We start from the raw sequence: 552,391 nt of genomic DNA, 5'->3' as shown, positions 1-552,391 counted from the left end.
AATTGGACTCCGGGTGCAGTAAGGTGAGGGCTAATAGGGATTAAGCAGGAGTGTCAGTTTCGATGCTTGTAATCTGGAGTTTTCTTTTTGGACTTTCTGAGCAGGTATAAAACGCAGATTAAGCAGCGTTTCTGGTAAGTGACAGTGGGAGCTTGGAGGTCTGTTTTCACGCGGGGTCCAACGCTGACCTATTTGACACAAAGCGCCAGGGAAACAGCGTGTTTAAAATCTCATCTGATGGGAACAGGTTCAGCATTTTGAGCAGGCAAAAATAAAAAAAAAGGGACCGCTGGTGAAGTAAAACAACAACACAGGCGGTGAGCAGGAGTTGCAGGAGGGCTGAGAATCAGACGGATCGGTCAATAGCTTGATGTGGCATAAAGGGGCCTTCTGGTTGACTGCCTCTGTTTAGGCCAACCTAAGATGTCTGGACCTTGCTGACCTCGTATACACTATTGCATTGTAGGCCGTGGCTTTAACCTCAACAGCTTGCATCGCCACAGTAGCCCATTATAGTGCCAGTAATGATGTGGAGGATTCCCCCAGCAGACTATTAATACAGGGATTGTCATCCTGCAAGAAGACAAACATATACACCGTTAATGATATTGGATTAGGACCCAATGCGTATTAGATGCTTTTGTTTCGGATGAGATGTCAGGAAATCAAAGTAATCCGCAAGAAATGCAGAGATTTGCTGTCCTGCACTTCTTCTTTCGGGGGAACTGTGGCGACACGGACTATTTTATTAGAGCTGATGTTAAATCAACAATTTAATCTTGTTTAATGAGTAAAAAATAGCCAATTAGTAATAGAAAAAAGTACTTAAGTGCAGTTTGAGGTAGGCTACTTTAAACATACACATATACTTAAGTTACTCTGCATACAAAAGGATTTAACATATACAATAGAATTATCTTATTGAATTTTATTAAATACACAATAAACTATTGAGGTTATAAACCCTTCATTGCATCATACCTTGTGAAGCTGCAGTGCCACCATGGAGTCTTAAACACGCGTCTCTGTGCAATGCTTCACGATGAGGCCGGACATGAAAGGAAGTGTTTGGTAATCGTGGCGTGAGATTGTTTCTAGCTATAGCTTCAAAGTGACACAAAAAACATGGGTTTTTGTGAATTATTGTTGGAGAAAGATCGGTTGGGGGAAAAAAAAAACAGCAGAAAGTTCTGCAAAAATCATTCTGCATCTTAAATACCCGGACACCTCAACTGCATGCAAGCATCTGTAATATGGAGCCCTTTTACAGTTCTTTATAGCCCGCAAAATAGTTCCAGATTAATAGGATGTGGGGTCATTTGAAGCAATTGTGGCCTTTGATAAAGTTCCTGTCTCTGCCATGTCTCTATATGACTTCATGAACCGCTGACCAATAAGCATGTAATGACACAAAGCTAGAAGACCACAGTCAAATTACTCTGCACTTAAAGACAAAGCAAAAAACACTTCAGCACAAGAGAGAAAAAATGCAAAAATAGCAAAAGATAAGAAGATAAGGAAGAAGAAAAGTTGTATTTCGGCTACGTGTTCACAGCAGTCCATTTTTTTTGCTCAGGCTTTTTGTTCTTTTCTTTTTACATATTGCGTAGTTGTACGTCTTGAAGCCTCTAGAAATGATTAAAATGGGAAACATTCTGATCGGCTGATCACAGACATGTACAACCTGTGACGAGGGCTGGCAAATGGACACTGCTACTTTTAAAAGTTCTCCATCAGCTTCTCAATACCAGTGACGATTCCTTTAACGGGTTTGGTTGTTGTATTTAGTCTCTGTGCTTTTTATCACTGCTTTGACATGGGCGGGGCTACTTTTTTTTGGGGGGGGGGGGGGGGGGGGGGGAATGATTTGAAACATTTCCACAGTATAAATACTCTCCTCATAACCCTCCTTATTCATTACAAACAGCTCTACATACCACCACACACTGCATTTATACTTCAGGCTACATAGTTACAGAGTGAAAAATAAACAAAGCATGTTGTGTAATGAGTTTAACCACTTTTACTCGTCTGAAACTCTCTTGTAAATTGGGAATTTGTGTAAAAAATATCTGTGAGGTGTTACAGAATCCGGAGTATTAGGTTGATAGGCTATTACTGCAGCACAGGCTGAAATAAAGTCAAGTTAGTGGCACAATGGAGAACGATTGTGCCACTAACTCCTCTGAGAAAACAAATGGTTTGTTGTTCTCTGCCTCTCTTCACCGATGGCTGGTCAGCTGTGCAGGGAGTTACCACGCGGACGACCACGCCGTTCAGTTTCCTCTTTTTATGATTCTTTAACTCACGTTTCTTGCAGTGTTGTGTGTGATGTTTCCTTTGTAAAAAAAAAAAGTAGAAAACACTTTGATTCAATAAAGGGTCGATCAACATGCAATCTGAAAACCTGCAGCCTGGAATGTTCTGAGCATTTGTTCAAGGCTACTTACAGATGAAAGTAAGCTTTTCATAGTGTTTAAATCCTATTACAACTCCAAAGGCAGTGGTGTTTTACTCCACCGTTCACAGCTTCCAAGCTGACTAAACATTCTCCACCTTCAGCATTAATTAACTCATGTTAAGCTGGAACACACTGTCACTCCATCTACGGACATTTAAGGTGGCAGAGGCTCTTTCCAAGAAAAGGAAAAAAAAAGATGTATCCTCCATGGATAAGATACACTTGAGTGTTCATATTAGGCTTTATTAAGATTTCTTCACCATGGCGAAACACCGTCCCAGCCTGTCAATCAGCGTGAAGGTGAGACTATAGTTTGAGGCCTGCGGTGGGGCGACACTACACTGGCAGAGAAGAATATCTTGTCCCCACTGGTGATGCCTGCGGGTATGTTGTGGTTAATTTGGAAATACATGTTTGCAAACAAACAACTCGCACAGAAACATAAAATATATTTGTATGTTTTTTTGGGTTTTTTTTTAACAGGAGTTAAAGCCCACTGGAAAATGTGTTGAGCTTCTTGTTTGACATTTTACCTTCACTGGGCAGAGTTTGCAAGCAAAGGTTGTGACATCACAAGTTAATCATGGTCCAGTATGAAACTTAAAGATACAACTATGATGTGGAAATTGAAGCCTCCCGTGCACAAACACAGAGAATGGACTTCCGAGTGAAATGGGAGACATTTTGTGTCCAGTAATTCATATTTGCATATTGATCGATTCTGCAATGAGAGAAAAAGGATATAGGCCTAGATAACTTTTTGTGGAAATTAGTATTTACATGTCTCAAAGCATGTTGTAAGGAGATCTTTAAATAATGGAATTAATATTTAAAAGGAGGCAGCAAGATGCAGAAATTATGATGATGATCACCTACAGCAGATTTATAGACCTTTAAGTAACTAACTTCAAAATAAAACAACTTTGGCTTATAACCGATTTTGAATAAGAACCATTTTGCATCAGCTGTGACAAGAAAAGATTAAAAAATAATAATAAAAATTAATAAAAATATAATAATAATAATTAATTAATTACGAGTGAAAAACAACCTTTCTTAGTAATGAAAAGTCAAAATAGCTTCCATGACCAAAAAACCCTTTCATGTTTGTGAATAAAGCTTATAATAATGATTAATCAAGTAAGTGCCTTTTTATGAAAACAATGAGTGCATTTAAATGATGCTGTAGCTTGAATGGCGCTAATAAGAACACAAATTGAGAGAATATGAGATTTACAGAGTGCATCGCAAATCCAAAGTGTGCATGGTGCTATGTAACCAATAGGCGGTACTGTGCCATTCTCCATGAAGCTTTCTCCATCTCCAGCCCCGAGGACAACACTGTATCCTTGCTTTGCTCCCTAATTGACCTAAATACTGGATCCTCACGATCCCTGAAGGCAGACTACCACACCGTTTATACGAGGAGTCTCCGAAAAACGAGACAGTCTCGTGTGTTTTCTTTTCGCTGGAGTAATTCCTCGCCTCTTCTAGACGACATTTCTGTCTGGATCTCACACAGCAGAGCTCTCGCATGCTTTGTGGACTGCTCCGGGATGGTTTCACGCGGAGCAGAGGACACTCCTGGCTGGAAACAAGACACATTCCTGGTGATGATTTCGTAAAAATCCAAATCTGGGATATATATTTCTTTTTTTAAAAGGTGAAAGCTACTTGGGAAACGACAGACGAAGTGAACATGCTCGACGACAAAGCGCCGAGACCGAAGGATCCTCCGTCGAGAGGTTCGTCTTTCTACATTGAGAATCTGCTGCGGACTGCACACAGAGGGGCTTCGTCCGAGGAGCGCGTGGAGAGCGCGAGCTCCAAAGTTACCGTCCACAGACCGGTGATCTGCCCGGGACAGGAGTCAAAACGTCTGGACGGCAGCGAAGTGCTAAACTGGAGCGGGACATCACCAAACACAGTGCGCGGCACCTCGAGAAGTGAGTGCGCCTGTCAGTCAGCATGCGATCTGTCCTAATCTGTAAATACAGAGTACGGGAATACAAATGTTGTGAAAAGTGTTGCTCTCATTCCGTGTGTTTATTCACATATTGCTGCTGTAGCTATGAGTCGCGAACTTGATTTCGTTGTATGTTTTTACGATGACAATAAACATCCTTATCCTTATCCGGGATAATCCGCTTTTACAGGGTTGAGTCGGGATTAAAAACTATGGTTTCAACAATTATCTTCACCATATACCCCCCAAAACCAGTAAACGCGTTGCGTAGCAATACTAGTCTGGACCAGAATGAGGCTACAGAGCCCAGCAGTTATTCATCTCACAAAAATAAAAACATCTCTGGTTCTTCAGCAGGCCACGAGAGGACATGACACTATGGGCTGAGCACGTTCCACTTTCCCTTCCTCCGCGTAAAACACCCAAACTCTCCAGCTATCAGCCTGTGTTTGGAATACACAACAATGTCGTGCTGAGGCTCCAAAAGCACCAGCAGTGGAGATTTGACGCTCGTTTATACTCTTGGAGAGGACAGGCAGCATGAGTGCGCGCACGTGTGGTGGAAAACGGGAAAGATGTCCGATAATGTTTTGCTATTGGACATGAGCGAAATGAAGCCTGATTTTTTTGTATTTCCCCCACCTTCCTCGTAGGTCCACCGTACAAATATGAACAAACTGTGACAACGAGCGACCGGGATTCCCCAACTCTAACGGGACGGGGGGAGTCCGATGAGCCGGAGGAGAAGGGGGACGATAGTCTGACGGACGACAGAGAGGAGGACGACGCGCGATCCTCCTACAGCTGTGATACAGGTGAGGCCAAAGTACACAGGCTACATTCCTACGCCTTAGAAAAATAGTCCGCCCCGTGCTCCGCTTTCTGCACAAGAGGGCACCACGCATGCGCTGTCCACCTGAAACGCTTCCTCTGGCACAATAGTTGTTTGTCACATCCACAATGTTATGTTTAGTTGTTGGCGTTTCACAAAGTTTTTAGTTTGATTATTTTTCTTGACAGAGGGTATCAGCAGCAAATGTTCCTGGTTCAGTGAGTCATCATGGGCGATATTAGTTCGTAAATACCTTGAATTTGCATCTATCCGATTCCCTGGATTGGCCAAAAACAGATAATGTATCAATAAACTATATCACTTAATTGTCTTTCCATAAACTAACCTTTATCACAATAAAGGCCTAGTTGTAGCAGTTCCATTTACTTTAATCTCTCCTCCCCTCAGCTGACATGAAAGTGGCGCGCAAGAAGAAGACCCGCACCGTGTTCAGCCGGAGTCAGGTGTTCCAGCTGGAGTCCACTTTCGACCTGAAGCGCTACCTGAGCAGCTCGGAGCGAGCCGGGCTGGCCGCCTCGCTGCAGCTCACCGAGACCCAGGTGAAGATCTGGTTTCAGAACCGCAGGAACAAGTGGAAGCGGCAGATCGCTGCCGACATGGAGGCCAGCAGCGCCGGCGTCCCTTACCCAGCCCAGAGTGTCGTCAGAGTTCCTGTGTTGTATCGCGAGAACGCCACAGCGCCAATGACGCTGACAGGCCTGTCTCAAGTGACGCCACCGATGGTGGGCTTCTCCAACGCCATCAACTATCCATTGACTTCCCACTTCACCCACCCGGTGTCGTTCCTAACGCCACGGATGACTGGGCTGGTGTGACTTTAAGGGTGGAGGTGACTTTAAAGAGACCAAGCTATACGTGTTACTCTTTTGACACAAGTGAATCAAATAAAGATGCTGCAAAAATATTCATTCTAGTTGATGATAGTCAGATGATAATAAAATCATGTGTTTAAGTTTTCTATGAGAAATCATAAATCGTGCTCTTTGAATGGTTGCTTTAACCCTTAAAACAAGACTATCTCTCTCCCAAATGTTGTTATCTAATTTATTTTAAACTTAAGTGATTTGGAAATTGTTGTGCAAGATGTAGAAACTACGATGGATGTTTGCGGACTTTTAAGCTTTCCACAATCCCATCCTCAGTCCTATCCGGGGGACATTTCACACCAGGTCACACCGGTTTCACGTATAGCTCTATTGTGTGATTGTTTTTCACAGAAACTGTATGGATGACCCACACATTTGGGGTCCAATAAAGGTCAATACGACTTGTGAAATGAACCTGGCATACTGTATATCAGTCCTTGTAAACAACTTAATTTTGGGGGGAAAGAATTGTGAATGTAAAAATCTGAATAAGTGCACAAATGATATCAACACTCAACAAGAAAACAGATGTTTGTGAACATCTAGATTCAAAACAGGAAACCAAAGTTACAGACTCTCTGTTACAAGTACACATTTTGGCTTAAACAGCCAAAATCAGGCCTCAAATTTCCATATTCAATTTCTTCTGTCTGCTTTTAATCATGCATTCCAAGTCTCATGCAGATTTTTGTCACATGTTGTGACAAAAGGAGATATACCGTACAAGCACAGCGCCGAATCGCTTTGACTCTCATTTGAGGCCATACACACAACTTGGGAATATTATGCACTGTGTCCTCAGAGTGATAGGAAATAGTAGAAACTCGATCATTAATGAAAAAGGTGTTTGTGACAGTTGATAGCTGTCAGCATGGGCGCATTAGTAGCAATATTCTTTGACACTGTTTTTTTTAATTTAAGAGGATTTTAATACAGACTTTTGTACACCGATATGTTCACATGTGAATAAAATGTATGCACAAATTGGTTGGTGTTCTTTTTTTAGCATTTAACATTAGATGGTAGCAAATATATGAGCAAAACTATGCATCAGAGAAGTTCACTTGAGGAAGTGAAACAATGTAGCTATATTTTAGGTCTCATGACCCCAAAGAGTTGTCACGCTAAAGTGTGAAAAAAAAAAAAAAGTTTGGTATCAAGCAACCACGATAGTGATACCGACTCTAACTCTTAATCAAAAGGAGCTCTGCAAACGTCTCGAGTCTGCTCAGTCTGGTGCGTGAAGCCAGCAGGCAGCAGTCTCGATGACAGAAAAGTGTTTAAAGCTACAATATGGCAGCCAGACGTTTAAATCTGCATCCCGCCCTCATCTGGCCCACAACCTGCCCAATCAAAAGCCGCTAAACCGCAGTCTTCCGGGTCGCTGAAGAGCGTCGCACCTCGCTCCTCTGCGCGCGGCTAGTCGCAGCCAAGGAGCAATGGTGCTCGGAGCGTCCGGAGACGTCGGTGTTTCGGGAATCTGTGAGGAGGAGCAGATGAAATGCCGGGGAATATGAGCAAAGAGGACGCCCCGAGTCGGAGCGCTTCTTTGACGTTCACCATCGACAACATCCTCAACCTGAAGCAGCGGGGCCGCGGGGACTCGGACGGGTCGAAGGAGCAGAGGGACAGTGGATGTAAGGGTGGCGTTCAAGCGCGGTACGATGAGGCGTGGGACGTCCGGAGCAGGCATGGCAGCGGATCAGACGAGACAGGTAACTGGGAATTTATAGGGCATACGCGTAAACCAGCAGAGAGACTAAAAAGGTCTCTCGGTGTTTAGGATCAATACATTTTAGGCATTTTCAGGCAGAATGGTGCGTAAAAATGGATGGAAGTACAGCAGACTGATGGTATTTCTTGAAAATATTTTCAGAAATTGTGAAGATCGCGGGCCAGAAGTCGTTGTTTATTTTTGTTGATCTATTATTAAATCAGACTATTGCAATTATTATGCAGCTCCTTTGCGTGTGTTTGCACGCAATTAAAACAAGTATGTGCGTTTGCCTTTACCACCGCATTAAAGCACGTTTTGTCGCTTCATTCACAGCGCAAAGGAAGCCCAGAGTCCACCGGGCGGACCGCGGGGAAAACACATCGCCGCCGACCGCTGGCTCTTGTCCCGGGGCGCAAAGTGCGCACACAGCCGAGGACGCATCCGAGCAGGAGCCCTGCGCGGACTCTAAGGCCACGGTCAAGAAGAAAACCCGCACCATCTTCTCAAAGAGACAGATATTTCAGCTGGAGGCGACTTTTGACATGAAGAGGTATCTGAGCAGCTCGGAGAGAGCGTGTCTCGCCGTCTCTCTGCAGCTCACCGAGACGCAGGTCAAGATCTGGTTTCAGAACCGCCGCAACAAGCTGAAGAGACAGATATCCACGGACATGGAGGGGCCGCTGGCCGCCGAGCACCTCTCAGAAGCGGGGAAAAATGTGCAATTACAGACTTTTTACAAAGACAGCAGCCTGCTGGGCGGATGTTTGCTACCCATGCCTTTCCCTGTCGTGTACCCGACTGCAACCGCTGCGCCTTACATCTACTTCTCCAACACTGGCAAATATTTTGGCCTGTTTGATGCAGACTGATGATTCTCTCTGTTTGGGATCAGATGACAGCGTGTGGACAGTCGGACATACGCTTTCCCCTGTTTTGGCTGTAGGCCTGTCACTTTTATTTTATTTTTTTTACTTATAATATAAATCTTCCCAAATCAAATGTCAACATATCAACTAACCCAAGACATGCATGTGCCACTTTTTATTATTATTATCGTTATTATTATCAGACTATTATTATTATTATGATGCTTAAAGGCATTTTAATAGAAAGCTTAATATCAGAAAAATATGCGTGTGTAATGTCATCTGAACGAATGTACGTTAACTCTACATCAACTTTATAACTCCACGTCACTCACGTTGTCTCCGTCGTCCCGTGTTGAACTTAAAAATAAGTTTCTCTGGAGCGACACTCCGTTTCTATTTATATGGCCTTATTATTATTACTACTATTATTATTATAATTGTTATTAAATAACGAACTTGTTTGTTTTCACGTGACCTTTCATATGACAGCCTGTTAAACTGTGAATACAGTTAGTATATCATGATGAATTTTGCAATAAAAGTGTAATATTTGCAATTTTACCAGTGTGTTGACTGAAGCTGAAAAATATTCGGACAAAAGACGTTCTAGCTAAATCAACTTCCACATTTGATTATTCATTGTGTTTCATTACATTTTTTTTTATTATTGTGCATTTGGTCCCGCGTAAAAAAGTTAGTTTGAGTCATTTTATAAAGTGTGAAAATAGGCAACAAGACAAAGTTCAGAGTTTTCCACCGCAGTGCCAAAGTCGGGGTTAATTCACGGTTTCTTAAAACCGAACTCTGTTGTATTTGCACGTGCAGTAAACTGGACAGAGGTCGAGCAAAAAAAATAAATAAAAAATTACAATTATTTGCTTTATAACGAACAAAGTTTTGAAATAATGCCAAAGTTAATTTCTTATCAGACAATCATTCACAGTAATAGTTAACCATCTTGCATATTTATTAGTGGTGGAAAAATTCCGATTTTTTTTTTTCTTGAATTAGCAATGCTACATTGTAAAAATACTCATGTACACATGTAAAAGTCAAGCATTCAAAATTGTACTTAAGTAAAAGTAGCCCACAAAACAATAAGCATCAAACATATACTTAAAGGCACCAGCAGTAAAAGTACTATTTATTTAAAATGGCCCATTTCAGAATAGATACTTTTGGATTATAACCATTGATACATTCATGTGTTCATCACTAATGTTGCAGCTGGTGCTAATTTCGATTACTTTGTACTGCTGTGTAGTTTCACCTATATCACAATTTATTAGTTGTTTTTATTTTGTATTCATCATCTAAATCTGCAAAGTAACTAGTAACTCAATCTATCAAATAAATGAGGTAAAAAGTATAATATTTGCCTTTGATGTGGTAAAAAGTGGTATAAAATGGAAATACCCGAGTAAGGTATACCTCAAAATTGTACATTTTTCACTTTTTAACAAATAGTCATTAATGATCCCCTTTTGCTGATCCATCTATTAAAATACATAATCTTAATACTCTGTTGAAACCATTTAGCTTCATACGTAACTTTACTTGGACTGATTCATTGGGATGAAGAGAGCATTTTCTATTCTGACACACATTTCATTATGTGACTGGTTATCAGAATCTGTCGTTAACTTAAATCAAAAATGTATACACTCGGGTACACTAATATGACTTTCAAATGTAATTCTTTAATAATGTGCATAATCACATGGACCAAATACAGTTTGGTTTATTATTAGAATTAAAGCGGCAACGTGAGGAGAAAATGCATGTGGCAGCACTTAATACAAAAGAGCAAATGGTTTTGACATCCATATGTAATAATTTGTTTCAGATCAACATCTATAAAGACAGCAGAGGGAAGTTTATGCCGAGCTTCAGTTTAAATATACTTTTTTTTTTTTTTTAAAGTGTGTAAAAAAAAGTCAAGAACAATTCATGACTAACAGAATAATGTGGTTGGTAATGTTTGAAGTGTTGAATACATTTTGGCCAATGTAGTAAAGGACAAAACACACCCAACATCTGCTTCTCTAAACTCAAATTTGACAATGAAAAATAAATAAATTACACACACACAGTATATATACAGACTTGCATTCACACTGTTTAACTGACAACTTCTATCTTTGACCAACAAGAAGATCTTATGTTTGTAATTTGAAAAGAAAAGCAGTTCTCCTCACCAGAGTGCTGCAAATCTGCTCAAATCAGAGAGTCATGACAAGTTGTTGTTGGTTGTAGGTGATGAACATAGACTGAGGTTCCCCCACTATCTGTTTTTGTTTGCCGTGAGAGCGCATGAGCGTGCACGAGTATAGCTGAGTAATGCATCTCTACAGAGAGAGCGAGAGCAATAAGAGAAATGTGTGTTTAGTTGGACTTGCATCAGTGCTTCTGGAGAGATTTTCTTCCTAAAGGGCCCAGCAAGCTGCACTTACACACCGTTTCCGGGTCACTTCCCCCTTCAGTGCTGGAGCCTCTCACTGCTTTCTCCCTGTCACAGCCATTCAAGGCCCCGTCGCCGTTAACCTGTGCACTCAACCACTTGGTCTGCCTGCAGATCTCTTGTTTTCGCCACTAAATTCCGGTCCACCTTTGCAGTGCAACGTTGAGGTGTACTGTATCTCATTATTCTCACAAAGGAAATGAGTTGATGTTGAACATGTTGCGCCTAAAATGCAAAAACTATAGAGAGGAAAGAAAGGAGTAACTCTTTCACGTGACTTTGAATGCTCCACACTTTGATGTGCTATTACACTGAAGTGTTCCCGTACTTTTAACTGAGAGCATCCTTGTAAATTTAGGACAAAAATAAAAAATTCTAACTATTAACAGCAATGTTCTAGTTTAAATATTTAGTAGCATGATACTAACCTTAAACTACTGCAGGTCCCAGCCTTTAAATATTTTTCTCATGATGCACTTACATTTCAGATGATGTACTGTGAACATATATATATGGGGTATATTCATTATGTTGTAAGGACAAAAAGCTGTTTGCACCGTCACATCTGGGAAGTCAAGTCAGAGTTTTGTACCTGTGATCTTAGTTTTGTGAGCTTGCACAGTTAAGTCCTTGTAAACTTTGTGTTGCAAGCTGTCGGATATGTGCTTTCTGGTCTAATTTGTTCAAGTTCAAAAACCTAAATGTTCCTTTAAAAATTGAGCCAGCAAGCCCAGACCTGAACATGGTTATTTTTAAGTGTGTGTGTGTGTGTGTGTGTGTGTGTGTGCCTACATTTTAAGTTTAAGTATATTAACTTAAATAATTATATCATTAAGTAAGTGATAAATTCCCATTTTGTGAAACTCTAATCTGATCATTATTTAAAATAAAGGCTCATTTTACTCCAGTGTTTACAGACATTGATGAAAACACTAATTGTATATAAAACAAAAATAATTCAGATTAGTAATTTTCTTGTGTTAATTCTGTGTTTTGTTGGTGGTGGGGTGGCACCGTTGTTTACATTTGGATCCCAGATTGAGCCTCTAAAGTCTAAATTATGACTGGATTTAAGTTAGGTTAAAGGTCAGGTTTTACATCGAGCCGTTATGGTTGAAATTAGACAGCAGAGGATGAATGGAAGTCGATACAAATGTCCTCCCAAGTGTAGTAGAAGAGGTTTGTGTGCAGAAGTGCCCGCTTGGCGTGTCATGGAGTGTGTCTGAGATGGGTGGGTGGGGGGGGAGATGGGGTCGGGTGGGGGGGGGGGGGGGGGGGGGGGGGGGGCGTCGGGTGGGGTTTACAGTCGCCAGACTTCCTGACTCTCCCGCTGTCGGACACTTGTGAGCGCAGCGCTGGCTCTTTGTGTCTCAGCACTCTGCTCTGCAACCACAAGGTTTAAGTGACCCCACCGGCTGCCTGCAGTCTGCCCCGGGTCGGGCTGCACCCCCCCCCCCCCCCCCCCCCCACACACACACACACACACCCAGCCTCGTCTGTCAGAGGCGAAGAAAAATCCATTAAAATCTCAACCTGATCAAAAAGAAGCCTAAAGCCAAAGACACCATATGCACTCAGTTAGGGCTATCGATGACTGGCGAGCATTGTGGGGTAGCTTAATACATGCGATTGACTTACTGCCAACAGTGGCAACAAAGACTGTTTTCCTACAAAGAAAGAGCTGCGAGTTTGGCAGAGTTATTCCGGGCCGATGTGCACCTCAAGGCCATCCAGAGCTGTCAGCACGTTCCTCCAGTTTGACCATCAGTAAAACCACAGCGCACATGGTTTCCATTCGGCGTTAAATGCATGAATGCCGAGCGCTATTGTTTGAAATCATTGATCCCCAAATTGCAAGTGATGATGGTCCCGCTGAATGACTGTGGTGGGAGTTTCTCTCATGCCATTAGCATGCAAATATGGAGACGCGACCCAACTGCTGTGGGCTTCGTTTTACTGTCAGAACTTTGTTTATACGTCCCGTCGAAGTCATTTAAGATCACGTGCAAAATACGGAGGGAGTGAAGGGAGACCAATGTTTGTACTGCAGTCACATAGTACTACTCAGTATTATTTGTACTACACTTGTGTCAGCTAAAGGATCATCTCGTCTCCGTCTCAAAAGGTTGACATGTTGTCACGTCTCATTTCATCTCCTTAACACAGAGTGACAACTTTGATTGACATTTCCGTATCATTCATTCACCACTGGCGCTGTTCTGAATAGTTGTTAAAGGAGCCTTTTAAGTCTACGTTCACACTTCTTGGCACCCGACGCTGAAAAAACAGGCCTGTTTTGCTGTGAGCTATCTTTGTGCATTCTCAGATGGGATTTATAATTACTACCAATTACGGTTAGAGCTGACTCGAGGTATGCTGGTTCTGGAGCAGCCACATAGCTGTGAAGCCTGAGCTTAATTTTCTTAACATGATGTATCAGAAGTGAGCTGTAACTGATGGAGAATACAACCGTTAAGGCTAATTTTGGGAGAGATAGTAAACAGTGGAGAGTTGGCTAGACATGTGAGCCAGTGAAGCAGTATTTCAAAAGCTTCAAGAGATAGAGCTAGAGCTAGAGATAGATATATATATATATATATATATATAGAAAAAACACCAATATGATAGTCAAATCTAAAATCAAAAGTCATGGTATTTCCCTGCAGTGGTGTACCAAACTCCGGCTAAGAGGGTGGTGTGTTCAAAGGACTCAATGACGCTGCACTTTACAACATAAACAACACCCCATTCATTATGACTCGTAACGTGATAGCGACCAGGGGGATCTGGACCCTCCCGCCAGGCTTTCAGAGGGCTTATTGATCCATTAAATTTCATCGACTTTAGTGGTCTGCAGTGACAGAGTGCCTCTGTAAATTGAATGGGGGCTGAGGGATTACAATGACCGTATCTGATGAAAAGGTCCTGCATGAGTGGTGAAGACATAAATAAAGCCAAAGGTCATCCATCTTCCCCGATCAGGAACCGGTCCACTGTGTCAAAGGGGTACCTCAACTCATCCCTGAAGGCCCCCTAGTGGCAAATATGCCACAGCAGTGAAGAGCAGCCAAACGTCAGCATTATGCTGTTCACAGATGCTCAGTGGGGAGGAAACAGTGCGAGGACCAAGGCACCTGGAGAATGCTATTACCGAATTTATGTTTGCATCTTTTTCATAAGTTAAGGGTTCACATTTTTTGATGTTTTAATACTAATTGAACCTGGCTATTCTCCCCAATAAATGTCATTCTCTTTTATATCAAACAGAACCAGAGCTACCAACGAGGACACGTCTGAGCTTTTTGCAACTTCTTACTATATACATAGATTTTAATTTTGGTGGAAATTGGGCAAGCAGATAGTCAAGACAGCAAGGATGATGATCAATGTTTATTTATTTTTTAAATAATCCCACACAAAGTTAATTTAGGAGCCGTTCTGGAGCTTTCGATTGTGTCACATGATCATCAGCAGAGCTCTTTAAAAGGACTCCTCGTCAATGTCGGCTAGAAATTGACACTGAAAGTTCATACTCTCCATATATATATATATATAGCACAATGAACAAATCATGTATATCACGTACGGTCTTGTAATATATACATCTTTTAAATATAAATTCCTTTTCAAGATTGTATCAAATTCATTTCCCTAATTTGTCTTATCTAGTATAAATGGGACCCCTCGGTCTTGAGGCAGGAAGGTGAAGTCTGATGTGACTAATATCACACCAGCGTGACACTTTTCAGTAACAGATGTAGGCAAGGGTCAGAAAACCACATCTCCAGGGATATAGGGCCATATTGTGGCCTGTGTTTGCTGTGACATCCCTCTGTGTCTGCCAACAACAGGTCATTTCATTGCGGCCTCCGAGATGAAAAGCCCTGACCTTCGAGGGCACCGGTCTAGCCAACTTTAAACTACACGTCATCTGATCCAGGATTGGATGTCTTCCGTTTACACAACACACACACATGTAGTGAGGCAATTATGAACAGTAACAAGACTAGCGGAGCCATTCAGAGTGACAGAAGTTATGAAAATCCTTTCACAAGTAGAATATGGAGGAACCACGACGCCCCAGATGACAGAATCCACCCGTCTGATCAAGCCGTCCTCGTCTTTAAGATCCGCGTACACGCTCTGTTACAAAAGACACACTACAAGATCAATACTACAAGTTGGAGGAAACAGATACTTGAGACTAATGGACACTGGGAATTGCGGCTGATGGGCGCAAAGGGCTGAAATTCATATTGATACGGACATCACGGGCCAGTGGGCTCCAAGGGGGCGAGAGGAGGTCACAGGTTGCTTTGACAGCCTACCCCCTCTTAATGGAGGCCTATCGACTGAATTGGGAAGAAGCTACTGCGACTAACTGGGAGGCAGAGTCTGCGTATTCCTGCACGAGAATAAATGTATGGGCGCTTGTACATGTGCACCTTTAGTGAGTGTGTGTGAATGCAGACGTATCAGTTTCTTAACAGTCCTGAGGGACATTCACTCTGATCAATAGTAGGTTATTAGTCGCTCAATACCTTTTTCTGCTCAGGACCAGGACGGTGTACATGTAGAAAAAGGACAAACTTGCTGTTTGCACCAATATAACATCATTTAAAGCTGCTGCTTGTATCTCACCGTGTGTTTAATGCTTTCAAATATTAACATTACAAACCTAATTTACGTCTTGAAGATTGATTTTTGAACTTGGAAACAGTCAGATATTCTTACTACTTGCTTGCGACCGCGCAAGTTGAATGACATCTGTGGCGCGTGGTGCATCTTTAGTATCAAAATATGCAACTCAAACAGATGTGCTATTAAAAATCGATTATATCAAAACAGATGCAAATATTCTAAATAACATTTCCTTGCTCATCGCTCACAAAAGTTAATGGAGAAACAATCAAAGTTGATTTCTTTATCTCTAGCACAATTTACTCATCGTCCACTTATCAGATATGTGAATTAGCAAAGGGCTAAAAAAGGAAACAGTGTGCTTCAGCTTGCAGAAAATGACTCAACTTTTGTATACAAAGTGCTGCCTCAATAGACTGGAGAGATATTGTAGTGAGAAAGTGACAGTTCATTGACAGCTGGTGTATTTCCTGCTAATTTAACCTCCTCTTCCAGGCAATTGGCGACGGACAGGACAGTAACCCGACAATCATCTCTCACCACAAAAACGTCATAATCTTGCGCTGTAACCATTTTGCTTCCTTCTGAATTGGCGGCATGTGCTCCCAGCTCAGCTCCCCCCCCCCCCCCCCCCCCCCCGAGGGCAGAGCAGCTGCGCATCTCTCAGCTCATCCAGTGCGACAGCCCGAAATCACAAGTGCAAAAGCCCAGTCATGGGAATTCATCATCAGTAAACACACATATCACTGAGCAATCAGCGGCTGAGTGGAATACAAGTCAAGCTGCGGCTGATGCAGCGAAAAGGACAACTGCTCCCCAAATAGTGATCATCGGATTGTGGGCTAATAGCCCGAGTGGCATCCTTCCAGGTAGATGCACCTGCGGCTCTTAAACAGGCCGTCTCATCACCACAGTTAAACCATTACAGACGGCTTTAGAGTACCAAGAGAACCATTAACTCACAGCCGCAGTGGGAAACAATCCTTACACTCAATAGCACAACAGCTTCATTTATTCCTATAGTGTTCCACATCAACAAATAAAGTCAAAGGATAAACTAACTGTACAAACACTTTGATGTCACTGAGATTTTAACAGCATGGTTTGGATTTACCAGTCGCTGCCATCTTGGCAGTTACTGAGGCCATAAAAAATAACACACTAAGACTCTCCAAATATACATCCTGAATGTAACTTTTTTTTGAAACACAGCAACTCTTCATAAGAATGATGCTCTCTTGCTCCATGTTAAAAAAAAAAAGGACATATTAGAAGCCGTCATTTAAACGCTGACTCGTTTTGCGCATAATGTATTAAAATGTTGTTAAAAAAAAGCACAATGAAAAATAAAAATACAGATCTTGGTGCCCCAGCGTGCTGCAGCACCCACTTTGAGAACAGTTGCACTAGTAAGTCCTCAAACTCATTTTCATACGAAGAGATTAGCAGCAATCAAGCAGCAAAATGTTTAAATCACGCAGCCTATCAGTTTCTAAATGTAAAGAGGGAAACAAGAACCAACAGGATGCGCAGACAGAAATGAATGTGTGTTGTTGTACAAACTCAAAAAAGGTAAAAATAGTCGTGGGAAAACCACTTAACACAAAGTGTTACAGTGGTCTTTACAGCCTTGTTACATCTCGACTGTCAACAACTGGAGTTTCAAAGCTTTTATCTCAACTGCGTGTGACACGAAAAGTCAGTGATGTTTGATTCTATCAACCGATATTTAATTCCTACCAGTTCCCACACTGAAAGCCCCTCTGGATAGAAGCATCACCCTCAATCAAACATGAATGTGTCGCACTGTTTGACAATAATGTGGCGCCACAATGTGATTGTTTTCGGATTGAGGAATTAATCAGCAACCTCCCCGCTCCACTTGCCCTCTAAGGCGGGTCTCTGAAGCAGCGCTGGTCACATCAGAGCTGAACAGTGATGCCGCCGCGGTGCCAGAGCACTGACCCGTTCACCAGCTCTTTGGCCCTCGCCGGAATCCCCAGTGTAACACAATTTGTGATGGACACCCAGCTACCAGGCTTTGTGCAGAAAACAAACCATCTACACGGTGGAAACGCCAATAAAAGGACTATATTTGCTGGTGATGAAGGCCTGAAGATCCTCTCTGCAGTACATCTCAGCTGACAAATTGATCCAGCGTGACAGCAGCCTGAGGTCGAGCCCTCGTCCTGATCCGACGCTCAAAAGACGCTCACACAACCTGTCATCTGCTATCTAAGCCACTATTAACACGGTTGTCTCATCAGCTGAGATGAATAATGTGAAGAAAAGGCCACAGTTCACAGCCACTTCAGACTGTCTACAAACGTCCATGTCAATTCAGCTGTATGTCATATATAGCACTGAACTTCATGTATGTTATTTAGAACATAAGCATTATTGCCACTGGAACATATTGTACATGTGCACAAAGTCAGAATCATCAGAGTAGCTATTTCATAGTGCACTGATTGCACAGTTTGATTTTATCCATACTGGTCTACAGAGCTTTTATTAAAGTTGTGTCCCGAGGCTTTTATAGTAAACAATGTTTTCTACTCTAACAGTGGGTCATTCAAAGTCTTTCCATCAGTTGGAAACTACAAAGCTCAAAGGGGATTTCCTGGGTTATTTTGTCTAGAGTGGTCACTTGATAGCATTAGTTTGTTCTGAAATCAAACAACACTTCATAAATATCTGTGCTCACTTGCCTTCAGATCCCCCACTGTCCAGAAGTGGCAACTCAGAGAGACGGATGCTTTCAGCCATGTATTATTCACCACTTTAATTCCACAACCCTACAAAAGAGAAAACAGAAGAGTTTGTGTTTATTTTATCCATCTCTTAAATCTACAAATAGATAGCTGCAAAATGTTCCTCGTTAAGGATTTATGAGCAGGCATCGAATGGTGAACCTTTGCCCTGAAATGGTCTTGACCAATACATCTGTGCATGTTTCCATCAGAAGTCCCAACACGCGACCAGCTGGAGAAAAGAAAATACTTTTTCAGGGTATTCTTACTGCTACTAGTGAACTCTGTTCGATCAAATGTTTCTCCGACTGGTGGGAACAACCGTCAGTGAGCAAAACAACAAACCTATTTGATTGTTGAACAAATCTGAGATGTGGACGGGGATTTAGAGGTCTGGAAACAGGCCTGAGTGACTTCCGGGAGTCAGGCTAGCCATTTCCCTCTACTTCCAGTCTATATGCTAAGCTAGGCTAATCACCTCATGGCTCTCTCTCTATAGTAGCGCACAGACATGAGGCTTGTACCAATCTTGTCCTCTCCCTCTTGGGGGAGAAAAAAAAATCCCCAAATTTCTTCAATCAGTTACAGAGTTACTAATATTAAATAGAAGGCACATGTGTTTTTTTCTCTCTGGACATTTACCACTCCGACGTGAGGAACAAGTCAAAAAATAAATATATAAAAGCCGTCAGATGAGCGCTGGTCAAAGCCATCTTTCAAACTCAATTGTGTTTAAACTCATTCAAAATGAGAGATGTTCAAACCCATCCTCTCCCGTAGACCGAAGCACTCTCCAAAACTTGCTTTGAGATTTAGAGGGAAGTGGCTGAACAGATTGTTATGTCACCATTAGGGAGCTGTAATAAAGTCATATTTCTTTTGCATTTTGCATGACTGGAGGGCCTTCCACTCTCGCCTGTCCGCTCCTCTCACATCAGCCTCCCTTAAGTGGAGCAGTTCTGGGCTGCAGGTTTTGCCTCGCTGCTGCCAGAGAGTGTCTGTGCCAGATAGCGTTGCATGATTACACTCAGCAGCGCACAATTTTGTAGACAGCGTTATAGCAGGAGAATAAAATATCTTATAGGCCTCATTAAACGCCCACACATTTGGAAATTAAAAACCAGTTATTCATCATTTGAAGGGGGAATAGGGATATCAAAATTAAGTGGTACATAACGAGCTACAAGGAGATGGACTGCTTAATGAAAATACTGTGTGATACGACCAAACCTTTGCCATAAATAACAGTGAATGGGCAAAGTAAACTTTAAAGGTATAAACAGATTTTTTTTTTAAAGTCGAGTGCGCTTGTGGGATGATTTTAAACAACTGCAAGCTGAACAAAATGCACACAACATGCCCGATGGTCTTCTTTTTATTGCGCCGTGGTGTCAAATTCCCAAGCATCGCTTGCATGTGTCATAGTTTTGGGAGCAAACACTGGAAATGATTGTGATACTGATAAACAGTGACAATCAAGTGCATAAAATTCATTGTGTTTCCTCTGAGCTGTAAAACACTAGAGCTGTTCTGACAGATATTTCTTTGCCAGGAGCCGATGGAAACAGAACAATAATGTTTTTCTGCTGCATATGTGAACGTGCTGTAAAAGAGCATGCTGTCATGTTAATGATGTTCATAGTTTCAAGTGGTTTCCTGAATATGTGGGCCAAAAAATTGCATGACTGCTCATGAATATTTTACCAGTTGCTAAATTAATTAAAAAAATAAATCCTCATTGTCAACTAGCAAATTATAAGGCGGCAACCATCGTTGTATAGAAAATGTCCTCTCTGTCTGCTGCTTGAGGGGGAAAATCTTTACCTCCCAATAATGGAGAATAAATCTAAGAGACAATTAATCATGTTAAATACTTAAGAAAGCGACCTCACTGGAAGAACGAAGACATACCATGTTATCTTGCTTTTAGCTGCACATTTCTGATTCATAAACCTGTATGAATACTAAGTGGATTAGCAAAGTAAAAGAAGTAGGAGAGACTGAACAAAGACTAAACAAGCCACACATAAAGATTTAGTCTTTGACAGTCAGGAAGGAGCATGAACGACTTATTAAACACACTAGGCAGCAGTTGACAGAAACATCTTGAGTTCTGACCGTAGACGACCCTGCAAATCCTGCAAGAACGCCAATTGTCGTACCGAAACAAACATGGACGCCAACCAGTGGCTTGCACTGTTTCTAAGCAGTTCAACAAGGGCAAAAAAAAAAAGAAGCAACAAAGGGAGTTCTGGGGAGAACGTGCAGGGTGGAGAGGCATGGGACTGTGTATGTCTCCGTTTATGTTCAAATCTTTACAAAAAAAAAAACCGCTGGCAGCGACTGGATCTGAAGACTTAAATCTTTACATATCACACACTGTATGATTTTATCTGCCGACTGTCAACACCAGCTGACCTAGACTGGAACAGACCCGGTCAAACTTTTTCCCATTGGATAGCATAAATCATATTCATAATCGGCTGAACAGTCCCCCCCCCCCCCCCCTTTATTAAGAAGCATTGAAATTGTTCAGACATGAATAAGAGTTAATGAAAACAAAAAGGAAGAACTTGCAACTTTAAGCCCCTCGGTGGGCTTCAAAGAGCCAAGGCCCTATTTCAGCAACAAATAAGTTACATAAGTACAATAAGTACAAATCGACCACGAAGACTCTGCCGTTTGTAATCCCGGACCTCAAAAATCTCCATCTCTTCGACAGACTTCTTAGCGACTATAGTTAGTGATGAAAAATGAAAAGCGTTTGGAGTGTCAGGCCTGTATTCCCCACTCTGTGATCCCAAACAAACTTGTTGAAGGATTTGATTACCGGCCTTTCTCAAGTGGGCGTAGCTGCAGCTTTGGCTCTTCCTTGTGCCTCTCTGGGTTTGATTTGAGGCCAAAAGAGCCACAGGACACAACTTTCGAGGCATTAGCATTCTCAGCAGTCACCCAAAAAAAAAAAAAAAAAAAAAAAAGAGTTCAGATCACGCTAGTTTGAAGTGACAGCGTGCTTAAAATACAGTACATGAAGGTGAGAAACAACCGCTGCATGCTAACTACAAACACATTATGTAAGGAACAGTGATAGGCTCATGCCCTTTCATCTGCACAGTCTGTTTCTTACAGTATTTCCCAACGCTATAGTGTTACATCTCCTGGGTATGGACATGCTAATGCCTTAAGCACTGTGGACTTTATGATGTGGTTCTACGCAATTGGGATACGGTGATGAAATGGTTGAGAACAATTGTTCTTTAACTCATTGTCCAAGTGTTTAGTCCAAGTCAGGCAAAACAAAGACGAGTAAACTTCCAGTGTTTAACTCAACCTGGCTGTGTATCTTGTGTCGTCTGTACAATCCGCCGGCTTCAATTGAAATCCGTCCGACGGAAAATTCATTCATTGTAATTCACCAAATGAATGCAGGATATGCCAGCTCTATGTGTAGCAAATCTATTTGGAAAGTGTTCATATTTGCCCAAACTGAAGCGTATTTAAAGATAATGATTTTTCACAGCAGTATTTATAGTGTTAATTAGGGCTTTCATACTTACATTTAGTTCCATTGAATCACCATTTCATTTTTATTACACTAGCTTTACTGTGAAAACGATGGGGATTTTTTTCAATTAGTTTTAGTTGTTGTGGACAACTGAAACTAATTTGAAGCTGCCTTCTATTATTGTATTAAACTTTTTCCATGGATCTGTTGTTTGGAATATGCCTTCTTGTAGGAAGCCATGTCCACTGCTGCATGTCTTTTAGTCCAACTTGAATGATCGCGTGTTTTTTTAACCACCGTGTCCACAAAGTTTCAATTGCAATCCATTCATAACGTTCTGAAACATCCTGTTTACGGGCAGACATGGGTTGAAAACAGAGCCCCTGACTGACTCTCCAAATGAGAGTAATTTGGTGTAATTGCACCACGGGTGAAACCTTTGAAGACCCAGTTTGCTTTGTGACTGAAACAATGATGATTAGAGCTTGTTCACTTGTCAACTGCAAACAGGAGAGCGACCACATTTAAAAAGCAGATCTTTCTATCATGCAAAACTTAGTATCCCATTTAAGTATAAGCTTTAAAAATGCACACCTCCATACAGTCTTTTGTTTAACTAATAATACAATGTCAAAAGGTTTACTTGCACATTTCAAACGGCTATCTTTTAGATAACCATAACCATGAAAAGAGGGGGATCCGCTTTACAAACAGGACCCAAGAATATATTTACATTTTAGCTGCAGGGTTTCAGTGACAAACAATACAGCATGAGCTAACTTGAGGCTTGAAAGGCTATACTGCTCACACCACATGACATAGATTACCTTTAGAGAAATCTGGGCACCTATTAACACTGCCGTTTGATCTCAATGGCACAAATTGATCCAAGGTGAAGAAATGGTGGCGTAATTATGATTGATGATGACAAAAAGGGGAAATGATTTGTGCCTTTAAATTCTCAGCGAGAAAGTTGTTCCGTTGTTAAAAGTCCACAGTAGGAACTTGAAATGTGGCCATTCAGCTGATGAGTAGTTCAACTTTTGTATTATTATTTGGGTCACAATCACTGCAGTATTGTTACAGTGGCACTATGCATGTTACAAAGCATTTTTATTGTTTGGGTCTAAGCTTTGTAAAACTTGTGCACACTGCAGTCTGATCTATACTGGACGTTTGACTCCAATAATTGATGTTGATTTATACGAGTTTTAACAATCTGGTTAAAAAAACAAAAAAACACTGAAATATTTTTATTTTAATCAAACTGTTGAGCTTGAAAATATCAGTTCAACAAAAAAGTCGTTGCACAGGTATGGAGCTTTCAACTTTTCAAAGTGAAGTATTTACTGAGAAAGACGGACTGCATTCTAATATCCGTACACTGAGAAGCAACGACAACGACAACTTGCCGATGTTTAACATTAGCTAATCAGTCTCAATTACAAAGCACAGTTGAGACTGATGGAAGTAATCGAATTGTGGTATTTTCTGATGAACCAAAGTATTTTACATTTTACTAAAAATAGGAAATGTCAATGTCATGTAGGCACTAGAGGAAAAGTCACTAAAGTCAGTAAGCAACATTCCATGTAATCAATCCAATAGTTGTTGAGATATTTCATTTTAGAAGAATTTATTGACCCTTGTTAAATGTGTGGCTAATAATAAACTCAGAATTGCAGAACTAAAAGTATTACTTGTGTGCAGTTAGCATTATAAATCCAATATTGGACATTAATATCAGCTAATTGTGGGTCAGGCTGCAGTACACGGAGGACAAGGATACACTGCTTTTGTGCCAGAAATTGACAATATGGAGCACATTACGCCGTACGCACATCTGAAACACATTAATACAAGTACATTTAGGTTTATGGCCAAGCCCCATGGCCAAACATTAGACTGAACGAGAGCACATTTCATAAAAAGATCCTGCCTGTTAACGGACGCATTAAACTGTACACACACACATTCATTGTTACGTCAAGAAAAAGGAAGAAATTCATCGTCAAACCAGTCTATTTATGTTATGGTGTCAACTTAGTGTGTATCCTGCTACTGTCTCAGGAGGGATATAAAGTCAGCAGCCCAAATCGGCGACATATTTACAAAAGGAAAAACCATGTTTGAGACACGATTGCTTTTCCTACTTCCCCACAGAGACCCGAGCCTTTAACATTTTCCTCCAACAGCCTCAATCGAGCAGGAAGGATTTTCACGATAGCAGGACGTCTGTAGCTCGGTGTCGAGAATAACTCTCTAAATAAAGAATAGAAGCAATCTGCTCTCCTTTCACTCAATGCACCTTTTTTTCCTTCCCCGTTGCCAGGGGGATGACCGAATGCATTTCATATGCAGGCGTCGCGCTCCACTGCCTCCTGAGCACAGAACCGAGTCATGTTCCACTTTAAAAGATGTTAATTTTACATTTTTAATGACCGGCTGATGGCTTAAGTAAGCGAGTGCCGCTTACAACAGGACGATGTGATGTTCTGGAAATCCGCCTCCACAAACCTCCAGCTCCTCGTCCTGGATGAAATGATCTCTTAGGACGGAGATGGGACTCTTGTTAAAAGAAAGAAAAAGTGGCGTGGAGTGCAGATTTGTATTCCAAAAGATTTTAAATGTTTTTACACCGAATTCAAATTTGAATGAAAACTATACTTTCTGATGCACACGCTACACATCATGAGTTAACGTGCTGCAGTGGAATCCATGAGATTCCTCAATTTCATGGCTGATTAGCCTGATGCCAGGATTATTTTACGTTATTTTAAGGCAGATAATACAAGATTATGACTAAATGGGATCTGTGAAATCAGCCGGAAGACGCCGGGGCCTCTCTCAAAGACAGATCTGCAAAATGCAGTTCACGCTATAGGCGAAGAGGTGAATTAGCTGACTCTATATCCAAAGGGAATATTTGACACATAAACCATCTATGCACCACGGATTAAGAGTTCACAGCTACTGCAGTGGAATTTACACAGCTTTTAAGCTTGAGGTCATGTACAATTTTTTGCAAACACCTTCATGTAAATTCCACACATCCCACTTCCCAAGGGCTAGCCAGCTTCCCAATGTTGGGAGGGAGAGGTTTCAACGCGTCTCAGATATGAGCCAAGCGGTTTTGTAGCACAAGTTCTGCTCGCTATTCTTCTTCTTCTTCTTTTTTTTAAGGGTAATTAGCTTGTGCTCAACGCTGTCACGTCCATAAGGGCAGCTGCTTTTGAAAAAAACAGGGCAAGAAAACAAGAGGCCAAGCCTCCCCAGGGTCAGCGCCCAGCACAGCCTGGATTATGGCACCAAAGGAATCCTGGGAAGCGTGTATTGATTTGGCCTGACACTTGCTGCCACATTTAGCTTAGCCGCTGCTGACTCGCAAAGGCTTCAAGCAGTTATCTGCCATATTCTCTACTATCTTTAAAGAGCAACGAGAAATTACCTCATGCCATAGAAGATTTATCATCACATAATTAGCTAGCCGCACCTAACGGCAGATCTCTTTTGACTAATACAAGCTTAAAGTTCATGTGCAGAGGACTATGCTAAATTAACTTGTTAGTATGAGCATGCTGGGACGAAACACTAGCCTTTATAAACCGCAGTTGTTTTACAAATTGTCTGGGTGCAGCGCTTTACTGCGTCAGTTATCTGCTGGATGCTACAGACAACACTGATGCTGCCGGCCCCTGCACACAACCATGGACACGTTTAACAATGCTGCAGTTGCTATGAGCATGTATTGTATCGCTAGATTGGATATTTTGTCAGTGAAAAATGTTACTGGTGCATTCAATATATACATTTTATGACTTGCCAGATATGTTATTTCACAACATTTCCTCATTAAACAAAAGTTTTAGGCTACGAAAGCGGCAAGTTACGACAAGAAACAAATATCCAGCTTTCCATCCACGACTACAGAAAATCTGTCAGTTTAAGATGATGTGTTGCACAACCATCTTTAAGGCCTGAACCCTTTGTGTTTGTAATGTTCAGGGCATGTGAGGAGTCAGCAGATTTGACTCCTCACATGCCCAGTGTTCACATTTCTACTCAGCTGTAAACATCTCATCACCCAGTGATGCTGCTCCGCATGGTTCTGGGCAACTACTATGTGCAAAGACCAACCCTTGGCAAATCATCCAACACTTTACCCTTGGCTTTAAGTGGCCAAACGCCATCTTATTTTATTCATGTTACAGCACTTCTGCACTCTTTAGTCTGGCTTTCTCCTGGAGCAATAGTAGAAGTCTCACCCCATTTTCCTCTCTACAGCTGTCAGCCGGATCGGATTTCTCTTCTTTATCCGAATGTTTTCCATTTAATTGAATTCCTCAGAGTAGCAGTTGGAACATCATAAGGCATCTTCTTCTGCATCTCTGTCAGCTAGGCAATTGTGGGACCGCGCTGGATTAAATGGGCAAAGACAGCTTCGCAGTCGCCAGGGGTGTTATTCTAAGATCAGGCTGGAATCAGAAGTTTTGTCGGTTTCAGTTAACCAGGGCGCTGCTAAATGGCTTAAGCCAAGCATCAGTGCACCCAGCGAAGGCTGTGAGATATTGCTGCATGACAGCTAAAGTAGCTGGGTGCATCGCAGACATGTACCCAGCCTAAAGAGCCCTCGGGCTTTGTCTTCTTCATGACTGACTTTTAAGTGTTTTATCCCTGGGACACAGCGATAATGTGCATTAAGATCAAGAACACTTATTCCAATTGTGCTTTATGTTTTATACTGCCCTTAAATTCGGCAGTGTCTTGACTGTGCTTTGCTGAGAATAGCTCGCTCCCATGGCTTTAGGTATGCTAACGTTAGTCCTCACCATTATTTTGTTGCCAAGAAGGAATTTGTTGTTTTAAAGTGAGGTAAAAAAAAGCCACAAGCAGAGCCAAATGATTTCCTTCTGTAAACATGTTAATAGTATGAATATACATTATAGAGGGGAATTATCAATCATTCAGTCTCTTGATACAAATACGTATCTTCTGATCAATGACAAAGTTGTACATTTAAAAAAAAAAAAAGTGAAGTTTTGTCCGTCTGTGGTTTAAAGGAAAAGGCTGATGTTTTTTTCTGTATTCTAATTTTGCCTTAAATTCTTTGCAGTTGTGACTTGCTCCTCCATTTACCTTGAGGGAACATGCTGTGCGTTCCAATACCCATACTATTTAGTATATCAGAAAAAAATACCAGCATGCTTTTCTAGCTATTCTGACCCATAATCCACAATATTTGAGCAATAGGGTCAAAGTTTAAAGTGCAATATTATGACAAAGTAATGTGTCCCAAATGAATGCTTGCATGCAACATAAGGGCAGCTGCAGTATGTGCTCAAAGTAAAAATAAAGAGTATTTGAGGTTTTTATACTGACAGTTTGAGAACACTTAATGTTGTCCTGTGTGGACACACTACAAACTCAAAAACATTAGATTCAGTTTGGGGTGAGGACACTTAAGTTTTCCGCCTCAGTATTCGAGCCCTCACACGTTTCAATTAAAGTCCATAAAGGTTAGAAGATGGAAAAAGGTGCAAGATTGTGTTGAAAACTGCACAGGTGATCAGTAAATATACTTCAAAATGGCAATTCAATAATACAAAAACCCACAAGATCCAAGATCATTTCAAAGTGTTAAAGTTCCAGGCCTAAAGCCCAGAAGAGAGACAGAATATGAAAGCAGCGTAATACAACACCCGATAGTGTGACAAAATATTCCTACTCACTGACACAATGAATTTAACTCCAGGTAGGAAAGTCCATGTACTAAATATTCATAAATTCATGGAAAAGCTCCAGGTACTGTCATTACCTAAACACGCAACCTCAAACTTCATCAATCAATCCCAGAACTTGGGAATCTTCTCAAATCCCAGAGAACCACTTTGTTTGGTGCTTACTCCGTTGGAAAGTGCTGACAAAAAAATTATCTAGATTTGTCTTTAGTGTACTTTATTCCATGAAGCTTTACACCAAACCAGACTTGAGTTATTTGTATCAACCAACTCAGCAAACAGCTGATCCACTGTCATCCAAACAAAGCCATGTGCTTCCTATCAGGCCAAAAATGAAACCTAAACAGAGCATGATACTGGAATATGTGCAAGCTGTTCAAATTACAACATAAAGACAACACAATCTTACCTGTGTTGTCAGGAGACATGTGCAGGCAGCCCCAAAGTGAGACTTCTTTTCTTGTTAGAGAGAAGTCTGAATACCCTTCAGAGATTATCACTTCCTGGAAACCTGTTACTTCCTGGACAGTGTCATGCCCAGGTGGGCGTAAACAGGAACTCCAACCAATCAAGCCATTACCCCCCTCTGGCCTTGCAGTTCAATGTCCTGTCTTAAAATCCAATTTTAACAGAAAAAAACAGCACATGTGCTCATATGTTGAATTCAGAGAAAACTATTTTGGTCCAGACTGAAACATTTGGTGCACACATTCGTGTCCTCCTCAGGATTTATAAATGCGGTGATCCTCCTGACTTTTCATCTAGCACCACCATCTGGTCAAAATCATAAATCTGTTCAATCCTCGGTTTACTACAAAATACCTGCAAAACTATTGACATTCCCAGCAGACTCAGCTGTACTATGTGTTGAGTGCTAATTAGCAAATATTAGTGTGCTTGCAGGCCAAACCAAGTGAGAGAATCTGATAAAGAATATACTAAACATCAGCATTTTAGCATCGATATATTCCCAGGGCCCTAAGTTTTCCAACTTTTTGTGTTCTTAATATGACACGTTACCAAGAACTGTGAAGACCTTTCAAAGGGTTTATCTTCTCAGCGATGTATATTTCTCTTGGTCAAATGTTGAAGTCACCCACCTAGCTTACAGCCTGCTGATGTTTGAGTCATTGAAACCCACACCTCAAATTTATATTTCTTTTATCTTTTCTTTAGACATCGATATCTCCACTGTGGCTGAACAGATTTTTACCATTCAAACTGCATTTAAAATGCCCATCTCCCTTCATTATATTGCCCGTGAACTGTGACGATAACCCTTACCAATCTCTTGCAATATCAAGAATATAGAACCCGGGGAACACAGCAGAAATGGTAGCGTGCCGATTTTAGCATTTAGGTCAAATCCCCACTGTGCCTAAGTACAGCCTCTCAGAGCTGCTAGCATGGCTGTAGACTCTAACAGTAGACTTGTTCATAACCAGAAAGACATATCACGCACTAATAAATGAGAGTTCACACATCTTTGTAGATGTAAGGGTCGGCGCTGCCCCTATAGTCTACCAGGCCGAGGCCTATGACTTGACAAGGACTGAACAAGCGGATGCCATGTCCACACAGATCTCCCCTTTGATCCCTCAGTATAAGAGAGTATCTGAGCGTTGCAGGGTTGAATCAAAACAAATGAACACAATCAAACTCAGGAGGAACATGTCAACAAACACGATTCTTCATCTGAGCCTGCAGGTCAAATTAAAGCCTGTGTGGCCTCTTTGTACGGTGGCCTCTGACCGTCACGCTGAAGGAGAAACCCAAAATATACCAACAGCACAACGCAACAAAGAAACTCTCCAATCCTCGACGTACCTCCCAAGTTCATAAACACCAGTAGTCAATCAGCCTCTTATTATAAAGGAAGTGACTCACAATCGGGCAGCTGTACTTTCTATTGTTATATTCTGTTGTGGTTCGGGATCCCAACACTATTAAAGTGGAATCACCTTAACCCAGTTGGACCAGCTTCTGTCATAGCTGAGGGGTTTTTCTACAAGAACGTTTGGTGGGGTTTTGTACACACTCACGCTCGACTGGTCGCATTATCTTTGCTTCACGTGTTTCCCCCCACGAGTTTGTTCAGGGTCTGTAACAAAGAAAGTGGCTTATTATCACCCACCGGAGGAGTTGTCTGCACATGTACGATTCGGTAATTGCTGCCGCTTAACAAGCAGACTGAATTGGACTTGACATTGAGCCATTATTAGGAAATGAAATGCTGTTTTTGCAATTATGGGAGTTTTTGCAGGGCCCATAAGAGAATTCAGTTACATCCACATAGATGCAGAAGTACTGTGTGATGTTTGAGAGTATAATACAAGGTATTAACTCGATGTTCAATAAACATGGGTGTAGTTTATGAATGAAAGGAGTTGAGAATTATTTTTTTTTACTGAAATGTAGTTGCTTTTTCTGGACGATGTGTAATTGTTACTCGAAACAGACAAGTTCTTGTTACTTTGTTTGTCAAGAAGAAGGAATTGAATGACGTCAAAGAATACTGTTTGCTATACAAGAATCAGTAACAGCATGAATGCAATCCCGACTTCAAAGGAGCAATCTTTAACTTTTCCAAAGGACACACTTGTGACAGGCAATCGGTCCTCTCAGGCTGCTGTAAAGAAACAAACAAGAAGTTGCAACCTTGACCTTACGGCTAAAACATATCAGAATTAGCTCTACATGGAGATGTCTACTAAGCCAACTAGTGCTACGCCCTAAAACAGCAAAATAATGAGCTTATGTCAACACTTTTGCATGCTCACTTTGTCGGCAGGTAAGATAATATACGTATTAAATATAAATTACATTTTCTACAGTGATCCACTTTGCACTTGACAACAAGAATAGGCTCTTTTGTGAAACTCAAAAGCAGAAAGAACTGAAAGAAGTCTGCAATCTATATTTCATACTGTTATGAAGCCTGTAGCTGCTAACAAGAAACACGAGTTGTTTTTGAAATCATGGGCTGTATCTTAAATGACTGTTCCCACAGTGGGAAACCACTGTTCATGGATACAAATCTTCTTGTATCAATTCTAAAATGATCTTAAAGAGGAAAGACGGAGGGAGTAAGTGGAGCAAAAGAGTGTTCGCTGGTTCAGTGCATGTGCCCCAGGATGCACCCATTATTTAGCATTTTTGATTATTTTGAATTCATGTGAAAAGTGTTTTAAAGGCACAACACAAAGCAATCAGCATGTCAATTTCCAGTAAAACTACTTGTGATTTTGTTGCTGATGGAAATGCTTGATTTTTTTTGTGTGTGTCTTTATTCATTTTTTCACTTTTCTACAGTATATTGTCCTCTCCGTCTCTCCGCTAATGAGAGTCATAAAATAAATGAATGAAATAAAAGTAACCCCCCACTGTAATACTGGCACCTGGTTGCACTATGTTCACATGGTGGACTGAGCGTTCATTAATAGTCATAGTTATAAACTGATCTCGAGTAGGACATAAGCGTATTAAAGCTCCTTTGAGACCAGCTTCACTGAACCGAAATGAGGCGTTACCTACCTACTTGCATGATGCTTATACAATATGGCAGCTCAGGGTGACTCTATGCTACTTTCTCAGCCTCGCCAAGTAATTGGTGACCCAGCCAGCAACCCCACCTGACATGGGCAACTCGAGGAACTGGTCCCAGAACAGCAAACAGGGTCAATCCGATACGGAATTGGCGTATGTTACTCTAAAAAAAAAAAAAAAGCATGTGACAAGTAAAACCGGTCATTCATCCAGAGAGAGGCACAGGCCTGTTTGACACAGTGTTTGGTTTAGACTTCAGTCCCATCACTCCGGACCTTCTGTGGGAGGGATTGTGGTGGCATTAACGTCAAGTTTCAACATTCCTTGAAGAGGCTAATTTGTGGAGCAATGAAGCAATCTTTTCTTAGCTAACTGACAGATACACTTACTGGACTTGACGCCAAGTAAGTTTTCTCACAAAATCTCAGAATGTCAGAAAATCCACCTGTGAGATTCTTACAGAGCATACCTGTCAGATATCTATAGGCATGCACTGGATGTAAATCTTTTGGATCTCTTCATGCCGGCAGCATTACACAGTTTATCATATATTTATTTGATTTCTGAGTGCATTTTGTTTCCCCGAGGCAAATGGATATAGCTTTTAAATCACGAGAACACCCAGTTTGGTCCTCAGTTTGGTACGCATTGAATCATTATGTGCCTAATGTAAAACAAAGACACTGAAACTTGGTGTCCAGCAACCAAAAGAAGTATTGTGAAATAACCTCCAAAGTCAGTGAATGTTCAGCTGATCCATAAAATTACAATGCGTAAAAGAAAACAGTAGAAATAAAAAAAGAGAAGTCAAAGGGAAGAGAACTGGTTTTCAACCAGCTAACCTGTGCCGCCTCTCTATCGTGTCCTGTTGGTCTCAATGCTAAACACTGGACCTAGAAACAGATGCATCAAATCGGAGAGAAAAAAGTTGACTTCTCCATGCAACTAGATCTGCAGTGGGATCTGTGTTTGCGTTTGTCACAGTGCCTGTAGCATCCTGTCAACTATTAATAAAAAAATAGATTGTATTTTTGAGACTCAATCCAGTATCACTAAACTATATACAAAAGTAAACTTGCGATGCTAAAGTGTACTGATACTTTCTTAACACCCCTGACACATACAGTTACTAGCCTGTTACTCTACTGTAGGTCAATTTGTATTTCCCAATCTGGCCTCTTCAAACTGCTCAAACTTCAAACCACACCTCATCAGACCTCACCTGTAAAACTACTTTGGCACAGTTGAATCTCCCTCCATCATTAAACGTAATTGTGAGGAAAAACTGACCTCTGAAATGACAACGTTTTTTAAAAAGCAGAAATTGTATTTTTCCATAACTGTGCCGGCAACTGAATTGAACCAGTTTGTGATAAATAGTCTCAGCACACAACAGCGTGGAGCCTAGTGTTGGCCACATGCCATCTGAATGTAAAGCAGCAGTAAACTGACAAAAAGCAGAACACGTTGTTCGTTTGGGACATGCTGACATCTGACCTCTGACCTGAAAGTGGCTGCAAGAGTCTTTGCCACATGTCACTTAATTATCTCTGCACATACACATGAATATATATTTTGTGTGATGTATGTATTTTGCATTTTAAGGGCCGTTTGACAATTACACAGAGAAAAGACACAGCTGAGAAGGTTGTGGCATGGGAGGATACTGGTGGGGGTCCCAAAATAAAAATACAACGTATTACTGCTTTGTGTAAACCACAACAGAAATGACGTGACGTTGATATTAAGTGCAAAGTTTACATACATTAACACACATGTGACATCACATTGGAACGGTCTTTAGAATGGAACGGTCTTTAGATTGGAACGGTCTTTAGAATGGAACGGTCTTTAGATTGGAACATCATGACACACAGAATGCTAAATCCTATAAAGCTGGTCAAATGGTCAAATGGTCAGTTTACCTTCAAGCTGAAACCTTTTCACTACCTACAAACCGACTTGGTAAAGAATCAGTTAAAGGTTACGCGCTTTCGGAAAAAAACCTTAGTTTTGTCAAAATGCCATTAAATTCACCTTCAGCCAGCTGTTTCACAACAGACAAAGCAGGTAAGATGAAGTGAAAACACCCACAGAGTGGTCAGAAGTAACTAACTGTATTTACTCAAGTACTGTCGATAGGACGCTTGTATTTAAATGTTAGGCTACACGTCTAATCCACTACAGTTCAGAGAAAAATGTTTTTACTCCTCTACATTGATGTGACGGTTGAAAGTATTCTGCAGATTAAGATTGTGAAAAAGTGCTGTATAATGATCTTGGCACCTTCTCCTGTCCTTTCCTCTCCACGTCCTGCTTCTCTGCCAGCCGTTTTGGATGAGAAGAAGAACTCTGAGGTGCAAAAGAGCGAGATACTGCACAGCAGCACAGGTTGCTACCTCATTCAGGACTTCATTGGTGAAGGGTCCTTTGGCAAAGTAGCCAGATGTGTCAATTTAGTCACATCAAAGGAAGTGGCCCTGAAGATCTTAAAAATGGAGAATAGCTTAGCCAATGCAAGAGAGGTAGGATCATTTCATTCTTTTTGGTAATCATCTTTTTCCGACTCATTTTCTTGCTTAGATTTTATGAAATGAGCAGCTGATACCATGTTGTGTAATTCTTCTTCTTTCCTCCACAGATAACAATGCTCAAAGCAGTGGCCGCTCTTGACCCAGTCAAGACCAACGTGGCCCAGTTCCTTGAAAACTTCCAAGTCAAAGGACAAACCTGTCTGGTCTTTGAGATGCTAGACCGGAGTCTTCTTCAACTGTTCAAAGAGACACGCTGCAAGCCGCTGTCTCTCAGTGAGTTACGGCCGATTGCACAGCAGGTAACGGCTCTGATACCTGTTGACAAGTACTGGCAATATGCTCAATCAGAATAGGAATAAGTTAGATATTTTAAAACTTGTACATTTAAACAGCATGATGCCTGTGCACACACATACTGTGCTCATGAATGTGTCTCTTCCGCACAATCGTCCACATTCCCTCCTCTGTCTCTGCAGTTGCTGACGGCCTTAGACGCCCTGAAAGGCATCAGTGTGGTTCACTCCGACCTGAAGTCAGACAATGTAATGCTGGCAGATCACCCTGGTGAGCCCTTCAGGGTGAAACTAATAGACTTCGGTGCGTCGTTCTACACCTCCGAGAATGCACGTGGGTGTTTAATCCAACCTCTGGGTTACAGGTAGGTTCAATCTACAGAGGTCCTCTCTTTCAACATGTCTGCAGTTGTGTGCGTTTAAGATCAAACATGATCTATCAGAGGGTTGCGTCATGCTGCATTTGTGTTTAACAGCTCTTGTGATTCTTGTGCGCAAAACACAGGGCACCCGAAGTCACCCTGGGTCTCCCCGTCTCCGAGGCCATAGACATGTGGGGTCTCGGCTGCATGCTCCTGTGGATGTACCTCGCCGACCACCCGTTTTCCATACACTGCGAGTACCAGTCTGTAAGTAGCCAAATGCATCTGGATTTAAATGTTACATACTATCCCAGACACATTTGATGTAGGGATGTCGGCTGATGCGATTCTTTACATCCTCTCTCCAGATGAGAGACATTGTTGACACACTGGGCCAGCCAGCTGACCACCTGCTCAGTGGTGGTTACTACACCCACAAATACTTTAAGGTGACCCAGCACTTTGACAGCCCAATATGGTGCCTGAAGGTATGTTATTAACCTGTTGTCTGCCAATTAGACTACAGCTCTTTGAAATGGTTAGCACACTGAGGAAGAAGTATCTGACTCATATATTTGGTTCCTGCAGACCAAGAGGGAATACCAGTGTGACACCGGCATTGAGCCTCAAATAAGGAAGAGGTCTTTTGAAAGCCTGGATGGCCTGATAACAGTAAGTGCTCCATTTCATGAGGAAATGATTCATTAATACAAATTTGCTGTGTCGCTAAGAGGAAGCAGATTAACAGAATACTTTGTTTCAAATCCAGCTCGACACAGAGATGCAGGAATCCATTGAGCTGAAAGACCAAAGAGCGTTTGTGAGACTCCTGAAATCCCTTCTCCATACGGACCCTGAGAAGAGGATCACTCCTGAGAAGGCTCTCCAGCAGCCCTTCATCACAATGGCCCATCTGGTGGGCGATCTGGACACCAGCTAGTAAGTTACTGTGTCCGGTAGCGGCGTGGTTGGATAGATTTGCACTCTGATGGATTGACTCATCCCTTGATTGTCCTCTTTGATTCAGTGTGAATGAGTGCATCGATAAAATGCTGTTCTGCTCAACGGGTGAATCAGAAAAGGAACTTCTTTCTGACAACGAGGCTTCAGCCCCACCGTGTACAGATGGAGCAGATTCAGCCGCTTCTTGCTCCTGTGATGATGATATTACAAATACGCCTCGCTCAATTGATGGAGCAGCAGCTGATGGGGTCATAGACACTTCTGGCTCAGCTGTACCCTTGGTCAGCCATGGTGCAGCCAGTCCCGCTGAGGAGACGCCGGCCGCTGACGGGCCACCTGATGAAGGTCCACCAGTTGAAGTTAAGGAGAGCTGGCTGAAGAGAATCCGCAAGTTCTTTGGCAGGGCAATAAGGACGAGTGTTTGACGAGTAAATTACAATGAAACTTTTTTGAACTAATGTTCATGAACAGCAAATGTCATTAAATCCCCTCCTGTATGTGCTATAGAGATGACACCATGATTGTTTGAAAAAGAAAAAGAAACACAACCCTTGCAGGTATTTCAAGTATTCTTCTCTTAATGTAGCATCTGAAGTAGCCTCAATGGCAACTTCAGACATGTATAGATAAATATCTATTTCTAGCCTTTAAGACGGCAAAAATGATTTTGCAGAAATAAGCAAGAATTATTTTATAATAAAACCATATGAAACAGGGTATTTCCTGGCTCTACTGTAGATGGAGGTCTCTCCTCGGCCGTGTGGCTGAGCGGGTTTGATGCCAAATCATGTGCTTTTTTCACTGACTCGTCGTTGGGTCAACTAGTTCACGGAGCGGACTGATCTCTGCGATTGTGTAATGGTATTCCTCGACCTTTAACGCGGGGGTAATTTGCTTTCCCCATGCTTCTTTCACGACTTTACAGAAAGAGCTGTTTTGTTTATAGGATTTGGGACTTCACTGGACCCTGGGGGTGGCAACGCTCGAACACGCTTTATTCCAATTTGTACTACTTTTCATTGAGGCGATCTTGTGTCCACTTGGCATTATTTTTTTCATGCTAATGCATTGAATTGGTGCACGCTATACCTCTGTTTTTAAATAGACTCACAAAATACCCATTCTACTTGACAATCATGAATTATATCCCAATGTTTTAGCTTTCCACAGCAGGAAGCAACTAAATACGTTTTACATTTACAAAACATCTTTCCTGCTCAGGTGTGTGGGGGGAGGATATGTAAACACAGTTTTGACAGAAGTTTCAGTCATCGTCTGGGATTAATCAGGTCATGAAGGAACATGTTACTTGCAGGTTGCATCTGCTCTAAGGAGGGTTTTAAAAGTCTGTAATTAGATCAGTAGGGAGTCACAAGATAAAGCTGAGAGGATGCAAGACAATCATTACGACATGGATGAAGACAAAACATACTTCTGTTACAAAACGTTTTTCTTTCCTTGCTTTTTGTGGAACACTTTGATTGGACCACCATTTATTGACATATGTTTAATGTCATAATGACCCCAAGTATATAATGCTTCATTCTAAGGGCTCATATGTTGTATTGTACACTGTGTGGTAGAAAAACCAGACCTCATGGTTTTGCATAACTTGCGCCAGAAGTTGATTGAGCCTGCCCCCTAATGGCCACCTGGTTTCATTACCCACAATAATTGTTTTAATGTTTTTGTTTGAAAGTAGCTGAACAAATAAACTTGCCTTCCCAAGATGTGAAAGAAAAGAGTGCTTAAGTGCAGCTGTAAGGACTCGCATTGTGATTTAATACAATAATTGATACAAAAGTTCTTTATTTCTACTGTAAAATTGTTATAAAAGTTCTTTACATTCTTGTATTAACTGAAGTAATGTTGGGACCAAATAGAGCACTTGTAGATAAAAGGCTCAAAGCTAACATGAAGGCCAGCCAGCTAGCTTTTACACATGTCTGCAGTGTAACATCAATAAAAAGCAGCACATTCTTTACACGATAGCTTGTTTTGTGTGTTTACATTAGAAATAGATATTCTTCTTCTTCTCTAATAGTGTTTGAGCAGCCAGGTCGGTGCAGGGCCTCCCGGCAGGACAAAGTAGTTCCACCACCAGGGCTTCTCTGCCCTCTCCTCGCGGTTCTGCCTCAAATCCGACTTCAGGGTGTAGCGCTCGGACTGATTATACGGGTCAAAGCGGTCGTAGGTGCCCATTGACAGGATGGCGGCGTCATCCTCCTCTTGCGTGTCGAGCTCGAGCGCAGCTTTCTGCAGCACAAAGTCCACCCGGCCCGCTGTCTGCATGTGACGAGGCAGGTGGACTTTCTTCACGCTTCTGGAGTAGCCAGGAGCCGAGGCGGTCACGATGTGGATGCCAGGGATGAGGAGGCGCCAGTAGTCTCCGTTTTCAGCTGGGCAGGGAGAAGGAGGCGGAGTGTTTGGACTTACATTCTTGTATTTGAGTGGGACATATTTGAAGGGGCACTCCACTCATTTTACTCTACAGTCATCACGGGGAAAGCCAGTGCTATAAACTGGAAGTGTACAACTTGTACCCCAATACTGACCACTCTTTTATCTGTCAAAGTCCCATAACTTTATGGAAGTGTGATACTAAATGGCTGGAGGGCCCCTTAATAGAACAAATTGAGTCATGTTGTGATCATTTTGGCTAATTCATCTGTGAAAAATGGTGCATCTTGTTGGCAGCTGATATTAATTACCTGTGGTAATGTCATGCCGTATTCCTCTGACTGATATTCGTGCACCTGTGACGGCGTTTCCCTCCTCATCTTTAACGATTCCTTTGATACCTCCATGGGCCTGAGGAACAACACAAGACAGATATGATTGTCTGTGCTGATACAGTATATTCTGCTGTTTCCCAACCCACTAATATTCCCTAACCTTTGACTGCTCCAACACATTGGTACTGGATCAGAGCATGTCGAAGCCAAACGTCACGATATCAACAAAGAAACAAGAAGGCTGAAAAACTGAACCATAATCATGTTCTTACCGCTTCCATAAATGCGGTTAAAGCCTCGTGGTTTTCTTCCCAGGCGGTAAACAATTCCTCTTCAGCGGGGAATTTATCACAACCCAGCTCCACAGTCACCTCAAAACAGTTGCTGTGAAGATAGTTGAAGTCTTGCATGCCTGATAGAGAGACAAAAACAGAACTGCTTTACCCAGAAATCTATGAGAAACCGTGCTGATCTTTCACCCTCCACCTCTCAGGGGTTCCTCCTCACCGCTTCCCTGATTTTCTATCATGACTGGTCTTACAGCGACCCCTAGTGGCTTCATCTGACATCTCGTTTACATTTCAGAGTCAGAAATCAACACTAAGACACTGTTACTGAGGGATAATGTTCACTTATTCAACTCACCACCTGTAATGCTGGACCACTGCGCTCCATTAACAGTTCCTTTCTGACTGTTTGCACGAGACGATCCACACCGGGCGTTTTCATTGGACATTGTCTCATGGGCATTTGCATATGTTCTTGCAAGAACCTTGAATACCTGAGGAATTAAAAACCTGAGGGTTATTTCTCTCCTTGAAGTTCATAACAGACAATGAGAAGATAAACATTACGCTTTTTAAATACGTCCAAGATTGAGGACGCAGGGAAAATAAGTATGTTTTATTTGGATGTATACGTCAAAGGGCCATGATCACTTTCATAGCCCGCTCACCTTGTCGTCCGGTGTTGGGGAGAACATGTTGCGCTCCAGCGGGTGTTTGGACAGATCGTAGGGGTAGGACACCACCAGGTCCCCACCGTGGAAGTTAGCGGAGAGCACGAACGGGATGGAGCGGATCCATTTCATGACAGCGTAAGTCTCTGGTGCAACCTGGATTGCAGCATTAAGACTTATTTGGACCAAGAAATGAAACAAATCAAGTTTATTGGATTTAAAGTGGTAGAGCGGTTCCTCAGTAATGTCACCCATTAGACATCATGCACTGACTTCGTGACCTTTATGGATAAGGATTCATACTGTACCTTACCAAACCAGTAATAGTCTGGGATCGGGATGTGGTCAGTGCGGTAGCGCTTCTGTCTGCGTCGGCTGTAAGCGACGGATGTCAAATCGGGGAAGTTTCTGTTCAGGTCGATGTTCTGAGCATTGCTCCGGCCGACGTTCCAAGAATCATATCTGGGACCCTGAGGAAGTCACACATTGGTGTTTCAGAAAATTAGCCAATGAGGAATATTATTAATTTAAGTATTTATGATTTAAGAGACTATCTGGATTTCTAATTCCAACAGTATGATGCATAAAGCAACTGGCTTACTGCTGGTATATCTATTTACAACACTTCAGTCTACATGACATTCATCAGATATCTGGACAAGAACTGCAACAGTTCCATAAACATGTGCATGTAAATGCATGCTTCCTGTTTTGAAAATGCTCTACACTCATGCTGCATTGTATCTAACTATCTTATCAGCTCAGGTATATTCTGCATGCTGTTTAACCGTGACATTTAAGGAAACAAACACGGTTCAAACTGCACAGCGATAAACATATGTGACGGTGGAGAACCAACCTGCTCCTCATCATCACTGTAGTTATTGTCCTGGAGTCCAGAAACAGCCAACTCGTATCCGTCGGGGTTCATGGAGGGCAGGATATGGATGCGAGAGGTGTTGATGAGGGTCTGGATGCGCTCGTTCCCCAGCTGATACTCTGAGCACATGTACTGAGCCAAGAAGATCAGCAGCTGGCGGCCCAGGACTTCATTTCCGTGCATGTTGCCGATGTACTTTATCTCTGGCTCGACTACAGAGGGTCACATTTACAGCAACTGGTTTATGATGATGATGATGAGAAAGAATGTAGTTTATCTACACACACTACACACGCTTTACTTACGCAGTTCATGTTGGCCGGGGTTGTTTGAGAACTCTATCACCAGCAGCTCCCTGCCCTCCATGCTATGGCCGATGCTGTAGGTTCTCGCTATGTCGGAGCATTGTTCCTCGGTTTTCTTCAAGATGCCGATCATCTGAGCGTTGGTGTGATAGGTGAACTGCATCGTCGTGGCGGGCTCCTCGGGGTAAAGAATTTCCATGTTGTCAACGGCCTCTCCATCCTGCTCTGCTGTAAAGACAAAACATCAATGGGATGTTAGATCTAACTGTCACTGGCCACATTTTAGATCCATCAAACAAAAATGATGTGTACATTCTTGCACGGCCGCCAGGCTAGAAATAGATTGTTTGAAGAGTCTGGTATGTACTGCAGAAACCAAAAAAGAGTGTGGAAGGTCGATATACAGTACAGCTGACACATGAAAATGGTAAACCGGCAGATGTCTGCCCTTATTTTTGTATTCACACTTAGCAAAAAACAATGATAGCTCCAATACCACATGGAACACATTAAACCTTCGTGCTGCCAGATTTAAATGACCGAGGAGACTACTACTGATTTAAGTGCATGCTTTGCACAATGTAAAACTGTTATCATAGGCTCAATCTTCTTCCTCTTAAACAAGAGCCTGCGAGTTTAACAGACCCTCTGCCATTTAATATGAGTTCAGTTGTATATGGAGACAGCAGCCATATCCCTCTTCTTCTCTTTTTTGATTTGCTACACGTGTATGTGCTGTGTAGCACGCTACGTACACATTGTTGAGAGATCACTGTGGGAAGAGGTCACATGATATCAAAACAGAAACAAGGACATCAGTTTGAGATGAATGTGAATATGGGAATAATTATCAAGTCCAAACCTGCTGCCAGACATCTGAACTAAATTCAACATGGCTGGAAAAGTTTTGCAGTGGAATAAAAAGTGAGACACTTGCATTTAGTAGTAGTACAGGTTAAGATAATTCATTTTATTGGTTGATTTCAAGACTCTTACAGCTGTGAACAAATTCGACTGTAAAGAAATACTAAAATATTTGATTAAATGCTCAAATAATTGTTTTTGGACTTCAAGAATTTTTAGAAAATACTGTCAGACATCATTTGCTTTTCTGTGGTGATTTAAGGCGCCGTTTGTACGGCTAGGCTGCTAATAAAAACAGAGGACAATAGCCACAGGACCCAGTGTAAGTGAGGGTTTATGTGGGGAAATAAGGCGTTCAAGTTGGATTGTATTTTGAGGGGAGCCACATGAGCATGTGTGCGAACCAGATGCCTGCTCTGTTGGAACTCAAAGGACTACACTTCCTCGTTGTTTCTCTTGCAGATGAAGACAAAGGGTAAAAAATGAAATATATATATTTAGTCATACCCAAAACAAAAGGTCAGGTCACCAAGGTTACAAAACCAATGTACTGTAATTAGTTCTCACCTCTGAGGCCCTGCAGCGGGTCATAACATCCCTCTTGCTCACTGACAAAGAAGCGATCGCAGTCCAGGAAGTAGGGCCAAGCCATCTCTATCCCCTCGAAAGCGTGGCTGCATCTCTTCTGCACCGTCTCACAGGTGGTGCGACAGGGCTTCAGCATCTTCCCCTTCTCGCAGCGCGGGGCCAACACAGAGCAGCCCAGCATGCGGATGTCAGGGTTGCACTCTCCCCCGAGCAGGGATTCGATGACGCTCATGAGGAGGTACTCGGCGCCGGCCTCGGCGTCTTCGCGGGTCTTGTGGCCGAGGATGTTTGGGAACATGGTCTGAGTGTAGGCCATGTCGTCGCAATAGGACAGTAACACATCTGTGCATTTGGCTGAGATGGTGGGGGGAAGAAATCTGATACGTTAGCAACATTTTAAAAGTAATTGATGAGCAATCTCATTTTATCAATCTTTCTGCAGGGATCCAGACGTGTATCTCCATCCGTCACACACTTAATGATGAGCCTCACTCTGCCGTCTTCAATCATCCAGCTCCAAATGTTTCTATTATCTCTGGAAATTAGAATATGAATATTTCACACCGTCATTGATCATCTAAAAATACACACGATGTGTCTTATGGCTTTCGGACCAGATTCCATTAAGACTACGCCCAGTGAGACTTATGATCTCATCGTTTTTCTTGTTAAAAACATTGACTCACAGGGATGCAACCGTACAAACACTTGACCTATCAGGGAGATTTAGAGCCTGATCATTCACCGGTGTGAAAAACAATATGTGATTTTAGGCTCAAACATCAAAGAAAGCTCCCAGTTATGAAGACAAACATTCCAGAGAGATGATCAGCTGCTGCAACGTGAAGCAAAGCTGGATAACAAAAAGCTAATGCCAGACATCACCCTTCCTCCGAGCCCCAGGGCCCCAGGGGTACTTACGTTTTTCTTCCACTGTTGGCTTGCACAGTCCTGCAAGACACATCAGCATGTCAGAATTAGGTTGACACCGCGGCAGACACTAGGTGGCAGAGTGGTCTCTTTAGAAATGCTTTAGAAGTGGCCTACAAAGTACTCTGCTTGATGTGTCTCTGCAGCTTTCTGAAAAGCCTGTCTGTCTACAAACGTATCATTAAGTCACGAAAGTTCAACATATTTGACAATATTGTAAATCTTAATCCTTAACGTTGAAAAGCATGCTTTCATCTGGAATATATTGTACCACGTCAAGCAGCAGGCCAACATCTAATCAGATCGTTTTGTTCCTTTAAAATTTACTTTTAAAGCATTTGTTTTACAAATTTTACTGCATCAAAGTCAGCTTCTGAATCTAAAATACTACAATCTGCACACGGAAATATGTATAATTCCTGCAGCAGGTTCCGGATGCACGTATAATGATAATAATACAAGTATCTCATCGCTTAAAACTGAAGAACGTTACCTCGAAATCCCGGATCACACCGTGGAGGAGCACACGACACAAGGACCAACAACTGCAGAAGGATTAGCAGCATGACGCTCGTTTTTCCGTGGTTATATAGCGCTATTCCGTTTCGATGTGGCACCTCGCGCACGCAGCCAGAGGGTGTGTGCGTCAATTTCCCAAAGTCTGGAGAAATTCCCCCTGAACTTCCCTGAACTTCATTACACGTATTACGGTCAACTATCAAGTTACAGAGGAGGTGGCTCTGAGGTGAAATACGGACATTTGTGTGGAAATGAGAACGTAAACGTTATAGATTTTGGAAATGTGCGCACACATTAACGGAGATTTTGTGGAATTGAAAAGGCAGCATGGAGGCAGAGTTTTTGTTCCAGGAGACTGTTTGACTGTAATAAAATTGAATGCTTCATCTCCGCTAATTGTGACCTGTGATTGATTGTTTCTGTTGGATATTGCAATGAATGCACAAACTGGGCCACACTTATTATAGTGTTGAAATGACTTGTTGTTCTGTGCTCAAAGATACATCCTAGTGCTGGGTTTTAGGCTAACACTAATGACCATAGTTGTGACACCACCTACTGGTTTCTGAAAGGACATTTTTGATGATTAAGTCTGGATTCTTTTGGGTCAAACTTTACCATCAAACTCCATCTTGGGGCCAAAAAAAAGTCCACATTAAAGCAAACGGAAGGAAGGTCTGTTGCAGCTGAGATGGTGTGACCTGCAGCCATCCACTAGCTGCAAAAGACTAGTAAGCAAACAAGCACTTTATTTAAGAAAATGATCCTCAATGGAACAATGATTCTTAAAATGTCATTTGACGGAACAACATTTTTGATTGTCAAGAGAATTCATTAATTTGTTTTCAAGACTCATCCGAAGTGATTGCCACCTGACCTGATTTCCATCAATGTAACCTCATCATCAAGTGAACGGCTCTTCATCCTGAATTGATGTGCCAGGAGCACACCGAACATTTTGTCATGCTACCCTACATTGAGCTCCATTACTTTGAGCTTGTTTTACTCACTCAACTAATTGTAGGCTCTTCTCTCCTTCAAGGTGAGCTGATCTGAATTAGCACAATGGGAAGCATGATTATTCATCATGCAGGCAGGCGGGCGGGCGCAGGACAAAAGGCAGGACCCCTGGTTCAGTATCTCGATAGCAAGCTTGGCCCTCTGGCTGTAAAGAGCGGAGTGGTGGTAGAAAAACCACTGTATGCTAAATCCGGAATAGGAATCAGGAATTATAACCACGGCAATGTATTGTGCAGATTGTCGTGCACATACATGCAGTTGCAAGTGGGTTTGAAACTCTTTAAACTCACTCAGTTGTTGCCCTTTAAAACCTGAGCGGCTGTGACGTATTTTTCCATGCATACATTTTCCATTTGAGCGGTTTTAATCACCACTTTCTCCTTTAGCAGTTTCCGATGATTGGGGTTAATCAGATGCTGTGTCAATATTGCCAAATCCTGGCTTCAGTGCCACCTTGAGCTGCTTTTAGCGTGAACCGCTTGAATTCAGAGGTGTTGGTATTTTTGGTGATTCCTTCACTTCTTGCTGCGAATAATTACTGTTGGCCTGTTTCCATGCATACAATTAAGTCTGAGGCAGAATAAATCAGAATCACAAATTGGCAAAAAGGATCTTTGACCCGTCTCTTTAATTACACTTGGCAAAAATGCTAATGACAGAGACATTTACACCATATATATCATCTTTGATATAATTAGGGCCACAAAGCAGATGCAAACAAAACAATGTGATGCAGAAACATGATGACGGTCAATAAGTTATGATTCCTTTCAAGTATACCTGTATCCATCAATTTCAAAAATTAAATAGATGATTTTTCCATAATCCTGATCTCGATTTGAAAAAAAAGACCTACTATTTGTCATTTAGTGTCCAAGACTTTTAACTGTTTGAATTTAATTTACAAACTTACAAATTAAATCAAAGGACATTGTCTAGATGGGGGGGGGGGGGGTGATGATGTGTATAAAGAACATCCAAAAGAAACAGATTTTTAATAATAAAGCAGCTATTCTGGTTAAAGTATAGAACCTCTGAAAAAGCCACATATTCAAATCTGGCACGTACACAAAACGGTGTGTTTAAAGCACTTTGAAAGCATTCCTATGCTACACCACGTTGCTTCCCTTTTATCTAGACAAAAAGCTGTTCCTTTACAATGCAAAATATATAATAATATATTGTAAATATCCATAGAAACATCTTCTCCAGTCAACTGGCAAAACTAAGCACAGTCGTACAAATACCTTTCAGTCAAACGTGGGCTATCTTTACTACATTCAGTTTCAAACTCACACTTAAAAGGAGAAGTCGGGTGATTTTCTGTTCTTCTTACTGTCAAGAAATCCCATGAAAGGACCAAAACCAATGATGAATTGATCCTACTAACATGAGTGTCGCCAAAGATCTCAATCTTCAAATAAACTCTCAAATCACATTATCCCTGGAGGTGTGAGAGCGCTGGTTTAAATCATGAGGGAGTTCGATTTAATTAAATAAACATGTGTCCAAGCATGCTTTGCAGACTAAGTGGCTTAGGAACATGGTGGTTGGTCTTCTCATTGCACTTGTTGACAATAAGAAAAACATGGAATATCACCAACCTCACCATTTAATATCATGGTGTAAATGTTCTTTGCCTTTGGCTCCTGTAACTGTAGTAGCTCTGAGAGAATTAGACAAAGTGCATCAATATTCAGTGACTGACGTGACACTGCAAAGTAGTCTAACATGGTCGATACAGAACATGGCAATAATGTGCAGCAGTTGAGTCTCCGTACAGTAAGAGTACGCTATCCAGAAGCAGGAGCAACATCGTCTCTCCTTCTCTTCACATATTCGCTCCGGCACCTGTCGACCATCAGCTTCTATACCTCCGCCCCTGCGTTTTTGTAGCGGAGGAAAGGTCACTACATGTGGATTTGCAGAAGTCATTACAAAGTGGTCGGTAGAGTACAAAAGGCCACTTTACACATGTGGCTCAAAGAGAAGGAGGAGCCGGTGTCCAGCTGTTGTGTTCCTTCACCTGTAGATGAATCTGAAGCCGTGACTTATTCGATGGAATTGATTTGTCTGATCTGCGTGCGCTTTGTGTGTTCCGCCCATCGCCGATGAATCACAGATCACTTGTTTGCCAATACCGTCTGAAGCCAACGTCTCCATCGCTCCATAGCTCTGCTTTCCTTCACCGCTTCATCCTCCCCCTCATTACTGTCTTCTCATTCTTCCCCGCCCACTATCTTCCTTTCTTATGCTGTCTCTTCACCCCTCCCACCCACAACCTGTGCCCTATTTCTGCTCTCTTCTCCCTGTCTAACAATATCCTGTCCTCTCTGTCTCTCTCCTCGTCCTTTTCCTCCGCCCACACCTTCTTCCAAGAGGCAACCTTTATTTTTGGCCTGTAGTGTGTCTCTGCCGTGTCCGCGCGTTTGCCATTAGCTGATCCTCTGGAGGCAGTAGTCGTTCTCCGTGTCTAAAGAGCTGTTGTGGCCAGACGAGGGGTACAGGTCACGGCGGAGCAGCCTGTTGACGACAGTAACCAGGACCTTCTTGTACTGCTGACGTAGGAGGGAGTAGGCAAAGGGGTCGGACGCAGCCTTGCTGTATGTCAGGCACTTACTGATGATTCCCCAGTGGCGGTTGATGTCCACGAAGGGTATGAGCTCGGCCAACCTGAATGGGCGGCAGCAGAAACATAACTAGACAAAGTACATTTAAGTTGTTTTTTTCTCCTAAGTGAATTAGGTAAGACTGACCCTATGGGGCTTTAAACACATAAGGGACTTTATGTTAAGACAATTATAAGGGGACGTCAGGCGGGGGGTCGGGGGTTATGTGTTTTTTTTTCAGAAGGGAGGGTAGCCTGGCATTTTTGAAGAGCAGGAGATGGTTTTAAAAAGCGTCTTAAAATTAATTTTAGCCTTCTTTTGAGTTTTTGCAAATGGTATGGACGTTTCAAAAGGCTATACTTAAAAACAAAGAAATAAATCGAAATACAACACACTTTGTAATGTGTAGGCGTCAGAGAAAAGCTTAAACCTGCCAATATTAAATGCAAAGCACTATCATTATTTGCACAAGGAGGTGCAGGCGAACTTATCAGAGCATAATTGCAAGTTAATACGTATATGATAAAATGTTTTTTTTATTTATTTCATTGTTTTATTTGTTTTTTAGGTATTTAAAATATAATTCTTGAAGACCACTGGGGACGGCTTTGGCTTTTTAAAAATGTAACCATAAGCTTCAGCCCCCTTCACACTCCAATTATATCTGTACAGTACTTCATGATCTGCAAATTAACGTTACGGAACAAAAATGTAATAAAAGCATAAGGTTACCGAGAGTGAAGAATATTACACGTTTACCATTAACTGATGTTCATAAATGCAACTTTAAAAGCAGAACAGAGGCATGAGTATGAATTATGATAATTAGATGGCTCAGGGTACTTCCAGTGGCTATAGGGTCAGAGGTTACTCAGACGCTTTGTCCTTGTTAGTGTGTCCTTCCTCTTCCCAACCAAATGTCAAACTGATGGATCATCAGCACCACATCTGGCTGACAACCCCTGAATCATTTCCTTATTTCTCTGAGATGTATGAACTGTATTTATTGTACATTGTATTGTGTGTTTTTCAGTATAAGTCACCAGTTTCCGGAGAAACTCTAATGTGACTTTGCGCTTCAAGTGTTCAATTGTGCCTCATCTGATCTAATGCAGTGACAGATCTGTATCATAGGGGACAATACGATTATGTTTATATATTACATGTATTGTTACAGGGTCATTTATCTTTTAAGTTGTTCTACGGGAGTTTTGCAATGAATTAGATGTATCAATTCGACTTACCTTGTGATTACATAAGGAGCAAAGCAGATGATGAACGAGCCGATGAAGATGCTGATCTTCTTTGTGGCTCTCTGCTTTCTCCTCTTTTGCTCCGCTAAACATCTTTGTTTGACGCTGAAAACAGCAGAAGACTTTTAGACTGTGAATTATACATTTAAAAAAAAAAGGCCTGTGGGTTGGAAAAGAACGCATGCGTATAAATAATTGAGCAAAAAGCTTTCGGTGAACTATACCTCGGGTGAATGTCGACCAGCAGGAAAAGAGTCTGCATGGTGATAATGTCAATCCTCTTGCAGTGGAACCTGGCGACTTTCAACACCTTCAAGTAGGTGAAACACAAAATAAGCAGCGACAGGATGAAACTGGTGGCGTGGAAAACGACGGTGAAGATCGCGAACTTAATCCGGTCGCCGCCTTCCTCGCGCGGCTGCAAGGTGCAGGACGCGTACGCGTGGTTGTAGTTGACCCAGGAGAAGAGCAGCGCCGTCAGGGAGAAGGTGAAGGAGTGCAGCCAGGAGTAGCACACCATGATCAGCGCGTCCTTGTAGCGCATCTTAGCGGAGTAACTGAGCGGGAACACCACCGCTATCCACCGGTCTATGCTGAGAGCCGCCATGCTCAGCATGGTGTTCGCGGTCAGGAAGGTCTCCAGGAAGCTCACCGTGTGGCACACGCAGTCCCCGAACGGCTGCTGGTCCCTGATAATCCCCACCAGGGTGGCCGGCATGTTCAGAACCGTGATGAGGATGTTGCAGAAGGACAGGTTCATGGTGAAGACGCCGGGCACCTGTCGGCGTATCTCGGCGCTGTGGACGAAACATAGCAGCACCAACAAGTTTGACGACAGCGAGACGAGCGCGACCGCGACGATGAACAAAGCGAAAAGGGTTTCGGCAAAGTCCATGTCTCACTCCGGAAAGTCCGCTCTCGGGTTACCTGCGCCTGTTGTTGGTAGCACGCACTTCAGATCGACCATTGTCACCCGTCGCTCATCTCTCCAGCGGCGCCCTTTTTTTCCAATTAAATTCGCGTGCGTCCCCTCCAACTTCCACGAGCGCTGTCCAGCGTGCTGAACCGAGCAGCCGCCACCATCTCTCTCTCCCCGAACGCGTCGATTATTGCCCATTAACGTCCGACAGGTGCAGGTGGAGAGCGTGGCAGAGTGATGCGGGGCGTGAGGGCGGCCCACTCATCAGACAGATCTAGTAGGGGACTGAAGAGGACCAGCATGCCTACTGAAATGACTGATGGGTTTTACTCATCACGTGCGTGGAGAGCCGGCGATCACACCCAGAGACTTGGGAACAACTTGTCCTCGTCACAAAACACCCAAACTCACACCGTCTTTCCTATCTATTGGAGAACGTCTGTGTTCAGTTGTTTGATTTTCTTTGCGCAAATCAAAAAATCAATCATCCCGCATAAGTTATTCACATGCGAGTTTCTTGAGTCGTCCGCATTGATCACGGCTCCCTCAAACTCAATGTGGATCTAGAAGCAAAAGGCGCGCTGAAATCCAGCTCAGGGATAATTGGAGACGCATATGCCGTGACCAACCGAATGGCACCAGGTGCACACGCGCGCCGGAGAGGCACGGGAGCAAATAGGTTTGTTTTTTTCTGACATTAATTATTAATAGCCCCGTGGCTGTAAATTCACTGTGGACGATCAAAAATGCAGAAATAGACAAGAGAATAGAACCAATGTTAGATTTTTTTCTTATCTTTGATGATGTTGTAGTTACTGAAATGTAGTTGAATAACAGACAGCAGAAATGTAGTAGGCCTACTGATGAGGAAACCAGATGTCTTATGGAAGGACACTAAACAGTGCCACTGCCAACCAAAACCCCCTTAATCAAGCAGCTCATCAATCAATAACACAAAATAAATTACATTGCAACACCCGATGTGAGAACAAAGTCGTTCACATCTATGCCATCTTCTGAAACGATATGTCCAGTAGACAGTTGAACCAGTGTTTTAGTGTCAAATCCTGTGGAGATATCGAACAATAGACGTAATTTCTTGGCATCAGACACACTAATAATTTGTTCAGAAGAGTAGGAAAGAAGTTTCCAAAAGCCACTTTTATTCTTGATTGATCAGACATTCTTATTTACGTCAATCCTTTCATTTGTTCTCTATTAACCAATTGAGGTGTTCGCCACTGTTCCCCAGAATCAGTTTCTTTTCTTTTTATAAATCAGCAGAAAACCGTACAAAAATGTCTCTATTGTAAACCACCAATGTTCGTTTCTGTTCAACACTGAGCATTAAAATCCGAATTGGATCAACATGCAGCCGGTTACAGGAGTGCACTTCAGAAATGTTTGTGCTCGTCACTGAGTCACTCCCGATTGTGGAGAAGCCGGTGTAGACAGTGACTCACTGGGGTCAGACGCAGCCTGCAGGGGTTTTGCATAACTTTTTCTCGTTTTCATCATACGCCCACTTGTTGTGAGGCCTATGGTCTTGTTTTATTTATGTAAGAGTGTTATAGTATCAGAGCGTTTACTTTACTCAGGGCCTGCCTGCTCGTGAGTATTTAAGTGATTAGGTGAGTCAGAATTAAATGCAGTTTAGGGAAACCCTGAGGAGTACATGTGAAGTGACTTCCTTTTAAAAGCATCATAACCACCGATGAGAGTCTGTTTCCCAAACTGTGAAGCTACCGATGGTACGCATGTCCCAGTGAGTGTGTGTTTTGTGGAGTCAGAAAGACAGAGAGACAAACGCAGCAGTGGGTGATGTCAGTCCCCTACAAACAAGTGATCAAATGCTTGGGAGAAAGCTACAGCTGGGCTCCCAGGGGGAAAGTGCAAAGCTATTTATAGGCCTGATTGGGTGTCACCTCCAATATAACTCTCAGCGCCGGTGTATTACCCAACCGAGGTATCAGAGCGAAGCACTGAACGCAGCCTCGGAACCGTAAATGAGATTGCTTTTAGAGGATGCTTTTATGTGTGTTGAGTAATCAGCTGCTGCAGTTTTAGGTTTCCTAAAAGGTCTCGAGGACCTGTTGCAAATCTAACAAATGATTTCAAACACCAAACACAACTGTGGCTCGCAGAGTCACACCGACTCAAACTCCACGTTTTTGTCTCTACACCCAACAATAAACGAAATCTAGTTTGTATGGTAACAAAAAAGGGGAAGGACGCTGATCTCCAGCTCTGAGTTTGGGCAAAATACACCAAATTGCAACTGATTATGAGTCAGAAAAAGTAAGGAAGTAGATCCTTTAGAGATAGGAAGAGCTGGACATGCGCAGTAAAGATGCAATTAGGAATAAAATACCCTATATATGACCATCAAATGCACCACAGCCCCTGCTGAGTCTTTGTGTGTGGGTGTCATCACGGCACAATGTGTTCCTGGAGACACTGCTGCTGCAAACTACCACAGAGTGGTTTTGAGCACTTTGCCAGGTGTTTATAATGTTGTCCGTCTGTGGACAGATTTTGTGAACACGTTAGCTTCACAACCGTTCAAGATGCAATCACGGTGTTTACAGTTGTGTAGTGGAGATCAAAACGAAGGCCGAGTTCCGAGATGGGTGAGGTCCGAGCTGGGGCGCTGGAAGTAGGGGGGGTAGGAAGTGGGGCAGCCCCCCCAAACACACACACTTTACATCGCAAGATGGTCTGTAATTTTGACTTATCTGTTAAATGTTTAGTCAGAGAATAGTGAAAGCCAAAAGTCATTCAATTTGTATTCAATGTCAGACCAACAGTCCACAGCAAAAGGATTTTGCATTATCAAAGCAAATGCTCACAATGACGTGCTAAAGTTTAGCAAGTATAATGTTGACAGGGTTTAGTGGGGTCCCATCCCCTGGCTGGGAACCAGGTCTTAGTCCGACAACAAACCAAAGAAGAAACACCAACATTCTCCGGCTCCAGCTTCTCAGATGTGAGGATTCGCAGCTTTTCTCTGCCTTGTATCATGCAAACAAAACAAGTTTGCTTTTAGACTGTTGGTTGGCCAGAATGAGCAATTTGGAGATGTCTTGTTGTAGGCCTACTCGTTGAAGTTGCGAGGGACATTATGCAGACTAAACAAGTTATGGTTGTTGTTGAGAAGAGTACAGTGCACGGACAGAACAACACAATGAATGTTGTGTTTTTGTTTTTGCAGGGAGAGCAACACCAGCACACACTGAGAGCAAAATGGTGGTTTGTGGTCACCTCACGACCTCAGCCTCATAACAAAGATTCCTCGGAAAGCTTTCAACTCTCCACTCTAACCAATAATCTGACCTTCACACAAACAGCATCCTGGTCACCTTCAGGCAGCAAGAGAAGTGACCTCAGCACAGTAATGAAATCCCCCGCGGCGCTCTATGGTACCTGGAATGTCACTTGGAGCTTTTACCTGCGCTGCATTCTCAGGGTCCCGAGAGTCAGTCTGGCATGAGGCCAGGAAGGAACAGAGGGGGGGGTGCTTACCTAGGTGCATAGGTAAGTTGGACGATGGTATGGCTTGTCTCAGAGTCACAGCACAAGATGACACGATGCCTGGACGGCTTTTTGTAATAAAGGCTCTCAAGGCCCTTAATACTCTTATCATGTGCTATTCAACCACTGAATCATTCATAGATCCCATCAGGTATTTTGCATGTTGTAGCCCATTTATTACTGATTGTGTGTTATTTCTGTTACTGTCAACCATTTTCCAAAACATGCAAGGAATTTTAGATTGAGTGCCGTGCTTGTACTTATACTCCAATGAGCCATCAAATACAGATCAATATTTGATCTTATGGTTAGCGTTGCTTTACAAAAACAGTCTCCATCAGTAACCAATCCATCGCATAAACAAGCTCACCTGAAGTAACGAACCACAGCTTCTAACATACACATCATAATGAAGAGGACATGTTCCAAAAAACAGACATTTTCCTGCTGCATACTGCCTTTTTCTTTTTATTGAAGATATAAAGTTTCCCAGTAACCAGTGAGGATAAAAAAAGACGTGGGCCTGTTGTGAAGGACACCTCAGGATTCTGTTTACAGGGTTAGTAGTGGTGTGACAGATGGGCCTCCTCCACACTTCTCAATGACAACATGCCTGAAGCACCACACAGACACAAAACTGGCCTCACACATCTGCCGGACACTTTGGATGTGTGTGTGTGTGTGTGTATGTTTGTTATATGTTGCACAGTAAGAAAAGACTGGCCAAAAAAAAGACATTAAAACCTTTTGATATCTCATATGTAAGGTGAATTGTGTTGTTTTCATCTTCTTTTTTTATCATTATTAATATTGCTAATATTATTATTAGGATACATTTGCTTATTTATTAGATTTTTGGTAAAAACATTCTGGTACAAATTATTAATGTTTTATTCAAAATACAATCATTTAAGTGTGTTGCAGAGGTTTAGGTGCATTGATTCTACTGGCATACGTGTCTGAGTGCATGCATGCATGTAGTCTTTGTGAGTATGTTTGTGTGTTTATCTAATCTACCTGCATCTGCTCCTCACATGTGAGTGTCTGCGTGCACAAGTGCATGATCAGATGCAATGCATTCAAGTCTATGACGGCCCATTCACGCCCATTTTATTTATAACTCAACGATTGTGCAAACGCCACGCAAATGTCATAATACTCGATATACACCAATCATCTTAACTTAAGCTTGTTATGATGACATGTAAAGGTTATGATTGATTATGTGTTAGATAATGCATTTTAATGTATTGAGGCTTATTTAGTCCCATTGTATTTACGGTTATAAAACACTCACTGCTGCACATTGTTGAACTGTGAGGTCATTATGAGGACATAAAACTGTTTATGAGTTATACATTTTAAGGCCTCTATTAAATCCAATTGCATCTATAACTCAGCTAACACATATGATTTCCAAGTCATTAAAAAAAAAATCATGCAAATTGCATTAACGCATACAGCAATCCCATGCATTTTCTTTCCTCTCCCAATCACGGTCTAATGTGACTGGTTGATTGACTGACTTTGATTCAATCACGACCTCACTCTGTTAACTCCATGAAAAAGGTGCTCCTGAATTAGACGGCACCTCCTGTGAAGAAAGGAAAAGAATAAAATAAACGACTGGCTACAAAAAAACCTTCGTGTGTTCGCTGTGTTTTCCCAGACATCTGATATGATATGTTATTGAAAATTGAGGCTGAGCGCTGCTGGTTTGGCAAACAAAAGGAGAATGAAATAGCTTTCACGAGTGCCGTGCAGCTGCCACAGGTAGAGCAGGACGGACCTGTGATGAGTCATGTTCCCATAGCAACACTCAAGTCTGGGAAGGTATCGCAGCATCTCTGGCAACACATGCTCCCTCGATGTGGATGTAAATATCATTTACATGGGGGGGGGTCATCGTGGCCATCCAAGGATATTATGTAAGCCTCTATTATCTGCTGCAAATTATACTCTTTTTATGGTATTTGTGCTGCTGGAGGAGGATTTTGACGGCCTTCAAAAGGCTTAAATGCTGTTCATGACATGCATGCATCGCAACAAATTTCTCATGGGACTTACTCATCTCTCCCGATCCTCAGATGGCCCGTTTCTTTATCGAACCTGAGCAAACAGAATGTTTTGGTCCGCTGCGGGTGGCCAAAGCTCTGTCAAACCCTTTGCTTTGTTCACAATGAGCCCTCTTTTATCTGGAGACCTGACGGACTGGGTGGAGAGATAGCAGGGGTGAGGGAGAGGCACACATGGATGGCTTTGACCCAGTGAGGACAGACCAAATAAAGCTACATTTGAAAGGACTCCTTTAGTGTTTTATTAATAACCCAGCGGGCGACGCCCTGTCTATTTATTGATTTCTTCATCAATCCTTTCAAACGTATTACACAAGCTTCCTGGACACCTTTGCAAAGGATATGAGGAGGAATAGTGCAGGAGTTCAGGATTGTATCAAACTGCTGACTACAGTGTTTGTATTGGATCTAAAGAGCATTCCTTTGATTCCGACCACAGGGGCCACAAACACATTGTTATTGCAGAAAGGTTCATGACCGCCACGCTCATCCAGCGGGCAAACCAACCAGGAAAAAAACTGTCTCTTTTGGCGACGGCTGCTCCCGCAGTACACGAGCAGACTGCAACCTGAGGCTGAGTGGAACAGGTTGACAGTGAGCCACTAAGCACATTGAGCAGACACACTGCATTCATTATCATTAGGCAACAGGAGCGCTTTGAAGCAGGCACGTGACAGAGCATTGCAGCTTCTGCAGCAAACTATGAAAAGCGCCTCATAAAACATGTAGGCCCACTGATGAAGAAAACATTACTAAACAAGCCTTTTACAGGGATAGTGTGACCAACAGCCCGACCCAAACTGCACCGCATGTGAGAGCTTTGACCTGATTAACAGTGTTGAAAAACATGACCAAAGTAAAACAGCGTGCCCATGTCACTGTCTCCATCATCAGTTATTCAATTCTGACCTCTTTGACCAAAGCTTCATGCGTCGCCTGATGAAAACTGAGCTATCTCAATAAGCTCACGTGTGCTGATGAAGAAAATGAGATATGGTTGATGGCACCGCGGAAAAAAGCAACAAGGTTCAGGCTTTAGTTAAGTAATTGAGTGAAATGTGTTCTGGTACAGCTCTGTAAATTATCCATCACTCTGTCTAATAAGGATCCCATCACTGTTATCCATAATAAAAGCCCACATGTAAATGACCCTCTGCAATTAGTGTACACCATTATACCACTACAGTGTGACACAGATGGATTTCATGGTGTGCATTTTACTAAATTTATAAATGTTCATTGTTATTCATTGCTGCTGTTGGATGAATCACACATATCCTTAGAAATTGGCCACTATTTCCTGGTAAATGTCAGATCACACAATTGGTTTTGGAAGAGTTTTATTAGTATATAGTTTGTTAAAATAACTCAGCACACAGAAGCATGTAAATCGGCTTCAAATCAAGTACAAGTACAAGCTTTGAATATCAAAAGTTTGTTTTTATTTCCTCCAATACCAAGAAATTCCAGACCAAATGTAATAATAACTGGCATTAGTTTCCAATAATGTCTTTCTCTTTTCATTGTCAAAGTATAAGAATATCAATGTAAATAATTTCCTGATTATCCAACAATAAGCGTTATCTTATGCACTTATTGTGGGTTTTACAGTGTGTGGAAGTGAATCACGTGATGCTGTGTTTTTACATTTTCTTCATCTCCAGTGAATAATATTATGAGATCTATAATTTCGCCGGCTCTCTCCCTGAGCTCCAGCCCTTTGCTGTAATAAATACACATTGACTCACTCCTTTCTAGCTCTGCCTATTTCCTTTCCTACACACACACACACACACACACACACACAGATCCAAAGCTGAATTCCCAGTAGTGGCAGTTTGTCCTGCCCGTTTGCATCTCACAGTACCTCGGCTCTTACTCATCCTTGTCTAACCTTAACTGCGACCGGTTTACCTTAAAGGACAAGATTCCCCCAGAACGCTCTGTCTCCAAAAACATCTGTTTCGACCATCCTTCAAGGCATTTTCCAGCCTCGAATGGCCTTCAAGGTGTGGACTCTAAGTGTAGTGACTCATGCTAAATAAGTCTCATGAGTCACGAAGGGCCGAGCAGGAAAGTAGTCACTACACACACACCCAACCGCCTTCCGCTTTCTGACACAGCAGAGGCCCACAGTCGTGGGATATTTATAAGGATTTCACGGCTGCATGGTGGTAGCGTGGATCGGTGTGTCAGGCGTACAACAGGATTGTGAAAAGCAAAGCTTCTATAACTTCAATACTTTCTGGGGAGACATTTTTTTGGAAAGAGCAGATATAATTTGCATATGGAATACTTGGACAGAGTTTTAGTCTTGCACATTTTTCTGATTTCAATAATAGTTTTGCTTTTTGGATTGTATTCTATTTATAGGGAAAGTTAAGACAAGAGAAGCACTGATGGATTTGGGAAGTTTGGCTTTTGCTGTGAAAGAGAAAAAGGTTTCTCAGCATTTCCTGAAATGAAACTTCTTGAGGCAGACCAAAAAGAAAAGATGTCATTATGTCGTCATGTTACTTTTCAGAGTGAAAAGACATACAGTATGATTTATCTTTTCTTTTTTTCTTTTTTTAATTAAACAGTAAACCAGTGAGCTCAGAGCAGCAGTAGCGTGGCTTCAGCACTAGTGTTTCAAACGAAGAGATGACAAACTGTCCACTGTTAGAACTTTTTCATGGGGGGGTTCATCATTAATTCAGATACATTTCACAAAATGAATCAGGAAGATTTAAGTGATTTAGCAGCTGTGAGCAGCCAATTTATCAATGTGTGTTGGCAACACACCAGCTTCAAATTTCGCAGCCTGTCGTGGCAGGATTGATTCTGTCACACCGGCAGATGTCGTTACTTTTTTAGCGTATAGTCCATGCAGTAACAACAAGAGTTACGCGACCCTAATCAGAGCGGTAAAGTGAGGCTTTGAGAAACCTCCACACCAGCGAGCAATTTCTCGTTAATCTTTAATTAAGCATAAGGTGCAGCGTTGATTCGTCCTTTCTCAACGAGGGCTATTTTCAGCCACTGTCGCCCACTCTTACCCTCTCTCGGGAGGCAGAGAGTTTTTAAAAGCCAAGAAGGAGCTAAAAAACATTCCTGCCCAAGGACAGATTAGATGGAGGAAAGCCATTTTAACGCAGATGCCATATTCTGATTGTGGACGTGCAGACTGGTTGAAATAATGAGAGTGTCTGCTATATGTGGCTTTGTTTGGTATCATGTAAAATATTTAGAGGATCTCATTAGAGATGTGGCGGGGGCATATTCAATCGCAGGACGTCCCTCTGATCCATTATTCGTGTGTTTTGGCACTTGATTCTTTTGGACACTGCCACCAAGATTACATTGAGCACTCATAGTACGAAGAAGAAGTATACAGTCTACATACTTCAACATGAGTCTGATTTAAATGTACATCATTTATAGGCTATAAAGGCTATACGGCTTGTACATTTATCATTAGGGTAAACCAAATGTCAAGCACCATTGTGGGAAATTTAAAGGAATTCAACATTTTTTTTCAATGCTTGTTCACTTACTTGGTAAGAGCATATTTCCCAGCTTGTCAAACTATTCCTTTAAAGGTGGCTACTGTTAGTGTATTATTGATTTGTGAACACTTTGATTTTATTCTACTGCAGCACAAACAGGACCTTTAGGTGAGTCATATCTATATGCTCCAGTGGCCACAAACAGCACAGCGTCAGTCATGTCTGTGATTTGACACTGTTTGTCCTCCCCCTGTGCAGCCACGTGTATCCATTGAACTGTTTAACTCTTCCCTTATTTGTGCAAACACGCACGCATGCTAATACAACACTGTATTTGAAGAGGCTGTGCTTGACGAAATGTAAACACGGGTGCATGCACAGTTTAAACGCGGGATTATGTCAATCCATCATGCAGCAGAATGTGTTCAATCAGGGGTGGTAGGCTACCATAGTTTTAAGAAAAGACTTGCGGGTAATGCAGTGAATGGCTTTTTTCTACTTGGTGTGTCAAAGCGCGGCGGCCCATATAGGCTCAGCTGCTTTTGTACCATCTGGGTCACCTCGGCCTGTCGCCCATGGTAACGACACCCTCTCCAGGTCTCTGCCTCTCTGGTCACCCCCATTTTCACTTCGCTGATGTGAAGCTGCTGAGCTGCTCTTTTACGTCGGTCGGATTGCATTTTCTTTTCTCACTTTGACAAGTCTGTAAAAGGCGAGTTGTTTGACTCATGGGAGCTGGATGCTCACAGCACTTTGATGGTCTTCACGTGGTGATCAGCTAAAGGTGTGATGTCACGCTGACAGCAAAACGGATTATGTAATATGGCATCATGAAACCCAAATTGAATGTGCTTGTGTCCCACGAGAATGATAGAATACTGTTCCTCCCTGACAGCTGCTGATGCAATTGATTAAAGAAGGGCATATAGACTTTTTATAATGTTGATTGTATAGAGTTTTAAGAACAATATGGAGCATGCACTTGGATAACAGTCATGCTGATTGTGTTATTTCATTTTTCCAAATGGGCCTATTGTTGTTATTTTTTTTAACATTTCACATTGGAATAACTGTAAAATTGTCTAGATGTGCTGATTTATTTATTAGTGTGTTTATAATAACGCAACCAAATGTTTGGACCAAGTGTTTGCTCACAAAAAGTGCTTTTATGATTTATTTTACATTTATCTCCAGCAGTTCTCGCCCTTAACATCTACTACTGAGACAAAATCTGTGAATGTAACCGTTCTTTACAATAAAAAAGATGATCAATTCTGAGTGAAAGCGGCAGCAAGTCAGTAAAAAAATCTTCTCTGATCATGAAGTTGTTGTTGTATTGGGAGCCATGAACCTAACATCTGTCCTGGCCTTATAATGCTGTAATGTTTGTGTTGTGGATATCGGTTGCCTGGCACACAAAGTCTTTGTTTAACTTAGAGAAAGTTTGAAATGCCTGTGAACAGAAATCATAGTTTTATGTGTTTCATCCTTTGGTTTGTGTTTACATGGAGAATTTTACTCTAAAATTCGGAATAAAAGGTCAATCTGAATGAGAAATGACGTCATGTTGTGACGACGCTGATTCTCTAGATTTCATCTGATCGGGAAGAAGCTTGAGAACCCCAAACCACTTAACGCTGAAATATTTACTTGAAGAAACAAATGACACAAGTGGCTTCCCAATGAAAAGAATACCTCCTTGATAATAATAACCATGAAAATAAACCAACAACTAAAGTAACAAAACAAAGCCTGCAAGCATTATCACTAAGGTTTGCCCTGTTGCAGGTAACCCGGTGGAAAGGTGCTCTTTAATATTCACTTAAGCGTTACAGAAAGCTCAGAATCTCCCTCAATATAAAAATGAAGACAGAAAAGAAGTCAAAAGGGCTTTAAGAACAGAGTTTCTGAATCTACTAAAAAGAGGTCTGCATTAGCAGGGGGACCAAAATGCTCTGGGTGGACCATACCCCACCCTTCTTAAGCCCTAAAGAACGGGCGTGGTCACGCCCTGATTGGCCGCTCTAAACTCTTGATTAGGAGCCAGTTCCCTCAACTCAGGGGAATTGTGACGTTCAGCTAAAATGGATTGGTAAAAGGGAAATGACAGCAAGAACCAAAGAATGAGCGACTGCTTCAATGTACCGAAAAGAAAGAAACTAATTACATTCTGTTTTTTTGAAAAAAAAGGGAGTTTGAAGCTTTTCTACAGATGAAAATGTCTCATGCAGATATGTTACCTCCTCACTCAGCGTTCTCATGTTTCCCAGACAATATAGAGTCGCTGAGATTTAAACAGGCAGTAATCTGAATATATATTCAATATGATTAGCAGAAGACTGGGAAAGTGGGAATTCACACCGCGAGGCATCGTGTTTTGCACCGAATACGGTATTATATTAACAGCTCATGAAATATTAATTGAGTGGATTGGCCCCCGAGTGGCAATTTCAACAGGCGAAAAAAAAAAAAAAAGTTATGGTTTTGTGTTCACTGGGATTCTGTTGCAAAAAAATAACTCTTAATTCAGGTTTAGTGAGATAAACCAGTGAACATACAGTATACAGTATGATGGATCACTAAGCGTTACACTGGCAGGAGAATACATAAACTGTGTTATAAATCTGAGTGAATTGGGTGGAAGCCATGGCACGGCCCATGCGTGTATTGTGTATTTCCAGCTCTGTCGAGAAGAAGCACCATCTCCGCTTGGCACCTCTCAACTGCCAACTTTTTGAAGTAAGTGTTGAATGGTGAAATATTTCCAAACAAACCTCCCCCCCCCTTTATCTCACTCTTCCTGTCACTCTCAGTTCATGCCATGACATGCTGAGGGAGCACCGGGTGTGAAGGCTTGAGAGCCTAACTCCCTTATCTCCGAGTGTCACCCAGGTCTGAGGAGGTGATGAGGAAGGTCGAGGCAGGGGGAGTTGGATCAGGGGGGGTGAAAAGGTGTTCTCCTCCACAGTACAACACTCAGTGAGTAGTAAGTACACAGAATAAAGGCTGGAAGTGTGTTATCTGCTGTGACCGTCCGCTGCTTTGAGATATTGATCGAGGGTGGGAGCATCATCCTCGACTTTTAAGATTTAAGATGCGTTGTGTACTTTTCTGTGGTGGGGAAATCCTCCAAGGAGCTCCTTCTTTTTAAGATCGTGAGGGAACAAAGTTGGAAAAAGTTCATATGAGTATTTAACACACTTTCCATAAGTGTTTTCGACATCATCAAGCCACAAACTATTGCATTCATATGAACGGCCCCTGTAGTATTCACAACCGAAGTACATTTTTCAGTGGATGGGTAGTTATTATATTAAAATTGTAGTCTTATATAGAGTATTTCTACGTAATTATATAATACATCTGAGGAAAATGTTGATATTCTCAACGGCCTCATGTCATTATTCCTTTGAAGTTCCTGGATTACGTTAGCCTCGGTGGCTTCTACACCGACAGTAGAGTCCATGTTGCCGTTGCCTCAGCAGCAGTGTTGTCACGATTTCACCACTCGAACGACAAACATATTGTGTACACGACTTCCCACGCCGTAACCACATGCTCACAATATCCATTTGAAGCCAGCAATAGCAAATACAAAACAGATAGTGAAACAAAGTAATGTACCGAAACAACCCCTCTCTCCAGGACCCTCACAGACATAATACAACGGGGAAGAATGAGACAATTTTGTAAGGCAGCAACAGTCAAAACAAAAGAGTTCATTGCAGTGACAGCTGTCAGCGTTGCAGTAATACACGGCTGGCTTTGCTGAGAGAGACTTCTGTACATCACCGGGTCCCATGGTGCCACAATGAATAAATCATGAGGGAAACACAGGGAAAGTTGTTGGCTTAGGCAAAGAGATGCAGCCACTTCTCCCTGACCTAGATTCACGGCATGGGGAGTAATTTTGTCTGTCCTCTCTGTTTTGCTTTCCCCGTCTCTAATACATTCCTCTGGAAGTATCAGACATTGTGTAAGACATGCAGCTTCACTTTTAAAGGAGAAGTACGGCTGTTTACATAGTTCACATGCTTTTTCCACTGGAAAGGCGACAACATCTGGATATCTGTGAACCAATTCAACTGCACAAAGCAACGATTTGTCATTTCTGTTGCAGGAATGTTTCTCTTATGTTTTCTTATCTTCTTCACCCTGCGACACCCTCTCATGTACACGATTGTGTATTTTTCGAAGGCTGTCCATTACACCGTGTTTTTAATGGACTCAGAAGCTCATTCAGTGAGCGACTAATGACCCAGAAGGCCTTTTGTTCCAGCAGCACTTTTAGATGTGTTTTTTTAGATTTAGCATCTTTCTGATGTTATTCACATCTCATATGGCATTTTATGATGTTATTTATTTGTTGTAATGTGTGTTCTGTCTGTTGTGCACTGTGGAAATGTCTATTGTTCTTGGTCTATTGTTGATTTGGTGGCAAATGTTTCCCCCACTGGAGATTAATAAGGCTTTCTAATGCAATGCAGGGAACCACTGTGTAGTGTTTTTGTATATGATAATCATATTTCTGTTTCACGAAGACTGGTTGACAGCCCAGAAAAAAAGCTAGTATCTTGGACCTTGTTGGGATTGTTTGTCAAACTATTTCATAATTCTGATTTACGTATCACAGAATATGTATCGTCTCCTCTACAGTTGTAAGTAGCTACACTTTTACTCTAATGATCCAGCTCCTGTAGAGTGCCTGGTAAGTCATTTGATTGCTCAGAAGATGTTTAGATCTCTGGAAGAAAATGTGGTTGAAACGTGACATTTTTTTTGTGGGCGTCATGGTTCCATGTAATCATTGTTTCACCAGCATTTTAATCAATGTGTAACAGCTTCTAAACACATGTTAAAATAGACATTACAATAATGGTTGTATGCAACCTCGACATCTAACAGACTTTTCAACTAAATGAAACTCAGTTTTAACAGAGAGTTGAGACATCTTTTGATCTGCAAATGACCAAAACTAGGCTTACCGCATCTCTTTACTAAGTCAGCTATATTGTGTAGTGAAAAGTGTTTTCTTGTTCGTAGCAGTTGTTTTTGGCACAATGGTGCATTCTTCAGTTGGGCGAGCAGCAGACCTCCTGTGTAGTGTTTATGTGAGGGTAGGGAGGGAGGGAGGGAGGGAGGGATGGGATCTCCAAGGCAGCGGTGCGAGGCGGAAGTAAACAGAGTCATAATGATGGCTTATTGAACGGGGGTCAGAAAGGTCATGGCAAGAGTGTGTGTGTGTGGGGGTGGGGGGCGTTGGGCAGGTTAACACCCTAGCTCCTAACACGTCACACGTCACACGTCTGCAGCTACATGTAGGGTGGCAGGTCGATGGCATCGACGATATCTGCTGAGTATTTGCATGAGCTGATCTCTTCCTGTTAGCATAATGACATGGGGGGTAGGGTTGGGATGATTTGAGCAGGTCATTAAAACCCACACAACATGACAGAGTACTGCCTGTCAAAACACAACCACACACACTTTCAACTCCACTGTAGTATATGTCCATAACAGCTGAAGCATCGTTTACGTCTAAATGGCTTTTCATAAACCGCAAATTGTCTTGTGAAAAACTGTTCCAGCCGGCTTTTTCTCCATGTGATGACCCTGTGGTCAGACTGAGTAAAACCATGTACGTCTTCGTTAGTATTCAATGACACAGCCATTGAGCTGCAGGGGATATGGGGGCATCTAGTCCACTAACTAACCTTATAGGATGTCCCTTTGAACCACAGTATGGGTTTAATCCTCTGAGCAGGATTACCAGGGAATGGATTCAGTGCACGTGATATACACCAGCAACCTGAGACAGGACTCACTGCTGTTTCAGGGATTTTGGTGTCGTCTACTTTATCTGGATGCAGTTGTTTTTTAAAGCTTCAGTTCATCTAAATCATGAGTTTTATTTTTCTGTCAGAAATGCGCCTTCACAAGAAACAAGGGTTTGTGTGAACTGACCCTTTAAGCTTCAGCAGTCAATTTGCACCTTAGTGGCTACAAAAGGTCAAAATGTCTGATCGTTTACTGTCAGAAAACTGCACACCGCACATTAAACTACCTGTGGGACATGGTACATGATTTTAAAAAAAACACCGATGCTAACAACATTATTCCCAGTCGTCTTTGTCACTTCACATTAATCTTTATATGTCAGCAAAATGTAATAGGTTTATAGGTTTGAATAGTCTGTCCTTGTGCTGTATTGCATCAATTGTGTGATTGTTGTTGCTCATACAAACAAACAAACCCAGAGGAGATGCTTCCCATCGCCCCGCTGCCGTCGCTGGGTGGGCTTCACCGTTTTTGACATTTGAGCCACAGGGTGATGGCAAACTGTGTTAGAGAGACACAGTGAGCCGCCGTCCACAGGGGACGACATGCAGCTCACCCCTAAACTCCTGCCAACAAATAATTCATACCGCTAACATTTACTTTGTTGAAACGCTGTCCGGCCTTTATCCGCCGCCCCGTCTGTGAACCTCAAAGTACCTGTCTCAGGTGGACTAAGTGTCCAACTGAAGTACATAGAAGCTTTTTAAAGTTTTGCTGCAGTTGAAAAATAGCCGGAGTGCTGGACAAGAAAAAACAAATCTATGATAGAATTGATCATCTTTAAATAAAAAATAAAAAGGATGCAGCTTTAAATCCACTTTAATATACAGTAAGTGTACATTTTTACAAAATAAATAAAAAGAAAGACAAACGAATCCCTTGACATTCAATTTCGGCAGCTACACAACCCAGAGGTGTCAGCGAGCTCCATCAGTGAAACCGAAATCATCCCATTTTGGCAGCTTTACACACAAGAAAGAGGACACTGGAATGATGCAACGTGGCATCAATAAAACTCTGAACTTCTTCCTCTTTGTGTCTGCAGAGCTGGACGTTGGGACTTTTCCAGGAGGTTCAATGGACAGAATGAATACTGTTAATTAGACAAGTAGACACTCAATTTAAAAAGAAACGTAACAAATGAGTTCAAATAAAGTGTTCACGAGGAATGAGCCAATCAAAAGGTGTCGTTTCTCATCTTCTTCAAAGGTCTGGTGGAGGGTCGGAGGTCCTCCGGTCCGTGGGCGAAAGCACAGTGTGCAGCCTGCAGGGGGCAGCGCTGAGGGTGGTGGTCGTAGAACCAGCAGGGGCGAGTTTTCAGGGCACCAGGGGCAACGGGCTTCCTCTTGGTGTCCGCCCTGGAGGACTTCCTGTCCCGCCAGTCTCGTATGAACACCGTCCCTCCTTCTACTGAAAGAGAAGGATCAACGGGAAGATTCCAGACCTCTTCAGAATAAAGTGCATTCCTCCAAAAGTTACAAATAACTTTTTATTTTGTTACTTGTTTGTTGTGTATTGTGTTTTATGTAGACTGGCTATGAAAATGCACATAAAGCAGGTGGTCCAACTACCTCTAAAGACCTGGTGGTTGTTCTTGAGCAGCGTCTGAAGGCCTCCACACTCCTTCTTGAGGAGCTGCAGGGTTTCCTGCTCCATCAGCCCAGCGACCTCGCTCACAGATAGGCTGCCTGTGGGGGAGGGATGAGGGAGGAGGGGAAGAAAGGGATGAAAGGGATGAAAGGGATGAAAGAGCGAAGAACAGAGAGTGACAGAGGAGCGTGAGGAAGTCTTTCGAAGCTACATTCATCAATATATTAACGCGCTGCTTCAGGCAGGCACAGAAATAAATAAAAAATGTCCAACCCTACGGAGTCAGCTGATGTCACCAGTTGTTTCGTAAGAGGCAGAGCTACGACATCGTCTCAGTGGAAATGCTCCAGGCGCGACAGGACGACCAGCGCTATATACCGAGCATTTGACAGGAAGAGAGTCCTCGGTCGCTGCCTTTCAGTGTAAATCCGGGCTGTGAAGTGTGCTCAATTAAAGCTGCTCCACCCAGCATGCATTTCACCGCTGCAACTCCCACCGACCGTATGCGAGCGTGAGTCACCGTCGAGCCGCTGGGACATTCATTTTAGATACTAAAGAGCAAAAATAAAAGTAGAAAGTGGGATATAGAAAAGCAGAAAGTCCTATGCTAGGAGTTTAGCGAGTAGTTAGCAGATTACTGAACAGCACCACGCCTTTGGGCTCCGTTTCGTGAGATTTTCAATATTTCTGGCGTTGACCTTTTACCCCCAGAAAACAATTCAATCAGGACTGACCTTTGGTTTGTACAAATGACAGTCTTCCTCCCCTTTTCTCTGACCTATTGGAGAGGGACACACCGCAGGACTTCTAATGCTACTTCGTGCCATTTCATAACAATATTTGACCTAAATCTGCAGACATCATAACGCGGTCTTCATCATACTTTTACTGCAAATCTCTGGTGGCACTTCAGTCAACCCCTGTTGGCTCAGAGATTATTGAATATGAGAGAAATTCACTGGTAAATATATACTTATCTGAGTTCAGTTGGCCAAAGAAATAAAAGGTAATGTATTATATATAAAAACGTTTTTTATTTTGTTTATTTATAATGTGGCACCAACTCTACAACTGAATTTAGAACTATGAGGGTTTCCAGTCATCTAAAACATATTGTCCTCCCAAATGCATCCTAAACTTTGCTGGTGAAATTGCTGCGTTAATACCTAAAAAATGCAACACACTCCCACATTCACAGACACTCACACAGCCAAAGACAGTCCTGGGTTGCAGAGTGTGAAAGCGGGCAGACTGCCGTCCTGCGGCCCAGACGCCGGGGAGCTCCAGGCCTTAATATAATATCAATACAGCGTTTAGCGCTGCCCTTTACTGCCTACAATGTTAATGGGGATTAATGGGAGGAGGGCAGTATTGACGGAGGAGACTCTGCTTGGACTAAGACCAACAGAGATGATTATTAATGGCTCGACTTGACATACAGTTGGACTGAACGTCCCCTGTGCAAAACGCTAAGATGGCCGGTGATTGATTGCTTGTTGTGGAGGATTGTTTTTTTGCTGCTTAAGCCAATTCAGAATCAGGCTGAGTGCAGAAAATCAGCTCTAAGATTGCCGAGTGGTGAATAAAACATTTGAAAGGATCATTATCATGAGCACAGCTGTAATACAGGTTTGCTCGTGATTTGATTTTATTGTCTGTCAAAACCTGAACATGCTCAAAAATAGTTTTGAATATATTTACCTGAGAGTCAGAATTATCCAAAGGGGTGAAGATTAATTAAAAAGCTGGGAAAGAAGAGAAAAAAAAAAAAAACTCTTTCTGCGACACAAAGTCATCTTTTTGTTGACTTTCATCAAGTAGTTCTCTTTTCTTGTGAAGTAAAATCTTGTGAAAAGCCAAAAAAAAAACTCCCACTCACAATTACAACACTCATAATAACCATAATCAGAAATCAGCTGCCTCTGAATAAATGGCTGTGATAACCGGAAGATAACATTTCTTTATAATTCCTGATGAAATATTACGAAGGGCTGCTATTTTCATAATAGAATAATGTGCCAATTACTCTTCTAGCTTGTTCCAGCAAAACGGTTTTGGTCTTTAAAATGACATCGCAATATCCCAAAGCTTAACCTCACATCTTCAAATTGCTTGTGTTTACCCTTAATTTATAAAAAAAACGACTTTAATGATTTACTTTCTGTTGACCGACTAATCGATTAACTGACAAACTGCGGTGGCTCTAATATTATGAACACGGTGTAATCTTATGTGTGAGGTGAGTTTAACAGTAAAGACTGCAGCTGTGGAGGAAGATGATGATGATGAGTCTGGCCAAAGTTGGCAAAAAGCACAATGGGAGGCGCCCATCGTTAATAACATACTGTACCAGCTCACACCCACTCCCTCTTTCACGCAGGCTGTTTCTGTTAAGTGCAATTATAATGGGTGCACGAAGAAACAATACAAAGAACATTCTTCTGAATTCATTTTTGACCTATTGTACCTGACTTTTTATGAGTGTAATGTGAGTTATTGTCATTGTCTACACACTGACTTTCATCCTCAGCATGATTACATAACTACCTGAGCCCAGTCAGCAGAACAGCATGCATGAATTAATAACTTGACTCACAGCTACCGGTAACTATTTAAAACGCCAGGGAGATATATACAGTATTACAGTAAATATCATGCTATAGAACAGCAGTACGGCTTGTGCATTTGTCATTATTGGCTTCAAATCATGAACTTTGCCAAAAATGAAAGTCTAAAGCAAGAAAGGTTTCCTGGTTTTGATCAGGAAATACCTGCTCAACAAGCCAAAGAATCAGACCAATAAGCCTTGATTGTTATGAAAAGAAAAATGTAAAAGAAGTCGGACGGTACTCAGGTTTGATACACTGTCATAGACAGCAATGACTGTTAAAAAAAGAGACCACGCGCTCCGGAGCAACTCATAAATATCTTCAACAAAATGTGGACTTACACGACAGACAGGAAGCTATTTAACCCAAAATTCTACTTAAGTATCACCTAAAAATATCTAAAATAGTACAAATCTATAATCCTCATACTTTCCAATATAGGTTGGCTCACCCTAAATGTACCTTCTGTTCTTACACAGCTGATGACTGGTAGGAATACCTCAATACAAATGCATCTCCATGCATAAATCATAGACGGTGGTGCATTATTCATCGAGTCGTCTCTATACAGGGTCAGAGGCTCCCTTTATTCGCTCTCCCTCATACGTTCTACCTCAGATTTCAGCACTGACATCTCCTTGTGTCATTCATATTGTGTGTGTGTGTCTGTGTAGCAGCGGGGGGGGGGGGGGGGGCAGAGACAAACGTGATGCGTGGGCGGTGTGTACATGTGTGTGATGCAGTGTGCGTATGTACACTCTGTACCGTGCGGTGCAGGAAGTGGCTGGCAGAAAGTGAGATACGGAGTTCAAAGCGGCGGCGCTGTGTGTGTGTGTGTGTGTGTGTGTGTGTGTGTGTGTGTGTGTGTGTGTGTGTGTGTGTGGGGTGTGTTGACGAGAGGGTGGGGGGGGGGAAATCAGGTGAGAGGTTCCGGCTGCGGAGAAATATATTTTAAGAAACAGACGAGAAATGTGAGAAGTGATTCACCCTGTCCTTCAAAGGCAACTACATATTCAGTTTGACTGTTTCCCTGTTCCTAGTATTTATGCTAAGCTAGGCTAACCGGCTGCTGGATGTAGTCTTATAACTAATGGACAGATGTTAGAGGGATATCCTAAGACATCTCTCCCGAATAAGCCTATCTCCCAAACTACTCCTTTGAACCTTGAATCTCATTTTTGTACATCTGTGTTGCCATAAAAAAATATCTTACATAACAAAATTGTATACAAATATTGCTTTTTAAATTAGCAGTTAATGGTGAGTTAGCCACTGATAGCCTCAGCTAAAGCTAAGACTAAAATTTAAGTTTAGATTTTTACTTACCTGTATGTAAAATGTATTCATTATGATATACTGCCATCTTGGTAGTTGTGCAATAACAGTAGCTCCACATAACTAAACTAAACGAGGCAGCAGCTACATACAATCATGAAGGACGAACAAAGAAGGCTAAACTCCTGCTAAAGCTAACGTAACTAGCTTAGCATATATCAGTTAGCCAACATCTCAAATTTTGGGTCATTTCCGCAACCTTTAAATCCCAAATAATGTATTAAATTGTAAATAGTAAAATGGACACCTAGCAAAACAGAGATGCATTTAATTATAAGCTACGCTGTAAATAATGAAAATAATGTTTTTGTGTTGTATTTTGTTGGTTTTAAGGAAATTACCTTCACAGTAAAACGTCATATAACAGCCTTATTACGTATTACAGCCTATTATTGCATCAGTTACGTTTAACAGCCGGCCTGTAACCGTTGACCCTTGTTTCCTCACTGCTTCTGTAGATACTAATCTCTTCCTTCAAAGTGCACAATAACAAGACTGGACCAGTGAGCTTCACAGATAATACTACTCTGGATTTAATCTCAACCTGTTCATCACCTCGGTAAGAGGCTGTGTCCAGCGAGACTTGTGTGATTTATTTTGTATCTCAGGTGTTTTGTGTCTATTGCCGTTTACCTCCTCGATTCCAGTCAGTGGAGGACGTCCCGCCGTCTTCTTCAGTCATTCCCAGAAGAACGTTAGCAACCTGCAGGACTACACCGTCAACAAAGTCCCGCGGGAGAGCGGCGCAGTTTCGAACCGCCTCGACCCTGTCTCTGGGCTGGAACCCCGCTCCCCAGCTGCTGTCGGGGGTCCCGTCAGTGTCTTTGTCATTTCGGATGCCCGACAACCTGTGAGCCGTGGCTCCAGAGGTGGTCTGGTGGCTCTGGATGTAACGAGCTCTTCGCTGCTCTGCCTCGGCCTCGTCGGATAGCCGGTAGCTTCTCGACTTTCCCACCAGACACACCTGCAGAAGAAGGAGCTGAATGTCAGGACGACTCCCATGGGTGCTGAGGTCCAAAAGTGTAAAAAAAAAAAAAAACTCAAAATGATGAATACAAATCCTCAGTATGTGTGTTACTATGGACAAAAAAAAAAAACTGATTATGACTGATCCCCACACATTAAAAGCTAAGTAAATACTTACTTGTCCACGTGTATTGAAGCCATTAACGGCTGCCAGCTGTGAAAGAAGCGTCCCTTTGGGGACGATAAAGACTCGATGTATTTCTGTCTGTCTGTACTAAATGAGGCTCAGGTGGCGCAAAGGCAGGGACGCACAGCTGTGCCTGTTTGGAGAACAGCGACGCATTTTATGATCATTTTTCAGAGAATTCTAATGAGCGTTTTTCAAATAAATAAAGAGACAGAAATGCTATGAAAGTGAGAGTGACACCTACAACATCAAAAGGTATGAGGTACAAGTGCGTCGGCTAATCAAGAGACCAGCATGCTGTATTCACTACTTACCACCCACTGATTGACTATGTGGTCTTTTTACACTTTGCAGGTCTTACGATCAAAATAGTCTATTTATTTTGATATTTACGCAGTTCAAAGAGCACTCCACCAATTGTACACATGAGGTTTACTTGACTGGTCATGTAAAGTACTACTCTTCCTGTGTAAACAGCTGTACAATGTCCTCTGTGGCTATGGAGAGAGCTTACTGCGATATGAACTGGGGGTGTAGAGTTTGAAAAGATGTGGGCCTTTATCCAGAAGGGTCTAATTACATTATCAGGTTGCATTGTGGGAATTGTAGGAGCTCGAGTTTTTGCTGCGTGACCCAAACTAGGGGTCAGTATAAAGATCAGGATACCTAAGCATCTGCTGCATCAATTTTAAAGTTAAATAGTGCTTGTGTAACTTGTTTTAACAGACATAATAAAAATATGGCAAATGTTTGGGGATAAGACGAGTGAGTTCTGAGTCTGGACTACGTAAGCCTACCCGTTTGGTGGATGGTATTCTCAGGCAGTCCTCCTCAGTGTTGAAGCCACTGACTTGGCTGACCTCCGTGATGAAGTCAATGTATTCTTTGTACTGAGACTTCTTGCACTGGCGTCTCTGGTATTTCGCATAGAAGTCGAAGAAACAGCAGGGGAGGACGAAGTACCGGCAGGAGTAAGATGACCTGCAGTAAGAGCAAAAGAATTCTCACCCAGTGCCAAAGGAAACGATGATAATAAATCAACAAGAATCCATCAGGAGAGATTATCATCCGCAGTCACGTTAGAGAAAAGCAGAAGTCTGAGGCTCAACGTCGCCACCAGGTGGTCGCCTTAGAAGTCAAAAGCAAACTGACATGCAGGAACACACGCACACACGTTCACACATCCTCCCTCTGCCCATAATGTTATTCCAAATTAGAGAGATCAGCTGGCACTTGAGCTGCTGAGTGAGATTGTGTCTGCTGATGACTCGCCTGGCAGCTATAACGGGGATCCATGGTGTGAGCTCGTCCGAGTGGTTCCCAATCAGCCAGTCCGTACCCGGGAATAAGAAGCGCTCGCTGGGAGTAATTGCCTTTTCCTGAAATAGCAGAGACCAAAAAAAAGCACAAGAGCTCCTTAGAGCTAAGAAGACGCATGCAGCCGTGATTTGATTCGGAATCACTTTATGGAAATTGTCCAAAAAAGGACATTTTTTTCCTCAAACGTTTAATATATCTCAGCACACCTGTCATCACAAATAAAGCGGGTGAGCAGCACTGAGGCCTGTGAGGTTCAGAGAGAGCCTCCAAATGGAGATTTAAGAGTACAGCACCCCTGAGGGCCAAGAAAGATTGGTCTGCCACATCCGCTCCCAAAAAATCTGTCAATAATAGATGACCTGAAATGGAAGCAGTCAGCAGCTTGTTGTCAAATGAATGACTGAGTCCAGGAGGCAGTGTTTTGGGGGCTGGTTTCCCTGCCGGTGTGTGTGTGTTTACATGGATTTGTCTGGATTCAGTCCCATGTGCAGTAGTAGCGTTTTCTTTTTGTAGCTTGTGGGAGTAGTTAAATGTCATGTAATGTCACACCGTTTTATTACTGCTAAATAACAAAAAATATTCTTTTAAATGGATTTTAGAAAATAATTAACAGTTAAAAGGTTCATTCAGGGGCAGCAAGTGAATATTATTTTCATCATCAATTAATCTGAATACTTGGTCCATTAATCAATTCATTGTTTGGTCAATAAGTGGCACAAGAATTGTATATATATATATATATATATATAGGAAATATGAGGAAAATAAACATGCATTATAATTTGTATAAATATATTCATCAATGTATTTATCTATTTACAATTCCATGTCTTATTTTCTATGTGCTACTCAAATTTAACCCTCAGTGTTTGACACTTCAAAAAGAACAAGTTTCAATCTCTGCCTCTGAGAAGAGCAGCTGGTGATGAGGATCATGTGACAGAATAAAGAGATAGAAACATTTATATCATTGACCGTGACTTAAGATCTTAAGATTTACATTTTGTGCTCTAATACAAAAGACTGTCTCATGTTCTAGAAGTTGTCTGAATAGTTCACCCTGTTAAAAAGTGGGAAACGTCGTCCCTCCGTGAATCAAAGCACAGAGCAGCAGCAGTGAGGGGGTGATGCCAGCCGAATAGACACCTACAGCGAGCGATATGGATTCTCTGTTTCATGTGAAAAGATAATAACACTAATTAAATGTGTCCGCCTCCTTAATGCTCGGCTCGCTCACCTCTAGCAGAGTCTGGGGTCCGTACATGTCCCAGATCTTCCTCTTCCGAACATCGATGCCCTTTCCGGGATGCTGCAACGCAAGACGACATGCAGGTCAGCGGACTCATTCTCAGTTGAAAAATATGGCAGTTAAAGTCTTCATGATGTCGTTAATAAGCGTTTTGTTTAGTTAAGCGTTTGCGTCCCCTTTCGTTCATAATGTGACATTAAGGCACGGCTTCTGACTGTCCTCAGTTCAGTTTCAGATTCTAATCGGGACAAGCGTGCCAAGTACACCTGAGTCTGTTCAGGCAACTAAATTGTTGTACAGAACAGAGTCAAAAGTGTGTGGGCTTAAGGCAGAAGTTGTTCTTTTAAGCCTGAAATTGATTTTTGCTGATCAGAAGTTGCTATATTTATCATTTATTAGAAAACTATTTACACAACAGCCTCATAATTGAGCTTCAGATCAATGTTTGAGATCACATGAGTGAGAGAACTAGTATTTACTGAACAAGTTTCTTTAAATTAAAGGTACTATATTTCTTGTTGATTAGAAAACTACAGGGGTTGGAAGTTGTTGCATTCGGTTCAGTGCAGAAATAGGCCCACATAGCCACTGTTTACATAGATATTAGGTCAGAAACAACCAATCTATGTCAGAGTTATCACATCATGGGTTTTTTCTGTGGCTGTTGTTGGTTTTCAGTGAGGTTCTAAACAGGAAGTAACGTACTTTACATCACACACATAACACCCAGCTTACCCCTTCACTGGCCAGTATGTGGACCAGGAGGCCGTTTCCACAGCCCAGGTCCACAAAGGACTGTTTGGCGGTCAGACTTTTCTCTGCTCGCTCTTCGGCCCACAGCACCTGGGGAACAGTGACAGAGACTCAACACTACCGTGTGTTGATGAGAGCCTTCGATCAGCGGCAGCGCGACACCTGCAGCTGCTGCAGACGCCCTCTCACCTGCCTCTGGCATGACATGTGAATCTATTTACTGGGTCCGAGCCATGTTTCACACTCAAATTGGTTGACCCAGCTTTGGTTACTTGGCGTGACAACATGTGACAGATACGTTTCACCTACACGAACATGTGCAGTATCAACGTATATACATGGCAGTAGCTATACACATTTAAAGTAAGCAAAACATACAAGAAGTGAGGGCTATTCTTCAATTCACACGTCAACCTTTAGGACTCAACTCATGCAGCATTGATAAATCATTTATTTTGACAGCAAAACAAACTCACAATGAGATATGTCGCAATGGCGACATCCTCGTAGACAAATTTCTCAGGATCTGTAACTTCAGGCCAAATCTAGAGAGCGTGGGAAAATAAACGTCAGTACTCCGTAATAAAGATCTATAAATATTAACAGCATTAAAACAGGTTACATGTATAAAATAACAGTGTACTGTACCTTGACCATGGCCTTGTACTTCTCCTTCAGCTGCTGGTACATGACGCTGTACTTCTCCACCGGCAGCAGGGACAAGGTGCTCTTGAACTCACTGGTCTTGCACTCGGTGGCCCAGCGCACCAGTTTAGGCAGCAGGTCAGTGGACAGCCAGGGCAGCTTTGGGTAGGCCACGCCATCAGAGAACCACGCGTCTGAAGCCAAAACATGCAGCTCCAGGACCCTGAGGATGACGGCAGAATCATCTAGATTTTTTAATCATTCCAATTCACAAATTCTAATTTCAAAATCACTAAGAAAATGTATGTCGTGGAAGCTAATTTAAAGATAAGGGCCGTAATGTGGGTCCTGCTTTATTACCTAACTTTAAAGGCCCGTCTTCAGAAGTCCCTGTGTCCAAATGAAATGTTAAGATCTACAGTAGTTACGTTTTGTGATGTAATCCTGCATAGTTCTACATGTATATGCACATGTGGACCCCATAGAGTGGGAAGAATGGGGAGTTACTGAACACCCAGCAGCTAACGTCTCTTCTTTTAACTAATCAGCTTGTTCTAAGTGAAATTAACAATGAAGGCTGATTGAATTTTCTAGTTTTTTAGTTCCTATTTAACAGTTCATATCAGACACTAAATGCCTTTCTGCATCTTGTTTAATGCTGACTGTGAAAACAACGATGGAAATAATCAAACGCTGTTGTATTGTATAATGTTGTCAATAAACCAAACAAAAAGGAAAATAATTTCGGAAAGCATCCCAAAGCTATTTTCATTAACAATAAGGTATTAAAAATAAGTTTCGACATGTTATGTTGTCAGTATTTCTGAGACCTTGATGCAGTCATGTTTACCTCCAGGCCACCGTAGTTGGACAGATCGTGCTCATCATTCAGCCACTCACCATTCCTCACAGTCCTGATGGAGGAGCTGGAACTGATAAATGTTGCCCCTCTTTAGAGACACCTGTCCTTCTGAGTCCTCTTCAAATGGAAGAAAGGTCACTAGTTGTCTGCCAAAGTCTTAAAACAGACAAAGACATTTTTAAAAGTTGTAATAATAGAACAGAGTTTGGTTGAGCCTTTCATTCAACTGCAGTCTTACCTTTGAGTATGACCTCTTTTTGCAGGTTTGTCCCATAACTGTTTACTTTAGGAATGACTGTTCTGACACTAGAAGACCAGGGGTTTTCCTTTTCGTGCGTCTGTGCCGGTGAAACCGTGCTGGTTATGAAGGAGAGCACATCAGGAGTGAGTTCAGGATCATCCAGCAGGAACAGCAGAGCCTCTCTGCCCACATCTTTACTCTCCGTCTCCTTAATTCCGCAAAGACGCTTGTTTACAACGTGAGGTTTCTTTATCCACACGTCTACAGCTGACCAAAAGCCTTCTGGAAGAGTCTTACAGTCTCCTGGAAACTTTATATCGAAGAGTTTTGGCATAATTGAGCATCAGACACGACTACAAGCCATGTGTTTACAAACGGAGAGTGGACTTCCGGTTTCTTTTTACTTTATATATTTATATTATAGAAAATTAGTACTTTAAGATAAAACTTGCTTGAAAAATTAATTCTTAGAATTTACCGACCTATACAATACACAAATGTGAAGCTTTATTGTCATCATTAGCCTATGAAAATATAAAAAAAAGAAGAAGAATGTTGTCGCCAAATGATGACGTTTCCAAAAGCGACTAGTGTCGGCTTGTATACAGTAGAGGGCGATGTTTCTCTTTGTCTGCATTTAATCATGAAAATAGTGATCCTTTGAGAAAATAATAGATTTTTTTACGACTAATCTTTACGGTTTTTTCAACCAATTAACAAACCAATTCCCAACATCATTACCTGGTTATTAATATTGTGATCATGATTATCGTTACTTTTTTTAGGATGCAGCATCACTCATGTAAATTCAGGTTTAAGAACATCCCCTATACATTATTTCACATTATTTGTACATTATGCATGATTAATATTTCGTATACATAAATAGTACACACAAATGAAAATGTATAAAAGCATGTACCTAATGTATATCTACTATATCACTTTGATCTGGAAAGTGTACTATTGGTTTTGCATGCACTACATCTGTTGCATTAATTTACAGGCTTTGTATAGCTTTTTACCTTCATTTTTAAAGTTGAATATTTTTTTCTACGTACCTGAGTCCTGTTTATTCTTACCCTTGTACTTCCCTTCAGGAGATCAATAATTTATTCTAGCCTATAAACATTTTCAGTTTTTTTGTTTTTAATAGCTGCATAATCCCATACAAATTAGCATATTCTGATGCCTGTGCATTATTCATTTCATACAGATTTCAAGAAAATTCAGTCTGACATATTTGATCTCCACCAGAATTTAGAATAATGTTGTGTGAGTTTGAACAGCATGTGCTTAATGATAAACTCACCAGTGAAGTCTAAAGGGTTAACTAAACTCCTTTAAATCCACATCATTCTTAGTGTAAACGTTTATGTTAATATTAAACCCACTTGTCGAGTTATCTCCTTTCACATTCCGTGATACGTGACTCTCAACCTTTTTTGCAAATAATGCAACCAGATGAATCAACTTGCCTGATAATTGTTCACTCTTTGTCCTCTATCATACGTCATGTATCTCATTTCTTTGACAGCGTTGTTTCATAGTGTATCGATATCATACATATAAACCTATGAGCAAGAAAACTGTTCACACTATCATATTTCACTATGCTCAATTCAAACAACTAATACTGAATTTTTCCAGCAGTGATTTATGGGCCACGTCTCCTCACCTCTAGCCTTTTTTCTCAGAAACAAGAAACAACATGGAGAGCGTCCCACACTGTAAGCTGACACTGAGGAACTTCAGCCTCAGAGATTTAAGACAACAGAAGGAGTGTAAACATCCGGCCCACACATTACTTGTAGACTCATCAATGCCTGGAAATGACAGGTTTTTGTCTAAATACCTGTTTGGTTTGATTTGCTAATTCACCTCCTAGTCATTGTTTGTGTTTGTCATTATTTGTATTGTTTGTTAAGCTCCTGGTTGAATCATTATGAAAAAAACCTTCTGTAAACTACTCATTGAAAACCCAAATGTATTCCTGCAATAGCTCACTCTCAATCATTAAGCAACCTTTCATCTGTGTCTTAATCTAGTTCAGTTGGAAGTGCATGAAAGAGGCGTAAAGCTCCTGTTTGCAGGGTCCTTTGAATGGGGGAGGGGAGATATACTGTACCATGAAGTGCAAAGTGCAGGCAGGTCGTCCACAGTGCTGCCTGGTTTTTATTCAAATTAACAGCCACGTGGGAGGCGAGAAAAATCCTGTCAAACTTGCTTGGCAGCAGCAGGTGGGAGAGAAAAAGAACATTTGAGTTTCTTTATTTGACTCGTGGCAAGTTTCTGTTGAGTCCTAACAACAAAATGAACCACGGCCAACGGAGAGAATTAATCATGTTTAGCTTATTTATAGAAATAATTTGAACTTCAACATGACTAATTGGACATTTTACTAACTCATAGTTAGTCATAGTACCATGTTAAAAAGAAGTTGATGACTTCTGATCAATTAATGGAAACAACACAACATATAACAAACTAAGCTGTGAAGTCATTGGATAATTAACTTCTTTCTATTCAAATTCCCCTTTCATTAGGCCTATGCGCCTCGCTAAAACGAATGGAGTCCAATGCAGCGGGCCTGCAGTGAATCCTCATGGAGGTCAATGTTCACTTTATGTTGAAACTGTTTTACAGATGAGTCGATTCAACTTTATGGTCATGTTAGACGCTGACGTTGTGGGTGTGTTGAATTTTATTACACTTTTTTATACACTAGCAAGTGTACATTTGATACACTTGTTGCCACCAATATTAAGATTAAAGCTAACTTTATTAGGTAGGCCTGACACAGAAACCTAGCATTTATTTGAATTTGGTACATTTTGTGTACTGAAAAAACAGGCAATTCATTAACTATAATTTAAATACACTTGATTTTAAAAATATGCAAACAATGTGTGTTTACCTTCACTGTCAGGTTAAACCACATTGCCACACGGTTATGGTATTGGTGAGGTCACATTACTGCTCTGTGCTCATGACTTATGTCACTAACGTTATTACCTGTGCAGCTACTTTCATATTGGCTGGAGGTTTGTGCTGTGCTGAAAGTTCAGGTATGAAAAGCCGGGAAGAGGTGTGGTCAGGAGGGAGACTGGAAAGAGGCGGAGAAAGAAGCGGAACACACGCAGGTAGAACGCAGACTCATAGAAACATGTAATGTAAAAAAAAAAAAAAAAACATCTTTGAGATAACCTGACGGAATCGATCAGATGGTGAATTATTTGAAGGTGGAAAAGTCCTCGGTCTACTTTACCGGAGGTTTCAATGCAAACATGGATCAATTGTCTCGGGGCGTGTTCGATTACGAAATATAGCCGTCAACAACCGGATTACTTTTTATTATTTTTGATTGACGGTAAGTTTAAGATGTTGCATCAGTTTTTATCTCTCTGTGACCGGGTTTATAGGGACGGGGAAATACTTAAAAATAAATAAAAAAGTCAGAAAGTTTATGAACATATCAGGTTTCAAAGAGTTCCTAGTGAAAAAATGAGCAAATGCATTTCTAAAAGCAAAGATATAAAGGCCTTTTTATATCAACGGTCCTTTTAAAGATGAGTTGAGAATGAATTATTAATCGAAGTTATCCCAAATGAAGCTATTGTGTGTATTTACAAGTGAAGGGAATACAAGAATTAAGCCTACATCTACTTAAGTATGCTAATGTACTTAATTACAATTGTATGGTACTTTACTTGAGGTTAAATTGCATACTACTTTATTCTACTTAACTACATATCAGAGGGAAATATTCTACTTTTTACTTCCTACATTAATGTGACAGCTTAATAAAATCTGTTGCATTATTATGGATTAAACTACCATCATTAATCACATCCACCAGCTACAACATGAAAATCCTACTTACACAGTAATCCATCACTTACACCAATCCAATAACACAGTCTGCACAAAAACACACACAGCGTCTAGATGTCATTTATTAAAGGCACGGTCTTCACTTCTTTGATAACAGATCAGAATAATAGTGTGATCCAATATTAAAGGGGTGACTTTTTTTTCTTCTAATAAAGCTTTGTTAGAGCTGCTCTGTCATTGATGGATGAGCAGTTGATCTTGCTTTCTTCTTGGGCTCAGCCAGAGGCAGCGTGTGTCACCAGTGTAAACAAATGCTCAACAACAGAAGTGCAGTTGTGCTGGATAAACAACGCTGTTGGCCATTTGAAGTTGCAGATAATGCCCTGTGAGATAAAGGTCAGGCCAGTTCAACTAGTTACTGTTCAGCCGTATTAAGCTATTAACTAAATAGTTGCACATTTAACACATGCCTTTAGGCTGAGAGGGGTTTTCAGTAGCTGGACAGGTTAAACATTGATCACTCTGTACATAAAGAGACCGATCACAGAGGCCTCTTTGTTGACCAATGTGCATCTTTTCCTTTTGGAGTTGAGTGTGACCTGCAGACGATTTGCCTCATGTTCATTCAAGTTGGATGCAAATAATTGGGTGTTGTCCCTAGAAATTAATGCAAGCCCAGGCTAGTGCCCTCTTGCACTTGTCTGGTTTTTGAAGCATCGGTTGGCTGCGAGAAAGAGCCAAGTGTGATTGCTGGCATTGTGGCTCTGCTAGTTTAGCGTAGATGTTCATTTTTCCCATGGTAGCTGACGGGGGAATGTAGAAGTTCTTCCCTGACTCATACCTGCTGGGCTGATAAGCAGAGGTATTTATTGACTGCACAACCCCATAGTAACAAATAAGAGTTAACCAAAGAAGAACTCGCTGTGTTTTAACTTTTTGTTTTTAAAGCAATAAGGAAGTTAAGAAAACGTTATTATCCTGATTATTGCACCTCTGACTCTGGATACTGCAATTGCTTAGATGTCAAAGATGTTAAAGAAATGCAAATAAAAAAGATAGTTAAGTTTAAAGAGAAAATGAAGCTCCAATCAGCTGTTCAGGAGCTGTCATACTGCTGTCAACACACAGCACAGCTTCAGCAGTTACATTAGTATTTTGTGAACAGGATCCAGTCCGACTGGTGCCCCAAAACCACACACAGGTTAGGTTTCCAGCGCTCTGTTTTTCACATTCCCTGCAGGATTGTTGCCTCTGAGGTTCAAAATGAATCACAACGCAGTGAACACTCACTGTGATTCACTGATACTGAATCCACTTGTTCACGCTCCTGAGGATCTTTTATGTCTGTTCCTCTTCCTTATGTGATTTTACTCTCTTTCGGGTAGAGAACTGCCTTCAAATGACACTACTTTCACGTTCTCTTGGTTATAAAAAGATGCAGGATAGTAAATGTGATCAGCAGAGAGTAAATACTTTGCCAGTAAGAGATTCCCTCTTAAAAGTTGGCACACAGCTAAAAGCAGAACAATCCACACCAAGGGCTTTTTGTCAGGTCTCCTTGGTAATCTAATAACAAGGCCAAGTGGGAGCAAAGTTACCATTAAATAGGCTGTTTAATGAGATGAGGAAGACCCAGATAGAGCACTGGTTCGTATTTGTGTCTTTTAGGTTCCCAGACTGGAAAACGCGATTGAGCGCTAAATTTCTGTTCTTGTCGTGATGTTTTAACAAGATTTAATGTCAGGAATTTAGATGTAAAACTGAACACGAAATACACTAAATGTCTCACAACTGTTGTGTAACCCTTTGACCCTCAAGGCAGGTCGGCCGGGTGATGCTGATGGACCAGGACACTCAGTGGCTGTACCAACTCCTGGCCGAGGTCCAGCTGGAGAAGTTCTACCTGCGCGTCAGAGATGGCCTCAACATCAGCCGCGCTGAGCACTTCAACTACGTCAAGGAGTCCGACCTGGAGCAAATAGGGATCAGCAAACCCGGTGAGCCAGATCGTCTCCTTTGGTCATCCTCACTGGGTACAAATCAATACAGTGTCTGTCTTATCGGACAAGCTCAGTAACTGATGGTTGGTTCAAGACGAAGAACTAGAGTTTGAATTACTTCTGGTACAAAAGCATTGTTTTCTGTTTACCCACAGTAGAGTGTTTGTCTTTGTTCTTTGGATTTACAGTAGTGATGGATTAATGGTCCTAAAAATAATGTTGGACAAAATACAATCATACCACAACGTCCACTTACTTGTTTATTCTGAACCTTTCAGCCACATCTCTTGTCATCAAATGCTCAGCGTAAAGTGATTCACTTTGTTTCATCAAAGCAATGCCATTTTGAGGATATATAGTTTAGATTTAGAGCTGCTATGAAAATGAGAAATTACTTTTCTATGGTCTTGGTGTGTTGCTCTTTTCTCCTTTTCAAAATGAATTAATCGTCCAATCCTTGCAGCTCTACCAGACAAAAGACAGTAAAAACCACAGAGCAGATCAAGCGAGATGTAATGTGTTTTACGAGTCAATCAGGTAGACTAACAGCAACTTCACTCCCCTCTTTCAATTCCAGTCCTGCCTCTTTTCAACTTCAATATGAAGTAGAGCAGCAGCAAATAATTATTTTCTTGACCAATTTATTTGTTGATTATTTTTTACAAATGTTATTATTATTTTTTTAGTCTATAAAATGACAGAAAATAGTGTAAATCATCCATCACAAATTTCCAGAGCTCAAGATTACATCTCTGTTGTCAAATTAATTTTCTGTTAATCAATAAGTTGATTAATTGAATATGCATATCAGCTGTTTTTATGAGGCTACACCTGCTCCAACATCCTGTTTGATGCAGAAATACTACAAACCATGAAAAGAATTTCGTTCACGAACACCATTTGTTAGTGTGGAGATTGTTGTTTACTACATATATATAAAAAAATACTATTTACTTTATATCTACAGGCTGTTTTGAAATCAAACAGATTTGTCATGTTGGATATAATTACATTATTTTTTTTCTCCTGCCAGCACAAAGAAGATTATGGGATGCCCTGAAACGCTACAAGACAAATTCCCGAGCACGGTCATGGATGCCCAAGGTCTGACGCATGTAGTGTATCAAAGTTGTTGTAAAGTTCATGCCTGTTGTGTGAGAGCGAAATGTAATCAGTAATAACTTTTATTCATTCATTGATGCACAAAGCCGGCCAGTGGTCGTGATCGGGATGGAGGGGAGCAGTGGAGCGGAGGCGGCCCGGGTCAGGAGGGCGGTAGCCGGGCTCAGGGACAGGAGGGCGGTAGCTGGGCTCTTCCAAGTCTGATCCAGGACAGCGAGCTGATTCTGGGAGAGAAGCTGGGCTCTGGGTCCTTTGGGGTGGTGAAGAGGGGAGAGTGGCACACGCCCACCGGCAGAGTGGTAAGGGACAGATTTGTAGAATTTCTTTTTGCATGTTTTTGGCATTTCTTGATGAATGATGCTTTATAAAACTAGCTGGTGAACACAGTGGAGCGTTTCGCAGATAAAAAGCCAGAGATTTACCTGAAGAGGTGGCGGAGACCAAAAAAGGAGCTAAAAGGAGAAACAGTCAACACTTCTTGTAGGTTTAAAGTCATGTGCAAATTCACATCACAACTTTCCTCTACTAGCCACCAATCATCAAGGAAAGGGTTTGGGATTCTCAACATGGCGTAGTCTCCGTATGAAAAACAGATGCTGGGGGTTTAGAGGCAGGATGGGGATTGAGCCTTTCTCTTTTCACTCCTCTCAGTTGCCTGTAGCAGTAAAGTCACTGAGGAGCAACATGTCCCGGCAGACGGACACACTGACAGACTTCCTCCAAGAGGTGACCACCATGCAGTCACTGGACCACCCCAACATCATCCGACTTTATGGCGTGGTGCTCACACAGCCCCTCAAGATGGTAAGATGTTTAAACATGGAGATAAAATGTGGATTCATTCAAACTAAGGTCTGTTCGGGAGCTTGAATACACAATGACCTATTTTCCATTCCTCTAGGTAACAGAGCTGGCTCCCTTGGGCTCAATGTACGACATCCTGCGCTCGCGTCAGTACGAGTACCCGCTGATACGCCTCTGGCTCTTCGCGTCCCAGATCGTGGCGGGTATGGACTACCTGGAGACGAGGAGATTCATCCACAGAGACTTGGCTGCGAGAAACATCCTGCTGGCGTCCAGGGAGATGGTAAAGATCGGGGACTTTGGCCTGATGAGAGGCCTGAGCCAAGAGATGGACCACTATGTGATGACGGCACACAAAAGGATCCCGTTTGCATGGTGAGGATTGTTGGGAAAATGGGTGGTGGAGGAGGAAATAATATTGAGCATTCTCACTAATTACGTCCGTCCACCTGTTTTTCTTGCAGGTGCGCTCCAGAGAGTCTCCGTGTCGGCACCTTCTCCCACTCCTCAGACGTGTGGATGTTCGGTGTCACCATGTGGGAGATGTTCAGCTTCTGTGAAGAGCCCTGGTTCGGCCTGTCAGGCAGACAGGTACAAGCATGCCAGCTCCACGCGAACGTTCACGTGATGCTTTTGGTGTTTGTATGCCAGTCAGCGTGTTTGTCTGCGTGTTTGGAATGTGTGTCCCCGCCCTGATGGAATTTGAGTTTGTGATATGCTCTGTGACTCAGAGTCTGTGTCTGTGGCATTCACTCTCTCCGATCCAGATTCTGTGGCGTGTGGAGAGGGAGGGTGAGCGCCTGGAGAAACCGCCGGATTGCCCCAAAGAACTGTACGGCGTCATGAGGAAGTGCTGGTCCTGCAATCCCCCGGACAGACCGAGCTTCGTCCAGCTCATAAAATTGGTGGCAGAGGTCTGCAACTCAATGTGAAGCGTTTAACGTCCCTGGGGATGAAGAATCTGTTACTTAAAATGCTGCTGGAAGTGCATGAGTTTTCAGTAGATCTTTGTTTTACTTTTCCTCACCTCTGTCTGCCTTTGCAGGCTAAACCAATGGAGGTGCAAGCAACAAGAGACTTTGATGAACCCAGAAAACTTGCACTTGTGGCCAACGACCTTGTGACCGTCATAGATCATGGGTGAGAGAAAGGAGGGTGGGACTAAAAGAGTAAAGGAAATACTTTGAACACAATGAGCCTTTGTTAAGATAAAACAGGGGTTTAAATCAGACTCTCAAAACCGCATTCCAGCCCTCATCTCATGGAGTCCTTGAACGCAAATTTGCTTTGTTTGATTGAACAAGTCTATCAGCTATGACACACTGTCTCACTGTTTGCAGCTTTTTTCATTCAGTAGCGTTTCAAGCAACAGAAAATACACCTACATCCATTAAAACTCAACTTAAAATAGATAGTTTCTTCCATAAGTCATGCATTGAAACCCCTCACTTAAATCTAAGTCACAAAGTGTTCAGTGCACTCTGCAACTCATTAAATATCATTAAAATTGACTCAATAAAGTGGTGTAAGAATATATAATTTACAATGAATAAATTATGTTGGTGTTATTAATGCAAAATAAAAAGTAAAATGCAAACACTGAAAGTCCGACAGTACTGTGGTACAGACTCATTCATTTATATTTTGCATTTTATTAATAAAACTAATCATAACATTGTTTGTTTTTAGCATTAAGTTTATTCTTGACCTTTGGGAATTGTATGTGTAAACTCAACTTACTGGCTTTTCAGAGCCGCGCATCTCACGGTCTTCTTTAGCAAACGTTTAACTTATTTCTCTTTCTCCTTTTAAAGCGAGACTAAATAACATTTGTCGTCTTTTTTTTTGTTTTGCTACTACAGACTCATTGGTCTGGTATGACCAGGAACATATGGTGGCTAATTCGCTGACTTCCCTACTTGTGCCAAAGTTACATCCCAGTCGTCTCACTTTAAACAAATTCAGCTATTTTACTAATTGACATTTCTTTCTCTCTCTCCGTGCAGTCTGGAGCTGAGTGAGTGGAGAGGCCAGAACCAGAATACGCTGGCAGTCGGCTGGTTCCCCGCGAGCTTCACTGTGCTGCCGCTCCCTCTTGCTGCCGTCGTTGCCACTGCAGGCAACCCCGGGCCCAACCCGGCTGTTGCCATCCCTTACATCTCAACCCCGCTGAATGGCAGCCTGCACCACACGGGGCACGGAGACATCAAACCTGACCGCTGCTGGGGAGCACCTGATAAGCTGGAGGAGTCAGTGACACCATGCATTCTATTTCTCTCCATCTTACTTAGGCTGTCTGCTGTGTTTGCGTCTTCTACAAAGATGTCAATATGGAGGGAAGCTCTTTTTTTTTTAGAGCACAACATTGTGTGCTGTCAGACTCTATCTAGGCTGAACTGAAAGTACCTTGTATTGGTTTGGTCAGTCTGCAGGGATAAAAATAAGCATGGCATGTCAGTAAAATGACTCGGGAAGAAAAGTTCACTGACGCAAATTTGAAGCAGTGAAGCTATCAGGCTCTCACACTGGCTCAAATAAAATAGGGATTTAGGGTAGGTGGGTGTCACTTTTATTGCCTTGTAGCCTTTGCAGCTGTTCTGCTCATGTAGTATTCAGAATACTACAAAGAAAAAAAGTTTCTTGTTGTGATTTTTCAAACTACATTTCCCATTTTTTTTTATTCTGCCTACATCAAGTAGAAAACCATATAAACTTCCATCTCAGGTTCCTGCGTCAATGTGTTTTATTGCAGAACTTTCACCTGCTGTCAGAGAATATAGTTTGTGAGCCGAGGCTGTCAAGCTAATGTGTTTACTGTTCTGATCTGTGCAGCGGTGGCAGCTGGAGGGCGGGCTCTGCCAGGGAGAAGGAGGGCTCCAATCTGCAGAAAATGGCAGGTAGGTAACTCAAAATAAAAGCAGCCGCAGACTGTAGCGAGTTAAGCTGTGAGATGTACTTTATATCCGGATCAACATCATGATATGACTAGATATCATCTGGGATTTTGAATATTAAATTCTTGTACTTAACATATCCTTGATGTTGTATTTTCCCGGTCAGGCTGCATTAAAGTAGACGATCACATCCTCATTACTTAATGATTTATTTATTTCATTCTCATCCTCATTAGCTTCCACAAAGTGGTTGCTGCCCCTCCTAAGGGCCACCAATGACTTTACCTTTCTCATAAATCATGTCACGCATCATTACTACATATTACACATTGCATTAAACCCTCAGATCTGTAAACAGTGACATTTAGTCAAAACTGCTCAGCTCCAGTAATAAGCTCTATAGCCTGTAGAAACATGGCTGCCACCCTTTTTTATCTTTTCATACTTTAATACATACATTTGTTTGTTATTTCTCAACACGTTCTATTCTAAAATGCTGTTTGTTATGAAGTTATTAAACAACAAGCCGCTACCTCTTTATGATTAATGTTGAATTGTGCATTAAAAAGGCCTGTCTGTGTCTTCAGGTATGTCTCAGAGCCTTGAGTCAGTTTTGAACGGACAGCGGCCCAGGTCTCACACAGTAGGGGTGTTCAGAGTGGATCAGAACGGCAGACTCATGCCCCCTGTGATGCCAGCTCGCAGTGCGCTGATGCAGAAGGACCCACGGCGGTTCAGCGAGGCCAGTATCACGCCGCCTCTCCGGCCGCCGCCCCCCAACCTGAAACGCTTGAACCTGAAACCCCCGAGGAGGCCAACGATCTACCCGGTCCCAGGCACCTCATGGCCTCCACAGTTGGTCCTGGCCCCTCCGGCGCAGGCGCAGCCTCCGCCTCACCCGCGTTACCCACCTCAGCAGGGCATCGGAGGCTCCAACCTGGCTAAAATGGCCCACATGGCACGCTCAACCCCGCAGCTGGATGAGCTCACGGACAACAGAGAGAGAGATCGAGAGAGGGAGCGAGTCAGAGATCGAGATAAGGCTCATGCGCAGAACACAAGAGAGAATCTCACCACACAGGTAACACGACTGATTTATAATCTTTTGGCGTCTTCTGTGTAAAAAGTTGTTCAATGGATCACAAGTACAAGCGTTGTCGGTCTTGCTTTGCCCAGATCATGGAGGCGGTTCATGGGGTGACCATTGAAGAGGTTCACGCTGCACTTCAACGGAATGACTGGAACCCAGTGCGAGCTGAACAACAACTCAAGGTCAGACCATGAAATGACGACATTTAAAAGTTTAGTTGTGTATTTCATTTAGATAAATAGAGCAAATCTACAATGTGTCACCAAGTTGGAATTGGATGCTCACCTTTAATGTAGACTAACCTTATGTATACTAATGTCTGCTTCTTTTCAAGTGTGACTTTAATCAATTAGAAATACGGAATTCGACATTCATATTTTTGACATTTTGCAGACATTTTTAATATGTGATTTTGTAACAACTTGCAATTAAAAACTGAAGCATGTTGCACTCCAGGACATGCCCTCAACAATGATTTCACAGCAGGTGCTTTGCATTTGAATGCTGATGGGAACACCTGCACAGAGGTGCAACTTACCTGAATGTTTCAGCACTCAGAAAGCAAACAAACCATCTTTCTTTGTCCGTCTTGTTCTCCATGAATGCTTGAGGTGTTAATGGGTATACGTATCTCAAAATGTTTGTATTTTTGCCTTTTTCAGTTGGAGCAGCTGTACTTGCTGAGCCTCTGCTCCAGAGAAGACTGTCTGAAGATCCTCTCCAGACACCAGTGGAACCTGCAGCTGGCCAGCAGCTACCTGATGCGATGGTCACGAGAGGAGCGGCCCCCAGTTACTACAGAAAGACGAGTCTGAAGGGATTTTCTCGCTGATTTTTTTTACCTTTATTCATTCATAAATGGTTGACTTTTTCAGCTACAATTCTAGCACTGGAAGCTGCCAAACACAACTATGGGAACAGGAATTTCGCAAAGACTACTTTTTTGTATTTGTAATGAGATGCTGTTCAGCGCATTTTGTGCATCTTGCAAATATTTTTTGTATCTTAATGCATTTGTATATATTGTATGAGAAATGATTGTTTATTGAATAAATGTGATTATCTGGTTTAAATGCTGAGCTGCTGTATCTTGTAGAACACACTGATGGGAACACTTTAGAAGGAACTTTGTGTCGTGTTCAAGCGCATGCTGGTCTTCAGAAAGAGTGAGTGTCTTAATTGAATTTCTGTTTTAAGACGGATGTCATTGACTCTGCTCAGTCAACCCAGTCACTCAGACCCTTGATACGCAGTATTCTGTTGGTCATTACCATGTGACTTCCATGTGTGAAAACTGTGTACACAGACTTACTTGTGGTCGTAAACTGTACAACCAGACACTGAATTTCAGAGTCTTGAATAGTAAGAACCATAGGATTACAAATTATGGGTGGACGATTAAAGCTTGAGTCATGTCCCAGGAGCATGGATAGACATGTGCAGACATGCTCCCTTAAATACTATGCCTGTATTTCCCACATTCTTCCAGAGGATGGAGCCGTTTCATATTCAATGTGTGATATGAGAGGTTTTTTTTTCTCCTTTTGTTGCCTCTGAAGTAGGGCACGGATGAAGTCTTTAGGTAGATAAAGGAAGCTGATAATGACACCAATAAAGTGCATGTTGTGTTGAGAAAGTTACCCAGTAACTAAAAAGCAGAGTTTTACTTGAACTGGACTTTGGCTGACGTTGTTGCTTTCCCTTTTGAAGCACAGATCATTTTTTCCAAGTGAAACCAGATGTTCCACATTCAGACTTTAGGTGTCCCAAGAACACAGACAACACTATACAACTATAGAAACATAGCATTCGTTTTATTTCTGAAGTACAGGGTATTTTTTTTTATTCTGACAGACAAAAAAAAAAGAAAAGAAAAGTGCTTTGAATGATCATCAAACTGACACAATGAACAAATAATTCCAATAAATGTACTGTACAACCTTTGGCCATGCTTTCTTAACCTGAGGTCAGACTACACAGAGGCTGATGGTAGTATTTACACTATATAAGACACATTCAGTTACTGACAGAGAGAGCTGTGATCTGCATTCGAGAGCACTAGTGGCAACGAAGCCTCACAAGAGGCACACCCATGTCTCACGAGAACGATGCTGAACAAATGCAGAGCAGAGAGCTGCATTCAAGAGCAATTCGGAGCATTTGCAAACATAAACCTGACATTTTTCTTTTAATCCATTCTAACGCACAGCGATCAGACCATATTTCACAAGTTCACATTCAGGTCTCTTCCTGCTGCACAAAATGACAGAAAGTCAATGTGTTTTCGTATGTTCGTACTTGACTAACCTCAATTTCTGCTTTTTATTTTCTTCACAGATTACACGATCTCTCTCCTTTATCATGACAGTGGCACATGTTGAAGGCAGTGGCATCTCGAGCAACTGGAGGGCGAGGTTTGTCAGGGACGCCCCTCTCAATGGTAACCACTAAACCACAGAGGGAGCATGAGAGCATTTACACTGTAGCCTGTGCTACAGCATTGTTAGATCATGTACACAAAACTTTTAAGACAGACGGTTTCGAGGAATAGAGAGGTCGCCGAGTGGTAGAGAAAGAGCACTTTGGTAAATACCATCGACTAAAAGACGTTCCCCCTCCTCTCGCTAACACAACCACCACTTCCCTATAAGCCCTAAATAATGGCAGCCTGTTTACAATGGCTGATTTATGTAAAAAGGTTGTATATAAAGCTTTTGTTAATGCATGAGATTAAAAGTCTACAGCCACGCTAGCAGCTCTGCGAGGCGGTTTTTAGTGCTTTGAGCTAAATGCTAACAAGCAGATGTCCAGCAGGTAGGTTAACATGCAAACAATGTTAGTTTAACTTGTTTGCGTGCAAAAATGTGTTACCACTCAAACAACATTAATATTAATTAGCACTAGACTAGATGTCAGATGGCGGTAACGTCCACATCGAGTAGATAAAACTACAGACTGTATGGAATGTAAGGAACATTGGCAACGTGGCAGCCGGTATCAGTCACTGAGTGTAAAAAACAATCCATGGCAGGCATCTGGAATCAAGAGTTCATGAGCTCAATTTGGTCGGTGTGTATAAAATGATCCTGGTGCAAATCACCATTTTGGCTGGAATCTGGTGAAGGAAGGATTGGAAAAAAAAATAAGTACACAAACAGAGATTGCATAACTGGCACTCGCTCTCATGCAGTTGCTTTCTCCTCAGTTATGAAAACACCGTGCTGCGCTGGTTGGCCTCCCCGACCTTCTCGAAGAACATGAAATCCTGCAAAGTGGCAACAAAGAAGGAAATCAATTCATCCCCTTATAAGGCTGAGGCAGAAAGTACAGTATACACAAAATAAAATTGTTGTTATTCAAAGATTGGGGGGGGGGGGGGGGGGAGAAAGAAGAATATGGTCTTACTATGAGGAAGCAGGCTCCCATGAGCACAGCTTTCAGCTTCACATCCAAGTCCAGCGGGAACTGGATGCCAAAGTTGTCCGTGTCTGTGAAGACTTCCTTCAAAAGGCCGCTCCACTGCTTGCTGATGCGACCAATGGACTTGTCGTCATCTTTGCCCTTCAGCTGCAGAGCAATAAGAGCAACAATGTCCATAAGATGCTTTATTAAGTATACTATGGACTTATCATGTTGAGGCGTTTCCAGAAGGGGGGGGGGGGGGGGGGGTATCGACCTTCTTCTAACACCACGATCCTCTGACCTCACCTCAAAGTTGACGTCTCCACAGCAGTTGCAGGCAAAGCAGGGCCCATCCAGTCTCAGCACGGTCTCCTTGTTGGGTCCCTGGATGGAAAACTTCGGCAGGCAAGGGTGCCAGTCCTGTTTGACGTAGCCTATGGTGGTGCCCGGCGGTGACTGGACCTCCATCTGTGGGCCACACATACATAATTATATACACACTAACGTGCCACAAGACTAGAAAGTTTTCCCTGAGAGCTTAAAATCTGCCCTCATCCCCTGACAGCTTTTAAATAAAGCATCACGGGGTTATTAGCATGTGACACGGGACAGCAGGGATGATAATTGAACCTCTGACGGCTCCATTGTGGCACCACATAACAAAAGGTAATAGATATCACATGGCTCCTGTCTGGCCAGTAAACAGAACTGCAGTATGTGAGCGTGTAGCAGCATGGCTTTGGGCCAATGGGAACCTACTGAAGCCAGACTGCAAGCGATAGATTAAAGAGAGAAAGAGAGCGGTCTCAGAGGTAGAGCGATGGCAGAGGTTCGGGGGAGTCCAGGAGATAGCTTGGGCGGCGGACAAAGAGCCATTCATAGTCCTAACAAACCCCCTGCCTGAGCAGACTGGTGCACAAAGACATCGAAGCGCCGCTCAGCAGCTCGTCAGTAACACAGGGCGAAGGGAGGAAAGGCAGAAGCCGCTAAACATGAGCTGTGAGGCTGCAGATGTTTCAGCTGATAGGACCAAGTAAGTTTCATCAGCGCTATTAGCTGCTAACTCTTAGCTGGAGTGAAAACATGCACGCAAATCACCACTTCAAAATCCTGTTTTTTTTTTGCATACTTTTAGTGGTATCCAGACATGCAAATAGTTTTAGCTTTACTGTCCATCTCAACAACAACAACAACATTGCCTGCCAGAAACAACAACCCCGTTACACTCTGCAGCAACAGTTTTCTTAAGGACTATTTGTTAAGTAGAAAATAGTTCTTGTTAAAACTCATCATCCAGAGTAACTGGGACATTGTTTCTGGACAGACACGTTGCTGATGAATCTCCCAAAATTAAATTTGTGCTGCGAGCACAAATCTCAGAGACAGATACCTCAAAATCTGGACATATAGGACCCAGAACGAGGTCTTTAAAAGGGTTCTCCTTGGTTGTTTAGCTTAATTTCCAAAAGGAAACCTCAAAAATGATTATTGCTACGTCTAAACCAGTAAGCTGAAATATGAATCAACTCCTCCAGCAACTCATAGTTCATTCTCCATCGCAAACTCTTCAGACAATCAATATGGTTAAATATTAACAACCTCAAAAATGGAACACGTTATCACAGTGCTTATCCAACAGCAGAGTGAGAACTCGATTTAGGGCTGAATGAACTATTGAATTGGCACAATATTGGTCTTGGTGAGTTAAATCAATATAATATAAGGCTATTAAAAACGCTTTTGACACACACACACACACACACACACACACACACACACACAGACCTCTTGCAGGCAGCAGGGACACCAGCAGGAGACGCAGCGGAAAGGCCGTATGAGACGGATGACCTCCCTGTCCATGTTGTCCTTGATCTTCATGTCGAAGCTGCGCAGCGAGCCACAGCAGTTCCTGGTGCAGCAGTCGTTCTTCTCTTTGGCCTTGTAGATCTTTTGGCCCAGACTGTTCTTTATCTCGTACTGGTTGTTGGTCTCAAAGCCAATGAATGCTGGGCGGGAGGAAGGAAAACGGTTGGGAAACGGTGAATAACAAAGTGTAGATAAGCAAAGAATTTATGATTTATATTGGAGAGGTTTAAAGCTCACTGGTGCACCAAAACCTGACAAAAAAAATGCTGCGGCTGGTTATTTGCGGTTTACAAAGTGGAGATGTGACTTGATGAACATGTCTCACCCTCTAGGAGTTCCACTTTTTGATGGATCAGGATCTGGTCGATCTAAAAACCACAAGAGGAAGAGTTAACAGTTCATCACTGCACAATATACCCAACCTCAAGTCTGGAAGTCTTGTTCCTCTTACAACAAGAGGAACAGATGGAACCGCGAAGGGATCATTTCAATTGTTTGCAATGCAAAGCTACTTAATCCGTGAACTACCATGAAACCACAGACCATCTCAATGCTAGCTGCTGTGATTTAAATTCAGCTCTAGAGAAGTGCAATAAACTAAGCAGTACAAGTACAAACATTGTACATCTATTACAGTAACAAGTAATTGTAGTTACATGAATCTCTGTCTATATCTTATGGTTCTTTTTACATAAAAAAAAACATGTGAAAGATCTGAAAACAGGCGGCGCAGCGTCACCGGAGTCCGTGGGTTATGAAAGATCTTTCTGTGATTTCTCTATCCTACCTGTGTGAGGTACTCGAGCCCCGGTGGGACCCCAACGGCAACCGCAGCTGGAGCCGGCGAGATCCCTCCATGGGGGGCGCCATACTCCGGTGCAGGGACCGGGCCTGGGCCGACGGCACCGGGCTGATACATGACAGGAGCTGGGCCTGCATTGTAGCCCATGTTGAAGCCTACTGGAGGAGCTTGACTGGGGTCTCCGTACCCGCCCGGAGCAGCTGGATAAGGGGCTACGGAGTGGCCTGGGTAAACTGGGGGAAAACAAACAATCACGTCAGTTTAAACATGATCGCGTGCAGCTCTGTTCTTTTATTTGAATAACACTGTTCATTATAAAGGCTGCACACACAGAGTTTCTTCACTGTACAAACTGGAAGCCATCCAGCTTAACCTTAATGAAACATAATAACATAACGCATAAAAACATAACTCAACTCAAACAAAGAAACATATAAAACCCATATAATAATTTATATTTAACACACAAAAACACAATACAAGCATTAAAAACATAAAGCTGTGTAAGGAGCTGAGGTGCAGGGTAATTGGAGGAGTGTACCACTCCCTCAGGAGAGCATTGGGATCAGGTGTGGGGAGAGACACACCTGGAGCTGATCTCATCAAGGAGATGAAGGTGAAGAAGAGAATCTGATCGGGGGAGATCATGCTGCTGGAGGAGCAGGGTCGCTCCTCCCTAAGATCTCCAGGGTTGGAGAGAATTAAGACCGGTCGGCTAGCGGCCCGGCTGAAAAGGTTTAGTTTGTTTAGTTTTGTGATAGAGCTCTGCATCTCAGGAATCGTGATCAAATGTCTCCAAGTTCTAACCTTCCAATAACATAAAAAGAATAGAATAATGTAGAGTCAGACAAACATTCAGGTCATCGTTGCACGACAGTGGCTAGACGGACGATGTCATGATCTGTTTGCGGCTGACAGCAGCTGCTCTGTGCTCGTAAGTGTGTGAGAAGAGTGGATCATCCTGCTTTTCCCTGCTGGGACAGCAGAGCCAATAAGCTACTTATTACCCCGAGCCCCAGAGGAGAATGGAAGCACTTACAAGGGAGCAAACATAAAGCCGATACTGGGCTATGCTACACAGCAATAGCCCTGGTGGTCTTCTCTTGTTTTTCCTCATGTTTCATGATAAATACGCTCTTTAAAAAGAGCTTTTTAAACAAAAGAAGTCTGATAACAGTCTTTATTTGGGCTTGAATTCAACAAATACAGACTCTAATCTGACCAGAGCAAACTAGCCTAATCAGTGAGGTTTTCAACGGGCAGTTTTACAGCAGTGACTCCAGTTACAGTGGCAGTCTGGATGCTTCATATCAGTCTTGATTAACATACATTTGTTTCTGATTGTTTGATGTCTAAGCATCTTCAATACATGTTTTTTTTTTTTTTTAAAGCCAACGGCGACTATGTTTGGTCCAAGAGAGTCTGAAGCTATTAGAGAATACTGAATTACTCACTCAATACACGGTCCTTCACACGTAGGTTACTATAGACACAAAGAAAAGAGATGGCAATCTAAAGGAAGTGGGTGCACCAGAGAAGTGCTTGAGGCTGTAATAAAGTGGAACCTGACTGTCATGTGCTCACTTACTAACAGATGTTTATCTCCTGGACACAGTTATCTCATTTTAGAGTCACCTTGATGATGTTGCTCAGTGTTTTTTAACCATTAGGCTGACTATGCTTGCCTGCGTGTTCTTTGTCTTGTGAACCGAGTGTGCAAAGACCTTTTCTTGTATTAGCGCACTTCTTGTGAGCTGTACTCTTATCTGTAACGAGCATAAAACGGAAATGAGAAGTCATTTTTTCGGGCAAAAAAAAAAAAAAAGATCTCAAATGTGAGAATCTTCCGTTTTATATTCATGTGAATTGAACACGTTTGGGATGTGAACTGTAGTTTGAACAAAACAAGCGATGGAGATTTGTGTTTTCTGTCTCTGGATGAGGGATTCTGTGTTTATTTCTTGTATTTTTTCCAATCCCCTCTGCTCAGGACACTCATTTGTGTGTGCACTTAAATGTAATTTTGTTTCATAACTGACCAAACTATTTTTTGTTGGTGCGGCGGGAAAGTCCACCAACAACCGGCTAAACAGGTTCAAGAGGTAATCAGACCGCGTCATAGTGAGATCATTCTTGCTCAAGGTCGTGGGCGTGTTAAATCCCCAAAAACAAATATGGATTAAAGTTAGAAAGACTTTCTATCAAGCTTCTCAAGTCAAATTGAGGATGTGAGTAATGTGTTCCGTGAACTTTGAGGCGTGTTGTTGCTCCACCTCTTTCCACATTCCTTCCTCTGCTTGCAGGAAACAAAAGCCCAATATAAAAACCAGTGTTCGCAGGAAGACGGCCCTCATTTCCACAGACAGGCCTGAACAGCCACACCTTTCACTTCCTAAACTGCTCTTTTCCAACCAGAGGGAGGAGTTTGCTGAACCAATGTGAACTAAACAGAAGTGTTTTCACCCCAAGTTTCATGTAAAGATCACCACCTGGGGAAGTACAGCGTTTCTCAATCGGAGGAATCCAGGTGCTGGACAAGCACTCCACTCCACAATGATCTCAGGGAACAGGAATGTCTCATGGAAACTTTGAGATCCAACAACCAAATCATTTCAACACTGGCAGCACAATATAACATAAGAGAAAAGGCCAATGAAGAAGTGTTGAAGCAATTAAATTACACTGGTATGAAATATCAGAAGATACACTCACCACCAGGGCTTCTTTTCATTGTCTGTTTTTAAAAAATCAAATCAAAGATGGAAATCTGAAAGAAATGTAGTTATTTTTTCCTCTTTGCTGGTTGTTGCATTAAGCCGCTTACCAGGAGCAGACATGGCGAGCAGCTGGATGAAACTCTTCTGGGGACTGAGTCAAAGGAGGTCGCACTTGAGTCCACTCTCAGGATCTCTACGGGGGGGCCGGGAGAGGGGGAGGGGTTGGCACAGAAACAGCAGGTTCAGATGAGTTCCAGTTTCTCTATAGTCACGTGTCCTGTTTGTCACCACAACACAGGGGTTTAAAAAAGGTATTATGTGGTGTTCCCGTTCCCAGCATGAGCAAACCCGAAACAAGACAAGACTTTTGTTCTGTCAGGATTCAAGAGACTGATACTGTGCAGGAGCGGAGTATCGTTTGCATAAAAAAAAAAAAAAAGTGAACAATTTGCATTGGGCACATTTACAGCAACCAAGTCCTAGTCCACAAGTCCGGTCAGTGATACAGTGGAAACTAAAAAGGCAGCAAATAGCTCCCTTGTTCTCCGTGTTTGAGAGCAAACATGCACGAGAACAACAGTGGGTGTGGCGTGTTTTAGCAAAGGAAATGGGGTCTGTGGTCATTTATTTGTTTCCACTGGATAATCTGTTACTCCACTTCACTTCATCTTTTCTACCATTACTATTAGAAAGTACGTGATTGAATCCGTATGCGCGGATAAATCAACTTGACGCGAAGCTAATCAAGTAACCAGTATATGATTTGTCTAATTAAACAATTATTTCCCCACATGACCAACCTACTCAGCCCTCTCCTCGGACTGCTTTCTCAACTCTGTCTCACGCACGCAACGTCCGGTAAAAACTTGATAAAACATGTAAACACAGGAATCTCACCTCCCTGGCAGCTGCTTTCTTCTCGAGGTCCCACGAGTGTAATCAAATTAATTGAAAGTTGAGGGGGAGGGGGGGAGGCGGGAGATGGTTCCACGCACGGAGTCAAGAAGGCGCTTTTTCTTCCTAACCTGTTTTATCGTCACTGCCCTGTTGCTGCGCTCGTCCCTCCCATAAATACTTACGGTATCCTCCTCCCCCTTATATGACCTTTATGGAGGCTTCCGTGTTCTGCACGGATTCGCGTATAGTTGTGCGGAAACGGGAAACTATGTCGTATCTATCTTCCACAGGGCTTCTGCCTCTTCTGTCACTGACCTGAAATGTGAACGTGTTGTGTTTATCAGTGCCAGTCGCAGTGGAGGGAGCGATACTCGGGTTTATGTCCTCGCACCAACCACTAGAGGGCGCTAATGCCTCGGTAATGACATGCACGCGCTGTCAGAACACTCAACTGAAAAACTACATTAAATACAGAAAACAGTGGTAATACTAACGTTAGTCAGTATCCATAGTATTTTAGAAGTGTATTCACTTCACTTATTTTGCACTACTGACTAACATTACAGCTAAATGTAATTGAACAAACTACAATAATCTAATAAGAATATTAAACCGAAATTAGCTAAAGTTAACTAAACTATTGAACTGACACCCGGCCATGTTTCCTCTCGCTGTTGTAAATTAAACAGCATCAAACCTGAATAAACTAAGCTATACTTTAAACTATATCTAAAGTGCATACAATTAAATTAAGTTTAGAATGGCATTAAAGCTGCACTGACTAATGTATAAATATTAACACTGAGTCAAGTGAATATGTGAAATGTGAAAGTGGTTAGCATTAGCAATAAACTAACAGAAATTATCATCTCACTGAAACTTTTTAGCAACTTGAACCCACAACTAAAAGTAAGTTAATATGAAGAAAGTCAAAAGTATATGCTAGCAGCCAACTAGACCTTAGCTAGACACAAACAAAGCCCTCAGGACACTGAATATTGAACTTGTCATGTGTATATGCTTTAAATTGACTTAACATTTGCCTATTTCATGTTATAAGTTTATAATGTATTTTGTAGTACAGTTTTGTATTTATTACCTGAGCCAATATATTTAGGTATGTTCTGGTTTCTAACACAGGTGGAACTAATAACATGATGACTGCATCTTGTTTTAGGCCTTTCAGGACCACATGCTGGCTCACATCGTTAATGCTATTCGTTTCACCTGTGCTTTTCCTGCTATTGCAATTCTGTCATTTATTTCCCAGTTTATCTCCACCAACGTTAACCTTATGTAATCCTTTTTGTTCAGTTCATGCGTCTGTCTGTCTGTCCGTGAACACAAAAACAAATGGCTGAATTCACATTCCATTTCTGGACAAATACAATCTGACAAACGTTTTGTTTACGATTTACATTTTTCCCCCATGTTAATCGTTTCTAAGGCTGCTCACATTTGTGGAGGGAGCAGTCTTTGCTGAGTCTATATTTGGCACGCCTGATACTTATAGGGCACTGGACCAGGGCGGGGTGTGAGATTCAGCACACACACACACACACACACACACTTAACAGTAAATCATGTACACAAACAAAGATAGTGGATGAAGCACTTTCATGTTACTATGCTATTCTTGAGGACCTTTACACCTTCTCACAATTAATGTACCATTTAAAACCATAAAAGTTGTCTATTTGAATTTTTTTTAAAGTCTAAAAATCCTGAAGAGATGAGAAAAGCAACACCTCTCTCATGTTTGTACGCTAAATATGAAGCTACAGCCAGTTATCTTAGCTTAACAACAGGAAGTCACTGCTCTAGACCAAGAAATAGTCCGCTACATAACGCCCCATAAAACCACTACTCGTCATTTGTACATTTAGATTGTTAAGGTTTATGAGTAAGCTAAAGAGATGCTGGTGGATTTTGTTGCCTTTGGAGAGAGCCACGCTAGCTGTTTCCAGTCTAAATGCTGCTGTAGTTTCATGTTCACCCTACAGACATTGTTGAGAGTGGTTTCAATCTTCTCAACTAACTCTAAATAAGCATAACTCCCAAAATGTCAAACGTTCCCAAAACTATTGTCAAGATATAGTACACTTTTAAATTTAATTAAATACTGTATATCACTTAGAATACTTCAACGAGACACCTGAAATTAATTTGAGTAAACTTATGCCAAGTTGTCCTGGAATCCAATTAACTTAACTCAAATCTTTACCTGACCTAAACCAGATCCTGATGTCCCCGTTTTGAAGGCCTACCCTTCAGTTTACATCTTCAGGAGGACATTTGGTCCTGTATTGCAATAATACAACACACACACACACACCCCGCCAGAGGCTACTAATGAGGCCTGTCCCTGATAATGAAGGTAATCAGTGCGGCCTATCTGGCCTCTGCCCCTGCTGACATGCTGCCAGCCTTGCCTTGGTTTATTTATACACGCCTGATCTATCAGCACTAGCTCTATGTTTGGTGGGCCTCGGTGTCCCAGAATAGAAATAATGAGGACAGGGCAGGAAAAGTGAAAACGTGTCCGAATGCGCATAGCTCAGAGTGGACCCCCCACCCCACAGCCGGCCAATCTCTCCATCCGTCCCTGCGTCTCTGTCTCCTTTCTGTTTTGTTTTCTGCAGACAGAGGCAGCAGGCGGGCGGGTGGAGAGAGTTGTGTGTGGTCTGGATTGGGTGGCAATCGGCCGGTGAAGTCAGGCGAAGCAAGTTTTCCAGATGACCACACACACTGGGATAGGCCCACTATCTCTGATCGCTCTGTCTCTGGGCTTCTCTTTTAAACCCAAAGACATTGCATTAATGCAGGAGTGTTGGATAAAGTGGTTAGTTGATCAACTTGAATTTTGACGATTAACTGTTTATGAATTATATTGTTTATTAGATTTAAATGCCAAATAGTCACTTGCTCTCCTTCAGTTTTATGGTTGTTGGTAAATAGTTAAAATATGTCATTTTCAGCTCTTATATATTTTTTGAATGCCAAATGTCGTTGAGACATTAATTAGTTAAAAAATATATATAATAATGGTATATGTATATGTATGTACGTGTGTCGAGGCATGTTGTCAGCACCTAAAATCTCTTAAGAGAGACCTTAGAGGTTTGACACTAATGATGACAATACCAGGCGGCAAGGCGGCAGATCTAATTGGCATGTCTGAAGTCACATAGTCTCACACACACACACACACACACACACACACACACACACACTCTCTCTTAGCCTAAACAGCCACTGATGCCAGTCCCATAATATAAACCCACCCATCGATGCATGGCTACAAATACTCTCCTCACTGGTCAACAGCTCATAAGACACAGACCTGCACCCATCTTTGAGGACAGAACTCCACAGAGAAAACAAAAGATTTAAGGTGAGCTTGTTGCTTTTTAAAAAATTAAATTGCTAGTGTGTTCACCGTTTCTGACTGTGGCCGTCCTACTCTGTGCAGATGCTTTGCTCCACATGTGTGCTACCTTTCCTGGCTCTTTACATGCTGCCAGAGGAGACAGCTTCTGCTGTATTGCCAAGCAGATACAGAGACAAAAGGGTAAACCTTTTACATACATTTTTGTCACCTTTTGGACAACTCAAATACCTGCAAGCATGCAATCCTATGCAGTCTATTTGTCTACTTATAATGTGATTGTTGTCCACAGGAAGTGAACTGGCTGGACCAAGAGCTCTTCCCCCACCTGCATGAGCGCACAGACCAGGGAGACCTCTCTGTGGGTGACGCTGGGGAGATGGACCGGGATGTGGACATGCGCCCCCCTCATTCAGAGACTTTCCTCGCCCCAACAGGGCACCTTTCTCTCCAAAGGAAGAGCCAGAACCAGAACTGCCGTAAAGCCAACGAAAAGAGGTGAGGAGAAGATGAGAAACCTCATTGTACTTTGAACGGCTTTGAACTTGTGTGAAGCACGTTTGTAGTCACACATCCTGAAATGTATGCAGAGAAAAAGCTTTACAAAATGTGGTTTGTGTCTAATGGACAAACCAGGGTAATTGGAAATGTACTTAACTCACAACATAAGTAATTTAAATAACTTGTATGTCAACAATCATCTAAATCAACGATAGAATCAGAGCTTCTTTATTTGATGTATGATTAATGTGAAGACATTTCTACATTCTGCTTCCTGTAATTATGTTTTTTCTTCTTTTAAATAAATTAAGTGTAAAGTTTAATATTGTTTTTGGAACGTGTGCTACAGAGTGATTGTATATTATGAAAGGTATAAATTGTTCATCGTCAGTCACTGCATGTGAAATTAAGTGACCTGGACTGCTGTGTCTACAGGAGGAAGGTCGCTCCTCTGGACTCCATCAGCAGCTTTCAAATGTCCAGTTTCCGAAAGCGAAAGGTGAGTTACTAGAGAAAACCGCTGTGGGAAAACTGTTCATTGATCTAGATTAGGTCGTTAAATGTTACAATTTCTAAAGCAGACTTGACTGTCCTGGTCTATTTACCGCTGCAATTCTTGGATTACTTATATTTCACATTATTTGCTCAGGTTTTCCATGACATTAGTATTACAATGGTTTTTAGCGTCGATAAGTTGTAAAGACGCTGCTCTTAAAACACTGATCATTTGTACGTTTGTGTTTCAGGATGAAGCCGACATAACAGAGGAATAACACGAGGAATAAAACGCAACTTCGACAATTGAGCTCCTCATATTTCCTCAGTGCCAAACCATGTGTGAACTCTGTATTTTACATTCCGTATTTATTCCTTAATTAACTCACTGCCATATTAACGAGTGACATGCCGGTCGACTTGCTCCCTCTAGTGGTAGAAGATGCAAACATGACAAACACTGCTGTGTGCAAACATCTAATTAAATGTGTCAAATTAACCGTTTTCAAATGTCTGTTCCTTTAATACAAATGATTAAAAATAACCAGCGTTATGTTCCCAAAGACTTTTATTTTTCAAGCTACAATTAAAGAAAACAATATCAGACTGCAGAAAATATAGATTTTGCTTGGGTATTTTCTCTCTTCACTTTCACATATGTACAGTTGTCAAAGAACAGGATATGTACACAGAATTGAAGTTGTAGAGAGAGTGCAACTGCTACTGGAGAACAAGACTCTCCCACCAACAAAAGAAAAAGCACATGGTAAAACCAAACAACATAAACAAACGCCGCGACCTACGCGGCGTCAACTTATTTTCTGTACACTACAACTTTGTTCTCGATGTGAGACAATCTTATGTCCATTCTCTGATGCGGGGCGCATCCCTAATCCCGCTCCTCAGAAAGCTAAGAAATAAACAATTACATGAAACAGAAAAAAACAAACAAATATTTTACAACCATTCTTAAACGAGCCTCAGATCTTGTAAAGCACTGCCAAACCATCCCGTCTCACAGCAACGTTACGCCCTCAGATGAGTTTTTAAAACAATGGAAAAACTAAAACCACACATGAAACAGAAACATCAAAATTTAACAGCTTCCAATGTCAATGTTGTTCATGGTAAATGGCCATCATTGATTAACAAGCCAGACAGGAAGAAACATTAAGCGCTCAATCATGAATGTACACAGCTACATGCCAAGTACAGATTTCAATCAGCCGCAGCCCATCGTATCCCAAATACCACCCATATATGCAGAGGGATGGTATTTGGGTTCATATTTTAAAAAGTGCACTGCTGCAAGACTCGTCTGTGTGCAATTTGAAAATGTAGCAATTTAGATACAAAATAATAAATGAATAAAAGTTGATTCTGTGAATTTGAAGACCACTTTTTCTTGGGGCGTGAAATCTCTACATTTGAAAAGTTCAGTGATCATCACTGACAACCAAAACCAAAAAACACCAACTCAAAAATAAAATCGCCAAAATACAATCAAATAGAAAACGAGCTCCTCATCCGACATTGTGCCATACTTCTAAACAAATAAGAGGGGTGACATCGTCCATCTCTTACGCTATTCATTTCTGCCAATGTGTAAAACTTGCATTGATTGGAAGTTGAAAGGAAATGGCTTCAAACGGAAAATTGTACTTCGAAAGGGAAATCTTCACTGATTTGTCAACAACCTCGAGAAATAATTTACAACTCAAAGTTCACCTACAGTGGATACGAGATTAAATGTGAAAGTTTATGTGCACATCACCAGCACAGTGTACAACAAAAAAGCCAATTAATTAGTAACAAATAAGTGAGTCTCCATTGTTACTGTTGCCTTCTGTCCAGTTCTTCACAGTAGCCAAAGAAAAATGAAGGAAGAAACGTAAAAGAAACCGTGAGGGATAAATAAGAATGGTTGTGATTGTCAAAAAAGAAATCCTACAAACTGACAAAACCGTTGCCATCCACGTGATAATTTAGGCTGTTTTGGCTGTAGGCATCAAAGCAAACGAGTGTCAAAGAGGACAGCAAAAACAGGGCGGGTGCTCCTCGTCCCTCCCGTCCTCTGCGGGTCTACGGGTCTTTTTTGTGTCCAGACCGCCGCAAGTCCCTGCACTTGTGGCAGTAAAAGATGTCTGGAACGTTGGACTTCTTGATCTTTGCACACGACAAGTGCACCCAAATGCCGCACTGGTTGCACTCGATCATTGGCCGCCCTGCAAATGGCTTCCCACAGTAACAGGTGATCAAGTCCCACGAATCATCCCCTGTGTTGATAAAGAGAACAGAGGTATGAGGTATTGTAGCTGGGGAAAAATAAAAAGGAGTCAATCACATTGAGGAAAAAGTTGTTTTGGAATCAAACATTCGATTATTAGATGCAGGCCAAAGATGATCTTAATACATTTGTTAAAGCATGTTATACCTGACTCCACCATAATGTCTTCATCAGCGATCCAGGTCTCCCCCTCACTGGAGCTCATCTCTGCTTCCCTCATGGACTCGTCGGGCTGCATCTTCCCCAAGCCCTGCATGCTCGGGGTGGAGCCCCCGTGTTCCGTCAGCTCCTCCCTGGCGGGTCGTACCTCTGTGTGTGCATGCTGAGCCTCAGAGTCTGTCTCACTTTGAGCAGTGGAGCTTTTGAGCTTCTTAGGCTTTGGCTGTTTTGAGTTTTTGCTGCGTTTGATGCGGGCTCTTTTCTCGCCTTCGCTACTGCCGCTGTCTGCCGCCGTCATGCCGGAACCCAGCGATAGCTTTTTCAGTTTTTTGTCCTTCTTGCGCTCGGCCTTAGAGCTGGCCTGGCTCTCGTACAGGGAGTCTTTAAGGCGCATCTTGTCCAGCAGAGTGCTGTCAGAGTGCATGCGGCGAATACTTTTGCCCTTATTTGCCCGAGCTTTGCGAACAAACGTATGGATGGTGTGGATGTCGGAGCTCCCGTCTGGCCAAGTATTGCCGGTGGAGCTGCTGCCTCCACCACCTCCATCTGCTGACAACCCTGAACTGTGTGCAGAGCTGGATGATGTTGGGGACCATGAATTTTCCTGCAAGGCAACAAGAAAAAGCATTTTTAGTATTTTCTTAACAACCAGAGCAAGGCAGGCAATAAGTCCTTTTTAATATCCACAGTGACATTCATAGCAGCTTACCTCTTTTGGACTGGGGATGTAACCAGCATACGCCAGGACAAAGCTGCAGAACTTGTTGAAGTCCTCAACCGTCCTCTTTTTCCGCTCTGGGGGCTACAGAAAGCACAAGCCTTAGTTTAAGAACTTGCAGCTAATATACAAAAAGCTACTGAACGTTCTACTCAAAGCAACATTGCAAAGTACTCACCAATGGTTCCGTTTTGCACGATAACAGTGAATCTAGCGGAGAAGAAAAACAAGTCTGTAAGTCACAAGTGAACCAGTCTTGAAGCGCTTATTATTTTCTGTTTATACACCAAGACCCAAGAACTCTGTTGCCTAGGGGTGCGATGAGACACATGTGGACCAACGCTAGCATTAGCCTGCTAACACATATCAATAACTTAATCAGTTATTAGTGATGGTAAGCGGGTGGAGCATATTAAAGAGTTGTTTAGTTACGTTAAATTGACCGACAGAGGTATCGGATAGAGCAGAAATGAAGCAAACCACTCATCGGATATAACACTAGTTGAGTCCAGTTGGTCTGCCAGCAACCGCAACCGGTGTCACTTGATCACCATCTGAACTTCACACAGTCTGGACATTTCTGCATTAAGTTAATGTCACCGCTAAATCACATGGCTGCTTTTCTAAAGAGGGGTAGCTCAGTTTGTTGGCTGCAAAGCTTTAAACTAGTCTTTTTGTCTTGTCTAGAGATGCTACCTGCTAACGTTAGCTGACACTTGGAGGAGAAGCTAAACGCACGTTATGGGGTTAGCAGAGATAAATGCAATCAGGGTTATACAACTAGTGAGTTTCTTAATTATGTTTAACGAGTTGCATTTAAACTCGATATTGCTTACGGGTCATTTTGATTAAGAGTTAACTTATGCTAACAATCAGACACTCGGTCAGCTAGCTAATCACGCTGGCTTTTTTTGAAATGGAAGTGGGAGGCTTATTAGCAATGTTAGCTTGGTGTTAGCAAGGTGTAACGTATAATCGGTTTCAACTCATGCAAAATAAACAGCTTTTCGTGGATGACAGGTGGTACAATTTACCTAAAAACATACAAGGTGTTGAGTGTTTTCTGTCCAGATATTCGCGTTTAACGTTGAGCTCGATGGATCGGCGCGTTAATCAACTAGCTAGCATAACTGTGCAACACATACGTTTACATTAGCGTTAAGTCAACTACATTAATCGAAATAAAAACACACTTTATCACAACTTTCATGGCATTTTGACGACAAAGCACAAGTTGGTGTGTTATTAATACAATATACGCAACCAAACGTAACACTTACGATAGACATAACTTACGTTAGCATAGCTTCTCTTAATGGCCGCGAAATACAACATATTTAAACAGTGAAAATAATAACATCCCGTGGGAACAGTTTGTTTAATATCTCACAGGCTAATACTGGGGAAACATACCTTGGTGCTCGGACATTATGTCAAGCATTGTCGCCTCACCGAGCAGGCCTCGATCCACGAAGCAGAAGCACCAGGCGAGCTAGCCTGTAGCGGCCGTCGCGCTGTGCTTCCCCCGGCGTGGCTGCACCTACCGCCGGGGAACTTTAGCAGCAACAAGCCGCGGAAGACCGAAGAGACTCTTCCTCAGAAACACTTCACTGTGGGTCGTAGTAGTGATATTCCCTCCCTGGGGATCCACGTTAACGTAGCACCAAGCAAACCGCCTCTGAACTGTATACTAACGTTATTAGCCTACAAAATACTAATTCCTCTATCGCTTAACGAGCAAAATCTCCCTTTTATTCGTCACTACATTTATATAACCCTTCGTATTAAAGTGTAGCAAAATCGTAAAAAAAATCCTTAGACTTAATATAGGTCCGTAATGCGAACTTCTCCGATGAAGTTTTTTTTCGTATCTTCAATGTAGGCAACACAAAACGACTGGAGTTTTGACTTTACTCCGCACGGTCTTCTCCGTGCGCGGCAGAAACCTTCTTGAGGCTGCCAGCGCAGTGTTTCCCGCGGGGAATGGTGGGTAACGTAGTTAATTGTGAAGTCATTCACCCGGACCATAAGTGTTGATGAACTACATTTCCCGCGTATGATCAATATTACACCGAGGGGAACTCTGGGATATGATGTTTTTGAAACGGTACACTCCTAACAGGCTATCTAGCGAAACATGCAGGACTTGGTTTAGACAGGCAAAGCTTTATTATCAGTTAAATATGAGCTCGTGCGACTTTATCGCGTGCCATTCTGAACTTTAAGAGATGTCGTTCTTCTTCGGTTAGATTACTGAGCACGTGGTTTTATTGTATCATGGTATTCACGTTTAAATAGGTGGTGAATCAGAGGCATGCTAACTAGTTGAAGCTAGCTGTACCTTTACAGTTTACTAACGTTAACTTAGTACAATGTTGCCTGAATTGTTGCAAGGCACTGATGCTGGAGGGTTTCTCATAATTCAAGGTAAATGCTTTGAATGTTGTGTCATTTTAAATCTAAATTGCGAGCAATAACTATGTGAACCGAAGCAATAGCATACAGTAAAGCCATGTGATTTATACCTGCATTGTTAGATTCTGCTAGCTATTCTGGTAGACACCTCCTGAAGAGCTTCATCAATGCTGCATTGAACAGGTATTTAAAGAAAGGTGCATGTGACTGTTTGGTTGTGTGTGTACTATCAAGTATGAATGTTTATTAAAGTTATGTGTATCCTAAAAAATGAATTTAGGGAGGAAGCTGTCCATGTCCTCGGCTTTGAGGTTAGTGAGGAAGAGCTGAAAGATGGATTGAAAGGATCACCTGTTCAGAGGTAATTGCAATTAGTGCTGGAATAATTAGTCCATCTACTTTGATATTGGTTCATCATTAAAGTCATTACTAAGACAACTGCTAATCATCTGTTTTTGTCACCTCAGGCTACACTTCCACAATGCTTATTCAGACCCCCTGGGCTGGACTGATCAACCAGCTTTCACCGTTCACCAGTTCTGTTCGGAGGAACTTACACGTCTGGTCAAGCAAACATCGCACCCCAAACCAGCTACCTTAGTGATCGACTCTCTTTCCTGGATATTGAGACACCTCAGTGCTCCTGCTGTCTGCAAGACTCTTCAGCAACTTCGAAAAGGTGATAAATCATCGCCATAACGTGTTCTTAAAGTTTTTTTTTGTAGTGGTACTGAATGCAGGAAGGTATGACGTCCAGGCTGTGAGAGTCATTCCAAGGTTTTCTTTGAATATCAATTAAGAGAGATTAAAGAATATCAAATATTTCTCAAAAGAAATAAACTACTTTCATGGTGGACGTGTATTAGAATACAGTGTAACTGTAGGGCCGTGCAGTTTTGAGTCTTTTTCCTGTGTTTTCATTAGGGGGAGCTGTGAGAGCTATTATCGGTCTGCTCCATGCGGACATGCATCAGAGGGGTACTGTAGGAAGTGTATGCCACTTGGCCACCTCAGTCATCACTGTGGCACCTGGGATGAAGGGAGACGAAGCTGTGGCAAAGATAACAAAGCGCTCAAAATCGGGGAAAGTTGTGCTAGACGTAAGCAGTGTTTCCTTTGGGATGACTAGTTTTGTGCTGTTATAAATCTGTTATAAATCGTTGATGACGTTTTTTGTCCTTAGGAGGTGATTTTCAGCATCAAAAATGATCTAACAGTCGTAGTACAGAGCAAGCCCAGCCAACTTGGACCCAAACAGATTGACCCCGAGGAACAGGAGGTGCAATATAACACATGCTTAATATCTTTACAACATAAGCGGATCAATAGAATAAAGATAACTAAAAAGTGTCCTTTTTCTGTTTCTATAGACGGACCCAACAGCCAACTTGACCTTTAACCTTCGACTATCGAATACAGAGCGTGAGGCCAAAGAGAAACTTGCACTACCATTTGTCTTCAGCAAAGAGAAGTAAGAAACTTTTCCACAATTGTCTGATTTTTCAACTTTTTTCAGTGATTGTTTCAGTGAACTTTTTTTTTTTTTTTTTTAAACGCTGTCCCCTTTTCTCTTACAGGAAAACAGCTCTGCTCCACTCAAGCCCAGGTTCAGGACGGATTCTGTATGAGCCTGATGCCAACGATGACTATGACCAGGAGGACCCTGATGATGATCTGGATGTGTAGGCTTCTGGAACAAAACCCACTGGAGGCACAAAGGATCCACGTTTCATGTCCTCCTTGCTGTTCAAGACACTGAGTCGTTTTCAGGAGTGAAGATTCAAATACTTGCTGCCATCTCATCTTAAAGATATCAAATTATGTAAAATATTTCTGTAAGAAATCTGTATTATGTTTATAAACTGGTTTTATCCAAAGGTGTTTGTTATATTATTGATCACCTTGATTTAATTATTTTTTTACATCTTGTTGAATAAAACTATAGGCTTTTATCCAACAGTTAATATCACACTTTGATTTTTCATAAAGTTGAATGTTGTACATTTGATAGGACCCTCAGGTCCAAGCTATAGCAACATCCAACTGACCCTTGGATTTGTTGCAGTGGTTCCCAAAATAAATATGAACAGGGTCACAATATAGTGATAAGAAAGACAAACGTACATTCTGTGACACGTTTCCTTTTTCTGACTTTTCTTCTTTTAAAGTTTTGATTGTTTCTTTTGATATTTGCGGGATGCTTTTTCCCTTTCCAGAGCATCTAAAAATCTCAAACATAATCACTCTTAAATATATTGAGACCTTTCCATACCGTGTTTGAAAGTAATCATTATATTCATTGATATGATTACATTTGTTACATAATCATTGTCATCTTTTTATTGTAGATGATGACCATCTTGGATTCCTTAGTGGGTATCTTCAACAGACGTGACATAAATGCCGCAGTCTATTCGTATAAAATTATAATTATCGAGTGGAACCTTTTCCCTTTATAAGTAGCATCACTAAATCATTCGTGCTATTTGAATGACAGTGTCAGATGGGATTGTTTCCTAGTTTCGTAAAAGTTTGAAGTAATTAATTAGGTGTAAAGTAAACTTTTTGGCCACTGCATTAATTGGCAATGGACAAGCCCACGTGTCAGCCGACAGCATAGCTGCAAAAGCTGCCCCTGCTATTATATAATGCATACTGTGCTTATAAAATGTATTCACCAACGCCCAGTGATTATTTTTATGTAGGATTGTTTTACAACTTTGAATCACAGTGACAGAAGGCGGTTTATGGACAACAATGTTTGGCACCAATCAAGCTACTGTCAAAATTAAAGCAAAACGTTATGTATACACACAGATGTCCAGAAATCATGTTCGTGTTAAAATAAAACAATAAAACAGGTTATTTATCACACTCTTGCTCTTACACGTCTGTTTATTTTCTTTCCACGTGGACGTGCTGCGCGCAACCACAGGACTCCTCCCGGAAGTGACGGAAAGGCGGCGATGGCGGCTCGCAGTTTTATTCCGGATTTCCACTGGACTACAAACCGATTTTAACCGGACCGGTTAGACTTTATGGAACTTTTGTAAAGCCGACTCTCTTCAGACGCCGCACAGAGGGAAGTCGCGTGGAACCGGCGCTTGACAACGAGCGACCCCACAGCTTTTTGGGGATATTTTTGTCCAAGGTTCAAGGTGGTCACCCTGTCGAGCTAGCGGTAGCTTGGTGGCTACAAGCTAACGGTAGTCGGTGCACAGCTAGCTCCGGAGCTAGCTTGTCAACGAGCTGCGTGCTAAGGTCCACACAGCAGCAGCAGCAGCAACCGTCGTGCAGCAGCTTTTCCTTCGACCACGTCCTCGTTTGTCTTTCACAGCTACAATGCGGATGCACTCCATTTAATGCTAATTGTGCCACAAGTGTGCAGAGCGAGGTACTCACACGTTTGCTTGGCCCTCTTGTTAATTTGAATTGCTAGTTTGGCGGCTGTGGCTAAAGACGGATTTTGACTATCACTAGCGAGCAAGTTGCCCCAGTAATTGTCCCGACAGCTGAGGGCAAAAGGCGTGCTATCAGACTAAGAATTGAAGTTCGGCTACCGTAGGGTCTTTGCGTGCTCGTCAACATGCTGAAGACCCGGCAGTGTTTACTTGGCATCCGCACTTTTCTCGGTGTAACGTCGAGAATATGGGGCTTCATCATGTACATCCTCAGGAAGCACCTACGAACGGTGAGAAGTGTTTTTGAAAGACATGTTGGGTGTCGGGTCTCGTGTGCCTAATCAATATTTTTCTTCCTGATCACAGCCACCTCGAGGGAAGTCTGTTGGCTCTCAGAGAGCTCGACTACATGTGCTTCTCACCTCTGCTGTAATAGTGTCTGACTCTGTGCATCCATCACGAGGGGTTTAGCCAAATAATCTGTAGATTCTGAAAATGTGTGAACAAATCCCACTGACTTGAGTAGCACAAGCCTCCCACTCGATAACATCAGTGTCACATGTATTGCTGTATCATTCAGCATGAAGATGGCTAGCAACATCTAAAAGAGAGGAATAGTGTAAACACAGGATGTTGAAGTGCGCCAACATGTACAACCGCAAGATCACTCTTTTTTGATCAATATATCGTTATTTCTTCAACAAGATGATTGATCGTTTAAGATAGATGTCAGAAAACCAAAGTCTACTCAAAGAGATAGTAACAATGATATCAAACAAAGAAAAGGAGCCAATCCTCTCATTTGTGAAGCCATAACCAGACCATGTTTTTGCGTTTCTCTCTCGGTGAATTACTTAAACTCTTAATCGATTTGATAGACTAATTGTTTCAGCTCTTGAATAATGTATCTGTGTGTCTATTTTTGTGTGACGGGACAGTGTGAACGACTGGCTCATTCAATTAGTGCAAAGTGGAAAACCTCCCACGTGCGAATGCCAAATTTGTAGGAGCAGCCCAGAACAAGCCAGCAGGTCACCTTCAGTTGCTCACAAACGGCTCCACAATGAACATGGATGGCATTTAAGGTGTCAGAAGTCGCCTGCCTGTAACCTAGACACACGCACACATAGGTGTTGTTGAGTCGTTAATAGACATGCGTGTGGGGTGTAATATGAAGCGGACTTCGACTCCAGCTCGGTGTCCAGCCCACAGAGCTTGGAGGGAATGCCCTGTGTGCCGTAATCATCTTGCTGTTCGAGGTTTGTCTGCAGTTTATTCTGTGGCAGTAACACTTGCTGGTTGTCAACAGGCCCCGAGAGCGAGTCGTTCAGTCCATGTTGTGGCTGAAGTGAGAGGGATTAGGTTGGCACAGAGAGTGTACTGTTCGCTCTCTCTCCCTCTCCCTCTGTTTCTCTCATTCTCACTCACAGTTTAGCACTGTTTACAATATGTGATGCACTGGAACAATGTCACGATCCGGTGATCGCTAATGTAGCGAGCAACGTGATGGAGGTGATTCCCATTTGTTATAACTGAGAGAACCCCTTTTTAGAAGATAGGACTCAAGGTGTTTCTGTTGGAGAATACCACGATCCATTAAGTGACCTGATCCAAACATTTGGATCGATAAAAGCTCTATTGGATTATGAATATTAGGACCGGGTAATAATCTCACTGTGTCAACAGATGCTTATCTCCTGCATGAGACTGTAGCCGGTTTGTAGCCGGGTGCAGAGTCAATGCTGAAACAACTGGCTAAGCAACAAAACTCTGATAATCAATCTGATCATAATCACATGTCTGGTTTCAGCTTCTTAACTCTAAAATTTGAGTAAACTTGATATCTTTGGGTTTTGGACTATTAGTCGGACAAAACAAGCAGTCTGAGTCTGCAGGCCCGGGGTCCAGATGGATGCTCTTGGAGGTGCAGAGAGTTGAGCTGAGTGGAGGGTGAGGTCCCCCCCGTGGTGCTCAGCAGCTGCTGGCTCCAATAGGCTTCCCCAGAGCTAACTCTGCCAGGCAGCAGTGGGAGGGGACTCAGAGGGAGGCCCCGTCCGAGGCTTAGGTACCAAGGCTCAGTCAAAGTCACCCTGCAAGTCTCTCTCTCTCTCTCTGTGTGCCCCATTCTCCACTGACACCCACTGACAGCTGGGGGGATAAAAATAGCCCTGAAGAAAAGTGCACAGGCCTGAGGGCAAGAGTGGCCCTAGGAAGGGTCCTGTCTAGTCATCGTGACCAGCGCAGAGTAAGGAAGTCACAAAGGAGGAGTCATGGGGTGGACACAGCCGAGTTCATTTCAATATGGTGTCCCCCCTCTGTTCTCTGGCCTTACCTCTGATGTACAGCAAAATAAGAGCGCCGATTTCCCAAATAAGTATCGCCTGAAGGCACAAATAGAAGTTCTAGGATTCAAAGGTTTTTAAGAACGTCAGGGAGATAAGTTGCAATCGTGATGCTTTTTTTTCTTTCAAAATCCATTATGCATAGCAGCAGTTTAGATGATGTCAAATCTTTATTCACAAAAGGATTCCCAAAACACTTAATACTAATCTTTGCTGTAAAATCACGTCAAACACTTTAAGTGTGCAGGAGGAAATGAAAAGATCGGCGCCGTCAGTGCACTTGGTATCAAAAGGGTAGTAAAAAAAACTACACATACAAATTGGAAATCTATCCATGGTTCAGTCAACTGATTCTGGCTCACTATATTGCATATGGTGTGATGTTATAACAAGTGATCTGTTAAAGTTTGACTGACTGTTTCATGTGTCTTGTTGTTCTACAGATAATCCAGTATCAGACGGTGCGATACGACACTTTGCCTCTGTCGCCTATCTCCAGAAACAGACTCAGTGAGTACACGATATGACCGTCAACATTTTTGCAAAAGTATAACAAACACTGCTTATACCTGGACGCATTTGTTTTTTCTTGTGGTAGCATTACAAGGGTGAGACGCTAGCACCAACATGTGAAATGTGGTAATTTAAGTACAAGTAAAACCAGTCTGTCAAGGAAGAAGTGATTGTGCAGAAAATAAGTTATCAGCGACATAACGTCAACATACTCGTGCTTGACCTCGTTCTCAGAGTACATGCACATCATCAGTATTTCTGGACGGGACTCCTATAATATTCCTTCTTCATATGAGGAGACTCAGACGAGCTGTCAGCTGTCATTTGTGTGTGTGTGTCATGACTGTGGGTCACAGCTGAATATATGTCTTGAGGTGGATCAGATGGCTGGATGCAAACCACAGTTGGCCTGCATTGTTTCAGTAAACCTGCTCTGCTGCATCGGTCAGTAATTGTGTGGTCTCTGCTTTTTTTTTAATAGCTCGCCAACAAAGATCAGTTTAGCATTTAAATCACTTGCAAGACGTTTGCGATGTAACCCAAAAAAAAAGGAAATAAATTTGACTTCCTCGTCTGACAAACGGTGACAAAATGTATTTGTGGTGTTGAGAGGAAATAGAAAATGTTAAAGGCAGCACTTAAACTAGCATGGACTGCTGTGTTTGAATGATCTCCTCTGCTCCCTGTAGAGACCTCATTCAGAAGCACTCTCTTGACTTGGAGGAAGGATTGCAATTCAGTTTCACTTTCCTCACCTCTCACTCACTACAGTGACCTCAGCTGGAGATCCAGGTCCGGTTTCAAGTGAACGAGTGATTCCTTTAGCTGTAGACGGCCACTGCTGCTACTGCGCACGGAGAGAGGCCGCCGATTGAGAAGTGTCAAAATATTTTCGGTTCATTATGAAACTATGGCGGCGTTAAATAGATTATTACCGGTCGCCAGAGTCGAGATAATTCAAGGGAAAATCTGTGTCTCATTGCTCTCGCGTACCGAACAGAATACCGCCAGCAGGGAGAAAGGTTTTTAGGATCCACACCTCCTGGAAGTCCTTGAGGCCTCCCAAAAAATGCACACATAGTGTCTACGTTTTCAGTTGCTTAATTCAAACAGCTGCATCAGACAATACGAACATTTTAATTACATTTCTTATTGGATCAAAACTGACGTGAAGCGTGCATCTCTAATGTAAATGTACTGAGAGGGAGCAGCTCAAGTCTCTATCTCGTGTGATAAACTCCAGATGCAGTAAAGAGGAAGATTCTGGTTCTGGACCTGGACGAGACGCTGATCCACTCTCACCACGACGGCGTCCTCAGACCCACAGTGAGACCTGGCACGCCGCCAGACTTCATCCTCAAAGTATGACGCGTTCAGCCACACGTGCACACGTTTGAACACACATGCATTCAAGCCTAAACACCGTCCGTCTGTCTTTCTCCACGCAGGTCGTCATTGACAAGCATCCAGTCAGATTCTTCGTACATAAAAGGCCGCATGTCGACTTCTTTTTAGAAGTGGTGAGTGTCCACCTGTGATTAATGTTGCTTTTTCTGCGTTTGGATCCAAAAGATGATGGAAGGGAACAATACCACCTCTTATTTGTTTTGGATAATGATCCCATGTCACTTGCTGTAACCTTTAAATGTATGCTGTTGTGTGCTCTTTACCCTGCGTGTGTACACAGGTGAGCCAGTGGTATGAGCTGGTGGTTTTCACAGCCAGTATGGAGATCTACGGCTCAGCAGTGGCAGATAAGCTGGACAACAATAGGAACATCCTGAAACGCAGATACTACAGACAGGTGCTGCTCTACACTCTATTTAAACAGCATGTATTAAAGCTGCCTTATAGTCTCATCGACCTTATGAAGTCTCTTCATTCCGTCTCATTTTTGATGGTGTCTTTTGTGTTTTTTCTCCACAGCATTGTACATTGGATCTAGGTAGTTATATTAAAGACCTGTCTGTAGTACACGATGACCTGTCCAGTATTGTCATCCTGGACAACTCGCCTGGTGCTTATCGTAGCCATCCAGGTAAGACTTCAAGTTTAGATTTGTGTACATTTAACTGCTTGAATTCTTTGTATGTTCATCCTTTACACGTCAACCTCGTGATGGCGCAGGAAGCGGCCAAATAGCCGAGCAGTTAATTCTCAGTACAAGGCTTGTATTGTAAATGTTGTAACAGCACATTAAAGCTGCAGTTCCTCTTAACACGCGGTGTCCTCTTTAATAGAGCAGAATAAAATCACAAACATGTCCTCTTCACTGACACGACTGACCGGCTTCTTTTTTTTTTTTTGTTCTGCCCTCCAGACAATGCAATACCTATCAAGTCCTGGTTCAGCGACCCTAGTGACACAGCACTTCTTAACTTGCTGCCTATGCTGGATGCACTAAGGTAAACGGGCATAATAGGGTTGGCATGAAAGCAAATAGATGATGCAAACACTTTATCTCTTGTGCATACTGTCTGTATTCTAATGATCCGTGGTGTAACTCAAGAGGTAAGCTAATGGCTATTAATGACCACATTATTATAGTCTTAAACTCCTGTCAAATACCCATTTATACGGTGTAATGCATGTCTGATTAATGGTTTTATCTATTTAACCTTAAACCTTACCCGTCTGTCTAGCCATCCTATCTAAGGTCTGAGAGACGGTGCAGCTAAACGCATAAATTAACCGTTGTCTGCGTTTCCCAAATGTTGCGCTGTCCCTTTAATGGCTCAGATAGTGAAACATTCCATGTCGAGTAGTTTCACAGCCTCTCTCCGTCTCCTAGATTCACCGCTGATGTTCGCTCCGTCCTCAGTCGAAACCTCCACCAGCATCGACTCTGGTGATTGGCTGAATCGGGAGGGGCGGGGCTTGTTGACCAGCCTCTTCCTCTCTGCCGGCCTCCATCCTGCCCTCCGTTCCCACACAGGCGGACCCACCAGCCCTCTCTGAGCCTCTCAGACGTGTCCTGAGGAGATGAGGGTTGGGGTGACAGCCTCACACGTGATGAAGAGTATTGGGGTCACCAGAGCCCAGAAACTACTGAGGGGGGGCAGCAGCTTGTTTCTTTTTTTTTTCTTGATTCTTCATTTGTATTTTATTTTTTTTTCAAAACAAACCGGAGCCTCTCTGCCTTATTGCTCCTGATACTGACTGTGTGCGTATGGAGGTGAGCTTGTGTACGAGAGTCGGAGTATGCTTGCCAAGTACGTTAGTCCTTTTTAAACTTTTTTGAGAATCAGGACAGGAGGGGGGGAGAGGAGGATCAGCAAAGCGACAAAGACAATTCTACATTATTATTTCTCCTTCTCCATCATCATCATCAGACGTTGCACTTAAGCAGACAATTTATCAATTTACTGTCTTAACCGCTCAGTGCGACTGAGCCGGGGAAAATAGAAACACCGCCCCTTTTTAGATCAACCTCAACGATAACTAATTGATTGCCGAGGTACGTTTGTTTTCCCTAAACAAGAATGGATCAACTCAAACGGTATAAACGATGGACTTTTGCTTGCAACATACCATCCACAGGCATTTTTCTGGACAAATAGCCGAGCAGCCTGAGATCTTTTTTTTGTTTGTTTTTTTCAGCCGTAACGGTCACTCTTTCTACGAAAGCTCCACGTGGAACTCTGTGATAAAGACTTGACTGAAAAAAGGACCGGCTCGTAACGATATGTGGACTGCCGTGCCGCCTTTCCATATCTGATTGTTTCTCTCTTATGATATGTGATAATATGACTTCTTCAAACCATGACATTTCGCTCCCCCCCCTTTGCCATCTGATGCCATCCTGATTTCATCCAATAGGAATTGCACTTGATTTTTTTTTCTTCTCCCCCCCTCCTTTCTATTTTTTGTTGCAGTTGGTTTTGTATTTGATTCAAATTTGCAGCCTTCCTCTTTGAGTTTTGACCCGCTCCGCTTCCTGTATGGGTTCAACTATTAGACCTTCCGTCTTTAAATGCCTTCTGAACAATGTCTTGTTGTCCAGGCTCTCACCGGCTTCTTATTGGCTCTGTCTCCAGGTCTGTGTTACTAATAAAACACTTGTCAGTATCGGACCGTTATTATCCAGCTTCTTGTTGTTTTTTAGAATTCATTCTGCAGTCTTTTCCGTACTCGAGGGATAACATTCTGCAGCGTGTCGACTGAACACCTTTCACTGAGGTGAGAAAACGCTCAAGGGAATTCCCACAGCGTCTGCTCGAGGCAGTTTGTTTGTTTTTTTTTCTAACAATCTGCTGCCATCATGTGGTGTGACAGGAAACTGCATTCGTCCACTCAGAACTCCTACCTCGCTAGAGAAAGAAACTGTTTAATGTTGGTTCAGGTTCTTGCCTTCAAATAAAGGCAACGGACAACTTGTGTGCTTGTTGAAGAGCTAGTGTGTCATATATGACACTTAGTAGCTCAATAAGACCAAATGCAACATGTATTCATGTGATAAATGGTACCTTCATGGCTCACGGTTATAATAAGAGAGGCGTTGACTCGACTGTTTATTATTTTGGGGGTTGAAGTCGTTGGTGCTCTTGGGTTGTTTTGCATTATACTGACAAAGTGATGCTTTGTCCACCTCCTTTAAATCAATGAGGACATAATTCTTTATAATAAGTCTTTATAATGCAATAAATTTCAACAGCACCACAAGCTACATCACCGTCATGAAGGAAGGCATCTGTACTACGGGTGGGCCGAGTGTATATTGGTACATAATAGCTGTTTTTCACTCTACCTCCTCCTGATGATGGTATTAAAGTAAAACCGAAAGTTTGAAACGGTGAATGTGCATCTCTTGTTTAAAGTAACTTTCCTCCTGTAAGAAAACCAACCACCTTGTTAAATGTCACCTCCTCTGTTACTTTTGTCAACCATTCCTGGGTAAGCAAAGACTTTATCTTTTTTCTCTCTCTCTCTCTTCTTTCACCTTCCCCAAAGCTGGAGATGCAATGGAGAGGGACGGCGGGTGCTTCTTGGATGCACAGTACAGTCTGCTAGTATACACACAGGTGGAGATACGGAGAGATGTCTGTAACTTGGACCAGGAACTGACCGGACTCTGAGGCACGGCTGAGCTGTAGCTGCTGAGTGATGGGAGACTTTGTTGTTAGGATAACATAATGGTTTGCAGGGGAAGATGTAGGCTTTACTTGGGATTTGTCACCGACGACGAAGAACTTTTGTGAGGGAAATCATACGGCAGGGAGCAAGATACTGAGGTTTTTTATTTTATAGGCTACTCCCAACATCAAAAATGGACTTTTGCCATTTATGATGTAGGTCTGTCATACCTTTTAAAGTCCCACAATAAGCCCCGTAGTATGACTCAAAGTTGTACTCTACAGTTTGCACGATAACCTGAAGCTGCTGTCGGTAACTATCGGTATTCTAAAATCTGTATTTTGAACCATACTGGGAAAAAAAACTTTAACATGGTGTTAGGTTTTTAAGAACAAAGGATGAAGGAGCTTGCAGGCCGCAGGTACTCTTCTGCTGCGAGCTTCTTACTGCGCACGCGCATCAGAAGAATGAGCTGGACCCGGTCCAAAATTAAAACAATATTTAATGTACTACACAAAGTTCACTTACAAACTGAATTAACTATCAATAGTAATGTTCTCGAGAGCAGAGACCACATACACGCATCTCCTCACAGTCCGGCGCGGCCAGTTAGCTGAAAATGAGAGCTGCAGTGATCTGAGGTAAACTCCCTAAAACATTCTCTTTTGTATCCCCTGAGAGTCGGAAAGTGTCCGACACTGTCATAAAATGTGTGAATGACCCTCCATGGCGATTAGTGATTGGCTTCATTTGAATTCTGCCCCCTCCCATTATCGATCCCTTAGCAAAACATCTTGAACTCCTCCTCTCTGTCCTGCTGGTCAGCTTGGCATTTGACCGTCCCACTGGCCCCATCCTCCATCGATGAGGTCGCCTCCATTTGCTGCTGCATGTCTGACACCTCACTCAGAATCCCTATCTGACCCTCAAGACTATTCTTAGTGTTTTAATACCTACAGTGACTATACTTCTATGATTTAATACATTCAATGTGTTGATATACTGTAACATATAATATCCTCTATAAGTAAGAATATTGTAAACCTTTAATACATTCCATATGGAAACATATTGTGACTAACATATTTATTATTGTGACACTTCTACTCACCACTAGGGGTGTTATTAAATCTTACTAATAATGCGTTTAATACTGAAATTCTCTACAATGGTCACCTATAATTATGAGTTAACATTGTGGTTTGAAAGAAAGGGTTGTTTCCCCGTTTGTTTCCATTGTTAAAGAGAAGTCTGTAACACATGAAGGACTTTTCAGATGTATGCAGTCTGCATATCAAAGCACAGAGGGTGGAGAGTAGTGAGTGAGTCATACAGCTGAGTCACGAGCACAATATACTGGTTAGAGTGTTTCAAGACATGGACATATGAATGGCAAACTGGGACTCTGACATATTGCAGACTACACTGGCTGGCCGCTGAGCAGTTCCTCGTAAATTCCCCAAACTATTAGGGCCTAGTAGTTTCCCTAAAACCATGCAGCATTCACCTTCATCACGCACCAATAAACCTTTATAAAATAACTAGAACATGAACCCCTTTGATTTTACATTTGATTTCCCCCTTAAGTCTTCCATAAATCGGGTTAGCGGTTCGTATAATGCTTGTTATGATGTGGCAACAGCGGAAATTGCGAAACTTCGATCCAATTTAGTCATTCTGAGCTTAAATAAAGACATTAATGCTCAATATTCGCTACTTTGCCGCGGACATACTGGATGTCTTTGGACCCAGATTTTCTTTAGAGCTCAGTTTAATATTGGGTCCAAATTACGGTTTATTATCGGATGTTTTTGAGTTTCTCGTCTCGAGCTGCTAACTGCTGGGCCGCGGTCATATGACAAGGACAGCCTCTTCACTGCCCTGCCCTGTATCTTTACGCGCAGCGGTTGATCAACATAAAAATAGTTCCTCCGAAAACATTGCATCATACATTTTAGAACCACTTGAAAATGATTAATTTCAAAGGAATACATTTCATTTGAATAAAAACCGATTGTCGGAACTTGACGTTAACGTGGTCTAGCATAGAGCGAAGTCTATCTTGCGAACTAGACTCTCTGCAGCGTCATGTTGTTATTGTATCCCTCCGCCGCAGTCGCACTAGGAAAACAGCTGTGGCGAGCTAAAAAGCTAGTTAGCATCGTTTTGTTTTTGTCGTGTGTGACAGCGATTTGAAGCAGTTCCGTGAGCAGATTGCTATCCAACCAAACTCAGAGTGACCGACGTGTTGTCTGTCATCTCTTTTTCAAAGATGAAGTTCCAGTACAAAGAAGAGCACCCTTTTGAGAAAAGGCGGTCCGAAGGCGAGAAAATAAGGAAGAAGTATCCGGACAGGGTGCCTGTGAGTAGCTAACGTTAGCTTAGCTTACCTATGTGGCAACGCTTGTGCCGTTTTGCTAGTTGTCAATGACACTTCGTGTACCCGCATTACATCCATCTATAATCATGTGGCTCGGTTGTAACTACATGATTATTGTTATTATACTTCCTGATAGTTAGCTGCCACGTTAGCTAATAAAGCTAACCGTAGAGGTTAACCTAGAAACAATGTCGGCCGCTCCGAGCAGGCCGTCAGGTAATATAGCTTCCTGTAATCCTTCCGTGTGAGTTTAATACAAGATCATACTACATAGTAGTAAAGATATCGGGTAATATAACGTCACACGGTGTTTAAAACCCGTGGTGGTTATTACAAAGACAGTCCTGTGAATATGGTCTGGGTGTAGCTTTAGGCTGCACCTTAAAATAGTACGTGTCAACAAACGGGACACTTGTTTACGCTTCCCTGGCTGTTTAAGATGCGTTATATAGTCCGCAGCTATTTTGCATTTTTGCCGTTCAAGATTGACCGAGTGAAACCTGGCAGCAGGTCAATGCGCAGTGAGCTAATGTAAGATAGCTTGATTTGTCTTTACGAGAGCAATCTAGTTTCATTTTTACTCCTGTTATCAGTCATAGTTTGTTAAACACTCGATGTATTGCTCCAATTAACTTAACTAATCTTCCAATTATTTCTCAATTAATCTATCACTAATTTGGTGTATACAATATCTGGAAATGGTAAAAAGCAGCCTCGTCACAAGTCACTGATCTAAAACCAATAGTCCAAAACCCAAATATATTAATTTTGCTGTCTTAGGTTATGAGGGAAGGCAGGTAGTATTCAGGTACTAGTCCTATTTTTAGACTGAGGAGAAGAAAGTGGAAGTGCTCTAGTCAGTCCTGTGTGGCAACTTTCTGGGTCTGAGTTACTTCAATAAATATATACATACGTGTGTCTTTCTAACTGACTAATTACAAAATACCAGGCTCCAGATACTGTTGATGAAACGCAACATCTGGTTTAAAAGTAGTTCAGTCCTCGCTTGACTGATAAAGTTGTGTATTCTCAGATCCCTTTTCTTAGAAAGGTGAAAGTCTATTGAAGTACTTCTCACTTGATACACACGGCCTTTTGTTCAGTGTGAAATGTACTAGATGGTTCTTGTTTTTGTTTTCTCTTCAGGTAATTGTGGAGAAAGCCCCCAAAGCCAGAATAGGAGATCTGGACAAGAAGAAATATCTTGTCCCCTCCGACCTGACAGGTAAATATTTGATTCCTGGGGAAACAAATTACATCAACGAGAGTGCAGTAACATCTAAAGTTCTGTCAATTGTCATTCATCAGTGGGCCAGTTTTACTTCCTCATCCGGAAAAGAATCCACTTGCGAGCGGAGGACGCCCTCTTCTTCTTTGTAAACAACGTCATTCCACCCACCTCAGCAACCATGGGACTGTTGTACCAGGCAAGAGTCATGTTCTACCTCACTGGCCTGCTCTCATCACTACATTGTGTTGTTTTTTCACCCCCTACTTACATTAAAGTTACATCGTTAGTGTCATGCTAACATCTTTTCTTCTTACTCTCTCACCCAGGAGCACCATGAAGAGGACTTTTTCCTCTACATTGCCTACAGTGATGAGAGCGTGTACGGGAGCAGCCAAAGGGAAATCTGATCCCGCTACCGTCCCCCGCCCCACCAACCACTACCCACCTTTCTGAGACCTCCACCGTTCATTCATTTAAATATTAAATCCAGCTGAGCAGCCTAGAGTTCTCAGAGTGAATATGTCAAATGCGCTTTCACCACCGCTACATTACCCCTCTCCCCCTCCCTCTACGTCTTTATTATTCTGCAGTCTGAATTGTATTTGCCTCCACTTATTATTTTCGGTAGCGACACGGTGGTCTCGTGGCAACTATAGGCCGTGAATATAGTCGCCCCGGGGTTAAGGGAAGAAAGGCATGTGAGTTCAAATCAGCTCTTATTGACAATGAAGATAGATTATTGTTTGGTCACGCTGTCGGCGTGTAGGGGTATAAAGTGTGCTTTGAGTTTACGAAATCGATAGCGTCGACCAGTTGAAGGCAGGTTATTTTAAGGATAACTGTTTTGCAGCAGTTCTTTTCCTGAAAAAACAAAACTGAAGTGACAGGTGATATTTTTACAAAATATCACCTGTCACTGAAGTATGTAAATGAGAATTGTGTGTGTGTATAAGGAGTATAATATAATTCAGACTAACTATCATCCTCTGCTTTCAGTGGTGAGACTATTCTGTTGACTGCTACTATGATTGTTGTTGTTCATTTTAGATTGCTTATTTTCTAAAAGGTATTGTAAAGCTGAGTGAAATTTTCTCTTTTTTTTTTTTTTTTTTTTAAGTTTGTCTCCTTTAAAAGATTTGAACTCTGTATACAGCTGCATTACTGGCTCTTTCTCTCCACTTAAGACCATACATGATAAAATGTGATTAAAAGATCTGTTTCCTGTGGTTATTGAATATTCTAGGTCATATTTGAGAAGGGGTTATTTAAAAAAAAAAAATAAAGTTTTCCATGTGAGAGGCAGATAGACCAAACGTTCAGTCATTACAGAAGGTAAGTCATGTTCACTGTAATTATATTGCCCCAAAATCACAAATATGTCTTGTACGGCGATGCAGTAAACACCCTGAATCTGTGATTTAGTAGCCTCTCACATCAGCTACTGTGGCTGCTCAAATAGTGAGGACTTTTCCAAGTTGTGCAAAGACACTTATTGTCAACTTAATGTGAATATATGAGCTAGTTTCCACGGGTGAAGGTTACAGAAACCAGGAGCAGAAGTATAAATGTGGCAGGATGAACAGGATACGTCATCAGTAGCAGTATGTCCTTGTTTCAAGTAAAAATGAAACTTTCAAAAAAATGCATGCCATTAAATTCTACAAGTTAAAAAGAACTGTTTCGCAGGTTTTAAAAACAAATACATTTAGGAATCTGTTAATAGCTGATAGAATTCAACAGCACGAGAAACCAAACGAGACCAAATGATATAATTAAGAACAGAAAACTATTCACATGGTATGTAGATCTACAATTAAATGAGCCACGATACTGATTTATGCCTGTTATATTTTGAGGAATTATGTATCCATAAAACCACTGTAGTCAAGAGACCAGGGCGGTTTAGCTCTGCAGCTGCTAGGTTTTACATGCAACACGTAACTTTATATCCATTATCAGGGATAAAAGGTCGACAAACCAGGAACACAAGTGTGACATCATTGGGGCTTAACGTTTGCTTGCGAGATTGTAGTGAGTAACAATAAGTTCATTAGTAGTTGACTGCACTTAAAACATTACATCTAAGACGCTATGATCTAAATCAGGGGTCTTCAACGTTTTTCAGGCCAAGGACCCCCAAACTGCTAGAGAGATGGAGCAGGGACCCCCGACTATATATATTGTATACAATTGTGTTTTATATTAAATGGGCCTAGTGCCATGTATAAACATACCTCTTTATTGTGCATTCAGTACTAAGCTATTCAAATAATACACAGGTTCATATATTCATGTTTTCATTTCAAACAGGTACCATGAGTAGGGTGGCCGTGCCACTGCCATTTATAAACATACCTTGTCAACTGATACCAATGCCAATATCAACATTGTCTGTCAATTGCGTGATAATCATGCACACAAGCTATTCAAATTGATGTTTTCATTTTAAACGTGGAAACGAAAAATGAGTGATAGCCTATTAGTACCACTGCCATGCATAAAGATACCTGTTATCTTTCATACAATACTGAACTATTAAAATAATGGACAGATTCATGTTTAGAGAATTATTATTTTTTTTCTAATCAACCAAAAATTTCGCGGACCTCCTGCAGTACCTCCGCGGACCCCCTGGGGGCCGCGGAGGTACCTGGTTGTAGACCTGTTGTAGACCTCTGATCTAAATGATCTATCGTGGACACAGGTGGGCGGGGCTTTAATTTGAAACTGCATACTGATAGGTGTATCGCCGTCTCTGTGGCGCAATTGGTTAGCGCGTTCGGCTGTTAACCGAAAGGTTGGTGGTTCAAGCCCACCCAGGGACGTGACGTTTTTGTTTTTTTGACGATGATTGGCCTACATCCAATTCAACATTGGACAGTCAACATCATGATTGGACGGTCCGTGAATTATTTTCTTCTTAACTAGCTTCTCAAAACGTTACCACATAAAAAACACTCTTTGTCTCTGTACAGCAAACTATTTCACCGTGATGACATGTTTACAAAATGTATTTTAATTACTTGACCCAACACACAAATATAAAAGTGAAAAACTTCTCTTCTGCACTTTACAAATTATAGAAAGATGATTTATAAAAGATGGATCTCACAGCTGGATTGACTATCTGTCATTCATGAACACGTGCAATATAATTCAGCGCACCAAAAACATCAGCTTGTTACTTTATCCAACTTTAATCATGAAAATTGAGTAAAGGAAGTCCAGAGCTGTAAACAGACACGGCTCGCCTTCAAAGTAAAAGTTGCGCGTTTTCAAACGTGCTTGCTCCAGCGATCAATTTAAGGAAAGCAAAATTAAAGAAATAAACAAATATTATACATTATAAATGACTGTTGAAACATACTTTCACTCTTTAAATTGCTTTACTTTTAAGAAATTACAAACTACGTGTATTTGCTGCCCCTGGCCATCATGGTAACATTGGATTTCAGACCAGCCAATCAGCTCCTTCCCATCTCATTATTGGTGGCTGTGGAACAATAGTCTGTTAAAGGGGAAAAGGAGAAGGGGGAGAAAGGGGGAGAATGGGAAAAAGAGGGAGAAAAGAGAAACAAAATGAGAAAGAGGAGAAAACACTCTTCAGTGCCACCCACTTTGACTCCCGTGGTGTTTTAACATAATAAATTACTGTTAGTCATCTTTTTGCCACTTTCCCACTATTGAACGTGAATAAACTGCCAATGGTCACAAACACTGAATTATTTGTATGTAATGATTCATTATATCATTTATTTATTTAATAGAGATTATTTAATCAAGGCTTCTTAAAACTATTTGGGTGAATGTTTCAGGCTGTAGTGTTGAGACTTGTGATGAGTGTGTTACTGTAAAAAGAGTTGATTTACCCTGAACTTTGACTTTAAGGCTGGCTCTGTTGTCATTACAATGAAGCCACTAAGCTATCCCATGTAAAAGCCTTCAAGTTTCTTTCCTGTTTGCACTTTTAACTATTCTACATAAAATAAAATAAATGAATAAATAATCCTTTTGACTAGTGTATTGACCATTTTAAATGACTATATAGCACGAAACTTGTGCTTTGACAAAAGCATTTGGGGACGAGTTCATAAAAACAGATCTAATTTTTCTCTCAAAGTTATTGCAACTTAATTTTGTAGAAAAATTAAAGTATAACTACACCGTATAAATGTAAATAATGTGTATACATATATGTATTGATTACATGTATTAATACCATGTATAAATACCTGAAAACATGTTATCAGTGTAGATTGCTGAACTCAGAGTTGCCGTGTTACTCTACTACGTATGCACATCAATGTCACAGGTATGTAGATTTAACAATAGTTATTTCCACGTTATCTTTCAAGGCTGAGGGCATTTGCCAGCTCTGGCGTTTGGCCTTCTGGAGGAGGCAGTAGGCCGGCCCCAAGGCAGAGGAAGTGGCACAACCTCTATCAGAAGGTAAAGTATAGCAAACTATGTACCTATTACTGTCACTAGTATGACACGCACTGGATTACAATTATGCAATATGATGGTGCAGATAATGCCAGACGTAGCACACTGATTGACTCACTCCAGGCTAAACAGCAATTCTTATCATTTCAGATTGAGAAATCCCCGTTAGGATGCCCGAGCGGCGATGAAGGAAAAAGAGCAGATGAGCAGTCCAGAAGGTTTCAGATGAAGCTTCATTTATTTTGATATTCTAACATCACACATATTACAACATCATATTGTAATATATGTACAATAAATATTTACATGATTTCACCAACCCAAAGATATCAATAATAATTTACAAGTATTTACAATCCTTATAATTAAAGTAAATTATAAAAAATGTATCTAAATAAACAGAACACATATCTTTACTTCCCCCCCTACCCACTTCCTGTGGTTGGTACTTCCCGGAACTATAAATGGGTGCTCGAGCCCTCGGGGAAAATTTTGCCCGAACACCCTGGGAACTTTGCGGAGCAGCCCAGCCTCTTACCAGTGGTCTGGCAGAAGCCGCCAAAGCACATTGAGGTTCCAACCAGTCACTGGCTGCTGTCCGTGTACGGGATGGACATCCTCACCCGGATATACCATATTAGGGCCAGCATCACCTCCATATTTGGGTCCACCTCCATATTTGGTGATCAGATCCTGATCAGTGTCCTGACGGTTGCGGAGGGGCTGGGTCTGAACGCGATGGTGTCTGGCGTGATGGAGCGGTACCGGAAGGCAGATGTTCCACCCCCAGTGCTGCTTTACGTTGACTGCGACTGCTGCAAGAGTGAGGGGGTCGACCAAGCTGCAGACAAGGTTTGCAGCGTGGCCAGAACTCCACATACGACTGGACATCTGGCACTTCATGAGGAGGATGGCCGTAGGATGCACCACTGACGCGCATACTCTCTACCCGGCCTTTATGGGCAGCTTGTCGGCATGCATCTTTGAGTGGGATGCAGGGGACCTCGCTCTGTTGAGGCAGGTAAAGCGTGAGCAGCTCAGGCAGGAAAGTGTGCCGGGCATTACCGATCGCATGGTGGACTCACGGATCGGCAAAAAGGAGCTCAGTCGGTACTGCCGTAGGACACGCGGTGAGGAGACCACCATCAAGCTGATTAAGCAGGTGCTGCAGACACGGGGGGGCAAATGGAAGAGACCTCATGGGGGTGCAACTGCTGGACGACGTAAGGATGGAGCACATTTGGCGTGTGCAAAAACGCCACATCAATGCATCCAGGACCTCCCAGATGTGGCACTGTACACAGTGGTAGGCACCACCACCACCAAGAGTGGCGTCATACTGACCAAGTACCGCTGTGCCAGAGGGTCCACATCCCTGGAGTCCTTTCACTGCCACCTGAACAGGTTCATTCCAGGTTGGTGTCTCTCTTGTGTTTTATATTTTCAATAACTTGTAGGTTATTTTGTGAAAGCATTCAGATTGAAAAGCAATACAATGTTGTTGTTGTTTTGTTGTTCAGGAACTAGTGTAAATGCACTTAATTTCCAACTGTACCTCCTGGAAGGACTGAACAGGTGGAACCAGGATCGGGGGACTGCAGCGGTGACCGGCAGGCCGTCATCTTTCCTGACGTACTCCGGTGACGTGAGCCAGTCTATTAACAACAGCCTGAAGTTGTGTGGCGAGGCATTTGTGCCAACCTTCAGGCCACCTTCCATATACACTGGTATGTCTCGTTAATATCTGGCTCCATAATTCTTTTGGTTTATTGTTTTTCAGTGTTCTAACTGAAGTTCAACAAGGCTACACTTGTATCATTCCCATTGCCAAATCCATCCATTCAGACATAACATGATACAAATACAAGTCAGACTTTTCTAAATTAAAGGTTTGTATATAAAATGCTTTGACTACAACTAATGATGTGTGTGTGTGTGTGTGCCTGCCTTTCTGCTCTTTTTCATAGGCGAGCTCATTGGTGTGGACTACCTTCTGAGTCAGACTGGACAGCCCCTGAATGTGATCCCTGTCTCAGAAGAGACTGATGACATGCTGGAGGATGTGGATGAGGGAGAGGAAGCATACGAGGGCTTCCAGGAAAGTACAGTGCTAAGTCTCCTGGATGACCCAAGCCTCTCTTCCTCCTCTCTGCCTGGAGCCTCCTCCCTTCATGTTACGTCCTCACAGCCTGCTGTGTCCTCACAGCCTGCTGGCTCCTCCGAGCCTGCTGTGTCCTCACAGCCTGCTGGCTCCTCCGAGCCTGCTGTGTCCTCACAGCCTGCTGCCTCCTCCGAGCCTGCTGTGTCCTCACAGCCTGCTGGCTCCTCCGAGCCTGCTGTGTCCTCACAGCCTGCTGCCTCCACCGAGCCTGCTGTGTCCTCACAGCCTGCTGCCTCCTCCGAGCCTGCTGTGTCCTCACAGCCTGCAGCCTCTCCTCTGCTCTTGTCCCTGCTCTCCAAGCTTGCTTCACTGTCCCAGACTCCTGCCTCCTCCCAGGCTGCGTCCTCCTCCCAGGCTGCGTCCACCTCCCAGGCTCCAGAGTCCGGGGTATATAAACACATCATTTTGTGTGAAGAAATAACATCACGGTATCTGTGTTTTGTCCCATTTTACTGTTCTCAAGTTGTGTTGCTCATCTCTGTATTTTTGTTTAGGCTGTGGATCACGCCTGCATGCCAGGAATGGACAGGGTAGAGAGCTTGGCGGAGTGCTTGATGGAGCTGAGGAACCAGCCCGTCTTGGCTATTGGCAACCAGATGGTGAGGAACATTCATTGTCTTGTTATTTTCCCTTTGTGCCACGTCATCATATTAACACGCATAGATTTATTTTTCTTCTTCTCATGGGCTGTTGTGTTCTCTCTCTGCATAGGCGAGCAACATTGTTGCTCTGTGGCAGAGCATGCTGGATGTGGACAGAGAGAGGGTCGTCTTCTCTGCCAGACACCAGAGCAGGCTGGACACGGGGAGGTTCAGGTCCTGTCCTACCCTCTAGCCTCTGCTAAACTAAAGAGGAAGCACCCAGAGCTGCATCCACAGCACCAGCTCTTTCCAGCTCCATCCCCAACCCCTCAGCTGGTTGTAACGCAGCAGTCTTTCCCTGCTCCATCCTCGGGCCCTCAGCTGCTGATGCTGTCATGGGAGTTCAGGAAAGGACCCAATAGCAACCACAAGACAGGAATCAGGTAACAGACTGTATTTTGGACAGTGGACTAGTTCGAGTAGGCTCATCCAAGCTGGCAGGTGTGCGCCTCCCCGCGCTCCACACCGGGTTGCGTGGGTTCGGCAGTGTGGCCCCGTGGACCGACGGCAGGATCAACGGTGTGGTTTTCCGTGGACCGACACAGGACGGCTGGACACGGGATCTCCGAGGAACCCCGTGGGCTCAGGTTGGTAACCACACAACACAACCTGGCACACTAGTAGGACCTAGACAATGTGGCAGAGAGAAGCGAGAGGTCAGAACCGGGGATCGTAAGAACGGAAACTTACGGACAGAGGTAACGGAGTACCAGGGTGAGTAGACGGTACGGACTGAAGACCCAGGACAGCAGGACCAGGGTTGATATACTGCCAGGAGGTGACTAGTGGGATCAGGATCCGGTGTGTCAACCTGCAGGCGGTAATCAGCTGGATTTTCTGCAGCTGTGCACCAATCAGGGGTGTGGCCATGGGAGGTGTCTGGAGGCAGGCAGAGGAAAAACACTGATCACATGGCAGACAATAACAAACAGGTGAACGACAGAACACACGAGGAGAGATCGGGTCAGACGCCACAGCAGTTTCTGTTGAAACTACTTTAGGATTATATTGTAATTTTTAGGCGTAGTGTGTGGTGCTGTTATATTGTGCATCAGTGTGTGGACACTTTGTGAGATACTTTTCAGGCATGAAAGTAGATCTTATTTTGAAAATGTCCTTGTGGGAAAATCCCCGCGCTAACATGCAAACTCCTCACAGAAGGGCCGTGCAGCCCGGGGATCGAATCGGGGTCCCTCTTGCCGTGAGGCCAGTATGGACTGGAAACAAAGATGCCATAATCTAAATATTCTTCATTTCTGCAGGACACACAGGTGGGCGGTGCTTCAAATTTAGGCCACACCCACAGCTGTTCAGCCGTCTCTGTGGCGCAATTGGTTATATTATTCAAAATAATAAATATACTTATTTAGGCTTACAGTATATGAGCAATTGTCATCAAATGGCAATAATAAGACTAGTAGGCAGTAGTCTACAGATTCAAAGTGTTTTCTTAGATTTTTTGAACAAAAAACAAACAAATCAGACAATCATATTCAATTTTATTCTTATTTCTTTGTGGTTATTTATTGTTATTATTACATTTTTTAAACAACTATTAACAATTATTAAGTCAACGATGCCTTGATTAGATATACATCAGTCATTGTATGGAATTATTGAGAAAGATATTTTTGTAGCGCCTCAAATATTGTGATATTACCCATTTTGTCCTGACCATATATGCATTAGTCATTATGTGGAATTTTTGAGAAAAACATTTTTATAGCACCTTAAAAAATTAAAAAATGTGCCATTTGACGGTACAAATTCAGTTCAGAGTTTTTGCTTAGTAAAATCTTAATTGACTGTCAGTCAGGTGTTATTCATTTCCAGCAACCCTCAAATCAAAGAATAAAGACACGTTACACACAATTTAGGTGTATTTTCCCTTTAACTCACGAGATGCAGGTAGCATGTTTTATACTTAAAGTGAATATAATTAATTTAATCCAATTTCCATTATGCAATATGTATACTTTGTTGGCATCTTATTCTGAAAACCGGATGTTCGTCTGAAGAAACCGGATGTTGTCTCACGTTATTCTTTCCGCTAGCTTTCAAAGTCCTTCGCTCGCTCCCGATCTGTGCTGTTTGAATGCGTTTACCGTGAATTTCATTATATAGGTGCACTAAAATTTACGTGTCTGCTGAGTTGACCGCAGTCTCAGGTCTGATTAAGAAGCGCTCCATTTATTTATTTGTTTAGAACGTTCGGTTCTTCACGCACACACACATCAGTCAAGGCGAAAATCAAAAACATCATATGGCAACTGGACCGGGTCATATAGGCTACGATGTTTTTGACAAGTTCATTAAATTATCATTATTATTAGAGGAAATTATGGGGGCATTTTTTGCCCCTCTCCTAGTGATATCAGGGGCAAAATTATATTTCTTCGGGGCAGTTTTGCCCTTTGCCCTCGTGTATTTCCGACGCTGATTTATCCTCATTTTGACATGACGAAGTACATTTAAAATACATTAAATTATCTTAAACAAAATCACATCAAGAATCAAATCAAAGTTAACACTACTATCACATTACTATGTTTAATCAACATACTTGGTGTAGCTTGGTATAAAACCGTACTAGCTAGTTTCCAATGGGCTCAGTTACTGTGGCGCAGGTGAAGAAGACACGTGAAGAAGACGCTATTACAAATGGCGGCGCTGGCCCAACAGGATAGCGAACCCCTAACACGTGCTAACCAACATGCATAACACTTATATACATGTTTCAGTCATATTTAATTAACATATTTATCATGAAACGACTTATTAGAACATAAAGAGTTGAAAACTAGGGAATGTACTGCGAGGCTACTATCAGTTTAGCTAACGTTAGCACTCGACAGTCTTAAAACAACACTCACGTAGCTACTAAACAACTACATGAAACACAAAATAATCTATAAAAATGTTCAGTACACATTGGTCCCTAATTCTTACATCATATTTGGTGCACTTTACAAGTCACTAACCTGAGAAACACAGGAAACGATGAGCAGGCAAACATGTGGCTTCTCTCATGTAACGTCTTCTCGAGTTATGAGAAGAAGCTGCACGCGCACATACAAGTCCAGGGTCGCGAGTCGAAACCACAGCGCTGCACTGCCACCTATTGGTCATCCCCAACACCTCATTTTGATATTCTAACATCACACCAGTGTCTACTAGTCTCCACTAGTTTCTCTACACAAACAAACTCAGCTCCTTTCATACACCTTCTCACTCTAATAAACGCAGAGTAGACATACCATCTACAGGTAAGTATATCGATAATATATGTACAATAAATATTTACATGATTTCACCAACCCAAAGACATCAATAATAATGTACAAGTATTTACAATCCCTATAAATAAAGTACAGTCATTTATAATGTATAATATTTGTTTATTTCTTTAATTTTGCTTTCCTTAAATTGATCAGTGGAGCGAACACGTTTGAAAACGCGCAACTTTTACTTTGAAGGCGAGCTGTCTCTGTTTACAGCTCTGGACTTCCTTTACTCAATTTTCATGATTAAAGTTGGTTAAAGTAACAAGCTGATGTTTTTGTGCGCTGAATTACATTGCACGTGTATATTTCTTGTTTTACTTTGTTTGTATTGGCCTACATCCAATTCAACATTGGACAGTCACGATCCTGATTGAGAGATAACATTTGCTAGAGATGTATATGGAGCATGTTAATGCAGTATTATTGTGACGCACACAAAATGTATGGTCACATTTTTGTTTATTTGATTAATATTTGAAAGAACGAATTTCTGTGATTTTGGTAATCATAATATAACTTCCCCAGAAGTGTATTTCTATGTATGACCAGTAGGTGGCAGTGCAGCGCTGTGGTTTCGACTCGCGACCCTGGACTTGTATGTGCGCGTGCAGCTTCTTCTCATAGCTCGAGGAGACGTTGCATGAGAGAAGCCACACGTTTGCCTGTTCATCATTTCCTCGTTTTCTCAGGTTAGTGACTTGTAAAGTGCACTAAATATGACGTTTGAATTGGGGACCAATGTGTACTGAACGTTTTTATAGATTATTTTGTGTTTCATGTAGTTGTTTAGTAGCTACGTGATTGTTGTTTTAAGACTGTCGAGTGCTAACATTAGCTAAACTGATAGTAGTCTCGCAGTACATTCCCTAGTTTTTTTCTGGCTCCTACACATCGTATTATTTGTTCACAAAGAAGCCAATCAACTATTTTTATTCTAGTAAGTCGTTTCACACTAAATATGTTTATTAAATATGACTGAAAGATGTATATACGTGTTCATGTTAGTTAGCACGTGTTAGCGGTTCGCTATCCTGTTAGAGCAGCGCCGCCATTTGTAATAGCGTCTTCATCACGTGCGCCTTCTTCACGTGCGCCACAGTAACTGTGAGCCCATTGGAAACCAGCTAGGAAGGTTTTATACCAAGCTACACCAAATATGTTGTTTAAACATAGTAATGTGATAGTAGTGTAAACTTTGACCTGATTTATAATTGAAAATGTGTTAAATAAAATGGCTTGAGATGACGTTACATGGGAGAAGCCACACGTTTGCCTGCCTCGTCATTTCCTGTTTTACTGAGGCACACGTTTGTTATCTCTTGATAACAAGAGAATGGCAATGGGAATGATACAAATGTAGCCTTGTGATCAATCTGATCATCAATGGACAGATTGATGATCCAGCTGTAAGATCCATCTTTTATTATCATAGTGCAGAAGAGAAGTTTATCACTTTTGTATTTGTGTTGGGTCAAGTAAATAAAGTGCATTTTTTTGTCATCACCGTGAAATAGTTAGTTACAATAGTACAGAGACAATGAGTGTTTTTCTTTTTTTTTTTAGAGTAATGTGGCGGACTAAGCAACTAGTTAAGAAGAAAACATTTCACGTCCCTGGGTGGGCTTGAACCACCAACCTTTCGGTTAACAGCCGAACGCGCTAACCAATTGCGTAGCCACAGAGACCGCTGTACAGTTGTGGGTGTGGCCTAATTTTGAAGCCACGCCCACCGGTGTGTGTCCTGTTGAAATTTAGAATATTTAGATCGTGGCATCTTTTTTTCCAGTCCCTACTGGCCTCACGGCAAGAGGGACCCGGATTCGATCCCCGGTTTGCACGGCCCTTCTGTGAGGAGTTTGCATGTTGTCCCCCGTGTCAATGTGGGGGTTCTCCAGCATCCTCCCACAAGGACATTTTCAAAATAAGATCTACTTTCATGCCTGAAAAGTATCTCACAAAGTGTCCAAACACTGATGCACAATATAACAGCACCACACACTACGCCTAAAAATTACAATAGAATCCTAAAGTAGTTTCAACAGAAACTGCTGTGGCATCTGTCAGGATCCCTGTCTGACCCGATCTCCTCTCCTCGTGTGTTCTGTCGTTCCCCTGTTTGTGAGTGACGTTAGCCAGTCTATCAACAACAGCACCCTGAAGGTGTTTCACAAGGCATTTGTGCCAACCTTCAGGCCACCTTCCATATACACTGGTATGTCTCGTTAATATCTGGCTACATAATTTTTTGGTTTATTGTTTTTCAGTGTTCTAACTGAAGTTTAACAAGGCTACATTTGTATCATTCCCATTGCCAAATCCATCCATTCAGACATAACATGATACAAATACAAGTCAGACTTTTCTAAATTAAAGGTTTGTATATATAATGCTTTGCCTACGTGTGTGTGTGCTCATTGGTGTGGACTACCTTCTGAGTCAGACTGGACAGCCCCTGAATGTGATCCCTGTCTCGCGCAGACTCTCTACCCGGCCTTTATGGGCAGCTTGTCGGCATGTATCTTTGAGTGGGATGCAGGGGACCTCGCTCTGTTGCGGCAGGTAAAGCGTGAGCAGCTCAGGCAGGTAAAGCGTGAGCAGCTCAGGCAGGAAAGTGTTCCGGGCATTACCGATCGCATGGTGGACTCACGGATCGGCAAAAAGGAGCTCAGTCGGTACTGCCGTAGGACACGCGGTGAGGAGACTACCATCAAGCTGATTGAGCAGGTGCTGCAGACACTGGGGGGGGGGCAAATGGAAGAGACCTCATGGGGGTGCAACTGCTGGACGACGTAAGGATGGAGCACATTTGGCGTGTGCAAAAACGCCACATCAATGCATCCAGGACCTCCCAGATGTGGCACTGTACACAGTGGTAGACACCACCACCACCAAGAGTGGCACCATCCTGACCAAGTACCGCTGTGCCAGAGGGTCCACATCCCTGGAGTCCTTTCACTGCCACCTGAACAGGTTCATTCCAGGTTGGTGTCTCTCTTGTGTTTTATATTTTCAATAACTTGTAGGTTGTTTTGTGAAAGCATTCAGATTGAAAAGCAATACTTTGTTTTTGTTGTTCAGGAACTAGTGCAAATGCACTTAATTTCCAGCTGTACCTCCTGGAAGGACTGAACAGGTGGAACCAGGATTGGGGGACTGCAGCGGTGACCGGCAGGCCGTCATCTTTCCTGACCTACTCCGGTGACGTGAGCCAGTCTGTGAATAACAACAGCCTGAAGTTGTGTGGCGAGGCATTTGTGCCAACCTTCAGGCCACCTTCCATATACACTGGTATGTCTCGTTAATATCTGGCTACATAATTTTTTGGTTTATTGTTTTTCAGTGTTCTAACTGAAGTTTAACAAGGCTACATTTGTATCATTCCCATTGCCAAATCCATCCATTCAGACATAACATGATACAAATACAAGTCAGACTTTTCTAAATTAAAGGTTTGTATATATAATGCTTTGCCTACGTGTGTGTGTGCTCATTGGTGTGGACTACCTTCTGAGTCAGACTGGACAGCCCCTGAATGTGATCCCTGTCTCGCGCAGACTCTCTACCCGGCCTTTATGGGCAGCTTGTCGGCATGTATCTTTGAGTGGGATGCAGGGGACCTCGCTCTGTTGCGGCAGGTAAAGCGTGAGCAGCTCAGGCAGGTAAAGCGTGAGCAGCTCAGGCAGGAAAGTGTTCCGGGCATTACCGATCGCATGGTGGACTCACGGATCGGCAAAAAGGAGCTCAGTCGGTACTGCCGTAGGACACGCGGTGAGGAGACTACCATCAAGCTGATTGAGCAGGTGCTGCAGACACTGGGGGGGGGGCAAATGGAAGAGACCTCATGGGGGTGCAACTGCTGGACGACGTAAGGATGGAGCACATTTGGCGTGTGCAAAAACGCCACATCAATGCATCCAGGACCTCCCAGATGTGGCACTGTACACAGTGGTAGACACCACCACCACCAAGAGTGGCACCATCCTGACCAAGTACCGCTGTGCCAGAGGGTCCACATCCCTGGAGTCCTTTCACTGCCACCTGAACAGGTTCATTCCAGGTTGGTGTCTCTCTTGTGTTTTATATTTTCAATAACTTGTAGGTTGTTTTGTGAAAGCATTCAGATTGAAAAGCAATACTTTGTTTTTGTTGTTCAGGAACTAGTGCAAATGCACTTAATTTCCAGCTGTACCTCCTGGAAGGACTGAACAGGTGGAACCAGGATTGGGGGACTGCAGCGGTGACCGGCAGGCCGTCATCTTTCCTGACCTACTCCGGTGACGTGAGCCAGTCTGTGAATAACAACAGCCTGAAGTTGTGTGGCGAGGCATTTGTGCCAACCTTCAGGCCACCTTCCATATACACTGGTATGTCTCGTTAATATCTGGCTACATAATTCTTTTGGTTTATTGTTTTTCAGTGTTCTAACTGAAGTTCAACAAGGCTACACTTGTATCATTCCCATTGCCAAATCCATCCATTCAGACATAACATGATACAAATACAAGTCAGACTTTTCTAAATTAAAGGTTTGTATATATAATGCTTTGACTACAACTAATGATGTTTGTGTGTGTGTGTGTGTGTGTGCGTGCGTGCGTGCGTGTGCCTGCCTTTCTGCTCTTTTTCATAGGCGAGCTCATTGGTGTGGACTACCTTCTGAGTCAGACTGGACAGCCCCTGAATGTGATCTCTGTCTCAGAAGAGACTGATGACATGCTGGAGGATGTGGATGAGGGAGAGGAAGCATACGAGGGCTTCCAGGAAAGTACAGTGCCAAGTCTCCTGGATGACCCAAGCCTCTCTTCCTCCTCTCTGCCTGGAGCCTCCTCCCTTCATGTTACGTCCTCACAGCCTGCTGTGTCCTCGCAGCCTGCTGCGTCCTCGCAGCCTGCTGCGTCCTCGCAGCCTGCTGCGTCCTCGCAGCCTGCTGCGTCCTCGCAGCCTGCTGCGTCCTCGCAGCCTGCTGCGTCCTCGCAGCCTGCTGCGTCCTCGCAGCCTGCTGCGTCCTCGCAGCCTGCTGCGTCCTCGCAGCCTGCTGCGTCCTCGCAGCCTGCTGCGTCCTCGCAGCCTGCTGCGTCCTCGCAGCCTGCTGGCTCCTCCGAGCCTGCTGCGTCCTCGCTGCCTGCTGGCTCCACCCTAGCTGCAGCCTCTCCTCTGCTATTGTCCCTGCTCTCCCAGCTTGCTTCACTGTCCCAGACTCCTGCCTCCTCCCAGGCTGCGTCCTCCTCCCAAGCTGCGTCCTCCTCCCAGGCTCCCGAGTCCGGGGTATATAAACACATCATTTTGTGTGAAGAAATAACATCACGGTATCTGTGTTTTGTCCCATTTTACTGTTCTCAAGTTGTGTTGCTCATCTCTGTATTTTTGTTTAGGCTGTGGATCACGCCTGCATGCCAGGAATGGACAGGGTAGAGAGCTTGGCGGAGTGCTTGATGGAGCTGAGGAACCAGCCCGTCTTGGCTATTGGCAACCAGATGGTGAGGAACATTCATTGTCTTATTTTCCCTTTGTGCCACGTCATCATATTAACACGCATAGATTTATTTTTCTTCTTCTCATGGGCTGTTGTGTTCTCTCTCTGCATAGGCGAGCAACATTGTTGCTCTGTGGCAGAGCATGCTGGATGTGGACAGAGAGAGGGTCGTCTTCTCTGCCAGACACCAGAGCAGGCTGGACACGGGCAGGTTCAGGTCCCCGAAGAAGAAAAAAGACTTCACACCAGGGGTGGACAGAGTCAAGAGACACAGCCTGACCACCACTGGCTCCTTGGCACAGTGGCCAAACTGCTCCCGCTTGATGCAGGCGATCATCACCAGGCTCTGCGGGATTTACCGTAGTCCCCGGAAGATGGGGATGAATACTGTCTCCAGGTGGGACCTCATCCTCGGGGACTAACAAACAACCCTGATGCAGTGGCACAATCAGAGGGTGAAGAGCCAAGACAACACCACGGTCATGCAGGGGCTTTCACCAACCCAAAGATATCAATAATAATTTACAAGTATTTACAATCCTTATAAATAAAGTAAATTATAAAAAAATGTATCTAAATAAACAGAACACATATCTTTACTTCCCCCCCCCCTACCCACTTCCTGTGGTTGGTACTTCCCGGAACTATAAATGGGTGCTCGAGCCCTCTGGGAAGTATTTTGCCCGAACACCCTGGGAACTTTCCGGAGCAGCCCAGCCTCTTACCAGTGGTCTGGCAGAAGCCGCCAAAGCACATTGAGGTTCCAACCAGTCGCTGGCTGCTGTCCGTGTACGGGATGGACATCCTCACCCGGATATACCATATTAGGGCCAGCATCACCTCCATATTTGGGTCCATCTTAAAGATGGACTCAACCAAAAAGGTAATAAATAATATGACTGTTTAATAGATTGCCATGTACATTATATGTATTCTCCTGTACACATTATCATTGTTGTCGGTGACAGCTTTACATATGCATTCATTATAAATGTGTGTAATAACTCTTACGGCTGTAGAGAGTGTGTAAAAACAAAAGTGTAATCTTAAAGATCTGTCCTCACAACACAGATCACAAAGAAGCTGGCTGGTCACGGCAGGGGCACAGCTCAATGGATGACCTCCATCGGCAATGAGGTCGGCCAGATCCTGATCAGTGTCCTGACGGTTGCGGAGCGGCCGGGACTGAACGCGATGGTCTCTGGCGTGATGGAGTGGTACCGGAAGACAGATGTTCCACCCCCAGTTCTGCTTTATGTTGACTGTGACTGCTGCAAGAGTGAGGGGTCGACCAAGCTGCAGACAAGATTTGCAGCATGGCCAGACCTCCACATACGACTGGACATCTGGCACTTCATGAGGAGGCTGGCCGTAGGATGCACCACCGACGCGCGTACTCTCTACCCGGCCACCCTTGCGCAGTGGCCAGACTGCTGCTGCCTGATGGAGGCCATCTTCACCAGGCTCTGCGGGATTTACCGTAGTCCCCGGAAGATGGGGATGAGTACTGTCTCGAGGTGGGACCTCATCCTCGGGGACTACAGGAGGATCAGGCAGCGGATTCTGGCTAACGGCATCATTATGCAGCAGACCAACCTACAGCTGGTGGACGTGAGCCAGACGACCCTGGTGCAGTGGCACAATCAGAGGGTGAAGAGCCAAGACAACACCACGGTCATGCAGGGGCTGACCTTGCTGAGCCACAATCCTGCGGTTCATCACCCTCTTAACTGTGCCACTGTACCACCGGTATCGGCACCCACCTCGACCCAACTGTTTGTTTACCCCCCTGCAAGAGTTATGGACACTTGTATTTATGTATAGAGTTATGGACACTTGTATATAGTTATGGACACTTGTATTTATGTATAGAGTTATGGACACTTGTATATAGTTATGGAAACTTGTATTTATGTATAGAGTTATGTGTTGATTTAATTGTATAGTCATTTTGGGGCTGTAGTGTGTGGTGCTTTTATATTATAATAATGTTATATAGATTTTACATAGTGGTGTTTTTAAATATTTTTCCCTCTTAGTTCATGAGGACAGACAATATTTAAATAAAAATTTGGTTTTGTCATACATTTTCTGTGTAAAGTCTTGTTTTCAGGTGACTAGTAACTGTCCAATAATTGGAGTGGAGTAAAAGGGACAATATTCTTTGAAAATAGTGACACATTTTATCACAGTTACCCAGGGCCTACAATAACGTTTTTCAAATTACAGACAATAGAATTAAGATTTATACATCAATACTGTCTCAGTTCATGTTCAAGTCAATACCTTGAAGAAACAAGGCTTAACAGGTAATTGCATTGGATGGATCAACATCAGTAAAGTAGGGATGTTTCATTTAATACTAACATAATACGTAATTGCATTGCACAAGTCAATATCTTGAATAAATTCAAATGGACATGGGCAACACAAACACTTTTATTATGAATATCATAAACCTCAATCCTGCCGGGGCCGGGATTTGAACTGGCGTTTTGTTGGTCCAAAGCGTATGTGAAAATGGAGGCAATTAATACTAGTGAATTAACAATTGACTCCATTGAAGAAGTCCCATACGGGTGCTGCACGGTGGTGTACTGGCCTCACGACAAGAGGGACCCGGATTCGGTCCCCGGGCGGCCCTTTTGTGAGGAGTTTGCATGTTGTCCCCCGGGTCAGTAATATACTTCCGTATATAAAGATTTTGAAAAAGCCCACGTCACAATATGTAAATAGAGGGCATTTTCAAAATAAGATCTACTTTCACAATATGTCCACACACTATAAGCGTTACAAGAAGTTTACATTTGTGTATTTAGACCGGGGATCGGCGTTTTCTAACAAAATACAGAAGATACTCTATTTCCCAAAATGCAATTCGGTGAGGAAAAAAATCGGACATGTCGTCTTTGACCCCGGAAGTGCAACATTACATCCGGGGCTGTAAACCTCTCTGTCTGTTTATATTTTGGGTGTAAGTTTTGATTTTTTCTTGTTAAAAACCGCGAGACGGTTCGGTCCTTATTGAACGACACATAAAACAACAAAAGTAAGTTTTTTTTGTACTTACTCTCTACGCCACTATAGAGTGACGTTAACTGTTAGCTTTAACTAGAATGCATAACGTTACCAGTCAACGTTTGTGCTAAGCTAACGTCAGCTAGCAAACTAGTTAATGTTTGCTCCTGGGCATTTTAAAATGTAAAACTGTGCTGATTTGCATGTTTAAGCTCCACACATCTTAGTTTCAAACCATACCGCACCCGTTGATGTATTTTAATTAAACACACTGTCGGTTAACAGCAGCTAAAGCTGTCAATGCTAACTGTTAGCCAAATAGCAGCTAACTTAATGTTAGGCCTTTAACCCTTAAGTTACACCTGTGGTATTTCTAATGTTTTGAGCATGCAGATAATCGACGCCTCTACTTTTAACCTTTCATGTGCCACCGAACACTGTCTACAACAGCTGGCCCCGCCGCTGCCTGTCACCATGCCCGCCCTGTTGGAGAGACCCAAGCTGTCCAACGCGATGGCCAGAGCCCTCCACAAGCACATTATGAGAGAGAGGGAGCGCAAGAGACAAGGTGAGCACTCACTATGTGTGTTTTAAAACTAGCCTAGCAGAGGTAGAAGTGTACAAAGCTGACTGCAAATACTACGTTTCTCTATGATAAGAAAATAACTGAACGTTTCCTAAGTTCCCGTTTGTTATTTAGCCTATTTCCCTCCCTACAATAAAGAATTACTACCACCTACTTATTATTCTCCTAAATATGCAGCTTCATCTACTCACGCTGTGAAAAGGCTCTGCAGACTGAGTATATTCTCATACCTAGTGTATTCACAAGTACATTTGATATCTAATAATACTCTTACTCTAGAGATTTGAATGTGTTTTCCACCACCGCTAAATAACGTGAATATAATTTTCCAGAGGAGGAAGAGGTGGACAAAATGATGGAGCAGAAGATGAAAGAGGAGGAAGAGAGGAAGCGGACAAAAGAAATAGAGGAGAGGATGTCTTTGGAGGAAACCAAAGAACAGGTTGGAACATTTTTAAAACATTTAAACTGCAATCTGTGTATTAAACTCCATATGGCTTTGCCGTCTTACCTTGGGTTGTAACAAATACTACACGGCAAGTTGTGCAGCAATTCGTTTTCTTATGCTGTGATTCCCAACCCCCCCAAACTAAACTCCAGGTAATGAAGATGGGGGAAAAACTCCAAGGCCTCCAAGAGGAGAAACACCAGCTCTTCTTACAACTCAAGAAGGTACTTCATGAAGAGGAGAAGAGGCGCAGAAAGGAGCAGAGGTAGTAAGGATGACGCAGCGTTTTCATTACTTTCATAACATAACAGCATCATAGAATTTTGTTGTTAAACCCAGACATTTTTAATTTTTTTGTACTTTTGGTATTCAGTTGCATTTTTGTTCTTTCTAGTGATATCACAACATTGACGTCGGCGAGCTACCAACCCAGCTTGCCCATGCACGCAGGGCAGCACCTCCTCAGCATTCAAGGTAAGGAAGGTTTCATTATTAAGAAGCCTAACCTCATCTGGGTCTTTTTATTAATCTGTTCCTAATACTCATCCCTCTCTCTGACTCTCTAAGGCAGTCCAGTCAGCCACAGTCGACCTGGAGCGCTACTTGGAGAACGTAGTAAACAGCTGTTCCCAACAGCTGTGATTCCAGTGAGTAAAGCGGTCTGATATTCACAGTCTTACACGTCCATGTGCTTTAGAAGATGCTCATTTAGACACCAGTATATGACTGTATGCCCCGCCTCCTCCTCTGTTAGGCACGTCACTATCAAACCGCCGGGTTCAGCTCGGGCTCAGCAGAGCACGGCCAGTTCAGCGGTAGCCAGGGGGTCCATGAGTCCTACGGGGTGGCTCAGGCCCAGCACCCCTCCACCTACGCCCCTGGACCGTCGGTACCCGTCAGTTTCGCAAGCAGTTCTCAGATCAGAGGTAAAGGACATGTGTATGTTTCAGTGGCAGGGTTCACACATAATCTGAAGTACATACAGTCTACATGCAGAGATTGTTCTTCAGGTTTTGTCAAACTAATATAAATTCCTCAGTTCAGTAGTCCTTCATAGTTGTTCTGGCATGCTATGATCAATCATTTGAACCACATCACAGTGGCTGTAGTGGTTATAAGACAAAGAAACGTTTGTTCTCCCACAGGTGCGTCTGCCTTCCAGGCCATGCAGTACCTCCCCCACCAGCAGCCCGGCTACCCCGTCCACAGTCACTTCACCTCCCAGCCTGGTCAGTTCCTCTGCTGTCATCGTCCTTGTGTTCCACTGCTGTTTTATTGCTATATGAATATTTAGGACCGTCAGGAAAAAGTCAGCCGTATTGTAAAATAACCCGAATGTGTGCTCTGTATTTGATGTCAATGATTGTTTGATTGTAAACTTCTGTATCTCCTGCAGGATACATTCCCGGAGCAGGGATACCCCTCCAGAAGCAGCTGGAACATGCCAACCAACAGTCCGGCTTTACCGATGCAGTAAGAAATGAAATACCAAAATAAAAAGTATTGGATAATGTATTGTAAAAAGCGTGATTGTATTTAAACATGGCTTATTAAAATGTCCCACAAATGAAAATTTTACGTCTAATTTGTAAGTATCAGACAGAACATAAACATTCTGAGAGATTTTGGCCCAAACCTTTCTTACCTTTCCGCTGTCTAAATGTTGGAAGCAGCTAGCATAAGCTTCATTCACCCGTCCTTTTACTTCAGGTCATCACTTCCTTATCTGATTACAGTTTTTCCTTTTTTTTTTTTGTTCCGTCTCCTTGATGTTCTCACAGGGCACTTTGAGGCCGATGCATCCACCAACCATGCACCCTTCTGCTCCGGGACTGCTGCCCACACCATCGCTGGCCGTCCAGATTTCTACTGCAAAGGTGAAGCCCAAAACACACACACGCACTTTCACAACCCTTTCATTACCTCAATTTTTGCTTCGAAACCATTTTCCACCCTCCAGTTTTGGCAGAATTGCTCCTCCAACCCGCTTACTTCCTCTTGATATCGACCTTATTTTTCTTTCATCACGTGTTTCTGTTCATGTTCACTCAACATGTTGTTCCATGTTTCCTCCACCAGGCCCCATTTCAGACCTCCCCGCAGAGTGCTCCTCGCCACGGCTTCCTCCCCCACAGCCAGAGCGGCCAGAGGTTCTACCACCACGGGAAGTGACTCCTCGTCATCGTCACCGAGCTTCACTCGCGGTTCTGGAGAACCTTTTGGACGAGTAATCGACTTCTCCAAAATAACGTCATTTGGCTGGATTATGCCTTCTGATTTGTGTTTTATTCCATGTACAGTACCGTTTTGGGCTTTGTTAATAAGTGACTATCAGTCCTCATGCTTGTGTGTTTTTGTAAACATCCAACATGGATTTTTACATAATAAGGAGAAAATACCAGGTGCTCTTGAAGTCAAAGGGAAGCCTCAGGGCTGACTTCAGGCACACTCGCACCGAGCCAGGGAGGAAGTTAAAATGCCCTTTTTTGCCTTTGAACTCCTCCTTCAAGCTGTGCCCTGAGGAAGACCCCCGTTGTACTTTTTAACTTTGATATGTCCTAAACTTAAAAATGGCGTTTAACCTTCATCATTGGCTGCGAGTTGGCCTGAAGTAAGCCCAGAGGTTTCCCTTTGTCTACAGATTGTTATATTGCCGACACTGCAAAGACGTTCTGGAGGACGATGTGCGCTAAAATATCAATAACTTGTATAAAGCAAGACTTATTCTTTGTTTAGCATTCATAATTACACCATCAGTGGAGGGTTTCCAGTTTGTAGATTAAGTCTACATGTTTCCCCTCTAACGTAACACGCACACTGATGAACACTGCTATTACTGAAACACATTGACTTAACCGAGTCCATTTCACTGTGTTGCTGACTTCTGGTTCATCTCAATGGACCCATTAGAGTTGGTTATATCGAATGAAATCAAGATGGCTATGTTTCTTCCAAAATTATGGCTTTCCAGTATTATTTTTTGGCGTTGTCCTCTACAGACCTAATGAAGTCTGAGTCTCTGTTTTCAAAGCTTTTATGTCGCTAAATAAAATAACAAAATGCCAAGCCCAACAGTTTGTGTCATCTTTATTTTTTCACTCGGCAGTTTGGATTTGCCGTATGAACACAAACAACGGATACCAAACTGTAACAAGTTATCCGCCTCCTGAACCATTGCTCGAGGTTCAGGAGCACCAAATTCTATCCCGCTCACTTTCTCCAAACAGCCCGGTGTGAACGCCCACTCTGAGGGGATTTTGAATGACTTTTGATCCTGGTTCTTGAAGCAGGGGTTTGTTTCCCTTTTGACGCTTCGAAACCTGGAGAGAAAAAGAAACTGAACCCTGGTGTGCCACGTCGGTGACCTTTGTTTAATGGACACGCTTCAGGTGATAAAGTGAACGGCTACTCTGATGGAAGGCAGGTTGCTGAATATTCCTCTACACCTCTTATCTATTTACATCTGTTCATCCAGACTCATGTGGTTTCATTATGTGTGGATGTACGTAGCGATAGTTTGTTTACTTTTTGACACTTCCAATTTATTTCTAAAAAAAATAGAATGAGAGAGAGAGAATGAAAAGACAAAATAGCATTGACGAGGTGCAGTGCATCTCGTTTCCCCCTGAAACAGAATTACAAGATGGAGGAATGAGGAAAAAAGACGAAAGAATAGTCAGAGAAGGAAGGTGTTGAAGGAAAAATATATATTTTAATGAGACTGTGTCTTAACTAGCCTCTGCAGAGGAAACATTGCACAACCGACAGTTTTGAACACGTGTGTGCGGACACTTCTACATTCTACAGTCAACAGTTTGAAGGTGAGAAAGTGCATAAAACGAGTTAGACACAACGATGCTACAAGCTGTTTCTTTTAAAAGGAAGCAACAGAATAGATCAGGCTGTAAAATGAAGTGCTTGCTGCATGGAAAAAAAATACAACATTGCATTTACAGTTAAGGGGCAGGCAAATCCACAGTGGCACACTGCTTAGAAACATCTACATCTCGTCAATTAGAAATCTTTCAGCTGATCACTAGTATGTCCAGTTTAAACAAATGCACTGTATATATACACAAGAGTCATAATACAATAACATGGAAAACATGGCTATTTCCAGTACAGTGGATATGCATTTTTGGGATCTTGTTGACTGGAATTGCCTTCCCTCGGTCCAACGATCGACATTAAACTGTGCATTTACACGACATCACACACACTTGCACTGGCATGGCACATGCTGGTGGCTTGTGGTGTAACACCCACACACACACACACACACACACACACACACACACACACACACACTCCTCTTCAGGCAGGCTGGGGTCAGGCGGTGAGAGCTCTGTATTTACCCGCAGTGGCTTATTTACCCAAGGCTTTGATGCCAATCGCAGCTTCTTCATCCATTGCATTTAGAACAGTGACCTGAAAGAGCAAAAAGATGAGGGTCTTTGAGATGTGGAAGTTGTTTTTTAATGCTTACCTCACTTGATCAAAGATGTCAAAGTTGAATTGAAGAAGAGGTTAAAGAGCAGCACTGACCAGAATCTCCTCTCCGGCTTCGTTCTTGCTCTCTATCTCTTTGCCCAGGTCTCCCTCGGGAATCTTCAGGTCCTCTCTCACCTCCCCGCTGTCCTGGAGCAGAGACAGGTAGCCCTCTTGGATCCCAATCAGCTGTGAGAGGGCAAACAATAGGAAACAACAGAAAAGAGTAAGGGGCAAATCAGCATTTTCATTTCTTGATATTGCATAAGTTTAGCAAAGCTTTACAGGTGTTTTTCACAGCGGACATTTCGATTCGTCGTAGCAGGAATTCACAATTTGTCACCGACTAAGAGGAGGCGGCTCACGTTTTCTGCCGAGCTTTTAGAAAAGTAACGTCACATAATCTGACTTTTTACAGGAACAAAAAAAAAGACTCTCCTTGGAGTGTGTTAAAGGAAAGAAGTCGTACTACTATGGAACAGAATCAGGTATTACTGTTTTATTTTTTACAATATACTAGATAACAAGTCACTGTCTCTTCAGTCCTCCAGCTGTCTCACCTGGTAATCCATTCTTTTGATGTTGGGGACGTCCATGTTGTGGGTGGAAGGACAGATATCTTCATACTTCTTACCAGAGAAGATGTCGATACCAACCATGTGGACCTGCGCCAGCACAAAACGCACGGAAAGGAGGAAAACTCTGCCTTCTAACTGAAGTGTATCCCAAAACAAAACATCCACTTAATAAAAAAACCAGCATCCATAAAATATTCAATCTCCAATGTGTCAAAGCAAATGCTTTACAACCTTTATAATACTTGGAATACACATTGTACAGACTGAAAGTGTCCATTAATATGAATGACTGTGGTCTTGTGTTTAGTCCCAGCACTCCTACATTTACTGACCTTAGCGTGGCCGTGCTTGCCCGTCTTGGAGGTGGACATCTCGACGATCTTGCAGGGTCGGCCTTTCAGCACAACGAAGCCGTTTTTACGCAGGCCAGAGCACTGCATGGGGTAGGTGGCGGAGGCCCCGGCATCACCCGTCTGGAAGTCAACCTCTGCATCGGCCATGCCTGCTGTGGAGGCCGACGTTAATATATGTTCATGACTGATTCAGGAGAACGACAGCAGGCGCAGTCAGCCGATTAATGCAGTTATTTGATGTTATGTGAGTTTATCTGAATGTGTATGTTCTGTAGCCTGTAACCCTACAATGGGTAGGTGGGTGGGTCAGGTTGTAGGGTTGGGAATGAGGATATTAATTTGAATCTGTAGATGAAGTCAAATATATGTATGTTGTGTATCCTCTGCCCTGGTGGGATAAAAAACTGTGAAAAGCAATAAAACATATTTACAATATGAAAAAGGCACCACAGTTCTAAAACCTTAAATTTTGTCGAAACACAAACAACCACAGAGGAATGTGCCTCAAGAAAAAAACGAAACTGCTTAAAACCTGGTAAAACAGTAAATATCTGATTAAAGGAGAAGTAAACAAGACTAAAATATGATTAACACTGATTGAACAGCCAAATAGATAACATTGTCTAACAATTGTAGTATTTTATTTTACTTTATACTTTAGCTGATATCAGTATTTACTCAGGTCAGACTCAACTTCATTGTGGTCCACGCACCGGATGCTTACTTGTATTGCCTCGTGAATATCTGCCAGTATCTCAGCAGATAGGTGGACATGTGAGAGTTGGTGCGTGATACCAATTAAACGTGGGGGTGTAGAGGAAGTGACACTTTCATTCAATGCTGAGAACTGGGCAGAGCTAAATAAAGCAACAGAAACATGACACCTGTTGTGTTCCTAAAATGAATTAAAACAAATTAAAAGTTACAATGGAGTTTAGTATTTAGCTGCAATTTTAGTCATCGATGTGTGTGTGTGTGTGTGTGTGGCAAACTATGTTTTATAAGATAACCAAACTTTTTAAATGGCACTGACTACAAAAAAGTGCATCAACTAACTCACATTATTCAAACAAATGAACATATTTCCTGAAAAAAAACACATCATTCAGAAGTTATGGGCTTTACTGCACAACTGAGGTTAGTGGCTGTTGACGGGTAACACCTGAATGGGGCCGCGCCAATGACCCATAGATCTCATTTCAAACTGGCGTCTCCTCGCGTGACTGATTTCACCACCTCTCGTGTAGTAAACGGAACATAAAACGGTAAATAAATAAAAAATAAAAACACAGGAGCGTCATGTAGATTGAAGTCTCTTCTCTGGGCAGAGTGATGTCCCCGGACGGTCCTGCGCGGCGTTGCAAAGCAAAAACAAGGCTCATGGCGGCCTGGTGCGTGCAGAGCGCGCCGCGGCCCGCCGTCGGTTAACGGTGTCCACACGCATCCACGCGCACTGACCGCGCTCAGGCCGAGGCCCTTCTGATAACGAGATTGAAGTGCAACAGGCAAACAAAAAAACAACGACAACCTTAAATGCACTTTAATGCCTGTCGCGATATGAATGCAGACCTCTCTGTTAACCACCCTGATTATGTAAAGCACGCGCTGTGGCCGACAGCGCGCCCACATCTCCAGTAGCGCGAGATATTGATTGAATTGTGGCCCGCTATGTGTACAATAATGACGAAGCTAATAGCGTGTGTGTGTGTGTGTGTGTGTGTGTGAGAGAGAGAGCAATAGCGCTTGTTTTACATGAGACATCAAGGCACGTCTTGCAGGATTTCGCAAAGTTGAAACAAATAATAAAAGGCAAACGAGTCATCTGGTATTTTTTCCATGTTGTCAAGCAAGTCAGAAAGACGCTCTCGAGGTCTGCTGGTGGTCCTCCCGGCAAAAACAAGAGCGTTGTGTTTACTTCACGGGGGCGTTTAAAGGTATCAGCTCCGGACACACACGTGCAGGAGGATAACTCGTCTGCTCAGGCGCACACACGCCCCGTCTATTGGATGCGTTGTTAGGAGAACTTACCCTGGTGATAATAACTCTCCTCCTCTTGTGTTATTTATCCCTTTCAATTCCTCCTCCTCCTCCTCTTCGCTCCCCTCTGTCCGCGCTCGTCTAGCCGGGAGTCTGTCTCCTCCTCGGTGGCTCGTTTCTCCCCCTTTTAGCTCTTTCTTTTATTCCTCTCTCTCACCCCCGTCTCGTCCGCTCTCCTCACTTCTTCTTCTTCTTCTTCTTCTTCTTCTCTCCCCCTCCCCACTGGTTTGTACTCCAGGTCGCGGTTCACCTCGTGAGGAGGTACACGATCGTTAACGTGGACCCCGGTTGAGTGTGCACCGTCTGCAGCCTGCACTGCACCTTCCCTGTCTCTCCCTCATCCAGCTCCTCCTCACCCACTGTCACGATGTCAAAATAATCGAGACACGCGACTTCCTGTTGGGACTGCCAGAATAAAACCCCATCATTAGTCAAACACATTACAATGTTATTGTGTAGTCATGTGATAGCCTTCCATGTTACTATTATTATTATTAGAAAAAAACATAGTCCACTCAAACTCAAGGTCCACTTACTGACTTTTTCTAGTCCTGTCCTTTTAACCGCATGTAGTGGTTTTCATCAGAGGATGAGTTAACACACTTATGACAGTAGGTGACATCATATAAATGGCACAGTCCGTTTGTTACATTGCAGTCTGGAATACAGATGTTATATTGTATTTCAGAGTGTTCGACACAATGTAACTGCAATACAATGTCTACAATGGATTCTAGAACAGTTAGTGTTCACTGGTGGACCTCGGAACGCAATCTAGTGGGCCGTGGAAAAGCTTGTGAGGAAACATGACCCTGAATACATTCAAGTAGATGCTATATTGTCTTGTTCTCATTGTATTGTTTTGTATTCTTGCCATCTTGTCAGTGCTCTCTTGTGTACAAATGATGTGATGGGCACACTGTAAAATGATCTATCTTTATATATCATAGCATTCCTGTCAGCAGGTACTTATTGGCATTTACATATACAGCTGATGAACAGAGCTGTAATGACAAAAATTGAATGACAGTATCGAACATAACATAATCCACAGTATCGGTGCCGCTGTGCTCCTCCGCTGGCTGTAATTCCCTCTGCTGATAATAATTATACTTCTAGTTTGAGTCTTTTTCATGTCGAGAGACCCACGGCTTCTGAGCACAGAGAATGGTTCCATTGAACTTGCCAGTTATTAGTGCTGCTGGGTTAAATTTAGTGCTGTGAAACTGGAGTCCTATGCCCTATGAAGAATGGAATTAAAGGCAAAGTTATCGTGACCCCAAAATGACAAATGAGTCATTGCTTTTTTTAATCATAACTTTATTTAAGTGCACCAAACCCACAGCAAGCTTTTGCACCCAGAGCCTAATAACAGAAAAAATATTTACAAGTCAAAATATGACCTTTTCAGACAGCTCATCCAGCAATCAAGTCCAATACGGAAGTGTCATTTTAGGATGAACTATTTCTTCAGTGCAGAGCAACAGACAACCAGAGCAGGACTCACTGCACTACATTCAATATATCTAAAAGTGTTACAACTACAACAGTATGCTACTATACATACATTCTTAAATTTATCACAATCACAGTGGCCAATTACTAACTTTTGATCAATTTAGCTGGTAATAGAATGACAATACTTTTAAGTACGCATTTTAATGCAGGTCAAAAGAGGCCAGAGTAAAAGAAGTACATTACAGCGCGGAGACAGTGACGGGTTTGTATGTGCGCTCCTGGATTAATTACGTCATTGAGGAGGTCTGCATCCAGAAGGAGGCAGTAATGCAACGCCAAGGATGCCAACTGCCGCGGAACCTCAACGAAGAAGAAGAGGAAGAAGAAGAAAAGTTTCAGGAGGGGAGGGGACTCCGGAGTGAAAGTGTAGTAATCCGACAGCCAAGCATGAGCGACGCCGAGGCGCAGAGCGCTCCACCATCGGCACCTGTGGAAGAGAAGCCACAGCCGGAGAGGAAGGTCATAGGTGGGTGTAGATGAGTGAATATGCTGCAAACCTGTGCGTGCCAAGTGGTTAAAGAATCTTTAAAAGTACCAGCTTTAGTTGGAATTCAAATGCGTTTTAAATGGAAGTGAGTGAGAAACTGATTTATAGGATATTGTTGTAGCGTAAAGTTGCATTATTAAAAATATACTTTTTTTTTTTTTTTTGAGTCTGCAAGTCTGTGCTAATTACAGAAATGTAGCCTTCCACTTAAGGTACATCGACAATGTTTTATGGGAGCAACGCGTGTCTTCAGTTTTTAAACATGGGTTTCGTGGGAAGCAACTATTTGTTACGATTTAGTAAAACCTCTACTGTGAAACCAAATAGTAACTTGAGGGCCTTTACCGGCAGAAAAATGAAGTGTTTTAATTTAAAGTTTTCCCCAAAATAAATCACTGAAACACGTCTACTTCTCCTTAACATTTCCGCACATTGGTTTATTTTAGCGGCTTTTTGTTCTTCTGCGCTAAGAAGGAAAAGGGGGAAATTAATCTGCATTATTTGTATTTAAAGCGGCTGTTAACAGTGTGAACACATGACCTATCAGCCGTGGCGCGTTCCGACCCGGTCGTGCACGCGCGTTCACACAGGTGCAAATCATTTCGCTGAGGCGCTAACGTTCTAATTAAACGCGCTTTAGGGGACTTTCAAGTTCTGGTTTTGTTTCTATGACCAGATGAGAAACACGTAGCCGTGTTAACCCCCCCCCTCCCTCCTCGTGACCTAGCACAGACCTGGTTTCAAAGTCTTATTGTTAATGATTGACACACGGAGCTCCCTTTTCTTCTAAGCAGGGCTGCCATTGATGCAAGAAAGATAACATTAATTTGTAGTGTGTTCTTGGAATGGCTGTTTAATGGTGTGTCTCGTTAAATGTCACCGGGATACAGATTTTAATCATGTGCTCCTGTTTTATTATTGTAGCCACCTTGGTTCAAGGCACAGTGAAGTGGTTCAATGTGCGTAATGGATATGGCTTCATAAACAGGTACTTTTCCTCTACATAACATTGGAGCATCTACATTACTTGCACCACTGCGATTTATTTGCTTATTAAAAATTGCCCCATGAGCCATGTTTGCTAAACCGGTTTTATTTCTCCCAGAAACGACACCAAAGAGGATGTGTTTGTTCATCAGGTAAGTTAATGGGCATTTTTCTTGAATTGGTGTTTTTCATGGGTTGATGTGTCCTTAGACGTTAAATCTGTCCCCTCAGACTGCTATCAAGAAGAACAATCCGAGGAAGTTCCTCCGCAGTGTTGGCGACGGGGAGGTTGTAGAGTTTGATGTGATTGAAGCTGCAAAGGTGAGAATCTGGGCAATCTATTTCATTGAATGCCGTTTAGGTTTTTTGTTTGTTTTTTCTTTACATGTCCCATTCCAGCCCCTCTCTGGTGTCCCACAGGGCTCAGAAGCAGCCAATGTAACCGGTCCAGGCGGTGTTCCAGTGAAAGGCAGCCGCTACGCTCCCAACAAACGCCGCTTCCGTCGGCGATTTTTCCCGCGCAGCCCGAAGCCCGGTGAGGAGGGCAAGCCAGCTGATGGCCAGTCCTCCGCCGCCGAGGGAGAGGGATCAGGAGAGAACGATGGAGTGAAACCTCAGCAACGCCGTCGGAGGCCCCGAAGACCACGGCAGGAGGCACAAGATGTAAGCTGAAGGGGGAACGACAACCTTTTAGGGCTTTTTTAAGAGTAAAGCAGGGTTTGTATGAAAGAAAGTAAAATTGCAACACTGTTAAGAACAACTCTGGTAATTTGGGATATTTAGAAATTGGCAAATTCGAGCTGTTCTGTGTCAGACTAGTTTGAATTTTTGTCGGCTTGATCCGTCAGGGTGAGGCTGGAGAGCAAAAGAACGGAGTGGCAGAGGGCGACCAAACGCAGCGACAGCCGCAGCAAAGATTCTGGCGCCCGTACCGCAGGTGACGTGGCAACGCTGCCGATATTTTGTGTTCAAATTTTTGCTTCTGTATTACAGACCTGCAAAGCTGACTCAATATGTCCTCTGTCCTGGGATTCACAGACCGGTCCGTCCTCGCCCACCTCCTGAGCAGGCCGCCCCAGAGGGCCCGCAGCAGGCCGCCCCAGAGGGCCCGCAGCAGGCCGCCCCAGAGGGCCCGCAGCAGGCCGCCCCAGAGGGCCCGCAGCAGGCCGCTCCAGAAGAGATCCAGGAGCAAGGCGAGGTGAAGCAGACTGAGGCCCAGACCAACGGAGAAGCAGCTGAGGGCCAGAAACAACAACGGCGCCAGTCTAGACGGCGCAGGCAAAGGAACTCCGAGTCCTCTACCTCGAAAGTGAGTGCGATTGTTGTTCCTGGTCGGTAAACTGCATCAAGTGACAGATGAGCTACTGAAGCTATTTCACAAATGCAGATTTCAAATAAAGTGTTTTTTAGGATTATTTTCCTGAACGTTTGTGCTTACTGCACGCTTAACACAATTGTATTACTTGCACACATTGCAGAACGATACAGAGAAGTCTGCATCAGAGTCTGGTACCCCCCCTCAGACCTCCAAACCAGATGACCTTAAATCCACATCAAAATCACCAAAGGGCTCCCCCAAAACCTCCCCCAAATCCTCCCCCAAAACGCCAAAATCACCTGAGGTAAGTAGCCCAAACTGCTCTTTTTCACCAATGTTCGTTGTGTGGACACAACTATTTAAACGGTCTCCTTCCCTCCAGCAGGCAGCTGACACAACAGTCCCAGCACCAACAGAGTGACACCAGTGAGAGGACAGTCTCGTGACCCTTGGTAAGAGGTGGGAGACGTGAGGGTGTTGGGTTGCGCTTCATGTGACACATTGGCTCACATCTTTTACAGGCCGTTTTCCTGTATATGGATTTAAGGTGGCGTTAAAGGGATGGAAAGAGTTTTAAAAAAAAATAAAAAATTTATGAGTCTTTAATTAGGTTTGTACTTTGTTATGAGTCCTTTTTGTTTACTGCAGGGAGCAAATTCCAGTGAAGGCTTGAACTCTATGCATCTGTTTCTGTACCGTCTTTCGCTCCCTTGCGTGTTTGTTTATTTGTCTTTTGTTTTTGTAGGTCCTAGGGTTGGAGGACTGGACCTATTTCAGAACGCATGCACTGCTCTCCCCTCCCTGCACTTGCCCATCCTCCAACCCACCCAGTCTCGCTGTCGTCCCTCAGGCCTCCTCCCCTCTCATCTAGACACGGGACAATTGGAGAGGGGCGAGGAAGGGGATGCAGGTGGGTGGTGGGTGCATATTTAGAATTTGAAAGTACATCAAAGGGAAAGAATGGACGATCTGCTTGGTAGCCCAGTTATTCCAACCCCCCTTTAAAAACAAATTTTCTTTAATTGCCTAGATGGGACACATCAAGTAGTTTATAGAGGAACCAGCCTTGATTTTTATTTAACTTTTTAAAATTTGGTTGAAGAGGTGAAAACCAAGCAGGTGTGAGGTTGGTGGTGCATTATGGGAGTCAGTTTAGTTCTTTTACCACCTCAATCGATTCTTGAAACGTACTACTCCCTTCATCTCCTCGGTTGAGGAACGTTTGATGAAAAGAAACTTTATTTTTGTGTTTTACTTATTTGTGTGTGATTTTCTTTGGAGGGGATTATGTGCGATGTCGGTAGTAAAAATGCTAATTAATAAATCATGTTCGCAAATCTCTGTATACAGTCCTTATTTCTTCATGACCGAGGTGCAGATTAGAAGATGCTGCTTTTAACGGCATCTGTTTTTGAAATTGGATTACTTACCATTGAACACAATTTCAAATGCTAAATATAAATTACTGGAGGCCTTCTCGGGTGTTTTCAATGACATTATTATTATTATTTTTATACATTACTTGCATCCTTGTAGTCACTACATGACCACAGCATCATAATACACACATTACAGATCCCCTCTGAACAACTTCAATACAAATCTTCAGAATGTAGTGATGCACACCATTAAATAATAGACAGCAAACTGCACACAGGACACAAGAAAAAGACAAACATATGATCCTTGTGGGATTTTAAAAAAAGCAGCAGCTAGTCTTTACAGGCATCCCTTTTAATGGCAAATCTTGCTCTAGTGTATCAGGCTTCTGTTTACACCTACTGGAGTGCAAGAATAATTGAAACTTGTAGACCCTCATACCTTAATATTAACAACCAAATATCACACTATATATGTACACATGAAGAACTAAAATAGTCTTTAAAAGTAGCATTTCTGCAGGTTGTGCAATAAGTTTGTCATGATCATAAATCTACGTTGTGATGGCACTTTGCCTTTAGCTGGGAACACGCTACATGATTGAAGACTTTGAACTCTCTCACACTCTGAAGAGAGGCCGGGTGACGTATTGGGACACCAAGATCAGCTGGCATGTTATTGTTAGGGCGGGGTATCATTTGAAATGTTTCTACAATCATCCAATAGCTGAGTTTTGATGCCAAAATTGTACTTTTTTGATACTTAAATTTGAATAATTTGTAATTGTTACAAAATCACTTTACCATTCCAAATTGTAACTGTCAACACTCAACAAGCTGTACAAGAAATCCTCAAGTATATGACTATCATTTTAATCAAACTGTACGATCAAAGACCAGCTTTTGGTACTTGACCTTTGACCGTTATGGGAACATTTCAGTAGCAACCAAAAAAGTGTGTTGGGATTTAAATCTTAATTCAAACCAAACAGCTGTGTGTGTGTGTGTATACATATTTGCGTAACTTTGAGACGATGATCTTGTAGTTTAAGCTAAATGGTAAAAATCTGAATGCTATCAGTTAAATGTGTTGCAGTCGGTTGGATTTACACATCTAGTGTGTTCCCAGCTTTAGTACAAAATATGAACGTATACTTGGCTCTATGGCTGTACATGCTATTTTTTGGGGGGTTGGGGGGTTTACATCCAAACTGAAACTGTTGGATGTCTTTGTAGATAAAGTGCAGGAATTCTAAAGTCTCTCCACCTCCGTCTGTCAATATTGCCACCGTGGAATAAAATCCTACCACATGGGCAGTCCATGCCTCAACAGTCCAGACACTTTCTTCTGATCATCTTATTCCTTGAAACTACAGTAGTCAACTCTTAATCCATAGGTTTTCAGCCTCTGTCGAGGCGTAATTCGTAAGCTCATATTGCAGTGGTACCAGCAAAAGGACAATTCCAAAACACCCAAATTGTCACACTATAAACGCTGCTTTGGCACCACAATCTATATGAATTCAACAGTTGACCTCAGTATACAATATGTCAGAAAGTAAAAGTTTATAGTCGGGCCTACACAGTTCATTCCAAGCTGTGCTCGGTCCCATCGCTCTTTAGGCAGGAACTTTCCTCCCCCAAGTAGTTCAGCTCGGTGCTGGGCTTGTCCAGATCCATGGCCATGCCTCTATCCATCATTCCTCCGACAGAGTCCTGATGGAAGCTTGCTGCGATCTGGTCGAAGGTTTTGCCCCGCGTCTCTGGCACCCGGAAGAATGTAAAGATGAGGAAGAAGAGGAGGAGTGCTGCGAAGATCAGGAAGGTGTATGGCCCACACAGGTCCTGGAGAAGGATGGGGATAAATCCAGATTAAAAGATACGAGAAGGAGAAGTCCATGGACGTTTGCGTAGGACATCCACAACATCTATTCAAGGTAAGAAATACTCACAGCGACGTATTGGAAGCACATGCCGATGATGAAGTTGGCGGTCCAGTTGGAGAAGCCGGCCACAGCCATGGCAGCCGGCCTTGGACCCTGAGAGAATAGCTCGGCTACAAAGAACCAGGGGATGGGACCCGGACCGATCTCAAAGAAGGCCACGAAGCCAAAGATGGACAGCATGCTGATGTAGCTCATCCACGGAATACTGTCCTATCAGGTGGGAGGAAAAACCGGTTCAGAGGTTTGTGGAGAAAACACACCTGACGGTACGGGATGCTTGCACGTTTGGGGGACTGACCAACAAAGCGAGAGCCGTGGTCATGATGACGGCACAGATGCACATTCCACCAAGTCCCAGCATGTGGAGCGTCCGTCGACCCATCCTCTCTATCAGGAAGAGCTGTTAATAATGAGAAAACAGAGAGGTCGTTATCCCCAGTCTGCTCACATATTCTACTTTAGTTGATAAAGTTAGCCATTCACCTAGTTTAAACTGAAAAAGGATTCATTGTCACAACAAGAGTTAGATTCTACAGTCAAGCTTGCAGCTCTGTGAGGTTGAGTAGTGGTGTTTCTAGCCAAATGCTGACATCAGCATGCCAACAATGACATTTAGCAAGTGTACCATGTTAGCATGCTGACATTTGCAAAGTAGCACCACCAAAGCTAGGGCTGATAACAATTTTACACATTAATAGAGACACACTTTGGTACATAACAGGGCTGCAGTCTTTATCGTACTAATTTCACAAAAGATTGAACATTCAAAATTAGATTGTTTATCAAGGAAGGAGGAGAGACATCAAAAAGTCAAGATAAAGGTATGTTACTGACCGAGACCACGGTGAAGGCACAGTTCACCACGCCTGCTCCTATGGTGGCGTAGACTGGACTCTGGACTCCTGCCTTCATGAAGATACTGGTGGAGTAGTAGAAAATCTGAACAGAGGGGTGTACAGATTAAGATGTCAATAGTATACTGCATTGATTCATTTTTCCTTTTGGGACTTTATGCCAGGTGCACTTATGTCACTTATACAACTAACTGTGATTTTTACAATTCTTTTTAATAAAGGACCCCCCCTGACTCACTGCGTTGATCCCAGACAGCTGCTGGGAGAGCTGCAGCAGGATGGAGATGATGATGGGCTGGCGATAGAGCGGAGAGCGAAAGAGCTCCAGGATGGAAACCTTCCTCTCCATGTCCATCTTCCTCTTCTCCTCCTTCATCTCCGCCAGCATGCTGCTCACGTCCTGCCTGCCCGTCAACCTCCTCAGGCCTGCACACAGAGAGGTGTGTATGTTCAATTCGAATATTCTTACCAACACCTGTTTGAGTTAAAGGCCTATAAATACTTGTTCTACATTCAGCTCCATCAATGTTACATATGGTGACCACATGGTACTTTAGTACAAATAGCAAGATGCTGTACTGTAAGTGATTAGCTAGTGTAGTAAACCAGTAGACAGTTTATTTGTACAGGTCTTGCCTCAGCTTAAGACTAAATGAGTAGTTCATAGAGCTTATTCCAATATAAAACCGAGACCTTAAAGCTCACCTCTCTTGGCTTGGTGCTCCTGGCAGCGGACGATGTAGAGGAAGCGGGGGCTCTCGGGGCAGAAAGGCAGAAGTGCCATCTGAAACACAGCCGGCACGACTGCTAAACCCAACAGAATTGGCCACAAGTCCTCAACGCCCAGTAACGACTCCAGACCGAGGACCTGCGTAGGAGGAGGGATCAAGTGATGCAGAAGATTTAAAATAGATACTATAAGAACTTCAAGGAAAGGCTATTACAAAATATTCATACAAACATTGAACTCAGAGAAACACTTGCAGCAGGAGTTTATACAGAGAGGTTTTATCAGTTTTAACAGCAACATCCTAACACGCTGTCATACCTGTGCTATGAGGATACCAGTGACTATAGCCAGTTGGTGCAGCGTGCCCAGCGCACCTCGCAGACTTGTAGGAGCTATCTCGCCGACATACATCGGTGTCAGGCCTGATGCCAACCCTGCAGAGAGGAAAAGTTGTCAGAAACTTTCATCAAGTGCATGGACAGATTGTGAGACAATGGGCCCCTAGGCACGGACATGTAAAGGGCCCCCAGCTAGAGCCACCGATTCAAAGAGACATCTTTTTGGTCGTTTGGCATTTCTTCGTAGATGTTTTGCTCTCTTTTTGGTCATTTTGCATTTCGTTAAAGTCGTTTTGCGTCTCTTTTTAGTCATTTTGCATCTCTCTGTAGTCAGTTTGTGTCTCTTTCTGGATTTTTTTGCATCTCTTTGTAGTCGTATGAATGTGAAGTTCCTGCTCTAAAATAGATATGTAATTAAAACAATGACAAAGGAGAGAATAGAACAGCGGACTGCTCACCGCAGTAGGCACCGATGACAAAGCGTCCGAGGATCAGCATTTCGTAGGAGCGGCAGAGCTTGGACAACCCCATGAGACTTCCACCAATGAAGGCAAACATGTTGTTTATGAGCATGGCTTTCCTCCTGGGGAAAAAAAACACAGACAAGTATCTTTGTATTAATTCAGCAGACTTTAAATCTTAATTTGACATCAAATATTCTTAGCAAGGGTGCTACATTTGGGACAAAAGTCTTAATTTATCACCCAAAAGACTAGCATGAACTCAAACACAGTGTATCAAATCTTATTGCCGAAAAAGCTGTGACTGAAACACGCACTAAAGTATTTAAATAATGAACATTATACAGTAGATTTCTCTATAGTCTGTGTGCTGTTTAAAATACAGATTCAGTATGACAGTAGCCCATGAAGTATACGGACCCCTTAAAGCCTCCAGAGGGCAGTGTCATACAAAAACATTTCGCTGCTTAACCCATGGCTGAAATTAGGAGTTATGCTTAAATATCCTTAAAAAAAAGACACATTTACCATCCTCACCCTTGCAGTTTGGCATTATTACCTTTTATTGAAAGTTATTTTAAACCATGATCATTACACGTAATACCCCAGCAAAGTGACAATTACCACTAAAGATACAAAACGACCAGCATCAAGATATTTTAAAGATTCCCTGAAGATATATATATATATATATATATATGTAGATATAAGTTTCTTGCGGTCTGCTCCGCCTGTGCTAAAGCGTCTGCTAAATGACTGTAATGTAATGTTAGTTTCCTCCCCCAGTCTGTCTCACCGACCAAACAATAAGGTCTGCTGTTAAAAGTGAACTTCTATTTGTGCACGAGAGACTTAGGTTACATCTAAATTAGTTTGACCTCAGAGGTCACAGCAGCTCCCGCCGTCGTTACCAGTACTGCTTTTTTTAGGAAGACCCTGTCCTGAGAGCACCCAAACTGAAAGTTACTCCCCTCCAGACCCCTCCTGACCCAGTGCTGCCAGCTCTGTTAATTTAAGATCCCCTTTTAATCAGTGGAAGCTGGGGGCTGCAGTTCATTTCGCATCCCAGCTCAGGTTACAGAGGGAAGGAAGTTAGTGAGACTAGAAACTGGATGGTGGGATCCATTTTGGATCCATGCAGAGGTGGACAGGAGAGACAGATGTATCATGACTCACACAGTTGGTCACTGAAATATTTTACAATGTACCTGATTGTCTAAGTGTAAGGAAACATGGACTCAGGAAGAATTTAGTTGCTTGGTTAAAACCTTACAGTATGTATACTGCATTTTAAACTGTATTTTGTATTAAGAATATTTAGGTGTGATACCGAGCATACGCCTTTCTGTTTGCATTGTTCTTACTCTGTTTTTGCACAAGTGAATGAAATAGTGATGTGCATTCAAACTCTATCGTGCCCGAGTATTGGTCCGTCGTACTGGGCAGCAGAGAAAAGTGTGCAACCACTGACATAGCTGCAAATAGTCACCAGAACCTAAAATTGTATGTAGTAAATCAGATGTAGAGGGGAGAATATACAATGTTTTTAATGGTTTTGATGAACTTGGGTTCAGGCAACAGGACACAGACTAAATAACTGCCAATTCAAGTAGAAATATCTAAATTAGAGTGTGGGGCATCCTGTGTGTTTCCCTACCTGCCCAGCCACTCGGAGATGAAGCCCACACAGGAGGAGGACAGCATGCCACCAATTGAGAAGATGGCCACGGACAGGGACCAGAGGGAGGTGAGGGTCCCTGCGGGGATGGGCTCTCCATACCGGTGCACCCATGTCGCGTTATACTCCTGCTCAATGATCTAGACAGGGCACAGAAGAAAACATGAGACATGTTGAACAACAGATTAACTCGGGAGTGAAACAGGAACAGAGGAAGCACAGAGTCTTTTAAGTTGTCATGTACAGATAGAAAAAGCTGTCTCATAATGTCACATGCACACATAAAGACACAGCAGCTCAGCTTCTATTCTGGTTTAAGTGTCTTCATGAAACCACGTCAGCTGAGTGGAGTCTGTAGTTGAGGGTTAAGACTCATCAGCAGGTGCCTGAATACCAGCAGCAGAGACAACTCACCTGGCTCGGGCAATGTGTCACTAATGCCAAACTACAGTGTGTACAGTGTGACATATTAATATATGGATTTGAGTGAAAGTATGTACTGACTTGTCCTGGCAATAGAGCAACACATATACTACAGTACATTATATGGGCAGTCATAAGTCATACATTTTTCACATGCAGTACCCATGCATGCCTTTATGCTGGAACACCAGATGTGGCTGCAATATGAGCTCTCTCTATATACACATAGACTGTTTTTATGCAAAGGCATCATAAGAGTGTGCAGCACCATGTTGCCTACTGGATGTGACAGTAAACTAATCCATTGTAGCGTTTCCATAAGCACAACTAAGATGCTCAACAAACTCCCCTATGCTCTCCTGTCTGCCCTCTTAAATATTGAGTGTTGATCTGACTCCCTCGCATTTACGTCATTTGCATCACATGCAAGGACTTGTTTCCCTCCTCCAAGTTTATTTTCTAAACACCATCGGCACCGGTTGAGGCCGATGTTGTGGCATCAAACACACCACATTCTAAAATGAAGGAAAATATGATAAACAACTTTGGTGACGTCTGGTTTAATGTCACTCTGTTTGCTTCCCGCATTGTACGTCACACTTCTTTTAACACACCTCCATTCTTAAATGCCGATTGGTGCCGATTGCCACCAGTCAATTTCATGGAATTTAATTGGCTAGTTTTGATCATAACCCTGGTGATCGGTGCTTTGTATTTTTTACCTTCTGAGGTGCATTGATGACTCCGATATTGTATCCAAACTCGAGAGATCCCAGGACAGCAGTGAAGACTGAGAGAACAAAGGTTCCAGTCAATGTCTGGAGTACAAACACACACAAAGAAACACATAGAGAGAGGTAAAAAAAACAGTGAGTGTAAAGATAATAATGGCAAATATAAGAGAGCTTCGGCACTGTGGCAGTACTCCCTCCAACTATATATAGCGGTGATCCTGATGAGAGCAAATCGCTTCAACGCTTCAACTTCCCTGCAGTTCCCCATCAGGCTACAGGCACCTGTCTCCACGGTGACAGACGAGACAATCCCTTGGGGAGATGAGGTCGTCCCTTCCAGTAAAGTGTGTTTAAGTCATTTAATTAACTGTCAGATTAGTTACCTAGCAGCTTCACTGTAAAGACATAACTATACAACAGAAACATGTTATATTCTCATATGAAGTCTTTTAAGACCTGCTGGTGAAACAGAAAAAAACACACCCATCATGGCTTCCTTTTGGTGACTTGGGGCCGCCTGACAACAACAATATGATGTGTGACTTTAAACTACAATTTGGGCAAAAGTGGTCTTTCTATTGTACTGTATTGTATTTGGTTTTATGGATAATTCAGCAAAGTTTGATTTTGTATGTAGTTTGTTAGCGTGCATCTGTAACTTGACCTTGCTGTGCTGAGTAGATAAGTTCTGTTTAGTATTCACAAACCAAAACAAAAGGTTGTGCGTGTGTGTGTGTGTGTGCACGTGCCCTTGCAACAGAAGAGGTGAAACATCAGAAGCAGCCAGGCAAGCTCTATTACACTTCATGCATTTTATTTAAAATTGCCTCACACATAGTTGAATGCTCAGTAATTCATTTACTTTTCACTAATCAGGAATGAATCTGATTCCTTAGAACTCACATCGTGTGTTTGCTTTTTTTGCTTAGTTAGAGTTTCCACGCTTTATTTTACATTGAAGTCAAAACGTCTGAGCTATAACAGAGGTTCCCACATGGCTGGAAGATCAACCTGTCACAGACGGTGTGTTCACTGATTCCTGTTTATTGGTGATGAAGCAGCTTCAGAAGTTTTTTGTCTACATCGCATCACAGACTACAGTCCACTTTCTCTCGTTTTCAAGATCGTATAGAGATTAAACTGTCCAGAATGACAGGCTTGACACTTAAAACTGATTCATACGTCCACCTGACCTTGATATCAGGGAGCACACAGCACAGCTATTGTTTATGAGGGTGGTGAAAAGGAACCAGTCAAACAAGGTGGCCTATAACAAACTCACAGTACTGACCTGTAAACTCAGATATTAGGCTGGTCAAGGTCACTGCTCAGGACTAAATAAGGGCCAAACTCATTCAGATCAGGGCTGATGTTGATTTTTACATTCAGCATTTATAGTTACTTATGTTTTGCAAGGGACAAGGTCAATTGTTATTATTATTGTCAATTGTACATTATTTTAGACTCGATGTAATTTTCTCTGACCAATAAACGAGTTTGTTCTATTTTTTTTCTATTATACGAGGCAACCTGCAATAAGGCAGAGAAAAGCGTTGATTTGCGCTTCCACTTTTTTTGCATGACGGAGACAAACCCGTGCGTAAAATCTCTCCAAATAAAAATGCGCACCGAACAGTTAAATGCGTACAGCTTTCCTTGCATTTGCGAGTAAACAACAAGCCCTTCCACATTTAAATTGTGTTGCAAAATTGTGAAAAGCTCTCAAGAAACATAAATACCTCCACTCCGAGTTGCTGAAACCCGGCTGGCATGACTTTGGCAGCTCCAGGCACCCAGTAACGGTTGATGACAGATGCGTCTGGTGCCAAATGGAGACACGTGAAACTCCCTCAAAAGGACAACAAGCCCCGATTTAAACCTCGAGCACTTTAACAACAACAAAAACGGAACGGAAACGTAAAATCCTGAAGAGGAGCCCAAAGTGATCAGTCTGGTGCGTCCTGTGCTGCAGGGTGTCCTCTCTTCTTTGAACTTTGTGTTGTGTCCGTCCCGCTGGAATAGAGTGACAGCCGCGCACCCACGTGCACGCCTCTCCTCGTATCGAGAGGGTTGGGGGTGAGGCTGTTCCAGGCCAGAGGGTTGATCTTGCGTCCTCTGACAGAGGTCGAGACGCAAGTAGGAAGCTCTTTTGACCTTAACATCGATTGGCTGCAGGGAGTGACAGAACACTGGGCTACTCTTACGGACGAGGAGGTCTGGTTTTTATTATGGCAAGAGATGAAGAATAGTGAGTGTGATTACATTTTAAGATTCCTGTTTAAATCAACACTCATATATCTCTGGAGCTCTTGAGCCGGAGGTTTGCTGAGGGACAAATTAGGTATCAGGGCCCCCTGTTTATATTCCCTGTTACAGAATGTTGTCTGGCCTTTTCAAAGAATTATAAACTCTCTAGTGTAAAAAAATAAACAGAGAACCTCACATACAATAATGTGGTGCATCTTATTTTGTTCATGAGGTGCAACATTTGTAATATTATGTTGAATGACCAACAAATGTGTTAAGCATCATCTATAGACGGTAAAATAATGCACTGTACAGGTGTTGGACCTTAGAGGAACTCAAGTCAGAGTCCAACATGCCACCGGCTATGACTCAACATTTCTCCTGGGCAGCAGAGAGGGGCTCGTCTTTGACGCCCAGGCTGCCTTCGCCTGTCTTCCTAACAGCAATAAATCCCTTTCTATTTCAGATCACATGCCAAAGGGCTCACACACCACAGCACCCGTTCCTTCAAACCCTCCCCCCTCTGTTGCACACAACAAAGCTCAATTCTCCTCTAGCAGGCGACAGGTGGAGCCTAAATTTGGGCTGAGCCACCCGAGTTAACTGTGTAGTTGTGGTCAGGGGCAGTTTGAGGATGGAGTGACGGTGTGTCTATAAGGGTTGTGTTGTGGGCGGGTTGTAGGCCTACTGGGCGGGAAGAGTGCAGATCTGGACTCAGAGCTCAGTGCGAAAATATCTGCTCTAGATCTCTCAATCAAAGGGTCCACCCCTTGCAGACACACCTCCGCATCACGCCACTCTCTACTCGGAGCTTGCCGCCTTTGCCTTTTCCTGCCCTCATACGAACATTGAGAAAGAGAACCTGACACCCCTCATCCAAAGCTAGGGGCCCCAAGCCCAGTCATGTGTCTGTGTGTGACTCTGACTAAATGTAGAGTAACCTTACACCATCAGAAGAGCGGCGTAGAGCCTCACCAACATACTTTAAGAGTTCATTTGTGCCATCAGGGGCAGATAGATTATAGCTTTCCAAAAAAGTATCACATGAATTCATACAGAGAGAGCCAAGAACAATAATGGAACTAAAAGTACTGACTGAGAAAATGGTATAAATAAGTGTAAAATCTTACACCATGCAGTACTTTTTTTAATTAAATAGTGCATGTTCAGCACTATTTTCGCAATGCAAAATGTCAGCTGTGTTGTCCCCATGATGGAAATTGGCAGTCAGTGTGTGTTTTACTGTTATCTGAAACAAAAAGTCACACCACCACACGGACGCAAACACATCATGTGCCTGCCCTCTATTACTCACGAAAGTGTTGTAGAGACATAGCCCATGTAAATACTGTTCCCTCTTGTCTGGACCTGTGTGTGTGTGTGTGTGTGTGTGTGTGTGTGTGTGTGTGCGTGTGCGTGTGTGTGTGGTTGGTGGGATCAGCTGGTTCAAAATCATGTTACAGTTGCGTGATGGATGGCAGGTGTCGCACGATATGGTCAGCGTCCCGTGAGTGATGGCCAATATCACACCAAATTGAATACTATGAATTCCTTCAGTGATGTTTTATTGTATCGATACCACGTACTGCAGTGAAAAGGCAACTGTACCAAATTACACTCATCTACAGACTACCAACCACAATTTCACAAAGTTCAAAAAGAGCAGTAGACGTGCATTCAGTTCACTAAAGTTAACATTTAATTAAAATGACCAAATTGTAATCAGTGACGAATGTGAGCAACGAAATAAAACAATTATCCATATCCAAACAATTAAATGAACAATAAATATTAAAAATATTTTAGAAAGAAGTAATTTTCTTTAAAAATTCTAAATACATTTAAAATCTAACCCAAGGTAAGGCACGTGCTGCACAGAGGTGCTGTGCTGAACACAAGCCACATATGCTCAAGACACAATGCCACCAAGAGGAATGAATCAACATTTTGGGGAAATACGCTTCTCTATGTGATGAGAAGATTACCTCTCACTTCAAGGCTAGTTCCTAGTCTATTCTCCATGTAGCTGCGTATAGCAACACACCTTATGACCACTACCAAATTATAATTAGATGTGAAAAGTTAATTCTTATGTATGGCGCTCTCTGTCTGCAGTCATTCTGGACCGTATCCCTTGTAACCACTGGAGAGGATTCACAACACACACACACTCACACGCTCATGTGGGCTCTCGTCCTGCCTCATGACGTGCACACCTCGAGAAAATAATGAATTGCACATAACATTCTGCTGCAACATTGTGCAAAATCTATTTTCTCTCTCTGCCTCACTATTGGATCAAGTTCATAGTGGACTTGCTGGCACCATCAGCACATTTACTCAAAGGTCAAACAGCCACCTGGCCGAAGAGTGGCACCAGTAACGGCTGTCTACCCAGAAGGATAGATGAGAATCAACTTTCAGTGCGTACTCTTTGGATGTGACTCTTGCCAGTTCAGGACAAGACGTAAGCAGGTCGGCTTGACCGCAGCTGCAAACCCCCGAGTGAAGTCCTGCTCTGAGTTTCTCTGCAGCTCTGGACCCCAGTGGTGGAGAAGTTTATCTAATCAGCACAGGGGCATTTGAAGGGTGGTGAAAGGCGACGTCATCCAGCCTGTAAATGCAGATTATAAAATGAATAAACAGTGTTAAAGTGTGAAACTAACAAAGTCAAAAGTCTAGTTTTAGGATATCCGAAACCATGCGGGAAACCACCACTGACAGTCCTCGGGTAAGATGGTAACCCTGTCCACTCCAGGGATGTTGCTTCAAAGTAGACCTCTGACCTCACTGGAGAGGGGGAAAAAGTGTGTGGGTTCACCCCTCACAGATAGGTTTACAGTAACAGGTGTTACAACTGACTACTTTGCATTTTTAGTAATTATTATCCTTTGGAGTATGTCATCGAACCAAAGGATTATAATAATAACAAGGAACTAGAGTTTGTTTTTATTTTAATTTACACCATGGTTTCTGAGAGCAAAATATACATTATGTACAGCATCCGCATATGTGTTTTGATTTTATGTGAATGTAAGCTTTTGCCACAGAAATTACAATTTATGACTTGGGATACGTAATAGCTAAGTCAGCCACCAATGGTGCAAATGAAGCAAGAGTTTTGGTTATTAGAAAACTGCTTAAATTGTGCACTAACTGAATATATTTACAATAAATTGCGGGGTTGGAGTGAAGTCTCCTTTTTTTTTTTTAAATCCATTTTTATTTTCCAAACGTCAGCATGTCGTTTGGTTACGTTCAAGCTCAGGAGAAGCTTGTAGTTTATTTGATGCATAAAGTGTGTTTATTTTGGATAAAAAATGGAAATGAACTTTAGTCAATTTAAAATTCATCAACACGTAGTTTAGTCACAATACAACCGTGACCGGGACTTAAACATTGCTAATAGTCATTCATATATACAGCCATGGTCATTGCAGAAATCCATTTGTTCTGAACGTTCGTTTTGAAATTCCAATATTTCCGATAGTCCTGAATGCAGCAGAAGCGTTACGCGATATCGCATGTACGCACGTCGGAGGCCACAACGCTCTGTGATTGGTCAGTGAACGGGATTAAAAATCCGCCCCTCCCCCTTCCTCTTTGTGGAGTTCCCCAACAGCAACGTGCTCCGCTTAAACTCAAAATATTTTGGATTTTTTTCGGCTGTTTCGGCTCGCCTCCTCTACTCCCACCTGTGACTCACCTTTCTCGGACAGCGGTAGCGGGACACACAAGGTAACCGTGTAGTCACACATATCTAGTTATTTACACCAAGCCCCTGAAAGACACTCTTTTGTCCGATTAAGAAAGTTTAACGACACTTTTAGCTAACGTTAGTCGGTCGCATTCCAAAACGTAGTGCTAACGTCATTAGCTTGTTAAGCTAACGCTGAGCTCGCTAGTCAACAAAACTGCAAGTGCGCTTTAATTGCAAACCGAACCCTGTCATACAGTCGACATGTTTGTTGCTTGTCAGCACATTTTGGCGTTTAGTGAAGTTGTATTCCTCGAGTTACTGTGAGAGAGTTAACTCAGGGGCCTCGGTTTGTGTGGGCCTCCTGCGTTAAGCTAGTGTTAGCTAACGTTAGCCACTGCGATGGTTTCTCGTGCTGTTTGTTTTGGGAGGCGCCAATTGTCTGTTTCCATTTCAAACTGGCTAACGTTAAGTGACGTATCCATTTCTCTTGTAGTGTATTTGTCTAATTAAATTGTCACCAACGTTAGTGAGCTGAAGGCCTAACTTGTTTTCAACTTGGTTAACTTGTATTTCCTGTGTGGCTGAAACCAACATTTATTATTTTATCAATTAAAAAGTCAAACGTTTCCTGGTCTCATCTTCTAAAATGTAGGGATTTGCTAAGTTTCTCTTTTGTTATTTAATAGTAAATCAAATATTTTTGTATTTTACTCAGACAAAAACTATCTAATTGGCTGTTGTAAAGTGTTGTAAATCACTATGTTCTGTCATTTAATTCACCTAACAATCGATTATTCATACACTTAGACTAATGCATTAATAATATAAATGAGTGCATGTCGAACACTAATTAGTTTAACAGGAAACTAGTTAAACTGATAATTTGATCAAGATGTTTTTACATTACCTCATTGGTCTTACTTCCTGTTGATACCCTTCAGCACTCCGGCAATTTGGCTCTTCCTAATTCTTTCTCAACCGGAAAAGGAGGGGAAATAATGATGGAAGAGCAAGGTTTTGAAGGTTTGCCTTTGAGCCAGGTCCTGCCGCTCAGCCAGGACGACTCATTCAAAGAGTTTTGGCGCGGGTAAGTTGTGTTTTGATAGTAGATATAATTTGATCTCTTTCTATGTGTTTTTTTCATGTCGGTTTACCACAGAAAACAAGTTAACCCGTTTGTTTTTGCAGATTAAAACCCTGTATCTCCACCATTCAAACGGTGACCGACGCTCCTCAGGAAACATGGACAGGTGGGAACATGTACGACTCACTCTCTCAAGTGCTGAATGAGGACTTTGATGAGAATCTGTTTGAGCTGCCAATGGAGATGCCTACGACAGACAGTGTTACTCCCCCTTCCTCCACCGTCCCGGTTACAACCGACCACCCGGGGGAATATGGCTTCCAGCTTCGCTTCCAGAAGTCTGGCACTGCCAAGTCCGTCACCTCCACCGTAAGTAATCCCAGGCCTAAGATCTAGATCGTCTGTTGATTTCATGTATTGTAAACTGACTGGTGTGTGTGATTTAACAGAATTAAACAGAATGTAAATGTTGGACCACAAATATCAAAGTTCAACAGGACACGCAGCAGATTATCCTGCAACCACACTTGGCAAGGAGCAGCAGTTTGAGCCCCTTGTAGGAGACAAAGGGGATTTCTACAGATCCTCAGTTCCACCATTCACTCCTCAACTGAGTTTTTTCACCCATAGTAAAAAAAAATAATTGCGTTAACTCTGCTCCTGTGTTGTTTTAATTCACTTTATTAAATCCAACTTTATTCAAGGATTTTCTTCAAATTTAAATGTTTTACTACAGTTAACTCACTCATCCATCTCTTAAGTTTTTATCACCAACACAGTTATTTAAACTTGTGTGTAAAACACAGAAATAGTTAAATTCTTACCTTGGAATCACGTTTAAAATCCGTTCTCTTGTAGATGACATGGTGGCATTCGTGTGGAATCTCATTCATTGTGACGATTCGCCAGATTGTGAGGTCCAGAGTGAGTCACTGCGTTTGAAGAGCCAATGGCATTAATGTTTGCTCGGTGACTCACCCAGCAGTGCGCTGCAGTTGGCCGGTTTAGTTGAGGTTAGGGTGGTCTGCCCTGAGACTCCCGCCCCCCTGCAACTCTGTGAGTCTGTGTGAGAGTTGCTGTCTGGTTGTAAAGCCCAGCTCTGACATGACGGGACATGTTCCTGCGCTCTCTTCCTCCAGCACCGAATGGGTTAAAACGGACTAAAGCGAGGTAAAAATGTCCTTTTTCATCTGACATATCTGGCCTGGTTTGGAGAACCTCACATGTAGTTTTTATTCCCTTAGAGAATAAATAGTTTATGAAGACTTTTAGAATAGTGTTTAGTCTTTATAATAGTGCGCTCGCTTTTCTGAGACGGATCTCAGACCAGTTCTTGTCATTTGAATCCTCTCTTATATACTCTCAGTTCTGTTAGTGATGATAACACGTATGTATAGTGTGTGTGTATATATAGTGACGATAACACGTATGGCTTTCTCCCTGTGCTTTCTCTCAGTATTCAGAGAGTCTCAACAAGTTGTATTGCCAGCTGGCAAAGACCAGCCCGGTCGAAGTGCTCGTGAGCAAGGAGCTTCTTTTGGGTGCCGTTTTCAGGGCCACTGCAGTTTATAAGAAGACCGAACATGTGGCCGAAGTGGTCCGCAGATGTCCCCATCACCAGAATGAGGACGGTAAGGAAAATGTTTCAGTGGAAGAATGTTTGTCTTTGCTATAGTTTGACTGTGAGCCTGATTGTATCTGAGGTGATTAAATAGTTTTCTTATCTGTTCTCCTTTCAGCTGCAGAGCATCGCAGCCATCTGATCAGAGTGGAGGGCAGCCAGAGAGCTCAGTATTTTGAAGATCCGCACACAAAGAGGCAGAGTGTGACTGTCCCCTACGAGCCCCCACAGGTGCGACTGCCCCACTCGATTTGTCCGAGGGGGAACTTGTCTTCTATAGCAGTTCTTTTTTTTTTTTTTTTTTAACACTTCACATATCCTAATATGTGAACCTCGAATATTTTCTACGTGAGTATATGAACCGAAAACAGCGTGTCACATTTTAGCCTGAAAATTCAATGTTCATAAAGTACATTGTGAAACCATCCGTGAATGTGTTTCCCCCCCAAAAAAGGCTGCATTAGGACTCCCAGAGGAGTCGATTAGGACTTAAATAATAAGTAAAGTTGCCCTTTTCCCCCGATTGTACACAATCATACCAGCGGTAAATACGATTGTTCTTCTCTTCCTGTTTCAGTTGGGCTCAGAGATAACGACCATCCTGCTGAGCTTCATGTGCAACAGTTCCTGCATGGGGGGCATGAACCGCAGACCCATCCTCACCATCCTGACCCTCGAGACTCCAGAGTAAGTGTTGCTCCTCTCTGAACAGATGTGAGGGGTTTGGTGGGGATCTGGATGTATCGTTTGGGTATAAAGAAGTTGTTTTGCCACTTTTTTTTTTTGCTAAGGATGTCCCTTCATTTGTTTGTGCTGCCTCGGAAAGCATTTTTTTTTTTTTAATCTTTACTTCTTACATCTTCTTCCCAGGGGACTTGTTTTGGGCCGGAGGTGCTTCGAGGTGCGTGTCTGTGCTTGTCCAGGCAGGGACCGCAAATCTGAGGAGGAAAGTAAAGCCAAGATGCAGAGCGGCAGCAAACAAACTAAAAAACGCAGTAAGTATTTGTTGCATTTCTCGAGGTTTCAGTTTTCCGTCTCGGCTTTCCGTTTCCTTGCTAACCTCACGTTTTGTTCCTTTAGAGAGCGGCCCCCCGGCTCCGGCTCCTGACACCACTTCCAAAAAGTCCAAGTTGGCCTCCAGTGCCGAGGAGGAGGATAAGGATGTCTATGTTCTGCATGTAAGTAAAGATGCGTACCGTTATAACGCTGGGCGTCTTTAGAAAGCGTTTCATTCTGTTTGATAAATCCCCTTTGATCTCCTGCAGGTTCGGGGTCGCGAGCGTTATGAGATGTTTAAGAAACTCAACGATGGTCAGGAGTTGCTGGACAAAGAAAAGTAAGAACTGCATCATTACTTTCAGTGGATTGAGCTTGTACCTTTATTATAGCAATATAATATATCTCAACATAGTCCACACATTAAAGCTGCTGCTCTTGTCATTTTTTATTTAAGAAACGTAAACTGTGTGTCTAACTGGATTTTAGCCTCAACTCCTCTGCTGTTTTTTAGAGATGACCTGCCACTAGAGGTCACTGTGCATATTTAAATCAAACCCACCTACCACAGGTCAACTGAGCTCATTGTCTCATTAAAACCATTCCAACACTGGCTGGATTTGTCCTTTCTGTCCACAGCAAAACCAAGACCAAGGTGTCTGTGAAGCACGAGCTGGCTGTGCCGTCCAGCGGAAAGAGACTCCTGCAGAGAGGAGAGCGGAGCGACAGCGACTAAGAAGCTCGTCGTCTTCGTCATGAGAACAAAACGTCCTCGCTTCCTCCTTCCACGTCATCGGGTTTATTTCAAGCTTTTACTTTAAAATCACCTCTTGTACGAGTACTCCAGAAAACTTGATTCAATAACTATGCTGCCTGATTGTTTACTGTACCAAGTGCTGGACAGTGTCTCGCTGTTTTTTTTTTTGACGTTTGCCAATGAATAAAGGTTGACTAGATAACGCAGAGGAGAGCAGTTCATACTGTAAGCAGGTCTGCGTCCTCCTCAATGCCCTCATTGCATTTAGAGGTGTCCTGTGAAACGCTGCGACATCTTAAACGTTGAATCAGGAGTGTATTTCATCAGTGTTGAACTTGGCAGGGATTAGATTTTACATCAGTCATGTTACTCATAATGCATTATTTCGATTATGTCGAGTAAAACTGAAGAGATGTTTCTTGGTTTTTCATCGACTTTTGTTTTTATATTTGTCAAAAATAGTAATTATGATTTTGAGAAGCAGCTTGGTAAAATGAACAGATGTGTGGTTGCAAAAGGTCATAATAATAATAACACGAGTCACTGCCAGTCGTTTAAAGTCACACTACCTCCATTAATGTTGCGGTGTTACTGTACCAGTAGATCCTGCCACACTCTCCTGTAGGCTGTCGACCGGACCAAATGTTTCTGAGTAGATGTCCAACAATGAAAGTCAGAAACGGGAACAAATTGTGTGTTTTTTGGGGAAATGAACAGCAGATTTGGTAGATTATGGGGCTGGCTGGATCACCCCAAAAGTTAATCAGCTTTTAGTATTTGTAACTTTTTCATACAGCCGTTAGGTTTTTAAGGATGAAGGAGCCTGCAGGCCGCAGGTACTCTTCTTCTGCGAGCTTCTTACTGCGCACGCGCATCAGAAGAATGAGCTGGACCCGGTCCAAAATTAAAAACAATATTTAATGTACTACACAAAGTTCACTTACAAACTGAATTAACTATCAATAGTAATGTTCTCGAGAGCAGAGACCACATACACGCATCTCCTCACAGTCCGGCGCGGCCAGTTAGCTGAAAATGAGAGCTGCAGTAATCTGAGGTAAACTCCCTAAAACATCGTCTTTTGTATCCCCTGAGAGTCGGAAAGTGTCCGACACTGTCATAAAACATGTGAATGACCCTCCGTGGCGATTAGTGATTGGCTTCATTTGAATTCTGCCCCCTCCCATTATCGATCCCTTAGCAAAACATCTTGAACTCCTCTCCGTCGTGGCCAGTTTTGGCATTTGACCGTCCCACTGGCCCCATCCTCCATCGATGAGGTCGCCTCCGTTTGCTGCTGCATGTCTGACACCTCACTCAGAATCCCTATCTGACCCTCAAGACTATTCTTAGTGTTTTAATACCTACAGTGACTATACTTCTATGATTTAATACATTCAATGAGTTAATATACTGTAACATATAATATCCTCTATAAGTAAGAATATTGTAAACCTATAATACATTCCATATGGAAACATATTGTGACTGACATATTTATTATTGTGACACTTCTACTCACCACTAGGGGTGTTATTAAATCCTACTAATAATGCATTTAATACTGAAATTCTCCACACAGCGCAGGACAGAAGTTGATACCGGTGGGAAAAAAGAGCAATTTTGACAGAAATACAGGAAAATGTGGACAGTAAATTTGCAACAGAACACATACGGACATAACGTAGCAAGAGAATCACCGTAAAAGGATTTATAAGGTGCAAACCACTCTGTTTAGATACCAAAACTATTTCCCGTTTACACTAATGTGATTGGATTTACATTTTGTCATTTCTGCTGACCATGCAATTGTTTTACTTATTCAGCACTTCAGTTTGGTGTGACCGATCACTGCCACTGCCAAAAAAAAAAAGAAGTATATTTTATGTTTTTTCTCCGTTTTATTTCTGTTTCTTAATGGATTATTTTGGGAACTTTAGTTTTGTAGAAGAGGTTTTTCTTTCTATATTTTTCATTGTTATTGTTTTTCACTGGTTTTTTTGTACTAATTTGCATTTTGTTACTAAAGCTTTAAGCAAAAAATAAATTCATAAAGTCAAACTCGTCTTGTATTCTGTTACACAACACACACAGTTATTGCACTATTCATTACATCACCCCTCTTTATTCATATTAGTACTTTGCATGTTGGGAGGATGCAAACCAGCAGCACATTTCTTGGCTCGTGTTGTGTTGCTAGTCAAATGAGCTGTTTTTTTTACCTGTTGATCGTCCGTGTTGCTGGAACAGTCGTGTATTGTTTTTTTGTGTGTTATGTGAACGTCTCTCATACCGAGAGATCATTTCCTTCTGTTCAGAGAAGCAGGTCACAGCTGAAGCATCAATAGCCTGGGTGAGTAGTGAGACATGTTCGTTATTTAGTTTAGCTTCATGTAGTTTAGATGAATTTGATTTGGTTCTTACTTATTATTATTTCACAGCAGCAGTCCTGTGAAGCTTCCCTGAATCTATAGGATCCACAGGAATCCAACATGGGAAAGTTATATCTCAAGGAAAAAATGTTTTTATTAATTTCTTGTGAGTATAATTTCCTCTTAATGGTATTTATCTGTAAAATATGTATTTTTAAAGATGGAAGAAAAACAGTTGAAGCCGCAGTTAATGATTATCATTATTAATCCAAATCTCAATTAGAATTTTAAAGGTACGCCGATTTTAAAAACACATTTTTAGACCAAACTTTGCTTTGCTTTAAAAGTTATAACATAACAATTAATGAAAAAATAAATGATTATTTAGAACTTGCAGCTTTATCTAAAATATAACTGCAAAACTAAATTCCTGTTGAGGATATAGAGGTACAGTATTCTGTTTGTGGGGTAACCGCAGACATTTGGTCAGAGCAAAAGCGATTAATCGATTAATCGATTGGTTGATGGAGAGAAATCTGAATCTGCAGTTATTTTAAAAAAAAAAATCGTTAATATGTTTAATTTTCATGCCAAACATGCTCTCGTCCTGCCTCCCAGATGTAACAGTTGTTTATTTTTAGATCATATTTAAACTGAATATTTTTGAAGGTTGGTTAAACAAAATCTGAATTTAAAGATGTCGCCTTGGGCTCTGATAAATCGTAGACCAGTGCGTCACAAACAGCAAATCTGCTGTCGGTATGTTTCTCTTCAGCTCTGGTGTTGATGTGCAGCGCTGCAGAGCGACAGTACTTCCGTCATGATTGGCGGAACCTCACGTGGGCTGAGGCCAGGAAACACTGCCAGGTACAACGTGAAGCTCAGTTTATGTGTCACACTGTCTGATTTGAAATTGTGTTTGCTACCAATTTATACCCACAATAAACTGAGTTGAAAGCACTTTTGATTATATTACCATAGCTGTACAAATGTTGAAATCATAACCGTTGATTTATTCATTTTAAGTTGTCACAAGAACAGTAGACTCTCATCAACACTGACGGACAGTTTGTCCATTTAGTTCAGGCCTGTACCAAACAAAACCATCTTAATCCCTTCACGTCCTGTCAGGTCTGTTTCAAAGAGCTGGTGACAGTGACACCTGAAAACATCAAAACCATCTCCCAGAATCTCACCTCTGACAGCTGGGTCGGCCTCCGCAAGAACTTCTCCACCGACAATTCCAGGATGTCCTGGTCCCGCTGGGCCAACGGGGAACCCCTCATCTTCCAGAACTGGTACCCCGGTTGGCCTGTGTTCAAATCCTCCTCGGCAAAAACGTTCTGCTCATGCAACTGTCCAGAAACGACGACGAGCTTCACCAGATTCACAGAATCTACAAGCACAGCTGTGCCCACGATGCCAGTAATGTCAGAGTGTGTGCGATCACCTATGCTGTCGTCGGATGACCCCGAGACCACAACGAACTACATTGAAGACTCCTGCGTGGCCATGCTCAGCTTTGGGGCCTGGGTTGAAAAGAACTGCAACGAGCTTCTGCCTTTCATATGTTATGAAGGTAGGACTCATTGAAAGCCCTCTCTTTGTTGTTGCCCCTGGGATTTCAGATCACTTTTCATTATAGAACAGCCATTCACCTCAACGTCTAACATTGCTATAGTCTAATTGTACTTATTCAGAATATACACCTTATGTTTGAACTCGTACTCTGTGTATTTTTACCTTCGTGCATGTCTCTGCTTCTTTGCCAATTACCAAATCTTCCCCTTATTTCAAACCTCAGATGGTTTCTGTGGCCAAGCCAACGTGACCAACATCACTTCTGGGAGCGCTAACCTCACATGGCTACGTAGGCCCGGTGACATCGACCGTTACCGCGTTGAAGTAAGAGTCGACGGAGAGGTAAAATTCCAGACCAACAGTTTGCAACAAAGCTATGACCTTGTCAACCTGGCAGCCGGCACCCACCACTCCGTCCAGGTGTTCCCTGTTAAGTGCGGCAGAGACCGTGACCCGCAGGAGACCGCCTTCTACACCAGTGAGTTTGCCTCCTTTTTTGTGAAATCAGTTTTTTTTTTCCTGCTGTAAGAGGACTCTGATCACCAATCTTTTTTTCAGTACCAAACAAAGTGGTAAACCTCAACGTCACCAACGTGACAGAAACCTCAGTCTACCTGAGCTGGAACAAACCAGCTGGAAACGTGACTTTCTATCTCATCAAGGACCAGGATGGCGAGAAGATTCAAAGTAACACGGCGGGAAAAGAAGTCGGCAGTTTGACACCTGGAAAGCAGTACACATTCACTGTCACCTCCGGAGTCGGGGACGGTCCTACTTTGAGTGAAGGGACCAACGTCACAACATACACCAGTGAGTTTAACTTAACGCAAATAAAATGATTATAATGCCGGACAGGACTGATGCAGCTGTGTTAAACTTCATGCACTTTTTACACAGGAAGTACACTGTATGAATGAGACCAGTGAAAGCACATCTAAAGCTTGTTTATTTGTTAAATGAGGAAACAGTTGGTTATTTGTTTCTCCCACAACATAAAATTCAAATCGGCGGATGCAAATTAGAGCCCCATCTGACCAGAACAGTGGCACCTTGTGAGACCGTTACTGACGTGGTTGTCTATTCATTTGTCTTTCAGAGCCTGGGAAAGTGTCCGACCTGAAGGTGTCTAACAACACCATCAACTCACTATGGCTTAACTGGCAGCGACCTGAAGGAAACGCCACAGGTTTCAGGGTGATGGCCATGACGGACAGTAATCGGTATGTATTTGTGGATGGACAGTCCAGACTGTACTTGCTTCCTTTACTTTTAAATTCAGGTATATTTATTTAATACAGTCTCACATGTATTCACAAGCAGACGCCAGGTGACGTTACGCGTAAAACAAAAATGCACAAATAGATGCAGAGTGTTAAAAGGTAATAAGGTAATAAGACCCAAGTTGGGATAAACTGATATTGTCTTTTATTGTTTGAGTAGTAAGCGACTGCTTCTCTTCCTCACAGCACGGTGTTTGATAAAAACGTGAACCAAACACAAGTGGAAGTAACACCGCTGCCAACGGGCACCGAGATAACCCTCAGTGTGACGGTACTGACGGACAATGACAGCCTGGAGGGAGACAAAGTGACCGCCGTCGACTACACCAGTAACTCTGGGCTAATGGTTTAGCCTCTTTTGTTGGCCGATTGCTTGACAGAAACAACAAAAACTCTGTCCTGCTGTGTTGAATATCACTAATCTGACTTTGTGACTCCTGCGTAGCTCCTGAACCAATTACAAACCTGACTTTGGAAACCACATTTGACTCCCTAAATGCCACGTGGATGTCATCTGCGGGTACTGCTCCATCTTTCATCGTCGAGCTCAAGCTGGACGGCAAACTTGTAAAGCCAATACAGAACCTCACTGAACCCAGGAAGAGCTTTGACAAACTGGAGGCTGCAGCCAATTACACAGTGATTGTCTCCACCTTTCATAGACATGTCAAAGGCGCGGAAGTGCAAAGCTCCAACTTCACCAGTGAGTCACTTTTGGCGCTCGTTGTCTTTTCTCCGTATCTGTGTTTTAAGTCATAATTCTTAACACGCCGGTGGTTGATTTGGCGATAACGCGGTTACTGCTGCAAACAGCAAGTGAGGTTCAGAAACACAAGTATTACTGACATAAGATTAAAAACAGTGCAGGGAATGTCGGACTCCGACACTAATAAATAACAATACTTCTATATAAAGAGTTATTTACAGAATGTAAATGCATCAACTGGCTGCCAAAATGCCAACTTAATAGTTTCACAAATTGTGTACGATTCCTGAAAATCTATAACTTTAAAATCTGCTACTACAATCTTTGATCGAAGATATGAAACATTAATGATGAAAACACTTTGACTGATAATCGCCGCCTCATTTTCCCTCCCTTTCCCTTTTCTCTTTTTTTTCCAGGGCTGTTGCCGCCTACTAATGCCAAGAGGATTTCCTCCAATAAACGACAGATCACCTTCCAGTGGACTGCGGCTGAAAACAGAGCAAACGTCAATTACTCTGTCAGAATCCACTCCAGCTTCTGGGGCTACGACAATTCTGCTGTTGTGAATAACACAACCAGCTACACGTTTGATAACTTGATGTCCGGGACTAACTACACCTTCGAAGTGCGAAGCGAGGCGCATGGACAGACCAGTATCCCGGCATTTGTGTCACATTTGACAGGTGAGACTCTCAGGCCTAAAAAACCAGACTGGCTGTTGTGCACACTTTAGCCTATTAGCAGCTAACTGTGTTGCTTTGTCGCTGATGGGCATGATGTATTCTTCCAGATGCTTATTCTACAGTATGAACGAGAGTGTGCCTCTTTGTTTTAGCTTCCTCTTCACACATCTCACAGTCTCGCTTTGTTCCCCCAGATGCAGAGAAAAGGGAAGTCAGTCTGTCTATGTTGTGCTCCTCGACCGAGTCTCTCTTCTGTGAAAAAGACACCACGAGGGACACTGTCTTTGAACAGGTATGTCAATCACCACGGTGGCAAAAACAAAAACAGGGTTTGGGAGGTAAACTTAACAAGCAAAAGGTTGTTTTATTCTGCAAAATACTCTTCTCTTCTAGAATAGTCTAAAAGTGCAGATTATCTGGAGTGTGTGTGATAAGGACGGGCTCACTTTTGTGTTTTATAAACACAGCTGCTTTTAGAAGTGCATGTCCATAAACAGATGGTGTTTGTGTGTTTTGTTGCAGTTACGTGAACATTTGAAGGAGCTGTTGGGGGACAAAATTTTCTGGAAACTGGAGAAGCTGGACACTCAAAGCAAAGCCTAATTACTTATTATTATTACTATTGATTAATTGGTATTGGTGAAGGTATTTTAAGTGTTTTCTATCTTGGGTTTTTTTGCACTGTACTGCTGCTCAGGAAATCTTAGGCCACATTGTGTCATATTTAGTGAAACTAATTCAGATTTTATTTAAATCTAGTTACAAGTTTACTGAGCTGATCGTGTCTTTTTTATTTAGTATTTTAATTTTAACAGCAAAATAATACTAATATAAAAAACTATTTTATACTTTTGCTGATTTCCTCTTGTTTTAAATGTCTTTTATACGATTGTTTTACCTGGATGTTGTTTTGCATACACGGCGCATTTCCACCAGAAAAATGCAATTGATGATTAAAAAAAGACATTTGTTGGTAAATAAACAAAAAAAGACTTACTAGGTCAAAATTGTAAAGTAGTGAGTCAAATACTTGACTCAGTAAGTTCAAATCACCTAATTCAAAAATACAATGAGCATTTTTGTTTTTACCATGTTTAACTGTTTATATTATTTCCTTCCTGGCAGAAATTGGCTTCCTTTCTTCAGTAAAACAATTAAGAATTTATCATGTTCAAGCGCTCAATAAAGTTTTCCAGATCAAGGTCCAGGTTTGTGTTGTATTTCTGCACATAAAACCCCTCCAGGCTCTGAGACGGTGCCATTTATAAATAGTTACCACACACATTATAAGATGTCGGTACACCCTGACGGCTTCCTCTGTTAAACGCCACACAAGCAATGCCGAAGAGAACGGCTGTGATATGAGGAAGGGGCGGAGTGGTCACATTTCATTCAGCTTAATTAAATGTGTGAAAGGGAGAAGGTGTAAATATGAGTCAACAAGCATGTGAAAGCAGTCAAAGTACGAGGAGAAAGAGCATCAAACTGCTGCATGGAGTTGAGAAACCAGGAGGAGGATGCAAAGAGGGAAACACCTGCAGGTTAGTTATAAAAAGCATCTCTACGACAACTAATGTAACAAAACTGCAATTTTATATGAAGAGTTTGACTGAAATTCAAAGACGGAGCTTTAAAAAGACGACACTCCAAAGCAAGAGTCAATAGAAGAAACTGAAAGACTCTGAGCTGTGTTGTGCTCTGACTTGCTGTTCACCTTGTCAGTACTTTGTGTACCTCCCCAAATATTTCACCTGCAGGCTGAACAATAACAAGCGAAGCTGCTGAAAGTACAAGTTTTCTTCTGCATCAAGTGTCACAGTTTTTATCTTAACGGGTGTCAGAGGCCAGAGGGTAAAAGTGTGCGCACATGAACTACTGATAAGCAAGTCATGATTTGATAAATACTTGATAATTGATGTGTGTTTTAGTCCTGAAATCACTGGTTAACATTGTCACTGTTTGTATCATCGACATGTAGAGAATATAAAATGTCATCGTCAATGATCGAGTTGTTTTTTTCATGATTGACGTTTTGTTTTTTACCACCGCAGACGCAAGATGCTGTCAAACATGTTCGCTCACAATTCGAGTGGTTATTGCCGTGGCAGCAACAATCCTGGTCTCGGGACTTATTTTGTGTTTCGTATTATTTAGTGAGTACGAGTATAAGAGAAAACATCTTTTTCCTGTCACAACTATATTGTTCTTGAAATTACGACCCATCTTGAAGTAAATGTGGTGACAAAGTGAAACTCGCATTAAGTTACTTGTGGTCATTTGTCAGCCACGTGGACGGCAGCACCAGAAGTGGATCAGACCTCCAAAACGTCAGGAGAGGAGATGATGACGGAGCGACTGCAGCAGTGCCAAAAACAGCTCCATGATGTTGACCTGATGCTCCACGCTGCCACTCAAGGTGATTGACACGCTGCACATTGTGACATCTAGTAGATTTAACGGATGAAGTGGTGAAGGCTCTCGTGAAATGATTATATCGAGGATCTTTACCCTATACTTTCATCCTCCTCCTGCTGTTTGTAGACTCCAGGTGCAGTTTGTGTCCAGACGGATGGCGGTGGTGGAGGAGTCGCTGCTACTTCTTTTCAGTGGGGCTGCAGGAAGATCGTCGGTGGAACGAGAGCGCTGAGTTCTGCCTGCAACACAACAGCAGCCTGGCTGTGATCAAAGACTCTGCAGAGATGGTAGGAGAAGGAGAAGGAGAAGGGGTAACCAGACTGGAAACACTCGGTAGCATTTCTGTCCCCAAAATGGAAATAAAGTCCTGTAAATGTTGCTTCCTCCTCAGGAATTTATCCAAAGTGTGATGAGGACGTTCCCTCACTTGCCCTTCATGTGGATCGGACTGACAGACGCTAAGCAGGAGGGTCAGTGGCTCTGGTTGGACGGGACAGACATGCAGCACTACATGCCGTAAGTCCAGAGGGACGGGCACAAACGTTCCTCACATGAAGGATTGAATAAAAGAGATATTGAGCATCTTAGCAGAAAGGTGAGAGGAGAGATATATATAGGAGAATATCCTGTAGATCAGCTTTGAGACATTCCTCACTGCAAGATAGGTGAACTATTAGCCTTTGTTTTTCTACAGAATTAAACCAGATTTGCATGCAGCATTATTGTAACTGGCACATTAACGTCACAGCTCAAACAAACTGTGCTTATTTATGTATCCCATTTTAGACATTTGTTTGTGAATACAAAAATATTAGTGAAGATGCAGTAGAGAGAAATCATTTTATTTATCCCATGGTGGGGGGGGGGGGGGGGGGGGGATTTCAGTGTTACAGCAGCATCCTAGTCAGGCAAAACACCAACAAATGTAGGAAACAAAATACGACAAATTATAAAATAATAATAAATAATATTTATGGGTTTGTAATAATAATGTTTTCTTTAGAAAGTTTCCTGCACAGAACTACGTAATTTGGTACTAATTTGATAAAAAAAACTTCTTAAGAGTAGCGCTGCTTTTAAACCCAAGTCAATATGAATTCACTCATTATGGGAAACATTGTTCTTCATACTGTATTTGTATATATGTCAAATCTTTATCTTGTCTGTTGACAAATTTGACATTTTGAATGTTCAGCTGGCCTACTGTGCACTAATTGAACACTGTATTTACAGTATTTTACCTTCATTAGTATTAAATTACATAGTTCTTAGCAGGAAACGTTCTTGGAAACTCCTAAGAGATACAGACCTGTAACATAATGAATACAAGCTGACAATTAAGACCAAACGCAGAACCATGTTGAATATTCACTAAACAATGACAGAGCCAGTAACTTTAGCTCTTATAACCCAGTAGATATTGATAGAAAACACATTTCTGACCTGTACTGATGTATTTTCATAAACATCATAAAACATATATTTCAATTCTGTTTGCTTTACTAAGAAAATATAATACATTTATATAAGCATATGCACATATACACTGACATACAACTGATTGTATCTTTCTACATGTAATGTAAGTATTTAGTACGCAATATTTAGAAGCTTCTCACTGTTCACCGTGTGACGGTCCGTTCTGACGGGGAACGTAATCCGTTATATCCATCTGTGCTCTTTTCAAAGCAACCAGACTCCATTGACAGAAACAGTACTTTGACCTCACAGAACATGGGTTGCTGGTCTACCGCTGCCTCGACCGGTTTGTTTGTGTTATTGCGTAACTGCAGTGAATCCAAACTAACCCTTTAAAACACCAAATCCACACAGTAACAGACTATAACGCTGTCCGGTGTCCTCTCTCATCACCTACCTGTGTGTTCTGAAGGGGGACGGTGGAGTGGGATGCTGATCACAGGGACTGTGCGGACCTGAGGGGAGGTGGGAGTCTCTTCGCCTCCAGCTGTGAGGCTTATGGACCCTGGGCGTGTAAGAGAGACTCCTGACACGCAGGGGGGGGTGTTATGTATGTCAGAAAAAGATCAGAGATGAGAATGAAAGACATCATATTTATTGTGTTCATATCTGAAAGTGCATTATAAAGTGCATGCATGTATCTAGATGCAGAATGTCCTCACACTTTTGTGTCTACACATAAATATGAATTGAAATGTTCTTTCAAGACATTTCATTTAAAAAAAAATAAATACTTTTATTTACTCCCAAGTTTTTGTTTCTCGTGGTCTGATAACAATTCTCTTAAAATCATTGCAGATTTTTTAGATCATTTTCGGAGTGGTGTGATCAGATGCATCTATCAACAACAACGTCAGCACTTTGATATAGTTCAGTCTTTGTTAATGAGCCTCCCGCTGTTCAAAGTCCGACACATAAGAGATTTAAAATTCAGCTTGAAGGGCAGAAATTGACAGACATATTTAAAGCAACTTCCAGAGAAGGAAAATTCATGTAAAATTCCAAATATTTGTGTGCTTTTGAAAGTCAGAGCTCGTGCTTTTCAGTTAAATCGAATTGATGACGCCGCTTTTCGAAAAAAAAAATCTTCATCTTCGTCCAGATTTTCTGTAAGTTTTCAATGCGATTTTTGTTCAAGTCAAAGTGAGTTCTTCCAAACGTCCAATAAGAGTTGTTAAGGCTCGTCTATGTTCGTATTTATTTGCTGGATGGTCATGCATGTGCGACCATCCAGCGGGGCGAAAAGAGGGTACAGCTTCCCTCCGAAGCTTCCAGTGAAGGTGTAGATGTGGAACTTTGTTTCTGCGTTGTAGAAGGAGATCTGGCCCTCTTCGTAGTCTAAGTAGATCCCCATGCGTCGAGGCATGAGGCCGACGGGCAGTGGAGTCTCCGGCTTGGTGCAGGCGTAGAACTTGTTTGTGCTGCGCCACAAGACCCAATAGCCCTGCTTAGGGGTCATGGGGAACCGGCCCTGGCGCTTGGAGTCGGCAGTGGTCAGACCCACGCGGCAGTAGCCGTTTTTGGCTATGTCTACCTCCCAGTAGTGGCGGCCGCTGCTGTAGCCCTCCCAGCCCAGCACACAGGGCCAGCCGTCGAAGCGCTGCAAGTTGTGAGGCAGGTCGGACTCCGAGTGGCCCTCCTGGACCATACGCTGGTTCTCTGACAGCTGCAGCCAGGGGTGGTTGGTCATTGGGTCCAGAATCACATCAGCTGTTCGGAAAAAGAAAGGGGCACAAATGAGTGTGTCGTCCTCTGATTGATATGTTTGCTTTTTCTCTGTGAGATAAGATGAAGATAGAACGTAGGCTGATCTTACCTGCTGCACTGCAAATCCAAGTCCAAACTGAAATTAAGACAAAATCGTAATGTATAAACCAGAAATGTTCATTGTACATAGTCTAAACTAGTGATTTCCAGGGGTCGCAAGGTGATGATTACCAGAATAGGAAAAACTAAATTCTGCTACTCAACATTATCTTGTATTTTTGGGGAAATTTTGCCTAATGTTACTCTTTTTGTTCTTTTGAAATACTCTTCAGGCCTCTGCAAGTTATTCTCAGAAGGAACAGTAGCTCTTAGATTGAAATGCTTATAAATCATTGCAACACAAACTGTGATGAGTGCTGGCTTGAAGGAGAAATTACTTTATATTAACAGATCACAAGCAAAATAGGTTGGGGACCACTTGTGTCAATACCAATCAGAAAGTATAATAATAATTGTACTTTAAGCTTGGGTAAATCAGTGTCATTTAGATTTTTTTTTTAAATGCGCACCTGAGTTGGGGATGTATCTTGAAATTCCTGCTTTCCAGGTCCTTTGCTTTGCCAGTAACCACAACTGTGGAATCATTTTCTGAAAGGGAAATCATAAAAATGTTTCATAAGAAAGAGCATTTCTAGCCTCTCGTTGTGACCATGCAATCTCAAATATCATGTAAATGCTGTGGTGACCTTTTCAGGGAAACTGCTTTTGGCTGGCTGTGGTGATACCACTGCCTTTATGAACGCAACGAAGACACAAGGTTCATTGCACTGTTTTACTCTTCAACACTAAGTGAAAGCCCTGAACGTCATAACCACACACATATAGAGCAAAGGGCAGTGTATTGTTACTGCACAAGTCATGTGACGTATTCATGCCTTAACTACGGCTGAAATAACTGGAACACTTATCAGGGACATTTAATGTTGCAATGTGTCATGTCAGAGGCAGATCAGGGTCATATAAACTAATCACCAAGTTCATTTATTGATGCTCTGCAGGCATTCCAAGAGCAGGGTTCACTCAAATCACACGTTACATAAAGTTGTTTCATAACCACGCCATGCCTGCACTGCGTGGTATCATTTAACAACTGCTTGTTTTATTTTATTTTTCTTTTTTAGACATGAACCTGAGCATGTTTCTTTGTGTGACTCGGGGGGGGGGGGGGGTTTCTCACCGTGCAGTCCTCTTTGAGCAGAGACCAGGTGATGAACTCCAGCAGAGGCAGCAGGTTCACCAGACGTTTCTTCTTCAGGCTGAGCTGACGCAACACTTTACCCAGCTTGTCGCGCTCGACACCGCAACTCTGGACACACCAAAAAAGAAAAGATTACAAACAAACACGTGACAATAACTCTGACAAAGTGCTTGCCGGCTTGAGAGTAAAACTAAATAATTGTCCTTTGTTTTTCTGCTTTTGTTCATTTCTGTTGATAGCAACTAATACAAAAAAGTTTTTGGGACTTTCAAGGTTTTAATTTTAGGACTCCTCACCTCAGTCGCCTTTTGCAGCTCCTTTGCCCACTCCATGATCCTCATGTGTGCATTCTCATTGGCATCCTCTTCTTTATTTTCACTCTCTTCACTCTCTGATGCCCAGGGCTTCTCCTTCAGGAGCTGAGGACACAAATGCAGGAAGTTGAGATTGATGTTTTTGCTTGTTTGTTACGTCAGAATATGTTTCCTTTCACGACCACGGCTGTTACAAAGGATGCACCTTCAATCAGTCATTGAATAGTCACTGTATGGTCTTTTTTGAGCACCACAATACTCAATCACACATTGGCTCCTGTGTGTACTGACCTTGTCGACATGGTGGAGCTCGTCGACCCACTCCAGGATCAGCTTCCTGCTCTCCTCGAGACTGCGCTCGGCGCGGCTGTCTGAACTCTGGGAGTGTTTCTTACTGGTGCCCTCCTCTGGATCACCACTGCCCTGCTTACACACAACACAACACACTGTCAGACGATGTCATACGCTCTTAAAAACACAATGGTGGTGTCACCATGACAATAAGATGACAATTATCGACAGTAATGTGAGTTTCAAGGCTCAGGAAAATTGGGCACTGAGTGTTTTTGTTTACACTAGCTAATATTATGAAAGTCATATGAGCCCCTTGTACCGATATGGTACATTACGTGTCTGCCCACCCTGCATGTGTAAGCGCTGCAGGACAGAGGGTCATGTAACCAGGCTATAAAAGAGTCACTAAACGCGTCTGCCTTCAGCACACACCCATTCAAATAAGCAAGTCGTCACTCTGCATGACCAAGCAAAGCAGTCGTTTCCCACAGCAGCGCTTATCCAATCCGTATTGTGATAAATACTGGTTCACCTGACCTTACAAGGCGTCGTAACTGTGGGCATTAAAAACGAAACGTTGCACATTTGTGAGCTTTTATCTCCAGCTGTGAACTTTCAACAGACTTAAAATGATCAGCCAAGAGCCTGCGATGCCTTCGTCCTCATTTCCCTGACAGAATCAAAAAGGCTCTCATCCTATTTGTTGACATTTTACCTGAGCTGGCAAACAACAAGCGTCTACATTAATAAGGAAGTGAAGGATGATAAAAGGGGGAAACAAACATGAGCACTTCCTTGTCTTGTTTCTTAAGTCTCTTAAGATATTCACACAAACCTTTCTGTATTTGGTCTTTGCCTTCTAAATTCACACGTGATACTGCTGTTAATGAGTGATATTGTACAGAATTTTAATTTCCCTTTCACCTAATAAGTCAATAAGAAACCTACAGGTAGCTCAGACTGCTGTGGCCACAGTCTTAACTGAAACAAGAACATGGATCGCATTTCCCCACAGCTTCAGGTATCTTTTTATGATTGATTGTAAAGTTCTTTATAAAGCTTTAAAACTTGCTTCTCTCTATATCCAGAGATTTTCTTTCATTTTCCTGTTCCAGCCAGATCACCAAGGTCCTCCACTTCTTTTCTTTAATATGCTCCTTATTCGTCACATAAAGGTACCGGTAAGATGCCTTCTGTTGTTATGCCTCTGATATTAGAGCGACAGGCTCTCTTTGTATTTTCAAAAGGAAATGAGAGAACTTTTAAATTTGGAGTATCGTTAAATCCTTAGTTTTTAAGCTTTTATCATTGTTTTTTTTGCATTATTCTTTTATTCCTGGTGTTTGCTTTATTTTATTCTATTTACTTTAATGATTTTTGACATTATATTGTTGTAATCTTCAGTCTTTCTTGGGGCTGCATGTTTGCATGAAAGAATAATAATAATAGACGTTTTTCCCTTCCTTCTCTCATGTCCTACCTTGCAGACTTGATCCACCTGCTCCTTCCAGTGATGGATGAACTGCACACACTCCTGCAGGCTGCGTAGGTCCTTCAGGCCGTTCTGACGAGGATGTTGCTGCAGGAAACGTAACAGGTCACATTTACATGTTTATTCCTACTGTAGGCTTCTTATTTTTATGATAGTCAAAAACCTCAAATGGGAAATTCATACATCTTTTTAAAAAATGGTGAAACAAAACAGAATCACTGAAATAATATAAATAGAGAAATATCAGTTTAATCAAAATCCAGGATGTTTTGATGTACCGTGTGTTTGGTGAGGTTGTTGGCGCCTCTGCTGGGGGCCGAGCTGTGAATCTGGACGTCCTCCTCGGGCAGCGTCCAGCGTACGGCCCCGATGGTGCTGCTCTGGGTGCTGCTGCTGTCACCCAGCTTCAGCGTGTCCACTCCTGCAGGGGGACAAATTCAGAAGAAAACAGCGTCTTTTGAGTTCCAGTTCATATCCGTTCACACGGCTGATTTCCAATACAGACATCCAGAAACAAATTAGGGAAAAAGGAAGGTTTACTTTCCCAACAAAGGAAGTAAATCAACATGTCAGCGTATTGGTATTCCAATAGTGATAACAGAAAATATAATTAATAGTGATTCAGAGTGGCTTGAAGAGTGTCGGTAATCAATTATTTACAGACACAATCAAAGACTTTAAACCCTGAATGATTTACTGTAAACATCAGATTGGATGTAAGCTCCATGACGTCACATTATTTGCCCAGGGTTCAGGCACAGGTTGTAAGTTATGAATGTAGAGAAGTGGCATCGGCAGTGATTGAATGAAGATATATATTTTTTTAAAACCTACTTTTAGCAGTTTTCAGGATACTCTTCATCTCCATGGTGGCGTCCTCACAGCTGTGAAGCAGAGGATAGTACAAATGTAATGCGGATGAAAGAAGTAAAAGCAGCAATACAGAAATATTAAAATACAAGTAAATTACAAGTAAAAGTCCGGCATTGAAACTGTAAGTAATATTAGCAAAATGCACTTTATGTATCGAGAGTAAAACGGCCCCCGTCAGCTGCTTATATTGACTATTTTATCATTGAATCATTTTTTACTCATGTATAAATGTGTAGTCGGAACGAATTTAAACTATTTTATTGACTGTTAAATCGATCGAGCAAATATTTCCAGATTTACGTTCTCTTTGTTAAGAAAATACACAATAAGTAAAAATATTTCAATGGAAATATGATGCAGCTACAGAATGTTGAGAAACATACTATTGCTGTAAAACCTAGATGTGATACACTTGTAAAGACGTACTAAAAGCTATATATTTGATTTGATATTTTACTGTAAATGATAAACACATAATTTATTATATTAACCATTTATTTAGATAGAATTCTGTGATGAGTATCCATTTAGTGTATGAGAGCTATTCTCAAGTTTAGAAAAGAATGCTTTTTCTTCAGGTTTGTGATCACATTCTAATGATAATAATTGAATCTATACTGAATATAAATTCAGAAGAAAATGTTAATATGCTGTTATATATGTAGTCATATCACACAGACCTGTGTCAAAGACATATATCACAGTGTATTGTAGGCTGGTATTTGTTTCATACCTCTTGTCTGAGGGAGCGGTGGTGCACCTCTGCTGGTGGAGACGACTGGACGGCCGCTGCGCTCTAGTCAGCGGTTTTGTTCCTCTCTGCGTCTCTCTGATCTTTGGACTTTTTTATGGCCTCTGAGGTGGCGATGGAAAGGTCTCTGACACGAAATCTAACGGCTTCCCGGCAACTGCCGGCACTATTCCCATAAGGGCACGTGTATATAGGCCTGATTCATTTTATAACTCTAAAATAAAAAAGATTAAAAGTAAAAATACTCACAATGCATAAAAACAGCCCTGTGAGTGAAATAGATATATCATACAGGATTATTATTACTGATGCATTAATGTGTCAGCAGCATTTCACTGTTGAGCGAATTGAACCACTCCATATAGGCTACTGTTGGGTAGTTTCATGAAACAATGCATCATAAACGGATAACGTAACCTATAAGTACGTCAAACCTTTACATAAGTACTGCACTGATTACAGTGGACCATGACTGTGACGTCAAACAGGGTTGTTGCGTGCAAGTAATAGAGAGGGTGTAGTTTAAACAACGTTATGCAAACGTTGCTGCGGCTGAACGTCTCATAAAGCGAATTTCTTGGAGGGAAACAATAAAAAATCAAACCACGCCCTTTAGCAAGCAGTTTCAGATTTATTGTCAAATGCGGGCAAATCTGTGACACTAGAACAAATGTAAAAAAAAAAAGAACAAAAAATCCAAACTCATTTCAATTATAATCCTTAATTAAAGTCTCAACAGAAGAAACTTGTTTGCATTTATAAAAGTGGCGTCACATCTCTTCTTCTACCAGTTTCAAAACAAGCCAAAGAGTGCTCTGTCAGCACGGTACCTTACAAATATGTACATACAAGTAAATGCATATTAAAAAAAACGTTTTCTACGTCAGATGCTGTCTGATTTCGGATGTTACAGCTTCTCCTCGCTTGCAGGATTTTGTCAAATGTTCCCGTGAAATGTTTTAGTTCCAGTTCAGGAAGAACTGCTTGAAGATGATGGTCTCCTTCCCCTGTGGAAGTATCTCCACCTGCAGCACAATACACAGACACGTTCACAGCTGGAGGCGATAAACTAGACCTCGTGAATAATCCTTTAAAATCATTACAAGCTGTTGTAAAGGCTGCAGGAGCCAGAGCTGGTGATACACAACTATAGTGGGAGAGCAGCTAGAATAACATTTACAGGAAGTGAGAGACTAGTTTTACATTTTTAGCGAGAGTTCAGAATCAGTACCTGTGTTTTCATCCTGGGGTACTTCATTTGTTCGATGAAGTTATCCGCCATCTGGAGGGCCACCTGCTTCTCCTCATCATTTGCTCCGGTACCTGACAGTCAAACAATGTCTCACATTAGCGCTGGCAGTTTCATATACACAGCATATTGTTAGTGGATCCTCATCAGCCGCTAGTAGCATAACAGCTACTCCTTCTTGTGTCCACAGGAGAAAATAACTACAGCAGTTTCAAGTATATACATGTCATTTTCAATCAGAGATTAGCAGCTACATTTAAAGTGACTTTTGACACTGTGCAGTGGACAGAATGAGACTGTACGGTAACTAGAAATAATGCTGGTGTTATTTGCGGCCTTGAGACTCTCCTCCCTGTGAAAACTGTCAGCCATTATTTTTCACAATGCTCATTAAAATTTGATCCGATTAGATACCAAATATATCACATGGCATGTATAACAACTATCACTTTCCTCGGTATGCATTTCAGGCGCCACGAGTTTGCTGGTTCGGGGTCAAGTGGTACTTCCTCACCTTTCCAGACGAAGATCTTTCCGTTGGCGCCGTTGTCCAGAATGAAGCAGTCGTCACGAACCAGCAGATCCTTGGCAAACGGGCTCTTCTTCGACACTTTGGTCATGGTCATGGAACCTGTCGCATCGGACACCTGCGGAGTGAATGTACACATTTTTATACTTGAATTATGTAAACGGTGGTTTGATGCATAGCTTTTAAAAGCTTTGCAGACGACGTTACCTTGTAGAGGGAGGCAGAGTTGGAAGCGTCTGCTTGCTTGTCCTCCTCTGGTGTGCTCTCTGCCAGCTGAGGCATCTGACCCAGGACCTGCTCAGCAACAAGAACAAAAAGATCCACGGCTTGTTTTTCAGGATTTCCTTCAGTTGATTTTCAATCATTTTTGGTGATTGACCTGGATATGTGCTTGTTTCCTTTTTGAGTTAATTGTTCATATATATACATGTTGAATTAATTTCGTCAGTGACTTTAAAAGGGTTACAATAACCTGCTGCATCTATTGTAGTCCTCACATTTAACTCCTTTAAGTCTTTCTGGCTTCTGATTGGTCAGTTCAGTCACATGAAGATGAGGGAAGTGTGAAGAACAACAAAGTAATACTGCTTAAGAACGTTTTCCGTCTCCTTCCAGATGTTTCTTCTCAACAAGAGTGATCCAACCGCTGCATATTGAACCCTCACCTCACACTAATTATGAAGCTGCAGGCAGCAGACGGTCGGCTTAGAAGAAACAAAGGGAAACAGCTGTTCTGCCTCTGTTCAAACCAGGCCTTCTAAAGCTCACTAATTAACACATGCATAGCATGAAGACATGAGGGTGGGTACGTTATCTAAATCCTAGACAGAAAGCAAATTGGTGCATTTCAGAAAATGTCAAATGGTTCCTTTAAAAGGATCTATGTCCTTTATAATTAAAACGATTTTCATTTACATAATTAAAGTGCATTTATGGTAGTTGAGTAGTTACAGCTCATACGCTTCCGCACCATCCTGGGTTTGATTCCAGACTTGGGACCTCATGTAATTCCCCTCTCTCTGTCCCCAAATCCAGTCTGGTTTTCTACACTGTCAAATATAAGCAATACAAATAAGACACAAACTTAAGCCTTTACCTTCAGCATCTCCTCAGGCTCGTCCCCCTCGTTGATGTCCACAATGCGGGCTTTACCGTGTCTGTCCGTGTCACGGATCAGCGAGGCGATCTCGCGCACCATCTGCTTCTCGAACATGTTGGCCTGCGACCCGATCCACGACACGATGGTCTGGAGGGCCAACGAGACAGCATGAGATCACAACAACTGTCACATTCATATCATATTCGTATTCACCTCGTGCAATTTGCAGATTCACAACCAACTTTATTTATGAGTGCTTAGGCCAACTTGTGAAAGCTGACAGATGTTTTAGTTTCACCTCTCCAAGGTCGAGGATGAAGCAGTCTCCTTTGTTGAAGCTGCTCCAGGACAGCTCCACCTCCTTGGCACGGATGTTGCGTTTCCCTTTGATCTGGTACAACCTCTGCACCGTCCCGGAGCTCTGAGTCCTCCTGAAGCCCGACTCCACTCCGCCCACCTGTGAGAGACATGCATGGGATATTCATGTCAAGGCATTGAGGCTTTTAGGTTTATTTTGTTATGTTTCACATCATTTGTCCTGCTGGGAAACGAAAGCTGTAACATGGTGTGTTTTGGTAAGCTCAACTTGGCGCCCTGCGAATCGAGTTGGGTGAATGAATTTTGGAACAATGGCCATAATATCCGGGGAGCTGTAAAGTCATAAAAGGGATTAAGCAATAAAAAGATGGCAGATAAAATGTACAAAAACTATAATATTGAAAACAATAATTCATTCATATTACCTGGGTTGAAGGTGCTCTTTCAAGGAAATTCTTATTTTCCTATTTTAACTATAGTTTATACCAAATTGCATCTTTCTTTCATTTAAACTTTCGTGGAAGGTTTTTGTTTGACGGTGGAGATATTTGTTCTGTGAGTTTCTCTCATATTTCGATGGCGTTTAAAGCGTCTGAACATGCAGAATCGGGTCTATTTCTTCCTCACCTTGTAGCTGACGCCTCTGGGGAAGAGGGCCATGAACTCCGGGGCCTCGTAGCCCTGGACGTGCCTGTGCTGAATGGGGTCACCGCTCAGAAAGTTGTCCAGCTGGGTGGCCAGCATGGCGCACGCTACCTGCTCGTCCCTGGACGACTTCTCACCTACGACAGAGAAGAGGTTAGTAAGAGAGGAAAGAACTGATTATTGAGTTCACAAAACTGATTTGATGAACATCTCTTTCTTCATGCATAACACATGTAGGCGACCTTACTTTCTGTTCATAGTTTCTGATTTATTCTTAATGAACCTTTTGGTTTATTAGAGGGGAGTGATCTTTGAATAACGTGAGAAAAAAAGGAGAAATCATGAGGAAATGAGGCCAGAAAGGTTAACATGCCACAGTATGAGGAACAAAGAGCCGCTGACAGAGGTGATGGGTCATGGAGATAAAAGAGACGAAAAGCAAACAGTGTGTCGGCCGGCGGAGGCACAAAGGCAACAGTGTCAGTTGTAAACAAGTGGAGGAGGGAGGGAGGCTTCATAGAGACGCATGCTTGAGCACAGAGAGCCGTCTCCAAGCTATAACAATCAGCTTAGTGTTACCTAAGCACCGGATACATGCTGGAAACAACAGCCACATTTGAGTACTGTAGCGGTCCTGCATTTTTAATGCTCCCCCCCCCCCCCCCCCCCCCGCTCCAAAACCATCCCAGTTTCCCTCAGGACTTCTTACTCTCTCCCTCCTCTCATCGTCCCTCCTTCCCTCTCCATCCAGCCTCTCTCCTCGTGTGTCATCACCATTAGTGGGATGAAGTGTGCACATATGTCTTTTGTTGTTTTTCTGCACTGATCACCAAGTCAAATTTCAATCCATCTTTTAATTTGATGAAAAAAAATGATTCCGATTGTGTTGTTTTCTTCATGACAGATGTTATCAACCCAGATATTTCTCTCTGACCTATCCACATGTGGAGGTCGGCTCCCAATTGACCACGGTTCTCCAGCACCAGGTAGGAGTCCCCGTCATAAAAGGCTCCGACCTCGGAGGGATCCAGCGGCACCGCCTTCATCTTCTCCACCCTCCACACTCGGAGGCCCGGCTCGCTGACCTCTGGACCAAACTGACCTGGTGCTGCCTTGGGGAGCATACTGCAAGGAGAGAAGAAGAAGAAAAGGACGGTAAGACAAAAGGAAAGGGGACACACTTTGCTGTAGAGAGGGCAGAAAGTTAGGCAATTGGTCAATTAGGCAATTGTCTCCACCGACTGACAAATGTGATTTTTTTACAATGAATAACAGTCAGGTGGAACTCTGAGTCATACCTAGTTTAAGCAAATCCCCTCCTACAGAAGGGGAAGAGGTTGGCTGAAACAGGAAGTGTAAATCCATCGAGTTGTGGCATGTTTCCATGTGGGAGTGGATGCTCGGTTTTGCTCGGAGTAAAGAGAAGTAAAAGCAGAAGTCAAGTCCTCGAGACAAATTCAGAAAGTGCCAAAGTTGTCACGATCAGAAGACGGGTGTCTATTTCTTGACATTCTGACTGAAGTGTTACAGAACTCTACTGCGCTCCACACCGAAATATTAAGTAAAACGTGTTAAACGGCACCAGAGCTCAACACAGACGCCTCCAAACCACAATCCCTTTAGGGAGGACAGAGCGGAGGGAGCGGTTGATGTGCAAATAACACCTAGACTTGACACAAAATGAGGAGTTGTGCTGCTGCTTAACAACCACATCAGGCTACATTACATCACTTCTATGCAACACAAGACCAAGCAGGCCACACTAACACAACTAAGCCAGGCGTGGCTGTGTGCAAGCAAGATCAGGTCACAGGTGGGACTGAGCCAGGTATGGATTTGGATGAGTCACTCTAATGTACACCTCTCTCTGTCTTGTGGTTTTTTCCCACCATGACACACAGGTTGTTTATACGCTACACCCGAACACACCTCTATCTCTTCCTCTGTTCTTGCCGCCTTGTATTTTGCATTACTGCTACCTTTCTGTTAGCGTTTAACTTTCAACCATATCTCATGGTCTTCCTCGGCAGGTGGAGGTCTTTGGTTATCATGTGACGTAAGTTACGTAATGAACTGAAGTATGTCCAGTTGTAAGATAACTTCATGTGATGAACAACTGAGCTTCAGTGTATCCACTGAGGAAGACCATGAGATGCAGTCGAAAGCTATCAAAAACAGAGCAGGTTATCGTTTGACAGGGTACTATCTTAAGATCAAGGACTATTACTCAAAAAGTTATTGTTGTTTGATTAAAAAAACAACAACAGCTCAGTTCATCATGTGATGTAACATGATGAACTGGAGTTTGCTCAGTTGTTAGGTAATTTAGGCTTATTTACGTATGGAAGTATTTACGTATTTAAGTTATCTGATGCACTATAAGAGTGTTCTATATCTGCAGTTTCGTTCTTGCAGAGATAATCAAAGGATTAAGAAGACTTCCTGGATGATAACACACGAGCATTTGAAACCATATCAAACTGAAGTTACAGCTATCAGCTATAGCTTCTGCTGGAGTTTGATAAGAATTAAGCCCTGCAGCTTTATGGGCGTTGTTACATCGATATTATTGCCACTGTGTTCAAATATACCAATTTAATACGGGTGTAACATTTAATGAACCTTCTTGTTCCACCCATCATTATGTAGGTCAGTAGTTTATGTTTTCATTTTGCTGTTAGACCGACGCCAGCAACCATAACTGATAAAGGAGGACTGGTAAACAAACAATTATCATGATTAAGGTGATTAGAGTCAACTAAGGACACCGATCAAACATGCAAAACACAGCCACATCCTCTCCTTTATAATCAGTTCAAGTTACTCATAAGGCAGCAGAAACAGTTAACGCTCATCGTCAGCATTGTGGTCGTTCAAACAGGATGTCGCAACAGCAACGCCCCTTTCCGTTTTGGGGGTTTGGGGGAAGGTCGTTTTTACGACTCAGTCGCTCTCATCTCCTGTTGTCTCATTTTAATAAACTTTAATAAACATTTTAATAAACTGTGATCAATAAACAGGTGCGGTCTACTGACCAAAACAAACCAGACGGAGAGAGTAGAAGTGCAGCAGAGTGAATATACGAACACATAAATTGGTAGAGGAGGTAAGGGAGCGAGGAAAGGGCCCGAGGCAGCACATGCAGGGCCTATAGAGTTAAGGTTACAATGCTTGGACAGCCGCTCCAAGAGCACGTAGGGAGGCAGAGAAAAAGGCCCGATACACTTAACTGTAAGATCTCCTGAGGTACCTCCAGCATGCTGTCTGACTCCGGCTCCATTCTGCGTGTCCACTGGTGTGTGTGTGTGTGTGTGTGTGTGTGTGTGTGTGACCCGGTGTGTGTGGGGTTGTAAGGGATGGAGAGGTCTGGCGAGGAGGAGTGTTAGCGCTCACCTGGCCTGGTTAGCTTATATGTGAGAGGTAACTGGAGCCGGTGTGATGAAAGCCTACCTGCCGCCTGAGGATAGGACGCTGTGTGTGTGTGTGTGTGGGGGGGGGGGGGAGCAGAGTCGGGTTCCTGGTTCCTGGCTAAAGCTAAACACCATGTGGATAATTAGTGGGAGAGCAAACTGCTGGCTCCTCCATCTTTCCACTCTTCGCTTCTCCTCTGACTCCAGCTCTTCCTCCCTCCTTCTTTACCCTGTTTAGCCTCATTATACGCAAAGACCAACACAAACTCTCACTATTACTTTCCCAAGGAGGCGTGTAGCTATAACTTTAGGCCCTCAACATGCTCGGGAAGTCACTCTGAACACCCATTCCCCATCATTCATTTACAAACTCTGAAAGCAAAAGCAAAAGCAATTACAAGTCACTAGGCCTTTCACAGTAGTCACAACATGTGGAAAATCTTCTTAATTGACCCTTTAAATTATTATTATTATTATTATCTTGTAATTTAAGGGCACACCCTGTATTTTGGGGCTCTTGGTTGTGAGCACTAGTCCTAAAATGATCTGAAATGTGAGATCTGCTCTTTTTCCTGTGTTATGAGCTGGAGGCCTTGAAGATTGAATCTTTAGACTCTAGACTCTTTATAGAGTCAATCTCTTTAATCCGATCTTGTCGTTTACATCAAGGGAATAAGAAAATAAATTAAGAAAGGAATAAATTCCAACGTGAGTCTTGATTATGTCACCAAAAGAGAAGACAAGGCCGACAATAAAATATTCTAAAAACAGATAGAAGCTTTTGCCCTTTTGACCTGGGCTATACTGGAGTGGTCAGTGGGGTCTGGTTAAATGGAGACATGGAGATCAGAGGGGTTTAGATGGAAACAAGAGGTCACCGTTGGGCTACAGGGGTCACTGACTCAATCAGTCATTCATGCGTTGATAACCAGACAGAAATATGAGAGCAGACAATATGTAGGCGGACAGAGCGGCAGGCGTGGAGAGACCTGAGAGCAATCTGTCAATTGATGGGTGAGTGTAGACAGAGTGTGTGTGTGTGTGTGTGTGTGTGTGTGTGTGTGTGTGTGTGTGTGTGTGTGTGCAGGAAGCAATTCTTGCTTTGATACCCAATTTTAAGGAAGTTGCTGCAAGTAAGACCAGGATGATGTGTAGGAAGTGAGACATGGACACACCGGGAAAGGACACTAGAGGTTGGGTTCCCCCACTGATAACAGAAGAAGGTGGAGCAGACAATAAGCAAAGAGTTTGAATGTCAGAGTGAGTCTCGCTGAAGTTAAACTAAAGATTCATTGTCCCGTTGTGAGATTCCTCAGCTGATTTCAAGAGAAGGAATGTGAAGAGCAAACAGGGACAGAAGTGTAAGGGAGGCAAAATAGAAACACAATTCCTTCAGGGTGAAAGAACAAAACGGACAACGAAAGAACAAATCAGACTGTACAGCAAAAAATATAAGGTTCATGTTGAAAACTTACCTTGGAGAGTGAGATGGCGGTGGGACACAACACGTCTGAGCGGAGAGCGGAGAGAAAAGTATAGTCATGCAAGGAGAAACACGTCCCTAAACCCACAAATTCCTTCTTTCGCTCACGCTCTAACACACACACACACACACACACACACACACACACATACACAAATATTTCCTGCCTCTGTCTCTGGCAGCCTTAGGCCAGCCCTCTGACTCAACCACAAAAGAAGCAAAAAGTGCGGAAACTTGATTGAATCATGACTTCAAATGGAGAAAGAGGAAGCAAACTAGACAAATCCTTATTCATCTGATAAAACAGCTCATTTTCAACCTGATTTTTAGTACTTGAATTTCATTACTTTCTTTACAAAATACAAAAAAAGAGGTGACACAAAAACACAAATTACAAAAGATGTCCTCTAAATTAGATCATTTCTCGTAGCTTTCTAGTACCGCTAACTTGAATACTGTTGCCCTTCCTTTCTAATCTCCTCGCACTTAAAAGTTGAACTTTTTAAAAGGTAAACTCTCTTTCTAACAACTGCCCTCTCATAAATGACGATCTGCACAGTTGGTAAATATCCCCACAGCAACCGGTCTCAACACACCTCGTAGTCATACATGGATTCCCCCAAATCAAATACGCCCAGAGAGAAACCTGTGATTCATGGTTTCCTCAGGTAAACATTACTAACCTGACGGAGCCACATTCAGGAGAGGAAAGATCAGCCTGACTTGAGTTTAAATGTAAGTACCACTCAGTCAACTGGATTCCATTGGATAGTCTAAGTAACACACGTTGAAGCAAACAGAAAAATGAATAAATAAGGTCAACACAAAAGTTTTAAGTAGCCGACAGATCATGTAACTTAATATCAAAACAGTCATCTTTGATCTGAGAAGCTTTATTTAACCCTTTGAGGAGTCTGTGACGTTGTGCTTAGAGGAGATCCAAGAGTTTCCAAAGATAGCACATAATATGTCAGGTAGGACTTTGTGGAAATGTGCATAAATTTAACTTAATTTATTTATATAGCACCTGTCATACAAACATGCAGCCCGACATGCTTCACATAGAGTAAAAATTACAACAAAATGTATTTATTTTTAAATCTATGAATAAGAGTCAAATGAAATAAACACCTGGGTTTCAAATTATGTAAAAGAACATGATTACAGCTTAAAAGCTAAGGCACATGTCACCAATAGTCTAATAATGGTGCAGCTTTGGGCGAATGAGTTTTAGTATCTCTGTGTAAATATCATGCAGCTTCAATGAGGAGCTGGAACGAGCACTATATATATATATATATATATATATATATATGATACGGTCACAGTGTGACGTAAGGCGAGTTAACTATGTGAAAGGGTTGTTGATAACATCTGTAAGTGGAGCAGCCTGAGCTACGTTATTGGGCTGTGAGTGACCTCTTCTGGGGAAACAAACGCATCACAGTGAGGTCTCAGCTTTCCCTCTCTCCATCTTGTGGCCAGGCAAGGCAACACCAAGAGGGTTCGTTACCTTTTAACTGTAGTTTAGAAAAAAACTCAAGACAGACGTGTAGTAAAACTTTTATTCATGTTTTTCCAAGTCAAAAAACAAACAGAACAGAGATACAGAGAGTGAGATAATGAATCAATTTCTATACAGTGGCAATTTCAAGTTAAACCTTCTTTTGCAGAGACATGTGAAGTCTTTCCTCAGTTTGGAACCCTGTCTCGCCCTCAGACGCACACTACCTGCACAAGCATACACACATTCACACGACCTGGGAGTCCTGATGTCCTGAAGTGACTGGACAGCACACAGTTAAGACAACAGGATTAGATGCAAGCATGGTGGACACAAATATCACAATGTCTGGGGGGGCTTAGGTCCACCACAATATCTAGAAGTGCATTTACCAACCCTGCTTTGTCTCAAAAAGGCTAGAAGATGACTAATCATTTAAACATTTTCAGAACAAAACCCAAAAGATTACTGGCTGTGTTTCATTGCCCTCAGGACTCCCAGTCAGATCCAAAACGTCTCTTCCCCCCCCTCCCCCCATGATTCCCCTCGTCACTGGTACATACACTGGTAGAAAAAAGAAACACTGATTTCATAAATGAGGATCACTTGTGGATGAAGAGGGAAGAGGGAGGAGACCCAGCTAGTCCCGAGAAATTCAGAAACCGCGTCGACAGATGCAAATGGAACGAGGAGGGAATAAATGTTTCCATCGTCATCATCAGGCGTACAGACGGTTTCCTAACACAATCAAACTAGGTGGAGCCGTGTGAGAAAGCATCCATATCCAAAAAGAAAGTTCGCACTAATGTAGTGGGTAAGGATTTTTTTTTTCCGTTTTTTTTTTTAACAGAGAGGCCAAAAGTGCTGTTTCTTTGGACAATCTCTGCTTAAAAGAAATAAAATGTTCAATGGCGTTGAAAAGAAAAAAGGCCAGCAGGAGGACAAATGTTGCCCTCTGGCGTCCCGAGAAGTGAAAACCCCCGAACTCTCCCTTTAACTGAAGCGACGTCACCACCTGGGGGGACAGCATGCAATTCGTTAGTAAAAAAAAAAAGAAAAAGAGCAGTTGCCGTCATGGCAGAAACCTCAAACTGTCGAGAACGGGGGAGGAAAAAATAAAACACACTCCCCTCCGTCCCCTGCCCCTTCATCCACAGTACACAAACATGAGCCTGCTAACAGGTTTACACTCACCAGAAGCAAACAAGAGAAAAGCCAAAAAAAAAGAAAGAAAAAAAATCGTAGTTTTCCTCTATTCATATTCACACAGAATAGTATTTAACTTTCTTTCTTAAATAAATCGAGTAGTCCAAATAAACCCGCGTACACGTCAGCTATCAGAAATGGGAGCGAGATTACCGAGGTGTGGGCGGGATTTGAAACAAATTTAAACCTAAAGCTCGATTAAAATGTATTAACATGTGCTACTCATGCAAACAATGACGAAAGCACCAACGCCGAAACTAGTGTCCCTCGTCCACGTGTGCCCCGCTTCCTCCTAGAAACAAAATTAAAGACAGAATAATCACTTATTTTATTTTTTTTCATATAAATCTTTAAATTCCCAAATCAAGGAAAGAATTTTATCTGGAAAAGTGTTTGTTTTTTTGTCTCCAAATGGTGCAGGACAAGAAGATGCTGGTGGCTGTTTAACGACATCTTTCAGGGTTTTGTCTTTGGAGCGTGAAGGCGAAGAGGGGAGGGCGATGGTGGCTACATACACCGGTGTAGAGGGAAATTTATTCTTTCCTGCAAGCCAGTTTCTCTCTCCTATCACGTATGTATTTCTGCTGACCCAACCGCGTATCAAACACCTAAAGCTCCATCTTTGAGCCGCGAAACATCCCCAAACTGTACTTTCACAGAAGCAGCTACGGTCTAACTAGGTGAAATATGCAGTAAGCAAAGTCTAAACCTCCTTGATTTTCTTTAGAGCTTATGCTTTAGTGATGAATACAATCCTCTTTTCAAAAGGCTTTTGGCAAAATGTACACTTTCCATAACTATACACCCGACACTTGGAGAACGAGAGAGAGAGAGACTGGATGCAGTACACTATTAAGTTAAAAAGGGACTTTTTCTCCCTGTTACGTGTTCACCACATCTTCCTCTCCTTTTCAGTTTCGCCCCAACACCTCGTGTGAAAATTTAAAAAAACTATTTCAAAAGGCAGCCTTTTTTCCCCCTCCTTTAGGCAGAGCAGTCAAGTCTTTCACACAATAGTTTTAACAATGTGGTAAAGGTGTGTGTGGGGGGGGGGGGGGGGGGGGGAGGGGTCTGATGGTAAAGACGGGAGCATAACAGAGGTCCCAAAGGAGAGATTTCCCCAAAAGAGAAACAATCACAATTAGGACCCCTGTGGCTAGAAGCACCGCCACCTCCAGCTGGTTTAAAAAGGTGCTGTCCTTCAGGTGTCCACCCACGAGGTGTCGGGGTTCCTTCAAGTGTCCACCGTGAGGTGACGGGTTCCTTCAGCTGCCTCCCCCCGTCCTCCTCCTTCTCCTCCTCCTCCGCGGCTCATCAGTTGTTCTCCTCGTCGCTGTCGTCTGGGCTGATGGCCGGGCTGTAGGTGGGTGAGGTGGGGCTGTACCCGGGGGAGGTGGGGCTGTACGTGGAGCCTTTAGGACTAGTGGGGGAGTACGTAGGAGACGTGGGCGAGTACTTGGGAGAAGTTGGGGAGTAAGTAGGGGAGGTGGGGGAGTATTTGGGGCTGGTGGGGGTGTATGTGGGCGAGGTGGGGGAGTAGGTAGGGGAGGTGGGGCTGTATTTTGGAGTTGTTGGCGAGTAGGTGGGAGAGGTCGGCGAGTACTTCGGCGATGTCGGGGAGTACTTTGGCGACGTGGGGGAGTACTTGGGAGAGGTGGGGGTGTACTCCGGGGAACTGGGGCTGTATGAGGGGGAAGTCGGGGTGTATTTGGGGGAGGTGGGGGAGTAAGAGGGGGAGCTGGGGCTGTATGAGGGGGAGCTGGGTGTGTAGGTGGGCGACTGCGGGGTGTAACGCGGACTGGAGGGGGAGTAGGACGGAGAGGTGGGGGAGTACGAGGGGGAGGTGGGGGAGTAGTTGGGGCTGGTCGGGGTGTAATTGGGGGAGGTCGGGGAATAAGAGGGTGATGTAGGGGAGTAGGAAGGAGAAGTGGGGGAGTAGCTGGGCGAGGTGGGCGTGTAGTTCGGCGATGTCGGGCTGTAGCTCGGGCTGGTCGGCGAGTAGGAGGGAGAGGTGGGGGAGTAGGACGGGGAGGTGGGAGAGTAGGATGGAGAGGTTGGAGAATAAGAGGGGGAGGTGGGGGAGTAGGAAGGCGAGGTGGGCGAGTAGCTGGGTGACGTCGGGCTGTAGCTCGGCGACGTCGGGCTGTAGCTCGGCGAGGTGGGAGAGTAGGAGGGGGATGTGGGAGAGTAGGACGGGGAGGTGGGGGAGTAGGAGGGAGACGTCGGGGAGTAAGACGGAGACGTGGGAGAATAGGACGGAGATGTCGGGGAGTAACTGGGCGAGGTGGGTGAGTAGGAGGGGGATGTCGGGCTGTAGTTGGGGCTGGTTGGGGAGTAAGAGGGAGAAGTGGGGGAGTAGGAGGGCGATGTCGGGGAGTAGCCGGGGCTCTGTGGGGTGTAGCCTCCGGGGGAGCGAGGCTCGTAGGCCGGGGAGGTGGGGGAGTAGTTAGGTGACATGGCTCCACCTAAGGAGAGAAAGGGTGGAGAAAATCGTGTTTGCATAAATATCTGTTCAATAATTCTGTTTTTCTTTCTTCCATAATCTAAATAATGTATATTGTGGAAGTTTTTTTAATATTTTAGGTCATTAATAAGCTATTCTGTCTAACCTGGAGATGGGATGTACGGGCTGGCCGGTCCTGGAGATCCCGGGGACCCGGGAGTGGGAGACCAGGCCGGGGAATAGCCCGGAGAGAAGCCACTAGCGTCCGACGCTGCACTGGGTGAGAAGCCGGCTGCTCCAGGGGTCATGCCGCTTCCTGGAGGAAAAACACAAAAGGCCGAAACTCAGTCAAGGAACCCTCCAACCCCCCCACACACACACCCCAAAAAGAGAGGAGCCGAAGCAACCTGAGCAAACACTCACCGACACTGGGAGACCAGGCGCCGTAGGCCGGTGTCGCTCCGGTGTTCCACGGGGTCATGGCAGGAGACATGCCACTCATGGGACTCGGCACCGTGCCAAAGAACATTCCAGTGGCTGCAAATAGGACGGACACAGAACATAAGTATCACAGCTCTTTACACTACATCTACAACAGAAACAATTCTGGATTATATCCGACAAACATTTCTCCCCCCCCACTCACGTCCAGCCACGCTGATGCCGGGTATGTTGGTAGGGATCTCCATGCCGTATTTGCACTTCTCAGCGTCCAACAGCAGGTCGAAGCATCCTGTACCCGCCGGGGCGAGCTGGCCGAGCATGATGTTCTCCGACACACCCTTCATGGGGTCACTCTCAGCGTGGGAGGACGCCTCCATCAACACATCCACCTGGAGGAGGAAAATGTTTAATACTTAATAAAATTGTCCTTTTTTTAATAACCGGCAGGAGTTGAGTGAAGTATCGTTCTCTCACCGTCTCCTCAAAGGAACACTTCATGAGCGGCCCCGTGTCTTGACGGTTGATGCCGTGACGTGTGATGGCCATCAGGTGACCGCGGCTGGTCATGGTGTCACAGAGCAGAGACAAGTGACGGTAGTTGACATAGGAGCCGTCAAAGGAGATGACGTGGTACAACTCCCTCTCCAGAGCCTTTCGCACGGCCTCAATGCCCAAGACCTACGTAAGAGAGAGAGAGGAGGGAGAACATAAATATTTCTCTTGACCCGCTGTGATTCTACAGCTGACACAGAGCTAAGTTCTATGCTTTCGTACCGTGAAGATCTCCACAATGTCGTTGGAGGTGGTCCTGACGGGGTCGACGTCCTTCTCGCTGAGGACCCTCATGAGGCTCACGCCGTCCGTCTCGAGGATCCACTCCTGCAGGGCCTTGAACTCGCCCTCCTCCGTGATGATGATCTTCTTCTTGTTGTCAGTCTGGGGCAAGTGCATGTACACCTGGGGGAGAAGAGTGTGACCGTTGACTTATAGCCACAGACGGGTATCTCTCTTGTGTTACTGTCGACAGCTTTGTGGGTGAATGCTAACGTGTGTGTGTGTGTTTACCTTGCTGATCTGCTCAATGCCTTGCAGGGTCATGTCTGTCAGCATGTTGGACTCGATGCACCTCAAGAACACATCGTCATCCATTTTGTCCACCACCTCCTCGTCCTAGAAGAAGAAACCACAGGCGTTTGTGATAAATATTGGAACTGGCTAGAGGGCGATACTGAATGCAATATTGATGCTCACCTCTTGGAACTTATTCTCGTCGCTGTTCATGATTCTGATTCGCAGGACGAGCTTCTCGGCGTTGTCGTCATTGAAAATACAGTTCAGGTCATCTCCAAAACCTTGCAGGGAAAAACAAAAAAGTGTCATCAGGGAAAACCACCTCTTTCCCGTTAAAACTAGACGACTGAATGCGTGTGCGCAAGCCCACCTGCGTTGATCTTCTCCGCGATCTGCTCCATCGTCAGCTTGCGGTCGGTCATGTGCTTGCGGTCGAGCTCGATGCGCAACAGCCAGGGTGAAATGCGCGTCACGTCGAAGTCGGGCATCTCGTAGTAGACGTTCACCCACTCCTGGTCCTCGGCCACCACCGTGTTTTGGGGGTTGGGGTCGTAGTAGATGGCGGTGTTGGCCGTCACCTAAAGTGAGAAGGCAGACTTTTAGTTGCCGCCGAAGTTGTTTTTGGCGAGGCAAGAAGGGTCGTGGACGACCGGTAACTTTCCCTCTCTCACCTTTCGCAGCGTGGTGTGCTCCAGTCGACAGAGGATGTCCTTGGCCCGCTCGGCGTCGCGGGCTGCCTGACCCAGCAGGAACACCGTCAGCGAGGGTGTTTTGGGCCTCTTGGAGATGTTGATCAACTCCTTTAGACGAGGCACGCCGAGTGTTACGTTCTTGGCCGACACGCCGGCGTAATGGAAAGTGTTCAGGGTCATCTGGGTGGCCGGCTCTCCCAGAGACTGAGCGGCAAGAGCGCCGACCATTTCACCCGGGTGAGCCTGAGGACGGAGGAAAGCGTGAGATTGAAGAGAAGTTGGGTCTTTTTTCCCCCCAATCAAAGTTCAATGTTAAGGTACAACGATATGCTGAACTTACGATGGAGTGGTTGAATTTGGTCTCGATCTCTCCCAGCAGCCAGTCGTAAGCCTCTGTGGAAAGGCGGAACTCCTCGGTCATGCGTTTGGAGCAGAGCGTGGAGCGCAGGTGGATGTTGAAGAGCAGAGTGGCGTTCTGCTGGGCCTGTTTACTCAGCGGGTCCTCACCATTCACAATCACCAGCTTCTTGCTCAGATCCTGCAGACCTGGAGATTGCAAAGACACGCAAAGTTCTTTCCATTCTTGTGTCGTGGATGCATCGCGTCCCGTATTGACATTTATGAGGCTTTCTGGTGTAGTTTTGTTTCGTCTAAAAATTCTATAAAATTGAATCCTTCCTACTGTGATGCTGTAAGAGATCTTTTAGGACTTGAACTGCTCTACTTGTTATGTAACGCGCAGGGATTCACCAGGCGGCTTTTACGTGGCTTTAAAGGCCACCTGAGGTCAGGCCACGGCCTCCTAGTTAACAGATACGTCTACAGAGGACAAATAAACAGAGCGGTGATGTATCATTCGTAGAGGTTAATGAGGTTTGTTATTTTTGAGCTCACCCTCGACCACCCTTAGAGGATTGAGGTCTGTCGGGGTTCGAATGTTGATGCGGAAGATCTTCTGAGCGTTCCAGATCATTCTGGCCAGGTTGCATGGCAGCACCACCTGCAGGCGTAGGGGAAACATTGCAGTATGTGAATATTTTTCATTTCACGTGGCAGACCGAGAGACTACTAAAAGAGCAGAGGCACGTCTACAGATGCGAGCACCCACCTTACTGTCCCCGGTGGGGAAAATGGCTCGGAGGACCTCTCTGTCCTCCTTCATCTTGTCATATTCCCTCTCCAGCGAGCCCTGCACATGGGCATTGGTCAATACGTCTTTCACTACGTCTTCCTGCAGTATCCGCCTCAGCGCTCGCTCATTGGTGCAATCGAACCTAAACCTAGACAAGAAGAGAAAAGATCATGCACATGGTTAGGTAAATGTGTGCTGTAACATTTGGGACTAAAACTGAGTGTATGGCCGTGTGACTTACTTCTTTTCGAAGGCCTTGTGCGACGGTTTGAGTGTTGCCACGTTTTGGAACTCGACGTTCTCTCCCGCCAGGCCGTCCTCGCCGTACCGCAACTGAACCACCTGGTTGATGGAGTTACGCACCGTGCCGTCGTACTTCACCATCACCGACTCCATAGACTTGATCAGACGACGCTGGATGTAACCTGGTGAGTTAGGAGCGGATTTACCACGTTAAAAAAAAACATCCATGTATATTTATGAGCCATAACTCGACTTGTGTCTTCCTGCGCTCTCCCACCCAGCTGCCTGGACTCACCAGTCTCAGCAGTCTTGACAGCTGTGTCGATAAGACCCTCTCTGCCTCCCATGGCGTGGAAGAAGAACTCTGTGGGAGTCAGGCCAGCCAGGTAGGAGTTCTCCACAAAGCCTCTGCTCTCAGGACCGTAATCATCCTTAATGAAGTGAGGCAGCGTGCGGTGTTTGAAGCCAAAGGGGATTCGTTTACCCTCCACGTTCTGCTGCCCCACCACAGCAATAACCTGAACAAGGAAGGTAGGATGAGCGGTGAGATGTACAATAAGATATCAGCTATCATTCATCTATTGTGAGGTTAGATGGATTCCTTTACCTGTGAGATGTTAATCTTTGATCCCTTAGAGCCAGCCACCACCATGGACTTGAAGTTGTTGTACTCAGACAGAGACTTCTGGGCTGAGGATCCCGTCTTGTCACGAGCATCGTTGAGGATTCGATTCACCTGGTTCTCAAAGGTCTGCCTCAGCGTGTTACCGGGGGTCGGCTCCAGCTCGTTGTTGTGGGCTTTCTCGATGACCTGGCAGAAAAAGAGGCAACGGAAATATAAACACAGGTAGAACTACGTTGCAATAACCCCATTTCAGTAATTCTGTGGGTTGTAGAGATGTGTTGTGCTTACTTCTATCACATCCTGTTTGGCTTTCTTGATGGTGTTCTGGATGTCAAGGTAGGTCTTTGCATCAGCAATAGAGTCACCAATACCAATGGAATGACCTGAGGAAAACACATCAAGAGTAAACTCTAGGCAAAGATTTTAAAGGGAAAACATCAAATCCAAATTTTGGAAAAATATAACTGCCTAATGTTTGGGTATGTTCGCTTACCCTCGATGAGCAGCCAGTTGTTGACCACCGTCTGAATGTTGGAGTAGAAGAGTCTGGTGATGTCGTGGCCCATCTCCAGGTAGGAGATGTGGACGAGGGAGCCGGCTGAGGTTCCCAGAGATTTCTTACACAGGATGCCCATGATCAGCTCGCCGTTCTCCACTATGACCTGCGTGTGACATGAGTTGAACGTCACTTGCATTGTCAGTCATTGCCATTGTCGAATCCCCCACACGATTAATCAGGGACCTTGTACCTTGGTGTCCCCGGGCGAGATGTGCTTGTAAGGGCCGCTGTCTTCCTCGTCGGGATGGGTGCTGTGTGTGCGGATCACGTTGATGTGTCCCGGAATGATTAGGCTGAAGATCTGCTTGCCCGTCCACAGAGGACGGGGCTTGAGGATGGCCGGCTGCGGCACTTTCCCGTCCCAAGTAGAGAGGAACATGAGGAGGTTCATCACTTCACCCTGTGGCGGAGAAAAGGCACAGTGTTAAGACCCTTTACGACCAGAACAAAACAGCGGCTGGTGACCCCTCCCCCCTCGTCACGATCCCTTACCCTCTCTAAGAAGACATCTCTTTTGGTGAACTTGCGGACGGCCGTGAGGGTGTCCTGCACGATACCCATGACGGGCCTGTTGGACTGGGGTGTGACGATCATACGCGGCACCATGGCCAGCTCCTGGATCTCTGCCCTCGTCTCGAGGGACTGAGGCAGGTGGAGGTTCATCTCATCCCCGTCAAAGTCAGCGTTGTATGGAGTGGTGACACTGGAGAGAGACCAGAGGATGAGACGTTAGAACTGCGCGACCTCATAGGAATATTTAGACCAAATTAATATGCCGAAAATCACTATTATGCAATTATCAAAGCCAGCTATGCGTGGTCTTGATTTGGTACCTGAGGTTGAGTCGAAACGTGGACCACGGCAGAATCCGCACCCTGTGCCCCATCATGGACATTTTATGTAGTGTAGGTTGTCTGTTGAAGATGACGATGTCGCCGTCGCACATGTGTCTCTCCACCTAAACAGAGAGTTTGCGTTAGTATAAAATATATATATTTCAGGTCATCATCTAACAAAAGATAGTTTTAGTCGTGGTTCTGGAGCTGCGTATAAGTATTTCAGTCTTGCCTTGTAGCCAATCTGCAGGTGAAGGTCACTTGGTTTCGGGTGGAATCGCAGGTCAATTCTGTCTCCGTTGTCGCGGATGATGTATTTGGCTCCTGGGTACTGGCTGTTGCCTCTTCGCACCAGCTCTTGTAATCTAAGATTGTCGTCAGAATCAATTAGCTGACATCAAAATTTCACGAGGAGATTGTTGTTGAAATAGGTTTTCCCACATTAAGTTGAATCAGCTGACCTGTCGATATTAAAGGGTGTGACTATTTCCGGGAAGGTCATGTTGGCCGCTATGGATCGTGGTACGCCCACTTGGTCGATCTGCAGCATGGGGTCGGGGGTGATGACCGTTCGCGCAGAGAAGTCCACACGCTTGCCCATGAGGTTACCTCGGACTCGCCCCTCCTTCCCCTTTAGACGCTGTTTTAGGGATTTGAGAGGGCGGCCAGACTTTTGCATTGCCTGTGAAAGGAAAAATGAATTGTTATTTAGGCACTAAATTGAATCTTGTACTGGGTATTAATCTAATTAATCTACATTTAAGGCAACAAGGAAGTGAATACAGACCCTTGGCAGGCCTGGCAATTCGTTGTCAATCATGGTGGCTACATGGAACTGGAGCAGTTTGACATCTTCAGCTATGACATGAGCGGCAGCGCCACTCTGCTCGTTTCTTCTCAGCTGGTTGTTGATTTTGACGATGTCAGCCAGCTTGTGGGTCAAATCATCCTTTAAAAACAGAGTTAATTGGTGGTTTGTTGTTATTTTCATCATCGCCGTCAGGTATAGAGCTCATTTTTACACATCTTAGAAACAAAACAGCCTGGGGTCCAATTAGTTTACCTGGTTGCGAGCAGAGCCCTGCATAACTACAGCAGGCCTGACAGCCAGCGGAGGCACGGGCAACACAGTTACAATCATCCATTCTGGTCGGGCAAACTTGGGGTCCATGCCCAGGATGAAGTCCTCTTCGTCCGAGATGCGCTTGAAGATCTCGTGCACGCGCTCGGGGTTCAGCAGGATCTTCTTCTCCTGCGAATCCTCATTGACGTGCTTCCACTCGGCATACAGCTCCAGGCCAGAGCGTCTGATGCGCGGCTGGTAGCGCCCGCAGCCACCGTGGCCCTGTGCAAGTCACATCGTGGGGAAAGAAAGGAGTGAGTGAAAGAAATAAGCTGGGCCAGCGCTGTGAATGTTGAGAGACGAAATGCCCGTCAACTGTGACAAAAAAAAGACTACCTTCTCCTTGCTGATGTCCTCTTCGGTCTCCTGCTGTTCCATTCCAAACTTGTTGTCCATCTCCTCTCCTCCTTCACAGATGTTTTTTCCTTTGCACAGCTCGTACACATGTGTCAAACGTTTCCTGGGCTGCCCTTTAGATTTTACAAGGATGTCTTTGATCTTTTGATTGTTCTGCAGGTAACAGCAATGGGACCAAGTTCAACATCACAAAAAAGCCGTAAACAAGACTGAAATTGTGCTTTTATGATGAAATATCAGTGGATTATTATCTTGTACTCACCGAATCCACTAATAGTTTCGAGCAAAAGAAACAGACGCATCGAAGAACCTTCATGATCTTGTTTACGAAGCCGACGTGGAAAACTGGCTTTGCCAATTCTATGTGCCCAAAGTGGCCGGGGCATTCCGTCATATTGCCTGAGGAAACAAACAAAAAAAAACATGTTTATATCATCAGGTAATGCAGATAGGGACAGTAGCCAACTGATCGCTAATATATTCAGCATGAAATGCTAACACGACGTTATACCTGCACATGTCTGACATCTTCCAGTCCGTTCTATGACACCTTGTCTTGGGTCCATAAGGCCACCAAGTTTAGGGCGCCCACCTTCTGTCGTTTCGGGGTACTTGATTCCCCCTTCAGTAACCGACATCCGTTTCTGGGGAGAAAGACATAATTCATGAGTAAATATATCTACACATACAATAAGCTGAACATCTACCATCCTCTGCATAGGTTTCAGTCATAAATATTCATTTTCTACAAGCATTCTTAATAAAATCTAAATGTACATAAACTGTTTATATAAACCATAATCCAACATTCAGTGCTAAACATTAATTAAATTAACAGATGTAAAAAAAATCTAAAACGATAGCTGAGTTTGGCAAAAATAAAGTTCTGTAAACATCAACAGCTTCCATATGAAACGTTATGCTTAATTACATAAACATAATATAATATTCAAACCTACTAAAGATCCAATACTGAGTTGAAGAAAACATGCATATCGGGTTTAGGTACCCTTTTATTAATTTATTGTGTGAATAAACAGACCAATGCGACGAGTTTGTAATAAACCAAGCGAGCTATGTCCATGACGAAAAGCTATAAATTAAGCAAACATTTTAATTACCGATGGGCCTACCAGGTACATTGTACAAATAAAAAGGGAGTTTAATTCATGTGATAGCATGGATCCGTTTTTGAGAATGTTGTGCTTAGTTTTTCAAACTTCCTGCAACATGCTAGTTAGCACGAGCTCCACCAGCTTGACACAGCTAGTTAGCTATGCTAGGCTAACAGCGAGCATTTACCGTTGTAAACAGAACCATGTCTTATGCCACAAACGTTAAGCTACAAGAATAATCAAGACACTGTCTATGTGATGTGTGATATGTCCGATAAATTAATGAAATATCCCAAAAAGAAAACCTACAAGCTCATCTGGGCTGATGATGCCGAATTGAACTCTCTTGATCGTGCGCAATGGGCATGCGCTGTCGCCGGAGGGCGGTCCGTGCATCCTGTGTATTCAAAGAGACGCGTCCTTCCTCGGCACGCCGCTTTGTGAGCAGGAACAGCCTTTAAATTGCCACCACGACTCTGGTCAGTCCGCCAACGGTGACCGGAAAGTCTCCGAAGGCGATATCTCAGGGACCTCTGCTGTCGTTAGCCTTTATAACCAAGTTACTACTGTTTAGGTCCTAAGTATGATGGCTACCGACTGTTCCCTTCCCTTTTTTGATCTACCCTCTGGAGCGCTCTGAGCGCTTCTGAATGTGAAGCAGCTCAACGCTTGGTTTTATAGACTGAGTACATACTACGGGGTTGCTTACTCAGAAAGACAGGGGCTGACTCTTCGGAGGGTGGGACATGGATCTCCGTAGTAAAACGCTCATTGGCCATTCAAGACAGTTGTATGAATAAGTAATTTAGTTACACGTACAGCCAATCAGAGAGCACGTTTATTTTTTTAACGAATCAGAACCATAGGCGGGTGTTGAGTTAATATAAACTCACCCTGATTGGCTTTATTAAAACAGTGTAGGCGGTGCTTCGTATGCTTTGCATGTGAAATATGAATATCCAATTAAAACCCTCTCGATTCGTCCGTTTTCTTATTAATATTGATGAGTACAAAATAGACGACCAATGGCTATGAAGAAATGAACCTTCTTAGAATAATTTCAACAAAACCCGCCCTTCCTCCGATGTTTGCCGAATGTGGCCGATGTGAATTTCTTCCCTCAGAGCAAAAATAAAAAAAATCTCTGTTGTCCCGTTCGTCTCGCTGTAGATCAGCCTGGGCTCTAAGAAAAGAGGCTCAGGGCTGAGGCCTGTTAAGACCTTTGATTAAACAGGGGGAAATAGTCAAAATACACGATATTTTCATCTCGAAACACTGTATCATGGACTATTTTTTATCTACTTTAGAAACACATCGACTTCTCGGGTTTTCGTCCTCTGCATTTTTGGATGTCTCGGACTTTGTTGCAAGCCTCGGACTCGCCTGGGACTGATGTCCGGGCCAGTGGACTGGATTTTCCGTACGCCCTACAGGAAAGTCTGGGGGAAGCCTTAACTGTTCATTCAACATGATTTTTTAAACAACCTTTTACAATTTTTACACGAACATGTTCTGTGTGTAATTGACTTGCAATTATTTTGTTAATTTGTTTTTATGTATTTTTCTTTTATTGTTCAAATGTAAGACATTGTCGAAGGCCACGTTTCGAAAGCAGTCTGAAATACCGTCGTTTTGGCGGTTAAAGCTAAGTAACATTCGTTTGTAATATCAGTTATCTGTGTATTTAATTGCCCACTAACTTATTCATGTCTCAAAAGCATGATTGCTACTAGTAATTTACGAGCTAACTGAATACATTGTTAAATACAAACGTTTTTCCTCTCTTAGCATTGTAGCTATCTCGTTAGCTTCACTTAGCTTAACAACCGTACAACGACCGTATGTCCCCTGCTTTTTGTCTGATTTTACGCAATCGCAACATTTATTGTGCGTAGCTAATGTTGTTGGCTTTAGATGTTTTATGGACCGTGTTAAAGTGGCGTTATGCTCAGAAGATGTCTTAATATAACAAGGTAAAGTAGCCAGTAATGAACGTTAAGGGACAAAACGTTTAGCTAAGCTAGCTGCCCACCAGTAACCTAATTATTAGCTACATTAGCTGAGTAAAGCCCTGGTTTTGCGAGTAAACTTCTGTCTTAGTGTAAAGGCTGTAACGTTAGTTGACGGGTATGTGGTGTAGCAATGGTGGTATGTGCTGTGTTTATAACGTTGCATTGAGGACATAAATAAGGGCTATTCTAGCTAGCATTGTTGGATTCCAGTAGCACCCAACATGGCGGTGTTTGACGTTATGCTTCTTGTTGTGAACGAGAAAAATGGAGTCTGGGATATTCTTGTTGGCTAACTTGACTGGACACATAACTGCGCATTTTCACAAAATGTCGAGCTTTAAATAAGAAGCGGCTGTGTGAATGTTTTATTACATTCATTTTAACGTGATGGGATATAAACTTTGCTAGCTATTATCGTTATTTCAGTGGTCTTGACTCTGTCTGTTTGAAGTTAGGACCATTAGTCTGTTATTGAAAGGAGAAGCTTGCCGTTTAGTCAAATAAACTGTTTTTACAGCTGATTTGACAGTGAATATGACTGTAAAGGTATCCCACTCTTTACCCAATATTTTGATTCGTTGAAGTTTAACGCTAGGTGTTTATAGGTTAGTTAAAACATTAATCTTGTCTCCATGGACTCAGAGATTCCGTCAGCTTGTTACACAATAGATCTATCCGGTCAGCTCTCCTTAGTAAGGCCCACGGGAAGGAAACAAGTTTACCCGGTGTTAATGGCCCTATAATTGTCAAAAAGCAGAAGGGTACACAGCGTTAATGTATGAGCCTTTTGAGAGCCATAAATATCCATTGTACCATTCAAGCAGTGTTGTGTTATTTGCAAAAGGTGCTGAGATATATTCTTCATACATTTAAAGAACTGAAAGTAAAAGCTAGACAGTGGTTCAACCACAATCTCAGTATCTGTGCTATGATTGCAGAAACTCATTATGATGTAGTGTTTATCAAATGTAATGACTATGTAATATTTTTACTGCCTTTTGTTTAAATAAAGACACTGAACCAACATGGTGGACTGTGGGTTTGTTTTTATTCTTCAGTGATTAAACGAAATTCCTTTGAAGATAGTCCTGTTGAAATGCTGCATGCATGTGTAGTGGGACAGCTTAGTTTTTTATGCTGCTACCAGCATGAGCATACCTCTTTGCCCTCATGTCTTTTTGGCAGGTCCAGCAGAGAAAGGCATCATTCAAGCCTAGAAGCCAAGATTGATGCCACATCTGCAGTATCCTTAAGGAGTCAAACCAAGTCATTTTAATGACTGTAAAACTGCACGCAGGCCATGTTTGACATGATAGAATAATGTGACAGTGAATCACTTTGTTCACCATGTGCCATGCAATACCATGACTATACAAAGGATTCATTATTGACCAGCTGGCTCCCTCCTCTGGCTCACACTGAGAATGATTGGCGTTTGCAAGGACATTGCACAACCCACGTTTTTCAATGCGGAAGCGAGTCCCGCCAGGCTGTCAAACGTGCTCCCTCTACTGCTGCAAGGAGGTCAGTGCACAGATGCCCCACCGTCAGGTCTGTAGTGTGCCAGGAATTCATCCACATTTGTTTGAATAGTTTAGCACTGTATGTAAAGGATTCATGCAGAAGATATCAGAAGCAATTACCTCCCATCTTCTCATAATTTGAGTATTACAAGTGAAATATATGACAATCAGTGATTGCTTGTAAGCATGTATACCGTGCCAACAGATTTCATAAACAAATGACAACTAAATGCCCATAAGAAACGCCATCAAATTCGTAATTGCCTTAAGATAAATGTACAACACTGTAGTCAAGTAGATGATGTGATATAAAGTTGCTAAATTTGCACAACCTCTCCAAGCGACAGCTGTGAAATGCTATTAATCATCATTTTGTAACCGGAACCATTCGGTAAAACAAGTACTTTTACTTCTGATACCTAAAGTATATTTCGCTGGTAACACTTGTGTGATTTTTACTAGAGTAAAACTTTAAATTCAGGACGTTAACTTGTGAGTATTTTGACACTATTATTACTTTTACAGCATCTGATTTCTTCCTCCACCACTGGACTGCAACTAGAACATGTAAGTTTACTACATACTGGATGTTTCAAGAGCTGGAAGAGCCTTAAATATGTGGAATTATAACTACTAATTTTAAGGCGCTGAAAGCTGATAAATACAGATGAATTATTTCACGTCTTACACGATATAGCATTGTTGTACATGTGAGAACCCCACTTTTGACTCACCTTCGGATATATTTAAGATTTGCCTACATTTTCTGTTATGTCACTGATGGAATTGGTCATATTTTGTATTCTAATTTATTTTAAGTGGGGTTTTTAAGAGCCAAACGTGTCTATTTTAAAGCAGGCATCACAGTAATGTTGTAAAAAGAAAGAAATAAGTTCTGACATTAGCTATAATTAGGTATATTTTGAATATATATATTCATATAGTATATACATACGTGTCTTCCTTCCTGGGTGGGGTGAGGATTCATGTATCTAGGGGGAGCTCTTGTCTGTGTGTGTGTGTGTGTGTGTGTGTTTTCGGGGGGAGGCAGGAAAGGGGGGAGTCGTGTAGCACAATAAAGTAGGCGAACATGGAGGGTGGGAGAAACAGACGGGCAGATGCAAAGCATGGTAGGAGGAGCAGACTATTTATCAATCTGATTTACAATGAAAAAGCCTGAACTATAACGACACTCTGGGTTAAAACAGATAACATCTCCTTTTCCTGAAACAACTCAGTTAAATAAAACATCCCTGCTGACCAAGAAATAGAGACAGTGGGCCTCAGTAAGTTTTGTGTGTGTGTGTGTTTTTTGCCTGTTATTATATGAATGAGAAAGAGATGTCTTCGGCTGTATTTACCGCCGTAAGTTATGCACACAGGAGGTTGTTTTCTAATAAAAATGGGTGACGTAGTGTCGGAGGCACGCTCTCTCGGAGAGCTCACTGGAGCCGAACAGGCCGGCCCATTTCTGTGCGCTAGAGAATGTCCTGTTCTTCGGGTGTTTGTTTTGGCTGATGTCAGCCCCTGCCAAGCGTCTTCATCTTTCTTTTTATCCTTTCCTTTTTTCTTTTTTTTTTAATCGTCCACGCAGCCTTTCAGGCCTTCCAAATTCTCTCCTACTCTCTAGTTCTTTTGCGGGGCGGCTAATTTGTAGAGGCCGGCCTGAAAGTAGGAATGTTAAGTCAGCCAGTGTTGAGTTTTGCAGGAGATCTGCGTTTTTGTTAACGTCCTTTCAGCCTCTTCCTGGAACTATCTGGGTGCTAAATGAATTGCTCTTGATCCTACCTGGCGTTGCAATCGGCTTAGTGCTAATCTGGGGTTCTCACAGTGCAGCCAAGGCTCGTCCACGCAACGCTGCTGCACTGAGCTGCCCGCTGCTGTCTTCTCCGAAAGGTTTTGATCCCCTTCGCCATTTACACCATGATTCTCCTCTTTTTGGGGAACCTCATTTTTTTTTTTAATGCCTCCACGCTGTGACCTCACTGAACACGGTTTGGGCCATAACTCAATAATTCATGCGCTGATTATGACAATTTCACATAAATGCCTCGTAGGCTAAAATGTGTTGACCTTTTGGACAGACGTGAATATAAACTTAAATGTTGGATCTTTCATTCTGAATGAACTCGGCCAACCTCTTTCCTGTAAAGTCCACCCTTGTAGTCACATGATGCTTCTCCTCCCTGACTGAAGCGTCTCCTTTTGTTGTCTGAACCTCCCACTTTGCGCTCAAACCTTCTTCATATTTTCTCTGACTCCCTTCTTCAGCTCTCTCATCTTCCCTCCCTTGCTGCCTTTTCCACTTCCTTCACCCCTCTCTCTCTCTTGCACACTAAAGCCTCATAGGTGGCCACATGCTGCCTGCAGTGGCTCTCCCCTGGGCTCACCGCTCGCCCTGCCTGCTTTCCTCTTTTCTCACTTTTTTTTTTTGTCTTTAGTTTCTCTGCTGTTTTGTTTCCTTTGGCATGATGCCACCGGCTCAAACCATCTGTCGTTTCTTTTATTTTTTCTGTTTTAATGCTTTTCTTTCCCCCTTTCTTCTAATGTCAGTGCAACTATTAGTGATTTATCCTTATTTATTTATGTTTTTTGATCACAGGATAAGTTTACCTCATACCCTGAGCATCTTTTCTTTTTGTTTTTTTCTTTCTCATCCGCAAGACTTTCTCAGCTCCCCGTCTTTCGGGAGATTCTGATTGAAGTGCTATTTAAAGAGGCGCACAGGGGGAAAAAAGCAGGCTTGTTTACAGTACAGTGCCCTCCAAATACAGGCTGTCTAGAAACAGGAGTACCGTCGGCCCGAAGCACAGCAGCACACAGCGTCAGCCAGCACGCAGCCATTTCCTCCTCCTCCTCCTCCTCCTCCTCATGACCGAGCAGAGGCTCCAGCAAAACACCCTCACGCTTATCTGAGAATTTATGCACCCCTCCCCTCCGCTGCCCGTCCTCCTGAATGGCGCACATACACAGCAGGCTTTCTCACCCCTCCACCGTGTCCTATCTCGCTTTCTCCCCATTCTCTTATGCCAACACCACCTCCCCCCCCACCACCACCACCACTCCTCTCCCTCCAACTGTCTCTCTTCGCCAGTACAGCATGCCTGAGTGGCTGCCTGGAGATGGAGGAGCTAATTAATATTTGATTTAGCCGTTCTCTCTCTCTCTCTCTCTCTCTCTCTCTCTCTGTCTCTCTTCCACTCTCATCTCCTCTCTCTCTCTCTCTCTCTCTCTCTCTCTCTCTCTCTCTCTCTCCTCTCTCTCTCTCTCTCTCTCTCTCTTCTCTCTCTCTCTCTCTCTCTCTCTCTCTCTCTCTCTCTCTCTCTCTCTCTCTCTCTCTCTCTTCTCTCTCTCTCTCTCTCTCTCTCTCTCTCTCTCTCTCTCTCTCTCTCTCTCTGGCAGTGGAAAAACCAGCCGTCCGTCCCCCTCCCTCCTCAACACCGTATCAGGCACCCCTCCAGATGATTTTCCACCTATCCTTTCCAGTCTCCTTTGGCAACATCCACACTCCGAAACTCCTCTCTTCCTTCTTCTTTTGCTTTTTTTATTTCCTGTTACACAACCATATTTTGCCAGCTGTTTGTTGCATATCAAAGTAACTCCCTTGTGCGGCCTTAACCCATCTAATTCCTTTTTTAATTTTAGCATTTTATGTTGTGTTTGTGTGACTCAGCACAAACATGCTTGTTATAGCTCAATGCGTCTGAGGCTGGCCTGCGTGATGAAACACCCCTCTTCTGTCATTTGATATCCTGATGGAGCCGCCCACTGAGTTATATTGAAAAAAAAAAAGTCACAGCTATATAACTGTCTTACATCACTTGTTGTCATAACTCCACATATCCTTCGGCGCTTTCATCGGCACACTATATAGAAATAGTCTCAATTTGGCGGCATGCGGATTGTGGACATCTGCTCAGGATGGCCTCTATGGCATACACGTGTTTTAGTCCTTCAGAGTTGTCTTGCAGAAAGGGGGGAGGGGGGTGCAGTGTTGAACTCGCTGACTCTACTGGAAATTGAAAAGCTGAGAATGCCTGAGCCCTTTTAAAAAAAGTTTCTCCTCTACTGACACTCAAAAAGCTTAAAATCCCTGAACTGTTTGTCAGATGTAACATTTAGCTGCTGAATATTGGATGCTGCCCTCTTGACACAATATATACAATATATGATATATGAATATGCATGTTTGACATATATCTGGCTCGTAACAATACACAGTAGAGTAACACAGCAACACATGTATTTCCTGGTCTTTACCGTCGGACTGCTTCCTTGACATTTGTTTTTGTAAACAGCTGAGAAGTGTACGCTCGGGACATGTCCCAGCACGCTCATCTTTCCCCACTTCAAGGGCGGTTTCATCAAGTTACCCACTGTACCGCCCCCAGTGTCTGTGAAACAACGCTGAGGGCTTAAACACCCTTTCATCCGTGTGCGTGTGTGACTACAAATGTAAACATTTGTCACGCTTATCTGAACATGTACTTGCAGAGCATGCATGTGCTCTGGTTTCACTCCACCTCTCCTCCTGTGTGCAGGCTCCAGGTGCAGGAATCGCTGTGTCGTCCCTCGTGAAGCCTCTGCTCTCTCTTTAAGAAGCCACGGACATTTGAACTCCTCCAGCGCCGTTTGACTTCCCACTTTGATCTCAGTCCAAGTCAGCTGGAGAGCAGGTTAGTTATCTTTTTTTTTTTTTTTGGGGATTTTTTTTTTTGAGAGAGCACTGAGGATGTTTACCAACCCTTGAGCGTGCCTCAGGATATATTCACACATATGTATCAGAAGGAATTCAGAAGAAACACATATTGGCACTGATTGTGTAACAGCTGTCTCTATTCTGTATTTTTTCTGATCTCTAAAAGATCTGATACCTGATGTGCATGTCAAATCCCTTCCTTATCAAATATAATAATAACATGAAAGGGTTTACAGGGATGAATCCACAGATGATTATAACTACACTTTCTATATTTGTTGTTGGTCACAGCTTGATTTTGCTGCCCCCATGTGGCCAAAAAAAAAATCAACCGCTGCAGGTTTGAGGCCTAACGAACGTGTTGAATTAATGTAATCTTACCTCCATAAAACATTTGCAAAAGATGTTTGAAATGTTTTGAAGTTGTTTTAGATCAACTTGCGGCCTTCTTCTCCTCTATTGTTCGCACACCGCTACATCAACGTTGTCAACTGTTACTGCCCTTCACAGTCGGCAGAAATGTGTTTTACTTTACCCCCATCGCGTGTGCATGCGTTTCGTCATGCTGGTGGACCATGACAAACCAACAATACAAGGACTCGCTGTTCTAAACATTGCTCCTACAGCGCTGTCAGCGAGCAAACACTCCGCAGGGGGCCTTTAACTGCACCATTTACTCAAGTGTGTGTGATTTCTATGATAATTGTGCTAGTTGTTTCTTTTCATATATATATTTTATTCTTTAAATAATCAATTATGCTGTTGAAAAATAAAAATTTTGGGACCACATCTTTTACGAATAGAATATAAAATAAATGTATTTTAGCCTGCTGGTTGATAAACGCATTAAGGCCCTAGACTGGATTTAATACTGATCTCAAGACTAAATATTGAAAGTCTAATGGCTTATATTTCCCACCAAGATGGCTCCCTTAGTTCCTCCATCTTTGTGTATTCAGATGTGCGTGTCGCTTGGTAGCACAGCATGAAAAGCTATGATCACGTTTGGCCAAACATCCGTGAATAGGGGCGGCTGGACTACGGGGGGAGCCTCTGAATACAGAGTTTGTGGCCGGCTGCAGCCGCAGGACAATGCCTGCACACATGTGCGGGCCGAGTGGTCGCACTCCTGCGACACACACACACAAACGCACGCTATTGTTTTTGCCAACGGGCAATCTGCTTCGCGCACACACACACACACACACACACACACACACACACACACAGACAGACAGACTCTTTCTTTTGCTTTTTAATTTTACTCTCTTATCCTGAAGCTGCTCACAACTGCTGTCATGTGTCACCTCCACACACACCCAGCATGCTTTGAGAGCGTGGAGGACGGGGGGGGAGAAAAAAAAAAGTTTGTCTAACTCCCAACAGCCACCAGAGAGGTCACAGGAACAACACCCGATCCCAGAGAGGTTCCCATGGAGACAAGTGTGGCAGCGTACAATGAGGGTTGGAGAGAGTGATGAAAGAGGGGGAGAGAGAGGGAGGGGGGAGGAGGGCGGGCTGTTGGCGTCAAGGTTCAGTTGGTGGGTACTGGGGGGGGGGGAGTCGGGGGGGGTAACAGCTCTACTCAAAAGGACAGTGGGAAGTATAATAGTGTTGAAGCATAGCAGTGTTAGAACATTCTTCCACCCCTCCTCACATTTTTCTCCCCTATTGTTCCAGCTGATAGAATACCTCCCGATCTGAGGCCGCCGAGCGGCCGGCGGAGGGAGAACAGAGATATGTGGAATTTCCACTGACCATGACGTGCGAGGCCGAGAGCAACCAGAACGGGGGAGAGTTGTTGTTGTTGTGAGGCATTTTGCATGGATACGGATGAATCAGAAGTGATGACCATCTGCAGGACTTGATGGTGACGCAGTGGCGCCGTTGTTTTTGGTGAGGGGAGGTCGTAAAACAAAACCAGGAGCTCATCAGCGGTAGTTTTGATCACATATGTCAGACTCGGATACAACCGCTGACCTAAAAGCAGTTGATTGACAGGAACGGCATCGTCACTGATGGCACATGAGCCCTGTTTCGCTGAGGTCGTGGACAATCGTAGAGTGTCCCTGACCCAGGTTTTGTCCTCGTCTCTTCACCTTTATTCCTTGTTCTCTTTCAAAGAGCCACTCCACTGATTTTACATATGAAAAAAACCGGTTTACTCGTCGTGGGATGTACGACTGAGCCTGTGAAAACAGTTGCTTAATGTCTGAAAGGGTGCTTTAAGAAAATAAGATTGTGTTCTGGCAGCCATTATGGGAACACCGCATTAGCACAGGGGGCAAAAAAAACTTGATCCTCAGTCCCAGTTCACCAAATTCAAAACGGGCCAACTGCGATTTGCAACGTAACTTTCACACATTTCAAACCGCATACACCGCGCCCACGCATTAGCATGCAGCGACAACCATTTGTGTATGCGATGCCACCACCATCTGTGTAAGCAGTATTTGCAAATAACTTTTTCTGCAACCAAAGTCATTACACTGTGATGTGCAATTTTGGATCTGAAGGCCCGTCTAGGTTAGAAACTGAGGAAGTGGAGTGTGAAAACACAAGGAAACTTGCCAGTCTAGTGAAAGGTGCAATCAAGTTGCATCTTGGGAAATGTAGGATCCAGCGTTATTGGAGCTTGACCCATACTAGAGACTTTAAGTCCGGCTATCTTGGCCTCCGTTGCTTCGATGTTGACCGTTCTTTTTTCAATCTGTCTCTCGTAAGTCCCTGAACTTTATCTAAGTGCAACGCTGAACCGCTGGAGTGCCCCTTTAATGACCCATTTCTCCCTCAACTTCACTTGTTTCACGGAGTGCTCCCATCCGCCATTAGGCTACCGCCAGTTTGTCCTCTCTCTGTCTCTTTGTCTCTCTCGCACACTCTCCTCTCACTCCCTGTCTGCGTGTCCGTCCATCCGGCCGTCCTTGTGCCCAGGTTTTTTGAGTTGGCGTGGTTCCTGTTTGTTTTCAGCCATTTTGGGGACTTGCAGTGCTCGTAACAAACTGCTTAAATGGCGTCCTCTTGCTTGCTCTCCCACTCTGTCTCCCTCTGCCTCTCCCTCCCTCTCCCTATCGCTGGGCTTTGTGTATATAAAGTAGTGTGTGTGTGCATGTGTGAATGTGTGTGTAGAGAAAGGGGGAGAGGGAACAACACTTCCAAATAAAAAGAAGATTGGATTCAGTGGGGTGGGGGGAGTGGGGGGGATTCACTTGCTGGAAAAAAAAAAAGAGCAAAAACACTAAGAATCGTGTGTCGGAGGCAAAAACTGGAGTGAGAGAAAGAGAGAGCAAGAAAGAAAGGGGGAGTGAGAGAGAGAGCAAGCAAGTTCGAGTGTGAGAATCGCTCCTGCCCTCTGTCTTCACACACTGCTGCCTGTATGTGTGTGTGTGTGTGTGTGTGTGTGCGCGCACCGCCTCTCCCTGCTCTCACTCGCTCTCTCACACACACACAGACGTGCGCATACACAGACCAAGGGGGAGAGAGAGAGAGAGAGAGAGAGAGAGAGAGAGAGAGAGAGAGAGAGGGAGCGAGGGAGGGAGTGTGAGGGGAGAGAACACATCGCAGCAGAGATGCAGCAGGAGGTTTTCCGAGGTACGTTCTCTTGTATGCTTGCCTTCCTGAGAGACAGCCAGAGAGAATAAGAGGAAGAGAGGCTGATTTCTGTTGTTTTCCTGCTTGTTTTTCTGCTTCACTCTGCTGCTGCTGCTGCTGCTGCTGCTGCTGCTGCGGCGGTGTTTGCTCCGCGCTTGAAGAGGAGGAAAAGGTTTTTATTTTACTGTGTGTGTGTGTTGGGGCGTGAGTGTTGGTGGGTGGGTGTGTGTGTATTTATGCAGTGTGTGTTTGTAGACGCGTATTTATGTGTGTGTGCCTGTGTGCGCCTGTGCTGGGTCTGTGTGTGTGTGTGTGTGTGTGTGCGCGTGCGTGTGTGTGTGCGTCAGTAGCAGGCCTCGTCTCCCTCATTCTCCCCTCTGTTGCTGGCGCACCACGCAGTTCTTTTTCAAGAGCGATGACTCGTTTTGAGATTGTGATGAAACTTTTAATTTATCGAAGCCTCTTGCGTCTCTGTGATTCACCCGCAGACGGGGAGGGAGGGGGGGGACCAGCCAGTCAGTCAGAACAGATATGAGCTTTGTTGTTGGGGTCTAAACATGGTGGGCCAGTCCTCCCAATCCTGCTCATCAAGTTCCTACCAACATCAGAGGAAGTGTTTTTGGGGGAAAAACTTGCATGTATGCGACAGTAAACATCTGTAGTTCCGCCGACCGGTTCTGTTTCTTGTTCCGGTCACGGGCCGCCCACTTTGTCATCCATTTTACCAGCCTGTTGTTTAGCGGGAGGTCGTCTCTGGAAGAGCAGCAGAGGCCATATTGATGTCCCCAATCCTGTTGTTGCTGCCCGAAGCCGTACTTTTTTTTTTTTTTTTTTTTTTTCTTCCCCAAAACAACACAGCATCTGCTGCCAACTACTCCACATTCCTGGTTTCCATGGAGGCCGAAGCCAAGCCCCTGTGCTCAATGTATGGAATATGTGATCCACTCTGTCACAGGGTGTAGGGGTCATAGGTCAGGCAATAGGAAGTGTGTCACAAGGATGATGTTGTCATAGTGGTGACGGTGTGTTTGGGTCACGCGTTAGATAAATCATGTCTGCATGTGGGCCTTTTTCTGTCCCGGGCATAAAAGTGCTAACATTCAAGTCTTGCTGATTGCGAGGCCGCGTTGGTTGGCTTTGTTTGATTTTGCAGTTTTTTTGAAATGCCACAAACATATAGGATGTGGACGCATTCGAGAAACTGGTGCAGCGCTTCATCTCCTCTAGCCTGCCGTCGTTATACTTTCAGTTTATGGTGACTGTTGAACGTGCCGCTCCGGCTCAGCTTTGCTCATACTCAAATGTTTCTTGGTTGTTTGAGACGGAGAACCCTAAAGTGTCTTTCAACATGGACTGTGTATGAAATTGAAAAAAAGGTTTTGGGGAAATTACCTCCAAAAGGTCACCAGTATAGTGTTACTGCTCTCCAGGGGTACTTTTTTTTTTTTTTTGGCCTTACTGTTTGCCGAATGCCTCGCGTGATTCTTTTGCAGCGAGCAGAATTCTGTGAATTACGTGCTGGGCTGAGAGCTAACGCAGCGTGGAGAGTATGGTGTTTTAGACATGGGCAGGTTCGCTGGTGCGTGGCGCGGCATGCGAAAACACTACCATACAACAGTTTACAAGGGGGGGGGGGGGGGGGGACAAGCACTCAGTCATGCTGAGGGGGATCTGAAAGACAAGGAAACCATGAAATGTGAACATAGACGAGACGTGTTTGAAGTTACCCCTACCTCCCCCCCCCCCCCCCCTCCCACCACGACCACCTCCGCTCAACCACTCCCCATACCAACTTCCCTCACCTCCTCCCTCCCTCTATCCCATCTGGCTGGCTCCACCACGCTCTCTTGGACAGGGGGGTTGTGGAGAGTTCAGTAGCTGTTCTTGCTAACGATGCCCCCCTACCCACCCACCCTCCTCTTCACAGGCCAACTGCTGCTCTGATAGTTGGGCCCCTCTGGCTGCCCCTCACTGGGGAAAAAAGCCCAACTGACACCTTCCTCTTTCCACATGCTCCTCGCCGCTGGCTCACCGGCTGGAACACCGAGGCCCCCTACATTCTGACTCGCAGTCACTCCCCTTGACCCCTTACACACACACACACACACACACACACACACACACGCAATGATGGCACATTATTGCCTAAAGGAGCACTATACGACATTCGGAGCATTAGCAACAGACAGCTGTTTGATATAGTTGAGTAATGTCTACCCGAGTAGAGAAAGAAGTGGCTCTCCCTCTCCCTCTGTGTGTGTGTGTGTTGTTATCCGAGCTTCTGCTTTGTTAACACATGCCGCACATGTTATTAGTTCAAGTCAGTGCATGTGAGCAGCATGTGAGCAGCATGTGCTGCGGTTACAGCCGTCCCGAATGAAGGCATTGTCGCGGAAGTGTAGCACCCGCCCTCCGGTTCCCGGTTAGCCCTGTTAGCACAGTTAGCTCTGTTAGCACCTTTGGCGCCGTTGGCTGCTAGCGTCGCCATGTTTAGAGTCATTTAGAGGCAATAGCAATTCTCCCACTAGTATTATGCACCTTTAAGATATAGGAAAAGGAGGATTCTGGTTTATTATATCTTGGTTGTTAGTTTATAGTTTGTTTTGTTTATAACTTTGGCCATCATTCCTATTAGAAATAATAAAGTTGCACTCAGTAAACTAACTGTTTGGATCTGTGAATGCGGTGACAAAAAAAGATGTGCGAAGAAGAAATAGGCATATTACAAAATGACTTCCTGCTTCAGCTTTGACCTGCAGGCACAAGTGTTAGCTTACTGTAGCTTTGTGAACACGCACGTTTCTGTGCAATGAGAGATTGCCAACATTTCAGGGGTGCTCACTGTCAGTTTCATCTCAAAATAGAGATCATCTCTAAACTGTTGGCTCATTTACAAACTGTAATCTGACCGGCATTTTCCTTCAACCATCAGATTTTGCCTTAGCGACGTTATTGTGTTCCCGGATCTCTTGGTGAGCACAAACTATGAAAAAAAGACCAGGATTTAATTTTAAATTGTCCTTTTAATAGTGATAGTACAGGTAAAGCAACATAACTTGATCATTTGAGCTGTACTCTATCAAAGACTTTTTAATGAGGGTTTGGTACAAATGTTAGCTGCTTACATTAATGTTGAAATATGAAAGTAAATTATGTGGCACTAGAACAGTATTAAAAATATAATTTGCTGTGATCAGACATTTAATCCTCAATTATATGAAGGCTTGGACCAAATAGCTTAACACAGTTTACTTGAGAGCCAAATTAAGTTTTAGTTTGAGCTGCATAATATCAAAATACTTGTGGTTGGAATTTCCTTTGAGATGAAAGATGGCACCAAAAAAAAAAAAAAAGCATGAGAATCGAATCTTAACAGTTATTTCTCTGTCAGCACAAGTACCGGTTTCAGTGTGGAATAAACAGATTGCTCAACGGCTGGTTCAAGGCCTTCAGCCGGCCGACCAGCCAAACTCCTCTGCCGTCCGGCCTTATGTTATGCAAAGCCACCTTAGCGGTGATTTTCCTCGTGACTGATTGACCGTTTAAATTCGGTGGATTACTAACTAATGGTTTCCAAGGTCATAAAGTGATGCATGTTTTTCAGATGCTAATGGCAAAGTATGTCAGTTAATAGTAGAAGTTCTGCTGTTTTGAATTGGTCCCAAAATTCAAGCAAACAATGTTAGGATTATTGAGCCAAACAGCACTGTTAAACTGCAAACTAATCTGCAAGTTTGTGCTATTTCGAATGATTTAAACTTAAGAGAATGAAGTGTTTTCTTCATATTTGTCATTTGATATTGAATACAAATTGAGTCAGTGGGCCTCTGTTCCCTCTGCCTGTCAGTGAAGAGCCTTTCGTTGTTACACAAAAGCCAATGCGTTCGGCATGTGTTTTATGTTTACGCCGGACTAGTTAGTCATTTTTCCGGCACCAGCTGAGAACCCGTTCGTGCTGTGCGAGTGCCACAAGCGTAAATAGATATACACTTCATAGGCTGACCAACGTTTTTGTTTGTGCAGAACATCCTGTTACAGAGAGGTGTGGGAACAGGGTTGCTGTTTATTTTGATTTCGCTTTAGGGTCCTCTCCACATCCATGGTCACATTTGTTTGTGTGCTTGTTTGTGAGTTGTACGGAAGGATTTATGCGTGTGCGTATCCGCTCATCTGCACAAATAATAAAGAGGTAAAAGCGTCTTTCTGCATGTGCAAAAAAAATCCAGTGAATAGGAGTAAATCCAGTACATTTAAAGCGCGTTGAAAGCTCCCTGTCACAGTCAGATGGCGTGTCGTGCAGACTGTGCTTGTGCAGCGGCTGTGTGCGTCACAGGGAGATAAAGAAAAAGAGCGAGGGGGCGTCATACGCATTTTCCTGAGACGGTGAAATGTTTAGCCTTAGCGCCGTCTCTCTGTGTGTCCGCCCACTTGTAGCAGACTGGCGCTTGCCATAAGGGATTTCCTGCACAACATCTATCGCTCAGCAAATGTGAGGCCTGTTTCAATACAGAGCTACAAAATATGGCAAGCCTGGCGAGAAAGGATTGTGCTGCGTCCTTTTTGTTCGACACAAATCTTGAATAGGCCTGACCCGGTTTGTTGTCCTCTTACAACAAAAAGCATGTGCCACTGCTTGCACTAAGTACGTCATTAATAGACGCACGTGTTTTCCTTTTGTTGACTAAACTTAATTCCACCTGGATCCTCGGTCTCCGTGTCATGGTGCTCTCAGATTCACCTTTTGATTTTGAATGTCATTTACAAGTGTTGAACTGCTTTTGTTTATCCCTGTCTGTCTTGCTTGTGGGCATGGATGAGTGTAAGTGCAGTGCTGTGTACACATGCATGTTTGTGTGTGTGTGTGTGCGTGCTTATATGTTTGTCTATGTACTGGTTGCTTTTGTGTGTGCGTGTGTGAGTGTTTGCCTGGGCTCCTGTCTGTCTGACAGTGTCTGACTGTTCCTGTTTCCAACCCCCCTCTCCTTCTCCCTGTCTCTTGCTCTCCCGGTTTCTTTCTCTCTCGCTCCCTCTTTCTATCACCCTTTCACTCTCCCTCATCCTCACCCTCTCTCTCTCGCTCTCTCCCTCCTCTTCCCTCTGCAATAACAGTGCTGACCTAGTTTCTGCCTGTTCAGGGCTGCCTGTGGAATTTTACAGCGGCCTGCCTTTCTGGCTGCTTTGCTGCTCGAAAACGCAGGCAGAAAAGCATGACTGAGGATTTTTCTTCTCGTAGCATCATTATGGCCTTATACTGTCGCCGTTCTTCTCCCCAGCATGCAGACCTAAATAAATCGACCCATTTTAAATAAGTAATAACGATAAATTGCCTATCGCGCAAGAATCTGCAGCTATCTCGTGTATGGGGAATTTGTAGCAGGACTGCATCCACCACCATGGCAGCCGAATTAAAATGGAAATGAGAATAGCCTGTCGCTCATCTTCTACACTACAGCTTAGCTGAGATTGTACCGGATGCAGAGGACTGAAATACACCCCTTCTCTGTGCACATGCATGCAATCTCCCTCCCTTCTCCTCTTCCCCTCTTTCCTTCCCTCCCGCCTTTGCCTTCACAAATAAATGGTTAGAGTCATGCCCGGCAAATACTAGCCACTGCCAGGAATGGGTAACAAGGCTCTTACTCAAACAGCAAGAGAATGGGACTATTTTTACGTGCGCACTTCGGGCCATGGATCTAACACTCTGAGGGAATCTTGATTAAATCTGAACGCCTTCCAATTAGGCATAGGGAATGTTGTGTCACAGCCGAGAGAGATGGATCTCTGGAATGCCTTTCTAAAGGCTTGGTTGTGGCACGCTGAAATCTAAACCAGCACTGCCGCAGATTCATTCCTTCCCCCTACCCTCTCCCTCCTTTCACTCACCATTCCTGGCGGAGCTCATAGAGTTCAGCATTGCTGGAGCATTCAGTTTTCTTTTCCGTTTCTCAAAAGTGTTCCACAAGCGCCATGACTGTTACTGCGAAAGCTTTGGGTGTACGTAAATGTTAAGTCTTTGCTTTATGTCGATTTTGTGTTGTACATGTACCTTAGGATGTTTAGAAGGCTGACGTATATTTTCTGATTTCTCTTTCAGATTTCGGGTGCTGGTCATGGTGTCCGGTGAGAAGGTGTGGGACCCCCTCCACGCGGGCTTTATTCAGTCACGTCTGAGTGAGCAACACCTGGCTGCTGGGCTAACTCCCCTCTGCAATACCAGACATAGTGCAACTAAGAACTCTACGTGCCAACAGAGTCAGCTGTTGTCACCTTTGTCTTCCCCGCCACGGTCGTTAGTGGCTGTAGACACCCTTCAACCAGTTCGGGCCTCCTCACCAGTACACCTGCCTGTCAATTTCCGCTGCTCAAGAAAGATCAAAGGGCTCAACAAACCAGTCCACTGTCTTGGAGTGGCCTCTCAGTCTGAGGAAGAGGAGGAGGAGGAGCAGGGAGGGGAAGTTGAGCAGTTGGAGATGAAGGGTAAAAGGCACGGAGGCCGCGGAGAGGCCATGATGGAGGACAGGCTGGAGGACATGGCTGATGGACCCAAAAATGCAAAAATCACCTTAAGCTTCCCACTTAGTGCCGCCCCCCTCCCAGCCTCCCTGACTTCTCCAAACCACTGTCGTAGCTCTTCGTCATCCTCCCCTTCCCCTCACCGACGGCGGCCGTCCTCCAAGAGCTCAGACGAGGGGTCGCTGTGGAAACTGGACGCTACTATGGACGTTAAGCACAGACCATTTAAGCCCCCAAGGCACGACAGCTCTCCGTCCTCTTCCCCTTCCTCCTCCTCATCTCCCATGACTGTTCATGCACTTAGTAGGAAAGATATAAAATCCCCGCCTCCTCTGAAGTGCTCCAAACTCAATCCAGAGACTCAGTTCCACAGGTCGCCCCCAAGATCCTCCAGTGGGTCTTCAGGTGGCTGTTATGGTGGCGACGGATGGGATGAGAGGCACAGGGTTGCCAACGGTACGGCCTCACCCTCTCAAACCGCCCAGATCCTCTTCAGTCTGGGCACATCAGCCTATCAGAGAGGTGGGGATGCAGAGAGGAGAGAGAAAATGACAGGAAGACCAGCTGGGAAAGTGGGAAGCCCTCATGGACCAAGTCTTCACCCACCCACCCTCCACCTCCCTCCCCCCTTACCACCACCACCTCCTCCATCCGAGGGTCTTACCGCACCCCCTGACTCGTCCTCCTATCCGCCTACCAACAGCCTGAAGCCCGAGCTGATTTGCGGGGTGTGCCATCGGCTTTTCAGCTCGGCCTCCTCCCTGACAGTCCACATGCGGCTGCATCGTGGCAGCCGCGCCCTCAATTGCTGCTATTGTGGCAAAGTCTTCATCCACAGCAAGAGACTGCAGTCCCACGAGGCCTCCTGCAGGGTGCCAGGCCTACCCTCCAACAGCCTGGGCCCTCCTCTCACTGTGCAGCCAAAGGAGGAGCCACTGGAGGAGGGTGAGGTGAGAGTGGAGGGGGGAGTGATTGTGGGACAATCAGACATGAGTAAGGCGCGGCCGGGGAAGAAAGCACGGAGCCTCCTGGCACGTATCCAAGGTGATGATGCAGCAGCCGCAGAGTTGCTAGCGGGTGATGAGCACCATTTTGTGAAGGTGGTAGATGGCAATATCATTTACTTTTGCTCTGTGTGTGAACGTTCCTACATGACCCTATCCAGCCTGAAGCGTCACTCTAATGTGCACTCATGGCGCCGCAAATATCCATGCCATTTCTGTGACAAGGTCTTTGCCCTGGCTGAGTACCGCACAAAGCACGAGGTGTGGCACACAGGAGAGCGCCGCTACCAGTGTATCTTCTGCTGGGATGCCTTCGCCACCTACTACAATCTCAAAACACACCAGAAGACCATTCATGGGATTAATCCCAGCCTCATCTCCAGTGAAAAGACAGCTAATGGGGGTTATAAGCAGAAAGCGAATGCCCTGAAACTCTACCGCCTCCTCCCCATGCGCTCCCAGAAGAGACCCTACAAGACTTACAGTGACAGTTTGCATAATGGCTTGCTACTCCCATCAACTGAGACACCGTCCCTCTCCCTGCCTGGACTGGGGTGTACTCTGGGCCCTGAGGACCTACAAAGCCTCATCAGTGGGGCCCACCCTCAGAGTGTAAAGCCTGACCCAGATGACTTCCCTGATGGCTTCCCTATTTCTGCCGAGCATGGGGACCTCTCCACACTAATACCCCTCCCCCAAGCGGACATGCCCCAAGTTAGAAAACATGAGAGTGAGGCCCCAGAGTTAGAGCAGGGGAAAAGCAGTGGCAGCTTCAAAATGTCTAGTAGCAGCAAAACCAAAACTCCTAAGACTAGTAGAGGCACAGACACAAGCATGCCTTCTGTAATAACTTATGGCCATACGAAACCCTCCGTCATAGTTCATGGAACAGCAGTGTCATCCTCTGTCATTGTGCATAGCAATCAGGTCACTTCTGGAAGTGAAAAAAGCCCAATGAGCAGTCCATCCCCCGATACCAGCAACAGTCAGACTTTACACAAGGGCATTCCCAGGCCAATGAAAAAGCAAAGAGATAGTGCAGATAACCATAGAAAGAGGTCAAGAGACAGTTCAAATATCACAGAGGAGGGCTCAAGAGGTAGACAGGGTGAAGAGACAGGCAGATTATTTCACAAATCACGAAAATCCCACAGCAAGAGTGACATCTCTAACTTAAAGCAGCTGTCAGCATCTGTAGGGTCACAGGTCAAAGAGGCAGGCCCCCTGTGCCAGATTACTGTACGTATTGGTGAGGAAGCCATGGTGAAGCGCAGCATCTCTGAGACAGATCTTAGGAGAGACAAGAGCCTCTCTCCACCTAAAACCAAACGGAGTGAAACATCATCTGTGCGGGAAGCAAAGGAAACACGCCACTCCCATCACCATCACCATAAACACCGCCTCCACCGCAGAGTCAGCCTGGAAGAAGACGGTGATAAAGAAGGAGGAGATTGTGAGGAGGAGGTCAGGAAAAAGAGCTCCAAGTCCCCTGATGAAGTGAGGGAGTACTATTTCCGTCGGGAGGTGCGTGACCAGGAGAGTGACAATGACACTGAGGATAATTTATGGCGGCCTTACTACTCCTACAAGCCTAAGAAGAAGGCCCAAGCACATCTACAGAGGGTCAAGAGCTGGCAGAGGAAACTGAAATTCAAGCGCTCCATCCGGTTGAAGAGGACAGAGAGGCTCAATAACCATGTGAATAAAGAGACAGAGAAATCACAAGATGAGGAAGAGGATGGGAAGATTGGGGAGGCCGAAAAACTGTCAAAAGCTAACGGAGACGAGGGAGAGGGGGAAAAGAAAGATTATCCCTCTGCGCCTTTAAAGGAGAAAAACAAAGACCCAGAAGAACAAGTTAAGGAGGCCTGTGATAAGGTTCCCACTCTGCACTCTCCAAAGTCTCCTCTGTCTACCTCAGTGGCCCCTACTGGAATAAAGAGGCGGCCTTGGACTAATGGGAATGCGGCAGAGTGTGGTACATGTGGCTGCTGGTTCTCAAGCTCCAGGAAGCGAGACAAACACGAGCTGAGCCATCTGCTGGAGTTCGTATGCCTCTTCTGCCGAGCCACTTTCCCCTCGAGGGAGAAGTTGGAAGACCACCAGAGAGCCCAGCATCCCAAGCCTACTGAGGCACCTTCTGTACCCCAAAAAGTGGCACTCGATGAACAGGTTGAAAGGGTTGGGGTTAAATCTGTGCCAGAGATTGCAAAGTATGATGAAGAAAAAGGGGGGCAAGTAGCCTTCGTAGGGTGTAATTCTAGTCCAAGTCGCTTAAGCAGAAGAGCATTATCACGACACACCTGTCCGCAGTGTCATAAGGTGTGCAAGACATCTTCAGCACTAACTCGCCATATCCGACGCCACGAGTTAAGCAGTTCCCCAGAGAGAGAAAAGGAAGACTCAGAGCCGAAAACAGCGAAGATGGTTGTTAACACTGTTAGCAGAGACCTAGAGACTGAAAAAGGCCAGGCTCCCAGCGCTGTTTCAGTTATCAGCTATTCAACACCAGACCCCCCCAGCAGTGTTGACTGTTTGGCATCACAGCAGCGTGACGACCATCTCGGTGAACTGATGGCTGAACATCAGGTGCCAGAACCCAGTGGCAAACCTGAACTGACGGAGCTCTCACATCCCGCTCTAGAGAGAGAGCCCAGCCCACAAATTGCAGACCCTCCATTAGAAAGTCCGGTTACACTTACACCCACTAAACACAAATTCACGCCTGCCACACCCTCTACTCTCCATAGTGTGCTCGTCATGAACGGACCTGAATGTCTGGACTACCGCACCCCCAGCAAAAAGAACCTGGACAGCCATATACACAGAATACCCAGCCCTGTGCACATCGTGGCATCCGCCAACACCTCTCCAAATGTGCCCATGACGTCACAGACCAGAATAACCACTGCTGCTCCTCCTGTTTCCATGACAACAGCTCTCAGCTCCGAGGGGGGATTCATGAAACGGGATGGGGTCATTATGGACAGAGAGCGGCAGAGCGGGAGTGGTTTGTTTGTACATGTGGGTTATGAGGAACCACCCCGGATCCAGGATCTCAGAGTTCAACCCTTGCCCAGGAGTCCGTCTCCCGATGAAGCACAAGACCTGACCATGTCCTCTATTCTAGCTCGAGAGAGGGAGATAGAGCGGCACAGAGAGAAAGAGAGGGAGCTCCAGAGACGGATAGAGAGGGAGCGGGACAAAGAAATGGTGAAAGAGAGAGAAAAAGAGATGGCCCATCAAATGAGTAGAGTTGCGCACACCCCACAGGACCAGATTTGTCTGTTGGTCCCTAAAGAGGAGCCCTTGAGCCCTGTGCCGTCCCCCCAGCATATCCCCACTCAAACCACTATGAATGGATCCTCCTCACACAGGCACACTCCCAAATCTCCCTGCCGGTCCCCCTCAACTATTGGCCTCCTGGCTCAAGGCAACCGGCAGGTTCACTCCAGTTCACAAGGACTCGATAGACTCCCTCTGCCCACTGGAGCAGCTGGTGCCGGTGACCGCCCCTCTGCTCACGCTCTGCTTCTCCCCCGGGCCCCCCAACCACCTGAGCCAGAGCACCACGATACTGTTTCTTCCAGAGATTCGCATCAGCGGAACGCCACCCCAGTGGGCTACCATGCCCAGAACTATCCCCTACCCCTTATTGTGCCGGACAGCTACCACTCTGGCAAGAAGCAGGAGGAACACCTGCTCATGTCCTCCTATCCTGCTGGAGCTCTTCCCTTTGGCCCACTGGGGAAAATGATGATCCCCAATGGCGGGGACCTGGCTAAGCTACCGTTTTATCCGGACCCTTACCAGCTGCTATATGGGCCCCAGCTGCTGGCCTACCCTTATAACCTGGCGGCTCTTCCCGTGGCTCTGAATATGATGACACCTGGTGGGGACAAGGTGGAGCCTCTACCTTTCCTCCCTGCTATCTTCAACTACACAGCTGGGCCGTACATGGGCACAGCTCCTCACCCCTTAGTGGCAAATCCCAGCTTCTACGGCGGCAGCAGCGGCAGCAGCAAGAAACAACGAGACAGCAGCAGCAGCAAACCGTAGGACACAGAAGCACTATAAGGAATATATTTCAATGGGGAGGGCCTGGCCTGTTTAGGATGGGAGCGGGAGGGGTGCGTGCTCACTGGGTCACTGAGTACACTCGCACAGTACCCCTGCCTCTCTTTTTTTTCAGTAGAGATCAGAGCTTGGCATTGTATCAGGAGTAAGTCGAAGGGAGGAGAAGGAGCAAAGAAACGGGAGAGGGGCCGATATTATAGTGTTGATCATTACTCCCCTCGCTTTACTCTCGCTCCCCTTTTCTCCTTGTCTCTCCTGTCTCGCTGTAGTGTGTCGTAGTTCTAGAGCTTGATTAATCTTCCTCTCTGACTCATTATATTATCTATAAGAATAAGAACTGCTAACAGGGTGTGTGTTGTGTGAAAAATTAGTTCAGTCCGCTTCCCTTTATAGTCGCCGCATAGCGAGGATAAACGCTCTTCAGGGACGGCTTTTGAGGGCAAGGAGGAAGGGATGAAACGGAAGAGTCCGCACTCGAAACACAGTTGAAGGTGGAGCATTAAGCAACTCGACCCTTGCGTCATATTTGTATGAGCGAATGAGATTGCAGGTGTATCCTGTCAATAAACTGTCCATGGAAGTTATATATGAGCATGTACATGCACATGTATGTAGGTGATTTGTGCATGCAGAGGTGGGCTTAAGCAGGTATTTCTGCGTACATATGTATGTATGTGTGTGAGTGAGTGTGTGTGTGAGTGTTTGCAAGTGATGGCCAGTTCATTCCGTGTGAGACTTGCACAGCATTCCTACTCTAGTTGGAATAGCTACTGTCGGTCAATATGTAGAAGTGCATTTAGAAGTGATTCCTCATATCCAAATCATTAAAGAAGTCGATGCTATGGCTGGATGCGAGTCTATGACAATGACAGATCATCTGAGCTTCTGATGTCTCAACTAACCTGGCGACTTTGTGGCCATATGGCACTGTAGGATCTGTATAGCATTCACCATAGTTTTATACCTTATGTGCACAAAGTAGAAAGGTAGTGGTCACTTAAAGGGGACACTCGTAGCTGCTTGGGATATGTAGCTGGCCACTGGGTATGATTTAAAGGCTGGTAGACCATTGCACTTCCGTTTTTCATCTCATTTCCTTCACATTGAAAAGGAAAAGAATAAAAACCTGTTAGCCTTCGTCTTGCGGTAGCTTTTTCCTCTTTGATTGGAAGAGGAAAAGGCTCCATTTCCTAAGCCAGGAAGAATAAAGTGACAGCAAGGAAGGAAATAGAAAAATGGATTCAGGGTATCGAGTTATTTCTGTGTAGGAAAAGAAATATATGGGCACAAAACTGTTGGACTCTTGAGTCAGAAGGACCCACAGAAATGACTTTGGGGACAAAAAAAAAAGTCCTTCTCTCCAACTGAGGGGGGCATTTGAAATAGCCCAAATAATTCCCCCTCCTGCCCTGTGTCATTTACCAAGAGGTAGGAAAAGGCTGAGCTTAGCAGCCAAAGTGGTGACCGAAACTCCTAGGAGCACTCCTGGGACCTTTTTGTTAAGTGTAATGTTATCTCTATGTGTTTGTTTTGTTAAACTATGTTGTTGTTTATGTTGTTTAGCCCTCTTACCAGATGGACATGGCTTCGGTGAAAAAGGGGGGAGTAAACTTAAAAATATGAATGTAAATTTAGTCATGAGGTTAATGAAGTACAACTGCATTAATTGTAGAGTTGGTTTCAGTTCCTTTTTTGTTTCTGTTTTGACACAAATAACCTGTTAAAGAACCGTATAACGTCTGGTATGCATATATACAGTAGTCCTAGGAACATGTCCGTAATCTTGGGTTCTGTATCCACAAAGCATGAGCAACACTTGCTTCCTAACCGTTTATATCCTCAGCAAATCTGGCATTGTGCGCACAGCTTTTGTTTCTGTTTGATATTTTCTGGCTTTCTTCATCTTCCATATCTCCGCTATTTTTTATTTTTTTTTGTTATTCATTATAGACCACAGTTTGGAACAATTCCACAAAACTAGCTTCCACATTTACATCTCACAGTCACTATTTAGGAGCTGTTTAATACTCCCTCTTCCCTCAAGCATACACTGCACCTCCTCTGAATGAAGTACACATGTTTCAGTGTGTGTGTGTGTGTGTGTGTGTGTGTGTGTGTGTGTGTGTGTGATGGTAACGGGGCGCCTTTTGGTTTAGGTGTGTGTAGAAACGCATTGTGACCAACTGCAGGGGCGCACAAGCACCCCCATGGGTGTGGTTTCAAGCCTTTTGCGTGTGGACGTACGTGTTTTGTGTACGAATGTGAGCGACTGCGCGAATATGAAAACCAAAATGAATCTGTCTGAGCAGCATATCCCCATGGCAGTATATGGGCCACCTGTTATTTTTTTGTTCTTTGACACTTTTCTGTGGGTTAGTTTCAGTGTAAAAAAAGCCTTGCTGTCTCCAATACACTATCTCAAGCCATTCCCGTAGATGGACATATTTTTGTTTTTGGACCATTTCTTATGCCATAGTTTGCCATCATGGTTATCATACAGACCAAAAGCATGCAAATCAACGTATTGTAGTGACTGGACTGGAATCTGGTGGTAATATACAACTATTTACTGTATGTTTTAGTTTAAATGAATGTGCCTCTGCTTTGATATTTAAATAATTATCTATATTAAGATGTGGACCTGCCAGATTTCAACTGTTAAGGTGCCTTGTTATGGCATAAGAAATTTGAACGGCAAATGAACGTTTTCTTGAGAAATGGCAGTCTGATTTGGAGATAGATATCATGGCTTTGTTTGCTATGAAGCTGTTCATAGACGTAGGGACGTGGCTAAACTGATTTGGTATCGTGTACATGTCTAGGGTAATACTGTGCCATATAGAGCCCACAAAATATGTTAATGTTATTTTTAAAAGATGTTTTAATGTTGCCTGATGACTTTGTCTCTAGATTTGATACAAAGGCTTGTAGCCACAGCTCTGTAGTCTCCTTTTTCCCCGACATTCTTCCTCTCTCTCTCTCTCTCTCTCTCTCCCCTTGTTTCCGTCTCCCTTTCTTTCTCTTTGCTGCAATCAAACAAAATAAAGTATTAACCTGATGACCCAATGAAATCAACTCTAGTCTGGACTCATATTTTGTTTTTTAATTATGTCTCTATTAATCTTTACACGTTGATCTAGAGTTCCTACTATGAGCCATGTGTTTTCACACTGTTTGATCCTCCCTGTGAATTCTCGAGCAAAATATACATTTAACATTTAGTGAACATATTGTGGTCATCCTTTGCACTTTTTTTAAACACATGGTCCATTGGTGAATACTTCTATCGCTCTGTATTTAGCGTTAATTCAATATCATCTCTGTTTCCACTGGTGAATAGTTTTTGGTATCTTTGGTAATTAATTCACTGATGTTTTCTTTTAACCACAGCACATATTCATGTTTTTTTTAAAAATTCTAAATACATAAAAACGCACTTTGTCCTGAAAGTTTGTTGCCGACACGTAAACCAGAGGCTGATTACAGCTTCCTCTCTGCAGTCAGGGGGCCGATTTCTTACCATCCTTGAATGAGCACTTTCCCACTAGTGACACTCGGTGGTTTGAACAGAAACTGTCGGCTTGGTGACTCACACCCATCTTTGCACTCTCAAAACACGATGTAAGAGATGAATTGAAAACTAAATATGAATGAAATCATTTCAGAAATTGAATAGATTTATCAAAAATATTCATCATAAAATGTCAAGAGTGGGGGAGAAAAAAATGGTGCATTCATGGCCTCAGGCATGGTTGGGATTTAAAGGTACAGTGCTCTCTTGCCAATAATAAATGCAGTTTCTTGCAAAGAGATGGATCTTTTTCACAGCTTATATCATTGGCAATGGCTCTGTTCTATTTAAATGTGACAATGGGCCATTATGGGCAACACAAGGACCCCAAAACTTACCCAGCTAAATTAATTGCAGCCATTGTTAATGTTATGTTTTACACCTTTGCTTTTCCTACTAACGCATCAAGTCTAGTGGGGAAATGAGGCTTATCTGCACACACTCCATGACAATCAGTAGATGTTTGTCAGACTTTGAGTGCACACACGAGAGATTTTGGTGCGATTTGATATTTCGGATTAACTTCAAACCGCTGAATACCAGATCGTTTACTGATTGTTCCTTTCTGTGTATGTTTTACACTTTTCCCAGTATTCCCCAGTTATCACAATCTTCCTGGAAGGAGACCGTGTCACCGGAATCCGGCCAGCAGAAGAGGGGGGGGGAAAAAGAGTTTTGTCACTTGAGGCACATCTCCTCTCGTCTCTTTCTCCTCTTCACTCTGCAACAAACACTGAGTCATGAAGCAGCCGTGGTGAATCAAGGTTCCTGTGTAATGGGTAAACACACATCAGTGAACTGGCTAAGGTCACTCACCCGGGCTGCAGTGCCCACTCTACATGAATCACCTCAAAGGCAGGAGATTTATAGCGTGATCGTAATGCACATAATAAAAAAAAATGTGTTTTTGAATTATTTATAATATAACAACTTCTAACTTTCAATCTTTGGTATTTTTCCTCTAACCTCTGTTTACCTGCAGCTCACTCTGTGTCTTTCGCCAACCTACATGTTTGCAAAGATCTGGTGACAACCATGCAGCCAAAAAGCACCCCCTCCTGGGGATCGATAACCTGCACTGGCATATCTGCTCTCTGGACCCCAGGACAGTGTGCCAACACACACACACACACACACACACACACACACACACACACACACACACACACACCTACCTCTGCGCCACACACTGTTGAAGTGTCTCTCTGCTGCTCGTCATACCTCTGACACCTCAGGGTAGCGTGGAGTTCGCAGACCAGCAAAAGGGCGAGGACACTGTGCACTGGGAGGCCTGGGTGAATGAATGCACTGAAGGATGGTTGTGTTTCGTAAAGCAATGGCAGGTGGACTGCTGCTCTCGTTGAGCCTCACTCTTCTCGGGTGGGGAGCTGAGGGCAGACGGGGTAAGGTATGTTCACATGCATTACAATTCTTGGAAGTAGTAGTAAACTGGTAAGATGCTCTTATCAATATCTATCTGGCAGTCTAAAGATCATGTGTAACCATTGGCATTATCAAATAGTAAAGAAACGCATTTGAAAAAGAGCAGAAATCCTAAATATGATGTAAATGATCTATGTGCATTTTGTAGCTTTGATAAATCTCAAACAAAAAAAAAAGGTATTGTTTTTGCTTAATGTAAAATTAGGAAAAGGTCACACAGTCATAGGTATTTGGAAATACCTGACCTCTCAAGCAATTAAAATAATATTGTAATACGTTTTTAAAGGATCATCTGTATTAATTATGTTTTTTATGAAAGATGGAGGACAAACAAAGTGTCATATAAAAGCCGATATTAAAGAAACACGAATTAACTCTTACTGTATGCAAATCAGATGCCAGTTGAAGAGGGCTATCCCAGATGACCTAATCATTTATTTAGACTTAGGACTTTGCTCAGTTTGTGGGAGGACAAATCAGCGACATAACCACAAAACCCAGCAGCTGTTTTGACCCCATTGAAGGACTTTTTGCACATTAAGTTTCATAATAGCCATTGTGTATTGATATACTGCAGTAAGATGCCACATGGCTCTCTTGTCAGTGACTTGACATTGATTTTGCACTTCCTTACCACGTTCACCTCCCTTGTTAAAAGATAATTAAGTTTTTTAGTTGAATCAATAACTGAATTAAAACCATGACTTGGTTTGATATAGTTTCAACCACTAACCAATCAAGATATCTGACAAGAAATTACAAAAGCAGGTTTTGATGAATATGAGCTGTGCAAGAAAGAAAGCGCTGAAGTAATGATTTCATGTTGACATTGTGTCTTCCAGAAAGAAGTATCAGGCGGGGCTACCGTCTACCTCGGCCAGGACAGAGACATCTGGAGGCCACTGATCCACACAGCAGTAAACCTCAGTGAGATCAGGAGGTACGTCAGCAGGAGCAAACCACTGCACCACGGAAACCTCACATCGACAACTGAAAATATGTGATGAATGAAAGGCCAGGGGAGACTATGTGGCAGCAAGTAGAGGGTATAGTTAGGAATTCTGGAAGATCCTGGCCCCCTTATTTCTGATGACATTAATATTATATAACCCATCCTCGTATTGCATTTCTCCAGCTGCAGGCTCCTAGAACTATCCCTGCTTGTTACCGCTCTGTCAGTGTATATTCTTGGTCACTATTGAGATTTAAAATGCAGCCTTAGACAAAAGTAATAAAAGATGGGGAGAATCATCTTCTTTAGCTTCTGTGTGGACCAGCATTCCCTTGAATATGACGTTTGGGTTCTGTTTCTGCAGTATCAAGTCATCCTTTCATTTACGGACGTTTGACCCAGAAGGTGCCGTCTTCTACGGGGACACCAAAAACGGGGAGGACTGGTTTGTTTTGTCCCTGAAAGACGGCATCCCCCTGATGCAGATCAGCAGAGGAAACAGCCTCGTCAGCGTGGCGGGCGGCCCCAAGCTCAATGACGGAAAATGGCACATAGTAAGTGTAGATGTCTTAAAACACAGAGCCCGGAAACTAGTTATTTTGCATGTGTATATTGTGACCATGTGCCGCAAAGCAATACAGTTTTGTCTGAATTCTTCTTGTGCTCCTGGTGCCACCAAGGTGGAGGTGAGCAACCAAGACCCATTTGTGATTCTGGAGGTGGATGGCTCCAATAGGATGGAGGTTGGCATGCAGTCCAAAGAGACAAACGAGGTCCTTTCAGGTGAACTTCGACTGGCCCTTGGTGGGATCCTGGTCGACAAAGAAAAGCTGATTGTTCCGGTATAACCTGTTAATCCACCCTTGGCTACTTTACAGTCTTTTACATTTGTCTTTCGTCTGTCTCGTTTAATAGATTCCAGAAGTTATTGTGCTATTATTTTGTCCAATTTGAAAATCCACCTGCTTCCCCCACAGTGTATACGTCTGCTTCATATAATGATTTCCAACATTTCCCTTCATGACATTTCAAAACAATGTGCACTGAAAGATAACCATAAACAATCAATGAACACTTCTGACCCCAACGACCTGCTCTTCTGCTCACTGTTTGTCTTGCGGTTCATTTCACTAAATGCATTGTTGTCGTTCTTTGCCGTAGTTTGAGCCGCACATGGATGGCTGTGTGCGGAAAGGCAGCTGGCTAAACCTCAGCGTCCCCTGGGAGGTCGAGGCGGAGGAGCTCTGGCCCTGCTATCAAAACGTCCAACCTGGCAGCTACTTCCCTGGCACAGGATTTGCCATTTTCAACACCTCAGGTGCAAACATTGTGCCCCATTATAAAAGATTTGGACAAGTGTTATTTAATTTACTAACAAGCTTTCCAACAGGCCTGGATAATGCATTCTTGCATGACATAACATCATGGGTGGCAATATACTTTTAATCTGTATTCAGATTATATTCATTTTGTGAGTTGCATTTGTCCTCTGCAGTTTTCCCAATTGAAGCAGATCGTGGGGTCAAGACTGAATTGTGGGGAGATTTCAGTAAGATGGATGGGACCATTTTTAGCATCAAGGCTCCTGGGCAAGAGCTGAAGTTCGCTTTAGTGGCCAATAATAACACAAAGGTATGCACATAAATCAGACGTGAGGCAAACTCAATTTGCTGACAATTTCTAGCATTTGTTTAAAACTGCTCATGGCACTGTAAGATTGGCTTCATAGCTGACATGAACATTTGCATAATGCATACACACATGCAGACACACGCAGATTGGAGACCATTATCACTCCACAAACAGAGTTATTATATTTCTTCTTTCTCTTCTCTTCAATTTGCAGGAAGTCACACTTACTTTCGGCGAAGAAAACATCTGCATGAAAGACACTTTCAAGAGACTGGTGATAATCTTTCAGACAGATTCACTGCAAGTGCTTCAAGATGAGGATGAATCAAAGACTACTACGTTACCCACCAGTACAGTGAGCCATCCCGGGTATTTGACCGCATGGAAAGAGGGTCGTCTTGCTGTTGGAGGTCTCCTAGGTGAGATTAAACAGCGATGATGAGCGTTTAATCGTGTGTCTGTACATTCAGCGTCAGTGTATCTTAAAATTGAAGGTCCTAGATTACTGTTCAGAAAGAGGAATACACAATAAAACACACAATAAAAGAAATTAATAACAAAATTAATTAGATTAAACCCCAGAAAACAACCAGTTACAATTATACAGTATATATACATTCATAAAGGAAATCCATTGACTAGGCCAGACAAGGAGCATGGTGAAGTGCATTACAAGATCACATGGGTTGTCTTCTTTCTCTTTTTCATTTTTCAGGTGAGGAAGAGGACGATGTTGGCTCCCAGTTCTTGACAGGCTGTCTGGAGAAGATCCAGGTTCAAGGGAGGGATTTGGACCTGGATTTAGCTGTCAAACACATGTCAATCTCATCTCACAGCTGCCCTGCATAGACCATGAAACTATGCATCTTCAATATGTGGACTCGATGTTTGCAGTGGATGCCTTTGGGTCGAAATTAACACCAAAAAAAATTGTCTGCTAATAGTCAATCTGTAGTTCAATGTGGTATTTGAACCAATTAACCTCTAAAATGTGGAGAATCAAAATAAAATATTAATATGTTGTTTAATAGATCTCTCCCGTTTTAACAGAATACGCTAATTAATCTGAGAAATAAGATGTGATTATCCTTAATATGGCTATCCACAGATTTTAATTTTACTGCTGCATTTAGGGCAAATTAAAACCCAATAGTGCTTTTGAGGAGATTTAAACACTGTGATGGAGCACTAACGTTTAATAGATACTGAGTGGGGTATGAGTCAGGCTGAGATTTAAGACATGGATTTTGCCCCCTCTAGTGGATTGTTAAAGATAATATTAGAGTCACTTCACCCACTCTGTGTATGATGCCATTTAAACAATGAAACAACGCTAGATTCACACAAAATAATCTAAAATATTGTTTAAGATCCAAGAAAGGACAATAAGGACAATTGTTGCACTGCCAGACAGTCTGAGGTCCTTTTTTCCCCCCTTCATTAAATGGTCATAAAGTTGAAAGATATTACATTTGTCTGGTGAAGGTCATTGTTTAAGTTGATTAAGCATAGAAGGAAGAAATATATTGACAACAAATAGTCATCAAATGACTCAAAATCATTTAAATCTTTCAAGATATTCCAGTGGATTAAAAATATATCTAGATATTATGTGTACGAGTGCAATATATTTAAAGTTATGATAAATTGACGGGAAATGTGTTTACATTTTCACCTCTTTATTGCAGACACGTTTAAGGCATTGATTAGTATCATTACTACTATAATTAATAATATTTAAACTACACATTCATGAAACAAAACGAAATGGGAAAACAATCTTTTCAAAAATCCCCAAATCTTCGACAAACATTCAGTTATATTTATACTAAAGCCAAAAAATATAAACAAAAAACCCAGATTTATGATAAATATACGACTGCAAAAATATGACTGCTACAATTCCTATAAAGCTTAAATATTAAAGTTAAATTTAAACAAGTGTCAAGCTTAAAATGAACGATAAATTGAGTCTTTTTGCGACATAAAATAGGTTTCATGCTGTTTCATGATACAGTTTATACAGAACTGGGCGCGGTGCAGGGTGCAGCCAAATCGGATCGATACAGTAATCTACCGACTGCCATAACGTGTAGCAACTGTCGCAAAACCCTGACTGTCGTGAATACTGGCCGCCCACTGAAGATGGCGGCGGAGCTGCATCCGCGGAGCGGAAAGCTGATCGGCCTGTCCAACTCGAACCGAACCGCCCGGCGCAACCAGCCAGTGCAGGAGTTCAACCACGGCCTGGTGCTGAGCAAGGAGCCGCTGAGGGACCGGGATGTCTTCACCGTCCGTATTGACAAAAAGGTAAACAACAACAACAACAGGCCCGCTGCAGCTGCTGCTGCTTCTCCTGCGCGGGGATGAGAGCAGCGGGAGTGCGGGAGCAGTAGGACGGGCCGGTGGTCTGCCTCTGTCCGCAGTGAGAGGCTCATCCTATCCGGGGCGTTTCACAAGGTTGACAGTGACTACGGCTGTTGTCGAGTGATGCATTACACACACTGAGATTCATCAGTGGCTGACGTAAAGAAATAAACACGTTCGTATGTGGGGGGGATTTGTGAAACGGATCACTCGGCTAACGATAACCTGCTTGTGTTGCCTTGGTACCGTCAGTTAGCTATGCTAATGAGCGGCTAACGGGAGCTAGCCCCGGGGCTAGCTTTTTACGGAAGGTGCTCTCTCGTGTGTTTGACAAGGACTCGCTGCTGTTTATTGCACTACTCGAGCTCAGCTAAGCGTGTTAACTTGACGTTAGCTCTGATAAGTTTTGTTTCGGAGGAGTCCGTGACAGTCGTAGGTGCCTGTCAGCCCGCTATACTGCAGTGCTCACACCAGCCCGGGCTATTCTAGCGACTCGAAGGCTATGTGTGAACCTAAAGAGGCACCAATGCGTACGAGTAGACACCGCTATCAGTCACCAGTGTCGTCTACAGCATCTTCATTAAATCACCATATTATATTACCAGCAGTGATGGTGTAGCCTAATGCACGAGGAGTTTGACCACTAAAAGGTAGCACTCATTAATCCCTGGTCTGTTATCTGTAAACACACACTCTTCCTCTCTCATTGCTGGGACATTTGCTTTCATTGAACTCATTTGTCCCTCATTATGGGAACCAAGTAGAGACATTTCTTACTCTACCGTGTCCATCGCTGTCCTCCGATTCATGCAGCTCTAGATATGATGGCGTCCTCTTTCCAGGGAAGGTGATCCATCCCTCACTTCTGGGAAAGATTTCATATTTTCCACCACAACTACACCCTTTATTATACGTACATCCATTGTTTTAGAGGCTCCGTTTTATATATTGATTGCATTCTTTCCAGCGATCAGTACATCTTAAAGTACAGGTGTCTCACTCTCACTCATTCGGTTATCAAACCAATATACAATGTCTTGCTTTCCGTAAAGGATCTCATGACCTCAAATGCTTCTCAAGTCTTCCCTTTAAGTATGCTTAAAGTTGTTTATTTTTAATGTCAGGTGGTGTGATAAAAGCACATTCAATTCTTCCATACATACTTCTACAAATGTCCTCAAATGTGTAGCTTTCATGTCACTTAAACACAAGTGCTTATCTATCTATGGCTATTGGTGTGTTCTGCTATGACTCAGGCCTCTCCGTATCACACCGATGCCTGTGCACAGTGTTTACATCTTGTCTGTTATCAGTGTAGGAGAGCTTGTCTGTGCTAATGGCTTTCGCCTCTGCAGTCTGCAACCCTACTGGAGCTTGTCAACAACATGGCAGCTCTTGAGCTTCTGCCCGTGCCAACTGGGCCACACACACACACACACACACACACACACACACGGCCAAGCTGTACAGTTATGATGAGACCGAGCAAAAGCCAGTAAAGTCAAACATGTGGTTGAATCGCACCTTCTGTATGTAAACGAGTATCCGTCCCATGTGGTGCACTCAGCCCGATGAGGGCTCTCACAAACAACCCAATGCTCTGACATGACATTCATTGCCTGTTTGAAAATCAATACTTTTCCATCACGGAGCAATCGGATTGGCATGACTGCCCATCCCGTCTGCTGAGCTATAGTGGATGTTTGGAAAAATGAGTGCAACGCAACGAGCAAATGGAGTGATTTATTGGACAAACAGTTTAGCCCGAAGTTGGGCGCCGTCAGTGGTTTAGGGTTTTGTATGAAGCTGTGGTCTACAAAGGCTGGTGTCAGTATTTTATATGGTAGCTGTTAAAATGTCAATTTATTCCAGATAATGTAGCTTATTAATGTGAGAACTGTATTCACCTGTCCCCCTACACAGAGTCCAGCTGTGTTCATGCTCTGCTAGATGAGAACGCTGTATAGTCCTCGCAGTGTTTCTCTGCTTTTGATGCAATTCATTTTTAATTCTTTATAAAAGCTGTGCAGTGGTCATACTCTGCTTGCATCCTGTAGTAGTTGGTCTTCAGAGAGAGAGAGAGAGAGAGAGGCAGACACCCACAGGCTGCTGTTACATAAGTGAATGAGCGAGGCAAGGAGCTGTCTGTCTCCTCCACACAGCGACCCGGTCAGGCTGAGTTACTACTAAATCTGTTAACCCAGATACCCGGGCTTTCGTAGCACACTGCCTCACATAGCACCTGCCACGGAGCAGAGGAAGACACCATGGGTGCAGACGAAGGAGAGGAGGCAATATAGAAATATTTTCAAAATGATTTTGTCTCGGAGGAAATCTTCCTTCATTATTCCTCGGCTCGGGCGTGAGCTGCAGAAAATCATCCCAGGAGCTGGTGTGGCACTAATGTTATGCTCCAGGTCACTTCATCGGGGAGGATTTCTAACAACTTTCACTGGAGTCCTGTGGAGCACCAGGGAACAAACCGGAAAAGGGAGACTGGCCGACGGAAGTTTCCGATTACTTTTGACGTAATTCTCTTCCTTTTGAGGAGCAAACTGCATGGCTTTTTTGTTGGATGTTGTTCTCCGGGGGGGGAAGCAGGTGGAGTGCAGCGAGCCGGGAGATCACTCCTCAGTCGGATGACGTCGGTTCGTGCCCCTGTGTCGGCAAGCATCTGCGGGGCTGAAATGTCTTTTAAGCGAGGCTATGAATCTCCACCGGCTGCACTGACTCCGCTCTACAAGCTGACACGGCACTCTTGTCGTCCACATCACGGAGGCAAAACGCATGAAATATAGAATTCACCCCCCCGGAGATCAATAAAGTATCACATCATTGTGAGCTGATGCTGAGTTCTGTGTTTCTGGGAAGAAATGGAGGCTGCGTGTTATGTGATATGATTCCAATGTCGTGCAAAGACGAAAGGAGTTTTGCAGTCTTGAAGCCTCAGAGAGGCAAGATCGTGGAGGTAAAGCTTTGCCTCGCGTGCATAGGTTAAATCATCATCTAACCTCTTGTCGTTGTTTCAGTCGCGACGCGGTGGAAACTAGACATGATGAAGGAGAGAGAGGGGCGTTAGCTGTGACCGCCATCTGGCAACTCAAGTAGCTGAGGGATTGTAATTCACTCCACTTCTAGTTGAGTAACACAATCATTAATTCAATCAAACATTTTGAGAATCTGCACATTGGATGAAAGCTTCCAAAACTGTATTGGACCAAAAAAAAAAAGGAAACGTTTTGACTTTTTGGGTCTTTGTCAGGTGACTGGCCAACATGACAAAGATACGGTGTATATTAGACACTGATTACAGTCTTCTGTTTTCATGGTCAACTAAATAAACGAAACACACTTGCTAATATGACCCCAAGTGTCTATTTTGTTCTTAAACCTGGTCTCCTGTACCTGGTCTAAATATAGTACAGCGTGTGCACGCGACTGCCTTTCTGCATCAATATGCATTGGACGTCTAATTTTGGAAGTTGGGGGCTGGAGCACTGAGAGATGAGGAATGAATTAGATTGACCCGGGGTGATTTTTTTTCACACAGTATTGCAAGGTAATAATGGTGTTATTTGCCTACTGCGAGACATATAACCATTGCCACTACATTTAGCACACATAGTTCAGTGTTTTGTTTCTTGTGTGTCACTGTGTGTTCATACTGTCCTGCTTTATTTTCAAAGGAGCGCTCCCTGAGCTACGCTCTTCGCTGACAGAAAGACTAAAAATAACAAGATGGATCATACGACAAGGCACACTTTGTTTTCCATAGATGTCTACCTGCAGTTTTTAGCACAGTGCCTCACTCCCCTAACATCACCGCTTAGAAGCTTCCACACCTTTTGTGACTGCTGCTGGCAGCTGTTTTGTGACAACTTATCGTAGTTGCCACAAGGTTTATATCTTTTAATTTATTTTATACCATTACAAATGTAACGCTTTGTGTGTAAGAAAATGCAGGACTTAACTTCAGGTTTTTGGCCATGATGTGTCATTATCTGTGACATATTACAGACTGATCTTTCCCCTACTTTCCCCTCAGGTGAACTCGTGGAGCGGTTCCATCGAGATCGGGGTGACGGCGCTGGACCCCGCCGCGCTGGACTTTCCCAGCAGCGCCACGGGCCTCAAGGGCGGCTCCTGGATCGTGTCGGGCTGCTCGGTGCTGCGCGACGGGCGCTCGGTTCTGGAGGAGTACGGCCGCGACCTCGACCAGCTAGCCGAGGGCGACCGCGTGGGCATTCAGCGCAGCTCCCGCGGCGAGCTTCACCTCTGGGTAAACGGGCAGGACTGCGGTGCGGCCGCCAGCGGCTTGCCGCCCAAGCTCTGGGCAGTGGTGGACCTGTACGGCAAGTGCACTCAGGTGACGGTGGTGAGCTGTGAGCCGCCGCCGGCCTCGACGGAGAAAGAGACAATAGAGCAGGACGAGGAGGTAGAGGATGACGAGGAGGAGGAGGAGGAGGAGGAGGAGGAAGAGGTGGTGGTGTGTGGGAGTCGGGAGGATGGGGGGATCACGGCACTGATGAATGTCGCAGCAATGAATGGAATGATGAATGGAGGTGAAGGTAGGGGGCTTTTTTTTTTATTTATATGGTTCTTTTTTCCAACCTGTTATCTGGGATTTGTTATTTTCACCCGTTTTTTCCCGTTCACAGTGCCTGAGCTTAGCTGCAGTCACAGCAGACCAGACAAGTTCCCCAACAACCTGGAGCCGGACACGGGTAAGAAAGTCCTTCTAATATCATTTGACCTTGTGCAACACGGACCTGGATTTGACAACCTCCTCTTCCTTTTCTCCTCAGTTCTAACGGAGCACCAGCTCTTTGACGTGTTCAACAACGCAATAGTATCTTTTTATCGCTCCGAGGATGAGGGCGGAGGGGAAGATGGCGGAGGAGGAGCAGGAGGCGGAGTAGGAAATTCAGGATCTGACTCCTCTTCCAGAAATGACAGGGGGAGCAGCAGCGGAGGAGGTGCAGTCAACAGCGACAGTGGAACAGGGACAACGGGAGGAGGTGGTCCTGGAGAAGGTGAAAATACCAACAACAGTCCTGCCGGTAACGGAGGGGTCGGGCTGGCGGCCGTCGTCGGCGCAATGACCACCAACGACGCGCTGCTGTTCCACGAGAAATGCGGCACGCTGATCAAACTGAGCAACAACAACAAGACGGCGGAGCGGAGGAGACCGCTGGACGAGTTCAACAACGGTGTGGTGATGACCAACCGGCCGCTCCGACACAACGAGATGTTTGAGGTGTTTACGACCACACGACGACACGTTTGTTTGTGCATGAACTGACTCATTTACTGTAGTGTCATTGTTATTAGTTGAGTAGAGGCAGGTGATACTGAAATAATACTTCACAGAATATCTGACCAAAAAAATGTATTTCTGTTATATCTTCAGATCCGCATTGATAAGCTGGTGGACAAGTGGTCAGGCTCAATAGAGATCGGTGTGACCACACACAATCCCAACAACCTGGACTATCCTGCAACTATGACCAATCTGCGCTCAGGTAACACTCGCACAGAGATACGCACACAGTTCATACAAATATAAAGCAGTTCATTGTGACATGGATGACATTAACCTGGCTGCGTATGTTAGGTACAATCATGATGAGTGGCTGCGGGATACTGACCAACGGGAAAGGAACCCGCAGGGAATACTGTGAATTCAGCCTCGATGAACTTCAGGTTTGTACTGATGCACACACACACACACACACACACACATTTCAGTCTGCCGCCTACCGACACACCTAAGTGTGTCCGTTTTTCTGATCTCCATCAATTACTGTCGTCCACATTTAGGAGGGAGATCACATAGGGCTGATGCGCAAAGCCAGTGGAGCGCTCCATTTCTACATCAACGGCATCGACCAAGGTGAGGCACATCGAGGCGCTTCATGCGGGTCTCAGTGTTATGATGATGATGGTTATAAATCAGCTCAGAACATAAAGAAGGGGTCAAGTGAAGTGCTTTTTGATTTTTAGATTATTGTTATTCCACGTCTCTCCCCCAGGTGTTGCGGCAGCCCAGACCCCCGGCGTGGTCTACGGCGTGGTCGACCTCTACGGCATGGCCGTCAAAGTCACCATAGTGCACAACCACAACCACAGTGACCGCCTCAGACGCAACAACGCCATCATGAGGGCTTTATCGCCTGATGTCGGGCGGCCCAGGCCGGCTCTCTCCGTCACTCCAGACTCGGAGGGGCCCGACCGGCTGCTCTTCCATCCCAACTGTGGCCAGAAGGCCGCCATCATCAGTGACGGCAGGACAGCGCTGCGGCCACAGTGAGTTAACGACAGGCTTTCTTACTCTTTACATGCTTGATTTAGACTTTATTTAGTTTGCGTCACACAAGAAACTGCTTTCACAGTGCGACTGATGACTTCAACCACGGTGTGGTCCTGAGCAGCCGGCCGCTGCGCTCCAACGAGGTGTTCCAGGTCCGTATCGATAAGATGGTGGACAAGTGGGCGGGTTCCATCGAGATTGGTGTCACGACACACAACCCTGCATACCTGCAGCTGCCCTCCACCATGACCAACCTGCGCTCAGGTAAAATATACATACTTTGTAGAAGTGGGTATTTTGTCTCATTTGTGAGATACCTGATGAAAGCTGGATGATAAAAAAAAAGTTGCACGACTGTATTTACTGTAAAAAAAACAACATTTTTCTGCATTATTGTTTTCCAGGGACGTGGATGATGACGGGGAACGGCGTAATGCACAACGGAACAACAATACTGGATGAGTACGGACACAACCTGGACCGGCTCAAGGTGAGTGATGTTTGTGTTTTATTACTCCGCTGCTGTCACTCCCAGCGTTTATACCCGTCACCCTCTGTCCTCCTTCCTCCTTTAACCCTTTCCCGCCTCTGTTTCCTCTCTTGCAGGCAGGCGATACAGTTGGTGTCGTGCGAAAGGAAGACGGCAGCCTCCACTTCTTTGTGAACGGTGTGGCTCAGGGCCCGGCAGCCTGGAACGTCCCTCCCAGTGTCTATGCCGTGGTGGACCTCTATGGCCAGGCTGCTCAGGCCACCATCATGGACGACATGGGTGAGAGAGGGAGGAACACAAACTCCATTTTAAACAGTTAAAGATACTAAAATAACTGAGATTTCCCTTTAGACGATATGAACTTCTATCTATTTCCTTTTTCTTGTCAGTGGACCTCCTGCCTCTCCCAGAGGACAGCTCAGAGTGCCCCACGGCCATGTCCCCCGGGAGCCCCTGCTCGGTAGGAGGGGCCAGCACCACCAACGACCTGCGTTTCCACCACCTGCACGGCACCAATGCCGTCATCACCAATGGGGGGCGCACCGCCCTGCGTCAGAACTGCCGCAGCGAGTTCAACGACGCTATTGTCATTTCCAACAGGTGAGGAAACAAAGTGACAATAACTTTTAGCAAATCATGATGAGAAATGTAACAGTAAGCACAAGTATTTCAAGGAGCCAGGTAATGATCAGACTGACATGTGGTGTTTACAGGTAAACGGGTGTAGACAAAGTTATAAACTATAATATACTATCAGCATTTCTCAGTTCCTTCTCCCACGAGTAAACGACAAACTGTTACCTCCTCGTAGGTGCCTTCGAGATGGAGAGCTCTTCGAAATCATTATTCAGAAGATGGTGGACCGCTGGTCGGGTTCAATTGAAGCAGGTGAAATGTTTCTGTTGTGTCAACTCTTGATTTTCTATCGCTTTTTTTTTGTCATGTAAATAAGTTAAATAGCAAAAATACCAATGAAAAGCTACTGTATGTGTAACCTAACGTTGATCTCTTTGTAAATATATTCCATGTGTAATCACCACAGATTTTCTCCTCCCCCCTCTGTGTCCAGGAGTGACAGCCATCAGGCCAGATGAGCTTGAGTTTCCCAACACTATGACTGATATCGACTATGACACTTGGATGCTGAGGTAGAACGCTATGTTGATACTCTAAAGCTTAATCAGCAATATCTTTATTAATCCAAAATAATATAATAAAAAAATGACATGTTTGTGGAAGTTCAGATCATTAATTCAAAACTTTTCGTTGTCTTCGTCCTTTTTCTTCAGTGGAACGGCCATCATGCAGGATGGTAACACAATGCGCAACAATTACGGTTGTGACCTAGACTCCCTGACCACAGGCTCTCGCATTGGTATGATGCGCTCAGCCAGCGGCGACCTCCATTATTACATCAACGGTGTGGATCAAGGGGTCGCCTGCACCGGCCTGCCACCAGGTAAAGATTAGTGAAGTCAGAGATGTGAATACTGCTGGTATCAGTTTAGGTTCCGTATGATGACCTCATGCTTCATCCGTGTCTCTCTCCATCTCTCTCTCTCTCTCTCTCTCTCTCTCAGAGGTGTATGCCGTGATCGACCTGTATGGTCAGTGTGTTCAGGTGTCCATCACCAGCTCCTCAGGCCCGCTGGACAACAGCCTCTGTACCAGCAACATCACGGAGAAGAGCTTCCCCATCCACTCACCAGGTAAACATCAGGGTCCCTGCTCAGGCCTGCAAAGCCTTAAAAAACACAAACAAAAGAGAGCGATCATTTTCAGATCTGAAGCTTTGGGATTGTATGAAAAATCTGTAAAATACAATTTTTTTTTAAACTATTATATAGTCTTATGGAATTCTACTTTTTCAAAAATGCTTTGATTAGAAGAAAGGGAGTAAAGACAAAATGTATCACTTTATCCGTTGTCCTCAGAGCCTCATCTCCATGTGTCTTCTCTCCTGTGTTTCTGTTTAGCAGCTGGCGTTGCCCATCGACTCCACAGTAAACACGGCAAGAATGTGGTTCTGCTCGGCGACGGCTGCCAGGGCGTCCGAGTTGGAGGTTACGCTCACGGCATTGTGTTCAGTGCGAAGGAACTCAAAGCAGACGAGCTGTTTGAGGTAAAGAAGGACGCGAGCCTCCAATTTACCAGGAAATGCTCTGAGAATGAACCTGCGAACTACCTTGTGATTTAAAAACAATAATGTACACAATATCCTCTTGAATACTTATGTCCGCATGTATCAGAAATACAGTTTTCTACAATATAAATGATTTATGTTTTCCCTTCCTGGTGTTGCTATCTCTGTCCTCTGCAGGTGAGGATTGACGAAGCGGACGAGCAGTGGTGCGGTTCGCTGCACATCGGTCTGACCACGCTGGCGCCTCCGGAGCTGCCGTCCTGCCCGCTGTCGGGTCTCTCCCCCTCCCTCCCGCAGCTCCGCACCAAGGTCACCTGGCTGCTCTGCGGCTCCGAGGTCCGTCGCAACGGTGTGCTGCAGCGCCAGAACTACGGCTGTTCACTGGACCGGCTGACGGTAAGCTGCATCTCCCTGCTGCTCTGTGAGCACAGTTGGATTAGAAACCCTCAAGGATCTCTTTTTTTCTGTCTCAGACTAATTGACAGAGCCTCTCTGTCTGCTTAAAAGCCCCGATTTAAGGATGTTGTCAGAGCTTTGGGATTGTCACAGTCTGAAAAAGAATTGACTCACAGAAATCAGCATCGCGTCTTAAAACTCAGACTATCCTCTTTTCTCTGTTTCTAATCATAATAACTACTTCTTCTCGCTTATCCTTCTATCTTTTTTGATTTTGTTTTCATTTAAAACTATTGCCAAAGCACTTAGTCAAAAAAAAACACTACGCAAATAAGGACGCAAACAAGCATTTATTTACATATATGTATATTGTCTTGATTTGTGGAGCGACGTCGGAATGATGGGTCGGTGCTGCACAGAGCCCCGAGCAGTTAGGGGTTCAGTGCCTTGCTCACCTGAATATTACTGTTTCTTAGGTTGGGAACCGCGTGGGTGTGAAGAGGTGCAGTGACGACACCATGCACATCTTCATTGATGGAGAAGACATGGGACCTGCAGCGACTGCAGTAGCCAAGGTACACACACACACACACACACACACACACAGATCTACAGTACACAGCTACTTGGCCCCACGCTGCCATTCAGCACCTCTCTCTGGCTCCTTGCAGAATGTTTATGCTGTTTTGGACATGTATGGGCGGATAACAGCGGTGTCCATCGTGAGCTCTTCATTGATGGAGGACATGGAAAGCGTGAAGGCGCCATCGCTCTCCTCAGACAGCTGCAGCGAAGGAGAGGAGGACAGCACCCCCGTCAAAGAGGTAGAAGCCTGTCTGTTAACAACAAGCGGTTTTCACTGCATCGTGGGATTTCCTGAGAAACTCTACCGTGTCACCTCCAGGTCGAGACCGAGCCGTGCGCGTTAGTGCCGACCGTTATGGCGTTCCTGGAAAACCACGGCAAAAACATCCAGCTGTCCAACCAGAACCTGACGGCAGCCAGAGTATCCAGCTATAACCAGGGCCTGCTGGTCACCGCCCAACCGCTGGCTCGCCAGCAGCTGTTCCAGGTAACGCAACTGTCCAGGTCCAGGTGATCATGTTTGTGCGTCATTATGCTATATGCAATACCACACTAGTGTAATATATATATACAGAATACGACCACCAGGTATTTTAGGCTGTGACCGTTCCAGTCTGTCAACGGCCTCTCTTTTGTCACCAGTTTCAAATCGACCGTCTGAACCCGTTATGGACGTCGTCGCTGTCGTTGGGGGTCATAGGTCACTCACCCGACCGGCTCAACTTCCCCTCCACAGCGTGTTGTCTGAAACGCTCCGCCTGGCTGCTGCAGAGAGACTCTGTCTTCCACAACTCCCTAAAGGTACACACACACACACTTAAACCCACTCATCTGTCTGTCATGCTTTCTATGGATTTGTGTGTTCTCACTAACATCTATTGACCGGTTCATTGATCTTATGTCATTTTTCTCTCACTCGCCGACTCCTCTTTTGTGTCTTTCCACTAATCACTCTTTTCCTTCCCCCCCCCCCCCCCCCCTTTAGATATGTGAAAACTACGGTCCTAATCTGGACACTTGTCCAGAGGGGACGGTGTTGGGTCTGCTGGTGGACGCCAACAGTTGCCTCCACCTCTACGTCAACGGCATGGACCAGGGTGTGGCGGTGCAGGACATTCCTTCACCCTGCTACCCCTTTATCGACCTCTATGGCCAGTGTGAACAGGTCAGACGCACACACACACACACACACAGAGAAACAGCCACTTTGACGTTTCTGCCTGATGAATGAATTTAACGGTTAAAGAATTATCTAAAATAACATGTTCTGGCGATTTGACTAATCGGTTAATAATTATCACCAAGAACCCCGAGATGATATGCTAATGAATGTTGTGTCACCATGGCAGGTTACTATAGTAACAAACAACGTGCCAGCTGTTGGTGGAGAGAGCGGTGAGACCCGTTGTCAGGGCGACATGGAGAAGGCGGACATGGTTGACGGTAAGAAGACGAAGGTTTCTGTTATTCCTTCCGTGGCTGTGACAGCTGTGGTGAGAGGCTTTATGTTTGGGAGTCAGTCACATTCTCCTGAAGGCGAAGTCTCAGGAAGTCCTTGAAGGAATTTCTTAAAATATGGTCCAAACGTATGGTATGTCATAGACATTCATAGTAAAGGATGCCATAAAATATAATCGTGTGTCATAAAAAGTCATAATATAGTATATCATAAAATGTCTTTAAAAGGGTATTTAAATGTATGCCATAAAATTGTATAGTAGGTCATAATAATGTCATAAATATTTGATATTATAGTATGTCGTGATGTTATAATGATAAAAGCAATGATGGTAATAAAAATAGCTATGAATAATAATAGAAGCAGTGTTTGTCAAGCAGGGCCACAGATCAGATTCATATGCTAATTATGACAATTTCACACAAATGTCTGACGCGATGACATAATACAGCGATGACATTTTGCACAGACATGGATTCAAAGTGCAACTTGACTTGTCTGCAGAGGCGCTAACTATAGCTCATCTTTTCATTTCGGTTCTGTTTGTTCTCTAATTCCTGCGTTTGACCTTTTTGTTTTTGTTTCTACATGCAGGAATCAAAGAGAGTGTGTGCTGGACGCCCCCTCCAGAAGTCAACCCCAACAAGACGTGTGAATACCAGGCACTGTGCTCACGCTTCAAGGACCTGCTCACTCTACCAGGTGAGATTCACCCTAGGCCTTTCTGCCGTGATCTTTGTTTCAGATCTAAAACCATCCTAACAATCGCAACCTTTGTTCTCCTCCACCGCCGCTCATAAGATGGCTATTTTAACGAAGAAGCGAAGTACAACCTTTGCTACTGTGAGTCCTGCCACAAGCTTCGGGGTGACGAGGCTTATTACAAGAGAGGAGAACCGCCCCGGGACTACGCCCTGCCCTTTGGATGGTGCCGCTTCGCCCTCAGGTGAGACGACGATTCCTCAGTCAGATCTCAAACTACTGTTTATCGTAATTTCACCGAGAGAATTCAAACTGATGATCAGAAAGAAAAACATAGTAGTAAATCTGTTTTGAGTGTTTTGCGCAACATTTGCGCAGCGTTGTCTATATAAGTGTTTCCTCTTTGTGCAGGATCAAGCCCCACTGTGAGGTTTCTAATGCACTGAAGAAGTGGCACATCGCGTACCACGGCACCAGTGTCGGAGCCCTGCGGCGCACGCTGGACCACAGCCAGCTGCTGCCTGGTAGGAAAACGACAAAGACACACACTCTATGTCATACCCTTGTTTTTCACAATTGACTGAAGTGTTCGCAAACTTAAACTAGCAGCGAAAGCATTGATAATTCCTCCGTCACTCGCGAGGTGCCACTAGTTGCAATGCAACCATTAGCTTTCTGTAAGTTGTCATTTGCACTTGGGAAACGGTGGTCTTTACTTCCAACGTCATTTTGTTGTTGCAGGGACGTCGTCTATCTTCTCGGTGTCCCCGGTGAAGGCGGAGGGGCCGAATGGCTACAGCGAGCCAGAGGAGAACAGCGCCCCCGGCAGGGAGGTCCCCAGAGTGCGGCTCTCCCCCACTATGCGCTACTCCGGCATGGAGGTCTTTGCCCCCAAAGTGCAGTAAGTCCACCTGACTCACAAAATCACTGCTACATCTGGTACGTTTCCACCTCCCTGTCTGGAGAAGGGGGGAGGGGAAGAGAGCACTTACTGATCGTTCTCCTTCTCCTCACGCAGATTTCGGGACCCCCGTTCTGACCGCAGCCACCAGGCTCAGGTGGGATTCCAGGTGTGCGTGCGTCCAGGCTCCTACAAGGTGGGGCCGCAGACTCTTGGCCACAGCGAGCCCCTGGACCCTCGCTTCAGCAACTCGGAGATCGAATGGATCACGAAGGAGCAGGGCGGCACGCTCCTCTACGGACTGCTCATCCGGATCGAGTAACTGGAGCGACGGGGGGAGGCATTCGGGTGGAAACGGGGAGGGTCTGTGTGGCGCTCCTCGTACTTTCAATAAACTGACAACCAAATCCAAACCCCTGCCTTGAGAGAGAGACTCCTCTGGAATCCAGCTGTTCCAACCGTGGATTGTTGACAATTCAGCATTGTTGATTTTTGTTTATTTTGTTGGTTTTTTCGGTTGTTTGCTCTTGGACTCTTTTAAAGGCCGGGGGCTACGGCGGTTTCAAAGAACGACGGACACTGCCTGCACTTTATGTTTTGGACACTCGTGGGCGATTTTTAAACTAACTTCTCATTGACTCAAAACGACACGTTTGTTCATTCGCTACATTTAGGGTTGGTTTTCTTTGCCACATTTATTTTTCCCCCATTCCCAACATATTTTTCACACACAAACGGCTCATTTTTTCTTTATCTTTTGGCACTTATTTTTGTATCACTTATCACCTCTACTCTGGTCAGTGTTTTTTTATTTTTATTTGGGAGGAGCTGTCCCCTGCCAACCTGCACGTTAAAGGACTATCACCGAAAAAGACTGAAACGTGGGTTAAAAAAAAAAATGTAAAAAAAAAACAGAGACACTTGAATCTGAGAATGAACCCAAGAGTGATCGTGACTTCTTTAGTGGGGGAAGATTTTAAAAAAAACTGGAGGAAGAAAAAAATGTTTACACGTGTACGACTGTATGTTGATTTCTCTTTTGTGTCTCCGCATTAGCAGTCCGGCTACTTTATCAGTCCCTGTTGCGTTTCTATCGTGGCCCAGCAACACGTGTGACCCGTCTTGTCAAATGGAAAACGTTCACAGGCTTTAAGCTGTGGAGAAAACTGGAAGATTTGACAGAAAAAAATGTACTTTTTGGGGGAAATCTAAAAGTTGTGCATTGAGATGACGAAGGGCAAGTGACGTTCAAGCCTTACAGCTCGATTGTTTCGCCAGAGAGGACACATCAGAAGATATTTAAGAATACAGATATTTACTTTTAGACGTGGTAGTTTTTGATACAGGACAAATACAGGATAAAAGTTACAACATTTTTAAGAAATTCGATTATTCCCTGTCTTGCAGAGTGAGATGAGATTGACGCCACTCTCACGTGTGAGTGGTGTCAATCTTCTCATCTCGCAAACTATTGGCAAGAAAGCGAATATCCCATAATGTTGAACTCGTAAAATGTTGAATGAACTGAAGCCAAAAGGTTTAAGTGGTTTTCCCACATCACTCCCGCTGTTTCGCTTCCCCGTCATCGTTTACTCCAGATCCACTCTCGCCTCCACTCTGATGGATCCATCAGTCATGTCCGACTCCGTTTACCCGGCGGGACGTCCGGAGCCGACGACGTGTCGTTTCTACACCGGCAGGACGTCGAGTCATCTGCATCCCACCACCTGAGCTGGTGTTTACATGTGAATGTTACTCATTACGGCTCTGCAGTTCTTTCATGTCGACTAACATCATTGATTTTCATGAGTCAAATGTTTGTACGAGGGTTTTTACTTAATCCCAAGAACATCCACCTAATGATTGATTGTATGTGAATAGCTTTCCAAAGCGTATCTTTTTCACAGTTCTCAGTTCTGATGCCAATTTGATAAACCTGCGACATGAAACCCCCAACATTTTTCAAGGCACAGTTTTGATGAGTCAAACTCAAAAAGAAAATGTAATTGAAGAAACTGAGTCGCCTTCGAAGAGCAGCTGTGATCTGACTGGCGGAGGATCTACGGGGTTTGGCAGAAGGAAAAACTTCCAATCAAAAAAGAAAATGTGAAAAATATGATTATATGGGTTATTTACAGCCCAGTGCTGCTTTGTACAATTTTATTTGTATTGTGTTCTTAATTTGTTTTCTGTATGTTGCGTTGTACAGGCTGTTACATAAAAAAATCATATCTTCCTGATTTATAAAAAAAAATAATAATAAACTGACAGACAGTATGCACAGAAGGATGGTGGAAGTTGTTTTTGTGATACGAGCCGGTAAGCAAGAAAGATGCTAAGAAGACAAGACGACCTACTGGTGCTTTAGGTTACTTTTTTTTATTGAATTTAGAGTAGCAAAATTGTCGTAGAGAAGTACAATAAAGACGCAACACTTTTTTGGAAGCTCTCCGGGAGAAGCATGAGGACGACCTGGCTGACTCCGGAGAATGGGTCTCTGGGGGTCAGGGCTATACTCTGACTTTTTAATGACTTTTTTCGACATACTGTAGTATAGCGTGTCGAAAAAAGTCATAGTATAGTAACTATACTATGACTTTTTTATAACTTTTTTCGACACTATGATAATTGAAGAAGCTCAGTTACCTTCTACGAGCAGCTGTGATCTGACTGATGGACGATCTACAGGGTTTGGCTGAAGGGAAAGAAAAAAATGTGGAAAAATATGATGAGATGGGATATTCACGGCCCAGTTCTGCTTTGCACAATTATATTTGTATTGTGTTCTTAATTTGTTGTCCGTATGTTGCGTTGTACAGGCGGTTACATAACAAATCATATCTTCCTGATTTATAAGAACAACCTGACAGACAGTATAAACAGAACTATGGTTAAAGTTTCTTTGGTACGGGCTGTAAAACAGATGCCATGAAGAAAAGACAACCTACTGGTGCTTTTGGTACGTTTTTTTTTCATTGAATTTTATTTAGAGTAGGAAAAAAGTCCGGTCACTGACATGTTATTGCAGCGTTGCATACTTACTCAATCACACCTTTTCCAAAATGCTGTCGACTAATTACTCATTAAGGCCAATGTTGGGTTTTTTCATAGTTTTGTACAGAAATAGTGGCTGCTCCGGGGGCAGCGCTGTCCTGCCAGTTTAAGAAAAGACACACACACAAAGTCATTTAAAAATGTAGAGATTCAGCCAAGAGTTCAACCAATAAAAACCAAATAGATTTCCAGTTTGCCGTCACACAATAACATAACTATAATGATACCATAATAGTGGTGGAGTAGAGTACTCATGGACGGTGATCTGCTGTGTGATCCTGTTGGGTTGCATAGTCGGTTTTGTTTAATAATCTGTAGCCAGCTTAGACTCTCTAATTGGACCCTGAGTTTCCTTCGTATGGTTTAAGGTCGAACTTAGAGCTGCCAATCGGGTCCCGAGCTTTTCCTGGCCCTCTCGTGTTGTATCGTGTTCGTTTAAAACGTACACGAACAGAAATGTAGAAAGGACAATGTGTTGTTTGAGGAGTTCACTATTGCTGGAACTACTTCTCGACAAACAACATTTCATCAAACTGCCCTGTATTTCTGCAGAAAACAAACGCACTTTTTGCATTTCTGCTTGTACTCATATTTATTTATATTTATTAAACTATTCCTTAAAGACTCCAAGCACAAGAAAGCTTTGATTTAACGGATTGAAATCTGGGCCAATTGTATGATTCAGCAAACAGGACACAACGCATTAAGTCTCAGAACTGGAAGGAGGAGGGGCAACAAAGGTTTTTGCTACGAAATCTCAATAAACGCACTTGTATGAGAAAACCAAAGTGCAGCTATTGATTCTGAGTTTGTTTTGTGGGGGGGGGGACAGATTTTAAGCAGCATTGTGCGGATGTTGACAAAAAAATACCAAGTGTTAATGACGAGCTCAGAGGGTAAAAACCTCTTAATGAGTTCTGAGAAGAGAAACAAAACGGACAAAGACTAAGTAAAAGTTTGGTTCAGCTTCATTCAAATATGCATCTTAACTTCCATGCACACACGCACACACACACACACATACATACAGTCTTCCAAATATGCCAAAAACCAACAACAAAATCTCACACAGTTTAAAAAAATAGCGAAAAGTTCTTTGTACACTTACACATCACAACATGTTCCCAAACCCTGACGTACAACATTCAGTCCCAAACGTAACATTGTAAGCATCAAGCTACAGAGTGCTTTTATAAAAACGCATGATCACAGTAGATTAAATAAAATGGCTCCTTGTTTTTCAAATAAATAAACGGTAACAAAATGAACCTTCAGTACAATCGGTGCAGGACTTCAACACCTTTTGCTCCAGAGTGTTGACTACAGCAGCTGTTTTGTTCTCCCAGCTCTGACATAAATAAAAAGGGGATCTACAAACACTTGTGGGTGAAAACCTCTCCTGAACCCACCAACACACACACACACACACACACACACACACACACACACACACACACACACACACACACACACACACACACACACACACACACACACACACACACACACACACACACACACACACACACACACACACACACACACACACACACACACACACACACACACACACACACACACACACACACAGCTCATTGCCTCACCTGCTGCACCACATAAGTGACTGGAAAGATGAGCCAACAAGTGACTTCCTTGTAAAAACCACAGGAAAAGAACCTTAAAATCTGTTTACGAACTCTTCTTGCACGGTAGAACACAGACTCCCCTTTTCTTTAGCTTAGAAATCCAAGCTTTAGCTATCGTTACTTGGATGCGCGACCGCCACCTCCCTGAAAGCTTCAGGATATTTCCCCAGTGCTCTCTGACGCCTCTTCGCTGATTCAGCAGAATCGGAAGAGTTTAAACTTTTCTAGTGTACTGCAGTGAGGTGATTTTGAGGTCTGACTTCGAGGAAGAGTACAGCAGTTAGAGGCGAAAAGAGGGTCTTTGAAATATTTCAGCGAGACCGGCCGGGGGCGGTGAAACCGAGACGCAGATGAGAAACAGCAAAAACTATGACGAGAGCACTCAATGTTCCTTTTTTCTTCCCCCAGGGGTACTAGGAGGAAGAGACAGACCAGGAAAAAAAGAAGGGATTGTTCTCCCAGGATTCATTGTGGCTGGTTGTGGGAGGATGGTACGAGGGGTTTGAAGGGAGGCTGAAGAGAAGGCGAGCAGCAATTTGATAAGAGATTCGTTTTGTCTCTTGTCGTCTACTTTACAGAAGTTTTTTTGTTTTGTTTTCCTCCAGATGAGCGACTTCAGAACTTCTTGGGACCCCAGGCGGACGCTTGCTTCGAGGCCACGCCGGTCCCAAACGTGGGGAAATCCTCCGCGCTGCTCATGTCAGGAGCCTGGAACAAACAGATGACTGCACTAATTACCTGGACGCAATGCAAGACACTAAATGAAATACAAAGTGCATCTCCTTTAAAGTTGCAGCCCCTTTTTCCACAATCTATTTCTAACTTCTTCCCTAATGCATCTGCATCTCCTCTTTTCAACTGATTAAGATTCAGTAAGAGATAAATACAGTAAAGGATCATTTTATTTCCTTTGGACCACTATCCCTAAAACAAAAAACAACAGCATGTCCAACCTTGTTCCCGGCAGCGTTCCAGGGGGCGTCCCGCACAACAAAGCCCTTAGCCGGACCCCCGCTGCTATCATCAGCTCCTGCTCCTCCTCCCCCTCCATAGCGAGATGGAGGCTTCATGTAAGCTGCCAATGTCTCCGTCTCTGTCACGCTGAGCATCTGAGAGAGGTGGAGAAAGGATGGAGAGGAGAGGAGAAGACAGCTGCTCTTCAAACTGCCTTGGCACCCAGTGAACTTCTTTTATACTTTCTAGCGCCAGGAGAACACAGGATTTATACATTTTGTGTTGATTACTAGAGTTTTCAGGGAACTCACATATTCCTCCTCCAAGTTGAGCAGGTGGTCGATGGCGTTGTCGACAGTCTCAGGAAGGCCCGTCACCGTCACTTTGTCGGGCTCGTCGGAGCCGGGCTGAGGGAACCGGATATCCACCTGAACACAAGAACAAGAGGAGAACAGGTTCAAATAGAGAGCAATCCAACAACATATAATAATACCAATCAGAACCTTTCCCCTCCGAGTAAAAATGCAACTGTGTGTAAAATCTAACCTTGAACTCCTCCATCAGCTTGCGGATGGCTTTGCCGCGGGCTCCGATGATGCGGGCGTGGGTCCTCGGGTCCAGGTGAACATCTTGGCTCACCATCTCCTGCCATTCGGCCACCAGCTGCTGGATGGCTCGACTCGCCTCCTCCGCGTTACGCTCGTACCCCGAGATCACGATCAGATCCTGGAGGAATGAGAAGAGTGTGTCAACAGCTCAAGATAAAAGACTTGAAGGCCACCGTATAGGTCGGGGTGAGAAGAGGGATGTTCAGTTGGTGGCAATCTGCAACCTCACTGCTCGATGCCAATAATGTAAACACACACACACACACACCTGCTGCTCGTCTCCTTTGTCGGGGAACTGGATGCTGACGTCGTGGTCTTTCCTGATCTGAGAGATGACCGCCCCTTTGCGGCCGATGATCTTGGGATGAAACTTTGGATCTACGGACATGGTCACCTTGAAACTGCGCAGGGCCTGAAAGGAGACGGAGCAGCAAAGACCTCAAGCATTTTTATGATGATACGATAAATTATATTGGGAGACAGGAAATGCTGTCTTGTGTGTGTGTGTGTGTGTGTGTACCCTGTCAGCCTGCTCAGCCTGCAGTTCTTTGACTCTGTCAAGCAGACCCTGTTTGGCTCGCTCCATGTTGGCTACCAGGCCCGTCACCTTGATCACATCCAGCTGCTTCTCTGGCTGTGGCACCCAGATGTTCACCTGCACACGAACAACCACACACACAAAATGCAGTCAACTAGAGACGACTTCTCTTTCCAAAGATATCCCCTTAATTACACTCCGACGCTTTCATCAATATAGCGACTTAAATGTAGCACAACAACTAAGCGCGTTAACCAGCCAACAGCTTTAAAACGCAGATTTCTTTTAAATCTGCAGTATGAGAGGTCACATGGCCAGAAGATGGCACCACTGAGTAGAAGCTAACCTCGTATTCCTCCATCATCTTCCTGATGCCGCTGCCCTTCTGGCCGATGATGTAGCGATGCAGCTCGTAAGACACTTCCACGTCCTCCGTTATGGGCACCAGCGCCTGAAGGAGAAAGCAGTGACAGGATTATTATCGAGTAAATGGATGATGGAGAGGATAAAAGAACAGACAGTATAATGTCTGCAGTTAAAGTACCAGCACCGCCTACCAGCAAAGCGGCTTTCGCCAGTTCACATTTCTCCACACGCCCAGCGATGGTGATGATGTCACACTTGCGGGCAACAAACTCCGCCTCTGGACTGACCTCCCCGTTTTCCTGTGGTGGAGCCTCCTGACCTGTAGTTTCACACCAGATATAATGCATCAAAAGCCACATTATGGATTCAAATATATAAACCAGATGTCATAATCCCTGTACTCAGAGAGCACTAGGTTCTTATTGTTCTGCTTTCTTTGTGGTGGCAACGTGTTAACAACACTGTTAGCATCGTAGCTGCACTCCTCTTGTGTGTTACGTTTCTGACCTGCGGTACTGTCTTCTCTCTCCGGGAACTTTATTTGGACCTCATGCTCCCTGGTGATGAGCTGGATGCGGCAACCTTTCGGCCCCATGATGGCTCGGTGGTAGCGCTGAGGGATGGCCACCTCCACGCTCACCTGGGACTCCTGCAAGAGAGAGAGAGGGAGGGAGGAAGACGGGAGACAGCTGGGTAACAACGGCACCGACGGCAAACAAAGACACATCACGAGCTCGGGAGGATTGCTTCCATTACATATTTATTTCGGGCAAAATCGATATACAGGAGAAATGTTCGCAAATTGTTTTGTAATGAACTCTTACCAGGTCCTCAATGATCTCCTGGATGCATTTCTTGGCGGCCTCCACACAGTCTTTGGCCCCCTTCAGAGTGACCCGCTGACTGTTTGCTCCCGTGCGGGGGAAGCTCACGGCTACGCCGCCGTACTCCTCCGCTAGCTCCCGCAGCACCTGGCCTCTCCGACACACAAAGTGGCGGTGGTGGCGAACGTCTACTACCATGTTGTCCTCCACCACGTCGTCCTGGAGAGGGAGACAGCAGGAAGGTAGTGAGTGGAAGGCACTTCAGCACAGAAAAAAGGGGATGGTTAAGAATAGAACATTCGTCAAAACAAATAGTGCAGTGTAGTAATTACCAGGTTTTTGACGAGACATTCCAGCTCCTTCTGTGCCTGACGAACGGCTTCCTCCTTCCCCACAATGGTGATCAGTTCCTGCTCGGTGTCATCCGGCGACGGGAAGATGATGCGGGCCCCCGTTTTGTCCCGCACGCGGCGAATATTGGCCCCTCCGCGGCCGATCAGGAATTTATGGTACTCTGGTTTCGCCTGAAGCTCAGCGGTGAAGTTGTTGACTTGCTGAGGAGGACAAAGAACAGGAAAGGGATGTCAGTATTTCACCTCTCTTCTCTTCCTCTCTTCGGTTACTCACTTCTCTCTCTCATTTTAAGTCACCTCTTTGTGTTCATTAACTCTTTGTAGCCATTCGTCAAACTTTTCTTTCCACACCCACCTTCTCTTCAGCCAGCTGCAGCAGCTGTTTCTTGGCCTTCTCCACCTCACCGACAGGCCCTCTGATGGTAACCTTGTCCGAGCCGGAGCCCTCGGAGGGGAAATGGATGTGGACGCCGCCGCAGTCCTCCATGATGGAGCGCACGAGGCAGCCCTTGGAGCCGATCAGAGAGTTGTGCAGCCTGGCAGGGATGGCGACCTCTGTCTCCTTAATATTGGCCTGAAGAGATGAAGAGAGAAATGTGAGCCAGGGAGATGACATTTTGACTTTCTTATGTTTTTATCTGGAGCATCCACTCGGGCTTCTTTGGATAGTCCACCGTGGTGTCCGCCATACTCTTTAGCTGCTACTCTGTCACTATGGTCTGTGACCTCTTCCTGCCCCTTTAGCTCTGGCTGGTAGACGTAAAACGCATCACCAGTGCGACAGCGTGGGAAAATCGCCACAGACACCACAACTGCAGTACACCGCCGATACAGAGAGTTTTTTCCTTGCAACGAAAATCAGCATTGTGTGAACTTGTCTGGCAAGGGCTTAAATGCAACATACGTTCATCTACATGTTAAAGTCCTGCAATAGTGGAAAAAATGGCAGGAAATGAGGCAGACAGAGATGCAACATAGGTACCCGGTCCAATTCAAACCACGACGTTGCGGCTAACGGTTGGGCATCTCCTTCCGGAGCTTTAAACCACATCCTATGCTCATCATCTGATGAGGAAGAATGCAAGATACGACTGAAAGCTCAGGTAAATGCTGGGAAGTACACCTTGAAAAAGTATAAAAACAAAACGGATTTTAGGATTTTACTAAAATGTATTTCTGACCAAAAAAACCCTGGAAGTGACAAAAACAGTCCTGCATCTCTCACCAGTTCTCTCTGGATGGCGAGGATTCGATCTCTGGCTGCTTCACAGTAGCTCTTCTTGCCTGTGATGACGATCATCTCGGAGTTGCTGTTCTCTGTCGGCAGGTCGATCTTGGTGTTGGTCTCTTCGCGGATCTGGTGGCGTCAACAACATCTGTTATTTTCTGCCTTTAACATAATGAAACATATCTTCTGGCAACGGTCTAAATACAGATTTGAGCAGTAATGTACAGGTTTCAATATAGGTCAATATTACAAATCTTGAGTTGAAGTTAATGCCACTTCAAAGTCTCACCTTTTTGATGTTGGCGCCGCCCTTACCAATTATGTTTTTGTGAAACTGCTTAAAGATGGGAACAGAGAGCGAGAAGCTGTTCTCAATCTGGAAAAGAAGAAGAAAAAAAAAAGCTGCTGTGAAGTCAAGTCTCGAGAGACGGAGACAAAGATGGAACGAGGCGGGTCGTACCAGGTCGGCAATGATTTTCTGGAGGAACTTTCCACATTTCTCCACCTCGTTCTTCGGCCCTCTCAGCTGGACAGTGTCACTCTTCTGCGATGGGTCGGGGAAATTGATAATAACCTAGAAGCAGATGAGATAATACTTCAAATTAAATTAGAACGATGAAGGGTGAGATAAAGGGCAGTAAGGGTCGGAGAAAATGTTCACCTCAGGGAACTTGTCTCGAACTTCTTTAATCTTTTCTCCCTTCTGCCCGATGATTGTGCGATGGAACTTCTGCTCCACAATCAGGTCTTTGGTGCGCTCGTTTTCCTGGAAATTGGGGAAAAAAAAAGGTGTGAGCAGGCCACTTTGTAGTCTGTGTACAGAGCTTTTTCTTTGGGGGGGGGGTTTATGCCGACCAGCAGGATGAATGAACCAACCTAAAATTTGACCCCATTCTCACCATTCTCTGGACCATCTCAATGAGCTCTCTGCGTGCCAGCTGGACCCCTTTCGGGTCTCCTTCGATCCGGACCAGGCCACTTCGTTCAGAGTCTTGGGGGATTCGTACCGACACTTTGTACTGCTCCTTGATCCGATTGACTGCCGTAAAGGGATGGATGGTGTGACAGAGGGGTGAAAAAAATTGAGAGGGTTGTAATTTCACAGATGTGTAAGAAGTTTTTCACCCAAAGCTGCTTAAAAAAAAAACACAACTACAGGCATGAAAGATGGCTGTAGGTTTGTCTGTTCACTGGTTGTCCTAATCTATCATTGGACCATCAAACAAGTCATTTGCAGAAGATGTGACACTCCTGACTAAAAGAATAAAACCCAAAAAATGGTTAAATGTACTGAGTCAGTGGCTTAAAAAAACAGCAAATGAAAAAGCTGCCATTTGAACCCTAAACCCCAGAAGAGTTGATGGGTTTTTTTTCTGCTGAGGTCAGCTGAACAGAAGTGTACCGGTACTCACTGTTAGCTCCGTTCTTTCCGATGAGGTGTCTGTGGAAACGCTGATCTATGATGACTTCAGTGTAGTCCATCCTCACCAGCTGGACACAGAGGGGCAGAGGGAGATTTGTCACTAAATTAGTTCCCTGAGCTGCAGCACTGAACCCAAACAAATCTGAGTGAATAGGAGCATCTAGTGACATTAAACATATATCACTTGACTGATCGATTAGTTGACTGATCATTTCAGCTCTAATCATAAATACAGATGTATATCAAGCTTCCTGTACAATTTAACAGACACATTTATAAATGGAAAATGTAGTTTAAAATATTAAAAAAGGCTCATGATTTTAGTACTGCGAGTGTGTGTGTTCACGTGTGTGTGTGTGTGTACTCACCAGGTCCTTGATGATCTCTTGTATCTGGGCCTGAGCCTGTTCCACCTCCTCCGTTGGCCCCTCCAGACTGATGCGCTCCTCACCGTCAGTAAACTCTATGTGAACCTACACACACGCACACACACACACACACACACACACACACACACACACACACACACACACACACACACACACACACACACACACACACACACACACACACACACACACACACACACACACACACACACACACACACACACACACACACACATATAAATAAAGATGAAGTGTGACTTCTCCTGACCCGCCCAGCGTTGACTCACATCTCGGTCTATGTTACCAGTGTCCTCTGCCATGCTGCTGTCACTTCTACAGTTCCCCTTCCTTCTTCACCTCCTATATAGTGTGCACATGTGACGACCCACCTCCTCCCATATACTAGGTGTCCCTGTTGCTTGTGGTTGTCTGTTGCAGGTGCTTTCACTACCACACACATACCCATACATGCACTTCACGACTGACAACCGATACCTACATGTTGCATCGTTTCATTTGTGTTCGTGGCAAATAAATAGCTTTTATGAGTAGCCAGCTCGCTTGTCTTCCTGTTTTGTTGCAGTCTCTGGGCCGGGCTTTGACAACTATTCATCCGTCATTAATGTAGCAGCAGACAGTGTGTTTTATCCCTGGTTTCTGACTCTCTCTCCTCCTTACCCGCGGTAGCTGCTGTGTGATCCGCCCGATGTTCTGTCCTTTCTTGCCGATGATGAAGCGATGCAGCCAGGCCGGAGCGGTCACCTCCACCACCATCGCACTCTTCGCCTGCACGGGGACAAAAAGGGTTACAAGTTAAAATACAACTTACATTCACAACCTCAGGGAAATCTCTAAATAGCTGGCTGGAAATTAGAGCTGCACCAGCACATTTTCTATTGACAATGGATCAAATGACTACATGTAATGTGAGAGGGGTGGCTAGTGTGACGAACAGATAATTAGCATGCACTCTCAATCTACCCTCTCCTCTCCTCACCTTTGCGTACACCTGTGTGAGCGCCGGTCCCAGCTTGTCAGGCTCCCCTCTGAGGATGATGGTCTCTGAGCCGGAGTCCAGAGGAGGCATCTCCACAGACACCCCCGTGGTCTCCAGGATCTCCTGCAGGGTGTTGCCCTTCGGACCTATAATGTACTTATGCTGAGACTTCTTCACCTCCACGGAGATGGTGGTGGTCTTCCTCTTCTGCAGGGTGGAGAAGGTTAGAATTGATGAGTGAGTTGCGTGGAAAAGAAGACGGCCGTGAGAGGAAGGACAGCGGGAGGAAGTGGGTAAATTGAGGAGCACAGTGAGGGATGGAAGGGACCACAACAGGAGACAGAAAGAGGAAGGACGGGCAGAAAACAGGAAGGACAGAGCAGATGGAAATTGTAATGAGTGAGACGCGACAGTAAGAAAAAAAGGAAAGAAGCAAACAAGAAGTGAGCAGAGAGGGAGAGGAGAGTGATTGAAAGCAAGAGAATGTATTTGTTTTTGCCTCTCACGCATATGCACTAAATGACATTAGCATTCTCATCCTGTTGCTCTCTGGTGAAATCAAATTTTCTCTCCACATTATCTCCGGCCTGCCTATCGCCAGCATTCATCTGGCACACACACCTCCTCCATCGTGTGTGGTAGAACATAAGACAGCAGCACTGTTGTAAACAACGATAAAACCTCCTTATTCCAGAAACACACAGTTTGTGTAACTTCACCAAACACTATGGTGAAAAAAAAGAGGACCACAAAATGAATATTTGCAAACCAGTGTCGTGCCATAAAGCCTCATTCAGGTTAAGTCTAGCACAGACTAAAAGTTGGCTTAAATTACTGAAAAATCCACAAAATCTCTGATTGATTCGAGAACAAGAGCCGGTATGAACGTAAAAAAACAGGTGAGGCTTGTCCGTAATCTGATTTACATGGTTTGTTTTGCTTTAGTGCTTCTTGCGATGGGAACATTGATAAGTTTGTGAATTCTTAAGTCAATCAGGTGAGTGAGTTGGAGCTCTTCTTTCTGATCAAACACACCTTGTCTTCGTAGATGGCTCGGATGCGGCTGAGCGCCAGGGCGACCGCCTCCTTCTCCCCGGTGATGACGATCTCGTCCTTGGGCAGGCTGGGCGGGGGGATGCTGATGCGGGCGCCCGTCTCCTGGCTCAGCTCCTGCACCAGCCGGTTGTGGGCGCCGGCGATGAAGGGGTGGAAGGCCTTCTCCAGGGACAGACGCTCCACTGCACGCTTGTCCTGTCGAGCAGGTGAGGGGAAGGGGGGGGGGGGGCATTTATATATGAGCATATATATACGTTAATCTTCAACATCTTCCGGTTCCAGGCCTACACATCTTCCACAGATCCCTTCAGACCCGTCAGCTCACCTGTTCAGCAGAGATCAGAAGTATTTCGTGGCGGGCCTTCTCGATGCCTTCCTTGGTGCCAGTGATGCGGATGTTGGCGCTGGGGTCGTCGGGACGCGGAATAGCAATCTTGGTGGCGGTCTTCAGCTCCAGGTCCTGCAGCTTTTCGCCGTTCTTACCGATGACAAAGCGATGGTGCTCCTTGGGGATGGCGACCGTAGCCGAGGCCTGGGAGGAGCGGGAGAAAAGTTTTACTTTGGCATTGAAAAAAGGCAAAAACCGAACTTCTTTCATAAGCATTATGTCGATCTTTCTTAAAAGTTAGGGGTCAGACATATCCATAAACATATAGAATTGTTTTTCTGCACTATTGTATCAATAACTGCAGTTCAGCAATGCGGGTGGATCTCAGTGCACCAATTGAAGCGGGAATCAGCATGTTTACTGCTGAAGCCCAGAAAGGCCACCGTCGGGAGCTGACGGCTATTTTTCATCTCAACTTGTTTTGTCCTACACCGGCCTGCCTGCACAGATAGGATTCTTCAAGCTGCAGCTAGAACTAACTCTCATATATCATTTTTTGTGAGGAAGTAAAAACAGCGAACGGCAATAAAAGTAACAGATGTGGCATTTTTTATGTCTCATCAAAACCTCTGGTCCCATTCATCAAGTTTAAGTGACGCGAGTCGTTTTTTCTTCCTCAAAGAAACATCTGTTACTCGGTGGCATTTCTCCAATAGTATTCACCATTAAGACAAAACCCTTTTTATATTTCAGTCACTTGAAGATAGACTTGGTGAGGTTCCAAAACACAGGAATGTATAATCCCTAAAAACACCCCCGCCATGCACTAAGTATCCCGCAACCCAACAGTTTAAAACGCATAACAAAAAGGTGAATTTACCTGCGTTTGCAGGCGAGCTACGATTTCCTTGCGGGCCTTCATGACAGACTCCAGTTTGCCGGTGACCATGATGGACAGGCCCTGGTCTTTGGCCAGCGACAGCTCAATGTGAGCCCCCGTCCGCTGCATGATGTCCAAGCACACTTTGGCCTCCTCGCCCTCCCCGAACTGGCTGTTGTCCTTGTAGCGACGCTCCTCCAGGGGCACGTGGAACACCTGCGCACAGAGCAGGTGAGAGGGCAGCGTCTCATTTGCCTATTTTCCCATAACTGGTGCATCTTATCGACCGCTCATGTCGAAACTGAGTGTTTATAATAACTCATAACGTGTGTATGCGTATACTTGTGTGTATAATGTCGCCTGTTGGTGTATGTAGTCAGTGGCTGCCTGACCTGGGTGATGACAGAGGCTTTGATGGGCCTGATCTTGCCCCCCCACGCGGAAGCTGGCTCCCCAGTCTTTTCCCCTGGTGCCCCCTTCTCCGGCAGCGGAGGGAAGGCCTCCAGGTAGGTGGGGATGTAGGCCTCGTCCTCCGGGACGCAGCCTGGCAAGGAGAGACAAAGATAAATGAGGCAAAGGTGAAGGTGAGGATGGAGAACGAAAACAGAATGGATGGATGGATGGATAGAGGAGGAGTATTTTAAATTAAGGAGAGATAGTAAGGGGGGGGGGGGGGGGGGGGGTTAGTTAATCTGTGTAGATCTGAGGTGAACGCCTTCTAACAAAAGTAAAAAAACAGGTAAAAGGATGACGGGCGGGTATTACCTGACATGTCCTGGTCCTTGAGGCCACTGCGATGCTCCGCAAAGCTTTCCGGGGTCAACACTGCCACTGAGCTCATAGTTCAAGACGTATTCCGCTTTTCCACTAAAACAGAGAGGTGTGAAGGATGGAGTGAACAAAAAAAGAAGAAGAAATCAAACCTATTGAGGGGGAAATGTTTATGATAAAGTTTCATTTTAAAGGAATAACTGGACGATCCAACTGCAGAGAGCCATCAGATGTACAGAAACCTGTTTCAAACTGTTTCTCTTACATTGCTCTTGCTCCCTACTTTGATTGTATATTCTCTAGGGTTGCTTTCCCACAAGCCCCAGGAGATCTACTCCACCGCACCGATGCTGCACTTTACACCTGAGATGCTCCAATCAACACTCTGCATGCCTCAGACAAACACACGGTGCCACAAAGCCTCAGGGACAGGGCGATCACAAGCCAGACACTAAGAGCCGTCTCAGTCTAAAAACAACTGCTGCTGACATCTCAACTCACAACTCACGACATCTTGTCAACAGTGGGTGCTCACAGAACACAGAGACGGTGATTTAGGGTTGATATTACATTTGATGGCTGGTGCAGCAATAAAATAAAAATCATTAAAATGCTAAAAACTACACGTTTATGAGAACTTCATAAAAACTATTCTTTAATTAAGTTAAGGTTCTGTCTCTTACGTCTCTTACTCATATTTCTGATAAAGTCATGATCTAAGATTATGGGAATCACTCATTTTTACGTTATATTTTTGCTTTAATATCTTCGACAACCGAGATGTTTTTCTCACTCATGAGCCGGTATGCGAATCCATCCCCAGTTAGTAATTTGATCATAACTGTCATGTGAAATCTGACCGTGCTGGTAAAGACACTGCTAAGTTACCCCTTCTAACATATAAAAGTAAACAGAGATGTGTAAGAACCGATCGAACAACAGCAGCTTGTGTATTGTATAATAATATTGTACAAAGTGAGGCCAGGCTTACCTGCAAAAGGTCAATTGCCAGAGAGTCCGTCCAGTTAGCGGCTACCGTAGGCGCTTCAGTGTGAGTGTGTGTTTCGGCTCCTGGGTGCACAAGAGGGAAGAGAAGAAAAAAAAAGAGTGAAAGCGAACACTGTAAATCAAAAACAGGTATATACGGCACGGAGGCTGGGTTATTACTGTGAACACCCACACTGCACTGCACCTTACACCTACTTTCTCCTCCCCTCCCGCCTCCACATCTCGCTGCTCATCGCTTATAGTTTGACAAAATCAATGGTCCAGGAAATTCGAGAGTAAAAGAAAACACAAACCTCTGTACTGTACTTGGTAAACAACAACAAAAACATGACGCCCCTCTTTTTTTTAATACATAGTCTTTACAGTTTTAACTTTTGGAAAAAAATGTGTATAAAATGTTGCACATAACATGTGGAATATGTCCATTTGATGGAATCGTGCAGCTAATAAACAGATGGTGAAATAACACCACCTTAACCAAATACTACAGTAAAACGTAAAGTATAGTAAGTAGTAACAAGATACTTACACATTAATGCAGCAATATTAATTAATGCAATTATACAATTAAGTAACTGATTGATATCATTGTCTCACATAATGAATAATTGTACTTCCTAATTAATGCTATTAATTCTAAGGTACATTTTCAAAAATCATAATACAATTTTGAACGCAGCACTTTAATCTGTATTATTTTACATTACGGTATCGCTACTTTTATTTCAGTAACAATATGTGTTAATGAGTTAAATCATAATTAAGCTGCCAGAAAGCGAGACATTTTAACGTAAAGGAACAAAGAGCAGTTGGCTCGATGCAACACAGTTTAACGCGAACTCAGCCGCGGCTGTGACTAAATAAATAAATACCACTACTATCAATTATCTAAGGATAAATAAGAAATATAACGTGAGACGGTGAGATCAATACAAACCGTGCACCGTGCACACGCATCTCTCTGTAGCCGACTATCGGGTGCATTTCCAGCTTGAAGATGCGCTGCACGGCTGGTCCCGTTAGCTGTGAAGGCTACGGTAACCTCTGCAAACGTAAGGGGAACAAATGCAAAAGGCTTGCAAACGTCGCTACGCTAAGCTAGCACGGTGCTCCGACCTCAGCCGGGGATGATTAAGCGCAAGGACTTTCTGATAATCGGCTAAAAAAAAACCAAGCCAGGCGGACAGAGAACCAAGCTCCAGCTCTGCAGCTCCGGAGGCGCTAACCTTGCAAAGATAGCTTCTCGTTGTGGTCGGAGCGGCTTCATGCACAGACTCCGAGTCCATCCACGGTGCTCACATGTTAGACAAACAACGAAACATTGAAATAAATACAGAATTCCTACCTTTCAGAGAGAAAAATATAGCAGAGGATGTGTGTCTGACAGGTGATGGTGTAAACACAGATGTGATTGGTCTAGGAGCATTTCCTCTGCCGGCGGAGGGATACCGGCATGCACTGCGACTCACCGAGTATAAAGGGAATGCCGCAGTATCTTTGCGCAACAGGAGCATCCAACTTAAGTAGACCCGCTTGATTTTATATTTCACTCTACCCACTGTGCTGTTGTTTTCAGATGTAAAAGAGACACATGTGGTGGATTGATGAGTGAAAGAATGTTTTAAGTTATCAGCCCTTGCAGCGTGTAGAGTTCATCAAACTGACCGGGTCTACTTCTCATTCATAGTGGCCTGTGTGCTCCACACATGGCTCCACAGGAGTCAGAGAATCATAGTTTTAATTAATAAGATATTATAGAAGCCCAATTTCACCAGGTAGTGAAAACATAGTTATAATGATAGTTGTTAATGATATATAATGATATAAATAAAAAATGTGCATGGTAGGTAAAACAAAAAAAGAGATTAAGTGAAAATGATGTGATAGAAAGTACAAATTAGGATTAATATGTTGAAATTATGAGATTGTAATTCAAAAGTTTTACTTTCTATAATGAGTCAAAAGTGTGAGTTACTAAGTAAAAGTTATGAGATAGTAAGTAAAGATTTTGTCTTATGAAGTCAAAAAAAAAGTCAGACATGATGGCAAGTCAACACTAATGATTCAAAGTGTGGATTACTAAATTAGAAATGTTATATAGTAAATAACTAAAATTAAATACGAAGACAATTTTTGAAATAGTGAACCCGAATGATAGATACTACATTTTGAGTGGCAGGTTATATTTTGGGGTTTCTCATGTCTTACTTTTAATCTATTTATCTTTTATTTTCCTGGCAGAAATGGGCTTCAATAATATATTTGATTTGCAGAACCATTAAAACATTATGAACATTTACAACCCAACATATTGTTGTACTCCTCGAGTGGCAGTGAAAACAATAAAGCATCTAAAATAAACTCGACACGACTGTCTGTTCCTGTTTAAGGCGCTAGGTGGAAGTAGGACACAAATGTGGGATACAGAGGTTAGGGGAGGGACGTGTTTGGGACCTCCTTCTGTGCACTTGTACGACTGTACAACCATTCTGTGTGGTTATAGCACAGAATGTAGAATAAAGAGTTGGTATATGCTGTATCACGTGATATCCATTTACAGACAGTGGTCACCACGGCATGATATTATGTAACTGCTTTGGTCGTTAAAAAAGTAATGATTGATATTGTTATTTAATGAGTGACTGTATCTCAGTTAGAAACAGCACGTTTTTCACTGTTTAACTGAAACCAGCAAAGACTTTACTGTAAGTAACAAATACATAAAACATAATATAATACTTTTGCAATATCAGCCTTAAAATAAACACATATTTAGAGGTTTGTTTCAGCCTCTGGTGTGTCAGTAGATTGGAAGACCCAAGAAGCGTGAAGTCTATGATGAACAGCCAGGAAGTGACAGAACTGGGACATTTTGGCCTTCAAAATAAGAGTGCTAAAATAAAGAGAGGAGGGGAGAGAGAAAATGCCAGTATTTTCTTTAAGTTAAAATATTTATCTAATGAAATAAAATAGCAATTTAGTGGCTGGAATCCAACAGTCACAGTGGCAGGTGGACAACAAAGTTAAGTTAAGGGTATTAAGGGTATTTTGGCATGTAGTGTATGCTGCACAACTTTTATACAGTTTTATGTTTTACATTTTAAGAATTTCAGTTAATTTTGAATAGCATGGGAAAATGAGGATACAATTCACAATTCTATTGTCATGTGTGAATAAATGCGGGGAATAATGAATGCAAGTCATTTAAATTCACTGTAGTGAGCAACAGTGTAGCACTGTAATGTTTTCCCTTTGATTTATTGTTATGTATTCGTTTTGAATTGGTTTGAATGGGTTTTTGCTTACTTTTCAAAGTTAATAAAACATGCATTTTATATTCTATAATATAATACATATATGTTGATTATTATCATTTTGTAGTTTGATTTAGCTCTACTATAACTTTATGGTAAACTTGTCCTGCAGCCAGGTAAACCACAGAACACACAGACTTAAAGAGAAAACATTGCGAAATTCCTAAATCACATTATAAAACATGAAAAACAAATGCTAAAACCCATCACACAGGCTTCCATTAAAATATGTACATCAAGTGATAACATATAACCTGGAGTACATCCAGCCATCATCATCCAACCTAATCAATTGTTAAAATACAAATATAAAAGCTTAATGTCTTTTCTGCAATATTCTAGGCATTTGCCTAACCTAGTTTAAATTAAGATTTTATTTTGAAATCCCTTACCGGAACCTGTGAGTGTCATGACGTGTGACTTGTCGGTCTGAGCCCTCAGGGGGGTTGTATGTCTCCTACCTCCTCTCCTTCTCCTCTCACACATGCTGCTGGTAACAAAGGAGACAACAACAGAGGGATGATGCATGTCAGAGAAACAACAAGAACCTGAGCCCGTTTCCTTCTACGTTGTGGATTATTTTTTCTTAATCAGCATATTTAACGACCGGTTTTTATTCCCTCTCTCTCTCTGCGGGACGATTTACGCATAAAGCAACGTTAACGTCACACTAACGCAGCTGCGCCCCGGACCGATTTTGAGCAAAAGCGTGTTTTCTAGTGTTTGGACTGCCAACGCTAGAGCCGAATAACTGCAGTGGGAGAACCAGACATGCCTGAATAACACCGGTGAGGTTTCCTTTATGTTTTTAATGAGATCATTATTGGTCGTTTAGCAGGTGAGGTGTGGTTGAGTTTGGACGCACCTGTGCCCGCATGGAAACCGCTGTAACACCTGTTATGGGTTTATACGATTATTGTGACATTGTCATACTGAAATATAATTATTTTGACTCGTGTGGTAGTACTGTAGAATATGTTAAAGTTGAATATCTTGAAATATTATCCCATGTTGTGAAGGCAGGTTACAGTACACAGGAGCTGCGCCATATTCTGGGCGATTTAAGGATACAAATAAGAGCTTTATAGATACACTTTGATTTTAAACATGTTGTAAATAGTCTGCCCTTAAAAACTTTAATTCGTCTTTAGGCAGTTTTATGTTGGGAAACGCGTTGTGTTATAATAATGATCACTAGACCACTGATGGCAGCTTTTGACTATCAGACCTAAACATTAAATATTACATTTACACATCTATAAGTAGGGTTTTCTTATCTACCACTCGTGTCACCACACAAAATCTATATGCTTATTCCTCTTTCCTGGATTCCCACCCAGTGTGTGTGTGTGTGTGTGTGTGTGTGTGTGTGTGTGTGTGTGTGTGTGTGTGTGTGTGTGTGTGTTTTTCTTCTCCACACACCTTTTTCCGTCCCTTCTTCCTGTCCAACGTGGATCTTCTACACATCACATGAATTGTAATGGTAGCTCTCTTAAAGCCCCCCCTACCCATTTTGTATACACACTGACCTATTAGTGTCCAGAGCAGATGGCATACTGTACACACACACACACACACACACAGAGAGAGCATTGTATTAATGGGCGCCCCCTTTAAGCACTTAAGGTTTGTTGTCAAGCTGGTCTGATTTAAGGGCTCACACCATATCTGATATTTATTGGGTTTACCAGGACGAACACTTACTGGAATGAATGAGTGTCCCACTGACCCAGCCCGAGTGTGTGTGTAGGGTCCAGTAGACTGGAGGAGCTATTGAACTAACCAGGTCAATAGAGCAAAAGGAGACAAAAGAGAAGTGAAGTCTGGTGAGGGGCTGATTTTAAAGAAAGTCAGAGGGGGAATAGTAACCTCAAGTCCAGACTCTCACTGGGTCTATAAGTGCATTAACACACAACAGAACGTGTTATCCCCACTGTGTAGAAGAGTGCTTTGTGAGTGTACACACCCTCCTGTTTGAGGTTTTATGTGTCACCCTGTAGACAATGATAATAACCAGAGGGACAAAACTGAAACCTGCAAAGACCTACATTATAAACACACACACACACACACACAAACGTTGCTGATGTCAGGTTTCCCGTAAAAAGTACTAAAAATCAAGAACTTGAAGACTTGGAGTGTCAGAAAATGAACTGAGATTGATGGTGCGTGGTTAGAAAAGGAAACCTGATCCATTCACTCTGTGTCATTTTCTAATGATCTAATACTGTTTGTCGGATTAGAAACTGTTTCCAGTCAGACTGAAACGTGAAACCTTGTCTGTCTTTTTTCATTACAAGCTCCACTGACTGTGCAGCATGCGGCTCCCTCCAAACTGGTCCGACTAGCTGGTGCACTTTCTCAATCACACACAGCCACCGGTGGTGTGTTATTGACTTTAGTGAGCTGCGATGCTTCCGTTTACCTGCAGGTATTAAGGCACTAGTCTCGATTCATTTCTTGAAAATGTTTTGTCTGGTCCGGTCTCGACATCATATGAAATGACTGGCACTTTATATAAAAGGAACAGCCTCTAATCTTTTGTCAATGCTCCAGCAATGGGGTACTCCACTGATTTGGTGTTGCTCTTGCATAAAGAAATGGGTGACGAGAGAGAGACGGATTTAAAAAAATAAAGGTCAAAATTGATGCAGCGGAAGCTGGTTCGAGCTCCAAAAAACGCAGACACCTACATTTCCCATAATGCAACTCGATTATGAGAGAATGCGTTGATAAAAGGCTGTAGTTTCACATTCATAGTCTTTATCAGAAGTGCTGAATAGGACGGCAACTAGCAATTAATCTGTTGGGGAAAAAATGCCCATCACAGTTTCCCAGACCCAAGGATGATGTGTTCAAACGTCCTGTTTTTAAAGATATTAAATTGTCAGAAGAAATGACAATTCTCATATTTGAGAAGTTGAAACCAGTGATGAATCATCAAAATAACTTTTGGTTTCATTTCTGGTCATCCATTGACATGTGATTTGTTTCAGCATTCGTTCTGAAACAAGCAGATATTTGTTGAGATATTTCAGTGTGGACCACCGACCGACACATCGACATTCACACTAGGTGGGGTTCAGATGACTGCCGGCTGCTTATTGGCCTCTGTGACAGGCGACATTATTTTAAACACTCGTAGACTAAACGATTTATCAATTAATCCAAAACATGACCGCTACATCCATCGTCAATTAGAATTGTTGTTTCTTTCAGTCTTAAGTCAATGATGCAAGCAGCTACAAGCGAAACGTCTGAATCAAAGAGTCACACAAAGCAGGAATGTTGTCTTCTTCTTCTTATGGATGACTCAGAGGACGACTAACCCTCTTTCAGCTGTTGCACACACACACACACAAAAATAAAACGCGATGAGAAGAATCTGCAGCATGGCCATTTGGTCGCCCAGAATGGACACTGGATTTCTCAGTCTCGTCGTCACGTTTCTTTTTATAGACACGGCTGAAAGAAGTGTCCCGATTGACTGCTTCATTTGAATGACAAGAGTGCTTTGAATAAGGAAACGTCTCAGTGTTTGAGTTTGAAAGGATTGAATCAGTGTGGATTCACGGCAGGCGTGAGTGTGAGCGCGTGTTTGTGTTTTATTTCTACCAGTTTCCTCGTATGCTCATTGAATTCCTACTTAAGGTAAAAGATTACCAGGTAGCTTGAGGCTATTCAACCTGCGACAGTGCGACAGTGGACAGGATGGAGTGATTATAAATGCACATTTGTATTGATACAGTGGTTAACTATTAATTGAAATACAACGGTGTGTCATGCTACACTGGCATTACTCGTGAATTAACAGCAAAACCAAAGAAGAATTGGCATTTGTATTTGTTGCTTACACTGAAATCCGAGCTGTGAATTTTAAAATAGTTTGACTCTTAGTGACAGCAAATCCAGCTTTTCAGCTGCGAGTCATTAACAAATAACAATTCAAGAAGTTGTACAGAGATATGAGGCAACTTTAAGATTGAAAAATCACTTCATAGCTGGATTTCCCTTCACTGCGTCACTTTGTAAACAGACTTGTCAGCTCAGCTCTAAGTGGGCTCCTCACAGTGCAAAGTTCCCTTTTCCTCCGAGGCCTTATTACAGTGGGGGATTTGTAGCACAGAGCTCAAAAGCCTGATCTTGAGATCACGATGTAATGCAAATACTGAACTTATGTAGTGTTTATTGGATTGTGTAAATGTTAAATTCAGCCACAAAATGTGACTGTTGTGAGTTGTGCCAAAGGGTTAGGTTCCCTTTCTGCTGCCTGATGCAGGCATACAATGCAAGTTGCGTTTGATCATTTAGACATTACATCTCATCATGTCAAACTGGTTTTAATCTTTCTTTTCCTTTCTCTTTTCCCATCAGGTGATGATGACATGCTCACATTGACTGTTCCCCTTAAAGCCTGACCTCTGATTGGTCAGTGCTGGGAGTTAAAGACATCGTAAGAGAAGACTTCCAGCTACCATGTCTGTCCAGGAAGCGTCCCAGCGGCCCACGTCGCCTCTGCCCCTCAAACCTGCGGCCAAACCGAGACCGGCGATCCCTCAGAAACCGTCCCCACAAACCGGCTCCCCTCTTCTGGGAGACGGAGGCGGCAGCGGGAGCCTCTCTGGAGGAAAGGTCAAGAGGATTGTGAACAAGTTTAGCAAACAGGACTCAGCCGAACCGGTGGGGGAGAAACCCACCAACGGTACTGCTGCGAAAGTACCGGTGATTAAGCGGCTCAAAAGGCCGCCCACGGTGAAGCCCAAACCGGGCCGCTCCAGTCTGCAGCTTCAGATCGGGGGGGAGAAGGCGCCTCCGCTGCCGGTGAAGAGGAGCCGCACCCTGCAGTTGCAGAAAGAGGGGGAGGGAGGAGAGGAGGGGGACGGCATCAGTGTGGAGGGAGGTCGATCAGGTACAGTGGATTTTCACTCTGGTCTGGAGACGTGGGTTTAAGTATTTATCACAGGATCAGTAATGACAAAAACAGTTGTCACGCCTCCAACTTGATGTGGTAAACTGTGTCATGTGATTTCTTGAAAATCACTTTTAGCTGGCATAACTCTTATCTGTGGCTGCCGTTCAGAGCTGGAAACATTTAAAGTAGTTTATTGCAGCTTTTAGTCTGCGGGACAAAAGATCAGTCGACGCTATAAACTGTGTTTTGAGTTTCACCGTCACTGGACTGAGCGTAGTTTTTAATTAAAGGTCGCTCTCATTGATGAACAAACATCATTTTACATGATTGGACGTTTGTTAGTTGACGCAACAATGTGTGTACGTGCGTGTACATACGTTTTGCATGCGAGTGTGTGTTAATTCAATTGAAATCCACAGGGTCAGTCAGGATAATTGGGCTGAACGTGAACCCTCAAACAGTCAGGTGTGGTTCCTCTGGAGAAACATGAACCAACAGCCATAAACAGGTTCTCTCAGTCTCTCAGAGTGTGTGTGGGTGTGTGTGGGTGGGTGTGTGTATGGGAGGAATGTCCCTTGATGTGTCATATTCAGCTAAGTCCTGCAAAGAAGCCGAAGACATTTTATTGTCTGTCTGATTAAACAGAGATTTGTTTGTTGCCTCCACAGCTACACAAACTGTGCTTTCGCTTCGTTGTTTCGGTTCCTCGTCAGCAACAAGAAGCCTTTAAAGACGTTCTGTGGCGACACATCCACATACCTCCAGAATCGATCAATTAAGGTTTCAAAAAGCCAATCTTTTTTTTTTTACTGGAGATTATGGTCGCAACTAACAGTTATTTTCTGATCAATTGTTGAATAAACTAACCATCACGATTAATCCAGTATCAAAATAGTTGGCAACTAATTCTCTGTAGACTTATCAATTGATTGTTTCAGCCCTACTGGTGATATTTGAGCAATTAAGCTTAATGCAACTGTTTGCAACAAACTAAAATCATGGCGTTTTATTAAAACAATGCAATCCTCTTTATTTAACTATATTGACAAGACGTCTGTATTGGCTAATATGGAAATGTTGGACATTGAGTTTGACTATTTTTTTAAACTGTATCTTCTTTTCCCTTCATTGACCCATTTAACCTCCATCCTCTCTCGCCTCTCTCTCTCTCTCTTTCCTCCACCTCTTCCATTTCCTTTTGTCAATATTGGATTTTATTGCCCAACGCAACGCTCCGAGCTTCCCATGAATATTTGAAGACACCGCTTGCAGACGCGCTGTATTTGCATAGCGATGGACTGCTGACTCGACAGTCCAGCGTGTGCCAGCTGACAAAAAAAAAAAGAAGCTCTCAATGAAAGTGAGCCGCCCCTATCTGGGGATACACATGTAGGAAGGAAGTGGACAGGAAACCGCTCAGTCACACCTATTAAGTCAGGAAAAAAGTAGCTTTATGTTTCCTTCAATAGGAACTATTAAAACATGTTCAAGAAGTTTATGGTGATTTATTTTCATAAACGTTTCAAAGCAGTTCATCTGTGTTGCCTCTTTTCCGCCGCAGCGCCTGATGGAAAGGAGGTGGAGATTCCGCTGATTGTAGGAGGTGAAGCGGAGGCGGAGCACAGTCCTCACACGCCTCTCGGTCCATGCTGCGAGCCGAGCTGCAGCTGTGTGTGCCACCTCCAGTGGCCCGGGATGAAACTCGTATGGGTGCCCGTGGACATGGACGATGAAGGTGAGACTGATGAGGAAGAGCTTTGGGAGGAGGATATAGAGGTAGTGACGGGAGGGGGAGAGGACAGCGATGCGGGGGATGAGGTGGACAGGATGTCTGTGATTGATGAGAGGGAAGTGTTGAAACAAGAAAAGGCAAAGTTCCACCAATGTCTGGATGTTTTGATCGGCGACAATCACAGGAGACTTTCGGACCCGGGCCCCCGCGCCGTCCTCTCGTCTCTCGCCGGCACTCGCTCTCAGTCTCCCCCGGTTCCCCCGAAACGGGCTCAGTCGCCACAAATTCACCACTTGCCCACTCAAGACGAGGAAGAAAACATTTACGAGGCCACGCTTCCGGTGGTCAACCCCGCTCCGAAACAGTTCACGACCCTGTGTAAGGAGCTGGATATTCCTCTCATCAAGGTACGCCAACCGGCCCGCCGGTTTAAACTGTCCTACAGCACCTCGGACCCAACGTCAGAGTTTCAGACGGACGCGGAACCCGTCCCGAGCCAGGGCGACGCGCCGCCCGCCATCCCGCCGAGGAGGCCCGTGATTCAAGACAGCCGCAGCCTCACGCCGGTCCACCGGGGCATCCCTCTACCCCAGCCCACGCTGGAGGAGTGGCGCAACCTGCGGCCCTCGTCCCCTAGCGGCTCCGCAGCAGCAGCCGGCGGACTGAGCCCCCAGATGACCGTCACTCCCCCCCCACTCAGCCCTCACAGACCCCCGCCTCCGCCGCCAAAGATGGATCCCAAGACGCTCAGCAGTGCCTCGATGCAATCCCTCACGCAGAGAAAAGGTGTGTGCCCGAACAAACATTATTATCTCTCTGCGTGAGATGAGCTATGAATGATTCACAGATTAATTCCCTGTGTAATCAAAAGCGATGACTCCGTTTCCTTGTCTTTGCAGAAGGAGAGGAGAATGGAGAGAAGGAGGATACAGCTGAAGAGCTGTGAGTTATCAGCCTGACATTACCTCTCTTTGGGATTTGTTGACGATAAGAAAAATGTAGAATTTCACCAGCCCTATCCTTTAACTCAACATGAGCGTTCTTGTGTGTATGGAGTAACCATTAACTGTGCCATTCACTCTTTTGTTGGATCTTTTTGTTTGATAACACCCTGGTTGATCACTTCTATCTTTCCATACTTCCTGCTTTAGGCTTCTAGTCAGGAGCGACTCCCTCAGGAGGGAGTCTTCGTTCAGCTGGGAGTCCCGGCTGCAGGATGGTAAGACGGACGCCTGTAACCAAACAAAACATAAAAGCACAAAGACGAGTCAGGCCACTAACAAAGTAACATTAATGCCTGTAACAGGATACAATGTCAGCATGTTGGTATGTCAGCCATCACCATCATCTTGCTACTTGTATACTGGGATTTACTAAGAGCCCTTGCGACATGTTTCCCCTCAGAGCCTATGTACCAGACGTACCGCGCCACCGTCATCATCAAGGAGATCCGACGCCAGACAGTTTGTCGCAACATCAGCAAAACCAGCGTGGACTACGCCATGGACTGGACGGCTCGTCGCGGAACCGGTACCGGAAATGGAGCACCGAAGGGCAGCCCTGTGCCCGCAGCGGGCCAGAGCACCCTGTGGCAGGACTTCCCGGCCGTGCGGGAGGCAGGGGTGCTGGAGCAGCTCACCCCCGAGCAGTGCAAGTACCAGGAGGTGAGGCACTGGTGTGAGGACAGGGGGGGGGGGGGGGCTAATGTGCCGGGGGAGAGATCGATGACGCGAGGAGAAGAGAAATGGGAGATGCATTATCAAGTTTGAAATCACATCTTAAAGTAATAATAGGGAGGTTTTTTTTTAATATAAATTAAGATCCACTCCGCCTCACTGCATCACTCGGTGCTACAACATAATATTGATTCACTATATGCTCAGTTTATGAAAGCTTTTACAGTCAACTTTCCAACATCAGAAAGGAAAACAAATCCTGTTGAGTACAGGAAGTAAAAGATAAGTGATGCATAACATTTACAGGGAGTATTTTAAATGCTGATGGCGTCATTTTTTGATAAACCACCAACATTTACCTTCTTAGATAGGAACTTACGTTTTTGCTCATAGGGTGGAGAATCTTGCAAATGTTGTATACAGGAAGCTTTTGAGTCCCACACCACAGTATCAAATCTAAGTTCATATTTGTGTTTTTTTGTCCCTGGCAGAGTATGTTCGAGGTCCTGACATCCGAGGCCTCTTACCTTCGATCCCTGCGGGTTCTGACCGAACACTTCCTGAACAGCCGGGAGCTGGAGGAGACGCTGATCATCAGAGACAAGAAAACCCTCTTCTCCAACATCATGAGGATCCGAGAGGTCAGCGAGAGGTGAGAAACGGCAGAGGGGGAAGGATGAAGGGAGGTAAAGGAAAAGGGAAATATGAAGGTGATTGATGACTTGCACTATCATGAGGTCACTTGGGAAGGAAAAACAAAGATGTAATGAGTCATTTCCTGAGTCAGTTAAAGCCTCGTCTTTGTCTGGTTGCTCTTTTCAAAAACCCTTTTATGTTTGGTGAAACTTTTGCTCTCTGACAGGTTCTTGAAGGACCTGGAGGAACGCATATTCAAGGACCTGGTCTTCCACGACATCTGTGACATCATCCACTACCACGCCCAGCACAACTTCCCGGCCTACATCGACTACGTCCGCAACCAGATCTACCAGGATAAGACCTACACCTCTCTCATGTAAGGAATCCTCACAATTGTTTTTCCCACTAATTTCCAATTTCATGGAATTTGGGAAAACCTTCCCTCCCTCATGTGTTGTATTCATCCACGGCATTGTTTTATTCTCCTTTATCACTTTTCTCCCTCCATATTTCCCACGAATATGAACATTAGAGCTGCGTTGCATACCTTTTTTAAATGTGCATTGGTGTCGGTCTGCAGGAAGAACAACGCACCGTTTGCGACGGTCATCGCTCGTCTCCAAGAGTCGCCTCAATGCCAGCGGCTGCCCTTCATGTCCTTCCTCCTGCTGCCCTTCCAGCGAATAACACGCATCAAAATGCTCCTTGAGGTGAGCAGCATGCACAGCAGCACTAGTTAAAATTGGTTTTGAGTGAGTTTGCAGCTGTGTTTTCTTTCCCTGTGAGGAAGAAGCTCACTCGTCACTCGTACATAACTACGATGCAGTCAAGCCTTTAAATTATTTCCTCAATTGTCTCAACAGACTGCCAGTTCATTCTGTACAACTGACCCTTCTCTTTCCCTGCTACCAGCCGTTGAAAGGCAATAGTCCGAGTTCATCACGGCGTGTCGCTTCGTGGAATGTTCTCATGCCGGCGCAATCTTCCCCGTTTCAAACTCGTCACTGCCTCGACCTTTGAGCAAACACACAGGCAGACCCCCTGTTTCGACTGTTTGCATTTAGATGGAAAAAAAATGCATCCTGTTGATGCCGTTTGTCCGTCGCAGAAACAGAAAGTTGCTGTTTTGTCGTTTTCAGAACATCCTGAGGAGAACAAAGGAGAAGACGACAGAGGAGCAGACGGCCTCCAAGGCTTTGACTTCGGTGTCGAAGGTAAACGCCCCTCACTCTTCACCCTCTCTTCTGACCACAAATCCATATAGTTTGATATTTGATGTCAGCCATTGTCTTGAGTGAAGGACCTCCTATTGAAAGAGCTCCGCAGTGACGGTGAATCATCCGTGTCACTGAGGACGAAGGCAGAGTGAGATGGTTCGCTCAGACAGCGAGACATTTGTCAAAGGAATGAACCCGATACTCCCAATGAGATGCAGCCAGTTGTATATGACGTCAGCAGAAGGGAACGCGAGGTTTGTAAGTGTGGAAAGAAAATGAATCTCTCGATAAAGCGTTATTTTATGATCTCTTTTCTTCCCCACCTTCATGATCCCACAGATCATCGACGATTGTAACACACAGGTGGGACAGATGAGACAGATGGAGGAGCTGATCCATGTCTCTCAAACACTGGAGTTTGACAAGCTCAAGGTAAATCTAAACACACACACACACACACAAGAAATGTGCGCACGATTGTTATTTGTCAGTAATTCTGTTGGACTTGAGCTCCTTGGACATTTATTTTGAAAAACAGCAAGATTTACCTGCCGTTTCTTGTGTCTCCTCCAGGCCGTCCCCATCATCTCCCAGACACGATACCTGGAGAAGAAAGGGGAGCTGCACGAAATGTCCAAAGGAGGAACTCTCTTCAACAAGAGGTCAAAGTTCAACCCCATCTACCTCTTCCTCTTCAACGATCTGCTCATCATCGCCGCCAAGAAAGGGTGAGGCAGAGTGCGATCTGTAGACTATTAACATTTGAGGGCTGAATTTCCCAGAATGCCTCTTTATCCGGGGACATCGATACACGTCAATCACATTCCTGCAGAAGTCAGGGAGTGCCAAACACTTTCTTTCATCACAACGACCCAAATACGACAATGTGTGTCAACCACCAGCCCGAGCACACGGTTTATCGTGCAGAATTACGCATCTTTTTTATAATTTATGAGGCAGAGCTGAGTCGGCACTCGACAGCCAACGACTACACAAATGCGAGCAAAGTGCGTGTAAACCTCGATCAAGCGGCAATTGACCACAAAAGCAATCAACACTCTTTAACGATGTGTCATCACAAGTGAAATGAGTCCAAACTTCCTCAAATGTGGCAGGAAATAGTGTTTCAAGAGAACTGAGAGGAACAGATGAGTAGATTTCAAATATACCATTGTTGCCACATAGATAAGATCACAAAAGAATTGCATACAACATGCATATTATACCAAATGCAGTTAAGTACATAGTACATGCTTAATAATCACTGCACATGATTCCTACTTTAAGTCCACTTCACCCTAATACCCATAAAAACAACTCGCCCTTCTTTTTCTGTGACAGTGCGGAGCGTTTTGTGGTACTCGACCACGCCCACCGCTCTCTGGTGCAGGTGCAGCCAACCGATGAAGGCGGGGGCGGCGCCGGCCCCTTAGAGCACTGCTTCAACCTCACCCTGCTGGAAAACCACCAGGGACGCATGATGGAGCGGCTGCTCAAAGCCCCCTCCCAGTGAGTAGCTGAGAAACACTTAAACTGCCCCAACTTTCTCCGGGATTTCAGGCATTCCTGATCCACAATTCTTAGTTATTTGTCCCGTTTGGCCCTCCTTCACAGTAAGCTAATTGTTTGTGTGAACAGGTCAGACATGCACAGGTGGATGGCGGCTTTCCCCAACCCGACCAACCCAGACAGAGATGAGGAAGAAGTGATTTACGAGGACTGGGGTGAGGACACACACCAGATGCAAAACAAATTGAAACTAAAGTGTATGTTTGTGTGTGTTTCATGAACATAGTTTCTTCTCTGTGTGTGTGTGTGTCAGATTGTCCTCAGGTGCAGTGCGTGGAGCAGTACATCGCCCAGCAGGCGGACGAGCTCGCCCTGGAGCCCACTGAGATCGTCAACGTCGTCCGCAAAACCAACGAGGGTAAGAGCGAGGAGGGGAAACCCGGACGACAGACTTTATTTACTCATCAGACTTCCACGGCGCTGGCCGTTAAACGTAAAAATAGATGATCACACACAAAAGATGATCACACACACACGGTTGTAAACATTTCCTCTTTAACAGAGCACAGCTCTGCAGCTGAAATGTGTCCAAAAGTGATATGAATCTTTTTTTTTTGGGCGTTAAATAATATTTTCCACTCGTCCATATCTGGCATTTATCTGACAGGTTTCCTGTCAAACAAAGTGAAATGTGCCGACATGACATTAATCATTAACATGCCCCTCCCCTTTGACTCTGCTCGTTTATGCACCCTGATCCTCATAACTGCCTCATTGCTCAACCTTCTCACCGTAGCAGTTTATTGATTTGACTTTCTTGCATGAACGATACAGAAACCTCCAATCTTCCCGTTTGTTCTCCTCCTACCCCCCACCTCTCTCCCCACTTCTCCTTTCTCTCAGGCTGTTGTGAAGGCATCCGCCTGTCAGACGGTCAGAAGGGCTGGTTCCCCGCAGCCAACGTCGTAGAGATCACCAACGAGCACGTGAGGCGGCGAAACCTGCGAGAGCGCTACAGGGTCATGCAGGCTGCGACCATGGTCGCCAGCAGCAAGGCCAACACACTGCATTAGGACCGACGGATGTTTACATTAACAATAGCTTAAAAGGACGATGGATGGATACAAACTCCAAGTGAACTTTGTGCAAAGATTTTTAGTTTGAAGTGTCCGTTTCCAACAACTAGGAAATGAAAGATAAAAGGAGAAGGGTGACGATCACGAGACATTATAACAGACCAGCGATCGTCACCGTATTTATACTACTGGAGTACACAAGTGTGATTCACTACTGAGAGAGACGCTGTGGGAATGTGCATGCACCCATTCAGGAACAGAGATCTGTATCTCACATCTGTACTGTTTACCTCTACTTGTAGCACTTGATCAACGTTATGAAACTGCGCATATGAAAAGAAAAGGGTTAGGGTGTGTTCCTGTTGATGTCTCTTTGTGTCACCTGCTCACACAAGTTCAATGCGTGAGCCAGAATACAGGACAAACACGTTTTTCGAAAAGAATAATAATCAGGAAGTGCCTTTGAACAGCCTCAAAACACAGAACTACACACCAGGACTTCTATCTGGAGCTTTGAACATGCGTGTAAACGTGGGCTGAGCCGCTCTGCCATTGTGACGTTACAGCACACTGTCTTGTTAGCTTGTGTCGGTAGCCATTTTTGGATTAATACTGTAGCTCCCCCTGCAGCGTGTTGTCAGTGAAGACGGGATATTCTTTGTGGATACATGTACATGTACAATATGTTGTAAATAACGAGCGAGGGGGATTCTCTCCTTCAACAGTAGTAGTGATTTTATTAAAAACATGCGTCTTTTTAGATAAGAGCCTCAACGGTTGATCATTTTTTATTGAACACTTGATGCAGTAGTTTTCAAGGCAAATGTGCAATACTTAAAAGTAGACTTTAAGTGAGAAATAGATTGTCATTCTAGAAAATTAAGGGGTTTCGGTGCAAATCAACATTATTAGCTACCAGTGCAAAGAACCCTCAACTAGTTATAGTAGTTTCTATAATAAGAAAGAGGAAATAAAGTCCCTGAGAAAGGAAGACCCTCGGGTTTAATCACTGCATGATATCCAGCGCTCCCGTGTCTCCGAGGCTCAGGAGTACACGCACAGCATCTCCCTCAGAATCTGACAGCGTCCACTTCGTCGCCTCTGAAGAACCTCCAGAGGCGCTTGATCTGCTGTCCGTCTTTGAGTCCGAGGACAGCGAAGACTCACAAACATTATTCTTTCCCTCCACGAATCCAAAATCCCCCCAGCCGGGTTCTCCATATTCCCCGGCACAGCTAAAGCTGACGTAGCCGACATCGTTTTCATCCTCGTGATGCTGGTACAGCAGAGGATCGGGAGGCGTTACTGATGATTCGTTGTGGTTTTGGCCCCACATTTTGTCCTCCTCCATCAGGCTGAAGCCACTCAGCAGGGTGTTAGCTGCCTCGAGCTCTGTGTCTGACCAACAGCTTCTCTGCTGCAGCTGACTTTGCAAACGGGCCTCTCTCGCATACGGCACATCACTGCAGAGGGGCCTGAATACTTCCTCAGCTGAAGTGGTGTCCATAAGTTCAGGGTGACGGAACGAGACGGGGTTCAAGGCTACACTGGAAAAGTACACATGCTCGTCTCTCTGCGACGGCTCTTCTTGGTGGTGCAGTTTCAGGAGATTAGTGATGGCCTGGTCCTCCTCCTGGGTGAGCTGCACGACAACCCGGCCTGGCTGCTGCGCTGGAAGGTGGGGAGTGTTTACTTTCAAGGTGAGGCTGCCCAGATCCCTGGTGGGGTGTGGTGGTCCTGATCTGAATGGGTCCGGACGGCTCGGTGGAGCCGGGAAGGCGGACATGACCGGCGGCGGAGTGTTGAGCTGGAAGCAATTGAAAACCTGATGGAGAGAAATGACGAAACAAAACATGAGAATGAAGTCTAATTATGAGCTGAATTAAAGCTGCACATTTGAACGTTAGCGTCTTAAGTGTCCATGTATCCAACAATAACAGTTTGAACAACTCTAGTATGCAATAGCTACTTTTACAGCATTTCTTGTGGCTTCTTGCCATCCTCATTGTCCGTTTTATGTGCTTTCCTTTTCTGTGCTGCTGTCAAATTCATTTGTGAAATTTCTGGCGCTTTTACGAAACATAATACATGGTTAGCATTTCCTAAAATGAACAGCTTCACTGTCAAAACAAACTGCCTCGGCCTCAATTTCCCTTGCAGCCCCCCCGGTCAGACTCTCAGCTCTAGTCTGACGGGACTGAGACAATCTTATTAAACGTCCTGGTCCGTCTGAGCCGCTCTATAAACGTTACCCTCTCGTCTAACCAGCCAAAGAGCACAGACGACAGGCTAAAACCCCCTTCTGGAAACTGGAAATTGTACTTTGACTCGTCTTGTCGGAGGCCCAGATTTAACTGCAGCATTTCCAAAACTTTATTACATTTTGTGTGGGAATAAAAAATGATCAAATGTCTTTAAACCATCTAATATCTAGTTTATTATAGTGTGTTTATGTTGAGTATCAGAGACTTACCCACGTGGTTATTGGAGATATGAATAAGTGTCATGTCAACCAGTATCCACTTACCCGTAAATCAGTCACTATGTTGAGGACCCTGCTCCCACAGCTCATGGTGGGATCAGTGTAGAAGAACTCTGCTGGGATGATGGGGAGGACTGGAGAGAAGACAAGTTGTCTGTTAAGGGTAAAGTTCTGAAACCTTTGCGGGTAAAACTTGACTCACCTGTTTGGATGCTACAGTCGGTGCGATGGTGTGCAAAGCCTGCAGCCATGTACATGGGCAGGAAGGAGGGGTGGTGCAGGGTCCTGCTGGAGAAAGGAGGCAGTGTGGGCTGCCTGGACCTCTGAGGAGAAACATGGGGACGTGATGACAGCTTTTGTCCTCCAACGTGGTTAAATGTGAGGCTGCAGAGGGAGTGTGATAAGACAACTCACATGTCCTTCATCGTGGTTCATGGTGGACTTCTCTGCTCAATTTAGTAGCTCGAAGATGGTGAACAAGTGTCGTCAAGATAGTTAACCAACTCGCGTGTTTGCGTCAAAAGGAAAAGTAATGAACAGCCGGTGCGTCTGTGCTGGCGGCAGCTACCGCCCCCTGCTGGTTGACTTAGGAGACCCCGTTCAGTTGAATGAATTGCAAGCTGGGTTTTTTTACTCAGTTTTATGTCACAGGTGTCTCCAATTAATAAGTTGCCACTTTGAAAAAAAGATAGACTTAGTAAAAACTTGCCCAAACTGAAACACCATTAAAGTTTTCTGGCCGGCTACGTCCTAGTTTTATGAATTTCCCTTCTTTCAAAATGCAACATGCTGCTTAAGTGTTCACAAATGTCAAGTTAAAAAGTAGAGTTGTTCCTCATGTCCCTGGTGAGTCAAGTGCATTGTCCAAATATTCATTAGGCTTACACGGAGGGGGAAGTAATATTCAGATGGTGAAAAGCACCAGTAGAATTACTCCGCCAAGGGACGTTTCCTGCATTGAAAATGCTTCCGTGAGGTGACGCCATGTTTAACTACTCCAGAGTAATAATTTCTGCAGGACTTTGTTACTTTAGCGATGTGATAATTTGGTTAAGTAGTGCTTTATTTCCCCTATGACAGAGTGGTGAAGCATAACATTTTGTTTCTTAAATATATATAAGTGTGCAGTAACAGGTCTACCTCACTAGCCAGCTTTAATCTAATACTCCTTACAACCCTCAGTTTGTCAATTTACATATTGTTGTTTGACCTGTGTCTAAATGCATGGCTGTAGAAGTTGGACAAGTATTTAACAGACAAATAATTTAAGAAAACAGCTTTATTAAATTCAAAAATTTCCATTTAAAAATGACTTCCTTAAAATTAGGGCAGGATTTACTTTGCTTGGATCCTTGTGCTCCTGTGAAAAGAGGGCAAGACATTAAACATTTTTAACAAAGTGACACCATAGCGCGGTAATAGTTTCAAATGATAAAAAGTCCTCACTTTCTCTTCACAACACTGGCAAGTTTGTGAAAACTAGGAACTCTGATGTAGCGAGGAGAGGGGTAGTCAACATGCATGCGTGAGGCAGGTGTGGTTTGAAGCGCTGCAGTGGGCTCGATGGTGAGACTCTGCATATCTACAGCACAGAAAGATGAGAAATGAGCCAAATCCAAAATGAGTGATAACTGTCATTTCCCAACAAGTGAACAAACTACTGTACCTGATATGGGCCGTGCAGTGTGGATGATGCTGCCGATACCAGGTGTGTCAGACTCGAACCTAAACGTTGTGAAGAGGCGATGAAGACCAGCCAGAGGATAAGTGCACCGTAGCATCACCCTGTAAGAGAGAACAATTAAATACCCCTCTTCTTGTGCTGTACAGCATTTCTTTACAATTTAACACCGTATTGCAACACATACCTCTCAACAGCGTCAGAGTGTACCCGACTGCTCCCGCTATAGAAAATCTCATTTTGATAAATCACATTTCCCATGCTGAGCTAAAAAGAAAAAAGGCAAAAGATACAAATTCAGATTTGTCATCCGTTTGGTCCAATAGCAACGTTGGTTTTAAATCTGTAGCAGCAGTACCTCGATGGTGGTTCCACAGGTGTTGATTGGAAAAGAGAACAGAGCCCTGGTGCCGTTCTTCTCTTTGGCTCCACAGAATTCGTCGACCAGGTTGAATTTTGCAGGAAGTCCTCCGCTTGGGATGGCCAGAGACATGTCGGCCACCACAGTCAACCTCCCTAGAGTCGAACACACTAAAGAGGCGTTCGAGAGTTTTATCAGCTATACAGAGACCCCCACCTGCTCTCAAAGTAAGTAACAGGATGTCCTTACAAATTAGTTCATTAGTAGAGAACGGACAACTCTTGATAGTTGAGCTCTCGACCTCTGATGTCTCATGATTCTGCATGAGGATCTTGAAGCTGCCATAGAAGCCCTTCAAAGTAACTCTCTGAAACACATGCAGCTTAGTCATTCATCGCCATGTTCAAGTCACCTAAAGGACACAAGAAGATGCGTTTAATGAGTCTCAACTCACGTTGTACTTGTAGCCGTGAGAGAAGAGCGGCACCGTTAGCTGCAGACTCTGGCTATCGTTGCTCATGATGTAGCCGTGTTTGGCCGCCAGCTCTGGTGTCAGCAGGTCTGAGCCGATACTTATCTCCCAGAGGGAGTCATAAGGCCGGTGGTCCCGACTGAAGCTGATGCCAGACTTGGAACAGACGGCATCAAAGGCTGGAGGAGCTGTCAAACACAAAACAATGATTACTTTTCTTCATGCACAAGTAGGATCGGCAAAGTCTAAAAATAAAGGTTAGAGACTTACAGGCATCAATGAATGCCATGACTGATGTTGGGTGGTAAAAAGGCTCGTTTTCAGGCAGGATTGTCAGCGTGTAGTTGATGTTCAGCTCATAGTGAAGAACTGCATCGTCAGAGAACTGGGAGAAAAATTTAATGATTTCTTGCACTCACATGACAGTTGCAAGACTTTAAAGTCACTCTTCTTTCAAAAGAACCTTTACCTGCAGCAGGACAACAGGGTCATCAAAAGGCACCTTCAGAATGTACCCAAGAGTGTTGTTGGGGTAAACAACTTTAGTGATATTGTGGCTTCTCGTGTTCATAAATTGAACTGTAAATTCTTCTCCATTCAAATGAACGGCAACCAACTCCATGTCTTCGGGGACGTCTCCGAGGTAGACCGTGAATGAGAGTTCGTCAACATCCGTTTGGTTTTCAGTGAAAACGGGGTGTGGCAGCAGGGGAGTGGACAGAGTCCTTTGGAATCGTACTCTGGTTTCTACGCGATCCTCATCCGCCAGGATTTGCTCCAAGTAGAGATGAAACACATAAATCTCAACGAGATCGCCAAGCACGAAGCTCTGAAACAGACGCAGGGAGAATACTTAGAGACCAGGTAAAACATGCCCAAAAATTCTGATGCTTCTGGTTTAAAGTTAGATTGTTATATAGAGTTTAATGTTGTATATTACATCTTTGTCCACTATGACAATTACTTTAAATTCAGACTTCCAAGCCCATTACAACATCTACTCCTAAGTGTCTTCTGACCTTCCTGTATCCTCCTTCAGCAGTTAAGGGGACGCTTATCTGGACTGTGGCGTTAATGTTCCCCACAACAAAGTGTCTGTCCTCTGCAACTGGCTGCGCCACAAGTTCACCATTGAGACCAATGTTGAGTTGTGTTCCGTGAAGACTCCGGTACGGCACCTCGGGAGTTCGCCACACCATGTAGCCGCTGTCGTCATAAGATCCTTCATCTGTGGACGTTACACTGTTATTAGAGCTTTGCTCGTCTATCAAGGGGAGAATAAGCCACAGCAGAATATATTGTAATACTGACACATGGAGCAAGCAGTCACCAGGTCGACCATGAGGACAACCCAGCTTTGTCTGGAGAACAGCGTTGCATGGACCTCCTCTACTGGAACGCCATTCACCTGGAGAAAGAGACTCATTAAAAACCTGCTTGAACTCAACTTCACAAGACAGATTTATGCATCAGTGGTTTACCTCAGTGCTGAATGATTCAGGTTGCCCGTACGGAGTACGAAACACCAGCCTGCCATCGGTCAAGCCAAACGCGTAGCCCTTCTTGCGAGCATCAGAGAGGGTCATGGGCGGCAACTGCTCCTCATTTCTCTGAAACGTCACCTGCCAGTCTGAGGTGGTGGAGCTATGTGCCTGGGAAGGGATTTAAAGTCTTAAAAACAAACAAGATGACACTGCACAGAATGAGACATTTAGTCAGCATTTTTAGACATACAGGTTTAAGAGCACTCCAGTCATCCTCTACTGTCCGAGCGGGACAGGCGACTTCACTCCTCACAGACACCTGGGAAGAAGTCATAATTAGTAAACATCTGAAACTATTAAATGAGGAAAATAGTAAACCAGCTTACCTCCATGTAGTTTTCCTCACAGGTAATTTCTCTGGGAGACCAGGGGAGAGAGGGAGAACAAGTCTTGTTCAGGGCATAGCTGTCCTCCCGTCCTTCACGCGTCACAGTCAGGTTGAAGTTAAACAAGAAGACCTCATCATCCTGAAAGAGCAGAGTAGAAAACACCTCGTCTGTACAGTAATAGTAAAAAAAAAAAAACAGTTTCATATGCAAGTTGTACGCACCTTGTTGTCAGTGTGACAGCTGAAGTAAGAGGCTCGGAGCTCCACGTGGCCCAGTAGAGGGAGAAGTCTGACGCTGTAGCCACACTGAGCTGCATACCACCTAGTGATGGCGTACACACCCGTCCCATCTGGAAGACAAATATTACATGAGCAAGGCGGCTTAATATGTCCAAACCTGTTCTTATTGAAGTATAGAAAGGATGGATTTCTAACTAGAGACTATAAACTGATTTCATAGATGCATGTGGAGTAAGTTCTCCTAAAATGCTTAATTCCCTCACAGCACATGTTATCCCGTTTCAGACAGTGATGGCCCAGCATGATGAAGCTGTGCAGGACTTACCAACGGCCTCAAAGAGAGGTTCGTCCCCAGTGAAGGAGAGATCAACGGCTATCATGAAGTAACGATCACGACACTCCATATGAAGAGCTCCTGTGTGCACAAACAAAGTGACGCTCAAAATATGGAGGTTCCATTAGTTATTGTGGATCAACGAGCCAAATATCTCAGGTACCTTCGGGGATGCCAGAACATGTTGCAGTGGACCACACAGACAGGAGTAAGGAAACACTGCAAGACAAAAGCACGTGTCTCCTGCATGCAGAAATGAAGCTTAATAGACTGTAGGTTGCCACAAAAAAATACTTACCCAAAGCAGAACACAAAAGCCATCGCAATGGATGTGTTGGCAGAGTTTAAAGCTAGCTGCTAGAAAACTACACCTGCCAACCAACACGTGCTAAGGTGAACCAGTTGCTTTGTGTATATCCTGGCCTGGGTGGAACTATGTCTCTGCTGTCTGCTGCAACAGCTTTTATAAGTGTCCTCACCCATTAAGGCTGAAAGGCAACTCCAACCTCATCACCTGCAACTGATTGAACGTGTGCTTGATTGCTAACACATGTGGCTGTAAAGCCTGAAGGCCTCTGATTGGTTGGTGAATAAACTGACTTATAAAAGCTGGTGCAGCAGACAGCAGAGACATAGTTTCACCCCGGCCAGGATATACACAAAGCAACTGGTTCACATTAGCGCGTGTTGGTTGGCAGGTGTAGTTTTCTAGCAGCTAGCTTTAAACTCTGCCAACACATCCATTGCGATGGCTTTTGTGTTCTGCTTTGGGTAAGTATTTTTTTTGTGGCAACCTACAGTCTATTAAGCTTCATTTCTGCATGCAGGAGACACGTGCTTTTGTCTTGCAGTGTTTCCTTACTCCTGTCTGTGTGGTCCACTGCAACATGTTCTGGCATCCCCGAAGGTACCTGAGATATTTGGCTCGTTGATCCACAATAACTAATGGAACCTCCATATTTTGAGCGTCACTTTGTTTGTGCACACAGGAGCTCTTCATATGGAGTGTCGTGATCGTTACTTCATGATAGCCGTTGATCTCTCCTTCACTGGGGACGAACCTCTCTTTGAGGCCGTTGGTAAGTCCTGCACAGCTTCATCATGCTGGGCCATCACTGTCTGAAACGGGATAACATGTGCTGTGAGGGAATTAAGCATTTTAGAAGTTGTATCCAAACTTACTCTACATGCATCTATGAAATCAGTTTATAGTCTCTAGTTAGAAATCCATCCTTTCTATACTTCAATAAGAACAGGTTTGGACATATTAAGCCGCCTTGCTCATGTAATATTTGTCTTCCAGATGGGACGGGTGTGTACGCCATCACTAGGTGGTATGCAGCTCAGTGTGGCTACAGCGTCAGACTTCTCCCTCTACTGGGCCACGTGGAGCTCCGAGCCTCTTACTTCAGCTGTCACACTGACAACAAGGTGCGTACAACTTGCATATGAAACTGTTTTTTTACTATTACTGTACAGACGAGGTGTTTTCTACTCGACTCTTTCAGGATGATGAGGTCTTCTTGTTTAACTTCAACCTGAGTGTGACGCGTGAAGGACGGGAGGACAGCTATGCCCTGAACAAGACCTGTTCTCCCTCTCTCCCCTGGTCTCCCAGAGAAATTACATGTGAGGAAAACTACATGGAGGTAAGCTGGTTTACTTTCCCTCTTTACATTTTCCTCATTTAATAGTTTCAGATGTTTACTAATTATGACTTCTTCCCAGGTGTCTGTGAGGAGTGAAGTCGCCTGTCCCGCTCGGACAGTAGAGGATGACTGGAGTGCTCTTAAACCTGTATGTTTAAATGCTGACTAAATGTCTCATTCTGTGCAGTGAAGTGTCATCTTGTTTGTTTTTAAGACTTTAAATCCCTTCCCAGGCACATAGCTCCACCACCTCAGACTGGCAGGTGACGTTTCAGAGAAATGAGGAGCAGTTGCCGCCCATGACCCTTTCTGATGCTCGCAAGAAGGGCTACGCGTTTGGCTTGACCGATGGCAGGCTGGTGTTTCGTACTCCGTACGGGCAACCTGAATCATTCAGCACTGAGGTAAACCACTGATGCATAAATCTGTCTTGTGAAGTTGAGTTCAAGCAGGTTTTTAATGAGTCTCTTTCTCCAGGTGAATGGCGTTCCAGTAGAGGAGGTCCATGCAACGCTGTTCTCCAGGCAAAGCTGGGTTGTCCTCATGGTCGACCTGGTGACTGCTTGCTCCATGTGTCAGTATTACAATATTTTCTGCTGTGGCTTATTCTCCCCTTGATAGACGAGCAAAGCTCTAATAACAGTGTAACGTCCACAGATGAAGGATCTTATGACGACAGCGGCTACATGGTGTGGCGAACTCCCGAGGTGCCGTACCGGAGTCTTCACGGAACACAACTCAACATTGGTCTCAATGGTGAACTTGTGGCGCAGCCAGTTGCAGAGGACAGACACTTTGTTGTGGGGAACATTAACGCCACAGTCCAGATAAGCGTCCCCTTAACTGCTGAAGGAGGATACAGGAAGGTCAGAAGACACTTAGGAGTAGATGTTGTAATGGTCAGATGTCGTCATAGTGGACAAAGACATAATTTAGAACATTAAACTCTATATAACAATCTAACTTAAAACCAGAAGCCTCTGAATTTTTGGGCATGTTTTACCTCGTCTCTAAGTTTTCTCCCTGCGTCTGTTTCAGAGCTTCGTGCTTGGCGATCTCGTTGAGATTTATGTGTTTCATCTCTACTTGGAGCAAATCCTGGCGGATGAGGATCGCGTAGAAACCAGAGTACGATTCCAAAGGACTCTGTCCACTCCCCTGCTGCCACACCCCGTTTTCACTGAAAACCAAACGGATGTTGACGAACTCTCATTCACGGTCTACCTCGGAGACGTCCCCGAAGACATGGAGTTGGTTGCCGTTCATTTGAATGGAGAAGAATTTACAGTTCAATTTATGAACACGAGAAGCCACAATATCACTAAAGTTGTTTACCCCAACAACACTCTTGGGTACATTCTGAAGGTGCCTTTTGATGACCCTGTTGTCCTGCTGCAGGTAAAGGTTCTTTTGAAAGAAGAGTGACTTTAAAGTCTTTCAACTGTCATGTGAGCGCAAGAAATCATTAAATTTTTCTCCTAGTTCTCTGACGATGCAGTTCTTCACTATGAGCTGAACATCAACTACACGCTGACGATCCTGCCTGAAAACGAGCCTTTTTACCACCCAACATCAGTCATGGCATTCATTGATGCCTGTAAGTCTCTAACCTTCATTTTTAGACTTTGCCAATCCTACTTGTGAATGAAGAAAAGTAATCATTGTTTTGTGTTTGACAGCTCCTCCAGCCTTTGATGCCGTCTGTTCCAAGTCTGGCATCAGCTTCAGTCGGGACCACCGGCCTTATGACTCCCTCTGGGAGATCAGTATCGGCTCAGACCTGCTGACACCAGAGCTGGCGGCCAAACACGGCTACATCATGAGCAACGATAGCCAGAGTCTGCAGCTAACGGTGCCGCTATTCTCTCACGGCTACAAGTACAACGTGAGTTGAGACTCATTAAACGCATCTTCTTGTGTCCTTTAGGTGACTTGAACATGGCGATGAATGACTAAGCTGCATGTGTTTCAGAGAGTTACTTTGAAGGGCTTCTATGGCAGCTTCAAGATCCTCATGCAGAATCATGAGACATCAGAGGTCGAGAGCTCAACTATCAAGAGTTGTCCGTTCTCTACTAATGAACTCATTTGTAAGGACATCCTGTTACTTACTTTGAGAGCAGGTGGGGGTCTCTGTATAGCTGATAAAACTCTCGAACGCCTCTTTCTCTAGTGTGTTCGACTCTAGGGAGGTTGACTGTGGTGGCCGACATGTCTCTGGCCATCCCAAGCGGAGGACTTCCTGCAAAATTCAACCTGGTCGACGAATTCTGTGGAGCCAAAGAGAAGAACGGCACCAGGGCTCTGTTCTCTTTTCCAATCAACACCTGTGGAACCACCATCGAGGTACTACTGCTACAGATTTAAAACCAACGTTGCTATTGGACCAAACGGATGACAAATCTGAATTTGTATCTTTTGCCTTTTTTCTTTTTAGCTCAGCATGGGAAATGTGATTTATCAAAATGAGATTTTCTATAGCGGGAGCAGTCGGGTACACTCTGACACTGTTGAGAGGTATGTGTTGCAATACGGTGTTAAATTGTAAAGAAATGCTGTACAGCACAAGAAGAGGGGTATTTAATTGTTCTCTCTTACAGGGTGATGCTACGGTGCACTTATCCTCTGGCTGGTCTTCATCGCCTCTTCACAACGTTTAGGTTCGAGTCTGACACACCTGGTATCGGCAGCATCATCCACACTGCACGGCCCATATCGGGTACAGTAGTTTGTTCACTTGTTGGGGGAAATGCCAGTTATCACTCATTTTGGATTTGGCTCATTTCTCATCTTTCTGTGCTGTAGATATGCAGAGTCTCTCCATCGAGCCCACTGCAGCGCTTCAAACCACACCTGCCTCACGCATGCATGCTGACTACCCCTCTCCTCGCTACATCAGAGTTCCTAGTTTTCACAAACTTGCCAGTGTTGTGAAGAGAAAGTGAGGACTTTTTATCATTTGAAACTATTACCGTGCTATGGTGTCACTTTGTTAAAAATGTTTAATGTCTTGCCCTCTCTTCACAGGAGCACAAGGATCCAAGCAAAGTAAATCCTGCCCTAATTTGAAGGAAGTGTAATTTTTAAATGGAAATGTTTTAATTTAATAAAGCTGTTTTCTTAAATTATTTGTCTGTTAAATATTTGTCCAACTTCTACAGACATGCATTTAGACACAGGAAGTTGTCAAACACCAAGGAGTATAAGATTAAAGCTGGCTAGTGAGGTAGACCTGTTATGCTTTACTCAACCAAATTATCACATCGCTAAAGTAACCAAAAGCCCTGCAGAAACTATTACTCTCGAGTAGTTAAACATGGCGTCACCTTAAGGGTCGGCAACAACTTCACGGAAGCATTTTCAATGCAGGAAACGTCCCTTGGAGTAATTCTACTGGTACTTTTCACCATCTGAATATTACTTCCCCCTCTGTACGTGTAAGCCTAATGAATATTTGGACAATGCACTTGACTCACCAGGGACATGAGGAACAACTCTACTTTTTAGCTTGACATTTAACAATGGCTCATGTAGATGTCTCAGTAAGCAGCATGTTTGATACCAGGGCCCTTGAACCAGAATGCCAAGTTACTGCAGATGTAATTCATGTCAATTCAACCTGCTATGATGGGAAACAGTCATGCCATCAAGTCTATTCCAGCTAATGAGGTTAAGGTTTGTCTGCTTTACCTTAACACATTCTTTGGCCCTGGCATTTAAAAAAGCACCAGTGGTCTATTTCAGTATGCAAAGCCGGTGTTATAGAATACGTAAGTAGTCTATATGAATAATTAAACAATGGTTTACATATTTACAAAGACGGTACCTTTTAATTTCTCATATCTTGCCAGGATGAAGAAAATATATTAAACAAAACGGTGTTCATTTATTTAGTTCACAGGTCATGTATAAAGAAACCCATGTGCAGAGCATCAGTCGCAGCAGGATGGAGACAAGCGTCCATGTAGTCCGCACTGAAACTCCTGATAAGAGACAAGAGGTTAAACATGGAGTTCCTTACACCAACTTTAATGACAGTAAATGACAAGTTTCAATACAAAGATTTGTGTAGAACATTAAGCAGTGTTAATGATTGAATTGGTTTCACTACCTAGATTTTGGTTCTGCTGCCCCTCCAAATTCACTCCACCTTCTTTGGGCTGATTAGATTGGAGAACAAATCACACATTTACATAATTAATATGAAATACGAGTCGCAGCTTAACTGGTATCTTTAAAAAAAAAAAATACCAACTGAAGTCAGTTTTACACACACACACCTGTGTTTGCAGCTTCCCTGCGTGTGCGTTTGACTGGTACGGATGAAAGGTCCAGAGAGGAGTTCAAAGGGTGCTGGATAGCCAGAGTACTACTATGGTTTGCTGGGTAGCGACACTGAATTGTCAGCCTAAAACAGACGAGACTTACATCAACACTATCATTTAAAGACGGACTGAGTTCAGTAGGTAGGTTTCTCACCTGTACGGAGAATCTCTGTGTATGAGAGGGTCATCCAAAGGAAGAAAATCTTGAGGGTAACTGATCTGGTTTTCATAAACAAGGACATTTCCCTGAGTCTGAGGAAATATGAGATCAGAAACACGCTCCAGAGCATATTCATTACGTGGATTTGTATTAATTAAAGGTATCTCACAGTTACAGTCGTCCCACAGGAGTCCAGGCTGAAGCTGAACAGGGCTCTGGCACTGTCCGTCTCAACGGGGACACAGCTGGGGTCCAATAGGGTGGTCCGGTTGGGGTTAGTGGGCGGGATGGTGTGGGTGGTGTCCACTACTGCCACCATCCTCCCTTCTGGCAAACATACTGTCAGAGAAACACTGCGAGTGTCAAGAGTATTATAGACTAAAACAAAAATGTTGCTTTAGTTCGAGCTTGTGGTTTGTACCGAGGAGGTCTATAACAGGAAAGGTGCATTCATGGACTAGAGTGTCCATCACTTTCAGAGACTCTGCGTCCACAACAGACACTTCCACTCCAGAGACAAGACCCCGCAATGTCAGATCCTGCATGGGGAAAGAAAAGGAGCAAATGTGAATGTTTACCCTCCAAAAGATGATGCTAATGTAAAGCAACAACTGAATTATCCGCTACGTCATATCATCTGAAAAACTATGACTGATCACCACATAGTTCATCCCGGCGCTGTAGAGGGGGATCTCCACGGTCAGGTAGTCGTTCGCCGCCTCCACCAGGAACCCGCCCATCTCCACCAGGTCCCAGTCCAGTTTGCGAGCCCCGAGGAAGAGCTCCCACTGCAGCTCACTCTGGGCCCCGTGGTGCAGCAGCACCAGCAGGCTGCTCTCGGTGCACTTCCCCTGCAGCTTGGGGGAATCCGGAGCTGCACCAGGGTCGATAGGGAATCCACAGTATATTGATTTTAACTGCACCAGCTGGTCTGAAGCAATGGTGACAAATCACTCACCTGTGTATTCAACACTCGGCTCTATCGTGGCTTGATGGTAAAACACCTCTCCACTGGGTAAGATGGTAAGAATAAAGGTAAAAGACAGACTGTACGTCTCATAGCCATCACCTATATACTGGGATGAGACAGCAGGGTGTTTCAGAGAGTTTTGAACTTCTACACATAATAGCAACGGGTCAGTGTTGGTTAATCTCACCGCTGGGATTAGTTTTGGGTGCGACAACGGGAAACTGAGCTGGTAGGAGTGGCTCCCGTTGAAGTAGGAGACCCTGGACACACTGAGGTCGTCTGTGTCACTGTGGGTCCACGTTAAAATGTCACCAGCGCCATCTACTGTCACCTTCTGGAGGGAAACATCAGGCGCAAAGAGGCCTAAAGTGACGGAGAACAATCCCTCAGAGGACACTGTGTCTGTGGAGGGAGAGAGACATCAATGACTGCAGTGTATTCAATTTTTACAATTTTGTAACATTGTTCACATTATTATTGCACAGTAAGAGGGGAAAGTGCAGCTTTGCAATGCAACCAGACTTATTGTGCGAAAGGATACTGAATTATCACCCAGCCCTGATGCACAATCTGTATGTTTTTTTTTACAGTTTTTATGAATGAAATATGCATAGAGAAGTAGGTTAACATGGACTGACTGTTGGTGAGGACTGGGCTTTGTGGGATGAGAGGAGTCTGTAGGTGCCTGAAGGAGCGATGCTGTGTGAGAGGCCAGCGCTCGTCCTCCCACTGACTCATGAAGAACAGATCCGCTGACATGGACTGGCCGTACCGTCCCCTCACAACACCGCTCTGGAAGAATCACAGCAATCAATCAAACAATCAAACTTTATTTGTACCGCTCCTTTCGAACAAATCAAGTGCATTTCAAACTGCTTTGCAAGCGATTGGCGACACTTAGGAGAAACAAAGGATGAAAGTCAGAAAATGAGCACAAATTTGAGAATTATCATAGAAAATACACAATTCTCTGTTTTATCTTGTTTGCATACCTTAATGTGTCCTCCATGGGCTCCTGTAGGAATCCTGACCTCCACTCTCCCCTCCTGCAGGCTGATGTTGAATCCGCTCTTTTCATTTTCACTCAGAGTTTGGCCGTTCACTCCGACGCTCAAGCCTCTGTCCCTGAACCGACCGTGGACTAACGCCGACGGGACATAAGGGGCAGTCCACAGCAGGTCGGACCCATCTGCTGTAGCCTCGTCTAGGGGTGAGACACGGGACAGAGGAGATATTTCACTCTGGTACTCTACAGTTGTCAAATAATGTAAAACTGATGAACCCTACTTACTCAGAGCACAGGAAATAGCGGCGTCAACAGCGAGGAAGTTGCTCTGGAGTCGATACAGGATGGTTGCTCTGATGATCTCTAAATCCACTCCCTTCTCCTGGGAAAAACCCCAACACACAGCATCCATAAAAATAAAAAAACAAAGCACTGACTCTAAAAGCAAGGATTTAAAAGTGACTATGAAGGCCAAATCCCTCCGTCTCTTAGTACCTTGACAAAGTATGAGAGAGGGGAGGAGTAGGGACAGCGGAGGGTGAGGCGAGAGCCACGCAGTGAGACGGGGCAGCCCAGAGCAGCAGCCTCCATCAGGGTCAAGACCTCCGCTTCCTCTGGAGGCCGGTCATCTCCGTGGAACATCACAGCCACGTCGGCCTCGTCAGCTCCCTGCTCCGTGACAAAGAAGACAACGCGTTTGTGAAGCCGTAGAGCAAAACATCACATAAAAACATATATATGTGCTGCACACAGGAAGCAACTCTTTGTCTCTCTATCTTTGCCATTTACTAACCTTCTCCTTTTTGGATGTAATGGGCAGGATAGGCTGCTGAATCGACACCTAGAGAGGAAAAAACGAATTACACATTCTAAATTAAACACAAAAGTAATTCGTACATCCACAGTACGTACTCTATGAATATTATTATTTTCCGAGGATGTGATGACATACCTCCATGTAGTTTTCCTCACAGACGATCTCTCTGGCGCTCCATCGGCCCCGGAGCGAGCAGTGGAGCTGGAAGGGAAACGTCGCCACCTTCCCATCCGCCTGCAGGCTCACGAACCACAGACGCAGGTGATAGTCCGTGCCTCTCTGCAGAGGAGGGACAACAGAAGAGGAATGCAATCCTGCGACGTATCAGAGCACAAAAGAACGGAGACAAATCTACCTTGCTGTGGACGTGACAGGCCAGGAAGGAGGCCCGAAACACCAGGTCTCCCGCATCGTTCATTGAGACGGTGTAACCACAGAGTGTGGCCTCCTGATCGGACAAGAAGTGGAATCCATGCTGGTCTGGTGGTTTACGGTAAAAAGGTCATCAGCGGGTCCTTCTTGGATACCTGCTAAGGACTTCTCTGGTATACATTTTGTCAAAGAGGATAAAGAAACACACCTTCAATGTGAAAACCGCTCTTCGGGCCGAGGAAGCTGGACCGGACAGAAAGCCAGAAGTGACGGTCGAGACATTTGGTCTGAAACATTCCTGGAAATATTAAGAACGGCACAAATTCAAAACTAATTTTGGGAATAAATGTATTTAGTAAAGGGTTATTTGAATTGAGATGAGGTAATTCAGATGTTTCAGCGTATACCTTTGAGCTTCTTCATTACAAACAAATACATGCAGTAGTGCTGGGCAGGATTTTAACATTAAAATACTTTCTGTGGAATTGTATCATGATTATATGAATATTATTTGCAAACTATATGCAAATTTCACATAAAGAGTACTATTTCTGTTTTGTTTTACATCTGTTTGGTGGCTGCATTGCAGTGGGACACAATTAATTGCTTTGCACATAAATTTGATCAATTTATGCGTAATCTTTTAACAATTTGCCGTATTATAAAGCCATATTTGATATCATAAAAAAGTAATATTACTGTGGTAAAAGTGCAGTAATTTCAGCCATATCACTGTATTAAGGGAGGCAATAGAATAAGAGTACTGTAGCAAACAGCATTTTCTACATCTTATTCCACACTGTATTGTAGACCTCCACATCCTCTATATTTAGACAGGACCTCTAAAATATATTTCCCCTGACATATAAAACTCTGTACATGGGCAGGTAATATATTAAATTGAAAGGAAAACATTTCATTTGCATGGCTGAAGTAATATCCACTTATTGCCTGGAGCCCCCCCAAGAGTCTCCTGAAGGACCCTCCGGAGTGTACTGTTGTGTATAATGACACAGGCAGTTCAGCTTTCTGGTACCACTCTTTGTTACTGAACTGGTCTCACCTGTCGGCACTGGAGCGGTGACACAGACAGGTGACGCGAGCAGCAACACCACGCTGAAACTAATTAAAAGGTCACGTGGGCATATGTCACACAAGTCTTTTGCACGAGGCTGCAATTAAACAATGCGTTTATATTGCACGTTGGAACTCACCCACACAAAATATGGAAACGTATTTTCATTTTTTTTTTGTAAGACTAACACGTAGACTGAGTTGATGCAACGTGGTCGGTCTCGATTTGAAAGCTGTCAGTCGTGTTTACCTTTGGAAGAGTCGCCATTTTGACTGACTCGCGTGTTAAACAGAAGCTAATTAGCACACACTTCCGTTTTCTGTTGACTCCGTCTTTATGAACACAGCTTGTAATTTACCTCAAAGTTAATTAGCGGAACACGGATATCTCATGAGGCATTTAGTGTTGATTCGTTGGAGTGAATGGAGTTGATTTAAAATAGTCTTACGGCGACACCCAGTGGACAAACCGTACCATTTTACGCAGCTTTATTCTTCTACTGGACTTCATCTCACTGACATTGACATGACATTAACTCAGCAACAGCTGGGTGTGAATACAATGCATGCATTGTCATTTCATAAGTGAAAATCCTGTAAACGTTGCACAAATCACAAGACAAACTGAGATCAATCTCTCACTTGTATTTGTATGAAAGTGTGTTTTGCAAAGATGTTGCTCTGGGAATCGTGCCCGTTGAAATGTTTGACCCACCAGCTTGACATGAAGGCCTAGAATAAAACACTGAAATTAATTAATTATGTCAGTTATGTCTAAATCAGCAGGAGGAAGTGCTTCCTGATTAACCTGACAAACTGACACTATTTTCCATTAGGTGTGGAGGCGTTGGAGGTGTGATTTGTGAGACCGCTCTCCTTCCTTCCGTCCGGAGCATCACAGCTGGACGCCTGCGGTCACGACGGTCCCCCACTACTCCGAAAATGTTGCTTAAAGTCAAGTTATGTCACCATTAAAGACCGAGTAATCAGTGACATCCCTGTGGTGAAGGAAAGGTCACTATGTATTTAAAGAATGAGCGATAATTATACTTTGTTCATCATTGGTTGATGCTCTTGTTTGACTTGGCTGGCATTGCTCTTCAAGGAAACAGAAGCTACATATTACATCTGTATGTGATAAATATAGCTCTCCAGTTTTCACCTCTCGAGCAAACCCTTACATAAAGTGTTCTGTTTGCAGTCTGACATTTAGATGTTTGCTCTCCACTGACTCAAAGTGACGGCATAAAGGGTGGCAGAGTGGTCGAGCAGCCTCATTAACATTTGAGTCACATTGTGTCATTAACGAAACGCCGCGCAGCGTGAAGGCCACACGTCGAGTTCAGGGCACCTACGAAGCTGGCGTAGCTAATCGTCACTGACAGAACGCCATCGCTTTAGGTTTGATATGTAATATTCATAATGCAAAGTTAGTTGGTTACTAACGTCAGACGTGTTACAGGAGTTTGTCCACGCCGATGACCTTATCCTGTCCGATGACACTTCTGTTCACCACTCACACACCTCCTCATTCCCTCACTGCTGTTCCTTTCCACCAATCACCTCCCTTTGTTGGCGTGAGGATGAGGAGGGTTTGAAGATGAAGAGGCTTATTTATCACCTCGAACCACATCCCACTCAAAACAGTGCTACACGTTCAGCTCTTCCACCGTCCCCACTTTCTTCTCGGTTCTCCAGTTTTGGACTTTTGAAAAGAGGATACAGGAGTCCATCCGTTAGAGGTGGAGATGCTCGGCTCTCAGGTGCAGGTTCTTGTTGTGGCCTTGATTTCCTCCGTGCTGCTGGTGCAGGTCAGCGGTGCTCCACGCAGAGACATGCTGACACTGAGAGCAGACGTGGCAAACGACAAGGTGAGCGGGTTAAATATGTGCAAATACTTAAATGGCTGGAATCAGGGACGTGAGATATTATTTAGTTATTTTTTCTGTCCTCCTTTAGGATCTCGCTTACTTGCTCTTGCTGAAGTTTGTGTCGGAGCTGACGGCCGCGAGAGGAGACGAGATGCTCCCCGAGCTGGAGGAGGAGGGAGTGAGGGAGGAGGTGATGCGGCGACAGCTCCCCCTCACCCAAAGAGAGCGGAAGGCCGGCTGTCGCAACTTCTTCTGGAAAACCTTCACCTCGTGTTAATACACACACGCGCGCGCAAAAAATAGCTGTTCCAGCTGGAGTACTTTTGTTTTTAAATGTACTTTTTAAGGATAAATTCATCCCGTGTTTGCTCACTTTGTTGTAACTGGATCATTTATTGCAAGATGCTAAACATACAGGTGTTTTGCCAATTATAATACGGTAATAAGGTTGTATGTTTTGAGATTGGAAAGCATGTACACAGTGGCTAAAATACATTTTTCTGATTTAAAAGGCTATGTTTAATCTTTCTTTGTTGTCTTAAAGGGGTATTCCTGTGATTTTTTTATTGCACTTCCGCAAAAGTTTGTAGACTTACAAGAGATTCATTTAAACCAGAGTCATTAGGATTGAAGCTCGACGGTCTGAGATATCCAAAACACTGGATCCTACATTTCCCATAATGCAACTTAATTGCATATTTTGTCAGACCCTCCAGGTAATCTGGTGACAAATCAGTGGAGTGCCCCTTTAAGTTTTGAACTGCATTTGTATAAAAAGTGACAAACAAAAACAATTGACTTGTTGACATTTTAATATTTTTTTTTACTACAACCGGTATTAGGAGAAAAACCACCCATGTGTTCAACGCGCTCCCCCGTTAACGTAACTTCACCGTATGAAGTCATCGGTGGAGCGACGTCTGCTGCTTTGAGCCGCAGGCTTTGATCTACAAGCTCCAAAATTCACAGCATTTCAAACTGAACACAGTGAGGATATTAAACGATTTGAGTGTAAAGAAAACTAAATGATGTGATTTGAGGAGTATGACACAAGAGTTGGCGTGGGCTGGGATATAAAAAAAAGAAAAAAGAAAAAAAAAGGACACTTGGGAGCATGAATGAAATGATAACCTTGATGATCAAACGCAGATTAATGCAGTAAATAAATTAAGAGACGAAGAAAACGCAACGGAAACGTTTTAGCATGATCAAAAATAAAAAGAGCAGAATTCACAGACAAACCCAGTTAAAAAAAAAAAATGATGATGAAGCTGAATGACATCCTTGAGATAAGGCCTTCAAAGCGTCTAAGCTGCTCTGGCCCTTTAAGATAAACAAACACAAAATCAGGACGGAGAGACGGAGGTTAAAACACGATCATAACAAATACTGAAGCTCCAAAGTCTCGTGCAAGGGTGAACAAAAAAAAAAATCAACGTCTGTGTGGTAAAAATACATCAAATTTATGTCCACTGTTATTTTTAGTCAAATATAAAGAACAACCAATGTGTAAAAGTATTTGTAAAGTAAATCTATTCACTCAAAAATCATTTTCAATTGAGTAAAACTTTAGTTTCATGCTTCCTCCAAATGACACGTGTACAAAGTTCTTCACATGAGGCTCAAACTTCAAACAACAGGGTGCTTTTCAAACCACACAAGTGACCGACACCCTGTTTTCCTAAGACAAAAAGAAAGCATCCGACTTCATTGCACCATCGCCTTCAATGTAACAGTCAAGTATCAAACGAACAACAAGTGTTAAACAAAAGATTGTGTTTCGTAGACATTCAGAAATGTTATCGTGGATGATTCAAAAAAAAAAAAAAAATGGCAACAATCCTGTGATGAACTCCAATTAAACATGATGCTGTAACATTGTGTTGAGAAGTTTGTTCTAGCAAATATTGTACTCGCATTTCATAAAAGCTAAAGGAAAAAGAAAACTATAGTTTGTAAGGTTAACTACACATTCCTCGTCTTCTACATTTGTCCTGCTATGAAGCTACGTCTCTGCAAAGATTCACTGCACTGAAGGCGACATTTTCATCATCAAACCAGCCCGTTATGTACAGTCACAGTTGTTGCATTATGTGCTTTTAATACGCTTGTCTGGAGGCAGTTCGGAAACTTTGACGTTTAGTGTTTTACAGATGTATGACAAGTCTAATTATCATTTAAGATGCCTCTCTGCCCAAAAAAAACCCCCTCTTTTTTTTAGGTCTTAATCTGTGATATCCTTCCATACTTTCATTGTTTTTGACAAAGATAATAATGTGCAAGCTAATAGTTGAGCAGTACCGATAAATGGTAAGTGGAGCCCAAGCTGCCTGCAGGTCAGGCCACCGTCACACTAATACTGAACTACAGCTGAAAAATGGGGCAGCTGTGTACCAAAAAAAAAAAAAAAAGAAAAAAGTAAATGTAGTAGGACATCAGAATAAAAGGTGCTCGCTCCATCAGGACTCAGAAAATGTTCCTCTGCAAACACAATTACAGCTGGATACCAACAGAGGGAACTATAGCAAAGTTTATGTCGTAGCCAGAGCAAGAAAAACAAAAAAGAAGCACCTCGCAGGTCAAAGCAGGGGCACACCCTGTCTGCAACCATCAATAGTGTGTGTGTGTGTGTGCGCGCGTATAATGAGCCAGAGGCTAGCGACATTAGCAGTCAGTGGAGATTTTGGCAGAGAGGTCCTGGATGCGGCAGGCGCTGCAGCTCTTACACAAGATGTGGCCGTCCAGCGGGTAGCAGCCTCGACCCTCCCCTTCAGAGGACAGCAGGAGACCACATTCCTGAGGGACACAGAATCAGGGACAGAATTTGTTGCATGAATCAGAGGCTAAGTCAAAGGCAAAGTCCGGATGTGTTGTGTGATCTTGTTGTCCAGTCGACCCACCTCACAGATGTAACAGTTAACATGGAAGCTGCGGTCCAGAGCCACGATCCTCACCGTCTCCTCCTGGCCCTGTTCGGGCATGATGGGCTCACCGCACACCGAGCAGCGAGGAGCGTACTTCCTGTCGGGGAGAACAACAGCGTCGACATTTACCTTCTCTTTACGCACAACAACAACATCGCGGCCGGTTGAATGTTTTCCATACCTGTGAAAGTCGTCGATGCAGTGAATCTGAGAGGTGGCGTCTACGGTGAACGGCACGCCGTCCAGGCAGCAGTTGCACACCACGCACGTGAAACAGCGAGGGTGGTAGGCCTTCCCCATGGCCCGCAGGATACGGTCCAGGATGGGCTTGGAGCACTTTGAACAGCGCTCTAACGTACTCTTGACAAGAAAAGTAGAAACAGGTGTACAATAAACCAGGATATAATATACGTATAAATCTATTTATACTACCGAGAGATGGACTCAATGCTTTTCTTACGATGTAACAGCTCTCACAGTAGCTCTTCTTGTCGAGGGCGTAGAAGGGTTGCCCTCTGAGTCGGGCGTGGCAGGTGATGCAAGTGAAACACTCCACGTGGAACACCTGCTCCATGGCGATGCAGCCGCTGCCGTCACCGACCACGTTGTCGCCGCACCGGGCGCAGCGGCCTGAAAGGCCATTTAAAAGCGTGTGTTATTTGAAAATGCCAGAAGGTAGGTTGTTAGTGCGTCATAGGTCATTAAAGTAATGACTGTACCGAAATAGTCCTCGACAGGGGGGTGGTTCATATCATATACCAACTTCTTGGTAAGTCGATCCAACTCTTCCTCTGGCCTGGTTGTTGCCATCCCCTGCTGGAAGAAAAGACGACAAACAAAGATCAGAAAGCATTCCTTTCATAACCAACTCTTTTAAAAGGAAAATTGAATTTGATATTTATGATATTCAGGGCTGGGTTTGTACATTCAACGTTTGCTTGGATTCATAATTTAATTTTATCAGATATTAATGAATTTAAATGTTTCGTTCTTGTATGGGTGCTTGCAAAAAAGCCTGTTGACATTTCTCAAAGTAAGGTATTGAAACATATAATTACATATAATCCTCGAACAGGCTAGAGATGTATACGTGTCTCTACCTTGCTGGATTGATAAGCCGGACTCTGCGCAGCCCCCGACCCTGTTTGGTGATTTTCCATCCCTCTCTTGGACTGTGGCGCCTGCATAACTCTTCCTCCCGGTCCTGCGGCGCTCCCCTTGTACACCACCTCGGAGTGCATCTCCTGAGCTTGCGAGCCGGGATGCGGCGGGTACCAGCCCTGCGGGCTCGTCTGGGGAGGGGGCCGGGACACGTGCTGGCGAGGAGGGGGCGGCGTGTAGGCCTGCTCAGCCTGCCTCCCCGTCTGGGAGTAGGTGACGGGCTGAGCCGTCTTCACCTGGACGCTGAACCTGGGCCCGGTCGGAGTCGAGGCCGTGGTGTAGGAGGCCGGGACGGGCTGAGGGTAGGGCTTCGGGGTCGGAGACGGGGAGTAGTAGTCCGGCTGGTGGGAGGTGGAGTACTGAGGGGGCTGGTGCTCGCTGGGGTAGCGGGGCGCTGGGTGGTATTGGCTCTGGGGATGAGGGGGGTAGCCCATGGACGGCCGACCCGGAGGAGGACCCGCACTCTGGTGCGCAGGCTTGTAGTGATCCCCTGAGAGGTACTTGTTATAAGGCACGTTGTCGTACAGCTGTGGGGAGTCAGGAAAAGTACACAATTAAGTACGTATGCAATTTCTCAAATAATGTGTCCGTTTAGTTGAAATAAAGTGTGTTGTCCTACTTGTGTGCTGGCGTCCTGCGGGTGGCTGTCCAGATCAGCGAGCATACTGGTGAGGGAGTCGATATCGGCGTCGATTTTGGAGTGATAGCTCGCCGGCTTTTCAGGACCACGGTGCTAACGGCAAGAAAGTTGGAAATGTTGGGAAACTGTTCTGTTGCTCGACTTGAAATGTTGATTTTTTTAAATGGCCCGCATGAAAAAACGAACCCACCATCAGCTCGTAGCTGTCCATGTGAGGGCTCCAGGTGCGGTCTTCTTTGGGACCATGGGGAGGGGAGTAATAGTGATCGCTAGACGACTGATGAATGGGCCCACCTTCAGGTTAGAGAACAGTTATTAATAACAAATCCCCCCCCCCCAAAATAATGACTAAATTATTTCTGAAAATACACCGTTATAACTTTAAAGAACCTTGTAAATCCTACCAAAAGCTGAACACTCACTTACACACTTATTTGAATCTGATTAGTGACACCAGTATGTGACACCAGTATGTGACTGGTGGTCTTCTTACCTGTGGGTCCGGTAGCCATGTACCTGTTGGCCATCCCACCTCCTCCACCTCCTCCACCTCCTCCTCCACCTCCACCGTTCTGGTCGTAGGGGCCATATTTTGGCCGGAAGTCGGACGTCCCCTTCTTGTTTGGGGCTCGGTAGATTGCTGAGCCAGCGGAGTGAGACATCTGGGGGACGGCTCGCTCGGGGCTATCCAGAGTCCTCGGGGGAAGCCAGGTGGGACCGGACATGGCAGGCTTCTGAGATTAACAAAAAAGAGAAAATGTTGCCCTCATGTTGCCCTATTAATAAAGTTTGTATTCTAATGAGACTGCACCATGCATGCATTCCTCAATATTGACTTTGCCGAATATCAGTTGAGCGAGTATGCATGATTTCCATCTTCTATCCATAATTTGCTTGCCCACAGCTGTGTGTGTGTTTATGTCATAAGTAACCAATGGAAACTATAGGGATGCTTCACACTTTGTTTCCACACGGACAGAACAATAGTCTTTGCGCTGAGGAGCAGGAAGAGAGCAGCCATTCAGATCGGCTCGGGGATTTCCAGCACGCTCGCCTCTAAAACACGTGTGTGTGTGTGTGTGTTTTTTGCTTAGTGAGACAAACACTCACGCAGAAGCTCTCCAGCATACAAACTCCTACACGGACACACAAACAGGTGGCGACTCTGTAGTTACTACCCTCGTCTGTTGTCCGCCACAATGGTTATTGTCCTCGGGTGTTTACACACACACACACACACACACACACACACACACACTGGTATCATTGATTTCCAAATGAAGCGGAGACAAAAACAGGACAGGAAATGGTTGTGTAACGATATGCGTCTGTGTACACGTGAACACCTGGCTCATAACAATATATTATGTATTCTCTGTGGGATAAATAACAACGCTGCAGCTCACAGCTGAGCCGACAAAAGGGCCGACTTGCACCTCGGGACCTTCACTGATCTTTAAGGAAATACATTGATATACATGACAGGGATGTATGGAAAGAAGAAAAGTAAGGTCCTTAAAGATGGCAAGCAAAGATGTTCAGGTTTTTCTCCAAACAAGTTAATGCTGATTAATCATTTTTTGCTAATTAATTATTTATTTATTTATTTATAATGATTTACAAAAAATATATAGTTGAATCGTGAATATCTCATTGCACAAAAGAAGAATGTACCGTTTTATAATTTTTTTTGGAGAGCCACTGTGTGACCGACAGTGCGAAAATGGATTGCAAACACATAGACAAGCCAAAAACAAGTGTGGAGAGTTTAACAGCCCACTCACACTGATTGAATGAGGGTGGTGTGGCCGTCATTAATCCTTGTTGGTAAGAGGATTATAACGATGGATGAGAACATGATGGAGACATACGGGGGGGGGGGGGCATTGACAATGCTTCAACACGACATTTAAGCCTTTTGTTTTTTTACTTTTATTATTTCTATCCATGGAGTTGTTATAGTTGCAATTAAACCACGCAGGATCAGCATGAACTGAAGTTACACAGCGACCACGTGGAGGAGAGAGCGACCAACACTTCCACAGTCGACTTGACTCAAGTACTCTGAATCCGGATGAGCACACAGTCAAAGCCGAGGATGGCCGGGCCAGGAAATGAGCGTCAACAGTTTAATCACTGTGTTTCCACGTGAATAGAGAGGGTTTTATTAAATGTAATAAAAAAAAAAACACAAAGATTGTGCATTTGTCCAGCTATTGTCACGGCTGGACCTCTTCCTGGATGCAAAGGAGTCTCAGCACCTCATGAAATGTCAAAGTTGATGACAGTGACAAGAATCAAGCACGCGGGAATAAACAAAGAGGACATCCGGTGTTTTTAAAATGAATTTAAAAAATAAAGTGCCATACCTTGAGCGTTTCGGCAACATATATTTCAAAAATAAAGCCAACGCAGCTGAAATAAATGGAATAAAATGCAAATTGGATCCACGTTATCCCCATGTACTCATGTTTCTAAGTTATACACACACAGTTATTCTGTAACAAATTCCACTCTTTTATTTTGAAGGCAAGATGCTCTGGTTAGCTGAACATATTTGACACAATGTATCTGAATGTAGCGACGTGAGCGACTTAAATTAAACTAAATACCTGGAAGACAACAGGATTCACGCCCGAGTAAACATGGCTAATGAACTTAAGATACAAACTACATCCGTAAACAGTATGTCCCATCAACATTAGCATCCTATTAGCATCTCCTACCTTTCACAGTACCTTCACAGTGGCTCTCCTCTTCCCTTCAGTCTCATCTACAAAACAAGAACAATGTAAAATTGTTAAAACAAAACAGAGACGTCACATTGGCGGTATTGTTCTTGTTTTTAACGGTAACGTTACGGTAGCTCTCGTGCGAATGGATATAACGTTAGAGACGTGCTGTCCAAATCTGTCCTTTGTGCGTCACGTCTAAAACACACCGCTTAAGTAATATACAAACCCAAAATGAAGGATAATTAGCAATAATTAACTTTAATAACAGGGTTGTTTACTTGTTTGCTATCCTGTTTTGAACTCGAGCCGAGCTCGTGCCTTGCCTCCAAGGCTAACTTCAGCAACCGAGGAGGAAACAATGAACTAAACCGACTCCTACCGCCCGAAACGAGCCTCACAAATACAATCTATGGGTCCTGATACACACCCAAAGGTCAGGGAAAGTTACCCCGAGATGGCTTTCTGTTCGATTTAGCGTCGTTCACCTACTTTGTGACGGATCCTGAGGCCTTTAGCAGCAGCGGCAGCTCCTCACTGCATTCCCGATGTGTGACGTAACTGCTGTTGCTCTGTGTGTGTGTGTGTGTGTGTGTGGAGAGAGAGGTGGGGGGTCTGTCACATGAATTTATGAAAAATAAAAGTACAAACAAAACTCGACCATAATATAAATACTAGCCTGTTAAGTTTTTATTATAAAATACCCATAACCATAAATTACATGCAATTTCTAAGACAGTTATTTTTGGCTGAATTTTATGTTTGAGAAATAGCAACCTCAGACTTTAAAGTAAAAATAAAAAAGATTTGCCAAATAATCAAATAAGACGAAATAAAGCTAAATACAGCTGAAATAAAATTGTATTTCTTCAACACAGGATATAAAAACTAAAAAAGCCAAGACAAAAAAGAAAATGTCTTCTCTCCACCCGGTTGTTTACCACCCTGAATATGGAGGTCAAAGGAGCTCGCTTTATTATTTTGTGGTTCATGAGATTTGGGTCAACTGTCCCTTTCCCCCCCCCCCCCCTTCTTCTTCTTCTTCTTCTTCTTCCTCCTCCTACTCCACCCAGCACCATGATGGAGGCCCACTGCGTTCCCTAAGGCCCTTCTTCAAAGGAAGGGTTTCATAACTTTATTATTTATTTATTTGTTCCACGTCCATCTCTGCCAATACCGTGGACAAACACCCGAGGCTGCTCCCTGGGATATCCCCGCTTCCTCCTCCTGCTCCTCCTTCCAGCAGCCTGTGCCTGTTTGCCCTTATATGTCCACAGTGCTCCGCGATCACAGGAAGAGGCCGTTGAAGCAGATCTGTTATTGTTGTAGGGAGCCACCAACATCTTTGGCACCGACTGGGGGATTACAAGTCAAAGCATGGCCTCAGCCGGTACACCATCAGAAAAAACAATACGGTTCTGTCCAAGCAACCAGGAAACCACAAAAGACGGGGAATCCCCACCGTTGTTCTGTTTGACGAGGAGTGACAGCAGTTAAATAGACGTTGACATGTTCAATTTCCTCTTGAAATCTCACAGAAGTGTGTTTCTTTTGCAGAAAGTTACTCAACTTTCGATGGTGAACAGATCCGGCTCTGCGTTTGATGAAGAACAGGGTTGCTGATGGGCACAGGAAGTCTCTGTGAGCGTTGCCAAGCCTTGCCAACGGGATGGACTCAATGGCTTCCGCCTATTGGTGAACCTGTTTAGTAATGTTCTCACTTTTCCTCAACGCCCCCCCCCCCCCCCCCCCCACACACACACACACACACACACACACCTCATCCGTTCCTCTCACAATGCCTGGAAGTAGCCGAGACCTACATCTCCCTCTCTGTTTTCATAATCGTTGTTTTACTTTTTTTTTGTTGCTTTTGCCAAGCACACAACTGATCGCACCTCCATGCAAACAAATACAAGCACAAGGACACGCGCACAAGCTGTAGACGCTCCGCTAACTTTACTTGTATCCAAATAAATATATATTTTCACAAGTCGCACCCAATGCCCAAACTAGTATCGGTAAGTTGTGTCTCCTTGCTCTAGAATAACATTTTCCCCACTAACTACACACAGTTTACACTTGTTACACATCGTAGAAAGGAACGGGACAAGTTGCAGCTCAAAAGTCATTACAGAATTTCATATTTGTCTTTGGTGGTGTAGCTGAATTCTCAATCTTATCCGTGAAATTTAATTTCTCTCTTCATCAATTAAAGGTCCACTTGCTTCATCCTGCAATCCTGGCTTCTTTAAGCAGGCCGTGCTTATCTTGAACTCAGTCAACCTCTCCTCGTCCTTCCACGTCTCCTGTAAAATACTTTGATGTGAAGGAAACACAGTTCACAGTTCACTTTTGCGGCGCCTCGATTAACTGTCTTGCTGCTAGGATGAGGTGACTTTTCACTTGTTTTTTAGTTATTCATGACCTCTGAGCCCTTGACCCCTCCCTGCATTACCCCCCCCCCCTCCTCCCTTGTCTCCTGCTCGCTTTATCATTGACGGATGTCCTGCACAGGCATTTTCATCCATGTCTCTGAGCAGCTTTGCAGGATGCATTCAGAAGTGTGTGTGTGTGTGTGCGTGCATGTGCATGTGTGTGTGCGTGTGTGTAGGGCAGTTCCTGCACATCTGTCGGCTGCATTTCTCCCAGTCGGGGCGGAGTAAAGGTTGTTTTTCAGCACCAGGAGAAGGTGTCCCCCATCTAGAACGATCAATTTGGCCTCGCTTCCTTCCTCCCTGGTCCTCGTAACACGACGCCTCTGCTCTCAGGCAGCAAGCCAGAAGCTTCCGGACACTGTTGTGGAGCACCTTACTAATGTCCCATTCATCTGATTCTGGTCCACTCAGCAATGACACCGATTTTTCTTTACTTCCCATATTTAAAAAATTTCTTCTTGAGGACTCTTGTCACAAGATATGAGTGAATATTGTATGAATAATACAAAAGAAAAGTCCCTCGATAAGATAGAATCTCCATGATGAGGGCACAGCTTGTTTATCCAACAATACGTTGGTCTTCCAGCTTCCTCTCAGACAGCTTCCTCTGTCCTGGAGAGGGGTGATGGGGAGGAAAGCGTTGGTGGGGGAAGACTGATGGCTTACCCCTGGATAGCCAGGCACGTACCGCCTCCCCCCCCAAGGGTGCTCATATTTGTTTTTTCAACGTGGCACAAAAACACACTATGCTTTCCTGCCATTACTGTGCTCAGAGCTATGGGGGTTTACAAAAACTAATAAGGCCACTAAAAATACTTGGAGCCGGGGGCCTGGGCCTGGGCTCTTCCTGCGCTGCTTCCAGTGGACGCGTGGGCCATTGAGGAAAGAGGAAACAAGCAGCCCTGGTCGTATGGGGGCTTCCTGCACGACATTATAAAGAGCTGCCTCCCTTCGGCCTCTCCCTAACAGTGCTGCTCAGAGCCAGTGGAGACGGAGGGTGAGTCCCTGCTCCACGTCTTTGACTGTAGACTCAACACCGAGCCGGGGGTTTGACGTCAGCGCGGTGCACGTTAGCTCTCGTCCCTGCTGGTCGGGGTGAGTTGGAAAATAATTTCTCAGTATATTTATATTTTTAATGGGCTTGCTTTAACTGCTGTTTTTTTTTTTTTGTTAGTGCTTTTGTCCTTTCTTGTTTAATCCTTAAAAGTTCACATTTAGGTCTGTCAGATGAGGAAGTCTTTTGATTTTAATTGTTTTTAGTAACTGTACTTGGTTGGTTGAATTTGAGATTTTTCACAACATTTTAATGTCTTCATGACTTCTTTGTAATATCTACTGCAGAAATGTGAATAGTAAAGCTTAAGTATTCATATTAAAGAGTGGATGTTTCTTTCTTTTTTCCTCATGTAGGTACGAGTAGGGAGCTGGTCTCACCTAACAGATGTGTCTGGGACACTCCAGTCTATTTATTTTATCAATTACAAATAGGTAGGTCATTATTGTGCACTCTAATTAAACTAAAAATCTTTCAAAATCTTTCAAATATTCAAAAATTGATATGATGTGCATTGGTTGGTTGCTTCATGTATAACGCCTTCTCTACAGACACAGATGAGCATGATGGAAGGATTCCGGGTCGACAGAGGGCAGGAGATGAGGTCTTCTGCCCCGGCGGAGGGATACGTGAAGGAGTTCACGCGCCACTCCAGCGACGTGCTGCTGAACCTGAACGAGCTCCGGCACCGCAACATCCTGACTGACACCACCCTGGTCGTCGGCAACGTACATCTACGGGCGCACTGTGCTGTGCTCGTGGCCTGCAGGTTGGTGCAAAGGACAATGCATCTGCACAAAATAGTCCCTCTGCGGGAGTCTGCAGGTTTTCTCTAATTTGGTATATTTTTACTTATGGTTTCCTTTTATAAACACAATCCTGTGTGTGTTCTTTTCGCTCTTCTTCTGGTTGACTCATAACTGTTGTCTTCCCTTCGCCTCTTCCTGCTTTCCTCTTGGGACACCCATTGTCTTCTTCTTCCTATCCCTTTCACCATGTCTCCCTGACCTAAATCACTGCAGTTGATCCAAATAAAAATGCATATCTTACATTAAATCTTTCTGTCTTTTCCCCTCTCTCCTCTCAGTGGGTTCTTCTACTCGCTGTACTCCCGCCGTGTGCTGCTTCAGGGCCGCGGTGGCAGCGGGGAGCAGCTCATGACCGTGTCCCTCCCCAACGCCTTGGACCCATCCATCGTGTCCCTGCTGCTGGACTTCATGTACACCTCGCACCTCCCGCTGACACCGAGCACCGTCCCCGGGGTGCTCACCGTGGCGGCCTACCTGCAGATGGACCACGTGGCCGACACCTGCCGGGATTTCATGCAGCTGCACTGGTGAGGGAACATCTGTCGTGAGGCCAGGACAGATTAAATCATGAATCAGGCAAAAAGACAATTTTAACGTGCAATTTTACATGTTTTTTTACTTGAGGGGTTGACAAATTCTTTGTTTTTCAGCAGGGAGAAAATGAGTGCAAGACATCCTCAAATGGAGCTGGACTCCAGGGTGTCTGTAGCCTCTGTAGCCCCCAGAGGAGGGGACCTGCCCAATGCAGGACCCCAGAGATTACTCCCAACAGCAGTGGCAACAAGGTGGGTGGATTATGTGGGTTTTTATCGGGTTTGTGTTTGCAGAATGTCACAAGTGCTGCTGGCTGTGGTTTGTGTGCCTTTGTCTGTTGACAGGTTCAGCTCATTACAGCACTTCCTTGTTGTTTCTCCTGCAGGGTCCCTGCGGATGTCGGGGGCTCTCTCAAGCCAGGGGCTTTCCCGACCGGCCAGCCCAGGTCAAAGGAGCTGAAAGAGCCCGAGTTGCCCCTCATTGGCACCCCGACTCCGTCTCCAGACAGCCCCGCCCGCTCCAGCTGCCAACCAAACTCTCCAGCAGAGTCCAACACCTGCAACAAAAACCTTGTGGTGAGTTTAAAGAAGCAGCAAGCCCTCAGAGAGTTATGGCCTGTAAGTGGTGGTCTGTGTTACCACTGGGAAGTTGTGTTTTGAATTCAAATTTTACTAATTGACTGGATTTTGTTTATCTCTCCAGAGCGATATCAAAGCCACGCCGGACCCAAAGGCATGCAATTGGAAGAAATACAAGTACATCGTCCTCAACCCTCTCTGTGCAGCCACCACGGTGAAGGAAGAGGAGATGGAGGAGGCACAGAGTCACGAGTCACCCGTCGCCGACAGGATGGGCTCGACACCCAAAGCAACAGAGGCGTGGTCTGGAGAAGTGCCCGGTCAGATTGATAGGTAAAAACTACATAGACCTTCATCAGGTTACTAAGTTATTTTTTGAATTAAAATTATGGGATGAAAGAGGAAAAATAATGAAGCATTTGTGAAATAATGAACCTTTCTTCGTCAGACAGGGGCAGGCCTCCTGCTACGAGGGTTCTGGCCGAGCCCCTCCCCTCGGGCCACCCCCCTCTGTGGATCCCCCAACAGTGCCTCACACTCACAAGCAGGGATCAGGTAAAAGACAAACGCACACATTTTACACTTTGAACACATTATGCCTTCAATGTGTTCTTTTTCAAACATTTTCATGTGTATGTTTCGTCTGCCTCCTCAGTCTCACCCTGCACCATTTACCCAAACCTGCACCCCGCTGATCCAGGAGCCGCCCAACATGCAATCAAGCGTGAGAACTGCTATGTGCCCTACTGTTACTCTGGCAACCTTCAAGGAACCAAGACTGTCTGCTCAGGTGAGGCTTCGTTTTATTTTATTTTATTTTATTAAGTATTTTTTCCATTCTCTTTCTTTCTTTAAAACCAATGCCTTTGCCCCGGCAGGTGACAAGCCCTACCGCTGCAATGTGTGCGGCGCCCAGTTCAACCGACCGGCCAACCTGAAGACTCACTCTCGCATCCACTCCGGAGAGAAGCCGTACCGCTGTGACACCTGTGGCGCGCGATTCGTTCAGGTGAGGGTTCACTTATGTGTGTGTGCGTGAGCGCTTGAGGGGAGAGGAAGTGCATGAAACAGGTTTAAGAGGACAGAGTTTCCTCTTTTTCTCTTAAAAAGGTCCTGTAGTTGCCTGTCAGGTGGAATAAACGAGTCATATCGTACCTGACACCAGAGTTTTATTTGAACACATGGAGTCAATCTGTGGTGTCTGAGGGGCTTGAGCTGATTACATTTACCGATACAAATCTTCTCACCCTGTTCGTTTGCTCTGGTCTGGTGTTAGGTTGCTCATCTGCGGGCCCACGTTCTGATCCACACGGGGGAGAAACCTTACCCCTGTCACACCTGTGGCACCCGCTTCCGCCACCTGCAGACCCTGAAGAGCCATCTGCGCATCCACACTGGAGAGAAGCCTTACACTGTGAGTCAGACACACACTGACTGTTTGACCAATAGCGTATATTTCACAAGACACACACACACACACACACAGCGTGTACACCGATACACCGCCGCTGTTTAATCTGTTGACCTCTTGCTTTTCAGTGTGAGAAGTGTGACCTGCACTTCCGCCACAAGAGTCAGCTGCGTCTTCACCTGCGGCAAAAACACGGGGCCGTCACCAACACCAAGATCCGCTACAAGGTCCTGACGGAGCCCTACCAGACTATTCTGCAGGCCTGCTGAAGGCCGTCTGACCTTTGACTCCTTCATCAGAATAACATCTGAATCATAACCGCAAGAAAATGTGGAATTTGGTGAATTATTTTAAATTGTGAGCGCATGTTGTTTTAGAATGGATTCCATTTGGAGAAAGAGACATTTACATGTTGTTGGATGAGCTAATCATGACTCAATAAGGTTCTTTAGAAATGCTGGGTGGCCTTTCTGAGATGGAGATGGTGTTAAAAAAAAAAGTGTTTTTGAAGGTTTGTGAAGGGATGGAAAGAAGGGAACAAGACATGGAAAGAGAGGACAAATGTGTTGGGATGAGTGGACACTGAATTTTGAAGAAGTACGAGTATGTGAATGGTTTAAAGGAAAGATAAAGCAGGTTTTTTACGAAGGAAAGGTGGTGAATGTGGGAGTTTTATTAAAGTAAATTAAATTGAAAAATTAGTTTTAAGGCTGGAAATATTCTTCTTAAATATGTATTTAACTTTTTTCTTAACCTTGAGGCCTGGGGCCTGCATGTTCTTTAAAATAAGTACGCAGTAACGTCTGCTTTTATAGTCCGAGCAGGCAAAGGACTAGTCAGTATAGAAGTTAAACGATATATTGTTTTCTGCCATGAAAATTTTGAATTGAGATGACTGTAAACAATTGAATAAGTAATAATAATATGACAGTTTGTATGTGTATGGGTTCATTTGCTGGACAAAGATGGTTTTGTACAATCTAAATTAAATCATTTTATATGAATTGGAGCTTTGGTGTTCAGTGTCTCATTTAATATCCGACCTATGCAATATTGTGTATGATTTATAAACAAATGGTGAAAGATGTATATTGCTAATATGAAGATGCTCCAGACTCCACATATATTTTTCAGCTCTTTTAGCAGTGTGCCTCTGCCACACTCCACTCCTTCAGCCTGTCTCCTCCCTGAACTTCCTTCCTGTCATTAACACACGCTTTCTACCCATGAATCACGTCTTCTGTTCGGTCAAATCTGTCCCGCCATTTTTTCTGATTTTTTGTTGTTGTTGTTTTTCTTTGGTTGCTTTTGTGGAAACAATGAAGCCCAGGGCACCTGTTTCCGCCAGGTTCCCTAATACCGGGCACTCACACACACTACCAGCCGTCAACACGTGTGAGGACTGTGGAGGGGGGGGCTGCAGACTCCTGCTGAACTCTCCCACCCTCTGTCATCCCCGCTTCCTGCTCCCTGATGAGTTGTGGCTCGCCGGGCTTATTGTCCGCGTGCTCAGCGGACAAACGTTGGAAGTCTGACGGGACTTTCCAACCTTCACCACTCAACTTCACTGAAAAAGAAAATGAACATATGATATAGTTTCCCCCCCTCATTTGTGGCCACACCAGTTCACTAAAGTCACAATGTTTATCAGAGGAGAGGATTTCTGTGGAACATATTTCAGGAAGTGAATAATATTAAACTTATTTACTGAAACTTAGAAACACCTCTGAATAAAATGCAATTTAATACAACGCAGTCACAATCTATACCGTCAATGCTAAGACAAATAATTTAATTGACACCTCTCTGACAGTGTATATCAAACTTTGAACGTTATAGACAACGTAAAATGGGACTTTAGAAGTTGTATTGGATTGCATTAGATTGCATTACTGTACGGGTGTACCTGATTAACTGGCCACTGAGCTACTTCTACACAGTCAATATATCACAAAAAAAATACATCTTGCAAAAAGAAGCACTCTGATCGCTCACTTAAGTAAACATGTGTCTCACTGGAACACTTCCATTACAAGGGAAAGTCCTGCTGAAGCAGAAGTACTTAAGTATTATCAGCTAATTATGGATAAAGATAAAGCCAGATGTTGGCTTGATAAACCTAAAACTATCTATCTTTCTATACAGCTGTCAAGATAAACGTAGTGGAGTTAATACTATATAATATTTACCTCAGGGCCAATAGGAAGAGAGATAACCTGAAGGCAGGTTGCCTCCCTCTAGTGTCACACATGTGGAAACTCATTCATGTGTTATCTTGTTTTTTACCTCACCCACTCTGCCTTGCCTCTTTAATCTCTGACATAAAGCTGCTGTGGTGTTGTTGTATTTTTGCTAGAAGCGGCTGACATTTGTTTACTGGACAAAATGAATTATTTACAACAAATCTTTTCTTTAACTATTAATTTGAGGGGGGAAAAAACGTGTATAATGTAATTTTCAGTCTCCCAGTGTGTGTGCTATTTTGCCATCTGCCACACAACTACTAAACTTTATGCTAAATTGAAGCGAACTTGTTGATATGTTAAAGGACTAGGCTTTCATCCATCAGTATGTTTTTAATATTTAAGGAGAAATATACAAGGCATAGTATGCTACTAATACACTGGCTGTACACAAGCCTGACTTATTATCAGGCTTTATGACTAAGATATGCCGACTGTGCGCGCCCTGTGAGGACTGCGCACGCGTCCCTTTAACTCCTCGTTGCTCAGCGGTTAGTTGAACTTTTCCCCCGCCGCTCGCGGAGGTGATTCACACCGCTCTCGTTTTGCCATTTACCACCGGTGCACGTGCAGACTGAGGACCATGAGCTGCACCGGACACAGCTGTCGGACCGAGAGTGAGTACCGTCGAGCTGGACGGAAGCTTTTATTAGCATGCAAACCATTAAAACACATTTGAATATTAACGTCTTCGGACGTCGTGGAAGTTTCAGGTAGTCACGTGTTAATTTCTCAGGGTAAACTTCAACCTCACTCGCGCGGCTGCAGCGAAGACCTCGTGAGCCTAACGGTCGAGGAGCAATTTAATACTTACATACATAAGCGTTGTGTGTTGTTAACCAGTGCGCAGGCGCCGTGTGAAGCCTACGTCATTTACGTGAAGACGTAAGAAAAAGCGAAAGCCAGAACTAGTAGCCTACGTGCTTTTTTTTCGTACTGTGTGTGTACAGCCTGATGTCGCAATCAACACATGTTTGTAACTTGGCTTTTTCGGCAAACTAACCAATAAAACATTTTTATATGGATGAAGTAGTTTAGCCTTTATGGAAATTAAATAACTCGGAGAGTTAATAGTATTGGAACTATATTATCAACTCACAATAACAAGTTCTTAAATATTAACACTCTTCAACAGAGCAGCTGGCAGCAGTTCACCTGTTGTTTGACTTAAATATCACAGCAATTAGCCTTCAATTTATACGTCCATCTCATTCATTATTTGGCACAAATAGAAATACACAATAGAGATACGCAGTCTTCAAAACAGTGGTTGTATTTGCTGACGTTTTAATTGTGCTTCTTTGTAAGTCTACATCTACATGCGTGTGTGTTTGAGGGCATATTCCTGTAATTCCAGCAGCAGTGAAGTGAAAGGCATCATGTTAGGAGAGGATCAGATCACCGTGTTATTCTACTCCCTGCAGAAATTAAGCAACAGAAGGGAAACTCCTGCTCAAACATGAAATATGAGGGACAGTTTTCAGGAAACCTTATCGGATGACTTCGGGGAAGAGTTCTCTCGATATTCTTGTAATAGCAGATCACAGAAAGTCCATGTAGCAGCTGAGAGTCGTGATCAATGTCAGAGGAGGAGCTTCAGTACAGTTGTCTGTGTGTGGAACCTTCTGCATACGAGTATGTACTTAATTCTATCGTGTTTTTATCATATTAGCATCATTTTCCTTTGTATCAGTGGTAAAAACCACAGCAACATAACTGGGGAAAGTCTGTTTTCGGGACACATATTGCTCCTTTACGCCTCTTTAATCCTCTGTGTCACGTCTGTAGACTCCTGTCATAGTGAAAGTTGTTTAAGGGGCTTTTATCTTCTTTCACTATCAACTACTTCTTCTTCCATAGCTGATCCGTGAACACTTCGTCACCTCTCACCTATATCTGGTTGTCAAATAAAGGCCGACTCATTAACCAGCCTACAACACTTATATGGCACAACCAGGGATCTATTGGCTCGGGGGGGGGGGGGGGGTGTGGTGTGTGTTAATCATTACAGCTGTTGACAACCACAGAGAGGATCCGACACTCCCGCTGCAAAAAAGGTGAGAGCTGATAGTGCTTCGTTTTCCTCTTCTTTTTTTTAACAGGTAGATCTCTCTGAGACATGACCAACGTCCGGCCCAAAGCAGAGGGACAGAGCGATGAAGACGAGGTCCCGGATGGAGGGTGGGGATGGGTGCTGGTCGGCGCCCTGTTCGTCAGCACCAGTCTCGTGTTCGGCCTGATGCGGAGCCTGGGGATCTTCTTCGTGGAGTTCGTCCAGTACTTCGAGGAGAGCGCTCAGGCCATCTCCTGGATCTCGTCCACGGGCCTGGCAGCGCAGCAGTTCTTCAGTGAGTCCCCCCCCCCCCCCCCCATGTGTTCCACTATGTGCAGCAGACAATTTATAGAAGGATTCTCACATTTTTAGGCCATTTAGAGATGCTTTGTGATGTAGGGGCTGCAACTCATTAACTCTTTAACAACCCCCAGTGGGTCACTCATTACAAACTTGCGCCATACAGTCAAACATTGTTGGGGACTCCAAAGTTTCCATTAATGCCAAATATGGGAGGTTAGGAGAAATGTGTAGCAATGGAGGTTGTCTGTAGTTATTTGACTTTAAGCTAAACCGTGTGTGTGTGTGTGTGTATTTTGCAGGTCCGCTGGGTGCAGCACTATGCAATGCATACGATGCCCGGGTGGTGGTGATGACGGGGGGCTGTCTTGCTGGACTCGGCCTCATACTTGCCTCCCAGGCCACCTGTCTCGTTCACCTCTACCTCACCATGGGTTTGATTTCCGGTAATGAAGCGCAAACATCCAACATAACTGGTTTAGTTGTTGCTCCTCAGGGACAACTGGATTAAACCCCCTCCTCTGGTCTTCCCTCTCCTCCAGGTCTGGGCTGGGGTCTGGTCTTCACTCCCATGGTGGCCACAGTCATGGCCAACTTCACTCGCCGCCGCGCCCTGGTGCTGGGAGTGGGTTTCTCCAGCATCGGCCTCTCCTCCTTCGCTTTCAACCCGCTCTTCCAGCTGCTGGTGGAGACGTACGCCTGGCGAGGGGCCCTCCTGATTCTGGGGGCCCTCAGCCTCAACATCGTGCCCTGCGGGGCTCTCATCCGCCCACGGCGACGCTCTAAAGCCCCAGTGAAGGTAGGACAAGACGCTACCGTCTTCAAGAAACACACAGATGTTGGATGACACATGTCAAGTGAAGATGAAGCTCAGCATTTCCTTCTTTTCCTCCTCCTCCTCTTCCTCCTCCACCACCCAGGCGGATTCAGAGAGCGGGTCGTCCTGCGCTGCAGTGCTGCGGCGAGTCTCGTCCTACCTGGAGCTGTCGCTGCTCTTGGAGAGGCCGTACGTCACCTACACGCTGGCCGTCACTCTCCTCAACGTCGGCTACTTCGTGCCTTACTTCCACTTGGTGGCCCACAGCCGGCAAGCCGGCTTCTCGGAGTACCAGGCCGCTTTTGTCATGTCAGCCACCGGCGCCACAGACATTTTGGGCCGCGTGGCGTCAGGCTGGTTCTCGGACCTGGGCCACTATCGGCCCCTTCACTTGCTGAGCGTGTGGACGGTGCTGGCGGGGGTGTTCATCATGTTGCTGCCCGTGAGCTCCTCGGCCGGCTCCTACGCCGCGCTGATGGCGATCAGCCTCTTGTACGGCTTCTGCTCCGGGGCGCTGAGCTCGCTGGTCTTCGCGGTGGTGCCGATGATCGTGGGCGTGGAGCGCGTGATGGGGGCCCTCGGGCTGCTGCAGCTCATCGAGAGCGGCGCCGGACTTCTGGGGACACCGCTGTCAGGTACGAGCACATCTCGGAAGGAGCAGACCGGTTCAGTGTTGGTTGCACAGTCCATAACTGCTGCATATCTCCCAATGGAGGTCATGTCGCCTTTTTTAATGTGACACTAATAATATTAACGAGCAGCAATTGGCATCATTTACACCTGTGTTTGACAAGTCGGCTGTGGAAGAAGTTCAGCTCAGCTTCTCTCCACACTTTACCCTTCTGTCGTGTGAAAACTCAGTTTTATTTGCGCCCTTTAGTTCTTTGATTTTCTCAATCTCAGGTTTGTGGTTTTCTTATATTTCTCATGCAGCATCTTCATGCCCTCATTTGCTCTTTGCTCCACTTCTCAAAGGGTTGCTCAAGGACATCACAGGCAACTACATGGCTTCCTTCGTGGTCGCGGGCGGTTTCCTCGTTCTCGGCTCTTTGACCATCACCACTCTGCCTCACTACTTCTCCTGCAAAGAGCCGCCGCCGCCTCAGAGACGTTCACTTGACGAGAAAGACAAGGGTTTACGTCCAGAGTTGGAACAGATGCATAGTTCGCCCTCTGACACCAATCACAGAGGAGTTAATGAAGTATCCAGTAACCCGCAAGAATGTGTAGGTTAAGGGTTCAAGAGCCTTGTTGACACTCTTCAGTCCAGCCAGCACAACGATAATTAATAATGCTGCTCCACATGTCGCTGGATGGCTACGTGTTTGCATCATACCTCAGAGATTCAGAACCAAAGAAGAAAGGAGCTCCGACAGCATAAAGGGGCCGGTGAGTTCCTCACCCTGTTACACATCCTAACCTCAGTTTAAGTTCAGTTTAAGTTCAGGACAGCACCTTCTGCCTAAAAAACGCTGGGCATTTAAATACTGCTTTTGCAATGTTGGCTTTACATGCATAGATAGAATGTTATGACAAGATAGGAAATATGTTTATTATTATTACATGCCATTAAGTTTCTGCTTACTTGACTAAAAGTAAATTAAAATGTTGCACTTACATGATTGATCTTCATCCTCATTGGAACAATATTATTTTAATGAGGCAGAGATGACACTATGGACCCTAATGAATTTTCTAATTTGTGCCTATAGATTTATGAATTAAAGAAACTGAATGTCTTAATGATGACTTTGACTTTCAATCGGTGGGTTGTGTTGCTTCTTACCAAAGTGTATTTTCAGATCACACACACTCATTGCTGGCTCAAGCTCTTTGTACTTTCTGTAAACCATAAACTGTGTTTGTAAGTCAGAGACTGTGACCTGCTGGCAAAAATCCAAATGCAAAAGACATGTGACTTCTAAGTAAAAGACTACTCTAACACACCCAGGCTGCAACCTGACACTGTTCTGTTTGAAATGAGAGATTTTGTACTTGTTCTTGATTAAAAAGCGTCTTTATGTTTAGTACTTTGTGTGTCTGTCTTAAACATATCGGGCAGGTCTGCTGTGGTAACTTTTTGCTTATGATAAAATGATGGCGCCCTCTGCTGGAGATGTGTACTCGGGACAGCAAACATACACTGTACATTATTAGAACCAAGAATACTTAAACACATGTTTTGTATTGCAGTTTATTTGATCATGATACAAATCTCAAGTACCTCACACAGTTTAACAAAACAAACATGAACACAGTCTCCAAATGTCCCGAATGTAAAAAAAAAAAAAAAAAAAAAAAGTGTACATTACAATTTGATGGAAGAGTTCATTTAATCTCTGCAACAATTATGTCCATTTCACAAAAAACACTGCCCTTTTAGCTTACAAAAAAAAAAGTCCCAAACAGATCCACCAGATTTTAATTAAGAAACCTTGGCAGAGTGATGATACCCTCTGCTACACATAAAGACGCCTCATGCTGCTCTCATAAAGCTGCCACAGTGTTCCCGCTCGGACGCGATTGTTCTGGTCCGACGTGTTCACACAAAAGAATTCACTGTTTGGAGCGTTTTCATCCCCTCTGAAGTCAACACCAGCTGAGCTATGACCCAACATGTGGCACGTAGCCAGGGAAAGTGTGTGTGTGTGTGTGTTGGATACTACCACGTTTTCTATATATGCGTTTGAGAGCATGCAAGTGGGAACTGTGGCATTGTACAGCGGGGTGACGAGGCTACAGCCGGTTAAGTTCTGGCGTCTGCGCTGCGGCGTTTGAGCTTCTCTGGGTTGTTTGAAGCCATGTGTGAAAAGTCTCTGAAGATGTCCTGGTAGGTTTCATCACCTGGAAGAAGAAAAAAGAAGACATGAGCATGACATTTAGTATAGAGTACTAATAGTATCACAAGCTTCAAAGTTTAAGAAATCCATTCTTAAATGAATGCCATCTCTTTAAAGTCTTGGCTCTCTGCTAACGAGGCGCAGCTGTGTTTGAACCATAACATCTCTCGTCAAAGGCTGCGTGACTTTGGAGAGCGGGCAGAGTTGTAGCCCTAAAAAGCGAGAGGCATGCAGTTGAACAAATAAAACACACAACACACATCGGGGCATGCACATGCACTTTACCTCGTAGTTCGCAGTAGGTGTGCACACTGCACAAGCAGTTGAGACCAGCTGGACATCTCAGCGGGCAGAGGGCAAAAAGGCACATGAGTGCACACAACAAAGACACACACACAGTGATGAAGCACGTCAAATACTGACCAGCAGTTGTTTCAAGCAGACGAAAAAGCATCACGTTTCCATTCCTTCATGAGTGAAACAGCTTACACACAAAAAAAAAAATTTAAATAAAAGCCTTTGACAGCCACTAAAAGGACAATCATGAAAGAATGGACTTTGCAGCTTGGGAAAGGAGCCAAATGACAAAATGCAAACAAAACCCAACTGTTAACCTTAAGCTCAAGAGCCGCAGCACTGAGCTCTGGAAAGTCTGATAAATACAAACACGTGATGTATAACAAGAGGTTCAAACTGTGCCGCTATTCACAGAATAGCGGGATAAAAAAAAAAAAAAAACGTCCTTGAGGACCAAACCCGGCATTGAATTTAGCTTACATGACTGGACTGAAAGAAACCGACCAGTACACATAAACGCAATAAAAAGGATCTGATGAAGCCAGAACACTGTACATACTATATATATATAAAAATATCCCAAATATACAATATAAAAAATAGGCCTCATATAAGTCTATTGTATATACATGTAAACCTCTGTTAGAAACACCCACACGCAGCACTCTGTATTCTGAGATTGTGTGGGTTTCAAAGTGCAGGAGGATGTGCGTTTGTAATTCAAAGTGCACTTTTGTTTCACATGACATTTCCCCGTCTTCACTGAGGTAAATGAATCTGTTCTCAGAGACTCTCTGCCTTTACACTGCATGTCGTACCCTGTGTTCTGGCTTTCACTTGGTTCACAAGAATTTCATTTGATGCTTTTTCTCCATGAAGGCAATGTTCCTTTTTTTAGTTTTATGTGATGATGCGGGTTTCCTTGAATGATAAGGGTGGAAGGCCGGGATCATTTATCTGCAGATGCTGCAGATATAAACGCCACATGATTTATAATGCTTAACAAACATGATTTTCCTTTTAGCTCACGAGCAAAAACAGGCTCATTCCAGTCTCTTGTCCTGGGGCCGGTTTCTCTCCCCACTAATCATTTTGCCCCCCCAGAGCCCAGCCACTTATGTGGTTCTTTAGAGCCTGCAGGCTCTTCCTGGTGTGGGCCCGCCCTCCTCCTGTCCCGCCTAACAAACCCCCAGATCCCTGCCCCCCCGATTGACCTGATTGGCCAAACGCTCCGTCCATCTCCCGCATCTCCTTGTTCATTTTGGCGATCCGCAGCCTGAGGAGGAAGAAGAACAGTTAGGAGAAGCTGGCTTACATACATCAACATGCAAGTTCTGTTCTCGTCCCCAAATACTCACAAAGTGACGATGTCAGCGTTGGCGGTGTCCACGGCAATGGTTATGGGGTCTTTCTGGTTATTGTCTTTGGCGTTGTAGTCTGCTCCTCGCTTCAAGAAGAGACAGACCAACCTGGAGAAGCAAAGAGATAAAGTGTGTGAGAATGTGTGTGTGCACGGCATGAAAAAAAGCTAAATCAAGTTCCAGATTTCAGGACATTTTGTATAACAAGTTTTCTGATATTTCATGTGTAAATATACAAATGAAGTGCTTTTACAATTGACCAGCGAAGACAGATGCATCTCAAAAGTCACCGTAACTTTTTAATTCATCTTTGCGGTTCTTCAGGAAGAGGAAGTGCAACAAGTGGACTTTTAGTTCCTAGTTTTATTCCTAAATATAAGTACCCGTGGCCCCATTTGGTCAAAGAGCCTTGTTCTCTTGTAAACCTTATTCTTGAATGTACTTTCAAAATAAAACTTCCTCTTAAAATTATGACAAATCATGCTCCAAACCATGTGCTCCAAGCAGAAGTGTGCAATCTGCCCCAGGCCAGATGAGATGAGGGACAGACTTTCTGATAAGCAGCACCGCTACAAATAGTGAAATAATGCTCTCCGTGTTATCTGCGTTTTGTTCCTTTCAGTTTAAACGACCAGGTTCTTTTTGCTGTAAAGCTACAATGGGAAACTTTAGAGTGCTTTAAAAGCAATCAATACAAATAAATAATGTCAAGTGCACAAACATTCCGACATGAAGCCGTAAAAAGTCTTAACTTAATTCGTGTCAGGAGACCCTTTTGTGTTGTAATTCATCACTTCCTTTGTGCAGATTTCCCACTTTCCACAACACAGGAATGTCATTTGGCCGAATCTACTTAGCTTCGTTAATGGCTCTGAGCGCTGTGCCAGAAAGGCTTTAATAGATTTTCTTTCACTTGCATTTCTTCCTCCGTGTCAGTGTCTATTGCGGTTTGCATTTTCATCTTTATTTATTTTATTCTATTGTTACTTACTGGATTGGACATGGTTGTTTGTCTGATAGAGGTATTCATGTTTCTAGAACAAACGGTCTGTAAGTTGGACTGATGACTTGACCAAAACATCACATTGTGTCACCTTTTGCACACCTTTTTTTTGGTCAATGTGGGAAATTAGACTGTTCATATGTGTACCAGCTTGTGTGTGTGTGTGTGTGTCCTACCCGGTGTGACCCAGGATGGTGGCGTGGTGAAGCGGTCCTCTCCCAGTGCTGTCTGCCTGGTTGACGTTGGCACCGTTCTGCAGCAGGAACTCGCAGGCTGCCAGCGCATTCTGGTCAGGAAACAGGAACGCACGAGGCCGCCATTTGTATATTTTCAACATACACACACCACCTACATGATCTGCTCTGAACCTCGCCCTACTATCACCTCGTCCAAACAGGTAAACATATAAAGTCTCAACTAGTGGGGCCTTAAAGGCTGCAAAGTGATGGACGGAAGGAAAGACAGTTGCCAGATGGTGGCGCTAAAGGAGAGGTTAATATCGTCAACTCAAGTTCTAGCTCCTCCTCACCGCTGAGACCGCCTGTATCAGCGGCGTGCTGGACTCCTCGGCCACGTTGACCCAGTTGACGCTGGCTCCGTGGGCCAAAGCGTCGGCCATGACGGGGAAGTTCTGCAGGGCGGCCGAGCGGTACAACAACGCCCCGGGGTGGAGCCCGCTCAGATCCTCCACTTCATCGTCCACTTCTGAGGAGAGCAAGGGGGGGGAATTAGCTTCTCTTTTTGTCAAATTGAAGACACGACACATTTTAAATGTGCTACTCTGACGGTCCATGTTGAACACGTAATGAATACGCATCAGCGGGCAATGTTTATCTCACCTTTGTCTGTGTTGTTCTTCTGGACAAGGTCACTGGGGCTCAGCCCTGAGGAAAGAGAGAGAGCCACGATTACTGGTTTATCCTGCTGACCGCAACAGCTCGCACACATAACACAGCTGACTAGGCCCTTAGGATTATCAACTTTTGCTGGATCACCAACTTTGGGGATTGTGTGTGTGTGTGTTTACCTGTGAGCCGAGGCAGAGTGGCTCGGTTCGGTTTGGGTTTGAGCGGCGGCCGCTGCACGGCCCGGTCCTGCGTGTCCGCTCGGTTCCTCCTGCCGCTGGATCGCCTCTGCAGGGGGTTCCTGCCGGTCTCAGGCAGCTTCTGGATGAACTTCTTCTCAACGTACTTTGATCGGATCCACGACTCCTTGTCACTCCTGGAAGGGACAGAAATGACAGATTAGAGAGAAGGAAAGAACAAGATGGGAGGGAACTCTTATTTCTTCAGCAGTCTTCTCTCACACAGCAAAAGCAAACAAAGCAGACATGCAGGCCTGTGTTCGTCAGTATGCTTCTGGTTTTACTCGTTCTCTGTTTGACTCCACATCTTGCTTGTGCAGCTGTGAGACAAGAATGCTTCACACATGTCCTCGTGGGGCTCAGTGTCTTTTAATTAACTCGTAAATTCTGTTAAAAAGAGCTCCATTTAGGGCCCTCCTTTCTCTACCAGTTAATTACAGCACAAATGCAAGCTGTCTACCGCTTAAAAACAATAACAATCCATGTTTATCAGCTGTGTTGTAAGGAATTTGAGTTGTCAATATGTCACAGAAAAACAAACAAAGTAATACTTCAAAAGCCCAGACAGGAGGATACTGAAAGCTCATGCTGCAGAGAGCATGCAGCCTGACAGCAGGCTTCCGGAGGACACTTTAGTCACAACGTTAATCATGTGCATCAGGTACCTGTGGCACTTCCTGTCTGCTGTGACACAACAGAGAGGAGAACAGGAAGTCAAAAAATAGGTCTCAAGAGAGTCGTAGGCCGCTGAGATATTAATCTGTAAATCCACATAGATCTTTGGAGACGGTTACATTTTTAAAGTTCAGCCACTGAAACCACTGATTTTCTCAACACACACATATAAACCTTTTCAGAGATGTGGAGAGTTGATTCACGCACACTTAGTCTTCATCATCAATGTACTAACAGGCAGAAATAAACCTTTATGTAATGACATGAAGATGACAGCAGGAGGAGATGAAGAGTGCTTTCTTTTGTATTTCTGCTGATTTCTGAGTCATGCTGGATCAACAGCTTGATATGTTATCGTTAGGAAATAAAGTTCCTTTAAAGACAGGTTTGTAGTACAGGTGTGTACTGTTGTCGAATTATGGACCAAATATGACTAATTACCCACTGCCAATATTTCAATAAACCCAGATGTCTGGTATGGAGGTTGCACTTGACCACCAGAAGTTAGCATGCTGATATATTATTATAATTTGGGACACACCCTCATTTGAGGTATTTTGGGGGAAATCCATCTCAAGGAAAACAAAATCTCCGACTGTGGATTGAAAATGAAAAATAAATAATGTGGAACACTTTGTGCTTTTTCTTTCATTTTTGGCTCCTTGTTTAATTACCAGATAAATCAAGTTTGTGTGTTTTCACTTAAAAGGGACTTAACAGAAACACTGGGTCCCATGTTTCCCATATTGCAACCAAGAGCATCTTATTGTTAGACCCCGTTTCCCTTTTAAAACGCCACGTTGTCCGAACTAAACTAGACTTTCTGCTGAAAACATGAAGCCTAAAGCCAAAGCCAAGATACCCCTGATGACATCACCCGGGTCATTGCCGTCCAGAGCCAGATAAGACATAGTAGTACCTATGAAGGGTAAACCGAGCCGCATGTGTAAACATTGGTTAGTTTGTACCTGGGACTGGAGGGGTGGGGCTTCTTGATGGTGATCTCATCAATCCGGGCCTCGTAGATCCTGTTGATTACTGTGTTTCCTAATTCACACATCAACTGAAGAAGGCAAAGACAGTGTGATGTATTTCAGTGCTGTATTTGGAGAGTTTAGTTCAAGTACTATTCCATAATGTATTTCATAATCATCTTACCGAGAGGACTTCTTGTTAACACAGGAAATACAATAATGAGGTTGTGTAGCCGCTTCAGTTAAAAGGTTGTATTACCTTAATGAGCTCTGGCTCCCAGGAGTCCAGAGTGAGGGAGCGCACTTTGGAAAAATGGACTCCCAGGCTCCTGTGAAGTGGAGGAAACCATTAAAGCTACGGTTTCATGCAGAGTGTGCGTGTGTGTGTGTAGAAGTGTGTGTGAATGTACCTGTGTATTCCTGAGCAGACGATACAAAGCGTGATGCCCAGGTTGATGGAGGCCCAATCGGGACCAGGCTCCCCACAGTCGCTGCACTGCTTGTTCCCCGGGATGGCCTGGACCTCCTCCAAGGCCTTGCAGCCCTTGTTCTCCTGATCCGCTCCTCCCCCTCCTCCTCCCAAACTGTTCGCCGTCACCGAGCTGCAGCGCTGTCTCTGATAACCACACACACACAAATACAGGAATGAGGAGACGAACAAAGGCACAGAACTTCCTCTGTATCTCCTCGGATTAAACTCCCACTGAAAAAATGCAGGTATGTGTGTGTGTGTGTGTGTGTGTGTCCTCACTGGGCTGTGTGGGTCCTCTCTGTGCTCCTGAAAGGCTGAGGCGATGCTGTTTTGGACGGCACTGATCCACCCCAGCTGCTGCCTTTCAGAGTCTGCCTGCAACAAACAACACCTACACACACACATACGAGAAATTGATGCAAACAAATTCTCACAACCCCCCCCCCCCCTCTTCTCGAATCTGCACACTTAACACTGATAACATTCACCACCATCGCTTAAATACACGTACGCATGAACGCACAAACATGTTCGCCCACGCATACTCACTTTGATGGGGAGACCACTTCAAAGCAGAACCGCCTCTCGTTTTCAGAGCTGGGCTTCACTGTGCAGAGACGCAAGTCCTCTACCACAACTGTAGGCTGGTCCTGAGAGCCACGCAGACAGGAAAAGCATGCAGGTCAGACGACGCATGTTATATAAACACATATGTGTGTTCTTTGTTTGGCTGTTCAAGCCTTTTTTTGTATATATAAATAGTGACATTTATCTAAAATATACCTTGAATTTCTTCTGGTACACCAGCTGATTTTTCTGAATTGAAAACCAACGCCTGGAGAGAGAATATGAAATGGTCAAAGAGTCAAGGATTAAGCCTTTTACACACACACACACACACACACACACACACACAGACAGTGGACGTTTGAGTCCCTTTAATGTGACGTATGGAGGGAGAAGAGCACAAAGACAATGCAGCTGTTCTGCGCGAGACAACCTCTGGGTGAACGTGTACCTGCTCCAGGTCTTGAAGGTGTTGCTGGCTCTCTTGTAGAGGTAGCCCTCCATGACGATCCCATTAGCTGCGTCAGCGTTGAAATCCATGATCGAGTCATCATAGGACACGTCCTGGAAATATTTAAGAAAAACAAGTCGCTTAGTGGAAATGTAATTAGTGTTAATGGCCTATTACTGTACTTGAATTGTGGTTAAAATTGAGATTTATAAAAGTGTGCATCTAAATTTTGATGAATGCGTTACCTTTGTCTTGATTGCAGAGTGTCTTTGCTCCATGTCCCTCTTCTCCCGGGCGGAGTTTAGGACAAACTGAGTGTGCTATTCAAACAGAAATAGACTCAGAGGTCGTTCTCCAGACATAAATATTGATTGTTAAATGATGTACATTATTCCACTCATAACAGTCTTAAAGAGCTCTTCCGTATAATCTATTAAACTCTCCGACACATTTATTGATTTGCAGTTTTAATCAGCTAAGTGGAACAATGACATCAGCAGGCTACCAACACTGGGGCTTAAACCCAAATATTCACAACACATTAACCAATTAAATATAATGTATGGAAATCCTAAATGATAAATAAAAAAAATGTGAATTTAAATGCATTTGGTGAGAACGTTTTCTTTGTGTTTTATGTAGAAAATATTAGCTACGACAAGTGTTCTGAGAAGCTATAAAAAGTATAATTGCATGGATTCTGATTTATGTACATATGTATCTCTATGCATTTATATTAGTGCCCATTCAGTTATTGCCTTGTCTGTCTATTCACTGAACTCAAAGGACTACTTTCCCTGTTTCCTTTCCCTTTCCTCTCCAACATAAACACACAGCAACAAGTTCACAGTAGGTTATTACTCCTGCAGTCTTTGATCTTCAGGAAAAAGGAATTAGGAAGTGTTGAACCTTTTCCTGCATCCTGTGTCAAACTGAAGAACACCACTGGTAGTTTCTTTCCCCCCCCCCCCCCCAATACATAGTACGCCAAACACCAGGATGTCCTACTGCATCCAGGAGCAAAGTTATGATACAGTATTTTGTACCATTTGAATGCTTACACTGCAGTACGCACTAAAAGTAAAAAGAAAACGTGTGCGATTTGGAACACAGCTGTTGTGTCTCTCTTATCTGCTTACTCTGGTTCCTATTGTTTCCTCTTGAAACAGGAAGCGCTTTAAAGGAGTTCGATATGGACAGTGAACTCCGGCAAATTCATTTCCTGTTTTAAATCCTTTTAATTCAGCAGAAACACAATAATCCTGCTGCTGCTGTTCAAGGTTGACGGTGCGAAACATTTTTCCAGCTTGGAAAGTCAAAGAACAGGAACTGTCACACACACATTCACACACTCACACTCTCTTACACAGCCATGTGAAATATTTCCTGTTGTTGCTCACTTTTTCCTGTCACGATGAAAGCGTGATGTCAACTTGTGTGACTCCTCGGCCCTGCCGCCCTTTAGAAAGATGCCAAGAACTCATCTGATGCAACTTACCCAAACTAAATTTGGAGTCTTTTGCTTAAAAAGTTGCCATGTGGTTTGTTGAACACTAACATGTTTTAGTTTACGTTCAACATGTTTTACAAATGTCTTTAAAGCTGAAATTAACATTTTGAATCCACTGTACGCCTCATAAAAAGTATTTTCAATGTTTGTATCAGTGTGTGGTCAACTTCTCTTAAACTGGCACACTCTCCGATTGTTTCATTTGAACAATAGACTTCTTTCGCGGCAGACATTTTTGACGTGTCATAGTAGGAAAAGCACAGGTGTAGTTAATAACGTTAATGATATAGCTGCATTCCACGTAGGCGAGGCCCTGATATTGTGCAGGCTGGTTCCCTGGAATAGCTCACTGGGACACTTAATGGAACTGAGCCATCGTCAATGTTATCAGTTCCACCTGTGCATTCCCCACTATGACAAGTCAAAATGTCTGCTGTGAAAGAGGTCCATGGAAGCGAGAGGAGGCAAACTATCCAACATTTCTCAAAAAAAGGCAAAGAGAAAGGTCAAAATAACAAAACATACAAAAAAAAAAGCCAAATTTCGTGTTGGTAAACTTTGCTTTTTCTTCCTGAAACGTGAACTATGTCACTTCTGAATCCTTGTACGCTGCCGAGCGGATGAAACAAACAATACAGAGAGCTGCGCCTTAAAGCATTGCTCCTCCACAGAGTTTAAGGAATGTTGTCTTATAAGGTCAAAAGCTCCAGAGCAGCTTCTAAAGGAACCTTGTGGCGAGGCTGTTACTTTAATTGCATAAATACAAATGTGCTTATTTGCCATCTTTCCAGGAGTTAAGACGAGAGAATCGATGTCAAAGTTAAATCTCTGCATTAAATAGTGAATTTAGAGCCGGGACTCAATTAACCTAGCTTCAGAAATGAGCCTATTAGCTCTTCTTAATTTTAATAAATAGTACCAGGTATATTTTTTTAAACTTTACAGCAGGCTAGTTAGCCGTTTCCCACTGCTTCTTGGCTCATGCTAAGCTAAGCTAAGCCCCTCCTGGACCAAAGCCCGGCTTGCAACACCTTCAGGCTGCTATATTCTCTGAGCTCCACATAACTTTTTGACAATTGTCCTTTGCTCAGACTGCTGTTCATCATTTAGTTCAGATTTGTACCGAGCCAGTTCTGTCGTCAAACAGGATGCCGTTACCTCCCATGATTGCTACAAGATCCAGCTGTAGGAAAGGAATTCAATCAGGCTTTAACGAAGCAATTACCTCTTCATTCAATTTTTGTCGATACTCGTCCAGTTCTGAGAGAGACTGGTGGCCATGTTGGAAGAGCTGAGCCTGGGCCTCCATCAGTGACAACATCTGACAGGAAGCATGAGAAAGTATTTACAAAAACTCTTCCATACATACATACATACATTTTTAAAGATGTAGACGCCACGTTTCTTTACAAAAGCAACAACATGAAATTCAACATGAACTCACTGCCATCAGAATGTCTGTCTTCTTCTTCGCCTCAATGACGTTGATCTGAAACAAAAAGGAAGCAGTGGTTTGAGACGGTGCTCCCGTTTCCATAACCGAAAACTCATCGACCAGCTGAACCTCTGGGCGTCACAGCCACAAGGCTGGAGAAAAGCCCCGAGGCAAACCTGTTATCATTCAAAACCGCAGAAGCCCAACTATTATTAGACGTGCCGTTGTGCGTCTTATCCACGCTCTTTTTGGTACCTGAATCCTCTGGTTAGGTGACTGGTTTCCCCTTTAAACTTCCTTTTAGCAGACTGGAACATTTGATTTCTCACATTTGTATTGAAAGTTGAAGTGGACCCTGTATAAGCCTGTTTTTATGCTAAGCTAAATAAAATGTAGTTCCTGGTATCTTTTATTCCTGCAGCCCAACCCAAAGTGAAAAAGTAGGTAGTTTCACATCACCCAGCGTTCTCTCTCACCTCCAGGACATAATCCATGGCCTCAGACCGGAAGGTCCTGCGTGCGTTGAGCAGAGCATTGCTCGCCTCCTCCACCTCGTGCTGTTTCCCCCGTGGCGCCTGAGCGTTCCTCACCAGCGCCCCCTCCAGGCATTCGCTGCTGCGCTCAAACTCCTTGCGCACATCCTTGAAACGTCGCACATCCCTGGGAGACAAGGAGGGAAGAAAAGAGGAAAATTACCAACAGACAATTTGGAGATTAGCAGTTTTAACTGGAAGACGTAAGCTCAGAGGGTTAAAACACATTTAAAATGTATCACCGGATAAAAATGTAACTAATCACTATTGTCCCATGCTATGAGACATCCTCTCTAATCTAATCCACCATATCATTCCCACTAATAAGAGCAGACAGAGTACGAGGAGAAGTCTAACAAAGGAACATAATCCTTTAATATTTTTGAATGTGTGTGCTAACGGTTGGCAGATCTGCAGGGGGAGTGACTCAGCCTGAAGAAGGCGGCTGAGTGCGTCTGAAAGATGAGATGAAAAAGCAGCTCACTGACTCTTTGACAAAGTTCTGCAGCTTCGTCTTCACCGACTTCTGTGTGGTCTCAATCACTTCCTAGAAAAGGAGACAGAGATAGATCTATCACAGTGAGCACAGATCACTAAATATCAAATGTGACCAACAGCGTGCTGCAGCCGTGTTTGACCACACACTGCAGCTGATGAGCGTTGCGATTGGAGATGGTGGTGAAAAGACGGTAAGTCAAAAGGGCCAGACAGACAGACAGACAGACTCACCCCCTGAGCCTCCAAGATGATAGACAGCTTTTTGGAAAATTTGTCCAAACACTCCTGCAGGATAGACATTTTAGATTAGACTCATCAAATCTTAACAGCAATATCAATACAACAATCATCTCTGTTTCATGGTTAGAGTGCAGATTGTGATTCCAGGTTCAGTTCAGTGCATTTGGTTTCATTCAAACCCATGTTGTGTAAAAAAAGGTAGATATCCTGAATTTGACAGTTTAATAAATCTGATTAAAGTAGTACCTTCCAGGTGTACTTAAAAGTTAAAAAAACACCTCTTTCTTTGGGTAAATGTGACATAATGTGACATAATCTGAGTGGAAAAATGACCCGAGTGGTATGCCGCTGTGCTTCTTTCACCTCCATCGTCTGGTCCCCGGAGCAGTGGTGTCCCAGATCCCGGAGGCCATTGACGAAGCTCTTGCTGGTCTGGCAGTAGACTCTGCCGGCCTCCAGCATGGCATGGCATTGTTTCACAAGCTGGATGACACAAACATTCAACACCACAGTCAAATTCATCCCGAATACTCAAACAAGACTTGAGCGGTGACTAAAGACCGGTGATACAGTCCCTGCTGACATTATTTTAAACAATACAAGTAGCCTATACATACATTGTTATTTAATCATTTTATTTTCAATGACAGCAAATAGCAATGTAACCAAATGTAAGCATTCATGTGTGACCGGACTTTGGACATGCCTGGCCTAAACCATAGTTGTTTCCTGTGAAGATGGAAGTTTATTTTGAAAAGACAGTATGCATGCAACAAGCGAAAACAGACTCATGTTGCTGGACTTTTGCAGGAAAAACGCACGAAAAGTGAGGAGTAATATTTCGTAAGATATCAATAAAACGGGGATGAATTTATATCATTGTATAAAGAGAGTGACATGAGAAGATCAATCTCATGTCTGTAAGTTAAATCAGCTATAATCACTCTTTTAAAGTGATTAGTGACTCGTCTAAAACATTTAAAAAAGGAATAACTTCAATAGAATCATTCTATACACTGTAGCTTCTTTACATTCTAATAGAATGTAAAGAAGCTACATTGTTGCCTTTTCTTTTCTTCCCACAAGAACGTAATTTTGTCAGGTTGATAAAAAAATGTCACTTTACTTCCTGACATTATTGTTACTTTACCATGTAGCCTAACGTTACAGTGAAGGACCCTGAAGAAAAGGGTGAGAGTGTAACTGAGGAAACAGTAACATTGTGGACTTTAAAGCCAATAACAAGGAGCTGAAATAACAACTATGTAGCAGTATTACACAACAAAAATGATTACTTGAAGTAAAACAGGTTTAATACACATTGAACTGCAGCCTAGTTCATGTTCAGCCATGCCATGTTGCAACCACACAGGTGTTTCAACTTAATGTGCCGGATTACAAATGTTGGACCTCTTCTCAGGACTGGTTGACGTGACAAAGATGACTGTGTACTTTTAAAAGAGGAATTAACGCTTGCTTTCTTTCGCAAATTTAAAGCTGTCCCAATAAGAAGCAAACAACACACAGAGGTTTGACAGCTTCTGGCTCAACTGCTCTGGTGGGACTAGTAGCTTCTGGTGGCTAATGTTAGCCAATGTTAGCAAACCTCAGATAGTTGTTGATGTGCAACTGACTTTTCTGGGTGACGTTGTTTCCTTTATGACTCTTTTGTTCTTGTGCTGCTTAAGTTGGAACAGTCTGAAGGCCTTGTTATTCCCAGCACAGTGTGTAAATGAGCCTTCAATGTACTACAGTTTATTTTAGCTTATCCAACATTTACACTGATGTATCTGATAAGCACCTGTGGGCCAATTGGTTCTTTTGATATTCAATACATTGAAAAACATCCAACACTCATGCAAGCAGGGACATTTCTTTATCTTTCTTTATCAGAGGTCAGAGGTCAGCAACAGAGCAGACATGCAGCACCAGGGGTTTGAACCCAGTTAGTTCAGTTTTTTTCCTAAATCAATGCATCTCCCCTGCTGACACACACATACTCACTTCTATGCTTTACAAGGAAAGTTAAATGAACCAAGAGCTTTATCTAGGACTCGTATATTTCTTCTTATTTTTTTAATCAAGGAACAGAAACACAACATGTGACAACATGAATATATGTTATCGTATCAAAGCAGAACAAACTACTGTTCTCTCTGTTGTAGGACAATACGATGGGGAAGTAGCACCTGCGGCTACTTCCTGCTCACTGTCAGGTGAGAAATACCTCAACTACCGCTGCCCACCTCTCACTTCACTGCCTCTTCACATGAGGAGCATGTGTGTGTGTCTGTGTGTGTGTGTGTGTGTGTGTGTGCGCGTGTTGGAGGGAACATTTTTGAGAAGTAGAGCATTGACTCACTATGATATCATAAAAGTGAGTGTAGGTGTATGTATCTCACCTTTTCTAAACGTGTCTCGAGTTCACTCACATCGCTTTGGACCACTTCGATGTCAGCTCTGAAACGGACACACAAAGTACACAATGTCACACGCACACACAATATCTTGGGGGTGAAAGGTCGCTATATATTTACTCACAGTAGCACATGAACCCCAGAGTAATATTATCCTTACATTTCATAGAGTTCATGGAATTTTTACGAAAGTTAAGTCAAGCTGAAGGTAGTCGAAGTGATTAGTTAATTGATTGATTGGTCAATCGACGGAAAAGTAATTGATGAAAATGTTAAGAATCAATTAATTGTTTTAAGTTCGTTCACAGGTTTCAAACTACTCAAATTCAAACTCTGACACCACTCTAACCTTTCTTGCTTGCATGCTGTTTATTGTGCTTCTTTGCTGCATGTTTTAATTTGTAGCAAAATGAGTCTCTACAAACAGTAATATATCCCTTTATTTTCGCAAAGGCTTTCAATCATTTTGTACATTTTTAATCTTATATTATCTGTCAAGCGACTACAGATGAGAATTGTGAATAACTCTGGCGCATTTACAGCAATGTCCATCATTGTGCAGTGTCCCTGCTAAATAGAAAAATTACATTGCACGAAAAGTATACACTCAGACTCAGTTATGGATTAATACCCTTCAATTTTGTTTCTGAGTGCAAGAGCCTGGCCTTCTCAAACATCTCTCACTCAGAAGCTCTGTGCACGGCTAGATTGACAGTCAGTCTCTCTCTCTCTGCCTCTCGTCTCGTCTCAAACCAACAGCTCAACCATGTGGTTTCCGCTGCCTTCCACCAACAGTACAGAGATATAGACAGAGAGAGGAGGGGGGGGGGGGGGGGGGGGGGGGGGGAGGAGAGGCGAGACTGAGTGGAAAGAGAAGAGAGGAGGGCCTGGACACACAGTAACTGTTTGTGCTTCTTCTTTGTTAGTGTGGGGATGTTTGAATCAAAGTCTGAGGTCAGCTTGAAGAGAGGATGAAAGGGAAGATAACAACGATTCCTTCATTAAAGGGGACACATCCTTTCTCATCTGCCTCTGAATTAGTGTCACAGTAAGAAAGCAAATGAAGCAGAGCTGAAGCAGAGTTTCCGCCGTCGTTCTCCCCACAGAAGAAAAAAAACACACTTCCTGCCTCCTCTGTTGATCACCTCAGCACATCTCGCCTCACTTCCTGTTGCCCTCCCACCTCTTCGTTACCTAGTAACAGGAGGCAGCGCATTTGACAGCCTGTCCCGAGCTGTCAGTTACAGCTTTTATCTGTTCATCCTTCGGCCTTCCTTCACATTCTCTGCTTATCAGTTTGATTGACTGTGTTTATAAGTGGAGGTAACTTCCCTGCCCCCTTTTTTTTCCTCCCCTCGTTCCTTCCCCTTGCTCTCGGCCTGACACGAGGCCCCAACCACTGCAGCTGCCACTGCTCAAACTTTCCACCGCTGTTGCCGAAGCCTCACGAACTCAATACGGGCAACAGGGGAGGCCGAGGCTCCGGGGTTTGAAATACGCCAAATCAGCTGGAAGAGACGACACACACCAGCCGCTGTGACTCAGGCAGGATGCCAACAAGAGATCAGGGCACACCCAAAGTCTGTCCAACTCTCTGTCGAGCTGCTTGCAAAACCAATTTAGCAACACTTCCCTTTTGGTTACACCAGATGCCGACTCTGTGTAGTAGAGTTACAGCATAGATAGGAACTTTAGAGGCTTTTAATGAGGCGTAAAAAGCATCAAAGTGAGGTGGAAAGTAGCTCAAAAAAGGGGCAGAATTCAGTGAGTGGCACAAATACATGTATGCCATCCATAATTTCATGTTTCTAATAAAAGACGTTGAGTGACAACAGGGCCAATGTAAGCTTCATGTGTTTCAATGACCCCGGAGCAGCAACATCTCACCTCAGATCAGTTTTTTGTTTTCGGCCCTGCAGGCCTGCATGGAGTCTCATTCCTTTTATTGACCCGCAACACTTGCAATGACATGACTCAGACCCAGAGGGACCGCTGATTGTGACTTATTAAGAAACACTGAATGCATTAACGGTCATTTTTGTCGTCTAAAAAGGCCCCTGACATTTGGAGCTATTGCAATAAGACCATCAAAAGGAATATAATTAATTATCCATCTTTTCTAGCCTATATTTTAAACTTCAGATGGTAAATTTTGCTGTGTTTTGCTGCTGGGAGTCAACAGGTTAAGTCTCCTTGTTTTATTGACTGCATCACTATTAAAGCACAGGTGGAATTCTTACCTGAAGCGCGGAGAGTCTTTCAAACACTCCTCAAAGTCCAGCTTGACTGTCATCACCTCCGTCGGTAGTCGCAGATCACTTCAAACGCTTCACTAGATTTTCTTCGAATCCTCTCCGGAGCTCCAAGTGGACAGCAGCCCGACAAAAACAACACTAAATCTTCAGGTTTAAGGCTCCAGAACACCGGGGAATCATTCTTACAGTATCATTTGTATTCCTCCCGCAGCTCGTCCTGTTCGGCTTCTACTCTCGCTCTCTCTCTCTCTCTCTCTCTCTCTGTCTGTCTGTCTGTCTCTCTTGAAGGGACACCGCGTGCCTGAACTCTTTCGCACATCGGAAACCACGAGACTTGTCACCACGTATGAATGAGATGTCAGCCGCGTTATTACCGTAAATGTATTTTATCCGGCAAAATAAAATAAAAAGGCGAGAGAGAGATGCTGCTGAAAAGTTTTCCCTCGCGACGAAAGTACATGGATCGATATTCCCAAATGAATAAGATCAAATGAGAAGGTAGCCGGTTGATTGGATTCCCAAAAGAACTCTCTCTGTCTCTCTGTCTCTCTCTCTCTCTCTCTCTCTCTCTCTCTCTCTCTCTCTCTCTCTGCCTGTCTCTCTCTCCGCCTGTCTCTCTCACACACAAGCAGTCCAACCCCCGTCTCACTATTTCCGGGTTTATTACTCATGGCAAATTGTGGTTTTTTTGAAGTAGGAAAAACTGCTCAAAATGAGAGGTTAGATTAAAAAATCTCTAATACTAATTACAGACCGAATCATATGAAAACATGGAGTTCAATTACATGTAATCTGATTTTTGATATCATGCTGTACAGCTGGCCATGTGGAATATCCCCCCCCCCCCCCCTCATTTGGTTTCTGCTGTTGCTGTTTGTGTATTCAACTTTTTTTCAGTTTCAGTGAACTGTAAGCGTGTCTTGAAGAGAAACTGGGTGTGTATTCTTGTCTGGCAACCTTTCTCCTTCTTCTTTATGTATTGGTTGAGGTGGGAAGAAGGCCGCTGCTCTAAGTCACCCTCTGCTAATGACTCTATTTACTCTGGAAGCTCATTTCTGCCAAAAAAAAAGGGAGGAAAATAGCCAGAAAATAGCTGAAAAAGGATATGAGATACTAAGTTGATCAATTGAAATGCCAAATTAAAATGGTGAGTTGCTAAATCACCAATATGAGAACTTTTGAAATTATGAGTAGGCCTATAAGTCAATCAATTGAGACTTATAGTGAAAATATGAGATGCTAGTAAAAGCTATGACTTACTAAATCATAACTATGTACTATGTTAACACTTTGACTTGATATCAATAGTTGAATTTGACCATGAGTCATTTTTTCCATTTTATTCCGGCAGAAAGAGGCTTCCATAATTCCCAGGTCTTACAAGGAGACAAAACAACAACGTGTTGGGCAACAATAAACAAGCAATCCGCACTTTGTCTTCACCACCACAGACTGGCAGTCAGAAACCCTGAAGCCTGTGGTTGACTGCTGAGAGGTGAAGTGTAATTACAGCGGATCAACTGGTTGTCTGTCTTCATCATGTGTTGCAATGCATATCTATCTATCTATCTATCTTAGTATGTGCCCCACCCCCCCCTGCTGGTCATTAACAGTCCCTGCAGCTCATCTGAAAACTGTCTGATAGATTTATTTTCCTTCACTTTGGTTCATGATGCACGTGCTCTTTTATTTCTCTGTCAGTGTATCTCTCAGAGGATCAGAGCGCCGTGATGCCTTCACTGACCACCGCACTGGTCGGACTGCCTCTGTCTGTGTCCCAGTGAGAAGAAATCTCAGATGGGACACATTAGACGTCACGGAAAGGGCGTAGTGAAGGTCTGTTGTGTTGCTAAGTTGCTTCAACAAAATAAATAGTCTGGAGATGTTCTCTGAGGATAAAGAGATTTTGCAATAACCTGTATTTGAAATGATTGCCAGAGATTTGTGGGAATGTTGCCAAGAAAAACAAAACACGTTTATGAAAACGCAACAAACTGTAGCCCACAAACTGTTTATGAGGAATCTTAATCAACTTTTTTATGAACTTTAAATGTACTAATATAGGCCTCAAAAATGCTGTACTATGTCTTTACTTTTCCCTGCTGCCCTTATAAGCTCCCTAAACAAATCTGTCCCCGTCAGAGCGCGCTGGACGTCAGGAGCGCAGCGCTGCGCCAAAAAAAATAATTAAACGGGGGGGCGTGTGCGTATATGGCGCACGCGGAGAGCGCAGCGGCACCAGACTCTCTCGGGACAGACAGTCGGCTCTGATAGAGTAAGATTATTTAAAAGGGTTCTGGGACGACGTGAAACTTGGCTGCTCGGCAGCTTGCTGTTCGTCTTTGACAGGAGATTCCCTGCGCGTCTGTCCAAGTGTCAAACCACACAGAATTTCAGCTATCAACGATTTTTCAAAATAAAAGCCTGGCTGGCATTAAAACATTTGAAGCTTGTTTGAGAACGATTCATACCTATTTTGAGATAATGTGTAACCTAATTCACCTTTTCTCCCGAAAGTGACTTTTCCCAGCTCAGTACAGGCTTGGCTAATAACTCATACCCATGACAAGGGTGTATGGAAAAATAAAAATCAACTCTAGGCCTATCAAACTGATTAACCTGCTCAGGAGACTTGTTGGCCCCTATTATCCCTTTGATCAAACACAAACCTGTTTCAGAATATGCACCATGTCAGCTACCTGTAATATAAATTAGATTTGTTCTAAATCTACTAAAGCTACATTTTGAGAACACCCTGGTGAGTTATTGGTTAAGGCAACATAAACTGCTGACCAACATCCTGGGTTCACGTCCGGCCAAGGACCTTTGTTGCATGTTATTCACCATCGCTCTCTCCCCTCCTTTCCTGTCATGTCAGAAATTTAAAAAAAAGATCCTTCACAACTAGATTTTAACTCATCACTCAAGACAGGATGTCATGATTAAGTAGAAAATGCAGGAGCCACTTTAAGGCACATTGTGTTTTAGTGGTGCATATTACCAGAAAAATGAGCGAATTGGTTAAGTGACCACAAAGTATACCAGACAGTACACAGTACACAGACAACCTTGAGGGCCCTTGAGGGTCTGAGCATTGTTTTGTAAATCAATGGTATTACATAAAGCAGCCTGTTCTGGTCATGAATAGGCCTATTCAATCAATTCAGGCAGGCCTATTCTTAGATAAACAAACAAATACAAATAAATGAATGAATATAAGATTCAGAAGATCCGTTAGTACGAGTGAAGAAGCTTTCACCTGTATAACATGATCATCTTCAGGTGAGGTTCAAAGCAGTTCAAGCTTGAAAAGCTCAAAAAACAGCTGCTAAGGGGGCCTTGTCTTTAGTTAGTTTTCTTTTTAAATAAGTTTCAATCTTCAAGACATTAATTATATTTTAAATATTTTAAAAACTGAGACATTTGTTATTTTGTCAAAGTGATGTTTGAACAGCTGATTCACAGAACACACAGAGATACCGGGAAACACTTTGACCGATAACAGTTGGATGAGATAACCAGTGGTTGAATTGTTTTTAAAGAAACAGACAAACCATAAAAGTAAAATTGACCGTTACCTAAAGCATCACCTGTTGTTTTTTTTATTTGCTTTGCTTTTATTTTGAAAGACATCCGCAGCCTTTCCTGCGTGTGCGCGCAGCTCTATCTGTCGGACTTGACGCGCCTCTCTCTCCTCTGTCTGTGTTGCCTTTGCGTTGGGGTGAAGCCGCATAGAAAGCGTCTCCATAATGCGGGCGTGAAGCGCTCCATGTAGCGACGCGGAGGTGGATTTAGGGGCGGAGGGGTGTTCACCGGCATCACAAACACCGGGTACCGGAGGAATACAATGTCGAACCGAAAGCACCGGGACAACCAGGAGATCTGCGCCCGCAAGGTCCGGGAGCTGGCCCAGTCCGGAGTAAACAAACACTGCTTCGAGTGCAGCCAGCCCGGGGTGACTTACACCGACATCACGGCGGGCAGCTTCGTCTGCACGTCGTGCTCCGGAATGCTGTGAGTGAGGGGAGGGGAGGGGGGGGGGGGGACAAAAAAAAACAACCAGCCGCGCCTCCTCCTCCACGGGTTCATTTACTGCACATTTAAGCATCAGTGTGAGGACAAAACCAGATAGTGATTGAGTAAAAGTACCAGGCCTGAGATTGCACCATGCACCACCCTAGAGCCGGATTAACAGTGTGTTATTCTCTTATTCCTCTGCGTTATCGGGGAGTGTTGGTGTGGTGCAACAGCCGAGGTTGTGCGCTCAAATAAATTTACGCAGTCTCTCTCTCTCTCTCGTGCGTGTCTTCCAACAGCTTCATAAACGACAGACCGCTAGTTGGTAATTTTCCAGCTCTGAGTTACGTTTCATTTCGTCATGGTGCAGGTTTGACACGACCCCCCCTCTCTCTCTCTCTCCCTCTCCCTCTCTCTCTCTTACTCTCTCTCTCTCTAGGCTCCTCTCCAGTGTGGGTGTGTATATATATGTGTGTGTGTGTGTGCTGTCACATTCTGTTCTGCATGTTCAGCCTAGTAGTCCCACACACTCTCTCTCTCACACAGGAAGACTGTTTCAACACTTCACCATGAGCGTTATTGCGCAATCCTGCACATGCACAGCAGTTGTCACACTTTGTGTCCCCGGCATGGAGATAATAAGAGGCGTACGGTTCCTGAAACCACATGTTTCTCTGTCACAAGGCACCCTTAAATCCACGGCTCTTGCCCCCCCCCCCCCCCCCCCTTCATCGTGTCTCAGAGGCGAGGAATCGCTGCACATTTTCCTTAGTTTTGACTCCTAAACTCCTCTCTCCATCTCTCCCAGGAGAGGCCTCAACCCTCCGCATAGAGTCAAGTCCATCTCCATGACAACCTTCTCCCAACAGGAAGTGGAATTCCTCCAAAACCATGGCAACGAGGTGAGTGATGTCCCTAAATCTGGGGCTTCGGGGTGGGGCCTGCAGGCAGAGCTTGATGCACAGAAATGTGTGACTTTGTATCAAATGATCTGAGGCCGTTAATCAAATGCTGCAGCGCACCCGACTCTGTTTTTCTGGTTCAAGTTCAGGTTTCAAACTCACTTTCTGAATCTCTGGAATATGAAACGTTCCTTTATGGCGACCAGTGAACCAGTCTTTGTTTTTGGGAAGAATGCTACTGCCAAGAAACAAAAGGACCAGCACTCTCTGGTCCCACCCAAACCATGATCTATTTCCTGTGTGTGTGTGTGTGTGTGTGTGTGTGTGCCAAACCTTTCGAAACCAGGGCACTTCTCCATCAACTGTAAAATGTCCCCGCTCAGCGCATATCTTGATCCCAATAAAATAAATTTAAATGTCAATAAATTTAAGGGATATTTGTGAAATGTTTGTTTAATAAAAACTATAGATTATCAGCATTATAATTGCTTTTTTGTCGTCTGATAAACAGTTATTACTATCTCATAAAACAGCAAATATGAAGCCGAGAAGCTGGAAGCAAAGAGTTTTTGACATTTGTGCCAGAATAAATATGACAAACAATGAATCAATTATCAAAATAGTCATTTGAAGTTGTCAAATATCAATATCTTTTTTTTCCCCCAAATTTATTATTATTATTTTTTTATGTGGTGAAGCTTTTTATTACCCATTTTGGGAACAACCAGTGTGGGCAGCACTCACTGCTGAGCTTTTATCACACAAATATACGCTGAAGTGTTTCAGGCTTATCAAGATGAGTGCTGACTGTTTTTATGAGCTCGCTGTTGGCCAGAATGTATGTATGTGTGTGTGTGTGTGTGTGTGTGTGTTACAATGTGAGGCAGAGCTTTTTCTCCACATCATCCTCTGAAGAGTGATCGGCCGGTTATGATTCGTAGGCAGTAATATTTGTAACACTCATGACTCTTGAACCGGACATGAATCGCTGACAAGAAAATCTTTGTTTGTGAGAGATTCTCCGGGACTATAAGTATAAATTAGACACGGCCCTTTTCCAGCGCTGCAGGTTTCGATTGTTCTCAAAAATGTGTGTGTTCAGGTCGGGAGGAGGACTTGGTTGTGCGTGTTTGACCCAAAGACGGACGGCTGCTCCGACATGAAGGACTCTCAGAAGTTCAAAGAGTTCCTGCAGGACAAATACGAGAAGAAAAAGTGGTGAGAATTTTGGTCCCATGCTAATGTCACCAGGCCAAAGGTTTATCTTAATTATCTCTTCATGATTTGCTGTATAAAATATCAGGAAACAGCAAAAAAATCCTCTTTTCGTTGTCCCCAGAGGATGAATCATCTCAGCCTCAGCTGTGACTTTAGTGCTAATTAGCAAATGTCAGCCTGCTGACACAATAAACTAAGATGCCAACGATGGTAACATCATACCTTCTCTACACCAGCATGTTAAGATTATTTGCAAAAACATTAGCATAAAGCTATGCTAATTTTTCATGTAGCATTTCATTTCATTTGTTCAGATCTTTGGATAATGAGCGAATAGATTGCTGCAGAGACGATGCATTTTTGTAGGCCAAGAGGAAGTTAGCATCGCACTGGTTTCCTCAACAACATGGGATGTTTCCACTGGATTTTGGATTATTGCAGAAAACAAGCTCTGTGGCAAACGAATGTTTTTGACACTTACAAGTTTTATTCAGCACGATCGTCACAAATTGGGATTTTTGAAGCATAAATGCAATCGCTAGAAGTAAAAAAGCTAACGAACTTTGACCGCTAAGCTAAAGGCGGATTTTGAGCTACATTGTATGTCGGAAAATTGCAATAAAACAAGTAAAGTTAGCATGTTAGCATGCTGACATTAGCATTTAGCTTCACAGAGCATGACTCTTGAAAACATTTTTTTTTGAAGATGAATCAATACTCAAAAAATTGTGACGGATGGAATTTTCTCTTCAGTTGTTTTCAGCTCTAACGGGGCAAATTAGATCCAAACAACAACTTATGACGTTTGTTCCAAATTTAGACATTCGCTGAATGAAGTGGAGACGCCCACTCAGAAAAATGAGCTCACGGATAAGAGCTGCTTTCATGCTGGGGATAAAAGAACATTGTTTTGTGTTTAGCTTCAAGCCTTCCTAATCATGGTCTTTGATCGGTGGATAACTGACTTAATGTCCAGTTAGTCACCACAGAACGGCACTAAATAACCTGTCTCTTTCAGGCATTTTTCCAAAAGTAAGAACCGGAGGGATGTGGAGGGTCCTTGGAGCCCGGGGGTCCAGGCAGTGCCCCCCTCCCATGGTCCCTTAACCAACCAGGCCCCCTCCCACAACCTGCCCCCTAACGCCAGGTCCACAAGGCCACTGGTGAGAGGCTGAATGTGTCCTAATTGTGCCTGTAATGGGGTTGAGAGAGCAATGAGGAGGAAGGGGAGAGATGCAAGAGAGAAAGTGGGTGGGTGAGGCAGAAAAAAGAGGAAGTGAAAGAAGACAAAGTAGTTTAAAAATAAAAGTGAATAGAAGGTGAGGAAATGACCTGAATTTGCTTCCACACGGCGCCAGAGAGACTCGTGGTCCGGACAGCTAGAGGGCCAGGTAGCCTCGACATCAAAGCCGCTGCTTATGAATTATTGAGAAAGCATGAAAGAGACTCACTTCTTCTGCCTTTGTGTTTTTTTTTCTTCTTTCTACCCCCTCCCCCCCCATCTGCTTCTTTGTCTGTCCTCTCATCTCTTGCCCGCCAGTCTCAGTCCCAGCTGCCGTCGTGGGATCGAGCTCCCGCCATCTCGCCCGCCGACATGCGGACGGACGTGTTCACCGCTCGGCCGTTGCGCTCCCAAAGCTTCAGAGACCCCACTCTGAAAGGTCGGGGGAAGTCCATCTACATCAGGGGGGGGCTGATATTTTTCAGAACCGAGCGGCGATATCGATCCCTTCACCCTATTTCGTCCTTGTCTCTGATGTAGATCCCACCCTGTGCGGGATAGAGAGGCAGCGGCCGGGCTCGCTGTCGTCGGCGCTGGGGGCTCAGAGCCACGTCCCCTCCTTCCCCGCCCTCCCGCGGCCCTCAGGTGTGTCCTCCCCTTGTTTTATAATCCTTCCTGATCTCAATCGAGCTGGAAATATCATTCATCACACATGCAAACTTTAACAAAATCCACATAAATCAATGGATATGTAATATTTACTATAGTAGGAAGGGAAAAAAGACTACAGGAGAAAGATTGCACCAGGTTTATATTAATCCGCCACTAAAAATAGTCCCTAAAAAGCACTATTCTCCCCGTTATTCCTCCTGCTGTTACACCTTGACAGTGTTTTTTGTTGTGTACCATATCATGTGTGTTTAAAAGCGCTCCATGTCATCTTAGCACACTGGGTTGCTTTTCATGAGTACCAACACTCAACAGGAAACGGATGACAGCGGGGAATGAACAGTCTCTCTTCTCTCCTCCCTTAACTTATCCCTCTCTCTCTCTCTTTTGTCTCTCTTATCTCCCCCTCCCACCGACCTCGTAGCCAGTAGCTCTTTCAAAAACCACTTCACTTTAGGTAAGACGCGGCACCGACCTGCTGCATTTGAATGTGTGCTGAATGGCTGCGATCGATAAGCTCATACCCAAGCGTATCGCTCGTGTGAAAATGGCCGGTTCTGTGGGTCATGCTGGTGCCGACCGTGCCTCACCAATCCTGGCTTCATGTTAGCGGCAGTCTAGAGAGAAGACGCAGCACTCTTGCCATCTATTTGTCGTGGCTGGCCGGCGTCACGCGCCGCAATTTGGGGTCGATATTCTTCTCCATCGCTCAGGTTTCACCGCTTCAAAGCCACATCTGAAGGCTGGGAGGGTCAAGGAGACATAGATAGGGGGAGAAAAAAAACAACACAAGTTTAAAGTTATGCTATTTTTAGGCTGTAGCTGCTGCTGATATTTTCGCACCACGTTGGCGTTGAGGCACTTAAAGAGTATGTAGGACACAGCTGTAATCCCACGATACACACTGACATCCCCAAAGTACTCCAGGAAGTTCAGGCACGTTTGCAAAGATGGGTCCTATCTGGAGCCCCACAGTGGAGTGGAGTGTATGATCACATCCCCAAAACACGCAGCTGACTGTAGCATGCGTTAAACCTTCAAATAATCCGTATCAAGTCAAGTCTGGTCTGGTTTCTGTCACAGACTCCTCCACTGAAAGAGAACGACAAACCTTTTTATGTGTATTCCCATGCTAACACTTTTGGCTGATGCTAGCATGCTTCGTGGCTAATGTTTGTGGAAAGCTTGCTGCCTGCAAACACTTTGTTACCATCTAACAATTGTATTTTCGTGGTTGGCGCTTTGAAAACGATCCAAGAAGTTGTCGCTGTGCTAATCCTGCATTTGACGAGCCTCGTAGCATGGACATGTAGCATATAGCATGAGAGCAACCGCTTTGTTTTGTGACTTTCTTTTCCTTTTATTTTTGTCCATGTGAATGATAATTTGATTTCTGCAATGGTACAACATATGCTATCATATAATCAGATTAAAGTCCATGAATTGATCTGTATTAAGCGTGATGTAATCAATAGTATTCCTTGATTAGCAAGCTCACCTCAAGGTCCATTTAGCAGCTGTTTAGTAACTTTCGATCGGATCACATGATCTTCAGGTGGAGTTTACACAGCTGACATGGAGTTTTAGGGCACTTTAAGGACTTTTCATCCATGTCGTCACTTGATGTAGTTAGATTATTCTACCTCTTAATGACTAGTATCACCAGGATTAAGTATCTTTAGCTCTAGACGTGCTTTTACTTTATACAAACCTGTTGAATTAGTTGTGTGTATGTTAGTTTTTGGGAATTGCGACAGCTCACCTCTGTCTTTGCACTGAAGCTCAGTCTGGTTTCCTCAGGTCGTACGGTATCGGCCTCGGGGACCTCGGGGCCCTTCAGGGCCTTCCCCAAGTCTCTCAGCGTGGACTTCGGAGGTCTGCACCATCCTCATCAGCAGCATCTGCCCCACTCTCTGTCCCAGCAGCAGGCCGGAAGTGTCGGCCAGACGACGACGACGGCGCCGGTCCCTGGCTCCAACCCCCAGGACAGATACGCTGCGGTGTCACATCTGGACAGCTGTTTCATTGACCCACCCACGGTCACGGGTAGGATTTCTAAGTACATTTTGCTGTTAATACTTAAATACTTTTACTTTAATTTCGATTTTGATGAATTGTACTTGTAATGGAGTGTTGTACATTGTTGTACTGGCACGTCTTCCACCACTATGTAATAGATAGAGGGAGAGTTGGAGTGTGTGTGTGTGTGTGATGCAGATTGTCACTGCCAGCTCAACAAGGTTGCATAACATCCTCACACCGAATGCCAAGGCTTTACGCAGCTGAATTACACTCGCTGTGTTTGCTCCAGGACCTTGTTGCATTTTAAAAATCAGCTGTATTAGTCTAATGACCGAGGCGGAGGTTTTTTTAATACACATGATTCACGCAAGGAGCCTTTCGAAGCGCCCTACAAGAAGCGTTGTTGTTTTCCTCCTTCATCACAGCCTCCCCTGCCTTTCAGACTGAGGACGGTTATTGATTTTCTGCCCCGGCTCTCTTTAATTCACTTCAAGCTGAGCGCAGAGACGCTATTTTATTCAGGAGGTTTGTAATGCTTTCCTTCTGCTGATGGCTCACACGCTTAGGATCAACTGTTTGACCTCTTTTTGTTTTTTTGGGGATCTTTCCTCACATTTCGAGATAATAGCGCTTGATCTCATTAGAGTCGTGGTCCGTGTGAAATGCTTGTTCGCAGCTCCACCTGGCGGTCCGCCGCAGTACAACGCCATCTTCGGCAGCAGGCCCTCGTCCAGCTCCACTCCTGCCAGGTAGAGAAAAAAAACAGTCAAATCAGCTTCTGTTTAACGTCACAGATTTTGTTTTTGTATTCCCTGCGTGTGCAGCTCCTTTTAAAGGTCGTATTCTGATTGACTTTTTTCTGCTTCTCCATCCCCAGTTCCCCCGGCGTCGACACGGTCTCCAGCTCCCAAACCTTTGCAAGTAGGTACCGAGCACGAACCGCATTGATTGCTCCTGCTAACCCGGACTGTCCCTCATGTTTTAAAGCCAGCACTCCTAATTAGGATGCATCCGCATGACTCAGAGCGGTGTTGGTTTGAATAGACAGGAATGCACTCTGTTAACCCCGCACACTGTGAATTATCTCCCCCCGTCTCTTCTGTCTCAGATTTCCCAAACCCGTTCAGCTCCAGCTCCGCTTCCCAGCAGCCCGTCGCCCTCTCCCCCAGTAACCCCTTCAGCAACGCATCAGGAGGTGAGACTCGGGTTCTTGAGACGTTCCTCTGCTGCTGACTTTTTTTTTATTATGGGGAATGGTCACTTCTTACCATGTTATACATTCATTAAAAAAAAAAGTCCTGGTTTTGTTTTAGAGAAAGGGTTTTGTGTTCATGGGATTACTTTGCAGGATGATACAATCCAGATTCTGTATGTAGAAAGTCTTGTTATTCCTATTTCATATAAAATGCAGAAGCTAACAGGAAAACATTTCTCTTCACGCGGATCTCTTTGCTGTTTCTGATCTCGCTGTATGTGGGTGCATCTTTTTCTCCAGGTGACTCCAGTGCATTCGTCACCTCGCCCACCTCCGACTTTCCTCCGTCTGCCTCCTTCCCAGCACCCAACACCCAGAATGCATTTCACCATGAGTCAGCCAGCAACCAGGAAGCCAACGGTAAAGCTTTTTAAAAATATTTGTCTTGTGTGTTTTAACACTGTCTTCTTATTTGCAGAGAAGATTGTGTCAATGTACTATTTTGGTTTCATTAATGGGTAACAGAAATGTGTTGAGGTTTTGAATTTGTACATCAATTACAGTCGTAGTGAATTAAAGTTTATTATAAAACATAAAATGGACTTCAGACTCACCTAAATCACTTGAGAAACAAAGCCTTTCCTCTTCAGGGAGACTATTAATCCTGCTCTCTATAGCTTAGACTACACCATGCACAACATTTCATGGCAATCGATCCAAATAGTTTTTGAGATATTTCAGTTTGGACCGAAGTGGTGGACTGACTGATATTCTGTCCTTCTTAAATTATTTAAAAGCACATAAAATATAGTATTTAACAAAAACTTTAAAAAATAATAATACAATCTGCAAGGGAGAACAAAAGCCTAATTTATCACAGTTCTGTTTTGATTCAAAATATCAAATATACACTTCACTGATCCGATTACAATTTTGAATAAAAGTAATTCGTTTCAAAGCAAGAAATCTTTATCCTACTAAGAAAGAAAAAAAAGCCAAATATAAAAGTAATACGAATTTAAATAATCATAAAAGAAAAAAAGACATTGAGCCATAAATAGAGTAGAATAAAAGCTGCTGCTGCTGTAGCATGCCAGCCATATATTTAATAATCATGATATACAGTATCTGAGCATCTGTCCCGTTTTGTGTGTTTCAGGTTTCGCCTCCTTCCCTGCGCCCGACTCGCAGCCCAAAGTCCCTCGGCCGATGTCGGTGAACCCGTTTACGGTGCGTTCACTGCCTCGCAAACAAGTGGCACCAAAGTGCACTTCACGGGGAATAAAAGAGGGCCTTATTTGTATTTTTGTTTTTCTTCACGGGAAGTGTAGTAAAAAGTCTCACCCTTTCTCACCCTTGCCTCTCTTGTCCTTTTCAGGGGAACGTTTACCCCAGTCGAGGGACGTCGCGAAACCCTTTCATCTGACTCCCCCCCACCTCTCCTTACTTCACCCACCCATTTGTCTCCCTCTGGGAACCCGAGAGAGAAGTGAACTTAAGGAGTCGCTGCCATTTCAATGCCTCTGGAGTGTTGTCACCCTCTGGGGGAGGGTTTGACGTAACCCAATTACACCCTCTCTCTCTTTCTCTCTCTCTCTCTCTCTCTCTCTCTCTCTCTGTCTGTGTTTCCGTGTGAATGTAATTATGTGTGTGTGTGTGAGAGAGATCGGTCGCCTGCCGTGTTTGTACCACGTGACATTACGTCAAAAGGTGTTAGTGTGCCGGTAGACGCCAACCTCAGGGCTCAGTGGGAGTCGCGAGTAAACTACTTTTTTTTAATTTTTTTGCAGAAACCCACATATATGACACACACATACATGTCGCTGCTGCTACTTTGCTTTCATCTCCTGCTTAAAAAGTGCAACGTAACAGCCCGCCAGTGAATGCATCAGCGTTGTGTCCTGGTTTTTAAAAACAACAACAACAACAACAAAAAGTCTCTCCGTTGTCCAAAGGAAGAGCCAGTTGAGACTCTGCATCACGAGTTTCTACAGAGGGTCATAAACAGCCTTAACAGCCTCCTGATGCATGTGAATTAGCTTTTCTATGTGATGGGTGTGGGGGACATGTTTGCATTCATCACGGTTTTATTTTATTTTAATTATTTTATTTTTAGGTCATCCTTTTGCAGAATAATCTATGTTTTTTTCCACTTCCTAGGCTGCATGCGCTTAGAGGGCTAAAAGGAGATACTACTGAATGTAAAAAAAAGAAGAAATCAGAATTACTTAAATGTGTATATATATAGATATATCTATATATATATATATATATACTTCATGGCTTCATGTTCCGGACCAAAATGTTTCTCGGTTGTTCTTTTTTTTTTTCGGTTTGACATTGGAGGCGAAGTTCATTTCCCTTATTTTGCCAAAAAGAAAAAGAGATTCATGTGTCTTTGTAATGACAAGTATTCATGTTCATAAAATCAGTTTGTTGCTTCTTAAGACAGTTTGGAGTGTTTCTTTTTGTGTGTTTTTTTTACTCATCTCCTAAACAAAAATACAAGCATGAAATGAGAAAATATTCTTAGTTCTTGAGCGTAATAGAAGCTTTATTTTGAAAGGATGTAGTGACTTCTTCTAACAGCAGAGGGCGCTTGATACCCACTCTCCTCTGACCTCGTGCGCAAGGTTACTTTCGGATGCATATTGCATAACAACATACATACTGCATAAGCGTGCAGTACCCTTCCCAGCTTTCAGGATGACTATTAATAGAGCATTTTTTTTAAATATTCATTGACATGTAGAATTCAGAGTAAATCGAAAACATGCATGCTATTGGTGTTATTCGATGGGCTTTCTCTCAGACAGTGAGAGATGGACGTTTCACTGCTCAGCCAGACAGTCGAGAAAAAAACCCACAACAGATCAAAATCATACTCAGACAGTCTGAGTGGCACAAATATGGCGTCTACAAACGCCTCGTTTATTACATTACAGCAGCTCGATGTACTGTTTGTGTAGCATTTAGGAAACAATAAAATCAAAACGACTGTATCCCCACAGGGTGTAATGGTTTCACTGTTAACCTAGATTTTAAATAAGCTTATGCGAGCTGCTTATGCTGCATTTAATGTAATGTATCCATTTCAAAAGCTGCAGGGCTTTAAAAGTTGAGTTGAGGTATAAAACGTATGAATGCAGGACAGAGGTTTGATTTTTATTTTTTCCAAACAATAAATAGAACAGGATGAACTCCCGGCAGAGCCAATACTGAAATCCTACTCCACACACTGGAAGTGTTGCTACCTTCACGTGCTGTAGGAAATATTACATGTTGCTTGAGTGAGCCTCAGTTGAACTCCCAAGATGCAATACAATCCACCTCATAGCAGCACGAGAAACAAGTAAACATTGAAAAAGAGCGAATGGAAATGAAATAGATAAAATCAGAGAATGCATAGAGACATTAAAAAGCTACATTACATAAATTAGATTATATTACATATGTATTATGGCATATAAATGACTACATTTTGAAAAATATACATTTGTAAAAAAACAAGTTCAGTGGTGTCACAAACAAAGCTTCACTAAATACTCAAAAAAGTGAAAATGTAAGGACACAGGAAGCAACAACACCTGGTGGAGATGAAGCTAATTTATTACTGTTGTGCGAACATGGTGACTTATTTCTAAAAATAAACCTGTTTTGTCTCAAACTAGGTGAAACTCACACAAACTATTATTGCTATCTTCCTGCAAATAATGAAACTTTGCAGATAATGTATAGTCTGCTGTGTGTAATTAAGGCTACTCGGAGGCAACCGAGTTGGAGGGTATTTTCCAGAAGTCTAACATGAGTTGAGTATTTTATTTTAGTGGTGTCAATATAGTTTGTTTTTGTCATTATCCAACATCTTACTGTAGATCTCTGTGGTATAGTTTAAAAAGTGTACATACATTTCTACATTTTACATACATAACTGTGTCTCTATAGATTCACTGTTTTGTTCTTCCTTTAGTTTTAGTTCAGTTTATAGTTAAGATTATCGCTATGTTTAATCATCCTATAGTTTTTACTTGTTATAGTCTCGCATGTAACAGCGAAACGGCCAAATCAAACACAAGACTATAACAATGCTACACTGTTGTTGCTGCTGCTGGTGATCTTGTGCACTACTGTTTTGTTTATTTTTTCCTACTTAGTTAATTTAATACGATTCTACTTAGTGTATATACTGTGCATTTTTATTACTTTATCTTCTTAAATCTAATAGGTCCTGCTCGGTTATTTTTATTTTATTACATTGTATATATTGTGCATTTTACACACTTAATATTTTTATTCTATTGTGTAACCCTGTTTGCTGCTGCCACAGACAAATTTCCCCTTGGGGATGAATAAAGTACTATTCTATTCTATTCTATTCTATGTGCATTGATAAAGTACTCTGCCTCTATCTATCCAATTCAATTAAGAGCATTGACATGCACGGGGGGGGACAGCTTGGCGAGTCGGGTGCTCTCGTGTCGGAGCCCGGGCTCGGTCCGTGAACGCACCAGTGCTCCAGAGTACTAGTACAGCGGGTGAGTGACAGTCCCGCTCCACGGTAGCTGCTCCGCTGCTCTCCACTCCACAGCCACAAGACTGGAGCCGAGCAGAGCAGAGCAGGGCAGGGCAGGGGTGGGGGGACAGACAGACAGATAAACAGACTGCTGCAGGACGGACTCTGTGCGGTGTGATGTGCAGTAAATGGGATTAAAACGCTCAGACGGCGCTTGAACCACGAGCAGCAGTAGCAGTAGTAGTAAAGGGGGGGGGAGCTCCGCATGCGTTCGCCCGTGTGGAGAACTTGCTCCGACCTGTCCGTCGGACTGCAAACAAACCAACCCGAAGACGAGCAAAACTAACGACAGCTGCCAAACAAACCCGGGTTCAGGGTTCAACCGCCGGACTCAGCAGCAGCAGCAAACCCCAAAACTCCCCTCTCACATGCCTGCGTTGATGTGGGAGAGAGGGAGGGGAGCGGAGCCGGGGGACGTTTGAATCGTCTCTCTCTAAACTTGCAGAAAATACTACAAGAGAAATTTAAAAAAAGAGTTTGTGCCCGTAAGGGGAGGGAGGGAGGGAGTTAAAGGAAATATGTCGGACGTGATGGAGAGCCAGGCGGGCGACCTGCAGAGCTGCGAGGACGTGCGGAAGAGCGGCTACCTCCGCAAGCAGAAGTCCATGCACCGGCGGTACTTCGTGCTCCGCGCCGCCTCGGAGCGCGGCCCGGCCCGCCTGGAGTACTACGAGAGCGAGAAGAAATTCCGCGGCAAGGCCCCCATCCCGAAGAAAGCGGTGGCGCTCGAGACGTGCTTCAACATCAACAAGCGGGCCGACGCCAAGAACAAGCACATGATCGTGCTGTACACGCGGGCCGAGAGCTTCGCCGTGGCCGCGGAGAGCGAGGCGGACCAGGACGAGTGGTACCAGGCCATGGTGGAGCTGCAGTGCAAAAGTAAGTCAAGAGGCGCACGCACACACGCATTGCATGCACGCATTGCACGCACGCTCCCAATACTGTGCCGAGGCTCTGCGCGCGAGGAGAAACGTGGCAGCGCCTTGCAGATCTCGAGCGGCAAGAAGCGCACTGCAGATCGGGACATGTCTCGTTCCAGCGTTTCTTTTGGGACACCGTGCACCAGGGTTTGTTTAAAAACCATTACAGCTCGCCGAGCCAAGTTTACATTGTTTGTTTCTTCCATTGCCGTGTACACACATTTGAAGGTGGGTGGTGCTTTACACTTTTTAAGAAAACAGGTCGAAGTTCTTTCGGAATGGCCTCCGAGAGGAGTGTGTGTGTTTGTAAACACGTGCCTTTAAGCTGCGCTGTGGAGTTTATCCCCCCACCACCACCACCACCACCAGCTCTTATCATACTGGTGTCAGGCTTGATATTTACTCCCAGTTGTCCTCCAGACTTTTGGGGTTTTTTGGGGGCCTCAGCTGTGTGCAAGCTTTGTCTCTCTTTCCCAACTCAAACCCCCCCCCCCCCCTCTTGTTTACTTTGCCTGCTCTGCTTTTCTGCTGACACTGCAGTATTACATCAGGCATTGGTCCTGCAAGAGGAGAAAAATGTCCCAAAAAGTAGAGAGAGAGAGAGAGAGAGAGAAGCGCATTAGCACCTGAGAGGCTCATTCATTCATTAAATATTCATATTTCCTGACTGTAGCTAAGCAGCTTAGGCTGTCCCATCAAGCTTCTCCTGCAGATGGATTTATCTAACGCTGAAAATGTGCAAATGGCCTTTTCTCCAACACTGTCTATCAGCCGCTTGTGTCAACACAGCTGTCGTGAGAGCAGAGGTGGAAAAAACCCCAGTTCGAATCACCTGTTCGGCCTTCGCTGTGAGAGAACCACAAAGGGACTCGTGACGCAATCGCTGGTAAAGTAAAGATACGGGTTCAAGGTGCACGTGACCTCCTGTTTCTGTTACATAAAGCAGCCGAGGAGGAGAAGAAGATTTCATTTTTTTTAAAACACAGCAGAGTTGCTTCGAGGTGGTTGATTTGGGAGCACCGAAAAAGCCGAGTCAGGGAGAAAGTCTTGTGTAACCTGTGCAGATTTGGAGTTGGCGTCAATGTGTTGCCCCCCTCCCCTTGTTGCTTTTACGTAACTGTGTCTGTGGGTGGTGCGCGGCCCACTCCTCCCAACTATTTGACGAGTTCCCGCGAGACGGCAGAGTGAGCAGACAGATGTTGGAGCCGAGAGGACTGTGAGAAAACCGTCTCCGAAAGAGCAGGCCGTCTAATCTACGGTCACTTAAGTGGTTTGGTGTGTAAAGGTCAGAAATGGGCGGGAGCTCAGCAGGTGAGTTACGCGCTCCCTCCTCTACGAAGAAGCCAGACCACCAGCAGGCCCGAGCATCACACTGCCGCGGCTCGTCTTTGAAATTACAGGTCCGGTGTGACGCGCTGACGGGCCGCTCGTCTCCCGCTTTTGTTGCTTCACGTGTTGGGTTTCTCGTGTAAATCACGCTCCCCCCCAACCCTCCTCTGCTATGTGCAGATCATGAAGTTTCAAGTCTTCGGCACCTGTATGTGGACTGAACCTTCTCACCCCCCCTCCCCTCCCATGCTGTCTCCCCGGCCTCGTCCACACACACACTGTCACTCCAGTGGCGTCAGTACAGTCAGGTATCTGTCTCCCTCACTCGTCCTGGTGGGGAGACAGAAGAATTCACAGCCTGCAGGGTCTTCCAGAGGACCCCCCCTCCCTCGATGCGATTGATTCCCGCGTAGCCGTTCGTATGGAGCCGTCAAGCTGCTGCAGGAGGGGAAGTTCTCAGCCGGAGCTGGGATCAAAGTTATGGGTTGGGGCTTGGAATAATGGGGTTGCTTTGAGTCGGCACAGCGAGAGGTTCCCCCAGCTTGCATGCATACAGTGGAAGCACAATAAATACCGCTCACGTCCACGCTGCTTTGGTGCGGCGGGCTCTGGGAAACTCTCCTAAAGCGGCCCGGGATCCGTCCCAATATCACGCGGCCTTCCCCCCTCGAGCCGGGCGGTAATTGCACAAACACGAGCCAGCTGCCGTGTAGGGCGATATTAGGATCCCAGTTATTTATTCAGCTGAGTCCCGGTAAGACCCTGTCGGGCAGCGAGTACAGTATCAGGCTTGAGGGCAGCTATTTGCTCAGCTATTAGGAGTCAGTCGAGTGTGTAAAGGCTTAACCTCGGTGGAACAGGAGGGAGGTGCGGCCCATGGTTGCCGGTTTGCCAGGAAAACTGTCCCGCAGTTCAGGCACACACCTCAGGAATTGTTGTTGACCTCAATGAAACAATATGGCGGGAGTCAAACTTGCGCGTGCAGAGAGGCTGCATGGATTACAGCAGCAAAATAAATAGTTTTTTTGCACTTAAGGTCCCTAAACTCATGCACAGAACTTATTTTCTGCAATAACTAACTTGTTGGATTACAAAGATACGTCATCCCTGCAGCACTCTTTAGTGATTGGCTTTTGTTCCCTTTTTTTCTGACATTTCGGAGACTCTACAATTGTCAAAAATAATCAAACAGATGAAACAATAATGCAAATAATCACTAGTTGGAGCTCAACTCAAACGAACCCCAAAACGATTAGCACAGCTAAAAGGACTTTTAACTAAAAAAACACAGAATTAAACTTTCATTCTGACAAAAACAGACCAATTTTTTGAGCAAACTCCATCTGTTGATTTCCAATTGATATGCATCTCGTCTTCAGATGGTTTGTTGACTTCGCTGCAGTACAGCAAAGCTCTGTGGAATTTAGTTTTCCGTGCTCGGAGCTGATAATGACATGGTTACTGTTCATGCTAATCCCCTGACCTCAGTGTGAGCAGTATTCCCCTGACTGTAGATGTGTTTTCACTCCGGTCGGCGGATTACCAGGATGTAGTTTTTGACACTTTTAAAAACACCACAAAGCAAACGCCAGAGTTTCAGTGTGGGCAAATCACACCAGAACTCTCACACCCTAACTAATATGAGGAGAAATGTGTTTTTATGTGAGTTGCGTATAGAAGGCCTCTCTGTCAGACTCTCTGATTGTCGTTTGGCTGCTCTGACCAATGAGATTTGGATCTCACCGGTGGTTCGCAGAGCCGTCCGATTAAACGTTAAGCTGCGCTTAAGCACTGCTCATCTCCCTAATTAGGGAGTAATTATTGTCTCGAGGGCCAGCCGCTGGTGGCACAGAGGCTGTGTGCTAATAGAGTTGGAGAGGAGAGAGTCTCTGAGGAGGGGAGAACATACAAACTATCACCTTGGGGTCACCAAGATCCATTTAGTCGATGAGCGGCTATATGTTGAGCAGGAAGGAGCCGTGGCGCGTAGTAAACCCTTATATGGCGAGCCGCATTGATCGCTATTTGGTTGATACGGGCCCATTACCGCCGTCATAGTGGAGGTCAGGAGGCTGATGGGTTGGGATTCATCGGCCTTACAGTGAACGCATTAGAAGGAGACGTGAGGGAAGAGCTTCCTCATTAGCTGCTGTGCTGCTCCTCTGGGAGGTTCAACACAACGTACTGCATTGATTGGATGGACTGTAACACCAGGCGCTGGGCAAAGGATGAATCCCGCCGGTCACAATCTTTGCAGTAAATAAAAAAAAAAAAATGCCAAATGTAGAAACATACTAATAATATTGTAAAAGGAAGGAACTTTATGTTTCTGGAATGAAACCCAGGAGTTGTCGAGTAAAATGAGGTGAAAGTGGTTAAAAACGTCTTAGCACAAAGGAATGTAGAGGGTATTGAATCATTTTCCTATTTCTCTTGGACGCACACACACTTTCTCCAACTAATGATTTTATACGCTTAAACCTTAATTGAATTCTCTGCACTTTTTATATGAACTTACGTATGAAAACTTTCTGTTAAAAAGAAACTTGGAGAGGCCACTTGCCCAGAAGACCAGAACAAATTCCTGAATGATTTAATTCCAAGATTTAATTTATCCGCTCTGGAAGATTTGCGCAAGATGAAAGTCATTTTTTCAAAGCCAAATATTCTTTGCTAAAAAGAAAAACATGAAGCTGGACCGTAATAGTAAGCACAGTGTTGTTCCCATTTCCAATGAACTCGGGGGACTCTTTGCATGTTCTGCTTGGATGTTGCTGGGACATTATGTTCACTAACTCCGAGCCAGGCTCACCAGCAATGTCCAAGATGGCGGCCGGTTTGGTGAGAGCATCTGAGCAGATTTTTCAGAGAGCTTCAGATCACTTTCATGGAGTTTCTCTCGTGCGTCTTGTCAAAAGGGACGGCAAACCTTGCGTAGGATAATTTCCTACACTTACGTGTGTCTTTGCTTGTGTGTGTGTGTGTGCTCCTCCGGCTAAACACAAACCACATGTGAAACAAACCTTCAGGCAGATGCTGGTGTTGCGGAGGCATTGTGTCCCTGAGTGTGGGCCCAGATAGGGGGATTACAGATGGTAAGCGATGGATGAAGAGATGGGAAGTGGAGGGGTTGAAAAAGAGGGAAACAGGCACACATGGGAGGAAGAGATTAGACCAACTGTTTTCACTGCCGAGTGTCTCTCTCTCTCTCTTTTTTTTTTTTCTCCCTGAGACACACGCTAGGACAAAAAGTCCACAGCTGTCTCCTATCTGGTAAGCGGCTATGGCAGCGGGGGTGGTATAGGGGGCACGGCGGCCATTAGAAAATGGGGCTCAGCCCTCAAGAAGTTTGTGTGCAGCGTTCTGCGGTGTTATGGCTGCAGCACGCCGTGCTAGGGCAATGAGATCAGAAACTTGAAACAGAACCTAGTGAGAGTCAGCCGGTTCACTGCCAGAGTCGTTCTCCCTGATTTACAGGCTGCATTAGCTGACTAAGAAGAGGGATTTTATTCTGAATCTTGCTACAAGATACTGAATAGAAATGCATTAAATATACGTTGCCTGACTGTAGTTTTTAAAGATGGAAATGAGAGGCGGTGGCAACACTTTGGTGTTGTTTTAGTGCCTAAACATGAACCTTTTTATATTTTAAAACTTAATCTTAAATCAACTAGAATCCCACCCATTCTTCAATTATTCTTCAATAAGAATATCTGTTCTTGCGGCTGAGCTGATACAAGCTACTATGGAAGACCTACTTCCTTCGAACACTAATCAGCCACTCAGGGGAGGAACTGTCAATATCCCAGCAGGCATCTGGCCGCCCCAGGGGGGTAAATATCCCAGCCCCATACCCCGCTAAACACACACACACACACTCCAGCAGCACGTTACAAAGTAAGGGAGACACTGAGCCGCCTAAAAGCCAATAACTCACATTTAAAAAACCCCAGTTAGAGAAAATGAGGGTAGATTATGGCCTCTTTATATACCGTCTATGGTATCAGGGGAGGCAGGTCGAGCACAGCAAATACGCGTCATGAATAGACGGCAGTGTCGGCCGCGTAGGTCGCCGCTCTCGAGAGCGAGCGCACGCACGACTGAAAGTTTCATGTGTGGTCGCGGTCGAAAGCGAAGTAAACAACTGATGCGTGAATAAGCCAGTGTGAGTTGTTTTTTAGTTTGCTAAAAAGGGGGAACACGATGTCAAAGCTTTGGAACAAGTCACAGTTACCTTGCGTGAACCCTTTGACCCGATATACACCCTCCCATCAAGGTTGCATCGGCCTCATTCAACCAAGCAAGCTCAGCACTCAAAGCGTTATCACCCCCAGGTGTGTTTTGACTCCTCGTGCATCCGCCTTTAAGATCCATCTCCTGTTATCTGCTGCTATGTGCGCGTGTTTTTCTGAGGGCTCATTATGTTGTATAGGGGCGGCAGAAGCTGACCGGCTGATAACCTCTTCATGCCAAGTGGGGGAAAAAACCGCTCCCAACAACCATGTCTGCTGAGCTCCACACTGCCATTGCAATCTATAATTCATAACCTTCGCTTTATGTAACTCTGACGGGACGGTCTACGACGTTCGATGGGAGCAAATCGGTCGGCGTCCCTGTAGGGGTCTGGGGAAAGCCTCTTAAAGGTTTTCAGTGCTTTTGAGAGTCTCTGATAAGTGCGCGCAGTCCGAGTGGCCCTGAGATCAAGGGTGTCGGTGTGTGGGGAGTGCTGTCGAGGGCACAGCTGAGGTTTAAGGCTGCACTGTACTCAAAACAAACAACACACTTGTGCTCTCCTAAAAGACGTGTTATCCGGCTCTTGAAAAGGAAAAACGATACTCCTCGAGGAACATGCAGTCTCAAGAAGCAACGGGATCGCAAGTTTGATTGTAGAATAATTAAAGGCTGTGATAAGACTTTTTTTTAATCCAAGCAATCCTTTCCTCCTTAAATATTCTTGGAAAAGACCACCCCCCCCCCCCACCCTGCGGTCCCTAGTTCCCTTCTGTCCATCCCTTCCTGTTGTAAATCTAAATCGAGGAGGAACACAGGGCTTCTTGCACACGGAGAGAAGCAGTGCATGAAACAGCCATGCATGGCCTTGAGTGAGTCATCTAATGTAGTGGGGGGGGGGGGGGGAGTGCCTCCACACAGCCACTAAGCCACAGCCTCCACGGCTTTCAACAAAACAGCTATTCTAAGTCTCTCTCAAGTTCCGCGCGCTCCTCCAATTTTGGGAAAGCAAAAAAAAACTGGAAGAAGACACGTTTCTGAAATCTAAAGTAAAAATGTTTCGGGAAGAGAATCTTGGGGGGAAATGTTTGTCGCAACGGAAACTCGGCCGATATGGCGTCCACTGTGCACGCTGAGGCTTCTTGTCTACATATGGTTGTCATTGTAGGATTTGCAACAGAGTCTTGGGAAAGGAAGAACGCATGCAGACGTACAATCATAAATTTGTAATTCTGTGGTCCGGGTGCACTGTGATTAGCCGGATTGGGCCAAAATCATTGCTTAAAGTAGAATACCACACAAACATTTGTGAAAAATATGATGTGTCACTCGGTGACTTGTCAAACCGATCTTCAATACTCCAGATGTGACGGTCTCAATAAGGCAGGTGCTCAATACTGCACAAAGAACACCCTGTTCCCACAAAGGGAACACGTGAGGTTTTGTTTCTTCAGTCTTGATGTTTGGGTTGTAGTTAGCATGCTCAGACACAACCAACCTGTCAGTTTGACAGAGAGAACTCATTAAATACGGTGCATGTGAGGAAAGGATCCACATTTAAGGAACATTTTAGTGTGGTTTCCCACGAAGAAGAAGAAGAAGAAGAATCCACCCTAAAACATGAGTCACATCAAGGTATTTCTATAATCCCGGGCTTTTTAGTCAACACATACGAGGTTCCTTGTGCCCGCAAGTTAAGGAGCTTAGAGGTAAATCTGTTGAATATTCAGAGTTGGTGTCGATGGCTGCCGACAATAAATTGCACAGCATGATAGAATTAAGGTAATTTTCTCGGTTCCTGCTTGAGGCCTGTGAACAATAAGGTGACTTAAAACACCAAACATCCAGCTAAATGTTGTATTAGGAAGTCCCGGGCCTTTGTATGCCCACACCAGCCCAGGATCAAATCTCACCAAGAACTTTCCCTCCTGTTTTTCTTTGCCTCAGTAATTCTCTCCCGTCTGAATACAGAAACACAAAGGGTGAATGGACTGCCTGTGCTCCCGCTAAAAGACACTAGATTTTATTGGTTTACAAAGCCAGTTTATTGTCAGTAGAGCAGCTCCAGAGAATGGCTCTTGAAGAGCTTATTAAGTGTTTTGCTCTGAGGTTTTCTGACCATCTATTGGCATTGTTTGCTTTTGGTTTTTGGAGAAGATTCACTTGTTAAGCATTTTCCGCAAGTTGGTTCACTTACGTTTTTTTTCCACAGCGGTTGCTTTTCTTTCAAAGTCATCATTCTTGCGCCGGGGCTTCAGTTGTCAACGGCTTCGTAATTCCACGCTGGTGCGTGTGCTTGTGTGAGTGTCGGGTTGTCTGTGTGCGGTTGACAAATGAGACCCCAGGTATGGAGCCTGCAGGTCTCACATGCTCCTGCATGCTGCATTTCAACTCTGTTTGATCTGGTTTACAAATCTGTGAAAAGCTCAATATCAGCACAGCTTACATAATAGTGGCATGTTGCCCTCCACTAACAGGTAAATAGTGGTGGTTTCCCTTTGTTCACAGATGTTTGAAGGTCATGTCACTGCTTTGTTGTAACCAGCGCTCTTCATAAATCCTCCTCCGTAATTTTTTACCTCTATGTTTTTTCTTATCCAGTCATATCCTCTTTTCTACTCCAACAACCTTTTTAAATCCCTTTCTTCTGTTCTGTCCCTGTAGGTAAGAACCTCGCTGATAGCGTGGAAGGGGGGGACTACGGAGTGCCGAATCCCGGGCCTGCGTTCAAAGAGGTGTGGCAGGTGAAGGTGTGGCCCAAGGGCCTGGGTCAAGCCAAGAACTTGGTGGGCATCTATCGCCTTTGCCTGACCGACAAGACGGTCAACTTCGTCAAGCTCAACTCTGACGCTGCTGCCGTGGTGCTGCAGCTGATGAACGTCCGGCGCTGTGGCCATTCGGAAAACTTCTTCTTCGTCGAGGTGGGGCGCTCTGCCGTGACAGGCCCGGGCGAGTTCTGGATGCAGGTGAGCCTGTAATCTGCAGTCCCCATAACGTTGAGAGTTGCACCCTCCAATCCCATCTATACGTAAAGAGCCTATAATTTACAGAGTCAGAGAAACTATAAAGTTACGCAACATTATGGTTAAAGCTCATGTAACCCCACATTATGGTCCAATTGATAAAGGTTGTTGCTTTAACTTAAGGTGGAAATTAAAAGTGGTGGATACATTATGCTTTGGTATTGTTTAGGGATGTCGGTTACTTTTGCTTTCAATAGCCCAACACCCAAAACCCCCTAACTAACCGGTTAACTTTAAAGAAAAAATTTGAAATACAGAGGCGCTTTCCTTGTAGTCCAGCACTCCTTTGACTCAGTGAAGTTAAGTGCCGAATTTCGAAGCGCTATGTAATTAGAGGTGCTGAAATTTTAATGTTTCGCTCGGGTATTTGTGTGACACAGCTGGACACACACACACACACACACACAGCTGTGTGGCACACACACCAAAGCTCGCTGCTGAACGTCTTGCATGAACAGCCCCTATTCTCGGTGGTTAACTGTCTACATGCCTGGTATTGTTTTAGTACCTAAGCCTTTAGATTTTAAAACTCAATCTTAAACCAACTTTACGACACTCAGCGGTAGTGAAATGAATCTCAGAAGGCATTCAAATGAAAGAAAAAGAGTGGGCGACCAGTATTTGAGCTGATACTCCTTAAATACATTAGAATAAAGAATTCCAAAGAATATTCAGTTAAAATTCTCTCAGTGGTTTGATTTGTAACTTAAGAATTAATTCACATATAAATTTACCAGAGTTATGTTTTGAGTTCACTGTTTGAGAGTTGTTTTTGTGTCATGGGTTAGGTGGATGATTCTGTGGTGGCCCAGAACATGCATGAAACCTTGCTGGAGGCCATGAAGGCACTGAGCGAGGAGTTCCGCCAACGCAGCAAATCTCAGTCGAACTCCGGCCCTGGAGGAGGTGCTACTGCTTCTAACCCCATCAGTGTTCCCTCACGCCGCCACCACCCAAACCCTCCGCCCAGCCAGGTGGGCTTCACCCGCCGGCCCCGAACAGAGCCTCCAGGAGGAGCTAACAGTGGAGCAGTGGTCAGCAGTGCCAACGCTTCTCCCACCCCACGGCATAGCTTCCCGAGGTCTCGCACTGCAAGTGACGGGGGGAAAGGTGAGGATGGGATAGGAGGGACCACGCCACTCCAAGGGACTTGCTCCAGCCCCTCCACCAATGGCTCGTGCTCCACCACCCCAATCCTCAGGTCAAAATCAGCCCGTTCAGCCCCCACCACAGCTGCTAAAACTCCTCTTGGGTTGATGCGTTCCATCTCCACCCCGGTGCCATCCCCAGCCCCAAGCCTCTCCTCTAGCTCTGGGCATGGCTCTGAGTTTGGAGTCGTGACATCTGCAGGTGCTGGTCCAGGGTCTGGTGCCTACAGTCGCGTCCCCTCCAGTCGCGCCTCTGTCTCAGGCTCACCCAGTGACTATGGCTCCTCAGACGAGTATGGCTCGAGTCCTGTGGATCCCACTCTTCTCCCCTCCCCGAGCCTCCCCGGAAGCTCTGTTGGTAGCGCTGGCAGCCAGTCCCTTGGCGAGGAGGGAGCCAACTATATCCTAATGGGCCAACGAAGTGGTGGTGGTGGTGGTAGCAATGGCAACCAAGGGGGCTTGACATCCAGTTCCCTGCCAGCACCAGTAACACCAGCCTGTGGCTCCCAGCCACAGACCAGAAGAGTTCTACGCCGCTCCTCCAGTCGCGAATGTGAAGCTGAACGTAGGCTGCTGAGCAAGCGGGCTTCATTACCTCCTATGGCCCTGGAGAGGCTGGTCCCACGTCAGTGCAGAGCTGAGGAGCCAGCAGATGAAGATTCAGCCGATTATGCCATCATGTCCAGGAGCACCAGCCGTGAGTCCTTTGCTTCCACCTCCTCTACCCCACAGAGGGAATCTGTCATGGGTGCTGGGTCAGCAGGGGGAGGGTACTTGGACGTGGCAGGTGAGTTTAAAAGTGAGGTGGGTGGAGGAGCCAGTGGTAGTGTAGATATAGGTGTGGACAATGGGTACATGTCCATGCTGCCTGGCGCCAGTCAGCCTCCAGCATCCCTGTCCCAGTCGTTGGCTGTCTCTGTCCCAGACTCCGATTCCAAACCTGCTGACGATTACATGGCCATGACCCCTAACAACAGCGTGTCCCCACCACAGCAGATCCGGCCTCCACCAGCTTCTGATGGCTACATGATAATGTCCCCCAATAGCAGCTGCTCCCCTGACCAGCGTGGGGGTCTCTCTGGAGGAGCTTGGCTGGGCAGTGGTAGTGCAGACAGCAGGGCAGGCAGTGACTATATGAACATGTCTCCAATCAGTGCACGTTCTGTAAATGGCAGCCCCCCACCACCTGAACATACCAGTCATTTGGAGACCGGTTCTCAACAGCAACCCCCCAAGATGGTTTATTCTTACTATTCTCTTCCCCGCTCATACAAACATAACCCCTCTGCTGGACATTTTGACGATGGGCCCGGGCGAGGCAGGAGGACCAATGGGAGTTTTACTAGGGGAATGGGTGGAGGTAGGACTGTGGGAGGGCGTCAGGAGCCAACACCAGCAGGCAATTCAACGGTTGGACGCCACCTGTCACTCTCCTCTTCCTCATACTCCTCCAGCTCAGCCAGCAGCGAGAGCCTCGGGGAGAGCGAGGACCGGGCTACCCAGGCAGTGAGCCCCATGGCTGGGGGAACTCAGTCCAAAGATGGGAGTAAGCTCCAGCAGAGACGGGGCTCTGGTGGATTGTCCAAGCAGGGTAGCCATGGTAGGAACAGACCAGTGAGCCTGTTTGTTGACGTATCCAAGGCTAACACCCTCCCTAGGGTCCGTGAGAACCCCCTGCCCCCAGAACCTAAGAGCCCTGGGGAGTATGTAAGCATTGAGTTTAAGGGGGAGAAGAGCGGCCAGAATGGGGTTGGAGGAGGGCGCGGCCGGGGTCTCAGACATGGCTTATCACTGCCTCATAGCTCAAGCAGCAAGCATCATCAACACAGGCCAACTTCTTGCTTAGGGAACTTTATCCCCCTTTCCCGTAGCCCCTCTGCCCCTATTACCCCCCCAGCTGCCTGTGAGTACGTCAACATGGACTTGGGCCCTTCTCCGTCCCCCTCACCCCTCTCCCTTACTCCTCTAGTTTTCCCCTCCTTCCACATCCCTCCCACGCCACCAACTCTTGCCCATCCTCCCAAATCATGTGATGAGGGTACTTCTGGTCCTCGTGAAGAGGGGGCCAAAGTGGCTGAAGCCCCACTTAGGAAAAGCCGAGAAAGTGTCCCATCAGTGTCTGAGTCTGAGTCCCCAACATCCTGTGGAGACTACACAGACATGGTCTTCAGCTTGAATAGCAACACCGTCCCCAGGTCATCATCCAGTGTCTCCCCCAAAGCCCCTTCCCCCACCAGGACTGATCTCCCTGTTCCAGTGCTATCACGGGGTTTAGACTTCCCCCTGGCCAAACCCGGGTCCAACCCAGACCACGGGGCTAAAGTTATCCGGGCCGACCCCCAAGGACGCAGACGGCACTGCTCAGAAACCTTCCTTGCCTTGCCTTCCCTCCCCACCTCTACCTCTACTTCCTCTGCCTCCACTGCCTCCCTCTTTCCAGAACACCCCCAAGCTGTGGCCCGCCGGCTGGGCTTTGAAAGCATGCTGTGGGGGAATGGTGCTGTGACTGACAACCCCACTCAGTTCACCCTCCCTGGACAGCAGTCCCTTCCCACAAACTCTCAGACTTCGTCCACAGAGCAAGGCCTTAACTACATAGACTTGGACTTGGCCAACAAAGAGGGCCCCCATTTGGGCCTGGATGGACCCTCGGGAAGCCAGGCCCCCTCTCGCCTCTTCTCTGTACTGGGTGGAGGTTCTGGGGTCGTGGGCGCGGCAGTCGGCAGCAGCTCAACACTCAACACTTACGCCAGCATCGACTTCTACAAATCAGAGGAGCTGCGGACGCATCAGAATGGAAACAAGGAGGGAACAGGTAAGAGTTGCCATTGTTCTTTTATAGCACATTTGTAAGACTCTGTTCAGCTCTGTGACATTATTCAGATAGAAAAGAAGAATACGCTTCCTCCCTTATGCTTGTAGTCAAACTTTACCTGGCGCCAGGTCGACACAAGTTTAATTTGTATGACTGTCTGCTTAATCCACAATATGAGATATAGATCGTCTGCTCGGACAATTCATAAGTAGATTTCTTCTTAAGGCATATGCACACTTTTTACCTTATGTGATTATGTAAGGTGCTGAAGGCCAGACAACCTATTGGAATAACAATGAATATAGATTTTTTGGAAATGACTATTGATCCCCTCGAGGCTTCCTTTTGATGTTCGGGGGCAGATTCAGGAGACGTTTGACAAGCGGCAGAATCCTTCTGCTCCAGAAGACCCGTTACTTTCCAAGTAGAAGAGCTTGTTGCGAACAGCTCACCGCACAAAGAGCAAGGAAACCGTTTTGGCATACCATTGAAGCGTTCTTCAAGTTAAATAGAGTTGAACTCTGGCCCGGTTTTCCGTTGACCTGATAACCTCCAACGGGACATGAGTAGAGGAAACCAGTGGAGGAGAAAAAAAGATTGTTCCTAAATATTTAGATTTCCCAGAACCCCACATCTTTGACATTATGATGATGTATTGAAGAATAGTATGCAAGCATTGAAGTGGGGTAGCCAGGCTTCTAGATGTGGCAATATGAAAGTAGTTTTCTATGATTTGAACATCGCTTAATCCGAGCAGACGGCTGTGATTGTTCAGTTTTAACCACCTACAGGGCTTTCTTTTTCTGTGGTTGCATATTAGAAAGCATCCACAGAAATCTACTTTATTGTCAAGAAAGGGAGGTCAATGAGGCCAGATGATAAATTTTTATTGTATGTAATTTTTCCCCCTACTGTGTGGGGTAATGCTCTAGTGGTGGGGTTCCACCGCAGCTAAACAATGCCTCAACTAGGTCACCGTGAGACGTTTCCTCATAGAACAACATTCTCTTTGAGCCACTGTCTGCACTAAATTGCCCCGTTAAGAAATAGACGCCTGCAGATGGAGAGGCATTTAAATGGAGATGTGGATTTATATGCATCAGTAAAACACTCAGTAGTCTTACTTAGCCTTCCCACAGTGGGGCTCTTGTGATGAATGCGTCCTGCCAAGCCTTGTTGTTTATGTAGCCCTGCTAGCTTCCACTTGATTTGTACCGAAGTTTGTGTCAGACTTAAAACCCTCACGGGGTTCTGCGGTGAACATTTCATAGGCCCGGCTCCAGAGTTGGATTTAAGAAAGAACTTGAGGCATTAGCAAAAATTCATCGAGGGATCTTGTGGTGAGAGCAGTGCGGCTGGGTTTTTTTTTATATTCCACACAAGGAAATGAACCATCAGTCGGCATCCATACGTACCCGTTTTTGGTTTTATTGGGAAGTGGAGGCCGCGTTGGTGGATGCAGACAGTGTTGTTGGGTGTATTTTAAATATATAAGCCAGCAGGCGACCACAGTGAGACCATATGGGCTCTGGCTGCTGAGTATGTCAGCGGGGCAGCGTTGGGGGACAGTGTTGCACATTGGCTGTGAATGTTGAGATGGGGCCAGTGTTTCACTCACACAGCTCTCAAATGCCTCTGTACAGTGCCCCCCCTCCTTTCATCCCTCCATTCTGCCTCCCCCTCTTTCCTCCTCCAATAAATGATTCTTTTGTTCGAGTGTTTTTGCCGCGGTTGGCTGGCAGGCCTCAAGCCCCAAGACTAGTGGGCTCTCCTGAAAGAGTTTCCCCCTGCAGTCCACAATTTGTGGCCTTTTCTGTCTTGCTTTCTTGATTCCTTTCTCGCCCGACTCTTCTCTTTATTTCTGTCTTCGTTCTTCTGTTTGACTCCTTTTACATCGCACTTCTTCATTGTACTACAATCTGCGTCCTCATCCGACATCCAGTCTTGACAGATTTTTGAAATTCCTTCCCTCCCTTCTGTTCACTACACATACTGTTGTTAAACATTTTCCACCAAAACGCCTTTTCGTCCTCCTTTTCTTTTCACATTGTGTTTCACTCCGTCCTTTTAAACGCTTGCAGAGACGCTTTAAAATAGATGTTTAGTGTCGCGCTGAGACGTTTTCCTTTTGCAACCGGAGAAAGAGACGGACGACAACAAAAAGCAAAAATGCAGAGAGGGTACACGGTGACCCATCTATTCGTTATACTCCAAACTAAATACAGTTTAGAAACAATTAATTATCTTGTCTGCATGGATTCTCTGTGCTGTAATTACAACAGGACAGCTCGTAGAGAAAAAGAGTGCACGTCTTAGGTCTGCATACTTTAGGCACAGAGGGCCAAAGGCTACATTTGAACATCAGTAGTGGGACATGTGCCAAAGACAATCCTATTTGACACCGGTTATGTAATGTGCAAAAATAACCTCACATGATTTAGATAATGAGGAAAAGCAGCGTGATCCATTTCTCTCTAAATTACATATTTAAGAAAATCTAAATAAATGCAACAAATGTGACGTGCGTGTGGGCTTTGTTGCCCTGCGGCTAATACTTTGAGCCTTTGTGTAGAAAAATGTAAGCGACTGTGTTCATGTGTCTGCTTTTTATTGAAGCTCAGCCAACGTGTGGGTTTTTCACTTAGCTGGTGTAGGTGTTTCCCTCCTAATGTGTGCCGTCCTGACCTTGCGCAGAACGGAGCAAAACATCAGTTCATGAAGTGGAAAGGATTTTTCGGGACAAAATGTTAATTGGATTAAATCCGCCACCACTCCCACGAACTCCTCCAGAGAAAAAAAAAAAAAAAAAGGAAGAGTGTATTATCCATGCTCCCAGCTATCCTTGAACTCTATTTCTTTACCATCTGGAGGAGGATGTGTGTGCCATCTTCAAAATAACCTGTAGCTCTTTTAAAACTCCTTCCACGCCATGGGACACACTACGTCGAGGAAGGAGCGTCTAATGGGGAGAGCCATGAATATTTATTGTGTCAAATTTTGCCTCGATCCATCTGGAAACGTTGTTGTTGTTCACAGAAGTGAGGCTGTTTGCATTTGTTTACTGTTGTCTAATTGGAGAAAGTCATGCGTAACTGACCAAGTGCATCAGTATCTACAGTGTGCATCGGTTTTAATAACTAAGATCAAGATGCTGCACAAATTGTTAATTCGTTAGGCGATATGAATCAAATCTTCTATCACAGTGTATATTCTATATACACATAGTGGTTTGTGTTTAGATGTGAATAATTCATTTAAGAAGCTGGTTAAAGATAAAGTAAACAGATGAAAAAAAACTGTATAGTGATTAAAAAATACTGGAAAATATATCAGTTGATAATATTACAATTACAAACCCCTATCAAAATATGTATGTATATATAAAAAATACAAGAACTCCCCAAAACACCAAAACAACAACTGAAATAGAACTTTAACACCACAGAAATAAATCCATACCGACGTTGACCCTCCCAGCAACATGTGCTTTTATTGGCCTGGTTGGCAGCTGGTTGCTACCTCCTCCATGTCCCGGGTCACGTGTGCCAGGAAGAGGTAAACATACTTAAAGTCAGTCAGTGGAGCGACGTGGAACTCACACACAGCCAAGTCCTTTCAGCAACCAAGTCCTGTCCACCGTAGACATTAGAAGTGGCGTGTAATTCTCTCCCAATCAGCCCGTCTGTCTGTCTGAGAGAGAGCGAAGGATAAGTCAGGTTTATTACGACTGGGTCTTAGTATCACTTTGGCAGTAACGTTGTACTCAACTAAAGTAATTATCAACAGGAAAAGAAGCAGTCGGACGATCCGACCAGTTGTAAAGAAGCCAACTTGCCTTTTTAACATATATATATATATATATATATGTGTATACTGAGTACATGTTGTAACTAAATACACACACACATTCACTCCTCTACAACCCTGCCCCCCCCCCCCCCCCTCACAGTTTTCTTTATGCAGCTGACAGCCTTATATTGTTGGGTGTGTACTCTAGGACAACACTAGGTTAGACTAACAACTCTAGTGGTATTATGTAAAACCCGACCACGTGGTCGGCTCAGGGCAGAGTGTGTGTGTGTGTGTGTGTGTGTGTGTGTGTGTGTGTGTGTGTGTGTGTGTGTGTGCGCGTCTGTCGTTTTAACCTGCTTTGTGTGGGAATCCGCTAGAGTGAGTCCGTCAGCGCGGCGACACTCAGCTCTGCTTGCATTCAGAGTGTAAACGCACACAGATGTGGAGCAGCGGGAGGGAAATTGCGGAGGACAAAAAAACACCCTGCATTTTCTCCAATTCAGCGTTTATTTATCAAGCGTGATCCCTTTTGAGATCAAGGCAGACCAACAGCAATGCATTTAGATAAAAGCAACTTCATAATATCATATTTCAACTAGTTATTAGCCTCCCAGACTCTTGTACTCGGCTGCTGTGTAATCAACTGTATGGGTATGAAAAACAGGACAATATGGGAGGTTCTTATGATTACATAATCCATATTAAGATGGAAATTTAGCTCAAATTTCTCCGCATTGCAACTTTCCTTCATTATCCTAATTACAGCGTTGCCCACAGGGGGAGATGCAGGACAACCTGCGTGTTTCCACGAGGACAGCAGAGAAGTCTGGATCCATTTCGTGCCAGTTTGAGTAAACAAAAGCCATATTTCTGTGTTCATTTCATATTTTCCCCTCACATTTTGATAGGTTCCTTTTTTTTGGAAAATAACACAAAATGGAGGACGGTCTCTTTTTGTTGTTGTTGGGCATAGTTTGTTTCTGTTAAAGTGAAGGTCGTGTAGTTGTTCTGCAGTCCGGTTTGCTTTGTTTGGGTGGTCTGTTCAGGGAGTCACCGAACTCACACCGCACATAGCAACAGCTCTCCTCTGTTTGGGTTTTTTAGGGAGTGTTGAAGGCTGTGTGTCCGTCATCACCACACACACACATAAACACACATAAACACACGCTTTTATTCGAGGACTCGAAGGCTGAGACGTGTTTTCTTTCCTCTCTCACTTCAAGCACAGACCGTGTGATGAGGTCATCTGCGTGCATCGCGGAGGCAGCATCGACTCATTAACCGGCCCTCGCCTCTGTGCAATTAGGCGAAACCGAGGACTGGAGGAGTAATCTGAGTTGAACGCTGACACACACACACACACATATACACACACACAGATTTGTGACGGTTGATCGGGCTACGGGACAGCACATGGAGCTCTTAACTGTAGAAAAAACCCCGGTTTCCTCACTGGTTTCACTCTTTACTCTGCCATCAGCTCTTTTGCTAACCCGTATGAGCTCGCTAATAGCACCACAAATCTCTTTGCAGCCACATCTGGCGCAATGATGGAGATCCGCTGGAGAGTTTTGCTGACATGCGCTTGATATATAATAGGTGCTGTAAACAGGTCCAAATGTTTCTGTTTTATTTAGGTTTCATTTGCATGCAACAGATGGATTTTAGTGAGAAAAAAAAGGTTATTGCAAGCCTATAAAGTACACAGAAGCATCTCCTCTGACTTTACTTGAGAACGAACTCGCTGCACGTCAGGAAACTGAACAGACCGTTGAACTCCATCATCAGGTTTGCACAAAAAACATGCGTCCGCTTGCCACGACTGTTGCTGTTCTTGACTTGTAGTGCAAGCGGCTGCATCGGCGTGGGCATGTTACTTCAGGTGCGAGTGAAACAGTAAGTTAAGCTCGAGGATGACTGGTTTATGTACTATGTTAACAGTCTATTACGATGGCGTTCATTCGCCAGATAAAGAGCAGCTCTCCGGTTATAAAGTCATCTCCCTGGAATGTGCACTTGCACGCTTTTGCCCGTGTTCTGATTTCCCCGGAGCCCTCTGTATCAGCACCCTGCACATCATTAAAGCGAATGAAAAGGTTGCGTTGATTCATGCGGTCTGAACACGGCCCGCGCAAACTATCACTTTACATTCAGTCCGTTCAGTGATGGATGACACAACCTCGACCTGTAACACAAAAAAATCGATCAGACTTCGTCTTCGGGGAAATATCCGTTTCCTGACGGACACTGCATATTTTAAGAAGGACCGGTGTTATATTTATAGTATTACGGTCGTTCACTCCGGTAGACTTCTCTGTTCTTCGGGGAAATCCAGACGATTACATGTAGTGGGAACAATGGTGTCATTTCGAGGAAGAGTGGTAACTGGCTTTGTTGGGACTTGCCCTTGTGTGTGTGTGTGTGTGTGTGTGTGTGTGTGTGTGTGTGTGTGTGTGTGTGTGTGTGTGTGTGTGTGTGTGTGTGTGTGTGTGTGTGTGTGTGTGTGTGTGTGTGTGTGTGTGTGTGTGTGTGTGTGTGTGTGTGTGTGTGTGTGTGTGTGTGTGTGTGATCGATCATGCAGTCTTGCGCACTTGTTGAACCGCATTGAAACTAAACTCGCCGTTTCCCATATTTGGTTGTAAATAATGTTTCATCTCTCTGCAGCTTGCGTAATATTTACCGGCCCTGATGCATATATTTGTGGCCATACTATAACTATTTGCCTCATTGCAGACATCAAAGGGCCTTTTCATGAAGCCCTGTTGACACTCAAAACTTTGAAGCCGGAAAGCACAGATGATGGATGAGAATGCTTTTCATCGCTTTTTATGGAGCGAAGGGATGACTCATTGGGGGGGGGAGCGAAGGGAGGAGGTGAGGTACATTTGAGGTTGTGGGGATGAGAATGATGTAGGGACTTATTTATTTAAATGAAGGCGGTATAAGAAAAAGCGCAGTCAGAGCACTTCCACAGCCTGTACCGGGCATTAAACTCTCTCCATTGAATCGCAACTAAAGTTCACATTTGTGCAGAAAATCCTTTAAAGCATGAATCAGCTTAAATCAGCTCACTTTTGTATTTCGGGGGAGTTTTGGGCTGAATCCAGCCGCTATGGCGCCGTGTTTTGTTCACAGCAGCAACAACAAGACGGAGCTCAGACGGGCTTCCTCTCCATAGCGACGGTATCCGTCCACCAAACCAAACAAAAGAGAATACGTTGAAATAAGTCAACACAAAGCCGTTAAGTCAAACAGAAGCAGCCTTAGTAATGGCGGTGTTATCACCCGCCTGGTTTTGTTTTTTAGCCGCTCATCTTCCCAAGACCTTGACCAGGCTGCAGTGCCCATCTCCCAACAGGACATTTCTTTTCACACACACACACACACACACACACACACACACTGCTCGGTGTGTTCTTGCTGATAGTTGACGTTGACAACGTGTTCACGAGGTCAAGGCGACAGCGGCTGACGTGTGTGGCTTCATTCTTCAGCTCATCACATGAAGTCTGAAGAGGTACAGATCAACTGATTAGACAAGGTGTGTGTGTGTGTGTGTGTGTGTGTGTGTGTGTGTGTGTGTGTGTGTGTGTGTGTGTGTGTGTGTGTGTGTGTGTGTGTGTGTGTGTGTGTGTGTGTGTGTGTGTGTGTGTGTGTGTGTGTGTGTGTGTGTGTGTAATTCCAGTAATTCCACACAGCCAACGGCGATCGGATCTTGTTTCCGATAATGTAACAGACACCATGCTCGACTCCACAGTATCGCTTACGAACTCACGTACACACACACACACTTACCTTATCTATCAATGTTTTATCACTTACCATGTTGCAACTCAAACACAGATGGACACAACCAGGTATTTGACGGTGAGGCGTTCAGGAACTGATAAACGAGAAACTGGCCATCACAAGGCTAAAGATAACAGATGCTCTTTGAGTCCAGCCCAGATATAAGTGTTGAAAGGCTCAAGAGGTTAATCTGCTGATTATTCCGACTAGTTGTTGGGTCTGTAAAGACGTCGTCTTCAGATCGCTTGTTGTTTTTCTAAACCCAAATATACAATCTGAAAAAAAACAAGGAAATGTTTGGCGTTTTTGCTTAAAGATTTTATGTATTTGTGGACATTTTCTGCAGGCGAAGTGTAATAAAATGTTTTTGTGAAGACATTTGAGCTGCTTATGGGGGAATAACATCCTCTCACAAATATCTGACGAGTCAGACACGCGTAAGAAGATTAACTAGCACGTGACAAAATGTATCAGCATTCTTGTCTTTATTCTAAATTCCTGCAAGCTGTGGATAAAATGAATAAAACGTCTTAATTGGAGTCGTTTTGGCTGTTTTTTTGGTTCATTTGTTTGTAGATTAATGGCTCTTTTTCACCAATAAATCCTTCACTTACCCTTGAGCCTATTAAGGGTTTAAGCACCTTGCTCAAGGGCTTCTCAACAGGAGCTCCATCATGGTGTGTGTGTGTGTGTGTGTGTGTGTTTTTTTCTGGTGAGCTGCCCGACTGAGCGAATGGTAATTATGTAGTAAAACCGCGGCTAATGGCTCAGTACTCTAGTCATGTTTTGACTGACTAGTGCCTTATTTACATGCATTTGGCGTGCACACACACACACACACACACACACACACACACACGGCGTCAGGAGAATGAACTGTATTGGCAGCTTGGTCAGGCAAAGAGGCGCCGCCGGACAGACTGAATGTGTTTTTGTGTGTGTGTGTGTGTGTGTGTGTGTGTGTGTGTGTTATGTATGCGCGTGTGTTTTCATGCACATAAATCACTTTTTAACTAAAGAGCTCTGAATTGACACACACTGCTCTAAATAAGAAAAGCTGAGACAGATCATCCGAGCCAATCACCTTTCAGGAAGCAGAGGTCAGCCAAAAGCTCAACTAATGACCTAATGGTGAAAATGACCTTCACCGACCTGAGTCTGGCCTTCCATGACTACAGCTACACACACACACACATGCTCACACACACACACACATTGTCCCTTTTGTCAATACTGTTTTGAACAAAACCTCTCTGCCCCGTCATGCCTCTCTCCTCCGCTCTCCAAACATCTCTTTCTCCTCTTCCTGTCTTTTCTCTCTCTCTCTCTCTCTCTCTCTCTCTCTCTCTCTCTCTCTCTGCAAACCTTTTATTCTCTCTTTTTTGTTACTTTCACACCAGACCTTTTCTTTTCCTCTCATAATCACGTTCCACAAATGAAGGTGCTTTCAGCTGGGCGTGTGAGCCGGGTTTGTGTACAAGGGGTTTTCTGTTTGAATGAATGAATGAATGAATGAATGAAGGAATGAATGAACCTCTTACAGGGTCGCTGTGGACCGAGAGATAACTTACAGGGCATGTCTGCATTTAGAAATGCCAGCCCCTGTTTGGTTTTTTTTAGTCTGTTGCGTCACCATCGGAGTTAAGATGAGGCCCCCGATAAAGCCTGAATGCAGCTCTCATTACTGCATCGTATCATTAATATTCCGTGTACTTGTCAGAGTCTGAATGATTGATTTATTGCCTTGTCAGCTTGTTATTGTGTCGGTGCATTTGTGTCACTTTGAAGTAGCTCTCAGAGAACAGGTTGACCTTTTTGGAAAGTACGCCCAACGAATTTCTTGCCGAGATGTTTCAGTCTGGACCAAAGTGTTGGAGCAACAGGTTCCATTGACATGAACTCCCTTTACTGTACGTACTGTTATCATCTGTGTGTGTGTGTGTGTGTGTGTGTGTGTGTGTGTGTGTGTGTGTGTGTGCGTGTGTGTGTGTGTGTTAGCTTGGCAGCGTGCCATCTCCCTGTATGAGCGTGATCCTGGCTACAGAGCGCTGATTGTGCGCTGTGGTATGGGATGTATGCCGGGCTTGGAGAGCGCCGAGCGCTGCCTAAAAGAACTGAGCAGCCACCCACCAACCTACCGGGGTTACTGAGGCCACAGAGGAGGAGGAGGGAGTTTTTCACACACACTCCTTCTTATTTGTCCGCTTCTTTCCCCTCCTCCTTCTCCTCCTCCTTCCTCACACACTCTGCCTGGAAAACATTCAAGTTTCTCTTTTTGCTTTATTTGAGTTTTTTTCTCGTTCTTCTCACTCCGTGTTTGTTTCCCGGCCTCTTTTCTTCCTCAACATCTGTCGCCCCTATAAATTTAGTTTAGGCACACACACACACACACACACACACACGTCTCTGCTCTGTCTCAGGTGATTGTCTTGACACCGCCACCGCGTTTCTCCCCCACGTCTCCACCATAATCTGTGTGCGTCAGACTGTGTGCGTTTCATTGGATTCGGGGCCATGGCATCGCTCAGCTGCTCCTTCTCTAACTGGGTTTGTCTGTAAAGAGCTTAGCGCCGGTGGGCGTAGGAGAGCACTAAGCTGATTACCGTCCACTAACGAGCCACTTCTCACATGGAGGCCGTGTGTGTGTGTGTGTGTGTGTGTGTGTGTGTTCCTTTTCTCTTGTTTGTTTATGTGGCCGCATGTGGTTTCAGTCACTGTGTACGTCTTGAGCTGTGCGGAGGCCGGGCGGTTCAGGTGGAGGAGCTTCAGGGGATGACGGGAGGTCAGAGTTGATCTCTGGGTCAGCCGAAGTGCTGACGGTTTACAAGCAGGGTGAGAATCCAGTTAAGACTCCTGTGGAGAGGTCAAGTTATTCTCAGAGGAGCGGCCATCAAATCTCTTTTTTTATTCCCCACAAGGGCTTTGGCTGTGAAGGCCTGATCTTACTAGATTGCTTGAATTGTGCCCGATTAAGACATTTTAGACCAGACGACTGTGGCTTTTTGGGACGAGGCAATGAAATAACGAAAGACCGTAACAGCCGACATGTCAAGTTTCACATCTTCCCTACGAAATACTGTAGTATGTACTTCTGGTATGTACTATTTCCTCTTTCACATCTGTTTACTGCTTCAAGTTTCCCTCGAGTGTAACTAATGCAGCTTGCAGACAGAACACCAACCAGATATTATCATTTTAATGAGCTGCAGGGGATTAAATTAGCAAGTGACAGTTGTAGGTCGCGTCTCGCAAAATCAACTCTTCAGCCTCGTAGACTTTGAGGAAAAGAGGAAATGAAATGGTATTAAAACCAATAAGAATGCGGACCAATCACACCCGATTTTTAAACAGCTTAGTTCGCGTGCAGATGTTCATAATTACTAGTCATGATGGTTGAAGGTCCAACAAATCAAAGGTTTTGAGTTTATAAAGGCAATTATAAGTGTGAAGTATGACGTAAAAACATTTTTCCTAGCTTCAGCCAACAGATCTTGCAGCACGGGACTCTGAGGACTTTCTGCAAAGTGGAAGTTGAGTTTATAAATTGGGTGTTTCTACCCTTCTATGGGGCCATCTTTTGACATATGGATTGCTCAACTCCTGGAGGGAAACTGTAGACTAAACACACACGGCCTACATTTCAGTTACCTAACCGTGACGCATCGACCAGGGTCCGCGTTCTCTGCAGCTCTGTTGGATCAGGAAGCCAAATTGACAAAGTGTCAAATATTTAATTTCACGACAGAGCATTTTCCAATCCGGACACGTGGACAAGAGAGTTTTAGATTCAACCCCCCCAAACTCTTCCCCGTCACGCACACTTCCTCTGGACCATCTACATGCAAACGCATCACCCGAGAACACCTTCCACAGTCACGATCACTGAAATCTTCCGCGTGGTGATTGAGAGAGAGAACAAACAGCCCCTCGGCGCGCCGTATGGGACTCATCGGTGCAGATCGAATGAAGGAGCCTGCGATGTTTGCTCACTGCTGCCATTATTGGCCGGAGAACGGTCGTTAACCTTTAGAGTGCTGCCTCACCTCTACGTCACCTCGGCGTCAGCGCCCCTTCGCCGGGCCTCAGTGGCAGAACTAACGGCTTCCTGTGCTTTGCGGGGCTTTCCTTATTGAATTGAGCGCATTGTGTGGAGTCGGTTACACGTCGGCACATGGGTTCTCTGACTGGAAAGGGTTTTTTCTTGGGAGTCAATTGATTTATTGCACTAGGAGACACGTCTCTAGCTTGTATTGCAGAACCAGTAGCACACGTAGTCAACAGTTAATTTGAGTTTTGAGGCCCGGCATCACTTTTATTACAGACCCGGCTTGTGGAGGACGAGTTGTAGTACGAATGTACAAGACAAATAACATATGAATTAACCCCGTTGTCTCTGGGTGTATTGTTGTCATTATACTTTCAGAAGGCAACAAAAAAATGTATTTGGATTCAGCAGCCGTGCCACGCTCTTACGTGATGTCATCATGTGTGCCAGGATTTATTTTTCTCGCCGCTCATGTGCCAAAATGGAAACGATGGGGAAACCACACCCGCCCGACACAGACTGGCACCGCGTCAGTTTATATTCCTCCACACATGAGCGTCGTCGACGGGTTTACAAGTCCGTGTGTGTGTGTTTGTGTTTGCCTGCAGTGACGACTGGCTGTGTGTTTTTAAGTGGTGTTCATGGACACATCGTGCTTATTTTGATGTTTGTGTCCTTTTTTTTTTTTTTTTTATGCTTCACGGAAACTTGATGTTCTGTTTCTGTTGTCTGTAGATTTCAGAGATGCTGTCTTGTCAATTACAGCCCCCACAATGCACCTCTCCACAGCACCGTTAACATGATGTTCTTCTCCCCGCTGCGGACGTCACAGCGCTTAACCAGAGCATTAAAAGCCCCGAATCAGCGGAGGAGAGGAAATGAAAAAATGCGGCCGACTCTCCTGCCTACTTATTAGTCATACGCGGTCAAGAACAAACAAGTAGGAAATAACACGCTGAAGAGGTTTCGGGAGGGGTGGCGTCTGCGCAATGTGTTTACTGTTCACGTCCCGGCTGAATTTCATTTGGCATTAATGAAATTGTTTGTATTCATGGCCGGTTGTGATCCAGAGGAGCTGAAGGAAACACGAGTCTTCGCTTGCACGTGTTCCCCAGCTGTATGGGACTAGTTGAGCGGGTTTGTGTGTGTCATCGGTGTTGGCGTCCGCTTTGAGCTGATGATGATGATGATGAGGGCTTTTTAGGAGTCCAGCAGAATCTGAATATGAATCACCTCCTGTCCATAAACAACACACACACAGCGAGTGATCGGCCCTGCGTCATCATGCTGCTCGTCTACGTGACGTGGTGACACTCCATCCATGTCTCCATTAACTGCTCTTCTTTTTTTTTTTTTTTTTATGTTTACTCGTTTCCACCCGTCTTCATTCTGTCAGAACACCAACCACACATGCAGAGCAGTCCTCAAAGGAGCCTATTTGCTCCAAATCACATGCACTTAACATCGCGGTGGAACATTTTGCAAACCATGCTGGTGGTGACGATCATTATTTTACCCTCGTAGTGTTTTCACTCTAGTGTGCCGGAGTAAAGAGGGAAAAACAAGGACAGAAAATGTGTCACTGGTTCAAAAAAGTCCTGTATTAACAAGTTTAAGGCAAACTAAATGTAGTAAATGAAGAAGAGGAGGCTAAAAACAGGATGGAGATGAAGACTAGAAGGAGAGGACTCTTAATAAATGTTTTTTTTTTTTCCTCCTGTGGAGATGAAGTGAGAGTGAGAAGCGTCTCCAGCGGAGCCTCCAGAAGGTCCGTAGATAAATATTTGCGGTGCGTGTTGGCCCAGTCTGGCTGTCCAACCAGTCAGCCACACGCTGGCTGACGCTCACACATACAGACACCCATCCACACCTACACTCATAGCAGTCAGATATATATATATATATATATATATATATATACAGCGTTAGCACGCGCATACAATCACAGTCCCAATTTCTGCCCATCAAATAGCTACATGCAGCAGCTTAATACGAACGGGGAAGGTTCTGTGATGCATGTGTGTGTGTGTGTGTGTGTGTGTGTGCAGTTGCGGTATGAAGGGGCAGAGATGTCTATATTAATAATTACACAATTCATCATCAGACTGGAGCACAGGCCAGAAGCTGGCATGAGGACACACACACACACAGAGGCACTGTGAAACACAGATTGGCATCAGTTTGTAAACACACGGGAGAAGATTTCCAAATGCAAACTAGATTCCACACCGTCAGCCCCCCCCCCCCTCTGATGCTGCAAAGCAGAGGGTGAATTTTGGTTTAGTAGGTAAGTGAGGACCACATTTATTATTTACAGTGTCTTAGCAGAAGAAGGAAGCTTCTAATTGATCTTTTGAAAGACTCTGATGAGAGCCGCTACAAGCACGGAGCAGATGTGACCGTCATCTGCTTTTGTTCGGAGTTTGTGGAGTTTTGAATCAGTAATGGCCCTCAAACGACAGCGGGGCCATAAGGGATGCATTATTAAACATCGTGGGATGTAATGTTGTTTGGAGGAAACCAATAGCGATAATAGGAAGTGAAACTTAGCTTCGAGCTAACTCTCGTACAATACGTCAAATGGTGACATTTATGTTTAATATTGATTTACGAATAGAATAAAGAAATAAAATTTCATTGTGTGATAATTCTGTGATCATATTGAATGATTTCACATTGTAACTGACAGCTGACCATTAGTTATTAGTAGTATTATATAATATTGCCTTGGATAGCAATGTGTTTCTGTTAGATTGCTGTAGGAGAGTGAACAGTAAACAGTGAATGGCGGACTCCGCCACCAACAATGAAAGTTGCTGTATAGCGAGTTGATTACACAACGTAAATACATTCATTGTATGGCAGAAGAAACGTTGACTGAATGGTACCCAGAGTATATATATATCTTAAGGATTAACACTTTAAAACATAAGACAACTTTGTTACTTTAACAAGGGCGTATTTGAAGGTGTTGACGTTTCGTTTGTCAGGATTGTTCCAGGATTGAAACCATGTGCTACTTCACCGAAGACTTTTTTTTTTTTAAAAGTCTAAGCTCCCCAAACAAAGGAATTATCCTGCTGACTGTTATTTGAATTATGCACCCGGTGAAGCAAGACGAGAAACAAATGTCTCAACAGCAGCTCCGTCGCTCAGCTGCCTTTCTTAAAGATGGTGCAACAGCTTCTTGTGTTTCAGTTCGTTTGTCCGTCCACGTCAGAGAGCGAGCTGGCACTCTGGAAAAAGCCTTACTCAGAACTGACAACCCCACCTGCTTATGCTATTACTCCATATATCACTTCACTCAAGACGCCGCCTACGCGTGTGTGTGTGTGTGTGTGTGTGTGTGTGTGTGTGTGTGTGTGTGTGTGTGTGTGTGTGTGTGTGTGTGTGTGTGTGTGTGTGTGTGTGTGTGTGTGTGTGTGTGTGTGTGTGTGTGTGTGTGTGTGTGTGTGTTCAGGAGAGCTATCCACATGGGGGAGAAAGTAGCAGAACTGGTGGAGCGACACCACACACGGAGACAAAGAGAAATCGGTGGTCTGAGTCAGCAAACAATGAAAATGCGTGTATGTGACAGAGACAGAGACTGAATGAGATAACATTCCCTAAAACACGTTCGTCCTCTCGGCTTTAGCTCCGTGTGTCCTGTCCAGGGATTTACAACCACCGTATTTACAACCACTGAAGGAAGTCTCCTCTCAAGCGAGGCTCAACTTTTACACAGTTCACAATGTGTTTTAAAGTAGTTCGCCTCCAATCTCAATTCATCTTTTCAACCTCAAGGTGCTTGTTTGACTTTTGGACCTACAGTAGAAAATGTTTAGCCTACAAGACACACACTTTTGAGTCGTTTGCAGAAATGGAATGGACATTTAATGTTTTTATTGCCACTTTAAACCCAGTTGCTCTCCTCTCCGAGGTATATTTAGGTTAATATGCTGCAACTTTTGTTTCAGTAAACCTGATTGCAGGTGACACAGTTTCTGTGTTTTGCTAAATTAATTGTTGCTGTACAGACAAAAATGGAGTGACTACTTTCAAATAATATGATTTTTTTTGTTATTAATTGACGATATATATATATATATAATTTACAATGATATAAAACTGAATATTTGGTGTATTTGATTTAATTTTCTGACAACTGACTAATCGTTTCAGCCCTAATAAATGGTGTTGTACCTGCAGACAGCATGGAGGGTTACATTTTGCTCAGTTGCGCTCTGTAAACCCCCACTACTCGATTGGTAACATTTTCTAAAGCTTCCAGTTGCGCGCACACACACACACACACACACACACACAGGGGCCAATGTAAGGTTCAGCGCACTCTCCACTCTTGTGGCCGCCGACGGTCAGGTATGTGAAGGCCGACATGCTTCGCCCAAATCACGAATGCAAACTTCACGTTCCGAATTTTGTCCGCGGGTGTTCTAAAAATACTCGGGCGTGAGGCTGCACGTGGGCGCTGAACGTGGTTCTCCCACGTATGTGCTCTTTCCCCCCCGCCCCACTCAGCACTACTGCTCTGTCTCTGTCTGTCTCTTCCTGTCCCCACACATTCCAGCTCCTCTGTGTGCCATAACACACCCACTCACAGTCTCACCCACTGTGTCTCTGCATAATGAAACTAGCCTGCAGCCTCTTGCCTCTTTTTTTTTTTCTTCTTTTTCCTCACTTGAATTATTATACAATCGTGTCAAAGAGTCGGACAAAACGCAGACAGAAATTACAACATTTAACAAGTTAAAGCGATTAATGTGTCATGTAAAAAATTGCTTTTGGCCTCGTCTGACTCGCTGACTTTCTCCACCTCTTTCTTAAAGATTTCATAACACCGTGTCATCATCTCCACCACGCAACCTTTGCAACCATACGCCCGTGCACACATGTGCAAATATGTTACACACTCAAGTTGCAGTTGTAGCTGCTGCGAGTGTGATTGACAGCAGCAGCGTTTAAGGTGGGACTGCATGTGTGTGCGTGTGTGTGTGTGTGTGTGTGAACGTGCGATAAGCACACACAGCACTCGTCTTTCAAAACGCCGCACTACCTGCCCTCCGCTGCCGACTGCACAGTGCAATGTGTGTGAACAGCTCGGCGTAAAGGGGAGATGTGCTGCGTTCACGGTTCTCATAATGGGGGCATTTGAAACAATGAAAAGCTTCCTGTCGGACAATTCGTTGGCGGTATTGAGGGATTGTTGTCGCCATATGTTTTCTATCAAGGATAACGTTATCAAAGCGAGCATGTTCAAGGATTCGAGAACAATGTATTGTCAATATGCAACATGGGTTGCACAGTAAAAACACGACAAAACAAAAAGCAGAAGTGCAGTCCTGCACCAGGAGGAATGCAACCGGAAGCAATGAAACTATTCTCTGGGCAATATGGCCGACATTTTAAGGTTAATAATCCGACACTGTCCATCGACTTTGACTGTGTTCGAGCACAATGATGGAGCCGCCGACCTCCCGTTTGCGTTCTCCGATGTTGTTGAGTGTATTCTCTCGTATGCTCCGGTAATAAAGAGGAGAGGACATCAAATTAAAGCACAAATGTATCAGAATTAATGGGAGCTACTAGCCTGCAGCATGTGAATGCTCTGCCGTTGCCATACCAATGTCCCCCACGCTTCCCAGAAACCACTTATCAGTCCATCATGGTGGGCAGCGCGGCGACGCCTCCTCCCTTTTGATTTTCTGTTAATGCGTTCACCTGATAATCGATGCTCACTCACCGGCCAGCTCTTCTTGTATTTATTCCAAACAAACTGTGCTTCTGCGAAAAGAACCCCAAAAAGGGCTTCCTGTTTCTCTGGAAAGACGTGTCTGATCTTTGCAAATTTGTCACAGATTATTGAAACTACAAAACATGCGTTCTTAATGTGGGATGGCCCTGAATTACATTTTTTTCAACAGCTGTCTTCAGATCTGTCCTGGCATCAGTGGAAATCCATCAAACTGGTTGAATGTATTCTTTCTGAATCGGCGTATTTGACAGTGAAAAGGAGTAAATGTGAAAGCTTGCACCCCCCCCCCCCCCCCCCCAAAGTCTGTCGTCTTGAGTATCAAACACTCATTCCCTGCAGACTCTAAAGAGGTTGCAGCTTGCTTTTTGTTTTTATGCGGACGAGGCTGCGGATTCATACATCGTTTTCATTGCGGATTATTTTCCATCATTTTGTCTATAACATCTCTGAAAATAGTGAAAAAATGTCAGTTACAGTCAGGTCAATGTCACAAACCACGAATGGGCCTCAGGAGGCTTTATAATCAGTGCAGCATTTTTTGTGCCTGAATGCAAAGCGCAGATTGATGCAAAAAGAGGAGATAAAGTGATAAACACAGTGGGGATGTCCAGTCTAATAACTCTGGTATAGCTCTCTCCTTCTGAAATAAAATGCGATTGAACTCACACTGACTGAGTGGACTCAGTGACCCGCATCACGTTGCTTAGACCGGCTCCGTGTCTTGTGGGAGGCGGGGCGGCAGGAAAATGACAGACCGACACTCGATTTACGACCAGAGAATAGGGTCGCTTTCAATGTTAGACTGCCCTCGATTGAGACATCGCATAGACCCAGACTCTCCTAATTACACACACACACATACACACACAGGCGGCTGGAGAACATTTATTGGCGAGACACATACTGCGGAGGCAGATCGCCTTGTCTAAAGTCTTGATTTAAACAGTCTGGCAGAGAAAAGGGGGGAAGAGGAGCACACACACACACACTCTCGCACGATCCTCACCACGGTCATTATTGCATCGATTCGCCCCGCGGATGGAGAAACGGTGCAAGGAAATGAAGGAGATCGATAGACAGACCACCATGGGAGGGTCAGACCTGTAGAAGGGGAAGCAAAGGGAAAATGAGAAGGCACTATTTGATTAGAGCGGAAACATTTGCAAGTTTGCGTATATAAGAGGGCGCATGTGCATTAGGATGAGGCATCGGAGGGTTGTTTCCCTGTATAATTTCCCGTGTCTGTGTTTGGTGAAAGGTCATCATTAAGTGAATGTCATCCACATAATTATAGTGTCTCTGTGTGTGTCCATGGCAGTGCACCGGTGCATGTCCTGGTTGTCTCCTCTGGTCCCTCTGGTTGGCTGGCTTGATTGTTTGTGTCGCTGTTTTTTTGTTTTTTTTCGAGCAAGCGAGCGAGCGGCTCCGCTCCGGTTTTGGGCCGTCATGGCTTGGCCGGCTGGCGGGCACCGTCTGTGCCGGGGGGGGGGGGGGCTAAATATAGCTCACTGCACCAGGAAGAGGACCAACTCGATAGGGAGACAGGGAGACGGGGAGGGAGAGAGAGGGAGGGGCATAAATATAGAGTACCCTCATGCAATTAAAGAGTCAAGCGCTGCTGGGAAATTTTAGGGCAAGAGACAAACAGGGAACTCTCTCAACTTGTTCTCTCTACAAGCTCCGTGCGTTTGTTATTTTGGCTGAAGGCAGCCTGAGTGCCTTTGGTGTGAGTCATCACATCTGACAGAGTAACCCAGTTTGAAGTGCATCGACTAATCTTTATAGCCAGAGTCATGATCCTGCAAACTCGAGGTGAACTCCGCTATTTTGCATTTTTCCCCGCTTCCTTTATTAAAACAACACTTAACAGGCGTGACGAAGCAATTACACTGCATGCAATAGTCATTACACACCCTAACCAGAACAGCAACATTAATAGCAATAAGCATTATCAGTGGCCACCTATCTTGCAGGATAATTGCATGTCACGCCGGGTAAAATATGTGTAACAAAATGTGTGTCGCACTGTGTGGTATCAGTGTCAGACTTTGCTCAATTTCGGGTCAGCCGGTTTATTCTGCATGATTTAATTCTGTATTCTGATTGGTCGGTTTGGGTCGTAGCAACACAGAATCATAAATCCCCCTGCCGTGACTCGGGGCCAAGAGACGTGGCACCCTGCGCAAACTCTTGACACGCTGGTGTTGATGAAAGGTCATCGTGAGGCGGTCAGTTGTCCTCCATGACACACAGCACAGCATAAAAGGAGCAATTGCTGCTCCTGCACAGCCTGTTGTGTCGGGCCGATGTCTGGAAATATGATGTAGTTTGATCAACCTAGGACCATTATTTTTAGTTGAAGAGCAATAAATTTCACAATGATTCACTGACGATCGTGAACTTCGTTTTCCCAAAATAGCACATCTGTTGAGTTTTTTAGGGCCGGGTCAAATTGCTAATGCTTCTAAAGCATGTTGACCCCTTAAATCAGTCGGTGGTCGTGTCTCAAAGTTAGATGTCAACCAGGTTTATCTCGCAACTGTCAACTTTCGGCCTGGGACGGCCCAAAACCACGCCGCGCACAGGGCCGCTAAAAAAACCCAAAAAAAACCCGAGCAGATGGCTGCCTGACGCCATGTGATTCGTCTGCTCTCTCTACTCTGGAGCAGAATTATCATTAAGTCTGCATTACCGCTAATCCTATCAACCGTGCAAACAAGGCCAGGAAAGACTCCATTGCTGGTGGCACACAGTAGCGACATTTCTTTCCCCGGCGACGCACACCTGTGTGCTCACATGTCCGACGTGATGTGAGGAGCTGAAATTGCCAGAAAAACCTGTCATGATTTCGCTTGCGCCTGCAGCAATAGGTGTCCTCACTTTCTCCTTCCCCGCCGTTCCCTTTTTATCGCCTTCTTCCTTTCTAAATCTGAGGGTCACTGTGTTCCCAGGATGATAAGCAGACACTGATAACTTACATTAGATATCATAATTACCTTGATAAGCAAGAGACACTGTGTATACATGGCATAATATTTAGTTCTTCTTCATATCTGGGTTATTGTTTAACCTGCATCTAACCAAACAATTTCCTCTTTCTGTTTCCTTTTTGGTTCTTCAGAGTGCTGATGTCGGTGCGTCGTCCTTTGGGAAACTATCTGGTGCCACTCGGAGAGCTTCAAAGCTTTGCCTGTTCCTTCTGTGACGACCAATCACATTGAGGGAGCAGCTGGATCGGACACGCCCGTGAAGCACTTTGAAAGACTGATGGAAAACTTTCGCTTTCATCTCGTTGGTTGTGGAAACCAACGGGGATGTGTGCCAAATGACATTCTTAACAAGCTATTTGCTGCTCTCATTCCTTGAGTGAAAGCCAATCAGAGAACGGTACAAAAAAAAAAAATGGAGATGTGTTTTTTGATTATTTTTTTTCAAGAGAAAAATTCTAATAATTAAGGTGGATATTTAGTTTATGGATAAGAAATTAATAGAATTATATATTGGCTCAAAAAGTGCCTCATTTTCAGATTGTAGCCATTTTACAAAGAACTTCAAATTAGCCCGACTAACTGAAGCTTTGAGGGTCTTTTGGGGGGGGGGGGGGAGGTTGTGCTTGATTTGATGTAGTTACAAAAAAAATGCAGCTATTTTAAAGATAAGAGGGGGGGGGGGGTAGGGTTGGTGTGAGCTTTTGCTGCGTTCATGTCATAAGGGATGAATCTGGTGTCTACAACTGGCGAGCATCAGTTGAAGATGTTTGAAGAGTCGTGCACGGTCGATATAACACTAATATCCGTAAAATGTACTTCTGTGTCATTGAGTTACGGCTCGGGTGAAGTCGGAAACTGGAAAAGGACAATAAATCTGACATGAATGCAGCATTTTCGCGAGCGTTAATACTGATAACGGTACGAGCCAATCTGCTGGCCTTCCTGTCTACTGTGAGAAATATTAGCATAGCCCGTGTTAGCATTCAGCTCGTTTATAAACCTGTGCTGCTCTTATTCTGTCTTTTTATCTGTCTGTTAACTTTTTAACAAAGCCATACATCTAAAGTATTGAACACACAGGATTGACACAAGAGGAACCTGTAGCAGGGGGGGATATAGTAGCTTGCTAGTTAGCTTAAGCCACCTAGGTCAGATTAACATCTTAGCATCGTGCCAGGACATAAATTCAGCATCCTGTTGACCACAGCTCAGGTTGAGACCCCTGACACAGAGCCACGGTATCCCATTAGTGCTATTAGCTCCAGACACTCTCCAGAGTCTCGTTTAATCCACTTCGTCTCAGGATGCTAAATAACATTAGGTACGTACAGTACAGCGGAGGATAGAGACCCTATCAATAGCCATTGCTAATGCTAGCTTTGTAGCGGTCAGCACACTGCTTTTAGCACAGGAAAAAGGGGTCACTTCATATCTCAGTTCTGTCAGTACGGAATAACAAATGGATCTGCTCATTTGTTCTCAGCTATTTTATACATGAAGGTACCAAACTGTTTAAGATTATACAGTTTTACATTTTTAAACTGGTTGAATTGAAAGTGCTTTGACCTTAAATCCTTCTTTAAGACTCTGTTTCTATCTCCCTCCCTCCTTTCTGACTTTTGCTTAGCTCCTACTTTAATCTCCGCTATGCATCAGCACTAAAGTGCCTGTCTGTCCCTTTTATCTGTCTGTCTCTCTGCACTGTCTTAGCAGCTAGTACTAATAGGGCTGTCCTAGCAGAATATATCATCAAGTCTATTTTTGTGTCTATTTTTGTCTCTTTCTGGCTATACAGTTCTCATGAAATAACTTGTTTATGTTTGCTCGGTGTGACAATGATCTATCAGACCACTTGAGTGAAACCCATGGCCCTAATCGGAGGAGATTTGGACCGTTTCTCTTTGTCGGTAATGAAGGACTTAATTGTCACAGTGCCAAAACACAACAACAACAAAAAGACTAAGCTCCAAAAGCACCTCAAGAAGCAACCTTCAGCTCTCAAGACTGGACGTATTGCTTTGTTTTGTTTTAGAAGTGTAACTTCTTGTGTTTCCTTGTTGTTTTTTTGCAGCGTGGGGAGGGGGGGGGGGGGGGGGGGGGGGGACTGGGAGGACTGGGACATATCTGGCCTCGCTGCTTATGTGACACTTGGAGATAAAAGTCATTGTGAGGACTTGTGCACGCTTCAATCTTGAATTTGCCTACACCTTTGACCAGAGGATGAAAAAGAAAATCATGTCGAGAAAGAAGAGGCAACAACAACAACAACAAAAAAGAAATACATGTGCATCTATGTAGCTCCAAATTGTACCCGTGTGTTTGTCTGCCTCTCTCGGGAAGTTCATGAACTCGCTCACTCTGGTCACGTGACTCTGGGGGGCCGAGAGCATAACAATGCAGCTTTATTATGAGCAGATTGGGATCTGTGGTCGGAATTGGCTCTAATAGCGGTTACTAACGCAGAAGCAGGGGGGGAGGGAAAAAAAACAATTGGACTTCAAATCAGATTCAGCACATACATCCCAAACTTTCACGCAGACTTGCAGGCAAACACATCTTGATCTATTTCTAATGTCTTTTGGAGATGTTCTCATATTGAAACTCAGCAGTTTTCAGCCAAACGCTCGAGGGTTCTTGTAGTTTAGAGAGAGAGAGAGCGCAAAAACAGGCTTTCGGTCCGGACAAGTGGACATTATCCTCCTGCCATTTAGAGCTCACTTTGAGCTCCGAGCATCTCATGGACTTTCGAATGAATTTTATTTTTTGTTTTTGTCAAACATGCCTGCAGTCTGGAGATGTTTCCTTTGACTGCCAGTGGGGAAGTTGTTGATGGTCACAGCCACATATCATGGTCTAAAGTTCTTGTGGGAGAGCTCAGACGAACAGGGTTCAACAGTTTAAGTGGCTCTATGATCGCTAAGCGAGCTGTTCATATAATGTGCAGGAAAGTGCTGCTGCTGTTTTAAATTGTATTTTATCTCTGTTCCTCAGAGGGATGGTACTGAGTGGGAATATTGTGAGATTTGCCATTGATGTAGACAGTTGATTTACTTCTGTTGCTTTAGAAAAAAAAAAGAAAAAGTCAAACAACAAACGGGCTTGTGGTTTCTTTTGTTTCTGTGACTGGCTTCCTTTTGAGTGATGTAACGTGGATGATTGGCAGGTTTAAGACAGAAACAACAACAGTGCTACTATTTTAAGGGGGAGAAGAGGGGAAGACACTACAATTTACGGGTTGAGGCGAGTGGGAACATCTGCATGAAAGGCCACAGACACATGCCCCCCACGCCCTCGCCGTCTTTGACACACACACAGACGCTGGCAGAGGCTTGCGAGCGCGGCGGATGTCACACTGTGGAAAACAGCCTGATTGTTATCCGCACAGCCTCTTTAGCTGCGTTAGTCACATTCACCATGATAAGATCTTTTGCACTCCAGGTTGGCGGGTTGCCAGCGGGGTTAATCACTCGTCTTACTGGTAATTCGACCAATATGGTGCTTGCCGGGCGAGCTCCCTCTCTTGTCTTATTTGATACCGACCTCTCGCTCAGCGCTCGGTTTAATTAAATAAGCCTTTTTTTTTTCTCTTTTTTTTCAGGCCTGGTAAATCTTTGCTTTTCTCTTCTCGCTAACATGCATGAGGTCTTGTATCATCCTCGTCCACAGATGGCCAAGTAACTCAACCCAGACAGAGGCACCGTAGGAATGAATAGAAATGAGGGAACACACACGAAACGGAGGTCAGGCCTGCACCTGCAGATCCTCTCACTTCCCTTTACTGGGAGAAAATAAGGTCAGTGTGGACAACTAAAAGATGGTCGCACCTGTATGAGAAAAGAAAAAGCCCCCACACACACACCTTCACCAGAAGGGTTACTGAAGCCTACACTCTTTACACTCGCTTACATCCTAAACACAGTGAGAAGAGACGTTTCCCCTTTCCTGTAATGTACTCGTACAAGCAGTGCTCCTGATTCAGTGTCTTGACTTTTACCATCAACTTTTCCCTCATGATTCATTCAGAAAACCTTGAGGAGGTCAACTCTTTTTTCCTTGTGATGCAGTGAAGCGGCGCTTTGGTCGACGTGAGAAGTCAAAACAAACTCCATTCTCATCCCCAAGCGCTGCTCTGACGGGGAGAAAATGGAGGCAGCGACAGTGCCCGCCTCGGCCGTGGTGGTGGTGGCAACATCTCCGGGTCAAGACGACAGAGTGAAAGAGAGAGACAGGGAGGAGGAGGAGGATGATGGGGGGTGTGGATACTGGCTGGGGGCCAAGACGAGAGGACACCGAGTTCAGACGCAGAAAGGTGCTTCTGGATAGAGGCCAACAGGTGGGCCTGTTGTGTCTGAGTGGGCGGGTGTTTTCATCTCCTTCATTGTGAGTGTGTGACACTGTATCTTCATGCAGCCATCGGCACACAGCGGCAGAACTGGACTCTATAACCCCCGACTTGTTTATACTCTGCAGGATGGACGCAGGAATACTTGTACAGGCTCGTACGCCGCCTCTCGCCTCTATGCATCCTTCGAACTAAACAATCTGGGAAGTGAAAATCACATGTTGACCTGCTCAGAACTCACGTCCACACTAAGGTCATACACATTTCTGGCAGGATGTTGCTGAGCCGAGGCGGTAGGCCACCCTGATCCTTATGCATCATTACGAGTTTAGATGGATGACAACATTAGCAAAAGTTAAACTGCCGCAATTTGAGTAATTGTCTCCAACACAAGGGACAAATGAACATACAGTGCATTTCATGAGATGCAAAGATTAGATTAGATTGAGTACATAGATAATGCTTGTGTTTGTCATCGTGGTTTATTTTATTTTAAAGGGGGATCCTTTACGCGTCTGCTGAGCCCAGTGAAAACAACTGTGAAAACATCTGGTATGAAGGGCAGACGCCGAGAGTGCTGTTTTTATTACTGTGTTTACATCTTGGTTCCCCGGCCTTACGGAGCACGAACAGTCCGTACTGCTCCATGACGGCAACAATACAGGAAGTCTTCCTGTCTTTATGACTTCCTCCACGGCGCAGGCCACAGGAAACTCGCTGGATGTGAGACACGGAAATAGCTTTATCTCCCATAGCAGATGTGGGAATGTTAATGCCGGCGCTATTCCATGCTCCTAAATTGCTTCCTTCCCATCATTCAAAACTTTTTTGCAAGTATGTAGCAGAGGTTGGACGTGAGTGAAGGTGCAGAAAGTGTTTCTACAGAATTTGAGATATGTGACTCAGCCAGATTTTGTTTTTTTTCTACTATTTTCCCCTTCAAGTTGCCACAATAAACAACTTAAGTAATAGACTTTTAGCTTAAGTAAACCGACTGCGTGTTGACTGAGCCCTGGATTACAGCCGGTATGCTGCAAACTGCCTCTGCGAATCCTCCAAACTTTCCCCCTCTGCAGTTCATATGGGTTTTAGGGCAAAGTGAATCACTGTAAACTCAATAAAGTTAGTTTACACACACACACACACACACACACACACACAGAGTCATGGTCAAACCAAGTGGATCCAATGGTTGGGTCCATCCGCTGCATGGCATGCGAGGTAATTTGAGCCACGAATACCAAAGCAACTCTTTTTCTAATGTATTTCCAGCTCTCTTTCCTCGCCGCCCCCCTTTCACATAGTGTACTTAGCCAAACAAAAAGCCTTTCTCTGTCTTACCCTCCCTCCCTTTCCCCCCCCCCTCAGCAGCCAACGCTCACCCTCTCTCTCTCCCTCGCCTCATTGGAGAATGTGTGCCGTGATTATGGATTTGTCTCTGTTACAGGCTGCATGCAAAATTAGCTCTGTCACTCCGTAGCTGCTGGCCTGCCTGAGAAAAAAGGGAGGTTTAAACTGTAAAAAACAAAAAGTGCCACATGGAGTGAGGGAAAATGAGAAAGGGAGGAGGAGGAGGAGGTGAGGAGGGTGTTTTGGGGGAGTGACGGTGGTGGGTGGGGGGACTGTGAGACCTCTGTGCTTCTTTTTTTTTTTTTCTTGAAAGCTCCCTAAAAACCACAGACACATGGTACAGAATTCCCCTCACAGTAGGAGAAGAGGGGGGGGGGGGACACACTGTCTGTGATAAACACACACACAGGGGGAATATTATAGGCCAGCACACACACTCTGAAAGGTAGGGAGTGTGTGAACCAGGAACACTCGGCTGCACAAAAGGCAGCGCAGAAAGAGGGGAACTTTGAAGGAGCCGGCAGGCCAACGCCTTGACAACATAACATCATAGCACCTTAATACCGCTCAGCCCTATGGGAAAGTGGATGGTCCCACTTTCCACGGGTATTGGTATGGTGGTAGGGGTGGGGGGGGGGGGTTAATCCAATGTACAATGTGTTTAACTTTGACTGACGGATCGCTCAAACCCTCCCACCCTCTCTTTGGGGCCCCTTTGAGCCCGTAGATTGAGGACAAGCGTAGAACTGGTGTTTAGGTGGCGCTGGCTCACTGGGGAAAAAGGTGAAGGGTCAGGTGTTGTGAATGGACCTGTGACGTGAGTTTAGGGTGGACCCAATGCCCTCGAAAGCTGAACGCCTGGTTGGCTGATTGATAAGGGTGGAAGCAAAAACATCAATTTTGCTCTTAATTGTAAGCTTTTATCCATAACAGCAATTCTGCAATTTATCTGATCCTCTTTAAATTCCTTTCGCTTCAAAGTACAGCCCAAAAGGACACCACAGCATGAGAACTACCAACATGCAGTACTTCATGTCACGTGTGGTGAAACAAAATGGACAAGTAACGCCATCTAGTGGCTCTTCTTCCCTCTGCTCTTGCTGTATATGTAGATCAACTCACTAGAGGTATAATGCATAGCCAGTTCAGTTTCTATTAACATAAATAAATAAGAGTGTAAGCAACAGAAGGACGAGCACATTCTTGTGATTGAAACTAATAAATTCCATGACGGTCTGTATTTGCTTTAATCAGTAGGAACAAACCACTCAATTGCTTGTTTTCCTCAACAGCTCTTTATTAATGGTTTGGCAAAGTCAGTAAAAGACCTTCAAACAAAAGGGGAAGGACCAGGTTTTTCCATCTCATAGCGTGTTAAGCCAGAGACCAGCATGCTGAAACATTCCTTGTACGCTCGAAGGAGGAGGTGGAAAATCTGTGTCAGCACGCTGAATAGCCACGGCCTGCCTGGGAATGAGGACACAAAGGAATAGGAATACAATCAATTTATAAAAAGCCTCAAGTATGACCTTCTTCTGCTTCCCCTCCTCGTACTCGACATTACTTTATGCAAATCGTTTGTTAAAATCAAGCAAAAGTTATGCTCAGAAAACCACATTTTGAACTAAGCTTTCTTCCAGAGGAGAAGATTTTTTTTAGGTCAGTGTTGGAGAATGTTTTAATAAAAATGCTGTGTTAGCAGTCAGGACTTATAGAACATATTTTTAAATAATTCCCAGTATCTGCTTGTCATGCCAGATGAGTGTTCTTTACAATGAATGAAACCAATCTGAGGAAACTATTTAAAAGGCAATTTATTTCCTAAAGTCTAAGGTGTCTTCAGATGCCTTGTGTCGTCCAACAAACTGTCCAAAACTCAAACATATTTTGTTTAATGTCATATAAAATAGATTAAAGCAGGCACCAGTCGCCATACCGCTTAATTCTCTCTTGATCGAGTAATCGGTTAATCAACTAATTATTTGAGCGCCAATAAACCAGCAGAGACATAAAATGTCAAACTGTTCCTAACAAGCTACAACCAAGACTAACAAGTATTTAACATAATGTTTAAACATTATATAATTATTTCTTACCAAACACTAAGGTTTGTCTGACATAGAAATGAGTGAGGTTAAAAAGAAAAAACACCATTAATTCAGAATTTTAAGAACAGAATCTCAAATACTTTTCCATCATTTATTGGGATTGTTCCAACCACATGACAATTTGAACACGTTTCTCTCACGGCTCTGTGTGGGTCATCGACTTGAAGGAGATGTTTCCGGTTGATATCCGTAGATACTCCAGCTCCAACAGGTCCTCGCTCAGGCCCTGACTCTTTGTGGCTGCGGTTGACAAAACATCAGACACATCAAAACCCCCGCTTCCACTTCCTTCATTACCCAGGAAGAAATCGAATGTTTTCGTGTCATCGTCAACTTCCTCACTTCCGACGGCCATCTTGTTTTCCTCAACGTCTTCCGGACCTCTGCTCGTGTTGTCTCCACTACGCACGGCAACTTCCTCACTTCCGACGGCCATCTTGTTTTCCTCAACGTCTTCCGGACCTCTGCTCGTGTTGTCTCCACTACGCACGGCAACTTCCTCACTTCCGACGGCCATCTTGTTTTCCTCAACGTCTTCCGGACCTCTGCTCGTGTTGTCTCCACCACGCACGGCAACTTCCTCACTTCCGACGGCCATCTTGTTTTCCTCAACGTCTTCCGGACCTCTGCTCGTGTTGTCTCCACTACGCACGGCAACTTCCTCACTTCCGACGGCCATCTTGTTTTCCTCAACGTCTTCCGGACCTCTGCTCGTGTTGTCTCCACCACACACGGCAACTTCCTCACTTCCGACGGCCATCTTGTTTTCCTCAACGTCTTCCGGACCTCTGCTCGTGTTGTCTCCACTACGCACGGCAACTTCCTCACTTCCGACGGCCATCTTGTTTTCCTCAACGTCTTCCGGACCTCTGCTCGTGTTGTCTCCACTACGCACGGCTTCCTCAGAGTTTAAGGTCAAATTCCCCGCTCCTTCTTTTTGCTCGGCTGCAGCAGAGGAGTTTGGAAAGTCGTCCTTGTCGGCCGGTGTGGTTGGTGTCTGGGTTGTAGCTGCGACACCGCTGGACGAGGCACTTCCGAGCATGTTGGCGTAGGTGAGAGCTACGACCCCGACTGTGGCTTCCTTTGCAGTGTCATTGATGGGAGCAGATTCATTGAGCGTCTTCGCTTGGCCTCTCACGGTGCTGCTGGTGGAGCTGTTGAGCAGGCTCGCCATCTTTGCGAAAAGTTCGGTTTTGTCCGGTGTTCCTGGCTCAGATTTGGGACTGGATTCAGTGTCGGGTTCCCCCGCTGATCTGAAATAGGCAGAGGAGATTCTGTGACTTTCCGGATTTTCTTTGTGCGCTTCGTCATCAGCGTTTTCAGTTCTGTTTTGAATAGATGGAAACCCCAAGAGCATATCGATCTTGTGTTTCTTTTTGTATTCGTCAGGTGTAACTTTGGAGACAGATTCAGCGCTTCCTGCCGTCTTTAAAAGTAGTTTATGGTCTTCACTGCCTGGCTCAGTGCGGCTCGTTGTGTTTATACGACTGATCTTTTGTTGCCAGACCTGTGGGCTTCCAAGTCTAAAACCTTCTAAAGCCTGCTGGACTCTGGCAGACTCATCTGGCTCACTGACTGGAGTTTTGGCTGCCTCGAGTGTTCGAGGGCCAAATGCTTTGAAGCCATATATTCTTTTGTGGGTTCCAAACCGTCTGTGATCTGGGTTGCTATCAGGTAGCCGAGGCCGGGCTTCCTTAAATCCTGATGTGAGATCCTGATGTGTGCCAGGAGACGGTGCAGAGTACTCTGTAGGTGTCCTGTCGGGTTTCGCCTGTGCAGCAGATGCTTCTCCACGGCCAGAGCTATACTTTGGCGACAAGGGAAGGTTCATATTTGTGATTTTAGAGCCCTTTCCTTTGTCGAAGCTGGATCGTCCAGAGTTGGTCCTGTCATTGGAGCCACTTGAGGAGGGAATAGGCGGCTCCTTTGCAGCACTCCATTTAGAATTTTTCAAACTTCTGAAGCCATAGGGTTTTTTTATGGCTTGTCCAGGTGTGGACGCATGCATTGATCCTCTTGTGGTTGTATCACTGATGCTACTTACTACAGATTTACTGCTGCCAGTCGCATAGTTACTTCCCAAGATGCCGTCTTTCCCTCGAGCAGAGATTCGAGCTGTGTGTCGATATTTGCCGAAACCGTCCGTCTGAGCACCATAATGGGCCCCATTATTATTATGATGCAGGGGATTGGCATTATCAGAGAGATGTGGTACGTTCTTGGTGGAGTCTTTTCTTTGTGATTGTTGTAATTGTTTAACATTTGAAGAAAACCCGCTAGTGACTTCAGAGGCCCTTTGCTTATGTGGTCCCTTGTCTCGGACCGTTTGAACTGTCTCATGTCCACCAAAAGCAGGTTGAGAGTCCTTGAACAGATACGACTTGATCTTTTTGAGTCTTGGTGTCTCGCTGCCGGACGCAGAGTGCAACCCCTGGGAGAAATCTGTGATGGATGGTGTCAGCTTTTCTGGGCTGGGGATGCTTTTAATAACAGAGCTGCTGCTGATTGATGGTGCACGAGGGGCAGTTTGACTCACGAGGCCGAAAGATTTGCTTAATCGAATCCCACTATATGTTCTCTGCGCCCCAGCCGAAAAGTGCTCATTTGTCTCTTTATAGCCACTATAAAGCCCTCTTGAAGTTAGCCGCGATGAACTCTGATATCTACTAGTCTGAGAGGGAAAAAGAGAGGGAGAGTCATTTTTGGGAACTTTTTCTTTGATGTAGGATCTGTGAGCTTCTTTGGCTTCCCACCCTTCTGGAGGACTGGAGCTCTGATGGAAGGGGCTGGCAGCCTCTTTGTAAGATGTTTTTTTATTGCTAACTGGGTATGAATTATAAGAGAGAGGGCGGTAGCTGCTTGCCGGGCTCATTCCACTCGGCACACTAGTTGCTCCCGCTCGGGATGGTTTGTTATCTGGACTGTTATTGTAGCTGAAGCTACTTTCTGTGAACCGTGGCGGATTTGATTGATGGTAAATGATTGACGAGGCTCCTCCGTAATTCCCACTCTTCTCAGTTTCGCTGTTAGCTCCAGTTTGGAGTGATGGCAGACCAGACAAGAGGGGACGGTGTTGACTGTGTGGAGTATACAGTCGTCTCCAGACGATGTGCCTCACTCCAGTGTCCACGTGGTTTTTTGGGGGACTGGCTGAAAGAGGACAATGAAATAACGAGTCATTCTCTGATAATTTGTGCGACACTTTGATATTGTATGCTCATTTTATACCCTTATTTTAGTATCACCATGCCTCAATATCAAATACACTTCCAAATGCGTTTACAAGTTGCTATAAATCTCTACAGTACAATAAAACCTTATCTCTCTACATTGTTGTGAAATTGCAAAGAGAAAGCTTGCACCTAATCAAATCATCCTCGTGACATCTTTAGAACTTCTCATAAAGATGAGCATGAGCTCACTACAGTTACTGGCCTGCTCGTGTTGCTCACCTACTGCAGCATCTGAACACATGATGAACGGCATGACAGCTGCACAAGCCAGCGCACAAACCAACAAGAGTCTGCAGGAGAAAAACACCCACAGGAATAGTGTTGTAATTTAATGGGGATCATAATGCAGTCACTTAAAAATAATCACCAACCTCTTGCAGATTTTATGACTACATTTGGTGGAAAGCTTGTTAAATTGATATTTACCTTGAGTGGAGAGAAGAGGTTTCTAACATGATGGACAGCTTCTTTTGCCAGGGTTTCTACCAGACCTTAAAATAAGCCGCAGTGGTGTTGTCGATCCATGCGCTTCGCTTGTCAAAAACAAGTGATTCACATTGAGCTTTCACACACTGCTGCTGGTCGTGAGTCTGATTGGATGCAATGCCGTTCACCTGGCCTCAAGTAGCCCACTTCCTGGATTTGTCTGTGTCGGATGGTTTCCCATTTTTGGCCAATTTCATGTAAAATACTTTAGAATTTGTCATTTATTTTTCCCTGCTTTATTCATCTTTTACTTTCTTTGAACAAAAGAATACATTTAAGAAGAAGAAGAAGAAACCATTTTTATTGTCATATACACGAAATTTGACCTCTGCATTTGACCCATCCCTGTATATAGGGAGCAGTGGGCTGCCAATGATAGGCGCCCGGGGGTTCAGTGTCTTGCTCAGGGACACTTCGACACATGTCGAGGATCGAACCGTTGACGCTGCGGTTACCAGACAACCCTCTTAACCCAGTGAGCCACGGTTGCCCCATTTGCCTCCTTTTAGGATTATTTACTTTGTAAAGTCACCTTAGGCCTGTAGAGACTTGATGCGCGCACACACACACACACACACACACACACAGGCCAAAGCTAGGCCATTGTTTGATTCTTTATAATGCACACACTGACTCACCCAAATTCCCATCAAAAAAAAAAAAAGCTTCAAATTGAGTTGAAACCAGAACTGTTTAATTTTCCTTAAATATGTAACAATATTTCCAAATGAAATACATTAATGAAAATAAATATATATATACACATTATCATATACATTAGTGCCATTCACAAGTTTTCTCCTCATTTCACAGCAACAGCGTCATAGTGGTCATCATTTAAACATGCATTCAGAAAGTAGAAAAGCTGAATTTAAATCATTGATGAATGCGTCTTGCCAGCATAGTTTTATCACCATCATAATCACAAGTCCATGTTGCAAAGGAGAACCATTCAAATAGTATCACATTAGGCCAGGTATCTGAAGTGGTGGACTCTTTAAAACATGTAGCTGGCCATCATGGCGATGGCCCTGAAGTCGTCATTGGTCATACAGTCTGTTGAAAGGAAGACAGGACACATTAGAAAAAGATCTATATTCATCCAATGTTTATTTTTCAAATATAACTTTTTCTTCTGGGTTGGGTTTTGATACTAAAATTCATATTGGCTAGTTGTACTTACACAAGAGATATATGGTTCTTTGTATTTATTTAACTATAGCTACTAGTTACATATGATCAATTGATGAAATAATAATAATAATAATAATCCACGCCATCGTTAGCGTGGATTTAAAGGCCCCATAACCTCACAGCTGTTCTCAGCTATGCTGCTGATTAGATCGGCTGGGAATTTAATGAGGTCATCGTGTACTAAAAAGGAATGATAGCATTTTAAATTGCCCCCCCCCAATAAGACAGGAGAGCACTTAAAGTCCCGGAAGAATACTTTATCTGAATAGTATGTTGTGTGTACAAACTATTACATTACCCTATTCACAAACTGTTCATTTTAAGAACTCCCAAATGCCCTCTCACATTAACTTATCATGAACCACAATGTGCGCTTGACTTACTTTCTCCGGCCCTCCGCTGTGAGCCCTTCCCGCTAACCATCCGCCAAACTTTCCGACAAGACCGCCGGAGCCTCCCGCCTCTGGAGCCCGCGGAGAAGTCGCTCTCCTCGGCTGGAGTCTCGGGAAGCGTCGGCTCCTCGGTGTCGTCACAGCAGTCTTGAACGTCACCGACCGGGTCCTCCTCCTCCTCCTCGTCGTCTTCCTTGTCGAGGATTCCCGAGACTAGAAGCCGCTCCAGGACGCACTCGTCCACCCTCAGCTCGGCTCTCACCCTCCCCACCCCGGAGATGGATGTGGTGTGTCGGCACAGCGGGCAGACGATGAGTGTGTCGGCCCCATCGGGTCCCTGGGGTCGTGAAAGGGCCAGCAGGAGCAGGCAGCTCTCACAGAAGCTGTGTTTGCAGTGGAGTTCCCGGGGACACCGACGGCCTGCGTTGTAGTTCCGGTAACAAATCCCGCACTCGTGCTCTGAGAACATCCTGTTTTCTGGTCCCGGACTGTGTCTGAGTGAAGTCTCAATGAATCAAAAGGTGAGCTCTCCAGACTTTATATCTCGGGGTGTGACGACGTGTGTGTGGGAGGATGACGGGGTAAACTGTGATATGAGTCATCAAGCTCCAAATAGGCTACTGATTTCAATGAAACTACCAACACGAATCACTATACACACACAGACACACACACCTCTTTGTGGGTGTCTTGCGCATGGGCCAATGTATATGGACACATTAGTGACTCGCATACAGGACAAATTCACAGCCAGGGTCAAACTAATGCAAGACATTATACCACGTATATTCTGCTGATTTATAATCACAACATACTGGAAAATTGAGTGTTTTCTTTGAGAAGAATGTCAGCTCAAAAAGCTTCATCTGAAGGTAAGCAACAATGTGCTTTTAAAAAACAGTGTCTTTAAGATCCCCCCCCCACTTAATCTAATTTTATTTTTTTCTATTGGAGATACCCCTCCACGCCCTTGTTTGTGTGTGGGTGTGTGTGAGTGTAGTGACGTCAGCTCTTCCTCTCCATGGTAATGCCCAAACAAGTTTCATCATATCAGTTGTTCCAGCATGAACTCCTTTCATGGTGATATCCGCTGAAACCCTGGCCAATGATAACAAACTCGCTGTGTGTGTGTGTGTGTGTGTGTGTGTGTGTGTGTGTGTGTGTGTGTGTGTGTGTGTGTGTGTGTGTGTGTGTGTGTGTGTGTTAGTCTTTTGTTCATTTTTTTTCCCCAGCCATTCCCGCTTTTTGCCCCAAGCTTAGAGTAAAGGTGGTTATTGTTCATTTTTCTTTTCTTTTGACCTGATGACAACTTTTCCCGCAAAACTGAGCTGGTTCAAAGGGAAATGTCTCTATAGTTATATTTAAAAAAAATAACCTTGATGAAGTCATACTTCACTCTTAAACGTGATTATTGATTGTGAACATTTCACAGTAAAAGGCTGTTTTGGCTCTGAGAGTTCATTTCTTTAGGGCTGCTAAATTGAATGCATAAGTGATCTACTACAGCCTACTGTACTCATCCCGAAACAATAATGTCGACAGGTCACTTTCAGCCCAATAAGGCTGGCTGAAATTGAAATCTAGACTTTGATATGTATCGTCACCTTTTAACAGCTTTAATGACCTGATGGTAGTACTTGTAGTTCCTGTAAAACAAATTGTAAAATCCCTTTTTTAAAGTGATTCCAGTGTAAGTGAGAGATGTGGAACAAACTGACCAGTCACTGGTCAAAGCTGTATTTTAGACTTAATGTGAAGCTGACAGTATATTCAACAGCCTGAGTTACAAATCAAGTAAAATTGATTCTTTGTGCGTTCACAGGGTTTCACTACTGAGACACAGCACAGAGACGGTAACACAAAGCGGAAATGTGGTACTAAAAAAAGACTTCAGAACTTCAGTTTACAGAACAAAGACTGTGGATTTTGTCGACCATCATTTACCGTCAACCGTTACAGTTTAAAGGAGGGATTTCTTTGTAAACAGGATGAACAATATTCCTGCTTTCAGCTAGGTCTGATGGTTGTAAAACTGCCCTAACCCACATATAGGAACAGTTGATCCTCATTAAACACCGGGTGTCTGGTCTATTCCTTTTAGTAACTTCTGGCTTAAAGATCATGTCATAAAGTATTCGCCTCAGTATATCACGCTTCACCTCAGAGGAACTCGAGCTCAGCACATTTATTGTATCCCACTAATCAGTTTTGAATCTCGTGAAAGTTAGTTAACAGAGTTCAGCCTGACAGTGTGACAGTGAAAATAGCTGACTCGGCGTCTGCATCTGTACAGGACAAACTGTCAACAAGGAAGTTATTCAACCGGGTGCACCGTACTCCAGGTTATCACGTGTGTCAATAATTCACTCACACCACGCTCTGAACACACACACACGCATTGTGTGCTTGCAATTTATTCACCCTTGTTTTGACTCCCACTCAAATGTGCGCTGGTTTTTAAATATGAAAAAGAACATGTAGAAACGTGTAAGGCTGTTAATAACTGCACCCTAATTCACCCAGCTATTTTTAACATATGCTGACTGTGCGGAAAGCATGATAATAACATAATACGCAAGTAGAGTCAAGTAAGTCGACTCCGAATCTGTCAGTTTCTGCCTTGTGTGTCCTGGTTACCTTCACATCACCAGGGGTTTAATTACTGCCGAGCAAACCACAGAGATGCCCCACGGGGGACTCGGGCGGATCGAGAGGAGGACGAGTGACATCAAGTTAAGAAGGAGCAAAAAGAAACCGGAGGGTTGCCAGTAAGCCGAGCCTCAGCCTCGTATACCTATACGGGATAAGTAGAAATTTGAGTGGTTAATGTGCACGCAGAAGAGGGAGGAAGACACCCCGCCAGGATGAGATCTGTACCAACATGAGGAGCTGTGAGAGCAGTGAGAGGGGTCGGAGGCGAGCATCAAAGTGTGCACTGATCAAAGGGGGAGGGGGTGCGGTAAGTGGCTCTCTTATCTGCGTCTTAGGTGTCGAGATGGATCGCTGCCAGTTTCTCTCAATATAATCTCACTGAAACCCGATGGCCTGAATACAAGAGAGCCATATAAACAAATGATGTTTATATGGAGCAGCCGGTCAGGGCTGGTTTTTAATATTACCCTTTCACAACAGGTTGTCAGTACATATATTGTGAGTAAAGCAAAAATGCTTATAGTGGGTGTAAATGATATTTGAACTCCTATTTTTGCTCTGATTCTAGCGTAGACTTGTGAAAGAAAAAGGTTTCAGGCAATGTGCTGCCATGGACCAATTCAAAGGAGACTCCATCTGCGTAGCAACAATCCCCCCATGAGTGATCTTGGGTTGTTGTCCCATGTGAACAACAACAACAAAAAAGTGTCAGTAAAGTAAAGCAAATCTAATGCCAGCAGCAAGTTAGCTTAGCATAAAGCTAGGAAAAACAAGTATCCTAAATATGTACATAAACTGAAGATTTAAAAACAAGTTTTGAGGTTAGATGGATCTTTTTAACCAGGCTAGCTTCCCCCCCCCACCCCCGTTTCCAGTCTTTATGCTAAGCTAAGCTAACTGGCTGCGGCCCTCTATTGAACGAAGTAGCATCAATCTTTTTTTACCTAACTCTTGGTAGCAAACTCTTTGTCTACCAGGCTCTGCAGCTTACAGTTATTCAATATCCTCTTTTCAAATGTTCCTTCGTGTTAAAGGGCCACTCCAACAACTTTTATTTTTAGTATTGCACTTCTATGAAGTTGGCAGACTTACAAGAAACCAATTCACAAATGAATGGTCAAAATTGACTCACCATGAAGCCGAGATTCTCACTTTTAGTCTCGGGTAAAGATAAAAAAAAAGTCGAAGCCGAGATAAATGACGTCATCGGGGTTATTTTCTCAAAGATAAAACTGTTTTTTCAGACTGAATAATACTCACTAAAGTCAATGGAGTGGCCCTTTTTAAAATAATAACTAATGCGAGTGGAGAAAAGTGGATGTGCACACATGCATCATTACAGTGACTCATTACTTCCTTTTACAGCTTTTCTTGATATTTGTTATTCCCATACTTCCTGAGTGAGCAGGCCAGCACACACTGGGCTCGGGTGATTGTGAGAGGTAGCGTAATGGTTAGAGCAGCGGATGGCTGTGTGTTTAAATGGATGAACGCCATGACTCATGGGCTGTGGAATCTGTCCATAAAACAAAGCGGCATCCCAGGGAGAGCAGATCCTGCCATTTAAAAAAGCCACATAAGCCTCTGGGGCTCTATTCGTCTTAGTAAAGGTTATTTTCTCTTTACAGATTTTACCGTCTTCTGTTAAAGATCCATCCACAAGTTGCATCTTGCCATCACTGAGCACCCAACTCCATCCCTCCCTCCCACCATGATGGGGGGTGTTGTCCCAGCTTCCCAGCAGGGGGACCCAGCTGCTGTGGTGCTCAGCCTCAGCACCACCCCGGGGGAGCCCATGGATGTGGAGTGTCCCATCTGCTACCAGGAGTACAACCAGTACAACAAATGCCCCCGGATGCTGGAGTGTCTCCATGTTTTCTGCACCGAGTGCCTCAAAAGGATCCAGCTGTGTCCCCTCGAGCCCCTCGACGCCGCCAGCAGCACGCCAGCCCTCCCCTGCCCCCTCTGCCGCCACCTCACCCCTCTGGAGACCGGAGATGCCCTCTCCTTGCCCTGCAACTCCCGCATCCTGGCCGGGCTGCCCCCCGTGGCCTTCCGCCTGCCCGTGGCCGTGGCGACACGCCTGGCCACCGTCACCCAGAGAGTGGTGCTCTCCCTGGAGGGCGACAGCAGAGACGCCCGCTTCATCATCCTGCCCACCGTCAGCCTGCGGGTGCAGCAGATGCACCCGGAGAGGCCGTACGGCGCGGCGCCGGGCCTGGCGGGCGAAGACGAGGTCATACAGCAGAGCAAGAAGACGCTGTTCCGGGTGCAGGTGCTGGCCATCACCTTCTGGGTGCTGTTCGTGATCACCTGCGTGGTCGTGGTGGTGTTCGGGCCGCAGTTTTTTACCTGGAAACTTTAAAAGGAAACAGGGTTTATATCCTTTTTTTATAGCAGATATAGTTGTTGATTTAGGGTCATGATGTAGTCACACTGTAAAAGTAAAGTGCAGCTATGGGACCAACTCAAATTATACTTTTATTTATATAATACCAATCACTGTACTGCATACCTGTTGCTCTTTAATTAATGATGAATTGATGAAGAGTTCCCTCTAGTGGTGTACTCGGTGACTGTAAATAAAAGATTAAACACTAAACGTCTTCTCTCAGGTTTCATAGAGTTTCACTCTCTGTGCTTGTTATTATGCAGCTGAAGACTGTCCTGCCAATGCAAACATGAATAAAGCTACTTTATATGTAACACTGTGTCGGGTGCTTATATTTAGAAAATCACCAAAGATTGGCAGTGTGTATTTTGTTTCATCATATATGGATGGATTTCTTTCTTTTGTGGTATAAATTACAGCAAACTTATTCTGTTTATAGTCTGCTGTTGCTTTAGGGGCCCCTTTGCAAGATTGTTGTGGGCCCCTTAATTGTTTAATTGCTTGTTTGTTGTAATTTGGTGGAATAAAAGGATTTTACTTAATGTTGATACAGGGCCCCTAACAAAGATGGGTAATAAAGAGCGACTTGCCTTAAGACCTCTGTCATTTCAGTTTATATTTATTAGCATTATCCCAAATAAATTAGCAGTCATTAAAGTAACCAACTGATTGAAATGTTCAGGACCTTTGGGACCTCTAAGGGTCTGGGACCCGAGGCTGCCCGGTTGATAATCTATCCTGAGCTAATACTTTCACCTACTCTTGTACTTTTTACTCATATTGTATTTATCTGAAAGTGGTAGTTGACTTTACATATAACTATATTTCTTAATACAAACCATAACAAAAGGGGGAAACGGAGGTTTTTAATCAACAGTATAAAAACAAGGTGGGCTATGTTATGTAATAGTTGTGGACTTACTTATCCTATAAATACATTTTTTTAATACTAACTTCTTGTGGTGAAAAGTAACTAATACATTTGCTCAAATACCGTACTTAAATACAATTTAGAAATTATTGTACTGTATTTGAGTATTTACATTTTATACATTTACATTTTATGTACTATACTACATTTTGGAGGCATATATTTGTAATGCAGAACTTATAACAGAGTATTTGTACTCTAGCATTGCTACTTTTATTTAAGTAACAGATCTAATACTTCTTCTACCTCTGCAAATACAAGTGTGTGTGTGTGTGTGTGTGTGTGGGGGGGGGGTGGAGGTGGAGGTATTTGGAGGAGTACGTACAAAAAAAAAAGGGGGGTGTTACGTGATTACGTCACACGCCGCGTTGGCTCGCAAAAAGTGGAGAAAAGTTTTCGGACCCCCTCCCCTGTATGTTTTTGTTGGGGGAAAAAGTTGTTGGTAGTGAGCGATAGGTCGTGTGAATGTAGCGGGTCCGTCGTTTCTTTCGCCCCTCGGTAACAATGCGGGGCAGTGCGAGTGTTTTACTGTTTTAAGAGTCGGTAGAGAGAGAGAGAGAGAGCAGGATTTACGCGTTCACGTCCTCTGGCTCGGACCGAAAAAATCTCAGTGGCCATCATCGTTTCACCTCTGAGCCGAGTCTCGTTAGCCACCTAGCCGCGAGCTAACTACCCAACCAGCCTAACGCCACCTCGCCGCGTATAGTGCGCTTCTTGTGGGGAGGGGGGGACTTCCAGCTTTGGGAGAAAAAGCAGACCGCAGAGATGGCGGAAACCAAAATAATTTACCACATCGACGAAGAGGAGACGCCGTATTTGGTGAAGATACCCATCGCTGCGGAAAATATCACTTTGCTGGATTTTAAACAGGTCTTGAACAAGCCGAACTACAAATTCTTCTTCAAGTCTATGGACCAGGACTTCGGGTGAGCTTGCTGGGACTTTTTTCTCCCTTTTTTCTTTTTTTTTTTTTTTAAGAAGGGAATATTTGTGGTTTGCATGCAAATAAAAGCTGCGAAAAGTTATTAAAGCTCGAGATACTTAAAATGTTGTTGTTGGAAAACAATACTTTAAATGTGCCTTTGTATTGTCTGCGTGGAGGAGCTTTAACTTCGCACTAAAAAGCTTGGCTAATTCAAAATAAACTTTATTAAATCGCCTGCTTTACAAAAAGTCGTGCAATCCTGTCTCGTGACCGGCTGTCGTGTATTTGTCCCAGAAGGAATACACTTAAGTGAAGCTGCTCGTGCAGGTCGCCATTCAACCAACGCATCCTTACTCAGAAGTGATCATGACTGGTGATGAATGTATATAAGTGGGTCTATCAATAATAAGGCTGTGGAGGCTGGGACATTTCTCAGGAAACATCATCATTACAATGGGAGGCATTCCCTGTCCCTGCTGCTTTCCTTTGCCCTAATCCTCATCCCTCCCTCCCTCCCTCCCTCCCTTCAGTCCATCATCTTGTGAAATCCTCGCCTTTTCTTTCTCTCGGGACTGAAGCCAGGGTTTTGTCTCCCCCCTCTTTAACACGTTGGCCTGCCAGCCATCCTTTTCATTCCCCCTAGCTTCCTCCCTTCCTTTCTCCCCCCACTTTCTCCCCGATCCACTCCTCCAGAAAGAGCCGTCTCCTCTCTATCAATTAATCTTTTTTTCTTCTGTCTATAGCTGCTGTGCCTTCTCCTGCAGAAGAATGCATGTTTGTGGTTAGTTCCACCCCAGTGGGACCCTCGGGGCTTCTGTTAAATGCATTGTAGTGTTTGGATGAGTATTAAAACTTGTTCCTCTTTGGATGGCACCAATCGGAGTCAAGGAAGCCGCAACATCAGCTCAAAACCCCTCCGGATGAAATGGAGATGTCTTCTCATTAGGCCTGGACAGAGCTGTATGCGGCGCGTTTGAATGAATAACAGCGACGACACCAGTAACTGGCTTTCAGAGATGTGTCTGAGAGTGAGTGCCCTGTAAAGATCCTCCACGTCTGGCGTTCGCTTGTTGAAATGATTAGTTGAGTAATCGGTCGGTGCAAACCGCAAAAATGTGTTGATCGCTATTTCAGTTATTTATCAAGTGAGAATGCAGATTCCCAAATGAGGTGAGCTGCTTTGTGAGGGGCTCTGGGAGCTTTGTGTTTTGGCGTCTTGACAGTTTTATACTCATAAAGTAGGTGGTACATGGTGGAAATAGTCATTTGTAGCCCTACAGAGGACCGCCTTTAGTCAGTGTTATCAAGTAAACTCTTCTTCTTGTATGCATGAATTAAATTGTGTCCACTGGGGCTTCGACGTGTGACTATTTTCATCCCTGATTAACCGATTTTCTTTGATTTCAATTGTTTGGCCAAACAAATGTCAGAAAATTGGGAAGAATGTACATTTCCAGTGTTTCCAGTTTGGCTAATAATGTTTCCACGGATAGACGCTCCTCTTGTGTCTCTGTAATGCAATAGAGTTCAGCAAAAACCTCTCAAAATGACCAGACAGTGTCTCATTCGACTCGTTGGGTAAAACGCTCTTAACGGCCTCCGTTATTTCTTTTATCTTGACGAGCCGTACCACAGTCACCAGTGCAGTTTCTAAGTTAGCGGTCTAATTAAGAGCTTGTCCCTGTGTAACTGGACGGGACATGTTTAGACCGCTGTTTGTACTTTGTTGGTGTTTTTTTTCCAAAAGGAGAAATGTCCTCGTCTTTAAAAGACTCGCTCAGCAGAGCGAGGAGAAGTCTTTAGAGAGAGTAGGGCAGACAAAGTCCTGCAGCCTGGCATCACGCTCTCTCATTTACATATCTCCAGTTTAGATGAAGAAAATAAATGTATTCAAACATAGCTCTGAGTCAGCTGTCCAATCAATGCAGGGACATTTTTCTCCCCCTCTCTCTCTCTCTCTCTCCGACCCAGGAGAGGAGTGTGTAATAGTGTGTGTTTTCATTTCCCCTGGTATGAGGCCAGCTGTCGAGCTGTGTGTGTGGCAGTGGGGGGGGGGGGGGGGGGGGAACTGTGGACCGGTGCTGGGAACCTGGGGCTGGACTGAGGCCATTTGCTGGGTGTCAGGGGTTTCCACAGGGGAGAGGAAACGGGTTGAAAGAGCGGGGTCGTGTTCACTCCCAGTTATTAGATATTCGTCTGTGTACGTCCGCGATCAGGGAGCTTATTGGTAGAAATGCGATGCCGTGTCGGGTGTGAAAGAATTTGATAGTAGCAAGAGACTGGGGGGGAGGGGGGGGATCCAACATGTCTGCATATTTCAGGGTTGTTTGTGCATTGACTTCCGACTGGTCACTTGTTTGTTTGGATGGGCCGAGGAATGAAGACAATTGCGCTCTTTGGAGAAGAATGTTGCATCTGTTCATCCGCTGTCTGGATGCAGAAAGGGAGAAAACTAGTTTGTTAACTAGCATTCGGTAGCCACACACGCAGCTCTCGCATGCTAAATCTTTGTGTAACAGTTAGTGTAACAACGATGTGGCCGTCCGGTAACGCTCGCCCACAAAACCAGCTCTCAAACAGCTGCTTACAAAAGCCCGGTGGAGCCTGACCGAGAGGAGGCACACGGGCAGATGACGCTGGAAAAAGGAGAACTTTTGGAGGAGTTGGAGCAGTCAAGTGCCCAGCCCCTCCTGTCCCAGTACTGTAATAACATGGTGGTGGGCTGCTGGGAGGGGGGGGGGGTTAGACAGCTGAGGCCAAATGTTTGTCTTTCTGACAAACATGGAGGAGAGAAGGATGGACATACGGATGTGTTGCCTTTAGCGTTGGCCGTGTGGACGCTGGGCTGTCACAGTGGCTGCTACTGAGAGCTCATTGTTGTTATGTGTATTTGTATTTCCATCTATATTTAGTGATATAATTGTACTTTTTTATGCTACACATTGATTGTGAATGAGTGACCGGTTGCTTTAAATGGTCAGCTAAGCCTGACCTAAAGCTAAAGTGAACATAAGCTTAAGTTTTACTGGACTACAGCCTCTCCAGTCCGCTGCATTAGCCACAGGCTGATGCATAAAACATCTGGAAACGCATGTAAAAAGGAATATGGCAAGCGGACAAGAACAGCTTGTCACAACCGAGCCCAGCATTTGATTTAGTTCAGCCATGTTGTTGTCAAAGCCTAATATATTTAATGTAAACTATTTAATATCCCTGAGTTGTGTTCAGCCCTCATTCCTTCGTCCCACCGTAGCGTTCAGACATCCCGTAATGTTATGAAGCTGGAGCAACGTCTACCTGCCGGGCCTCACCGTGTCTCTCTTCCCTTCTCTTCAGGGTGGTGAAGGAAGAGATTTCCGACGACAGCGCCAAGCTGCCATGTTTCAACGGCCGAGTGGTTTCATGGGTAAGAAGCGATAAACCTGCTGCGTGTGTGAATAGATGTCACCGGTGACCACTGCTCTGAATCTGTAAAATGACCTCATTTCAATAATGTCCCGCTGAGGCTTCTGGGAAAATGTCAGAAAGCTGGCTTATTATCTTAAAAGTCAGGCAACCTCAGCAGAAACCACGTCCCCCCCCCCCCCCCTTCCCCTCCCTCAGACTCATCTGGTCTAACGAGCAGCAATAAAATGAAGCAATTCATTTCAAATCGGAGCCACTAACGTTGCAGAATCGTGCATCATATCCACAGTCTGAGTCACTGTAGCCAACAGCTGTACTGGTAGCATGGTTTGGGGTTGTTTTTTAAGTCTTTAGAAACATGACATAATCTAACTTCTCTCGTTGTTAATCGACACTCCAGCTCGCACAGCGTGTTACTGTTTACAGTACAGCGGGTTGCCAGGTACATATTTCCATACTTTTCCATTTCTCCAGTAGAAGGGCCCCCAGTTGTTGTACCCCTCACCCCGAGAGTTAACGTTTGAATAGAGACAAACAAAAAAAACGTCGGATAAGCAGGTTGGAGGCTGAAGCATCTGTTAAGTGCATAAGAAGGAGGGAAGGCTTTAAAGGAGGGGGGGAGGGGGGGAACAAAGCTCGGTAGACCAGAGGGACTGATATGTGATCTGCGGGCCGAGATGGATGGAGGGATCCCAGAAGACGGGCGTTTCATAGTCGCACAGCCATTAGTGGGGGGGGGGAGGGGGGACTCAGCCTGACAGACTCCCATTAGCTTGAGTTATTTTGACGGGGACTGCAAAGCTTATTTAAGGGCATTAAATGTCCCAAAAGCTACGGCATTAAAAGACTACTTCTTTGTCATATTTTAGCCCAATACGCCCTTTTTTTTTTCTTTAGGTCGTCACTACGTCGTATCCCCTCCCTGCGTTGTGTTTTCATGGTTCATGTAACTGGATGCTGTTTGGTGTTCGTCCTAATTGTTGATGCGCGTTCCCTCCGTGTGTGTCCGGGCACTTTTGTCGTATAAATGAGGAGAGACGGGTTAAGTGTAGGATAGTGTTTCAGTATGCCCTCGAGACGCCGGTCTGAAAAGAGTACATTGTTTGTGTGTCAAAGTAATTGACATCTTACCCCGCTCCTCCTTTCAGTCCTCTCCCTTTTTTTCTCACCCTCTCTTCTCTCCTCCCTCTCACCATTCTTTTTTTTTTTTTAGTTTTGTGCCAGTTTCTCTCCGCTCCGCATCTCGTTATCTCAGATTGGATTCTCTCTTTCCGTTTTTTGTCTCTTCCAGTTGGTATCTTCGGACACGCCGACAGCGGAGCCTCCGGTGGCGGTGGTTCCTCCCGTGGAAACGACGACCCAGCCTTCGCCCCCTCCTCCGCCCCTCCCACCCCCGCCCGCGGAGAGGACCGGGGGCATCGGGGATTCCAGGCCGCCCTCCTTCCAGTAAGCAAAGAACGCGCTTATTATGAATTTACCCTAAAGAGGGGCATGACGAGGCCCAAAAACTGGAGCACTTGAGCGTCTCCCACAGCTGTAATATAGATACTGTATGTTTTCCTGAATGTATCTCATACACTCCCAGTATCGCGTTGCTACAAGAATAGCTAGAACACAACAGCTCATTTGAACCTGATCTCAGCTGAGGCCTCCCTTGTTATTGACTGGGAGAAGCTTTCAGTACATTAAACAAACATAATCTTGATTTTTAATGTTTATACGCATAGTTTAACATCTTAATGTTGAGTATTTAGGATATTGTTTTACTGCGCAGTACATTTTCACCCACGCTTGAGAGAAATATGTCTCTTTTGTATTACACTGGGCCATTTGATCCATTGTTCATATAAAGTAGTGATTGGGTCGGCTTTAAAGAGGCCGTCTAGTCGCAGACGCTTTCCGAATGAAATATAGATCCTCTCGTCTTTTCTTCAAAACAAGAGGAAACTATTACTGTAATCCGAATGGAGCGTGAGGTGTCCAAAACAGATTAAATATTATAACTATAATAGCTTCTTACGTCACTCTTGGTTCCTCCAGAAGTATGTCGTCTGGGGCTCTTTGAGTTTGGTTTCGGGGTCAGAAGGAGTTCCCATCCCGGCCGCAGCGCTGGACATCGTCCCGTCTCGTCTCCCGTGTGCTGCCGGATCGGGGGTCGCCTGATGGATTTTGAATCCAATTTCAAATTAAAACAATTTCCTTTTTTAACTCCACTAAACGTGCGGTTTGGAGAATGAACCGCGTCAGTTTCTTTTCCATGCTGCGTTTTTTTTTTTGGGGAGCCGGAACAACACCGCCTCTCATCCTGGAAAATGAACCGTCATTTAAATTGTAGGGTCTTTCTTCTTCTCTTGCTTTCATCATGAACCACAAGGCGTTCTCTGTCGTCCTGTGTAATCAGCATATTTGTGTGCTTAATGGTACTGAAGTCTGCGGCCCTACGGCGGCTCACTGGAGCATTAGCTTGTTGCTACATGCATGTTGGCCTGTGACCAGCTGTGGATGTGACAAGTGTTCCCACGTGACCGTGGCAAAAGTGGCTTTGCCATTAGTTAGAGCTAGACACATACATTTACTTAATATACTAGCTTATTATAAATAATAAAGTCCTAAAACAAGTTTATTGGTTATTATCTGAACACCACATCTGGAAAAAGAGACGTAACTTTGGTAAAGTTCTTACATTGAATCAGTTGAAGTTTCTTACTGTGCTGCTGCTTTGTCTGTTTCAGCCCCAACGCGACGGGCAGTGTGGAGACCTTGGACGACCAGACTGAAACGGAGTCTGTAGTTTCCTTCAGGAGGGAGCGACCTCGGCACAGAGAGAGCATGGAGCCTCACGGTAAGAAACCGCAGACCACAATGAAGAAAAATGCTCTTTTATGAGCGCGATTTGGCACGCTCCTCAACATCCAATGAATAAGTGATATAATGAGGAATGTCGAGAAGTGGAGGAATGTTTGTCAACGCTGACGTGAGCAAACATGAATATCTTCCCTCTCGTCTCGTCTGCGGTGTTCCCAGGGCCGCGCATGAACGGCCAGACTCGACTGGAGCGCCACCTGGCGGGATACGAGAGCTCCAGCACGGTGATGAGCAGCGAGCTGGAAACCACCAGCTTCTGCGACTCCGAGGACGACGACACCATGAGCAGGTGAGGGAGCGATGGAGGACGCGGACAGTTAGCTGGAAAGTTTTATTTTATTTTTTTTTTTTGTGGGTCTTAAATGTTTGTGACGCCATGTTTCTCTTCTTTGTTGACACTCGTAGGTTCAGCAGTGCAACAGAGCAGAGCACCGCCTCCAGGCTCCTTAAGCGCCACCGCAGACGCAGGAAACAGCGCCCACCACGTCTGGAGAGGGTTTGTACCATCTTAAGACTTTTCTGTATTTAAACATGGTTTGCTCAGAGATAGTACTTTTTGTGTGAAAGCAGCTCTCATGGTCATTTTGTGTGTTTTCCACTCCAGGCCTCCTCCTTCAGCAGCGTGACAGACTCCACGATGTCCTTGAACATCATCACCGTCACTCTCAACATGGGTCTGTAAACGAGTCAAATACTGTACTGCACTTTCTTTCTTTTTTTACGTGCGTAGCGTTAACACTGTTTCCTCAACATCACAGAGAAGTATAATTTCTTGGGCATCAGCATCGTGGGCCAGAGCAATGAAAGGGGGGACGGAGGCATCTACATCGGCTCCATCATGAAGGGAGGAGCTGTGGCTGCAGACGGACGCATCGAACCGGGAGACATGCTGCTGCAGGTGAGGAAGAACAAAGGGTTAGACCTAAATCAAAGGCAGGGTTTTGTTCATATGAATGTTGTTGTTTTTTTCTGAATTCTGGTGTAGCTTTCAGTTTTTAGACATCGTGACGCCCATTTTGGGATCTTTTCCAGATTAGAAACAATGTTAGTTCAGTTGTAATTTATTCTTGGCGGAGTTGATGAGAAATGGAAAGCTGGAACAAGGAAATGACTTCAATGCTTATTCGATTATCAAAATATCCGCCCATTATTAAATTATCATATTATCTGTCGGACGAACTCAAATCTTTTGTCTCTTTTTAAAAGGTGAATGACATCAACTTTGAGAACATGAGTAACGACGATGCAGTGCGGGTGCTGAGGGAGATCGTACACAAGCCAGGGTGAGTCGCTGCTGTTCCCTATTTTAAAAAAAATATTATCAGACAATATCTTTCACGTTGTGTCTGTACACAAGTGGGTACCGGCGGTTCTAATGCCTTGTGGTGTTCTCCAGGCCCATCATCCTGACGGTGGCTAAGTGCTGGGACCCGTCTCCTCAGGGCTACTTCACTCTGCCTCGCAGTGAGTACAGAGCCGCCCCCCTTTCTGTTTATTCCCCTTTGGTTTGGAAGCACTCTGCCGTCAGTAACGCTTTCCTCTTCTCTTCTGCAGACGAGCCGATCCGACCCATTGACCCGGCAGCGTGGGTGAGCCACTCCGTGGCTATGACCGGGGTCTACCCCCCCTTCCCGGGCAGCTCGTCCCTCAGCACCATCACCTCCTCCTCCTCCGTCACCGAGACCGAACGTGAGAGCTTCTTGTTTTGACTCTGATTTCACCTCTTTAGAAATCATTTCCTCTTTAGCTTCCCTAAAATGCCCTTCCGTCTCTTTCCCAGGTTTCGATGACTTCAACTTATCCCTGCACTCTGACATGGCATCTGTTGCCAAGGCCATGGCCTCGCCAGAGTCCGGTCTGGAGGTCAGGGACCGCATGTGGCTTAAGATCACCATCCCCAACGCTTTCCTCGGTAAGACAAACGTACATTAGTTGCATGAGCTTTCCGTGCCTCACAGGACTTTACAGGGCGTGCGTTATTAAAGGCGTGCGACTTGAACAAGGGGAAAACCCCCGAAGTGCATCTGCTTAAGTGGAATCACCTGCAACTGAATCACGAGGAGAGATTACATAACCTGTTTGTCCATGTTGTGCTTTTTGTATACTGTGAGTCTTTGTCACTGACATTTCCTTTGGGATGAATTAAGCTCCACCTTATCTTATGCATCCTCCACCAGGCTCGGACGTAGTGGAGTGGCTCTTCCACCACATCGAGGGGTTCCAGGACCGCCGGGAAGCCAGGAAGTACGCCAGCAACCTGCTGAAGGCCGGCTTCATCCGACACACCGTCAACAAGATCACCTTCTCCGAACAGTGTTACTACGTCTTCGGAGATTTAAGCGACTGTGAGAACTGTGAGTAACTGGGAAAAAACGTCGACGTCAAAGGATCCGTCCGCGTGAACGTTGCACGTAATCACATTTGCACACATGCCTTTTGTGGACACACTGGTGGCTGTAATCACGTGAACATTACTTTTATGGAAGGATTTCTTTATTGCTCTGCCATCCCTGTACTTTGAACCTCCAGAAATCATGTCATAACAAATATTAAAAAACAACGTGTCCACAAACTGCAGCAGTTACTACACGTTTAGTTTGTCTGTTCTTGGGTCTGATTTCTAACGCACACAACATATAAACATGTTCCACCTGTTGCTCATCTCCTCTTATCTCCCACGCAGACATGGCCAACCTTTCCCTGAACGACAACGACGGCTCCAGTGGGGCCTCGGACCAGGACACGTTGGCCCCCCTGCCTCTCCCGGGGGCCTCCCCGTGGCCCATGATGCACACCTTCCCCTATCAGCCCTACCCGACGCATGCCTTCTCCAGCCAGCCGCCTCCGTACCACGAGCTCACCAGCTACAGCTATGCCCCCGGCAGCACCGGCAGCCAGCACAGTGAAGGTGAGCGCAGACCACGATCCTCCCGCTGACTACGAATCATGTGTGTTTTGTACATCTCATCTAACCGCATTCCCCCCCTCAGGGAGCCGGAGCAGCGGCTCGACGAGAAGCGAGGGACGTCGCAGCACTAAAGGCCCGGGCAGCACCGTGGGCGGAGGGGAGAAATCCCCCTCAGGCGCGGGCGTAGAAGGCGGCGGCGGGGCCGACTCACGCTCCGGTAGCGGCAGTGAATCCGAGTACTCCACCCGCAGCAGCCTGAGGCGTGGCCACGGCTCGGCCGCGCCTAGCGAGCACAGCCACGCCTCCTCCCAACGCTCGCATCATCACCGCATCCCCCAGCAGCCCCACATGTCTCCCTACCCGCCGGGCATCCTTCCTTACAACCCCATGATGGTGATGATGGTGCCCCAGCACGCGCACCAGGCCATGGCGGCCGCGCACGCTCTTCCTCACACGCAGCAGATGGCCACGGCCCCCATGCACCCGACTCTACTCGCGCTCCCCTCCTCCACCCCAGGGGGGCCCCCCGGCGCCCCGCCCACTCGCGACCTGGGTGCCGTGCCTCCCGAGCTGACTGCCTCTCGCCAGTCGTTCCACCTGGCCATGGGGAACCCCAGCGAGTTCTTCGTCGATGTCATGTAGTTGTTGTTTTTTCTGTCTCGGTGGTGTTGAGTGACCATTCATGTGAAGGTAGTGTACGGTTCACACTTGTTTTGACGCGGATCTGGTGGTTAGATTTTTGAGCTCACAAGTGCCTATTGGATTAAGGGCACTTGTTACAAGTTTGGTGAGAACAGGGTTTAACACTCTCTCAACACATTTTCTCTTATTAAAATCCACTACATCACGGTTATTTTTCCAAAACCTAAATCCAGAAAGACCAGTTCTACTTTCTTACCTCAGTGGTGAGCTAGCTTTTCCTCAAAAACCAAACTTTCAGTGCAAGATTTTAAATTGCCCATCAGAGCTGCTCAGCACCCTGGCTTTTTTTCAAAACCGAAATCCAATATTTTAGGAAGGGATGCACCTTCAACAAACCAGCTATGAATGTCAGAGCTGTCCATCCAGGAAGCGCATGGACCACCGTTTAACACTAGAGGGCGCCAGGTACACCGCGTACTTGAAAAGGATGCAATCCTGTATACAACATCTGGTTCATCATGCCAGATCGGTTGGCAGCACGGGACTATATTGAGTGCCTTACTCATTTTTTTTTTTAGAGACATTTTCACACTCCAGGTACATGAAATAACTCCTTTTTGTTCCAGCATTGTTTGACAATGATCTTCTCTGTATATATCTCCTATGTAAATGCAAACAATACAGAACAGCGAGCTCTAATGTGAAAAGAAAATAGGTCCAAACAATGTCAGGTGAACTTGTGTTTAGTAATCACTGTCTAGGCCGAGTTGTCGGTACTAATACGTGCATACAAAAACACAGAGTGGTACTTCTTGATTACATTCAGTATATATCTTAAGTAACTGTGATCCAAATGCCCCCATGCTTATTTTCATGTAACTGACTTGCCTTATTCACCCATTTCATTTTTTTTTTTTTTGTATGAGTGACTATATAAATCATGTATAACCGAACTATTAAGGTGCTAAATGAAGATTCAACATTTCAAAAAAAAGAATGACTGAGGGTGTCACATTGTTTGATTTCATATCGCCACCTTTTGTTTGTGTACTTGAGAATAAATTTGATACTTACATGCTGTCCAGACTTCATTATTCATTCAAAATGTTACAAAACTAAATGTGTCAGACGAGTAGACACGGTGCACATACTTTATGCTGATCTTAATACTTTTTTTTCAGCATAATATTGTTTCAATTTTTATGATTCATAAGGCTGCAATTACATCTTACATATGTTCTATAAACTTTTCCTGACTTCTAAAGATAAGTGCTGCTGACAGGTTATTGTATCAATGACTGACTGACCTTGTTACTTATTTTTACTGAATATACTGTTTTATTACATTATTCCTGAGTGAGTCTGTAACGTTAATGTTTGAGTTTTGTCTGTCACACCCGTTTCACAAACACTGAAAAAGGTCAAGCAAACACACTTTTTCTATGCATGCAAACTGATTACGTAAACAGACGCTATGTATCATAAAACGACATATCCCAGGAAGCACCGCGGCTAGACAAGATCCGGCGAGACGTGATACATTGGGTCATTTGGAGGAACAGTCAGTTACTGAACGGACTTATCTACTACTACTACTGGTCTACTTATCTACGTTTATCGGTGTGTAATATCGATTTTATTATTTTGTGGAAAGAATACAATCATTTTGTGTTTTTTAATGCTTTTAGTCAAAACTGGACAAGTTGCATTTCAAACTAACGTCGTGACGTAACTGCTAGCTTAGCGTCGCTCTCACTTGTTTCTGTCTACGTTTGCTAATCTGTTTGTTCATTTAAACTTTGTTAACTTTGTAAAATTGTTAATTTTTGTTGTGTTAAACAAAAGAACACTATGCTGCTTCGTAAAGTGAGCCGGTCCTCCGCGCTGTGCGGCTCCATTCTCAGGATTCCTCCCGTGCTGTCTGGGTACGTAAAGCTAACGTTTTGAAGCTATTATTGAACATGTCGTCTCTGTACGAAAGATTGCAAGTTAAATCCACTTATCCTTTATTTGTTTTGTTTGTTCTTCAGAGGTCAGCGACATGCCGGGGCCGTCATTGCGGTACAAAACAACCGTCTCTACGCGAGCCAGGCTGCGGAGGTACGGAAACACTACAGGGACATATAGGCCTAACATTATAAAACATATTCATACCCACTATTTGTCAGATGTGTGTGTGTTACATGCTGTGTGTTTTACGATGTATTCGAGTGTGTGTATTGTCCTTGTTGTGGATGGCTGACATAACGTCAGCATCCCCTCCCGCTGGAAGTGGGGGAAAGTTCACTGGTCACGTGACTCGTAAAGGTGACACCGTGGATGTGGGTGACTCTCTGCTGTCCAGACAGGGTTCAGACCATGTTTACTGCTGCATACCCACAGTGGGCAAATATGTCACAAAATGCTCTTCTTACTTTGTGTAGCAGTTGAAGATTTGTCCCTGTTTGATCTTCAGGAGTTACATTTACAGTATTAGTTTACATTTTAAATATCCCACACTTAAAATCTATGCAGAGAACATCTCAAAACAAGAATTGACCAAGAATAGAACAAAGGGGCTATGAAGGAGTATCAGGGAGGGGCCGTCACAAAACATAGCTCCCAAATTCTACATTAAATAACTTTATAAATAATGCTTTTTATCAGTTTATCAGCTGGGCCGTGACTCCTGGTCGACATGGTATGTATGAGCCAAAATAAAATTCAGTTATTCAGTCAACTGACAGCCGACATGGAAAAAGTTATTTTAAATGAGAACAAGTATATCACAAATTCAGAAACAAATGCGTCTCGTTCAAAAACTCAATGACGTACAACTGCCATTGTTTTCCATTTGAAAGGCTAAATGCAGAGTACAGCTGCTGCTCGGGCACTAAGCTGTCTGGTGGCGTCCTTGGGATCGCCTCTCACCCACTTAGTGCTTGAGATCAGCTGGCTGGAAATGGAGAGAAAAAATAACTTTAATTCATGTTTTCTTTGTCTCATAACACTGGATTCTAATCACTGAATGTATTAACAAAGCTTAACGGCACACTGCCTTACAATCGCATCTTTTGTTGTTGTTGTCCCAGCCATGTTGTCATGCAGGTACAGTTAACGATTCCTCACCTTTATTACTTTTTTACTGAATTGATGAACTGTTTTGCTCTTTCTCTTCAGGCGGTGCTGGAGAAGGAGGCAGCAGTCGGCAGTAAGACTGCCACTAAAGTGAAAAATACGACGGTTGCTGCTGTACGTTAATTCTCAGTTACTATTATTATAGAATTGTTTTATTCGTGATAGTGTTATTGTTTTTAAACAAAACAACCTGATTAGCCAGGGTTGGTTCACATCAACTTGTGAATACGTCTTAAGAATTAAAGGTACCCTGTGTAGTTTTTTGACCTCTTGTAGCACTATGAAGTATGTTCTTTAGGAATTGCACCTTGTTTAGGTTTAACGCACACAGTCATGGATGTCTCAACACATCCAAAGTGTCAAAATAAATTACCAAAATGTTTATTTCAGTAATAATGTCGTAACTTTTTGCAGGAATCCAAATCATACGCTGTCAACATTTTCAAGGGGCAGATTGCGACTGCCCAGGTGTTCCCCTACCCCTCAGGTACATTTGAGGAGGTTATGTTCACATCTTTTTGAAACGATGTCAGCGTTTCATTAAAATGAAGTACAATAAGTTTTGTGTGTCTGTCGCAGTCATGAATGAAGAGCAGGAGCAGTTTCTCCGAGAGCTCGTGGGGCCCGTCAACAAATTCTTTCTGGTAATTTCAAATAATGCCGTTGGATGAATTTGAAACTTTTTCACGACTTCTTTTACATAAACCTTTTTCTGCTCGGCCCCTCACCCTGTGTGTTTCTGCTTCCTGTGAGCAGGAGGTGAACGACGCTGCCAAGAACGATGCCCTGGAGAAGGTGGAAGATCAGACCATGGAGGGCCTGAAGGAGATGGGGGCCTTCGGCCTGCAGGTGCCGGCCGACCTGGGCGGCCTCGGCCTCTCCAACACACAGGTGCGTCTGATCGACTACGTTAATGGTTGTTTCACGATATTATTGTGTCGAGCTAAACAGGCAAGTGCAGTGCGCCTAACGCGATGAACTCGATGTTGCAGTACGCCCGGCTGGTTGAGATCGTCGGCACCTATGACCTCGGCGTCGGCATCACTCTGGGCGCCCACCAGTCCATCGGCTTCAAGGGAATTCTGCTCTTTGGGAATCCAGCCCAGAAGGAGAAGTACCTGCCGAAGCTCGCCACGGGTACGCCACTCGTTATATTCTCCTTCTGTATTTTGTATTAATATCTACAAACACCATGAAAAGACAAAAACCGTGTACGACTACGTTGGATTTCAAAACACAGCCACACCAGGAGGCGTAGTGCACACACTCCTGCATCTTTTGTTCCATACTCGCGTATTATATTGAGAAGGAACATATTCTGATGAAGAATGTAGAGCTGATTTATCATTTCCGTTGTGTGTGTGTGTGTGTGTGTGTGTGTGTGTGTGTGTGTGTGTGTGAACCTCCAGGTGAGACTATAGCGGCCTTCTGCCTCACCGAACCAGCCAGCGGCTCCGACGCTGCCTCCATCAAGACCATGGCTGTCCAGTCCCCCTGCGGACAGTACTTCACTCTCAGTGGGAGCAAGATCTGGATCAGGTGAGGACACGGCGTACATGATCACAGTTCTTTTCACCACAAGGAGGCGACGTTGTACAAGTAACTCAACGGGATGGCTCAAAGTTGATTGTGTCTTTCCCAAATCTGATGCCCCCCCCTTTTTTTTTTTTCTTGTCAGCAATGGAGGTCTGGCTGAGATCTTCACCGTGTTCGCCAAGACGCCCATGAAGGATCCCAAGACCGGGGAGATGAAGGACAAGATCTCTGCCTTCGTGGTGGAGAGGAGCTTTGGAGGAGTGACTAGGTGAGCACATCTTTTCTTTAGATTGTTTGTTCATCACTGGATTCATGTCACTTTTTGGGCTCATGATGTGTATATATATATTCTATATCACAGTGGCCCTCCAGAGAAGAAAATGGGCATCAAGGCGTCCAACACAGCCGAGGTCTACTTTGATAATGTCCGCGTGCCAGCCGACTGCCTGCTGGGCGAGTTGGGCGAGGGCTTCAAGGTGGCCATGAACATCCTGAACAACGGGCGCTTCGGCATGGCGGCCGCCCTCTCCGGCACCATGAAGGGAGTCATCAACAAAGCTGTGAGTGACGGCAAGAGGACGAGCGTTTCTCTCCCATCTACTGCATTGCTCTGTAACTGTGTTGTCTACGCTCCGCCCCCTCTTTCGATAGTGCGCTTACTTTGTTGTGGGTTCTGTAGGAAATTTCCCTTCTTTAGTTCAGCGCGGCCTGTTTCTGCTGAGCAATTTCCTGCTGAGGTTACAGGCGCTGAAGAGTCAAAACGTGCTCTGGTCACGTCTGTTGTTTAGAGAAATGCAATATGTGTGTTTGCGTGCACGTGCAACATGCGGGCATAAAGGTCACACCTCGTCACTTGTTCACACACAACTTTGTCTTCACTTGTTCATTGTCAGAGCTTGTGGCGTTGTCTTTTGCAAACCAGAGCAACTGTGTGGTCACGCTGAGCAACAGCCTCGGCGCCGCCAGTTAGGGTTAGCTCCGCCACAAGATTGCTCGCCAAACTTCCTCTTTGCGATGTATTAAAGGCGTGTCGCCATTGTCCTCTCTCCATCAGGTGGATCACGCAGCCAACAGAACCCAGTTTGGGAGCAAGATCCACACCTATGGAGTCATCCAGGAGAAGATGGCTCGCATGACCATGCTGCAGTACGTCACTGAGGTCGGTCGAGTGGGATCAACATTTATCACAGCTGGTTTTACAAACGCCAGCGTGAATACGAAAGATGTTTTAAGCACAAATTCTCCACAAATTAAACCACTTTTGCACCGTCGTGTATTGGCGCTGAACAAGTTCATGCTTGACGTCCTACTTCCGTGTCTTCTTTGCAGTCGATGGCCTACATGATCAGCGGCAACATGGACAGCGGAGCCAAGGAGTTCCAGATAGAAGCGGCCATCAGCAAGATCTTTGCCTCCGTAAGATTTCATTGGTGGAACATGAACACCGGAGGGGCTCATAGTTCCTATAATTGAGTAATTGCATACTTTTGCGTCTACTTTTTATTTATTGTAACTGTTAACTTCGTACACTCGTCAGTGCTCTGGGGGAACACAGCACCTCCTTTTTAAAAATACTTCTGATGTTCCTCTTTCTGTGAGTGGTAGAAAGAGGAATTAGTTGTGTCTGTGCTCGTTTCCTGATTTAAGAAGATCCGCGATTGTGTTTGTTTTACTCGTTGCAGGAGGCAGCGTGGAGCGTGACTGACGAGTGCGTTCAGGTCATGGGTGGCATGGGTTACATGAAGGTGAGTGCTCGGTCCACGTCCTGTTTCATTCAAACGCCACAGAGAAGCTGCACTGCACGGGACAAATACACAGTCTGATGGTTTTATCACTTTGTTTTCCAAGTTATTGAGTTTTAGCATTTGATAGCCTGTCGAAAAAACAGATGCGACCATATGCTTACAATTCCTAAAAAGCTGCTTCTTGAACTAAGAAACTTGACTTGGGTCTTAAATAGACTTCCTCCCTGGCACCAAACTGTCCCTCTTCTGGGTTAAGAAGCCCGTTATCGCTCCAGGAACTTCTCCAAGAACCCAGGAGCCATTTTAGAAAGTTAACAACTGAACCGTAGTTGCTGTCCTCCTAGAAGTTTGTTCTCCAGAGATATGACGTTTTATGAACTATTCAGGCTTAAGTTGCCTTAATACTCTATGAATGTGCTGTATATAAGCACGGCCAGCCTCTAGTTGCAGTCATCACTGACTTCATCATATTTACTACAGTAGCCCTGCATGGATCAGAGCAATGCTATTTCAATCTACTCATCAGTGATGACGTAATCTGCCAGCAATAAGAAACAAACCACACACACATTCATTGATGTTGTTTCTTATACGTTGCCTGTGTGGTTGCTGCATGCGTTGGCTCACGCTCTGAAAACACAGACACAGTTTTTGGTTTCCTCAGGTAAAAAAACAACAACCAAGAAGTTAAGAATCTCAAAAAGTCCTCCAGCGTCGACTAAAGATTTCAACAGAATTAGAACATTACACTTGTATGTACAGATGTTTCAGTGAATTTCTCCCCTTTTTCTTTCTCTTTTTTTTTAAATAATAGTTTTATTGTAAAACATGAAGATACATTTCAACAACGGAACAGGACGCTATAATTCCCCCCCTCTTCCTTTTTAAATACAGGAAGAGGGGAACATTCAGCACCAGTCTCTGCTCAGTTCTGCTCACACTGCACATTTTGACGATTCCATTTCTGCTCCCCTGTACTAAATACATCGCCTGCATCCTTAACATGTGAGCGGTGACTTGCACATGCCCAGTTCAAAACACAGAGATGAATATAGATGGTCTCTGTTCCTGTTTGTTGTTTTCGCTACCTAATTTTAACTTGTGAGAGAAGCTGACAGCAAACTGTCATCTCTACGCGAGTTCTGATAAATAACAGCTTATGCCTCATGTTGGTTGCTGAATATGCAAATATCATCATCATCTTTGTGAATCCGTCTCCTCAGGACGCTGGACTGGAGAGAGTGATGAGGGATCTGAGAATCTTCCGGATCTTCGAGGGAACCAACGACATCCTGAGGCTCTTCGTGGCGCTCAACGGCTTCCAGGTGAAATCAAACGTCTTTGCCGTTTCTTTCTCAGACTTTGTGACCCGACGATGTCTTTGTGGGAAAAGCACAGAGGTTCTGTAGAGAGGAAGTGATTTCTGCCTGCTTCTGGTCATGGAGTCTTGTGGGTTTACCAACCGGTGATCATGAAGCAACTTCCTTTTACTTACCAAGGATCTGTGTTTTTGAATCCCTTTTAAGCTGATTTAAGAAAAAAGGTTTTCGGGCACTTTAAGCAATAGACACTGATGAATCACGTCTGTCCCCTCCAGAACGCTGGCAACCAGTTGAAGAGCTTACAGAAGGCCCTGAAGAACCCCATCGGCAACGCCGGGTTGCTCGCTGGGGAACTCACCAAGAGAGCCAAAAGGTTTGGTCTCACTCTCACTTCTCACTCTGTCTCCACCGGTCAGGGACGACAGGAAGTGCTAAAGCGCCTCAGCGGTGGGAGACGGGGACTTCCCCTGCGATGCACAATACATGATGCAATTTATTGATTTGAGTCTGCCTTCAAGGACCTGTGAAGTGAAATTTGGATTCCTTACATAAGCTACTACACACACACACTATAATAAAATATTACATATGACAGAATTCTAACAGTGATGTGGGTGGATTTTACCACATGGTGCTTCTAGTTTGAAGAGGGAACAGATCTAATGTAAGTGTGACACGCTGTCCACAGGACGTATTTAAGCCTCATTTTCAGGCTGAACAGATTTAAACAGTGTGTTTGCACAATGCCCAGGTGTTGTTGTGGTAGGAGAAGCTGTGCTGTTTATTCTGGCTTCATAATAACTCCAATGTTGTGACATTCTTATACTTGTATGTAGAACACGGTCTTCTTCTTCTGTTGTTTGTAGAAAGGCCGGTCTGAGCACAGGTCTGACGCTGCAGGGAACCGTACATCCTGAGCTGGCCCACAGCGGAGAACTGGTGCGTTAAACTTGCCTTGTGTGCGATATCATTTCTATTGTAAGAATTATGATTTGCTCATGATATGACGGGGGGGACTTTTCTGCTTTGTTGCCTTTTTCATTCTTGATTTACGTTTTATTTCTAGACCACTAAGGCCATCGAACAGTTTGGAGCGATCACAGAGGAGCTGCTGATCAAACACGGAAAGAAGATCATTGGTGAGTGTGTGTGTGTGTGTGAGTGTGCGTGTGTGTGTGAAGGTGAGGGGAAACCCTGTGGGTGTTCAGTAGAAAGAAGAAGAAAAAATCCCCAACTGGTGCAGGTTCGGCGTCATTTCAGACGTTGGGAATACTTCTCCTCGAAACAAACCATCTCGATCTCTAACTCGACTCGTTCTGTTGCAGATGAACAATTTGTCCTGAGCAGAGTGGCGGACTGTGCCATCGACCTGTACGCCATGGTGGTGGTCCTGTCCAGGTATGCAAACATTAAAACGAGAGAATAATTAGCAAACTCTGTCTCCGTCTTTCTCTGTCCCAGTTTCACTCTTTCACTCTCTCTCGTGTCACACTCCCTCTTCTCTGTGGTCTAAACTAACATTTCTTTTGTGTGTTTTTATTTCCCTCTCTCTTGCAGAGCTTCACGCTCTCTGAGTCAGGGCAGTGCCTCAGCTCAGCATGAGAAGATGCTGTGTGAGACCTGGTGTGTGGAGGTAAGATCCTACAGTCAACGCCAGAGACACTGACAGAAATGTCTAATATGAGGAGGCTGTACCTTTTTTAATCTAGTAACTCTAAAATCATTTTATTTACCGCTCCTCCGTCCCTCAGGCCCACGAGAGGATCATGAGGAACATCAAGAGCCTGAGCTCCGGTGAGTCCAGACATCTCTTCAGGAACCTGAGGGCCATCTCTGCTGCCGTGGTGGAGAACGGGGGAGTGGTGGCTCCTCACCCTCTGGGCTTCTAAACGCACCCCCCCCCCCGTACGCTTCTGTTTGCTTCTTCGTCACTCTTCTGTATCTCTAGCCACGTTCAGGCTCCTGTAGGCCAAGTTCTCTTTAAGACGTTGTTATCGCCATAACCGCTCCATCGCATCACCGGCGTCCTCGTATCTCGATTGTCATCAAATTCAGGCGTCTTTGTGAACCGGTTTTTCTGTCACTTATTTATTTAATGCCGACTCGAGACTTCCAGAGTTTGGGCTGGAATTTTGAATCTATATGAAATAAGAATGATTCAATATGACAGAAAGAGCTGTATTTTCACAAATGACCACGTTGTATCTAGAACAGCTGATGATTGAATGTATCCGGTGTGTGTGTGTGTGTGTGTGTGTGTGCATGGAGCTTTTAAACACAGCATCTACTTTGTGTCTCAGCCTTCATGACTGTATCTGATCTCATTTAACCCGTTGTGTTATTTTTGTCTGTTCGTGGGAAAATAAATGCAGCTTTGAGATAAAGAGGCCAGTCAACAGAGGAACTCATCTGTTTTTAGCTTTTTTCATTGATGCACACCGGTATCTCAAATGACAGTTTGACTTCTACGCGTGCCTGAATTGTGCTCACATGTATATATAACAGTGTTTTTTTTTATGTACTTGAATGCCTTTCTGCATGTGAATTTATCTCACTCAGTGCTCATCACAGAAACGTTCAGAAGCAAAAACCTTTCGCCTTAGAAACCGGTCTGCAGATGCTCTTCCTGTTTGTGACTTAAGTTAATAATCGGGCATCATTAACTGTAATTATAAGATATTAACTGTTGGTCTACATACCTGGTACTTTAAAGAAGTCATTTCTTGTTTTAATCTGCTGTCAAAGCCACCATAAAACTTGAACTAGATCTGCACATTCTTTCCTTTTTGTAACTCGTACAGTGACAAACTGCTGCTTTTAAGTTTGTTATCTTCTGACTGAACACGTGCTTGAATAACCGATGTGATCAAATGCCTCTCGTGTTATCCGATAGTGACTCGACTGGAGTCATTGTTTGTGCAGATCTGCTTTGAGCTTTTTGGTTCTACCTGCTGGGACTAATAAATAAAGTATCCATCCGTCTGGTTTCCTGTCTCTTGAATATAGTTTCAATACAACTCTTGTCTCTGTAAAGTCCAGATTCTTAAATATTTATTTCTGGTGTCTCCTTGTTCAAGCTTTTGTAACTTGTAAAAACATTAATGAAACTCAGCAAAAAAAAAGATAACAATAAAAACCCCCGTTTGATGCATTTCTACTCACCTTCCCACCAAACTGACTTCCTGTTTCTGTTCGAAACACATCATCTTGCAACATAGCTTTCAGTTCTCTCTTCCAGGGCATTAACACTTAAGAGGACGGCCAGTAAGAGCTTTGCCACCAGAGAGCTGCCGGGTGCTTTCTATGCCTGCTTTTGAACTAACAGGAACCTCCATCCTGCTCACATGTATGCACTTTGACTTAAGTGTTACTGCTGGGTGTGAGACTGAGATATGGTGAGGGCGGTGCTGGCTCCTCACAAGCGCTGCGGTTCAAGCTTTGAGAATTTCCCCAGAATGTGTTTCTCCATTTGACTAAAACCAAACTGACGAGCTCAGCAGCAACTGTTCAACAACGCACTTCAATCCACTACATTTAAAACCGACACTGATTGGACAACCACAAAAAAAGATGGCAGCTTTTCCCTTTCAGCTTAGTTTGGTTTTGATCAAATACATACCAGAGCCCGACCATAATATTGATGTTCATATTTGTCATTTATTATTTAGAGCAGCTGATGTATCAGGTGGAGGAGAGAAATGTGTCATTTGTTTACCTCTGAAAATATTGAATTACCACCAAATAATTTGCCAAACATTGGGCATTTTTTCCTCACTATTTTGTTTATTACTTAATCACATGCATGTTAAAACGTGAAAAAATGCCTTTAATGTTTAATAAATGTTTTTCTTTGTGTTGAAATGAACTAACTAGATGACTGCTGTGCGTTCATGTGCCCAGAACGTCATCATCCGTGAGATAGATCCATTTTTTTTGGGTATCAATCATCTTGATTTTGCTCTTATTGATACTCGAAACCAACAACGTTGTTGTCCATCCGCCCCCATAAAGATCTTAGAGAGTGCCGTCGATCTTCTCATGTAATTCTCAGCGAATTAGAGAAAGCGAAGCACGTGTGTCCTCCCCTCTCTGGGTTTTAAGGGTGCTGCTGGAAATATTCAAGTGGCCATTATTAACGCAAGGTTAAGAACACGTGGAAACATTTCCCCAGACGATATGTTGAAGTGTATCCTCTATCCCGGTGGAGGGCCGTTCGTGGCCTTGAGGTCAGAGACCTGAGGACCTGATGCTTAAATCCGTGGACCAGCCAGGAAAATGTACCAGAAGAAAACTACTCACTTCTTGTGAAGCCCATGCTGACTTCTGCTGTTGGCCACCGACACACTGATTTTCCACTCCGATGTGAATCAGCATGAGTGCTCCACTGATAAAAGGTCACAAATAGATCAACGTGCTGATGTCTTGTGATGGTGTGACAATGATGCAAGATCAGATCTTAGCCTCCTCTGGTGCGGAAGAAACCGTATACAGGATTATCGTGTCCAAGGCGGTTCCTTTAGTTCCTTTCCGGTCCGAGCTGAGCCACTTATCCAAATGTTCCTGATGTGGCGGTCAGGATCCTGGAACTACTTTTTTCCCCATCAAGCAAAGTCAGTATCCTTGACATGAGTCTCGGTCATGTGAGGAACTCCTGACCCGACATTGGCCTCGTTTCCTCCTCCTCTGGGACTTGTGAGAGCTGTAGGGAGATGATCGTCTGTGCTGTCAGTGTTCGCTCCCTGATGGGAAAAAAGAGAGTAAAAAAAAGAACCTGAATTAGCCCTATAATGAGCTCATGTGCCCCCTTTCTGTGGTGTTGTGGGGAAATGTACAACACTTACAAGGGAAATATTTTTACTATGAAATCATCCTCGTATCATGCAAGAAATGCCCAATTTAATTTGTCATAGTAGCAGTAGTCATAGTGATATCGAACCATATACAAATCACTTACTTTCACAACTTTCTTTCAATCAAGTGACCTTATCATTAATCACCTTTCTTCAAAGAGATTTTACTTCTTTTTTTGCTGTTGAATTCACACTTTCTTAAGTGTCTGGACTTGGATTTGATAATGTATTTGAATGTTTAGTGTTGACAAGTGTTTTAGTTCAGATAAACAATGATAGGCCTACAGCAGAGACAAATCACACCTCTAAAGCAGTAGATATTTTAGGAGATAACCTGTGTGTATACTTTGTTTGGTAACACTCTTACGTCTATTAAATATGAGACTACAGTTACAGGTGCCCCTGAGCATATTTGCCCAAAAACTGTCTATAAATGACTGTGTGTAAATGTGTGTTATAACCGACATTCAGGTCAAACATTAAAATGTAATTAATAAAGTGGGCACAGGAGGAGAGTGATACATTGCTCTGATAGCTACACCCCTGCTATCATCTAGTTTTTTGTGGGTTATTGCTAATTATGCATGAGCAGAAAAAAAAACTATTCGTTTTGGAATTTAGGTATTTCCCCTATACTGTGTTCAGTCATTTCATATCACTTCATGTGACAGTTTTAACTTCAGGAGTGGAAATTTAAGTTAATAGATTTTTTTCTTCCACTGGTATGTTTTCCCCTATATGCAAACTTCCTCATGAATCTGTAAAGGAGCACGTGCTCAGACATTCATCCCACTTTGATACCATTTTCTGACACGTTGTTATTAATGGTTAATAAATAATTAACTGGTGTTTTATTCATCATTGTAAAACAGAATGCTCAATTGATATATTAGTGACTCACCAGCAAGTGCGGTTTTGCACAGCCTGGCAACCCAAAAGTTGTTCCCATTCAACGGTGCCAAAGGAGAAAATGGTACCCTGGTTTTAAGTAAAGGCTCATTCGAATGGAGGCTGGGACGTACCGTGTTATGTGTTCGGTGTGTGGCCAACTGGCGCGCACAGTCCAGCCGAGGAAACTCTTCAAGTATCGGGAACAGCAGGGGAACCTGTGACTCAACTGCTCCAGAAGTTCCTCTTTACGCAAACCGTAAACAACCGGCGCAACGCACTGCGCAAAGCTGAAGAAAGCAAAGATAACCACGGCCGACAGCTCTTTGGTCTCCGGCTGGATGAGCCTCCGGTTGATCAACACCGTCAGCACGGAGTTCACAAAGTTGGGGAGGATGTAAACCGCCAGCTGGCTCCCGTGCAGCGCGATTGTCCTGCACCCGGCCCGGTTTCGCCGGTTCACCACCCCCAACCGCCGCCCCTCCACCAGTATCCGCACGTAGCTGTACATGATGAGCAGCGTGCACAGACCTATGAACAGCACCTTCTGCAGCCATCCTTTCCTCAGCTGATCCAGGCCGCACACCCCGTTATAAGCCCGGGAGTCCGGCTGCAGGAGCAGACTGAGGGGGATCACCAAAGCCACGAGCCAGGTGAGCGCGCCCAGCAGCCAGTGCCAGCGGCCCGAGGCGCAGGCGGAGGTGTAGCGCATCGGGTGGCACACCGCGCAGTAGCGGTCCAAAGCCATCGCCGTGAGCGTCAGCAGGATGTTGGAGGCGCTGCTGATCAAAACGGTGATCATGGCGAAGCACGCGGAGCGGACCGGCCGCGCCTCCAGGTGGATCTGGTAGTAGAAGACGCTGCTCATCCCCAGGTGAACCAGGGCGGACACCAGCAGGTGGAACACCAGCACGAAGCGGGCGTGACTCCGGAGCCGCTCCACGCGCACTATGGTCCAGTTGATGACGAGGTTGAAGAAGAGCAGCACCGAGAAGGACACGGTGGACACGTAAAAGCGCACGCAGGTATAGTCGTCCACCTGTGTTGACCCAGTGGTGTTGTTTGCTGACATTATTCCTCAACTGGGATCGGTTGGATCTATAGGATGCTGATGATGATGATGATGATGATGAAGATGATAGTTGCCAGTGGAGTTGATGGGATAAAGAGATTGTCCGCCGCATGATCCTCTCTCAATGCTGTCTCACTGAAGACTGACTCAATAGGATCAACCTCTCTCTCTCTCTCTCTCTCTCTCTCTCTCTCTCTCTGTCACTCTCTCTCTCTGTCTGTCACTCTCTCTCTCTCTTAATTTGTACACTTCACTTCACCTTCTACCCACAGAGCAGTGACAGGATAACAGACAGCTGTTATGTGTTGTACTATGCTGCCACCTTCTGGTGTGAGCAGGAACAGCTGGCCAATCAGAGGCCTACTGGGTTGCATGCAGAATTTATTGAGAATCAAGACAACATGCTCAGGTTATATCAAATTGCTATGATTAATTATGGTGTCAGGACTCCTTCTCACAATACGAATTGTAAAGCTGTCACTTGTCCTGCATCAAAGCCGGCAGCAGAGGGAGACATCAGTGTGTGTGTGCACACCGACACCTTAATCAGGAAAACTAATCAAAACCACCTGTGTGGGATTTTCTTTGGGTGTACACAGTGTGTTGAGTATGGTGAGGGGGGGCAGTGTTGGGGGGCTCCTCCTGAAGTCCACTCTCATCTCCACAGTTTTGAGCCTGTTCAGCTCCAGGTTGTTCTGATCAAACCAGAGGACCAGCTGTTCAACCTCCCGCCTGTACGCAGACTCATAACCGTCCCTGATGAGGCCGATGACCGTTGTGTCGTCTGCGAACTTCAGGAGTTTAACAGACGGGTCCTCTGAGGTGCAGTCGTTGGTGTAGAGGGAGAAGAGCAGTGGGGAGAGCACACATCCCTGGGGGGCGCCAGTGCTGATAGTCCGGGTGCTGGATGTGATGTTTCCCAGCCTCGACTTCCTGTCAGTCAGGAAGTTTGTGATCCACTGACAGGTGGAGGCCGGCACAGTGAGCTGGGAGAGTTTGGGTTGGAGTATTGCAGGGATGATGGTGTTGAACGCAGAGCTGAAGTCCACGAACAGAACCCTTGCATATGACCGTGGGGAGTCGAGGTGTTGCAGCATGTAGTGCAGTCCCATACTGACTGCATCATCCACCGACCTGTTTGCACGGTAGGCAAACTGCAGGGGGTCCAGCAGGGGCCCTGTGAGTCCTTCAGGTGGGTCAACACCAGTCTCTCAAAGGATTTCATGACCACAGACATCAGGGCGACGGGCCTGTAGTCATTTAATCCTGTGATGGAGGATTTCTTGGGAACCGGGATGATCGTGGAGCGTTTGAAGCAGGAGGGGACTTCACACAGCTCCAGTGATCGGTTGAAGATCTGCGTGAAGATGGGGGCCAGCTGGTCAGCACAGACTTTCAGGCACGAGGGTGACACACCGCCTGGGCCCGGTGCCTTCCTGATCTTCTGTCTGTGGACGAGCCGACTCACATCCTCTTCGCAGATCCTCAGTGCCGGTGGGGGGTCGGTTGGGAGAGGTGAGGAGGAGGCAGGGGGTGTAGGTGGTTGTTTGATGATGATGGGGCAGGTGGGGGGTGTGAGAGTAGGCTTATCAAACCTGCAATAGAAAACATTCAGGTCGTCAGTCTCCTGTAGTTGGTTAGTACTTCCAGGCCTCTCCAAACTGACGAGGGGTCGTTGGCTGAAAACTTGTTCTCCAGCTTTTCAGTGTAGCTCCTCTTTGTTACCTTGATCTCCCTCGTCAATGTGTTTCTGGCCTGGTATACAGGATCCTGTCCCCACTTCTGTAGGCCTCCTCCTTGGCCCGACGAAGCTGCCTGAGTTTTTCAGTAAACCAGGGTTTATTGTTGTTGAATGTGCAGAAGGTTTTTTTCGGCACACGCATGTCCTTACAAAAACTGATGTATGATGTATGGTATGTATTGGTTTTGTCTCTCTACAATGAATCCACAGACCTGCAGGTGGCGTCAACAGGCTGTCCTCACCTGCCCTCAACTTCATATTTGTTTATGTCACTTGTCATTTTATTTAAAAAGGGTATGCAAAAACACAAAATGGAAATATTATAGCCAGACGAGGGATTTTCAGATGCAGGATGTGTTTCCTCTTGTAATATTAATATTAATATAACACACACACACACACACACACACACACACACACACCACTGCCTCTCATGTATCTTATTCTTTGATCCAGCATGACAATATTAATCCTGCTCATAGTATAGCAGCCATTCAGGAATAGTAATCCTAAATCAAAGTTCAAAGTTCAAAGTTTGCTTTATTGTCAATTGTCAAAAAAAGTGCCCATATAATTTTACACAGGGAGTAGTTTTGTAATAACCTAAATTGCATCTATTAAATTTAATTGTTTTATTATCTTTCATCATGTCTAAGCACAATTAAATCTTATATGTCTCAATCTTGCACTAAATGGACTTTCTACACTAGCAATGGCCGGTTAAAAACACTTAACTGTGAGTGGTCTGCTTCGTTTTTGTTCCTCGTGCAAATTGTTAGTTTGCATCTTCACGCATTTGCATCCGCTTGAACGTGTCAGATGCAAACTCCAGCTTGTTGGTTCAACAGAGACTTGTTATCAGTCTCTCTTTTTCTTTTTTTTTACCTTACGCCATTATTTACGATGCACGTGTGGGTGGGGTTAGAGGAGGACGGGTTTACCGAGAAATAGAAACTCACTCACATACTTGCAGCTCGGTGCTGAATGGACGGAACCTTCTCTTGATTCTTTACACAGCTCACGGAAACCAGATAAAAGGTAAGAAAAAGTATTTTATTTTAGCGTAAATAGAACAAGAATTAGTCTTTGACTGATGCTGAGGCTGCAGGGAGCTTATAACAATGTAATATGAGGTGTAATACACTTGCTAGTTGCAGGGACAACAACTGATAAAGCGCTTTTAATTAACGTTAAAAAGATCGAGATGCTTTGAGTTCCTCATACCTCTTGTTCTAGCTCACAGCTTGACCACATTAACCATAACTTTTCATTCCTTAAAAAAAAAAAGAAAAAAAAAAGTGTACATAAAGTGTAAAATCGCAATTACTATCAGTCGTATTTGAATAAAAACATTTATATAAAACACAATTTTATTTGACTGCTATATTTGCTACATTGCCGTTTCAGTAGAGCAAGGGGTAGCTTCACATCATTTCCTGCGTCACACTTTTTAATGATTCACTCTTATTTAATGATTCAATTTATTACAACAAGGAATGCAACGGTAAAGCTAGTCAGCTAAGTGGCAAATTAATGTTAGCTTAGCTTGATCCTAATTAATTTAACCAAATATGCATTAACAGTTTTTTTTGTAAGGAATTAAAAACTGAGCACGGGTCCATTCGGTTAGGAAAATTGCCAAATAATATGGTAATAACGTCAAAAATGAAAACTTAAAATTGACCCTAAATAGTCAGCACATGTCAGCAGCTAGCTTGAATTTCTGAATTTAGCTCCAATGTTAGCTAGCTAGCTTGAATCTTTCTGAAACTGCCCACGATGAATTTGTGATTTATATGTGACGGAATGAAAGAAAGAGATACTTCGTGCTCGCTGGAGCTGCTGTTAGGTTTCAGAAAATAAATTATATTCAAAATTTAGCGTTTGAAGGTTTTATTTGAAACTTGGAAGTGCCACACCTGACCTCAGCAAAAATATTACGGCTAAGCTAATTAGGTTAATGCTACACAACTGTTTTTTATATAGTTGTGAGTGAACTATCATAGAATTCAAGCATACATTCAAGTTTACTATAAAGTATTTAAATTGTGCAAACATAAAGCATATGCACAAACAGGTGGCCATCTTAACTGCATTGATTGTGTGGTATTAGATATCATTTATATTTTTTGTTGACTTACTGTACGACATTTTAAGGTACAAGGACACCTGAGCTACATAATATTCGGAAATAATATTGCTAATGGATAAAGTAACCATACAAGAACGCGTGTCCTGCAAGCTAAATATCCCACAACACCTTGAGGCAGAAATACTGTAAACCACAGGATTCTCACTAAAGGAAGTCAGTAGCGAACACCCACAGAACACAAGAGAGACTGGATGTTGATTGGATTCAGTCCCAGGCTTTGTACCATTCAACCATCTGTATTCTAATGACTCCGCTCAACCCCTGACCTCAACTACACATTCGTATGTGTTCCATAGTTCCTCCGTCTGCACAAAGGACATCTTGTTCCTTTGGGACACAGCGTTGGGCGACACTGCTGCAGGCTTCTGCGTGAACTTACATGATATGACCATTCATAGCTTTATGAATGTGCGACTGTGAAGATACATTAACTAATTCTAACCCAAAGGAATATGATTGCAAGATTATAAAGACATGGTCATAGGGGTATGAGTGCAGAGGTGCGGTCACCTTTCCCAGCATGCACCTGTCTTAACGAAGCATAAGAATACCAGCGATTCCAGTGTGTACAGACAAGTGCCCTGTGCCCCCTCCCAGTTTCTCCATTTCTGTTTTGTATCCTCCAGACATGGCCGTCGTCCACCAGCAGCCGTCCCACGTGGTGACAATGATGACGACTTCACAACAACACCCCGGCACATGGAGCACTGGCATGTGCGATTGCTGCAGTGACATGGGCACCTGTAAGTCAGCCCCACAACAATGTTGCTCAATCTTTGACATTTAGCTCAACAGGATGCGGTCATCAGCCTGTGGTTTAAAATGTTCCATCGAAAACAATAGTGGCAGAGCGGCATCTGTTAGCAAGACAATCTCACCACGAGGTCCATTAGCTGTTCTGGAGCTTTTGATTATTTCACACAATTTTCATCAGACAGTGCAGTGAGTTTTCGTGGAGTGTTAGATGTTCAATATTAGCCACAATATTCAGCACATAAAGTCAGAATTCATATATTGTTTTTCCCTTCTCCTCTTCTGCCCTCAAGGTTGCTGCGGTCTTTGGTGCTTCCCCTGCATGCAGTGTCAGACGGCCGGTGATTTCGGCTGGTGCTGCTGCATGCCACTCCTGGACTGCTGCTGTGTGGTGTCCTGCATACTCCGCTCCTCCATCAGAGAGCGCCACAACATCCCTGTAAGGCCAGCTTAGGGAGGGGGGGGGGGGTTACATTCGGGGAGTGGGTGCACGCTTAAAGTGTCGGCTGTGGCTGGAGGAAAAAGGGGCGGGATTTAGCGAAGGGTCAATTGAACTCTAGCCACCACTGATACCCCTAGATGTGAGTGAGAACATTTAAATAATTTAGGTTTTTGTAATTTTGCAAAATCTACCGTTGAAGTGAGTGTGAGTTTCGTCTTTCCTCTACAAATCACTCCATGTAGTAATTGACGAGTTTTATTCTCAGAAACATAAAGGTAAAGCATGGGATCGTTTAATGTCTCGAGTCACAGCGAAACATTTAACTGAAAGTGAGTAAGTTCCTGAGTAGAAACTACCCATGACATCCGGTAAGAAAAGCTGTGGTTGAGGTAGTTATCTGTCAATGTGCAGCTGTCAGATGCCACACTCAATGTTGAGGAAACACAGCAGTTGTTTCCTACCTTTAGGCCCATTAGTGTCATGCCATTGTAGAGACAGGATTCGAGGGACAGTATGGAGGATTTGGTGGCATCTAGATTGCAACCAGCTGAATACCCCGCCGTTCATTTCCCCTTTCGAAGACGGCGGTAATGCGAGATGCCTCGTTTAAAACTGGTTTAATGCCGTCCAATCCGTGCAATAATAACACTTGTGTGTGAAGGGCGTTGCAGGAAGAGCATTTCTCCCTCGGTAAAGCACACAATGAAGTAGTCATGGTTTGATACAAACATCATCAAATATCAATTTACCCTCTAGTTTACAGCCTTTAACAAGCTTTAACAAGGTTTGACTGAAAGGAATTATTTTAGTAGAAATTATTTATTGTATTTTAGGCAGAAAATGTCCAGAAATTGTGTTTTCATTTTTGGTAGTTTTATAAAAATGTGTAAAAAGCAAATTTAGAGTAATTTCGGTCAAAAGCGAGACAATGTTGTAGTTCACTCTGCACAGCTCTTCAACCTCAAGACCAGAGTGAAGCTAAAAGGAGAATAATTCACCAGTTTGACACAAAGATTACTCCAAATTAATGCTAATGTGGCTTCATATCTGTCTGCTGGAACAATTTGTTTCCACCAACTCCAGTGGTAGAAAATATGAATTAATAATACTCAACTCAGCTGCAGCCACTCAGCTGCAGCCAGGCTCATTTAGTCTCAGAAAATAGATGCAATATTATCAGTGTGCTTTTTAAATTCTTTGTAAATAAGTAACATTGTCTTGTGACTATATGTCGTTCATTTCACCAACATTTGGATTTATCCCCTCTCTCCCCCCCTTCTCTCTCCCTCTCTCTCTCTCTCTCTCTCTCTCTCTCTCCCCCCCTCTCTCAGGGCTCATGCTGTGACGACTGCTGTAAGTTTTACTGGTGCTACCCGTGTGTGTGGTGCCAGATGAACCGTGAGCTGAAGATCAGAGGCAACCAGGGGACTCACACCTCAGTGGTCACCACACAGGTCATCAATGGATAGGACACGCCCGTTGAGGCCAGAAGACATGTTTGCCTTGTAGCCTACTAGTTAGTATTCTTAATGTTCTTGTGCCTCCACGAAGCTGTATACTTAAGCACAGCAGCATCACGTGTACACCAACCGTTAGCAGTTAGCGCTGAGCATCATAACCACACGTTTTATAATAATGATGTGCCATTTGTAATAGATTGGTTTTGGAGACTTAACATCTCTGTTCAAAGCCTGAGATTCACTGTGAAGCTTTTAGTGGAATACTATGTTAACACATCACATGTTTCATACTGAATGATAGCTCAGCTTCTTGTCTGACCTTTGAGACCCGTTGACCAATAAAACAATATCTGTTTCAGTTCACAAGCTCCATCTTGCATAACCTCAACATAATCACATTGTTCTGCCAACCAGCTGAAACTCGTTTAGCTGTTTCTCACTTCTGTCTTTTCTCACCTTGTGAAAGTTTATAACGGCGGTTATTGAGCCTCGTGTTGGTTCGACACCTGCTTTAGCACCCAACGACACATAACGAAGAGACTAACCTACACTACATCACTGCTTTTACTTCTGCAACATGTCCGCACGAAATCATGACTAACGGTTCAGTTGGCACGGCATGTTTGAGATTGAAACTAATAGATGGGTTGCTGTGAAATTTCCACCCATTGATTTATGTTCATGGGATCGTCCCTGATTTAGTTTGTATGTTTGAAACACTAAGCAAACACAAATGTGTGCCGTCAATTAGGTTGAATAGTAAGAGGCTGACTCAGCGCTTTGATATGCGAGTTTTGATGATAGGTCATATTTCAACGGGTAGTGTGCAACAAAGAGAGAAATGACAAAGAGGAACCCAAGTTCAAAACTAACAAATAGGGATGTTGTAGACGAACAGGAGTTTCTCAGATAGTAACCATGTTCCCCAATATCACCAACCGTTGTATTCCGATTCATCAATCTCAAAATTAAGAAGTTTATTTTTGTAAAGTAATACATCAAACAAAAAGTTTGTTGTAAAATCAAAACTGAGTCAATACCATTAGCTCTTTAGCTTAGTTCCTCGGTTGTATATTATCATTAAAGGTGCTAAATATGAAATTAAATGTATTTTGTATAGCCCAAAATCACAAATTTGCCTCAGAGGGCTTTACAATCTGTACACATACGACATCCTCTACATCGGTACAGGAAAAACTCCCCCAAAAAAACCTTTAAGGGGGAGAAAAAGAGGAAGAAACCTTAAGGAGAGCGACAGAGGAGGGATCCTCTCCCAGGAAGGAGTGAAACAGAGCATTAACGAGGCAGAAACTACTATTTGCATTGTTATAGTAAAGTGTACCAGCCTCTGTCTATTGAGCACCTTTAAGTCACTTAAGATCAGGATGCTAATAATATTGATCCAAATATAAAGAACCAGGTGCGCTCTTACAGGTTGAATATTAACAACAACTTCCTGCTATCTAATAAAAGGCGAAATCTGGACACGTGGACAATACAATGCAATTATTCCCTTTGTATGCCGCGGCCGAAGTTCAATAGTCTTCAGTCTGTGTGCATTTCCTACTGATTTATGACTATTTTTACGTTTGTAATGGATTTGTTGCACCGAAATTTAGTTCACACATTAATTGTTTGTGACGTTTATTTAATACTCATCCCTGATATAGTTTCCCCGTTTGAAACACTAAGGAGTTGCAGCTGTGACTGAGGGGAGGAAATGAGGGGAAAGGGGAACATTCTTCTTTCTCTCTGTGGACTCTCCCACTCGAAGGGGAGTCGAGTCTGTCTTGGGTCAACTATGTAATCAACAGGACTAAAAACACTTCCTGCTAAAGCCTTTCCTGTTGCCTGTTCATATCAGATTCATGTAATCCTGGTCCAAGACGTCTGTCGGATTCTTCTCTAAAAAAAAGAAACAGGTTAGGATTCTGTTAAAATAACCCAGTCATCAAAAATCTGTTTGGTTTCATGACCTAAAAAAGAGAGTCCTCTTAGATATTCTGCTTTGGCATAAATGACAAAATAAATCCCAAATCCCTTAAGACACAGAAAGGAAACAAAAAGGCAAAAGTTAGTTTTTAATTGAATTGGATTCACATACACAACTTAACTTAACTCCATAAGGTGGACACACACCACACTCCTAATGATCGCTAATGTTGCTCCATGACTCCTGGATGTGAATGAGGAAGACTATTTGCCAACCGGCACATCTTTAAAAGGTTTGTTTCTACTGCCCCCAAGTGGCTAAAATAAACCATTGAAGGTTTATAGCACCATCCATCATCCATGTAAACTAGACAAAGCTCTAAACACAAGACTGCAGCTTGTTCACACAAATAAACACCAGACAGAAATAAAATCGAAGTAACCAATGATGCTTTTTCAGTGAACATATTTTGATTTATAATTGATGTAGACACAAAATGCCATCATCATGCAATCATTCATTTGTAACAGATCTTCAAAAAATGTGAATAGATCTCAACTTTATGTCGTTAAATGTGACGTGTTGGTCATCATGGCTAAACAAGATATTTTGCCCTTAAAGAGTGTGTCAGCACATACAGGACATGTGGCTTCATGACACCACAAACTACAACCAGCAGTGGCACCGTTACTTCTCCCAACAGGAAACGGTGGGCGAAGTAACGCCCAACAGGAAACGAATGAGCGCCTCAGGGCTGTGGTGGTGGTACATATGTCACGTCAGTCCAGTGAGAATTCAAAAAAAAAGAGAAAAATGGTGAACTGTGTCGACAACAACTAATTAGGCTAAAACACAAGAATGAAAGGAGCCCAAACGAAGCCGTGTTAACATCTGTTTCACTGCAGAGGGCAGCGTTGCACTATAAAAACATTGAACATCAACATACAGACACATAAGATGTGTCTGTACTCTCTCTACTGTGTCACTCTACTCTTAAACTATATAGTGTTTTGATGTGCTTTACATGTGTATTACTAGATGCATTTACATTTTTAAGACTTAAAAACTACGCCCTGCAGGCTGTGGTCAGAATTAAAATTTGGTACAGTAATATAGCAGCTAGTTCAAGTCATAATTTCAGAAACTGACGAAGGAATATGCAGTTGTGAATATTTGATAGTAAACACTCTGCAACCAGTATGATGAAATCGGCTCATTTACAGGAAGTGAAGTGCAATTGTGGGACTGGATCACAGCAGCAGATGCCACTTCTCATCCGCGTTTAACGGACAGAACGGAAGCTTGTATTTTCCCCTTTTTGTGCACCCGTCATAGAAAGAGGAAGTTTTCTGAGTTCTCAGGCTGCGTCTCCAGAGCTCAGCGGGCATTTGAGGACATCCGAGCCCCCGATGGACGTCTACCAGGAGGCTTTGCGTTATCTGGAGTCACAGCATGTACCAGGTGAGGGAAGGAGACGTTGTGTTTGTCATGTGTAGAAAAAAGTTCATGCACAAAGCATTATATATTCTCTACTTTAGGAAAAAACTGAAAGATATTCTCTAAACCACCTCAGTCAAGGATCAGCTATCTTTTTGTACATTTAGGAACATTAATGTTTAAGGCGTGCAAGCAGATACGGGAGCACATGCTACTACTACTACAGGCTACGTGTTGTGTGTGTTTGTGTGTCAGTTGTAGTGGAAGCGGAGACTGAAGCTCTGGAAGAGGACGTGTTCCAGGAGGAGGCAGTGTCCTGTTTGCTCTCTCCTCTCCTCTCCGAGAGCTTAGACTTCCCAGACACCCCCGTGAGTTTGCATTCCTTCTCTTTACAGATGTAGAACGTTTTTATTTTGATGATAGGCATACCAGTAAAACAGAGAGGCATCCTATATGTAGAGAAGAAGAAAGCTACTAGCAGGTCCTCGAGTTATACCTCATCTTTTACAAAAGTCCTCTCATCTATTGGCTGTCCATCGACCTACATTTGAGTGAATTTTAAAAAATTCCACATAGTACAAAAAACAATACATGGAGTCATAGACTCTCCAATGTCCAGCTTATTTCGGACCTTCATGCTATCAGAAAATGCATTTAAAAAAAGACAGGAAACAAAACCGAATACAAAAATCCAACCGTTGTGTTCTGTTGACATTGACTTCCTTGTTCTTTCTGACCCCAGTGTGTTGAAAAGTGGTGAAGAAGTAACCCACATTTGATGAAGGTGGCAAAAATACAGAAGTTTTATTATTACATCAAATAAGGAGATAGTAAATGTTGTATGTGTTGTATGGTCTATGCATGAGCAAAACCCTTTTGTTTCCCAAAAAGTCATTCACAGAAAAATACATTTTGAGTGTGATGACGTGACAATCGTCAGTGTTCATCCGATTCCAAGTCATCTTCATCTTTTAGATTTTCATCCTTAACGTCGACTGTTGCGGCATTTGCAGTGCCGCTGACCGAATGAATTGTCTGGACCCCGTATTTTGAGACTGGCTTCGGTGTAAGGGTTGAATGCCTGTGATTTCAGACGTTATGCAACCCGAAGGAAATGTTGGAGAGGAGGCTCGTGGTCCTGAAAGGCATCCTGGAGACTGAGGAGGTTTATCTCAGAGAGCTGGAGACTCTGCTGATGGTAACATGCACACACACAAATTAAACAAAGTTTCCTTATTTTAGCATTAAATCCTCAACTCGTGTTATTCTCTGGCCTCTTCCATATTGCAAAAAAAGGGAAAAACCCTGATGACATAATCAATATTACGGTTAAACTTCCTCTTTGCGCACCTAATGCTCACGCACCTAATGCTCACAAATGAACTTGTTTGTTTAATCTGTTTCATGGTGGATAATGTGCCAGCCTATTTATTTTCCGGGACCTGTAACTTCCTGGAGTCCTGCCTGGCGACTGGTTAGGGCCAATGAATACAGCTAATGCTAGCTTTACAATAATTGACCTTTAGCCTCTCTGCATGTACGGCTCAATTCATTCAATCTTCTATTTCCCTGTAGCCCATGAAGGCTCTGCGCGCCTCAGCCGGGACCTCCCAGCCAGTTCTGTCCGGCCAACAGGTCCAGACTGTTTTCTACCAGGTGCCTGAGATCAGAGACATGCACCAAAGCTTCTATTCTGGCCTGAAGGCCCGGCTGACTGAGCCCGGTCCTGAGGAGGACGGAGAGATGAACTACACGGGCTTTAATCTGGTGGTGGGAGACCTGTTCCTGAAAATGGTAAGTTCTCTAGTAGGTCTAGACATAGAAAAGGAGTCCATCCACTAAGTCCATTAAGCCATATTTCTATCGCCAAGAAACGTGCTCAACAAGGTTTCCCTAAAGTACATGAATTCATGTTTGTTGTCCAGCGGTAGTCCAGTAGATGAAGCAGATGACGTGTGTGTGTGTGGATGTGTGTGTAAAACTACGCTACAACAACAAAAATAAAGGATATGCCGAAGCAAAGAAAGAAGATAACTTCTGCTTCTGCTTTGTCAGATGAACAAGTTACTGAACATCTTTAAAACCTCTTGAAAAAGTATTTTGGCTCTTGGCCAAATTTTTTCATGCTGTTTATGCTTTGTTTTATGTTATTTAATTTTATTATAATTCAGTTTTTATTTTTAACATAGTCTCATGACTTTACCGAATATCATTTTTTGTATTGTGTACATTTATGCAAATACAATATTTATTACATGTATATGTTAGTATGTATTGTTTTTCATGAATAAAACCAAACCAAGATTTCAAAGCATACATTTTGACTTCGGTAAATCACAGGTTAACAGGTAAATAACGACGTTAACGAGAGCTCCAAAGTGAAGCCGTGCCAGTGATGTCTGCCGTTAATGTTATTAGTTCCATCTGTGGTTTTCCTGCTACGAGCGTGTGCTGTGAACAAGGCCCGCCTACAGGCAGTGATTCCTCTGTGCTCTGTGCCGCACTCTTGATAGTTCTCTTCACGAGTGTGTGCAGCAATGCGTGCGTGTGTGTAAAGGGGATTAAATCAGAGCAAGCAGACAAACCTGTGCTGAACTTATATTTCTTCTAGATATTAGAAGATAAAGAGCACATGTTCAGGCTGTTAGTGAAACATACGACAGCCCAGATGAAGGGAATGAATGAATACAAACTAGAAAGGTGCAGATCTGTGACGACCACTGCTTTTGTGTGTGTCTGAACGAATACAACGCACAATTTGCCAAACCCCCGTCTAGACACCAATGGCCTGTAACGCGTCATAAAACACACACCATTCAAACTCACAAACAAGCGTCGATGAATGCAGGCGATTGGCTTGAAGTCGTCGTATAAGACACGCCATACAATCTTACGTGTGTGTACTGGTAGTTCCCTTTGCTGTTAGCCAAACACTAATCGCACGCAACTGATCGCATGATCACCTGGCGGAGATAGTGAACAGAAAGCAAAGCAGGGAAAACACAGCAACCAGTGTTTTGAATCCAAATTATCAGTTAATGGTTTGAACTCTATCTTTGCGAGGATTTTGAATGTTTTTTGCTACGGTTTGTGCAACGCAATACATACATGTCTTTGACATAACGTCAACGCTGTTACTTCTTCACATGCAGTTGTTTTTTAAACGTTTAAACAAAAATTCTGGACATATATTACACATTGCACCTTTGAAAACTGTAAAAAGTGTTAATATTTATATAAAACCGTTGTTAAAATGTTGAATTTAAAGCCTTTCCACAACGTGTGGATAAAATGTGTTGAGCAATGGAATCGTCGGTGCTCCAAATGACATGCACCAAATGACATGCACTCATAATAATGAGGAAATATGTTGTCTGTTGGAGAGTGAGGAAGATGTCAATCATCACAGTTTGTTTATTCTCACAAAGAGGCCTAACGAGTGAAAACACCTTCTGCCACGCTGGAAGCCAATTATCAATCCTGGGGATTAATTAACAATACTGACGATCCAGTGACGGAAGGAGACAAAATGTTTTTATACACAAAAGACATAAAACACTCCAGCTCGACTTCACAGGATCTTTTTGTTACCCTGTCTGGTCATGAAGACATGATCTCGCTCATCTTGCAAAGCACTCGTGTTTATTTCCCCAAATTAATCATATTCATAAGCCCTTTTCACAACAGACACTTTTTACTTGTCTCAACAGGGAAAAGCACAAGTGAAACGAAAAACATTCACATGTCTGGTTCCAGCAACAACTGCAATGCTGCAATTAATGTTATTAGTTACAACTATGTCACCATTTCTAATGTGAAAAAGGTCTACTACCTTTTACTTTTATTTGACACTTTTCCCCTTTGTTCATATCTGCCTATTTACAGTTTTGTGAACAGGTTCAGGGTTCATTTATTATCATTCTGCAACGCAAGACTGCACAATAAAATGCAAGTTTTATTCCCTTTTTGCTACACAAGAAAACCCCCTAAAATGTATGGTCTTGTTTAGGAAAGAAATACACATTTAAAAATGAAGATAATGAGTCACATTGAAATTCATTTTGGTAATCACCAAATTTGGATACTGCTTCACCCCCTCCCTCCCTCCCTCCCTCCCCTCCACTCATATCATAGTGTTATTCTGCCGTCACAGGTGAACCAGTTTGGGCTGTACGGTGGTTTCATTGGAAACTACGAGGAAGCTGTTGAAGTTGTTCGCAAGTGCACCCACTCAGACCCTCGCTTCCGAACCCTGGCTCAGGTACCACAAACTCTCCACATCCAGAGGGGACACCTACTGTAACAAGCTGTGTACAAGGTGATCCCAACCAGTCTCACTTTATCTCTCCAGAGCATGATGTCCAGCAACGGCTCGAACAAAACTCGGACCAAATACACATTTGAAGGTAAATACTCTAAAATTCGTTTTTTGGTAACTTGTTGGCTGTCAGCGTCTGATTGTTGTCCTTTGTTTTTGCAGCGCTGCTATACAAGCCTTTGGACAGAGTAACCAAGACCACACTAGTGCTGCACGTGAGATAATGAGTCCCTTCTTGAACCTCTTCCACTGTTATTCTCTCATCTTTCTTTTGCGTTTGCATCAACAATTTGACGACTACATTATTTCTCACGGACTGTAATTGGAGCACAGTCCCAGGACTTAGCAAGGAGTTGGATCTCCTGCTACTTTTTCCCCCCCTCACTTGGCATTTTCTGACTCCGCCACCTCTCTGCGATCTCGTTAGGACCTCCTGAAGACGACGCCAATGGAGCACGGAGATTATACCTTCTTGCAGGAAGCTCTCAGATTGTCCCGCAGCTTCCTGTCTGGTGTCAACGAGAGTTCACAATGCAAACGAGAGGTCATGCTCAGTCACGGCATGGTGAGGCTTACAACAATATCAAGCCAAGATGTACATAAAAATACTTGCCTGTGCGTTACACCCTAGAACGTGTTGTGTTTGTGCATCACTCAGAGGCGTAAACTGATGCGTGACGGCTTTGTGGTGGATGTGAGCGAGGGGGAACGCAGCCTGCGTCACCTCTTCCTCTACACTGACCTCCTGCTGTGCACGAGAAACAAACATGCAACCAGAGGGTGAGCGCAGCAAGAGAAAGCAGCGGGGCTTGTGGGAAATGGGGTCTACTGGGCCAGCAGTAAAAAAACGCTGCATGTATTCTTCCAGGAGGCAGGAACAGTACAGGTTTTGCTGGTATCTGCCCCTCGCTGGTCTCAAACTCCGCTGGGTTGCGGACCAGGAACGTTCACCGGACGCACACCTTCGCTTACACACCATAAGAACCAAGATGCACCTCCTCTGCCAGCAGCTACGGCAACACGCAGTATGTTGGCAAATACACAGAGAGTTTTTAATGTGGTGTTTTTTACAGACGGGTGAAATATAAATATGTGTTTGTGTAAAGAACAGGTCCAGGGGCTTGGCTTTTGCGGCTCGTAGCAGGAAGAAACTGGAGCAAATGGAGCTGACGCTGCTCACACACTCCCCTGTTTACACACTGGAGCTGCATAGCCCCAGTTGCAAGGTACACACATACATATACACAGCCTGTCATTGCCAGTAAAGTTGCAGTTTTGAATACTGACAAACGACTGAAATTAAAACAATCTGCTTCACCTTACTGCAGAGTCACACTCTGCTCCTCTCCTCCCTCTATGAGCTCGAAGAATGGAGAGAAGTCATTGACAAACTCACCAAAGACGGTAAGTTCACAGCTGATAGGTTGATCTGCCAAACAGATCTGTGCTGTATTTATATTACAATAGGAATATTAAAGGTGATGCACAATGACGGTAAATATACACAATCAAAAGTCTGTAAATTGTCAAAAAGAAAGAAGCACTATCATTCCTAACAAGCCTATTGTTGACAAGACTAGTGGTGTATTTTCTTCTTCTTTCCATTAGCCCCTGTGGCTCTGTAAGCTGATTGGTGCCTCTATTTTCTGTGTGTTGTTTATAGACATAGAAACTGTCCCTCCAGACCTGCTGACTCTCACCAGTGCATGTGTGAAACTGAGAATGACCCAGCAGCCACCACTCCACAGCACACACGCTGGTACAACCACCACCTCTCCATCAACCGCCCTCTTGTCCCTCAGCACAGCGTCACATCCTGTATCTGAAACACTATACACCGACTCTGTGGGCTTTTGATCTTTTAATGCCGGCCTGCAAAACTGTCTACGTCCTTCTCATCTTGCTCAGTTTCAACTTTTGTTCAGGACGATTAAACCCAGTGAGCCTCAGGATGTCTTTGTCTCTCACCAGTAGAGGACGAGAAGTCTTTGTGTGGGACTCTGAGCGTGGCCGTCCACTCTGCCTGCGGCCTGCAGCAACCAGCCTGTATGTGTAGTATTTTATTCATCCTTTTTAACTACGCTGAATAACTAATTAGTTAAAGGTTGATATTCATTTTCTTTCAGCTCTGTATGTGTGTGTGGAAGTGGATGGCTATGAGTTTTACGACAAACAAGCTCAGACACACTCATCAGTCCACAGCCTCAACCCACATTGGGACCAGGTTTGTTATTCTTTTGCTAGATAATTGAATGCAAGTTGGCCCCAAACGTGAAATAAAAGAGAGCTAAACTGATATGAAAGGCAGATGATTTGCCAGCCGGAGTCCAGGCTGGTTAAACGACTTCTTCATGTCTAGACAGCATCCGACACGATGTGAGGCTTCAGGAGGATTTAAAAGTCGGCAGTGTGACCAGACCATGCCGCGCTTTAAACATGATCAGTGGCAGTAAAGTCTACACTAGATCAAAAGACTTTAAATAAGACATGAACGCTCCTGTTGTAGCTTTAGGACGCTGCTGTCGTCGTCGGTGTTAACACCGCGGTCCTTCTGCCAAACAGGAGCTGTGTTTCCAGGTGGACGGGGCACAGGACCTGAGGGTGCTCTGCGTGAGCCAGTCAGACGGACAGGACGATACCGTCCTGGGCAAAGCGTCTCTAAAGGTATGAAGACGGACTGAGCTTCAGATTTTTTAGCAATACTTTTTAGCATCTTTCAGCTCATTGTTTTGGTTTTACGGCCGATAACTGTTTTGTGTTCACTATCACCACTCTCATGACTGTTTCAAGTTATTTTCAGCAAAAAAAACTAAAAAACTCTGATTAACTGACTTCATGCTGCCTGCAAAACACCAAACGGCTAACCACCAGCTAACACATAAACTTGGCGACTAGCTAGTGAACGTGATGAAGCATTTAGTTGCTAAAGAGACAGACATTTGTGGAGTTGGTGGAGACCAAAATGGAGAGAGTGAATATTGGACTTGTATTTAGCAGGTGGCCAGAAACACGACTCCAAGTCAACGATAATGTTGCCCCCCCCAGCTGCTGGATGTATGCGTTTGTCATATCCACTTTTGCTGCTTTAAAGATTTAAAATATGTATAGCAGGGATTTGACTAAAATGAGTTGTGGTTTGGATTGTTTTCAATCATTTTCACTAGATTCTCATCCAAAGCATTTCATAATCATTGCGTTTTTCTAACCACCTGCTGTCATGTCTGTTTTCTAATATTTTGTGTTTGTCCGTCAGTTGGACTCTAAAACCCTGAATAAGCGATGGAGGAGACGGACTCTGCAGCTTGGCCAGGTGGAGGTGACTCTCTCCCTGAAGTACTGTCCCCACCCGCTTGAACTGTCTAGCGGTACAGCGCAACAACAACCTGTCTTCTGTGTCCCCATTGAAACGTTGTCTCAGTAAGTCCCTGCTGCCGGCCCTGTCTGGGCTCACGGGGCTGCTGAAAAGGCTTGAAACTGAAACTGCAGTCTAGTCTAGTCTAGTCTAGAGTTTTATTTCCCTCTTGTTTTGTGCAGCTACTTTTGAGAAGTGAGGCAGTTTGTTGTATGGGAACGTGAGCTAAAGAGAAGCAGAAGTGTGGCAAGAGTGGAATCTGAAATGACTTTTTTGGAATACTTTCAATTCTCTGTCAGACACGAGGGAGTGCTCGTCCCACACGTGGTGCGCTGCTGTGTGGAGGAGGTGGAGAGGAGAGGCATGGACGAGGTGGGCATCTACCGGGTTTCAGGGACCACCAGTGACATCGGCACGCTCAAGAATGCGTTCAACAGCAGTAAGAGAAAAACACTGCAGGCTTTCTGTTGGCGTGCGCTGTCATGTCCGCAATTCCTTTAGTTTTGTTTATCCAAGGTTTTGACTTGTTTTTGTAAACTTGACACTGGGTCACCATGCTCAAACAAAGGCCTCAGCTTCCTGAGAGTCTATAGCCATGCTGGCAGAGCAGAGTTTCATCTTCGCAATTCATCCTCCGGGGACCATGAATGTTTTAACCATATTTCAGTGAAATACATGCAAATGGTTGTCGAGTTATCTTAGAAAAGTTAACCTCAATGTGGCTCTACAGGAAAAGCCAGGGCATCAATAAAGTCATGAGGATTCATCCTCTGGGGACCATGAATGTGTGAACCAAATTTCATGGTCTATCCAACAGTTGTTGAGATATAATTCCACCTGGATCGAAGCGTACGCCAAAAGCCGACACAGTAATATTGATCACAACCTTCTTGGTTCTGCCCCGATCAGATCTGCGTGAAGCAGTAACCAGGCTGAGGAGTGCGGACGTGAACGCTGTCTCTGGTATTCTCAAACTGTACTTCAGAGAGCTGCCCGAGCCTCTTCTACCCACGAAGATGTTTCACAGCCTGGCCAGGACACTGGGTAAGAACCCTCACAGAAACATGTCCTCCATTGGAACCTGGAGGGATTAAATGAGTGTTTATTCTTTATTAGGTTTTCTAAATTAAGTATTTGATTATGTTCAGAGGCCAATTGCTGTCATTCATAGACGGATAGTTCATTACAATATACAGGACGCTTCAATTTTGAGTTTTTTAAAAACCATTTACACAAATATTTAAAACACTTTCAACTGAAATCTGCCATAATCCCTCAAAACATTTCTCCCTATAAAGTTAAACATCACATTTTCCTGTTTCTTTGACCTACAATGTAGAGTAGAAAGTGGGCTCTAAATGACATTGATAAAATAACTCTTCGCCCCACTTACTCTTGAAATGGCCTTTCGACCATGTGAGCTTGAACTTCACATGTACGTGTGTGTTTCTCTCCCCTGTAGAAATCCAGGACATAGACCTTCGGCTGGTGTCCATGTTGTCCCTGCTGCAGTCCTGTCCTGAGCCCAACCGCCACACCTTCCTGTTCCTGCTGCACCACCTCCAACGGTCCGTCATCAACTACACGACAGCACACAACTTCAGTAACTGTCAGGAAACTGATAAGAGAGATAGATTCAAGCTCTATTCCTACTGAACTATAGTATGTTATGCTGCTTCTACTGAGTTATTATTACATTTCTTCATATATCATTTTTCTCCAGAGTCTCAAAGATGCAAGACGTCAACAGGATGTCTCTGATGAACCTGGCTACAGTGTTCGGTCCGAGCCTCTCACGTCACCCTGTGGTTGGACTCGGGCACGACGGTCCCACCATGGATATCTCCCGGGAGGTGGTGGTGCAGGTGGGAATGATCGATGTTTGGCGTTGCAACATTTCGACAGATTTTCTGCCAAAAAAAGCTCTTCGCTTTCTAAACAGTTGCTTTTGTGAGAATGAATTTATTTTCATGTTTTGCCGTGGAATTGTTTTTTTAATTTATAAAAAAGATTTTGAATTGTTTTATCTCATTTCTTTTCAGTCATGATGTTTATTTTACACGAGCACATTTAAAAAAAAACATTTTTAAGCCTTTTGCACACTATTGTTGATCAAAAATGATTCTAAATGAGATATATACAATGTAAACAATTACAATTGTCTTTAAAAATAAATAAAAAAGGTTAAATAGATAGAAAGGTAAAAACTCTTAAAATGTATTATAATGATAACATGTAAAATAATTCACTTCCCTGTATAGTAGCTCATCCGTAGCGTGCAGGTGAAATGATACTTTACAGACTCCTCTGTGTGTGTGTTTCAGGTCCAAGTGGTTTTCTGCTACCTGCAGTGCAACAACCTCCCTGAAGCCCAGACGTCTCTGCCACATGACACAGACGCTGAAGATGAGACCACCCACATGTGAGACCACCGCCAGTGTCACGGCTGGCAGGGATTTCAAATAGTGCATGTAAAGAAAAAGATCTGCGGTAGAACTATAAGACAATAAAACTATTTATTGAAAATATAAAAAAAAAATACTGTGATTTTGTGTATTTTGTCCCTTTTTGTAAGATGACATTTTTCAATAGAAGCAATTTAGATTTAGTGCAGTAGCATTAGTTGTCAGATATAACAAACTCATTTAATTCCACACATATGCAACATTATTTATCACAGACACGATGCAATAATATTGATTGACTATTGACTTCTTGTCCGTGTCAGCTAAAAAGTTCCCTATATATATCTTATCTATCTATTGAAGAACAGTTTATTTTCCTCTGGCTTCTATGAACTGGGTGGCACAGGGAGTAATGTGAAGTTAAAATGTGGTTGAGGAAAAGTCATGGTTGCAGATGTTGTGAAAAAAGGTCAGCGGGTCGACTCCCCGAGCCCGAAAACCAATCGGTTACGGTTCAAATCCAACTAGACGGAGTTCACCACGAAGTGTACGCCTCATAAAAGTCATTCACACACACACACACACACACACCATGTTAGAAGCCAACACACACACACACATACGGCCCATGTTCGACCCATCCACACCACAGATGGGGAGTCTCTTTTCAACCACACCACCTGGGCAGGCCGGGCTAGTGTTACCCCAAAACCTTTACCCCCCCCCCTTCACTCTTTTGATCGCTAATCCTGGACCCCGACTTCAACTCTCCAGCACTAATAAACTCTCTGCGTGGACGCCATAACAACATCCAGAAACAAACTGAAAGAAAATGGCGGCTCACCCTGCTGCCCTCCGCGTCATAAATCACCGTGTCCCCTCTAACTCGGTGGCTGCCAAAATAAAGTTCCGCTTGGAGACTACAAAGACAAAATGAGGTTCAGGCTACAGACTACAAAGCCGAGGAAGGCCTGAGACGTCCCAGACATTTGTGACCCAAAGAGCGGACCAGACGACTGGTGGACACCTGGATGTGGTGGGAACATTTCTACAGGAGAAGTCAGTTTCTGGACATGTGACAGCACTTGTTCCATACAGTCACACGCACACTGAGTTCTTCCCAACTGTCGCGTGTACAAAGATTATACAGTCACTATATATCATCATTTATGTGGAAAAGTCTGTATAAAAAGTTTGTAGGAATCCATTTGGAAAATAGACACACATGCATACAAGCTTCTTTACATTAAAAATAATCAGTTCTATTATCCCATGAATCATGACATTGTTCAGCATCTGTCTTATTTACAGTTTAACAGACTTTTGCAGCACTTTTAACTTGTTTTTTTAATCATAAGAGGATGATGACCTTCTTTATGGTCCTCATGCCCAAATTGTTTTGGATTTTTAAAATCAGGCATATGCAAACAACCATTGATCTTACTGGCCCTCCTCAGGTGCAGCTGGCTGTATATAAGTCCTTTTTTTTTATCATCTTGTATTTCATGTGTTATTTAACTCTGCAGGGAAGTGAGTGCATGTGAATGAAGACAGAAATCGTGTGGCAGAGATTTTGCTCCTGAAATCAGCATTTCACTCCATGACTTTGGGCAATAATTTGTAGGAAATGTAAAACAGCAAATACTGCTGGTGGGCACATATTTGTAGTACAGTATTTATATATATATGTGTGTGTGTGTGTGTGTGTGTGTGTGTCATGGTGTTGCTGCCCAGAGCTGTGCCATGCTTGATTAGTCCTAATCTAGCTGGGAGTCAGGTTGCTGTGTCGGCGGCGTGTCTGTATGGAAGGCATGCAGGCTGCGGATCACAGGGATTGACCCTCTGCCTCTCAGGTTAACAGAAGCCCTGTGTGTGTGTGTGTGTGTGTGTGTGTGTGTGTGTGTGTGTGTGTGTGTGTGTATGTGTGTGTGTGTGTGTGTCCTGAAAAAAAGTGTGACAGTGAAACCTGCTGAACTTGGATTTGAGCTCTCTGGTGAGAAACCTGGAAGTGTGTGAGGAAAAAGTGAAAGTAGACGTGTGCGTGTGCGTGCGCGTGTGTGTGTGTGTGTGTGTGTGTGAGAGAAAAAGGAAGTGAGAGGCTAAAAATAAGAGTGTGTGTTTGAAAGAGGTCTAGTTGAACTTTGGCTCTGGCTGCAGTGCAGGAGGAGTCACCTCTCGTAAAACGTACCCTCAGCAGGTTGTAAACATAATACCACACACTCACAAACACACACCGCTGCCTCCCATGCCAGAGAAGAAGAAGTTTCCATATGCCACCAAACCGTCGGGCCTTCGCCTCGTCCTGGTGAAGTGTGTGTTGTCGGCTTAAAGGTGATGTGCCCCCCCCCCCCCCCCGCAGCAGAACGAGCCGCGGGCTTAAGTTGTCTGTTAGTGTCTGTGTAAGTGTGAGTGTTTGGGGAGTTTCGGGATCAAACCCTCATGTCGACAGAGGCTGCATGAGGAGACGACCGCTGACAGGTGCTTCCTGCAGCAACGCAGCAGGTGCTTCCCTACACACACACACATGCGCACACACACACACACACACTCACACACAGGGGGGGCCTCCAAGACATGATTTTGCATGCATTGACACACTTTGTCTGTCCCTCCCCCCCCCTCTCATTCCCTTCAACACACACACGTTTGTATCATTATACATGTGAGCCGTAACCCTGCACTCTATTCATGCTGACTGTTATAGCTGTTGTGTCGCTGCTAAGTTTTTCTTTTTCTTCTATCTTACATCTTATGACTCAGAGGTCAGCTCCAAATGCAAAGTATACCTTGTCTAAATAGGTAGGAGGCCCTCTTAACCGTCCCACAGTACCATCACCATGTAAGAGCACTGCTTCAAACACCTACTGCAGGAACACTTGTGTGACTCTTTGATCAAAGTAATATAACAATGGGCAAAAGGACATGGCTATATGGATATGTCTCCTCAGGATTGTAAAACTTCAAAAAAGATGGATTATTTTTGGCTTTTACAACAGATAAACAGATACTGCTGAGACATTGGAGGAAAAAGCACCAACCCCCTCTTATGAAGAATGACATACAACAATGGCTCCATTGGCTGCTTATTAGGTTTTATCTACTAATGCTAACCTTACCTTAAGAATACATTGTACTTACATGTCCCTCAAATGCCAAATTCACTCTATAGCGGTTATTTCCAAAGACTGGGTCGGGACCCACAGGCGGGTCGCAGGAGATTTTATTACTGTCGCCAAATAAATTTGCAGAATTTCTTCCATAATCTTTTATTTAAGATTTCTATCTGCAGTGCACCTTTGAGCCACATGAGGGAGCCTGAATGTTGGTATTGTTCTGATAATTGTGACCTATTTATAACATTGAATCTAATATAAAAGAATTGCATACACTCCGTTTGTTTTACTGATGAGAGGAAAACAAAATGGCCTCCACCTAAACTCCCGAGGGAAATAACTGGCTCTGTAGCTGCTAAACTCAACTATGTTCAACCAGCACGTTGCTAACTGTGTCCGTCTGTTGTTTGGTGCTGGACAGGTAGCATACAGTGGGTTTTTACAGATTTGTTTTGCTTAAATCAGCTGTCTGTGATGAGAGTGGTGTGAGTGAACCATAAAAATGAGCTGAAAGACGCCAAAAAGCTCCATAAAATGTCTTCACATTGGAGGACTTTCCTGATGATTTTCTTTACTTGCAAAGTTGGCTAAAGCTGATTTTCATAATAACAATCCTGATAACACAGAATATTTTCAGTATAGTTTCTATAGGGACCCCTGTGGGTTTAGCAGGGCCCCAAGAAGCTGCTGGAAGAAGATATTTGGACCTCATGAGTATAAAACCCCCCACGGACCCTCAGTGTGTGCTGTATGTTGAGCTCCACTGAGCGTCCATCAGTCAGCGGATCTATTTTTCTCTTTTTATTTTCAATCACTGGCTTCAACACGATGGCACAGCCAATCGCTGACACAGCCGCTACCAAAACAACATGGCTGCTCAACAAATGGGAGCGCTTCCATCTGTCTTCATATACCCTCCCCACCTCCAGCACCATTTCCCCTGGGCTCTATGACGCCATATCTACTCAAATTGAAACAGGAGTCATGACGACAGGTCGGGCCGAGGCTTTTTAGATCCGTATCTGGGCTCCTAACGGTCTATCGGAGGATTCCTATATGGTTAGAAAATGAGGCTGAGGTTAGTTTGGTCTCTGTGTCAGCTGTTCTGCCAGAGAGCAGATAGTGTCAGTTTCCCCAAATAATCTACAAATGATGTGCTAATCTCCTTTCATTTTTTTTTTTATTATAAAAAGGAAACATAACATTTCTGAACAGGTTTTGATGCACATTCTGTATCTTTTGTTATATATTTATTCATTCAGTTTTCACTTATTTTTATGTGTGCTACATAAAGTGATCCAAGTATAAATATGATTAAATATAAAAATTCCGCAAGACATTTCAGTCAGAGTTTAATTTTCAAAATGTTCTTTTGTAGAAAATATAAAAATTCTTACAACTGATATTTCACATTGTACCAATTGTGTTGGTGGAGTTTTACATGAGGAAACGTTTGTGTTTCTTCACATTTTAAGATTAGCATTTGAACGTCACTTAACAGGTGTGTGTGTGTGTGTGTGTGTGTGTGTGTGTGTGTGTGTGTGTGGAGTTTCTCAACGCTGAGGAAGAAAAGTCAAGCCTGCTTCTCCTGAAACCTTTGGGAAAAAATTGCAAAATGTCTTTTTTGTGGTTTTTCAACCAGGACTTTGAGTAGAGCACACCAGAGCGGGTGTATTTGGCGAAAGGGTCGCCTCTGTGGGTTTAACCTCTGCGTCTGTGTGAGAGTGTGTGTGCAGCACCACTGAGGTTTGAGTGTCCTCCACTTTCACAGAGTGTGTGTCCACATTGTCAGGCTCTTTCTCAGTCAGCAGGTGAGGAGGGATGTACCCAGACTGGGGCTTTGTTGACTCCCTGTGATGGTGGCGCTGGTGTTTCGGCGGGCAGCGGCCCCTCTTGTCCTGTCCCCGGAAGCCCCTCAGTTTGGGGCTCCAGTGTTCCCGCCACTGGAGGGCCAGAGTGGAGCGGTCCGCCACCAGGCGACTCTCCTCGGGGCTCCAGCCCCGCTCCCCCTCCTCCGCACCGATCAGGAGGAAGGTCCGGCCCACGTGGAGGGCGGGGCAGCCGCAGCCGAGGTCGCGGTCTGGGACCCAGAGAGACTGGGGGCCCCTGCGAACGCGAGAGGTGGACCCCGAGCGGAAGACGGTTTGGACTGAGATGGAGAACTGCCACCAGGGACCTGAACGCTCCATCCCTTTCACCTGCACCTTCAGCACTGAGAAAGACAGAAAAGCAATATACATTTTTTTAAATCACATTTTTGTTTCATTAATTTGATTTACAGGTTATATTTTATTTATTCATCCGTATATATTTAAGTTTTATTTCAGAGGAAAAAAGAAGTAAAGCAGTACAGACACTTTGGGACATTGTTATTATTATTTTTTTGACAGTGTAATAGATAAAAAAACTCTTGGCACCAACCGAAGTCCTTGAGACAATAGGTCTCCAAGTTCATCCTGACTTTAACCTGAGAAGGCTGGCAGTATGAAACACACTCCTCCGCTGTAACAGAGAGAGAGAGAGAGAGGGAGGGAGAGAGAGAGAGGAAGTATGCATCAAATGTGAGGGTATCATTTCATAGCAAGCATATCAGCACATGTCTTTTCCCCTAATTACAATATGGCTGCTTCTATTTGTCATCACAGTATCCTGTGACTAACAGATGACCTCGACTGCAGCAGGTGGGACATTACTCCAGCCGCCACTAGGAGGGAGTGGTTAGCCACTGCATGAATAGTTTTTGTTTTGATGGTTGATGAATGTCTTTGTTGAACATGAGGTGACTTCAACAGGTTCAAAGGGATGCTTTAGAAAGTGAATTTTTCTGTTATTATGGAAAAAGCACAATTTCCTTCAAGTGAAAGTGGCCCCGGTTAAAGGTTTGCCTTCAAGCCTTCAAGTCCTTATTTGATTTAATGTTCATTTTGTTCTTTCTAACTATGTGATTTACAAACAGATCAAAAGAGATAAACTGCAGCTAAGCGCAGTATGGAGCCAAAGTTGGACTAAAAGAAAACCAGACCGCCAGAATAAAACACAAAATACCAACCAGCGTGTAAATCTACTCACCTATGCTGTACTGAGGCTGGTACACTGGTGTCGGAGCGACCTCTTGAATTCCTGCAAACATAAACACAGTTTCAGGCAGGTGACAGAAACAGATACACAGAGAAGCTTCAGCAAACCCACACGAGCCCTCAGGTCGTCGCAAACCGAGTGTGTGTTATGTGCGCTATGCTTGAACGCCTCTCGGTGCGTGGGCCATGTCTGCACAGAAGATAAGCAAGTGTCAAAAACGTGTGTGTGTGTGTGTGTGTGGTCCTTTTTACGGGCGAGAAACACACTTTCTGCAATCACTTGAACACACACATAGATGCAAACTTTACTTTTGGTAATTTAATAAGGTCAAACCATCACTTCTTGTATGGTCTTGTCCTGTGTGTGTGTGTGCGTGAACTGGCCTGTATATGCATTATCCAGGCCTCTTGTAAAAGTGTGTTTGTGTGACAGCGCTGCGATGTTTCACCAAGTTCACACTCCGTCCTCCCGTCCGTGTCCTGTCGTCTGTGACACAACTGGGCCAGTGACACCCTACACCCCCTACTTTTAAAAGACAGGAAGGTGCTGTGTGTGTTTGTATGTGCACGCAGTATATGTGAGGGGTCAACATGAGATAAATGCAGTACGCCCCTGTGAGCAGGGTGAGTTTTCTTACTGATGGTGAGATAAAGCATTTTTGTGAGACAAAACAACTTTTTCAAATATGAAACGTTGTCTAAAAACAGTTGTTTACTGTTATAGATATATACTGTATAGAATGAGACTTTGAATAATGTTCGGAGAAAATACAATATACTGCACTAACAAAATGTGTTAATTCAACTTTCTTGCTCACTGTAACTAGTTTGTTTGACTAGTAACTAGTTTGTTCGCAGCCTGGCTGCTGCGTGCCTTTTGGTCCGCTTGATGAGAGGCGAGGTGCTAGAGGTGGTGGTGGGGGCGAAGAGATGCTATACATAGCCCGAGATGGTCTGGCAGTAAAAACAAACAAGGTTTTCTTTCACACACTCCTTTCTCTTGGAGAGTTATGAGTCTGGGCCCTGTGATGGGGGGGGGAGGGGGGTTGCGCTTTGAGCTGCACAACAGGTGTGAAGCTCGCCTCTGCTGGCTCCCTACGTCACCTGATTGGGGTTTACGCAGCGCCAGGGCCCGCGTAGTTGTCGACACTCGTGCGATTAGCCGTGGAAGCGCACGTGGATTAGCGCTCACGGCCGAGGTGCGGGCACTGGCCGGGCACAGAGATATGAGTAGCAACAATCCACTTGATCTGACGCTGATCCCACATCAGCTGGAAGATGAGGTTTCCCTGTAGCGGTCGGCTCATGTTAACGCTGCTATGGAAACCGTCTCTAGGGATGATGAAAAGGGGACACGCTGGGGGATTGGGCCAAATTAGTCTGGACAGCGGCGGCCCCCTTTTATACTGAGCTACTACTTGATAAAGGCTTACAGAGCATGATAGGAGGTTTAATCCATTTAGGCCACAAGCTAATTAAGTTGAAGGAGAAATTAAAGAGGTCACTTTGACTGACAGCAAACTATTAAAAGTCTGTGATTTGTTCGGGCATGCATTGAATGCAGAGAGGACATTTTTTTTTAGATAAGTTAAGAGTCGTAATCCATATTCACACAAATCCTCACCTGATCTGAGACACATAGTATGATACGTATTCTGATACGTCAAACATAGAGTCAGTTGATATGGAAACAATAGGTTTTTGTCCAAATGTTTGAACTGACTCTGATTCTGAATGAACATTAACACTGGTAGTGGACTTACGTATGCAGGGCCGCAGAGGGGACTTGCCCTGTTGATATCCCGCGGCACAGCGGTTACACCTGAGGCCGGTCACCCCTTCTCGACACAGACACTGACCCGATGTCTGGTTGCACCAGCGACCCACTGCTCCCAAAGGATGGCACTGGCATGCTTAAAAAAAGAGAAGAGAGATACCAAAGTCTTATTTTTTTGTAGCCTGGAGGGTTAAAGCAGCAATAACTGTCCTGTTGTTTTAGTTTTAGGTGGTCTTGTGATACCCAGTGAAGGTTTTACAGTGGCCGATCATAGAGGACTGTGGTTGTACTGGTGAGCTTCCGCAAACCAATATGTTCCACATTCATGAAGATGATACTGCAGGCATATTTGGTCGAGTTGCCCTGGCTTTGTGGAGTAGAGTGCATTGAGTTGCGACAACAGGGATCAAGTTAAAGATATATTCAGCAAAAACTTGTGTCAAAGTCAGACTACTGCACAGAGGACAGTAAACAGGATTAAGAAGACCATCCATCAGTGACGGGACCCAGGTTTAATCCTGCTTGACAGCATCCGTCCTGAGGGAACGTCCTTTAGGGAAAGACCTCTACTAACACCATGAAAGCTATTTTGCAGCTTTCTTGTTGGGTAAACAAAGACAAATTCTGCTGTAGAGCCATCAACTGAACGTCACATGATGGTGGTGATCTGGTTTGGTTATTTGGTAATTTGCAACATATCAAATTTGACAGGGACAGAACAATAAGGTCCATCATCATCCCCGGTAGCCCATCAGATGGAGATCAATCCTGTATCTGAATTCATTTATCTGTTGTCCTTTTAATGTGGCCAGTTGTGACGCTGTATCATTTGCCATGGCTTACACTGCAAAGCTTTTTATTTGCCACAGCTATCACAGGATGAGAGCCGATGAGAGAAGACAGATAGAGAGCGGAAGCTACACTTCATCAGCTCTGTTCGCACTCTAGTTCTATTTACACAAATCCTTACAATGAGTCCAAACAACCTGACTGCAGAGGATGAGTAATTGGGCTCTGAAGAGTGACTAGCATTTATATATAGCATCAATAAATGAACGCGCTGATGTAAGACTGAGTGGTGGAGGTCATGAATTTGCAGTTTGCTATTGTTTCATGTGTAAAAAGTGATCGAATATGAGGATATTCAGTCGTAGCTCATGTCTTTTTTCCATCCCTGCACTGTCAAGCTCAAAGAGAGCCCATTAACTTTGGATATATTAGGCCCGTGTTCAAGCTTCCACACGAGCATACCAGAGTGTCACAGTCACTTACGACATGTGACCAGTCAAAGGTCGGGGGTCACGGCAGATACCAGCCGGTGGTAACGCTGGGCATACAGGTGGCCGGACAGTGGGGTTTGTGGGTGTTTTTGCGTGCATATCACTAACAGGAATAGCTGTCTGCTCTCACAATGTAACCACCCCATAAACACTTCTATACATTCGGACAGAGACAAAGTGGGCATGTACACACACACACACACACACACACACACACACACACACACACACACACACACACACACACACACACACACACACACACACACACACACACACACACACACACACACACACACACACACACACACACACACACACACACACGCACGCATTAAGGCAGTCAGAGCTAAACACTGTCTCTAATCTTCCAAGACTGCACAGATTGTTATTTAAGTTATTCGCCCATGCATGTGCACAAATGCACATACAAGAATACACTTCGTTCGTCCCATTAACTCTGTCCAGAACATGCATACAGTTCACACCCACACACACACACCCACACACACACACACACACACACACACACACGTAGTGACTAACGTTGGCAGGCCTTGCGGTTGTTCATCAGCTTGCTGTGGTCTCGGGTGTATCCGTTCTGGCAGTACTGGCAGTGGCGCCCGGCCGTGTGGTGGCGACACTTCTGGCACACACCTCCGCTACGCCGGCCCGACTGCTGAAACACCTCCATGCTGAAGCGGCACTTGTTTGAGTGGCCGTTACACTCACAGGCTGGACAAGGGAGGGAAATAATGAACACCAGTCAAGAATATATATACAGTATATATATATATATATATATATATTTTTTATATATGTACTACTCAGATACACAGATATATAATTTCTTCTGCGGCTCTGGAGGCGAATATTACCCTGATGATGTCATGTCGACTTGGAGACACATTTATAACAGAAAGCCTGCTTAACAAAATGTCAGTGTGGAGTTTGAAAGCATGAATATTTAGCACTCAGGGAGACTCTAATGAAAGACACTATCCAGTTGCATTATGGGAAATCTCATAATATCTCTCTGTTGTTGAAGCACCACTTAAATGGATCAGAAGAATTTACAGTACAATATATGTGGAGATTCTTTGGAATATTTTATTGATTTTTACCTTGTTTTGAAGAAGAAAAAAATACACTTATGACTAAATAACATACATGAGATTCATATGTTTATATGTCATCTAAAAATATATGAAACGTGAAAAAAAAAACATGTGCATGTTATAACATAATTTAATTTAATTCAGCAATAGGACACAGGACTCACCAACACAGGGGTTTGGGTGCGTGGGTGTAGCCCGATGCCAGGGTCTGTCGCAGTAGAAATCCTCACACACATCACAGTCTTGCCCCGCCGTGTGATGCTCGCACACGCACACTGCCCGGCCCGTGACATTACGGCGACACCTGGAGGCGTGTCCGTTACATTTACACCTGCCGCCGACTTGCAGGTCCGAGAGGGCCAGAGGGGCTCGGACAGCAGAGGGTGGGGCCACCTGCAGATTCCTGGAGCTTTGTCTTGTGTTGAGGTTATTGTTCCTCCTCTTCCTCAGTTCCCGCCCCTTATTGTTCCTGCTCCGCCCCTCAACTGTCCAATCACAACCACCATTGGGGCAAGGCAGCCAATGATTGTTTTCCTTCTTGAGGCCTTGTCCTCTGGCTTTCCCGCCTTTCTTTGAAGAAGTGAGCGTGCCTGTGCTTAAACTTTCCCCCCCTTCTTTGCTCGTCACATTGTGTCCATCTTCGTCTTGACCTGTCCCTTTATAATGACCCTTCCTTCCCTGTTTGTCCACTTTCTCCCCTTTGTTTCTCCCCCTTATCAATGAGTTTTTTTTCTCCCTTTCAAAAAATGCCAGTGTATTATCTGTATTTATTTCCACCTGATCTCCAGCGTGCCCCTTGGAGCCAGATCTCCACCTCAGAAGCCCAGTCCCTCTGTCGTCTTCAGCACCATCACGCCGTCGTGCTTCCTCTCTCTTATCCGAGTTGCCCACCTTGGCGTCTTTGGACGCCTGGTGGAAGACCACACGGATGTCCGTGGCCGTCACCCAGTCCTGGAGGGTGTGGCTGTGGTCAAAATCGGGAGAGGATGGCCGTCCGTCGAGGGTGGAGAAGGCCAACACCATGCCGCCCCTCTGCTTTTGCAGGGGGCGAGGGTCGGAGCAGAGGGGCTCTGTCTCTTGGTGTCTTGTCTGGGCCACCGTCTGGGAGGGAAGCCCAAAATCCCCAAGGCAGTCGCTGGAGTAGTGCTGCATCGGCCTCCAGGTGCGCCCGGAGTCCATAGACTTGAGTATGGAGATGGAGATGGGGTCCGATGGCTCCCCCTGTTGGCAAAACTGTAAACTTATGTAGGTGATCTCAAAGCGTCGACCCAGAGGTAGCGTGAGGACCCATTCTTTGATGTCAGGACCTCCACGAGCCATCCAGCAGGTGAGGTTGTGCGGGTTGTGGAGGTCCGTCAAGGTGGTGATGTTGCTGTCATAATCGGGCCCTTGTAGTGAATGGCTAGCATTGGCTGGGACGCCATACGCGGCGTTGATGAACTCCGACAGGCAGTGTCGCGGTCGGCCGTCTAGGTAGTAGCAGGGGTCGTGAGGTGAAGTCCAGCTCAAAGGGGTGTGAGAAAGGGAAGAGGAGACGAGGGATGGAGGAAGGAAAGGGAGGAGCAGAAGGAAAACAGGGAAGAGAGAGGTGGAGGGGGGAGGGGAAAAGGGCCGGAACATCATGTTATCGAGCCTGTGGAAGGAAAAAAAAGATTATTTTTAAGAGAAAACCATGGGAGCTAGATCATAAAACAAAAGAAAACATAAACTGATTGATTTATATAACTTGCATTTGAAGCCATAGATGGAAACATAAGATAGGACCACCTGTGCCTTTATTGAAAGCACACAATACCAGCTCCCCGCATCACTTCAACCACACCTTATTGGCTTTCAGTAGATGCCAGTAAAGATCTCATCCCATAAAAATGTAATCCCCGATTTTCACAGTAGTGTCGGCCACCGGTTTGAACCCGTGACCTTCGACAGCGTTTAAGAACGTATTTGTATTAAAGCTCCTCTCAAGCCCAAGATGAGCGGGTGAAGAAGGGCGCGCACCCTGCGGGTCTGTCTGAGATGACAAAAAACATGCCCGACAGCTGGGGCTAAACCCAGAGCTGGACCACATCCATCACGTTTATGGCTCTCCTTTTCAAATCACTTTACCGTCGGGGCAGTGCTGCAGGCGAGCGAGGGGCCTGAGCATGAGCAATGTGAAGTGTTATTGAGCAGAAAAGAGGGTATGAGAAAAAAGAAACGAGGGGAGGGAAGGAAAGCTGTTGGAGATTAGTCTTGAGGATGGTAGGGAATGATTTATAGATCGAAATGTGTGTTCGGCTTGAGCCTCTACATGGATACTTCCGTGGTTAAAGACAAACACGGACTTGTGTACGTCCGCTGCGCGAACAAATCCCTTCCCGTCTCTTACAACTGCTGATGAGTGTAATTTATCCCTCTGTCGAGATTTGATACCCGAGAGCGTTAATTTTGGCATGTGGACAAAACGAACAATGCATGTGCTTTCTCTGGAAGCAGTGATTTATTGTTTTACCGCTCACATGGAGCCTAGAAGCACATTCCAAACAAGCGCTTCCTTAATTTGTTTCATGCTAAGAGAGTTCAGCACCTGCCACTTTCACTTTCATGTCGTTCTTGTTTCTTTCCTTCTCAAGAGGACTGTCATTTGCTCATCAAATAACTACCGTCCTTCCACATTTTAACACGACCCTTCCCTCTGCCTGTTCCGTCTCCCGGCCCATCTATCACCTGCCGCCTTCATTCTGTTCTGGGAATATTCTTAACTGCTGCGAGATTGATGATGTCCTAACAAGCGTTTGACACTGACAGCAAAGTCAGCAGGGCTGCATAAACCAAACCCGTAGGAGAGGACGGGGCCGAACGCCTCTCCGGCCTCGTCATCCCGCTCAATTAGCCAACGACCGAAATATGAGGCTTCCCTCAGGGACCACACAGCTCTGAGGGGCCTGCGGGGAGGCCGTGGCACTCACTCTGCTGCCTCGGACAAGCTGCCCCGCTCCTGACCTTTCAAAAGCAAAGACCTGCCAGAAAGTGGTATCAACCAAACCTGGTTGAGGACAAAAGCCAAGATCAGGCATATCAGGCGACCCTGTCTCGTGGTGTTGCTACAGGAAACGCTACAAGCTAAGGGTGCAGTGATGAGCGGTCTGACTGTGACCCCCGGTGCCACTGAGCCACATTCCTGGGGTCCAGAATGCCTCGGCCCGTCATTCCTGACGGGTCGAGACAAGCGCCACGGGAACCTGAACGCACTGATGAAAAGCAGGACTTGAGGATAAGTTGATCGGGTGATTAATTAGGACTCTGGTTTCATTTGGTGTCAAGGCACTGGCTGTATAAAAAGGCAAGATGGTGTCATTGGGATTATGAGCAGGGTAAAGGTTAGCAGAGGATCCAGGGAAGAGGTGGAAGAATTCGCTCTGGATGAGTGCTGACGAGTGAGCGTAGGCGGTTTGGGGTTCAGGGTTGGGCCGAGTGAAACACGCGAAGGATAAAGGAGGCGGTTGTTTAACATTCCCATGACATGCACTTGCTCTCGTCTTTGTCACATTACATAATTAAACATCGGCCCATTACAACCACTTTGATAAATGGATGTTCATCCGAGAGAGGCCCCTGAGGTTTTTAATGCGCCCCTCTAGGCCAAATCCAGACTCTCTCTTCTTCCGAAACCAGATCATCTGTCTGGCACTGCCGCCGTAACCCACCGGATATGGTTTCAACGTTTTTTTTCTTTCTCTGCTGCTTTCCATAAATTCACACAGCCGGGGTGCCGGACGAGCATGTCGAAGACAAGCGTGCGTTCCTTGTAAAGTGCCGTTCACGAGTATTTCACACCAGTTCTTTTGTTAATGCATGCCGACTACAAATAGCATGTGTTTTAAAAGGGGCCATTACCCCCCTTTCCTTTCTCCCCAGTAAACCTCACATTGAGGTCTAACTTATAAAATATAACCCTTAAAGTAAAAAAAAAAGAGTTTTGAAGTGACTTGGCAGCAATCGCTGTCTTTCAAAAAAGCTTATACAGCCAAATAGTGGTAAAATGAGATCAACATCTCCGGCGGGTGATCTTTAGAAGCAGCTATGCTTGGCTGGCAAAGGGCTGGAAAAATACTTGCTGACAACCTGGGGGCATGTTTACAGCATAGTCGATCAGAGGAGAGCGACGCTCATGTTCGTGCTCTGCACTCACACTTTCCTAAAGCCGCTCTACTTCTCTTCTTCATTACGCTGAACTGTGTCTGATGAATGTCAGGAAGAGAAACAAAAGCTGAAATAACAACATTTCTTTGCATACGTATTGCCTGTAAAAAATATTCACCCCCCTGTTGGAAGTTTACATGTCTTACTGTCTCACTTTTGTTAAACACAAGAATGTCAAAGTTAAATCATTAGTCTTCTAGATTAATTACAAATATAAATGGTACTGTGGAGTTATCTGAGGTACTGGCGGTTCGAGACCATTTCAAATGAAGGGGCCCACATGCAAGTTTAGGGGGGCCAAAAATGTGAAGCACAACTATAACATACCGCCGCCACCTCCCCCATTGGCTCTCCAAAAGACGAACAATACGCACATAAAGACAAGAATACTCTTCAGTCAACGCTGCGATGAATAATACAAATGTTCCCTCTCTGGAGATAAATGTGGGCTGAAATGTGATTCCATCTGGAATAATGATCTATTGGAGAAAACGCAGACAGACTGTAGCCCCGCGGACTCGTACCTCTGTCTATTTGTTTCTTGATTATAACTGTTTTTTTGGCTTATGTATGTTCCTGCGTATCATCTGCTGTCTTTTTATTGGCTTAAAGGGAAAAAAATCTAAGAGGAAAGGGCAAGGAACATAAGAAAGTACGAGTAAAATAGGATCATCAAGGAGTAGCAACATGGGAATTCATCAGTGTTTTGATAAATTAACATTTTAGAGCTTTGTTCTGCTGTAACAAACTAATTTATTGTGATTCAGAGGACCTTAAGGTTCTGTAACTGAAGAGAAGAAACCTCCGGTGCGTGTGGTATTCTCTCTTGCTACCTGTTAACTCTCTTTGGCCTGTTCACACTTTCGAACTGCGGGCCTGTCCCGGGTCTGGAGCTGCTCTGGAGAGCAGATGAGCTGGATTTGGCCTGTCTCACACGTTTTAACATTCCTCGTCATGGGCAAGCAGTCCGGGCCAGCAACACGGAGGCAGATATGTTAAATTGCTTTGCGACTCGGTGATGAGTTTCAAAAGATTAAACAGTGGTTTGTACAAATAAACACACACACACACACAGTTTTCTATCAAGCTGATATAAGCGGATCGAGCTGGGAAGATTTCCCAGGGTTCTACATTGCAGCTCTGCTCCAAGACACAGAGCCTTTAAATAAATATGGTAAATTACATAAGCTCTCTCTCTCGCTCTCTTACAGCGTACATGTTTGAAGCTGAACCAAGGCACCTGTTGGTGCATGTTACCACACTGACACCTTTTGTTAATTTGCAATTGTCCTCAAGCCGGTCAGAAATACAACACTGGGCTTTCGGGTGAGAAGAGGAAGGCTACGTATGCGGTCTGTATTCTCAAACTGCATTCCTGCCTGCACAGTGGAAGCCCATCTGTGTGTTATTCCACACGGAGCGGATTCCACGAGTTCTGTTTTAGGTCTAATAATCTAATTTTAGTGGGGCGGCCCAGGAGGGGGAAAGCAACAGACAGCACAAAATGGATTATCGCTGCTTGTATCTTTAGCTAAAGGCCTCTGTCCTTCGCGTTTGCACCGCCAACAAAACTGCCAATCCGGTGCATGTGCGGGGCCCCCGGGGGCCCACTGCACCTCCATGCACACACGGAAGGTGTTTCAGCCTTGGCGTTGACCCATAAGCCCTGCTTACTTCATTTTTGAATAAAAAAACACATGTTACCCACTTGATATTTAAAAGTGAGTTTCCTGTCAATCCCCCCCCCCCCCCTCTTCACAGCCTCATTCAAGTTGGCGAGACGCTCTCCAGCAGCTCCAGCTTCACGTTGATATTGAAAAACAGATGGAAATGAAATCATTGTGATTTCATGTTGCAGTCATGCCAACAACAACCTCGGGCATGATGGAAGTACAACTAAGGCCTCTGCTGTCAATTGAATCCACAAAATGTCCCACAGGGGGGTTAACAAAGAGGAAAAGAAAACACAAGAGTAGTCCAGCTCTGCAACAAATAACTAATAAAAAACACCCATGATTTTTGTTGGCTAATTTATTATTGAAATTATTATAAAAAGGAAATAAACAGCAGTCTGTTTTAAAATAAATCTCAAGGCACTCAAGCCCTCAGCTGTAAAATTGCATGACTTAGAAATGTAGCTATGCCCTCTCATACAAAGAAAAAAAGGACCAATCGGCCTTATATATCTATTAAAGCAAATACGGTATATTTTCTCTTGGATACAAGTGCTGCGAGGGGATTTTAGGAAAACTAATCAACTACAGACGTTAAAAGGGAAAATAGCCCGCAGTCACACGCATTTTGCGGGCGTTGTTAATAGACCCGAGAATAATGATTCACTCGCCCACGGTCCATTAAACATTAATGTTTATCATATTTAGGCTGATTACTTTGGCACGAGCTAACAGTGAAGCCCGGAGCGTAATTGCCTCCACTCTGTGCAGCTAATTGCACTTGTTAAGCATAAATTGGCTGCAGTCAATTAGTTTTATCTCACAGAGAGGAACAATAATATTTACAGTGTTAGGTTATCCCAGTTGGATCAAACATCTTTATTCAGATGTTTAAAAAAAAAATATGCATGTATGTTTGGCATTTAGGAGATTTTTTCAATTTTAAATCCAGTCCAACTAATCAAATTGTGGCGTTATGTTCATCTTTTATGTTTTATTCCATCCGCAACAACATGACAAAAATATAATATATATGCTTAAAGTTGCTTACAATTATATCATAATAATAGTGGGATTTTCCCAGTGGCAACATGTGTTAATAATTTGTGTAAAAATGTATTAAAATGAAGGTCTTATAAGGAAATGATGTACAAGTTGTTAAAGTAAAAAGGTTGTGCTTACATGAGAGGGAAACAATTTAAAAAGCATAAATAAAACGTATTCCTTTGGCCTGTATTCAGAGAAAGAAACGTAACTAAACCAATTATTTATTTATGGAAAAAACATATAACAAATAAATAAATAAATAAAATAAAACACACGCATATCGGCTGAATTTCTAAGGACAAGTTGAGCGATGTCAGAAACAATGTCAGGCTACTTAGTCCGCTTGGTAAATTATTAGATCATTTAGAACAGAAAACCCAACGCAGTGCGTAACACTTTTACTTTAAGCTACATTTAGCAGATCAATAAACTAATGTATGCCTCATAATTGACCTCAGTGTCAAAACAAATACAGCCGTTCATTTCTTCTCTTTACGCGCGACTTCAACGTCAGATACAACTTCACAAACACCTCAAGTATCACAGAGCCCACAGCTAACTAACAACAACTCTGGAAAGGGGAAGAAATAAATCAGCTCACCATGTGCGTCCCAGTGATTCTCCTTCTCCTCGCTTCTCCGGATCATTAAGAGAAGCGCAGCAGCAAGTGTCCGGACATCCAGCTCCAGCGCGTCCGCAGAGCAGCAGAGCAGAAGTAAACCTACCGAGAGGGGGCAACACACCGGGTACTGGAGGAAGAGGAGGAGGAGGAGGGAAGATAAATGAACGGGATCAGCTGGGAGGTGCGTCTCTCCATTTAACTGAAGTGAGCCAAGTACTCCCACCTCATGAGGAGCCACTCACATCCTGCTTTACGCACAGCGCGCTTCTGCCAAACTACTTTACAAGGCAAAATGTCTTTATCCAACTCAAACAAGCGCGCTATTTTCTATTAAACTTGATTTCAAGGTGTAAAACGTTACGCATGACGTTTTCTAATATCTCATCCGTATTTTTTTTGTTTTGTTTTGTTTCTTTAAATCTACAATTAAGTAGTAATAATGTATATGCTGTCACTGAATCTCAACAACAAACCTATTTCTTCCAAATTCTAATGCAGTGAAATACTGGCCCTTTATTGTGAAAAGCTGTTGAAACTTCATTTATGCAATAGTGGAAATAAGTATATCTATTTCGATTACTTTGTGTATTCAAAATTCCCTTGTGAAAAAAAAGAAATTACAGGGGTCATTTTTCTGAATTGAGTACTTTTACTTTAGATACTTTAATAAGTGCTAGTACGGTATTTAAGTAACAATGCCGGACTTTTGTTAGTAATAGAGTATTTTAATATTGTTGTGTTTTAGCAATGACACACAGTCACTGTGTAATTGATGCACAGTTACAAGTTAAAAACAACCCAACAAAATAAAATGAATCTCAGCCAACTGACATTCAACTTCTGCTCTCATATTAATATATAAGTAATAATAATAACGTATCACTCTTTGCATAAGGAGTACTTTTTCATTTGATACTTATATACATTTTGACAATACCTCTGTACTTCTGGTTTTATTCAGGCTGCACTGCAAATGTAATTCCAAGTCAGAAGTATTTCACTACAACATAAAAATATTTGACTTATTAAAGTTTGGAGGGGAAAAAAAATCCATTTGTATCATTTATTGAGCATTTAACAACTACGTAACCAGGACTGTAGACAGCAACGCGACAACTGTAATCAATTTCATTTGACATAATTCATGTCACTAAATCCTGATGGTGCATGAACATGTGTGACATCAGCTTGTTCCAACAAATACCCACTTAAAATCAGTCAAGACAAATATAAAATATAAAAAAAGTCTCTCAGTTGAATTAACCAAAAACTTTGTCATAACATCTTGCATTCTTGTATGAAGGAATGTTTCAGGGCCTTTATTAAGTCGGAATGAATACTTCTTCCATGACTTATAAAAGGTTGCACTTGATGGCACGCTTAGTCTCATCATCTATCTGAAAATGAACCAATTTCACTGAATTTGTCGTTGCAAGCTCTGGAGAAAATCAGACAAACCAAACAAACCAATGTCAACACACTTGAGGGGAAACTGAAACAGGTTGATCTTATTTAGAGACAAGTGGCTTTTTTTTTTTTTTCCAACTTTCAAGGCAGTTTTTTCTTTCCTCTTTAAAAAAAAAAAAGAACTAGAATTTTAAGACTCAATTCCACAGCTCAAGGACATGAGTTTCTACCTTGCACAGATCTTCCACCTTCAGGTTTATTACCACAGGCGGGCAAATTGAGCACACAGAGGAAAGCCAGTTGTAATAGTCTTATCTTGTATCGTCCAGGCAAAGATCTCACTCTCCAGTTTGCTCCAATTATCCCTCAGTGGAATAAGAAAAATGGTTGAAGTTAATTGGCTGCAGTGGATCGTTCTCAGATGTGAACCAAAACTGATACAGATGGAAATATAAGAAAGAGAATCGAGGAGGGCGGAGGGAGGGAAGACGCTTGATTGGAGAGGAGGAAACTTTCCCAGAGAAAGCCATAAAACTGATTGATGACTTCCCCCGAGGAATGTTTCCCCAGGTGTGCTTTGTATGTGTATGTGTGTGTGTGTGTGTGTGTGTGTGTGTCTAGTAGTTACAGTGCAGTTAAGAAATGCTATCCTTGGACGCAGGACAAGTGCAATAAAGTAAATTGAATGGTGAAGTAGCACGTTTATGCGTCAATATTGCACTTTTTGGCAGCATAAACACAAGAGATTTCAGAGAGCTGAGGTGGGACTCAGTTGGTACCATTTAAATAACACAAATTGATAACAGAAATGATTTGCTAAAAATGAAACAAGAAAACATTTAACTGATTAAGAAAACACTTCAGGTGGTCCTTGACAGGTGCCTCATTCTGCCAAAGTTTGAACCCTGCAGCTAAAAATGTGCTGAGAGACTCAAATCCTAATAAACAAAATACCATGGAGGTGTAATTATAAAAGTCAACTTTAAGCCTCTTTGACAGAATAAGAGCATATTTCACAACAAGGGCGTCTGCTTGATGGATTAGCTGTGCTTGAATGTTTAAAGTACAACAATATGGCATTGTACTGGGGTTTGATAATCAGATATGAATGTGGTGATGCACATAGAAAATGTATTTATTTCTCACTTACTGGAGCAATGACACACCATGGGCACACTCAGAAGAAGCCTTAAATGCATGTTGTGGTACCACAAATTGAAGGATGTGCTGTATAGGCCTGTTTTACATTTATAACTCTGTAAGTGAAACTTTTATTATGAAGGTACAGAAAAATAATCCTAGAGCAAGAAAGATCTACCCTGGTCTAATAGAACTCTGTGGTACAGATACAGATATATCTGATTCATTATTCTATCAATCAGATTAGCAAAATCTGATAATCTTTTCTGGAGGGTCCCCAATTTTCAATTCAGAGCAAAGGAAATATTAATGGAAGACAATGGGTGCATCTCGAGGATCCGTGTTATAGGCCCGCTACCATTTAGTCTTTATATTAATCTACTACAACAAACAAACCACAATTATGGGTTAAAAAGCCAATACAATACCAACATTACTCGATACTGGAGAAACATAATCGTCACAGTTTTTAACGTTTTTGAATTATATTGAAATTTTTCTTTTATATATATTTTTCCATTGAGGTAAAAATAAAAATAAAAGTCTTTGATTTCCTCAAGCTAATAAATTATGTAACTTTATTGTTTCATAACACATTCCCCAGTGTGTTATGTGGAGATCTATTATCTTTTAGGATTTAAAAACTATATATTTTAATTTTTTTATGTTTTTTTATTTGTATTTATTTCCTCAATTGTTTTATTTTAAATCATGTAATTTGTTGTTAATAATTTCCGATAGATATCTTAAAAATCAACAAAATTGGATCACAAGCATCTTCTGAAAAACTTTAACAATTAGCGTAAAGAAAGTACAATTGGCCGTGTGCTTTACTTCGGGACATCGAGGTGGAGAGGCTGTAAGAAGATCCTATTTTAATGTGGAGATGTATCTCACATGTCCGGTCCATTTCAGGGGGTCGCCCTCCGTCATCGAAGTAGATCTTCAAGGAGCTCGTATTCTCTCCCCTCTGACCTTCTCCAGTGTATACGGCAGTCTGGAGAGGAAGGAAACGATGGACAGACGTTTGACACAAACTGTCCTGTGAACCTGCAACAGGGATCTCTTATCGATCTCAAGCATCACCTCTGGACACGAGAAGTTAGCATAACAAAATACACAAAATTGAGCTTGTTCTTCTTCAAAAAGATCTACAAAGAGTATTTTCCTGATGGTAACTATGATGATTTTGTTTTACTGCAACAAGACAGATGCCTGCAATATAAAAACCTTGACTGAAGGTTGGCAAAAACAGCAGAGTGGCAAATTATCCTGGTTGCCATGAATCCAAATGCAATGTTTTTGTTTTTCCAAGCTTCCCTCACTTTGTGCCGGCAGGTGTTGGATGGAGAAGGGGTGCAGACTTTTGTTGACGTGAAGGAAAACTCACCAATAAAATGATTTGAACACGCTGCGTTTAAGGATCAAAAGGTCAAAGAAAAGATCAGAAGGAACCAAGTTTGGAATCCAGAACCTTTCACAGTGAAGAGGAACCGCCTGTTTGTACATAGCATGCACGCTTCTGGCCATTATCAACCTTTATGCCTGTATGCAATAGCGCAAAAATCAAAGCAGGTACCGAAATAAGAATGAAAAAAGAACTGAGTGCAAATAATTCTTTTTTTTTTGTTTTTACTGTTAAATGAGAAACTGCAGCTTGTCCAACTAAAAGAGGTCAAACTTTGTCAAATTACTATTACAGTATAACAATATTACGTATGGTCTTAGTGGTATCTAGTAGCGGGAGTTTTACCCTCAAAAGAAGTCAAGCATGTAATGCATGAGTTAAAGTTGTGTCATATGTTGAAATAGAAAACCACAAATGCATTAAAAAAAACTGAACTAATGGTTACGCATGTCAAGCCCTCGTTTGTCTGACTTCACCAGCCAGCTAGCATCGGTTACAATGCAAAGATGAAAGCCGCTATGATGAAAGCAAATCAGACTTTCATCAGCCAACATACGAGTCCAAACAGTGGCGTGATTATCAGGCAGCGCGGTCTGCGAGGTTGGATATGGGTGACTGTAATGTCACATGATTACCGGTAAAAGCTTCAAACAGGAGGAGCACCACCATCTGAGAAATGGAGGATAAAAAACATAGCCCAAAAAAAGCATTAAATTCCCTTAAAAAATACCAATATTTGGTGGTAATAATTGTGCAAATATTCCAACATCCATCTGAGTTTCATGACACTAATAGAAATATAAAAAAAACATATTTACAGTATATTTCCCATGAATCTGCAGGTCTGAAAGAGTCTGAAAATAAAAGATAAAAGGACAAAAGCTCCAGCAACACTTTATTACACACTATATTGTAAAAGGTTCAGGTGCGCCAGGACCCCCTACTCCAGATGAAACAATTCATTTTTTCTCATATTTCACAGATACTTATGTTTATTTAACTCAATCACTTCAATACAGATGTTTGCGTTTTAAACGGGAGAAATATCATTGGACCCAAATTGGTTCGGTGCAGCTCTGCAAGGACATAAAATCAGAGTTAAGTTGATAATTTCATGGCTCACAAACTGTGTTTTATATACAGAGTATTCAGTACTACTACTGAGTAGTACTGTACTAGTATTAGACGCAATACCCGTTTGTCTGGGCTTGGTTGTGATCATCAGCACCCTCTTGTGGTTGGACTTGGCACCACTGATGTCATTTGTCTCCACTCTGCTGCAGCTCCCACAAACACCGTCATCACCATCCACTGACCTCCACCTGACGGGTAAAAAAACACAATTGTTTATATTTTTATGTCACTGTTTTTTAGGATAAGTTCAGCATTGTGGACAGAAAGAACAGAGATAAAACATTGAGGTGAAACAGACCTCCCCCTCATAAACCAACAAGCCTTTTTCACTGGGTGCTTGTTTGAACTGGGCTCTGCTTCCAGGTAGCATGTTACGTATATCTACAGGAGACAGTACGACACACACGTTAGGCATTATTCTTTAAACTGCAGATTATTAAATAAACAAGAAGTGAAACTGGTTCTGACAGTGTGTCGGTGGTCCTGGTGGAAGAGGAAAGGTTCAAGTCGAATGTGGAGCACTTCGCCCTGGACTCTGGGCAGGAAACGGGAGCTCGAGCCGTCCAGCTGTGAGTCTGTAAAACATCTGCAAAGAGCGTGTCCTTATCAGATTTAACCGGTAATTTGGGTGCATTTTACGAGAATGGTACACACAAACAGAACAGATTCATCCATGCAATGAGGGCCACCCGATTCCATTCAAAGGAAGTCGTTTTCATTCGGAAAATTAATTGCAGGAACTTCTGCAGACATTAAAAGACGTAAAGGACTCACCCGTGGTGGTCTATGAAGGGGTATCTGGGGTAAGAATTAACATCGGGGGTCAGAGTAGCCACACAGCTGTCTGCATACAGACGCAGAGGAAGGTGATGATGATCCACAGAGGCCTCCATGTTGACCACGTCACCCAGGAAGTAAAGGGACGACTTTCTCTCACTGCTCCAGTCATCTGAGGAATGAAAACCCCCAAAAATATCTGCACGTTTAATAGTTCAGCCACGAAAATACAACTTTTATTTGCCAATGAGTACATAAATAAATCCACCTTATTTAACAGATGTATTTAGGAATAAAATCAAATAGGTCATGTTTAGAAACCAACTCACTTGTCATGAGCCTGAGGTGGAAGTCCAGGTCCAGGTGTGTTGACTGGATGGAGATCGGGGGACTCCAGGTTGGTTTGCTCACCGTGTACCTCCTGCAAGGTAGAGGGACTTCAACAGAAATCCTTTCCATATCTATCACAGAAACTAGTCGGAAAACTAATAATTGATAGCAGAAATTACCCTCACAGTAACCATAAACTAGTTCAATATACATACAGGCATTTGAGATTTACAATAAACAAGTGTGAATCTATCCTGTGAGGCTGAAAACTAAAGGTGATTTTAGGACTTTTACTTTGAAGGTTTTATATAGAAAAGTGTGTTCTGTCTTTTATTTCCATCTCCCCCTTTAAAGCACATTGTACTCGCGGTTTAAATAAAGTTTGCTTGCTATTCCAACTCTACACAGCATCCAGGACCATCGGGTTTGTGTGAATGGCACCTTGCATATCCACACTGGACTGGAACAGCAGCTCCTTCTGCTCGCAACATGCCTCCAGGTGATGCTGGAGGAGGAGAGTACAGCAGCAGGTTGTTGTAGAGCACAGCACTCTGGGTAAACTACACACAAGAGATACAAGGACACACACGAAGCACCATCAATACTAATCCACTAGATGGCAGCATTAAGCAATGATCCAGCTGGGTTCTGTTGCATTGGGAGGATTCACGACTAAGAGTAAAGTGTGGTTTTCTGGCTGTTTTACTTCTAAATTTGCTGACTCCGCAGTAAAACCAGTGTAACATTTTGATTATTAAGAGGCTCACCAACCGTCACTTTACTCCCACACTCAGTCAGAGGTGCTCTGATGATGTACTCCCCATTTCCAGACACTCTGGCCGTGCAGTGATCTCGCACGGCACTGAAAGGTCCGAGCCTCAAGTGCGTGGGCTCCACAGGCCGGCCCGGGTCAAACAGATCAGCTTTTATCACAACCTCCATGCTGTCCTCGTGACATTTCAACACAAATGTCTTGACCTCGTGACCGCCGACGGGATCCCCAAAGTGAGGTGTGTTTGTCTCGTGCAAAGAGTCGGCCTCAAGGGCGGCCATCTCCGAGAAAGACAGGAAAAGAGGTTCGGTCTGGTATGTGTAGCACTGGATTGCCACTAATCCAGACAGAATGTATAGAGGAAGTGTGGAGCACAGAGGAGCAAGAGGCATTGTGGTGGCGGTGTGTTGAAAACGTCTCTTCTGGTTAAGTTTCCTAATGTGGCCGTCAACATGCAGCAAAGAAGGAACACACCTGAAACTCATCATCCTTGATTAGCGACCTGCAGCGTCACAACAAAACAATCTGCTTTCATGTTATTTTGGGACGCTTTTCTGGAACACAATGCAGAAAAACAACTGTATATCCAAAAGTGTTGTAAAAAAAAAAAAAAAGCATTTTATTCACAATGAAAAACTGTACATATTGCATTTAAAGGCTGTAATTTGTGGTAAACATATTGATGTGTGCCATATTGCTTGCATAAGGAGAGATGTAACAGCGTGTACACGTAATATAACACTGTAAAGGACGATAATATTTAATGGCAAAGGCTTCAAACTTTAATCCAAAAAAAAGCTGAGTGTTTAAAAAGGCTGACACCATTCATATAAAAACAGAAGAAATGTAGTTTAAAACATGAACTCTAGAAACAAGATTTGGCACCAGAATGGTCATAAAAATGTTGGTAAAAATGATACAATAGTGTCATAATACATCATTTCTTTGCAGTTTGTAGCTAAAATTGAGGTTATTCAGTTGCCTTCTGCGTTTTCCCTTTTTTTGGAAACATTTCCCTCACAGCTCCCCAGCGTCATGCGTTGTCCCCTCCTCTTGCGTGCTGTCACCTTCTGCCTCCTTGTCCCCTCTTTTGGTCCCCATGTCTCCTTTCCACGCCTCCTTTATACATTCTGAGGGAGAAAAACGAAACCAATCAAAAGGAGGTTTGAGCGACACAGTTTGTGTTCGGCAGAGGAAGGAGTGACCCGAGTTCTTGATAACACACTTATTATTTAAAAGCCTTTGAATACGTGAAGCTAGAACGTTGGATGAGACACTGTCATTGGGCCACGCGTCGTCTACCTTGTTCCGAGGTCTTGAGGACGTGGTTCTTACAGAGGAAGTTCTCCAGCCGCTGGTCCTGATGATGGAAGTACCAGTCCTCCACGACGTCCTCGTACCGCTCCAGCATCGTCTCGCACTGAACACACACACACACACACACACACACACACACACACGTTGTGTTAAAAGTTAAAATGGCCTTCCTCTGTTTTTGACGAACTCTTTGGAGATATTACTTGAAATAAATGCATTTATGTTACACTGAGGGCTGTACAATACCTTTTAAATTAAAACAATGATACGTTTGATTGTGTTTCAACATTTACAACAGTCACACAAACACACACACCTGTTTTTTCATGTCTGACACCTCTACAGAGGGTTCGTCCCACAGCTCAAACGGCAGACCCAGATCCACTTTAACCCCTTTGTGGACCAGGTTCTTCAGAGTGGCCATGGTCTGACTGGTACCCTGCAAAACATACAAACCAGCTGGATGGCACTTTGATATTACCAAAGACGTGTGCACAAAACATAAGCACGGTAACGGTGGTAGATTTGTCGTTTAACGTGGAACATACTGAATTTAATGAAAGGGAGACATGTCTAAAAGCAGACGGATATAGTCACCTTGGCATATCGGAGGCTGCCGGGCCTCTCTGCGTGGACACTGTACTGAAGGATGCGTTCACATATGTCGTCCACCGCCTCAGTCAGCCGGGTTTCCCTGGGGTCAGAATACAGGTTTAAATGCTGGTTATTCACTTACAATGTCTCGACTCCAGGGTGTCTTCCTCTTCCTATTAAAGTGACTTAACATACGAGTTGTTGTATTTAATCTTTCTTCTTCTCTTGCCCGTGTCCAGCACCTCTCCGACCTCCAGGACTTCTTTGGAGCGGCCGGTTTTCTCCAGCGCGTCCTGCAGCTCCACCGTTAAAAACTTACACACTGACAGACGGTAGAAACAGAGGAATGAATCCATTTTAAAACTATTTGCATGTCAGAGGGTTTGTGCATACGCTCGAGGACACAAAACCATGCAAACGCGTGCCATACCGCTGTTATAAAGTCACGTAAATAGCATCATAACAGCTGGCTAGTGTCACTTCTTCGTCCTACCTTCGCATTTATTCGGCAGTCTCTCGTCTTCTTCTGCTGTAACAGAACAGAAGACACTCAACAAAACCAGGATATAAAGTTTCATCGCAACAGTTTGTTCTTAAACTTCCAGGCGAGACAAAAGTTTAATATCTCGGCAGCCACATCGGCATTTCGGCAAGTTGGAACTGCGCATGCGTAGCATATCTCAACAGACACGGCTAGTAGATGCCTGGTGGTTGGATTTCAGGGAAGATTGTCGATAGAAGAAAACGCCATTAGCGCTTCATGAGAAAAGAGAGCCTATTTATTTCATTATGTTGCACTTTTTTTTACCTCCACCCTTCATTTATTTCATTAATATTATTTTATTCAGTTGAAACATATTTATTCTAATGTTAGTTAGCTCTTACGCCCATTTGCGTGACTTATCACTGCTGTGTTTTCAGTAATTTTACACACATTTACTGGGTTCATTGGTTGGGATAGTTATCTAAATAAATCTAATATATGGTCATGTATAAACGAATATATTATTAATATGCAGAATAAAAACTATCTGCCAGTATGTAGAATAAGTACATGTGTACATATTGTTGTAGAAATGCATATAATGCAAATATATATGATACGATGTATTATACTTGGCAGCCTATATTAATTCAGTCAATATTAGAATATTACATTTTTTTATTGTATACCTAATAAGTAAAAAAATGTGGCTATGCATTAATATGTAGTAAGCCTATGTAAATAAATACATACATCTATTAAATATGTTGTCATATAAGAAAAGAACCTACGGTATTTAAATATAAAGTAGGTTATGCAAAAGTAATTTCTTAATCAGAAACATAAAACCAATGGCATTAAGTCAAGAGTAAGCACATATAAAATAATTCCATATTTTGGGATAACAACTGGATGAAAAAACAACAACAAACAAATAATAAATGAATACCTCATTTATCAACAAAATAAAACATATTTTGAAATATATGGGCAACAAGACACTTTTATTCTTTTGAGGTTTTGATACAAATTGTGCTATTTCCCTTTATTTACATGTTGCTATGTCAACTCCTTTTCAATTATGATGGATTGGATCTTTAGCTTCCTTTGTTCCAAACAAAAGGCCTTCAGCTGAAACAGGACTTCTAGTCTATCAGCCCTGAGTTGCTGCTTCGGGTCGATCACACAGGAATGGGGGATGATTAGCTTGTCATTTGGCAGCGAGGTGGTTAAAATAGAAGGCACGTGCCTCTTGGTTTCTCAGGTGTCAGGGGAAACACACTCGACAGTCAACAGATACCCGAGGAGTCTGTGCGGGAGAAGATAGAGAGGAGAGGAGAGGAGAGGAGGGAAGAGGAGAGACCAAAAAGATAAGACGGAAAACTAGGAGAGAGGGGGAAGTGTGGACCATGTTAACATGAGGACAGAAAAGAAAAGCTGCGAGATACGAGGGAAGGAAAAGAAGAAGCTCAGTCACCAACCAGAAGTGAGTGACACACACATATGCACGGACACACACACTCCTATGTTCTCCAGCTGCAGAACAGTTTGCACACAGAGGATAAAGTGTTCATCTTAAGTGTCTGAAACTCAAGAGTAACTGCAGTGACTGTGGTATTTTGCTGGCTTCCATGGCTATAATTGTGTGTCATGTTACTCAGCGAGGTGACTGTCTGTCTATTGTCTGTGTGGAGGGGGATAAAGTTACAGCAGTGACACCCTGCGCTGTAAGTCAAGGCTATATGCACATGGACACACACATGCATGCGCGCACACACACACACACAGACACACTCATAATAGATGGTGTCAGGGAACTTGCAGTGCTCACACTAAGCTGTACGTTTACCCTGCAGCTTCATTCACAGAGTAGTTTTCTTTTTGTATTATTATTAACTAACATTTTTTTCTGATTTCATATTTTTTTTCCATCCAGGTCTAGTAAAACTAATCTCGAAGATGTCACTGGGTTAAGTGTCCGGAGGGGATGAATCGGACGCTCCCGACAGATTTAGAGGACAGAAGGAGAAAGTGTCTCTCAGCTATTAACAGCTGACTCTGGCAAAAGAAGAACAAGAAGAATGAGATGACAAATGCTGGTGATTTGTGCCATTCTGCATCGGACAAATTAGGATTCCCTCAGTGACCGAAGGAGGACATGGTCCAGGAGCTTAGATTCATCTCAGGAACGCAAGTGGATAAACTTCTAGTCTGACTTTAAGGTAATAGATATTTATACCTGCAGTTTATATTATAAAAATGGGATACACCTCTCTAATGTATAACCAGTGACATATCACAATCTAATGCGTAATAATGACTGAATAGTGTCACTAATAATCAAAATACAAACTGAATGGCAGCAATCAAACCACATTACTGGAACAGTCTATCACTCAAAGCCCCTTTAATACACAATAATACATGTCTATATATGCATGTTAATAGTATATTGTCTGATGTTTCTGATGCTGCCAGAGGATGTGTGGATCAGTAATGTGTGATGTCAAACTTATATTTTCATATATTTAAAATAATGTATAGTTATTAAAGAATTATATGTTTCTTGTATCTTTAGTTATAGTTGTAAATGAACAGTACCGTCAATTTATAATTGTTAACTCGCAGTTAAATCATTTTTTAGTAAACAAATAAGCTTTAAGTGGATAAAAGCTTCTCATGCTGGAGCTTCGTGAAACGACGATAGTCCTCTCTTCTTACACAAACTATGAAGCTGCCTGTAAGCGTGTTCTTTGTTTGCACCGTGTATTTACATGTTCAGTTCAGTCTTTATTGTCCCGTAAGGGAACTTTTCCTTGCAGCGCAGTGAAAACAAACAGGCCGAAACATCCCACAGCAAATGAAATAAGAAACATCAATTTAAAAAATGAATACACAGTATGAATTAAATGCAATGAACAAAAACAAGTGCAAATTAAGATATCTTTATTGCGCACACAGAATAGTCTTGGCAACATCATGAATGTTTGCTGAAATTGAACTAAACTAAACTAAACTTTTTTTCTACATTTGCTCTCTGCATTTGTGTCATGAATTTATTATGCTTTCATTAATCATAGATCATGAACGAGTGTTACCGTCATATGTTTTCCTCGTGTTTATCCGTCTCGCTGCATAAATATGATACAAGAAAAGCAAAGCCTCGCTGATAATTGACGACACTGACCTGTGAGGTATCTGCAGACCCAAGCTCCTGCAAGGTTTCGTCTCTGTTTTCCCTCTCTGCACAGCAAGACCCTCAGTTGACCCCGCCATCAACACACACACACACACACACACACACACACACACACACACACACACACACACACACACACACACACACACACACACACACACACACCTGGCATACTCTCGTCGACACACACACCAGTTGATGATCACACATGCTGACTCAGGGACCCCAGCAGTTCATATCACTGATGACTAAAACGGTAGCATTACCTTACTGCTGCCCTCACCCTATCCCCAACACACACGCACACACACACGCACACACACACACACACACACTGACCCTGCAGGACCTCCAGCTACCCCGGCTATGAGCTATGTAACCCTTTAGATGTCCACAGGCTTTCCTATTTTAAGTGGTGTTTAACTACTTTAGGCAATTTAAATGTACATTTTTTTCTTCAAGATATTTTTAAAAGCTATAACGGATACATTACTTCTGTGTTTACAATATTAGTCGACCCAGCCTATGTATTTTGTGGACTGTTGTTGGTTCAGTCAGCCATGAACATATTACTCACCAGCATATTAGCACACCGACTGTTTGTCTTGTGATTAACTATGCAAACAAAGAGAACCAGTGTTAAAGCAGGTTGACAAATGAGCTTCTCTTTCTTTCAGTAAAACAAACACTATGACGAAGACAGACGCTGTTGTTTGAATAACTGTGCTGCTCTTTTTTACAGGTGTAATTCCTCTGTCTTTTACTTTGACACATTGCTGTTTTAATTTGAAATTCATACAAGATGTTCTATAAATATGCGGACAGCGCAACCCTATGCTGCTTCATGCTCTTTTCCATATAAACTATTCATCTGTCCCATTCCTCATCTTCTTTCCACCCGTCCCGAAGCCTCTCCTCTCCAGCCGCGATGCCCCAACGAGTGAACCATTTCCAGGGTCAAAGCTTTCACAAGCTGAGGCGTTCCTGCCTGCGTCGAGGTGCGCTCTTCAAGGATCCCCTGTTCCCCGCCACCGCACAGTCCCTCTTCTACAAGAGGGAGCCCCCGCCGGGACTGACCTGGAAGAGGCCGATGGTGAGTGTGACGCGAAGGGAGAAGCTCTTCCCTGAAATTGTATCAAATAGATTTCTGAATTATTGTTTTTACACCAGTTTAAAGCAGTTTAAACCAGTTCAAACCAGTTCAAACAACAGCAAAGAGTTATTTTACAAATATATCTCCTCTCCTCCCTCATCTAAATCGAGAGGCCGGAGCAGCATGCCACGTCTCCATCAGATTAGGTTTAATTAAAGTACTTTCTATTATAGGAGAGGCGTCAGGCAGTGAGACCTTGAGTGGTGCGGGAATGCCGATGGACCGCTCTATTGGTGTGTGTGTGTGTGTGTGTGTACAGCTGAGTTTAGAAAAAATGCAGCAGCCAATTTAAATAGCCCAGGTGTTTTTAGCCCAGTGTTGAGATGGGTGTAGCTGTGTATAAGTATCAGTGTTTATTGTTGCTACAGCAAGAGCGGCCTTCAATGGGGGCGATGAAATGGGCGTAGTCAAGGTTAAATTATTTATCGTCCAGTGTCAATGGCCTAAAAACAAAATGCAATAGTGCAAGGGCTTGTTAGGAAATGGCTTATGCGTGTATAAACAAAAAGTGCCACTATACAGCGAAGAAGAAACATTTGAAACACAACATTAGTCAAAATAAGCATTTGTCACAAACTCTGTCATTTATAGTTTCAATTGTTTTGGAAGGGTCACACAAATGTACATACAATTAAGTATAATCCCCATATAATCTCTTTGCAAGTAGGAAAAAATGTATATAAATGACAATTTTAATACTTGCGAAAGGCCTTATTTTCGTTTTTTAGAAATGCAATACTTTTGAAGACTTTTCAAGACCTGCAGATGCTATGAATTCACGGTCCAAATGTATCTCCAAATTCGGAAATGCTCGTTATATTTTGTTCAGTAGTTCATGAAGTTCATTCAGTGTGAGGGCCAAACCTACAGCGCTCTTAATGTGAAACCATGCTGGTGATTAATTTGCTGATTCGGGGCAGAAGAGAAGCGGTTAATGGTATTGTGTTCCTAATGATACACTCAGGTATTTTAAGCGTGTATCAACAGGGAGTCGTATGATAGGGTGACATCTGTCGCCTCCCTCTGCTGACACACACACACACACACACACACACACACACACACACACACACACACACACATGCATGGACTCACTCTATTAACTTCCCAATCTAGGTGGCCTCATACTTGTTACTAAGTTGACATCATCACAAGGAAGGTTCATATCTTGTCTGGAGTTACATTTAATGACGTTAGGACCACCGAGTGTGTATTTGTGTGTCCAGCAGCACCTCCACTGTCACCTGACCCTGTCCAAACGGACATCAACAGATCCACACAGACAGGATCTGACTCCTCAGCAGTGCTCTGACACTCACAGGCCTCTTGAAACACTGACACGACTAACTGCTGCAGTCATTAACCAGAGTTTGTTTAAAGCTGCTATATCATCAATGTTTATATGTCAACAATGGATCAAATGTGCCATGCATGTGAAAGGGGTAAAACACACAGAGAATTATCACCTGACTCAGATCTACGGAGCATTTTAGCGTTTTCTGACCCGCAACTTTACCTCATTTTAGTTCAGTCTCATCGCTCTCGTCAGCGTTGTTTCATGCAGCGGCAGGCAGATGGATTTTAAAGCCCATTGTACACTATACAGCACCAAGTAACAGAAGTCAGCGACTATAGCGAACGTTCTGTAGCATTTAGCAGCCTGATATTTGGAGCGGAAAATAGAGCAAAAGAGAGACAGAATATTAGACTTCCGTGTGTCAGGTGACCAAAAACATGACTTCAAATGAATGTTAATGTTTCTGCTTGTCTGTGTGATTTATACAAATAATGTAGGTTTAATGTGTCTTTCTTTAAAAGAAACGTGAAGTCTCTTTCTCCTAAACACACCACAGGAGATATGTAAGGACCCCCGTCTGTTTGTTGACGGCATCAGCACTCGGGACTTGCACCAAGGCAGTCTGGGTAACTGCTGGATGGTGGCTGCCATTTCCTGCTTAGCGTCTGAGCCATCTCTGTGGAAGAAGGTTGAGTATTTGTGTTCCTCTGTCGTCCTATCCTCCTTTTCTTCCCTCACGGCTTCATCTCATCTCCCTCCACGCCTCCTCCCCAGGTGATCCCAGACCATGTGGGCCAGGAGTGGAATCCGAAGCACTCCGACCTGTACGCAGGCATCTTCCACTTCCGGTTCTGGAGACTCGGCCGGTGGACGGACGTCGTTGTGGACGACCGTCTGCCGGTCAGCGCGGACGGAGTGCTGCTCTTCTGCCGCTCGGCCACACCACGAGAGTTTTGGAGCGCCCTGCTGGAAAAGGCCTACGCCAAGTAAGGACTCTAGAATTGTAGATTCCTCCCCTCTTTAGGATTCAGTCCAGTCTCAGTCACCTACTAAAGCCCTACCAGCCCCAAGAGCCATATCAACCGTGGAAGCACATCAGCACCCAACTTAGTAACACACACAAATGCTCTAGTTCCAGCACAAACAAACACCTGTGGAGTGAGACATGGGAGAGGGAGAAGAGCGGAAAGTTATGAATCATTCAGTCAATCTATCTGGTTACTCTCCAGGCTAAACGGTTGCTACGAGGCCCTGGAGGGAGGAAACACTACAGAGGCGCTAATCGACTTCACCGGCGGGGTCTCGGAGCCCCTCAGCCTGGACCGTGAGGCCCTCAGCCTGCACAGCGATCAGAGGAGGGCGTTCTTCCAGACATTAGCTAAGGCTCATGAACGTAAAGCCCTCATCACCTGCTCCATACGGGTAGAGCCCAGTATCTCGGAGTATCTTCAAGCAAAAGAGATGCACTGTGTGTCAGAAATGCAGCGACTCGGATAAGTTGAATGCATTCTTATATGTGTTATTTCTCAGCCAGCAGAGGGGGAGACAATGGAGTCGGTGTTGGACTGTGGCCTGGTTCGAGGACACGCCTACGGGATCACAGCAGTGAGGAAGGTGAGGCTGGGGGAGACGGTGCCGGGCTGGACGTCCCGACTCTTCATGGTGCGCATGAGGAACCCGTGGGGGACCACACACTGGACGGGTCCCTGGAGTCAGGGGTAAGGGTACTTTGAACTCTGCGCTGGCTTCACCTGCCACATGTCTGCTGAGTACATCATACCTTTTGCTGGAGCTGTGGGAGAGTTTAACCGTGTCGGTCTGTTTTTACAACATTTTATAATTCCAATTTCCGACATTTTACAATATAGTGTTGGAATCGTTTTACAAGGGACATCTGCCATTTACATTGTGAAAGTCTGAGAAACTCTGAAAATGGCCAAAATGGACCTATAAAGGGTTCCAGAAAGTTGAAACGCTACTTGTACTTTTCACATGTCATTTGCATTGTGTTGAACCCTGCAGCTCTGCATTTTCATTCCCCTGCTGCCTTTGGCATTATTCTCCTTGCACGCCCCCTGCAGGTCGCAGCAGTGGCAACAGATGAGTCGTGCAGACAGGGAGAAGACGGGCCTGATTGTCCGAGACGTGGGGGAGTTCTGGTAGATTTTCATGCTTTATTATTTTGTTTAGCTCCCCAATACCTCAGCATGGAAAGAACAAAAGTGGCCATGTAGCATGATTGAAATCTTGCTGATTCTTCATACAAATGTCCTGTTGTTGTCCAGCAAAAATGAATTTCCTCTCCTGTTCCTCAGGATGAATTTGGAGGATTTCTGTCACTACTTCACAGACGTGGTGGTGTGCCGGCTGGTGGAGAGGGCTCTGCTGTGGCCGAGCTCTCACTGGAGGGAAGTGCGTCGCTACGGAGAGTGGGCTCGAGCTCCCACTACTACAGGAACCCCTCCATCCACCGTCCTCCACAGCAACCACGCGCTGAGCTTGGGGAAGAACAACACCAAACCCGGAGTGACCAAGCAGCGAGGCAACCGGAAGGAGGCCAGACTTGGGGAGAGTCAGCCGAAGAAGGGAGGGGAAGGAGGAAAGTGTGAGCGAGAGAAGGTTGTGAAAAAGGTGACAAAGGAAGACGACGGTGGAGAGGTGGGAGGATGGGAGGCACAGATGGATAAGAGGAGTCGATGTGGAGGATGCATCAACCACAGAGACACTTTCCTGCACAATCCACAGGTAAAACTGATGTGGAAACTCTTAGTACGCAGTGAGTGCATGGATTCTTTTAACATGTTTTTTCTTGCTGACTCTCTAGTTCATGTTTGAGGTGAGAGGCAAAGAGCAGGAGGTGCTGATCTGTCTGCAGCAGGAGGACAGGAGGATACGGAGGAAAGATGGAGGAGGAGAAAACCTGCCTATCGGCTTCGAGGTGCTGAAGGTGAGCAGTTCACGGACCGAAATGTGAACAAAGACTTTCTTCCAGTTCTCACAGAAATAATGATTTCCCCCCTGCTGCATTGTCGTGGCCCAGGTGGAGGTGAACCGCTGCAGCCGGGTGCAGTGTGTGGTGGAGCAGGCGGCCAGCTCGGTGTACATGGACTCCCGCAGTGTGACGCTGAGGGGGACTCTGGCTCCAGGGCGCTACGTCGTGCTGCCCACCACCTTCCTGCCGGGCGTCACAGGACGCTTCCTGCTACGCCTCTTCTGCCATTCCGATGTCAGACTCAGGTCTGTCACAGATGTTTGTGTGTGTGCATGTTTGATAATGGCAAAAACACTTGCTACGTCAAAATAACGTGACATCCTTGTTTTTGTTCGTTTTAAATTTGTATTCCGAGCACAACTGTTTTTCTGCTGTGAGACATGGAAACTGCTTCATGTGCTTCCCAACGGATTTTAGGGCAATGTTTGAAACAACAAATGTAAAATATTCATACAGTAAAGATGAAGTCATTATGGAGTGAGTGACCTAGATGTTCCAAGTATTCTCACAATATGTTTATACTCCGAAAAAGAAAACCAAAAATGACAAATGATGCAACAGAAATGTTAGGAATGAGAAAAAACAACTTAAGTGGGAACAAATAATAAAAAAACACAAAGAAACTCAAAAAATTAAAATATTGTGGATCATTTCTTTCACTTTTACCGGAACAGTACTTTTCTCAGATTTAACTGAGCTTTGTTCCTCTTCAATGCTCATCCTCATCCTCCTTTTGTTCCATCTTTTTTGTGTGTTTAGGGAATTGAGGGAGGATTTGCCGTCTCCCTCTGTCTTCCAGTGTTTTCTACCTCAACCCACTGTGGTGACCACAGTCCACCTCCGCAGGGCTTCAGGACTCGGCCTTCCCAAACAGACAGGTGAAGAGGGCACCGTGTTTGTGGTTGCAGGCCTACTTCTTCTCTTGTTCCTTCTTTACACCCTGCTGTGTGTTATGATCCACAGCTCCAGATGTTTATGCCATAGTGCGGTGTGAGAATGACACCATCAGGACGCAAGTTTTCAAGGTGGAGGGAAACCCCGAGTTCAACCTCAGAGCTGTTTTCTACAGGAGATACCCCGGCACACCCATCTGTATTGAGGTTTGACACATCCATATTCCCCTCTCTTTCACACACACACACACACACGCACTCACACACACAGACAGTATGCGCACACAGTCAACCCTGTCTTGTGTGCAGTTGTGGAGCAGAGGTCGGCTGTGGGACTGCGTGCTCGGCGAGGGTCGACTCCAGACGGCAGAGTCCGAGAGGAGTCGGAGCCACGTGATCGATCTGCGAGGCGGCCAATCCCGTTCAGGATGCCGAGGGTGCGTCTACGTCGAGACGTCCTCCAGCGTCTGCCTCACAGACTTGTGATGAACAGAGTCGTCTGGTAACTTCCTCCCAGGAAGAAGTTGACGGACGAACTAGTAAAAACAAAAACTTCAAGGATGAAGTCAAAGGTGTATTGTGTATTTCATTATACACGGTGTATGCTCTGTGGTGATCTGCTGGTCAGACGTGAAGGTGGGCATCCTTCATGACTTCAGCAGTCTAACAAAAGGACATTTGAAACTGCTGCCAAAATAACTTTGTGTGCTATTATATTTAATATCATTGCTGTTGTGTTTTCTTGTTGTCATTAAAAGTGTCAATTGATTTTACAAATAATTTATCTTGTTCGTGTGCTTGAGTTTTGTCATTTTTAATAGGCCAAATGTGAAATATTGCAGGATTTAAATGATGGAAGACTTCACATTTGAACACTTTCACATTCAGCCCAGAGTCTTTTTATTCAATTTTGCTGACCTCAGATGGCCTCATATCTTTTTACGATTAGACGAAACTGAAATCAGTAGTCAGACAACGTGCACTATTGAAGTGCACCCTTGTGAATCAAAGACAGACATGTTGCATTTTGAGATATTTTTTAGTTATTATTTAATAACACTCACACAGAGAAAGTAGCACAACATTTACAAAGTCTTTTTTTCATATATTCTAACTTTGACGATATGGAGATTATGGAGATAAACTGCAACGTTACTGCGGCTGACAACAATCAGGAAGATCATTACAACTGTGCAGCCGCTATGTGGCCGCACCTCTGTTAATGCAAACTATAAAGTTAAGATAAAAGGCTCCTTCGGCCTTTATCTGCTCTCAGTTGGCAGTATTTGATTATCCTGAGTTATATTTAGGTGCTGCTTTTGAAAGAGATCTTAAAGTACCATGACGCTTTATGTCGCCCTAAATCAAACAGCTACAGCGTTTACAAGTCTTCATATTTTGTACTTTTGTACAAATATTCCGTGATACTTTATTTAGTTTTATTAATCTATTCTATCTGCATTCCATGCACACTTTATTATCACTTTTACAACTTAGATATTTCTTCTGCTATTCTTAATAAAAAATGAATCTCTTTATTCCCAAAGAAGTCCTTCACAATAACATGACATGAAAACTCAATTTTGCAGTATCAGCTTCTTCATTTCCCTCCTTAAGTTAACGTCAATGCTGTCAACACATCCAGGACCGTAGCCTGGAAATAGCCTTAGTGTGGAAATGAACTTGAGCAGTTAAATAATAAAAAATAAATCCCTCAGATTGTTTAATTTAAAGAGCTTTTAGATGCTTCTCAAAGAGGAAAATATGCAATATTTCATTTAAAAAAAACCTAAATAAAAGTCTGAAAAAAAGAAACATAGTTTGTTCTAACAGACATGTTTATTTATACCGCTTTGAACATCAACATCTTTTTTATCAAGAATATAACTTACATGTGGACGACAGACCCATGTTAGTAAAGAAATATCAGGGTTGGAAAGTAACTAAGTATGTTTACTCCACTACATTTAACTGACAGCTTTAAGTTACTTTTCAGTTTTACACAACCTATAATGAGTTGCTAAAATGATGTATTGTTCAGGGTTCAACTACCAAAATAGTATACAAAGTATGCCTGTGGTGGTTTCGCTCCACCTGATCTACAACAATAACAGTATCATACTAACACCAGGCAGCAGAATGGCATGTTGATGGCACCATGAGTACTTTTTCTTTTAATTGACTAATCTAAGTTCTTTTTTGTCGACGACAACCGACAAAATGTAGCCCACATGTTTTGGTCTATTAAGAGAGCACGTCAGCTGACCGCATGAACGCCGGTCTGGCTATGCGCGCTCCCGAGAGGTGGAGGTTTGGCATCTCACGAGGCGCGGCTGTCACACAGCGGCACACACACACACACACACACACACAGAGGGGAAAGATAAACTCCCGACTCAAGCAAAGGTAAGTGTCGGAGAATAAAACGACCAACAGGGACTTTTCACCGCATTGCATTACTACTTACACTTTTTTTTTTTTGCGGTTACATTTGCAGTTTAAACCCGTGATCAGACTCCAGAAGTTGACTTGATGTCGCGTGTGTTACCGGGGCGGGCCGGAGAACGGTTAACGTTTGCGTAAAATTAGTTTTATTTGCCTGATATTGCATAAATAAAACACAACTACTTGTTAATACTTTGAAATTGAACCAACCCAATCAATGTTTCAGCTTCACGCGTGTCTGTTTTCATGTTATAGTAAGCGCACAGGTTGTTTCTTGTTGTCGATTATTGGTCAAACCTGCTTTGTTGGGAATGCAGTCAAACCTCTTGGCTGTACTTGAGAGAGTATTCTGTCGTCACACAAGTAGGCTACTATGTGAACGTAAAACTGAGACAACAATGGGCTGAAGGAAGCTTTTATTTCCTTTAAAAAGTAGTCCCAGGACTTAAATTACCAGGAACTTGTTGACTATAAAGTCTCACTGTGCACTCTACACCCTATTTTGTATCTAAGTGTTCTCCAGCTGTCTTCATCATTCTGAAACCATAACAAATGTGGAGGATGACTGAGTTTCACTTTCGCCTGTAAGAGGAAAACATTTTCTAAGTGACAGAACATAGGCAGGGCAGGAATTTGGCGTAAACAGCATTGCTAATCTTGAAACCTTTAGTTGTACAGTGCTGGACTAGAGTTCACAGAATGAATGTTTAGCTGATCAGTCAGAGAGATTGAGGGGAAATGACACAAAGCTGAAGGCATTTTGCATTTGTTCATGTCCATCTTGTGTACTCATATTTTCAGTGGTGAACACTCATAATTAGGAGTTGCATGACAACTAAATTGAATTCAGGCTGGTCTGAATTGTGGCTAAATGAACTGACCCAAGATTAGATCACTCTAATGAGCAGCAACATGCATGTATGACGGGTCTGGGCATCGTTCCTGGTCCTTAAAAACATACATTTAACACAAATGAAACCTAGGACACTTCTTTGAGTAATTTCCCTAAATGTTTAAAGGGAAACTCCACTGATTTTACACATCAAATTCAGATTACTCATCGTGAGAATTTAAGAAACAACTGGTCAATTGAAATTCCCTTGAAACCCAGTACTGTGATAAAAGGATAATCTGAACTCTACCTCTGTAAAACAGTGATGTTGCCTTTGATGGGAGCAACATCTTGTCTTCTTATGTTAACATTCTGAAAACCTTTTGTTTCCTTCTCGTCTTCTGGCCGATAAAAGATCTCTTTGAGTAAAATGTTTCAGCATGCAGAACAATGTAGACGACCTGAGTCGACACTTCTCTCTCAGTTCTTGATCTTCCTCTGTAGGTGAGCATCCCCACTACTCATCATGTCAAACACCGGCCTTATTCAACGCATCCGCAGCCGCCCTCAACCCCCAACACCGATGCTAGGTGAGATCAACTGAACCGTACACATTCCTGTTATAGTTTCATTTGGTTTTGATTATGTGCAGAAAGGAGGCTGCAGGTGTCCGCGCGTTCATCTAATTGTTTTCTTTCTTCTCGCAGCATGTTCAAAGTTGGTATTTTGTGTCATACCCGTTGCTCAGATTATCATCGGTGAGTGAGCGATTCACATTCAGACATTTTATTTGTGTTATTTGTTCCATTGAAATCTTGTATTTTAAATATGTTGAAAGTCAGAATTGAACTAATCTCCTGTCATCGACCACGTGTCCATCAGGTGCAATACATCTGGATGACTGTCCGCGGCAGCACTACATCCCCATCTATCTGATCGTGGCGGGAGTCTTTGGCCTGGTGCTGGCGGCGCTCTCCTGCCTGCCCTGCACCAGAACCCCCGAAGATAGCACCCCCGACCCGCTCAGTCGGGTCTGCACGACCTGGAACTCGTTGACATCTTTGTTCCTCTTCTGCTGGTTCATAGCTGGTGAGTTGAAACAGCGGCGGGCTGACGAAGGAGCTCAAGGGAGGGAAGCACGACCAAAGACAGGTGCAAGTTGTAGTAACGCGTGTTGGCCATTAGATGTCCATCTATGTCTTCCATAGAGGCCCACTGCCTTTTTAGAATTGACACGGCTGCACACAGACCTCTGACATGTAAAGGGAGTTTAAAAAACTGGAAATGAGGATGTTGAAAGGAAACGCACTCCTTCTCTAAAAAATCAGCTTAAGGAACCAGCCCAATGAGGTTCATTATACATCTTTTGAAACATATTAGGGGCTAAATGACATAATTGTTGGCTCAAACATCTGCAATACAATCAAATCATTGGGGCGTAGCGGGCCGTCATCCTCTCATCCAAAACAGGAAATGGCAGCATAGTTATCCTCTTCTCTTTCTTGCCTATAGGTAACGTGTGGATATACTCTATTTACCAGCCCAACTACATCAAAAACGCAACAAGTGCGGATCTGTACTGCGACAGGACGCTCTACCTGTTCGCCTTCTGGACCACCACCTTAGTCTACATCCTGCTGGGTCTGTTCCTGGTTGGCGGCTTCTGTGTCCTCCTCTGCTTTTGCCTGTGTGGCCGAGCCGACGCAGACGACGACGTCTAGAGACAAAAACAAACCAACGAGGGGACGGGATGCGTCTAATGAGGCTGTTGATTGCTTGATATAGTGCGACAAAAGACTAATATGTTTCATCTTAACGCCCACCATGTCTCCTAGTGGCACTTCTGGTTGCACAGCCTTTGTTTCGACAGCCTCATTTAGATAAACACTTAACTCCAAGATGCTGTAGATGTTTTGTCACTGATAACGTCTGAAAGTGTTTTCTCGATGCAGAGCCTTTTTCTACCTCCTGCAGAAGCTGCTATGCACTCTGTTTGTAGGAATCCCCTCTCACTTCCAGTCCAAAAGATACACGAGATGTAATGTTTACATGTTCAACCAGGAATTGGGCTTAAACTTAATACAGAGAACAGGAAATGTCTGGTTTTTGTGAGTTCATTTTGCTTTGTTGTTACTTTTTTGATAATAATTTGTGTCAGGATGGCACTCTATAAAACAAACAATCATATGCCACATCTTTCCCATCATGCACTTTAATAGACAATGATTTATTATCCAGTACAAGCCTATATAAGATACTTTATGATGCCTAATGCAGTGGTATGTTTCCAGGGGGAACATTTTTTTTTTATGCTTCCCTTTTTGGTCTCCCTTATGAATCACAACACTTAACTTAAAAATCAAACTGTATCAGATGACTTTCACTGCTATGAATAATGTAACATGATTAAGATTACATACAGTATATTTACCATGATTCAACCAAAGATATGTTGTAACCTGAAATAAATCTATTAAAAGAGAAAGAAATGTGTAAAATGGAAACTGTAAATATTGGAAGTGTATTTCTCCTAATGAGTGATTTCTGACTTCAGGATGTTTTAAAACCGCCTGTTCAACCACCGAGGTTACTAAGACGGAGAGGGAAAAAGGGAAGCTGTCGCTTCATAAAACGAAAAGACCTTTTTTAAACTGTTCTCGATAAATAATCAAGCGGGGAAATCATGATCTATCAGCTTGGAAATATGGGAACCATGATGAAGGAAATGAAACATCCAAGTGAGATTGTTTAAAGCTGCTAATGAGCAGGGGATTCTACTCAATAGATGATGAGCCTCTCTTCACTTTCCCACATCATCTATTGTGGAGCACAAACCTAAGCACCTCTTTGCTTTGCCTATTTGATTTCTTTGTTTTGTTTACTTTGCACTGATTTGCACCTTAAAAATTGCCCATTTAAACTTATTTTGATCTCCCACTGCTCTGTGTTCTTGAGTCATGCAGTTGATCAATCAGGTCTGGATTCACAAAGAGACTATATATTTGGAGAATGTTCCAGTAGACATAGAGAAATAACGTGATATATTTCTACATACCACATATCTTCCCGTTGGGCTCTGACTCAACTCATTTTAATTGCAAGCAACAAAAAAGTTAGAATAAAAGTTAAGCTTATTTAAATCAAATTATCCTTATATTTCTATTTCTACTTTTATGGATAAATGAGAGATTTAAAGAAAATGGAAAGAATTCTGTTCAGTTACCTTACCCAAAAAGATTGAAGTGGTTGGATAAGACCATGTTTATGAAACTTGATATCTAAAGATAAATGCTGATGTATCTCCTGATTAATAGACCAAAAGGGAACTGAGTACAAGCATCAAGAAAAAAAAAAAGAGGATAAACCAGGAAGTTGAGACACGCACACATGACACGTAAACTCTCCCACACCTCAAGTGGACTGTCTCTAACTTTCAAATGTCACAGCTGTCCCCTCTGGCCGTCAGAGAGGAGATACACCGAGGAGATACTCTTACTCACAGAAAGGTATGAAGTGACCATTTGATTAATCTATTACTGTTAACATAAATAATAGTTTTGGTACATTTGTTTCATGGATCTTCAGCTGGAAAAACAACCCTTTCCTATTTTGGTTATAGAGAGCACATCAGCTGACCGTGTGAACGTCGCTCTGGGCATGCGCACTCCCGAGAGGTGGAGGTTTGGCATCTCACGAGGCGCGGCTGTCACAGCGGCACACGCACACAGAGGGGAAAGGTAAGTGTCGGAGAATAAAACGACAAACAGGGACTTTTCACCGCATTGCATTACTACTGACACACTTATTATTTTTTTTTTTTTGCAGTTACATTTGCAGTTTTAACCCGTGATCAGACTCCAGAAGTTGACTTGATGTTGGGGTGTTGGGGCAGGGTGGAGAACGGTTAACGTTTGCATAAAATGAGCGGCGAGGCAGCCTACGTTATCTTTTCAAGGATTTAAAAACAATGTTGACATTGCATAAATTAAACACAACTATTTGTTAATACTTTGAAATTGGACCAAACCAATCAATGTCTCAGCTTCACATGTGTCTGTTTTCATGTTGTTGTAAGCGAACAGGTTGTTTCTTGTTGTAGATAATTGTTCAAACCTGCTTTGTTGGGAATGCAGTCGCAGTCAAACCTCTTGTCTGTACTTGAGAGTATTCTGTCGTCACACAAGTACTGTGTGAACGTATAAAACTGAGCCTTGAATTCAAACTGTGTGCAAATCATGTCCAGGGCCGGAGATGGACATTGTAAGAATTCAGGGCTCACCCCAAACTTCATGCCCCCACCTTGAAGAGATGTATTCCCATTCACAGCAGCTATATGCACAATTTTAAAAATATTTTGAGATTATAGAATGGCCTAAAAATCTGCACATCATTTGGGAAAATCATGATGAGCCTCTTTTTTCAAACGCAACCATCCTCAGGGACAAGGAACCTTTTGAGGAACTCATTGCATCTCGCCCTCAGGGACCAGAGTCTAAATTAAGGCCCAAAAAGGCCGATGCTTCAAGGCGTGTACCACTTAATTGATAAAACAGTACTCTAGTATCGATTTATGACCATGTTAAGATAAGGAGAGAACTTCTTTCTTTGTTTGATGACATTAAAAGTTTGGCGAGTGCAGACAACAATGGGCTGAAGGAAGCTTTTATTTCCTTTAAAAAGTAGTCCCAGGACTTAAATTACCAGGAACTTGTTGACTATAGTTGAAAAAAGAAAATCTCTCTGTGCACTCTACACCCTATTTTGTATCTAAGTGTTCTCCAGCTGTCTTCATCAAATTAACTGACCTGACCCAAGATTAGATCACTCTAATGATCAGCAACATGCATGTATGACGGGTCTGTGCATCATTCCTGGTTCTTAAAAAGTCAGTGTCGTCAACATAAATTTTACACAAAAGTGTCAGGTTTCAGCATGCAGAACAATGTAGACGACCTGAGTCTACACTTCTCTCTCAGTTCTTAATCTTCCTCTGTAGGTGAGCATCCCCAATACTCATAATGTCAAACACCGAAGTTATTCAACGCATCCGCAGCAAACCCCAGGCACTAGGTGAGATCAACTGAACCGTACACATTCCTGTTATAGTTTCATTTGGTTTTGATTATGTGCAGAAAGGAGGCTGCAGGTGTTCGCGCGTTCATCTAATTGTTTTCTTTCTTCTCGCAGCATGTTCAAAGTTGGTATTTTGTGTCATACCCGTTGCTCAGATTATCATCGGTGAGTGAGCGATTCACATTCAGACATTTTATTTGTGTTATTTGTTCCACTGAAATCTTATATATTGAAAATGTTGGAAAGTCAAAATGTATCCGCATTAAATTAAATGCAACTAATCTCCTGTCATCGACCACGTGTCCATCAGGTGCAATACATCTGGATGACTGTCCGCGGCAGCACTACATCCCCATCTATCTGATCGTGGCGGGAGTCTTTGGCCTGGTGCTGGCGGCGCTCTCCTGCCAGCCCTCCGCCAGTACCCCTGAAGACGGCACCCCCGACCTGCTCAGTCGAGTCTGCACGACCTGGAACTCTTTGACATCTTTGTTCCTCTTCTGCTGGTTCATAGCTGGTGAGTTTAAACAGGGCGAACAGCGCTGACGAAGGAGCTCACGGGAGGGAAGCACGACCAAAGACAAGTGCAAGTTGTAGTAACGCGTGTTGGCCATTAGATGTCCATCTATGTCTTCCATAGAGGCCCACTGCCTTTTTAGAATTGACACGGCTTCACACGGACCTCTAAGGTGGACATGTAAAGGGAGTCAAAAAAACTGGAAATGAGGATGTTGAAAGGAAACACACTCCTTCTCTAAAAAATCACAGCTTAAGAAACCAGCCCAATGAGGTTCATTATACATCTTTTGATACATATTAGGGGCTAAATGACATAATTAAGGACACTGCTGTGGCCCCTGGGTGGTGCCATGAACCATTTCTTTCTCTCCTCATGTCTCGCTGCTCAAAACAATTGTCTTGAATAAAATCAAAGTTGGCTCAAACATCTGCAATACAATCAAATCATTGGGGCGTAGCGGGCCGTCATCCTCTCATCCAAAACGGTCCAAAACAGGAAATGGCAGCATAGTTATTCTCTTCTCTTTCTTGCCTATAGGTAACGTGTGGATATACTCTATTTACCAGCCCAACTACATCAAGAACGCAACAAGTGCGGATCCGTACTGCGACAGGACGCTCTACCTGTTCGCCTTCTGGACCACCACCTTAGTCTACATCCTGCTGGGTCTGTTCCTGGTTAACGGCTTATGTGTCCTCCTCTGCTGTTGCCTGTGTTGCCAAGCTCCCGACGCAGACGACAGCGTCTAGAGATGAAAACAAACCAACGAGGGGACGGGATGCTAATGAGGCTGTTGATTGGTTGATATAGTGCAACACAAGACTAATCAGTTTCATCTTAATGCCTACCATGTCATAGTAGGCATTAGTTGCAATTCTAGTTGTTTCGACAGCCTCATTTATATAAACACTTAACTCCAAGATGCTGTAGATTAGTGCTGGGCGGTATGACCAAAAATGTGTATTACGGTATTTCTTAAGATTCTGTCGGTTTCACGGTATATCAAGGTATTTTTCTTTTCCTTGACTGGGTTTTTATACAGGTTTATAGTGGCGTACTCTACTGTCAGGAGTACATAGAATATAAAAACATTTTAATGTCATGTAGAAAGGCTTTGATTACTATAGGGTTTGCTCGTTTGTTCGTATAATGTTGGGATAGCAGTTTGGCTGAAGCATTTTCGCAAAGCACAACAGGTAACCCGGAAAGAAGAATATTTCAAAAGTCAAGGCAATAGAATGACCGTATGCAAGAAATGCTCATATAGTCTATGATGCAAGCACATAGGATAACATTTGAAGAAAATACATAAATGAATATAAATAAATAATCCTGGACCGATGGGAGTGTGTTAGCATCAGTAGTTGACTACATGCTGTTTAATATTCATTTATCAATGTACACAGCAAGAATCAACTTTTAGGTTTCAGCATTTTCATTAGCTGCTGCACATACCTTCTGTGTGCTGCTGGTTAAAAGACAACAAAACAACACAGAGTTGTTGGTAGATGTAAAGAAAGTAAACATGGTAGGAAATCATCTGTTTCATCAATTCATCAACAGGTGTGTTTCTTTTCAAATCATGTCCAATTAACTGAATTTAACACAGGTGGACTCTAATCAAGGTGTACAAACATCTCAAAGATGATGGGAGGCACCTGAGCTATTTCAAATGTCTGAGCAGAGGTAATGTGATATTTAATTTTTATACTTTTAATAAATTTGCTAAATATTCTAAAATCCTGTTTTATACTTTTTGCCCTAATGGGAACGGGCATAGGAAATTAGGAAAACTGCTGTGAAACATTGCATTGGAAAATTGTTCTTCAACTCTCTATGTATTTGTCCCTAAACTGCCAGCTGCAGCCACACAATCCCCACACACACCTGCTCACCTGCTCCTCATTCCCGTCACCCAGTATACGTCAGCACCAGAATCACATGTTTAATTGATGTGCAAGTTTTATCACAGAAATATTACAATTTACATACAAAATACAAAATATGATACTGAATAATGATGTCTGTTTACTCTTCTTTAAAATAACTTTCACGACAGCATTGCATTATGTAAAAAATAAGGTTTGGATATTACTCATAATATTTTCACTCTTTTTGTTAAGTTACATGTTTTCAGAGAGATAGTCAGGGATGTCCATCCGATTTGTGGGCTGGGCTGAAATGTCAGCACGGTTTGCGCAAGAGGTTGGCCAGTACTTTGTTGTGGATGGGCTTATAGAGGAGAGAGAAGCTGGAGGGGCTGAGAAGGCCGTTGCCCTGTGGGTCGACTTTTCCCATCAACACGTAGTTACGACCTGAACAAGAGAATTAATGTGTCAGAATTTGTCAAATACCAGATCATGGATTAAATTAACGGACACATATTGTTTGACTGAAATAATATACTCTTTCTGTAATAGTCATAATGTGTTACAGTAATTAATTGCAAAAGGAATCAAACAAAGTCACAATTGCATCCCAAATTAAATTTGTAATCAAACAGTTAACTATATTCTTTCATTTCTGCCTTTAATGACTAGGATATATTGGTAAAATAAAGAATCACATCGTCTGCATACAATGAGAGTTTGTGCAATGTTGTAGTTCATGAGCCAAAATGAAGCCAGAGGAAATAAATGTTAGACTTTATATATATTGCAATTGGATAGAGCACCATTTTCCTTTATTCTTACCTTTTTATTATACTAAAGATGATATTTTTTTGGTTTATTTTCAAGAATTGGTAATGCAATTGATTTCTGATCAACAATTAATGTTATTGGTAAGATAGTAAGATATTCATGTCAACTATCACTATTTCACAGTTGATGCCATGGGCACATTTCAGTCAGTACAAATGTTTGGTGTTTGTAATATCCAGAGACAGACAAAGGCTGTAAATACAGTTGTACCTTTGATTAGACCGGGGCATCTCTTGCAGGTGGAGGTCAGTGTGACCGACATGATGGGCGCTGATTTGGTGATGTTCAGTCTTCCCGCCTTATAGGCCTTGATTAGGAACAGCTTAACTGTTGCTGAGCCCCTCGGACCAGTGGTCAAAGATGTAACCTTACCCGTAATCACTGAAAGAGAGAGAAATATTAGAGAGAGAAAAAAAACAGGGTTTGCATGGTATTTATTTTACAAATTATGCACCAATTATTGTTAAACTAAAAAATGTAGTCAAAATATTGAATTCATGTGTCAGGACCAGAGGTTAGCTGATGCGACTCACCAAAGTCATGAGGGCAGAAGCTAGATTGGAGAGTTCCTGTCCTCTTACAGGCTTGTGTACATAGTGGGTTCAGAGGTAAAGCTAAAGAAAACGCACATGGCAAGAAACACGTGATTAGCACATTAAATTGCTGCTCGATGCAGGTGTGCACATATACATACATGAAAGCGATGTGCAGATTGTTAACTTAAAAATCAATTACTTCCACTCACGTTTCTTGCTCACAAAAGGCTTCTTTGTGACCGTCTTGCTTACTCCAGGTTTAAGTGTTACTTTAGGCTTAATCTTCGGTTTGGCTGTTGGTTTAACTCCGCTCTTAGAGGTTAGCTTTACTCGTTTGATACCGGGTTTTAAGGTGGGTTTGGTCTTCAGTGCAGGCTTACGTGTGGGTTTAGCCTTGATGCTTGGCTTGATAATCTTAGGTTTGGGTGTAGGTTTAGCTCTCGGTTTAAATCCAGGTTTAAGTGTGGACTTTTTCACAGGTGCTTTGGGTGTGGGTTTAGCTGGTTTTGGTTTAGCCAAGGGCTTGACTGCAGGCTTGACGATAGGTTTGCGCGGTGGAGGTTTCAGCGGTATCTTCACCAGTGTTTTTTTGGCTGGTTTCTGGGTGGGTTTAGGGCCAGGCCTTGGTTTGGGGGTTGGATTGGTGGGTCTGCTTGGCCTCACGACTGTTCTTTCTGGCATCGAGGTCGTCTGAGGTCCATAGATGAAGTCCCCCCCAGCTGTGGGCGCCTGAGACCCTCGGGGCACGCTGGAGTAGTAGGCCATGAAGCCATCTGAGGTCACGCTCAGGTCAGAGACGAACTGGACAAGAAGCTCGTTCCCATTTGTCACTATTATTCTACGTAAGGGACAACGAAATTAGAGAGGAAAAACAAAAGGCGGAGGATTAGCAAAAGGGGAAACGTTGGCAGAGCTCAGCTGTAAGCCATGTCTTTGAAAAGGCCTCTTTCATCACCAATTTCTGATCAGTAATCTCACCCTGGGGATCTGTCTCCGCAGAATCTCCCAATCCGCCGTGAGTTATCCCTCTCTCCCCCGTTAAACAATGCCACATAGTCGTAGCGACAGTACGTGTCAGGCTCCAGGTCCAGCTTCATAAATTTCACCTCGATCACCTGGGGAAGAGGTGGAAGTAAACACATAAAACATGCCAGTACAAACTATTAAATTTATGACTGGGAATTAATTATGTGAGCTGGTATATTCCCGACTAGCTTTCATGAATCCAGCACAGTGCAGACATACAGTACAGTTGGTAGTGGTGGTCGTGGAGGAGAAGGGCCAGACTTCTGAAATACAGAGGAGCATTTACTCTCTCCCTCGCTCTCGCTTCCTTCCCTCTTTCCTTACTTTCAATCTCTTGGCACATGCGAGCACACCTTCAGGCACTCAATGAAGCCTTTCATTTGAACTTCGTCACAGGGACGCTGTCACACACTCGCAAACACACACGTACGCTACATCGGGGACCGGAAGTTTAACATTTCCTTGTGACGGGCCCCTTAACTACTATTTTCATTTCTCCTTCTCCTCCTGCAATAACTAGCCTTATGCAACACACCTAGCCCCTCACTTTTTGTGTAAGTCAATCTAAAATATAACGATAATATTGTTGATATTTTTCTACTACTCCAATGAGGATACAAATTTAAAAGGCATTTTTTTTTACCCTTTTCCAACACAACGTTCACCATTTGCTATTAACCCAATTCAAGCCTTCTGTCCTTTTTACAACATACAACATTTAGGAGAACCCATCGTGCTCTTAAATAACTAATCAAAGCAGCAAATTTGTGATTTAAGACGTTTGCTCCTTAACAACATTCAGTATTTGTACATGGTACACAACTAGTAAGAAATACAAAGTGCAATACGATTGGCTTACATTGCTCGGTTCTACGGAGATGTGCCAAGAGCAGCTGATGCCTGCTGGGTAATTAGAGTTGGGCCAGTTGGGCGTCTTCACAGAGCCCTGCGCTTTAGTCAGACGTCCTCCACAGAACTGGTTCTCTATGGGAATACAAAAGAAACCAGACTTTCACCTTCAAATAAGGAAAGGATAGTTTTTTGTCCTGTGATACTGTATTCAAGCATATATGCTGCAGGTGCATCTGTGAACTGTTTTTAGCTTGATGATGTAATTGTGGATTTTTTTTGGGGGGGGGTATCCTGAATTTTTTTGTGATTTGTGTATTCCAGAGATGAGTGTATTACTCTTTCTGAGCATAAACAAATCACTAGAATATAGTTTCACAGACAATATAAATTAGTGAGAACACCAGCAGAGACGATCTACCACTAGAAAATCCCTCGATAAAACCGTGTAGCTTCATCTAGTGGTTCTTTGTGGACTGCATCTTTCTATGTTTCTGGGATTACTTGTCCCCACCTTCCACATGGGGCTTCCCTGCACTGAAGGAAGCGAGAAAGCCTCTTCCTCCAGTGGATTCGTCCGACACCATCTCTAACATCATGGTGTTGGAGGTGGCGATGAGGGCGCCGGGCCGGAACGTCCCACAGAAACGACCCAGCTTCTGCACCAAGCGGGTGTGACCGTTGTAGACATCCAGGTAGTCGTAACGACAGGTGGGGTCAGCCTCCATGTCGTAGAGGCGGAAAGACAGCATTACCACGTGACCCTCTGGGACCTGGAGGGAGGGGGGCGACAGGTGATGCTTTGAGGAAAGACTGCTAGTTGTGGTAGAAGGGGTACATTTGTTCTTCAGTAAATCATTTTCTGTTACAGTTGGTGCACTGAATAAATAGTGCCATAAAAAATAGCACCATAAAGCAACACTATAATTTCTGAAAGAAGAAAATAGGACATTCTTTATTTTACAAACGAATAGTTGAACTCCTATGTTTGGCTTAACGGTGTAGGGTTTTTTTAAAAGTGACTCACAGTGATGTACCAGGTGCATTTACTGTTGGGTTTGTAGGGACTGGGGAATCCTTCACTGGCCACGATGCCGGAGTCGGTGACCAGGTGGCCTCCACAGTGGAAGATGGGCCTGAAAAGAGTATCACACAACCACCATCAACTACTTTTAACTTGATGTGCTCCACTGGAAGAAAACACGCTTTACTAAGAGTATTGAGGCAGAACACACACACACACACACACACACACACTTTTACATACACGCTGAAAACCACAGTGGCACAGTCTGTCTCTGTTCTCTGACTCTGGGGAGGTTCCCAATGAACTCTCCTGATTTGTGTTTTTTTTTTCTTAAAAAGTTGGTCAAACCAAGCCAGGAAGACTTTCAATATGTTGTTTATGTAATGTGATCTTTCTCCACACACTGACTGCACCACAAGAAGGTTGTCGGTAGACGTAACAGGTATTTACTCTGAGCAGACATGGCACTTTCAACACAGCCCGCTCACACATGAAGTTTGGTGAAACACAGATCAAAGCAGGGCAAGCCTCAACTTTTAATTTAGCAGCAGACTCGTCCATTTAGATGTTGGCTGCTCTTTTCAGCTTGTCTCCTTTTTAAAATCAGCTGTGTTTGATCATCAAACTCCAGTTTTGTTGTTTTTGTTGTTGGGGGAAAAAGAGGCCAAAATGAATCATCTTTAAACATTGGGAAGACTGTCTCTGTGATCATCTATTGATTAATAGTCCCTTTTTCTTTTTTGTCTTAATCTTCAGGCATACGTTGTGTGTCTTTTATACTGTAATGCCACATTTGGCCAAAAACAAACAAACAGTGGCGCCCCTCCCTTGTAACAACGTGTTCAACAAGCATTTCCAAAAATGAAATTCAACATTTTCTGAGCCAAAACTGTGGATTTAGAGGATGAAAGTCAGATTTTTTTACTTTTGTCCAGTTAAATCACTGAATCGGTTACAGCATGCTGTCGTTTTGTGTGTTTACGGGACGCCAACCACATCTTAACACTACAACCTTCTATTTCTATTGCACTTTTTTATAATCAACATACTGCAACCAAGAGAGAAAAAAATCCCACACAGTAGTTGATCTAGACCGATGTGGGCTTGAAAACGACATGCCACATGTGCACAAAACGGATGCACAAGAGGGACGTTGACAGCCATATATTTGGCACACACACCTGAAGACATTTAAAATATACCTAAAATCTCTCACTTACCTGGTGTAGTTACTCTCACTCTGAGCTTCGGTCCATCCCAGCGTCAGAATGACAAGAAGGCACACAGTCCACACCCTGTCCTCCATCCTGCTGTCCTTCCGAGGTTAGGAAAAGACGGGAGAGGAGAAGAAGAGGAAGGAGGGAGAATCGGAGTGGAGGGCGTGGAGAGACGCAAGGTTTAAAAGGGGGGAGGAGGGAGAGGAGGGAAGTGGACATGATGGGTGAGGAGAAGGTGTGTTATGGAGGGAAGGAGAAGAAAGGAAAAGGCGAATGAATGTGATATTGAGAGGACAGAAGGCTGTTTGATACAGGTTAACATTAATTACACTGACCCACGGCCAAAAGCAATGTATGTACAGTTGAAAGTACAGTGTGCTTATGTTCCAGCTCTGTGTTGTTGTTTAACAGGTAGGGTAATGGAATATATGGAAAATGTGTGCGTTTCTGCAGGTGTGTCTGGACAGAGTACCACTGTGTGTGTGTGTGTGTGTGTGTGTGTGATGACCTATTGAATGCACTAGCAGCAAGGCATCTGTGTTTGGCAATGTCGTTCTGCAGTAGGTTGGTTGGTCAGCCACTTTGGTCCAGACCGAAATATCCCAACTAACCACTGGATCTGTTGTCGCAAAAATGCGCACAGACATTCATGGTCCCCAGATAATGAATCCTACCGTCACGCAACTGTGATCCCCTGGGCCATGTGACTCTGCTTCATAAATGTACATGGATGAGAGGAAGAAATATAGGGACTCGAGGGAAATTATGCCCAAATGGTCCAGCGGTCAAATTTCTGTGAGTGATGTGAGGGGAAAAAATTGTCTGAACACACCTGGACTCTGATGATCCACTTTTCTTCCCTTTAGTGCCTCTATGAAGTTGACATGAGTGTAAATGACTTTCAAATCATTTTTGAAAGGTTTGCAATATCATGCTAGTGTAGTCTACCGTGTTTTTTCTTTCTCTCTGTGAACTATGCTTTGGAGCCTAATCTGTTCTTTGTCCCCATCATTGTAGACATTTTCAGCTGTTGTTAATTCAACAAATCAAACTTTTTAAATCCTCTAATTGGCCTCAGTTGTGGTTCGTGTTTTGTGCCAATAAGCTCCTAAACATCAGCGGCTGCTTGTTAGGATTGAGCGCTGCCTCACAGAACTGCAAGCATGGCTGTAGACTCGTGTTTTTTGGGCACACACGCACAATTTACACTGCAAGTGAAGGTTACTATGTGGATTAAATTCCTTTCCAAGGATTTCACAGTGGTGGAAAGAAATTAGACGGTTAAAAGTTAAGTTTAAATACAGGAAAGAATGAAACAGAACTCACACGATAAAGTAATTATGGAAGACAAAGAGTTGGTTTTAATACTCATGTGACTTTAAATAAAAACTTTTATTAACGTCAGCTCTCTCCCAAAATGACCCACATACATTACGATCAATGTCGTCATTGTTATAATGATGGTGTGCACTGAAGTCAGCTTTGTGTTTGTCTGACCGAGGGCCTGCCTTTGTCTTTTTTAAGCTGTGCTGACCACTCCGGGTGGAAACCACAGCTGAATAGAAGGAGACTGTGGTTGGGTGAGGAAAGCATCTGCCCTGATCGGCTCTCTGCTTCCAGTTCATTCCGGACACTTCTGAGTATCCAGGCCAACTGTAAAACAACCACTGATGAAAATAGACTGTAAAGAGATGTAATCATAAAACTGACTGCAGAGGGTGGAAAAAAAAGAAATCTGAATTCACATTTCAATGATTTATTTAGTCATTTTATTGTACAAAGAATTTCACAAAAATATTTAGAAACTGACACCACTGACGGCATAAAGCAAAGGATATCACACGACCAGAACAGTGCCACAGAGAGGAAGAGAGAGAGAGAGAGAGAGAGCACGAAAGGGACAGAGGGGAAGAAAGATAGTAAACAAACACTCTTCTTAGAGAGTTACTTCCTCCTCTTTCAAATCCACTCGCCAACGTGAGCAAGCACTGGCAACGCCGGAGCTTCCTTCGGTGCTGGCAGTTTGGGAAATACTGTCCGTGATGTCTGTGAGAGAATCATTGGTCATTTCTCCCTGTGGGGGAGACGAACCAATGCCCGGCCAAGGAAGAAACCTTTCAAGTCCACATTTAGTCTCCTGGTGATTGCCACGTTGCCCCACGATTAACTGTACATCTCCCAAGCAAAGCAACTAGATTGCTGGGTCCCGAGAAACTTTATTCTCCGTTTCAAAGACTGAAGTGCATGTTTTTATTTCTTCTTCTTCCCGTGCGGACACTATTTCGATCCTGGATTTTCACATTTTCCAGTAGAACCTCTTATGGGCATATAACCTCTCTATTTGAGGGGGATGACAGTATAAAAATATACACATTGTTTACAAAATAACCTGGTTTCCACTGTACATTTTGTCTATAAGGTGACAGTTGCTTCTTCTTTATTATTTTTACATAAGAGAAAAAAATACAGGATGTGACTGGGAGCAGGATCCCACACAACAAGAAGAGTCACAGATAAACTCCCTTCTTTTCCTCACGAGCTCAACCCTAAACAAGAGGGAAAACGTGAGGGAGGACACTGTGGTGAAGCACATCCATCTTTACGTAAAGGCGCCTTCGTCGAAACACATTCACCTTAGTCCTCTCTGATTATCTTACAACTTCAGCAAATATGCTAAGAACTACAAGAACAAGGAAAGTGAAGTGCTTCCAAGGCATTCAGTGTGCAGTCGTGCAACACGCCTGCTGTGCGGTCGTCAAAGTCGGACTTTGTGAAGAATGAACCGGGCCAAGTGTCCAGGCTGACCTGTCCAACAACAAATGGAAGTTGTCTCGATCAATATGCATCTTTTTGCTCCCGGCAAATCCCACTTTAACCATGTTACACCTTGTGTAAAAATTGTTTTGGGCACAGGAAGTGCTGGAAGGTGAACATTTTCTGACAATTGGCGTAGAAACGTCCGTGATAGTGTTCTTTATCTTTGGCCATCTGCTTAGTGAGTCATGTCTGACTTTTCTTTCACATCTTGCTGCCCTCTCTGGCGCCCTCCTCCTGAGCTTTCAGCACACTGCACAGCTCCATCTCGTGGATCTCCACATCTGACGGAGCGGCGGGAGGCGGAGACTTGCAGCCCGTACAGCCCTGAACGAAACCAAAAACAAAACACATGATTTCCTTTCCCCTCTATGTGTTGTTACTTGATAATAAGTCATGCTCTTAACCGTTCAAAGCTCAGGGGTGAGTGTACTTACAGAGATGTTGATGGCTCGGGGCAGGCGTCCTGTGCGGATCCAGGGGTGCACCTGGCTCAGCTCCCTCTTCTGGTCCTCAGTGAAGCGTGGCTGCTGTTTCTGCATGCTCCTCAAGGCCTCGCGGTCCTCTCGCAGCACGGTCTCCATGTCTCTGTTGTGCGGCACAGGGGGGGGGGGGGGGGGGGGTCACTGAAAAGTCTGACATTGAGTCTATAAAGTTCCAGCAAGTCTGAAACTGAACTAAACAGGCTGCAGTGTTGTGTGGTCACATTTTGGTCGTACCTGACGGGCAGCTGATAGGTCATCATAACCTTGTCGTCGGTGTTGGCCATCAGCAGCCAGATGGGATCCTGCAGGACACACTTGATGAACTGCTCCTCAGCGCCATCTCCTCCGGCGCTACTGCTGCCCCCTGCTGGCTGTTTGCGGGAATGATCGTTCTCTGACGAGTCGATGCTGCCAAAGTACTTGCTGGTGTGGCTGCCCTGGCTGCTGCCTGAATGGACAACGAAGTGAAAGTTGAGAATTAATTGGGAGTACGACAACAGGGGAAAGTAACATAAGAGTAATTACGGCATTATGTTTCATTATGAAGGAAATGTTTTTGAAATATATAGATGTATTTCAAAGATATCTCTCCCGGAAAATTGCCTTCTGACGTCAATTATCTGGACTCTGTCAAAGAGGCAGTGGGACTCTTAGTGTGTCACTACTTACTCATGCCGCTGGTGCCCGAGGAGCTGCAGCCGTTTGAGCCGGAGCCTGAACCAGAGGACCTCGTGCCTGACGACCCTGAACCAGAGGCGGCTGAGCCGGTGCCTGAGCGGGCGTCTTCCTGTAGCAACATATCCAGCAGGTCGCTGGAGGTGGACATGGCATCGTTGTTGGACTCATTAGCTTCACCCTAACGGGGGACAAAAAAAACATTTAAGATACATTTGAAATGCCATATTAGTGGTTTTCAAAGCTTAACATCCTATCCTGAACGTCTGTGTACTTACGTTCTCGTTCTCCTTGGAGGTCTCATCAGAGATCCTCTGATTGGCTGAGCCCTGCACAGAAGGCGTGGCTTGCTGTGTTGCTACCAGGGCCGTGGCGACCTCCAAGCGGTTGCTTGGTGCTTCATCCAGCTGCAAAAGGTTGAGAGGTGAGGAGCATCTGGACTGGAAGAGGGGGGACCCGGCGTCAGCAGGCGTCTGGCTGTAGGACTGTGGGGTGCTGCTACGAGACGGGGCGCAGGTGGCCGGAATCGGTAAGGGGTTTGAAACGATAGCGGGGATAGCGCCTTGGGTGGCGGCGGGGTACGTGAAGTTAGGATTGAAGAAGGGGACGGGGCCTGGCTGAGAGATGGGCGCCGCCATCTGGGGGAACATGTAGTTGGGGAGAACGAGGGCCATCATGGGAGGTACCATCTGGGTGGGGGGGAAACGCGATGGATCTGGGACGGATAAGGGCTGGGCGAGCGGTGGGTAAACGGGGTAGATTGGAAGCATCCCAGGAGCAAAAGGGGCGGCGGGAATGCTGGCCTGAGAGACTACAGACGGCCAGGAGGACGAGTTTGTCGGGGGTCCGATGGGGATGTTGAGGGGCATGGGAGCTGTGCTGGTCCTGGGGTCGAGCCCCAGAGAGCTGTGCTGGTCTGACGACTCCTGGTGCTTGAGTCTTTTACCGCCACGACCACGTCTTTGACTGGTGCTGCTTCCCGCGGCGGGGTAATCCCGAGAACAACGCACTCCTGGGGAAAGAGAAGGAGACACTGAATGTCTGCTATTTGAACAATCGACTGGTAACACGTATCAATATGTAACGTATATACATTGTAATGACAGTGGGTGCGTGTGTGCCTACCTCGTGACAGGGGGTTGGCGGCTGGGGTCTGACAGTGCAGAGTCGAAGATGCCGCCTGATCGAAAACACGCAGCTTGCTGAGGTCCTTAAAGTGGTCAAGGAATGTCTGCTCCTCCTGCTGGGTGTGGGCGGATAGCACCTCCTTTGTGAGATCCATGCAGCCTCCTCCTCCTCCTCCCACACTTCCACTTCTCCGACTGTCCCTCTTTGGCTGAGCGGCTTTGGGGGGAGGGGAAAGCAGAGAAGGGAAGGTGATTGCCGCGTGAGCGAGAGGTGTTGCTGTGGGAGGCGTTGGTGTCGTTGTAGGAGCCTCCTCCATGATGATGTCTGTGGTAAAGGGAAAAGCAAGGCGGTCTGTTAAAGCCGTGAAGTGAGACAGTGTGAATGTTGAAAGAAGAAATGGCACGTTCTTCTTCTGACAAATGAAAAGTTAATCACAGAAAATGCACTCGAGCTAAATTCAACACAATCATGGATTTTGTTGCTACAGCCTCTCTTGGTCTATTAGGACCAGCTTATGATGGCCGATGTATTTAACACAAAAGTTACAGTTAAAAAGGACAAAAAGAAGACAGCGGACACTGGAGAAGATTTTGGGGTAAAGCGAAAAAAGAAAAACTGCAAATGAGGCGACACGCAGAAATCCAGAAGAGAAGATTTCCGGGATGAACCAAGATGAGAAATAAAAAAAGGCATAAATCAGATTACCTGCAGCTTTAACATGCGGCTACAGGGTTCTGCAAAATAATTCTTAAGACTTTAAAAGTAATAAAAACACTTTTTGGTCAGTTTATTTGCAAAACAAGCAAGAAAGGGAAAAAGAATAAGAAAGCTGTATCAGAGTATGTTACTGGTCAACATAAAAACAAACCTCGATGGACATTAAAGGCTTTTAAATCAAACGTAAAGACATGCAACGACCTCGTGTCTCGTCATTTCGAGTGAGAAACTTCAGCGTTCAGAGAGTGTGAGTGTTGAGGATTCCCACCTGACTCAGGAGGCTTCTTGTCTCCCACATGCACGATGGTGCTGCTGAAGCTACACTGCGACGTGACTGAGGCTACACTCTCTGCCTTTGTGGCCATGGTCAGGGGAGGCAGAGGAGGTGGTTCACTTACAAGGTTAACTGAACCACCTGCAGAGAAAACAAGCCCAACAAGGTTCTGTCAATGATTGCGCACCGTCCAGACAAAACAGATACATGAACAAAGCATGTGTATTGGCAATCTATTAAGTGGTCATGACACAAATCAAGGATGCTGCATATCAAATAAATAAAGGAAAATCCATATTTAACAACAAGAATACGATTTTTCGATCAGTATTTTTGTTGGTAAATACACACTGACCAAAAACAAAAAAAAGGGAACTTAAATAAGTGGATTAGAGATATTTGTAAGGCTAACTTTCCGAGAAACACCAAACTAATTACCTACAAAAAAGAACCAAACCAGCTGACGTTAATGATCAAAACGTACCTGTGTTGTTGCTGGCCTCCTGCTGTTTGTCCTCGTCAGACGTGGAGGAGGCGGTGTAGGAGCCACACTTCCTTTTGACAGTGTTAGGAATGTTACAGCTGTCCAAGTACCTGCGTAGAGTCAGCGAATTGATGGATTAGTGACGGAATAACCCCCAAAATGTTGAGGTGGAATAAGCTTTAGGCTTGCGCACACACCTTATGATGCTGTCCAGACAGTTGATCTGCTGGTAGGAGTAGCCGGTAGGCGGCTCCTTCGGTATAAGCGGAGCCGGGACCAAAGCTTTGGTTGGTTTTGTCATCTCGGCGATCAAACTTCTGATTGGGTCGCTGTTGATTGCTTTGATGCTTGTTGTGCCTGGATGAAGGAAAGACAGGAACAGGAAGTTAACTAATTATTTTAGATGCTCGGTTCTCATCTCGCTCAGCGAAGTCTTTTAGATATTACTAGTTAAGAAAACAACTCTTTCTTTCCAGAGATGAATTTTACTTCTTTTACACTGTATTATTTAACTGTCCTTTCATGTTACCTGTGCTTGTGTTGTTCCTGGGCAGGGGGCGGTTACGGGACTCGATGAAAACCTGCTGTCCACTAGTCTTGACCATGTGGACATCTTTACAGATCTGCTGGAAAGTCATCTGGAAAAGATATGGCATGGCAGTGAATAACAATATTCTGATATATTGTATTTAGGTGGATCTCACAGGTTGAAACTCAACAGTAGAATTAAAAGCACTGGTTGCTCAGACTCACAGGTTTGTGTAGAGCGACCGCAACAGCAACTTTGTCCATGGCGGGGCCGTTGCTGTCGCTGGACGAGGCGCCTGAGGCCCCGAAGTGCTGCTGGTGTGAGCGGCGAGAGCCTCGCGAGCCGCTGGACCCGAGCGAGCTGTAGCCCTGGGAGCTGCCGCTGTGCACCGGCTGCACCAGGAGCCGGTGGATCTTCTCGCTCAGCTGGACGACGTCGGGCGTGGTGGCCCGAGTCTCGCAGCACTGCGCTGTCGTGAACACGTCTTCATTCAGAGGGCTCCTGGAGACGGGGCGGTGGGGGGGAATAGCGTTAGAGCACCACTCAGCACGGGAGAAAGAATGTGCGCTACATTTGCTCTCATTGCTTTTCTGTGAGCAGATAAGTAATCTTACGTTCTGACTTTGTGGCGCCCTACGATGAATGCCACCTTCCGGCTCCAGGGATTGACAAAGGAAGACCAGCTGGTGTCGATGGTCAGATATTCCCCATTGCGGGCGCACATCCTCAAGGGTGTGTGGTCGAACGGCTGCCCGGCAAACTGAAAGACTGAAGATAGACAGCAGTGCAGATGCGTATGAGAAAATATAATACACAACAAATAAGGGAAAATAAATCAACGCACTAAAAGCCCATTTGCCAGTGCTAGATATACTCACTCTTCTTATGTATAGCCACCATTATGGGCCTGTCTTCAGGGTGGATGATGAGGAGGGCAGGGGTTCCCACCAAGTCCTGAGGCAGGTAGCCCAACAACGGTACTGCCCTGCAAACACAATGTACACATTTACATATATATGTGTGTGACATGGAATAGCATGTTTTTTTCACTGTCCTAAAGCAGCAAACGTTTAAAGGCCATAGAGAGGTAAAAGAACTGACCTCTCATCAACTTCCTGGAAGAGGCAGCTGGGAGTGTGACTGGTGGTGAAGATCCTCTTGTCTGCAGGGATACGAGGAGCTGAGGGGCACAGAGGACACAACGGATGAAAAGCACGTTTTGAGGACAGACTGACGGGTTCAAAGGGGCTGTGCATGTGATAAGAGGTTGTATTTGCTATTCTTAAATCTGTCCGATCATTAGGACGTCTGCGATGTTCAGAGGAACGCGGTATTCCAAAGCAAACCAGTCGTGTGTCCCTTCGCTCACATGAATACAGATAAGTATTAAAATGACAAATACCTTCGTATCCAGAGTGGACCCGCTCTGCGATGAGCAAGCAGCAGGGCTGTGGCTCAGCATCGTCCGAGTCTCTGATGGTGAGCTGGTAGGGCGTGAGGCGAAAGGGGTAGTAGCGCATCTCGCCGCCCTGCGCCTGGTCGGCGCTGATGCGACAGAACATGGATTTCTCCTGAGTGCAGTCGACTGGAGGAGAAGCTGAGAGGAAGGAGGGTTGGACGAAGAGTCAGCAATCGCATGCTCTCGATATTTCACCGCCTATGAAACACTGTCTTGAACACCATCTCGCCCTCTTTTTCTAACCCTTTCCCAATTTCACTTCGCCTCAACTCACCAGACCCGATGCAGGAGGCCCAGTTTGGCAGGCGGCAGGGCGCCGTGCCGCTGTAGAAAGTGCTGACGTCCTGCGGGGCCAAAAGCTCCGAAAACATGGTCCCTTGGAGACGCTCCGGCTTACAGCGCAGCAGGGACGAGCCTTGGGGCGATACGTACACGACCTTTCCCGACAAGAATGACACGCCCATGGAGAAAGTGTCCTGAAGGTAGAAAGAAAAGAAAACGATGAGGATGATGGTTTGGATTAAGTGTACTGTAGAAGAGCTTGATCCACATGGTTTTCATTAGCAAAACTAAGTTATTATTTACTACATAACTGTATAAACCTACAGTGTTTTTGAGGGTGTATTCTGAAGTGATGTTGTCAAGCTCCTCAATTGTGAAGGAAGACAAGTCCAGGCTGCAGTCATGACACTCCTCCACGCTCCACTGATGATAGTACTCCTTGTTGGCTGGAAACGGGAAACATAAATCGGTCAGGGAGTGTGTACAGGTAAAGAGACAATTACATATTGCGCCACTTTTAGGAAGATACAAACAAAAACACCCCCCTCACCTCGGACTTGTTTGACACACTGAAGTGCGTATTTGAGTGCGTTCAGAGTGCTGGTGTGGCCCTTGGCCTTGCGCTCTGTTGGCAGGCGGAGCTTCAGCTCCTTGATGGCCTTCATCAGGTCTTTCTGGGTCTGGACCCTCGCCGACTGGTTGCTGCTGCAGCCAGAGGTGGAGGGGGGGTCGTGCTCCGAGCTGGTCGACAGCAGGCTGTAGGCCAGGGAGCTGCTGGGAGGCGAGAGACTCTGGGAGTTGGAGCTGGGGAAAGAAGGGACAGTTGGAGCGGTGAATAGCCATTTTACACTCGGATGTACTGTTAGCATAGCACAGGATAGCGTGCGATAGCCTTTTTATTGTCTCTTAGCTTCTTCTTCTCTTACCTCTTGTTGCTCTCTGTGGTTTCCAGCATCATGCCAGAGTCCTTGCCGTTTGACGAGCTGTGGGAGCTGCGCACGGACTGGCGCCCGTGTGACCCGCGGTCTCTCTCCATCCCGCCTTCGCTTTCCCTCTCCCCAGAGTCGTTCCCGCTGGAGAGCCCGTCCATGTCGTCGGAGTTGGGCCCCCTTCGGCCTCTGGACCCTGACCCCACGCTGGGAGATGAGCCCCCTCCGTTCCCACTTTCCTGCTCGTGAGTGGCAACATTGGCGCCGGGCTGACCGCTGCTGGTTTTCAGAGAGTTTGACTCTGCTTCCTGGTCATTGTCTTTCTCATCGGCCCTTGCCACTCGCCCCCGAGCGCTGCTGGGCATTGATTTAGAGTCGTCATAACTCATACTAGAGTAGGATGAGGCTGGAACAGCTTTATTAAAAGGGAAAACTTTAATTTAAGTGGGACTACTATGTATATACAGGTGAATCATGGTTATTGGCTGGTAGTTAAAAGAACTAAGGAGAGAAATTCTTTGCTTTTTCAGCAAAAACAATCTAAAAGTCTTGGGCTGTGAGCCCTTCTTTGAAGGTTTTCTAAGGTGCAGATTTTTAGTCAACAAAAACCAAAGGCTGCCTTTCCAAAAAGAACGCAATAAAATTGCGAAAAGATCTCGCTCAAAGACGAGAGATGATTTTCTGCTTCTGAAAGAGCCTTGGCACAAGTGCTCCAACAGATGGGATGAGAGATTGTGAGGGAGAGCGAGGAAAAACAGCTCTTGGTGAGCTCCCTGTATCTGTAACACTGTATCTGGTCTTCTCGCCTCTTCAGAGGTGTGATGCTCTAGGTGCTGAAGGCCACCTGCAACAACAGAAAAAGAAAGAGAAGGAACAATATTAGCTTACATTCGTCTTGTAAGTATCTCCCAAGGACTACACAGCTATGGAAAGACAAAAGGAACTCTTACCATCGGTTTATCGTGTTGGCCTCCTAAGGAAGCTTCAAACATGGCCATGTAATGCCTTGTTGGCCTTGTGGTGCAGACTGAATGTTTGTCAGTCATGTTTGTGGTTGTTTTAGTAGCGCCCAGCTGTTAGCCTTTTACCCAGATTATCTGGATTAAATTATCACCCCATTTTGAGCACGGAATGACAATAATCTCCTTCTCCTATTGGCATGCAGCAAGTGCGTATGCATGCATCTTAATATAGAGCAAGTGAACATGCACTAATGCCGAAAATGACATTGTTAGTCGCCTTTGTTTTAGTCCACTTTTACCCATAGGGCAGTCAAAACAAATGGAACGCCAGGAGGACTTAACAAAGCTCTCCATCAGAGGGTTGTTACAAATTAGGGATTGCTCGTCAATCCCTAAAAAGTATTAGGCCACCACTTACGCAAGTTAAAGTCCACCGGTAATTATTCCTTGGGCAAGGGACACGCCCCGTAATCCTTTAAGACCTGCAGATGCAAACGGAAGAAGACGGAGGCCAGCCCTCATTGGTCAATCCTTTTTTAATTTCATACACGTCAATGCACAAATTCCCACCGACTGGAAATGTAGTGCTTCCAGATCAGCTAACATGTGTTTGCAGTGCGGGATGAAACCCATGCAGATTCCCCACTGCCATGCTTGAAATAGCTCGGTCGGGTTTGAACCTATGACGGTGAGGTAACAATGCACTATACTCTGATTATTTACAGGAAATCCACTCAGTAAGACCGCCGTTTATGCAAGAATGTGTCTATTTTAGTGTGGGAAAGAAAAGGCATCATCACTCTCACTCGCTGTTTTTACGCACAAGATTGCGATCTCTCTGAACATACGCACATATTTCCCATTATTAATACACCCTGCTGCATTGTACAGATGGAGGCTGCAGGAAGGCGTGGCGAAGCTCCGTGTTTGAACATGTGCGAACTTCTCCGGTTGTCTGAGAGAACCCGCCCCCTTTTCCGCTCCACCATTATCACATGTCGATACTAATCAACCACCTTAAGAGATAAATAGTATAGTTTCATTTCTTTCCGGGCATCCGTGTCATTGTTGACTGCATTGTCCTATAGCTCTCTGTCCGCTTTGCTTTTCTCTGTGTGCACATGGCACGTGTCCGCAGCGGTGCTTTCCGCGAGCCCTGCCGGCTGCCGATTGGTCGGCTCGCTGGACCAATGAGAGAGCAGCACGCTGCAGAGGCCACGCTGCCTGCGACAGGGTCCGCCTCGCGCTGTCTCCTGCATAAGCAACGAGACGAGCTGATTCACGCTCAGCGATTGGACACTGTACATAAGGCACATTTATGAGATGGAGAGGCACGCGCTTTACATGTGCCGGGCGGACAAAATAAATGGCCACATGACTTCTCAAAGTAGTACGACTAAGTCCCAATACACGAAGTCATTACATTATTATAAACAAATGTACTATACATTACAGAATATGTATATATTGGATTTCCTTTACTCTTGTTTAACTTAAAGTATATCATGTCTATGCTGTTTAAATAAACAAGACAAAATAATATATTTTAAGCCTCATCTTGTATTAGCTCATTCTGTCATTCATTGAGATACTTTCAGTGTAATAGATGGCAATTGTTCATTGTTTTGGATTAAAAAAAACACATCAAAGATATAGTTGTACGTCCCTAAACTACACATCTGGTGTAAACATCATCCAGCTTTGTGACAAGTTAAATAAATAATATAGCCTTCCAGCAAAACTCGTTTGTCATAACTTTAGTGAGCAATCCCTGCACACACAGCTGTAAACATGTGTTTGAAACTTAAATGAGGGACTGTTTAACAGTCACCACCACACCTGGGATTAATAATTTGTAATTGTAACACAACAGGAAGAATACCACCCCTGGCATTTTGAAGGGCCACCAGTGGGCTATTTCCTGGCAGCCTGTGGGAAGTTTGGTGGTCTTGATTGTTTCAATGTCGTCTGACAACATCGAGGAGGCACACACACACACACCCTCTGATACCAAAGTCTTTAGTTCAGTTCACAGTGGAATAGAGAATTATTGTGGCCAGTGAAGATTAGAGTCCAAACTAGGTACTGCTGGCGATTCATTCTCATATTAAGAGTATCACAGTGTTGGAAACTATAAGCTGTTTACTTGTCCTGTCTCAGGTGATGAGTCAGTCCCCCACACGTGTATGCGTGTCTTTCCTTTTTTTAAATCTTATGTTTACAACCCTGTCTGGCACGTGCTTCTGTCAACTTTTGGGATGTTTTATGTGCACTCAGGCACGAAATAGGGTGTGATATGTGCAAGCATATGAAGGATTGAATCTGTGCAGGTGGTCTGTTTTTCATGGCCGGTTTATAACTACACGTTTAAGTTAAAGCAGTTTTTCCTCTAAAACGTTTGTCTCATGTCATCCATGAGCATGCATGACGAATTACTGCACAACATGAACCTCTCACAGTGGAGCATTTAGCAGCCCTGATACTACACGAAGCGGCACCTAAAGGGTTAAACGAGAGCATTAACTCCGTTAGATGGGACCACACAAACACAAAGCTGGTGGTTTCACTGTGAATTGTAATAAGTCTTAATGGCTTAAAATACGAAGCAGTCAAATGAAGGGCTTTCTGCCGTTTCGGCACTAACAGCCCAAAGTGACAGCTAGCATGCTAGCTCCAAAGCTACAGCGATAGACACGACTAGCTTACCTTAGATGTGCTTTAAAAACGACAACAACAGCTTTGCTATTCCACCGTGAGGTTCTTGAAAGTCCAACCGAACGAAGCACAAATTCCGGTAGCGACGACTGCGTTTGCTCTCGAAATTTTTTCGTTCGCCCACCCAACACTAGTTTACACGCAGGGGCACACGTGCCGGTGCTTGGTCCAGCGAGTAGAATCAACCGCCGTGATTGGACAGCGGGAGTAAATGTCTCCGCCTCCAACCCGCCCCGACGCGTTCTGATTGGCTGAGAGGCAGGGCTAGCGGCACGGGGCTTGTGGAAATCACGTTGCCGTGTGTATGGTCCTGAGGTCCCTTCTAAACATACATGAGAGGGCGGAGACTGTTCCCACACTTGATGTGGCCTACTTGGTGAACCGTAATAAGGGTAATGCCTTCGCAATTAGATTTTGTGTTGGGAATTAACAAAGTTGGTAAATAAACATATTTTACTGTAGTCCTCATTCAGCAGATGTTCCAGTTCCAGTGGTGTTATTTTGTCTATAACTAGTCATAAATTGAGGTATGATTATTATAAATCAACCCTGTTTTAAATAGTTAAAACATGCTGCTGTTTCTGCTGATCATAATAATAGTAGTGTTTTTTTTTTTCACTGTTATCATGAAATGTAATTGTTGAACATGATGTTTGACGAAAAAAAGAAAATAAATATAACTCAAGTTCCACTTTTCGAAGTGAACTAAGCAAAGATAAGGCAAAAAAGCTCACGAGGAGTGACCTGAAGTTGTGTTTTTTTTCTTTCAAACTATTATCAATATCAATACTTTGTCCTTTATATCGATCTATAGTTTTTATTTTTTAACTCTCATCAACTAGACTGTGAGATGCAGTTGAAAGCTCCAGAAAAAGAGGATCTTCAGTTGAGATGTTTTTTAATGTCAGATCTTTAGTATAGTTATGTTTTCTATATTTTTTCTCCTATTCCCATCTTCCTCATATAATTCCCTTAAAGTCATGTCCCCAGCTACTTTCAAATCGTAGGTGTACAAATTCAAAATAATAATCAGAAAGCCAACTGTATTTGAAACCAGTCACACTCCACAATTATTCTGAGATATGGCCAAGTAGAAAATAAATCTGCCTCATCTTGTCTTTCCCCGTGCACAAAACCACACGGGTGCTATTTCTGCTGCGCGTTTGCGTTGTACTTACGGCTGCGGCAAAGCCTCAACATGCACAATCCAACGTGCTCTCAGATGGTGACGTCAGTTGCACTGCTTGCCCTCTCCAAATGCACGAGGCTGACGGTGTGGTTGGTGAGGAGCTGTAAACAGTGCAGTAGGGCACATGCCAGTGTGTTAATATACTTCACAACAATTATAGTCGAGTCTTTAATAGGGGCACATTTACTGTGCCACAATGCACGTAGTATTTGTTGTACTACAACAACAAAAAATACAATATTGTAAAAATATATCTCAGGAAAGTATCAATATATCAGCATGAGCTTCTCTTCTCTTACAGCGATAGATTATTTGTCAGTCAATATTTGGTCATAATTACAGTACAATAAACCAAAGTACTAAAGTACATTTATATACATATATCTTCCCTATAGGTGGCATTAAACTCTGGTGTTTTTACTGTAGTAAAAGTGGCAATACTACTGTGTTAAAATACTCCGTTACAAGTAAAAGCCCCTCATTCAAAACTTAATTGAAGTAAAAGCCTACAAAAGTATTGGCATACAAATATATTAAAATACAAACAGTAAAAGTACTCATCATGCAAAATGGCCCATTTCAAAATCATATATTTTATTATTGGATTATAATTATTGATACACAGATATGTATATGCATCTCTAATGTTGCACCCGGTGCAGATCATTTTAGCTATGTCATGTACTGCTGCGTGGTTTAATCTATGAAGATACAGCATCATTTATTCGTTGAACCTGTCTAAATGTGCCACTTTCTTCAGAAGTCACTGGTTTTCTTGGGCTCTCTGCCATTTGTTCTTTACCAGCGTGTACTTAGCCGGTCTGAGCTTGTTTTGCTGGAAACTGCAGTGAGACTCAGTCACTCACTCGGCTTTTGTGCAGCTGCATAGACCTGCAGAATCCAAGGACACTAGGTCTGGTACGAGCTCAGTGTTAATATGAATGTATATTCAAACATTAAACCTTTATTGATGACTGCTTGTCTATTAACATGGCATCAAATGAATATGAAAAGGAGGAGTGGCAAAACATAAAAAAAAAACGTTTTTATATCATGCTTGGCTGCTTTCCTGACGATGCTTGAATCTCACAGACACATTCACATTGCAGCTGCTTCAAAATGTGTTTCCATCTAAGTGGTCTGTTATAAATTTGTATATACGGCATTTCATTGGTTGAGCTGCACAGCGCCATCTGGCCAATAGTCTGGTGTTTGGCACCAGCTACTGGCAGGTGCTTCTCGCCTTGCTGCACACAGTCAGACGAGTTTACTGCACACATGTTTCCCATTTAAACGCACGCATTTTAACATATTAAACCGGCTACAGTGGCTATTTTACATGCTACAAGCAGCATACAATGTTAAATGTACATAATGTTTCTTGTAAAACATTGCATTTGCATAATGAAATGTGCACATTATAAAATGTGCATATACTGTGAGTGATGCTGATCAGCAGATCCAAATGTAAGCATGGATGTGTCCAATAGAGGGCAGCATTGCTTCAGATGAATGTCACATGCGTGAACACACTGCCACGCAGGACTGAACTAGTGTGGCGCAGTCACAAGGAAAACATGCAATTAATTAAGAACTTGACTTTAAAATACATTAGTAGTTGCTCGTGATGTCCAGGGTGTTCCCAAGCTCGATTACTGTGTGCAAAGGTAGTTTTATTTGTGTTTCTCGTATTTTAATTAAAGGGCACAACCTTACTCTGGTATCACTTCAGATCATCTAATTATAGTGAAGTGATTACAGGTGCGTCATTGGCTCCACTAAGCAGCGTCAAATCATGGAAAGAAGGGGATAACAGTTTTATAATAAATTACTTCCTGTTAGTGCATCCTGTGTTTGTGTACCCAAATAAGAATTGTAATTATAATATTTATAATAATAATAATAACTTTATTTATGTAACTTTAAAACACAGAGTTTACAAAGTGCTTTGACAGACAGAGCAGCAGAAGCAATGCAATGATAACAGAAAGCTCAACAGTGAGGCCCAACAAAGCATGACAACTAAGGTAAGAGTTAAACCCGGATAAAACAGTACAGTAGATACAAATAAATAAAAGATACGATAAAAATAAACTAATAAATAAATAAAATAAAATAATTTAGTAAAATCAACAAATAAAAATAAAGCAGTAAAGCGACAACGTCACATAAAAGCCAGGCTGTAAAAATAGGTTTTATTAAGAAGTGATTTAAAAGAGATTACTGATCCTGCGAGCCTTATCTCCTCCGGTCGCTCCAAAGCCGAGGGGTCCTGATGGCAAAGGCACGGCCACCTTTTAATTTTCAGCCTCGACTTTGGAACAGAAGGGCCCCACCTGAGGATCTAAGGATGCTAGCTGGCTCATAAGGGGTCAACATTTCCTCTATATATTTTGGGGCCAGACCCATATACATGCTTTAAAAGTGATCTTAAATCTTAAAATCTAAAAATCCAACTCCTCCATAAAACAAAACTCCTGCAGTGGTTTGCACTATATACTCCTATTGTTTCCTCTTCCCTTGTGGGTTCAATGTTGAAGCCTGTCTGGTTACATTGGTTTTGGGCTTCCATAGTGTAATGTTTGTCTAATCTAATCCCACTTCCTCTTCCACATCTGGCTGTGCGTTCCATAGTCATGCTGCCATACTGTTTAGTATGCCACAATAAGATTTAGTATATCCTCACAGCAAGAGCGGCAGGTTTGATCCAGAGACTGGCCGGCCCTTCTGTGTGGAGTTTGCATGTTCTCCCCATGTTAGCGTGGGTTCTCTCAGAGTTCTCCTCTGGGTTCTCCCAGCTTCCTCCCACAGGCCAAAGACATGCAGCTTAGACCCTCCTCCTTTATTTCTGATGGTGTTTGACCAATGTGTCTTGACAAAGGTCTGGACTTTGGATATTTAGTTTTTTTCTCCATGTTTCTGAACCGTAAGCAGCTCTGATTTCTCAACATCTGGGAGGCGATGTGAGCATTAACAGGGCAGGTGTGCCTGAAGCCCTTGTACACTGCTGCCACCTGCAGGTCGACGGAGAGAGACCTCAGCTGATCCAACACACAGAATATTGTATTTATTTTTTTTTTGCTTTGTGCTCTAAATAAAAAAAGCATACTAACTCTCTGACTTGGTGGAGTTTTCATGTAATTATTTACAGACTGAAATACATTCAACGTTCATTTAAAGTGGTTGGAAAAATAACTAATCCAAAGAGATGGACAGTGAAATAATCTCAATCCTTTTTGTCTTCTGTTACATCTTTGTCCTCAGTTTTGCAGCATTATTTCCATTACTGTTGATTGTACTCTATTCTTCATCTTTGTATGATCATTTCTTGTCATGTTTTGTACATTTTCCTTGTGTTAAATACAATTTTTTTTGGATGCACATAGTTTTTCCTCAACATAGTTCTTTTTACACTTTTATTGTGTCTGAAATGATGATTCACGCCTCTATTATTGTCATGTTAATAACAACAATTTGTTGAATGGTTGTATAGATAAATCTCAGTAAAAACACACTTATTTTCTGCGCTCCACCTTCAGTCTTGGTTTTGTCTAGACATGGGTGTAGGCTAATTTCTGGTTGCAATCTTTTGGTTTAAAAACAACGAGGTAAAAGCTATGGTCAAAACTCTACTTTGCTGTACAACTTGTATGTTTTGTTGTTGTTCTGGCACAGAGGATTCGGTGAGTCTGGAAACACTGTCTTGCTTTTTCATGAATCCTTTAATTGCTTAAAACCAAATGGCAGAGGAAGTACACACATCTTTTACTTACGTAAATGAATGCATAGCTTTTATTTGTATTTCTACACCGTGGTATTGCTACTTTTATTTGAGTAAAGGTACAAAGCATTAGCTTCAAAATATTCGGAAGTACCAAAAGTTAAAGTACAAATTATTCAGAGCAATGAGAATTATTGAATTATAATGAATGATTATTGCATTTATTAGTACTTTGCTTTAATGTTACAGCTGGTAAAAGTGGGGCTGTAAAAAAAACGTGATAATAGCTTGTGAATTCCACCAAGGGATCAATAAAGTCGTATCTTTATCCATAATGATACATCACAATGTATTTGTTGGTGAGATTGTGTTTTATTAACATGAATCTGCAAAGTAACTGGTAACTAAAAGTATCAAATAAATGTAGCGGAGTAAAAAGTACATTATCTCTCTCTGAATTCCAGTGAGTAGAAGTACAAAGTAGCATAAAATGCAAATACTCAAAGAAAAGTAGCAGTAACTCAAACCTGTACTAAACCCGCCTTTTTAGCAACAGCCAATGAAGACGCTGCCTCTCCTGTGTACCTCTCTTTGTTGGAGGGTCATCAGGTAACATGTGGGGAGTATCGCTTTAAGATTAGGGCGTGTCCACTCTCTGTGAATCAGGAAATACGTTGACGTTAGTGGAAACAGTCCCTCCTCTGGCTTAGTTTGACCGCGGTTTGTGGTGACCACGGCGTTCACAACATCATCACCACTTCTCCGGGTATCTCCTGTCCGTCTATGGCTAATTCAACCGCAGACACGCGTAAGTACGCGCGCCGTCAACCCTTCTGTGTGGAAACTAAAAGGTGTGACGTTAACACCGCTGCACGGTTGCTCCTCACAGCCTGTTTGGAGTCTGTGGGTATTTTTTGAAATACTGCTTGGACCATTTCTGTGTCGGAGAAGAGTAGCCTACTGTACGTGTCTCTGCATCAAGAAAATACTCAAGCCAGTGTTCCGTGTTACGCTTTGGTTTTCCTCCTAACCTTTTACAATTCTGGGCCTGTTTCAATTTTCCATGGAGAGTCCACAGGAGTCTGTGGCTTGCAAAAGGCCAAGGCTGAACCCTCACGCTCATTTAATTAGACCTAGTCCCTCCAGTGCGTTGGTTTGGTATTAATGGTATGCTCATGCCGTGTGTGTGTGTGTGTGAGAGTGTGTGTGTCTTGGATCAATTCAGCTGTCTTCACAGCATCATCTAACGACTGCAGCGTACAACTTATGGAACTTGCGGACCTTATTGTGGTTCGGGACCCCCCCAAGAGGACCTGAGATAAGGGTCACAAGATTATTAAAAGGGATAAAAAAAAGTAAATAAGAAAAAGCATTTTTGTTTGCACAAAACTGTTTTTTTAGTAAAATTCTTGACACTTTTATGACCTCAGGCCTGTGAAAATCCTTCGAATGAAACAATATCTGAAGAAAAACAATCGTGATGACGTCCACATACAAGCTAACGCTCACTGTGAGAAACAACTATTCTCGCAGCATTGCGTTTTATATTGCTTTTAAAGATTTACTATGCTTCTAAATGAAGTTGAGTAGTTCAAAGCCGTCTGGGGGAGCTCCTAATAAAAAGATCCTCCGCTGTTGTTTGTTCTTGGTAATTAAGGTGCTATTTTTATCATCAAAGGGATGCAGCAATTAATGTCATGCTTCAAATTTAGAATTGTGCACCATGTAGCTGTTTGGTTACAGTGTGCCGTTACAGGGGGAACATGTGGCGCAATGAGCTGACTGAGACCGTGGCATCTGTCACGGGGTCAGTGATATGTCTGCAAGTGAGACCGTGATTGAGGGAGGTTTTATCTCCACTTAGTGACTACATAGATAAGGGACCAAGAGTTGGAATGTCTCGTTTAATCTGAAATATGGATTGAAGCAGAATATTTCCGGAGTAGATTCTCAGAAAATGAAGGTGCACTAAGACTCGGGTGCAGTTGGAAGGAGAGGTTATTAAGAGCCAAACGGTGGTCAACGAGGAGACACGGAACAGTTTCCATTTCCGTTCTCTCTCCTTCCCTAAGATGAGCAAATGGAGGAGAATAATGCAGTCAGCCCAGCTGAGGATCAGATTACCGACTGGATAAGAGGAAAAGTCTCTCAGCCCAGACTGATTCCCTGATTCCTTTCAGAGTGGTATTATTTCACGCAACATTTGCCGAGAAGTGACTCACAACATTGGAAATGCCCTGAAACCTAAAAAGACAACAGGAAGTATAATTTAGGTTTGGGAAACAATGATGTCATGAAGTGCTGATCTCAGCAAGTGAGGAACACTGACGTCCTCTTTTCTGAGAAGCCCTTTGGCGGTGTTGCGTTGTCATCATCCTTATGCACTGATTCTGTAGGTAATGGGTGATTTCCATGCACAAATTTGGGTGCTAGCAAGAGATTCAAGTATCACAATACACACTCGCAGTGTTGAAATTGCCTTTATCGATGGCTGAAATAGTTCCATTAGTTCATCTGATGTTCAAAAGGAAAGAGAGGATAAAGGCAAAGAATTCAATCACAAGTCGTTCTCCTTTTTGTGTGTTTTTTATTTTGCGGTGATTGATTTTCCATCATGTTGTTGAAAGAAGCTGTTGCAGCAGAGACGTCGATAAACCTTTAAGGCAGGTAGACCTTCTCTCAGGGTAAATCCTCATAAACCTGCAGGAAATGAAACTAGCAGAGCAGCAGCGCATGAGCTATGCTCCAGAGGATGCTTCAGCTGAAGGATTTGACGTCGTAGACTGAGATACGTTTGCTCCTCCAAAGTCAGAAAGGAGGAATTCCTCTTATCAGTGATGGTGTCAGTGAATTCGGGAGGTAACCACCACTCGGGTTCACTTCCCTCGTGATGTAAGCGTTGAATTTGATGTTTTCCTCGTAGCTTGTCCCATATTGGATCTTGCGACCTCGTTTGTATCACTTACACATCATGTCGTCATATTTTCATTAAAAGTCAAAGTAAACACAGTTGCTTTTCTTCTCTAGTTGATTTTTAACGGACATCGACGCCTGATTATCCATTTTTTTTCAATACCGTTGTCGACGTGATACCCGAGTAGTTTGTTTGTGCCAAAACTGTTCAACGAATCGATCATGTGACGGACAGAACGAGCAGTTCTGATCATTGATTGATCATTTAAAGGTGCTAAATTTGAAAATCAGAGCGTTAATATAGCAGCAAATGATGTGCAAATGGGCAGCTGAATCAATAAAGACAACAATCCTTTGTTAAAGCCTTAGATTTGCACTCAACCTTCGGTTCTCGTGTTGGTCTCTACCCAGAGCATTGAGGCTTTGCACCCAGCCCTATTTATACCCTCACAAAGCTTTGGCAGAAACCATCCAATCAAAGCTCAACACGGCCCAAAAGTTTCTTTTCAATATCATAATTTGATATATGAATCCACACCTGTGATGTGCATGTGTTCCAGATATCTCTATTTGTGGCTGTTCCCTCTGAGGACTTTCATCATGGCACCAGCTGTGGTTGCTAAGAGATTTCTATGACTCAAGTCTAAATCCTCCTCCAGGACTCTATTCAACCCATCTTTTTCTATTTCAATGCTTTTGATACAATCCTCCCATTGGCCCGTGCTTACTCACGAGTCATTTGGAGCGGCATGGGAGCGTGCCAGGACGGCCTACCAGTCTATAAGCACACGGACGCGCACACCAGTCTGTCAGAAGACGATGGTCTTTACCAGTGTGTTCAGTCTGATGCATCGGGGGAACTGGGACAATGGGGGGGGGGGAAAGCACACATGCCTCTGTATGCATCAGGAGGCACGTGGTTAGGTATGTAGATACGCGCCTGTACCCACAATGCTGTGCTGCGTTTCCAAACGGCATGAACATGTGATTTGAGGCTGATATGAGTTGAGATTCTGTTCCTGTGACCTCCCATATCAGTCTGTGTGTCTGACTCTCTATGTGTGTGTGTCTCTCTCTCTCTCACACACACACAAACACACACTCTCTGATGGGAACAGGAAAACAGACAAAGGCCCTCTTGTCTGTTGTGCTTTCCACCTCACGTGGTCCGCCAACAGCAGGAGCCAGGGGAGCTTTGGCCGATAGCTGACCCATCACCGTCTACCTTTTTGACCTGATCCCTTTGAAGACATTAGGGCCACCATTTAAAATGTAATATATAGTCACTAATGACTCTGCGAAGATGTGATTGCCGTTTTAGCTACTTGTCACATATTATAGAAGAAACTGGCCAATCAAGCAAATAATCGGCGGGATTAATCGATGAGGAAAACGATGGTTAGTCTCAGTGAAGTCTGTAAAGTTTGTTGAGCTCAGAGAGTTGAGATGAAGATAGATTGGCAGATGGGAGTGGGAGAGGGAAGCTCGAGCTTCAGTGCTGTAGTTTATGGTCCCTGTACCCGTTTTTGCCGCAATCAGTTGCTATGATGACACTAAGATATGACCAACCCCGCTAAATGTCGACTGAGCATTTATAGTTTTTGGTTTCGCCTTTTTTTTTTTTTTTTGACTCTCTGCCTCTTTCACGAAATGAGTCGTCAAAGCTGCTGAGAGAGACGGCAGCAGACTGGAGGGATCCTGGGAGGGAACAGGAAATCTCTGTCTCATGTCTCAGCTGATCACATTTAAATCCCCTCAGCTGCTCGGCCCCCAAGTGTAGCCTCACTGGATATCAGGTTGCCATGAAGGGCGTCGTAATGACGATCCATTTTTGTGTCCTGTCGCAACAATATTTAGAATAATTCATTTTTTCCTCTCTTGTTCCTTTGCTCCCCTTCGTCCCTCTTCGTCCTCTAGGGGGTCAGACTACAGCTGGTGGAAAAGGTGAAGCAGGGACAAACCACACGGAATACATCGCCTTCATCCTGGTGCCTGCTTTCTTCCTCTTGGGCCTGTTGGGGGTGGTGATCTGCCACGTGTTGAAGAGGAAGGGCTATCGGTGCACCACTGAGTCCAATGACGAGGAGCAGTGTGAGGAGGAAGAAAAGGATCCCGAGCTGGGCGAAGGTAAGGAAATCTGAATAAAAGAGGGAGGGAGTTGGAAAAACCTCTGACACTGCAGACTCTAGGAAATGTGTCATTGTCTGAGAGGCCATTATGATTAGCTTTATGCGTTTATTACATCTATGTGCTCATTGTTTGAGGGCATCCATGATATTCAATGATATTCAATATTGGGCCAAATTGCCTCTGCAGTCAGCCAAACTGGGACTCTGTTGCATTTCAGTCGATGGAAAAGTACATGCAAGTTGTTTTTTGAAATGAGTCATCGGTCTGCATGAGGTTTTTCACTTTCCTGTCATGTGATGGTGAAATTCAAGGAAAAAAAAAATCCCTAGATTCTCCCTCCAGTCCTCCAGTCCTCACAGGCTTCTACTACATTCCTGAGGCTAATGACTCCGGTGTGTGCCAGCTACTGACGGTGATAAGAATAGACTTGTATGATGCGAATGGCTCTTCAGATAACTCGCTGCGAAATCACAAACATAAGCTCAGAAATCCTATTTATGTTGTTTTTACAGTAAGTCGTCACGTGGCGATATTGCTAGCTCTTTACCGTTGTGTTGTTAAAGGTGCGAGAGCCCAGATTGGGAGCATTTCCATTGCCTCTCGGTGCGTAACAAAGCAAAGAAGCTCAAATAACAAAACGCACACAGAGGTAGAGTGATACTATATCTTTACAAACGGTTGTTTGCTGCTGTATTAATGTTTAAGAATGTGAAATACAGCTCCCTATTCCAGCCGTGAGCCTCGATTGCTTCTGTCTTTCTAAGGAGTGGAGGCCAATAGAAACCAGGAAGATGTTTGACATTCGCACCACTCGTGTTGTGACTCAACTTCGGGTGTGTTGAGTGACGTGGAACTAAGAAATTCTCCACGCAGTTTGATTTCCCTTGGCTCCTAATGAGATAACCCCAGATAATGCTTAATTGCTATACGCAATTTGTGAACTTCCGCACACTGAAAAGAAACAAAGTTTACTTGCTTCGCTTGATTTTTTTTTTCTCTCTCCCCCAGTTTGCGTCCGTCGCGTCATGTTTTGCTGGTACAGTATGTTGCGTGGCCACACAGAGAGGGAGGTGAGGTTTCCCTTTCCTTCTCGTAAATGTCGTGTGCAGACGTGGAACCTCTGGTATTACTGGATTGCTCTGTTATATAAGAGTGAAGGGTTTACACCACGCTGCCAAGATCAGCGAGAGTCTGCTTTACTCGCTTCACGACTAAACATACAACTCCTGGCACATCACTTCTCCACTGTTTCCCCATGTTGGCCAAAGCCCTGAACCCCTCCATTGAATCCTATGACCGGATCTGTTCAGCGGAGTAGGTATTAGTAGGAAAAGGAAGGCGTAAAGCTGGTTTCTCTTGTGGCTAGCAAATGTAAGTGCATCAGGGTTTTTCCCTGCGTCTGTCTTTCTGCGACAGGCCCAACCCTTTCTCTCTCTCGTACATCGAAACAAAAGAGTAGGAAAAGAACATGCCGTGCGCGTGTGTTCTCTCACTCATTCAGTTGATCCGATCGTCAGTCTTCTCTTGTTGCGCAATGATCAGGTTTCCTCTTTCTGCTTTTGACTTACGGCTGGTGAGCAGCTCCCTTTACGCCAGGCGGCTTTTAAATAAACAAATCATTCGCGGCGCACTAGAAGACGCCCACGAATTGCTGCCAGAGTATATTATGTTTATCAGAACATGAGGAAAAACTCTGGAAGCGGTCAACAGGAAGCTCTAGGAAGTGCCTCACAGGGGTGTGTCTCTGAAGTAATAATCAAACCAAATGCTCCGTTAGTCTGTGTGGCTTTTCATTCGAAATGAATAATTGCATCCTGCTCCAGTTAAACCGTTAGACCTATGGGAGTACCATAGGTCGTACCAGAGTCGTAATAGTAACAAGTGCTCTTGAATTATGATTTATGGGTATCATGTTTAGCATTTCTGATGTAAAAAGGGGCCCTGAGGCCGTGCCGGAGGAGAGTTTTACAGTTTGTTTTACTGTCCTGCGCTCCGAAAATATACTGCCTAAATATTTGTGACGTGCCTTTAACATGTTGCTTGAGGACATAATAACTTTGAATACTGATATACGTACTTCAGGTATTTCTAACTGTGTGTGTGTGTGTTTTTCTGCCTATCTTCCAGAAATGAATGACACCCTCAGTGAAAACAACGACACCGTCGGGCAGATAATCCACTACATCATGAAAAACGAAGGTATGTGTCCAAAGTACTAAACAACAAACGAAACACATTAAATCAATTTATTTTGCCCCTTTTTACTGACTGTTGATTAAACACTGTGCCTGAGGTTCCCTCTTTGTTTCGTCTGTTTTTCTGCCTCTTCGATGAAGTCACTATCGCAGCGCCGCTTATTCCTGTAAATTGAAATCCCTTCCCTGAGCCGGAGCGTGAAGTCAAATTCATTAATAAGTCACAGCACTCTGCTTCAACCAAGTAATTGCGCTCCTTCTGTTCGGCTGAGTTTGTAAGTGGCAACAGGAAAGAGAAGGATCAAAGTATTGCGTCGGCTTGAATAGGATGGTCACACGTGCCTTTCCTGACACAGTAGATGACGGTGTTTCCCCCTCAGGGCGAATGAACCGCCCGCAGCAGAGATGTGCAATTGAAGCATCTTTGCTTTGAACGTAGAAAAGCGTGCTTTGCAATCTTAGTGAAATAACAGAACTGCTGTTTTACTTGAACGGCGTAAGTTGTTGAAGCAGTTCCTGAAAAAAAACGGACTTGCAGGTTCGGTGTTTAGTTTGAGATCAGGTTATATGTCATTACAGTTTTACTGAGTCTGGATGGAAGGAGATCTTGGACAGACTGTGGATTTTTATGGTTGTGCATGTGAAGAGCAAAAAATAGTTTTTGACGTGTTTCACTTCTTCTAATGGCACATCAATTATACCGAGGGAAAGAGGTAGAAGTGTAGGGAGAGGAAAAACTGTAGCTGCCGAAAGTTCAGCTCCTCTTGGTATAATGAACGACAATATGATATAACAAAGTTTTAATAATATAAAATAGGAGAGATTATAGTTGTTAGCAGAATATCTGCTTATTACTACAATGTAATAACATAAATATGATAATAAAAGATGTGTCTTAATTATTATTGTGTATTCTTTATTAAATTTGTATATACTGATCATAGATTATGAATAAGGGGTTAAAGTAAACTGTAATTTCCAGATCCAGTTTATCTGTGAGTACTGGTCCCTGAAGCAGATTCCAACAGTCCGCCCCTCACATCTTCTCCAGATGACTAACATACTGTTTGACACACGAAGGCAGCATTGTCCTGTTTTTTTTGGTGTCTGGCCACCATTGTCCTCTGTTTGATTTTTCTGTCCACCCTCAAGAGCGTCAAAGCGTCGAAGCTGACTCATCACATCTTTCGGCGTAACAATGTTTGAGTTGGGGAAGCGCTCGCTGTGACTCATCCTCACAGTGTCACTCCGGAGAGACGTGACGCGGCTCAGGACTCTTGCTGCGTATCAGAAGACTGAAAATGTCTGTTGAAAAATGTTTGAAATCTTCATTTCTGGATACTCTAAAAAAAAAAAAAAAAAAAAAAAAAAAACTACTTCCAGGTATTTTTCATGGACATAATTATCTGGAACACAGGAAGTAATTTCCAGCGGCAGTTAGTGTATAAATAAACATACGAACTGAGAAGTCACTATGGAGAACAGTGGTAGTCTTTATGGCTGAGCAAAGACTGCCATCTACAGCTAACCTCAGAATAAGGACCTCACAGTGCTGTAGCGTCAATACACTATGAACTTCAAAATAAAATCCACCTGGAGGATACATTTCCCTTCACTCTTCCATTCTCTTGAAACACACTCCATTATTCAATATTTCTGATTGATAAAAGGGAAGATGTATGAACTGAACTGGGTCTTTTTAACCACATCGCTTCGTGTTTTAACCGACACAAAAGACGTTAGATTTAAACTTTTAAACTTTCCTGAAGTCGAGTTTTATTGTAGCTGCATTTGCAACATCTATGTGAGTAAAAAGGACAAAAACACGTGCAAAAATCTGCCATGTGAAATAAAACGGTGTGTCCACGTAAGTCTCCTTTGGTCTGATAGGAAATATGTTTTCAGGGCTTTTACTGACTCAAAACCAAAAACCTGCTCTTCCATTTTGTGACTCAGTGGCGCAGCCTCTAATGGTAGCCTTGTACAAATAGAATGACCAGAGCAGTTGCAAGTTAAAAATACTTTTGGGACAAAAAAAAAAAAAAAATAAATGTCCAGCAGCTCCCAAGGATGTAAACCCTCCTGTGGTGCACTTGCTGCAGTGTGCTCATGGGGAAGTCAGTGAATGCACCGGGGCTGTTGTCTCTGTGTGTCGATGCTACTTTGCATTCTACTTTGGGAGCAGAAATTGGTTGAGTTGTTGTTCATGTGCAGCCAAAAAAAAAAAAAATCCAAACCCCCCGGGCCAAATCCCTGACCCTCATACAGAAAGTTACACTTTCCAGAGTCGTACTTTGGAGTTTGTTTTGCTTCGATCAAGTTCTTTCTTTTCTCATCTGGCACATTCTCCCGAGGTTGTCGTGTGCACTGATTGTGCTCAGTGGGTGCATGTGATGTGCCATTTAATTGGGTTAAGGAGTTAATCTGGTGTTGCCATCTTTCAATAAGCGCTCTGCTTTTGAAGTCACTGGAGCGTTCTCCTCGCTAATTCCCAGAACTACTTTTATCTCACCCCCCCCTCCTCCTCTCTCCGTTCCTTTCTTCCATCCGTATAAGTGTGTAATTTTCTCTCTCTCTCTCTCTCTCTCTCTCTCTTCAGCAAACTCGGAAGCCCTGAAAGCCATGGTTCATGATATCAGCATTGACTCTGATGGGTAAGTGTCCTCTCCAGTTGTTTTTTCTTCTCCTGGCCGTGAAGAGCGATCTCAACCACCAGATGGCACCGTAAGCCTCCTCAGAAAAGCCTGTTTGTGTCACACGGCTGAAGTGAGAGTAGCCAGAGCAGGAAATGAGCACACAAGGCAATCAGGCCACATTTCTCTTCTGATGCTTTTCCAGATTGGCAAAGTTTGATTGAGGGCGAGCAGCTGGGGACTCTTCTCACTATATTGTGGGTTTATTAAAGAATATCGAGCACATTTGTTGGCATGTTTCCTTCTTGGATTCTTTGCCAGGACACAGCGAGTGTGACTCCGCTTAAAAATAAAAAAGAAAGAAAGAGAGTATCGGGCAAAGAAGCTTTTGGTGTCTTGGTGGATTTATCATGCAAAAATCTCAAACGTGTGCCGGTTCCAGCTTCTCAAATGTAACAATTTGAGGCTTTTTTGTCTGTTTTTATATCACTGTAAAAACAGGCCTGTCAGGCTGTTCAATTCTTCACATGTTGAAGTGACGTGCACGGGGCTTCAACCAAAAATACAAGAGCAAAAGTGTTTGAACAACATGGAACTGTGTGTTTGTCGTCTCTATTGTAAGTTTCAATCCTTAGCTAACTAGCTCACTACCTACATTAGGTCTTACATTTTTCCCTATTTTGATACACAAGGACTGACTCGTTTTACACTGCGAAAGAACAATGCTGTTTCTTTATTTCCGTGGCTTATAGACGGATCATCGACTGGTGAAGACGCCGCTGACTTTAAACCTGAGGCCTGTTAGCCTCAGGCTCAAAGCACGGTTTCCTGTGTGACAAGTGCAGAATTAAAACCCTTTTGTGGAGTTTCTGATTCCCCAAAAAAAAAAAAAACTGCTTGTTGCAGACGTCATTTCAGACATTTTCTGTTTATGTCTACTTCTTTGTAAAATCAAGGAGAAAGCTTGACCGGCGTAGCAACCACGACTAAGCTAAGGGGTCAATAAAACCACCCTGCATCGCGAGAACAGGAGCTGATGGTACGAGCCGAGATTAGACGTCTTCGCTTTGATAAAATAAGGGGAGAGGGAGTTGGGCTGATAGACAGATTGGAGGAGGAGAAGCCCGTGACGGAAATCAAGTTAGTGGGGTATGTTTTCCCTCTCTCTCTCCCTGTCATCTTTCTCATCCCGCTACAGGAAAAGAGAGAGATAACGAGAGGAGAGATGTTCTCCTTTGTTTGGAGGAAACTGTGTGGATAAATGGTTGGAGCATTGCCTCTGCTGAGGATTAGGTTTTGAAGTATTCTGCTCAGTCACATTGGGCTGTCCTGAAAAAAAATCAGTGGGAATCTGCAATCGCACACCCCCCCCCGTGTCACTTTCATGTGTTTCGCCTCTTCATTTACCCTCCAAATCTCTTTCCCCACATATTTCCTCTCGGTCTCCCTTCAATTTTTTTGCGAAGAAAATCTCCCCCTGTAGTACTCCCTTTTGCTCTCTTGGCGTTACTCTTCGTGTCGTTCTCTCCTTCTCCCAGCCAGGTTGGGCCGCCTGCCAGTGGATCACTTAGAGATGGTGGAATAGGGGGGGGGGAAGAGGGGTATCGGCGGAGGGTAATTTATGGGACACTTAAGGGGAGGAGGGAGACAGACAGACAGATGGGCAGAAAGAGAGGAAGGCGAGAGGGATGGAGAAACTCTCCGTCTTGTAGCCTGACTGTAGTAGCGGCCTGACCCCGCTATCTGCCTCTCCAGATTTGGTACTTAACTTTAGCGCTGCTCCGTCCCCGTCAGTCCTCCACCCTCCACCCCTTCACCACCTTTCCACAAGACGCTCTCCATTCACATCAGTCCATCTGGTCCATCTGTCCATTCCCTCCTGTTGATCAAACTCATGGTTCGTACCTCTGCTCATCAGAATCCTCACGCTGCACATGAGCGCGGTACATATTTTTAGCGCATTTTTCACGTGCACCGTTTTTTTTTTTTACCAAGAACACACATTTTCTCCCCCTTGTTCTTTTAGAATAAATTAATTATATTAAAAAGGAATGCCGAATATTATTCAGTAAATAACACATTTAATAAAACATTTTTTCTTTTTTTTTTTCTGCTTTCTCTCCTGCTGCTTATAATCCGATTTAACTTGGAGAAGCACTGGTCTCCGCTAAATGACCACCCCTTGTGTCCACGCACACTGCCGTATGTATTTCTGGTGCGGACTTCCCCCAGGGGGACCAAGAACCTTTTTTACAGAAACTCAGGGACTTGACCCCGACTTTCAAAAGAAGGAGCCAGGAACCAAATGTAGTTAATTATACTTCCAGGTGTCCAAAGACATCCCCGCTCTCCTGGTAGAACTCTCCAATGGATAAGCAGCCTTCAACGCAGACACAGCAGCACCTACATCTTCACGAATAAGGAAGTACTTGTGGTCCATATTTATATTAAGATCTGGCGGGTTTCTCCCCCCCCCCCCCTTCTGCTCTTGTGGCTGAATGAGAGCAAATCCCCGGCATTCAGCCTCACATTAACACCCACTTTTATTTGGAATAGAGGTGTTCAGTAACCACATACGGGTGTCAGCCGTCCGCACACTTGTGGCCGTATGCTGCGGCCTCTGTTCCTTGTCCGTTCTCGACACAGATGGACTCTTTATGCTCTCTGTCCCTTGACACGCGTGCATAGTTTATTATAGGAGCATGTCAATGGGTAGAGACGCTGTTTATTCTGCCTTTGTGCGTAAACAATGCGAGGAGCTGCTCTCCAGGGTCATGAAATATGCACACGCAGTTCCTCTCAGGAAAAAAAAAAAAAAAAGATTTGAGCGATCAAACAGACAAGGAAGCCGGCGTCAATTAGCGCCCGTTAGCACGCTGCTAAGATAAATACTGTATGAAAGTGGAGAGGGAGCCGTATGTGTCGGATCAGTTTGCCTTCTTTTAACCATCGATTCTCTTTCCTAATCAGTTGACCGACGCTCCACCTGAGGCCTGCTCGTACAGGAAATTGCCTCCATTCTTGTTGTTATTATTATTCAATACATAATCGTCGTTCCCAAAGAGCTTGTCAGTTTGATATGAAGACATGAGATGAGATATTAATGTGGCATGTGTGCAGTGGCAGCCCTGCAGAATTCAATGAGGTTGAATTCATCTGCATGAAATGGAAATGTTTTTGAATGTAGGTCAGTTTGTTCGTCTGTGAAAGGTCTGCCTTTTCTCAGAGCCAGACGTTCGACGAGCTGATCTTAAAAACCCACCGCGCTACTTTTTGTTTTATTTAATCTCTAGATGTGTCACAGAAACATTCTGCTGACCTATAAAATATTTCATGGTTCATTTACTCTCTTTATTGCATATTTGTTACTTTGCTTGTGCTCTTCTAGTAATACTTGGCCGTAGTCATCCGCGGCTATCTCGATCCCTGTAATGTATGATTTATTAATAATAATTGTGACACTAACTTCTGGTTCTTCTTCCCTCTTTAGTCCTCCGCTCACCCCCACCTCTCCCGGCACCCCTCCGCTGACTCCCATATCACCCGGCGCGCCCCCGGGAGCTGCCAAGCACACCTGCAGCCACCTGCACACCATCGGCGGCCTGGGCGGGCATAAGAACATCTGCGACCGCTGCAGTCACAAGAAGTGGCCGCTTATGAGGAGGCTGTCTCCCCGCAAGGTGGAGCAACGCCGCAGCCAACACGGAGAGGTCACGGTCCTGGCTGTGGGCAGGTGTGTGTGTGTGTGTGTGTGTGTCGAAGTCAAGGAAAAATTGAGTTTTCATTGCTCCTATACGATTCATTTCTTACCTCCAAAATGTCTTAGAATCATACCAGACAAGGTGCTTTGATGAGCAGATATAAATGAAAACACTTTGCCCCAGAGGCATATTAGATATTAGTTTGCACACTAACAATCAAACATTAACCCCAAAAAAAGCTCCACACCTAATTACATCGACTGAGATTGCCGTGCACTTTGGCACCAGACCAGTGACCTGGAAAATGAACATGTGAACAGTCTGGGTGAAGCCTGGGAAAACAGATGCTGCAGGGTTCAGACCGGGTCGGGTGTTTCTGCAAAGCGTCAGAGGTTAACCCGTGTTGCGGATCCGCTGCTCCATGGCAACAGTCCCTGTTTAAAAACGCATTCAACTAGAGAGGTCCTCCCCTAACCGAGACCGTGATAGCTACAGAGAACGGCCTAATGTGTCTGGTTATACTGTCTAAATGTAGCCTTTTTTGCAAACACCTTTTGTTGGATTTCAAATGGATGCTGGTGCTCCCATCATGCAATGCTTTCTTCATTTAGATGGCTCAGTCCTTGGAAATATAATCTCTTTATTGAAAGTACAAACTGCTGAGAAGACATGCCGTTCATGTGGCTGCTTCACAATAAAAGCCACACAGTGTTTTGCCAGTTCAACGCTTTTAATGTGAAGCAGCTGTAGCAGGATGTTGCGTTTGCATCGGTAGTAACTTTGACGCAGTGTAAAGAGAGTTGACAGTGAAACACGCGTGCATCCGATTCCTGTGACGCCCTCGCGCTCGTGGAGGTAATCGGAATACGACACGGGAATGGCGGACTCCACCACTAACAATGGAAGCTTCTAGATAGAGCGATAATTACTGAATGGCTGCTGCTGAAAAACCAATGCAGACAATAAATAGTATGAAAAAGGATTGTGAATTCAAGAAAACATTGTTTCCTCCAATCATTTAAGGTATTTTATTTGTATTAAAGATGGCCTTAGACACTTTCTCATTGCTCTCCAGTGTTTCAAAGGGCTTTAAGAACAAAAACTCCACATTTCGAAATACACCCCGGCAGAATGCTACCATTAGAAAACTGTGTTCAACATGTTTATAGTAAAGAGAACATTTCTCAGTCTAGTCGTGAACCCAGGAAGGCGTTCAGCCTTGTCCCCGCCGCGCCCTCCTCATCCTTAATGCTCTGCTACGAGCTCATTGGGATGCAGAGAGGTAGCTTTTCATTTGCACACCCAGATGAATGGCTGCGTACGCAGAGGGTCAGCATGACCTGGATACGAATATTCATTTGCTGATTTAATTAAAGCTTTGGTAGTGTGTGCGTGTGCACAGGTGCCTTTGAGTGGGTGGGTGGATGAGGGAGGTGTAAAGTTTCTGTCACAGGGAGTGTGTTTGTTTGTGTATTATCAGTGAGAAGAGACGGAGGCGGATGCCCGCTGTGGCACAGATGAGAATAGCAGACACCCACCGAGTTTATTCATTATAGGACTATTTTCGGCGGGTTATTTATATTACGTATGATGTAAATATACCATTCAGCAAGTGAACAAAACAGCAGCAGAGAGGGGCAGCCGTGTTCTATTTTATTCTGACCTGGAAAAATACTCTTTAAAAAGAACCTTCTTGAAAGAGTCCAACAGCTACATTTCAGCCAGAGCTTTCCTCACACCATAAGAGCAGCAATTTGTTTTAATGAGCCACCTCTGCATTGTGCGAGAGACCTCAGGTCTCATTTCCCAGACTGCAAAAAAAAAACCGTTTCATTTTTATTTATTTTTTGTCTCCTTTCAGGTTCCGGGTGACGAAGTGTGAAAAACCGACCCGGGAGAGGCGGACGCTGCTAATAACGGACTCTAATGGGAGCGTTCCCTCGTCTCCCACGGCGCTGGAGCCCAAGAGCCGGACGACGTCCGAGTCCCAACAGGTCTGTATCCTGGAAACCTCTTCACCTGTGTCCTGCTTTCTCTCCGCTTCCGTCTTCTTCCCCGCTTACACACACACACACACACCCTGTGTATAAATAAATGTTGCTTATGTATGCGTGCAAAATGATGTGTGCGTGTATACCTGCTTGTCTGTGCTCTTTTAATAGCGGGCATGTTCACTTCCTGGTGACGTTCTGCCTTTTTTACGCATCAGTCGACAAATGTTGTTGTGTCTGTAGCTGGAAACTAGAGAATTATCGTTTTTATTTTCCTGAAAAACGGCTTAAATGATGAATCAATTATCAGAATAGTAGCCGATTCATTTTTGGTCGATTGCCTAATTGACAGATGTCACAAACGACGTCGTATTGGTGACACAGTGATGCAGTAGATTCAGCTGTGTGTAGTATTATGTAAAGTTAGTGTGATTATAGCTAAATGCGTGTTGAAATATTCATGATAAAAGAGCTACTGAAATATCCAAACCGAAGCAATAATTAGCCTCCAGCCTGCGGTTTTCTGTTTACTATCACAGGAACTCTGGTTATGAAATTGCGATGCTCCAGGTGATCGTAAACGGCCTCCGTTGGCTGTTTTAGAAAGGCAACAAGCCTGATGGGAGAACACACCCAACCTGAAGATTATCAAAGATTCATTTCTGTATTAAATCAAGATTACTTCCTTCTCCAGGAACAGACGGACGACTTGGACAAAGAGAACCGATAGCAGTCTGGAGGATCCAGAGGAGCGAAGACAACACCTGGACAAAACAAAAACATTCAAACATCAGCGCCGGAGGAGCGAAGTCCACCAGGGGAGTCGTCCCCTCCACATTCCTGCTCCACGGGGAGCCAAACGTGCTTGCTGAGGACGAGGACGACGGTGGCGAGACTGACATTACAGTCGCACCAGCCAGTTATTTCACAAGCAGTAATGGGGAATGTGAGATGCACTCCATTTCCTCTCAAAATAGATTTACAATAGTGCCTTACTCGTTGGCGTTTAGGCACGGCGGCTGCTTAATGTCAAGGAAGCCTGGACCGGGGCTTTCCCGATGAACTAAGGTCTTGTTGCTCAATATGCCGATGATGTGTGTACATATGTTTTTGTATGTGGAAAGGTAACCCAGAATTTTTGTAGCTCATCAGTCAGTTAGTTGATCGAACTACACCCCAGAGACGCACACAGCCAGTCTGAGATTAAATTGGATGCTTAAACCTGCATCCTGAGACCGGTCAGTCTGCACCACCCTTCAAGGTCTCGTACCAGATTTTCTATTTCTGATTTCCCACGTGTCAATTACGTATAACTAAATATCTAAATCCTGTTTATTTTTAAATTTTAGTTTTTTAACAAGTTATCAGCTCATAAAGTTGTTTTCGGCTAATGTGTTGGCAAACATTTGCCTGTTGAAACATCCAGCAGACATTAAGCAACATTAGCTTTCATGTCCTCCTGGTGAGCTGCGGCGTTCACTCTTCTTTTAGCTTTGTTCTGGTCTCAACGTTACCAGGCAGAGAATGTCTTATGAAAAGATGCATTGTGGGAAATGTAGGACTAAGAAAAGTACAAGTCATTATATCTCAGGCTTTAAGTTTAATTAATCACCCTTTTAAAAGAAAAATCGGTCTAATGTGAGTCCTTTTATGGAAGTGCGATACTAAAGTACCTTTTAAAGACTCTCATGAGCTAAACATCCAAATATATCATTTCCCCCAAATCTTGATCAAAACATATCATTTTAGGCATGTCTTTTGTTCATTTGTCATTTCACATGTCATTTCATTGTGCCTAATTTCTTTTAAAAAAAAAAAAAATAAATACGTGTTTTATATTTTGGGACGGTTTGCTGTGTTTCTATCTTTGTATAATAAAAGAAATAAAGAGGACTAACACATGTCAAACCATAAATAATTAGCTTTATTGTTGTCATTGTTGTATACTACTAGTATTCCACTAACGTGCGGGTTATCGTCTCCCTCTCCTCACTAATGCGAGTGAACCATCCGTCTTCATATTCTATTCTTTCTCATCTCCTTCTCTCACGTCTGCGCCCTCCTCGCTCCTTCTCGGGGCCGTTTTTCGCGGCGTAATTGAAAAGATGATTAGTCTTATTCATCTCGACCAGGTATAGTCTGACGACCTCGGGCTCTCTATCATATTATTTCCAGTTAATGGAGATGGAGATGGAGAGGTGTTTCCAGCTTTAACAATCCTTGACTCGTTTTGTCTCCTCTTGACCTTCCGAGTCTTATCCGGTTCACTCACGGAGGATACAGAAGTTTCTGACCTTTTACAATAGACGACCAGAAATAAAAAAAGATAAAAATCTGTTAACCATTTCAGTGAATAACCAAAATTAACTTCTCTTACCAGCAAATGACGCGATTAAACACGTT

At 44.0% G+C, this 552,391-nt stretch overlaps 53 protein-coding genes, 2 long non-coding RNA genes and 1 other non-coding gene across 89 annotated transcripts; 33 read left to right on the top strand and 23 right to left on the bottom strand.

Moving 5' to 3' along the window:
• Positions 1-4,004: 4,004 nt before the first annotated feature.
• Positions 4,005-6,095, top strand: LOC142971667 (homeobox protein HMX3-like). The gene is made up of 3 exons (XM_076112276.1): positions 4,005-4,407; positions 5,081-5,242; positions 5,668-6,095. The coding sequence occupies exons 1-3, from the start codon at positions 4,161-4,163 to the stop codon at positions 6,093-6,095; spliced, it is 837 nt and encodes a 278-aa protein (XP_075968391.1). The 5' UTR covers positions 4,005-4,160.
• A 1,344-nt stretch (positions 6,096-7,439) lies between these two features.
• LOC142971681 (uncharacterized) lies at positions 7,440-8,732 on the top strand. The gene is made up of 3 exons (XM_076112300.1): positions 7,440-7,452; positions 7,637-7,861; positions 8,197-8,732. Exons 1-3 carry the CDS (start codon positions 7,440-7,442, stop codon positions 8,730-8,732), a joined length of 774 nt encoding a protein of 257 aa, XP_075968415.1.
• A 28,561-nt stretch (positions 8,733-37,293) lies between these two features.
• LOC142971739 (carboxypeptidase Z-like) lies at positions 37,294-42,171 on the bottom strand. The gene is made up of 9 exons (XM_076112385.1): positions 41,838-42,171; positions 40,407-40,619; positions 40,119-40,313; positions 39,530-39,693; positions 39,219-39,377; positions 38,909-39,044; positions 38,536-38,675; positions 38,240-38,339; positions 37,294-37,927 (listed from the first exon to the last, which is right to left on the bottom strand). The coding sequence occupies exons 1-9, from the start codon at positions 42,154-42,156 to the stop codon at positions 37,566-37,568; spliced, it is 1,788 nt and encodes a 595-aa protein (XP_075968500.1). The 5' UTR covers positions 42,157-42,171; the 3' UTR covers positions 37,294-37,565.
• A 4,591-nt stretch (positions 42,172-46,762) lies between these two features.
• On the bottom strand, positions 46,763-49,084 carry gpr78b (G protein-coupled receptor 78b). Its single transcript, XM_076112470.1, has 3 exons — positions 48,414-49,084; positions 48,181-48,294; positions 46,763-47,000 (listed from the first exon to the last, which is right to left on the bottom strand). Exons 1-3 carry the CDS (start codon positions 49,082-49,084, stop codon positions 46,763-46,765), a joined length of 1,023 nt encoding a protein of 340 aa, XP_075968585.1.
• Positions 49,085-64,843: 15,759 nt separating this feature from the next.
• On the bottom strand, positions 64,844-76,261 carry trmt44 (tRNA methyltransferase 44 homolog). 6 transcript variants are annotated; one of them, XR_012959408.1, is made up of 13 exons: positions 75,795-76,261; positions 75,595-75,712; positions 74,698-74,917; positions 74,526-74,594; positions 74,032-74,139; positions 73,285-73,356; positions 72,000-72,106; positions 71,525-71,708; positions 70,208-70,538; positions 66,365-66,408; positions 65,904-66,181; positions 65,612-65,728; positions 65,427-65,450 (listed from the first exon to the last, which is right to left on the bottom strand). XR_012959408.1 is itself a non-coding variant. In XM_076112414.1 (11 exons), exons 1-11 carry the CDS (start codon positions 76,129-76,131, stop codon positions 65,218-65,220), a joined length of 1,896 nt encoding a protein of 631 aa, XP_075968529.1. In that variant the 5' UTR covers positions 76,132-76,252; the 3' UTR covers positions 64,844-65,217. The 6 variants fall into 6 exon arrangements, 3 of the variants coding, with proteins under 3 accessions (XP_075968529.1, XP_075968531.1, XP_075968530.1); XR_012959407.1 differs by having other exon boundaries at positions 65,419-65,450; positions 65,612-66,181; XM_076112414.1 differs by lacking the exons at positions 65,904-66,181; positions 66,365-66,408 and having other exon boundaries at positions 64,844-65,450; positions 75,795-76,252.
• A 5,204-nt stretch (positions 76,262-81,465) lies between these two features.
• tnk1 (tyrosine kinase, non-receptor, 1) lies at positions 81,466-88,356 on the top strand. Its single transcript, XM_076112299.1, has 13 exons — positions 81,466-81,628; positions 82,665-82,735; positions 82,840-83,052; positions 83,405-83,557; positions 83,655-83,932; positions 84,022-84,148; positions 84,325-84,471; positions 84,603-84,697; positions 85,564-85,806; positions 86,390-86,454; positions 87,039-87,532; positions 87,628-87,723; positions 88,204-88,356. The coding sequence occupies exons 1-13, from the start codon at positions 81,466-81,468 to the stop codon at positions 88,354-88,356; spliced, it is 2,298 nt and encodes a 765-aa protein (XP_075968414.1).
• A 978-nt stretch (positions 88,357-89,334) lies between these two features.
• LOC142971700 (phospholipid scramblase 2-like) lies at positions 89,335-97,539 on the bottom strand. 4 transcript variants are annotated; one of them, XM_076112324.1, is made up of 8 exons: positions 97,226-97,539; positions 96,436-96,521; positions 93,597-93,844; positions 93,135-93,177; positions 92,729-92,949; positions 91,250-91,411; positions 90,947-91,108; positions 89,335-90,806 (listed from the first exon to the last, which is right to left on the bottom strand). In XM_076112324.1, exons 2-8 carry the CDS (start codon positions 96,446-96,448, stop codon positions 90,747-90,749), a joined length of 909 nt encoding a protein of 302 aa, XP_075968439.1. In that variant the 5' UTR covers positions 96,449-96,521; positions 97,226-97,539; the 3' UTR covers positions 89,335-90,746. The 4 variants fall into 4 exon arrangements, with proteins under 4 accessions (XP_075968439.1, XP_075968440.1, XP_075968438.1 ...); XM_076112325.1 differs by lacking the exon at positions 97,226-97,539 and adding an exon at positions 95,066-95,094 and having other exon boundaries at positions 96,436-96,493; XM_076112323.1 differs by lacking the exon at positions 97,226-97,539 and having other exon boundaries at positions 96,324-96,464.
• A 4,620-nt stretch (positions 97,540-102,159) lies between these two features.
• On the bottom strand, positions 102,160-106,728 carry phf23b (PHD finger protein 23b). The gene is made up of 5 exons (XM_076112326.1): positions 106,187-106,728; positions 104,952-104,983; positions 104,765-104,857; positions 104,044-104,659; positions 102,160-103,885 (listed from the first exon to the last, which is right to left on the bottom strand). The coding sequence occupies exons 1-5, from the start codon at positions 106,212-106,214 to the stop codon at positions 103,692-103,694; spliced, it is 963 nt and encodes a 320-aa protein (XP_075968441.1). The 5' UTR covers positions 106,215-106,728; the 3' UTR covers positions 102,160-103,691.
• A 114-nt stretch (positions 106,729-106,842) lies between these two features.
• elp5 (elongator acetyltransferase complex subunit 5) lies at positions 106,843-109,065 on the top strand. Its single transcript, XM_076112327.1, has 8 exons — positions 106,843-107,200; positions 107,311-107,371; positions 107,469-107,549; positions 107,656-107,867; positions 108,113-108,288; positions 108,372-108,467; positions 108,559-108,659; positions 108,766-109,065. The coding sequence occupies exons 1-8, from the start codon at positions 107,146-107,148 to the stop codon at positions 108,872-108,874; spliced, it is 891 nt and encodes a 296-aa protein (XP_075968442.1). The 5' UTR covers positions 106,843-107,145; the 3' UTR covers positions 108,875-109,065.
• Positions 109,066-110,123: 1,058 nt separating this feature from the next.
• On the top strand, positions 110,124-117,523 carry LOC142971704 (CTD nuclear envelope phosphatase 1A). The gene is made up of 8 exons (XM_076112328.1): positions 110,124-110,879; positions 113,375-113,441; positions 114,688-114,806; positions 114,893-114,964; positions 115,132-115,248; positions 115,371-115,482; positions 115,765-115,849; positions 116,236-117,523. Exons 1-8 carry the CDS (start codon positions 110,775-110,777, stop codon positions 116,294-116,296), a joined length of 738 nt encoding a protein of 245 aa, XP_075968443.1. The 5' UTR covers positions 110,124-110,774; the 3' UTR covers positions 116,297-117,523.
• A 3,127-nt stretch (positions 117,524-120,650) lies between these two features.
• On the top strand, positions 120,651-123,339 carry gabarapb (GABA(A) receptor-associated protein b). The gene is made up of 4 exons (XM_076112330.1): positions 120,651-120,879; positions 122,044-122,122; positions 122,206-122,324; positions 122,455-123,339. The coding sequence occupies exons 1-4, from the start codon at positions 120,790-120,792 to the stop codon at positions 122,533-122,535; spliced, it is 369 nt and encodes a 122-aa protein (XP_075968445.1). The 5' UTR covers positions 120,651-120,789; the 3' UTR covers positions 122,536-123,339.
• Positions 123,340-124,879: 1,540 nt separating this feature from the next.
• On the top strand, positions 124,880-124,953 carry trnan-guu (transfer RNA asparagine (anticodon GUU)). Its single transcript has one exon. It is a non-coding gene; the product is annotated as a tRNA-Asn (tRNA).
• Positions 124,954-138,778: 13,825 nt separating this feature from the next.
• Positions 138,779-140,209, top strand: LOC142971800 (uncharacterized). Its single transcript, XM_076112465.1, has 2 exons — positions 138,779-139,016; positions 139,205-140,209. The coding sequence occupies exons 1-2, from the start codon at positions 138,930-138,932 to the stop codon at positions 139,955-139,957; spliced, it is 840 nt and encodes a 279-aa protein (XP_075968580.1). The 5' UTR covers positions 138,779-138,929; the 3' UTR covers positions 139,958-140,209.
• Positions 140,210-141,046: 837 nt separating this feature from the next.
• On the top strand, positions 141,047-145,257 carry gps2 (G protein pathway suppressor 2). Of its 4 annotated transcripts, none has more exons than XM_076112354.1 (11): positions 141,047-141,182; positions 141,602-141,719; positions 142,070-142,179; positions 142,338-142,450; positions 142,580-142,659; positions 142,753-142,832; positions 142,940-143,111; positions 143,331-143,414; positions 143,582-143,658; positions 143,967-144,062; positions 144,265-145,257. In XM_076112354.1, the coding sequence occupies exons 2-11, from the start codon at positions 141,626-141,628 to the stop codon at positions 144,355-144,357; spliced, it is 999 nt and encodes a 332-aa protein (XP_075968469.1). In that variant the 5' UTR covers positions 141,047-141,182; positions 141,602-141,625; the 3' UTR covers positions 144,358-145,257. The 4 variants fall into 4 exon arrangements, with proteins under 4 accessions (XP_075968469.1, XP_075968467.1, XP_075968468.1 ...); XM_076112352.1 differs by having other exon boundaries at positions 142,338-142,453; XM_076112353.1 differs by having other exon boundaries at positions 141,050-141,184; positions 141,578-141,719; positions 142,338-142,453.
• Positions 145,258-146,502: 1,245 nt separating this feature from the next.
• On the bottom strand, positions 146,503-149,961 carry LOC142971785 (eukaryotic translation initiation factor 5A-1). Its single transcript, XM_076112448.1, has 5 exons — positions 149,633-149,961; positions 147,584-147,756; positions 147,234-147,338; positions 146,731-146,862; positions 146,503-146,613 (listed from the first exon to the last, which is right to left on the bottom strand). The coding sequence occupies exons 2-5, from the start codon at positions 147,749-147,751 to the stop codon at positions 146,551-146,553; spliced, it is 468 nt and encodes a 155-aa protein (XP_075968563.1). The 5' UTR covers positions 147,752-147,756; positions 149,633-149,961; the 3' UTR covers positions 146,503-146,550.
• A 1,403-nt stretch (positions 149,962-151,364) lies between these two features.
• LOC142971665 (Y-box-binding protein 2-B-like) lies at positions 151,365-154,372 on the top strand. The gene is made up of 9 exons (XM_076112270.1): positions 151,365-151,625; positions 152,571-152,634; positions 152,752-152,785; positions 152,865-152,954; positions 153,054-153,296; positions 153,482-153,570; positions 153,672-153,942; positions 154,112-154,255; positions 154,334-154,372. The coding sequence occupies exons 1-9, from the start codon at positions 151,427-151,429 to the stop codon at positions 154,370-154,372; spliced, it is 1,173 nt and encodes a 390-aa protein (XP_075968385.1). The 5' UTR covers positions 151,365-151,426.
• Positions 154,373-155,433: 1,061 nt separating this feature from the next.
• LOC142971663 (solute carrier family 2, facilitated glucose transporter member 4-like) lies at positions 155,434-164,562 on the bottom strand. 2 transcript variants are annotated; one of them, XM_076112267.1, is made up of 11 exons: positions 164,234-164,562; positions 162,483-162,550; positions 161,317-161,477; positions 159,657-159,781; positions 159,179-159,294; positions 158,836-158,998; positions 158,369-158,556; positions 158,111-158,215; positions 157,575-157,676; positions 157,283-157,486; positions 155,434-157,175 (listed from the first exon to the last, which is right to left on the bottom strand). In XM_076112267.1, the coding sequence occupies exons 3-11, from the start codon at positions 161,361-161,363 to the stop codon at positions 156,918-156,920; spliced, it is 1,308 nt and encodes a 435-aa protein (XP_075968382.1). In that variant the 5' UTR covers positions 161,364-161,477; positions 162,483-162,550; positions 164,234-164,562; the 3' UTR covers positions 155,434-156,917. The 2 variants fall into 2 exon arrangements, with proteins under 2 accessions (XP_075968382.1, XP_075968381.1); XM_076112266.1 differs by having other exon boundaries at positions 162,483-162,578; positions 164,234-164,400.
• Positions 164,563-168,321: 3,759 nt separating this feature from the next.
• Positions 168,322-174,960, top strand: LOC142971664 (cellular tumor antigen p53-like). The gene is made up of 10 exons (XM_076112268.1): positions 168,322-168,479; positions 169,383-169,528; positions 169,630-169,894; positions 170,982-171,156; positions 171,265-171,377; positions 171,724-171,833; positions 172,017-172,141; positions 172,227-172,324; positions 172,412-172,482; positions 172,782-174,960. Exons 2-10 carry the CDS (start codon positions 169,440-169,442, stop codon positions 172,876-172,878), a joined length of 1,143 nt encoding a protein of 380 aa, XP_075968383.1. The 5' UTR covers positions 168,322-168,479; positions 169,383-169,439; the 3' UTR covers positions 172,879-174,960.
• A 1,035-nt stretch (positions 174,961-175,995) lies between these two features.
• LOC142971792 (receptor-type tyrosine-protein phosphatase eta) lies at positions 175,996-180,714 on the top strand. Its single transcript, XM_076112455.1, has 10 exons — positions 175,996-176,138; positions 176,403-176,850; positions 177,076-177,330; positions 177,411-177,662; positions 177,949-178,072; positions 178,319-178,461; positions 178,578-178,835; positions 179,258-179,524; positions 179,719-179,816; positions 180,047-180,714. Exons 1-10 carry the CDS (start codon positions 176,058-176,060, stop codon positions 180,125-180,127), a joined length of 2,007 nt encoding a protein of 668 aa, XP_075968570.1. The 5' UTR covers positions 175,996-176,057; the 3' UTR covers positions 180,128-180,714.
• A 258-nt stretch (positions 180,715-180,972) lies between these two features.
• LOC142971777 (natural killer cells antigen CD94-like) lies at positions 180,973-184,168 on the top strand. The gene is made up of 6 exons (XM_076112437.1): positions 180,973-181,065; positions 181,576-181,677; positions 181,809-181,940; positions 182,066-182,226; positions 182,331-182,455; positions 183,831-184,168. Exons 1-6 carry the CDS (start codon positions 181,017-181,019, stop codon positions 183,946-183,948), a joined length of 687 nt encoding a protein of 228 aa, XP_075968552.1. The 5' UTR covers positions 180,973-181,016; the 3' UTR covers positions 183,949-184,168.
• LOC142971776 (uncharacterized) lies at positions 183,941-189,351 on the bottom strand. Its single transcript, XM_076112436.1, has 9 exons — positions 189,318-189,351; positions 188,762-188,904; positions 188,472-188,570; positions 186,989-187,120; positions 186,680-186,802; positions 186,363-186,491; positions 185,695-185,773; positions 185,235-185,261; positions 183,941-185,128 (listed from the first exon to the last, which is right to left on the bottom strand). The coding sequence occupies exons 1-9, from the start codon at positions 189,349-189,351 to the stop codon at positions 184,593-184,595; spliced, it is 1,302 nt and encodes a 433-aa protein (XP_075968551.1). The 3' UTR covers positions 183,941-184,592.
• Positions 189,352-190,718: 1,367 nt separating this feature from the next.
• Positions 190,719-198,988, bottom strand: capgb (capping protein (actin filament), gelsolin-like b). 2 transcript variants are annotated; one of them, XM_076112462.1, is made up of 9 exons: positions 198,833-198,988; positions 194,882-195,072; positions 193,930-194,084; positions 193,283-193,441; positions 192,982-193,131; positions 192,093-192,179; positions 191,871-192,003; positions 191,339-191,430; positions 190,719-191,132 (listed from the first exon to the last, which is right to left on the bottom strand). In XM_076112462.1, the coding sequence occupies exons 1-9, from the start codon at positions 198,898-198,900 to the stop codon at positions 191,067-191,069; spliced, it is 1,101 nt and encodes a 366-aa protein (XP_075968577.1). In that variant the 5' UTR covers positions 198,901-198,988; the 3' UTR covers positions 190,719-191,066. The 2 variants fall into 2 exon arrangements, with proteins under 2 accessions (XP_075968577.1, XP_075968578.1); XM_076112463.1 differs by lacking the exon at positions 198,833-198,988 and adding an exon at positions 195,246-195,605.
• A 1,403-nt stretch (positions 198,989-200,391) lies between these two features.
• On the bottom strand, positions 200,392-212,842 carry polr2a (RNA polymerase II subunit A). The gene is made up of 29 exons (XM_076112438.1): positions 212,500-212,842; positions 211,587-211,719; positions 211,338-211,474; positions 211,055-211,228; positions 210,659-210,940; positions 210,383-210,544; positions 210,057-210,277; positions 209,828-209,960; positions 209,593-209,717; positions 209,252-209,462; positions 208,950-209,159; positions 208,694-208,862; positions 208,489-208,583; positions 208,183-208,386; positions 207,871-208,093; positions 207,574-207,757; positions 207,309-207,480; positions 207,095-207,200; positions 206,541-206,746; positions 206,180-206,443; positions 205,879-206,086; positions 205,689-205,789; positions 205,503-205,607; positions 205,212-205,394; positions 204,912-205,115; positions 204,640-204,826; positions 204,417-204,530; positions 204,160-204,309; positions 200,392-204,015 (listed from the first exon to the last, which is right to left on the bottom strand). Exons 1-29 carry the CDS (start codon positions 212,584-212,586, stop codon positions 202,865-202,867), a joined length of 5,901 nt encoding a protein of 1,966 aa, XP_075968553.1. The 5' UTR covers positions 212,587-212,842; the 3' UTR covers positions 200,392-202,864.
• An 11,102-nt stretch (positions 212,843-223,944) lies between these two features.
• Positions 223,945-238,937, top strand: zbtb4 (zinc finger and BTB domain containing 4). The gene is made up of 2 exons (XM_076112361.1): positions 223,945-224,015; positions 230,110-238,937. Exon 2 carries the CDS (start codon positions 230,126-230,128, stop codon positions 235,589-235,591), a length of 5,466 nt encoding a protein of 1,821 aa, XP_075968476.1. The 5' UTR covers positions 223,945-224,015; positions 230,110-230,125; the 3' UTR covers positions 235,592-238,937.
• On the bottom strand, positions 238,698-240,744 carry LOC142971737 (uncharacterized). Its single transcript, XR_012959406.1, has 2 exons — positions 240,356-240,744; positions 238,698-239,948 (listed from the first exon to the last, which is right to left on the bottom strand). It is a non-coding gene; the product is annotated as an uncharacterized LOC142971737 (long non-coding RNA).
• shbg (sex hormone-binding globulin) lies at positions 240,216-244,201 on the top strand. Its single transcript, XM_076112382.1, is given in 10 exon segments — positions 240,216-240,399; positions 240,402-240,437; positions 240,440-240,588; positions 241,466-241,563; positions 241,940-242,129; positions 242,256-242,417; positions 242,737-242,893; positions 243,071-243,207; positions 243,422-243,626; positions 243,923-244,201. Coding segments are annotated over 10 exon segments (1,452 nt in total). The 3' UTR covers positions 244,057-244,201.
• Positions 244,202-245,299: 1,098 nt separating this feature from the next.
• neurl4 (neuralized E3 ubiquitin protein ligase 4) lies at positions 245,300-260,846 on the top strand. Of its 3 annotated transcripts, none has more exons than XM_076112365.1 (29): positions 245,300-245,517; positions 249,620-250,142; positions 250,233-250,298; positions 250,380-250,831; positions 250,985-251,096; positions 251,189-251,277; positions 251,395-251,467; positions 251,607-251,880; positions 251,967-252,148; positions 252,289-252,374; positions 252,491-252,653; positions 252,764-252,974; positions 253,186-253,262; positions 253,444-253,522; positions 253,664-253,833; positions 253,955-254,083; positions 254,351-254,496; positions 254,695-254,913; positions 255,390-255,488; positions 255,585-255,737; positions 255,818-255,985; positions 256,141-256,299; positions 256,484-256,663; positions 256,848-256,941; positions 257,552-257,659; positions 257,759-257,903; positions 258,071-258,183; positions 258,401-258,560; positions 258,678-260,846. In XM_076112365.1, the coding sequence occupies exons 1-29, from the start codon at positions 245,353-245,355 to the stop codon at positions 258,880-258,882; spliced, it is 4,800 nt and encodes a 1,599-aa protein (XP_075968480.1). In that variant the 5' UTR covers positions 245,300-245,352; the 3' UTR covers positions 258,883-260,846. The 3 variants fall into 3 exon arrangements, with proteins under 3 accessions (XP_075968480.1, XP_075968478.1, XP_075968477.1); XM_076112363.1 differs by having other exon boundaries at positions 253,417-253,522; positions 254,354-254,496; XM_076112362.1 differs by having other exon boundaries at positions 253,417-253,522.
• A 341-nt stretch (positions 260,847-261,187) lies between these two features.
• On the top strand, positions 261,188-277,349 carry LOC142971736 (uncharacterized). Its single transcript, XR_012959405.1, has 9 exons — positions 261,188-263,751; positions 263,866-264,669; positions 264,779-268,594; positions 269,926-270,006; positions 270,631-271,383; positions 271,989-272,202; positions 272,279-273,435; positions 273,581-273,788; positions 274,279-277,349. It is a non-coding gene; the product is annotated as an uncharacterized LOC142971736 (long non-coding RNA).
• On the bottom strand, positions 262,565-276,423 carry hdlbpb (high density lipoprotein binding protein b). 2 transcript variants are annotated; one of them, XM_076112367.1, is made up of 28 exons: positions 276,329-276,423; positions 274,967-275,046; positions 273,970-274,071; positions 273,597-273,748; positions 273,205-273,420; positions 272,322-272,528; positions 271,976-272,191; positions 270,941-271,147; positions 270,622-270,729; positions 269,923-270,027; positions 269,544-269,622; positions 269,031-269,170; positions 268,793-268,897; positions 268,592-268,705; positions 268,421-268,507; positions 268,129-268,260; positions 267,259-267,477; positions 266,883-267,104; positions 266,551-266,769; positions 266,234-266,375; positions 265,918-266,045; positions 265,707-265,811; positions 265,343-265,477; positions 265,091-265,234; positions 264,761-264,940; positions 264,526-264,642; positions 264,214-264,369; positions 262,565-263,968 (listed from the first exon to the last, which is right to left on the bottom strand). In XM_076112367.1, exons 3-28 carry the CDS (start codon positions 274,043-274,045, stop codon positions 263,876-263,878), a joined length of 3,804 nt encoding a protein of 1,267 aa, XP_075968482.1. In that variant the 5' UTR covers positions 274,046-274,071; positions 274,967-275,046; positions 276,329-276,423; the 3' UTR covers positions 262,565-263,875. The 2 variants fall into 2 exon arrangements, with proteins under 2 accessions (XP_075968482.1, XP_075968481.1); XM_076112366.1 differs by having other exon boundaries at positions 268,421-268,705.
• Positions 277,350-282,712: 5,363 nt separating the features above from the next.
• On the top strand, positions 282,713-291,915 carry arhgef15b (Rho guanine nucleotide exchange factor 15b). The gene is made up of 15 exons (XM_076112381.1): positions 282,713-283,206; positions 284,771-285,727; positions 285,841-285,883; positions 286,093-286,160; positions 286,346-286,605; positions 287,109-287,269; positions 287,480-287,632; positions 287,837-287,966; positions 288,396-288,470; positions 288,813-288,905; positions 289,047-289,201; positions 289,815-289,982; positions 290,112-290,197; positions 290,296-290,400; positions 290,886-291,915. Exons 1-15 carry the CDS (start codon positions 282,774-282,776, stop codon positions 291,053-291,055), a joined length of 3,057 nt encoding a protein of 1,018 aa, XP_075968496.1. The 5' UTR covers positions 282,713-282,773; the 3' UTR covers positions 291,056-291,915.
• A 149-nt stretch (positions 291,916-292,064) lies between these two features.
• LOC142971679 (uncharacterized) lies at positions 292,065-298,503 on the bottom strand. Its single transcript, XM_076112298.1, has 16 exons — positions 297,925-298,503; positions 297,789-297,857; positions 297,536-297,706; positions 297,366-297,462; positions 297,074-297,282; positions 296,524-296,883; positions 296,325-296,439; positions 296,037-296,242; positions 295,832-295,949; positions 295,580-295,752; positions 295,409-295,488; positions 295,207-295,325; positions 294,987-295,122; positions 293,743-293,924; positions 293,586-293,674; positions 292,065-292,883 (listed from the first exon to the last, which is right to left on the bottom strand). Exons 1-16 carry the CDS (start codon positions 298,129-298,131, stop codon positions 292,065-292,067), a joined length of 3,150 nt encoding a protein of 1,049 aa, XP_075968413.1. The 5' UTR covers positions 298,132-298,503.
• LOC142971678 (uncharacterized) lies at positions 298,458-303,094 on the top strand. The gene is made up of 16 exons (XM_076112297.1): positions 298,458-298,509; positions 299,490-299,579; positions 299,804-299,931; positions 300,009-300,149; positions 300,229-300,297; positions 300,383-300,553; positions 300,627-300,723; positions 300,807-301,015; positions 301,188-301,547; positions 301,632-301,746; positions 301,829-302,034; positions 302,122-302,239; positions 302,323-302,495; positions 302,587-302,666; positions 302,750-302,868; positions 302,955-303,094. The coding sequence occupies exons 1-16, from the start codon at positions 298,458-298,460 to the stop codon at positions 303,092-303,094; spliced, it is 2,268 nt and encodes a 755-aa protein (XP_075968412.1).
• Positions 303,095-303,977: 883 nt separating this feature from the next.
• LOC142971677 (uncharacterized) lies at positions 303,978-308,278 on the bottom strand. Its single transcript, XM_076112296.1, has 16 exons — positions 308,008-308,278; positions 307,783-307,907; positions 307,563-307,706; positions 307,404-307,451; positions 307,106-307,279; positions 306,896-306,992; positions 306,597-306,808; positions 306,243-306,396; positions 305,602-306,006; positions 305,294-305,565; positions 305,056-305,173; positions 304,804-304,973; positions 304,629-304,726; positions 304,430-304,557; positions 304,261-304,309; positions 303,978-304,132 (listed from the first exon to the last, which is right to left on the bottom strand). The coding sequence occupies exons 1-16, from the start codon at positions 308,093-308,095 to the stop codon at positions 304,045-304,047; spliced, it is 2,370 nt and encodes a 789-aa protein (XP_075968411.1). The 5' UTR covers positions 308,096-308,278; the 3' UTR covers positions 303,978-304,044.
• Positions 308,279-310,621: 2,343 nt separating this feature from the next.
• On the top strand, positions 310,622-311,021 carry sst5 (somatostatin 5). Its single transcript, XM_076112383.1, has 2 exons — positions 310,622-310,744; positions 310,833-311,021. Exons 1-2 carry the CDS (start codon positions 310,622-310,624, stop codon positions 311,019-311,021), a joined length of 312 nt encoding a protein of 103 aa, XP_075968498.1.
• A 517-nt stretch (positions 311,022-311,538) lies between these two features.
• Positions 311,539-328,143, bottom strand: trip6 (thyroid hormone receptor interactor 6). Of its 8 annotated transcripts, none has more exons than XM_076112373.1 (14): positions 328,083-328,143; positions 323,122-326,592; positions 322,744-323,041; positions 318,694-318,773; positions 318,196-318,242; positions 315,963-316,203; positions 315,660-315,763; positions 315,449-315,562; positions 314,769-315,356; positions 314,388-314,484; positions 314,129-314,298; positions 313,850-314,028; positions 313,645-313,765; positions 311,539-313,540 (listed from the first exon to the last, which is right to left on the bottom strand). In XM_076112373.1, exons 6-14 carry the CDS (start codon positions 316,192-316,194, stop codon positions 313,409-313,411), a joined length of 1,737 nt encoding a protein of 578 aa, XP_075968488.1. In that variant the 5' UTR covers positions 316,195-316,203; positions 318,196-318,242; positions 318,694-318,773; positions 322,744-323,041; positions 323,122-326,592; positions 328,083-328,143; the 3' UTR covers positions 311,539-313,408. The 8 variants fall into 8 exon arrangements, with proteins under 8 accessions (XP_075968488.1, XP_075968487.1, XP_075968489.1 ...); XM_076112372.1 differs by having other exon boundaries at positions 323,122-323,592; positions 324,862-328,117; XM_076112374.1 differs by having other exon boundaries at positions 323,122-325,008; positions 326,397-328,117.
• bcl6b (BCL6B transcription repressor) lies at positions 319,945-326,034 on the top strand. Its single transcript, XM_076112378.1, has 12 exons — positions 319,945-321,734; positions 322,050-322,127; positions 322,245-322,462; positions 322,781-323,029; positions 323,153-323,287; positions 323,422-323,611; positions 323,739-323,947; positions 324,063-324,169; positions 324,270-324,404; positions 324,493-324,623; positions 324,891-325,028; positions 325,154-326,034. Exons 3-12 carry the CDS (start codon positions 322,251-322,253, stop codon positions 325,292-325,294), a joined length of 1,647 nt encoding a protein of 548 aa, XP_075968493.1. The 5' UTR covers positions 319,945-321,734; positions 322,050-322,127; positions 322,245-322,250; the 3' UTR covers positions 325,295-326,034.
• Positions 327,730-332,465, top strand: slc16a13 (solute carrier family 16 member 13). 2 transcript variants are annotated; one of them, XM_076112379.1, is made up of 7 exons: positions 327,730-327,885; positions 328,809-328,903; positions 329,371-329,616; positions 329,924-330,067; positions 330,164-330,420; positions 330,542-331,073; positions 331,414-332,465. In XM_076112379.1, exons 3-7 carry the CDS (start codon positions 329,388-329,390, stop codon positions 331,671-331,673), a joined length of 1,422 nt encoding a protein of 473 aa, XP_075968494.1. In that variant the 5' UTR covers positions 327,730-327,885; positions 328,809-328,903; positions 329,371-329,387; the 3' UTR covers positions 331,674-332,465. The 2 variants fall into 2 exon arrangements, with proteins under 2 accessions (XP_075968494.1, XP_075968495.1); XM_076112380.1 differs by lacking the exon at positions 328,809-328,903 and having other exon boundaries at positions 327,734-327,885.
• A 149-nt stretch (positions 332,466-332,614) lies between these two features.
• acap1 (ArfGAP with coiled-coil, ankyrin repeat and PH domains 1) lies at positions 332,615-349,612 on the bottom strand. 2 transcript variants are annotated; one of them, XM_076112369.1, is made up of 23 exons: positions 349,036-349,608; positions 346,781-346,838; positions 344,742-344,861; positions 344,370-344,423; positions 344,129-344,187; positions 343,584-343,767; positions 343,117-343,161; positions 342,898-342,993; positions 340,408-340,482; positions 340,163-340,275; positions 339,928-339,979; positions 339,694-339,794; positions 339,424-339,535; positions 339,083-339,288; positions 338,932-339,001; positions 338,667-338,761; positions 336,967-337,160; positions 336,779-336,823; positions 336,469-336,644; positions 336,116-336,225; positions 334,934-335,044; positions 334,790-334,851; positions 332,615-333,282 (listed from the first exon to the last, which is right to left on the bottom strand). In XM_076112369.1, the coding sequence occupies exons 1-23, from the start codon at positions 349,086-349,088 to the stop codon at positions 333,185-333,187; spliced, it is 2,289 nt and encodes a 762-aa protein (XP_075968484.1). In that variant the 5' UTR covers positions 349,089-349,608; the 3' UTR covers positions 332,615-333,184. The 2 variants fall into 2 exon arrangements, with proteins under 2 accessions (XP_075968484.1, XP_075968483.1); XM_076112368.1 differs by having other exon boundaries at positions 332,615-334,851; positions 349,036-349,612.
• Positions 349,613-352,757: 3,145 nt separating this feature from the next.
• On the top strand, positions 352,758-362,742 carry agfg2 (ArfGAP with FG repeats 2). 2 transcript variants are annotated; one of them, XM_076112314.1, is made up of 14 exons: positions 352,758-353,064; positions 353,876-353,969; positions 355,072-355,187; positions 356,206-356,350; positions 356,728-356,848; positions 356,950-357,054; positions 357,503-357,535; positions 358,879-359,124; positions 359,777-359,849; positions 359,978-360,021; positions 360,209-360,295; positions 360,596-360,715; positions 361,455-361,525; positions 361,674-362,742. In XM_076112314.1, the coding sequence occupies exons 1-14, from the start codon at positions 352,898-352,900 to the stop codon at positions 361,719-361,721; spliced, it is 1,470 nt and encodes a 489-aa protein (XP_075968429.1). In that variant the 5' UTR covers positions 352,758-352,897; the 3' UTR covers positions 361,722-362,742. The 2 variants fall into 2 exon arrangements, with proteins under 2 accessions (XP_075968429.1, XP_075968430.1); XM_076112315.1 differs by lacking the exon at positions 357,503-357,535.
• A 2,643-nt stretch (positions 362,743-365,385) lies between these two features.
• LOC142971696 (insulin receptor substrate 1-B) lies at positions 365,386-399,291 on the top strand. Its single transcript, XM_076112313.1, has 4 exons — positions 365,386-365,747; positions 374,012-374,313; positions 375,159-378,333; positions 398,833-399,291. Exons 1-4 carry the CDS (start codon positions 365,387-365,389, stop codon positions 398,838-398,840), a joined length of 3,846 nt encoding a protein of 1,281 aa, XP_075968428.1. The 5' UTR covers position 365,386; the 3' UTR covers positions 398,841-399,291.
• Positions 399,292-410,892: 11,601 nt separating this feature from the next.
• Positions 410,893-412,733, bottom strand: LOC142971756 (RING finger protein 227). Its single transcript, XM_076112412.1, has 2 exons — positions 411,798-412,733; positions 410,893-411,276 (listed from the first exon to the last, which is right to left on the bottom strand). The coding sequence occupies exons 1-2, from the start codon at positions 412,273-412,275 to the stop codon at positions 411,218-411,220; spliced, it is 537 nt and encodes a 178-aa protein (XP_075968527.1). The 5' UTR covers positions 412,276-412,733; the 3' UTR covers positions 410,893-411,217.
• Positions 411,991-417,164, top strand: LOC142971755 (uncharacterized). 2 transcript variants are annotated; one of them, XM_076112411.1, is made up of 3 exons: positions 411,991-412,327; positions 413,629-414,765; positions 416,087-417,164. In XM_076112411.1, the coding sequence occupies exon 3, from the start codon at positions 416,170-416,172 to the stop codon at positions 416,821-416,823; it is 654 nt and encodes a 217-aa protein (XP_075968526.1). In that variant the 5' UTR covers positions 411,991-412,327; positions 413,629-414,765; positions 416,087-416,169; the 3' UTR covers positions 416,824-417,164. The 2 variants fall into 2 exon arrangements, with proteins under 2 accessions (XP_075968526.1, XP_075968525.1); XM_076112410.1 differs by lacking the exon at positions 413,629-414,765.
• A 995-nt stretch (positions 417,165-418,159) lies between these two features.
• On the top strand, positions 418,160-429,606 carry dvl2 (dishevelled segment polarity protein 2). The gene is made up of 15 exons (XM_076112310.1): positions 418,160-418,707; positions 422,043-422,112; positions 423,403-423,557; positions 424,844-424,953; positions 425,136-425,265; positions 425,382-425,472; positions 425,581-425,650; positions 425,735-425,874; positions 426,183-426,259; positions 426,373-426,440; positions 426,531-426,665; positions 426,757-426,888; positions 427,154-427,330; positions 427,660-427,884; positions 427,967-429,606. The coding sequence occupies exons 1-15, from the start codon at positions 418,547-418,549 to the stop codon at positions 428,524-428,526; spliced, it is 2,301 nt and encodes a 766-aa protein (XP_075968425.1). The 5' UTR covers positions 418,160-418,546; the 3' UTR covers positions 428,527-429,606.
• Positions 429,607-430,016: 410 nt separating this feature from the next.
• acadvl (acyl-CoA dehydrogenase very long chain) lies at positions 430,017-439,228 on the top strand. Its single transcript, XM_076112311.1, has 21 exons — positions 430,017-430,146; positions 430,372-430,451; positions 430,557-430,626; positions 431,686-431,757; positions 432,058-432,130; positions 432,223-432,287; positions 432,400-432,534; positions 432,636-432,780; positions 433,053-433,182; positions 433,322-433,447; positions 433,541-433,739; positions 434,234-434,338; positions 434,509-434,595; positions 434,862-434,924; positions 436,148-436,249; positions 436,522-436,619; positions 437,113-437,185; positions 437,313-437,385; positions 437,572-437,644; positions 437,804-437,879; positions 437,998-439,228. Exons 2-21 carry the CDS (start codon positions 430,378-430,380, stop codon positions 438,133-438,135), a joined length of 1,977 nt encoding a protein of 658 aa, XP_075968426.1. The 5' UTR covers positions 430,017-430,146; positions 430,372-430,377; the 3' UTR covers positions 438,136-439,228.
• Positions 439,229-439,878: 650 nt separating this feature from the next.
• LOC142971694 (uncharacterized) lies at positions 439,879-443,207 on the bottom strand. Its single transcript, XM_076112312.1, has 2 exons — positions 442,119-443,207; positions 439,879-440,985 (listed from the first exon to the last, which is right to left on the bottom strand). The coding sequence occupies exons 1-2, from the start codon at positions 443,054-443,056 to the stop codon at positions 440,883-440,885; spliced, it is 1,041 nt and encodes a 346-aa protein (XP_075968427.1). The 5' UTR covers positions 443,057-443,207; the 3' UTR covers positions 439,879-440,882.
• Positions 443,208-445,675: 2,468 nt separating this feature from the next.
• On the top strand, positions 445,676-449,970 carry ponzr1 (plac8 onzin related protein 1). Its single transcript, XM_076112334.1, has 4 exons — positions 445,676-445,835; positions 447,576-447,692; positions 447,996-448,141; positions 449,476-449,970. The coding sequence occupies exons 2-4, from the start codon at positions 447,578-447,580 to the stop codon at positions 449,611-449,613; spliced, it is 399 nt and encodes a 132-aa protein (XP_075968449.1). The 5' UTR covers positions 445,676-445,835; positions 447,576-447,577; the 3' UTR covers positions 449,614-449,970.
• Positions 449,971-452,198: 2,228 nt separating this feature from the next.
• LOC142971706 (active breakpoint cluster region-related protein) lies at positions 452,199-463,183 on the top strand. 3 transcript variants are annotated; one of them, XM_076112333.1, is made up of 22 exons: positions 452,199-452,998; positions 453,236-453,342; positions 454,068-454,172; positions 454,550-454,768; positions 457,128-457,235; positions 457,326-457,380; positions 457,455-457,507; positions 457,720-457,857; positions 457,951-458,072; positions 458,161-458,317; positions 458,399-458,518; positions 458,621-458,696; positions 458,956-459,051; positions 459,264-459,338; positions 459,419-459,516; positions 459,855-459,956; positions 460,546-460,709; positions 460,944-461,083; positions 461,554-461,688; positions 462,107-462,212; positions 462,368-462,509; positions 462,969-463,183. In XM_076112333.1, exons 1-22 carry the CDS (start codon positions 452,947-452,949, stop codon positions 463,068-463,070), a joined length of 2,472 nt encoding a protein of 823 aa, XP_075968448.1. In that variant the 5' UTR covers positions 452,199-452,946; the 3' UTR covers positions 463,071-463,183. The 3 variants fall into 3 exon arrangements, with proteins under 3 accessions (XP_075968448.1, XP_075968447.1, XP_075968446.1); XM_076112332.1 differs by having other exon boundaries at positions 452,200-452,998; positions 453,230-453,342; positions 459,267-459,338; XM_076112331.1 differs by having other exon boundaries at positions 452,200-452,998; positions 453,230-453,342.
• A 4,200-nt stretch (positions 463,184-467,383) lies between these two features.
• ntn5 (netrin 5) lies at positions 467,384-475,037 on the bottom strand. Its single transcript, XM_076112360.1, has 6 exons — positions 473,579-475,037; positions 472,843-473,031; positions 471,003-471,152; positions 469,232-469,282; positions 468,584-468,664; positions 467,384-468,374 (listed from the first exon to the last, which is right to left on the bottom strand). Exons 1-6 carry the CDS (start codon positions 475,035-475,037, stop codon positions 467,797-467,799), a joined length of 2,508 nt encoding a protein of 835 aa, XP_075968475.1. The 3' UTR covers positions 467,384-467,796.
• Positions 475,038-485,775: 10,738 nt separating this feature from the next.
• Positions 485,776-488,404, bottom strand: LOC142971781 (zona pellucida sperm-binding protein 3-like). 2 transcript variants are annotated; one of them, XM_076112443.1, is made up of 8 exons: positions 487,906-488,404; positions 487,576-487,694; positions 487,134-487,225; positions 486,802-486,976; positions 486,496-486,613; positions 486,326-486,408; positions 486,088-486,215; positions 485,776-485,969 (listed from the first exon to the last, which is right to left on the bottom strand). In XM_076112443.1, the coding sequence occupies exons 1-8, from the start codon at positions 488,392-488,394 to the stop codon at positions 485,899-485,901; spliced, it is 1,275 nt and encodes a 424-aa protein (XP_075968558.1). In that variant the 5' UTR covers positions 488,395-488,404; the 3' UTR covers positions 485,776-485,898. The 2 variants fall into 2 exon arrangements, with proteins under 2 accessions (XP_075968558.1, XP_075968557.1); XM_076112442.1 differs by having other exon boundaries at positions 485,776-486,215.
• Positions 488,405-488,499: 95 nt separating this feature from the next.
• cnpy4 (canopy FGF signaling regulator 4) lies at positions 488,500-490,482 on the bottom strand. Its single transcript, XM_076112444.1, has 6 exons — positions 490,311-490,482; positions 490,013-490,139; positions 489,821-489,917; positions 489,540-489,662; positions 489,209-489,326; positions 488,500-489,036 (listed from the first exon to the last, which is right to left on the bottom strand). The coding sequence occupies exons 1-6, from the start codon at positions 490,393-490,395 to the stop codon at positions 488,924-488,926; spliced, it is 663 nt and encodes a 220-aa protein (XP_075968559.1). The 5' UTR covers positions 490,396-490,482; the 3' UTR covers positions 488,500-488,923.
• A 3,946-nt stretch (positions 490,483-494,428) lies between these two features.
• LOC142971763 (calpain-5) lies at positions 494,429-500,321 on the top strand. The gene is made up of 12 exons (XM_076112420.1): positions 494,429-494,593; positions 496,507-496,638; positions 496,725-496,936; positions 497,180-497,372; positions 497,481-497,668; positions 498,032-498,109; positions 498,266-498,695; positions 498,775-498,897; positions 498,991-499,187; positions 499,702-499,820; positions 499,906-500,042; positions 500,145-500,321. The coding sequence occupies exons 1-12, from the start codon at positions 494,429-494,431 to the stop codon at positions 500,319-500,321; spliced, it is 2,151 nt and encodes a 716-aa protein (XP_075968535.1).
• A 1,825-nt stretch (positions 500,322-502,146) lies between these two features.
• LOC142971779 (transmembrane protein 272) lies at positions 502,147-505,616 on the top strand. Of its 3 annotated transcripts, none has more exons than XM_076112439.1 (5): positions 502,147-502,241; positions 503,617-503,702; positions 503,820-503,870; positions 503,995-504,201; positions 504,625-505,616. In XM_076112439.1, exons 2-5 carry the CDS (start codon positions 503,639-503,641, stop codon positions 504,831-504,833), a joined length of 531 nt encoding a protein of 176 aa, XP_075968554.1. In that variant the 5' UTR covers positions 502,147-502,241; positions 503,617-503,638; the 3' UTR covers positions 504,834-505,616. The 3 variants fall into 3 exon arrangements, with proteins under 3 accessions (XP_075968554.1, XP_075968556.1, XP_075968555.1); XM_076112441.1 differs by having other exon boundaries at positions 502,225-502,241; positions 503,597-503,702; XM_076112440.1 differs by lacking the exon at positions 502,147-502,241 and having other exon boundaries at positions 502,255-503,702.
• Positions 505,617-507,347: 1,731 nt separating this feature from the next.
• On the top strand, positions 507,348-511,236 carry LOC142971676 (transmembrane protein 272-like). Its single transcript, XM_076112294.1, has 4 exons — positions 507,348-507,372; positions 508,219-508,350; positions 508,496-508,702; positions 509,243-511,236. Exons 1-4 carry the CDS (start codon positions 507,348-507,350, stop codon positions 509,452-509,454), a joined length of 576 nt encoding a protein of 191 aa, XP_075968409.1. The 3' UTR covers positions 509,455-511,236.
• On the bottom strand, positions 510,890-516,151 carry pcolceb (procollagen C-endopeptidase enhancer b). Its single transcript, XM_076112413.1, has 9 exons — positions 516,066-516,151; positions 514,846-514,954; positions 514,333-514,591; positions 513,829-513,953; positions 512,922-513,058; positions 512,153-512,781; positions 511,941-512,021; positions 511,618-511,788; positions 510,890-511,020 (listed from the first exon to the last, which is right to left on the bottom strand). Exons 1-9 carry the CDS (start codon positions 516,149-516,151, stop codon positions 510,890-510,892), a joined length of 1,728 nt encoding a protein of 575 aa, XP_075968528.1.
• Positions 516,152-517,802: 1,651 nt separating this feature from the next.
• per1b (period circadian clock 1b) lies at positions 517,803-529,663 on the bottom strand. Of its 2 annotated transcripts, XM_076112319.1 has the most exons (20): positions 529,507-529,663; positions 525,836-526,682; positions 525,460-525,713; positions 525,234-525,355; positions 524,902-525,103; positions 524,571-524,765; positions 524,270-524,348; positions 524,047-524,153; positions 523,783-523,936; positions 523,393-523,669; positions 523,169-523,277; positions 522,837-522,996; positions 522,640-522,749; positions 522,150-522,296; positions 521,162-521,488; positions 520,315-521,048; positions 520,031-520,217; positions 519,596-519,809; positions 519,314-519,464; positions 517,803-519,203 (listed from the first exon to the last, which is right to left on the bottom strand). In XM_076112319.1, the coding sequence occupies exons 2-20, from the start codon at positions 526,225-526,227 to the stop codon at positions 519,081-519,083; spliced, it is 4,044 nt and encodes a 1,347-aa protein (XP_075968434.1). In that variant the 5' UTR covers positions 526,228-526,682; positions 529,507-529,663; the 3' UTR covers positions 517,803-519,080. The 2 variants fall into 2 exon arrangements, with proteins under 2 accessions (XP_075968434.1, XP_075968435.1); XM_076112320.1 differs by lacking the exon at positions 522,150-522,296.
• Positions 529,664-535,100: 5,437 nt separating this feature from the next.
• On the top strand, positions 535,101-551,906 carry rell1 (RELT like 1). Its single transcript, XM_076112446.1, has 7 exons — positions 535,101-535,233; positions 539,256-539,465; positions 541,596-541,667; positions 544,263-544,317; positions 547,787-548,029; positions 549,859-549,991; positions 550,683-551,906. The coding sequence occupies exons 1-7, from the start codon at positions 535,209-535,211 to the stop codon at positions 550,716-550,718; spliced, it is 774 nt and encodes a 257-aa protein (XP_075968561.1). The 5' UTR covers positions 535,101-535,208; the 3' UTR covers positions 550,719-551,906.
• Positions 551,907-552,391: the final 485 nt, after the last annotated feature.

The sequence above is a fragment of the Anarhichas minor genome, unplaced genomic scaffold (genome assembly GCF_050575085.1).
Source record: "Anarhichas minor isolate MPS153535 unplaced genomic scaffold, ASM5057508v1 ptg000049l, whole genome shotgun sequence".
Taxonomy (NCBI): domain Eukaryota; kingdom Metazoa; phylum Chordata; class Actinopteri; order Perciformes; family Anarhichadidae; genus Anarhichas; species Anarhichas minor.
The sequence above is the reverse complement of the archived record's forward strand: the minus strand, read 5'-3'. Positions and strand labels throughout refer to the sequence as shown.

What these genes read in the sequence shown, in the direction of transcription:
- LOC142971667 (XM_076112276.1), top strand. Translation starts at nt 4,161, where the DNA reads ATGCTCGACGACAAAGCGCCGAGACCGAAGGATCCTCCGTCGAGAGGT. An exon ending in AGTGCGCGGCACCTCGAGAA is followed by an intron (nt 4,408 to 5,080) that starts GTGAGTGCGCCT and finishes CCTTCCTCGTAG; the next exon opens with GTCCACCGTACAAATATGAA. An exon ending in CTCCTACAGCTGTGATACAG is followed by an intron (nt 5,243 to 5,667) that starts GTGAGGCCAAAG and finishes TCCTCCCCTCAG; the next exon opens with CTGACATGAAAGTGGCGCGC.
- LOC142971681 (XM_076112300.1), top strand. An exon ending in CAGCGGATCAGACGAGACAG is followed by an intron (nt 7,862 to 8,196) that starts GTAACTGGGAAT and finishes CTTCATTCACAG; the next exon opens with CGCAAAGGAAGCCCAGAGTC.
- LOC142971739 (XM_076112385.1), bottom strand. Translation starts at nt 42,156, where the DNA reads ATGTTCCCAAACATCCTCGGCCACAAGACCCGCGAAGACGCCGAGGCC. An exon ending in CCCGCTGCAGGGCCTCAGAG is followed by an intron (nt 40,620 to 41,837) that starts GTGAGAACTAAT and finishes AGCAGGATGGAG; the next exon opens with AGGCCGTTGACAACATGGAA. An exon ending in ACGGCATGACATTACCACAG is followed by an intron (nt 37,928 to 38,239) that starts GTAATTAATATC and finishes CTCCCTGCCCAG; the next exon opens with CTGAAAACGGAGACTACTGG.
- gpr78b (XM_076112470.1), bottom strand. Translation starts at nt 49,084, where the DNA reads ATGGACTTTGCCGAAACCCTTTTCGCTTTGTTCATCGTCGCGGTCGCG. An exon ending in CTGGTCGACATTCACCCGAG is followed by an intron (nt 48,295 to 48,413) that starts GTATAGTTCACC and finishes TGCTGTTTTCAG; the next exon opens with CGTCAAACAAAGATGTTTAG. An exon ending in GCTCCTTATGTAATCACAAG is followed by an intron (nt 47,001 to 48,180) that starts GTAAGTCGAATT and finishes CCGCCCATTCAG; the next exon opens with GTTGGCCGAGCTCATACCCT.
- trmt44 (XM_076112414.1), bottom strand. Translation starts at nt 76,131, where the DNA reads ATGCCAAAACTCTTCGATATAAAGTTTCCAGGAGACTGTAAGACTCTT. An exon ending in CCATTGCGACATATCTCATT is followed by an intron (nt 74,140 to 74,525) that starts GTGAGTTTGTTT and finishes ACTGTTCCCCAG; the next exon opens with GTGCTGTGGGCCGAAGAGCG. An exon ending in CAACCACCAGGTCTTTAGAG is followed by an intron (nt 65,451 to 65,611) that starts GTAGTTGGACCA and finishes CTTCTCTTTCAG; the next exon opens with TAGAAGGAGGGACGGTGTTC.
- tnk1 (XM_076112299.1), top strand. Translation starts at nt 81,466, where the DNA reads ATGCTGATGGACCAGGACACTCAGTGGCTGTACCAACTCCTGGCCGAG. An exon ending in CACGGTCATGGATGCCCAAG is followed by an intron (nt 82,736 to 82,839) that starts GTCTGACGCATG and finishes TGATGCACAAAG; the next exon opens with CCGGCCAGTGGTCGTGATCG. An exon ending in GCACCTGATAAGCTGGAGGA is followed by an intron (nt 85,807 to 86,389) that starts GTCAGTGACACC and finishes TGATCTGTGCAG; the next exon opens with CGGTGGCAGCTGGAGGGCGG.
- LOC142971700 (XM_076112322.1), bottom strand. Translation starts at nt 94,382, where the DNA reads ATGCAGAGCTCTATCACAAAACTAAACAAACTAAACCTTTTCAGCCGG. An exon ending in CTTGATGAGATCAGCTCCAG is followed by an intron (nt 93,845 to 94,198) that starts GTGTGTCTCTCC and finishes GTTTTCCCCCAG; the next exon opens with TTTACCCAGGCCACTCCGTA. An exon ending in GTCCCTGCTGCCTGCAAGAG is followed by an intron (nt 91,412 to 92,728) that starts GTCTGTGTGTGT and finishes TGTGGCCCACAG; the next exon opens with ATGGAGGTCCAGTCACCGCC.
- phf23b (XM_076112326.1), bottom strand. Translation starts at nt 106,214, where the DNA reads ATGCTTGACATAATGTCCGAGCACCAAG. An exon ending in CATAATGTCCGAGCACCAAG is followed by an intron (nt 104,984 to 106,186) that starts GTATGTTTCCCC and finishes CTTCTCCGCTAG; the next exon opens with ATTCACTGTTATCGTGCAAA. An exon ending in ACATCCCCAGTCCAAAAGAG is followed by an intron (nt 104,660 to 104,764) that starts GTAAGCTGCTAT and finishes GTTGCCTTGCAG; the next exon opens with GAAAATTCATGGTCCCCAAC.
- elp5 (XM_076112327.1), top strand. Translation starts at nt 107,146, where the DNA reads ATGTTGCCTGAATTGTTGCAAGGCACTGATGCTGGAGGGTTTCTCATA. An exon ending in ATCAATGCTGCATTGAACAG is followed by an intron (nt 107,372 to 107,468) that starts GTATTTAAAGAA and finishes AAATGAATTTAG; the next exon opens with GGAGGAAGCTGTCCATGTCC. An exon ending in AAAGGATCACCTGTTCAGAG is followed by an intron (nt 107,550 to 107,655) that starts GTAATTGCAATT and finishes TTGTCACCTCAG; the next exon opens with GCTACACTTCCACAATGCTT.
- LOC142971704 (XM_076112328.1), top strand. Translation starts at nt 110,775, where the DNA reads ATGCTGAAGACCCGGCAGTGTTTACTTGGCATCCGCACTTTTCTCGGT. An exon ending in TCAGGAAGCACCTACGAACG is followed by an intron (nt 110,880 to 113,374) that starts GTGAGAAGTGTT and finishes GTTGTTCTACAG; the next exon opens with ATAATCCAGTATCAGACGGT. An exon ending in TATCTCCAGAAACAGACTCA is followed by an intron (nt 113,442 to 114,687) that starts GTGAGTACACGA and finishes GATAAACTCCAG; the next exon opens with ATGCAGTAAAGAGGAAGATT.
- gabarapb (XM_076112330.1), top strand. Translation starts at nt 120,790, where the DNA reads ATGAAGTTCCAGTACAAAGAAGAGCACCCTTTTGAGAAAAGGCGGTCC. An exon ending in AGTATCCGGACAGGGTGCCT is followed by an intron (nt 120,880 to 122,043) that starts GTGAGTAGCTAA and finishes TTTTCTCTTCAG; the next exon opens with GTAATTGTGGAGAAAGCCCC. An exon ending in CCATGGGACTGTTGTACCAG is followed by an intron (nt 122,325 to 122,454) that starts GCAAGAGTCATG and finishes TCTCTCACCCAG; the next exon opens with GAGCACCATGAAGAGGACTT.
- LOC142971800 (XM_076112465.1), top strand. Translation starts at nt 138,930, where the DNA reads ATGGACATCCTCACCCGGATATACCATATTAGGGCCAGCATCACCTCC. An exon ending in AGATGGACTCAACCAAAAAG is followed by an intron (nt 139,017 to 139,204) that starts GTAATAAATAAT and finishes CTCACAACACAG; the next exon opens with ATCACAAAGAAGCTGGCTGG.
- gps2 (XM_076112352.1), top strand. Translation starts at nt 141,626, where the DNA reads ATGCCCGCCCTGTTGGAGAGACCCAAGCTGTCCAACGCGATGGCCAGA. An exon ending in GCACCTCCTCAGCATTCAAG is followed by an intron (nt 142,660 to 142,752) that starts GTAAGGAAGGTT and finishes TGACTCTCTAAG; the next exon opens with GCAGTCCAGTCAGCCACAGT. An exon ending in TCCCAACAGCTGTGATTCCA is followed by an intron (nt 142,833 to 142,939) that starts GTGAGTAAAGCG and finishes CTCCTCTGTTAG; the next exon opens with GCACGTCACTATCAAACCGC.
- LOC142971785 (XM_076112448.1), bottom strand. Translation starts at nt 147,751, where the DNA reads ATGGCCGATGCAGAGGTTGACTTCCAGACGGGTGATGCCGGGGCCTCC. An exon ending in GCAAGCACGGCCACGCTAAG is followed by an intron (nt 147,339 to 147,583) that starts GTCAGTAAATGT and finishes GTGCTGGCGCAG; the next exon opens with GTCCACATGGTTGGTATCGA. An exon ending in AAGCCGGAGAGGAGATTCTG is followed by an intron (nt 146,614 to 146,730) that starts GTCAGTGCTGCT and finishes TTGCTCTTTCAG; the next exon opens with GTCACTGTTCTAAATGCAAT.
- LOC142971665 (XM_076112270.1), top strand. Translation starts at nt 151,427, where the DNA reads ATGCAACGCCAAGGATGCCAACTGCCGCGGAACCTCAACGAAGAAGAA. An exon ending in ATGTGATTGAAGCTGCAAAG is followed by an intron (nt 152,955 to 153,053) that starts GTGAGAATCTGG and finishes GGTGTCCCACAG; the next exon opens with GGCTCAGAAGCAGCCAATGT. An exon ending in CACGGCAGGAGGCACAAGAT is followed by an intron (nt 153,297 to 153,481) that starts GTAAGCTGAAGG and finishes TTGATCCGTCAG; the next exon opens with GGTGAGGCTGGAGAGCAAAA.
- LOC142971663 (XM_076112266.1), bottom strand. Translation starts at nt 164,266, where the DNA reads ATGCCAGCCGGGTTTCAGCAACTCGGAGTGGAG. An exon ending in TTCAGCAACTCGGAGTGGAG is followed by an intron (nt 162,579 to 164,233) that starts GTATTTATGTTT and finishes TTTGTACTCCAG; the next exon opens with ACATTGACTGGAACCTTTGT. An exon ending in CTGGTATCCTCATAGCACAG is followed by an intron (nt 158,999 to 159,178) that starts GTATGACAGCGT and finishes CCTCCTACGCAG; the next exon opens with GTCCTCGGTCTGGAGTCGTT.
- LOC142971664 (XM_076112268.1), top strand. Translation starts at nt 169,440, where the DNA reads ATGATGGAAGAGCAAGGTTTTGAAGGTTTGCCTTTGAGCCAGGTCCTG. An exon ending in TTCAAAGAGTTTTGGCGCGG is followed by an intron (nt 169,529 to 169,629) that starts GTAAGTTGTGTT and finishes TTGTTTTTGCAG; the next exon opens with ATTAAAACCCTGTATCTCCA. An exon ending in CAAACAAACTAAAAAACGCA is followed by an intron (nt 172,142 to 172,226) that starts GTAAGTATTTGT and finishes TTGTTCCTTTAG; the next exon opens with AGAGCGGCCCCCCGGCTCCG.
- LOC142971792 (XM_076112455.1), top strand. Translation starts at nt 176,058, where the DNA reads ATGTGCAGCGCTGCAGAGCGACAGTACTTCCGTCATGATTGGCGGAAC. An exon ending in CAACGTCACAACATACACCA is followed by an intron (nt 177,663 to 177,948) that starts GTGAGTTTAACT and finishes TTTGTCTTTCAG; the next exon opens with AGCCTGGGAAAGTGTCCGAC. An exon ending in ATTTGTGTCACATTTGACAG is followed by an intron (nt 179,525 to 179,718) that starts GTGAGACTCTCA and finishes TTGTTCCCCCAG; the next exon opens with ATGCAGAGAAAAGGGAAGTC.
- LOC142971777 (XM_076112437.1), top strand. Translation starts at nt 181,017, where the DNA reads ATGGAGTTGAGAAACCAGGAGGAGGATGCAAAGAGGGAAACACCTGCA. An exon ending in AAAGAGGGAAACACCTGCAG is followed by an intron (nt 181,066 to 181,575) that starts GTTAGTTATAAA and finishes TTACCACCGCAG; the next exon opens with ACGCAAGATGCTGTCAAACA. An exon ending in GACATGCAGCACTACATGCC is followed by an intron (nt 182,456 to 183,830) that starts GTAAGTCCAGAG and finishes TGTGTTCTGAAG; the next exon opens with GGGGACGGTGGAGTGGGATG.
- LOC142971776 (XM_076112436.1), bottom strand. Translation starts at nt 189,351, where the DNA reads ATGGAGATGAAGAGTATCCTGAAAACTGCTAAAA. An exon ending in AGCTCCACCATGTCGACAAG is followed by an intron (nt 186,803 to 186,988) that starts GTCAGTACACAC and finishes TTGTGTCCTCAG; the next exon opens with CTCCTGAAGGAGAAGCCCTG. An exon ending in AGCTGCAAAAGGCGACTGAG is followed by an intron (nt 186,492 to 186,679) that starts GTGAGGAGTCCT and finishes TGGTGTGTCCAG; the next exon opens with AGTTGCGGTGTCGAGCGCGA.
- capgb (XM_076112462.1), bottom strand. Translation starts at nt 198,900, where the DNA reads ATGACTATACTTTTCTCTCCGCTCTCCGCTCAGACGTGTTGTGTCCCA. An exon ending in TCATCCTCGACCTTGGAGAG is followed by an intron (nt 193,132 to 193,282) that starts GTGAAACTAAAA and finishes TTGGCCCTCCAG; the next exon opens with ACCATCGTGTCGTGGATCGG. An exon ending in AAAGATCTTCGTCTGGAAAG is followed by an intron (nt 191,431 to 191,870) that starts GTGAGGAAGTAC and finishes TTTGACTGTCAG; the next exon opens with GTACCGGAGCAAATGATGAG.
- polr2a (XM_076112438.1), bottom strand. Translation starts at nt 212,586, where the DNA reads ATGCACGGACCGCCCTCCGGCGACAGCGCATGCCCATTGCGCACGATC. An exon ending in CAACTGGCTGCTCATCGAGG is followed by an intron (nt 208,584 to 208,693) that starts GTAAGCGAACAT and finishes TGTTTTCCTCAG; the next exon opens with GTCATTCCATTGGTATTGGT. An exon ending in CGGCATCAGCGTGGCTGGAC is followed by an intron (nt 204,531 to 204,639) that starts GTGAGTGGGGGG and finishes TCCTATTTGCAG; the next exon opens with CCACTGGAATGTTCTTTGGC.
- zbtb4 (XM_076112361.1), top strand. Translation starts at nt 230,126, where the DNA reads ATGGTGTCCGGTGAGAAGGTGTGGGACCCCCTCCACGCGGGCTTTATT.
- neurl4 (XM_076112362.1), top strand. Translation starts at nt 245,353, where the DNA reads ATGGCGGCGGAGCTGCATCCGCGGAGCGGAAAGCTGATCGGCCTGTCC. An exon ending in GCTATTGTCATTTCCAACAG is followed by an intron (nt 252,975 to 253,185) that starts GTGAGGAAACAA and finishes ACCTCCTCGTAG; the next exon opens with GTGCCTTCGAGATGGAGAGC. An exon ending in CAGCGACTGCAGTAGCCAAG is followed by an intron (nt 255,489 to 255,584) that starts GTACACACACAC and finishes GGCTCCTTGCAG; the next exon opens with AATGTTTATGCTGTTTTGGA.
- hdlbpb (XM_076112366.1), bottom strand. Translation starts at nt 274,045, where the DNA reads ATGAGCTCAGTGGCAGTGTTGACCCCGGAAAGCTTTGCGGAGCATCGC. An exon ending in TGCAGCTGGCTGAAGAGAAG is followed by an intron (nt 267,105 to 267,258) that starts GTGGGTGTGGAA and finishes TGTCCTCCTCAG; the next exon opens with CAAGTCAACAACTTCACCGC. An exon ending in TCAACTTGGAGGAGGAATAT is followed by an intron (nt 264,370 to 264,525) that starts GTGAGTTCCCTG and finishes CACCTCTCTCAG; the next exon opens with ATGCTCAGCGTGACAGAGAC.
- arhgef15b (XM_076112381.1), top strand. Translation starts at nt 282,774, where the DNA reads ATGTCTGTCCAGGAAGCGTCCCAGCGGCCCACGTCGCCTCTGCCCCTC. An exon ending in ATCCGAGAGGTCAGCGAGAG is followed by an intron (nt 287,270 to 287,479) that starts GTGAGAAACGGC and finishes GCTCTCTGACAG; the next exon opens with GTTCTTGAAGGACCTGGAGG. An exon ending in GCATCAAAATGCTCCTTGAG is followed by an intron (nt 287,967 to 288,395) that starts GTGAGCAGCATG and finishes TGTCGTTTTCAG; the next exon opens with AACATCCTGAGGAGAACAAA.
- LOC142971679 (XM_076112298.1), bottom strand. Translation starts at nt 298,131, where the DNA reads ATGAAACTGTTTTTTTTTTTTTACTATTACTGTACAGACGAGGTGTTT. An exon ending in GTGAGGAAAACTACATGGAG is followed by an intron (nt 297,858 to 297,924) that starts GTAAGCTGGTTT and finishes ACTTCTTCCCAG; the next exon opens with GTGTCTGTGAGGAGTGAAGT. An exon ending in ACATAGTGACTGATTTACGG is followed by an intron (nt 292,884 to 293,585) that starts GTAAGTGGATAC and finishes TCTCTCCATCAG; the next exon opens with GTTTTCAATTGCTTCCAGCT.
- LOC142971678 (XM_076112297.1), top strand. Translation starts at nt 298,458, where the DNA reads ATGGCCCAGCATGATGAAGCTGTGCAGGACTTACCAACGGCCTCAAAG. An exon ending in ACCTCTCTTTGAGGCCGTTG is followed by an intron (nt 299,580 to 299,803) that starts GTAAGTCCTGCA and finishes TTTGTCTTCCAG; the next exon opens with ATGGGACGGGTGTGTACGCC. An exon ending in ACCCTGTTGTCCTGCTGCAG is followed by an intron (nt 301,548 to 301,631) that starts GTAAAGGTTCTT and finishes TTTTTCTCCTAG; the next exon opens with TTCTCTGACGATGCAGTTCT.
- LOC142971677 (XM_076112296.1), bottom strand. Translation starts at nt 308,095, where the DNA reads ATGTTTCAGACCAAATGTCTCGACCGTCACTTCTGGCTTTCTGTCCGG. An exon ending in GTGAGGAAAACTACATGGAG is followed by an intron (nt 307,452 to 307,562) that starts GTATGTCATCAC and finishes TTTCCTCTCTAG; the next exon opens with GTGTCGATTCAGCAGCCTAT. An exon ending in GCAGCAGAACCAAAATCTAG is followed by an intron (nt 304,133 to 304,260) that starts GTAGTGAAACCA and finishes GTCTCTTATCAG; the next exon opens with GAGTTTCAGTGCGGACTACA.
- sst5 (XM_076112383.1), top strand. Translation starts at nt 310,622, where the DNA reads ATGCTCGGCTCTCAGGTGCAGGTTCTTGTTGTGGCCTTGATTTCCTCC. An exon ending in CAGACGTGGCAAACGACAAG is followed by an intron (nt 310,745 to 310,832) that starts GTGAGCGGGTTA and finishes GTCCTCCTTTAG; the next exon opens with GATCTCGCTTACTTGCTCTT.
- trip6 (XM_076112370.1), bottom strand. An exon ending in CATGGCTACCGGACCCACAG is followed by an intron (nt 315,764 to 315,962) that starts GTAAGAAGACCA and finishes TCTAACCTGAAG; the next exon opens with GTGGGCCCATTCATCAGTCG. An exon ending in CGCAGGACGCCAGCACACAA is followed by an intron (nt 315,357 to 315,448) that starts GTAGGACAACAC and finishes GACTCCCCACAG; the next exon opens with CTGTACGACAACGTGCCTTA.
- bcl6b (XM_076112378.1), top strand. Translation starts at nt 322,251, where the DNA reads ATGAGCATGATGGAAGGATTCCGGGTCGACAGAGGGCAGGAGATGAGG. An exon ending in GTGGCGCGCGATTCGTTCAG is followed by an intron (nt 324,624 to 324,890) that starts GTGAGGGTTCAC and finishes GTCTGGTGTTAG; the next exon opens with GTTGCTCATCTGCGGGCCCA. An exon ending in CTGGAGAGAAGCCTTACACT is followed by an intron (nt 325,029 to 325,153) that starts GTGAGTCAGACA and finishes CTTGCTTTTCAG; the next exon opens with TGTGAGAAGTGTGACCTGCA.
- slc16a13 (XM_076112379.1), top strand. Translation starts at nt 329,388, where the DNA reads ATGACCAACGTCCGGCCCAAAGCAGAGGGACAGAGCGATGAAGACGAG. An exon ending in GGCAGCGCAGCAGTTCTTCA is followed by an intron (nt 329,617 to 329,923) that starts GTGAGTCCCCCC and finishes TGTATTTTGCAG; the next exon opens with GTCCGCTGGGTGCAGCACTA. An exon ending in CACCATGGGTTTGATTTCCG is followed by an intron (nt 330,068 to 330,163) that starts GTAATGAAGCGC and finishes CCTCTCCTCCAG; the next exon opens with GTCTGGGCTGGGGTCTGGTC.
- acap1 (XM_076112368.1), bottom strand. Translation starts at nt 349,088, where the DNA reads ATGACAGTCAAGCTGGACTTTGAGGAGTGTTTGAAAGACTCTCCGCGC. An exon ending in ACTCTGCAATCAAGACAAAG is followed by an intron (nt 340,276 to 340,407) that starts GTAACGCATTCA and finishes AAATATTTCCAG; the next exon opens with GACGTGTCCTATGATGACTC. An exon ending in GGGAGCCAGAGCTCATTAAG is followed by an intron (nt 338,762 to 338,931) that starts GTAATACAACCT and finishes TGCCTTCTTCAG; the next exon opens with TTGATGTGTGAATTAGGAAA.
- agfg2 (XM_076112314.1), top strand. Translation starts at nt 352,898, where the DNA reads ATGTCGAACCGAAAGCACCGGGACAACCAGGAGATCTGCGCCCGCAAG. An exon ending in TGACCCACCCACGGTCACGG is followed by an intron (nt 359,125 to 359,776) that starts GTAGGATTTCTA and finishes GCTTGTTCGCAG; the next exon opens with CTCCACCTGGCGGTCCGCCG. An exon ending in TCCAGCTCCACTCCTGCCAG is followed by an intron (nt 359,850 to 359,977) that starts GTAGAGAAAAAA and finishes CTCCATCCCCAG; the next exon opens with TTCCCCCGGCGTCGACACGG.
- LOC142971696 (XM_076112313.1), top strand. Translation starts at nt 365,387, where the DNA reads ATGTCGGACGTGATGGAGAGCCAGGCGGGCGACCTGCAGAGCTGCGAG. An exon ending in GGTGGAGCTGCAGTGCAAAA is followed by an intron (nt 365,748 to 374,011) that starts GTAAGTCAAGAG and finishes CTGTCCCTGTAG; the next exon opens with GTAAGAACCTCGCTGATAGC. An exon ending in CGGGCGAGTTCTGGATGCAG is followed by an intron (nt 374,314 to 375,158) that starts GTGAGCCTGTAA and finishes GTCATGGGTTAG; the next exon opens with GTGGATGATTCTGTGGTGGC.
- LOC142971756 (XM_076112412.1), bottom strand. Translation starts at nt 412,275, where the DNA reads ATGTTCTCAGAGCACGAGTGCGGGATTTGTTACCGGAACTACAACGCA. An exon ending in ACAGCGGAGGGCCGGAGAAA is followed by an intron (nt 411,277 to 411,797) that starts GTAAGTCAAGCG and finishes TCCTTTCAACAG; the next exon opens with ACTGTATGACCAATGACGAC.
- LOC142971755 (XM_076112410.1), top strand. Translation starts at nt 416,170, where the DNA reads ATGATGGGGGGTGTTGTCCCAGCTTCCCAGCAGGGGGACCCAGCTGCT.
- dvl2 (XM_076112310.1), top strand. Translation starts at nt 418,547, where the DNA reads ATGGCGGAAACCAAAATAATTTACCACATCGACGAAGAGGAGACGCCG. An exon ending in TCTATGGACCAGGACTTCGG is followed by an intron (nt 418,708 to 422,042) that starts GTGAGCTTGCTG and finishes CCTTCTCTTCAG; the next exon opens with GGTGGTGAAGGAAGAGATTT. An exon ending in CTACTTCACTCTGCCTCGCA is followed by an intron (nt 426,441 to 426,530) that starts GTGAGTACAGAG and finishes TCTCTTCTGCAG; the next exon opens with ACGAGCCGATCCGACCCATT.
- acadvl (XM_076112311.1), top strand. Translation starts at nt 430,378, where the DNA reads ATGCTGCTTCGTAAAGTGAGCCGGTCCTCCGCGCTGTGCGGCTCCATT. An exon ending in GGTGTTCCCCTACCCCTCAG is followed by an intron (nt 432,131 to 432,222) that starts GTACATTTGAGG and finishes TGTCTGTCGCAG; the next exon opens with TCATGAATGAAGAGCAGGAG. An exon ending in GGGAGCAAGATCTGGATCAG is followed by an intron (nt 433,183 to 433,321) that starts GTGAGGACACGG and finishes TTTTCTTGTCAG; the next exon opens with CAATGGAGGTCTGGCTGAGA.
- LOC142971694 (XM_076112312.1), bottom strand. Translation starts at nt 443,056, where the DNA reads ATGTCAGCAAACAACACCACTGGGTCAACACAGGTGGACGACTATACC. An exon ending in CACACCGAACACATAACACG is followed by an intron (nt 440,986 to 442,118) that starts GTACGTCCCAGC and finishes TTTTCCCATCAG; the next exon opens with GGAGCGAACACTGACAGCAC.
- ponzr1 (XM_076112334.1), top strand. Translation starts at nt 447,578, where the DNA reads ATGGCCGTCGTCCACCAGCAGCCGTCCCACGTGGTGACAATGATGACG. An exon ending in CTGCAGTGACATGGGCACCT is followed by an intron (nt 447,693 to 447,995) that starts GTAAGTCAGCCC and finishes TCTGCCCTCAAG; the next exon opens with GTTGCTGCGGTCTTTGGTGC. An exon ending in GAGAGCGCCACAACATCCCT is followed by an intron (nt 448,142 to 449,475) that starts GTAAGGCCAGCT and finishes CCCCTCTCTCAG; the next exon opens with GGCTCATGCTGTGACGACTG.
- LOC142971706 (XM_076112331.1), top strand. Translation starts at nt 452,947, where the DNA reads ATGGACGTCTACCAGGAGGCTTTGCGTTATCTGGAGTCACAGCATGTA. An exon ending in GCTTCCGAACCCTGGCTCAG is followed by an intron (nt 457,236 to 457,325) that starts GTACCACAAACT and finishes TTATCTCTCCAG; the next exon opens with AGCATGATGTCCAGCAACGG. An exon ending in CCCATTGAAACGTTGTCTCA is followed by an intron (nt 460,710 to 460,943) that starts GTAAGTCCCTGC and finishes ATTCTCTGTCAG; the next exon opens with ACACGAGGGAGTGCTCGTCC.
- ntn5 (XM_076112360.1), bottom strand. Translation starts at nt 475,037, where the DNA reads ATGATGTTCCGGCCCTTTTCCCCTCCCCCCTCCACCTCTCTCTTCCCT. An exon ending in CCCTCTGCGGCCCTGCATAC is followed by an intron (nt 469,283 to 471,002) that starts GTAAGTCCACTA and finishes TTATGTTTGCAG; the next exon opens with GAATTCAAGAGGTCGCTCCG. An exon ending in CCAGCCTCAGTACAGCATAG is followed by an intron (nt 468,665 to 469,231) that starts GTGAGTAGATTT and finishes TCTCTGTTACAG; the next exon opens with CGGAGGAGTGTGTTTCATAC.
- LOC142971781 (XM_076112442.1), bottom strand. Translation starts at nt 488,394, where the DNA reads ATGATGAGTTTCAGGTGTGTTCCTTCTTTGCTGCATGTTGACGGCCAC. An exon ending in GTCCAGTGTGGATATGCAAG is followed by an intron (nt 487,226 to 487,575) that starts GTGCCATTCACA and finishes TCTACCTTGCAG; the next exon opens with GAGGTACACGGTGAGCAAAC. An exon ending in TGTTGGTTTATGAGGGGGAG is followed by an intron (nt 486,216 to 486,325) that starts GTCTGTTTCACC and finishes TTTACCCGTCAG; the next exon opens with GTGGAGGTCAGTGGATGGTG.
- cnpy4 (XM_076112444.1), bottom strand. Translation starts at nt 490,395, where the DNA reads ATGAAACTTTATATCCTGGTTTTGTTGAGTGTCTTCTGTTCTGTTACA. An exon ending in GCAGCCTCCGATATGCCAAG is followed by an intron (nt 489,663 to 489,820) that starts GTGACTATATCC and finishes TATGTTTTGCAG; the next exon opens with GGTACCAGTCAGACCATGGC. An exon ending in TGTCAGACATGAAAAAACAG is followed by an intron (nt 489,327 to 489,539) that starts GTGTGTGTGTTT and finishes GTGTGTGTTCAG; the next exon opens with TGCGAGACGATGCTGGAGCG.
- LOC142971763 (XM_076112420.1), top strand. Translation starts at nt 494,429, where the DNA reads ATGCCCCAACGAGTGAACCATTTCCAGGGTCAAAGCTTTCACAAGCTG. An exon ending in TGACCTGGAAGAGGCCGATG is followed by an intron (nt 494,594 to 496,506) that starts GTGAGTGTGACG and finishes AACACACCACAG; the next exon opens with GAGATATGTAAGGACCCCCG. An exon ending in CGAGACGTGGGGGAGTTCTG is followed by an intron (nt 498,110 to 498,265) that starts GTAGATTTTCAT and finishes CCTGTTCCTCAG; the next exon opens with GATGAATTTGGAGGATTTCT.
- LOC142971779 (XM_076112439.1), top strand. Translation starts at nt 503,639, where the DNA reads ATGTCAAACACCGGCCTTATTCAACGCATCCGCAGCCGCCCTCAACCC. An exon ending in CGTTGCTCAGATTATCATCG is followed by an intron (nt 503,871 to 503,994) that starts GTGAGTGAGCGA and finishes CGTGTCCATCAG; the next exon opens with GTGCAATACATCTGGATGAC. An exon ending in CTTCTGCTGGTTCATAGCTG is followed by an intron (nt 504,202 to 504,624) that starts GTGAGTTGAAAC and finishes TCTTGCCTATAG; the next exon opens with GTAACGTGTGGATATACTCT.
- LOC142971676 (XM_076112294.1), top strand. Translation starts at nt 507,348, where the DNA reads ATGTCCAGGGCCGGAGATGGACATT. An exon ending in CAGGGCCGGAGATGGACATT is followed by an intron (nt 507,373 to 508,218) that starts GTAAGAATTCAG and finishes TTCCTGTTATAG; the next exon opens with TTTCATTTGGTTTTGATTAT. An exon ending in CGTTGCTCAGATTATCATCG is followed by an intron (nt 508,351 to 508,495) that starts GTGAGTGAGCGA and finishes CGTGTCCATCAG; the next exon opens with GTGCAATACATCTGGATGAC.
- pcolceb (XM_076112413.1), bottom strand. Translation starts at nt 516,151, where the DNA reads ATGGAGGACAGGGTGTGGACTGTGTGCCTTCTTGTCATTCTGACGCTG. An exon ending in TCTCCGTAGAACCGAGCAAT is followed by an intron (nt 513,059 to 513,828) that starts GTAAGCCAATCG and finishes CCTCTTCCCCAG; the next exon opens with GTGATCGAGGTGAAATTTAT. An exon ending in TGCGGAGACAGATCCCCAGG is followed by an intron (nt 512,782 to 512,921) that starts GTGAGATTACTG and finishes TCCCTTACGTAG; the next exon opens with AATAATAGTGACAAATGGGA.
- per1b (XM_076112319.1), bottom strand. Translation starts at nt 526,227, where the DNA reads ATGAGTTATGACGACTCTAAATCAATGCCCAGCAGCGCTCGGGGGCGA. An exon ending in ACCACAGAGAGCAACAAGAG is followed by an intron (nt 525,714 to 525,835) that starts GTAAGAGAAGAA and finishes TTCTTTCCCCAG; the next exon opens with CTCCAACTCCCAGAGTCTCT. An exon ending in ACCTATCAGCTGCCCGTCAG is followed by an intron (nt 519,465 to 519,595) that starts GTACGACCAAAA and finishes GCCGCACAACAG; the next exon opens with AGACATGGAGACCGTGCTGC.
- rell1 (XM_076112446.1), top strand. Translation starts at nt 535,209, where the DNA reads ATGGCTAATTCAACCGCAGACACGC. An exon ending in ACGGTCCTGGCTGTGGGCAG is followed by an intron (nt 548,030 to 549,858) that starts GTGTGTGTGTGT and finishes GTCTCCTTTCAG; the next exon opens with GTTCCGGGTGACGAAGTGTG. An exon ending in CGACGTCCGAGTCCCAACAG is followed by an intron (nt 549,992 to 550,682) that starts GTCTGTATCCTG and finishes TTCCTTCTCCAG; the next exon opens with GAACAGACGGACGACTTGGA.